Source organism: Rhinolophus ferrumequinum (assembly GCF_004115265.2).
Source record: "Rhinolophus ferrumequinum isolate MPI-CBG mRhiFer1 chromosome 15 unlocalized genomic scaffold, mRhiFer1_v1.p scaffold_54_arrow_ctg1_1, whole genome shotgun sequence".
Lineage (NCBI taxonomy): Eukaryota > Metazoa > Chordata > Mammalia > Chiroptera > Rhinolophidae > Rhinolophus > Rhinolophus ferrumequinum.
This window is the reverse complement of record NW_022680357.1, coordinates 1,436,189-1,980,572: the sequence shown is the minus strand read 5'-3', so window position 1 is coordinate 1,980,572 and position 544,384 is coordinate 1,436,189. Positions and strand designations below refer to the sequence as shown.

The 544,384-nt window shown below is 52.2% G+C and overlaps 4 protein-coding genes and 1 long non-coding RNA gene across 6 annotated transcripts; 2 read left to right on the top strand and 3 right to left on the bottom strand.

Moving 5' to 3' along the window:
• Positions 1–4,029: 4,029 nt before the first annotated feature.
• GTF3C1 (general transcription factor IIIC subunit 1) lies at positions 4,030–70,018 on the bottom strand. Its single transcript, XM_033101032.1, is given in 42 exon segments — positions 4,030–5,204; positions 6,130–6,322; positions 7,121–7,172; position 7,988; positions 8,294–8,845; positions 10,117–10,397; positions 11,557–11,813; positions 12,434–12,479; positions 12,482–12,580; positions 12,583–12,719; positions 14,111–14,283; positions 15,094–15,187; positions 15,922–15,984; positions 17,716–17,828; positions 19,429–19,510; positions 21,414–21,556; positions 23,321–23,478; positions 25,167–25,355; positions 25,484–25,565; positions 26,047–26,182; positions 26,662–26,803; positions 29,478–29,655; positions 29,798–29,894; positions 30,399–30,496; positions 31,742–31,887; positions 32,156–32,434; positions 33,850–34,034; positions 35,023–35,126; positions 37,608–37,761; positions 38,808–38,944; positions 41,487–41,701; positions 42,260–42,575; positions 43,622–43,737; positions 45,345–45,506; positions 55,263–55,386; positions 59,404–59,500; positions 61,572–61,715; positions 62,302–62,342; positions 62,344–62,456; positions 62,459–62,478; positions 66,604–66,813; positions 69,755–70,018. Coding segments are annotated over 42 exon segments (6,363 nt in total). The 5' UTR covers positions 69,976–70,018; the 3' UTR covers positions 4,030–4,991.
• Positions 70,019–70,243: 225 nt separating this feature from the next.
• Positions 70,244–99,313, top strand: LOC117019507 (uncharacterized). The gene is made up of 3 exons (XR_004422505.1): positions 70,244–70,263; positions 91,399–91,454; positions 97,512–99,313. It is a non-coding gene; the product is annotated as an uncharacterized LOC117019507 (long non-coding RNA).
• A 10,058-nt stretch (positions 99,314–109,371) lies between these two features.
• Positions 109,372–222,977, top strand: KATNIP (katanin interacting protein). Its single transcript, XM_033102108.1, has 28 exons — positions 109,372–109,494; positions 110,997–111,073; positions 118,880–119,049; positions 120,678–120,775; positions 134,104–134,235; positions 136,817–136,945; positions 149,169–149,409; positions 152,709–152,840; positions 164,785–164,957; positions 165,904–165,969; positions 167,288–167,394; positions 168,905–169,007; positions 171,195–171,410; positions 179,117–179,254; positions 188,234–189,101; positions 195,446–196,171; positions 196,941–197,146; positions 199,381–199,459; positions 205,363–205,540; positions 210,095–210,260; positions 212,741–212,895; positions 214,353–214,417; positions 215,518–215,628; positions 217,345–217,484; positions 219,544–219,645; positions 220,171–220,331; positions 220,460–220,545; positions 221,118–222,977. Exons 1-28 carry the CDS (start codon positions 109,372–109,374, stop codon positions 221,174–221,176), a joined length of 5,007 nt encoding a protein of 1,668 aa, XP_032957999.1. The 3' UTR covers positions 221,177–222,977.
• A 5,746-nt stretch (positions 222,978–228,723) lies between these two features.
• On the bottom strand, positions 228,724–421,819 carry GSG1L (GSG1 like). 2 transcript variants are annotated; one of them, XM_033101078.1, is made up of 8 exons: positions 421,480–421,819; positions 346,124–346,171; positions 294,032–294,184; positions 258,952–259,063; positions 253,497–253,664; positions 250,447–250,500; positions 242,733–242,806; positions 228,724–231,376 (listed from the first exon to the last, which is right to left on the bottom strand). In XM_033101078.1, the coding sequence occupies exons 1-8, from the start codon at positions 421,817–421,819 to the stop codon at positions 231,279–231,281; spliced, it is 1,047 nt and encodes a 348-aa protein (XP_032956969.1). In that variant the 3' UTR covers positions 228,724–231,278. The 2 variants fall into 2 exon arrangements, with proteins under 2 accessions (XP_032956969.1, XP_032956968.1); XM_033101077.1 differs by lacking the exon at positions 250,447–250,500.
• Positions 421,820–437,091: 15,272 nt separating this feature from the next.
• Positions 437,092–536,609, bottom strand: XPO6 (exportin 6). Its single transcript, XM_033101239.1, has 24 exons — positions 536,005–536,609; positions 507,090–507,180; positions 504,166–504,278; positions 503,183–503,380; positions 496,464–496,623; positions 494,601–494,678; positions 486,572–487,025; positions 483,201–483,327; positions 478,564–478,673; positions 470,010–470,118; positions 468,636–468,728; positions 467,471–467,540; positions 460,871–461,030; positions 458,665–458,757; positions 455,375–455,519; positions 453,763–453,909; positions 452,838–453,027; positions 445,402–445,557; positions 444,243–444,357; positions 443,891–444,062; positions 442,177–442,338; positions 440,327–440,425; positions 440,010–440,240; positions 437,092–437,730 (listed from the first exon to the last, which is right to left on the bottom strand). The coding sequence occupies exons 1-24, from the start codon at positions 536,005–536,007 to the stop codon at positions 437,629–437,631; spliced, it is 3,378 nt and encodes a 1,125-aa protein (XP_032957130.1). The 5' UTR covers positions 536,008–536,609; the 3' UTR covers positions 437,092–437,628.
• Positions 536,610–544,384: the final 7,775 nt, after the last annotated feature.

The following is a 544,384-nucleotide window of genomic DNA, read 5'->3' as shown; positions in this document are numbered from 1 at the left end:
CACGCCTCTCTGCAATCCGCAATCCACAATCCACGCTTGCTAGCTCAGCCACGACAGTTATACCAGTGGCCAATGGCTAACCGGTTACAGCTGATGGCCAACTAGTCACAGCCGACGGCCATCTACTACCCGAGCCAGCACCTTTCCACGTGAGGCCGAGAGCCTGGAAACTGCTCTCTGGGACTCTGTCCCCACAGATGGGTAAGGGGATGGATAGACGGATGGCAAAAGCTTGAAGGAAGAAAGGTTCAAGGGATGGATAGAGATGGAACAAGTGCTAGAGTCAGAGATGACCGAGCAAACGGAAACTCCATGAAGGCACCAGCTCTATTCCGTTCACTGCTTTCGCCCCAGTCTGGCCCACAGTAGCCACTCAGCAAAGCCTGATTTATAGTGTTTGCTTATTTCCATGGTGGGACTACTTCCACCTGGTCAATTTCAAGCTACCCGCTCAATGAGGCTAAACACGGACTTGGGAAGAGATGTGCACAGTTGACTCTCCCAGCTGGTACGAGCTGGCCCCAGCACGCCACAGATGGGAGCCCAGAGGGGACATCAGGAGGGGAGGGGGGCTGCACAGAGGAGACGGTTTGTGGACTTTGAAAAGAGCTTGAACAGAGGCCTGGAAGTGGGACCGAGCCCTGAGCACCTGGTGGGAAAGCTGGTTCCGGGGCAGAGTTGCTAATGACTTGCTCTTAAAGATGCAGCTTTCTGCTCCTGGCCCAGCCGCCGTCTTCCACTCCCAGGCTCAGAAGGGGCAGGGACAGCCATCTGACAAGTGAAGAGAAGGTGCCGAAGAGCTGGTGATATGCCTGAGGTCATACACGGAGTTGGTGACATGCCTGAGGTCATACATGGAGTTAAGCTCAGAGTCAGAACTCGAGCTCTGGTCTCTGGATCCCAAGTCCAGCCCTTCCTCACCTTGCTCGTCTCGGGGGGACCTAGGTCAAGAGATAAGAAACTCAGCAAATTCCTAGGCCAGGGAGCTGTGTCCTACACAACGAGACTGAAAAACAATGGCTGGAACTGGAGGGGTGGGGAGAGGCGGAAGAAAGCGGGGGAAAAAAAGATGAAAACAGGATTCTCCTTGGAAGTAAACGGAGCAGGAGACCCTCCCGCCTGCTCACCCCAAAGGGCAGCTAGGGGTCTTCGTCCCCTAGTGGCAACACACTTGAGGGGTCTTCTTTTAAAAACTGATGGCCCCAGAGAAGAAAGCTTTGCATTCTGCTGTCTTGGGGGTCTCCCAACATAATGCTGGCTCCCCTACCTGACCCTAGAAAGTGGTGTCAAGGGGAGGGCTTTGAGGTGGGACCACTGAGTTTTGCTAGAAGTGCCGAGTCCAGCTTCCAGTCTTGAGCGGCTACTTCACCCTCTGGTGCCTGTTTCCTCATGCATGAGGTAGGTATACTGATCAGACACCTCGGGGGCTGCGGTGAGACCAGTGCCTTGCAAGCGCTCAGAAAATGTTAATAGCATCATTTGGTGGACGTCACGCCCAGCCCGGTAAGCTTGCAGGGATCTCTGCCTTAAACATGGATGAGCTGGGGCCGGCCCGGTGGCTCAGGCGGTTGGAGCTCCGTGCTCCTAACTCCAAGGGCTGCTGGTTCGATTCCCACATGGGCCAGTGGGCTCTCAACCACAAGGTTGCCAGTTCGACTCCCTGACTCCCGCAAGGGATGGTGGGTTCTGCCCCCTGCAACTAAGATTGAACACGGCACCTTGAGCTGAGCTGCCACTGAGCTCCCGGATGGCTCAGTTGGTTGGAGCGCGTCCTCTCAACCACAAGGTTGCCGGTTCGACTCCCACAAGGGATGGTGGGCTGTGCCCCCTGCAACTAGAAAACGGCAACTGGACCTGGAGCTGAGCTGCGCCCTCCACAACTAAGACTGAAAGGACAACAACTTGACTTGGAAAAAAGGCCTGGAAGTACACACTGTTCCCCAAAAAAGTCCTGTGCCCCTTCCCCAATAAAATCTTTAAAAAAAAACTAAAAAAAACCTGGATGAGCTGCCGCCCATGGAGATCAGACGAACCAGCAGGAGATGGAGATATTGGGCTGTTGCTGCCCCCTGTGGGTGACCCCTGGAACATGGCCCAGCTGGTGCCCTCCCCCGCTCTGGTGTCCACGTGCATCTGAGCATCTGTACAGTTTGCCCTATACAATCGTCACCGCAATAGTCTGCGATGGGAAAATGGTGATGGTGACACAAGGTGAACGGGCAGGTTAGTTTTTTTAATTTAATAAGGGCGACTTCTCCGTGGGTGGGTGGGCTTGCTTTGTTCACGGTGGTGGTGAGGTCACCAAGGGGGGCGATCCCACATGTGCACACACATGCACGTATACACACAGATCCATGTACACACTTACACGCACTCGCACATCTGGGAAACCCCTGGCAGGAATGGGTCAAGGGCCCAAGGGAAGGAGCGTGGGTGGTGGGTCAGGGGAAGTCAGAGGACAGGGATCACACTCAGCCCAGAGTCGAGCGTGAAGCCCCAGGGGGGGCCGGCGGGTGCGGACTGAACAGCCCTGTGGACGACGCAGGAAAGCAGGGCCGCGGGGTGCAGGCCGGCAGCGCAGGACACGCAAGTGAGAAACGGAACTGGGGAGCACTTTCAGCACTCACCATCAGGGAGACGGGGACGAGATCCAGGCCCTCCGGGAGAAGGGGGATGCCCCAGTGTGCCCCAGGTGAGCTGAATGGATGGCACGCTTTATGTAAAGACGGCATTCTGAGGGTGCATATCGCAGATGTAAAGGTAAAAAGGTAGGAAGGAGACAAGAGCCTGGACGCTGACGTTGTGTCTGTAACGTTCTAAGTGTTTAAAAGGGAATGGATTAACACGGCTGATGGACGTGAAAAGGAGAGTGAAAAGAGCGCAGAGGGGTGGGTGGGGAAACTGAGGACAGGTGCAGGGTGTCCAGGCCCTGCAGCCACGGCCTGGAGTGGGGGGGCTGGCCAGGACACAGCCCCCGTTCTGGGCTTGGCGCTCCTCCCTGCCTGCCTTTTATTGAGTGGTCAGCGTTTACAATCTTTTTCCTCCTCCATGTGAATTCCTCCACACCTCAGGCATGCACTTTCTGTTTTCCACGGTCGCTCCTACGCCCGCCCGGGTGTTCAACCCAAGGCCCCTTCCATTCTTCTGGGCCAACGGCCCCGCCCCCGAAGGCAGCTGAGCACACAGCTGCTGGTCTGTGCCGTGATTCCCGGAGCCGGCTGTGCAGAGCTTAGAAGGGCACAGAGCTACCTTGGGTGGCTGGGTGGGTGGGTGGGGTAGATGGACAGATGGAGGGAGGGAGGGACCCGTCCCTGTGGGAATGGGCAGTGGTGGTCAGAGCAGAGCCCCTCTCCGCTGAGCTGTGCCCTCACCAGGTCCCATCTCCCTCGCACGTGCCCAAGTCTCCCTCATCTAGGAGCGTGGGGAAGACAACAAAGTCCTGATCCTATGTGCTCCACCTGGTCCTCCTGTGCAGGGGATATTCTAGCCCCAAGACCCCCAAACCTCCCTTCCTGCCAGCACAGGGGACACTCCCAAATAATCAGCGTTTGGAAAGTATTTTGTTTCTAAAGCAGTTCACATGTATTCTTCTACTTTATCTCAAAGAATCCCCTGCAAACACTATCTTTTTACACGTGAGTAGAAATGAAAAGGGAAGAAAGCAATGATGCTAAGACTTGGGCAGGTCCTGGCTGTGCTGGGGTCCACCCTCACAACTCCGGATGCCACGCTCATCCCTGGTGACCCCGGTTTTGGGCTCGGAGTGACCAGTGACAGGTCCCTGACACGGAGGACAGAAGTGCAGGCCCAAGAGTTGGGCCAGGTCAGGCACAGCAGGTTAAACGTGCCCGAAGGGGCTGGTTTTATTAGGAACAGAAGCTGAGGTGGCCGTGAGACCAAACGCAGGGCGGGGGCAGCGGTGACTGGGGGCCACGTCTCAACTTCTGACCCGTCACATGCAATGCTGCCGATCTCTTCATTTTTCAGAAGATAGAAATCTGGATTTTTCGTTTTTAATGTGAAACCAATTTTATGTTGGCAACTAAAAAAAAAAAAAAAAATCCATGCCACAGGCTTGCGTCCTCTGCCACCTACACGAGTTTCTCTGTCAAGGGACAGGTGTGGCTCCACTGAGGGGGAGAGGCGGGAGGGCCCAGCCACAGCCCGTCCTCGTCCTTTGGTTTTACTGGGGATGTCCACTCCTGGCTCCTTTGCAGCTGAAGACAACGAATCCCTCCGGGCACCAGACTCTTTAGGAAACACATATAACTAAATGCATTTACTTCACTTTAATTAAAAAATAAATAAATACATGCCAGGGGATTTTTGTTTTTGTTTTTCTAAATGAGGAAAGAGACTGAAAAAGAAAACAAACAAACCCCTAAACCTACAGGGATTCCTGGTTTCTAGCCAGCGGGAGAGGGTGCACCCTCCCAGCGGGAGGCCTGCCACGTGGCTCGTTCGGCTACAAAGGGACCCGAGGGCTCCCATCTGGGTGACACAGCCTCAGGGGTCAGCTGTTCGGGCAGGAGAGGAGTAAGTGTGTCCTGGGGTGCCTGGCAGTGGGGCACACAGCCCCCGTTCTGAGACACGTCCCCACAGGGCTCCACCACTCAGGGCCACTTGGTCTTTCTGGGGAGCCAAGGTGAGTCTGTCGTGCTGCTGGAATAATCAGGAACGTGTGTGTGTGGACGGGGAGAACCCTGAAACCCAGAGCCCCTGATCCGCACTGGCCAACAGCTGGCAGCCCTGAGATCCACACAGGACGCTCGGGGCCTGGGCAGCCACGTCTCGGGAACCGTGGAGGCCGAGGGTGGGGCCCCACAACTCCAGGGCCCCCAGGCCAGCGCAGGAGGAGGAGCAGGCAGGCGGGAGGCCCCTTCCCGGAGTTCCAGGCCACAGCACCAGCGTGGCCGAGGCCGCGGCCCAGGAAAGCTCACTCCTGAGGAGCCAGCAGCAGGGAAGGGAGGGTCGAGAGGGCCACACGAGCCTCATAAGTGGACCCACTTGTTCCAGTTGCCCTCATGGGGGAACACGCGGCCCAAGCGGAGGGTGCAGTCCAGTGTGGGCTCGTAGAACACCATGCAGCTCTCGCTTGGGCTGGAGGGCACATCTGCCTCTGCCACTGTGGGCTTGGAGAAGAGCGAGACGGCCGCCGGCTTTCTCAGCAAGCGCTTCTTGATGCAGCCAAGGAATTCCAGGCCCTGGAGACACAGACATACAGCTTTACAGATGCATTTACAGACCACGTCCACTGCTTCCCAGGACAAGGGACACCTTGAGCGACGAGTAGGGATTTACTAGGAGGATTTAGGCAAAAGCCCAGGGCAAGACAGAGACAGTGAGCGGCATCTGTGCAGCCGAGCAGGGGTCGCAGACGGGCCTCCCACGGGCCAAACAGCTTCCACATGGGGCTGTCTTTGGCCTATACGTGCTTTGAAGTTTGGGAAATCTCACACTGAACTTCAGCTTTTCAGCTTCCGTGGGGGACCTGGAGCTCACAGGTACACATGGCCTTGGGGGTGCAGGATGGGGATCAGGCCCCCCAGGAGGCCGAGGGTGCATGCATGTCCAGCTCTCCCCACGGCCCACGAGGGGTCCTCACTCATTTACTGGCCTGCCCGTGGGCCCGTGACCCCTGCTCCAGAAGAAATGTCAGAGGCAAGACCCGGGAATGCTAATGCTTAGGCCTGGGCAGCAGCATGGCGGTGGGGGCTGCAGTGAGGGCCGGCCTGGGGGCACGGGGCAGGAAGCAGGGTGTGGGTGGAGCTGCAGGGGGCCGAGGGAAGACTATGGAGACTGGAGATGCAGGGCCAAGAGCCCCAGCAGCCAACCGGCAAGGAGGCCAGAGGCAGGAGGACGGAGCATGGGCGTGGAACTCGCCAGTGGGGCAGACTTCTCTGGGCCGGTAGGTATAAGGGAGACACCTGGGACAGGAGGCTGTTTTGGGGAGCCTGGCTCTCTGCCCGGAGGCCGGTGGGTCAGTCCCTGCGCCTACTGCCCCTCGGGGGTCGTGCCTGTATGTGGTGGCCACACCCAGCGTGCCTAGCACCCGAGCCCTCTGAGACCCCAGCCCAGGGCCCAGGAAGAGGGAGCGGGGTGGACTCCCCACAGCCCGCCCCGCCGCACCTGCAGCAGCTCGAGCACAGCCACGGGCGGCAGGACGCCGTCGTAGTGCTGCAGCAGGCAGCTCTCGGGGACGCCCGGCCTGCTCATGATGTGGTAGAGCACGGCCTCCATCATGCCCTTGCACACCAGCGTGTTCAGCTGCCCGTCCACGACGCGCCATGGGCGGCTGAGGAAGCAGATGGTCTCACAGTCCCTGCAGTGGGCAGAGCGGTGTCAGGCTCGGGGGGAAAGGGGGCGTGGGGGCAGTCGCTCACAGGGAGGGGTGGGGGTGGGCCTGGCTCCACAGACAGGGCACTGAGGCTCAGGAGGGCTGGGGCCTGGCCCAGGTCACAGGGGTCCCAACCCCAGGGCCCGCGAGCACCAGCTGAGGAAAGACCGTGAAGAGCCAGCAGCCCCCGTGTCCCCCCACTCTGGCAGGGGAGGGAGAGGAGCTTTGGCCCGGACCCTGGGCCCGTGGCTGGCCACCTTCAGGCCAAGCTCACAGAGGGCGGAACGCAGATCTCCTGTGTGTCGTACACAGGGGGTTTCACACACACTCTCCTCACAATACAGGTTTCTGCCAAACACCAAATCAGTGAGCCGGGTCTGCCACGCAGGGCCCAGGTGTGCGACAGGCTCCGACCTCCCCACGGGGCCCTGGGGGGACAGCCTGAGTGCTCGGGAGCCAGGCGCACACGTGGGGGGGCGCCCTCCCACCAGAAAGGCTTCTGTGAAACCCGCTGCTGGAGACTAAGCCGGGACTGCACGTGCCCAGTGCTGCGGCCCCACCCGCCACATGCTGGGCACCTGCCTTGGCGCCCAGGGAGTGGGGCGACCTAACAGTCCCACACATTCCCAAGTCCCCCGCCGGCCCGGGACCACTGCTGGGGCACGGTCCAGTCCTGCTGCTCCTCACGGGTCATCACCACTGGGTGCCCTGCCGGACCCCCAGGACGAGCTGCCCCCGCTCACCGCCAACAGGCCCAGGCGTGAATCTGAGTCACACACTCACCTTTCCTGCATGGCTTGCAGGACGCTGCCAGCCACAGGAGTCTCCGCCAAACCTGACACAACAGGAAGAACGGGAGGGACTTTAGAAAGTGGGAGCTCGTCTCTGCCTCTTCCATTCATTCAGCAAGTACTGCCGGGCTGTGGGGACAAAGCCTTGAACAAGGGACCCCATTCCTCACGGAGACTCCGCCCTCGGGGTGGTGGCCATGGAGCCGAAGCCAGCGCACCGAGAACACTGCCGGCAAGGATGCGGGGGCACGTGTGGGGACTCGTTCCCAGGGTCGCGAGGACCCCGCTGCGCCAGCGAGCGACACCTCATCTTCCACCCACAAGCCCTGACCGCAGAGCAGTGTGGGACCCTTGGGCAAAACAGCCCCCAAAACGGAACACCTTGAGAAACCACCCGCAGAGGCCACTGTCGAGAAGATGTAGGAGGATGCACACGCGGGGCTGATGGGAGGGGCCGGGACACAGGTTCTGCACCGGGGCCCATCCTGATGGGAGGCGGGGCCCATCCTGACGGGAGGCGGGGCCCACCCTGACGGGAGGCGGGGCCATCCTGACGGGAGGCGGGCCAACCCTGACGGGAGGCGGGGCCCACCCTGACGGGAGGCGGGGCCCATCCTGACGGGAGGCGGGGCCCATCCTGACGGGAGGCGGGGCCCACCCTGACGGGAGGCGGGGGCCCATCCTGACGGGAGGCGGGGCCCATCCTGACGGGAGGGCGGGGCCCACCCCTGACGGGAGGCGGGGCCATCCTGACGGGAGGCGGGGCCCACCCTGACGGGAGGCGGGGCCCATCCTGACGGGAGGCGGGGCCCATCCTGAAGGGAGGCGGGGCCCATCCTGACGGGAGGCGGAGCCCCACCCTGACGGGAGGGCGGGGCCCATCCTGACGGGAGGCGGGGGTCCCATCCTGCACTGCCTCCCTCCCACCGGCCGCCAGGGACAACCGCCTTCTAGAACCACCTCTGCTGTCTCGCACTGCGGTTCCCACTCTGCGAGTCCCAGCAGCATCCTGCCCTCTGGCGGAAACGCTAAAGCTAAAGGGGCAAATCTTCCCCTCCAGGCTGAGGCTCTGCAAAGCGGAAGCAGAGGCCTCTTCTCACCAGCAGCAGCTTCCCGGCTAGGAGGACACGCAGGGGGGAGTGGGGTGGGGAGCAAGGTGCTGTACCTCGGGGTCTTCCGAGCCCTCGGAAAGCTGGGCCTGACAGCTCAGAGGCTCTCGGCCTGGGGAGCCGGGTCCCCCGACACCATCTTGGTCCTCTTGCTGGGCTTCTGATGCTCCTGGGAGAGACTCCTCTGCACCTGCATCTTCAGGAGCGACGGGCAGAGCACATACCGGGGTTTCTGTCGCCTCCTCCGCTCTGGGGCCGGGGCCCAAGCGCACGTCCTGGAGCGTGGGCCGCTTTGCCGGGGGCTTCTGGGCACTGTCGGAGTCAGCCTCCCCGGGCGGACAGGCCGCGTCGGTGCTCGCCCAGCCAGCACGCCTCTTGCCGCCCTGGGAGCCCTGAGAGGGGGTGCCTGCCTGTCCGCGGGTGTCGTCCTCGCTGGAAGGGCCCTCCGGAGGTCTGGCCTGGGGGTCTTCTCTTTGAGTGTCAGTATCCTCCTCCTCTTTCCCTTTCGGCAGCACCGACCGCAGGATCCAGGGCTGGGCCGAGGCCATGGTCACCAGGCGAATGGAGTTGCCGCCGACTTCCAGCACCTGATGTCGCTCCAAGAGGTCCTAGGAATACGGGAGACACACTGGGTCTGGGCGGGATCCAGGACCACCGGGGTTTGCTGCCCCCGCCTGATGTGTTTCAGCATCCTGAACAAGTGGCAAGCCCAAGCCCATCAGGGCAGAAAAACTGAGGCCGAGGCCGGGGTCCAGGCCAGGGTTGGCCATCCGCTGGCCATGTAGCCTTGGGGCAGTCCTTTTCCTTTCCAGGCTCAGTGTGTCTTTTTGTACAAGTCAGATGCATGAACTTGGGACCACAGCTGCACCCTCGAGGCTGAGTGACTTTCCAGGTCACTCTGCCCGGCCAGTATCCTCCCATAGGACCACTGTCAGGTTCTCCTGCCAAAGCCAGTATCATTCCCATGCAAGTGACAGTTAACTCCTGTCATGTTCACACTGGGCCCGGCGTCCAATGTCCTGTTCTCATCTGGGAGCTGCACCAGCTCTGGGAGGCACATACAGTCACCATCATCTTTCTTCTGATTTTTGTCTTAAAAACCCACATGTCAGGGTGTGAAGGAATTTTGCCTGGAACCAGGCCTCACGTCCAGGCCGTGTGGGTCGGTCAGGGGCCGGTTTGCTGCGGACTCTCACCCTCTACGCCTTTCCCCCGCTGGGCCCGGCACCAGGGACCCGAGGGGGCTCCCGACCGTCACTGGGCTCTGCTGCCTGGGCTCCACGGCCTGGCCTGGGGACAACCCCACCCCTCAGCTCCCCAGGCTCCAGATACACTAAGAATTTTATGAATAATGGAACTCCACGTGAACAGCAGTCGTCACCTGCTCTTATTTCCTGTACTCGGGGGGTCTTGTTTGGTAACAGCCAGCACTGGCTTCCATCCTCCTCCCACCTCACGACGCTGCCAGGCAGGCGTCTCCACGACGTCCTTACCAAGTGACAAGCATCCTGCTGCCTCCCACTGCCGACAGCACACAGGGCACCAGGTCCCACCCCATGTGGAAGGGCCATCTGCTGTTACATTCTTTGGGTTCAAGGGCACTGAAGCCAACAGGCCCAGCAGGTACCGTGGTGAGTCAAGGGGCTCGAGGCAATAGTGCTGAAGGAGCCGGGAGGGCCCCGTCTGGACAGGCCCTTCGAACCTCATTCAGGAGAAGCTGGGGTTTAGGCAAAATCTCTTATTTTCAAATGTTGACAACTAATTCCATTTTAAAACCACTGTGCTCTGTCTCCAGCCAAGCCCACCTGCAGTGTGCATCCGGGGTGGGAGTTGCAGCCCGTGTGTGGGCTCCCCCAGGCTACCTGAGAGCACAGCTCACCTGCACGTAGTCTGCGAAGGCCCTGGTACGCTCCCCGTCGGCCGTGTCCAAGGAGGAGAACTGTGTGCTCAGCGCCGCCCTGTCCACCCCAAAGCAGCCGGCAGCCGCAATGGCAGCCCGGACCTCCAAGGCGGCCGCCACATCTGCAGGTTTGTACCCGGACAGCTCCACCTGGTGGACAAACTCGTCCAAGCTACAAGTGTCCTCTTGGGGGTTTATCAGCCTGGTGAAGATGTCCGGGAGGCAGGAGGTTCCCACTGATAGGTCTTCCAGAGAAGGGGCTGCAAGGACAGGAGAGCACATCAGGCCTGACAGGAGCCCCCGCCCTCCAACCAGGAAGTGCACTGGTGATACCGAGGTGGCGCGTGGTCCAGTGCCAAGTGCCTGCTCCCCAAAGAGCGAGGGGCCACCTTCTGGTGGGCGCAGCAGGCCCCTGGCAGGCAGGCGGGTTCCTGAGATGTGCCCCTGGGTCCTGGGCTGCGGCCACAGCGGCTGGATTCCCCAGGGGCGAGCGCGGTCCTCCCGCCCGAGACTCAGAAAGAAGGGCTTGGAGACGGGGCTGGGGTTAGAAACTGTGACCCTGACGTTCTGGAGGGGGGGCCCTGGGACCCAGCTTCGGGACGCTCTGCTCACAGCCCCTCAGACCCCCGGGGCCCTCCCACAAGCCCTGCTCCTGCGTCCACCAGCCAGGGCTGCTCTCGGCGGCTTCCTGTAAGAGCGTCTGTGCGGAGCCCACAGTCGGTCGTCACTCGTTTGCCCGGGTCCAGCTCCGGACAAAGCACAGAACACAGACAGTGGTTACGAAACTGCAAGGGAACACCATCCACCTCGGCTGGTAAAACTCAAGTCGGTCAGAGGCAGGAAAGGGGTGGGAAGGAGGAAGAGAACGCAGGGAAGGGACGGGGCCTAACAGTCTCATTTTACGTAGAGGGAGGACAGACCGCCTGCAATCGAGGGTGCAGGAAACGGAGGTTTAAGTCAGTTATTGAAAGTTTCAAAAGCCATCAATAGAAGAACTGAAAAAGTAGAAAAATTGGGAGTAGAAGAGGTGAGAGATGATGGATGTAAGTGGGATGCTCAGAAATCAAAAGATAATACTTAAAAATGTCGTAAAAAGGCATAACTTAACGTTACAAAAGGAACCAGCAAAACGAAAGACAGAAGCAGGGAAAAAGCTGCCCCAGAGCCTGCCGGGGCCTGGGGGCCGGGGGCCTGCGGCTGTTCCTACTCCCCACCCCCCACTGACAGGTGACTGATGAAGCCACGTGAGCACAGCTGGGGCGCCCAGCGAGGGGCCCCCAGGGCCGGTGTGTGCACCCCTGGAGCTGTGGCCCAGGTGGCAGCCGTCTGTCTGGGCCCTGGTTTCAGCCCATCCTCTGCGGCTCCGCCCTTGGCCTTGGGAGCAGGGAGGTGGGCTCGGCGGCTGGGGGCGGCGCTCACCGGTGGGCCCCAGCTGGATGGGTGTGGGGCTGCGGCGCAGCCGGAAGCTCACGTGGCAGGAGTTCACCACGATGCTGTCGTTGGGGTTCAGGTTGCGGGTGCCGACGATGCCGGGGGCACAGTGACCCCTCATCAGCAGGTAGTTGGTGTGCGAGGCCTGACGCGCCTTCACCTCGATGCCCCGGCGCTTGGCGCCCGGGTCCTCATCCAGGTCGTCCTCGTCCTCATCCTCTTCCAGGGCCCGGTCCTTCCCCAGACTGCGAGAAGGAAGCCGCCCCGGGTTACCACGCTCAGGCCGGCCCAGCCCTCCAGGCACACACTGTCGCCCTCAGCGCCTGCAGTGCGGCCTGAGCAGTGGCCAGCACTCGCCAGATAGCCCCTCAGATGGTCCCTCGCCCCCCGCCCCACGCCCCACGCCCTGCGCCTCACCCGTTCATGTCCTCGCGTCTTTGCAAGGACTGTTCCGTTTGCCTGAAAACCCTTCCTGGTCTGTCCACACAAGGCCTAATTCCCATCATATTCCAGTCCGGCTATTATGCCCTTAAGGAGCCCACGCCTCCTCTGCTCACCCTCCTTGTCACACTGTGACACAGCTAAGTCCCACCTCATTTGCCTCCCCGGCGCCCGAGGCCCCCCCAAAGGCCCCACACTGCACGTGGCACAGGCATCCCCAGGTCACAGGTGTGACAGGCCCTCCTGGGGGCCCTGATGTCTGTACAGCAAATGCCCATGCAGTGCCAACACTAGTCAGCACACTTGTTGCATGAATAATGCCGGATGGCTGGGCAGAGCTGCAGACACCGCGGCTGTGAGAGAAGTGACGGGGCCACAGGCCGCCAGCCGCACAAACAGCAGCGTGTGCGGCGCCAGCGCTTACCTTTTAATGACCTCGTTCTCCACCATTGAACTGTCCAGCACGACAATTGCTCGGGGATCCTGACGTCCACGGAAACGAGGCCGAGAGAGAGGAGGGTCAGGGCGGCCACGCAGTGTCCTCCAGGGCCGTCCAGCGAAAACGCCACCAGTCACTCGGGGAATCGTTATTGTCCTGGTCTTTGAAGGAAAATCTATCAGGCTGGTCCCACTTGCCGGCAGCGCGGATTCTGTCGAAGAACTGAAACGATTCTGTGCAGTGGTGCTTGGAAACCGCCAAGGTGAAGATCCTGCACAGAAAGAAAGAAGCAAAGGCCTCCTGAGGACAGGCCCATCCTTGGCCGGGCTCGGCCACTCCCACTCACTGCGGTCGAAACCAACACACCGCTTCTCTCTTCCTTCTCAGACGCCGGCGCTGAGTTTCAGCCGAACTGCGCCGTTCTCCCCACTCACCTGAGCACCTCGAGGCAGGGTCACGAGCAGGGCTAACTCTGTGCCCCACGCTCACTACAAACTGGTGCCACCCGGGGGAAGGTGAATGTACTTGTGTGATTAATCTCTGTACAGGCAAGCCCTGAACCCACGCAGAGATGACAGGACACGCATGCGCTCCATCTCACTGTTGCCAAAACGTGGCCGCAGGCAAGCCCTTGACTCTGCCCAAAGGTCACTTTCCAAGACTTGTAACCACAGAGACAGAGGGACCTTAGGAGGTCAGGGAGAGGGACCCAGAGGTCCTCGTCGTCTGCTGACACCCACCCTCGGCTCACATGAGGACGCTGCAATACGAGAAGTGGCTCGAGGTCAGATGGTCTTGTTGGACTTGGGCCCATCTCCTCCCAGGCTACGGCTCTTTTTACTACACCTGGCCGCTCCCTGGGGAGGCAAGGGAGCCTGAGGGTCACTCGGGATGGGTGTGTAGGAAAGGAGCAAGTTTTCCGAAGTCACAGGCAGAGAGACGGATAAAAGAACACAACAGCATTCGTTTTGTCATTGCTGTTTCTGAAGCAGCGTCTGTGAGGAACTGAGGACGGGTCCAGGAGACAGCGTGAGAAGGGGAGCCCACCGAGGGAGGAACTCCTGGGACGACTCTGATGGAGCCCCTGTGCGGTTCGAGGGCTGGGGGTGCAGGACGCCGCGCCTGTGGCTGCTGTGAGGCCACGCAGGGGGGCCGTGAGGGTTGTTCCGTCAGGGGGGCCCCCGGAAGGCGGTTCTCACCAGTCCACACCCACTCAGGCTGCTGCCGTGCCACAAACTGAGTCAGACACCTGATGGCTTCAGAAGCAGCGTGTGAGCCTGCGAGATGGGCGGCGTGGTGCAGCTTCTGAGTGTGAGGAAGAGGCCTGAGGGGACGCCCACCAGAAGGGCGCACTTTGAACTGGACCAGTTATTAAATCGGGAAGTCATTTCACCCAGTTTGACAGGAGAAAGGAAAACAAACTACCTATAAAACCGGCAAATGCCCCAACACAAAATTCCACGAGTGTTAACCGGATGCCCACACGAGGAAGGACAGGTGTGGTTGAGAAAGCTGGTTCCCAGAGGACACATCTCGTATGCGAGGCCACAGGAGGCCCCGGCTGCCACACTCTGATGAAGACACTTGTCCTGTTACTGCCCTTCTCGTGCGCCACCCTGCCTGGCTCAGCCTCTGACCTGGGGCTCCTGAGCCGGTGCTCACCTGTAGTAGCTCTGGGACAGCTGGTAGGACATTGGCACAAAGGGCAAAGCCCGGTTTTTCTTCGGGCCCAGCGAGTGGCTGACCCGGCGCCGGTTGACCAAGCTCCTTTTCTGGAACTCCATGAAAGCCTTGACGAGAATCTGGTCCTTGTACTCCTGGTACAGGCGGAAGGTCTGCAACACAGCAGACATGTGAGCAAGGCTTTGCAGCCGGCCGGGGGACAAAAGTAGCTGGTAGGGGGACGAGGGGCCGGGAGGCTGGAGCTGGCACCTGGGGGTGGGGGGGGAGAGCCCAGGGGACGCCAGCAACCCCGGCGCTCGGCCCTCACCCGCCCATCATGTCCCACCGCAGAGACCATCGAGAAGGAAGGCGACTGGAGAGAAAGGAAGGCTCTGTACCTCACCCTGTGTCTCTGGATGCAAAGACCCCAGGGGTCGGTGCTCACCTCTGAGGCCGCTCTCTGCTGCCCCTGGCGCAGCCCACCAGTAGATCTAGTGGGCTCCACCCCAACACTATGTCCCCAGGTGCATCTGGGTCGTGCTGTCTACACCTGCCACCATCTAGCTCATGCCACCACTGCGTCTCGCCGTCGCTTCCAGCTCTCTGCTCTCCTGCTTCTACATGTGCCATGGTCTGGCCACTCTCCATAGCTAAGTTATCCTTCGATGCCTAAATCAGACACGTGTTCCTGCCCCCGCAGGCAGAATGTCCCGTCACCACGCTGGACACGGCCCCCTGGGAGCTCTCTGGCCTCGCCTCCTACAAGTCCACCCCTCATTGAAGCACTGGGATTTTGGAGGTCACCAGACCCAGGGCCCACACTTCAAAGACGGAAGAAGCGAGGGCCAGAGTTTCAGGGGAACTCAGGTCCCCTGAGGCTGCACAGCCAACCAGAGAAAGAGCGAGAGCTCAGGCACCAGCCTCTCATGGCCCCCAGGTCCGGGGCGCTGCTGCAGGCCGGAAGCTGGGTGCCCGACACCCACCTGGAATGACTGGCAGTACTTCATCTGACTGTCTGAGAGGGCCAGCGTGCTCTGGATCAGGTTCTGCAGAACCAGGTAGTAGATGTCGTCCACACTGAAAGGAAGGGGCGGCATGAGGCTCAGCAAACGGCACGGGGGGGGGGGGAGCGGGGGGGAGCCCTGCTCTCGTTAAAAAACTAAAACTGCTTCCAGTCTCACAAAAGTGACCTGAATGCCCCAAGGGTGCGTAAATGAAAAGAAAGCACAGATGGTTTGAAGCTTACTAACGGGTCAGTTTGGGCAGGAAGAATGTTTCAGCCTGGGGTGGAATGGGGGACGTGACCTGGGAGCAGATTTTCACAACTACCATATGTGGTTAAGTACTTGTGTTTTCCTTTCATGCCATTTTAAACAAGTTTTCCTCCAAAGAGAATAGGTTTTCTCACCGAAAACACAGAGTGAAAATCAAACTGAATATTGGTTATTCAAGATGGGAAAAAAAAAAAAAAAAAGCAAAAAAAAAGCCGTTTCCCTTGAAAGCTCATGGGCTGTGAGTTCGGGCTAGGCCAGCAATATGCGAGGTTAGGGGGAGAAACCTTTTCTGTCAACGGCTAGATCACAGGTAAGTTAATTTTCGTGGGATACCTGGCTTCTGTTGCAACCACTCAGGTCTGACGTGCTGATGAAAGCAGCACAACAACACCCAGAATGGGTGTGGCTGTTCCAATAAAACTTGTTTTACAAAAACAAAACGGCCGGCTAGATTTGGCCCTAGCGGCCCTCGTGCTGTGACAGGCAACCTAATCAAGTGGCCGAGAAAAGGCACTCGGTGCGAATGTCAGTACTCGCCTATTAAGTTCATCCTCTTTCCTGATTTGGTCTTTCTTATCTCCAATCACCAGAACTCGGTATCTGCAGGAGAAAACAAACAGAAACCACACGTCAGTGCAACAACGCAGAGCTGACGCTTGCTCAAGACGTCATTTCTTGGCGGAAATGCTGGATCATGGTGTAACTCACTGGGACCCAAACGTGCACATGTCAATTGAGAAAGTACAGTGTTCTGTCCAAGAGGCGAGCACGTTACGAACATGCGGGTTGAGAAAATGAGGACTGCTCATTTACTGACAGTCAGGAAGCCACGTGCGACCAGGCAGGGGGCTGCTGCTCGTGTGAGAGGAGGCGGATATAAATCCGTGGGCTCATGGCGATTACAGACAAGCACGATAAAGGAGCCTGGAAGAAAACGCCCCAGACAGGGCATTGCTGTCTCAGGTGTTGGAATTACGGATTCTTTCCCCGTCTTTTTCTTTGTTTTGTTTTTTTTTTTTTTTTTTTGAGCTTCCTGTGATGTTTTATCGTGCTCATACCAAGCAAATAAATACAAGAATAAACTATAGAACTGACTTTTCAAAAAAAAACAACAACTGTAAGACATGTCTTTGGTTTCTATAAAACTAAAGTCAAAATTCACCGTTGCCATAGTCAATTCTTCCTAAAATTTAGTATCAAGAAAAAGCACCTTTTCACAAAACAAAAACCAAAAGCAACTGGACTGTTTAGTCTAGTCAAACAAGGAAATACTTGGAACCATTTTCTTTTCTGCCTCGCCTGCCTCAACATTCAGGATCAAAGTTAGTGTTATTCCAGCTCGAACTTTCTCTTTCTTCTGAATGGTTCATGAACTCTCGTTTAAAAATCTTTATTATTTTTTTAACTGTCTTCTTTTAAAACTAAAAGTGCCCCATAACTTGACTGAAAATCCGTGGGATACAAGTTACAGATCGGAGAACTGGACCTGTGAAAGGCTCTTAGGATTGAATATAAACCATGCCCTTGGGAATCTGGGGAACAGTTTGCTGCCACTAACTCAACCACGACCCCCAAAACAGCTGAAGGTTATCAACTCTGACAACGGCTCTGACCTGCCCCTCGGGCCTGGCCTACAGCGGGCATTACCTACATTATTTGTTGAACCAATGAAGGAATGAGATCTCTAATGGAAGCCGGAGGCCTAATGGCAAAGGTATTGCAGAGCTCACAAACAGGGACTGACTGAGACGTCTTCTTAAGGAAGAAATTCGGAAATGCAGGGGCTGGAGGGGCTGTCTCGGGAGGACGGTGACGAGGGATTCTCTCTGCGATTGAGCAGAGGAACAGGCCCGGTTCACAGAAGGCAAGGGCTTTCACAGGGCTCTGTGCTCAGATCCAGGTATGTTTTTCTCCAGATGCCACGTGGTTGAGCTGGAGAGGCCCGGGGCTCGGGGTCAGACCCACCCAAGTTCAAAGCCTAGCCCTCGGCTCACCAGCACAGGGACCTCGGGCAAGTTTCCTACATCTAGGTTTCCTCATGTGTAAAATGAGCGTCTGAGCAAAGACACACCAACCGGAGGAGAAAGCCTGAATAAAATCGGCCGTGAGTCTGAATGGGGCAATGCGCACGAGTGCCCGGTGGGTGACGGATGGTAGTGGCCGCCTGTCTTCAAGTCCGTGAGAGGAGATGAGGTGGTGGACTCAGGAGAGACGGCAGGGTTAGCTGCAAGGCCAGGGCACTGCTGCACAGGGCAGAGAGCGTGGCAGCCCCAGCTGGTAACTTCTTTTGCCCCACGAGGATGACACAGAACCTTCCGAGAAGAACCGTACCTGGCAAACAGCTCCTGGAGTGTGTCTGGGATTTCAAGGTTAGGATTCTTTAGCGATGAACTGAACTTCTCTTTAAGCTTCTCCACGAATTCTTTAAACTCGTTGGCACAAACCTTTGAACAGGAGAGAATGATTCGTTAAGCCCTTTCTCTTCCCCAAGGGAGATTTCACTAAGATACATCAAGGAAGACCTTATAACACACTCCGGCGGCAGTGACCTTCCAGAAACACCAAGGAGAAGTGCTGTCACCTCTGCCTTCCTGCGCCCTCCCCCCTGCAGCCCACGAGTCCACCTGGGAAGGGGACAGATGCTCCTCCCTGGCTCACCCTGTGTGAATCCGCCTCCTTTCTCTCCTCCCCGCCCCTCACTCAGCTGTGGACCACAAATCAGCCCCCACACACACACCCCTGCACGGCGACCACCCCAGTCCAGACCTCATCACCACCCTGCTGACTCCAGCGTCACACCCCCTTGACCCCCCATGTGTGGCCAGCAACCCGTGTCCCACACAGGAGGGACGTACCTCCTCCCGGCTGCGTCTCGCGGTGGCCCTCCTGACACCGCACCCATGGGCCACCTCGCCCCTGCTTTCATGGCCTTGGCCTCACTGCCCCTCCTCTTAGGAGTCTGGGCTCAGTGCTGACACCCATGAAAGCCCTCTGTGGCAGATGCTCTTGGTCACCTACTTCCCCCGTCCCTTCCTTTCTCAGGAGTGGAGCCAGCCCTGACTTGGTTTGGGAGAAGCATGCCTGGCCCACCTGGCTGAGCCAGGATGGGTCTGAGACCATGATCAAGCTCGGGGGCTTCTGGGAAAAGCTGTCCTCTCCCTGATACACAGGCCCAGAGGGCCTCAGGGCAGCCCCTCCCCCAACCCTCCCCGCCGTTGGGTCCTACTGTAAGGACCTGAACTCCAGCGGTCACCAGCAAGCACAAGATGACCAACGGGAAGATGGACAGCTGACTGCTAGGGGCGGGCAGTGCGGTGACAGGATGACCCTGGCTCCTTGCTGGCACCTCTGGCTTTGCTGCACAGGCCCAGGACTGCCTACTCCGGACTGCTCAGCATGCGGGAAAACGGAGTCTCACGCCCGCCCGTGAGGTGGTTTTCCTGTCACGTGCATCACAGGCAGCCCTGGAACTCCCTCTGTGACCTCAGCGGCCCGTGCTTTCCTCTCTCGGGGTGATTACACTGTCCTCCTCTGCCTGTCACACTGCCCTCTGGCACTAAGGGAAGGGCTGGCCTGGCACGAGGCCGACACACACGCAGAGGGGACCGATGCTGGCTCAGGACAGAGTGGACTCGGAGCCAAAAGCAGAGACAGCTGGGTCTGGAAAGACAGCTTCCTACCCCGGCTGCCACTGTCGCAGCCCCAACTGGGCAGAAAATTCAGAATCTCATCCTCTATCTGCAAGCTTGCCGGGAAGTCTAGCTGTTTTTCACATCGGAAGAGCTGCTTTATTTTCTTAAGAAAACAGGCCCAAGGCACAGCAGCCTTGCAAAGTAGCATGTCAAATTCTCATCGCCTTGAAAAACTAAAAGCTGGAGCCAGATCAAAGCCAAAGAACTGACAAGTCATTTCCCAAATGAGCAGGAGAAAAGCCCAGGTTTGTGAGGCCAGCGGAGGTAGCGAGAGACCCAGAGGGCCAGACCTGCGCCGAGGAAGCCCTGCCCTCAGAGCAGACTGGGAGCCCGGCCACCGTGGGGGACCTACCTTCGGGTCTTCATAGTCACCTTTCCGACTCATGAAATCTCCAACGAGGGCTTTCTCCTGGTACACCTCGGCCAGGCACACCCTGCGGAGAAGACCCCGTGCGCGGCGAGATTGGAATGGTGCCCACGCTCAGAACCAGCAGGAGCTCTCTGTTCTGACATCGCCAGCTTTGGCCAACCATGAAGTATGATTTACTCATATACTGTTGTGTGATCATAGCTTTTAACGATGAAGGCTTTGGGCTGAGCCATACGGGACTCGAGGCTGGCCTGTCTATGGCTTGGCTTCTCTGAGCCTCTGTCCTCCACTAGGAACCCCCACCGAGCCTCCCGGGAACTTGGTCAGGACCACATGAGACGATGCGAGTGAAGGTGTATTGTAAATTAAAAATATTACACAGGCCCTGGTCCAGAGCTCTAACCTTCACAACGCTATTTGTCCACTCCACAGATCTTCCTATCTCTAGGATGTAAAGAGAGCCTGACTTGCCCAAAAGGAAACAGGGAGAGACAACCAGAGCTGGCTGGGCTCCTGTGAGCCAGGCACTTCGACCCCCATAAAGAGCTTGCGAGGCAGAGACTGTCATTCCCTGTGTAGCTTGTGAGGTGAAGGGACCCCTGAGGTCACACATACGCCCAGGGCTGAGGCAGGCAGGGCAGCTGTGGTTGGTACTGGTATTATCATTATCCTGTGTGCAGGGGGAGGCCAGCTTCTGAGTGGATGAAGCCCAGTGCCTGGCCCCCCAGCTCTCAGCTGCAGCGAGGAGGGAGACCCAGGCCTGCTGTTCCCTGCCCTGGGCTGCAGCGGAAACGAGGCACAGCAGCAGGAGGGGCCCCAGATGACACTTCACTGGCAGCTCACTGTGACCCTGGCCATCCTCTCTCTGGGCCTGTTTCTCCTCTGAAAAGAGAGGAGTTAGGACCTGGGGATCAGAACCCTTTCAGATAGAAAAGGTCAGGATTCTATGCAAAGGGGACGGTGGCTTTACACAGAAGGCCCCTTGGTAGGTGCCCCTTAATGGTTCTCACCCGGGGCGATCTGGCCCCCAGGGGACATCTGGAGACATTTTGGTGTCACATGGGGGGGTTACTGGCATCTAGTACCCACGGCAGTGCACAGGATGCCCCGCAGCAAAGAATCACCCGGTTCCAGCTGTCCCCAGGGCTGAAGCTGAGAAACCCTGGCCACAGGTGACTTTCCTCCACGACCCAGGGCTGGGCAGATTTCTCCCTAGTCTGGCTGAGTGCGGGCAGCCCACGGCACAGAATCAACCCAGAGCCACGCTCTGCGACTGAGCCCGGAATGAAGGCAAGTTGGGGGCCATACCACGTATGCCCTCCTGGCTGCCACACTTGGGCACCTTCCCTGACACGTGGATGCTCTCTGGTTCCCCCAAATCAAGCCCACGCCCGTGGAGCAGCTGGAGGAGGGGGCTGAGGCGCTGGCAATGGCTTTCAGCCCCGGCCCAGGGAGGGGGGTGGGCAGCTCTGTGACTCCCAGCTGCTGCCATCACATGAGACCAGGCCATGGGTGGGAAACTCTCAGGGAACACCCCACTCTGCTGAGACTACGGCTGCGTGTATTTGGTCCAGTGACCCCGGCCGGACCTGCACAGCTTGTTCCTGGAGCGAGGCACGTGACGGGCCATGACTATGGAAATACTGAGAGCTGCTCTGGAGTGTGAAAAACACTAGTGAGGGTCGCAGGAGCCTCGCCTGCACCACCTGCTACGTATGCGATACGCGGCAGGTCGCGGAGCCTGCCCCACGAGGGCCGTCCTAACGTCTAATACCGCACAGGAGAAACTGCCAGAATCGCGCCCAGCGCTTGGACAACGTCACCAGTAAATACCAGCCCTCGGACTGGCCACAGGACAACCCGGAGTTCCCTACCTGTGTCTCACAGCAAACGGCGCAGAAGAGAGCAAAGCACGAACTAGAAGCACTGGAATACCCTGGGCTTAGGAAAATCCAAACAAGGCTTACTTGTAGTTCTGGTAGGCTTGTGGGTTTTTCACTATGTAGCGAGCTCTTCGTCCCACCGAATGCGACGTTTTATCCAAAGACTCTTCAAAGGTAGCGTGTAAAATGTCCCGTACAACTTGCCAGGGGACAAACGGGCCCTTGACCTGGATCAGACACAGAGCCAAGATGGGACATCAGTGTCTCAGCGCCCACGCCACGGTCACGGGCACAAACGGGCAGCAGACACTCTAGGCCGCCACCTCACAGGTTAGCTCCGTCACATTTACTTGGCACTGACAATATGCCTGGCACACATGGGGTGCTGGGCACAGAGGAATCAGACAGGTCCTCGGAGTGTGTCTTCTGACAGGTGAGGCAGGTGCCCAGAGGTGCTGGGAGGTGCTACTGGAAGGGCAATGCTAGGAGAGGTTACAAGTGTCCCGTGAGAGGGTTTCACAGGTTTGATTGCAGATCACGTAGGCCCAGAAACATTCTGTATACTCGTATTGCGGCTGATGTTACATCAGTAGAAACAGAATGTGCTAAATGAGCCAACTCAGGAGACAACCTCAGTCACACCCAGGGAGACCGAGCCGAGCTCAGGAAGGGGCTTGATGACAAGGTGGTTTTCTTAGAGCCTCAGACGGAGGGCAAGAATATGGTGTAAGAAGTGAGTGCGTGGAGGGTCACCTGGCTCCTCCAGCTGCACCGAGGTGGGGCGGAAGGAGGCACCCCCAACCCCCTTTTTTTGTGATGAAAAAGCCATTGCACAGGCAGGGAACGGAAACGGGGGACAGCCACACCCACCTTCAGGTCTGCCTGGGAGAAGGGACTGGGTGGGAATTTAGGAGGGGCAGAGCGGTGAGAGCCGCTGAGAAAATGGTCAAGAAAGGGGATCGAATGAGGCTGCCGCCAAGGTCCTCCTGGCAGGGGCTTCCGTGTGGGCTTCTCTTGGCCGCCACGGCTGAGCACAGCAGATGCCCGATGGGGCCCTTCCGAAGCTGCCTCACCTGTCCTGCCTGGGAACTTACGCCTGCCAGGGGCCCTGGGCTGGGTCACGGCAGAGCCCCGTCTCCCAGTGGCTTCTGCAACCAGCTTGCTGGGGCACCTGCTGTCCCCACGCCTTGCTGCAAACTGACACGATCAGAACAGCACAGTGGGCGAGGACAGACAGAGCAGGGGTCAGTGACATCAGAGGAAAGAGGGAGGGTTTGCTAGACGGGGAGCAAGTGCCTCTCCACCCACTGGGATCCAAGGACCCAGACCAGGAAGACACACGAGGCAGAGAACTGTGGTGTGAAAGGCGTGGGAGGAGCCACGAGAAAGCGGGAGGGCCAGGCTGAGGCCACAGCGCCACCCCACACGGACTCCAGGGCCGCTGCGGAAGGCACCACGCTAGGATGCTGGGGGCCTGAGCGTGAAAACGAGTAAGAAATCTCTGTGTCTTGAGGAGCAGCCAGTCCAGTGGGCCAAGGGGTGCCAGAGGCAACAGAAGCAGCGAGAAAAACACATGTCCAAGGGACAGAGCAAGGACACAGTAATTCCTCCCATGGGGCAGGATCGGGGAAGCCTTTCCAGAGCTGATCGACAGTCGCTGAAGAGAAACCTGAGCGAGCGAGCGAGAGAGGGTTCCGACAGACGAGCTGGGGGAGGGGCGCGGGAGAGGGTGACAGTCCCGGTGGGGAGCCAGCAGCTCTGGACCGCGCCGCCTGCAGCCAGCCCGAGGGCCACTCGTGTTAGCTGAAGGCTGGAGAGAGGTGTGCACCACGGGGAACGGTGTCAGTCTGCAGGGCTTGGGGATACGCTTTCCCCAGGGTCCGAGGGGCGCAGAGGAGCGGAGCGGCCGCAGGGCCACCCGCCTCCTGGTGCCAGGGGGACGCGAAGGGGCCGCTGGGGCTGCGAGCAGGGGCCGCACCGCGCGCACGCACCTTGGAGTTGAGCACGTTGCTGGCAATGCGGCAAAGCATGATAAGCCCGTCCTCCCGCATGGACCACGTGACGCGCAGCCGCGTCATCCGCTGCAGGGCCGTCTGGTCCGCCTTGTCGTGGTAACGCGGCTTTTTGCTCTTCTCATCCGCGAGGTCTTCTAAGGACACGGAGGGCAGAGGGGAGAGGCCTCTAACTACGGGTTGGGAGCTGTCCCTCGGGTGGGGGTGGGGGGACCGCTAGTAAGATGTGACCCAGGGTGCCCCTGATCAGAATGTCACCCTGTCAGAAGCCATGTAAGCTCATCACGAAACAGCCCTTCCTGACAGCCTTTTTTTTTTTTTTTTTTACCTATTTCGTCATCATTTCTCTTTGGTGGAACCTCACGGTGAGGGGCGGGGCAGGCTGAATGCAGCCCCCTTCCCCTCGTTAGTTAGTTGTCTGCCAATCTCCGACCCTTCCTGCTGTGGGGCTCGGCCCTTGGAAGGGGCCTTCAGGGGAGCTTGTCTCAGGGCACGTTTGCCCGATGAGTGGGCCCCCGCCAAGTGCCCTGCTCTGTGACCTCAGAGACGCTGTACAAACGCTGGTGCTCTGTGGGGACAAGCCCCACCCTCCAGGGCGACCCCCAGGACTGAACACCTAGCGCAGCCCCTGGCGCCATGTAGCTACTAAATAAATAAAGAGTAACAGTTGCTGACTATTACAGGATTTTTACTATGTGTCAAACACGGGTTTAAGCTGGTTTACATCTATTAACTTACAATGAAAATAATACTTTGTAACAACCCTATGAGAAGGATGTGGTTATTATCCCCATTTTGTCAGTGGAGAAATCTGAAACCCAGCAGGATACTAAGTAACAGACAAAGGATTTGAATTTGAGCTCTTAACCACTGGGGTGTTACAAGGTCTCCTTCCCTCAGGGGAGATATGATGGTGGTTTCAGGAGGTAGGGACCACATGCTACTGCCAATTCCAAAAGACTGTTTAGTGAGCGTCTTCCAAATTAAGGCAGAAGAGAAGTAGGGCAGGAAAATGTGGATTCAGAGACACCACCACCACATTTTGCCTTGTAATGAATTCATTTTGTCTTTGTGAGTCAAATTGATCCGATACATATCTGGATAAGCTAAACGCAGGGGCCATTGCTAGGCCATTTGTTATGAATACCAGCCAAATAAACCACTAAAACAGGGAGCTGTTTAAACATTCTGTTTCCATCTGAAATAGCTAGCTACTGGATCATTGTTAAAACACACAGACCACTTAGGTGATATAAAAAGTTGGTCAAAAAAAATAGACACCGGTCTCCTCACTGCCCACCTTCTCCCCTCTTTCACTATAATCTGCTCAGATGAAGAATCCAAAATGGCATTCTAAAAAGTACCACACCTCGGATCTGACAGGATTCTGCAGGCTTCAACGACTCCTGTCTTTCCTCTTATTTAAATATGCAATGAGCATTGAACTTTGGCCTGATTTGCATAAATGCAGATATTAAAAGGTAAACCAAAAGAATAAGGGGATTTGGGATGGTGATGATGAGGATTTTACTAAGTTTTTTTTTTTTTTTTCAGTTGAGATGCAATTAGAAATTTTACTGAGGGAGTTATTAAGTGAAAAGGCTCCCCAAAAAATAAAGAGGAAGCAGCGGGCAGCACATAGGAGGTTCAAAGGTCTCGTCTGCCAGCTAGATCTGGAAACTGAAACGGCCAGCACCCAGGGTCTGCTCTCTAAATCGAGGTGAAGTGGAAACCCGAGTCTGGGGCAGAGCTCGGGCGTGGCAGGTGGCTGAGCCAGACTGGATGTGGGACAGGGCCTAGCAAACACAAAGGAGCGCCACGTAACCTTTTTTCTTCCTCTTGGTCTTCTTTCCGGGGTCCTTCTTCAGCCGCTTCCGCTTCTGACTCTTCCCCCCCCTCACTCTCCGGTTCCGGTCCAGCGTGGGCTCCCGGTCAACCTCGCACTGCTCGTCACGGTCAGCACAGAGCTCGGCTCCTGCTCTGGCTTCTCCCCAGATATTCAACCGGCCATTGCCTAGAGAGAAGCACAGGACGTAGAGTGTTTCCAGACGAGCCCTACAGAGGCCAGAAGCCAAGTGGAACGTGGGGTGGCCACGCTGGCCCCGAGCTGGTACCACGTCTGGTCTGGGGTGAACTCCGTACCTCCAGCCCCGAGGGGCAACTGGCGCTTGGACAGGAACGACTGCAGCCTCACCGTGAGGCCGTTTTCTGAAATGCTGTTCTCCTGGAAGACAAGTTCAGCATTGGGATGGAGCCTGGGGTCCCGCGATGCCCCAGGAGCCCAGGGCCGTGCTAGTGTCTGAGGGACAGACCGAGGGGGCCGTGCGGGGATGGCTGGGAAGCTGGCAGGGCTGCTCTAGGGACAGATTCCTCTGTCCAGCCACCTTTCTTATTGCCCACGCGCTCCCTCTCCTGTGGCCTTTGCCTCAGAGACTTTCTGTTCCTTCTTTAAAACGGGACAACTGTCCACGTCACAGAATAAGTTAGAATCAGCTGAAAACAAAACAAACAAAAACCAGGCCAGGCAGATATTTAAGGGGCCTGATGTACCTTCAATACAAACGGGAGTCAATGTTTGTTGTTTCTGGTCAACTTTGATTTAACCGGGTCAGAACCAGAGCAGGGAAAGGGAGTGGACGCTGAGCAGTGACGGCAGCCCCTGGGGTGCTGGCCCGGGTGTGGAGGCCCACCCCTCCAAAGCGCACCTTTTTCTCCTTGTTGATGATATAGCTGGTCCAGATCCAGTTCCGCTTCAGGTGTCCGTAGAAACTGGAGTCAAGCCCAGCAGCTCCCAGCCCATCTCCAGGGATCAAGCCTTCATCCACGACCTCGCGGCTGCCCCTGCGAGATGGGAAATAAACAAGAGAGCGCTCCTTCAGGAACGAAGAGAGAGCCCGTGGGATGGGTGAGGGCATTTTCCGTAACTTTTAACTTCCTAGAAAAACACCTCCCAGATATAAGTGATGAACTTGTCAAAAATCCCGCCTTTTAATGTAAAATTCCCAAGGTTTGAATTTTGGCAACTGATTGATCTTTTTTTTTCTTTTTTAAACAATATGTGTGCTAAGGTACGGCTGGGCCAGACGTGGCCACTGGCCGCCCATCTGTGGCCTCTGCACCAGTGACTCGGGACCCCGGGGAGTGACATCCGCAGCCCATCACGGAGGAGCCAGCACGTGGGACTGCCCGACGGCCCGTGTGGGGCGGGGCGGGGCGAGGCCGGAGTGAGGCGGGGCGGGGCCGGAGCGAGGCGGGGGCGGGGCCGGAGCGAGGCGGGGGCGGGGCGAGGCCGGAGCGAGGGGGGCGGGGCGGGCACGCACGTGGTGTACTGCAGCATGGCACACTTGCGCTCCAGGTTGTGCTTATCCATGGCGCTCTCCTGCTCCTTCTGCAGGCTGTCCTCCTCGTCGCTGCCCTCGCCGGGGCTGCTGTGCTTCCGCGTACGCGGGTAACGCACCACGCCTGGAAAAGCAAACACAAGGTCCCCTGGTGACGGCCTCCTGCTGCGGGTCAGGCAGGCCACGCCTGCGGCCCGGCAGACGGAGAACAGGGGATTCCCTGTCGGTGACCCAGAGGGGAGGGTCTGACACTGGCAGGCCCTCTTTGCACAAAATGCCTTCTAACAGGTGTCAGAGGGAGCAGGAGGAAGAGAGTGAAACACGGGTGGGTGGACCTGAGAACAGGGTCGGTGCTCAGGCTGAGCTCCGTTAGGCGGGAGGGCGAGCAGGCGAGCGGAGAGCCCAGCAGGCCTGGGGGGGTCACGGGCCGAGGAAACCCGTGCCGTCCTTGCTGGGGGAGCCCCGTGGAGATGTGTGCCAGCACAGAGGAAGCGATACATGAAAATGATGGCACTTGGCTGGGGCTGCTGAGATCAGGGCGGCAGGGATTTGGATGGATCGCGGAAGTGTCAATTTCCCTGGGAGCAGCCAGACTTTTCCTGAGAGCCCGAGAGGGGCATTCATTTAGTTGAGCAATTGCGTGCAGTTACTAGTGTTCAATAAAGAAAACTGCGTTTCTTGCAAGAAGATAGAACATACTACTAAAACCGCTGCTTGAGTAAGGCAAAGGAAAGTTACATCGTGGCAGGCTATCAAAAACCGTCTCATTACCAGGCTCATCTGGAGACCTCGGTGCAGGGAGGGGTTGTGGGGAGAGGCCGTGGAGCTTTACAGGCCGTCGCCGTCAAGACTGGGTTCAGCCCATAAGGCGGTGGTGGCATTCCCAGTTTGGAAACGAAGAAATGCAGGCTCAGGGCTTACAAAGAGCTCACCCAAGGTCATGCACTCGAATGGACAGTGGCACCTAAAGAGGACTTACTCTTCCGCTTCTCACGGGCCCCAGGTCCACTGACCCCGAAGCACTGGGCAGGGCACAGGCACCCGCATTTCAGCAGGCTCCCCTCCCTGGTGCTGCCCACGCGTGTTCCTGGTCTGGAGCCCCTGCCCTAAAGGACACTCACATCTTATTACTCATAGATGGTGTGTTCTCCTCTGTCCCTGGGGCAGAACCTCTCAAATGTTTGCTGAATGAAGGGACAATCAAGGCCTGATTAACGGACTCAGTAAGTAAACCTACCACACTTGTGCTCAGGAACACTACCAGGGACGGACATTCACCATCAAGCCTGAAAAACTGTGGCGCAAATCACACCCTGGCTCACACATTTTTTACCCAGGTGTAAAACGCAGGGGGATTAGGGCACTTGGAAAATCGGAGCCGGCAAAAGCCTAGCTCACTAATGAATGCCGGAGGATTCTGTGAAAAGGTTCTGAACACAAGTGCTCGTTACCCTGTTGACACTGAACGATTCTCCCAAACATGGGACCCCTTGCTGCGCAAACCTCAAAGCGTCAGACTGATCTCGCAGGTCTGGCACCGGAGGAGAGGGCCCGGTTCCTCTCCCAGGTGCCAATTGGTCACGTGTCCTTTTTCTCCCGCTAGAAGTGGCGAGAAAAGGCCCGGTGGAAACCGGCTGCGAGGACAGCACCCTGGAGCTTCCCCACAGCCGCCGTCCCCCGAGCCACGTTTGTGGGCGTTCACTGTGTACCAGGCACTTGGGGACACACGGGGACGGAAGCCAGGGATCCTGAGCTCCAGGAACTCACAGAACGAAATGAGAGGACCCCAGACAGTAAAGGTGTGGGGAAGGCTTTCTCCAAAAGGTGATGCTTGAAGTAAGAGCGGCCACCTTGGAGCTGAGACTGTCATGAGACATTCGGAAAAAGAGGAAAACCACACGAGCAAAGGCCTACCTCACCCCCGCCTCGGTAAGTCTGTCAGGTCTCCCGCCCAGCCCCTTCCAACCTGCCTCCTCTGTCGCCAGGGGACGTCTCTCAGACATGAGTCACAGCCCCTAACTGACCTCCCTGCTTCTACTCTTGTGTCCTCAGCCCATTCTCCGCAGCAGGAAAGACACAAACAATCTTGTTACCCCTCGATTACGGCCATGCAATGGCTTCCTGCGGCGCAGAAAACAAACCCGAACACCTCAGCAGGCTCGGCCAGGCTCCCAGAGTCTGGTTCCTCCCCACTTCGCAATCCCAGCCGCCACGCTCCTTCCCACCCACACCCGCCTCTTCTGTTTCTCCAACCACTCTGGGGGCCTTCGCACTTGCCACTGCCCCTGCTGGAACATTGTCCCCAGCTCTGGGCACAGCTGGCTCGACTTCGGCCTTTAGAACTGAGCTCAACTGTGTCCTCCTCAGAAAGGCTGCTCCTGACCACCCCGTCCAGATGCCCTCGACTCGTCCATCACCCTGTTTCCCCCTCAGCACGCATCACGCTGGGTACGTGTGTGTTCACATGTGTGTCTCTTCTCCGTGAGAGGGAGTCCCCTGAGAGCAGGGACAGGCTGTGCTCGCATTGCTCGTGATCAGGCACAGGAAGTGACACACACGAGTGGTGCTGAATAAACCAGCAAATAAAGACCAAGTGGCGCTGCCTGGGCTAAAGGGGCTTGGGGCTGGGAGCCCCCACTTAAGGCCCACCACTCTCCTTTCTAAGGGAGCCCCAAGGACACGCTGGGCCTCTGGAGAGCAGCTTGAAAACCGTAGACGACCACTCATCGTCTCCTGTAGCTCTAATTCCACTCATCCCACAAATAGGAGGTAAACGGGTCCACAGAGATGGACGGTACCTAACGGGGTGTTGAGGCAGACACACTGCAGATCAAACCAAAAGTTTTCCACGTCCTGCATGGAGTTCAGGACACAGAGGCGCCTCTCAAAGGGCCGGCTGCTTTGGGCGAGGTTGTAGTGTGGGTCGCAGATGGTGGTATCCACGATGACCGCGTGCTTCTTCAGGAAAATGAAGACCTGAGAGAGAGAGGGGAGAGAGAGAGAGAGAGAGAGAGAGAAGACTCGGTGGGGGAGGGGACCCTACCGTCAGCCTGGGCTCAGCTGTCTGCGGACTGCTCGGCCGTCAGGACCGACTTCCCCAGGGCTGGGAGGACGTTACCTGATCTTTATCCTGAAACCTTTCTGTGGGACCGAACTGTAGCAGCCCCATGTAGCAGAGCCTCTGAAGGCTCTCCATCACCGAGAAAACGTAGCGTCTGGAAAACAGAGGGGAGGGGCTGTGGTCAGGGCTGGGCGTCGGGGCTGAGGACGCACCTCACGGACTCCCCCCTTCTCCCCGGTGGGGCCTGGGGGACAGGCCTCAGGCCTGCACGATGCTGAGGCCCAAGACCCCACGTCCCGTACCCGACAGGGGCAACGGAGCATGGATCCTACACTGGGAAGGTGGGGGGCGGGGTGGAGGTTGGTTTAGGAAATAAAAGTAGCAAAAGTGCAAAACCACACCAGCACCTACTGTCTTTCTCAGTGGATTTTACTTTGAAATAACCTTGAAATTAAGTAATAAAATGTTCCAGCCCATACTTCCCTTGCTCCTGGGCTTTATCTAGAAGGCTCCCAGGTGGCTGAGGGAATGAAATCCTTGAGTCCTTCCACCAGGAAAAGGCAGGAACCTCTCCCTTTCCCGGTGAGCCGTTATTCAGAACCCTAAGCTCGAGGCCTGCTGAAAGATCAGCCACTCCACTCTGTTCCCGGGGCCTCACCTCTTGTACAGAAGCTGCTGCCGGACGGGCCTGGGGAGAAAGCGGATCAGCGTGTGCTTCTTCAGAGGGTCGTTGAGGAACTCCTCGAGGTTGTCGACCTGTGAGGCATGCGACGTGCGCGTCAGCTCACCCTCACGTCAGCCAGAATGAATTCCAAGAATCGTGAAAACACACCCACCGCTGTTTTCCGAGCTGCAGCCTGTCTGAACCCGCCTACCAGCCCCATGGGGATAACGCACCCCTCTTTCTGTGCCCCGCCCCTTCCTGCCCCCCCGGCCTCCCACATCTCTGCTTGCAGTCTTGTCACTCCTCCTTTCCAGCCCATCCGCCACACTGCTCGGAGCCGTACCCAGGTGCTTTCAGATGCTCTGGTAGGTACAGGCATTGCTGAAACATTTCTGGGGGACAATATGGGACTATATGTATCTATATTTCTAAAAAAGATGAAGAATGCTCATTCCCTTCGAAGCCAGTGATTTCTATTTCTAGTCTTACTACAAAGGAACGTTTTCAGAGCTTCCCACAAACAGGTACCAAAAAGTAGTCGTCGCATGTCATTTGTAACACTAAGAAACTAGGAATTAAATGTCCGAGAATAGAGCGTGGGTTAAATAAATTAGGGCGCGTGCACGAGAAGGAATACTGCGAATGTACTTAACATCGAGTTAAAACTTAATGATGTGGAAAATACAACATATTGTTCATTGGAAAGAACAGATAATAAAACAGTAAATACAGTATAGTCTCAATTCAGTTTTTACAAAAAGGGAGCTCTCACTCACACTCACACTCACACATACACGGGTGTACACACGAACGTGGCATAGGAACTAAAGACGAGAACAAAAGGTACCAAAACACTAGCAGTGGTAGCTCTCTGAGTGAGGAAGTTATACGTATTTTCTATTTTCTTCCTTTTCTGTACTTACCAAATTTCTAAAAACATATTTTATTGTTACACCATAATTATTTGTCTGTTTTTCTATCTGTCTGTCTTCTGATTGATCTATCTAGAAGAACAGGTCTTTGAAGCATTTCCTTTGACCTACCAACCATTCTATCTATCTATGTCTCCCATCTCCTCCCTCCCTCCTTTCCTCCCCCATCCATCCATCCACCATCCATCCATCCATCCACCACCCATGCATCCACCATCCATCCATCTATCCATCCATCCACCATCCATCCATCTATCCATCCATCCACCATCCATTCATCCACCATCCATCCACCCATCCAGGCAACTGCAAGTCCTGCAGTATTTGCCTGACCCTGTGAGGTCACGCCCTCCAGCCCCCCAGTCCTGAGGGACTAGGCTGTGACAGCCTGGGGGTCGCCATTACCTTGTAGCTGACTTGCACAATCTGGATAAAGATGGACAGGGGCAGGCAGAGGAGAATGTCGCTGATGAGAGCCCAGCCGAAGCCAAAGTCCCTGTGGACGGGGATGGGAGGGACATAGCGCATCCACGAGGCTTCATCCACATAAACTAGGAGAAAAGCAGAGACAGGGTCCAAGTCAGGATGGTGACCTCACCTCCTTCCTAGGTCTTGCTTCCCTCTTACCACACACTTCGGCAAAACCCTAGTTGCCAGGCAGGTAGCCCAGCGGTTCCGATCGTTTGCATTATGTCTGTATTTTGATCAGGCCAGTGCGGGGAGTCCGCCAGCTCAGCCGATCAGGACAGGACCCACCACGATGGCCCTCTGGGTTCTGCTGTTGCCGGCCAGCCAGCCGGCCTGCCTGCGACATCTCACCTGTCTCTGTGGCGAGCTCCACTTCAGCCTCCCTGAGGGCTTCGTCCTGGCTGTCCGCAGGTGGGGTGTCGGAGGAGGCCTCCAGGTCCTGCCCTGAGGAGGGTGGGGCTCCCGGCCGGCCCAGCCCCTGCTTTCCGGTTCTTCTTTCACTGCCGTCGCCCAGCTCCTCCGCTCTGTTGTTGGCAGGGTGCCCGTAGATCAGGTACCAAAGAAACATGTGGACCACTCGCAGGCGAGGCATTTTGGGCAGAAACCCTAGAGAACGCCCCAGTCCAGGAACTGAGGCAAGAAAGGGAGGGCGGTGCTTAAAAACTCCCATCAGTTCAATCCATCCCCAAACTATGTCCCAGGTGCCAGGGGAATACTCTTCCTCGCATGGAAGTAACTTTCTAGTGGGAAAGGCCAGACGATAACAAAATACCTCAACTAATGCATCAGATGGAAATAGCTGGTGCAGAGAATAAAGCAAAGGAGGGAGAAAGGGGGACTGTTCTACGCGGAGGCCGGGAAAGGCCTGCAAGGGGGGGAGGCCCTGAAGGACGTCTGTAGTCGGTCGTCGGTGCGTGACCAGGTGGGCCATGCAGTGGTCTGGGCTGTACATCCCAGGGCACCTGTTAGGAGCCCGAGATGGATATGTGCCCGGCACATTCAGGGAAGGAACATGGAAGGACGAGAGCACAGGTGACCAGGGGACTGGAGAAGGGCGCCACCATGGGGGGAGTGACAGACCACCACAGAGCACTCCTGGGTCGATGCAGGCTGTGTGAAATATTCCAAAATCTACGTTCTTTAAAGCAGCTTATTTCTTTGTTGATTCAAAGATGGTGTTCCTTGCCTTTCCCCAGTGAGAGAGGACAGGTGAGAGGCAAGGGAGACACAGGAACAGGGCAGTGAAGACAAGTGACCAGGGGCCTGTCGTCCCTGTCAGGTCTGGCCCGTCTGAGGAAATGCTCGCTGCCTGCTGTCTGCTCGAGTGGATGTGCTGCTCAGGTCTCTCCTTCAGTCTGGACTTTCTAACCGTGAAACCTCGAGAGTCAAGGCCACACCTGCGTGACTGGAGCCCTTGTACAGGGAAGTCACACCAGTGGCCTCTTCTGCCTGGAATCCCCGTGGCTGCCGTGGCCCCCACCTGACAGAGGCCGGTGCCCTGCTCAGCCACCTTTGCCCTCCCCACCAGCACGCACATTAAGGACAGGACATGAGCAAAGCACCGGTTAGAAAGCCCTGCCATCACACCTGCCCCGTGAATTTACATCAGAGCGGCTTGGTGGGGAGGAGGGAGCAGCTCTGCAGAGACCTCATTCTGGGAAAAGGATATAAATGCTCAAAGTCACCAATGGCTATAACTACCAGAGGCTTGTGGGGTCAGGAGAGGTCAAGATTTTCTGTGGTTCATGGAATATTCCAGCCCTAGGATGGTCAGTAGACAGAGTTCATCTCTGTGAATAATTCTTCACTTTGAGATCTGGCAAAATTTCATCTGAGTCTTGCAAGTTATGCTGGGATACGCTGGGCAAACGTCACTCCCCTCTTGCAGACGGAAGCTGACGCGGGAGCCCCACGTGACCCAGCCCATAATTCAGACCTGATTCTCTGACGGCAGCCCCGCGCTCAAATGTATAAGAAAGTGACTTAAATAGCATCACGCAAACAAGACATGAAACGCACGCAGACACTGACAAGCTGCCTTTTACCTACAACAGGGTTGTAATTTTTAAGCTGGGTTATGCCCATTTTCTTGTCAGTTTTTTTCACCCGTCCACTCTCTGATTTAGAGGCAACATTCGGTTGGGAGCCTCTTGGTCCGCTCGGGTCTTCTTTTCCTTGGCTTTCTTCTTCGGCCTCCCCTTGAGGCGCTGGAGGCTGGGGCACTTTAATCCTACAGCCCAAATACAAGACTGATAAGACGTTGGAAAACCAAGACCTGCGAGGAAGGACAGGGTCGGCCCTCACCAATGAGATGAAGCCTTTTCGTCCTGAGGTTTCAAACTCAGTTGCCGGTAGGGGTCAGGCAGATGGTGTAAATGAATAAAATGTGCCAGGTCACTAGACATTTGGGGGTGATGGAGACTATGGTACCCGGGAGAGTTCACCCCACCTACAGTACAGCTGCTACCTTGCGAGAAATGGAGCCCGATACACTAGGTCTTCAGACACTTTTGTAAACGCCAGAAATCAGGAATCTGATGTGAAAATAAGTGACTCAAAGCACATGTGACCAATGCATGGCAGGTCACATAAACCAGTGCCTGCAAGTGAGATCCGGGCCTGGGCTCTCACCCCCAGGCCAGCTGTGGGTTAAACCCGGCTGCGAATTCTCTCCCACCCCTGAGTTTTCTCAGTCCATTAGATGGTTTATGAATAAAATTAGAGAAGACCTCAGAAAGGCAACTCGAATCGTCTTTTTTGTTCTTTTATTTTAAACTTTTATTTATTTTAAGTGTGTTTTTCCAGGACCCATCAGCTCCAAGTCAATTAGTTGTTTCAATCTAGTTGTGGAGGCGCAGCTCACAGTGGCCCATGTGGGGACCGAACGGGCAACCTTGTTGTTAAGAGCACCGCGTTCTAACCAGCTGAGCTAACCGGCCACCCTCGAATCGTTTGGAAACATTATGAGACCGAGCCAATTTCACACATCACAAGGCCTGTGATTTGGAACACTCTGTCCACAACTAGAATTAAAGATACGAGGATTTTCTTTTTCTGAAAGAATCCAGAAACTGGTCCTTGTTAGACTAGGGGGTCATGGACTACAAACCCTAAACCAGCAAATTCACTGATGTTCCACAGAGTAAAGAAAGGGCGTTTGTGAAAGTGGCTTGGCTTCCGTGGTGGAGACACTGAGCTCTGTGGGTGCGGCCACTTGCCTGCTTGCGGTGCTGGAATTGGAGATCCGGAAACGAACTTGCTCGATGGCACTTCTCACCAAGGGGTCGTTCTGGTCCATGGAGGGGTGCACCACCAGGTCCACCTGAGGAGACAGCATTGTCCCAAAGGGTGGGAGGGCAGGGGCGGGGCTGAGGGAGACTGAGCCCCACCACTCGACTCCTGTCCACACCTGTTCTCACTAACATGTCCAGAGGAGCCAGGAGATGAAGACCCACTGAACGTTTGCCATTGTTTCTGGCATCAAAATCCCTCAAGTGACGGAGCGATAAAGCTCTGCCATCAGTAACGTGCTGCTTCGCTCAAGTGAGAAATTCTGGCCTGAAAACAGCGGCCTTCCCAGCAGCCCCTCCCTGGGAAGTCACGGCCCACTGGTCTCGGCAGCTACCTGGTAGGCCGAAGCCCCGCCCCCGCTATCTGAGCGTTTCCCACAGTTGCTCGTGGAGTCCTGAGGGTTTCCATCTGGAAAAGGTAAGCGGCTTTCATTAATCTCCCCTTCCTGGGAGTGTTGCCCTGGGACTCCCGCCAGGCGCGCTTCTAAGCTAACTGGCAGAGGATTTAGAGCTGCTTTTGTTGTTTTACCTTTTCCAAGGTACTGAAGCTGCACAATTAAGAGTGGTTAGCGTGTCACGAGAGAGAACTCGGGTGAGAAAGGGAAATAACTTGGTGGAGTTGATGTGACAGCTCTGGCGTAGATGGCAGGCACGACGGCCTGGGCCCCTGCAAAGCCAGGCTTCTTGTTGGTCTCTCACTGGCAGGAGAGAGTAAGGTAAGGGGTTCCAAAGGGGTAACTCCAGCCAGAAGCCTACGTGCCAAAAATGGCCCGAGAGAGTCGGTCCCAGGGAACAGGCACAACGCCGGGAAGGGAATCCAAAGGTGGCCGTGGCTTAGTCTCTTCTGCTCCGGTTGTGAAATAAGGACCCCTCCCCTGCGCCTTGCCAACTTTTCTGGGGTTTTGTGAGGCTGCAATGAGATATAATTAGGCAACACCCAGAAAACTGAAAAGTGCAGTGCAAATATAAAGCATTCCTATTTGCCCACTTTCCACAGCCAAAGGACCCAGCTAAGTTCCCGAAGGCCCGATGGACAGGGCAGCCATGGGGGGACGCAGCAGCCGTGGAAAGGCTGCCGCCTACATGAAGCAACTCTAGCCAATGCGGCTCCAGGAGGCCAGAAAGCTGCCTGCAGCAGCAGAACTCTCAGTGCCACACAAAGTGCCCTGGAGACACTTGAGTTTATTCAGGAGGCACAATACTGCAGCTCTTCCCAGCTGAAAAAATGGGGTACCGCTTGGTGGTACTGTGTAGCCGTACCTGTTAGCAAGAGGCCCCCAAAGCTCGGCACCTTCATCTCTGAGGTTCTGTGATCCTGTTTGTACCATGAGCCTCGCTCCCCACCCCGCCCCTGGCCTGCTCCCTCCGTTCTGCCTGGCAGATAGGGGGCCAAATAGCAGCTGAGACATAGCGACCCCTTTGCCTGACTGCCCCTCTCCACTCAGAGTCCGGGCCCATTTTCCTGCCCTCCATTTCTGCCCCGAGAGGGCTGCCCGTCCCCAAGACCTGCTCTGTGAGGACCAACAGAAATCCGAGGTATTGCAGCCAGTGGGCTGGGGCTTTGTCCTTGAAAGAGAGATGGCAGCACAGGAACCTCCTGCCACTGCTCGAGGGATGAGTGGCAGGCTGGCAGGGGACGAGAGCAAGGTCAAGGGGACTCACAGCAGATAGAGACTGATGAGAGTTGCAGACTGGGAATGGTAGCAACTGTGTTTCTTAAGTCACTTTTTGGACTGCTCTGTGTTTTTCAAATTTCAAATGTCTTCTTAATACATAAGATAAAGTGAAAAAACAAAAATGAGCTTGCCAGCTTTTTAAAAAAACAAAACGTCAAAGCAGAGCTTTCTTAAGGCAGAGATTTAAAATGTAGTCAGGAAAAAAAGGTCTGGGAATTACAAGGGACTGTCCTTTTGGTCTCAATGCCCAGCTGGGTTTCTCAAACTACTCCGACCCTGAGAAATGTATGCCTTAGAATATGAGCAAAGGTGCCGAGCTTCCATTGCTGTGGGAATGGCCTCAAACTTTCAATTTTACGGAAACGGATAAATTGAGACAGAAGAGATAATACTGTTCCCTATCGGACAACCCCAGCCACGCATCCTAATTGAGTCTCTGCCATCCTTTCCTCTGGGATACGCTTCCTCAGATCTCTGTGGAAAATGTTCTCGCTGCTTAGCCCGAATTTTCCATCTCCTAAACATTGCTTCATTTCCCCCCGGGTCACGCTGCTAGACATCTGCGTGCCTCGCTTTCCCTCCTCTCTGACGGGGCTGGCCACCTGCCTTGGGCGGCACAGGCTATGCTAAAATTCAAGCATGTTATTCCTCTTTTCTGTCTCCAGCTTGCACAGAAAGTTGGGACGATCCCTGTTCCCTAAATTAGGAGGCATAGTGGGAAATTCCGAGTTACTGACAACAAAGGAACGCCTGAAGTCGGACGGAGATACGGAAGCTAGACAAGGAGACTCCCAGCCACCCCACTAGTTCTGTGGGCTCAGGAGAGCCTGCCGTTACCTTCTTCTTGATGCCGTCTTGAATGACCGTCGTCCGATATAGTCTCAGCAGGCCTTCCTCAGACAGATTCCGCACCAGCCGTACGATGGACTTTTTACAGCACTTGGTGGAGACACCTTCCTGCTTCTCCTGGTCCATGATCATTTTCTGAATCCTGGGCCATCACAAAAGAAGCCGTTAACATCTCCAGTCTCCACATGGAAGGCCCTTCTCCACCCAGGCGCATGAGGAGGGCTAATGGTACCCAGCAGAAACCCGGGAAGAAGTAAAAGGGGTGTCACCATCGGAAGGTCAGCTTCTTGAGAGGTTAAGAGCATCTCCCTTTGGGATACGTCGTTAGCTAAACACAAGCCACGACTGGCTGCGGGCTCCCATTCTGAGCTTTTCACCAGGAACTGATTTGTGACAATGATTTGTGTCACAGGATTTGTGACAACGATGGCAGGGGACCTGAGGGCCATGATGGAAATCTCTCTTTGCCAAGTCTGCACGCCAGCTGAGCATCCGCTGAGGAACGTTCCCGTGTACCACTGTCGACACCCTCAATCAAAAGCTCTTTCTGATTTTGTTCCTCACACATCTCACTCTCTAGATCTTACTGAGTCCCTATGGTGATGTTTCTGGATAACCGATTAGAATGGCAGGCCCAGAAGGGATGTTAGAACACCTAGCAAACCCCTCACTGCACAGAGGAGGGGACCCCGGCAGCAGTACATGCAGACAGCTCCCCATGGCCTCGTTAGAGGCTGCTTCTCAACGAGTGTCTTTCACACTGGATGCCTCCAGGACGTGGTGGTGACCGTGGGTTAGAGGGACCACAGCTCTGTGTGAACAGAAGTTCTGCTTGTGTCTCTTTTGTTGTGGCTTTCATATAAGACTTTAGCTGACGCCATTACCTGCCTCGGTTTCTTCTTACCCCTTCGCTACCACCAAATCCCAAGGAAAGAGAAAAGCACGTGCCCTTTCCTCAGGACTCCGATTTCGTGCTCAATCACCTCTCCCTGGTTAGTGCATTGCTATTCCTCAATGTCTACACTTGTCAAATCACAGAAACAAACTCTACCGCTTTCTACCACACAGGGAGACTGAGAATCTCTGCAGGGGAAGGGAGACAAGTGCCTCTCGGTCCTGCCGAGGCTTGTGATGACTAACTGGCACGAGGTGAGTTCTCAGTGCTGACACACACGGCTCGCTCCTTACGTGAACAAGCTCTCGATTAGGCGGAGGTTGGTGACGGCTTCTATGATGAGATTCCTGCGTTTCAGCAGCCGGTAAGTCTCATGGGGTTTGTCTTGGCCTGTGCCATGCTTCCCGGACTTCTGGGAACTGCTACCGTCCTAGAATGGGGACCAAACGCACAACCGCTCAACACTGTTCGTTTGGGGCCCGGACGCACTCTGCGGTGTACGCCCGCTCCCTGGGGATCTTCCATGCACATGTTTTAGGAAGGAAGTGAAGAGGGCTGTTTCCCTGACAGGATTCCACCACCCCACTATTTCTCGATGCCCCAAAATGGAGGAGACATCTGCGAGCAGAGGACTCCGGAACTTTAGGAAGGTCGGCTGCAGTCAGGACGAAAACTAGAGGCGGGTTTACAAGCACTACAGTGCTTGTAAAGCAGCAGAAAGCAATCATTCGGTTTTCTCTTGGTTCTTCCACAATGGAAGGAAGAAACTCGCAGACCGAGGATGACCCCAGCCGGTCACTCCAGGAGGCTCTTTTCATCAGAAACTCTCAACCACCCCACTATGGGTCCCGCTTGCAGAAGAGGCAAGCAGGGCTCAGGGAGGCTCAGTGACCGGCTAGTGTCACGGGGCGCTAACGTGCGCCAGGACAATTCTGCCTCACGCACGGGCTTCCGACTCCAAGGCCAGGAAACCACAGGTCTCTCTGGGGTGAGAGAAGACAGAAGGAGAGGCAGGCTTCTGGGTCCAGGACAGGCTGCCCATCCCAGGTCAATTGGGAAGAGAGGTGAAGGGAAGATGGAGGGAAGAGAAAGATCAGTGTTCTCGCCCTCTTCTCCCTGCCAAATGCCCCTTCTCTTTCTGGCTCCTGTCTGTCTTCTGGGAGCATAAATGGGTGTGTCCCCGCAGCTCTCAGGTCAGACAATGGTACAGCCCAAATGTGCACACTGACAGGGCAGGAAGTCCAGAGACAAACACATTCCTCGCAAACCGCTCGGCGCAAATCAGCAAGCGCCACGTGGCAGCCCAGGGACCGTCTTTCTGGATGCCCTCCTCTTGCTGGATGCCCTCCTCGATTTCAGGAGAGTGAGAACTGTGCTCAAGGAGGGGACTCTTTTGTTTTCTTTCGCATCTCAAAGCAAACATTTGGAGGAGAAGCACATGAGTAAATGTGGCCACTTTCATGGGTCTGAAGGAGAGCAAAGTACAAATACGCTTTGTGGAGTGACCTTAGCAAGTATGTTAATACAAAAGAAGGATGAGATCCTGCCATGGCTTTGGGAACGGATTTATAAGAGAAAGAGGAAGAGCTGCACTAGGAAGTAACAGGAGTCCTAGGACCTGGAGGGAGATACGTGGGCCACATTAGAAGGTACAAAGAGTGGGAGGGGGAAGAAAGCAGGTAAACCCTTGGGAACCTGCTGGGATCCACCTGGGGGCAGCCCAGGTTCTTCAGTTACAGACAACACCAGTCATGACTTGATAACAAGGAGTTACAACATCCAATCAATAAGGAAAGAGCTAAACGGTTCTAGAAAAATCCACAGAAACCCTTCCCCAGCCCACACCCCCTCACATTTGCTGACAGGCCTCCAGACAGAAAGGGAGAAGCCAGGCCAGGGTGGGACCGCCACGCACGTGGGTGGGTTCTGACGCTCCCTATGTCAGGAACTGGGCAGTCCTGTTCTCCGTCCCTGGGGTCCTCACTCTCCTGCTCCAGACCAGAGCTGACATGAGCTTACAGGGCTGTCGTGACGTCTGAACAAAACAGCAGTGACAGCGTGAAAAGCCACCTGACCACAGGTCTGTGCCTGCGGGGTGCCTCTTCTGACACTTTCTAAAGTGCAAGAGGCCCCACGGCAGTCAGTATCTGAGGCGCTTCCAGGTGACAAAGGACCATGAACTGAATCATATGAGAAAGGGGTTCCCGTGTCAACTGCCTTTTAATTGGCCTAATGACACTGATGGCGTGAGTCGGCTGCATTGCTAACCCTCTGACAGACAATGGTATCTGGCCAGAAAGTACTAACATTTTAGTTTTGTTTTCTTCCGTCTACTTTATGGTTTACCTTCTTTCTACAGCCTTTCCCGGAAAGCAGGTTCTCAGTCCTGGCACTGCCAACATTGGGGGCAGAACGATTCTCCGTCGTGGGCTGTCCTGCACATTGTAGGATATTTCACAGCCTCCCTGGCCTCCACCCACTCGATGCCAGGAGCACCCTGTCCCCTGAGTTCTGGCAATGAAAAATGTCTCCAGACATCGCCAAATGTCCCCTGGGGCGGCAAAACCGGTCCAGTGTGAGAACCAATGATATAAACGGCTCATACAAATTTCCCTCCGAAATAAACTGAAGTAAAAAAGAGTAAGCTGTTGGGAGTCTGGAAACTCTAATAGTGCAGGTGACTTCCGGAAGGGCAAGGTTGCGTGCAGGTGGCATGTAAGGGAGCGATGGGGTATCCCCCGGAGACCACCAGTCCCCTGCCTGGCACGGAGCAGGCACTGGGCATCTGGTGCTTCTCCACTGGGGGCTGTTGCTGTTGTGATGCTTACACCTTTGACCACGCCCCCATGGGAGGACGCTCTTGACCACGCCCCCATGGGAGGACGCTCTTGACCACGCCCCCATGGGAGGACGCTCTTGACCACGCCCCCATGGGAGGACGCTCTTGACCACGCCCCACGGGGAGCACTCACCTTCGGGTTTTCGAGCTTCACCTCTTCGATCACAGCTATGTTGCCACTGCTACTCTTCAAGCAGTTGCAGTCAAAGGACACGCTGGGGTCTGAGGAGCTGCTGGTGTCCAGGACGGTGTCACTGCTGACGGAGCTCCGGCACGCTTTGTCTTCAGCAGCTCCTGGGGACCAAGACGGCTGCTTCTTCAACGGGCGAAGGTTTCCTTTCCACCCACCTGTGGCGGAGGGCGGGAGTAGAATGAATGCCCTGCGGCCTCATCAGCGGGCAGAATGAGCGGGATGAGGGAGAGACTGAGGCTCGGGAGCCAGGCCGGACCCACCCACACAGGCCCAGGACTCCACGAGGTCAGTTTCAAGGTGAGGGCGGTGGACCAAGTGAACAGTGCGCGGCCCCCCCTTAGCGGGACACCGGATTTGCAAATCTGTCATCGGCACCACCCTCTGCACCTTTAAAACAAGTCTTCTACAACTCAACTGAAAACCCGAGGGATTCTTAGGTGGCTGGAGGGAAGAGACAGAGGAGGTTTATGGAATTCTATCCCTTGAATGGTGAAAACACAACAAAACGTTTGCCAGGACACAATCCCGTGACCATCTCCTCCAAACGTTTGAAGACGTGACGCATGTGACTCCCACGGGTCTGAATTAGGACAGCACTGAGGACATCCTCAGGTGTCTGCTGAACCAAACGGGCTATTTTGTGAAGACACCCGGAGCCGGGTGGGAGGGGCGGCAGCTCAGATGGAGGAACCCCTCCCCCCGGGAGCCCCTACCCTTAGTGGGGGTGGAGTGGTGAGGCTGGGGCCCGAGACCTGCGCTCGAGGAGGACTTCACGTCCCCTTGGGGTCCCCTGCATCTCCTCTTGCTGCTGCGGCTGCGCCTCTCTTCCTCACTGTCGGAGTCGGAGAGGAAAGTGTCATCTCCTTCGGGCAGGAGGGACTCGTCGGGCACGGAGGCCAAGCTCACGGTGGTTAGCAGCTCGTTGCGGGCTTTCTCTCGTTTGTACTGCCGGCTGAGGTCGCTCTCCTCCGCGAACACGCAGGAGATGTATTTGGTGGTCCGCTGCCGCCCTTCGTCTTCCATGAATCCCTGGGGAGAGGTGTGTTTAAGTATACTCAGAATGGCGGCCCTGTAACACACAGGCGTGCAGGTGGCCCAGGGGGCTGCGGGTCTGTTTCCCTATTATTCCTGACTTCACCTGCGTCTCCTCCGTCTTTCCACCAGGGCCAGGCCCCCACGATGCTCCCTCACAGGTCTTCCTGCCTCGTTACCTACCCCTCGGGTCCTGCTTCCACAGGCCTGTCGGATATAGTTTGCTAAACTGCAATGCTGGATGTGTGTCTGCCCTACAAGACCACGAGTTCCTGCAGGGCAGGGTCCCAACTTGGTCTTCCCCACGTCCCCAGGGCCTGGCTCAGGACTAGGCCCCAGAGAAGTGGTTAATAAGGAGTGTCTATAGAATCTGACAGCTCAGAGCTGCTGGCGAGTCAGGGCCAGGCGGTCACGTGCTCCATTCAGCCACTGCCATGGGGACTGAGGATGAGGTGGTCACCAACCCACACTCGTTCTATCTCCTAGGACAGGAACAGGGGCTCTCCCGGGGCCCTCCACGGCACAAACAGTAACGTCTCGACTCTAATACTGCCTCCGCGCAAAAGGGCCCCCGAGTTCACAAGAGAGTGAAGCATAAACAGCTGCGATGGCAGGGCTGAGCCTGAAAGGGGAACACCAGGCCTGCAGAGGGAGCCAGACGAATAACACAACAGAGAGGGGGCCAGGTGGGGGCCAGGGGGGGCCCGTGAGCCCTGGGGAGCAGCTGTGTGGTCTGGGGGCTCGGATGCCAACAGCCTCAGCCGGCTCCCCACACGGGAAGGTGCTCCCGTGCTGCCATGTCTCCTGCTGACTTTGCAAAGCTGACAACTCAGTCAGTTTTTAAAGAGTGGAAACCGACAAAAACCGGTGAGGGGAGACATGACACGCCCGCAGGCTGGTCGGCCCCGGGGAGGCCTCTCTGCCTCCTTGACGGAGATGGCAGGCCCACCTTGCTAGCCAGCTGGCCGCGACATTCCTCCACAATCGCACCCTCTGCAAGTGTAGCCGGTGAATTGTGGGAGGCCCCGCGCGTGATGTTTTACCTTGACGACTTTGAATCTCTGAAGAAGACGACACAGCATTCTGGCTTCCAGTTTTCCCACATTCATGGCCACTCGGATTTCAGCTTGGGAAATTCCCTTTGTGCCTCTGCGCTCAACTGTGTGAAACAAAATCCTTGAACCCCAACCTCCGCAAAGAGGCACACTGTGCACAAGTCAAGTCCATTACTACCCAGCTTCGTAAAGCAGACAGTTCAAAGCAGTGAGACCACCCGACAGAACAAACTACATGCCTCCTCGCTCCTGGCCTTCCCGAGACTCTCTGAACACTAACCCTAACGGCCAGCTTCTAAGAGCTTCCTATCGGACTCCACCAGGTCAAAGCAGCCAGTGTCAAGTGGTCTCTGCTCATCTATTACGTTCCATCTTCTCACCCAGCAGCAGGAAATCGGCCCTTTCACATGAATGGACTTTTTCAGATCCATGAAATTCACCCTTTTAAAAAGCATCAGCGTCATTTTTAATGAAGAACTTGAAAGATGTCCCTGCCCTCTCGGGAGACCCGCAGACATTATGGCCACCGATGGCTGCCTTGTCCTGTACCATTGTCAGCCTGCAGGGACCACGTGTGGGAGGGAATGACGCCACCGGCCCCTTCTACGTGGCCAGCAGGTGACTGCTCTCTCGCACCTGCTCTGTCTAGTCTGTCGGCTGCTGCCCTGCCGCTTGGTCACTGATCAGTGTATTACTGCACCTCCAAGGAGCCCTTTTAAATTTATTGCACTCCTGGTGCTGGGAACGAGGGAGGAGCCCGGCAGGAGTGGGGGTGCGGTGGCCGCGAGTCCCTCCAGTAAAACACCGAGCTGTAAGGCAGACTTGGTGATAGGAACATTCCCCCACCTGACTTCCTGATTCATCACACACGTAAGGCTGCGAGGTTAAGACCAGTCTGGGCAAAGGAGGTTTTGCCATATTGTACATGTAGAAAACTAAATGTCACAATGAAAAGAGGTGGCTAGCATGTGTTCCCACACTGAACGAGTAACACGGTGGGGGGGGGATGAAACGGTTAAGGGCAGCTATTCCCAAACTGTGTTCCAAGGAACCCAGTCTGGGCAATGTTCAGGGTTAAACTGCCGATGGCCCCCCCCAGAAAAGCTGTGCCGACTTGCCCGTGTGTCGCTAGCTGCTGGCTAAGTCAGATCTGCTGCCACCTCACCTCCACTGTCCTCCTGCCCACAGGGACCTGAGGCCACAGTGTCCACGGCACTGGGTCACTGCCGTCTTACATCGCTTTTAGGGGCTCTCGTGGAAGGGTGAGGAAGGAGGGGACAGATCACCCCCACTTCATCACTGGAATTCTCAGCCTGCCGTGACTGCAGACCAGTGTGAGAAGGTGGCAGGGGGCTCGCAAATCTTTGAGTGATAACACGAATCACTCATTTTTAAAGTGCTATCGACATACCAGGCACCGTGCCAAATGTCTCAATCCTATTCCTCACGCAGCCCTCATTACATGCTGGGATGGATATCGCCCCCATTTTGCAGATGAGGAAACCGAGGCTTGGAGACCTTGCTTCGAGTCACAGAGCTAACAAGTGACACAGCAAGGCTTCAAACTCAAATCTGATCCGAAAGCCTGGACTCTGCCAGGGACCCACGGGGCTTCCCTCTGCGTTACAGGCTCAAGAGCACAGCCCTTGTGACACGCGGGCAAAGCGTTTCTCCGCGCCAACGCTCAGGACGCACGCGCCCAGTGACCTACTGAGTTCGTAGGTCTGCGTGAGCATGTCCCGCTCGTACACGACGTCCACGGGAGGCACGGCCTTGGAGATGACCTCCTCGTCGTCGTCGTCATCCTGGTCGTCCTCCATCTTCCGTTTAAACTCCTTCAGCAGCTTGAGGCAGCGCACCATGACGTCAGTCCCTGGGAACACAGCACATGTTTGCCGGCAGCGACCGTGTCGTGTAGGGGGAGGTGACATCAGCAGGGACAGGGAACCAGCCAGAGGCCACACACAGCACCGGGTTTGGAACAGGTCCAACGGCATGCCTTGGGCCACAAGACCCGAACATGTCGCCCTTACAGCCGCTTTTTGTTTTCAACATAATTAGGGGACGAAGAAATGCAGAGGAATGACGAGGGTCCGTGTTAGTCCACGGAAAGAGACGGCAGCCTCCGCTTGACACAAGCTTGGCGCCCGTCTGTGCACGTCGTCGCCCCGGCCCCCAGAACAGGGCCCGCACACAGCAGGCATGCGAGTGGGGTTGCGGAAAGAAAGAAAATCATCTTTTTCTGAGCGGGCCGATTCCCACTGCCGGGGAGGTGTGGCAGCAGCACGAATGAGTTCCACAGCCCTCCTCAGCCATTTCCGAGGCCTTTTAACCCAGTGATTCCAAGTGTGGGAAGTTAGTCCAAGAAAATCGCTCAAAAAGAGATGAAAGCTGCCACTCTGACAGGTCCACACAGCACTCGCTTTCCTGAATAACATAAACCAGCAGCAGAGGGGGACTAGGTGGCAGTACCCAGACAAGCCACCACACCCTGTGGGCTGCCTGGCTCCCAACAATCACACGGCACCTCTACTTGACCTCCAAAAGCACAATGGAGGACACATGACAGTGTGTGCCTATGGCTGGAACAAGAGCGAGGGAGGTACAAGGAAAAGCAAAAACATCTGGACACTTTACATGTGAAAACTCACTGGATCCTGACAAACCCAGAAGGCACTTTAGAGTCGAAGAAACTGAGGTACAGAGGAGTCTATTACCTCATCCCAGGACAGCTTGCAAATGTCGGGGACAAAGTGACTCAGGCAGGGTCACAGGTCTCCAACGTGGGAGAAATGGTTCTGCCCTAAGGGGTCCTATGATATATGACAGTGTTGACGAAGAAGAATGCCCCTCAAGGACGTCCACGCCCCAAGTCCCGGAGCCTGTGAACGCTACCGTCTGTGGCAAAGGGACTCGCGGGTATGATTAAGGTGCGGCTTTGTCTGTGGTGGTCAAGGATTCTGAGATTATCGTGGGTTATGTGATGGGCCCAACGGAATATGACAAGAGTCCTTGGAAGAGAGCGGAGGAGGGTCAGAGGGAGAGACTGGAAGACGCAATGCTGCTGGCTTTGAAGATGGAGGAAGGGACCCTGAGCCAAGGAACGTAGGAAGCTTCTAGAAACTGGAAAAGGCCAAGACACGGATCTGTCCTAGAGCCTCTGGAAGGAACACAGTCCTGCGACAGCTTGATTGGAGCCCGTGACACCCATGTCAGACTCTCACCCCCAGAACTTTTCCAGTCGCTAAGTCTGCAGTAACTGTCACGGCAGTTTCTGCACCAGCTGTCACCAGCATGCCAAGATGCAGAACCCGTGGTACCACCGCACAGAAGGGTGACAACAAAGCTGGTCTCTGCAGCCCAGCGTCCCCCTGCAGGAGCTGTGGCCACGGAGGGCCATCCTGTGGGGTGTGACATGCCCACACCAGAGCACGTCTGAGCGAGGTCAAGTCCAACCACCCCGACTAGGGCAGGGGCATCTTGTGGGGACAGAACATGTGACTGGCTTGCAGGTGAAGGTCACAAACAAGAAAGCATGTCAGGGCCCTGGACTCGTCAGTCTTACCCTCAGAATAAGCTCTGCTGACGCTCACTCAGCAGAACGCCCCAGGGGGCCTGCCTGGGACGAGGCGGGCAGCCCCCGGCCGTAGGGGTGGTCCTCAGGCATCAGCTGGAGCTGACCCCTCCCACTCTCCGGGATGACAGAAAAGCCCCCATTCAGGACCTGTCCATAGGCCGGGTCATGGCGCCCGCCCCCTCCTCCCAGGGTCTCCTGCTTCCGTGGCTGTGCCCGTGACCAAGCACCTGCTTTCTCCCTCCCAGGAGGGGAGACATGGGGACGAGGGGACGCTTGGGCCCATCTGTATGGGTGAGAACTATTTCAAGGCTCGGGTGACCAGCACACCCCGCACGCGGCCAGGACACTGGCCACCAGGCCATCCCCACTGGCTTGTCTCTGTCCTCTACTCACACCCCTTCCGCGCCTCTCACCCCCTCATCTCACCCGGAAGGGGGCGCTCACAGCACGACCTACGGCTCCTAGGAACAACCTCCTACCATGTCTCGAATGTGAGCCGCGTGCATTACGGACGCTGATCTCAGCTCTCCACGTGTCACACCAGCCAGCTCTCACCAGCCTTAGGGGGTGGGTGCTGCCACCCCGTTCACACTTACAGAGCCAGAGCAGCTAAGGATTTGCCCAGACTGCCACCCTTTAGCAATCGAGGCCCTGGGGTACACGGGGCATCAGAGCCCAGGTCCTGCACCTTTGACAACATATGGCCTCGAGCGGAAAGGTGTCCACGTGACCGGCAACAGCAGTGACCGGGGGCCAGGGACACTGGCTTCTGCGTGAGCAGCGGGCAGAGCGGACCCACACGCTCTCAGCAACAGCCCAGTGCTTTCCCTTCCTCTCCGTGTTAACTTCCTGCAAGGGCTCCTCAGCCAAAAAGACACGCAGAACGGCCCGAGTGGAGGAGAAGCATTACGTAGATGCGTGGACACAAAGGGCGACCCACGAAAAATCCTCAGGGGCTCAGCCTCTGCCCTGAAATCCACACAGCGCCCTCCCCGTTCCTTCGTCTCTGCCCTACAGCAGGGTTGCCTGTCCCGTCAAGAGCCATCGCCAAATGGCACAGCCGCCTCCTCTGCTGACAGCCAGACAGACAGACGGGCTCCAGGGGCAGGCAGACGCCGCTCGGTCTCAGCTCCGGTCTCCCATTTCTGTGACTGTGGGGAAATGACTCAGCAGAGCTGTTTCCCACACAGGAAAAGGGGATGACAACGTTCTCTACCTCACAGGTTGGTGTCAGGATGACCCCCGACCACGTCCGTACAGAGGCTGGCATGTGGCAACCACTCGACCCCGACACCCAGCACCCACTTGCTGTGGGCCAGGCACTGTGCCAGGGGCACCACTTGAATCAACCCAGCCAATCTCACAGCCCGAAGCTGGCAGGCCCTTGATGGCCCATTGTACAGATGCAGAAGCTGAGGCAGTGGAGAGGGTAAGTGACTTGCTCAAAGCGATGGCGCTAGGACTGGAGAGCTAGGATGAGCCCCGGCTGCACGGAGCTCTCCACCAGACAGCAGTAATCTTTAACGGCATCACCAGCACCTGGCACAGTACAGAGCAACGACAAACATTAGCTGAATTAAAGACAGCTGGTCCCTTCCTGCCAGGTAGGACAGCCCTGCAGCTGGCCTAAGGTCTCCTGGGGGCCCAGTGCCTGGAGACACGTGGGAACTCACCCTGCTCTGGTCTGAGCACAGGGGTCAGGAGGGCGCCCTAGACAGGCAGGCTGGCGGCCGGGGGTGGTGAGGGTGACGCCCGGGAACCAGCTGTTCCCTGCAATCACACTGGACATTGTGTGCCCCAGGGGAGGCAGTGTCCAGCACACCTGAGTGGAGGCGGTCTCAGGCATCCAGGGCCTGGCCTAGTGAGAGGCTGTCGTGCTTCCAGAAGGCCCAGCGTGGGGCTCCGGACAGCGGCTGGCCAGGTCTGGGGCGACAGGGTCTGCGCCTGTCCACCCCACAGGGCGTATCCGACTCCTCAGCTGTGAATCCCAACTGCACGGACATTCTTCTGTGGCCAGCAGACAGAAAGCCCTGGCCACTCACCCACACTTTGTCCAGTCTTGCTCAGCATGCTGACTGTGGAAACAAGTCCCTTTCCCCAAGCCATGTCACTCGTATCTTCACTTTGGAAAACCTCGTGCAGGAGAGGCCGTGTGCACAGTAGTTAAGAATCTGGACCCTCCTGCCAGAGCTGGTATGTGAACCTGGGCCAGCTGGTGGCCTCACTGCTCGACTGAACTAGGGCTAAGGACGACCCGTCAGAGAGAAGGCCGGGACGGGACGGGACAAGTCCCTTCCTGATCCCAGCGACCACGGGCCTTTCTTTCTTTCCCACAGACCCAGTTTTACCAGCCTCAGAATTTCAAGTTATATGAGTGAAATCCCTTTATCTTAGCTTGTAGACTTTAAATCTACTATAATTTCTTAAATGCCCCTTTTGTTATTTTAATGGTCTTACTTTAGTTTGCTGTGCCCTGTTATGCGTTTTTTAATTTTTAATTTTTCACAGCTTTGTTGAGACCTAATTCACACACCATAAATTCACCCATTCAAAGTGTGCACGTCAGTGGTTGTTTGCATGTGTGCAGGTCTGGGCACCTGTCATCCATGTCTTCGTCACCTTCAAGCCTTTAGCTGTCACCCCTCTGCATCCCCTACCAGCCCTAAGTACTCACACATCGACTTCTAAATTCTCTCTTCTGGACTTTCCTATACGTGGAATCATATAGCAACGGCCTGTTGTGACGGGCTTCTTTCTTTATGGAATGGTCTTGGCACCCGTCACAAACGGGTTGACCACAGATGATCTCGAGATTCTCAGTTCTCATCCATGGGTCTCTGTCCATCTTCTGTGCCGTGTCAGTACTATGCCGTCTCGACTACTGTTGCTTTGTTTTGACATTGGGAAGTGTGGCCCTCCTACTGCATTCTTCTTTTTCCGGATTGTTTTAGCTTGTGGATCCCTTGCAAGTCCATAGGAATTTTAGAATTAGGCCAGTCAGTTTCTACAAAGAAGGCAGCTGGGGCGGGAACGGGAATTGCCTTTGAATCTGAGGTCCTTAGGGGAGTTCTGCCATCGCAACAATGTTACCTTAATTCACCAACCGAGGTGTTTCCCCATGTTTCCCCATTTTCTTAAGAGCTTAAGTTTCCGTCAACAATGTTTTATAGTTTTCAGAGTATACATTTTGTACTTCTTTTGTTAAATTTATTCTGAAGTATTTCATTCTTTTTGATGCTCTTGCTTTCTTCATTTCATTTGTGGGTTGTTCATTTACAAGTGTATAGAAACACAACTGAAGTTTGTACATTCGTCTTGCTTTCTGCAAATCTGGTTGAACTTGTTTATTTTTTAAGAGTCACGGTGCAACAGCTGTGGGAAGAATCCACATCCTAAACAGAGAGGTACAGACGCTAGATGCGCTCTCCCCCTTCAATGTTCTCTGCTTTGTCACAGAACCTGGACGATCTGCTCAAATGACCTCCTCAGGCAGTGGCCAAGGGAGCAGGCTTCTGCCAACGGCTTCCCACTGTGATCCTTTTCCGAGGGAGTCAAGTTAACTCCTGTCTCTCTTCCGTCCTGTTCTCAGCACAATTTCATAAACACAGAACGACGACCGGAAAACAGTTAAAAGAAAATAATCCAAATTTGCAAAACAGATCAGTTCAGGGTGACTGTTTGTTACCGAGGTCTTTTTGCTTTGTGCACACTGGATGGCTGCAGCTGTTTGGAACGCATTTGAAGCAGGCCCACACCTAACCTCTCTGTTTATGGGCTTTTAGAAACAACTCAGACATATCTAGGCACACCTGAAAATTTACATAAAGTGATACATCATCTTTATTTATTATTTAAGTCCTGTCTACTCCACACTGCCTCAGACGGAAGGTTTTATGTTAATTCTGCCAACTGCGAGCATGACGCTCAAGGCCAAAAGACGCACGGCACTCAGGGCACAGGATGGTAACTGAAGTGGCACCTAATTCAGTTAAATCTGCTAAACATTTGCTTAGCACCTACTCCGTTCCAAACAGACCCTGCACAGGCATTCACGACAGAAAGTATGCGAGGGATGTGGCCACCAGCCTCAAGCAGCTCCCGATTGAGCTGGAGAAAAAGTCACACAAGTAGCTGACACACTGTGTGACAGAAGATGTGAGGGGAAGGCTGATGAGAGCCTGAGCAGGAGAGGGGGGTGACAAGACCACCCTGGGAATAACGAGGCTCCTGAATAGTCAGCACGAGATCACCGTGCGTGGATGGGACGCCAGAAATTCTGACGGCGTTGTCTCGGGGGCCTGCCCTCTGAATCCCATGTAAGGAGCTGGCGCCATCCCTTTCCTTGGTCCCCAGGCAGGGCGGAGTCACACGGACCCTCCCGCTCAGAGGGCTCCTTTCCCAACACTCAGCCTCAAGGTAACAAGGACCACTCACTGCGTGACAGACCCGGGGGGAAGACACCTCCAAGGTCAGGTGGAGGACACACCAGAGTGAAGCTGGCCGTGGGTGCCTATGGGGCAGGGGAAGGACGGGCTCCCTGGAAAGGGGGCAGCACCTCTCTGCCTTTACAACTGCTATTAAAGAAAGGCCGCTCAGTGTTTCCTCATTGTATTTTTACAGGGAGGCTGAAAGGCTGACTTTTGATTTTTAAATGCCAGAAACGAATTCCATGACAACGAACACTGAGCCAAACCAAATCCACTGCTCTGTGTACTCTGTCTTCTGTAAGCCCCACAAGAGATGGGAACATTGTAATATTATCCCCAGATAATCTTGATGAGAAAATTGAGGTAGAGAGGTTAAAACTGGCCGAAAGTCACCCCGACAGGAAGTGACATAAGAATCCCAGCCCAGGGCTCTCTGACATCCAAGTCTATCCACGTATCTTTACTTTCAAGAGGCTGGTTTGAATCTCCAGGGGCCTCAAGCCTGGAGGAAGCTTTGCTCCGTGGATGCCTGCCCAGCCAGAAAGCTTCTTTAAGGCTATTTTTTTCTTAGTTTCTCTTTACTTGAAAACTAGACTCAGGCGTCTTTGTTTTTAATGCCTTTCTTGTAACAGGCCAGGAAGTAAAAAGGAGCAGAGCCACAGGTGGCGTCTGTTTCCAGCATCCAGATAATCACATTTCCAAGTCACATGCTGGGGGGTCCATTGCCAGTGAAACCCCCAGCATGCCTCTCCGTTCCTGGCACCTTCCTTCCTTGTCACAGGACCCAGCAGTACTTCCTGTTTCCTGTGTACTAGAAGGCTGTGGCGTCCACGCTTTCCCCTGAGGTCCAGTCATTCATCCAGTACCGTGTTTACTCAGTACTGAAGAGACTCCAAGACGAGGGCTGCTCTAAGGGGCCTCCCGACCTCCCAGGGGCACCTTCCTTTGTCTATACACCTGTCACATGGTGTCATCTCTGGGTTACACTCTCTTTCCTCAGGCACAGGGAAGCCACACAGGGTGGGCAGTGATTCCACTGAGTGAGGAAACAGAGAAAGAGACAGAGTTGCCTCCGACTGGCATTTCACAGTCACTCAACAAACGCGACCACCTGCCTCCTGTGGGCGGAGCTAAGTCTGGGCCTGTCCTCCTTCCACGCATGTGCACACACACCCTCCACCCCCAAGCTGTGGTTATGAAGCCGGTCCCCACAGACACTTGCTACGCCCACGGGCCTTAAGCTCTTTGTTCTTATACACCTCTTCGTTTTCCATGGAGCTGACAACTTTGTTTTTTCCCATTTGCTTGGTTTCCTGGGTACGTACATGAAATCCTGACTCTCTGACAGAGTACAACTTCCGCTAGACACACTCACGCACGAGGCAGCAGTCCTTTGCCCGGATTTCCATGCCCTCTAGAGTCCTCCTCACCTGCTCCCATCGGACAGGCTGCTCTTGGAGCCTGTCAGCGTGACGTCCCTCTGTCATCTACCCCAGGATGCACACCATCCAGTGACAGACGAAAAGGGAGCATGGGAGCGAGGACAGGGATTGTTTCAGATCTGCATTAAGAAAACGTTCTTCTTCTCACACCTGGTTAATGATAGAGCTGAATAAAGAATTCGAGATGGAAAGTCTGCTTCCTTCAGGATGTTGATGACCTTGCTTCAAGGTCTTTCAGCATCAGTTACTACTGGGCGGTCTGACATCTCCTCCCCGAAGGCTCTTTCTCCCCAGATTTATTTCTGATGTCTCGGGATGTTGCATCATTAGGCCAGGTACCTGACCTGATAGGTCTTTCCATCCGGAACCTTCGTCCTTCAGATCTGGGCAGATTCCTGGCGTCATTTCTCACCCCCTCACCACTCTAGCCCCCTGTACGCACCCCCTCCCTGCCTCCCTCTCTGAAGCCTCTGTTGTAGGAACATTGAACCTTTTAGGTTCAACCTCTTATTTTCAACTTAGCTTTCTTGTTTCCCATCTCCTTTGAGTTTCTGTTCTTTGTGGGGGATTTTCTCAACTTTATCTTACTACCTTCCCTTTCACTAAATCTTTTATTGCAATAGTTGTATTTGCTTTACTTCCAAGAGCTCTTTTGTATTTTCTGTGTTCCTTCTTCACAGCCTCTTGCTGTGGTTCCATGGATGTCATCTCTTCTTTCTCTGAGGATTCTTTTCATGAAGTTTCCTTCTGCTCCTCACTTTGTTCCTATTTCCTAGGTTTGTCTGTTTCTCTCATATTTACACTAGAGATTTTCTCAAATGTGAGGTAAAGCAATAAAATGCTGCCCCGAGCCTTGTGCTTGAGGTGTTTGGAGGGCAGGGAGGAGGGACAGGTTGCCACTGAGTAGGTTTCCATGAAGGGTGAGCGGGCAGAGGCCAGCTATTCGGATAGGGAACCTCCAAATTTCAGGATGGAGCGGACTTTCCTCTTGGACTGGTCAGATTCTGCAGAAAAGAAGCCTCCAGCTTCTGGCCCAGGGGACAGTAAGTCTGGCTGCTGGTGTTCCAGAGGCCAAACTGGGAGTGGCAGTGAGGAGAGGCTCCCCTTTTAGCGTATAGAGATGGTCGCCGAACCCCCGTTTCCAGCACAGCGCCCTTCCCCCAGCTGGGTGTCAGGTCTGCGAGTCGCTCGGGTGCATGTTCTCTTGGGATACATCCGGGCGTGTGTCTCTGGGAAACGGCTCTTCCAGGGCCGAGCACAGAAGGGCGAGGGGGACCTGGGGTGCAACGGCCCCCCAGGTCGTTGACTAACTCTCCTGTCTCCAGCCCCATCTCCACCTGCACTTTCCAAGGTACCTGGAATCTCCAAATTTTCGGTTGATTTTGGGTCTCAGAGGTGTCCGTTCTTGCCCTCACAGGTATTTAGCGTTCCCAGGCTGCTCAGTCCGTTACCGTGTGTCCATCTGCCTTTGGCACCAAGATGTGGCTGACGATTCTCTCTGCCGTCGTATCCTGTCCTCTTCTCCTCGTACCTGGGGGTCTACTCCTTGTATACCCCTTACTGTGGTTAGGGTGGAATCTAGGAATTTACTGAAAACTCTGCCCCTCAGCTTTTTCAACGACGGGTTAACACGAGGGATCAACCACATGGGACAAAAGTCAGGAACAGAGAAAAATAACAGACAAAGGAAAGTGTTTCAAGTTTTACAGGCCATTGTCCTTAGTTGAACTTTTTTCAAATCCTACCTCTGCGGCTTACGGATTGCTCGATTTTACGTAAGTTACTCCGCCTCTCCTAACTTTAATTGTCTTATGTGTAAAATGGTAACTCCGTCACCCACCTTATGGGGCTGCCTAACGGGATCACGCAGCTCAGACCAGGCGCGTGAGGGGGTTTGTGTAAGGAGGACAAGATGAGCTTGTTTTGTGGACACCAGAGATTTGAGGTTTTGAGGGACAGCCACGTAGAGGTGTTTGCCAGAAGTCAGAATTGTTTTCATTGGGCAAACATTTCCTGATCACTTTTCCTATAGAAGATCCTACATCAGGCACAGAGGAATAAAGAGCAGAAAACTATGTGAGATCCCACAGCAGCCAGACGTGCTAAGAGAGACGGGCAGGTGTTTAGAAGGGGAGGGCTGAAGGCGCCCCTGCAGCCTGGGAAGGAGGCTGGGCTGCCTTTACCTTTCTTTGTCTTGCAAGGTCCACATTCAGGGTGGATCTCTTGTAAGGGAAGGGACACCACCTTCGCCAGGCCCGCATTCAGCATGTACTGGTACAGACGCTTGAACGTCCGTTCGCACAGCCCCTGCCAAGACAAAGTACAAGCTGTCAGGTCCAAGTGAGGTGTCTGAACGTACTAAAGAGTTGTGTAAACGGACACAAGCTTGACCCTGAGCTAAGTGATTTTCTTGAATGAGGACACCCTGGAGGCCCCAATGGGGAAAGACTGCTAAGCTGCACCGTCAAGGGAATAAAACAAGGTCCAGAGCGGTGGACTAACAATTCTACCCTTTGATTCCAAGAGGGGGAGAGCGATTTTCCCAGAAGGATATATAGGCGTGAGAATGAACCAGCGGGAGGTAGAGACGGAAGGAGACTTTTCACTGTATAGCTTTTCATATGGTTTTGATTTTTTAACCAAGGAAGTATATGAATTATTAACACACACACATTACCACCCACAGGCAGTGGAACAAATAGAAAAAAATTAAAAACATTTAAAAAAAAGTTTAGTCTCTCTGTGCAGTTTCACTACCCACCCTGTCGCTCATATTTCTGCAAGATGACACAAAGTGACCGTAAGTGCATCTGACTTGCACAGATTGCCAGCGACCAGCCTCCAGTACTGGCCGTGTTTGTTCATCTTTCTCTCTTTTTCTCTCTCTTTCTCCTTCCCTTCCTCTCTCTCTGTCTACATATATATATATATATATTTTTTTTTTCTTTTTTCTTTAAGTAATTTACTTGCCAACATTGAAAAATGAGATTTCACATAAAAATCCAGATTCTGACTTCTCTTAAAAAACAAGGCCTGGCAACAAATCCGAGGCCTTCGCTTGCTCATGGCAGCAGTCGGCGGGAGCTGAGGACGGCGGCTCCCTCCACACAAGCGCTGGCCGTGAGGTGCCTTGGGGGCCACGGCCTTCACGCTCCCATGAGGCCCTTGCACAATGAGGGTGAAGGTCAGTTCCCATTTATCACCATCTTTGTGCTGCTTCTCTCTTATGGTCAAAGGGAAATGAAGTATTGCTTGACTCCAGCCTGGTCTCCATCCACACTTCTCCACCTGCCCTGTTTCACTCATTTATGTCGCCCGCCCTGCCACTGCTGGCATTTGGTTTTGTAAGCCCTGGAGGAGGGAGGCAAGCCGGCCCTGCTGTGGGTTACGGCTCGAACAACAGGAGGCACTCGGGACTAAGACGCTGCGTAGTTGAGTCTTACAGGTTTCCTCTTAGACTCCGGGGTAGAGAGGCAGCACATCGCACATGTCTGTGGGCTGCTGCCACCACGTACGTGTGATCAACTCTCAGACCAGCCAGCGCTCTAGCCGCTGGGTGGCAGAACATATGGCCATCAAGGAAACGCAGCTGACTCACATACGGCTCAGTCCAAGTCACTGCCTTGAAAGTGGCATGTGTCGTTCATCTGGCGCTGCCCCCAGCACTGTGGGAGGACCCGACGGACACTCATCCATCACACTCCAGCCCTCAGCATGCGGTCCTGAGCCCCAGCCCACCTAAGCGAGGGAGGGGGACGTGGTCCTGCCTTCCGGGGGCGGGGGGGCCTGCCGACAGGGACTCGCACAGTCTGCTCAGCAAAGAGAAGCAGAAGGAGCCTCCCAACCCCCCGCCCCCCAAAATAAGCATCTATATTCATGGCATCAACCGCATCTGCAGGCTCAGGATTCACTCAATCCTGCCAACTCGCTCTGACCTCTACTTCCAGCTGCCAAAGTGAATGTCCCAGCTCTGCATACTCCATAAATCTTAAACCCAATTCGTCGTGTATCTGTGTACCTATCTCGTCCTCCCCCAAACTCCTTCCTCTTTCTGTATTCTCTACTTTATTCACACATCCATTCACAAATATTTCCTGCGCCTTTCCCATGGGTCAGGCAGGCTTCCCACGGTGGTGGTGGTGGTGAGAGGTTCAGCAGAGACCGGACATGGTCCCGGCTTCCCGGCTCTCTGAGCCGGTCCTCGGGCTCCAGCCCACTTCCGTGAGGGGTACTCGCCCACGCCAGACGAGACTCCCTCCCTCAGCTCTGCATCCTGGCTTTGGTCACTCAGAGTCCTGCTGGTGTCACCTCCACAATGTCTCTCAAACACTTCCAGCCAGTCACCCATTCGGCCTGAGGCTGTAGAGTCCACCTCCCAGCTCTACTTCCCATCTCTCTTTGGGCCACCGGCTCATTTCCTAAACACTTTGCTCTTCTGGCAACTTCTCTGCCTTGGAACTGCCACCGGCACTTTATCAGGCTAAAGGCTATAAAGTGCCAACTCCTTCACCTGGTGCTCAAAACTTTCTTCTCTGGCTCCAGCTTTCCGTTCCGGCCACATCTCTTACCACTGTCGCCCAAGCACCCTGTCGACTTCTAAAACATCCCACAGCCCTCCCAAACCCCAAACCTTGGCTCAAGCCACTCTCCTTTCCCACAAATGCCATTTCTCCTCCGTCTACTTTGGGAACACTTGACTTTCGAAGCCCAGCTCAGCGGTGACGTGCTCCATAAAGCTTCTCCTCGCCGTCTGCAGAGAGCACAGCCCTCCTTTCCCAGGGCTCGGTCACATCTTCTGAGCAGCGCTCAGCCTAAGTGTGTGCTCACTCCTGCCCCTCTGGTGAGACTGCTCCCTGACAGCGCAACACCAGCCGTCCTCCTTCATTCTTACCGTCTTAGTGTGGAGTACGGTTCTGACGCTAAGTACACACTCACTAGAGTTTTTGTTGAATGGAGGAATGAAATCACGTCCTGTAACAGTTAAATCTTGTTGCTTAGTCCACAGCTCTGACCTGAGAGCAGACTAGCCTGGTTTCCCCACCCCCACGTCAACCAGTGAGGCACAGGGTTTCAGCCTCCAATGTCTGCATGGGCTGGACAAGGAACACAAAGAAAAAAGTGGGCAGATACGTTCATGAAGCATGTAGGAAACTTCTTCGTTTCTATTAGGGTCTCTCAAGAAGAGACCTTAACAGTCTCCCTTTTATTTTCTACTTTCGATAGAGACTCAGACCGAGAAATAGTTCCCTCCTACCACAGACATTGTGCACATGCAATGACAAATGGCACCAACTCTACCTCGGGGTCCGAGAGGTGACAGAAGCAGAGGGTCTGGGGGAGCTGGCCAGCACACAGCAAGCTCCATCTAACTGTTGTCACAACAGACGAAGGCCCAGGCTCGCCAGAGCTGCTGATATTTCAAGGGAAGCCAGAAATTTAGATTTTTTTTTTTTAAATGTGAAATCTCAATTTTTAAGAAATGCTAGGTCAAATTTATTTTCAACGATGTACAGGCCAAATCTGACCCGCAAGCCTCAGTTTGTAACCTCTGCTTTAAAGAGACGCAGACATGCAATGAACCCAGCAATAGGGAAGAAACCCCACCCAAACAGTGACATTGGAGACAAGCTCTTCACCGATGCATAGAAGAGCGGGATGGACTATCCTGGTATCTATGATGAGACTCTAAACCGTGTTTTTTTGGGGACTAATTACTGTTACCCTCAAATCTTGACTTTAAATGTGAAGCTTTCAGTTCTGTTTAACCTACAGGGCAATTTTGTTTTCCTCCCGTTTCGAATGCTGGCTTTTCTCCTAACTTCCACTGAAGGTTGTTCAAATCAGACCGGAAGTGGCGTGACCTCCATGCTTTCTTTCTCTCGTTCTCATTTCGTCACGGCCTCTATTCCTGGGCCCAAAGGTGAGGCGGGTCAGTAACTGCTTGTCTCCCTGTGTCCTCTCACGGCCTTACCAGTGAAGTCACTCATGTTTCAATAGAAAACCACTGCGACCAAAATGACAAGCTTGACTATGAAAGTAAATCTAAATGCCCAGATTTAGCACTCTATATGAACTTTTATAGCAGGTCTTAGGGCAAACCCCAGGGGATAATGGCCGTCAGTCAAGAGCACGAAGGACGGAGCTTAAGGACTCAGCCATTTGTGGTTCTGGAAAACAAAGGAAAATCCCGCTTGTTGCCTGATTAGGGATCGGCTAGTGCATGACTGAGCCCTCCAGTGCAATTCGGTCGGGCTGCACCTGACCCAGAGCGACTCCTGGCGGCAGGTGGGTTCAGCCAGCACACAGGGAGCCCAGGCAGCTCACCAGCTCCTCCCGCAGCTTTCCCAGAGTCTCGATCTGGTTGTTCCGTGTGCCGAGCACCGAGGAAAGCTTCTCCATGAGGATGTCGTACTTGCTCCTCCTGGGAGAGACACAAAACGCATCATTTCCCCAAACTCATGGCTAAAGACCACCTATTTTTACAAGGCACGATTTCAATGACAACCCCTCGAACTCTACAACCTTGGTCTTAGGGCGCCTGAACTTCACAGGTGGAGAGGCTGGGGCTCTGAACGGTCTGGTGACACGGCCAAGGGCACGTAACTAGGGGCAGAGTACAGACTGGCCTCTACGGCTAAAACTCACGGAAATGAGTCTTTGAAATGCCCCGTTTGGATAATACGTTAAAGTCGAGGAGGCATTTCACATAGTACCTTACCAATCGCTCGGCGAGGAAGGGCGGGGGCTATTTCGTAAAGAAGTTAAGCTTTCTAAAATTCTTTCTAAAATTTCCTTTAGAAATTTTCTAAATTTCTAAAAGGCCTGTGATGTGAACCGAGGTCTCTCCCCTCTCTTCACTCGGTCAGGACAGCGCTCTGATTCGGTCGCCCTGGTTTCTCCCCGATGTCACTGGCGTGATGGACCCCGCCTTCCATTGCATTTTTATTGTGAAGTCAATGTCACAATAAATGCTTCCAAGATAAAGGCCACCAGAGGAAGCTGCTGGGAGAGACAGGGCTCCTTGCTGTGTGGGCCTGGAGGAGGTGGAGGGGGGTGCAGTGCAGGGAGGGGCCATGTTGCCAGTGCAGCCGGATGGAGAGCTGGGCTTTGGCTGCCCACAGGCCACGGGCAGCGACGACCTATGTACGGGCACCAAACACTGCACCCACTTCTCCATTTGTACTGCCTCTGGACGAATGGAATAAATGAAGGCAGAAAAATTTACTGCGCAGGAACTAGAACCGAGCACTGTGTCACGGCCATTTGACAGAAGAGCAAACAGGGGTTCTGAGAGGCCAAGTGACTAGATTTAAACACAGACCCCGACTTGGTCCACTGTTCTCTCTTCTGCCCACAGCTGTCACCCTGCGTTCTTTGCGGCTCTCAGGCTATACACCAGGTATGAGTTTGGTGATAAAAATATTTAACCAATGGATAGTACGGCTAAGTAACAAAAGGGCACATGATCAAAGCATCATTCTCTCTAATGGATTAGTTCCCAAACGGGTTTGAAGACAAACTAAGAGTGACACTTTCACTCCTGGAAATCATTAGTTAATAGTCTACACACGTATATCAGGAACTTTCTGTGGCACATCCCCGTGCCACGCAGTGAGGTTCACCCTGCCTCTTTCGGAGGGGGGTGCGCCTGGCCGCTGGGGAAAGGGCCAGGCCTCCGTCGTTGGGGAGGGGAGAGTCAGTCAGTCCCTGCGGTCCAGGCACGGGGCTGCCCACTGCTTCCTAACTCCCTGACACTCCCCGCCTCCAGCAGAGAGCACGGGGGCCAGGCACGGGGCTCACAGCTGACACACCCCACGGTCACGGTCACGTATTGTGGGCCCTGCACCAGCTCAAGCCTTTCCCACCCTGCTCTTTGTCCCTCAGAGGTGGAGTGCATGCTGACAGTTCTCTGCAGGGGGTGGAATGTTTCTTTCCCCCATTCCTACGCAGGTAACTAGTCACCCCAACAGGAAGGGTTACAGAGTCAGAGACTCTGGTTCTCAGAAGGGAAAGTGCATATTTTACCAGTCTGATGGAGGACTGATTATGACACGCAGCTAAGTAGCCACACCATGTACAGTAACGCTCAGTAGCTACACCGTCTCACCCACAGGCTGATTATGATGGTTGCATGTCGCAAAAACATGCCAGTTTGAAACTGCTACAATGCAACCTCAACTCTGTCACTGTAACAAATCAAATTTGGCTTTGGTTTACCTGTATTTTTACACTCCCCCAAAATTTCACCAAGATATTAACAGTCCAAATTGCTGAGCTGTGTGGTTAGGGCATTTTTCCCTCTTCTGTGTAATTTCCGGGTTTTCTAAATGAGCATGACTTCTTTTTCACAATCAGAGAGAGATAGCAAATATCTTTTTAAAACAGCTATAATTGTGCTGTGCTCTGGCCTCTGACTTTTAACAGCATAACACACAGAGCTGTGATACAGATGGAACCGTACAGATGGAACCGTGTTTTGGTCACACACGCACCTGTCCACGTGAAACCGGTTCAGGAGGAGGAGAATTGAGTGCTGCTGAGCTCCGGTGGGTAATCGGATCACATGTGACTGCATCGTGATAAGCCCGTTTTTGTTCAGAATCTTCCTATGGTAGTGGAGCTTCCCAGCGTCCACCCTGGAGGAGAGGAAGACGGCGGGTAGTGTCCTTTTGCTCTGTCGGTGGCTTTCACCCACCCATGTAGAGCGCCTCTCACCAGAGACACACGCCTCCTACCCAGACAATCTGAGGGAACAGATATTATGAGACAACAGCCTTGGAAAGAACAGCCATGCCTGGGAGAAGGCGCCAGGCCTCCGGGAGGGGGCGGGGGGAGGAGAGGCCAGGGAAACAGAGCGGGAAGGGATGGCTGGGGTGGGAGACAGTACGGAGGCTGAGCAAATATGAAGAGGTCATCAGATATGGATCTCTAACCCCGCAGTGGTCAATTAACTCGGGTGACCATACTTCCTGGTTTGCCACCTGGTCCCCACTTACGCCCACTTCCTTGGTGTCCCTTCTGGTCAGCTCCACCGTCCACTCCCAAAATGTCTGGTTTGGACAATAACCTATGTGGTCCCCCCAGGGTCTCTGTGCTCCCTGTCACCGTGGGCTGGGGACTCCCGAGGTGGCAGGGATTAGGCGAATAGCGGGGAGAGGTCAGCAGGGCATGATGATCGGGGGGGACCCATTGTTTGAGGGAGAGAAGCAAAGCACCCCGTACTTGAAAGCCGTGCTGTGCAGGTCTCGCTGGAGCTCCCCTTGCCAGCGGGACCGGCCCAGTCGCTCCAGAATGCAGTAGGAGAAGTCAGGGAGCTTCAGGTCGGGGTCCCCCTCCAGTCCTATCAAGGCCCGATAGCGCATGTCCTGGGAGGCCACGATGACCAGCTTCTTCCCCCACCTGCAGCCAGAAACAACCACACCGAGAAATGACAATCAGAAGAAGATTGGAAGACGAAAACACAGCACCTTGGAACATCGCCCTTTTCTGCTTCTTTGAGGTCCACAAACCCCCAGCTCAGCCCGTTTCAGTCTCAGTGCTGCACGGGTTCAGGGGGAGAAGAGCCCACGCCGTCCTTTCCTTGCTTCAGGCCCTCCCGGGCAGGGCCGGGCCAGGCGCACAGGCCCAAACCCAATGCCCCGCGAGGGCCTGGAACGTCCCAGACGCTGTCCCCGTCCTCGCCCCCGGCCCACAGCAGCCCTGCTGGTCCTGAGACACGCCGTTTCCTCTGCCTGGCAGCGCTTCCCCAGCGTCTTTAAGCGATGCATTCTTTTCATCGTTCAGGTCACTGCTCAGATGTCAATTCCTTAGGCCTCTCCAGAATGGTACCTCTGGCCATTTCCTTCTTCTTCACAGCACCTAGCACTCCCCCTTTTTTAGGGGAGACATTCTTGTCACTCCCCCTTTCAAAGAGAAGCCCTGTAAGAGGCAGACTTGTCCCCCAGGACAGCCTCAGTGCCTACAAGGATCCTGGGGCACGGCTGGAGCTCTGTGAGATGGATGAGCCAGCCTCCCGCACTGGACGGATACAGCAAATCTCAGAGTCTGACACACTGAACTGTGTCGTCAGGGGCCTGCTGTCTGCTGTCTGCAGGCCAGGCCTTGGGCAAATCCTTAGCTTCTCCCACTGACCTGGCGTGTGAAAAACAACGTCTGAGAAAGAAGACAAGGCACCGAGAGACCCGGCTGAGAATACTGATTCTTCTGCCGAGGCCTGATGGGCCCCACCGCTTTAGGCTGAGGCTCCGCTGCAAGACCTCGCCTGAAACCTAAACGCAGGTCTTGGGCAGACTGGCCACTCCATTCACACACTCCTGGGGCCCGGGGCCTGCAGCAGAGATCCCACGCAGGTGTGCAGGCAAAGAATCCACCACTCACTGACTCACTCCTTGGCATCGAGCTGTACCCGATTGGAGGAGCTCCCTTTCCTGGATGGATGAGTCACCGAGGGTCCTTATATAAGGCCCATAAGTAGGAGCCAGTCCTACTTATCCTCGCCTGTTGCTTCTGGACGCCTGACCTCGAGATCTGCCTTATGTCACATCACCGAGTCTGACTCTTTTCCTCTCACTCACTCAGATGACGTGCTTCTACCACCACCTGGGCACAAGGGAGAAAGAAGCTTCCTACAGCTTCCTCACACTGTTTGTGACCTATAACTAGCCTTCTGCAGATCCTGGAAGCCTGCACGGTCCATCGTCAAAAACAATGTGGCTATGAACATATGGGAGAGCGAGTCCACTTCCTGTGTCTGCATGTAGCAAACCCAGGACCTACACTCGCTCGTCTCAGAACAGGCTCATTACGTTACACGGGAAGAAGTCAATCGAGAAAAGAAAGTTTGAAAATGGGGGAACTGATTTGCTGGTTTAAAAATGTACTCGGGGTGGCCGGTTAGCTCTGTTAGTTAGAGCGCGGTGCTGGTAGCACCAAGATTGCCAGTTCAGTCTCCGCATGGGCCACTGTGAGCTGTACCCTCCTTAAAAAAAAAAAAAGAAAGAAAAAAAAGTACTCAGACTAGTTTCCTACCCAGGATTATCGTAAGTCTGCAGACACAGAGACTCCTGCTAAGCTCAATCTGCAGGCTGGAGTCATCATACAGGTTATAAAATATGGATTAAGCGCTATGCAAAGCACCAGAGGTACCAAGATAAATAAAAATGGTATCTACCTTCAAGGAGCTCACAGTCACTGAAAGAGAAAGGCGAGAAAATTACTCTATTGTTGACTCTATGGTGACAACAGCACTGACAGAGAGCAGCTCTGTTGGCCAAGGCTATCAAGTGACAGGTATGAGGACCACCAACGTAACCCTATGTGTGTGACTACAGCGTGTGCACAGTAATGAGGGAAAACTCTCCAAGAAGGCGATTCTTGAGTTAGCAGTCAGCCGGGTGGGTGAAGGGTAAGGAAGCAGGGTTTGGAAGGTTCTGGGTGCAATGAAGGGACATGCGAGTTGTGGGAGGCGAGTCGTGTGGCATGGCGGCAAGTCTGGGGCGGTGGCAAGTTAGAAAGCATAAGGGAAGCTTGAGAGGTCAGTGAGAGTCCACGTCCTGAATGGCCTTTCGATGCCACGCTGCGGAGTTTCGATTCCGCGGCACAGGTCAGGGGTTATAACGTCCGACCCACACAGGCAGGCAGTCAACATGCAGTTTTAGGAGCTCACTTTGTACCAGGAATATTCTAGATCCTAGAGCTACGGCCCTCAAGAGTTTCGAGTCCTGTGAGGAAAGAGTGACACACACAACACTTAAGACCGTTGTTGGTACTGAAAAGAGTAATATGATGGAGTCTGCAACGGGCACCCTTTGTGAGGAGCTGAACTGAAGGCTGACAGAGGAGGAGGGGTGTGAAAGCCGAGGCAGAAGGGACCGCCTGGGCCGTTGCTCTGGGCAGAACTCGGCCTGCGTGTTCCGGCTGCAGCATCGTGGAAAGTGGGGCAAGCAGAGGGGCTGAGGTCAGGCCGCCGGGCGGTTATGAGCTGGGTCCTGCAGTGCCCAATGGGCCATCGGCAGGTTGTGGGGAACTGCGCGGGGCACGCCTCAAAGGCGCCCCGTACAAATTCAGTCCCGTGGCAGCTGGACCTTGCGATGTTTCAAGAGAAGCGAGGAAGCCAGACTTTTAAACAGTAGCAATGGAATTAAATGTAAAAGAAACAAAACAGCATGCTGACTTAAATAAAGTGCGTCCGGGGGCAGATGTGGCCAGTTTGAAACCTCTGCCCTGAGTGACCCAGGCACTACACATCACGGTCCACCTTAAAAACAACCACCTCCCATGTCATGTAGAGAGTTGGAAAGAGGAGAGACAGCACACAGGGAGCTAGTCAGGGGACTACTGCATCAATCTGAGGCCAAAGGGGGGTCTGAGGAAACAGGACTTGTGGCCAATTGAACGCAGAATTCAGGGAGAGAAGGGCTCAAGGAGAGTCTCACGCATATGGCTTATGCAGCCAGGTGCATGGGCTACCCCAGACCAGAATAAAGAAACCAAAGGGGGAAGAAAAGGAAGAGAAAGCAGGTTTGGGGTACAGCAGAGTGAGTTATGCTCTGACTTCCGGGCAAACTGGGTAAGAGGAGCAGGACATTGAGACATCTCACGTGGCCCTTGGGAGAGGGCCTGGGGAGACGACAGAGCCCTTGGGAGCCGCCAACATCGAAGGGGTCGGAGGAAGTTGGGAATCCACAAAGGAGCAGGTGAGGATTAGCTAGAACAGAAAAACAAAACAGAGCGGGAAGCCACAGGGGCAAAAGCTTCCAAAGTCCCTAACGCTGTCGAGGGGTCAAGGAGAGAAAGCGGCTAAGTGTCTGAGGCTTGTTAACAGAGATCTTAGAGGACGGGACTCGAGAAGAGGCAGAAGACGAGATAATGGCAGAAATCAGGACCTCAGTGGGCAGTGGAGGGGAAGGCAGGCAAAGGGGGACAAAGAGTGAGTGTCGCTACTTCTTCCAAAACAGCACGGCTGTCACCACAGGAGAGTGAGCCGGAGTTGCAGGGGATCTGAGCAGCTCAGGAGACGGTCCTGCTGTAAGAGAGTCAGGCCACGTGAACGTGCTGAGGACAGAACCCCGGCAGACAGACAGGCAGAGACGGACAATCACGGAGAAAGAGGAACTGACTGACAGAGGTAGGAAACAGCATGAGAGATGGGAGCGGGGCTGGGGGAGGAGAAAAGGAAGCGAAGCACCCCATCTCGGCCCTCGACAGGGCTACCCTTTTTCACCTCCTCTAACCCTAAATCACAGGGCCCGGCTTGGGCAGAGAACGAAAGGCACCAATCCAGATGGCAGTTGCCTGCTCTGCCTGCCTGTGCCAGGACTGTGGACACAAATGGAAAGAAAGGCAGCCGCCCATCACCCCCCCGCTGAGGAAAATGAGCCCCAACGGGAGCAGAGTGAAGAGGGGAGAGGACTGGCTTAGGGTGGGGATGACGTGGAGACTGCACACCGGTCCTGGTGCTTTGACCACACCCTGCCTGCAAAGCGGGCAGAAGCCCAGGAGTTTCCCCAGGTGCAAATCAGTTACCTGCCAAAGGCTTCCTCCATCGTACAGCGGGGCTGCAAAGCCTTCGTCCGGATGTCATTGGTAATGTTTTTCCTCTCCTTAAAGTACCGGCACGAGCCCTGGATGCCGTCCTTATTCTCCAGGATCATATGAATGGGGTAGACATCCTCCAGAGGGACCGGGTCCCTCCTGGACTCCAAAATCCCAGTTTCCAAATCGATTTCTTCATACCTAAGGAGGAAAGCGCAAACAGGGACCCACAGCTCGGCTTCAGACATCATGCCTCGTGGGCGTGTTCTGACAACCTCCCGCAGAGATCAGAGAGGGAGTGAGATCCCCAGTCTTCCTGCCTTACAAATGCACAAGCAGTGTTCTCTGCCCCGAAAACAGATCTTTCCAGAAGCCCCTCAACCCACTCCAGGAGCGGAATGCTGGAACCCGAATCACCATATTGGCCCCAGTCCTGGCCTTTTGGCTTTCCTCCAAATCTGGGGCCTTGTCTCCAAACCACCAGGCTGGGTAATGATTTAAGGTTTTCCTCCTTCAGATGTCATCTTTCCATCTCTCTTTAGTTACCGCTCTAGGAATCTTCATCCACTTTGTACGGTTTCAAATTGTCACTTGCATGTTAACAATTCTCACCATTGAGTCCTCAATCCATACTGTTTTTTCCCCAAACATCAGTCCTGCTACACACCTCAAATTCAGTGAAATCAAAACCAAAGTCATGACTGCCTCTCCCCAAGTCCCTTCTCGGCACCACATTCTCTCAGTCGCCTCTTATCAAGCCCAGAGAGACCTCTGTTGACTTGTGTTTCTTCTTTTATCCAGGCAGCCAAGTTTTTCAAGTCTCCTCAGAAATCTTGCTCCCATCCTGCGCTGGTCTAGTTGAGGCCAAATTCCTTATACACTTTTCAACCCTTTCTTCCTCGCCTTCTCTGTGACCTCTGCACTGTTTAACCCTCCATTCTCAGGTCACCTCTTCCCCAGCTTCCAGGACACCATTCTGGGCTGCTGGCGCCCTCTGTCTCGCCAGCCACACCTTCCCAGTCTTCTTTTGAAGGTTCCGAGTCCCCCATCCAGCCTTTACATGGGGTGCATCTCACCTCTTAAGGTTTCTAATCACGCTACACTCTCTCTCAGGGATGATCCTAGCCAACAGCTTTATCTTATATTAATTTTTGCTCGAAAAGACGTGTTAGAGCTGACGGTCCGGCTAGGTCTTATTTTCAGGAAAACACGGTATCAGCCATATGGGAGGTACCAGCCATATGGGACGGCTCCACGGAACTAGCTTTGTCCCTCCCTCTGACCTGCTTTCACTCCCATGAAACCAGATGTTTACTAAACAGAATCTCCGCTTGCATAACCCCAAGCAACCGCAGACACGATGTGTCTCAGAATACATTCAGCACCACCCCCACCTCCCCCCAAAGGCAACCACTTTGCTGCTCTTCTGTGTTCCTCCCACACTGAAGGGCGGCAGAATTCACCCAGGTCCCCGAACATCAGGAACCAGGGGGCATCACCTTGGATTCTGACTTTTCTTTATACCCCACATCCCATCAGTCACCGATTCTTCTTCCCCGTCTAGATTCCATCTGCCTCTTCATTCTCACCCTCTATGGTTAAGCTAAACCATGACTGGTAGTTCGTGATTGGATTACCACAAATCTCTCAACTTCTCTCTTTGCCCCTAGGCTAACCCTCCCTTCAGAGGCTTCCAAATCTTTTAAGTGGATGGAAAAGACCACGGATAAACTCTCCAGTCCAGTTTGGTTAAGGACAGAGTGGATTCTGTACCTGGACTTCCTGGATCAAATCACTTCCCCTCTCTGCACTTCAGGAAAATGGGGATAATAATATATACTTCCTAAAGTTGCTGTAAAAAATAACTTGCTGTATGGCAGGATCTTACAACAGTCCCAGGTCACGATAAGCACATGTAGATGTCAACCGTTATTTCTCATTCCCTGCCTCGGATTCTACACTTCAACCAAACTTATTTTTCGTCCTCCAGGCTTTCACATTTGTGGTATTCTCTGTCCAGAATACTCTGCCAAGTGGCCATCGAAATCCAACTTTTAAGTCTTGTTTTGGACAGTATTACCTCTGGGAAACTCTCCTCTCCCTCCCAGTGTAGTTTAAAAGCGCAGCCTTTGGAGACAAATGGCCTGGCTTCAAGTCAACACTTGAAGTTCCTTATAATTGCCATAACCTTGGTCAGGTTACTTCATCTCGGACCATGTCCTCTTCTGCAAAATGGGGAAGATAACGGCACCCACCAGATAGGGGCACTGGGAGCATGAAGTTTAATATCCTCAAGTTCCCAGAACAGGCTCTTAGAATAGTACACGCCGGGCCAATCAGAAGCACTCGATAAATGCTAGCTGTTGTTATTATTATTATTATTATTATTATTATTATTATTATTGCTCAGCTTGTTGTTACCAAGCTCTCTAGTTGCTTTCGGGCATCGACTCCAGCACAGAATGAATGCCCCATATCGGTTTGTGGAACACAACTGTCTCTAATCTTTTTTTTTCTTTGTTTTTTTAAAATTTTTATTGAGGAACAGTGTGTTTTTCCAGGACCCACCAGCTCCAAGTCAAGTCGTTGTTTTTCAATCTGGTTGTGGGGGGCGCAGCTCAGCTCCGAGTCAAGTCTTTGTCGTCACTCTAGTCGTGGAGGGCGCAGCTCACTGGCCCATGTGGGAATCCCACCGGCGGCCCTGGTGTTACGAGCCCTGCGCTCTAACCGACTGAGCCAACCCGCCAGCCCTCAACTGTCTCTAATCCTGATCTGAATTGCCTTCCCACTCCAACCCTACCGTCCACTTCAGAGGAAATACTCTTTGAAGCTGCAAGGATATCCCCCCCAATCCTGCTCACGATCACCCCAAACATACGCACGGACAGAAGGGGGCATCATCAGACGACCCCCTACATCCATCAGCCGATGACGCCCAACTCCAGCAGACGCCTGGGCCCTGCCAGGCCCGAGGGACCCCAAATAAACCTTACACCGCGCCCATCAACAAAACTGCCGGTTCTCGCTCGGCTCCACTCCTTTCCCCCGCGCCCTCCCGTCAGAATCTGGTCCCCTCCCTGCTCCATCAGACCCCTGGCCCTGAGCTTGTCCGCCCGCCCGCCCGCAGGGCCAAGCCGCTGACCGGTCCTGGAGCTGGAGGTCCGGCCGCTCGCGAGGTTCCTCATAGAAGCTGATGCCCGGGTGCGTGGCCAGGGCCCGCCACAGAAACTCCTGCGTGTAGGGCTCCAAAGGCAGAGGGAAGGGCGGCACTCGCGTCTCCAGCCGGCTCCACAGCGCGGGCAGACAAAGGCCATCGAGCCCCTCCAGGGCCACCTCATCCAACAACGACTCCAGCGCGTCCATTGCTCTCGCAGTGCTGGGGCGCCTGCGCACCACGCCGTTCGGCGCCCCGATCCAGTGCGCATGTGTACAACGACCCGCAGCGCCCCCACCCCCAGGAGGCGGGGCGGACCCGGCGCCCGGAGGAGGAGTTCCAGCGCTCCTGCGTGACGTCACGCCCCTTGGGGCGGGCTCAGTCCGTGGAACTCCACCGCCATTGGCTCGGAACCCCACAGTAACCAGGGGAACTGCAAACAGTGCACAGGCCGCTTCCGGTTTAGCACCCGGAACCGCCGCCTCTAGGGATGGATGGTGAGTGTCCGTGGGCCCCTCAGGGAAGTCGGGTAGTTAGTTATTCTCCCATCCCTCCGGGCGGAATCCTAGGGCACGAACCCCTGGGCCATCACTGCCTGACCCACGGTGGTCTCCGGTCTGAGCGACAGGGAGCCTAGGGGTCGGGGGTGGGGCGACGAAGCTGGGGGGTGTGGTCAGTGTTTGGCTCCTCTGCCCAGCGGGAACTCGGTACTGGCCGGGGGCTCAGCGAAGGGTGGGAAAGGGGAAGTGGAGGTCTCAGGTGGGTCTTGTGTGGCCTAGGAGTGGGTGTTGTTACCCGAGAGTGGGCCCTTCTCCGAGCGACGTCCAGGCTTGGTCCTCACACCGCGGGTCCAGCCGGGCGGCGTCCGGGCTGGATTCCCAGACTGGGGTGGGACCCGGGCCTTCCAGCAAAACTGGGAATCTTAGGCGCTCTGGCTGCCGGACCAAGGGCGCTCTTTGGCACGGTGTCCAGGTTCTTGGCATCTCGGGCAAAGAATTGAACGAGAGACCGAGGTCAAGTGGTGAAAGAGCAGTTTATTAGAAGAAAAAGTACACTCCAAAGGGGTTTGGAGTGGACCCGAGCAACCGAGCAACGCAAGGCTGGAGCGACTGAAAGGCGGGGACTGGGGAGGACTTGGAGTTTTTATCCCTTTTTTTTTTTTCCCTCTCTAGAATGGGCTGTTCCTTTCTGGGCATGGGACTACTTGATTGACACCTGTGATTGACAAGAGGCTATTACCTCATCTTTTTAGACTGCGCAGGTTCCTTCCCAGAATCCACTCTGTTATAATGAACTTCTGGGCATATGTGTGATATTAGAACGATGGGTTAATAAGGCCCAGGTGAAATGAGTGTTGTTGTGGCCTGTGCTGCGCCAGTGTGAGTGGCCGGTTTAATCTAGTTGGGTAATTCGCACCCGTTTGTTCCTTGTAGGGGTAGATAATTACAGTGAAAAGGGCAAATGTTGGAGAGAGGGGGGGGTCTTTTGGATGGTGTAGTGAGGGGTGTCAGGCGGGGTCTCATGAGGGGTCTCTGGTCCCGCTCCCCACACAAGAACGCAGGACATGGTGAGGCCAAAAAGGAACACCCACGGAACCATAAGTAGGGGAGTCACACCACTATACTCTCACTGGCGGCTGGGTTGGAGACACAGGAACCAGGAGCAACACAATTCTCAACCCTCACTGCGCCGCTTGCAGACTCAGCCACCATCTTCTTGCTAGCTCCCCTTTTCTCTCTTTTCTTCTCTGCTAGCCTCTTCTCCTAGCCTAGCCACGGCAGTTATATTCATGGCTAATGGCTCACTGGTTACAGCTGACGGCCAACTAGCCACAGCTGCTGGCCATTTGATCACAGTCGATGGCCATTTACTACCTGAGCCAGCACCTTTCTATGTGAGGCCGAGAGCCTGGAAACTGCTTTTTGGGGCTCTGTCCCCACAGATGGTAATGGAGAAACCCAAAGCCTGTCTCTAACTGCCTGCCTTGTTTTCCCCTTGAGAGACGTGATCCCCATCAAATCTCTACGGGAAGTTGAGGGGCAGGAGGTCTTTTCTTCTGTATCTGCTTCCTGCTGGGCAGGGGCGTAGAGCTGTCCCTACCTAGTGGGGATTCACGGGACTCTCGCCCTATCTGATCTCAGATGAGAGGAAGGTGTCTTGAGATCCGAGATCCACCTGGAAGACCGTGTTGGCTTCTTTGGTTGGGACTGGTGATCTTGCTGGGGCATCATCTGTATCCCCAGGGCCCCTAAATGAGGAAAAATAGATTTTAATTAATAAATTTCTTAAAGAGCAGAGCTCGAAGCTGTTGGTGCGGGGAGGCTACGTGATGAAAAATCCATCGGCTCTTATGGAACCTGTGGTCATTCAGCTGGTCACTCAGGTGGCGTCAGTTGTCCTGGAGCTGGGCCCAGAATGGGTTGGAAAGAACATTGGGCTTCAATGATTACAATCAACAAGTATAAATCCCAAGTTTTAGGGTAATTATTTAAAGCAGGAGGTAGGAGATAAGAAAGTGGGGAAAAGGAGACTTAAGAGAAAGGGAACTTAAAATCGCTATAGGAAAGAAAACTTAAAGTTTTTTAGTGGGGGGGGGCTGCTCGCTTGGCCCACATCATTTCCCACCTGTTGCACATGTTATGTAGATTTAAGTTGGAGCCAGGAGTGGATCCCACACAGGTGCAAAACTTCTCCCAGGTCACAGAGCCAGCACGGGGGTGAAGTAAATAGAAGCATTGAAACTGGTCTGCATAGTAAATGTATAGGAAGCAGGATCTTTAAAAGGCAAAGAAAGAAAAGAAAGCTTTCAAAAAGACCAGAGAGCCAAAGAAAAAGGGATCTTAAAATCTCTATAGTGAGGGGTCTCTCCCATATCAGTATGGGGGTAGGTGAGCGTCCTGTGGGGAGAGAAATCACCAGCTGCTGAAAATGGGACTTGGTGAGGGGGGTGGAGGAGACTAGGGAATGCTCTCCGTGCTTCGATGTTAATTACGGGTACTGGTCAGTGCCAGGACCTCGGTAAATGCCGTCTAGCCACACCTTGCGACCCTGCATAGCAGCCCTTTGATTCGAGTGTTATCCCGTTTCACATATGAGAAAACTGAAGCTCAGAGAAGTTGAATAACTTGCCCCAAATCAGCCAGCCAGCAAGTGGCAGAGTGAGCAAGGAACCCCGACACGTTGTCTCTGGAACTGAGTGGCGGGGTTTGAGATTGAGAAGAGGGTTTAGAGGCCCGTTCATTCCAGAGGTTGCAAATGCAGATTACTGCAGGAGCAAGGGAGTGGGCTGAACTGGGCTGTGACTGAAAATCAATTTCTTCTTCTGAAAGGGAAGCTTCTCACGTCGCTCCAACCAATTATTTCCCTGGCGCGCTTTTCCAAATACCGTGTGGGCCAAGCAGTCACAAGGCCAGCTGCCAGCTGTGGCCGCCCATGGAGGGGGTCCTTGATTAGAATCATGGAAGTGACAATTGGAAGCGATCTAAAACTCGGCTACTCTGATAGCTCATTTTGTAGGTGGGGAGGCTAATATCTAGAGAGACTGTGCTAGAATCCAGGTGATTTTCCTCGTTTTACCACTCTCCCTCACTTCTGGAGAATTTGTTCTTTTGTGATATCCACTTAATGCAGCGTGGAATTTCTTTTTTCTTTTTCTTTTTTTTTACTTGAACAATCTTAGGTGCTTAAAAGCCGACTTTGCCCTTTGTACTTCCGAGGTACTATAAAAAGGTCATTTGCCAGACTGCCGTGTGGAAAGGTCAATTCTCAAATCTCTTTGGTCTCAGGATGCTTTTATAGTCTTACCTCAAAAGAGCTTGTTTATGTATATTATAGCTATGATATTTACCATGTCAGAAATTAAAGCTGAGAAAATCTTAAAGCATTCGTTGATCAGTGCATTTAAACCTAACAATAAATCCCTTACTTCTGAACATAAATAATACTTTTTCACAAAAAACAGCGGTTATCCCTCCCCACAATTAGTAGGAAGAGTGGCATTATTTTACATTTCCTCAGATCTATTTAGTGTCTGGTTAAATAGAAAGCAGCTAGAGTCTCATTTCTGCTTCAGCAACGTGCTGTTATTTTGGCTGATGTATTTGAAGAAAATCAGGCCCCACAAATATGCAGTTAGAACAGGGAGTGTTTTAATTGCCTGTTCAGATAACTATACATTCTTTGATACTTGACCAAAACTTAGCAAGTTGTAGTTGCTTGGAGATAAGTCACAATGTGGCAGCTGAAATCATACCGGTGAACCTTTGTACTCTGTTACATTAAAATCCACTGGTCTATCTTGCTCTTCCACTGAATGTTTTACTCATGTATGATTTTATAACCTTAGGCACTGGTCATTTGGAAAAATTATTACTTCATTGAGTTACGCAAATCTTCCAAATCTTGACATTGGAAATTTCATTACACAATATCAAATGGCATATTACTACACAATATCAAAAAAATCACATTCATTAGTATCACCACTCTTTTATTTTTTAAAAATGAGTTTAAGTATTGGAAAGCTATTAAACTCAAGGGAGGAGTGGAAACAAGTTTTCTACTGTTTTAACTTGAAAGCTTGAATTTTATCATTGGCAACAAATACTGTCAGTTGTTTCCTAAAAGTGAAAGGCTCACTTCTTTCATATTTGAAAAAACTGTCTGCCAAATACCCAAATCTGAATGACTATAGTTTGTCTCTTAGCTGTTCTTTCAGGTAAAAATGACATTCTGTCCAATATGTGGCTAGTTCAGCTGGTAACTCAATCACACAGGTATTTTGTGGGATCAACCATTGTACTTTGGCATGTAGCAAAAGTACACATTATATTTACAAATGTGTACTCATGTGTCTAGATTTAATACAATTGATTTTTCCTGTTTCATCAGGGCATTCTTAAATGAACATGATTTTTTGTTTGTTTTAGTGTGAGTACATGGCTAAAAAATGATTCCTAGGACAGTTTGGTGCTACTGCCTGTAACCACTTAGGCTACAAGCTGTTTTACCTTCTGTTGCTTTTGCATCTTCAGTGCAAATATCAACACAGTGAAAAAGTCTTAGAATTGTGATGAGAATAGTTTTGTCCTTGGGAACCCATCTTCCTCATAGGATCTGCGGAACATACTTTGGGAAACATTGCTATAGGCCATTTTCAAGAAGTCCGCTTGGTTCCGTCTAATTGTTACCATCTCAGCTCTCTTGGAGCTTTATTGTGGCCCAATGGAGGAACCCGTTCGTTTTCAGATTGGTCACGAAAAGGAAAACTTTGTTCTCCTGAAGAAAGAATTTGCCCTAAGGTTCGATTTAACACTCAAAGGATCTCTTTTTCCATTTCAATTTTTAAAACTTTTGAGTTATGCACTATTTTATAGGCATATATCTATTGGGTAAAGTAATGCATAGCCTGATAAAGTGTGATTCTAGCCAACTAGATAAGTCAAACTGGCCTTATTAGAAAGATGTTCACCTCTGAAAATCACAAAAGCTTACTTCACTATGTACCAAGTATCGCCAAACTGGATTGTAGTTTGGTTTATTCTGCATGTCCAAATCACCATAGCTTTTCACAACATTTTTTCTGGTCCATTGTTTGGACTTTGGGCAGGTTTTATCCGGCTCTGGGATGCAGTGTGATGTAATGCTGATAGATTTGAAGGTTTACGTAACCGCCCTGGATTTGGCTCTCAGCTGTGGACTCTGACCTCTCTGAGCCTCGGCTTCCCTGCCCATAAAACGGAGGTGATGATGAAGCCTAGCTTGTCTTGTTTGCTAACGATGGAGGAATATTTTCCTGTGATTCCCCAAATGACGTGGATGATGTAGGATCTGCTAGCAGTTTCTGGGTGTAGGCAGAAATCGTGTCTTGTGAGACCGAAGAATGGAAACATGGACCCAAGAGAGGCAAAGAGTTTTAAAAAGAGGATAGTTTATTGCAAGCAAAGAGTCAGAGCTCCCGAGCGGGAGGGGGTCCCGAATGGGGGTGGCCCGTGACTGAGGCAAAAGCTCTTACTTTATATCTTCCCTTGTCTGTTTGGGGAAGGGGAGCTGTTTGAAGAAGGGAACTGGCGCCTTCTAATGAAATCCGTCTACCAGGTTTGTTCTGCTGGCCCCTCCTAAAGGAATTAGCAAAGTAACCCAATCTTGTCTATCAGATCTGTTTCGTTTGTCAGGCCAGAAGGAATTTTATGATTAATCTCAAGGCCTTGTTACATTAGGTCCTGGAGCGAAGGAGCGATTTCAAAACCCCTGAAGGAGTGATTTCAAAACCTGGAGTTTTAGGCTATGGCTGTCTTTGTTTATTCCACCACGGACCTGCCTGTCTACCTAGGGACATGTTAACTCTCCTGTATCAGTAACCATTGGTGAATCCATCGTTGTGGATTCAATGAGGCTGCATGAACGCGCTGAACACCAGGTCCAGCATATGAGGTCTGAGAATTAAGTTCGCGAACTCATCCTAGAAAAAGTGCTACATACCTCACTGCTGAATATCACTATGGTCACCTTTGAAGTGCTCCTGAAGTGGGAATATTTTTCTGTGAGCCCCCAAATGATGTAGATGATGGTGGATCTGCCGGCAGTTTCTGGGTGTGGGCCGGGATTGTGTCTTGTGAAGCTGAAGAATAGACACACAGACCAGGGAGAGGCAAAAAGTTGTATAGGAAGATAGTTTATTAGAGGCAGGAGCAGAGGTTGCAGCTCCCGAGCAGGACAGGGGTCCCGAATGGGGTGCCCAGTGACTGAGGCTAAAGCTAAAGCTCTTACTTTTACACCTTCCCTTGCCTGCTTGGGGAAGGGGGTTGGAGGCTTCTAATGGGATTCATCCATCAGGTTTGTCCTGTTTGCCCATCCTGAGAAGGGATTAACAAAATAACTCACTCCTGTCAGATCTGCTCCTTTGTCCCACCAGAAGGGACTTGAGATTATTTATTAACCTCAAGGCGTATTCCCATGCTTTTGTCCTAGAGTGAAGGAGACATTGCAGAACCTGGAGTTTCAGGATATGGCTGCTTTTTTGTTTATTCCACCAGGGACCCCACCTCCCCTCCGCCCTCCATGCCCCCTCCCTCTCTACCCCGACCCTCCCCCCCACCCTCTGTCTACCTAGCAATCCTGCTAACTAGCCTGTCCCTTCTTGGGAAGCTATGCACCAACGCCAGCGCCTAGTCCACCCTTCAAAGCAGTTTTGGAACTTTTTCTGGAATGGCCATCAGCTGTCGTCTATTACCCTTGATGTCCTGAATGTCATCACAGTGTCTTCCTTTCAATATTTCCTTTATCTCCGGGTAAAGAAAGAAGTCATCGGGGGCCAGATCAGGTGAGTAGGGAGGGTGTTCTGATACAGTTATTTGTTTCCTGGCTAAAAACTCCCTCACAGACAGTGCCGTGTGAGCTGGTGCATTGTCGTGATGCGAGAGCCATGAATTGTTGGTGAAAAGTTCAGGTCGTCTAACTTTTTCATGCAGCCTTTCCAGCACTTCCAAATAGTAAACGTGGTTGACTGTTTGTCTAGTTGGTACAAATTCATAATCCCTCTGATATCAAAAAAGGTTAGCAACATCGCTGGAACAAGTTTGCGAACTTAATTGTCAGACCTCGGATAAAAGCTCGCCTACATGGTAACTAACTCTCATTATCTGCAAATGGGCACGCTTCCTCCACTGCTGACAGACGAGGGAGGAGGGAATCTGATGAAGCTCTCGAGCAAATAATAATCTTTGTAATTACAAAGTTCACTCTGTGTGTAATAAAAGAAAAACCAGTGTTTGACACTTTTTATTTTCATCAAGCTAAGCTGGCAACGTGTGAGTCTTCTGTCTGTGATCATGCCTACCTTTCTGTTCAACTCAGTGTTTTTAAAAATATGACATGGTTTAGGGGAAAAAAAAATTTCTCCTCAATTTTCAAGGAACGCAATAATTAGACAAAAGGTCAGCATATCAGTATAATTAGAAAGGATTTTAAAACTGCTCATTTGCTTTTGCTTCCCCCAAGAGCAAATATTTAACATTTCCCTGTTTATACTGTTCATTTGCTCAGCAAACTTTCTCAAAGAATTAATCATGCCAAGATGAAATTTAGCCTTGCTTGGCTAAATAATCCCAGATTACAGTTGAATCAGGAAGGTTTTGCAGAAAGCATGCCGTCAGCGTGTCTGGTCTCTTCTGTTCTTGTGTGGTTTTAACTAGATTCCTGGTGATTTGTCTATTTCCTTTACCACTTAAAATGAGCCAAGCGAAAAATAAGCACAAAATAAAACAAAGCAAGCATTCAGCCAGCAAAACAAATGTATGGTCTCCGCGTCTGTTCCCTTTTCCTTCCTTGGCTATCATCCTTGAATCTGATTCATTTCTTTTTTCATGATATTTTTCAGCATTCAGTCCGCCCTGCCGTTTTAGCTTATAGGACTTGGCACATCTATGTTTTGCTTATTTTTCCTTAGGACATTTATTCGGTGACTCGACAACATTTCAATGCCTCCTGGGCACTGGAATCCAGAGATTTATCAAGATGAGTAAGATTGAATGCAGGTGAAGGTTAAGTGGGAATCCATTGTACTGCTTTCAAAACTTTTCTGTGAAGTTGATTTGCTTTTTACATGCCAGTTACATTTTTTAATCCTTAAAACATAGAGATGTAGCAATTTTGAAAATGAATTCTTTATATCCCAGGTTACACATTGGGAGCCTCTGGCTGAAATAGCCGTTAGGCATATAATGGCCCATAATGTTTTGTTTTTTAAAATATTTGAATTAGTTGTCAACAGTGAAACATTGAGAGATTTCTCATAAATACCCGATTATGGTGTTTTCTTTAAAATAATCAACAAAGTCTGTTAACACTGAATCAGAATTCTGCGTGGCCACAGTTCCCTCACAGCTGGAGCTAAGTGGAGAAGGGGGGAGATGCTTTCCAATTCATCACGGCACCGAGCTGACTGGTTTCCCTCATCACATCTGGTACCTGCCTGGGCCCCTTAGGCATTTGAAGTTACAATCCTGCTCTATTCTTAACCTGGACAATTTGGAAAATCCACATAGACTTATATGTGCCATACTGTGCTATGCTTGTTTAGTTTTAATCTGAAAAAAAGGGTGGGGGGAGGGAGATATATAGTATTCTCTGCCCCGAGCTTCGTAGTCTGGTGAGAAAGCCAGACATAAACAGACAACTGCAACCCAACAGGCGAGTACCTAGAAAACAGCATTTGTAAAGGTCTCCACTTTTCCCAAAGCACTCTGGCCCCCTGCCTGCCTTTGTAAATAAAGTTTTATTGGAACACAGCTACATCCATGTGCATACAAATGCATACAGACAGCCTTTGGCTGCTTTCATGCTTCAGTAGCAGAGTTGACTAGTTGTGACAGAGACCATATGGCTAAAAATATTTACTCTCTGGCCCTTCCCAGGAAAAATGCTGACCGTCCTGCTATAGAAGGTCCAATGTGATTCTTGAGATGGCTCGATATGATACTTACTGTAATTGTGCCCATTTTCCACCCCATAGCTAGGGGTAGTTGCACCCCAGAACCAGGACTCAGCTCCCACCCACCCTCTGGTATTCATCAAACAGCTGTCCCCGCCAGCGCCAGCATGGGGCCAGGTTCTCACACCTGGGGAAAGGGATCCAAGGAGCAATGTGATTGGCTAGGCGCTCGGAGCTGTTGACAGAGCACTTGATATAAGAATCAGGAAGTGTCAGTTGCCCTTAATGCACAGGACTGACTACGGATGTTTCTTGGGGTGCCCAGTAGCCTTAACAATCGCCCGGCGGACATAGCACCTTTAATTGGAGACTTTCCCTGGGGAAGCTCTTCCCCTCCCTTGCCCCATCCCTCGGTTGTTCAGATCTCCAGCCTCATCTTTAAATAGTCACCCACCTGCTCTCATCTCTCATGCCCAGAGATTTTAGAGGGGGCTGAATGAACTGGGTCCATCGCTGTGTTTTCCCATACTTAAAAATAGAGATTTCCCCATAAACGCCTGGACTTCTCAGCCTCCGGGTGAAACGGTGCTTCGGTCTCCCTGGGCCCCCTTGCCCCACAGCCCTGGTTCTCAGCACTGAACAGTGCCGCCCTCCTTGACCTTGATGTGCGACGCGGGTTTGATCTCTTCTGACCGGTGGTGCCAGTCACCAAGGGCTCACTTCCTGCACGGGGAACGTGGGCCTGACCCTGCAGGCAGCTCAGACTTCAAGCCCTGCCCAGCGCCCCTCGGACAGCCGGCCACCTCTCGAGCACGCCATATCCTTTCCCACTCCCCTGCCTGGTCCATGCTGTGTTCCCTGCCCTCTGTGCCCTTCTGTCAGGTCACTGCCCCAGTGTGGATGACAGTGAGTGACGTTATCTGCCAAGGGGCAGCGTTCCGTGGCTCCTCGTGTGTCGTGCCCTCGCGGGTAAGGGCCTCCGGCCGAGTCATCCTCTCTGAGGGTAGAGCCCACTTTGTACTCCTTCGTATGCCCAACACGTGGCCCAAGGACTGCTACTGCGAGATGTCCACGCGTGTTTGCTTGCTGGGTTGACATTGTAACCGGGAAGGTGACGAAGCGATTTGTCTCTTAGTGAATTGTTGGCTGGTCTCCATGAAGCAGACAGAGAAAAGGCCCTTGCAGTTGCAGCCAAGCCTCCAGGCCAAGCTTCCAGAGACCTCGCCGGGTTCCTGTTTCTCTAGTGGACAAGTGTGGTTCCCCCAGACACTGCCCGTTGGAGTGGTTCTGCCCAGTCCTAGTAACACATCCTGTGCTCGCTTCCTTTCCTGTACCCCACAGCCTCTGCGTGCTGTTCTCCCTCCCCTTCTCAGTTATATTCCTGTCCTCCCCCCACTTCCTGGCCAAGCAAAGTCACTGTTAATCCCAGCCCCAGCTTCATTTTGGAACCCGATGCTACTTTGACCACCCTTAGCTGATGGATTCTCTGGAGACAGCCCCTGACTTCCCGTGTCTTTTGAGGACAGGAAGGTTAGCGGTGAGTGACACCTGGCAGGAAGTCGGAGCCCCGGATGTCTGCGCACCAACCGCAGGGGCCACCACTTTCTGAAGTCTACCTGAACTTGCAGTGCTCTGTGTGTGTGTGTTTCCAAAGGGTCCCAAACGAAGTAGGTACACTTGATGAATCCACCTAAAATCACAGAAGGCTCGAGCTGGGCAGGACTTGAGACATCTAGTCCAGGATCCCATTTGGGTGGCTCTGATCTGTGGCGCCCGCGCAGGGCTCAGGAGTTTAGACACCCCCAGGGAACGGGCAGGTGATCTAGATGACTGCAGCCGTCCGGATTTATTGAATGATGCAGTTTTAAGTCACATTCTTTCAACACCTAAATACACTTTGCACGCCTGGGAATGGTCTTCAGTTTCACAAAGAAATCAATTGTCTACATATTTCTAAGCATGTGCCTTCCTCCATCTCGCCGTCATCTATGAAATAGAGGTAATAACCCTATCCTCCCAGGGGATTGTGAGAATTAGTTGCATTAATAGATGCAAAAACCTTAGATCGGGGCCTGACACACAATTAGCACATGTGTTGGTGTTAGCTGCGATGACAATGACGATGATGATGGTGGCGGTGGCGGTGCTTCTCACTGGGGACGTGGTCACTTTTATCTTCACTGTAGGGAAAAGAAACTCAGATCTGCTAATAAGTGGCAACTTGGACTCGACCTCAGAGGCAGGGAGACAACCTGGGGTGGGTACGGAGCCAGGGGGCGCCGTGCCATCTGGCAGCCATTGCCCTGGGCTCCCAACAACTGTTTCCAGGCAGGAATACAGGACCCGTGTTGCCAGATCTTTCCGTTTCTCAGGAGAATTCAGAACTTAGGAATTTTAAATGTGAAATCTCCCAAGATTTAAATGTTGGCTAAAAAGAAATGTTTTTTTAATGTTATAGAGACTAGACATGTCTGTGGGCTGGACTCAGCCAGTGAGGGACTTTAGATCTGGTCTGGCCGCTGTCATTTATCAGATAGGGAGGCCGAGGCATGGGGAGTGACGTGCCCCAGATGGGCAGCCCAGGATGGGGGAGCAGGCCCAGGATGGGGGAGCCGGCCCAGGACGGGGGAGCAGGCCCTGGACGGGGGAGCAGGCCCAGGATGGGGGAGCAGGCCCAGGATGGGGGAGCAGGCCCAGGATGGGGGAGCAGGCCCTGGACGGGGGAGCAGGCCCAGGATGGGGGAGCAGGCCCAGGATGGGGGAGCAGGCCCCAGTCTTCCAGTCCAGTGCCCACCACTCCCCCCCCCACACACACAAAGCTCCCTCCTAATGAGACACAGTAGGAAGTTCTGTCCCTCGCCTTCTTTGAGATGGAGATTTCATTTTAAGTCTGAAGATGGGAACTGGGATAAACCAGGGCAAAGGATTAGTGCTTCTCTCTCCGTCCCCCTCCCTCTCCCCCTCTCCTCCCCGTGCCCCCTTCATTCTGGAGAGGCGTGGAAGGAGCAGAGCTTGTGGAGTTGGACTGAGGGGGTTGGAATTCTGGAACTCCTTTCGAGCCATGACCTCAGGGGAGTTAGTTACTTCATCTGTCAGTGCCTAGACTCTTAAATTATAAAATGGAGATTAATAGTAGGGCCTTCCCACCGGCTGAGAATCAAATGAATTCATCCATCCGAAGCCCTTAGCATGCTGCCCAGTACTTAATAGGCCCTCAGGAAAAATGAGCCATCACAAGAAAAAAATGCGTCTCTCCCCTCAGGATTCCAGGGGATTGCACACACCATTTTTCGTGTTTTCCAAGGTGGTTTGGCAGGTCATTTTTGTATGCGTGTGTGGGGTTCAAACACTCAGAAGACACTTTAATTTGGATACACAAACACATGCACACACATTGTGCAAATGCAGTGTCCGCACTTGTCTTCTCTGGGGAGTTGTCTGGGCGGATGGAGCCTGGGTTGGTGTGTGGAGCGGGGAGGGTTTGGGTCTTTGTGTGGTGGGTACAGAGTTGGACCAAAGTACATCTCAGCCTGGAAGCTGTTGTCACACAGGCCGCTGATTAGATTACCGAAGTGTGGCATTGACTTCTCACTATTTCAAATGGAAAAAAAAAATCAATATTTTCCAATTATCAACAATGTTATTAAACTTCCTCTGTCATATTTTGCTTCGCCGTCCCAGAAGGAGCAGGGGTAAGGGTCAGGAAAGCACGCTGAGAGAAAATGAAGTCTTCCCAGCAATTCATCATCGTGCCTCCTGTCCCTTCCCTGCCTCGTCCATTCAGAAATTTGGTCCTTCACTCGTTCATCTATTACAGAAATGTCTACTCCGTTCCAGGCACTGTTCCAGGTGTGGGGAATTCAGTGATAAAAAAGCCAGGCAGTGGCTTCCGAGCTCACACAGCTGAGATTTAGTGGGGAAGACAGACCCCAGGTGCATCCACGAGGCACAGATCAGTAAGTGCTGTGCAGAGGATGTCGGGGTTCCTCCACTCTGACCAGGTCAGCCCCCTGAAGCTGAGATCTGATTGATGAGCAGACCAGGGAGAAGAGGGGAAAGGCCCCCAGGTGGGAAGGAATCTGAATTCTAGGAGAAGAAAAACTGGGTGGTGGAGGGGTGAGAGCCGGGGGAGAGGGACACCCTGGGGCATTGAGCAGACACCTGATAGTCTTGTTTTTAGATGGATGATGTGGGAAACCACATAGGTGCTGGTGAAAAGACAGAGGGGCTCACAGAGGGATGAAGAGGAAGAGACAGGCTCAGGATGTATTTGGGTACCAGGTTTCAGCAGAACCTGCTGAGATCCGGGAACAGTCGGCCGTTTCTGCGGGAGGGAACCACTAAGTGCTAAGTACCTACTATGTGTACAGGGTGCTGTTCTACGAGGCCTGACAAGTTTGTGAACTTGTGGCAACGACGTTGCTAACCTTTTTTGATATCAGAGGGATTAGTCATTATGAATTTGTACCAACTGGACAAACAGTGAACCACATTTACTATTTGGAAGTGCTGGAAAGGCTGTGTGAAAAAGTTAGACGACCTGAACTTTTCACCAACAATTTATGGCTCTTGCATCATGACAATGCACCACCTCACAGGGCACTGTCTGTGAGGGAGTTTTTAGCCAGTGAATAAATAACTGTGTTGGAACACCCTCCCTACTCACCTGATCTGGCCCCCAATGACTTCTTTCTTTACCTGAAGATAAAGGAAATATTGAAAGGAAGACATTTTGATGACATTCAGGACATCAAGGGTAATATGACAGCTCTGATGGCGATTCCAGAAAAAGAGTTCCAAAACTGCTTTGAAGGGTGGACTAGGCACTAGCGTCGGTGCATAGCTTCCCAAGGGGAGTCCTTCAAAGGTGACCGTAGTGATATTCAGCAGTGAGGTACGTAGCACTTTTTCTAGGATGAGTTCGTGAACTTAGTTGTCCGACCTCGTAAGTGTTTCCCATGTACTCTTTTAATCCTGACAATTAACTGACGTGGAATTGGGACAATTAGGATTCCCAAACAAGTAATGCGAGGCTGAGCCAGACAGGCTGACCCAGAACCTTCTCTCTTAACTACCGCACAGCACTGCCCCCAGGCTCTCAACTAATTAGGAGGCTGGCCAAAGAGAATGCATGGCTAAGGATTTGGACACCAAGCACATGCGTGTGTGCTTGTCGGTGCCTCGGTTATAAATAACCATTTCCAGTTGCCAGCTGCCGTTTGGGTTTGGAAAGGAAAAGAGGATCTTAGCATGACTTGTTTATCTCAGGTAATTTGGCAGTAAACTGGGCCCTGGGAATTTGAATTACACAGAAAATGCAAAGGAAGAATGTCAGGGATGTTTCAGGCTTTCAGAAGAGGGACTGTATCTGACTGCAAGGGCCAGATCCAGCCTGGGGACACACATGGGGAATTTAAAAAGGTGAGTGTGTCAAAGCCAACACTTACCTGGCTTCCAAACAGTCGTGCTCTTCGTCTAAAGGACTTCTGTTATTATATGAGCTTTCCTCAAAGAGGTCCCCCCCAATAAAAGCGTCATTGAGGTAAAGAAACATTGGGGAGAGGGGAAGATTTTCTAGTCTTCTGCCTAATTACCTATTAGGCTGGAAACTACATGCCTGTTTTGTTGGGCCTGCACAGAGCTTAAAAAGTTTTTAATTACTTGTCAACATTTAAAAATGAGACCCTTTCTCCTCAAACTGGACTTCTCTGGAAACATCAAATCCCACAAAACTGAGCTGACATTTCTGCATGGAAACCAGCGGCTGGACCCGTCCGGCTGGGCAGGTGCTCGCCGGGCTGCCCTGTGCCCACCCCGCCGCCTTACTCTCCCACTCGTGTCTTTGCAAAGGCTGTGGTTCAGAGTCAGGCTCAAGGTTCAGGAAGCTGGGATAGGGCTGGAGGCGTGTGGGGGTGGGGGTGGTAATGGCAGTGGGACTGGGGTGCGCCCCCTCCTGGAATTGAAGGGGGTATGCAGGCAGCGGCTGTAGTGAACACTGATTAGCCGCCAGACCGACTCATTGCTAACCCAAGGTCTTCCCCTTGCTCTGTGACCTCGGGCAAGTTTCTTTGCTTCTCTGAGCCAAATGGCTTTGTTGTTACTCATGATAGGGGATCCCAAGTCCTATGGGCTGGGGCAGAACCGGCAGTGGTAGCTGCACAGGAAGCACTAGGAAACGATTTCCAGACAACCCCTTAGAACAGATCTCAATTTTCCTTTCCTTTGTCTTTCTCCATTCGCATATTGGCTAGCCATTTCCTAAAAACTTGGCCCACCAGTAAATGAGCGGGTCTCCAGTAGCTTACTGGCTTAGCTAAGAAACTCTCGTTTCCAGAAACCATATTTTGTCATGTCATCCGTAACTCTCACGTGTTACAGATTGATCTCTTAAAACAAGGCAGTTTGTCCTCTGAAAATACTGTGTTCTCTTTCTAGCAAGCTTCGGGGGCCCCAGGTTCAGAGAAGCTACTCCAGGCCCATCCCAGAGAACACCCCCTCTCAGACCTTAGATGGGAAAATCTGTGGCATTTCTCATATTTTTAAAACATTCAAATCAGCCTTATAGACATTTAATATTTTAAATTTATTTTCGTTGTTTGGATAGGAAATTGATCCAAATAAATCATTCAAAAAATAAAAACAATATAAAAATATGTACATTGATAAGTCGCGCTTATGCATGTATCTTCCAAGTGGTTCTTTATAGAACCAATTCTTATTTTCCCTCTTTCTTAGAGAAAAGATTGCATACTACATTATGTTTTCTGCCCCTTGATTTTTTCACTTAACCTCTGGCCAATCTATACGTCGATAGGGAGCTTGTCCATTCTTTCTCCTAACTCCATTTCCTTGTGTGGATTCACCTTACTTATTCAGCCAGTCCCTCCTCTTAGACTTATGGGTTATTGCTAATATTTGCTACAGCAAATTATCATCCAGTGAGAATGCGAATACCTTGTGTATGCATTTGTTTCCTGTTTGTGGCGGTGTTTCTTCACGGTAGATTGCTAGGAGTGATATGGCTACTCAAAGGGAAAATGCATTTTGTGCTTTTGAGGATATCGCCAAAACAGCCTGCAAAGGGGCTGTGTCATTTCGTATTCCTCCCAGCGGTGCTCAAGTGCCTGCTTTCTCGCTCTTGCCAAATGTGTATTGTCAAACCTCTGGATTTTTGCCAGTCGGATCCGTGAGAGAAAGTGGTATGTCAGTGGGATATTTGTCATTTAAATTAAATTACATAGATACATAAAATGAGAGCGGCGTGAGCCCTCCTATGTGGACAACAGCAGAAATAAGCTCCCTTTAGTCACGAAATGGAAGCACCATCACCCCAGTGGGGAGAAACAAATCCTTTGTTCCAAACTCCTCTGTTTTGGGGAGGTCCCTGCAGGGATCCTCTTTGCCTGCGGGATTCCCGCAAGTCACCTTTATGCTCCAAAGCCCAGCCCTGCCAGCCACAGCTGAGCATTTTACCTGAGCAGGTGGTCATGCGCGTCTGCTGTCCAGCCTGCTTTTCCACATCTGGCATTTTATGGCATTTATCTGGCTAGAGGGGAGGTCCATCTTCCTTTACCCTTGGGGAATCATTTGCTTCTAATCCCGTGATTAATTGCTTGAGGAGTCCAAAGGACATTAAGAAGCTGCATCACAGAAAGAATTCCTTAAGTCACATTCCCTCCTCAACAAATTCCGGCCTTCTTGTCTTTAGAGATCTGGCGGAGGGACAGGGTAGCTTCGTGGATAAGAACGCAGGCCCTGTAGCCAAACGGCCCAGATTGAAATCAAGGCCCGTCTACTCGCCAGCTCTGTGATGCTGGGCCAGTTTCCTAACCTCTGTGGGGCTCAGCGGCCTCCTCTGTAAGTGGGGGTAAGAGCGGTACCCATTTCAGAGGGGAGCTGAGAAGAGTGAATGAGTTGCTTTGTGTACTTAGCCTGGAGTTCGTGGCGGGGCACGCAGAGCTCTGATTCCGGTGAGCTCACACGAGGACGGTGATGATGGTGGTGGTGACGGTATTGAAGGTGGTAACGCTGAGCATGGTGACAGTGGTGATGGTGACAGTGAGGGTGGTGAGGATGGTGACAGTGAGGATGGTGACAGTGAGGGTGGTGACAGTGAGGATGGTGAGGATGGTGACAGTGAGGATGGTGACAGTGGGGATGGTGACAGTGAGGATGGTGACAGTGAGGGTGGTGACAGTGAGGGTGGTGACAGTGAGGATGGTGACAGTGAGGGTGGTGACAGTGAGGATGGTGACAGTGGGGATGGTGACAGTGAGGGTGGTGACAGTGAGGGTGGTGACAGTGAGGATGGAGAGGGTGGTGTCAGTGAGGATGGTGACAGTGAGGGTGGTGACAGGATGGTGAGGATGGTGACAGTGAGGATGGTGACAGTGAGGGTGGTGACAGTGAGGATGGTGAGCATAGTGACAGTGAGGATGGTGACAGTGGGGATGGTGACAGTGAGGATGGTGACAGTGAGGGTGGTGACAGTGAGGGTGGTGACGGTGAGGGTGGTGACAGTGACGGTGGTGAGGATGGTGACAGTGAGGATGGTGAGGATGGTGACAGTGAGGATGGTGACAGTGAGGGTAGTGAGGGTGGTGACAGTGAGGATGGTGACAGTGAGGGTGGTGAGGGTGATGATGGTGACGGTGAGGATGGTGATGGTGAGGATGGTGACATGAGGGTGGTGACGGTGAGGGTGGTGACAGTGACGGTGGTGACATGAGAGTGGTGATCAGCAGAACACTGAGCCCCACCACTTCACAGACCCTCTGTATTTACTATCTGGCTCCTTACAGAAACAGTTTACCGACCCCTGATCTAAGGAGTGGTTGTGAGGATGTGGGAGGTGAAGCCCGTGCATAGAGCGGGCACATAGTAGGTGCCCAGTCCAGTGGAGCTGCAGCAACAGGCATTTAACTTCCATGAGCTCCAAGCCCGCCACTCTCCTCCAACCCTGAGAGGAAAATGGGGCAATTACAATATGAATAGCTTAATTACCATCCATAATACCGTAAAATGACATTTTGCATACGTGTTTTTATCATGGACCATACAGTTCCTTATGCATCAAGTATCACACATGCCCTGTTAGCCTCCAGCAGTGGCTGTGAAAGGCTGTGTCCTTTCGGGAAGTGTACGGGAAGTTTGAGCCTCTTTTGATGCGGACTTAAAACCCTGAAGTCCGACGACCTCAGAAGCTCACATCCAAGGAGGATGCAACTCCCTCTAAATGGTAGCGATGACTATTATTTTCTGCATCTAGAGTAAAGTAAAACTGAAGTGTCAGAATCTTTGAACCGTTGGAAATAAATCCTAAGTGCAGATAAAGTCCCTCTGAAATCTGAAGTGGGAGAATGGTATTATAGTTACAAACATTCATTGCCTTCATTTCTTTTTATCTTTTCCCCAGGCACACATCTGTTTTATAAAGTAAGGTATACACGTATCGCGTACATTTGGCCTTATTTATTGTTTTATGGCTGAAGCTGGCAGGTCACCTTGCGACATGCAGACAGGGACGCCCCCCCTTAATTTCGCAAGTAGCATATATTGATATTGATGTTACCTCCTCCCACCTCCTTCCCTGAGTTGTTGTGAAAGGAAATGAGCTAAGGGTAGGATGATACCTGGAGAAGCTGAGTGCAGCCGACAGGCGCAGTGTTAGCTGGTTCCTTCCGTCCTGGCAAGAAGGAGCTGTTTTCACATCCACCCACCTGGAGGCGAGAGGGGTTCAGTGGGGTGACGGGCCTTCGACAACAAATGCATGTCATTAGCGCAAATTATCTTCCTTGGAAAGTAAGCAAATTATTTTCCAATTTAATGGGTAAAGCAGCTTCTAATTAACTCCACTAGAGAGATTTCCTTTCAAATTTCAGTAGGTAAGCTCTATGTTTTTCGTATTAATATTTAGTTTCTATGGCCCAGCTTACTGTGTTTTTTTTTTTTAACTCTTCCTTATTGGTGTGACAGAATTTTAGAGATGAAAAGCAAACCCAGAGGTGATTCAGCCTAACTCTCATTTAAAAAAAAAGAAAACGAAGGAAATAGGGTCCAGGGAGATCCTGTTGGATCCTGACTTATCAGGATCCATAACTGGTTAGCTGTTTACGGGACCGGATTCCTCCACCAGCACAGAAAGGGCCTCAGCCAGACTCCGGAGTCCGCCGCTCGCCCCTGGCCTGGCTCTGCTGCCCTCCTGCCCTCTACCCTTCCTCTGAGCCCTGCTGGCCGCTTGCTTGCATCAGAAGTGCTTCTGCTACTAAAACCAGCCTTGTCTGTCCTCTGGCCTCCGACCCACTCTGTCCCATCCAGCTCCAGACCCATCTCCTGTCTCCTGGCTTTGCACCGCATGGCCTGTGCTACGTGCAGAGTTACTCTCTCTGGCTGTAGGGGCCTACTCTGCGTCCCTCGACGGACAGCCAGCGCAGGTGTAGGCGCGATCTGTAGAAGCCGTCCACTGTGGCCCCAGACACTCGGGATACAATTGGCCTAAGCCCAGATCACCTGATCCCTGAATCCTGGGCTCATTGTTGTTGTTTTTTTAAAAAAAATTAATAAATTTTATTTTTTAGAGCAGTTTTAGGTTCATAGCAAAATTGAGTAGAAAATACAGAGTTCTCATATACCCCCCTGTCTCTACACGTGTACAAGCTCCCCCAGCTGTCGACATCCTGCACCACCACGGTACATTTTCTGGGGCTCTTTTTCATCCCGAAATCCTGTGTTCTTTGTCTTAAGGCAAAAAGAAAAAGAGAGAGAGAGAGAGAAAACACCGCCCCCTACACACACACACCCACTAAGTGGGTGTCTGTGGAACACAGCTGGGTATGCAGTCAGTTTCACATCAGTTCATTCTGTCCTGGCGTTCTCTGTTAGTCTGTCCCCAAGGCAGGTGGCTGGCTGCTCACAGCACCTTGGTCCGGCCCTCTTAACCTGTGTCAGAACCAATTCCAGATTCCTGGGGCTGGGATTCTGGTTGGCTGCCTCTCGGTCAGGGGCCCACCCTGAGAATGGAGAGGAGAGGAAGAGAGATGCGGGCAGTTCAGGGTTTCATTATGAGCTGAGAGGATAACCCAAAATACGCCTACCGTACCGTGCTGCTATATAATCCACGGTCTTCCATCAATTCTCTTGCTGCCTCTTTTCTAAATCCTTTAATATATTGGCCCCAAAGTTCGGCCATAGCCAGAGGTTCATCTTTGGGCTTTTGCTCTTCCCTTGTTCTCACCTTCTTAGAAAGAGCAATGTCCCTTGACTTGTGCTCGATCTCTGGCTATGAGCCCCGCCCCCTTGGACCCACTGGAAGTGACCACACCCAAGGACACGTGTCTTCCCTCTGAGACTCGGTCCCCCTGACTTGCCTCTCAACAGTCATCACTAGTCCTTTTTGCTCCTGCCTTCTGGGCGCTCTTAGCTAATGGGACCTGTGGTGACGCCATTCTCTCAAATAGCCGCTTGAGAGGGAAGTTGCACAATTTGGGAGACCTCTTTACAATGGGACACACCTTTCAGTGACTGCCATTTTCTATTTAAAATCAAGGCGACCCATCCATTTTCCATTAAAGGATCCTTTTATCACGGACACTGCCATAAAAGCTGTGGAAATTGCATTGAGAACAGCATATTTAAACATTCTGACGTCCAGCTGTTGAATCTGTGCATGCCTTCAGACACTAGTCTTCTGGTTTTGGGAGAAAAGCAACGCTCCTCTCTGACATGGTCCAGGATGTGACATATGGGTGATTCCCGCTAACTGAGCTCTGTACCATCACCAGTGTTTCGAGTTTGGCGGTTTGGTGCAGCACATGGGTGTGTATTCATCAGAGGCTGTGTGTATGCACAGCGGAAGGGATTTTATGTGATTCCAAACAATTTAATAAAAGTGCAATTCGCCTGGGAAAACTGTAGAGCCTGTCGGCCCTTGCAGAGTGCAGATAATGTTCCAGAATAAAGAGCTGAGGCTTTGTTCATTATAGTCAAATAACAATGTGAGTCTGTGCATTACCATTTCCTTGCTGTTGGTCTATTTCAAGAGTATCCCATCTTCCCCATTATAATAATAGGTTCCGTTTTCTTAAAATCATTTGATTATGACTGGGCTGTCTATCCAGTTTGCAAATGAAAAAAGCTTTTGCGTTGATAAACTAGCGGTTTTAAAACAGCCTTAATCTCTGGTTCTGCTTTTGGACTGCTACAGGTCAGACTCTGCGAAAGGCTGCGAGAAGCCGGTCCTGCTCGCGGGAGAAAAAGGAGGTAAACGCGTCATTGGCGGGGGCTCACGGGAGGCAGCTATTGGAAGGGACCTGAGGGAGCAGGCTGGTGATTACGCATCCCTGGATCTCCTCCTCTTTCCTCTCTGAGTCCCAGCTTGAATCCCTGCACAAATGATACTTGGCAACTAGAGTTATAAACTGTGGGGACAGAGTCCCAGGGAGCAGGTTCTCGGCCTCACGTGGAAAGGTACTGGCTCGGGTAGTAGATGGCCATCAGCTGTGACTACTTGGCCATCAGCTGTAACCAGTTAGCCACTGGCCACTGATATAACTGCCGTGGCTGAGCTAGCAAGTGCAGATTGCAGTTAGCAAGGGGTTGGTTGGTTGGCAGAGAAGCGGACGGCGGATTGTGGCTAGCAAGTGGGGTTAGCAAGTGCAGACAGCGGATTGTGGATCATGTGGCTCCTGCTTCCTGTGTGTCCAACCCAGCCGCCAGTGAGACTATAGTGGTATGACTCCCCTATATATGGCTCCGTGGGTGTTCCTTTTTGGCCTCACCATGTCCTGCGTCCTTATGTGGGGAGCGGGACCACAGACCCTGCATGACAAAATCCAGTGTCACTTGTAGTCATCATCGCTTGCTGAATGTATCAGTCAGCTTTGTCTGTGTAATATATCGCTCCTGATTTTAGTGACTTAAAACAACCATGCATTTAGTTCACAATTCTGTGGGTTAGCAATTTGGCCTAGGCTTACCTGGGCAGGTCTGCTGGTGGGCCAGGCTCTGCTGAGCTCACTTAGCACTTGGAGTTACCTGCCGTCGTCTAGGGGCTGGCTTCATATCAGTTAGGGCGCTTTAGTTCTCCGCCAGTGTTCTCTCATCCTCACTTGGAGGTTCAGCGCTTCAAATGTTTGACACCACAGCACCTCTTTTTTATTTTTTTAAAGATTTTATTGGGGAAAGGGAATAGGACTTTAGTGGGGAACAGTGTGTACTTCCAGGCCTGTTTTCCAAGTCAAGTTGTTGTTCTTTCGATCTTAGTTGTGGAGGGTGCCGTTCAGCTCCAAGTCCAGTTGCCGTTGTTAGTTGCAGGGGGCGCAGCCCACCATCCCTTGCGGAGGTTGAACTGGTAATCTTTTGGTTGAGAGGACGCACTCCAACCAACTGAGGCATCTGGCACTACTGGCCCGTGTGGGAATCGAACTGACAGCCTTCGGTGTTAGGAGCATGGAGCTCCAACCGCCTGAGCCACCAGGCCGGCTCCCGCAGCACCTTTTGAGCCCCGGGCTCAGATCTGGCCGAGTGTCACTTCTGCCACTTTCTGTCCTTCAAAGCAAGTCCCAAGGTCAGCCCAGATCCAAGGGGCGGGGAACTAGGCCTCACCTCTTGATGGGAAAGCCATAGAATATCGTGGCCATTCTTGAAACCCAAACCTGTCTGCCCAACGCCAGGCACCAGCCCTGGGACTGAGGCACATCTGAGACGGTCCGTGATCTTGGGCTGTGCACAGTGTGGTTAGAAGGGACAGGCGACGAGGTCGTTACTGTGCCGTGTGAGAAGTGCCCGCACAGCGAGAGAAGGGCAAAGAAAGTGGAATTTCAGTGCAGAAAAGGGGTCACCGAATTCTGCCGGTGGTTATCAACAAAGGCTTTGCAGCTGTGCAGGCTGCCCTGGAAGGGTCAGTAGGAGTTTTCCAGGCCAAGTAAATGACATGGTCAAAGTCACAGAGACATGAATAGGAAAGTTGCAAGACTCTTGAGCCTGAGGTGGGAAGTGGCGCGAGCACCGGTTACCGCAGGGAGGTCTCGAGCTCATGGGGGTTTAAATCTGAGCCTTATTTAGGGGCAGGCGGATGCAGGGGCATGAAGGCATGTAGCTCATAAATATCAAATTCGCCAACACGTGTAAACGAACACTCTTGATTGTAAAGTGACATAATTCTAATGAGGAAAAGAATTCCTCAGGCTTGGCTGGGTCCAGGGGCACAGAACTGGCCCCCGAATTGACATGGTCTTTCTCTTTCCATGTCTTGGCTCTGAGTCCTCTGTGCTGGCCACACCATCAGCCAGCTCTGAGGGCGCATGTTGGGGTTGGACTGCAAAGGGCCCCCCCATTTGCTTTGCTCTGACTCTCCTCCTCTCTCCTGTTGTCTCCTTTCTCAGCTGGAACCAGAACAGCCAGTGTGGCTCTTCTTCTTTAATTAACCTTACCTGGAAGGAGGGCGGGGAGATAACTTGGGAACTTTGATGCTACTGAAAAGATCTAAATGTCTCCCCCGGGGGAACCGAGAAGCTGAACAAAGGCAGACTCTCCCACTCCTTTCTGGGGGAAGATTTTTCTGGAGGCAGGAACAGGTGTGCCTGTCCTGCAGTCTTTCCAGAGACCTGGAGGTGAAGGAGCCAGAATGGGAGTGAACACAGGCCTTCAGGCACCTGGTCTCCCTCTGTTAAGTGACCCAGTTTGGGGACCAGCGCCCCCTGAGCCAGGGATGAGTTGTTTAAACCTAACCAAGGTCTTTGGTTACAGAACCCATTTATCCACGTTAAGAAATTGGCTGGGAAACCAGGAAGCAGGGCAGCGGGTAACTAGAAGAAATACTTTCTCCCGCCTGTCTCGCTCTCTCCTTGGCAACAGGAGTCCCCTAATTGCCACTTTCCTGCTACTCCCATCATGTCAGTTGCTGGAGAGCATTTCGCATCACTCCTCTCAGGAAAGTGCTTGAACTGAGAGAAGATGGAGAGTGAGGTTGTTTATCACAATATCCGAGTTTAACCCTGAACGGTATTCAAGATGGTGTCAGGTCCTCTGCAAAAGAGGGTGCCGGTTCTCTTAACAGGGTTTTTGTTTGGTTAGAGCAACAAGAGAAACCCGTAGCCGGCTGCCGGCACTCGCGTCCTGCTGTGTTACTAAGGTGCCTCTCCCAGCCCCCTCTCTTTTCTGCATCCTGCCCCTCCTCGTCTGGGAAATCTGCCCTTCTGACACTTACGCAAGTGTGGCTCCTGCTTCACTTATCCCCATGAAAGCCAAGGAGAACACATGCTGGTTAGAACCAGCAGGCTGGGGCACACGCCGCCGTGTTCCCTGGGCAGTGAGGTTAGGCGGGCCAGCTTGCGCCTTGACAGGTGAACGTGCGGTTTCCACCCTGGGTGGGGACTGGATACTCTCTGCAAGGTCGTGGGCCAGCATGGCAGAGGGAGGACGGGAAGCTGTTTTCAATGAGGTCGCCAGGCCCAGTTCAGCCCCAAGGTGTGTTTTCTTTTGGCCCCTACCCCCTTATAATTTTTGTAGAATTAGGTCTCCACGTTTAAACCTAGGGAGAGTTCACATAAAAATGCAGACTTCTGGCTTCTGTGGAAAAATGGAGAATGACAACGCGCCGTTATTCCCATCGGGCAACAGGGGCAGTGGCTGTTGTGGCGGATGGACCCCCGTCCGTGGGGCCCTCCACCGTGCCCTCCCCGCCCCCGCTTCTGCTCCACAGGTGCCAACAGCTGTGCCGTGCCCTGCGCCCAGCACTTGCTGTCGGTGGTTCACAGACGCTACTGCACAGGAGAATCCTCTGGGAGCCTTTAAATTCCCCCGATGTCCAGGCCTCTTTTCGAACCAGTTAAATCAGAAGTTGTGGCGTCAAAGTGTTTAATCCCCCCCTGCAAGCAGCTGGGTGTGCAGCCACAGGTGAGAGCCAGCGGCTTACAGGTATTGACTAACCCCTGGCTCCCAGCCCTGCCTGGCCGGAGGGCACGCGGTTCGCAAGCCTTCTCACACACACAAATGGGCACAAATCACCGGAGAGAGTGACAGACATCCTGGAGGAGCCCCAGATAATGCCCCAGGCGGTGCCGGAGGAGGAGGCATCTTGAACCAGGCTTGGGAAGGGTTACAGTCATTTATGGGAAATGTGTCCTGGGCGGTTGGTGTCAAGTCGGCAGATCCGTCTGGTGTAGCTGGTGAAAATCCTCTCAGCCTCCCCTGTCACGGGTATTCGTGATTCCTGCCTGGGGCGATCACATAGTGTCTGTGGCCCCTGGTTATAGAGGAGTGACCTGGAAATAGTGCTCATTGTAGTTTACTCAAACACGAGGAGGAAGCCAATTTATCACACGGTGTTTTGAACAAAAGGAAACCACAGAGGAGGAAGAAATCTTCACTCATCACCCCCGCCCGGTGTTCACACTGGTGCCCATTGCCCTGTGGGGCTCAGGGCGACGTGGCCTCCCACTGCACAGGGGCACAGAGGCCCAGGCGGCTGGGATTTAGTCCCCACGATGTGCTTCTGCAGCGGAGCCCGCCACGTGACCTCGGATGAGTCTCTTGACCCCCCCATCTCATTGGTTAGTACCCACTGTGGAGGCGGTTTACAGAGGAAAGGCAGTAATGCACCTGGTACTGAGCCTGACCCCGGTAAGCATTCCAGAAGTGTTAGTGTTCTATAATTTTACGCCTCGTCAGAGTGTCTGGTATTTAACAGCGAGTCATGCGCTTGGACAGAGCAAAGCTTCTGCTCCAGCTGGACCGGAGGCAGAATCCAGCCTTCCAGGTCCTGGCCGTGTCCCCCCAGGCAAGTGGGCCCCACGGTAAACCACTCTGAGAGCCTCCTGGGATTGTGGGCTTCTTTCTTTGGCCGCTGATCAGAGATTCGGGAAAATGCTCTTGGCAGCACTCTCGTGTGCTGAGCTGACTTTCTAAAGGGCTGCAAAAGTCATTTAACCAGCCACCTCGAAAAGGTTAAGCCTTTCCTTTGCATGCAAGCCCACGCCCGTGTGCACAAACACTTCCTGCTTCTAAGCACAGCCTTTTGGTGCAAGGACGAGAGGCTCCTGTCATCTTCGCCAAGCAGAGGAGGAGACTGGCGAAGGACAAAGCAAAGGAGGGAGTCCAGGATCCGGGGTGCCCCAGGGACGGGGTTACCTGGACACCCCTGTCCGCGCGCCAGCGTGGCCAGGCCTCTGCTCCCCTCGGCCTCTGTGCCTCGTCGTCGTAGCGCTGCTCCTTCTCTCAGCTCAGAGGCCAGAGGGAGAGAGTCTGATCGACCTGGCTAATCAGTACTAACGGGCATTTAGGGGATACAGTGCTCCTGACATCAGCTCCCCAGTTGCCCTCCCAAGAGGCACCTGTTGTAATCAATTTCTGGTGTGTCCTCCCAGAAACTTTTTATGAAGCATATCCTCCTCTGCCCCTACCCCTGTCCCCTGTCACACATGATAGCACACAACACGTGGTTTTGTGCCTGGATTTTGTTTCCACCCAATAACATGTCTCGGAGAATATTCCATAGCAGGAGGGGTGCACACACCTCCTTCATTCTTTTTTAGGGCTGCATAGCACTCTGTTACGACTGCACAGAAACGTCACCCTTTATTTGAAACCTTTGGGGCCACATGTGTTTTGTGTTTTTTCGGAAATTAGAAAGTAATACTATCCCAATCTGGCCGGGGACAGCACCCGACGATCAAATACATTAATACTTCTGTACAAAAAAAGTGAATATTCGTACTAAGTGGGATAAAGACAATACATTTCATGTCTGTTCTGAGCTGGTTTTGCTACTGAATAATTGTATAGGAAAGAGCGTGGCCCTACCCAAAAATACAGTACTCGTTCTGGTTAATGGCCGCCTCGGCTATGAATGGCCTTTAGCTACTGTAAGAGCACGTTAGAGACTGTCCCCAAGCAGACATCGGTGTGCGTGGGCAGAGATAGCCAAAGGTCAAGTTCTTTGCCGTGGAATTAAGGATCAAAGGACATGTGCTTCGTTAACGCTGATGTTTCCACTGTGTCTCCCAGCAGTGCGTGAGACGGGCAGGGCTTTTGGTGCCAGGCCGCCTTGGAGAATTCTGGCCAGAGACAAGGGGGGCTGCCCGTGGCTGAGGTCTCCACACTGGAGCCACCCAGCGGCCACCCTGCCGTCCCGCAGGCAGTAGGAGTAGAGCAGTGTCCTGGGGAGGACTTGGGGCAGGCCCAGTGCCTCGGTGTGTGAAGGGACTGTCACGCGCCCTTCGGTCTGAGCACGTGTCTTGGCTAATTGCAGGGCACCAGCGGGGCTGCTGGCTTACCCTCAGCGTGCACACAGCATGCCCTTCCTTTTCCTCATTTCAGTTCTCGGCGTTCTCGCGACCTCAGCCTTCCCGGGAATCGGGAGCTGCCCCCTTCCATATGGACGGATCTCAACTGCTTTGTTTAAAAATGTAAGAAAATAAAAGGAAGAGAGAGGGGAAAAAAAGACAGTGCCAGCCACTGGTGCCACACGACGAGAGCCTGCCTGCCTGATGTGACAGGAGACATTCCAAATCGGCACTTTCCCCCGGAGCGAAGCCTTTAATTCACATTTCCGGGCAGAGAAGAATGAAATCCATTTTACACGCAACTGTCAAGTGTGTTCCCAGTGGTCAAGTTACTGTCGTCCGTCTGCCCTGTCTTGAGGCCTTGGTCTCTGTCGCTTTGAGAAGCTAGAGAGGGGGGGCCCTGGTGACCCTGACACCTTCTCATTTCTGCAGGGTGGATACGTCCCATGGTGGCGTTAGGAGCTGTGCAGCCTGGCGCCGGACAGCCTGGATCCCGAGGCTGTGTCACCACTCAGGTGACTTACCTGTCCTGCCTGTGACTGGGCTTCCTCTTGGAATGAGTAGGGATGACAGAGGCCCTGCATCACAGGGGTGGGGTAAAGACTCAGTGAGTTAATAGGCGTGACGTCCTTCGAATGGTGCCTGGCACGTACGAGGCACTCAGTATATGCCGAGTGCTATGATTTAGGACCAGCAGGGTTCGCGTCGCCGGGTTAAAACACTCCTCCCTTCAGAATCAGAGGACGACGAGAGTCTTGCCCAGAAAAAGCGGGACGTGGACTGGGCCCGTCAGTGTGCCTTGCCCTTAGGTGCAGTGAGTTGGCATAAGCTGTCCCATCAGAATTATTGCCCCTGAATCACCAGCCTGCTCTGAGACCCCTGCCGTCGGGCTGGGAGCTGCAGGAAACGTGACGGAGACGCAATGTCCGTGGCCCAGGCGGCACCACAGCAAGGCCGAGACTTGAGCCTTGAAAAGCAAAGAGAGTCCGTTCTGATAAAGTGCCAGGAAGGTGATTGACATGTCTAAAACCTTCGTGGTATCAGCTTAGCTTCCAGCGCAAGATTACACTCTAGGAAAAACCCATCGGAGAGCAGCAGTGTGTGAGCGGAGAGAGATAACGTTGTCAGCTTCCCCTTCCCGAGTCTGTCTGGACCAGCAACGTGCTCTCCAGCCAAGCATCGTCAAGGTTTTTTGCATCCGCGGCTCTTAGGCAGGAAATTGCCTTGGAAGGATCTCCCTTTACCTTCCACCCCCAAAATCACTTGATAGAATACGGCATCTGATTAGAAAAGAGAATGACACTAAGAGAAGGAGCCTCCTGCAAACTACTCGTGCGAGGTGTGTCTCCTGGGTGAACATGGGCCCGTGATAACTGCCCCTCAGTCTGGGGACACGTCTGCAGGAGCCAGGCAAGGGCCGTGAGACTTGGAGGCCATGTGGTCCCCAGTCCCGAGTCGCCCCCCCTGACTGTGGGCACGCTCATGCTCCCCTCTTTGGAAACCCCTTCCTTCTGTGGCCCCCAGGTCACGTCAGGTTCACTGGGGCCAATAAGCCACATCTCTCAGGCTCTGCCAAGTGACAGAAGCTATCCTCAAACCAGCTGCAACAGAAAGGGGAATGTGTTGCCTCACCCCGCTGCAAAGTTCAGGGGTGGGTCACACCAGGCGTGGCGGGCGCGATCCAGGTGCTGTGACTCAGTTGCTCTGGAACCTGCCTTCTTTTGTGACAGGGCCCCTCTCTAGCAGACTGTTCCTTCTGGATGCAAGCTGGTTGCCACTGGCTGCACAGACGCCAGCCAATGCATGGGCTCCAGGGCCAGACTGCCGGGGCTTGCATCCTGGCTCATCACGTCCACGGGGGCTCATCTGTCTCGGAGCCTCTGGCTGTGTGTGAGGGCCGACGGGAGGGGGTGGGGGACCAGGCAGGCTAGTGCAGAATCCCCATGGAGATGGTGGTGGCTGGGATTGGGGGCTGCCGTGACGGCGCAGAGAACACGCTGGGTCCCGAGCGTCGTGAAGGTAGAGCCACTTGGACTCGGTGTTGGATTGCGCGTGGGTGGGACAGAAAGGAATCAAGAACTGAGCAACCGGAAAAAGGTGGGTCGTCCCAAGACAGGAAAGAAAGTGGAAGCAGATTTTAGGGGGACTTTTAGGAATTCAGCGTGATACGTGCCAGGGCCTCGAGCCGGCAGCTGGATGTGGGAATGCGGGATTGGGGGAAAGCCGTGTCGAGCTGCACCTGTCTGGAATGTGGGACCTTTGATTTTTTTTCTCCTTTTTGAGAAGGGAGGGTGGGTGGGTGGAAGTCATTCGTTACGCAAGTAATTCATGAAAACAGCTCCCTTAAGACAATTATTTTTAACCTTCTAGATAAGGCTAAAACCCCTTCTGCCAATTCCTACCTCTCCCTAATAATTCCAGCCTTCCCCACCTGGAGTAACTGTTGTCACAAGTCTGGCATGCATCCTTCCAGACCTTTCTCTGTGCATCTGTGGACCCGAGTGTATCCATATAATATACGTGGTCTTTTGGGAGTGTGTGTATTTTAACACAGTGGTGTCATAATGAATTTGTTCTGTAAGGTGCTTTTGTAACCTGTATCTTCCCTAACCGCCCTGACTGTATGAGACCCATCCTTGGAGTTAAAAATAAACCCAGCCTTTTTTTTTTTTTTTTTTTTTAAACTTACTACGTTATGGTATGGACAGACGGAGGGTGATTTAGCCATTTCCTGGCTGGAGGGCATCAGCGTTTTGTACATTCCTCCTCGGGTACCCGTGTGGGTCTTTTCAGTAGATTCCAAGGAGTGGAACAGCTGGCTCGGCGGGGATTGAAGCTACGCAGGGTTTTGCCTTGTCATGTTTTAGCGGACACTGCCGCGTTGCTTCCCAAAGTGGCTTCCTTGCCAGCTGTTGCGGGTTTTTGATGAGGGAAACCACGGAGATCTATGTCAGAGCAAAGCCCAGGGACGGGCTGTGGGTTGGAAGGAGCAAGCAGGAGGCCAGGAGACCATGGAATTTGTGGGCTGCTGTTCTGCTCTGAAGAAGCCGTATTCGGAGAGAACACAGGCTACGGTAGGGGCTGCAAGAGACCCTCCCCACCCCTTCCTTACCTCCTGACAAATCTAGCAGCACAAACGAAATGCTGTCCCTCCTGCAGCCTGCACATCTGGCTTCTGTCCTGTCACCTGGTTTCTATTCCTCAAACCTCGTCACCAGCCTGAAGTCACCACCTTTTGACAACACACCGGTCGAGCGAGATATTATAAAAACGCAGTTTATATGAGTGCAGATGAATTCTCCTTTATTCCGCCCTCGTCCCGATAGCATTCTTCGCCTGCCATCTGCCGTGATGCGTTCAGGGGTTGTGATTGTCACCAGCCCGGCACGTGTCCTGAGTGTGTGACAGCAGCCCCTCTCCTACACCCAGCTGCTCTCCCCCGAACCAGGTCAGCTCAGCTCCTTCCTCATCCTACGTGGGAAGGGAAAGCTGCATCCTTAAAAAGTTATGTCATCTTTTCTTTGCATGGCTTTCGGGTGGGTGTTAACTTTGCAGCACAACGTGCCTCAGGGTTCGCTCGGGGAGCTGGGTCCTGGGTCACTATGAGTTCAGATTTTGTTCCATCCTCATCAGAAACTTCTGAGTATTTCTAATCAGCGTCATCTCCGTTGCTAGTGTGAACTGAGCACGTGTTATACGCCAGGCAGGAGCCTAAGCATTTTGTATTTCTAAGGTGTTGTGTTAATCATCAGCCCCATTTTTTTGTTTTGCATTTCTTATTGAGATCTGATTTATATAACACACAATTCACCATTTTAAAGCATACAGTGCAGTGGTGTTTAGTATATTCACAGTGCTGTGCAACCATCACTACTATCTAATGTCAAAACATTGATGTCACCCCAGGTAGACACCCTGTACCTGTTAGCAGTCACTCCCCGTGAACCTGAAAGAAAGTAGGAAGGGAAGGACGGAGAGAGAGGGGAAAGAGTGAGAGAGGAAAGAAAGGGTCTTGGTCCCACACAGTCGGGGAAGGGGTGAGAGGGAACTACGGTGAACTGTCTTCTTTCTATTGCTGGATCTGTGGGATTCCTACGGCGACCCTGGACTGTAGTGTGTGAGACAACACAGCCTGAACCCCACTGCACTGCCCTGGATTTGAACGGGAGGTTTCACTTCCTGCCTAGGGTGTTCGCGCCACTGGGCACCTGTCGTGGGCACAAACAGGCTTTGCCCCTCATTGGGCTTAAAGCAGGCCTGGAATTTCAGAAGCCAGGTCCCTCCGGTGACATGTCCCCTGGGATCAGCCAGTGGGCTTGGACCATTCCCCATCCTCTGCCCTCCCCGCCCCCCTCCACCTTCCCCTGTCCACCTAGTGAGCTCCTTTACAGCTCAGCGCCGTGTCCTTTCCTCTGTAGAGCCTGCAGCCCCCGAGTAACGCCAGGCCCCCGTGCCCTGTACCCACCGCGCCCTGGCACAGGTGCGTCCTCCAGCTGACACCTCCCCCATGGCACTGGAACAGTCGTCTTTCCCTGGCCGCCTCGCGAAATTCCTTGAGAACAGGGATGTTGTCTTCCTGCCTTCTTTTCCTTCTCTTCCTCCTCATTCCTTCCTTTGCACAAGTACTTTGTAAGTTCCTTGTGTGGACCAAGCACTGGCCTGGGGCTAGGAGACACCGCAGTGAGATTCGGCACCTGCCCTGCGCCATATGGGTCTGGTACCTTGGGGGGACCCACAAACAAATGGACAGACTTTCACAGAGTGAGACGTGCTGGCTCCTCGAGGAGGCAGGCGGCCTGGGTCGTCAGAAGAGGCCCCAGGAAGGACCACAGGTGCCCAACAAAGGAACTTTCTAGGCCTGGGGAAACAACAAGGGGGCCCTGGTCTGAGAGGAAGGGGCTGAGCTTCTCCGAGAAGCAGCCAGAAGCCATTGGGCCAAGGGGTTTGGGGGTGTGTGTGGGAGTGAGGTCAGGGAGGATGGTGGGGCCAGACTGCATCACCTGTCTGCGCCCCTTAGAGCAGCACCCAACCTCAGGGGGAGCTCGAGACATGTTTGTTGAATAAATAGCAAGGGGCCCCTCTGTGCTACCACCTCCTACCCGGGGCTGCGGGGCAGCTCCTGGGGGGAGAGGGACCCGTCCATTCAGGCAGCCCCGGCTGGCTGGGCGGTGGTGACGGGATGGACCTCGTGAAAGATGCTCTCTGTGGCAGGTTCATTCCCTTCCAAGGAAAGGCTCTCCCATGCAAGTCAGGTGTGGAGGAGGGAAAATCCCACCTGAGCTGCCTCTCTCCTCCCGTCAGGCCCAGCGGCGGTCCTGCAGGGTCGGGAGCCTCCGGCAGGTAACAGCTGCGCTAAGGCAGGTTGGCACCAGCCTGGGAGTGGAGAGCGGGCGTCCTGAATCGTCAGAAGCTGTTTATGCTGCAGCCGGGCTTCCAGGGCCGCGTCCCCTCCGGGAGGAGGCAGTGGGAGCAGCCCCAGCCCATCTCCACCCACGGAAAGCCTCGGTGGACGTGTCCGCTCAGAAGCCTCCAGCAGCTTCCCGTGGCCTCAGTAAAGTACAGAGTCCTCACCGTGGCCTCTGCCCGAGTCCCAGCCCATTCCTCCCCGCCCGCCACCCCCTGCAGCCACACTGGTCCCCGCGCTGTGCCTCACATATGCGGAGTGCTCCCACCACATGGCCTTTCACTGGTTCCTGCCCAGATTCCTACAGGGTTCTTTTCCTTCCCTTCCTTCAGGCTCCGCCTTCTGGTCCTCCAGGCTCCTCCTTCTGGTCCTTCAGGCTCCGCCTTCTGGTCCTCCAGGCTCCGCCTTCTGGTCCTTCAGGCTCCGCCTTCTGGTCCTCCAGGCTCCGCCTTCTGGTCCTTCAGGCTCCGCCTTCTGGCCGTCTCGGACCCCCCGGCTAGGACAGCACCCCCTCTTTCCCTCCCTCTCTCGCTGCTCCCTCTTTTCGTCTCCGCAGCACTTAGCACTATCTGACATACCACAGATTTACTTATTCGTTTCATCACGTGTCTCCCTCCTCCCACTAGCACGTGAGCTCCCTGCTAGCAGACTCGATGCCCTCCCTCTGTCTCCAGAAGGTGCTCAATAAATAGAGCAAATGGATGAATTTGTAAAATGAGGGCAGTGTCACCCACCTGGCAGGGCTGTGGTGGACGTGGAACTTCCAGCCCCGAGTTTCCTCCTGTGTGGTTGCACACTTCCACGGGCCTGTGGGTGGCGTGTAAAACACGGGCTAGTTCCGTGTTTGTGTCTGCCTTCTATTGATGGCACGTGAGAATGCTTTTCTATCTATGGCATGAATGTACAATTTTCCTTCTTCAAGTCAACTCGTTTAAGATTTTAAAAGAGAACGTCTGTATTTGCCAGCCTACACGTTGGCTTATCACACACACTGCAACCTTACGAGGAAACTTTTCTGAGAATCAAAAGACATGTTACTTATTTTCTAGTAGACACCTATGTATGGAAAGTGATTTCTTAGATAGCTATGTGTGGGGTCCGAGTCCCAGAATGTAGTTTCCAGGCTCTCGGCCTCACGTGGAAAGGTGCTGGCTCGGGTAGTAGAGGGTCGTCAGCTGTGACTAGTTGGCCATCAGCTGTAACCGGTTAGCCATTAGCCACCGATATAACTGCCGTGGCTGGGTTGGTTGGTTGGTTGGCAGAGAATCGGATGGCAGATTGCAGCTCCTGCTTCCTGTGTCTCCAACCCGGCCGCCAGCGAGACGATAGCGGTATGACTCCCCTATCTGTGGCTCCGTGGGTGTTCCTTTTTGGCCTCACCGTATTCTGTCTTCTTATGTGGGGAGCAGGACCAGAGTCCCTGCATGACACTATGTAAGAAAAACTTTTTCATAAAGATGCAGCATATGGAATCCTGGAGTCCAGGAGGAAATCCTAGATTTTGGATCTGTATCGATATCCTACAAATCCTGAAACAAAATATAACGTCTCAGGGTGTGTCTTGGTCCATAGCAGGGAGGCATAGTAATAAACATAAGTGTAAGGTGTGTCCTTGGCTTACCCATCTGCTATGTGCCTAGTATGCGGCTTGGTTACCACGTCTACCCAGGGCCTGAGAAACTGAAATCTCTGCTGCAGTGTTCTGTGTTGTTTCATTCTACCTCTAAGGGGTGGTGTCAGCCATTGCTTTAGGTCTTCATTGCTTGGCTTCTGTTTGCAGTGCAGGCGTACTGGCTGTAGAGTGTTTGTGGTTTGTGTCCTGAGGATGGGAGTACATCTGGTACGTCAGCAAAAGCAGTGAAAAGTAAGCTCAGAATTATACTTTTTCATTCAGCTAATATACATTAAAGACTTAGAACACAGCACTGAGACACGAAGAACAGAATCTCTGAGTACAACGGGAGCTTTGGCATTTGGGGGCAGGTTTTGAAGGGTGAGTAGGAGTTTTATACTGTAAGATCCGTTTGGAACGTCTGTCACTGTGGGTGTAGGGCCCTCACTGAGAATGTTCATTAGGTATCATCTTAGTCGTCTACTAAACACTGCCCTGAGCCCTAGGATATGGCACAGACTTTGCAGTCCGACACCCCTGAGTAGTAGTTCTACGAGTGTACCACCGAGAACTCCCTCAGCTGTGTGTCTCTCTCTCTCTCTCACACACACACACACACACACACACTTCAAACCGGCTTGAGTAAAGAAACAAATGTATTAGCTCTTGTGACTTAAGAGCCCAAGATGGCACTGGCTTCAAGCATGGCTGGATGCAGGGGTTAAACACGGTTAATTTAAGAGGGTCTGCTTTCTGTCTGCTCTCTCTCTCTCTGTCCTCGGTTCTGCTGCCTGCCTCTGTGTTGGTGTTGCTCCTTGGACACACGTCTCCATGGGACATAGACGGATGTCAATCATCCCTTGATAGAAATGACTTCCGCTGTGGTCACCTTTGTAGCTCTCGGCGCAGGTCAGCTAATCATTCCAGGGGAAGCGAGGTCGGGACTTTTCCCGCAGGTTCAGCCAATCCCTGAGCTGAGTCTGCTGGCCTTCCTCTGGGGCCACGCATAGCCCTGAACCAGTTGCATGTCCAGGAGACGCAATGCCCTGATTGGCCAGGCCGAGGTCCACATGCCCTCTCTGGTGGCGCTGGCAGTATTATGTCCACCCCCACCACACAGATGGAGCGTGGAGGAGAGGGGTTGCCCCAAGAAAAATTGCGGCCTGCTGGCAATTTGCTTCAGCTTTCAAAGCCTGTTTCCACCTCTTTAAAATGGGGCTACTGACCCCAGAGCTTAGCATTATTTTGATCCCACAATAGGCAGCCACAGAAAGCATGATAAATGGCAGCTAAGGCGGCCGGAAGAGCGGGCCCAGGGACCTGGAGCGCCTGCTCAGAGCTCATACACCGTCCCTCGGTTAAAATGTGACCCTCGGGGGCCGGGGAGTAACTCAGGTGTGTGGACGTGCTCTGTGCACTCTGCGCTGCTCCCAGACCCACTGTGGTTCCCAGCCCCGTTAGGAAACCATTCGAAGTTATTGGGCTTCTCTGCGGGGGCCTGACAGCTGCCATTGGACATTCATCGCAGGCCCTGGAAACCGACAGGGCCCTCTGAGCGGCGCGGACGCGGCCTGGGCTCCGGCGCGCCCTCACTCAGCCCGGTTTAGGAGACTCCCAGGATTCTGGCCTCGGGAAAGCGGAATCCCTGGAATACGGCCTGGGCCGCGTGCCTTTGAAACACAAGTGACTCTTGGCGTGTCTTTCCAATGCCATTTTCTTCCCCCAGAGACCATTAATGATGTGCTCAGTGATAAAATTTACACCGTCTCTGGGCCAGCGTTAGGGGTAAGATGACAAGAACTACAGCAATGAAAAGTGGCGCTGAGGCTCTGCTTCTGTGTCACGTCCACCCTCCTTAGGCCCTTTGCCAACTTAACTCGCCCTCCTCAGCACCTGTCGCCCTAGTCAAAACCCCACACCTTTGCCCATGCTGCTGCTTTCTGCTTGAAATGCTTGTCCCTTTTCTTGTTGCCCCAGAATATGTTCCAACTTGAAAATCTCAGCTCAAATGCCTGTCTGTCTACCCCTCTCTCTCTCTGTCTATCTCTCTGTGTATTTTACTCCGTCAATATCGGGTAATATATCCACTGTGTGCATGTACTGTCTTAGGGTCTGGGAAAACACAAGTGATCAAAACGGATACAGTCCTGCCTGCATGGAATTTCCATTCTAGTGCAGGGGACAGCGCCATAAATAAGAGGCATCATAAATAAGATAAAGTAGGTATTATATTAGTGAGGGATTGGTGTGTGTGTGTGCACAGCTTGCAGTTTTACATGGGGCAGCCGGGGAGGGCCTCCCTGAGGTCAGTTCTGAGGCAAGCCTCGGAGGAGACGAGGAATCTGGGTACTGACCTGGGGGCCGAGCGTTCCAGGCAGAAGCAATGAAAAGTCAGGCCCCTGAGCGGGGAGCCTGCTGGGTGTCGACGGGGCCGCAGTGGGTGGTGGGAGCGGCTCGGAGACGGGCTTGGGGTCTGTGTGCAAGGCCTGGTGGCCACAGAGACCTGTGCAGAAGACATGATGCACCTGCCTTTTATCTGGACCCCCTGGCTATAGCAGGGACAGCACACGGCAGGGTGAGGGCAAAAGCAGGAGGCCAGCGAGGGGGCCTGAGCCAGGGGGTGGGGGCAGGTGGGGGAGAAGTGGTCCGAGGCCGGGGGGTCTGGTAGTTTCCACCTGGAGCTGATGGGTTGGATGGATGTGGAGGGGGGAGTGAGCAAGGCTTCGAGTTTCCTCATTCGGATCCGTCGCTTCATAGTTTATATATTTTTGATGGTCATTTGTCTCCTGTTTGTTGTCTTGGATGCTTTTGGTGACTTGACGAAAGTTATGGACAGATGAGTGTTCCCAGAGCTCCCAGCAAGCCACCCCGACCTTGCGGACCCCGGCCAGTGTGTGTTTGCTTGACTGGTTTGCACAGCGGCACGGGGTGTCATTCACACCACACGCAACATGAAAGGGGCCGAGTCCTGCACAGCTGCCCCTCACTGGTGGTCCAGTTCGGCCTCTAGGCAAGTTGATATCTGAATATATACGGGGGCCGAGCTTGTTAGACCATCATTGCACATGTAACAGCCAACCCAGTAAGCACTTGATAATGTTTGCTGAAAAACAGTGATGATAAACTTGGCACTTGACAAGGTTCTCACACCCTTGTGGGGTGCTTTATGGTTAATGTGCCCATTTCACAGCCTGACAAATAAAGCCTCAGTGAAGGGAAGTGTGCTGTGCTGGGAGGAGCAGTGTCTGGTGTCTGACCAGGCTGGGGTGAGCGTGGGCTGAGCTGGTGCTTAGGCAGCTGTAGCAGCTGTCGTCACAGCTGGATGTGGTAAAGCTAAGATGAGCCCAGGACCAGGCCTCCCCCTTCCGTATTCCCCCCGGCTTCCCATGGTCTGCCCCCCTAGGAATTTATGATCCGGCTAGGATTATAAAGGAGAACAAGAAAGAAAGGACCCTAAATGACTTCCGCTTTTCTCCTAATTACTCCTTAGAGCAGCCCTGTGAGGCAGACCTTACTAATGTCCCCTTTTTACAGATGAGGAAACTGAGGCTCAGAGAAGGTAGGAAACAAAGCTCAAGGCTCACCCCCTCAAGTCTCCAAATCCCCAGGTAGTTAGTGAGCAATATACATAGTTAAATGCTAACAATTTATCACTTAATCATACACTCTGCCACACTGTATTGTATGTTAATTTAATACTAATTTCAGGGTTTCAAAATGAGCTGAAAAGTGAATGCGGGTGAGACTGTCACGGGGAGAGAGACTTTGGGAACTGAACGGGCCTTGGGGAGGATTGGGTTGGAGGCTGCGGGGGAGACGGAATGAATTGTGGAAAAGGGAATACCACGAGGAAGGCATGTGCCGGGGGGAGCCTGGGAGATGGTGCGATTTAAAATGACGCAAGTCTGTGACGTACGTGTACCGTTCATTGCAAGCTTTCCTCGGTGCCAGGTAACTGTGCTAATCCCTTTCCACCGTCACTGCCTCCTATGAGAGAAAGGAAAATCCTCCCGGACGGTGCCGTCATGACCTCTGTGTCACAGTTGAGGAAACTGATGGCAGTGCTAGGACTTGCATTGGAGCTAGTGCGTGTCCTCCCCGCTCAGGCTCAGTGACGTCCCGTCAGAGGTGGGTGCGTGGTGAATGGTGGGGAGTGAGGAGAGGCCCGGCTACTCAACTCGTGTCCCACCAGCCCCGTCTGGGAGCTTGCTGGAACGCTCCGTCTGCAAGCCCTGCTGCATCAGGGCCTGCCTTTCAGCACCACCTCCAGGTGATTTGTGTGCACGCTTAGCGTTGAGAAGCACAGGCTGCTGAAGACTTGGGCTGGAGGTAGGCCTGTGCTCTTCACGTCTTTCTGATGACCTCTTCGTCCTGGCAAGGGCGAATGAATGTTCTGGAAGGGTTGGGGTGAAAGCCCAGGGCAGCCCACCACGGCTGAGCTCTTTGACGTTCTCCTAGTTCTCATCAAAAAATGTCCATCGAATGTGTCGTTCTGTACTGTAACATATATCAGTGGTCATTTGCATGTTTCAAATGGTTACGTGAATTGCCTTGGAATAGGATCCCGTTCGTGGAATATGCATGGGATGGCTGTGCTTGTGTCTTAAGTGGGGGGTGGGGTGGGTAATGATCACTTCAAGGACGGCGGGGAAGATCGAAGGAGAATCACGTATGTGGAGGGGCATGCTTAAATTGTCCTCATACATGTGCTGTTATTCTAGAAGGAACTGAGACTCTTCCCCTCACCCAGTGTCCTGCAACCAGCTCTCCGCAGCCCTGGACGAGGAGTAACTCGGTGGGTTCCCCAGCCAGGGGCCCCTTTCCTTGTAATCAGAAAGAGAAGTGACGGCAGAAGGAGAGGGACCCGGACAGGTTGAGATGGACAAGCAATTACCACCCACCTCCGAGGCCGAGGGAGGAAGGGTAGCCCGAGAGGCCCAGGCAGAAAGCTGCGAGGGAAGGGAAGCTGGTCCAGGGCTGCAGAAGCTGGAGGACGGGAGTGTGGGCAGCGATGGGTGGTCGGCCGGCCGGTCAGCAGTTGCCCAGAGCCCAGAGCAAAGGAACAGGAGGAAGAAGGGAAGAGCTATCCTATTTGGTTAAGGGGGTTTGGGTCACCCTTGGATAGGGTTCTGGAGGGAATAGTGGGGTTGAAGCCGGATTTTGACAAGAAGAGAGCGATGGAGATTTTTGTTTCTTCTTCTCCCCAGGATAATTCATCCAAACTGCATTTCTGTCACAAATGTCTCACTTGCCCTTTAAAACTTAATCCCTGTAACTTGTGACTAGAACCAAGCTGACATGGTCTCTTTAGTCTATTCCTTGGCAAAATAATAAATAAATAAGGAGCATAGAAAATTGTGAAGCAGTGTTTCTGTGGGATTCTACTTTGTTTAAAAGAATGTGTGTTTGTGTGTATTTTACGTATAAAATAAAGAAAACCATCTGGAGGACTATATATCAAATTATAATGGGGGGTTACTGTATATACATATGTCACTTTCAATATGTGTAGCTTCATTAATTTTCCCTCCATAAAGCTGTAAAAAAACATATTGTCAGATTGTGGTAGATGACGTAATTCTTTGGACTGAAAATGAAGAGACACTCAGCTGAAACTTGTAAAGCAGTCACGAAGTGGTCCAGAAACTTCTTCAGGCGTGGGTAGGTGTAGGGGCTCAAGCTCACGTCCGTAGAATCTCTCTCCCTCTCTCGGATCCCCTGTCTTCTCATCAACTTCATTCTCACGCGGTTCCAGGCTTGCGTCTCATCAGCTCAGCACCGCGGTGGAAAGAGAGCAGCTTTTTCCCGGGAGTGTCAGCCTAGCCCAGGGCTGACTTTCTAGGGCTCAACCCAGACCAGGGAAGCAGTGCAGCGCTGTGTTGGTTGGCAAGGCCAAGGCCAAAGTCCTGTGACCCAAGAGGATAACGAAGGAACCTTCAAGGGCATCTCAGGAAGCCAGTTCACTGAAAGAAGGGGCCGAGCGGTTGCTCAGAGCAAACCCAGTCTGGGGCCAAAACCCCAAATGTCTGCTCTGGAGGGACCTTCATTCTCTGAGTCATGTATTTGTGTAATGACGGAGTTGTTGATAGCAAGCATACATTTTTCTCGTGTGTTGGCAAGAGAAAAACGTGATCCCCTCCTAAAACAACTGATTTGGGACGCCTTCGGTTAGGACAATTGAGATAAGTCAATCAGGAGCCTGGAGAAAAGAGAAAGCCCAAATCCTGGCCGAGCCCTTGATTTTATGGGGCCTGGGAGAAACAAACAGGAGAAATGATCTCGATTTTCGTACGTCGTTAGTTGTGGTGAGGCGCCCCATTGGGCCATCAGGCAGCCAGCCTCTGGGGCTCTGGGTCGCCAGAGGGACGCGTCCAGGGAGCCGGCTTGCGTCAAGGTCCGCCCCGCCTCGCGGCCACCTGTGCAGAGAGTGTGTACTGCCCCCCCGGCCTCAGGACGTGCTTTCCTGCTTTCTGATATCACACCGCTCTGTTTCTTCATTTCAGGGTCTCACTAAAGGACATGTGCCAGACTTTGATGAGAAACATGATGAGTATTTAATATTGCTTCAGCAGAGGAACCGGTAAGGACGAAGCCGCTTGCCGGCAGCCCCTCCTGTTAGCCAAGTAAAAACCCTGTGTGGATGTATTAGCAGCACGCAGACTCTGTTCACGTAGCGAAGGGATGCCGTTACCTCCACACACAGGCTCGGCGTATTCTCTGCAATGCCGGCTCTTATTTCCCCATTCACTCATGTCACGGCATCTTTTGATGGAGCTGTAGCAAACTATTCGACGTGTAAGTGCCGCCTCTTGCCTCCCTGCTTCCGTTCTGGGAGAAGGTAGGTTTGTCCCGAAAAGCCAGACCTTGGCAGGGCCTGTGCATTGGCCGCCTGAAGAGCCCGTGCTGTGATCTTCCAGGCTGCTCCCGTCCTTTGAAATCAGAGCCTGTAATCACGCCTTGTTATGGAAAGGTGGTGCCATTGTCCATTTGTGTTTGAAGTTGGTCCCTACGTCATCATCTAAGGTGATGTTAGTGCGGATTTTGACTCGGGAGTGCCGGTTCTTGAAAAAGCCTGCGGTAGATGGCAGTGGTTAGTGAATAAGGTCAAAGCAGTGCGGTCTGGTTTGAAAGAAGTCTGGAGGGCTGTCCAAGTTCATTTCCGGTTTGCTGTGGCTTATTTGCAGGCCTGGCACCTTGCAGTAAGCCCGGTCTGCAAAGTCGGATGCTAGGAGGGGCCGGGCAGTGAGTGAAGCCCACTCAGTGGGTGAGGACAGTTGGGGGCCTGGAATTCTCGCTTCCAAGCTGCTGGGGCTCAGGCCACTTGTTGGTGGGAACACAGGCCCAGGGGTCCATATCCTCCCAAGACTAGGAGACAAGCTGGAGATCTGGGTTTGTGGGTTTGAGTCGTGACAACCGCCTGTGCTTTAATAAAATGTTGGTAATGAATGCAAATGAAAGTGCGAAACAAACGGACGAACGCCGTAGGCCTCTCAGACAGACCTGCAGGAGGCGGAAGGATGGCGTGCTAATTTGGGCCTTTGTGTTAGGGAATTAGCTTGGGGTCTTGCAGGTGACAGAGTCTGGGGTCATCATCCTGAATATGGACTCTGCCCTTCTCTGACAACCAGGACCTGTCACTTGGGGCTCCCGCGGCCTGTGGCATGGGACAAGTTTTTAGGTGCAAGATAGTCCCCTGTGTTGTAGGATTAGTGTTCCCACCCACCGGCCACTTTACTAATTCCGTTATGCCCCCCAGTCTCCATGACAACACCCTCGCCGCATTTCCAGGTGCCCCTGGTGAGGCCGTACCTCTCGCAGTGGGGACATCTGAACAGAAATCTCTCCAGCACCAGCCAGAAATGCCAGGCACTCCGTCTGTGCCCAACTCCTTCCGACCCAGGGGCGAGCGGCAACTACACTAGCTGAAGGCCAGTTAACTCAAACGTGGCTTTTTAATCGTCGTGGATGCCACAGAGCAGGCTGTTTTTACTCAGTTCCTGGCAAGCTGGACGGGGGTCCCCGAACCCCTGTGTGATCGTCTCATCAAATCCACGTGACGTGTCTGGGAGGAGAGTGTCAGATGAGCAAATGGCTTCTCATTAATCGGGGATCAATAAGTGTGCAATCAAAGAGGCACCAGCCGACAGCGCGGAGGAGAATATACGGCGACGAGGTGGCAGCACAAAGGCAGCTAAAAAAATGTATCAAAACTGAGCTGCCATAAAATATGGGGGATGTGTTGTCACCGAGAGGGAGCTGGCTGGACGACAGGAAATTAGAAGGTAGAGCTGGAAAGAAACAGCTCCAAATGGAGACACATGCAGAGAGGGTGCCGCTGAGCTATCGTCGGCTGTTGGTTCCAAGGCACCTTTTCTGGAGGGCCAGCCACGCGCCAGGCACCTCGTCCTGTCATCTCGTTTTATCTGCACACGACCCGACGAGGCAGACACAGTGGCTGCCCTGTTTTACGTACAAGGACGTGGAGACCCAGAGAGAGAGCTGTGTGCCCAAGGTCAAGAAAGTCTACTTTCTCATGTAGACTTTGCTCGACATGGTCATAAATAATCAAGAGGAGAGAAACCTGCCAGGGTCGCCAGTGGCTCCAAGTTCACTGCGGAGGGGCTTTGTGGGAATCAACTGCGGTTTGCTTGGAAATCCAGTTATAGGACCCAATGGAACACCAGCCGCTGAGCTTCCCACTGGGCCGAGAGGGCGATGAAAACCCGGCTGCTCCCCGGGGGTGCCTGGTGACCTCAGAAGGGCTGTGCAAGAAGAAAGAAAAGAAAAAAATAAAATAAAAAAAAAACCAGAAAAAAAAAAAAACCACACACACAAAAAAAGAAGGGCGGTGCAGTCACTGGGCGCGTTCTCAGGGGAGTCAGTCCACAATACAGCGGCCCCAAGAGGCTGAGTGACACTGCTCTTGGATTCATCCAGGAGGAGTTCACTGAGTACTTGCTCAGAGCCCAGATTCCCACCAGTGTGGGGAGAACACTGTGATGGGGGAACGCAGACTATCTTACTTTCTGCTCCTATGCTGGGAGGGATGGAAACCCATGGTCAATGGTCCTTAGGCAACAAGGAAACTTACTGGCTCACGAAATTGAGAAATCCAGGATGACAGTCTGGCTTCAGGCATAGCTGGATCCAGGCTCTCAAGTTACGTCCGCAGAATCAATTGTTCTCCGTCTCTCAGCTCTGTTTCCCCGTGTTGGAGTCATCGTAGGGCATTTCCCTCTCGGAGGCCAAAGCGGCCACTGGCCACCCCCACACCTACGTCCCACCTCGAGGGGAGGAGAGCACTTCTGCCCTCAGGGTTCCAGCAGGAGTGCTGAGAAGGACGCCCATGGACCTGACTGGGGCCCCAATCTCACCCCTAAGCCCGTCTCCCCGTGTCGGTGAGGTGGCAGGTCTCACTGGCCTCTCCTTGGCTGCCCAGTTAAGCTGGGGGTGGAGTGAGCCTCACCTAAACCACGGGGAATGAGAAGGAAGGAGTGGAGCAGCACCCAAAGGGGATCCACAGGCAGGGCTGCGTTTGGGAGGTGGGGGGAGGGGTGCCGGGTGGGCAGAAAGAACAGGTGTCCGCCGCACACCCCTTGCCTGGAGGAACCGCCCTTCCCTCCCAGCTGAGCACCAGGCCACCTGTAATGGAGCCGGAAGAAGCAGAAAGGGATCACGGGCTCCAGGAAAGGCCCAGGGGAGGGTCGAAGAGGTGGTGCCCAGCTCACCGCGCACAGACCCTCCCCGAGGACGCTGAGTGATTCTGGTCACTCAACTTCCTGAAAGACGGAACCACGCCCAGCAGAACTCAGGGAAGAGCAAGCAGTGTGACCAGCGGGCTGGGAGGTGAGGAGCTAACGGCCCAGGGGGGCTGTACAGACTCTCGATGGCGGCTGCGAGGCCAGATCCAGTGGTGTTTTTGTGTTTTGGAAAAGGTCACTTGAGGGAAACTTACAGGAAAACATGCCCACCTGACAGGCAAACCCACTGCCTCAAGAGGAGATTGAGGCAGAAAGAAGGAAAAGGGGAACCAGCATGCACGGGCGATCCTGCACGGGGCGGATCCATGAGGTGGGGTTTCAGCCTGGTCCCCTGTTTCCATCCCCGTAGCAGTTCAGACACGTGGAGGTGTTTGCGGTCTCAGTGTGAAGAAGAGGAAACCTAGGGACGTGCCCCAGGTCACACGGAGGGGGATATGGCAAGGCCTTGGGTGGTGACATCCTAGAGGACAAATACCAGAGCCTGCGGGCCACCCAGGTTCCGGGAGGAGCAGCAGGCTTTTTGCACCACTGCTCTGGGTTCCTCCACACTTTGAGGCTGGACTCAAATGCCACCACCTCCCAGACGCCCCCAGCTTGGAGCCACCGCTCTGCCTGGGCGCCCTCGCTGCTCAGAGCCCCTGTGGCGAGACTCCTGATGAGGAAACAGAAACAGCGGAGCCGGTGGCTGGGAGACAGGCTGCAGGGCCTTGTGGACCTGACTTTAAATCTGGCTGCTTCCTGGGCCAGCCTTGGTCAAGTTCATCTCAATCCCAGGGCCGGGAAGGACTCAGCCTGACAAGGCACCTGCAGGGCCTTCGTGAGGCCACCACCCCGGTGCGGGGGCTTCCTCATCACCGTTGTCATTTCAATGTGAAACGCCTTCTCTCTGAGCTGCCAGCCGGATCCTCCTCGAATGCCTGGCCCTTAGAGAACCCCTCAGTTGAGCCTTTGAGTAACTGAGGTCCGGGGGAGCCACGTGGCTGGACCCCGGTCACATAGCAACTTCCGCGCTCAGAGACCCAGACAGTTCCGCCCAGAACCCACTGCCACTAGGTCCACGAGCAGCACGTTGCCTGCCCGCTGAGCTGGGCTGAATCCTCTCGCCACCTGGGACCCTGCTTGTGCCCTGACCACCCACCTGTCAGGCATGTCCTGTCCCCGTCACTCCCTCGTGATGACCTGTGCTCTCCCTCCTGGTGCTTCCACTTCCACCAAAGAGCTCTCCGTACAAGGGATGCAAAGGTCAGCACGGATAAAGCGGACACGATGGCTGCGCTGTGCGTTCAGCCCACGGAGGCTGTATTCGGATGCACGGCCATGTCTCCTCTCCCCACTGGACCTGGAGTTCCTCGGGGCCACTTGTTCCAGAACTAGGTTCTGAGTGCATTGCTCCCCGTTCCTGGCACTCAGCACGGTCCCCGGGCCCAGGGCTCGGATTCTGCTGGGTGGGAAGGAGACTGAACAGACACAGACGCTGACCTGTAGGCTGCCGTGTGAGACGTGGTAGGAAACAAGCACAACCCGTGAGAGAATAGAGAGCCCAGGCGTCAGGGGCGGGGCTTCCTTCTTTGATGGGGCAGGGACCGAATCTGACTCCTCTGAATCCCCTTCACCGGGGCAGCTTTTTATGCAAAGCAGGCCATCAGTTACACAAACCCCACTTTTCTTTTGACGCCACACGATCCTGACTGATGAGCTCGGCTGCCGCAGAGGCGTTCCTTTAGTGGGTCCTTTCACAGTTTGAATAATTATCTCCTCATTTATCAGCTTCATAAATCCACACTGTCATAAATCATCCTGCTGAAGGAGAGGCCCACGTGGAGGGCCAGCCCCGGGTCCTGGGGACCAGGAGACCACCACAGTTGGTAAGGTAGCATCAGGGAACGGGCAGCGTCTGGAGGGAAGTGGAGGCAGGCCCCTCCTGCCTAGTGGTCGGATTTTCCGCCCCCACAGCCCTGCCCACCCGAGTCGGGGCTTCCCAGGGCCTGGGCTCCCTGCTGGTGTGTCCCAGGACACTGCGGGCGTCCCCGGAGCCCTAACTGTTTGCTCCAGTGAGTGTGGCGAGTGCTGTGTTTGGAAACTGTCTCTTAGTTACATGTGTTTCCTTCTGTTTTATGCTGTTGCCCCGCAGTTGCCCCACAACCTGGCATCTCCTAGGTTTTCCAGGGCTGGCAAGAGATAAACAGTCTGTAATGAATGTTTCTGCCACGCTGGTTAAAAAGATGGATCGTGCAGCAGCTCGGGAAACGTTTTTAAAAGCAAACAGAAATCCCCATAACGCCACCCTACCTGAACAACGGATTTAATGTTTACGTTTATCACCTTCCACTCTGGGTCCACGGACACACTCTTTTTTTCCCACTTTGCGCTTCCCACGTATGTACCGTTTTTATTCTGCCTTCTCCCCGCCACTCACACACTGAACAGATCCTAAGAACACCCTGCATTTGGACAGATTCTTCATCATTCCAACAGCTGCGTGAGGTCCCAGGTTCCACTTTCCTGCTGTGGGACATTTGAGTTGCTTTCAGGGTTTGGTTCTGATTGAATGCTGACCATTGCTTCTGATCAGGAATGTACTTACTGGGCAAAGACCAAGCATACGGCCTTTTCTATATTTTCGTATCACTTCTCAGAAGGTTATGTCAGTTACCAGTGTCGTCTAATGTTTGTCTGTTTCAACGTCAGCTCGCCAGCCTGAGAAGCTGTCTTCTTGGTGGTGAAGACTCTGGAGCCAAAGTGCTTAAGTTTGCATCGTAACCCCGCCACCGTGGTAGCTGTGTGACCTTAGGCAAGTTACTTAACCTCTCTGTGCCTCAGTTTCCTTATCTATTAAATGAGGATAATACATGTAATGGCCCCCTAGGTGGCTGTGGCGATTCATGTCAATCCTCATTATTCACAGATTCTGTATTTATGAATTCGTCTACTCTCTAAAATTTATTTGTAACCCCAAAATCAATGCTTGTAGTACTTTCACAGTCGTTCAAAGACATGGCGGAGTGGCACAAAGGGTTAGTTGCCCGACGCAGGCACGTGTTCTCAGCTGAGGTGTGGAGTTGGGCAGCTCTGCCTTCAGCTCTCACCTGCGAACAAGGTCCTGCGTCCGGTGTACTGAGGGCCATGCTTCCCACAGTCGTGTGCTTTTTGTTGGTGAGTCGGCCGTGTCCACCGGCCCCCGGCCTCGTTGAAGTGCTGTTTAGTGGTGCTAAGTGGGAGGGGGCGGTGAGGTCCCCACAGAGAAAATACACACCCGTGTGAGAGAAGTTTCATTCAGGAGCCAGTTACGATGCCGCGTGGGCCATGAGGGAGTGTTAACAAATCAGCTCTCTATTACCGTGTTTCCCCAAAAAGAAGAGCGGGTCTTGTATTAACTTTTGCTCCAAAGACGCATTAGGGCTTACATTCAGGGGATGTCATCCTGAAAAATCATGCTAGGGCTTATTTTCCGGTGAGGTCGTCTTCTCGGGGAAACACGGTATTATACACAAACTGCCTTTCAGCAGAAATGCTCGTGAAGTGAGGAGATGTATTGATCAGTTGCTGAAAAGGTGAGCAGAGGCACACAGGGACCAAATCCTGGGTCTTCCCCCTAGAAGCGGGGGTTCCGGTTCACTCATTCGGTGTGTGCGGCAACTTCGTAGAACGTAACTAGCAAGAAGAATGGGACTCGCCTACTGATGTAAAGCGTGTAACAGTCTGGCACGTAGCACACACGCTCTATGGGACTGATTCGTATTATTTTTTTAAATTTACGTCTTGCTCATTGGCTAGGAACTTATTTGATCCCTGAGGAGGACGCACGCTTGTTGCCATGTTATTGGTTGGTTGTCTGTATTTCTTCTTGTGCCGAAATAAATCGAGCTGACATGGGGGTGCAAAAGGGGTCGGTAACGTCACCAAAGTGTTTGGCCGAAGAGGACACGGCACCCCATTTATGGCATTGGGGGGAGGAGCCAGGCCGAGGGGTGAGGCCGGGCTTTAGACAGCTGACTGGAGACCTCACCATGCCCAGACCCGTTTAGCCATGGAGAGTGACAACCACGTGTTGAATCTTGAACAAAGGCCGGCATTGATACAGTTTTAACTGTGTCAAAATTTACAATGGTGACATTTGCAATAACAAGGGTAAGTGTTTGAGAGCACATTTATTTGCTGAAGCAAAAGAGCAGTCAGCCTGGCCTGCCGAAGGGTGTTTTCTGATCGGTGGGTGTGTGATGTGAACCCACGTTGTCTCACACGTTGAACAAAGTGCCGTCATCCACACACAGTAGAAATGGCCATTGGGACCGTCCCAGGAGGTCCAGGCTGTGTGACGCAGTGTGTGCACGTGCCTGCTCTCAGTCACAGCCACCACCTTGTTAGGTAGGATGTATGCCTTCAGTTTTGCCAACGTGTGTTTGAGCCCCCAATGAACGAAAGCAGAAACACCCCGGCAGGGCCGGAAGCCGTCTCCCCCTTGGGGCTTTTCCGTGTATGTAATGGGCTTCTCAGAGGCTGTTTGTAGTGGAACAGCTGGGGACCCGTCCCCGCCCTCTCTGATAACCAGAGCAGCAGTTCTCTCCCGTGTCGGGTGGGCGGCCTCCCACGCTCACATAATGAGCAAACGCTCACTTCTCTCCCAGGATATTAAAGCACTTGAAAACCAAGGACCCCATGCAGTTGCGTCTGGAGCACTTGGAACAGGGCTTCTCTGTCTACGTCAACGGGGCCAATTCTGAGCTGAGGACGTCACCGCGGAAAGCCGTCCACCCTGACTTCTCCAGAAGCTCCTCGCACGCCGAGGGGACCCAAGGTGAGCACAGGCCCTCCGAGGCCACGCGCTGGCTCTGTCACCTAATCACAACCGCGGGGCCACATCCTGCGCTCATCAGCTTACCAGCAAGTAACTAACTGACCATCCACGTGAGCCAGACCCCCTTGGCCAGGAAGGGAGAGCACGAGAGGGAGAAAGAGAGAGAAGTCCTTTCTTATTCCTTTCTAATCTGACCTTGGCCTCCACTACTCCAGGGCAAAGGTGGCCAGAGCAGCAAACGCTTGGCTTTTACATCTCCCAGCTGTCGAGTGCCTATAATTTAAAGACACGTCTGGGATAATTGTGATTATACCTGATTTTCATTCGATGTAGCTTCACTTCAATATCTAACCACGCTATGTGATATTTGATTCCACTGTTCATTTTTTAAATTTGGTTACCCTAGACTCGGCACACTTAACACGGCTTTCATGGGTCTTTTAATGAAAGCACGGAAAGTCTTTGAGCTGAAACAGTGGAATTGAAAGCACCCGACCCAGTGGAGGCACCAGAAGTGACTGGTGGTTGAATGAATGAAAGGAAGGACGTGGAGTCAGGTCCCAGGTTGGCCGTGTTCCTTGGGGGAAAACATTTTGTGTCTCTCTGTGCTTTTGTTTCCTCATCTTTAAAATGGCACCAATGAGGGTGACCGTCCCTAGGGGGCCAGTGTGTCCTTCACGCAGGCCCTGTGCCTCAGAGGCCAGTATGTGACTGAGGTACAAGAAGAGGATTTGGAACGAGGCAGAGCTGGGGTTGAACCGTGTTCTGCCACTTCCTTGCTCTGAGGCCTCTGGCAATGGGGTCCTCTCTGCCCCTCAGTTTCCTCTCCTGTAAAATGGGAATAAGGATGCCCGCCTTGCAGGCTGGCCAGGAAGATGGCATAAGAAATGTACAGGGTCCGGCACACAATAATCTTGATTTGTGTTATTCTAATTCATTGCCTGACAGGTATGGTAAGATCCCAAGCCACGAATAAACAGTGAAAGTCAAAACAACAGCAAGGTGACAAAAGGAGAAAGTGATAGCCCCAACTCTTCCCTGGGAGAGTGACTGCAGTTCAGTTAGGAGTCGACTTGTAGCATGAGCTTCCTAACCCCCAGGGAGAAGAGAGAAATGGGATGACTCTCCCAGCTCTCCTGGCAGAGTGGTTGGGCCATCTGCCGCTGGTTCCGAGAAGCAGGCCTTTCTGAGTCCAGATCGCGGGGAGGGGCCGGTGACAGGAACCTCTGTACTGGGGCCACCAGCAGGGTGTCCCCTTCTTTGACACACATCTCTCCCATCGCCCCATTTTTACACAACTCCTGGGCTGTTGGTACACTCGCCTGTATCCTGCTTCTGTATCTCAGAGACTGTTCCTTTTGTACATAGACCTGCCCGATTTGGCGGCACGTTATCCCACGTATTATTCCCTAGCATGGAGGCTCCGTGACTTACTGTCGTTCCGTTTTTGCTGGGCATTTAGCTTGTTTTCTAGCGCCTCGCTGCTACAAACCGTGCCACAGCGAGTAGCGTCGCGTCCGGGATTGTGAGCATGCGTACGTGTATTTCAGACGTAAGTTACGAAACTGCCGTCAGTGCGAGCATGTCACCGACCCCTCACCAAGTCTCCTCCCTCGTCTCTGGTGCAGATTGCGGAGGGAGAATCCTGCTTCGAGACGCCGAGGAAGCTTTAAGACGCCATTCACGGACGGCCCCCAGCAAAGTCCAGCGCCGAGGATGGCACCAGGTCTGGGAACGCTGGGCGGAGTCAAGACGGTGGCCCAGGTCACACTTTAGAACAAGGAGTGGGTTTAATGAGGGAACAGAAACATAATCGAGTGTTCGGAATCGTCGTGGGCAGTGGGTGGGTCTGGCCGGGCACTGCAGCGGTGCCCTCTCTGCATGGGGCACTGGCCTCTGGAGTGTGGAGGAGCCCTCGGACCCGCCACCCTCTCTCTCGGCATGATCCTCCCCTCTGGATGGGCTGCCCAGTCCTTCTCCAGAGTGTCACAGTTTGGACTCACGGCCCCATCGTGATGACTCATTCATACACCTGTTTATTTTTTTTTAATTGAGCACCTACTATGTACCAGCCACGGTCTTAGATGCTAGGTCTGCAGTGGGGGAATAAGACAGGACCCCTCCCCCACAGATGTGGATGCCACCTTGGTTGCCGGCGATGCAGCTCCTGCCTGAATTTTCGAGCCCCTCCTGGCATCCAGGCGTGGGCTGAGCTCCCATGAGACCCCCCACTTCTCCTCCCCCGGCCTTCACGGCAGACCTGTAGGATAAGTTCAGTGTCCCTCCTCTTTTAAGGAAGCTGAGGAGACGAAGGCTCAGAAAAGTCACATGAGCTTTCCAAGGTCAACCACCAAGAAATGGCAGAATCAAGACTCACACCCAGCTCGTTCACCCCAAGCTCGGTGGAGGTGCCCATAGCTCTTACACCTGACCTTGCAGTTACCCACACTTTACCTGGGACCAGTGTGTCACAGCCCCCACTGCAGGTTCGAATCTTCCGCGAGGTCTTAGAATACTGATGCTTAGGCCCCAGAGATTCTGACTCACTTGGTTGGAGGTGAGGCTTAAGCAATGGTATAGATACATGTTTGGTTTTAAAGATTTTATTGGGGAAGGGGAACAGGACTTTATTGGAGAACAGTGTGTACTTCCAGGATTTTTTTCAAGTCAGGTTGTTGTCCTTTCAGTCTTAGTTGTGGAGGGCGTGGTTCAGCTCCAGGTCCAGTTGCCATTGCTAGTTGTGGCGGGGGGCATAGCCCACCATCCCTTGAGGGAGTCGAACCGGTAACCTTGTGGTTGAGAGCACGCGCTCCAACCAACTGAGCCATCCGGGAGCTCAGCGGCAGCTCAGCCCAAGGTGCCGTGTTCAACTTAGTTGCAGGGGGCGCAGCCCACCATCCCTTGCAGGACTCGAGGAGTCGAACCGGCAACCTGGTGGTTGAGAGCCCACGGGCCCATGTGGGAATCGAACTGGCAGCCTTCGGAGTTAGGAGCACGGAGCTCCAACCGCCTGAGCCACCGGGCCGACCCGTATATATATGTGTTTTTAATCCTGTGCTCACCAAGATTGGGCAGGACCGCCTTACAACATTGCACACTGGACCATACGTATGGGCCTATAGTACATGCTTTCATAGGCTTTCTCGGCCCATGTTCGCCATAGACCTGTAGTGTCTGTAAGTGTCCTCTTCGTGCTGCTGGAGAAATTGAGGCCCAGAGAGGCAAGGCGACTTGCTCAGAAGCACACAGCTCCTAAGGGTGGAGGGTACGCTGAGGTTTGAACCCTGGACCCGTGACCTCAAACCCAGCGGTCTCCTGCTTCTCTGCAGGGGCATTTGTGGGTCTCTGATGAAATGGGGACGGGTGTCCCTGCTATCCTGTTCCAGCGCTGATGAGCGAGGCTGGCAGGCACACAGCCCAGAGGCCCCCTCTGTCCCCTGCAATGAATGTTAATTTCTCAGCAATGAGGCCTTTCCCTGCTTCTTGCGTCAGACCGTCCTTCGAGTTGTTTTGAGAGCCTTCTGTTGTCAGGAGCCATGTTTGCATCTTATACTGTCACTTCATGTCTGCCCCAGAGTCTGGGCAATTTATAAGACTTGGCCTAAGATTAATTAGCGTCCCTCTCCAGCGTCTCCCTGTGGCCCCACACTTCACAGGGCCTAATCACAGCTCATTTCCTGGCTTCCCAGTGCCCGCTGTGAATGCTGTAATTGTCCTCCTGTCAGGGGTCAGCCCGTGCCTAACGACAGAGACCACTCAGGCTGTTTTAATCAGAAGGGAATTAGTGCGGCGAAACAGGTGCTTACAGAGTCCTTGGGCGGGTGGGAGGATGGGCTCTGAGCACTTCCTTCTCTAGGCACTGTGCCCAGCAGGCTAGCGGGGACGGTGGGGTCAGTACCAGGCATGCGTCACCTGCGCGGCGATCCAGGAATCCGAGAGCCGCTGCCACAACCGTGGGCCGCAGAGTGACGCGGTGAGAAAGACCTTGCCCGTAGCCTGTCCAGCCGTGTGGGACATCGTTGTAAACCCCATGGCCTCCGCCACTGCACCGAGCCCAGAAACGGCCTCTGCACTCACCTCTGCTTTCCTGGACGTGCACGACGCCATCTGATTAGCTCACCTAAGTCGCATCCAGAACCCCAGCTGAAAGGGGGTCTGGGAGACGCAGGGTCCGACTCTCGGCCCCTACTGAACAGAGAGGCACCCTGGGAGGAGAGCAGAATGGGCGCTGGGGGTCAACCCCCCACATCACTGCATCAGCTCCGCTCCACCTGCGTGCAGCCCTCTGGGGACCACTCCTCAGAGATACAGACCAACCAGGGAGCAGCCAGCAGTGGTGAGGGACTAGGAGCCATGTTGAGAAAGAAATCACTGTCTGTTAATTAGACAGTTACTACCACGGGCCAGAAACTCAGATACGGCTCCATTCCTGCCCGGGAAGGTCCTCCTGTGAGGACAGTGCTTACCCGGGAGGGAGGTGCCACAGCTCTTTCCACGCATGCGGAGGACCGGCCTCTGGGCTCCACAGTTAACCGCTTCTGGCCGATGGGCCAAACTTGCCCCAGGTAGCGTTGTTTGCACTCACACAGTTTAAAACGACTTTGTCGCTTGGTACCATTTAAATTCAAAAGCTTTAATATATATATATATATATTTTTAAAGATTTTATTGGGGAAGAGGAACAGGACTTTATTGGGGAACAGTGTGTACTTCCAGGCCTTTTTTCCAAGTCAAGTTGTTGTCCTTTCAGTCTTAGTTGTAGAGGGTGCCATTCAGCTTCAAGTTGTTGTCCTTTCAATCTTAGTTGTGGAGGGCGCAGCTCAGCTCCAGGTCCAGTTGCTATTGCTAATTGCAGGGGGCGCAGCCCACCATCCCTTGTGGGAGTCGAACCGGTAACCTTGTGGTTGAGAGGACGCGCTCCAACCAACTGAGCCATCCGGGAGCTCAGTGGCAGCTCAGTGGCAGCTCAGCTCAAGGTGCCATGTTCAATGTTTTAGTTTCAGGGGGCGCTGCCCACCATCCCTTGTAGGACTCAAGGAACTGAACTGGCAACCTTGTGGTTGAGAGCCCACTGGCCCATGTGGGAATCGAACCGGCAGCCTTTGGAGTTAGGAGCACGGAGCTCTAACCGCCTGAGCCACTGGGCCGGCCCTTTAATATATTTTTTCAGAAGCTCAATTCCTGCTTTTCTGGAGAAATGGAAAGATCTGGCCTCCAGGCTGGGCTGCCCTCCCGTCAGGCAGCCACCAGCAGGAGCCGAGGAGCGGCTGTCCCCACCACTCCCTTTAGGCCCAGAGCTGAGGGCTGGGAGAATTGCAGTGTTATCTGCTCTGCTGGTGTTTCTAACCCTGGTGGCTCCCACCTTTCCATTTCCCACCTGGCTCTTTGGGGAGTAGAGGAAAGGCTCCCACTTTTCCACTTGAACTTCTGACCACTGGGGAGTAGAAGGGAAAGGCTTCTAGAGTCAGACAAATTCTTTACTAGCGTATTTCCCCGAAAATAAGACCTAGTCAGACCATCAACTCTAATGCGTCTTTCGGAGCAAACATTAATATAAGACCCGGTCTTATTTCAATATAAGACTGGGTATAATATAAGACCGGGTCTTATATTAGTTTTTGCTTCAAAAGATGCATTAGAGCTGATGGTCCGGCCAGGTCTTATTTTCAGGGACACACGGTAGCTGTGTGTCCTGGAGCTGGCAGTGTGGCCTCTCTGAGCTTTGGGCTCGTCACCAGTGAAACATTCCCGGGAAGGAATGTGTGCACAGTCCGTCCCAGGTGGGCCATCAGCAGCTTCTGTCAGCTGCTGCTGCTTCAGGCAGGAGCCCTTGGCGGCAGGTGACAGACAAATCCAGAGAAGTGAACGGTGAAGAGCACAGACTCGGGGACCCCGCGCCCAGGTTCAAAGCCTCGGCTGCACCGCTTAGTGGCTGTACGGTCCCAGTGCTAAAGCTCTTGGTGCCCTTTCTCTGTCGTGAGTACCTGCCTCACAGGGTCGTCAGTGAGGATTGAACGAGCCAGTGTTTGGCGAGTGTTTCAAGCAGAGGAAGCCTCAGTAAATGGTATGACCGTCGTAATCAGTGCAGGGGCAGCCAGCTGAGGGCGGTCCGCTGGGCCACCTCATGCAATCCCTCGTGGATTCCGTGACCAGTTAGTGAGCACCTACGAAGTTCCGGACACTGGGAGGTGCTGCGGTGAGAGCAGCGAGCGATGCGGGGTAGGCCGGCTCTCCTGGAGCTTGCATTTGCAGGGCGTGGGTGGAGGCAAAGGACCCAAAGCAAACGGGGAGCCAATTAGTAAGCGCTGCGAAGGACAGGAAAGCGTGGAATGGATGGACAGTGTCTGGCGGAGCTTTTACTCTAGAGAGCGCAGGCTGCAAAGGCTTCCACAGGAGCTGACACCTGAAGGTGAGATGGAGCCAGCCCCAGAAAGCTCCGGCGGAGAGTCTCCGTGGGGGGCATGGGAAGTGGGGTCAGGCCGAGTGGAGGCTGGGGTGGCCTGTGCAGAGGCCGGGGGTGGAGGGCGGGGGGCACAGGTCGTGGGGCTGCATCACACTGGGCTCAGAAGACCCCGGGAAGGAGTTTGGATTTCATTTTAAGTGTGAGGAGTTCCCTGGAGGGTTCTCAGTAGGAGAGTGACGTGTTTGGGCTCGTGTTTTGGGAAGATGCCCAGCTGCTGTGTGCAGAATGGCAGCTGGCAGGGCCAGGTGGCTGCAGGAGGACCGGGCAGGAGGCTTTGAAGAAGCTAACTCGGCCTGTTTCTCTCTAGAACCTTCCCCAGCCCTCACCCTCACCCCTCTGTTCCCTACCCTCACCTTCCACTATCTCTTCAGCTTTCCCTACCCGTCGGGCCTTCTCCATGTCCGTTTTTCTCTCCCTCAGTATTCGTCTGTTGTCATTTTCCAAGGGAGAGACCATCTGAATCTCTTAGTCCATCCTTGTTACTTGGGACCTGGCCTGGATCAGAGGTCAGGACGAGACGTCTGCTTCTGCCCGGATTGGCTGTGGCAGGAGGTGGGGGCCAGGGCTGACGGCTCAAAGCCTGCCTGCCTGCCGGAGAGAGAGCTGTTCCTGCCCCAGCAGGCCCTGGGGCCCTCGCTTCCATCGAGCAGGTTGTAGGCGGGACAGTAAGTGGCTTCAGTGTGCCACCTGCATGGTTATTGTCACAAGGAAGAGGGATGGGATTGGTTTCCTTTGGCCCCAGTAGTAGAGTTAAGAAGCAAGTGTCTCCATGGTAGCAGGTTCTTGGGGACAGATTTTGGATGCATAGACCAGAGCTGAAGACAGTCTCTCTACCCTTTTAAGTGGGCTCCACTGTCCTTGCAGACAGCCAGGGGTAGGCAGAGTGGTCAGCGGTGGTCATTTCTCAGAAGCCACCCCGTCGGGAGAAGGACCATAGCCCTGTCCCAGTTCTGTGGTGACTGCTGGACGGCTGGACCCAGCAGCACGGGCACAGCAGACCATGAGCCCGGCCATCACAGCGCCCACACCGCCGCCACGGCCTCCTCCCCGTCACGTCCCTGAACCCCCCTCCACCTTGTGGTCTTGCCAGTTTTTCTCGGCGTCTCCCCCACACATCCCCTTCCACGGACCAAGCCAGTACGTCGGTCTCTTCCAGCAGAATAGCTTTCCCTTCTTAGGATCTCGTCCGGCAATTAGAAGCACTTTTGGGTAAAGCCGCCTCAGCCCCACTGGCCCGAAGATCCCCGGACCAGAAAGTCCCAAGCAGGTGAGCGCTGGCCGAGAGGCTCCAGCTCCATCTGTGAAAGCCTTCCCGGGGCCCTCCAGTTCTGGGGGGGCCAGGGGATGCCTGGCGCTGCTGTGTTGGGCTTCTGGCTTCCGCCTGCTCTGTGGAACGGCTGCTGGTGATAAATGGCACTGGGTGGAAGTGTCCTTCCCCCCACGGCTCCGTGGCCTTAGATCTTCCCGCTGCTCTCTGGGGATTAAGATTTATGGCTTCCTCGGCCTTGTAATACTTGGGTGGACAGCAGCCTAATCAACAGAGCCGCCATTGACCAAAATGCTGTCAGATTTGATGCAAGTCTTCGGCTCCTATGAAGGGAGTGGCCTTCTAGCAATTTACTGTGGGTGGGTTTCCTTAAGGGCCTGGAAAGCAAGTTCATTGCCGATTATCACGGCAGGGGCTTCTCTCTCTCTCTCTCTCTCTCTCTCTCTCTCTCTCTCTCTCCCTCCCTCTTTCTCTCTCTCTCTCTCTCCTCCTCTCTCTCTCTCTCTCTCCTCTCTCTCCTCTCTCTCTCCTCTCTCTCTCCCCTCTCTCTCTCTCTCTCTCTCTTCTCCTCTCTCTCCTCTCTCTCTCTCTTCTCTCTCCTCTCCTCTCTCCCTCATCTCTCTCCCTCTCTTCTCTCTCTCTCTCTCCTCTCCCTCTCTCTTCCTCTCTTCCTCTCCTCTCTCTCCCTCCTCTCTCTCTCTCTCTCCCTCTCTCCCTCTCTTCTCCCTCTCTCCTCTCTCCCCCCCTTCTCTCTCCTCTCCTCTCTCTCTCTCTCCCTCTCTCTCTCTCTCCTCTCTCTCTCTCTCTCTCTCTCTCTCTCTCTCTCTCTCTCTCTCATTGCTGTCTCGGCTTCCTGGTGGGGGCCAGGCAGCTCAGGCACCTCATGAGAGCTCCCAAGTGAAACTGTGAAGCGTGGTGGGGGTGGGGGGGCCCTTTCCTGTGTTTTCCTCTGTGGGAGTTTTGAAAACCCCTGCAGTGAGGACGATCAATGAAACGACCCATAAAGCCTCGGCCTTCGCCACGACCTTGCATGACAGTGTTGAGCACGAGTGTTTGTCAGAGATGAGACAAAAGCCGGGGAGACCCCATCAAATGAGGTGGATTTCCTCCCCCCACCCCCACACACCCGCCTTCCTCCGCCTCTTCAGAGCTCTCCTGCCTCTAGAGGGAGCCATTTACATACCGCACAACCCGCGCCACCATACAGGCGGGCCCCCAGTCTCCATATTTTTTTTCCAGTGACGAGAAGCTTTCCCGCACATCTCTTAGAACACTTTGCAAAGAGAGGCAGCTCTGGGCGTGGCGCTGGCCTGAGTGTGTTCCGAGGACGAAACACGCTGGCCTTGGCTGCCAGGCTGGAACGTGGGTGTTGGGGTGTGGAAATCTTGTCCCCGTCTGTCGTCGATACCACAGGGGCCTCACCAGGTCTGAGCACTGCAGGTGGGCAGGAGAGAGCAGCTGCTTAGAAATGCCCACTCAGGGTGACGCCGCTTCCAGCTGGGGAGGCAGCCGGGAGCCTGGGCATCACGCCTGTGAGGACGTGAAGGTGGGAGGAGGGAGCTGGTGAACGCCTGGGGGCTGGTTGGGAACCTGCCAGCCTGTGCTGCTCATGGGAGGTAGGCAGGGTGGTGTGGGCAGGGCTGCTCTCCACGTACCCCCAGTGGTGGCAGAGGCGCCTCCCCGGGGCTGGGGCGGGAGAGCCAGCCAGATGGAGGGGCTATTTATTCCCCTCTCCGGCACCCACTCAGCAGTTAGAAACTTTCTGGAGCACATGAATTTTGTCCCATGTTGCATAAATACCTTCCGTGATGTGTGCCACGTAAACTCCTGAACGGCCCACGGCTCTGGATTTTACACGTTTTTTTATGCCTTGACATGTTTCCAGAACCTTGTATGCAGTCAGTACTCGGTAAGGACTTGCTGATTAAGTGCCTTCATACCTACTGCAAACTGTCTCCTGACACTTCGGTGAGGCGAGCAGTTGTGCTAATTTCCTGGGAAGGGGAGAGAGATACTTCAGGGCAGAGGGAGGGTGGGGAAGGAGCAGGAGAGGGAGAGGCATGTGGGCGCTCCTCCTTGAACACTGGAGCTCTTTCTCGTTTCCCATCCAGATCAGACCAGCAGAGCTGCACGAATCCAGCTCTCTCACTTGCCAGTGGGTTCCCTGGGGTTTCAGGCACGGCTGGATCCAGGTGCTCAGACAGTGTGGCAGGACTCTTCTCCATCTCCGATCTCTGCTTTTCCCCAGGTTGCCCTCACCCAGTCACTGGGCCAGCGAGGTCAAACACTCAGATTGGGCCAGGCCTGGGTCACAGCCTCGACCCACCCCTGGACTCAGTTTCCCGTGAACACTTGGCTTGGGGGCCCGGAGGGGGGAGGATTTCCCAAAAGAAAACCAGGTGTTTTTACCAGAAGACTAGGGGATGCGTGCTGAACAGGAGGAAACACTGTGCCCGCCACAAAACCTCCTAGATCTCATGCTGCTTAAATTTGAATGTGTGTATAAATCGCCTTTAGAATGAGTCTTGTTAACACGCAGGTTCTGATTCCTAGCCCTGAGATGGCGCTGGAGATGCTGCATCTCTCACGAATTCCCAGGAGGAGGCAGTGCTGCTGGCCCATGGATGGCACGTGGGGTAGCGAGACACTTGCCCCAAGTGCTCCCTTTCTAGGTAAAGGAACAGCCACCCATGGAGGGCTCCGTGCCCAGTGGGCTTCCCTCCGTGTCCTCTGCTCCCCGTCCTCCCCGTCTTGTGCACAGTTATTTGGACGTTATTGAGTGGTTGCCGGGAAGGAGGGAGGAGCGCGCTCCCTGAGGCATCGTGGAAAATCCATCTCTGTGATGAGATTCAAAGCCTTTACAGCTTCATCCTGGCCTGAGGCGGGAAAGCCCCCATGAGCCTCCTGGCCTGGAAGCTGCGGGTTTTATGTATTCCGTGTCGTGTTTACCCTCCGCGGCCCGCTGCCAGCGCTCAGAAATGCTCCGAGAGTGAGCTGACAAAGGCTGGGAGGCAGGGAGGCCACCCAGGGAGCCTGAGGCCCAGGCGGTGAGGCTGAGGGTCGTGAGGAAGGTGGAGGGCAGCGTGGTTCCAGAAACGGCAGGGCGCTCTCAGAGTCGGGGGCATCACCAGGGGACCAGGCCTCCTGGAGGAGGAGGAAGCTGTCCTGTGGCAGCGTCCTTCTGCACCTCGTCCCCTTCCCTGAGCTCTGACTGGGTGGCTCCCGACCTGCTTTCTTCAGCCCCTTACACGCTCGCTGAGATCTTCTCCTTGAACGATCGCTAGCTCCGTCCCTGTCCCCCCTTTTGGGTGTTAGATGTTCTCAGGAAATTCTTTAATTTCCCTCTGTGCTCCCCTAAAGCACAGTCTGGGCGCATTTATTCTTCACGTGCCTGTTGGGAGCAATATAGCAGCTCCCCGACCCCCCCCCCCCCCTATCCACGGTTTTGCTTTCCGCGGGTTCTGTTACCTTTGGTCAACGGCGGTCCAAAAATCTTACATGGCAAATTCCAGAAAGAGACAATTCGTTAGGTTCTGCTGTTGCGCCGTGCCGAGTAGCACGGTGAAATCCCGTGCTGTCCTGTTCCAGCCCACCCGGGACGTGAATCCGCCCTCCGTCCAGCTTCCCTGTGCTGTCCATGCTCCCTGCCCGTTGAGTCACGCAGGAGCCGTCTCGGTGATCAGATCGGCTGTCGTGGTATCGCGGGGCTTATGTTCACGTCACCCCGGTTTTACTTGGCACTGCCACGTTCACATCACTTTTATTACAGTCGATTGTTATAGTAGTTGTTGGGCTTTATTATTAGTTACTGTAGTTAATCTCTCACTAAGTCTAATTTATAAATTTAAACTTTATCATAGGTATGTATGTATAGGGTAAAAAGCACAGTATACATGGAGTTCGGTACTATCCACGGTGTCAGGCATCCACTGGGGGCTTGGAACGTATCCCCTGTGGACAAGGTGGGATGAGCGTATCGCGTGGTGGTTTAGAACTGGGGTTGGTCAGCCAACGACAGCTCTTGAGCCAAATCTGGGCATAGCCTGTTCTTGCAAATGAAGTATTTTGGGGACACAGCCATGCCTGTTTGTTCATGCATTACCCATGGCTGTGTTTGAGCTACAGTGGGACCCATGAATGTTGTAGCAGAGGCCACGAGACTGGAAAAGCCTAAAATACTGACTTTTCACAGGAAACACTGGCCCATCGCTGGTTGACGGCAAGGTCCCTGCAGCCATACTGCTGTGGTTCAAGTCTAGACTGAGTGACCTTGGGCAAGGGGTTGGCAGCCTTGTGCCTCGGTTTCCCCCCAGGGTTACCATGAGCAGTAAGTGAGCAGATAAATGCACCCAAAGCACTCGGAGCACGTTCGGTCTGCACCCAGTGACACGGCACCTAGTGTGAGAGCACCGATGGGGATGGAGGCCGTGTGGCTGTGGGTGAGAAAGGGCTTCTGTCCCGCCTGCCGAGTGTCCCCAGGGCACCAGGGCCCCGGCCTCTGTTCCACTTGTCGAGCTGATGGCTAAGGTCACTCAGCTGTGGGAAAGCGGAATCGTCGCGTGTGAACGGTGCTGACGCCGCCGGGGCATGAGGGCAAATGTCGGGTCTAAAGCACTACCCCTCTGGTGGGTAATAGATTTAGGGAGCTGACAATGGGCCTCTTCCTTCTCTTGGGACCAGGGTGTCGCCCAGGCCGGGAGCTGTAGGAGGCCCTCGCTGTCGGATCCGTGTGCGTGCAGGGCACCCGAGCAGGTGCCCCTCCTGCAGTGCTCTGGGCACCTCGCGCGCCCCGCCCGGGCACCACCCTGGTCCCAGCCCCGCCCTCCAAGCGCAGCATAGCTGCTCTGACTCCAGCATGGAACAGGTGGCACTTCCTTCACTTGACTGTCAGGTGACACAGGTGGTTTGCTTCTAGGGGACAGAAAGTTCACCGCGGGGGGAGGTACAAGTCATCCTCACAGCAGCTCTGTGACAGAGGTGTCCTTCGTGCCACTTTGATAAGGAAAGGCGTGCTCAGCGAGGTTACCCGACTTGCCCGAGGTTACACAGGGACTAAGCATCCGGGTTCCAGGCATCCAACCGGCCTGCTTGAGTTCAGGACCCAGGCCCTTCACCTCACACGGGCAACTCTGATGTAACCACAAAAATAAAGACAAGTGCCCCAGGGAGGGTCAGCAACCAGGACCGGCTCAGCTGCGTGTAGCTGGCGCTGGGCGCTGAGCTTACACAGGGTTTCTCTCACGTGATCGGAGCGATGGGGGCAGCTGGGGGCGTGGGCTCCCTCGGTTTCCCACCGGGCCGTCCTTAGCATGTAGCTTTCTTCCTTATTGTTACGAGATGGCCACTCTGCACCCAAACATTCCATCAGGGCGGAAGTTAGGAGGATAAAGGGCGAAAGTCCTGCTCACCTTCCCTGGTTAGCAGGAACCCCAGGGGCTTTCTCGGCAGCTGCCCCCGCAGACTTCCAGCCGCTCACATCTGACTCACACGGCCTGCAAGGGCCCCCAGCCACGGGGCCATCTTAAAGGGACACACTGCTGCACTGTGTGCCGGGTTCTGTCCGTGAGGCCGGAGAGGGCAGGGGATAGCTACCGGGTCGGCGGAGTGTCTCCACAGCCTGGCTAGGGTTTGGCACGTGGAGAAGATTTGGGAGAGCGGCATTAAGGTTGGGAGAACGGCGTGAGCAAAGGCACAGAGGCGGGAGCGTGAGGGCACAGACAAGGTCGGGACTCTGTCACAAACAACAGAAATCCTACCTTGGTTCAGCGAACAGGAGAAAGTTTCAGCGCGTGGGGTTTTCCTTCAGGCATGGCTGGATCCAGGGATCTGAACCCAGCCAGCAGGCCTCTGCTGCCGTCTCTCAGCTCTCTTGTCTCTGTGTTGGGGCAGGGTGTCCCCAGCAGCCCCTGGCATACCTCCCTTTCGCTTAGCACCCCTGCAGGAAGGGTGCACCCCCTCCCTGCTGCTCTCGCAGGACTCCTAGGGCTTCTCTCATTGGCTGCCTTGAGTCCATTCTCATCCTAAACCAGCCATGGCACGTGGTGAGGGGCGGAACGCGCTGATTGGCCAGGGCACGTGGTGAGGGGCGGAGCGCGCTGATTGGCCAGGGCACGTGGTGAGGGTCGGAATGCGCTGATTGGCCAGGCCTCAGTCACCGTCCCTCCTCTCGCACGGGGACTGAGAGGGGGGTGTGTCCTGAAGCCCCGGGACTGGATGCCGGACTGAAACGACTACAAATACTCAGGGTACAGAAAACAGCCCTGCCTGCCTCAGCCACTGGGTGGGTGACGATATGGGCAGAGTCAACGAAGGAGAGAGATTGGGGCCAGACTGTGGAGAACTTGGTATGCCAGGCGCATCGCTTAGAGTACAGGTTTGGCTGCTGAAACGGGGAGACGCCAATAACAGTGGCTTGAACACCATGGAAAGTGGTATCTCTCTGACACACCAGGTCAACGGTGGGCACTCACCCTGCTCTGAGAGGTCATGGAGGGGCCCAGGCCCTGGCTCTGTTGTTCCGTCCTCTGATGTTGGCTCCTCCCACCATCCTCGGCTGCTTGCCACCACCTCCTTGTTCCAGCTGGGCGGCTCTCCCGTTCCCTTTACGGGCACAACCTCAAAGGTGCACACGTTCCCCCCCACAACACACCTCATTGGCCAGGACGTGCTCACATGGCTGCCCCCCCAGCTGCAAGGGAAGCTGGGGGCGCCATGTACACATCTGGAAAGGCGGCGATACCATAAAGGAAGGAGACCCTACCATGCAGGAAGGGTCACCCTGCAGTCTGCCCCACGAGGCCAAGGAGTAGGTTTCCCCAAGAGTGATGCAACGAATGCTAGGAGAAAGAGAGCCCCCACCACACAGTTTCCATGGCCCCAGAAGTGTGAGAAGTGTTCCGCGCTGTGTTTTACTGTAGGTGACCCACGAGTGTATCTGTGTGTGGAGGGTCGGGGTGGCATACTGAAGGTGACCTGAAGTCTTGAAGGAAAAAATCCAAACTTATTTGCTCACAAAGCTATTTGGGAAGGTTAACACCTACTAAAATTCTACGGATAAGTTATTCCAAACCAAAGAGTTAACTGAAAAACTCTACCAAGCCCACTCTGGGCAGTGGGAACCAGGAAAGACTTTTGAGTGGAAGTGGCTAGAGCCGCCCATGCTGGCCCATGAGACGATGCCAGGCCAGAGCGACCTGCCTGCTGGGTGCCACCCCCGCCCATCCCCGCCCATCCCCGCCCTGCAGTCCGCCCCAACCTGCTTGCCCCAGGGCAGTCAAGATGTTCTTTCCACTGTCTCTGAAATGGTCTGCATTTTCGTGTCCAGAAATCTGTGCAGATCAGAACAGAAGCTGGCCCGCGGCTCCACATCGAACCTCCTCTGGACTATTCGGAAGATTTTGAGCCATGTGGGGACGTGACTGTCAAGGCAAAGAATACTTCTGGGGATCGCCCACAGGTAGGCCTGGCCTCGGCTCAAGGCAACAGTAGCTCTCGGGGTGCTTTCTGTCCTGTATTCCTTCCTTCCTGGAGAAAGAGTCCTTTCCTACGGATGACCCAATAACCTTGTTTTCCTACCCCGTCCATAGAAATGGGATTTTACAGTAGGCAGAAGTGTGGGCGTTATTACTTTTAACACTTTCCTCCCACAGAAATACACACGTGCGCGCGCGCACACACACACACACACATATTTTCTCTCTCTCTCGCTCTCTCACTTTTGAATCAACCAAACAATCCTCTGCTCAGGACCAGTCTGTACAGCCATCTGTGTCTCTGAGCCTGGGAGGCTGGTTTAGAGCCAAGTTCCGTGTGTGAGAGTCCTGGCCCCGCCCCATGTCACAGAACACGTGCAAGCCCTTCAAGCACGAGGCAGGGTCGTTCCCTCTTCTCCCCTGACCATCGGGTACCTCCTGTTCCATGAACATGGATTCCTTCTTTGCAAGCTCCCAAGCGCCCCACAACAGGGCGGCCTGCCCCTCACGAGCTGCTAAGCCCTGTAGCGTCCCTGTGCACCTGCCAGACTCAGCGGCACTCTGCCCCGCCAGCACTGAATTTTGTCCACTGCGAGGGCTTGTTTGTGCTGCTTTCTTTCCTTTTCCTCCTCATCTCGAGGGGCCGCCGTATGGCTTCACAGTCGATTTCCCTTCAGAGTTATTTTCCTGCTAATGAAACAGGAAAATGGCAGAGCCAGTTCTCGGCAGAGGCAGAAGCCGTAAAGATGCAATCTGAACAGGGAACGGAACAAAAAGTGCGTGGCTAAAGACACTCAGCCAGCTCCCACTGTTTGCAAGCGCAGCCTGAAACGGAGCAAAAAGGAAGTGCGTGTCGCGTGGGTGTGTTGCATCTGACCTTCCCTGTTGAAACACACCAGCCCTTCACCTTCAATCATGTCCTTGGGTGAACTTGAGTTTCTCGGTGGCTCTGAGTTAGCAGACCGGTGTACCGCAGACATGTTTGGATGCCGTGCACGGTGCTTTCCAAATGTCTGAATTACGAGCTGACATTTAAGAATCAGGAAATTCCATGTCAAAGTCTGAAGCTGGGGCTTCTCTTGAAAAATCGGAAGATGTGGGAACGACATAGGTAGGTGACAAGCAGTGACTGAGCTGAGAAGCAGGTGTCCCCTCAGGCATGTGCCCCATGTGCCATACTCCTCACCCCAGGTCCCGGGCACCTTTTCTCACACTGAAGATAAAACGGACGATAAACACGTATATACTATGCCAGGAGGTGACAGGGCTTAGCAGAGGAACAAAGCCGAGCATAGGGTTTGAGCAGTTTAGCAACTCCAGTGAAAGGAGGGCACCTCTTTCCAGAAAGTTCCGCCAAAGTGCCAGGTCTTAGTCGTCCTGGCTTGCCGTGGGCTGTGTGTTGCAGTGGATGATAAGGCTCCATTTAAATGGTATTGGCTTAAGTATCAGGAATGATATCAAATACACATTTTTTCCATTAAGAAATCTTTTGTCCCCGATAATGCATGATCAATATAAAAAATTCAAGCGATACAAAGGAAATAAAATTCCTTTCATAACCCCACTGCCCCAGATCACTACTGTGAATACGTAGGTATATAAGCTTATGCAGACTGAAAACGGCACATATCATTATATCCAAGAGGAGATTGTTGATCTGGAATGTTCCAGTCCTGGCCCATTCCCAATGAGGGTGTTTCCCAAGTTTAGTTATCTTAGGAGAGCCCAACAGGTGACAGGAGGACTTGACACCCTGACATCTGGAACGGCTCCTCTGAGTTTTCCTTTGTGTGGATCCTGGAGTGGGGTGAATTGGATATTTGTCCACAATCATAACTTAGTGTTTTAAAGTCACTGCTACTTGCTGATACACATAAACAGCTTGCAGCCCTGTCACAACGTGTGTGTCACCGCAGGTCTGCCGTGTGTGGGCTCCGCCGTGGCCCACGATGGCTCACCCACTGGTTGGCACAGGTACAGCTGTGCTGCCTTAGCCGAGCACCCCCAGGGGAGCAGCCCCCCACCCTGTCCCTTGCAGGTGGCCTCCGCAGAACCCTTCAGTATTCATTAATTTCAATGGCGAGCCTTGAAAATGAGGGAACATTTTTAGGGCAGTTCCACTGCTTGGGTACTTCTGCTTCCGATTACCATATAAATAACCTTTGGGTGAGTGCCTTGTTTTCTTTACTTTTTACTGTTATTTTCACATAAATAGGGCCATACCATCCATGCTATTTGACAATCCCATCTTTTTCACTCAGTGACGTGTGACCATCTTTCCGCACCACCCGTCCTCATTCAGCCATCTGAACCAGTGGCGCAGGGTTCTGTTTTGGGAGTGGGTGGCCCGAGTTCGAATCTTGGTCCACTTACGAGCTGTGTTCCTGTAATTTGCTGGTGAAGCAGGGATGAGTTTGATCGGATCCGCTGTGGGAGCAAAGACAGAGAATGACCCAGTGAGAGGACGGGTGGCAGGGGGTGATGGAGAGCAGGAGGGGCCAGCATGTCTTCAGGGACGTACGTTAAGTTGTTCCCACCACATTCAGTTCTCTCTCTTGTCCCCAGGACTCCAACTCTCCCACCAGCAGCTCGCCCTCTGATTTTAACTTCTCCCTTCACAACGCACGTGGACATCCCGACCCTCCAAGCAGTGTGGACAAAGAAAGGATCCTTCTGACCATTCAGGATGTGATGGTAAGACTGATGTTCCGCGTCCTAACCACAAAGGGCCAGGTCTTTCCCACAGCCAAGCAGCTGGGCCGCAGGTGGGCCCCATAAGAGAGTCTTATTTACACCTGGGAAAACGACATGGGTCACACCAGGATTTGCCTGGAACACAGAAATTTCTGGCCCACCCACCAGAGGATTTAAAACCACACACGAGAGATTTGGCTTCATGATGTAAAAAAAAGCGAAGGTTGCACGTTACGTGAGTCCTCGTTAAGTGCTGTGCACTGTGCCGAGCGTGGGACGTGCCTGGCGGCATCAACCCTGAGAGTGAAGTGTCTTCATTCTCACTTTATCGCTTGAGGACCCTGAGGTGTAGAGAAATGATGCTGCTTGTCCAGGCTTCAGACAAGGCAGAGGTGTGTGCCGTGGCTCTCTGGTCCTTAGAAAGGTGCCTGGCATGGTGTTCATTTGCAAATAAATCTTTGTTAGGCAAGTGAATGGAATAATTGACTGATTCATTGAGGGAGGGTGTGGTGGAGATACCGACTCGGCCCCCTGGGCAGCCCAGACGGGCTGAATTCAGTCATCACATCACTAAGTTATAATTACGGTGACAGTATTTTCCAAACTGTGAATCAGGGCACAGAATCTGACAAAGAATTTTAGTGCTGCTTGGGGTAGAAGAGTCAATTTGGGAGATGAAGTTCGGATCCTGAGCTATTGGGATGGCCGGCACACGGTGCCAGTGAAAATGCATGTTGTAAGTGACGTGAGTAAGGCAGGCAGGGTTACAAGCATAGCCCTTGGCCAGGGTGTCAGGATGTGGCAGGGAGGGTGGGGATGTAGGGAACAGTCTTGACACAGCTCGGCTGACTGTCATCACGGAGAAGCAGGGACCCAGTGGTACTAGGTACCTGGGTTCTTTGTGTTCAATTTCTCCCAGGTTGTGTGTGTGTGTGTGTGTGTGTGTGTGTGTGTGTGTGTGTGTGTGTGTGTTAATGTTGGTAACTAATTCATGATTTTCTATGGATCAAACAAAATATACTGCTGGCCAGGTTTGGCCTTCAGACCACCAGCTTGCAATTTCTGGTCCAGACAATGAAAGCTTTGTTGGTTGCTGACAAGAGAGGAGGAAGAGGTCTTCCTCCCTCTCAGCCCCTCTGTACCCAGAACCATCAGAGACGTGGTGTCCTGAATGTACCCAGAGATGACAGCTCAGATGAAAAGACAGCCTGGCTGATGGCATTAGGCAGGGCCCTGGGCGGGTGGGTTAGATCGCACAAGGCCGGCGAAGCAGGAATAATTCAGTGATGGGCATGAATGATTCATGTGGAAGGAAGCTGAACAAGCACTAAACGCCCATGAAATGCAAGTCCAGAGGGAGAGATGCTGTGATCCTTTCACCCAGGAGCGTGTTTCTGTAAAGTGAAGACACTGGGTGACATCTGACGCACTGAGGCATCTTTTAATCCTCTTGAAAATAAGGAATGACCTCTGCATCAATCGTGGATTCAATCATGTCTTTATTACTTGCATTTATAGCCTACATAGGATTTCTTAGGTATTTTTACATTACTTTTCATCATTTATTTATTTACATTATTGTTCACCATCTAATACATGAGCGCTTTCTCATTGGAAAAGATTGAAACAATTCAGAAGTAAAGTGAGTAGAATATGAAAAGCTCTCTACGCAGCCAAACCGTGCCCAGCTTCTGTTTATTAAACACACATACTATGTTTATTTCACCATTTATTCATTTATTTATTATTTTCTATTCAGTTCACTTCTACTTTTATCTTGATTCCTTCTGTAAAATTTTTGGTTTACTGTATTGCTTTGGTTCTCCCTTACCCCCATCCCACATCCTGTCTTCTTAAGTTAAATGTTTAATTCATTTCTTTAATCTTGTTTTTGAATTTATCAGTGTTAAGGCTATAAATTTTCCTCTGAACACTGCTTTGTCCTTATCCCACAAATTTTGCTCTGTATAGTGTTTTCATTGTCATTTCTTTCTAATTTGTTTGTGATTTTAGGTTTTTTTTTCTCCTCTAGTTAGTTAGAAGGAAGAAATAGAGAAAAACAATAAAGTTCTAAGTAGGTTTTTTGTTTGTCTATTTTTTCTTCTCCTTTTGTGTTAATCTTTAATTTTACTATGTTATGATCAGAGAATGACTTGTTTGGTTTCTGTTTTTTGGGGAAATTTCTTAGGTTTTTGTTTGTGGTTTAGCAGATCCATTTTTATGAATGTTCCTTGGTGTTTCAAAAGAATAATCATTCTCTTTTTAGTACAAAGTTCTCATTATATCTATTAAATCAAGGTATTCATTCACTTATTTAGCTTTGTGAGTCTTTAAGTATGGTTCCAAACACCTATATCAGAATCATCTGGGCTACTTATTAAAAATGGGAATTCTCACACCCCTCTCAAAGATACAGAATTGGATCTGGAAGGGGATGGAGTGCTTGAAATCTGCATTTCTAATAAGACTTCCAGGAAATTTTTATGTTTATTAGCAAACGACTGCAGTAGATCCTACTTAATTTTTGTCTATTTAATCCAATTGATTTCGGTGAACTTGTTGATTTTTCCTTATATTTCTGTTTTTGCTTTAGATACTACAAATCTCTGTCACTGTGTACATATAGAGTCAAGATGTTTTCTGACAGATAGTACCTTTTATCCATATGAATATATCAGTGTCATTATCTTTGTCCCATTTAAAGCAGGGGACCTTTTCAGTCTGAAGGCTTGTGTCTTTCTTTAGCACTGGAACAGTTATTATTATTATTCTCTTCCGTTGTGTCTCTTCTGTCCTCTGGAGCTTCTGTTGGCCAAATGTTGGCCCAGAACTGTGCTTTCAAGTCTCTTCATTTCTCTTTCAAACTTTCGTTTTGCCTTTTTGTACTATGTATGTTCTTAGAAAATCGTTTAGCTTGATTTAAAAAGATAACAGTCACCTTTTTTCTCTCTTTCGGCCTTTTAGTTTATCTCTTTAAAAACGTTAACAAAATTAAAACTTTTAAGATCTCTAGTTGTTTCTGGAGAAAGGTCCTCTTAAATCTCTCCAGGGATATGAATTTCCTCTGTTCTAACACCTTCCTCATTGACTCTATTAACTCTCTTTCCTCGGGTATTGGTTCTTTTGTTGATTAAATTTGGTGCCTGTGCCTCCAGGTGTTGACGTTCCCCAAACGTGTGCTCGTTCTGGGTTGTCTGCTGATCCTTGTGTTGGAGAATCCTACTTCCTGGGTTCGTTCTATTTGATGTAACCCCACCCTGGCCATTGGGGGGCGGGGGCACAACATGCTCCTGGAGGCTGAGCACCTTCTCTTTCTGCCAGGGTGTGGGGGCTCCTAACCCCCTCAGGGATGGTGACCTCCTGTGGGCATTGCCCTGCCTTCCCGGTCCAGTGCCCAGCTCCCGGGCTTCAGCCCGTGGGTGAGCACGTCTGTGCTTCATACAGCTGGGGAGGGGCCGGCAGCCCTAAAAGCAGCGCCTCATAAATGCCCCAGGGCGTGCTCTCACTCCATCTTGACTCTAGACAGACAGACAGACACACACACACACACACACACACACTCCTCCTTTGGAAAATTTTACTGTGCACATTTTGGCCTGGAGTTTCCTCCATCTCTCAGGAATTCCTCAAAATTTCTAGTCGGTTGGCAGCGTTCTTGGTTGTTTGGTCTCTGTCCCACTGTCCCCGTCCCATTTCCCACGGCCCGCTCTGGGCAGGCTCGGGCGAGGGACCCACAACACCTCCCAGCCAGGAAACTGTCAGCCTCTGCTTCGTGAGATCGCGCTCATCTTCTTCCGTCACCCCACTCCCTAAGACAGGGGTAGCTACTGCTTCATAATGATGGATGTTAGCAACTGAACTCTACTGTACTTCATAAATAAATCTGGCTTTGAGTGAACATTAGTGACAAAGAAATTCCAAGGTTGAACGGGGGCAGAAAGGAAGTATCAGAAAACTGAACACAGTCACACAGGGATTTGAAGCCCTTGTGGAACTCAGGTTTTCCGAGCCATGGTTCCTTCAGAACCGGTGTAGGGGAAGGTGATTTTTAAAAAGACACGGGATGAACCCTAAAGATACGGCTCAAGTCACTTTATTCTGGGAAGTTCGTGATCTAGGAACCCACCAGGCTTGCGGCGTGGGCCGGCAAGCCTAGGTTTCCGCTTCCGATGCTCATTACACGTGTAATTTCTTCTAGAAGGGCTGTCTTTGTTGCACTCTATCCTGGTACTTGGCTGTCAGACCTGCTAATGGGGACAAATGTATTCAACAATAAATATCTGTTGAATAAATAAATGAATGAAAAGAAGAACAAGTTAGTCAATTAACCTGACAATGCAGAGTGAAAATCCTTTCTGGGCCAGGCAGGTTAATATAAATGTGTGAAACAGCTCATATTAAGGCAACAGAGGCCAGCGGGAATTACTGCAATTAACGGGGCCTGCCCTGCTGAAGGCATTCAAATCCCAGCCTTGTAAGACCGCTAACCGAATGCCAGGCTACTGGAGGCGCCGGGGCGGGGAGGAGGGCGGTGGGTGGGCTGTAGGCCCGTGACCTTTGCCCCAGGACTGCTCAGGGACCTTTGCCCCTGCGACTTCCTGCGGACTGTTTCCCAGTATCCATTGCGGCCTCATGACCCAATCGTCTCAAAGGCAAAATCAATAGGATCTGAGACAGAACATGCTGTCATCTCACTTTTGAATTTTCTATGAAAACAAGCCCTCTGTGAACGCTATCACAGAACACCAGTTCCTAGCTCACATCTCACTGCATACCTTCTCCAGACAACCCTGTCAGCTTGTCAGGGCACGTTCTCCCACGTTCGAGGCGGGGACTTGGGCTCAGAGACTTGTGTGGGGACCCAGGGCCCGGCCGGAACTCAGAGCTAGCGGTCCCCCTTTCTAAGGGCAGTTAGAGGTTTAAACGCTTCATCCACTAACACTTAACGCCCACTTTTACACGTTTAGTGGCCTCCAGGCAGCTTTGTGTCAGCAGGTTTCATCCATTCCGTGGGAGCTCATGGACTTTCCTCCCACCCTAAGGACCACTTGCTTCCAATACGCTGATGCCCCGGCAGTCAGTAAACGTGGGCACGCGGCGAACAGCCTGGGCTTTGGAGTCAGACAGTCATTCATCCAGACCGGGTCTGCCCTTCCTGGTCCTGTGACCTTGGGCTCACACTTAGGTGCCCTGAGCCTGTAGGGTAAGGATACCCACTGGGGTGGTGGGAGGCTGCCACGGGCTGAGGTGTGGAGAGAGGTTAGCTTGGCAATCGGCAGCTGCTGCTGTTGATACCATAGTTGCTATTGTTATGGTTGCAAACAGTTTTGTGGTTGCCTGGTTTCGCTCTTTTCCTCGCCCAGCAGAAAGAGGCAGATGAGGCACGTAGGACACTGATCCACTGACCATGCGTCAGACCCCTGCTGCATTTCGGTCAGTGGTCCTGAGTCCCTCCCTCCCCCTCCTCCTCCTCCTCCCCGGCCCTCTGGCAGGGGGGGCCATTTCTGTGCCATCCCATCATCCGTTCTCCACCAGCTGTATTTTCAACCTGGGCCCCGTACAGCAGGCTTTCTGTGGAAAGGGCTTGAACTGAACATTTTAAACCCTGAACATCGAAGCTGCACATAACGAGGTTGTAAAGCAAAGCTATAAAGTTCGTTTTCACAGAGAAATTTCTGGATCACAGCTTCAAAGCAGCTGGTGGCTGCCCAGTGTGGCGTCCCTTTCAAGTGTCGGCAGGTTGGTTTTCGGAGCGATCCACCCCAGGTCCTCATCTTTCCAGATGGGAAGGCTTTGAACGGCTTTCTCGAGGGAGTGTCGCTACTTATTAGTTCATCTCTCTTTTGCCCCTGGAACAGGGTTTAGATCACGTGGGCTTTCTAAGGGCAGCGGCTCCTAACGTTTGCTCGTCCAGAGTGAGCAAACGTATTCTTTTCTTTTGTGAAGATGCTACCAGCCGTGCAGAATCGAGGCTTCTCGATGATACATGTTTTGTAAATGCAATTATGGCATTTAAATGTCTATTAACGTAACAGAAGCAAAACCAAATTGAAATGGGAGGCATTCTTGCGATTTAAATGTCTTTGTCATCTGAGATATTTCTGAAACTATCCCCTCAGTTTAACAAGTTATGAACAAAATATGAAGAGGCCAGAGTTGCCATCTTTTTCAACTCTTCTGTTACCATTTAAGAAGGATTTGAATCGGCTTGTTGCTATGGCAATGAAGCCAGGGGCTTTGGTTTCGAATATTCCATTCTGCTCCATAACCCGACGTGCGCCGTTTTCTGGGATGTAATGCATTCAGCCTCTACATGGCAGCAGCGTTGACCGCTGGACCTCTTACCACAGTTCCTCCAGGTCTCTGCTCCCTGACTACAACCCTTCACTGTCTGCATTTTGTCCTCTGGGAGGGTGTTTTCCAAGAAGGGCCCCATATATCCCCCAAGTTTCTTCCCACTGTGGTTGGTGGCCCATTGTTGTTATGTCTGGGCCACTCGATGGGATTCACCCCGGTCAGATGCGGATCCGTCATCTTAAGACGTCCAGTGCTCTCCCGCCCGCCGCTTCCTGCCTCACTCCTTTGGGGACAAGATGTGTTCCAGGGCTAGAGACGAGTGATTTTTGAGACAACTGGCAGTCCAGGGTCCTCACACCGCTGTCCCTTTGGGGACTTAATTTATTTGCAGGCGTGAGGGACGGGATTTAGCCATAAATGTAAATATATCTTTTTCTAATTACAAAATTCGAAGTAGGCTTATGATAAAATATACAGTAGGAAAAAAAAAGGCAGAAAAGAACGTTCTCATAATGTCACCCCCCCAGAGAGAACATTGTTAATTATTTGGTGATTATTTTCCCAGACTTCTTGTATGCACATACGCAGACGTTCATGCCTGGAAACTAATGACTATTTTTGACTATTTTTAACATCAGCCTTGTACTACATGCACGTTTTTCCGACATGCTTCTTTTCAGAAGTGTGTCTTGCTGCTTTTCTGAGTAAGTGCACGTGACCTCCCTCATTCCCTGTAAGGCTGCCCGAGGCTGCGTCAGGCCTGCCATGTTAGTAATGTAAGCCATCTATTACTGATGAACATTCTCTTCTTTCCCTGTGATCATGAGGCCTCCATGATCTTTGTGGATTTCGGAGGGAAGGATAAATTCCTGGGGGGGACTTGGCCAAGGGCTATATACATTGTTAATTTCTAGTCCGTCATTTCTGCCATCTCTGCCTCCCAAGTGCGTCTCAAAATGCATCTCCCCTCACCACCTCTGCTGCCAGCTTCGTCATCCGCCTGCCACCACAGCGGCAACTGTTCACCCTGTTTCCGCCCTGGCCCCACCTGTCAAAATCCACTTGGTATCCAGGCGCCGTGGTCATCTTTAAAAGCAGGACTCAGATAACGTATTTCTGCTCAGCCACCCTCGGTGGCCTCTCATTGGCCTTAAAACAAAATCCAGGCTCTGCCCCGAGGCCTACAAAGCCCTGCCCTGTGGGACACCTTCCCGCTGCCTGCCCTCCCCTCCTTGGGTGCTCATTGCCCTCCAGCCATTTCCACCTCCTGGCCTTGACCGCTGCTCTTCCACCTGCCTGACGCTCGGTGCCCCAGACTCTGCCTCTCCCAGCCCTCCCTGAACAGCTCTCCTCGGCACCCTCAGCCGGGCCACTCCGTGCCCTCACCCAGGCAGCCCTTCCCTTCACATCGGAAATTCCCGTTTCCTTTTCTTCGTGCAGCGAGCATCCGAGGCTGTGCCACCTAGGACCCCCCACTGCCCCGTCAGCCCCGGGGCAGCGCCCTTAGCATGCCTGCACGCGTGAATAAATTACCAGGAGTCATGGCCACGTCGTCCTCCCCGTTGGCTGGACCCCAGCAGAAGGCGAGAGCGTCTGTTTTACACTTGGATCATCTGGAAGGAGCCAGGAGCAGCGGCGAGGGCACACGTGACAGCTTTTACATTTAATCCCTGTAGCAAGTTGGGCCGCCTCAAGGCGCTCGGCCCCAGTTCTCCAATTTCTGGGGACTCCAAACCTTCAGTCACTTAAAACGTGGGGTTGCAACACTGTGAAGTCAATGAGGAGACTGGCGGGGAGCCTGCCCGGCTGACGACGGCTCAAGAATCCGCACGCCCCCTCCGAGTCCTTCCTGGAGCCAGCTGTGGCATGTGGCTTCACGCCGCCTCAGACGTCAGTGGGGCTGATTCCGGGCCCTGGGACTGGCTGGCATTTCCTGGACGGTGACAGCTGTCTCCCAGCTGGGAGCCTCCGAGCTGGCCGGCACACATTTGATTGTTTTGATCCACGATGACTGGACAAAACTACTGGGGATGCAGAGAGGGTTCTGCCCACCGTTTTCTCACCTAACCTCGTCTTCACCCCTGCAGGACACACACCTGAAGCTGATCCCATGTAGACAGCGGTTGGGCCAAGAACAGGCACTAGTCGCCTACCCTGTTTTAACTTGATGGGCATGTTATCAAGGCTTTCGCTCTCCCTCCCTCTCTGTAGGGCTGTTGTGAGGATCAGACGAGAGGAGTTGAAAATGTTTTGTCAGGTACAGAGCATTGTTCCACTGGAGAGGAGGCTAGTTTTACAATCACTGCCACCGCTCTTAAACAGCTGCCCACCCGGGACTCACGCTTCCCGGGGAGGAGCAGTGCATCTCTTGACTTCCGACTGCCCACCGGTCAGACTCCAAATGTGGGAGCCACGGCCTCCGTCGGTTTCCATAAAAGGGGCACGGACCACCTCCGTACACTCAACCTGAAGACCTTCTTAAGTGTCATTAATGAATATGTGCTCGCTTGAATACAGGGGTTTTCAGCCTTTCCAGGTAATTCTTTGTTGTGGGGGGGCTGTCCTGTACATCCTAGGACATTTAGCAGCATCCCTGGCCTCTGCCTATGAGATGCTACGGGCACTCCCTTCCCCTTGTGGGGACAGAGTCCCAGAGTGCAATTTCCAGGCTCTCGGTCTCGCGTGGGGAGGTGCTGGCTCGGGGAGTGAATGACCATCAACTGTGATTGGTTGGCCATCAGCTGTGACCGTTTGGCCAATTGGCTACTGATGTAACTGCAGGGCTGCGTTGATTGGTTGGTTGGTTGGCAGGCAGAGAAGTGAATGGGGCGGACTGTGGATCGTGTGGCTATTACTGCATAAGTCTTGCCTGGCCGCCCAGCAAGAATATAGTGGTGTGACTCCCCCATCTATGGCTCTATGGGTGTTCCCTTTTGGCCTAGCCATATCCTGCATTCTAATGTGGGGAGTGGGACCAGAGGCCCCACAGGCCACCCCGCACAACACCCGTCATGACCCAAAACATCTCTGGTCCTTGCCAGATATCCCGTGGGGGGCAAACCATCCCCAGTTCAGACCATTAATAAAACAATTCTAGGAGGCAGGGATCTGTTAACCCATTTTTATGGGTGTCCATACACCAATCAGAGGACTTAAGTAACTTGCCGAGGGTTACGTCACTGACGCCATGTCCAAGGCACGTGGGTGCACTGCACCCCTCCTTACAGCCACTACCCAGACACCGATGGAAAATAGTCATTCAGAAGATATTTGTCAGTCGCCTACTCTGTGCCAGGCATGTTCTGTTTGCTCAGTAAATATCACTGCTACTTGGTTTTGGCAAGGGAGGGAGGGAGTGTAAAAGATAGACGGCTCCATTAGTTTCCTGTTGCTGCTGTAACAACTTCCCACAAACTTAGGGGCTTGTCTTACAGTTCTGGAGGTCAGAAATCCAAATCCAGTTGCCCTGGTCTAAGATCAAGATGTCGGCCGACTTGTTTTTTTCTGGAGGCTCTAGATGAGAATCCCTTTCCTCCTCCTTCAAAGCCAGCCCTGTGACATCTTTTCTCCTCCCTGATCTCTGCTTCCGTCCTTAAATCTTCTCTTTCTGATTCTGATTTTCCTGCCTCCCTCTTGCAAAAACTCTGTGATTACATTAGGCCCAATTGGATAATCCAGGCTAATCTCCCCCGTCTCAAAATCCTTAATTACATCTGCAACGTTCCCTCGCCATGTAAGGTGACAGTCGCAGGTTCCAGAGATTAAAATGTGGACACCCTGGGGGCCCTTTATTTAGCCTCCAATAATCAGCCCTCTGACCTTCACAGATTTATGTCCATCACTCATGTAAAATACATCCATCACATCCCAAGTTTCCCAAAAGTCTCAACCTATTACAGTATCAACTCAAGTCCAAAATGTCGTCTGTGTTGCATCTGCTCTAAGTTCTGACATCTCGTCATCTATATCATCTACATTAGGTGTGGGTGAGACTCTGGATATAACCCATTTTAGGGCAAAATTCCTCTCCATCTGTGGACTTGTGAAACTAGAAAACAAGTTCTCTGCTTCTAAATACAATGGTGGTTCAGGCACAGAATAGCAGTTATAGATACTCCCATTACAGTAGGAGGAAACTACGAGTCACGAAACCCAAGCGATTTTGAAATCCACCTCGGCAAACTTCCTTAGGTTTCAAGGCCCGGGAATAATTCTCCATGGCGCAGGGCTGCAGCCTCTGGGTCCTGGCTCCACCCTTGGTCCTCCTTCCTCTTTCGAGAAGGGTAGCATGTGTTTGCAGCTAAGTAGTTTTGTAAACCTGTTTCCTGCCCATGGAATTTTGCGAGTCTGACAGCCTTCTTTGATTTCATCCTTTCTCACTCCCATTCACTTCAAGCCGGTGGTGTCTCTGCTGGTATGATAGTCTCAGAAACGATGTGGGTCCCCTATGTATGTCTCTAGAATTCACTCCATTAGCTAAGAGCCTTCTCCACAAGTCTTTCCTGGATAATCCCATCTCTATTCCTGGATTCTGCTGAGATAATCTAAGGGGATCCACGAGCCACATGTCTAATCTTCAAGAGCCCTTGGTGTGATTGAATACTCTAAACTTTGAACTAGCAAAATTTTGTCCAGCCACACCCTTGGTTTTCTCTCCGAACATACTTCTCTCCTAATTTTAATGTCTTTTGCAACCTGGATAGACTGAGAGCTTCCCAAATGATCCAATCCCGGTTCCTTTTTACTTAACAACTCTTCCCTCTCTTTGTGTCTTTTCATCAGATTGCATTCACCATTTTGCGTGGAAATCTCTTCAGTTAAATATTCAAGTCCATCTTTTACAAAATTCCACTTAACACATGCAGGTACCAATTCAGCAAAGATTCTGCCACCATATAACAGGATTCCCTCCACTCTAGTTTCCAGTAACATGTTCCTTATTTCCTCACCAGCAGCACCTTTCATATCCATATATTTGTTGTTGTTGTTGTTATTGGTCTTTTTAGGATGATTTCTCTAAGATAATCAAATTTTTCTACACAGTGTCTCTCACTTCTTCATGAGCCCTCACTGATTCACAGGGCCTAGGGATGGGGACTTGGGCATTTTGGGGAGCCATTGTTCAGCTGACTACCACAACTGGTCAACCGCCAATCCTTTATTGCTTGTGTCTCCTTTTCTTAGAACAATGTTAGATACACCGGGGTAGTATAGCTAGGCTGACCAGTTGGGTTGCCCAGACAGTCCGTACTTTTTTTCCCAGTGTAAATGTTCTAGTGTTCTTTTTTCAAAAATATCCTGGCTTTGGTGATAGTCTCTGGTCCCTCTTCGATCTCGATACGTGGCCTCCTTAAGATTGTAAATGTACAACCTCAGGGAGACGAAACACATGTGAAAAAATTGTCAAGCAGTTAAGTGCTAAATGTCCTGACACTTAGGCGCTTCTAAACACCCTTCCTTACACAGGACAGCCCCCCACGACTCTCTGCCAGACGTTTCCCCATCTGGAGTTGCAGGATCATTTGGAGGCCTTTGAGGTTTCATTTTCCAAGTGGGGCCCTGGGACCAAGTAGCGTCAGCACCCCCTTGTTAGGAATGCACATTCTCAGGCCCCATCCAGAACCCAGTGCCTCAGAAACTCTGGGGTGGGACCTCACAATCTGCTAACAAGCCCCCAAACCAAAACCTCTCTCTCTCTGGACACCACATTTAATACTATAAATATGACTCTGTCCGGAGGGTTGCTCATTTGTCCCTGCCCTTTGTTTCCTCATCGTCAAAGTGATGACAATACATAGCTTTGGACGATTTTTTGGTAAATGTTAGTTCGGCAGGAATAGTTCTTTGGTTCTAAGGATCTATTTTCAAATGAGTGTTTCTCCAAGTAACAGATTTCCTTTTTTTCACTCTTCTCGGCTGTTCGCAGGAGCTGAGAAAAAGCCTGGAACATAGCGTAAGTCTGCAAAGGAAACACGAGGACTGTTCCAGTGACGAGTATGACTCCATCGAAGAAGACGTCCTCTCTGAGCCCGAGGACCAGGCGCTGGCGGGCCATCCCAGACATGACTCAGTGCAGAAGGACATTCCTGAGGACCGGGGGACAGAAGGATGTCCTTCCCAGGGCCCGGACACCCTCGTGGTGCTGGAATTTAACCCGGCTTCCAAAAGTGAGCTCTGCCTTACATGGCATTTCTTTGGCTCTGGTGTCTCTGAATCCAACAGTAGGACTTAAGTTTCCAGTGGTATTTGGACCTCAGCCTTGGGGTGACCGACAGGCCAGGGAGGTGTACCAGTCTGATCTCTGTTGATCGTGAGAGGCAAAGGTTCCCAAAGGCCTGCAGTGACATGGCAATTCCTGATGGTAAATGTCTGTCAAAGAGGCTCGTGCATTGTAGCCTGTGTAGCAGTCTCTGCATGCCAACGGGCTTGAGAAAAAGGGACTGTGTGTTGGCTGGGATTATTGAGAACAGGGCTTAGCAGGGCTCGTTTCCCTCCACTCCCTTTCCCCTCTCTTCCCCTCCCCTGCCCTCCCCTCTCTTGCCCTTCTCTTCCCTTCCCTCCCTCTTATTTCTGCCTTCCTTTGTCTCGTCCTGGTACCATTCTCAGGTAGGCGCTCCACGCACAAGCCCAGAATTGAGACCTTGGCTTTGCAGCTCCATCAGAAACTAGATTTCACTCCCTAACAATCCCAACAGAAGTCCCAGGCCTGGCTCTGGAACCCACACAGGGTCCCACCTCTGAACTAGTCACTGTGGCTCTGATTGGCCAGGCCCAGCCAACAGGACTGTGGGGGTGGTTCCCGCTGCCCAAACCACGTGGACTGATAGGTAGTCGTTTCCAAAGGAAAATCAAGGCAGATCTGAAGGAGACGGAGAGCATGGTGCTGGTAGCCAGAAACCACAGCTGTCCACCAGAAGAGATTTTTCAGAAAAGGCCCTAGAAAGTAGAGTAGGGGGCCATGGACAGACAATAAAGTGGTTCAGGGCAGGGCCAAGCCAGGGAAGCCTGCTCAACTCCTGCTTTCATCACTTCCCAGCCGTGTGACCCTGAACCCATGACGTGAACCTCGGCCCTGCTCTGGGATAGGATGTATTCATGTCCTATTGCTGCTGCAATAAATGACCACGGATGTGGTGGCTTCAAACAGCACAAGCTTATTATGTTATAGTTCTGCAGGTCGGAAGTTTGACGTGAGTCTCATGGGGCTAAGATCAGTGTCAGCAGGACCGTGTTCCCTCAGGAGCCCTTGGGGAGCCTGCGTCCTGGCCTGTCCAGCTTCTGGCGGCTGCTGCGTCCCTTGGCGCCTGACCCTTCCTCCATCTTCAGCAGCACTGCGTCTCCCTGACCTTTCTTCTGTGATCACACCACCCTCCGACCCTCCTCTTCTGCCGCCCTCGTGTGTCTGTGTGTGTGTGTGCGCGTGTGTGTGTTATTGTGGTAAAATATATAAAACACAGAATTGACCATTTTCGCTATTTGTAACAGCACCATGTGGTGTTATCAGCGCTCGCACGTTGTACCACTGTCACCACTGCCTGTCTCCAGAAGTTTTTCATCATCCCAAACTGAAATCGTCCCTCTTCCAGTTTTAAGGACCCTTTGATGACTTTGGGATAATCCAAGATAATCCCCCTGTGTTGAGGGCAGCTGATGGATTAGCGTGGTTCGTTCCCCTTGCCTTGGTACCTAACGCGGCCCCAGGTCGCGGGGACGAGGAGGTGGCTATCTTTGTGACGCCGTCATTCCGCCTGCCGTCTGTCCTCTAGGGTGGCTGGGGGAACAGAGGAGACAATGGGTGCCCGGGCACACCGACGGCTGTCACTTTTCCTGTCGTCAGCATGTTTTCCGCACTGGGGAGCCAATCTTGTGGTCACTTGCCCCTCTCCATTCTTTGTCTTGTGCCATTGGACAGTGTGAGTCCTCTGTCACACGCAGGTCTGTCCTTGTCCCTGTCAGGCCAGCCAGGGCATGGTTAGTGCAGAAACTGTAAAGAAACATGTGTCCTTCTAGAGTTGAGGAGACGGTAGGAGGTTCATACGAGTCTGATAGACCTCACGCAAGGCTCCAGCATCTGTCCTGAGCCCCCAAGAGTCCCCTGGGGCCCAGGATTTGGGGCTTTCTCTTGTTTGGGCCACCACGGGCTCCAAGGGTTTCCTCTGCTGGGACGCATATTACAGGGCAGTTCAGCAGGCACTGCCTGGGTTTTCGGCCTTCCTGTGCTGGGAAGTCACACATACTGACCCTTCTCCCTGCTTGCTTGCTTTATTCTGTTTAGCTACCTTCCGTGCTGCCCAAAGGGCAGCCTTTCTGCCCCGGGGGATCTGAGCACATCCTTCTTCTCCTGCCCTTAAACCTTTCCTGGCTCTCAGGCCCTGCAGCCACTTTCCCTAAACTTAAGCCACTTTCACACCTTCTTCACAATTTTTTGCCATCTCCAGAAAATGCCTGCACTATTTTTTAGCTGTTATTTAAACCAGCACCTTTCTTTTCTCCCTCCCTCCCCTCTCTCTTCACCTCTTTCCCCTTCTCCCTCCCACCCTCCCTTTCCCTTTCTTTTCTTCGTAATTCTGGGCTGGTTCCCAGCAATCATATTCATGAAATCAAGGGTTGATATGCTGGTTACATATTTTGTCCATACACAGTCAGACCTATAATTGCTTACAAAAACATTTGCCCCCATGGCATCTGGGATCCGCTCCTGTCCTCCCAGGGGTCCAGGCGCCCCACTTTGGGAAACGTTGACTCTAACACATGGCAGGTGGGCTCGTCACTGCCCGGCTTCCCTCACCAGCCCGGGCCCTAACCACTCACCGGCCACACACCCTCCAGCTGCCCCACCCTTGCACATGCTGTTTTGTGTCTGGAATGTCCCCCGCCCTGCGCCCCTGCTAACGTCTTAGTCAGCTGTACGGGTCCTCCCTCTTCATGGTCTGCTGCGGACCCGCCAGCCATCCTCCAGGCTGCGGGCTCCTCTGTGACCCTGTTGTCAGGACCCTTCTGTTCCAGTCCTGCTCGCTGATCCATTCAGCCGTCCTTTTCCTTGGCGGGCTCAGAGCGCCTCAAGGGCTGCAAATGTGCTTCACTGTACTCTTTTGACACCAGTGTCCTTGGTGGTGCCATTATGTTATGTGCCATGCTATCAGTGAGACCCAGCACCTCACCGAGTTTAACACTTGTCCCTATTCAGAAGTGTGAAAATGTGAAAACCTGTGCGTGTCCTAGCCTACTTCAGGTATTTGGTAAAACGTGGTGTGTGGCACACAATGGCTGTCCGCGAGCTTGTTCTGTTGTATGCATCAGGCCCGTCTCTAACCCCAAGCTAGCATGGCGCCCGACGTGGAGCAGGGGCTCAATAAATAGCTGTTGCATGAATCAGTGATTGAGCAAATAAACAGATGCCCAAGCAGAATGCCCCAGCTCTGCTGGCACTGAGTGGTTGACAGAAAAAATAATTGTTTTCTGACAGGTCATAAAAAAGAAAGGAATTTGTCTGCTAAGCGGAAGGACGCAGCTGAGGTCTTCATTCCCAGCAAACCCGAACCAAACCCGAACCCCCAGCAACGCCCCGTGTTCCCAGACCAGGAGAGGCCGTGCTCAAGTAAGAGTTCTGGGGGCTGCCGAGCCAGGCTGGAACTGGGCCTGGGCCACTCTCGGGGGGGCCGTGGGGGGGTGCTATGATAGAAGAGGCCTTGTTGTAGTACCCTCTCCATCGCTGAGGCCTGAGCTGACCTTTCGTAAACGGATTCTTTGTCAAGGTCTCCAGAGAAACAGAACAAATAGGGTTGGGGGGGATGGGAGAGGGAGAGTATAAGGAATTGGCTTAGCGTTTATAAAGGCTGGCAGGTCAGAGCTGCTGGATAGCTGGGCAGGCGGGAGACACAGAACGAGCCCATGTTTTAGTTCAGAGGCCATCACCCAGGAAGGATGTGCTGCAGGCCAGTGCTGCAGATGAAGCCCAGAGGCAGCCTGCTGGAGAAGTCTGTCGTACTCGGGGAGCGAGTCAGTCTTTTTTGTGCTATTCGGGCCTTCACCTGATTGGATGAGGCCCACCCACATATGGAGGGCAATCTGCTTCATTCTAACAATTAAAACATTAATCGTGTCGAAACCCATCCTCTCAGAAACACCCGGAATAATGTTTGACCAAAATACCTGGGCTCCCCAGTGGACATATGACCATCACATCTACCTTCTTGTTCTATGACCAATATGTGGTTATAATTGAAAATTTAGTGTATATTTCTTTTTACTTTTCAATTAATTTGTTTGCTTTATGTGGATCATATGTATCAATGGTACTAGGTGCGAAAGGTCCAAAAGAGTGTATGGTGGAGAGTCAGTCTGCTGTGCTCCCAGTGAAATGAGAGGTTGTACTGAAGGAGGACTCGCGGTGAGCCAGCCACCACTGTAAGCTCTCCCTTGTGTCACCTGTAAGTAAATTGGAGACGTAATTTACTAATGTCTATAAGTAAATCACAACCCTTAGAACTAGCCTTTAAGGTAGGTACTGCGACTGTCCCCATTTCACTGATGGGGAACGGAGGCACAGAGCAGGTGGAACGTGGGGGAGTGACTCCTCTGCCATGTCTGTGACCGACAGACTGGAGACGAATCATCTCAGCCTGATAGCCTGGGTCGCATCCAGTGGCTGGAGTGGCTCTGTGGGGGCCACTTACTTCTGGTTTCTCGGACCTGAAGAGCCTCCTATTGTTCAAGGCATGCGGGCGTCCCAAGAATTTGGAACCCTGGGGTGCCCTGGGCAAAATCCAGCCCCCGCCAGCCAGCCTTGTTAGAGGGGCCGTTGGTCTGAGCCAGGGGCTCTGTCCTCTGTGGTTGTAGCGTCCTACTCGTGTTTACTGGGAAGCTGGAGGGACTGTTTCCTGCAGGTGCAGACCAGGGACCTGGTGGTGGGCATCAGCCCCTCCCCCACAGTCACAGTTCGGAGCTCTGGACCAGAGCACTTTGAGGCAGAGGCTGGAGGCTTTGAGCTCGTTTCCCAGCAGTTGAGGGCAGATGGAAGAAGGAGGAGGAAATAACAATGCTACCACTTACTTACTGAGCATGTGTTCTGAGCTATGTAAATAGTGGCTGGGTTTGGATTCCCCCAGAAGCAGACTCTGAGATAAGGTTTCAAGAGCAGCCTTTATCTGTTAAGTATACGTGGCTCCGAGACGTAAGCCACATTTGGAGAAAGGAAAGTTGAAAACTGTGGCGTTGTCAGCCCCCTCACACGGGAAAGGAATTATAGTGGACCCACGTGTACCATGAGGATTCGTTTCTAAAGGTTGCAAACAGTGCACGTGGCCAAAGCTACTCTTGGAAATCCCTGATCTGATGATTGCGTGCAGCCTGTATACGTCTGTATAGACGCCGCCGTACAGAAACATCCCTTTCAGTAAACACAGACAGTCGTAGCAGCTCCAGGGTGGGAACAGTCATAGCTTCCTGGCCGACCCCCAGGGGAAGCAGCTGGTTTTGTTTAGGGTCTGGGTGGCAGGGGCAGTAGTGTTTTTAAACACTGGCATTAGACAGAAGGCTCCAGCATGTTCACACCTCTAGAGGTGGATGGAAACTAAGACTTCCCCAGCTCACCCGCTTCCAGGCAAAATCTGGACGGCTTACATGTTTTACCTTGTATTTGTGGGGGGCTGTCTTTTGTGGGGGGGCATATAGAAATCAGCCTTTTTCTATCTTCCTGGTGAATTGAAACTTTTATCACCATGTATGGTCTTTGTTTCACTCTAGTCACTCTTTTTGCCTTAAAGTCTACCAGGCTTTCTTTAGGTTAGTGTTTACGTGGTGTATCTTCTTTCATTCTTTCACTTTCAAACTTTCTCTTGTAAGCAGCACGTAATTGTGTGTTTTTTTTTAATTCTCTAACAATCTATGTGTTTTAATGGGTACATTTAGCCCATTTACATTTAATGTAATTGCTGATCTATTTGAGTTTAAATCCACTCTTATTGTTTGCTTTTTATTTGTTCCTGCTGCTTTTTTTCCTCTCTTGCCCTCTTTGAACTGTTACTTTATGGTCTTCTTCTTTTTTCCTCTCTATTAGCTTGTTAGTTATGCATTCTTTTATTATTCTTTTAGTCATTATCAGAGATTGCAACAATGCATTCTTGACCTACTAGAGTCTACTTTAAATTAGCAGGTTCACCACTGCTCATTCAATGCAAGGGCCTCACAACTCTGAAACTTCATTTCTCTCCTCCCAACGCAAATGCTGTTGTTGTCACGCATTTTAATTCTCTCTAGATTTTAAGCTTCCCTCGGTGATGACATCATCATCATTATTATTTCACACAGTCAGTAGTGTTTGGGATTTTTGTCCATTGTTAACCTTCCGGTACCCTTCACTCTTGGCTCTTTCCAGGAGTTCACCGTGACTCTCAGACGAGCTCCAGAGTCTGTCGTCAGCTTTTCTCAGCTTCCCAGCCTTGCAGCAGCTCTTCTCAGAATCAGCATCACCTTGAGGGGAAACGCCTCCCTGGTGCTGGGTTCACCTCTCTGGGTGTCCTTCTCCTGCGTGCCATTGGCCCTGTAACCCTTCCCGGCCCTGTTCATTCCCCACACCTTCAAACAGATTTCTTCTTTCAAACAGATTTTTATACTATTTGGTCTAGGTTTTCTAGTTGTGCTCCAAGGAAGGGTTGGTCTGGATTAGTGAGTCTGCCATTATCAGAAGTGTAACCTGTTGCTTGTACTCTTTCAAAAAGAGTTATTTCTCTCCTTGCCCCTTTTTCTTTGGCCAGAGTCATAAAATTGAATTTGTGACAATTAAATGAAGCTCTCAGCTCCATGAGCGCTTCATTCCTTTCTGTCGCTGTCACTGCCGCTGGTTCCAATGAAAGGGCCTCCTGTGCTGTATTACTCTGGTCTCTGTCCATCAGCCTCCCAGAAAACTTCTAAAGGCCTGTTGTCTTCTTAAGGGTGGAAGAGCATTGGTCTTTAATGCGGACAGTTTACTGTCCAAGTTGTCTGAGGAGATATGTCTGAACCACTTTTCCCAGACAAGCTGCCAACCATAGAAATAAAGTAATGCCCCTCAGTGTGAGTGAGTTAGGAGATCCCGACAGGCCTGCAGTTAGCATTTCTGTCAGGAAAACGTGCCGCAAAAGGCCATTCTGCCAAAGTCCAGAGTCTCCTGACAGGTTAGTCAGTCTTCATTCCTAACAGCAAGTGACAGAAGTCCCAACTGGCTGAGGCAACAAAGGAAAATGTTGCTCCCGGACCTGGAAAGTTGAGGACTATAGAGCTGACCTCAGGCATGGGGGGATCCAGGCGCTCAGAAGGTAACACCAGGAAGCTGCTTCTTTACCACTCAGCTCTACCTTCCTCTCGTCCAGTGGGTCTCACACTTGAATGTGCATCAGAATTATTTGCAAAGCAAATGAAAACTCAGATTAGTTGGCCCCAGCCTTGATTTCTAATTCAGTGCCTGTAGGGTGGAGCCTAAGCATTTTAATTCCTACCAAGTTCTCAGGTGATGCTGACGGTACTGGACCAGGGAGCACACTTTGGGAACCACCTCTCGTCTCAGACATGGCCCAGAGGTGGCCACCAGTGGCTCCGGGCTTCCTTTTACTGGCAGAGCAGCCCCAGGGAAAAGGGACTGCTCCTTTCCTAATAGTTCCAGCAGAGTCCAAAACCAGGTCCCCGAGCTGACCTCCAGTCTTCCCGCTCCGTGGTCGGGGAGAGGCAGTTCTTGCCATGGCCAGGCTAGGCCGGGAGTGGGGTCAGAGGCACCCTCACCACGTGGACTGAGAAGAGCAGGGAAGGGGTGGTTTCCCAAAGGAAAACCCAAGTGCTGTGAAGGTCACTGTTACTGGAAAGATGAAAGCAACTGCTGTTCATTTCATAGGAGAATCAACCACACATGACATTTCACTACAGATTCTTCAGAGGCAGGGAATGGAGCAAAGGACTGTGCTTTCCAGGAGGAAAGAGTAGAAATCGGCGGGGTGGGGGGGAGCCCTAATTGCCTGCCTTGGAAATCAGGTGCATTACTGGGCTGAGGAAGAGACAGCAGCAGCAGACGGGTGAATATTAAGAGTCACAGACACAACCTGCCTGTGCAGAAGCCCCAGGAGAAGCTTTTGAGATGAGAAGCACACAGACCTTGACAAGCCATGTGTATCAGCTATTTATTGCTTCTCAGCAATCGACCCCAAATGCCCAAATGCAGAGGCTTAAAGCAATAAGCCTTTTGTTACTGCCCAGGAGTCTGCAGGTATGCCGGGTTGTCCTGACGTGAGCTAGTGGCCGGCTGGGCCGGATGGCCTCCAGTGGCCTCACGCCCATGTCTGGGAGCCCCGCTGGCCCGGGCATCTCAGCTGGGACGACTCGTGTCTCCTCCACACGTGGTTGCATTACCTAGCACGTGGTGGTCTCAGCGTGCGAGGACAGCGAGAGAGGACACGGCCCTCAGTAAATGCTTTCTTAAGACTGCTTGGTCACGATTGCCAACGGCCTGTTGGCCAAAGGACATCACCAGGCCACACCCAGCGAGAGCAATAGACGCCACCTCCGGAGGGGAAATGCTGCTCCATTGTGGTGCAGAGTGCACGTGTCCAGGGGTAGAAGGACTGAGAGGCTGTTTGTCATGGAAAGCACATGGCTCGTGAAGCTGAGCCACCTTGAAATGCACAGAGTACTCGAGTACTCAGTACTCAGGTAGGACGTTGTCCAAAGTACAGCGTCCTCCCCACCTCCCCGTTGGATTTTAGAGGTGAGTGTGAGCGTTTAGAGGTGAATGTGAGCGTTTAGAGGTGAGTGTGAGCGTTTAGAGGTGAGTGTGAGCGTTTAGAGGTCAGTGTGAGCGTTTAGAGGTCAGTGTGAGCGTTTAGAGGTCAGTGTGAGCGTTTCAAGATACAGCAGGACTAAGTCAGCTGTTTCTCTGGACCTTCTGTCACACGAAATCATGTCATTTCCAGGCTGACAGGCACCTGACCCCAGAGACTGGGGGTGCACTATAGAAAGTGGGACTTAGGCCGCAGCTAAACGGGGCGCCGCTGGCCAGCTCCAGCCTGATTGTCCGCGGGACTGCTGCTCAAGGGTTGCCGATCGTATGATATTTCAAGAGGTTCCAAGGAATCCTAAGTTTTCTCCCCTTTTAAAAAATCTTGACATCTATTTCCAATTTTTAAATGAAAAACGTAGAAGTTACTCAACACACATCTGCAGGCTGGGTTTGGCCTGTGGGCTGCTGGCTTAGGATCTCTGATAGGCAATTGTTCTCGGATTTAATATTTGCCATTTCAGTGGCTTCCCAGGTGACCTCAAAGGCCCCCTTGCATGCGGTAAGGGGTAATTTGGCCGAGACTCTGCATGTGAGCTTTTCTGGTCATAGCTGGCACCTGGGAACAAGTCACCTGGCTGGTGAGCCGACTGACAGCCCGGGATCCTTGTGTCTTCTTGGTGACATGTGTTCCGTTCGCGGTAAATCTGCATGACACGCTTGCTCTTTGTTTCTCTGCAAGATATGAAAACGAAGTCCCGGTAAAGCGAAGAGAAAGTGGGATTAATAGAAGAGGGATGGTTTTTAACCAGAGAAGAGCTTTGTGGGATACATTAAAAGGTGGAATTTGGCTTTTGCTGGTGGCACAAATTTATCGTGTGAATAAATCCATGCTTCCTAGCTCTATGATGAGCATAAATCCACCCTCGTGAGGCGTGGTGGTCGGGCCCGTGCAGCAATGGCGCACCTGAATGAGCAAGGAGAGCTTCAGGAAGAGGTAAAAGGTGGCTGGTGTCGTGGGGCTCGCAGGCTTTCCCCACGGGCCAGCCAGCAGAAATGCAATTCAGGAGGACGCGGGCATGGGGCACAGACATTTCTGGGAAGCTGCGGGTGGGAGGGCACTGGCAGTGGAGCTGCAGCGCTGACCTTCACTCGCAGAAAGAGCCGTTTCATTTTTAAAAGCATCTTCTTAGCATCTTATGACTCTGACGGCACAGGCTGCGCCTGCTGAGCTGTCCCTCCCAAATGCAAGACGCCCCGGCCAGAAGGGTCGGTGCAGGCAGAACTGGACCCCACGGGAGGACAACGCCTCCATCAGTGTCCTTTTTCCAGGGAGAGGTGAGCGGAGCGTCGGCTTATGTCAGCGGAGGACAGATGGTAATCTCAGGCTGCTATTGTCCCCCAGCCCCAGACCCGGGGCACGCGGTGGCCGTGAAACGGCCAGGGTAACCGTGCAGTTCTTCAGGCTGACTTTCAAAGTGCTCTGTGCAGGAAATGGAGAAGGAGCTGACACAGTCAGGCGCCGCCCGAGCTTCCCAGCAATGCTGGGGTCTGCCCCCCACCCCCCCGTGTCAGAGCTGTGCCTTTGTTGAACTGTAAGCGCGATATGAGTCCTTTATCATCAAAGGGGAAGAAAACAGTGTGCTTTGGTGATACGCACAAATACCGAGGTTGACTAGGTTTGGGCTTGAAATCATTTTCCGTCCATTCCGTTGACAGAAACCAGCATGTCAGGTGCCGGGATGTCACAGTAAACACGACGGGCGCGGCCTCCTGAAGGAGCATGAGGTCTTGGGGCTGACCCGGCTTCAGGGCCCAGGAGAACCGAGCCCAAGACCTCTCCACCCTCACTCCCCACCACACGTCCGCTCGCTCCCTCATTCCAGCCCCCTCTGCGCCAAGCTCTGCCCGCCTCAGGGCCTTGGCACCTGCTGCTCCCTGGCCTGGAGCAGCCTCCCCATACAGGTGTTCCTGAGGCTCTCAGCCTTGAGGTCGCTGCTCAGGTGTCATCTTCGCTGACCGAGTGAGTGTCTCACGTGGTGCCCCTCGTCCTGGCATCTCTAGCCTCTGCCCCGCCTCGTCTGCCCTCCCAGCATTCATTACCATCTGCTGGACTGACGTCTGTCTCAGCCCCGTGACTGGGACGGGGGTGCGGGGGCCTGTTGTCCCCACCTCTGTCCCCTGAGCCCAGAGCAGTGTCTCGTCGCACAGCGTGGAGGGGTCTGGAGCCTTATCGTTAATGCCTGTGCCTTTTGGGGAACCATTTCTGCTGCAGCTCCCGTGGGACGAGCATGTGTGCACTTCAGGGTTTTTCACTCCCAGCTGCAGTGCTGCTCAAGGCCACGTCCCTTAGCTTCCCTTCGCGCCTTTCTCCTCTGCTCCGGGCTCCTCCAGGGACCTGGTCCCTTTTGGCAGAACGAGGGGCACCCTCAGCACCCCTTTCCCCACCACGTTTCTGTCACAGTAAGAATCCCGACCTCCCTCAGCTCGTTCAGCCGAGCTGCTTCCAGCACCTTCTCTGCCCAGTGTTTGCTTTACCGTCTCCTCCCCCAGCTGCAGAGCCGGCCAGGTGCTTAATAAAAAGGACAAACAGGGAAGGCTAACAGCCTTGACTGCAATGAGCAGAGTCCCCGGGTCACTTTGTCAGCAGCTCAGCACTTTTCTGTCCCCAGGAGCAGCAGTGGGCAAATGACAAGAGTCTGTCAAAGTCAGGAAAGGGCCCATTGCTGTGTATTGCCTGGGCCAGCCATCCCGAAGCGCGAGGGTTCCTTCGCCCTTGGCCGTCCTGGGGAAGCCGCTTGGGCTGTACGAGACCAGCCCTTGAATTCTGTCAGACTTCGTGTTTCTTAAAAATTGGAATATGTTACGAACAAATAAAATGCAGGGAATTGTGCAGAAATTTCATATCCAAGCTTTTCCTGGAAAAAAAAAAAAAAGACACCCCAGGAACAGAGCTCTGTCCCGCAGGCGTTGGCTGAGCTGGGCATTGGCTGCTTCCTCACTGGGGCCCGGCCCCACGTCCGGTCTCACTCACTCAGAGTGCCTGCCCCCGGCCCCTGGGTGCCTGGGGGAAACTGGCATCCCCTCATCGTAGCTTAGTTTTTCCTCTTAGTTCCCCATTACCCAGTGCCGGGCCGACCTGGACGCCGGCCCGGCGGAGCTGCTGTGTTTCCTGCCCTCTCCTGCCAGTGTGTCACTCTTGAGGTTGTTTGAACTCGCATTCAGACACACCATTCTAATGTAATAGACGTAGCGGGGGGGGGGGGGGGGGGGGGGGTGAGCGCTGCAGCAGGAATCTCTGAATCATCAGCGGTGGGGGCTGACGAGGCCGAGAGGGAGGGCGGGCGGGAGCTGTTGGTCGGCAGGCCTCACGCCAGAGCTCGCACCCGTATATTCCCAGTTCTTGGGTGAGCGGTTGGCATTAATGCCAGTCTCTGGTTTTATTGCTAAATGACGCAATCCAGTTGCCTGTGACGAATTCACATCTCCAGCCCTGACCTCCCTCCCGGACTGCAGGTGTGTGTGTGTGTGTGTGTGTGTGTGCGCGCGTGCCAATGCGACAGCTCCACTTTGATGCCAGAGTCACACCTTGCACCCGACCGGTCCAAACCTGAACCCCTGCCCTTTGCTTCTACACCTGCTCCCGCCACAGCCTTCCCAGCTCAGTGGAAAGCGACCTTGTTGTCCCCTTCCTCAGGCCCAAACTGGAGTCGTCGTTAAGCTCCTCTCTTTCTCTCCCAGCCACGTCTACGCAGCCCAGAAACCCTGCTGGCTCTGTGTTCCGTGCATGTGCAGAGTCTGGCCACAGTCTGTGCATCCTCCACTCACCTCTCACCTGGACACCTGCAGTCGCCGCTACCCTGTCCCTGCCGTCACCCTCACCTCCCTTCCGTCTGTTCTTCACTGAGGACCCGAGTCAGACAGATCGTCCCCTGCTCCGAATCCTTCAGTGGCGCCCATTTCGCTCAGATGATGGCCTTGCCATGTCCTCTCAGGCCCTTTGTGACCTGGGCCTCCTCTCCTTCTCTCCCCTGCTCCCTCTGCTCCAGCCCCAGGCACCTTGCTGCCCCAGGGACACACCACGGGCCTCTGCGATTGTCTCTCTCCCCACGAGTGGGGGTCTTGATCTGTCTGGTCATTGCTGTCTCCCCATGCCAAGAACAGAGCCTGGCAGAATGGCACTCCATAAATATTTGCCAAGGGGATGGAATTCAGGAGGTAAAAGCCTCTTTCGACATCCCCGTGGGAACGTGGAGCACTTGTATTTGGAAGTGGAGATTTTGTTTAACGTAGCGTCCAAACATGATTAACTGAGAGCACGTGGCCCTGAGCCCCGTGTGCCCATCACCCGGCCTTGGCGATGGTCACCGGATGGCCGGTGCCATTTCCTCTGCTCCCTTGCCCACTCCCCACGTGATTGTGAGGCAAATTCCAGTTATCATGGCATCTTATCTTAGGTATTTTAGTATGCTTTTCTTTTGTACAGCTACATAGTCATAGTAGTCCATTTGGTGGATAAACCGTAATTTATCATATTCAACCAGTCTTTTTATTTTAATGTAAATTTTATTGGGGGAATATTGGGGAACAGTGTGTTTCTCCAGGGCCCATCAGCTCTAAGTCATTGACCTTCAATCTAGTTGTGGAGGGCGCAGCTCAGCCCCAAGACCAGTCGCTGTTTTCAATCTTTAGTTGCAGGGGGCGCAGCCCACCATCCCATGCGGGAATTGAACCGGCAACCTTGTTGCTGAGAGCTCTCGCTCTAACCAACTGAGCCATCCGGCCGCCCCTCAACTAGTTTTACTGGGTGCTTTCTGCATATCACCTTATACTTTACAAAACAAATTTTCCACTATGGGAACTTCCAGAATCGACTGCAGTTTTGCAATATTTTCGGTTCTTCAATCGAGGAGTAATTTCTTTGTAATTCTTGGTACTCATGCAAAAACAAAGCGAAACATATTTCAAAATACCCGTCGTTCTCCATATTATCTACCTTGTACTTTGTTAGAGGGTTGCTTTGTTAGAGGGTTACTTTTTAATAACTTTTTATTTTGATATAATTTTACACTTAAAGGAAAGTTGCAAGGATAGTACAAAGGACACCTCCATAAGCCCTTCACCCAACTGTTAACATTTTGCCCTAATTGCTTTATACTTGCTGTGTGTGTGTGTGTGTGTGTGTTTTAATCATGTGAGATTAAGTGTCAGACATCATTTCCCTTTACCCTTGAACGCTGCAGTAGGTGCAGTCACCCCTCTGTATCCCTGGGGGATCGGTTCCAGGACCCCCATGGATATTAAAATCCATGGATGCTCAAGTCGCTTCTATGAAATGGCGTAATATTTGCGTATAACCTCCGCACACCTTCCCATACACTTTAAATCATGTCTAGATGACGTATCACACCCAGTACAGTGTAACTGCTGTGTAAGAAAACAGTGGGTATTCTGTGTGCTTAGGGAATCGTGACAAGAAAAAGGTCTGTGCATGTCCAGTACAGACGCAGCCACCGTAGTGTGGGTACAGGGCACACGTCTGAACCCGTGGCTAGGGAGGGCGACTGTCTCCCGAGAACGAGGCCATTCATTTCACATCGCCACAGCGCACTCACATTATGGAATTCAGGAGATTTAGCATTAATCCAGCCATCTGCGGCGGTCTGGATGGAGCTGGGGGGCACTGTGCTGAGTGGAGTATGTGAGATAGAGAAAGACAGATGCAGTGTGATTTCACTTATAGGTGGAACCTAAAGAACAAAATAAACAAAACACAAACTCACAGATACAGAGAACATTTTGGTGGTTGCCAGATGGGAGTGGGGCAGAGAGGGTGGGTGAAAAAGGAGTAGGGTTAAGATGTACAAATTGGTTGTTACACAGCAGTCACGGGGATGTAGATAGAGTACAGCATAAGGAACATAGTCAATAATATTGTAATAACTATATACGGTGTCAGAGGGGGACCAGATTTGTTGGGGTGATAGATGGGAGGGGGTTGGGGGCAGATGGAAAAGGTGAAGGGATTGAAAAGTACAAATTGGTCGTTACAGAACAGTCACAGGGATGTAAAGTGAAGCACAGGGAATACAGTCAATAATATGGCAATAACCATGTATAGTGCCAGGTGGGTACTAGACTAGTCAGGGGATCACTTCTTAAATTTAAGAATAAATGTCTAACCACTATGCTGTACACCTGAAATTAATAAAAAATAATATTGAATGTCAACTGTAATTGAAAATTTTAAAAAGGGGAGTAAAGGCGAAGGGGCATAAGAGGCCCAAATCTCCAGGTATAAAACAGTAAGTCACGGGGATGTAATGAACAGCATGGGAATACAGTCAATAATACTGTGACAGCGTGGGACGGTGCCAGATGGCGCTCGGCTTACGGTGACCCCTTCTTTGGGTATGTAAATGTTGAATAACTCTGGGTACCCCTGAAACTCATATAATATTGTATGTTAGCTATATTTTATTAAAAACCTTTTAAAAAAATAAATAAAATTGGAAATAAGAAAAGCCCAATACCATGCTCAGATTTCTCCACTTGCTGCAATAATGTTCTTTACAGCAGTGTTTTCCCACCCTGGCTCTAGTCCCACGATCACTGCTGCGTTCCGCTGCCCTGTCTGCCAGTCTCCTTTCATCTGGAACTGCTTTCCAGGCTTTCTTCGTTTTTCCTGACCTTGACATTTGGGGAGACTACAGGCCAGTGGTACAGATGGTCCCTCCAAGCGAGTCTAACAGTTTTGGGGCTGTGCTCCTCTAAAGGGGGACCTCCTGTTTTCTGCCCCCAGGACCTGGAAGCCGACGAGAGAGACCCCTGTCCGCAACCCGCAAACCCGTGCTGGAGGCTGAGGACCGAGAGGAAGATGCGTCCGCTGTGCTCAGAGCCATCCAGGTGGAGAACGAAGCCCTGCAGAGGGCCCTCCTGAGCAGAAGGGCCGAGCCCCCTGCCAGCCCGCTACAGGTACATTCAGGGGCTGGGGGCGGGCACCCAGGAGGACTCGGCTCCCCAGGGGCCTAGTGGTGTCGGAGCAGCGGGTGCCCAGGGCACGTGGTGGGCAGAGGGATGAAGGTGTCCGTGATCGCACGCTGCTCTGCGTGTCCTCTGCTCGATGCACAGGTGCTCAGGGACCTGCCAAACCCCCCTTCCCTCCACTTTCTCCCCATGTTTTATTTATTGCAGAAAGCCCAAGTCGGAGGCCAGTCTAGTCCTTACTGATTTCCCTGCAAACCCTCATGCTTTAGACTAAAATTACAAACGGGGGGTCAGAGAAAGAATGGAGTAAAGGACAAGCGCTGGCTTCTCTGGAAAGATCTCCTTCCTCAGAGCCGGAGCCCAGCAGGTCTGCGCATCCCCACGCGCCCTGCAGTCCTTCCCTGGCCCGCTGTACCTGTTCAGGAAGCCTCTCTGGCCCTACAAGTGTCTGAGTTTGTGCCCTCTGCCTTGGGTGCTGAGCCACAACAGGAGGAGAAATGGTGGGTGGGGCAGGGCCCCTTGGGGAGCTGGAGGCCTCACCGTACCTGAGGGTACACATCCTTTCTCAGAAGCATGTTCCCTGGCTCACCGGCTGGGACCCTTTGTCATAGCGTGTCCCACTTGATACAGCCACCCTGAAATGGGCAGGGCTGGTTTTGTCACCCTGTGTTGCCGATGTGCCCTGATAGCACCCAGAGAAGCAAGGAGGCTTCCATAGGTCACGTCTTTGGAAAGGCCCTGCCCACACCACCAGTGTCCCCAGGACCTGCAGTGGCTAGCTCCTTGGGACGGCCATCCAGCAGCACCTGCTGGCTATTTTCTCGGAGCTCGGACATTTGTGTCTAGGAGACCTTGAGACAGTCCCTGTGGAGGTGAAGCGGATGCAGTGGATGGCTTTGTCCTGACCTCACATCATGCGATTGCATCGTTCCAGGACACGGAGGCACCACCGGCCCAATCGTGGACCAGTCTGCCGAAGGAGAGAGAAGAGAGCCCTGAGGTCAGTGAAGACCTGAGGAGAACAACAAAGCCCCGTGCCCACAGCACCTGATGGTCTCCACTCCCAGCAGGCCCTCACTGGGCTCCCTAAATGGTGTCATATGCCCATTTCACAGATGGGAAGACCTGGCTGGAGTGGCTTCCCCAAGGTGACTCAGCCATGCCTTCTGACTCCAGTTCCATGTTATGTTCCTACTTCCTGACAAAACAACACAAAAAACGCATCTTAGTATTCTGAATCAGTAAATTATAGCTGTATCTACCTAGTTCAGTTAGCTCTATCTCAGCCAAGACGGCCCCAGCACGTATGCCCGTGAATGAAGAAAATGCCCAGGCCTGTCTGGTTAGTTGTGCACGGTCTTTGCTGGGCGCTCAGAATGCAGCTCAGATTAGCCTCCGGCCTCCTGGAGCTTGCTGACAACAAGCAAATAAAGCCATAAATACACAGGTGACTTCAGAGAGACATGGCATAAAAGCTCCCTCCGACATACGGTGGTCTGGGGAAGCCTCTTGGAGGAGGTCCCATTTAAGCTGAACCCTGTCTGTTAAGAAGCAGGCCAGCCAGCAACAGGAAACAGTGTTCTGGGTGGAAGCAACAGAAGGAAATCTCTGAAGTGGGAATGAGATGGCTCCATCCAGGAGCAAGAAGAAGGCGGAGTCATGGTGAGGAAGGAAGAGGGTTTAGGAGAGGAGAGAGCACCCAAGTGGGATAGAACGGTGGTCAGGGCAGCACCCCAGAGCACTGTAGTGGTTTCCTTTTGGTGTCCCCACTACTTGTTCCGTTATTTCCTGGTGATCTAAAACTGTTGCCAGCCAGTATTTCTGATGGGTCTACAGCACTGCCCAGCTCGCGGTCTAGGATTTCTGGATGACCGACCCCTGACCCACAGAGTTTCCAATGATGAAAATCGTTTTGCAGAGCACATTTCTAGTTTAGATGATGTATGAAAAAAAACGGGGAAAAGGCAGAAGGGCCTAATGATTTTACTGGAATTCTCCGGGGAGACCCGTTCCTTTGTAGCAAACAGAACAGGGGTTGAATTGAGATGTGGAAAAGGGTTGATGAGAGAAATTTTTCAATGGCTCATTGAGGCAGATCATTTCCTGGGACCTCCCGGATCATAAAAAAGCTCATGTGAGGGGATTCTAGATTAATCTCATCAGCCCCAGGCAGACACCGTCCCTCTCATTCCTGTCCCCTTCTTCCTGCAACGGGGACTGATGGCCTGAGAAGTGTGTCCCTTTGACTGTGGTTCTGCTGTGTCTTGGGCCAGGAGTATTGCTTGGGACATCTGTTGAATAAGCTTTTCCATCTTCAGCATCTTCCCGTCATCGTGGCGACCAGTGCACCGGAGCCCTCCAGGGCAGCAGGGGGAGCCCGAGCCGTCAGTGAAGCCATTGACAGAATCGGCCTTTTGGGGAGCAGGTACTTATCCAGACGACTTCAAAATAAAACCAAGAAACGCGTAGCAATGCAGCCGTGAGGATCTATTAACTGAGGTTTTTTTTCTTTGCGTTTCCTAGGTTACTCCAGACCATTTAAAACTGCTCCTGTAGGTAGACTCAATGCTCCCTCACTTCCCTCCAGCCCTAAAGCGCAAAACTGACTTGATTTCTTTCAGGCAAATGTCTCTGTGCCTGTTCAGTTCAGTACAACCTGTATAAAACTCCAATCTCCCCAAAGGGTCCACTGAAGTAAAAGCAGACGGTAGTGAACTTGCTCCCAGATGGACCCGGTGGTGGTGGTGGGAGAGGATGAGAGTGGCCCGAAGCTGCGTCCTTTGAACCTTCTTTTCTCTATTAAAATTTGTTCCAAGGCAGCATTCTGTTCCGTTAACATGTAGCATCAATTATCGGAACTGCCAAGTTTTATTATCAAAATAAAGGCTTTCTTCTAGTCTTCAGGCAAAATTCGTCCTCAGAAAGCTGTGCCAGGTCAAGCCTGTACTTACGAGCATGGACAGGCTCACAGCCACGTTTCCCAGGCTGCCGTGCCCGTGCCTGGCTGAGGGGCACGAGGGGTACACAGCCTCAAGCAGCATGTGGGGTGCGTTTGCAGATGACACTCTGCTGGGTTTGGAATGCCCCTCTCCTCAGAAACAAGAGGTGCAGAGCGGCCTCTGGACCAGGGGCCAGCAGGCTTTTTCAGCAAAGGGCCAGGTAGCAAAAACTTTAAGCTTTTCACGTTTTGTTTGTTTTAACAATCCTTTAAAAAAAAAACACCAACATAAAAACCGTTCTTAGTTTGCAGGCCACACAAAAACAGGCCACAGGCTGCCTTTGACCGGCCGGCTATACTTTGTCAACCCCTGTTCTGTCATCTTACGGAGGTCCACTAGCCATCTTGCCCCAAGCCGTTTCTTTTACTTGGCTCTGATTTCATTGCTCGTTTTCCAGTTATTTATAAAGGGAGAGAGACCTCCCATATGCAGCTTTGACCTGTACGCGCGGTGAGTATCGTTGACCCTTGAAGAACACGGGTTTGAACGGCGTAGGTCCACTTATATGGGGGTTTTGTTCAATACTTATACAGTCAGCCCTTTGTGTCCCCTGGTTTTGCGTCACAGATTCAACCAACCACAAACGGGAGACAGTATTTTGGCTCTGGGTTGGGAGTCCCGGATGCGGAGGGCCGACAGTCTTACAGAAGGAACTTGACCATCCGTGGTCTGCAGGCTGTCCTGGAGCCAGCCCCCCACGGGTACCGAGGGACGTCGTGAAATTTGGGGGGAGTGAAACGCTAGACGCAGATTTTTGATGGGGCACAGGGTGGTCGGTGCCTAACCTCCCGTGTTGTTCAAGGGTCGACTGTACTTTCGTCTGAAATTGTCACATCTCTCTGAGGTAGAAAAATAAGTGCAGTGCCCTGGATGGGAATGTCGTCTGTTGTGTATCATCTGTTGCTACCCGTTGGCTAACGTGAAGTCACGTTTCAGACAACAGCAGAAGCTTCTGAAAGTCCTCCAGGCCATCGAGAGTGACTCTGCCCATCTCAGCCAGGCTGCGTCACCCACCGAGGAGCAAGCACTGGACCCGCAGGTGAGACCCTGGACTTCCAGGCATTTCCATGGGGTCAGCTGTCTCTCGGAGCTCGCTCCTCACCACCGCGCCCAGTGCCAGCTCTGTCCTCTCCCTGTGAGCCCTCAGGAGCTGCAGTGGTCCCCACTCTCGCCCTCAGACCCTCAGCCCCCACAGTCAGGAGAGAAGAGCCGTTCCGCCCCCCCACACACACACACACAGGGCTGAGATTGGGTCACGTGCTCATCACGTGCCACTCCCTCCCGTGGCCCAGGGGACAGGACACCGACTCCTTGGACCTGGGATGGGCAAAGATCCACCACCTCTCTGTCATGGCTGAGGAGAGAAGGGCTGACTACCCGAGGGAAATCAGGCGGTCCTGGTGGGAGCGAGGTAGTGAGTGCCAGGGACCAGTGTTTGTCTCTGACCCCCGCGAGGGCCCCAAACCAAACAGCTCAGAATCCAGGGAGCCATCGAGTCGCAACACTGACACGTTGTGACACTTCATCAGTCCATGGGCCCCTCAGCGTCTTCATTTAGAAACCGCGCTGCAGGGATCTGCCCGTTTTAGATGGCACTGGGCGTGAGGGCCAGCTTCCCCTCTGCGAGGCAGCCGCCTCCATCTGGCCCTTTCCCGGCTGCCTGGCGCTGCCGTGCACTGTGCCGCGTCCTCCTGCCTCCGGTGGCTCACCTGCTTGAGCCAGGCCAGTGTAGGTTTGTCACTGTCCTCTGAGCCTGGGACTCAGGCCCAGAGCAGCGGAGGGCTGAGCCAGGCCCCCCCACCCCAGCCCCACACGGCACAGGGGGAGGAAGCTGTGGGGTCTGCGGGGCCAAGCTAATAAAAACAGGCCCTGTGTTCCTTCCGGGGGCTGTGAGTGACCTCCCCGCCTCCCTCCCTCCCTCCGTCCCTCCCTCCGTCCCTCCCTGTCCCCAGCGCCATCGCGAGGCAGTCAAGACTTGTCCAAACACACGCTGAGAGCCAGAGCACGTCTCGCTGGCTATTAATTAAAAAAATAAGTAGGGAGCCGTTGCGGTTCATTTGCTCAGCTCCCCGCTCACAGGACCCCTGCAGATCACCAGTGCTAATCACCAGAGGGCACGTGCACACAGGGAGGCGCCATTTCACCAGGCACTGACCCGTGGCAACCAGCACCGCAGCCGGGCCCGGGGGCCTCAGGAAGCCATTCCGCAGTGTGGCCATTTATGGATGGCGTTCACGCAGCCTCTCAGATCACACAGCCTGCCCGCCCAGGAGGCAGGCAGTAAATCCAAGGAAGCAGAGACACGGGAGGGAATGGACGCTGGCAGAGCACGCACGGGCCAGGCCTTGTGACAGGCTCTGCTCAGCCGTTCCCACCTCGCTCCGTCTCCACGACAGGACGGGCAGAGAGATGGTGTCACCTCACATTCCCCAGCGGGGCTGAGGAATGTCAAGTGACTTGTCCAAGGTCCTGTGTTATCATCCACCATCTGAATCTGCTCGGGCTGCCGTAATCAAATGCCACAGAATGGCGGCTTAAGCCGCGGAGATGTATTTTCTCCCACTTGTGGAGGCCAGAAGTCCAAGCTCGTGGGCCTGGACGGCTGGGCTTCTCCTGAGGCCGCGGCTTGCAACCCGCTGTCCTGTCCTCACTGTGTCCTCACGTGGCCTTCTCTCTGCATCTCTGGCGTCTCTCCAGGCGTCCAGGTGTCCTCTTCTGGAAAGCCATCCCTCAGAATGGATCAGGAGCCACCCCAATGGCCTTGTTTTAATATAATCACCTCTTCAAAGGCCCTTTCTCCAAAAACAGCCACAGTCAGAGGTCCGGTGCTTAGGGCTTCAGCGTATAAATTTGGAGGGGACCCAATTCAGCCCATAGCACCTGCCCAATGCAGCAGGAGCTCTGACATGCCTGTGGGACGTGAGCACCGTGCAGTAAGCAGGCAAGATGTTCAGGCGGAATCTGATGCCTTCTACACACTTTTGGTTATTTGCAAACGTACAGGAAGTACTAAGCGCCAAGGTGCACAGTGGCTGTGTTTTAAGAGCTTTACAAATAGGAGCTCATTGAATCTTCATAATAACCATACGTGGTGGATGGTGTTCTTATGCCCATTGTACAGATGGAGAAACTGAGGCACCGAGAGGTTAAATAACTTTCTCTTTACAGGAGCCGAGTTCAGCCTGTGATGTGTTAATGTGTTGGCACGATTTTCCTTTTCTCTAAGGACAAGTTGAGAATGAGAGCAGAAGAGGCGCAAGATGCCATCTGCGTGAGGATGGAAGTTCTGTCCAACTGGGGGAACGCGTCACGGGTGGGGCTCACAGAAGTCGAGTTCTTCGACCCAAACGACACCAAGCTGTACGTGTCGCCCCGTGATGTGGATGTCCGGGGCACGGACACGCCCGGGGACCTGGGCCACCTGGTCAGCCGGAACTTACCTGTAAGTGGACGCAGCCCCACCGTGAGTCTTGGCCTTGTTTTCTGATGCATATTTCTCGGCCCACAAGGAGCCCATGGTGAGGGCAGGAGTGCGGGGAGGGGAAGAACAGTGTCATCTTCCAGTCTGTCCTGGGGTAAAGTGGGGAGGAGCCTGAGGGAAAGAGGAAGCGAGAAGCCTCCAAACTGTGCCCAGGAAATCTTTCCCAGCTTCCTGCTCTCGGGCTTTTTCTTGGGAGAGGACAAGGAGGGGCCAGTTCACCCCCTTTTATCCACCTGGTGTGTTGCGTTGCAGAGTCACCACCAGACGTAAGACCTCCGGGGTCACTGAGGTCAGCGCCCCCATTTTATGGGTGAGGAAAGTAAGGCTTGGAGAAGGGCTCTGGTTTGGCCAAGGTCACGCAGCTGGCAGGCGGTGGGGCCAAGTGCACATACCCGCCCTCAGGCTCCTGCTTCCCCAGGGACATGGGGTCCGCACCCAACAAACATGAAACATTCCTTTCCTTTAAATATCTGTCAGGTTTTTAAAAAAAAAAAAAAAAAAGCACTGGCGTTCTCTCTTCTTGCCACTGTAGGTGGAGACATGCTGCTTGGGAGTGCCATCTTCTCTGTGCTGTGTCCCAGCGTCATTCAAAGTCACCCGTGGGGGGGAGGGGCCCAAGAGCCTGGGAGCAGACGTTACCTCTGGGCCATGGAAGTAGGAGGACGGGGGCCAGGGGCGATAGAAAGGCTTTCCCTGGGGTGCTCGTTTGCACCCGTTTCATTTCCTGCCATGGACACGTATTATCTGTCTAAATGTCCTTCCACGGACATGTAAAAAAGTACTGCAAATGGAAGCAGTTATTACATGTGCAGCCCTGGCCTGTGCCAGGCTTGGACGTACAATCTGACTTATAGCTACCAGCCCACAGGCTCGAGGAGCCCAGGGGCCTGGTTCAGAGCTGGCGCTTCCAGCTTCATGCCCACAGGCGACTCACCTGCCTCTGTGTTACTTCCCGCGTCTGTCAAATGGGATGATAACAGTACTTGCTGCGACGTCGTGAGGCTCCCGGTGCCATGCAGAGCCTAGCGCCCTGCCTGGCTCTCCCCGGGGCTCCCAAACACCGGTTATTACTGTTCTCGTTGTAACTGGTATTCGTAGCGCTGCTACCACTAAGAAGTAGGCATTACCTTTCCCAGTTTAAAGAAAAGGAAACAAGAAAGGAGGCTGGGAAAGCCCCGGTTCTGGAGTCCCGGGTTCTGGGCTTGACTCTTCAGCCTTGGGTGGCCCACCTGCCTTCTCTGAGTCCGTTTTTCTGTCTTCTCATGGGAGGGAAGGGTGTGCGTAATCCATTATGACCCTTCTTTGCCAGCAACAGAAGCTGAGTCTGGCTCACTTGAGCACATTTTTTAAAGAACTCTTTGTTGCACGTCTTTTGAGTAACCGGTGTACTCACTGTTCCCCAGGCCAGAAGCGGACAGGCCCGTGGTCGTGGTGCGGTTCCAAGAAGCATTCGGGGATGTGTGTGCACTGAGGGTTCGTAGTCTTTGTTGGGGGGACAGGCAGTGTTTTGTTGGTTGACTAGTTGCGTAGTTGCTTTGTCGTCCTGCCACTCTGCTGGAGACGCCCAGTCCAGGAGAGTAAGGCGGATGAGCCAACCTCGGTACAAGGCCGGGCACCTGGGTGGGGAGGGAATTCTCCCTGGAGAAGCTCAGGGTTGTTACTGAAAGAAAGGTGGCGCAGGTGCTTGATGGAGAGAAGCGCCACCATCCACAGGGCAGGACTGTGTGGCGTGAGGCACGCCCAGGGAGCAGCACCTCTGCAGTCGTGAGCCTTGAGAGAAACAGGTCCTGTAGGTCCCAGTCACTGGGGTGCACTGGCCTTGCACGTCCCCTGTCGGCTTCCTGCTCTGAGCCTGTGGGCTGCCAGGTGTGCTGCTGGGGCTTGGACTAGGCCTTGCCCCTTCTCCCAAACCCCTTGGCACAAAGCAGTGGCATTTTGGAAGCCTGCTGTACAGGATAGAGCATTCCAGGGCCTATAAAAAGCATCATTGCGTTTGATGGCGACTCATTCTGCTGATTACTCTCCCTTTTCCTCTGGTTGGCAGGGGCTCATCCGCTCTGCCAGGTGATACGTAGCAGTGGGGACTTGGGCCGTGGTTCTGGGGGGTTTGGGGTTTTCTTATTTGGGGCTTTGAGGCTGGGACATGAAGCAGCTGTCTCACCCGGGGCTGCTGGATGTCCAGGTCCGGCTGTGGGCAGGCTGGATGCCCCCTGCTGCCCTGGCATGGGTTCTCCCTGATACCGTCCTGTGTGCCAGGCCCAGCGCCACCGGAACACACTGCCTCTCAGAACCGTCCAGTTGGCACTGGGGTTTCTTAACGACCCACAGTGTGCCAGCCAGGGCCTGAGACACCCCTCGCTTAATTCCTCACGACAGACCTTGGGTGACACTCCACATTTGCTAAACGAGAAAACCAAGTGTCACAGAGTGATTTGCCCCAGGCCACACTGCCGTGGGGTGGTAGAGCCCGGCTGAAAGCTGAACAGAGGGTACCTGGAAGTGGAGCCTGGGTTCAGAAGAGAAGCTGCTTGGGTGGAGGTGGGTTGGGGGCCGAAAGATGTGGGCGTGCCCCTCGCCTGGGCAAAGGCTCTTCCCTTTGATACCCAACCACCTCTCTTCCCCGCCTCGCCCCGTCCCGTCGCTTCAAGATGACTCCAAATGTAGACACCCAGCCCTGCCTGCTTCTCTTAGTTCCTGACTGAAATGTCACCTTCTGCTTCACATGTCTTCAGGGACGTCTGCGGACATCTGAGACTTCAGAGATCTGAAACCCGTGTTTGACTCCTTTGCCCACGCTCACCTCTCTTCCTCTTCCAACGTTCTCGTGCCTGGTAAATGCCGTCTGCTCAGCTGCCCAGGCCCACCATTGAGCCTCTTCCTTGATTGCCCCCCCGACCCCCCCGGCCTTCCAACACACCCACAAATCCTGTTGACTCTACTCCCCAAACAGAGCCGGATCTGGCCCCTTCTCTCCATTTCAACTAGGATCTCCCAAGTTGGATCCAGTGTTTCCTCTTACTGGCTCTATGAAACGGCCTCCTACCTCGTTTTCTTCTCTTCTTGCCCCATCCACTCATGTATCTGCTCTATATCCAAAGCGATCTTTAAAAAAATAACAGCTTGCACCCCTCTCCTACCTAAAACCCTTGCAGTGATTTGCTATTGCATTTAGAAGTAAAATCGGGGGTGTCCCCCAGGCCTGGGAGCCTGTTTGTGTTCAGGCCTCCAGTTCCCTCCCAGCAGCTCCTTAGCTGCCCTGCACCTCCCCCGCCCCCCCCCCCCCCCACACACACACACGGCTCCAGCAGCTGCAGGCTTCCTTCTGCGCCACTGACCTGCCAAGTTCACTCCCTGCTCTGGGCTCTGCCCTTGTGGCCCCCTCTGCCCACTACGTCCTTCCTCCAGATTTTCCCAGGGCTGGCTTCCTTCTGCTCAGTCAGATTTCAGCCCATATATCACTTTCTCAGCCAGACTTCCCCGACTCTACAGCCTGGGGGTGTCCTGTTCCCCTCCCCACCCCAGGCTCTATCCCATCAGCCTTTTGCGTTTTCTTCAGAGCACTTCTCACTGTCAGAAACGCTCCTGTTTGCTTGTTCGTTACCTGTCTTCCTCATGCACGTTTGTGTCTGTCCTATTCTATCCCTAGCACATAACAGTACACAATACATTTTTTGGAACTTTTTATTTGGAATTAATTATATACTCACAGAAAATGCTAAAAAATAGTATAGAGAGTACTAGAAGAAGCATAGAGAAAATTGAGTGAAGTCAAAAGTTGGGTTTTTTGTTTTTGTTTTTGTTTTTGAAATTATCAAACCTTTAGCTGGACTGAGCACGAAAAAACAGGAGAAAGATTCAAATCACGAAATTCGGGAATGAAAGAAGGGGCCACTACTAGTGACATCACAGAAATGAAAACGATTATGAGGGAATATTATAAACAATTGTCTGCCAACAAATGAGATATTCTAGATGAAATGGACAACGTCCTGGAAAGGCACAAATTACCAAAACTGACGTAAAAGAAATGGAAAATCTGGAGTTTTGGTCAAGATGGCGGAGTAGGTAAACGCTGTGCTTGCATCCACTCTCTTCTACATCAGAACGACAACTAAACTACAGGACAACCCTCAGTGAGAACCACCTGAAGTCTAGCTGAGCAAAAGTTCTGTTAGAGAACTAAGGACGTACAGAAGCCACGTCGAGGCTGGCAGGAGAGACGCAGACAGAGCAGGCTGGTCCCACACCCATGTGTGGCTGTGAAAAACCAGGAGGGACATCTTGGCTTCAGGAGTCCCCCCTGGAGGAGTGAGGGGTCCTGGCCCCACACCTGCTCCCCAGCCCAGGGTTTCAGTGCTGGGGAGAGAAGTTCCTGCCACTGGCGATCACTGATCTGTATAATTTTGTCATTTCAAGGCTGCCGCACAAGTGCAATCATCCCGTGTGTAACCTGTTGGAGACGGACTGCTTTCACTCAGTGTAATGTAATCCAAATTGTATGCATATCAGTAGTTGGTTTCTTTTTTATTGCAATACTTTTAAATCGGGGCTACTTGTGAGTTCCATCTGGCATCTCCCTGGGGTGGGTGGCTTTGTGTTAGGTGAACACTGGAAGAGCAAAGCGCCTTTGTTTCCGGAGTTAGAAAGTTACTTACCTCCTCAGAGACGCTTTCCCTGATCGTCCATTCTAAAATAGCCCTTCAGCTGCTCTTTAATCGTGCTCTCTTATTTTCTTCATCAAATTCATCCCTGCTCGATTCTTTTCCTTGGCATTTTTACGTGTTTGCCTCCCCTGCTAGCTGAGCCGCGACCTGGTAAGCGCGGCTCTCGCACACCCCTGCAGCTAGCTCAGCGCCTGACCCCCAGGACGGACTCCGGATTTGCTGGGCGGGGGCATATCAGGTGTGTGGGTACCTCCCCCCACACCCCCAGCCCTTGGCCTTCCTTCTGCTCCACTTGGTGCCCACCATCTGCCCTTCCGACCGCCAACACCAATGTTTCTCTGGTGGAGGATTTTTCTCCTGATCCCCAGGCCCACACTGGTGGGCAAGAGCCCCCAGGAGCACCCCAGCCGCCTTGCCCATGGTTGGAGCCCCTTGAGGCATCTCTCACGCTGGCTGCCAGCTCCCCAGGTGGGGCTGGGCTCCGATGCCCACAGGCTAGTTTGGTACCTCACTCGTCATGGGCCGCCTTGCTCCTTCTCTGTTCCCCACGCTCCACCTTGTGTTTCCTTTGCTGTCTCAATAAAATCCTTGCCTTAGCTCTGCTTCTGGGGGAATCCAGACTACGGCAGAACGAATTAATGAATTAAGAGCCTAGGTGCACCCCCGCCCCCCGCCCCCGCCCCGCTTTGGCAGGCCCCTGCCCTGGCTGTGGTCTGGACTTCCTTCTGTGACGCAGCACGCGCCTCCCTGGGCTGGGAGAACAGTGGCAGCGTGAAGGCGCCCTGGTTCCTCCGTGGCCCTCTTTCTGACCATCTGTGACGTGGGGGGTGGGGGGGGTTTGCCCAGCACATCCCGGGTCCGTTCTCGGCGCTTGCTGTCAGCCTTCCTCTCAGGCTCAGTCTGTGGAAAGGAGACATCAGAAGGCTCAGCTGCTGATGAGGCCCCCGGTTCTCCACAGGTCCATGTCCTTTGACTCTGAACACCAGGGTTCTCGCTCAGCCCTCCCGCGATTCCTCCTCCTGACAGAACTGTGAAAGAAAGTCAATTCCAGCCCTCTCACCCGCCTGCCACGGTCAGCCTGGAGCCTGTGCCTTTGTCAGGCGCCCGTGTTAGGCCCCAGCTCGGTGAAGTAATGAGACCCCCCCGCTGGATTTTGAGATGTGCTACCTTGAGCCTTCACAGCTGCCCAGAGCACGAAAAGTTCTTGCTGAGCTTGAGAAACTGGCCAGAATAAGTCAGGACCCCTTGAACTCATCTCCCCTGCTGAACAAAAGCAGCCTGAAAGGCGCCATTGTCACTGGAACAGGCCCCCTTTGTTCTCTGGGCAGCTGGAGCCTGGGCCTCCATCTCCTGGGGGCTGGCAGACCCCCAGAGGCAGCCAGTCTCCGCCTCCCCTGGTTCTGTCCAGTAGCAGGAATCTGTGGAGGCGGCTCAGATACAGGCCGAATGCTCTCGGTCAGGAAAAAGGGACAACTCAGCCAGTGGCAGAGGTGCGGCCGCTACTTATTGGGGCTTAGAATTGATCAGCCCTTAAGCAGGGACCCGAAACTCAGATGCCTGTGGGGCCAGCAGAGGCGTAAAGAGGGAGGGAGGCAGGTGTAAAAGCAGGGAGTCCTGGGGACTGGGGTGCCGAGAGCACCCGCCTACGGCTGTCAGGGACCCCATTCTGCCCCATTTTCCAGAAGGCGGGAATCCAGTGGGGTTCTCTCCATTGTTTAAGTGTGGGCAACGAATTTGCCTTTTGTTTTGTTTGTTTTTTTTTTTTTTTTTTTTTTTGCAACAATCATGAGCCAAACACTATAGCTGTGCAGGCCAAATCCAGTTTATAATCTCTTCTCTAAAGTTTCAATGAGAGGACAGATACTAGGAGGTAAATTTCATTGATCCACGCATTTATTCATTCGACAAAGCTTTTTTGGCATTTCCCATGTGCCAAGGAACTGTGCCGAACGCGAAGGGTTCTGGGATGAATTCAACGCAGCCGCTTCCCGTAGAGAGCTCACAGCTGGGTGTGCGTGGCGTGACCTGTCGTGGGACACTGAGGGAAATGCCACCTCAGGCCGTTGCAAGGAACCGCGGGCGCGCACCTGGAGGAGAGAGTGTCAAGAGAAGCGGTGACCAGGGGGGACGACGGCACATTTGGGCTGGATTCCCCAGGGTGAGAAGGGCAGGAACCGTGCTGCCTGTAGAGGCCCAGCCTGTGCAAAGGCACAGAGGCTGAGCGAGTGGGGGGATCCCTGGGACCCACGGTCCCGACAGACAGCCGAAGAGGCACCGGAAAGATAAGAGAGGAGGCCCCGAGAGCTGAGGAAACCCCGATTTGGCTTCTCCATCTGCACCCACAGCACTCACGATGTAAAATGTGGTTGGGGCGAACGAAAACCCCAGCAAGGCTTTGGGGCTCTCTGCCCCGCTGGCCGTGAGAGCGGCGTTGGCAGCCTGTCCGGCAGGTGGGCGGAAATTGGACAGCGGGGTCCTGAGGCTTGGAAATTCTTAGAGGGAACAGACCAACTCCTGCCGCTTCGTGCCATGGCCCCGTCCCAACAAATGCCTGAGCCAGCTTCTTTTCCATTTAATTTCTTTTTTTTTTAATTTGACAAGTACAAAAAAAAGAAAAAAGAAAGGAAAGAAATCAAAGGCTCCGTTTGGCAGGTTTATCAGATAGGGCCCGTGGTGGCTCTTTTCCATCCTTCCCTGTGCTTTTCTCAGAGTCGATTACCTTGATTAAAATAAAGTCGCTGCATTTTAGATTCAGTCTGGATGGCAGAGCAGAAAGGCCTGAGTGGCAGCTTTGAGCCAAGGACAAGGGTCAGTCCAGACGGGGTGAAATCCAAGACCCGGCCCCGGATTCTGTAGAGAAGACCTGGCTGCCCACCCTCCGCCCTCAGCCCTCAGCCCTCAGCCCTGCCCTGGTTTTCATTAGGCAAAGAAACAGTCACCCTGGCGTCCTTCTGGGAGAGGCACACGTGTACTGACGACTTCCCTCTCTTCCTGTTGTTTCAGAGCAAGAAAGACCCCTGCTTGTGGACGTGCCCCTTCCACCTGCCGCTCCAGCTCTGTTTTGTTATCCGCAATGTGAGACCCCTGCATGCCTTCGGTCTGGCCAGTATCAAGGTTTGGAATTACTGGACTGCTGATGGCGTAAGTAACTGGCCTCGCTTCCTCGCTGGGCATCTGACGGAAGCATTTAGTGCTGTCTAATAGCCTGATTCCTGAAGTTGCAGAATGGGTACAAGGAGGCCCTGCTGGGCATAGCATGTGCCTGCTGGGGGGTTTCACACTGTCAGAGCCACCAGGAGCTGAGTCTCCCCCAAGGTCTGGGATGTGGCATCAGGCCACACTCCTGGGGACCTGGAAACACAACTGAGGTCCCGTTTTAACAGATAAGGAAACAGACACACAGAGAGGTTATGTAATGTGCCCTCCATCACACAGCCAGTAAGCGTCAGAGTGAGACTTTGAACCCCTGCGGTCAGACTCCAGGACCACTTGCTGCTTAGCCAGTGCTTTTCAAACCGGCATGACTCACCTGGGACCTTGCTAAAGTGCAGGTTCGAATTCAGCAGGTCTAGGACAGGGCCCGATTCTGTGTCTGACCAGCTCCCCGGTGTGCCGGTGCTCCTGGGGCTAGTTACCCTTTTAGTCCCGGACCCCCCCATCTAGCTCAACTCCCAACACCTGCCTCTGCCCCCCATTCCTGAAAAACCCGGCCGGTCACTCTCTCCAGGAAGCCAGCCTGCCCCCGGACCCTTGCACTACTTCAGGGCCTCGTGACTATGTCCCATCATCACCCTGTCCGAGGAAGGACGCCTGTCCCCCTCCCACAGCACCGGGGGCCTCTTGGGAGCAGGGCCTGGTCGTCTCCACCACCCGCTCTGTTCAAAGTAGAAGCACATGATTGTCGAATGAATGAAGTTCATTCCCCAGGAACCGAGAAGCCGTGGTCTTACCCTTTTGATATCCAGCTGAGAGCCTGGGAGTCAGTGTTAGGGCCCTTGCACAGGGTGGTGGGCAGGTCAGAGGCTGACGGGATCAGTCAGGAGAGGCTGTGCTTTCCTCTCCTTCCTGTCCTCCCTTCTGTACTGCTTCCTGCTGAGTCTCCCACGATAAACACCCGTGAGGTTCTGGGGACCTGAAGGGTAACCCCCCAGACACTGTCCAGGTGGGCTCCGTTCATGACTGACACTACCTCAGAGAAGCAATGGAAGTTTTCTCTGATTTCTATGTTTGAGTTAAAATGTAAGAACCAGTCCAAAGCCCTGGCATAAGTGAGGAAGTTTCTGTGAGAATGTCAGCCTCCCCTCCCCACAGGCCAGCGTGGCTCCCTGTGTGTTTAGGGGCTGCCCCCAGATCCCCAGTGGCGTCTGGGGCCGTGTCCGCTCAGGCCCGAGTCCTCTGGGCGCTTCCTGGCAGGTGGTCCCAGCATTTTCTAGAATGAGCAGTGAGACAGTGCTGGCTGCCCAGGCCCACGCCCTGTAGCTTGTCCCTGCCATTGAATATCTATCTTAGGCCACAAAAAGCGGATTTTCTGTGCTGGATTACAAAGGAGATAAGCTTCATTCCTTTTGGCCGAGGCCTGCCTCCTATTTAACCTTTACTCACCTTCCCTGTGTGCTGAGAATGAGAAAGAGGAGCAGGACATCAGGGTGTCGCTGCAGGCGCTCAAAGCCCGTGGCTGGTGGCTGCAGGGATTAGAGATGAGAGGCATTTTTACCCACAGAGCAGAGTGGGGGCCGGTGGCCTGACGGGGGCGCCCCTTAGGTAACGCAGTGTACGCCCATCTGTTGCCAGAACTTACCGGGGGGCGGAAGGTGCAAACGAGTGCAGCTGCAGGTTGGTTTGATTTAATATTCTCCAAAGGTTGCCATTGCTGTGTGTTAAATGAGTTTATAAGAAATACAGCTCGGCCTGGTAGACACGGCTTGTTAATACAGAGTTTTGTGTATGGGAGTCCAAGGAAGAAAAGTTAGACCTGGGGAGATACTCCAACCACGGCTTCTTTAGAACATAAGACAAGAAGGTGCTAGAAAAGATCGTGCTTCTTAAAGCCTCAGGCTAACTGTGATGTGTCCAGTGCAGTAGCCACCAACCAGGGGTGACCACTGAGAACTTGAAATGTGGCTAATGCAGCTGAAAAACTGCACTTTATTTTATCTCTGTATTTTAATTGAGATATAATTAACATATAACATTGTATTAGTTTTAAGTATACAATGTAATGATTTGAGATATATACAGAGGGTGCCAAAAACATGTATACGCATTTTAAGAAAGGAAAACTGTATTAAAATCGTAATAGTCAATATGTACTGGTAACAAAAGATGAATACAAGTCACGTTTGACTTCTGCAACGACAAGAGGTGCTCAGAGTGGTTCCCATCAGTGGCCAGACACTTCTGATGATGGCGAACTACTGCTTGAGCACGTTGACCACAGTGTCCACTTGCATACATTTTTTTTGGCAGTATATATATATATATATATATATATTTGCCATAAAAAGTTTAGTTAATATCCATCACCATACAGTTACAAAAATTTTTTTCTTGTGATGAGAACTTTTAGGATCGACTCTCTTAGCAACTTTCAAACATACAAACAGTATTATTAACTATAGTTATCGTGTTGGTCATGCCACCCCCAGGACTTGCGTATCGTATAACTAGAAGTTTGTGCCTTTCGACCCCCTTCACTCATTGAGCTCCTGCCCCCTCCGCCACCCTCCCCCAGCTCCTGCCTCTGGCAACCACCAGTCTGTCCTCCATCTCTGAGTTGAGGTTTTTGAGATTCCACATGTAGGTGAAATCACGCAGTATGTGTCTTTCTCTGTCTGACTTATTTCACTCAGTCAAGGACCTCAGGGTCCATCCATGTTGTTGCAAATAGCAGGATTTCCTTCTTTTCATGGCTGAATAATACTCCATATTGTATGCGAGTGTGTATAGATACACACGTATGTATGTTACGCACCCCATCTCCTTTATCCATTCACCCGTCGCTGAGGTTGGTTCCCTGTCTGGCCTGCAGTGGACATGGGAGTGCAGCTTCCTTTTTAGGGTGGTGATTTCACTTCATGTGGATGAGCACCCAGAGGTGCTGCTGCCCCGGGGCTCCTGGCCTCCTCTCCTTTCTGCAGCGGTGCCTGACTCCCACCTGGAGTCTTCCTCTCCTCCCTTTGCCTCTCCCTGCTAGCCCTCCCTAAGTCCTACGTTTCCATTGTGGAAACCTGTCTCCTTCCAAACCCGGCTCCTCCTTCCCCCTTCTGCCTGCCGCCCAGCCCTGGACGCATCTCAGCCAGTGGCCTCCTCATGCGTCTCCCCGTCCCACTCGCTCATCTGCTCAGTCCCTGCATCTCCCCAGCACAGGATACCAGTCACCCCACGCTCACACGTCGTGCTGGGGCCCGAGTCACACACGCCGCCTGCTCCGGGAGGGACCAGGGGATCAGTAGCAAACCGCAGTTCAGTGGCCAGTGCGGTGGTGGAGGGCGCCTGAGCCACGGGCCTGCCGGCTGCAGGGCGCCTGGGGGTGGCCGCGGTCCACTGCTAGCACGTGCTTCCCGGGGGCATCCTGGGAAGAAGACCAGGGCGCAGAGGCCGTGCCCGGCCACCGATGGCCGCTCCCAGACAGAGCTCGGCCGGCTCACGTGGTGTTTTCAGAATTCTTATTACACATCCTCCCTTTGGAAACGTCCAGGGTCTGCTTGAGTCTCTCTTTGTCCCCAAGCTCCCCACCCCCTTGTCCTGCCTCAGGCTCCTTCTAGTGGTCTCCAGCCACGTCCTTTGGGACACCAAGTCACACGCTTCCCTGGGGTGGCCCTCAGTTTCCTGGGCCTTCGATGCCCCCCACACACACACGCGACCCTGGCCAAATCCATCCTGCAAATGTACTCGGTGTGGCCCTCCTAGTGTTGTCCAGCTTTGAAACACTTGACGGCATGGGAACATTGGCTTTTGGTGAGCTGGTTTCGCTCCCTCCGTGGCATCGGTGGGCGAGTGAACCCGGCCCCCCTGGACTTGTGGGCGTGGTTCTCCCCGCGCACCAGTCCCCGTGGCCCCGCCCCCCGCGGCTCTGGCTCACAAGGGTTTGCGTTTGGGTCCCGTTATACAGACTGCTTTAAGCAGAAGAGCCTTCGTTGGCATCCCACGCAGGCCGGGACCCTGGAAGGGCCCACGTGGTGTTTGTTGGGTTGAATAAAAATTGCAGGGATTGCAAGCTGGGGCCTCAGCCCAGATCTTGGCGAGTTTTGACCTAAGGCAGTGAGAGGGTTTCTGGGCCCCACCCAGAGTTGGGGTTCTTCTTTTGCTCGCAATGTTTTTCTTCGGAATTTGTCAGCTGTGCTAAGGCAGGTGTTTGTCTCTGGGGAAGGTGACTCATGAGTGTAAAAGCCACACCTGGGCTTGGGTGGTTGTTACGACCGAACCTCGCCTGCGTCCGTCTGTGCTCCCGGGACAGGATGGGGCCAGGGAACAAAGTGGTCTTGCAGAGTTGATTCAATTACTTAGATCAGAAGAACATTAATTTCGTTGTGTTATAGTTGTCTTTCAGTCTCTGCAACTGTAAGGAGGGGTGCAGCCAGGATGTGGGCGAGGGAAGATGCTCCCGTTATCTCATTGGTTTTCTCATGCCAGTGAGAGTTTCAGGGTCCCTTTGAAAATCCATTACAAAAGGACTTTAGGTGACGTCAAGGAAAGCATCACAATAACGCTCTTTCGTTAAACAAGGAAGAAAATATTAGCACCAAGGAAACAGGAAGGACACACACACACACACACACACACACGCGGTTCTAAAGGTTAAGGAGTGTTTCCCCCTGGACTTCTTGGAAGCCAGAGCAAAGGAGGAAACATTCGGGACTAAATTCCTGATCCCTGTAAAGCAGGACAGGATGCAGGCTTTTAAGGAGCGAGAGAATTTCTTCCCTGGCGCTATTCCCAAAGACAATCCCGTACACGAAGCTTCACTGTGGGGACGCCGAGGGCCACGGCCCCGCAAAGCCCTCCACCCTGCTTTCTCCACGGCGCACACATGCATCTCACGTGGCTTCTAACTGCACCCTTGAGCTGTGATGACAGCTATGTCAACATGCCCATAAATATGTAGAAAAAGGTCTGAAGGACGTGGCATACACACTCCCTGCCCAGTGCCCACAGCGATAGCCTCTGAGAACTGAGGAGGGAGACAGGACGGGGGTAGGAGAGAGCCAGTCCACGGAGACATATTAAAAAGGAAAAGTGGCGCTCTGAGTCCCACTGGCTGATTCTACCCACGGCCAGCCGGCCCGCACGGAGGCCTTCTCCAGGTCCAGCTTGGCCCAGAGGGTGGCAGCCGTAGGACCTCGGGCATGCCGGCCAGCCTGCCTCACCGTGTACCAGCTCTGTGACCTTAGGGAACGCTGAGCCTCAGTTTCTTCATCTATAAGATGGGTCCTAATGCCCATCTTGTGGGGTTGTTCCCAGAACAGCATGGCAGCCCTTTCTTTTTCACACTTGGCATCCCCAGAGTAGTGACTGCTACTTGTCCCCTGCCCTGGATCTCACTCTGGTGACCCCCAGGCCAAGTCCACCCACAGATATGGCTGGTTTGACCTACAGAGTATTGGAGACTTGGCAGAGGTGGGCACCAGCAGGCAGCCCCCAGCTCCCAGCCCCCAGCACCCCCAGCGCCCCCTGTATTTCCACCCTAGCCCACCTCTCTCCTACCTGGCCAGCCCCTGTGGGCATTCGAGATCGCACCCCTGCCCTAGCCTGATGCCCTCACTATGTCCCTTCTTGGCCAGACTTCCTGGAGAGAGCCGGGTGGCAGACGGCGAGAGGTCCGCTGGTGGTCCAGACTGTTCGTGAAAGGCAGACAACACATTTTGGAAAGCAGACATGCCATTATGAAAGCCAGGATGCCCCCTCATGGCCGTGCTGGACTGGATGTCCTCCCACCACCCCGCAGCCTCTTTAAATGGGAGTGTTTCTGTCTCACCAGATGTTTCCATGGCAGTCACTTTGCGAAGCTAGTCTTTGAGAGCTGCCCGCGCTGTCCTTCTCGAATAGCTGTTTCCTGATTAATTCACATCACACACCTGCTCGGTGCCTCTGCTATGCAGAGAATACATCCACATAAACATGTAAAACAGGGCTTTGAGAATCGACTTTTCTGACAGGCGGCAAATAGTAACCTGCCATCCTGCAATTGGACAATTGACGCCGAGTTCCTGGGGTGTCACACAGGCTTGACGGGTCTCCTTCTAAATCGCCACAGAAACCAAGTAGCAGTGACTTGGTCAACGAGAAATTGAGTTGGAGTGTACTCACCTGGGCTTTCAGGAAAGCTACAGGGGTCACAGCTCTCAGATCCCATTTCCCAAGAGCAGATCAGAAGCCAAAGCAAAACGGGAAGTGAGCTGGGGGCGAAACCGACAGGCGGCCGTTTCCCTGAGCAGGTTTGTTCTCAGAGCATTCATTGTTAGAGAGCCGGGGGGAAGACACCTGTGTGGATTCCCTTATAATTCCAAAGCAATCATGGAGGACCTACTAGGTGCCAGGCACCTGCTGGGCCCTTGGACGACATGGGACAAGAGCCTCTGCTTGTCTCAGAGCTTAACTGTGGGGGTGGGGGGGGACAATAAATGAGTGAAAAAGCCAGTAAGACCGTTTCAGAGACAAGAGGGCAGTAAAACGGGGCGATGGGATAGAGAGGAGACTGGACAGGCAGGGGCTGCTCTAGAGAGTGTCGGGAAGACCTCTGGGAAGACAAGCGGGGGCCGACCTTGAGATACCTGAGGCGGAACCTTCTAGGCAACTGTCCAGATCCCGAGCTGGGGATGAGGTGGCAGGATCAAGGAGGAGAGGGAGGAGGGAGAGGGTGGCAGGGGGAGTCGGCAGGGACAGAGCCCGTAGGCGCACTGGCCACTCAAGGGGGACGGAATTTATTCTCAGTGCAGCACAAAATTATTGGGGTTTTTTTTTTTTTTTTTTTTTAGATTTTTTTATTGGGGAAGGGGAACAGGACTTTATTGGGGAACAGTGTGTACTTCCAGGATTCTTTTCCAAGTCAAGTTGTTGTCCTTTCAATCCTAGTTGTGGAGGGCGCAGCTCAGCTCCAGGTCCAGTTGCCGTTGTTAGTTGTAGGGAGCGCTGCCCACCATCCCTTGCGGGAGTCGAACCGGCAACCTTGTGGCTGAGAGCCCACTGGCCCACGTGGGAATCGAACCAGCAGCCTTCGGCGTTAGGAGCACGGAGCTCCAACCGCCTGAGCCACCGGGCTAGCCCCCATTGGGTGGTTTTAAGCCGGGGGCTGCCATGATCTGCTAAGTCGTTTTTACAAAAACGATTGGATCCTATGTAGGACATGAAGTGTGTGTGTTCAGGGTAGGGGTGCAGCGACGGTGCACAGTGGAGGCAGAGAGACCAGTTAGTGACCCAGGGACAGTGATCACACCGGAAGCACAGGAGTAAATCAGAATCGTCCCGCCCGAACAAGGAGGTTCCGCCACCCAGTTACCGGTGCCCTTGGCAAAGCGGGTGCCAGGTAGACGGGGAGGCAGCGGCCCGGCCGCAGCGGGGCCGAGAGAGCAGTGGGGACAGTGACCCTCAAAGAGTCTGCTGTACGGGCAAACAGACAAACAGATGGTGGGGTCCCCCAACGCTGAAGTGCTCCTCGGCAAGAAAAAGCAGCAGCACTGAATGGATGCATCTCCAGGTGGTTATGCCGCACGGAGCAAGCTAAGCCAGAAAAAGGACAGAGGGCACGATTCCTCTTACATGAAGTCCAGGAAATGTGAACTCTAGTGACAGAAAGCTGCAGGGCGGGTGCCTGGGGGTGGGTGTGGGAGGGGGACGGAGGGGTTACCCAGGGGTACGCGGAAGCTTTGGGGGTGATGGGTGTGTCCAGTGTTTCAATTGTGGAGGTGATTTTGTGGGTATACGCATGTGGTATACCCACTGAGCTGTACACTTTAAAAATGTACAGTTTACCGTAGGGGAGGTATGTCCTCGATAAAGCTGCTTTTTAAGTGTTTTTATGTAAAGGAGACAGATAGGGCCGTGGCAGGAGGAGATGAATGCCTGCGTGGTGTCTGGACTCACGTGTCAGGGGGAAGGACACGGGGAGGGAAGGGTAGCCAGGGACCCTTGTGTCGCGTCATGCCGAGGGGTCCAGGGTCCATCCCACTGGCCTGAGGTTGTCCACCTTCCGTGCATGGCGGGATTGTCTGGACACCATGTAACAAGCGCAGTGTCCACCCCACACCCCACTCCGGTTGCAGCCGCAGGTGAGGTGGAACAGTCCCCAACAGACTGACAGGGCGGTTCCCCCGTGTTTCCAGGCTCCCCACCTTTCTTCCTGGGTCCTTCTCCCCAAGCCACTGTGCCCCCAGGGGCAGCCTTCAGCAGCGGGGAGTCAGTGGATGAATGCCACAGTCTCCCCCTCTGAGGTTCATTCTGTGGGCTCTTCAGAGGGCCCCAGGGGGATGGAGCCCCCGTCGCCCACAGCCGTGACCAGCCCGAAACCCTTTTCGGGGTGTCCTCCTGCCCCACTCCCTCTTGGGAGCACCTTGCCAAATAAGCTCCCTGCACTCACGCAGCTCCTTCTCTCAGGCTCTGCTTTTTGGGACACCCGAAGAAGCATGATACCCCAGGAACCAGGGAGTCCACGTTTTATGTTCATGTCAAGCTTTTCTGAGACAGGGGGCGCAGGAACCATACTAAGGAGAATTCTATCAGCAGTGAAAACAACCTGCAGATTTCACAAGGGGGGGGATGAGTGGGCCAGATCGGGCGCTGGGAGGAGATGAACGCTGGTGGGTGCGTGAAGCAGAGGTTGAAGCAGCAAGAGACAGGATGCAGGGAGACGAATTAGCAGGCGATTACAGACGTCCCGGCAGGAGGGGACGATGACAGAGCCCATCAGGCCGCCCTTTAGGGGCGCCTTTGATTTATAAAGCATGTGAGGCTTCACACAGAACTGAGAGGGAGCCTTATTTAACATCCCCGGGGCTGTGGTTTTGTAACACTCACGTTCTCCTTCGCATTCCACATGGCTCTCTTTCATCTCTTGCTTTGAAAATTTTGCCAGGAACATCACCCTGATGCTACGCGTTTTCATTTCGCTCAATTCTGTGTTTTCAGGATCTTGACCTCGGTGTGAAGCACGTGAAGGTTTATGTCGACGGAAACCTCATCTTTGATGGCCAGTTGGACAGAGGAGGTGGGGAGGCCCCCGCCGGCCAGATCATCCCGGTCGGCCTGCGAAATGAGACGGACGAGGGAGCGGAGGACACCGGGAACGCCCCCTGGGAGGACAGCAAAGATGGCCTCACAGTGGCCAGCACGGATGGGGACGAGGAGTGCAGTGTCACTTACCCGCAGCTGGCCGGAGCAGCCGTGGACGTGAAGCTGTCTGCATCAGGAAATTTATGTGGTGAAAGGATGAATTCTCCCGACTGCATCAAAGACAGTTTGCCTGAGCGAGAGGACGATGTCAGCTTGTTAGAGGCCCCTGCCTCCGTGGGGGGTGTGCCCACGGCCCCTCCCCCGGCACCCCCTGACCCGGAGCTCTCGCTGAGCCAGCAGCTGGGAAACCTCACAGGCAGAAAAGTCTCTGAGCCACCAGGGAAAACGCCAGCCTGGCTCCAGCCTTCTCCCACGGGGAAAGGCAGGCCGCAGGGAGGCAGGAAGCCAAAACCCGTCTGGCTGAGTCCTGAGAAGCCTCTGGACCGGAGAGACAGGCTGCTGTCAGAGGACGTCGTGTGGGTCGGTGAGGGTCCCGGAGAGACGGAGGCTGGGGACAAAGGCCCCAGGCGTGAGCAAGGGCGGGCGAGCACCCGGAGCGTCACCTCGGGGAACAGAGCCCAGAAGGCGACCCCCAAAGTCTGCAGTGATGACTCTGACATCTTCCACCAGCCCGCCCACAGGGAACGCCCAGCCAGTGGGCGGAGGGGCCCCAAGAAGGATAGCCCCAGCAGTGGTCACGGCGACGGCCAGCCCGCCGGCAGAGGTAAGCTCGAGAGGCCATCTCACCCGGTTCCGTCATCCCTGGGGTCCACTCACTGACACCAGGGCATTTGCTCCCTGGACCTCAGTTTCCTCCTCTGCAAAGCAAGGGGTTTCTTCTCAACCGGGGGTCCCAGATTTACTATCTCGGGCACCACAGAGATGGCAGCAATGAGTGAAATGGGCAAGACACACTTTGCATGTTAAACTCGTAGACGTCGTCATGGCCACCAAGATATGTCCCTTCACTCCTTTTTTCTTGCAGTGCATGGCTTTTCCAGTCTCGACTTTGTTGTCCCACCTCTGAGGGGGACGTTGGTCTCTAATTACTTCACTTTTTTCTTTACGGTTAGAAAAATAACGCAAGCGTACTGACAAATGGCAACTGCAACTTGCCTGGGTGCCAGAAATACTATAAGGAGTGGTGAGGGCTGCAGCTAACTGGTGACGGCTGTCGCACGGCCCGTCGAAAGGGACCGGCGGCTGCTCCACCCAGGCTGCTTCTGGCCTTCAGGAAGGCAAGGCCAGGGTGCCCGACCCCCCTTTTCTTCTCATCCACAGAAGTCAGAAATACAGACTAGTCTTACTTCCCAGCAGTGGTCACTTAAACAAAGATTATTTATAAACCACTGTGTGGGTCAAAAAAGAAAATACACGTCTGCTGGCAGGACTCACCTGCTTTGTGAACTTTGCAGAAGATTATCTCGAAGGTATCTGAAAGGAGGGGCCCAACGGCGGGGCTTCTGCATGTTTGCCCTCAGATTTGACTCCTGAGAAGGAGTGCAGCAACGAGGGGTGAAGCCGTTTGAACCCCAGCTCGGCTGCTTGTAGATCGGGGACTTACAGCACCGGGCACTTCCACGTTCCGAGCCCAGCAGCGTCTTCGTCTATAAAATGGGCATGAAGACCCCCTTCCCCGCTACCCCTTCCCCAGCGTTGGGACGGGTGAAGGAGACGATGGCTTCACACAGTAGTACCCAGAGCCCGGCACGTGGAAAGGGCTCCATAATCGGCGGCCATCATTTCAACACTAGCTTGTCCATCCTTTATCATCCCGAAAGCACTCGGACCTTCCAAGGCCGGGCTTTACCCCAAGAGCCTTGGAATGTAACCCCCACCCCACAACATGGGCGCGAGCCCTGCAGCCAGACTGCCTGGGCACGCGGCCTGGTTTCTCACGGCCACCCCACACCGTGGGCACGTCTGACCCTTCTCTGAGCCTCAGTTTCCTCATCTGTAAAATGGTGCCAGTAGTGCCCATCTCATGGGTGCTGGGAGGGTCAGATGAGGGCATATGTGTACAGTGCCTGGCACCTAACAGCACCCAACAGACGTCAGCTGCTCCTATTATTGTAATTGGTAATATCACCGTCGTCACTGTCCCCACTCGGTGACGCTGCCTCTTGGTGTATGCAGCCAACCCCACTGTACAGCTGACCCTTGTACAACATGGGGCTGGGGCACCAACCCCTTGTGCAGTCGAAAATCCACGTGTAACTTCTGAATCCCCCAAACTTAACTACGAAGAGCCTTCTGTTGGTCGGAAGCCTCACCGATCACATAAACAGATCAACACGTGTTTTGTATGTGACACGTACTATGTACAGTATTCTTACAATAAAGGGAGCTGGAGAAAACGTGTTATTAACAAAATCATAAAGAAGAGAAAATGCATTTGCAGTACTGTGCGTGTTTATTGAGCAAAAGCACAGCTCAGCGGACCTGCCCGGTTCAAACCCGTGCTGTTCGAGGGCCAGCTGCATAGACATTTTTCTCCTGAATCATCTCAGTTCCGACTCCATGACTGACTCATAGGCAGACCCCGAAGGTCTGCATTCAGCCCGTCTCCACTCAGAAACGTAGAGAGTTTGTGGCCTCTTTCAGACCCCTGAAATGTCACTTAGGGCACGAGAGCAGGCCCCTCGGACTCAGCGCGCCTTCCTGTGATGAGCGACTGGCTCACCCCGCCAGGACTGAACCCGGGGTGACTGGGTGTCGGGGAGGACATCCGACGGGGGAAGGAGAACTGAGAAGCCCTTTGAGGGCAGAGACGGTCTTACCTGTGATGGGATCCCCAGGGCCAGGTGCCCAGCTCCCCGTGGGTCCTCTAAGTGTGGGAGGAATGGTGAGAAGAAGGGATGTGGTGTCTGGGTGTGTGGCAGGTGGCAGCGGTATTCAAAGGAGCTTATTTACTTCTCATGCCAGTCCCCCTTTACAGATAAAACATGAGGTTTAAGTAACTTTCTTCGGGGCGCACAGACAGTAAGGGTTAGAGCAGCATTGGGACCAACGTGATCCTGCCCCAGAATCCATGCTTCGAACCACGACCCTGTGATGACGCCCTGTTTCCACAGCCACCGTCAGCCGCTCCCCCTGGGAGAGCCTGGTAAACAGACACAGCCACCAGGAGTTCTGAGGTGATGGGCGTTATTCTAACTGGTCCAAGTTCAGAAGACTTTGTCTCACTTTAATTTCTTTCCAGACGTTTCACTGCTTGGCTCAACGACACATTAAGAACAGAGCCCTTGAGAGCTAATGCTTGTTAAGCCAGTCGTGCTAAAAAAGAGAGTTGCTTTGAAATTTTCAGTGACCCGTTACATAGAGCCAAATCCCGTAGCCCTGCCCTCCCGGAAAGGTGCAGGCTGAGCCCTCCATCCGTGCCGGTAGAATGAATGGCTGCCAGGTTCCTTCTGGCACTGGAATTGTGTTGTCACCGTAAGACAGAGCCTAGAGAGTCTTCCACCCACCAGAATGTCTCATTGTAATAACGCCTGCATTTTGAAAGTGTCTTCATCAGGGGTCAGCTGGCTGCAGGTGAATGAAATCTTGTCTTGAGGAGTAAAGGGGGAGTTATTTGGAGGATGCTTGCGGCGCTCTTGGACCCCCAAAGTCAGGACGTGTAACTTCCCTTCGCATGGAATTGCAAGGAGGAACCAGAAAGCTGGCAGTCACCAAGGAAACCCCTCCCTGTCTCCCCAGGGCTGCTGGGTCCCGCCTCTGCTCTTCTGCAGGTCACCGGCTTTCCTTCACTCTTCCTCCCGGGATCGGCTTTCTCTGATCTGTGCACACAGCAGGAAATGGCCTCGCAACCCTGGCGTGACACAGTTTCCCGGCTCTGGCTCCAGCAGCCGATTCCAGAGTCTCAGGGGAGAAGCTGATTGGCCAGCTTGGGTCAGGTGTCCATTCCTTGTTCAATTGGCTCTGACTGACGGGAGGTCCACGGAGAACAGACTCGGCGCTGTCATATCATCTCCTTACGTACGGTTTCATTTCCTGTTTTCTTAGCAATTAGCACAGACCTCACGGTGATGCCATCGATTTTTATAAGCGCGCGTAGGACTTCGTAGTTCATCTTCTTCTCCACTGAGGAGTCGTTTTCTCAGTCCTGTCGTCTCCTGTTGGTGGCCCCTCCCAGACCGCGCTGACGGCAGACCGAAGCAGCAGCTTTCTGTCGTCCATTCCGACTTCTGAGCAGGAATGTTGACAGAGACGGGACACAGCGCTGACCCCAGGGGCGCCCCGCCTCCCAGGACTAGCGAGTCGCGTGTCCTCCTGCAGCCAGAGGGACATGCGGGTCCCCAGTGTGCTGTCACATCTCCGAGGTCCAGGACCAAGTCTGCACCTCTCTGCCATCACGACCCCGGGTGTACCTACTGAGGAGAAGAGGTCAGAAAGCAGACAGTCCCGCCTTTCTCGCACAGAGAAGCCCAGGCCGAGTCTCTCGCACGTGACACCTGGTGCTGTCTCCTCGGTGCTCTTGCACACCAACCCTGGCCGTTCATTTCACCCACGGAAATCAAATCACAGTAAACCAGAATCTGATGATTCATATGGGAAGCTCCTTCTGCCAGGGGTGAAGCCTCAGTCCTGCAGGAAAGGGCAGAAGAAACCCCCGGGGTCTTTTTTGATGGCTGATGAGAAGGAGGGGAGAGGACAAGTGCAGGAGAGCTGACAGGTGGGCGGGAGTCCCTTCACCTCTGGGTCTGAACGCAGGGACGTAAAGCTGATGCCAGCCGTCTCCCTCTTCCCTGAGCTCCCTGTGCCAGGGTCTGTGCCAGGCACTGGGACACAGCAGGAAAAGGGCAGAGCAGGCTCTCCAAGGAGGAGGGCGATGAGAAGAGCCAGCTACCTCGGGATCTGAGGAAAGAGCGTTCCCACACAGGGCACAGCAAGGACAACGGCTCTGGCGTATCTACGGGCAAGAAAGGCCAGCGTTGGGGGAGCAGGGTGGCCAGGGGGAAGGGCGGACAGGTGGGCAGGGCCAACTCCGCGCCCTGGGGGCACGGGGAGGAGCGCGATTTCCTTTGCTTTTCCTTGTCTTTAGCGAAGCAGAGACAGTCCCCCCTGAGAGACCACATTTTAGGCAGGTGGAGTTTGAAGTGAGAGCGGACCTTCCAAGGGATTGTTGGAAGTGGAAGGTGGTGCTTGGGGGAGAGAAACCGGAACTTGGAGCCAGGAGCTGGGGGAGGCAGAAGGATGGAGGTGTTGGGGGGCTGGGATGAAGCTGAGGCCTTGGCTGCAACCAGACTTAGGGTGTGGGGAGGAGCCTAGGCCCCCGATACTAGAGGGAGGAGCTGTCCTGTCGGCAGGGAGGTGGAGAACGAGGGAGGTGTGATGTCTCCGGAGCTGGTAGAGGGGCACTGTCGCTGCCTGGGATGTTGAACTTGGAGAAGGTCATTTCAGTGGAGAGCCTTGGGAGCTACGTGTAGGACTTGTGGATGCAAAGGGACAGAAAGCCACCAGGTGTGACTTCAGGCACAGCTGAATCCAGGGACTCTCTCCGTCTCTCGGCTCCCGTTCCTGCGTGGGCGTCCTTCTCAGGCATGCTCCCCCCCGCCCAGGGTGGCAAGGTGGCCGCCGGCAGCTCCTTACCTGCATCCCGCCAGCTCAGCAGCACCCGTGGAAGGAGCCCTTGTTCCTTGCACGAGCCTGGCTCAGAGGGATGCTGTCAACATTTTGCCTGGATGACCTGAAAGTGGGGGATCCCTGAAGGAAAATCAGGGTGTTGTTCCTACAAAAAGGGGAGGTGGAGTCGGGGCGGGCAAAACAATAACTGGACAGAGAGGAAGCGGTTGGCAGGGGTGGAGAGAGGATGGTCTTGATGGGGACATAGAGTGACTGCAGGGAGAAGAGGGCGCCCCAGGGTCAGGCCGCGTCCTTGTTCTTGCAGGTAGAGAGATTTATGCATGTCTGCAGGCAGGGAGACGGGAAGGTGCCAGTGGGGAAGGCGTGATTGAAGATTCTGGAGAAAGGAGATAATTGATGGAGCCGGGCCCCCTCGGAGACAGGCAGAAAATGGAATGCAGGGCACAGTATGATATGAAGGGAGCAAAAACAGAATGTCAGTGTCATCAGCTGCTGTTTTTCCAGAGTGACACCCCGAGTTGGCAGTTAGCCATGGCGTGGCGGAGAGGACAGACCCCTGCTCGGTGTCACAGAGCTTTGTATTGTGCAGGGAGGAGAGCAGGGCCTGAGAGGCAGCCCCCCTCTTCTCCACGTACTGGGGACACGGCTGCAGCTCTTGGAGCGGGTTTAGCCACAGGTTGACGTCAGTTTCTTACCTTGCAATATACCTGGGTCGTTCGGTTTTCTCCATAGCATTTTTTTTTTCCTGATTGTAAAAACAAACATGTAGGGGACCCAGAAGATACGATGACAAAGAAAAAAATAAAAACCCTTCCGACAAACCACCCACGAAGTTCATGTTAACGCATTGGTGCCGCCACTCATACCAGGATAAGCTGCGTCTAAAATGAAAAAGCGCCACTGGCTGTTTTTCCTTTACCTTCTTTTCCGAGCCCCCCACCTACCGCTAGGCAGCCCTTTGAAACCACTGTGGACGTCATGTGACTATGACAGCCGTATGAACAGACCCTTGCGTTGCTAACTCAGGCCACAGATCACGTACGTGTCTGAACTGGAGAGTGACTTCTGGCAAAAGTTCTAACAGAACCAGCTAGACCTCCCTTGATTTGCGTGGTAGTTGCATTCTTAGAAAATTCAGTGTACTCTGGAAAAATACTTTGCTTTCTGTAAACCAACTAGGTGCCAGACTCGGGTAAGCATAAACCGTGTTTTACCAACCTGAATGTTGCATGAGCTCGACCGTGCTCTGTGCGTGGGCCATGCCATGCCGCGCAGGATATAACATCCCTGGCTCCACCCATCAAGTGCCAGTGGGGTCAACAGTCATTGAGACAGCCAAGAGCAGCCTCACCGGTTTCTAGAATGTTCCCCTGAGGGCGACTCCACCCAGCGGAGAGCCACTAGATGAGACAGTCCCTAAGGGTCCCCACTTCCACGCGCGCCACTAACGGGGCTTCGCCCATCCCATGCCCTTTCTTCCAGATGGTGCCTGGTCCACCGGGACGCCACCACGGCCCCGGCGGTGCAGCGAGCAGGAGCTCACGCTGCATGAGTCCTGGAACTCCCTCAGCGCCTTCGACCGCTCCCACCGGGGACGCATCTCCACCATGGAGTTCCAGGGCGACATCCTGGACGACTTCCTGCAGCAGCAGAAGAGCAGCCGGCACAGCGACCAGCCGCCCCTTTGGAAGGAAGAGAAGCCGGAGCCGGTGCAAAGGCCGGACGACAGCTCCACCGACGACCACGATGGGAGCGACTTTAAAATCCCCGTCTTGCCCTACGGACAGCACCTGGTCATTGACATCCAGTCCACCTGGGGAGACAAGCACTACGTAGGCCTGAACGGGATAGAAATCTTCAGTTCCAGGGGAGAGCCGGTGCGGGCTGCGAACATCCAGGCGGACCCGCCCGACATCAATATTCTACCCGCTTACGGGCGGGACCCCCGTGTGGTCACCAACCTCGTCGACGGGGTGAACAGGACGCAGGACGACATGCACGTCTGGCTGGCGCCCTTCACGCCTGGCAGGCCCCACTCGGTCTCCATCGACTTCCCACGCCCTTGTCACGTCGCCCTGATCAGGATCTGGAATTACAACAAATCGCGGATCCACTCCTTCCGCGGCGTGAAGGACATTGAGATCCTGCTAGACGCGCAGTGCATCTTCAAAGGAGAAATCGCCAAGGCCCCGGGGACCCTGACGGGAGGTACGGTGTGTCGGGGAGAGTGTCCTCGAAGCCCCTCCCTGCTGCTCACGGAGGCTCAGAGGAAACACTGAACGCACTGGCACTGGCTCACCAGAGGCCGCTCGGTCGTGCTCTTGCACAGACCCGGCCCCGTTCCTCACCTGGGGCCGCGTGGCTGTGCAAGAGCTGACCTCACGGAAACGCCTCGGCTAAGTACCGGCCTGAGCCTGCCACGGGGGGTTTCTTCTGCAAGGGACTGATTGAGGGAGGGCTCTCAGTGCAGGGAGGGGCGCAGGGTGCCCCTGCAGGGAGGGGTGAGCAAGGATAGGGTTTCAGGGGACGCCCAGCCTCAGCCTGACCCAGGGGAGCTCTGGCATGGAAACTGCGCGGTTTGTCCTACGTGAGGCAAATTGGCAGAGCTTTGGAGCCCTGCGGGCTCCCCGGGTCGGTGGGGGGCATAACTCCACATCTTCCAGGCAAGCCCCTCCCCACCGAGGATCAGCGGGGATCTGGGTGAGCCTCTGGGACAGTGCCTCCCCCACCCTTAGTTCCTGGCCAGTCAGTGATTCTCATTAGATTAGGTCCCTTCTTTCGATCTCTGCGGTTCTCATGGTAAAGGAATTCCATTTGCCCTCGTGTGAAGCAGGCAAAGTCTCACTTACACACATCAAGAACCAGTATTAGTGCTTTGGGATTTGGTAGCACGGAGGTGGATGGATTTGGGTTCCTGGTCTCCAAACCATTGGAACCGGGGGTGACTTGACTCTTGTCTCCCTGGTGACCCGTTCAGCCCCAGAGCATTTCGGAGACACGATCTTATTCACCACGGACGACGACATTCTCGAGGCCATCTTCTGTTCGGATGAGACGTTTGACGTGGACGTGGAGAGCCTTTGCGGGCTGCCGTGTGAGGAGGCTCTGAGAAGGCCCAGCACAGCCGACGGCAAGGGGGACGAGAGGCCCTACACCCAGGCCGGCCTGGGGGCCGAGGACCCGGTAGGACTGGCAGGGGGCCGGCGGGTGGGCAGGGGCGCCCTCGAGGTGTCTCCTCCTAACTCAGAGCAGAGCGGAAGGATGAAGACAGATGGTCCTGAAGCTGCTGGCGCTGCTCCTCTGACACTTCCCATTGCTCCCCTTCGTTTTTGATCCTGTGTGTCATATTTCATTCCCTAATGACTCTTATTTTACATATTTATTTTTCCACCAAAGTGAAGCAAGACCTCAAATTTTAATCAAAGCTGGAAGAAATCCGTTCTGTGTCATCTCTGTGATTTAGAGGTGGCCGTCTGGGGGGAGGTTTGCTTTGGGTCGCGTTCGGATCTCTCCCCGTTGTTTCTGACGCGGGGGACTTGAAATGCTTTGACTAGGCAGCCTTAGAATGAAAATAATGACAGCCCCGGCGATCGTTTCTTGCTCACGAACTGTGCTCCAGATGTGGGCATCCCTCCCGACAACCCCTGGAGTAGAGCCAATTTGTATCCCCATTTAGGAAACCAAGGCTCACACAGGCCCAGGGGCACATAGCAGGAGAGTAACAAGGCTAGAGCTTGAATGTGTGACTCCAGAGTCTATGCTTTGAATTCACGAACAGTTGTTTTACAATGAAGGGTGACCTTCAGAGCGAGGGTCAGTCCATAGTCAAGGTGAGGAGACCCCAGGTCCCCAGGACGTTCTCAAGGCCACAAGGAGAAACAGCGTGGGGGAAGGGGTGGACCAAGGAGAAGCCAAAGGACAGGCTCGGCAAGGTCATGACCCTGCAGCGCTGGCCTGCTTCCTGGTGTTGGCTGGGGGTGGCCCTCCCACCTCTAGGGAAACAGCCGCCCCTCCACCCAGACAACAGCTGCCAGCCCGTGTTGACGTCTGTTATGATTTGTTTCAAATGAGGTCCCCTGTTTGGAGTTTTCTGTAAAAGCTCCCAGTTTAAAAATGTTGGCAACTAATTCAAAATGTTTTCAAACCTTCTGCGGACCACAAAACACGTCTGTTGTCTGGATTTGATTATGAGTCTCCAGCTGGGAGTTGACCTTGAGGTCTTCCAGTTGCCCCGCGTTTTCCAAATTGTGAAGTCCCTTCTAAGGTGCTCTGATAGGGTCCAGACTGTGAGAGGCAGGGAGGGGCCACCTTCGTCTGAGACAGGAGGAACCCGAGCTCACAGGGGCCAGTGTCTCGGCAGGGTCACACCCCTAAAGATGGCGGGGCTGCACCCCCACCTTCTGGAGGTCGAGGTCACTGCAGCCAGGGCTTGTCCCAGGAGGCTCAGGCAGGGCAGGGTGCGAGGGAGGGCAGGAGAAGGGACGTGGGGAACAGGGCAGTGACCTTCCCTGCTGGCCAGAGGCTGGCCAGGTTCGGGGTGCTTCTGGAAGGCCACCTCCCGCACCCTCCTCCCCACAGCGGGACTAGGGCCCCGAGAGGCTGCTCCCAGGACTGGGCCATGGCTCCTCAGTTGTCACTGGGGCTGAAACCCCATCCCCACCCAAAGTCTGAGAGCCGGACAAGTGACTTCACTTCGTTTTGCATCTCAGCTTCCCTGTCTGCAAAGTGCTAGAGGCACTTTTACCCTGATTACGGTGCACAGATCTAACGAGCAAAGTTTGTACACGAGACCCAAGAAGTAGGGTGTGGCGACCCACTTTGGCTGTCTGCAGACCAAGGGTTCTTTACCTGGGCCCCCCCTGGGAATCGCCGGCCCCCCCTGGGGATCGCGGGAGCTTTAAAACTGCACGGCCTGGGTCCCAGGTTGAGAGCCACTCTCTATGGCTTGAGTTCTTCCTCCCCTCCGTCCCTCCCTCCGTCTTTCCTTTCCTCCCTTTCTTTCTCTTTCCTTCTTTCTTTCCTTCCTTCCTTCCTTCCTCCCTCCTCTCTTCCTCCCTCCCTCCCTCCCTTCTTCCCCCCTCCCTCCCTCCCTTTCTCCTTCCTTCTTTCCTCTAGCTGACTAGATAAACATTTATGGGGTCCCTCCCTGTCCCACAACATCTAGTCACCTTCACTGGTCGTGTCAAGCTCCTCCCCTACCAATAAGACCTTCTGGCAAGGACTCAGACACACAAGTTCTGAGCCTGTTCCTGTCACCAGTCACGGAGCTTCCACAAAGACAGGAAACATCAGAAAAGACACAGGGGCTTACCTGGGGCGTGGGCTGGGCCGCAGTAGCTGGAAAAACGGCCAGCCAGCTATGTGGGTATCACTAAAATCACCCCCTTTCCCTCTGTTTCTCCCTCACTGGTGTGCAGGGTCCAGGACTAGAGCTGCCACCCAGTGCGCCTGTGACCGAAATCACCACCCCAGAGCCAGGCGTCTACCATGGGATGTGTGAGTACTCTCCTGGGGTATTGTCAGAGGGACCTGCAGGGATGGCGGAAGTCATGGTCACTGGGACAGTTGCACAGGTTGTATACTGCACAAAGACCCAGGCCGTGGGGCAAAGGGGGGTGAAACCAGCATGAGCAAAGGAAACCTGCCTTGTCCCTGCCCCAGGTGGAGCCGGTCTTCTGAGAAGTCAGACATTCAGATTTTTATGTGTGATCTCCAGATTGTTAAATGTTGGTGACTAATTTTATAATATTTTGAAACTCCTCTGGAGCCAAACTAAACACATGTTGTGTGTTCGGCCAGCTGGCTGTCGATTGGTGGCCTCTGAGCAGATCCCATCTAGGTTTCACCGCGTCTGTTCTTCTCTCGCTGCCTTTTCCCGTTTGACCTCTGCCCGCGTCCTCCGTGCGCGTGGGGCCAGCACCTCTGCCCGCATCTTGGAGGTCGCAGCTGACTGACCCCCAACTCCTGCTCCCGGTTAATAAGGCTCTCTGCTCACCTGCTCCTTGTAACCTCCCCTCCGGCTCTTTCTTGCCTCCGTGCATGGCGTCTTCTGATGCCAGGTGTTGTTCTGTGCCATTGTCACACTTCTCTCCCCCCACCCCTGCCGTCTTCTCCAGAAAAACACGGGAGCCTCTCAGTTCAGCCTGGTCTGTGCTGCATTCCTTCCCGCACCCTCTCCTGACGCCCCTGCAGGCTTCTGTGCCAGCTGCGCCTCAGCCCCCATGCCCTTCCTCTCCGTCCCTGTCTGTCCTGGTGGGGTTCCCAGGGAGCAGGCCCTGATCTGGAGGGCACTGGGAAGTGCTCTTGAGGGGACAGGAAGCGGGACTGGGCAGGGGGAAAAGTTGGGCCACATCCAGGCCTCTGCCAGCGCCACCGGGAGCTGAGACCTGAGCCGCCCCTGGAGTCGGCCAGGTTGTGAGGAGGCGGGGCTTTCTATGCCTGTGTCTACCTGTTACTGGATCTGGGCTGGCTCTGGGGAGGGGCAAGGCCAAGGGCAGTCACAGTGGGGTGCACGTAGCAGTGAGCTGTCAGCAGTCAGCACCCCCCTCACGGGAAGAACACAGTCCTTGCAGCGCCCACAGCGCCCCCACACCCCCTTCTCAGGGCCCGGTGCAGCCCCACCTCCTCCCCTTGTGCTCAGGGAGAATCCATCTCCCACAGTCACTAGTGAGAACTCATTACCTCTGAGCAAAGAGGGAGCTGCCTTATTTGGAATCCTTGCAGCCCTTCCATTCCAGAACACTCTCTCAGTTACTTTAGGGCAGCAGAGTAGTTTAAGAAGCCCACCTAATGTAGGCAGGAGCCTGGTTGGACGGTGGGCGTCGTCTCCTGCTCAGGCATGGTACCGGGGCTTCCCCTGCCTTATCGGTAAACACTCCCGGCTCTCATTCTTTCCATTTCCCGAGGCTCAGAGAGGGTGAGTAAGCCACCTAGGGTCCCACAGCTGGTACCAGGCGAGTCTGAACTCACAGCCTGCCCTGGCCCCTCAGCACGTCGACAGGCTGCATCCCGGCGGGGTCTGTGAGAAGGCAGCACCCTCTTCAGAACCGTGAGGTCCTGAAAGAGAGCGAGCATGTCTTGTCACCTGGTGGCCCACAACTGCGTCGGGACCCCCCCCGCCCCCCGACAGTGGAAACCGCATTCAAACTAAGAGAAGCGAACAAGGCAATTTATTGGCTTATGCAACTAAAAAGGTCGGGGTTTCTAGCTTCCCGTGCAGCTGGGTCCAGGTGTGCAAGTGACGTCCTCCGGCCCTGGCACCTCCCTCCATCTCTGCCCTGCTTTGCTCTCTCTTGCCCGTCTCCGCTCAGACTCTGTCCGCGTGGGAGCTCCTGGATGCTGTGGGCCCACATCCGCCCTCTGCCCAACAATCCCAACTAAAAGACAACTTCTCATTCCCAATACGTCCAGCAGTTGTCCCAGAATTTCGGCCCTCAGCCTGGCTTGCATCACAAGCCCAAACATCCTGAAACCAATCACAGTGACTCACCAGGACTACGGGGCAGGAGGTGCAAGATGGAAAACACGGACTGGCTCGGCCTGGGTTAGGGGCCCATTGCTGGAGTCCAGGGGTCAGGGGCAGCCACCCAGACAGTCCCCGCAGGACGTCGGGATGCCATAAGCAGAAGCGGGACGATGGCTGGCCGCTGGAGGCAGCTGCTGTCCCCTCCATGTGCTGATTTCCCCAAAGATGCTGTCTGCAAATGTCTTTCCCATGGAGCCAGCTTCTGACCTTTCTCAGAAATGTGATTTCAGTGCCTTTGGGAGCTCTGCCTTGGAGTAGAGCTCAGAGACCTTTTTGCTGCCAGGAAAGTGTAATTTCTCTGCTCTCTCCTCAGTAGCGAGGCAGGAGAACCTCTTGACCAAGTACCCTCTCCACGTCCTGAGGTCTGCGCTTTCTGGATCTCTCTTCTCTGAGCCTCTGGCTTTTTCCTCACTGTATCCAAAATCCTAACCCTGCTCGACCAGCCTGAGCAAATGGGGAGAGCTTTGATGAAGCAGCCTGGGGAATGCATCGGCCTTGGCAAATCTGGCCAATCCTGGTAATGGTTTGGAAGGGGATATATGACTTGCTGATTTGCAGATGACACACATTTTGGACGTTTTGCAAATATCAGCAGTGATGAACAGGCAAGGGACTTGAGAGAACCGAAGCGTGGACGAGGAGTAACAAAATTAATTTCCATGTATATAAACACTAATTGACACACCCGAGGAAAATGAACATGGAGCACGGGTGTTAGCTCCACTGGGCGAGCGGCCGCTTTAGGAGCAGCCCCAAATTAGATGGCCTCGCAGCGCGTTCTGCCAGGCGAGCAAAGGGACCACGGGCGCGGGAGAGTCTGCGCCGCTGCGTCTGGTTGTCACGAGGGGCGCTGGCCTTTCTCCTGACACAGATCCCTCACCCACGTCCTCTTCCACCTTCACCTCAAGACCGTGTCCCTCTCAGGGCCCTCACTCTGTCCGTTGGGTCAACGGTGTCTTCTCTTTCCCTCCTTCCATTCAGGCTGTTGAGCGTCCGGGCAGCGCTTGCTGTCTCCAGAGCAGACCCTGAATCTGCCCCCTTCTCCTCTGTTTGGACCCCTTCTTGCCCTTGTCCAGCCCGTGGGGATCGCAGCAGCCTCCGCCCTGGTCTCTCTAGAGAGTCCGACCCCAGTGCCTTTTCTGAGATGCACGTCAGATCGTGTCACTCTCCCACTTTGAAATCTACGCCTCCGGGAGCTCCCCAGGCCAGAGAAGAACATGCAGACGTGATCGAGCCCCTGCCTAACCTTCCAGTCTCGTTTTTCTCCACCCGCCCCCCTTGGTGACTCAGTCCTAACCCCAGGCCACGTGTGGTCCCATCCCAGGGCCTTGGCCCGTGCCATCCTCTCAGCCGAGAATGTTCTTCCAGAAACGCTGAAGACTGGCAGCCTCCTTCCACCTCTGCACCAGGTCTCAGCTCACGTCACCCCCTCCGAGAAGCCCTCCTTGACTAACCCTGCTCCCGCCCAGTCGTGCCCTAGCCCATCTCTCTCTTTCTTCATGGCTCTCATCACTCTGTGGAACCATCGCATTTATCTGTTTACGGATGGATTGTGTGTCTTCACTGCAGTGGAAGCTCCTGGAGAGAGTTCACTACATGTTTGCTTGCTCTGTGTCTCCGGTGCTCAATTAATTATTTGTTTTCCATGAACGGGGAGTTTGGTGAAGCTCAGTGATTTTACTTTGATTCGTTTACCTGCAGGAATCTACTGAAACCTCTTCAGTCAATCATTTATTTAAAAAGAAAGAAACCTTTTATTGACCATCTATTTTTCAGAGACTGTTCTAGGCTCTGGGGACACAAGAGTGACAGTTGTCAGAGTCCCTGCCCCCGTCTTAGTGGGGAAACTGATGGAAACAAATAAGCAAGTCCATGTAGAACATACTGTAAGAAGCGCTGTGATGAAACGTAAAGCAGGGGAAGGACCTAGAGAGTGTCGGGACGTGGTGCTCTTTGGGCCCGAGTGGTCAGGGAAGGCTTCTCGGAGGAGATGACATTTGGACACAGGCTCCGATGGGGAGCTTTTGCTGCTGAACAAACGAACCCAGACTTGAGTGGCAAAGCACAGGCCCCGTTTACTCACGATTGGCTCAACATTCAGTACCTTGGCTGGGCAGTGCTTTTCCTCTGAGCTGGCTTGGCTGGCACCTGCTGGGCCAGCTCCTGTGTCTGGCCAGTCGGCAGATGGGCTGGCAGCTGAATGAGCCAGGATGCCTTCATGTCCGGCAGGTGGGAGGCCATTGGCCGGTGTGACAGGGCGACAAGCCTCCTGGCTCCTGCACATGGCCAGGTCCGAGCGTGGGGACAGGGACAGGCCCCGGCGTCCACGTGCTCTGCAGCCTCTGCTCGCAGCACCTCTGCGTCTGCCCCACGGGCCAAAGCCGATTCCTCCCACCCTGTCCCTGCACAGAGGCAGGGACAGGGTGGGAGGAATGTGGGGCCATTTTGTGTGCTGCCAGTGCTGTCCAAAGCCGTGATGGGCCTGGGACCACATTGGTCACACGTCCTTGTCATCTGCCCCCAAGGTGCTCAGTGACCCTGGCATCAGGTGAGCAGAGGAGCTGAGGCTCAGTTCTAACACGTATGCTGGAAAGGACAGGGGCGTAGGAGAGGAAGCCGGACTCCAGGGAGGGGCCTCCCGGGGCCCCCACCTCTCCTCTAAGCTGAAATGGGTGGGACCGCATGACCTCCGGGCCCTTTTCTTCCAGCGCTGCCGTGGTGGCATTCTGTGCAAGTTGCCACGAGCTTGAAGCTTTTGGACGCAGCACCAAAGGGCGCTCACATAGGCTCCACGTTCCCCAAGGGTGGGAGAGTTCCCTGGGCTGGGGCCTGTTCTCCCGGGAGACCGTTAAGTAAGAGAACTCCCACCCAAGCCTGCGACAGGCCCTGACCAATAGGTTCTTGCCGTTTGAGCTTCCCGGGCAGATGGGTGACTCCCAGGACCACAGGAGATCACTTCTTCATGGTCTCGGGGGTGGGGCAAGGCCAGAGGGTAGAGGTGGCACCACACGTTCCTTCCTTTACCCTGGCTCCTCAGGGTGGTGGCCAATTTGCATAAAACGTCCATTTCCAGTGTTGTGGCTTACTGATGCAGCTGCCTCCCTTTCGTTCCTTGGTGAATCATTGTCTGTACTGAGCTCCTACTATGTGCCAGGCACAGTGCCAGGCTTTGGGGACACAGTGGCCTAGCAGAATAGATGGGGTTTCTGCCCTCGGGGAGTTGTCTGTCATGGCAGATGGATATTTACCTAACGATCACCAAATCCCGGTGGTGACCAGGGCATGGTAGGGGGAGTTCACAGTGACATGGCAGGATGTGAATGGAGGTTTGCTGTCGTCAGAGACGTCCCTGAGGAAGTACGCTGGGATCTGAGGGATGAACACAAGTTAGCCAGGCCCCGGGCATTCCGGAGAGAGCACAGCATGTGCAAAGGTCCTGTGGTGGGCGAAGGCATAGATGAGTGACTTAGTGACGGTCTTGTGAAGCCAGGGACCCCTGGTGCAAGTTAAGGTTAGAGAAATAGATAGAATCGGATGACCTAGGCAGCGTGGGAAGCCACATGAGAGTGTTAAGCGTCGGGTGGGTCGACCTTATCGACACATACAGAAAGGATCCAGGACTGTGTCCCGGTTTAAACAACCCTGGTCCCTTCATCCCGCTGACATTTCCTGAACATGTCTGTGTCCCAGGCCCGAGGGCCCCCAAGAGGAAAGGAAGGTGTGGAGCCCACCCCGAAGGCACTTGGCATTTGAGTCTGGGTTTCCAAGTCGGTAGAAAACGCGGAGGCTAAAGCTCGTTCCTCTTCTCGTCTCCATCTCGGGCGCCTCCCCCTGAATCGCCAGTGTTCACAGGCCCCTTTTCTCCCTGTTGCAGGCCTGCAGCTGAATTTCACTGCCTCCTGGGGCGACCTGCATTACCTGGGGCTCACGGGCCTGGAGGTGGTGAGCAGGGACGGCCAGGCACTGCCCATCCGCCCGCAGCAGATCTCCGCCTGCCCCCGGGACTTAAATGACCTCCCCGAGTATACGGACGACTCCCGGACCCTGGACAAGTAGGTGTCTGTAAGAGGCTTAACTCTCACGACGGCATCTTAGGCTTCAGCTTCAAACCTCAAATAGCAACCTGTACTCCACCTCCTCCCCGCCATCCCGGGAGGTCTGTGCTTGTCCCATTTTGTAGTCGAGGGAAACCAAGGCTCAGAGAGGGCGGGGAGCCTCCCAGGGCCACACAGCTGGGAGTCGTGGGCAGGGTTGGCAGCCAGGTCCTCCTGCTTCGGGCAGCCTGTGCTTTGTGTTCTCTCCACTGCGCTTTTAGCACAGGACATCGAGTATAGTGGCTGCTTGGTAGGCCTCTGCGGGGACGGCTGTCAGGCGCAGGAAGCTTTCCCCTCCTGGAGGTGGGAGGTGACTGCTGAGGAAGTGTCCGTGCTTTCCTCTGCATTCGTCAGATTTCATAAGTCCAGGCTGAGTCAAGCCAGTAACAGAACAAGCCTGAAATACAGCATCGATCCCTGGGGGCCGTCACCTGCTCTTACGCCTTACCCCGCCCCCACTGCTCAGGCTGGGCCCTGCCTGGGCGTGTGAGCAAACGTCTAGGGGCGTCAGAGGGATGAGAGTTCAAATCCCAGCTCTGCCCCCTGCCAGCTAGTTAGTAAGTTTCTTAACCTGTTCAATAATAATAACTGAAATGATAGTTGCTGTTTGTTGAGCAATTATTAAATGCCAGATGCTGGGCTATGCTAAGTAGGTTACAGGGATTCATCCATTTCAACATTAAAGAGCTCTCAGAGGGCCCCATGTAAACTGAGGGACGGAGAGGCTGAAAACTGGCCCAAGGTCATGCAGACGAAGCTGTGAGTGGCGGAATCCTGATCTGAGTGCAGGACCATGGGAGACCGGCACCCATAGACTTAACTTCTGAGTTATGCTGTCTTCTCTGCCTCGGTTTCCCTATCAGTAGAATGGGGACAATAAATCCCATGGCTGGAGGGTGGAAAGGGGATTTCTACTTGACTGCTGCTGCCTCTGCCTGGTCCAGAGTGTGTGTGTGGAGGTCAGTGGGTGACCCCACCCTGCTTCTATAAGGTGCCTCTTAACTGCGACCCGCATGTCCTGTTGTCATTGCCAGCTCGGGGGCCACTCTGCGCTCTGCATCTTGGCAACTCACACTCCTGCGAACTTAGACTTAGGGCTCTTGGATCCCATTCCCCGCTTCCCACCCCCCTCGTTCATCCACACCCACCCACCACCCATTTACCACCCGCCTGCCCAGACTTTAACGCAGCAAATCCCAGGCCTGATAGCATTTCATCTCTAAATATTTCAGTCTGTATCCCCAAACAGTGAAGAAGGACTTTAAAAAGAAAGCAAAATCTCAGTACCATTCTCATACGTAAAAAAATTATCATTCCTTAAATTACTAGATGTCCAGCATGTTCCTATTTCAATGACAGTCTTTTTTTTACAGTTTGTGTCTTGCATTGAGACTCAGATAAGATCCCTGCACTGTGATTGGTTGATATGTTTCTGAAGCCTCTTGTAATCTCTTGCTTCCTTTCCATCTTTTTTCATCTTTTTCTTATAAATTATCTGTCGAAGAAACCAGATTTTTTTGCCCTGGATTTTACTGGTTAAATCTCTATGGTATTGTTTAACCTGTTCCTTGGACCCCAGTATTTCTTGTAAATTGGTCATTAGATCTAGAGGCCTGATCAGATTGGGACAAGACATGACCCTCGGAACACAGATGTCACCGTGTATTCCCTTCAGGACACATAGAATGTCTAGTTGTCAGGCTCTTTGGCGGCCAGCGCTCAGTGCTTAGATCCATTAATTTATTCGGGGTTGCAAACAGGCGATACACCGATCCTCTCAGTCTTTTTTTCATCAGTAAAGAGAAATTTTCCCTTAATTATTTGGTCACTCTGAGGTAGAATTCAAATAGGAAAGGCAGTCTAAAATGCTTGATTCCTTCCCTTTGTTTTTCGGTTTTTAAAATAACAAATTGTTTCTCTAGCATCTTTCAAAAAGTTTGGTTGTTTCTGACTATCGTAAATCATGGAAGGGTTTCAGTCTATTGCTGTTTTTATCCTATGGATGCTCTACCCTGGCAACTCCTGAATCCTGTTTTAACCTTTTTACTGCATTAATTCATTTCAATTTTGGTCTCCAAAATGTGTCAAAAATAATACGGTATTTATATGTTTAAGTAAATACAGTTAAGGTGCTACATTTTATTAAAATAAATGATAACTCGAAAGTATAAAAATCTATTGTTATTCATTCTTGAAAAACACAACTATGTAGAAAAATGTACACCTGCTTTCCTAAACTTCCTTTCTGGCACACTGAGCTCGTGGGGTAAAATTCGAACGCTGCAGTCAGTGGCCTGGAAATACCATTCGACCATAGATAAACATCGCAGCGAAAAGGTTAAAATAGCAGTCTGACGGCTTCCCTGCTTTCTTTTCTTTTTTTTTTTTTTTAAATTTTATTGGGGAAGGGGAACAGGACTTTACTGGGGAACAGTGTGTACTTCCAGGACTTTTTTCCAAGTCAAGTTGTTGTCCTTTCAATCATAGTTGTGGAGGGTGCAGCTCAGCTCCAGGTCCGTTGCCGTTGTTAGTTGCAGGGGGTGCAGCCCACCAACCGGTAGCCTTGTGGTTTGAGAGTGCGCACTCCAACCACCTGAGCCATCTGGCCACCCAGAAGCTGAGCGGCAGCTCGTTGACTTCATCCTAGTTGCGGAGGGCGCAGCTCGCTGGCCCATGTGGGAATCGAACCGGCAGCCCCGTTGCCAAGAGCTCGCGCTTTAACCAACTGAGCCACCTGTCCACCCCCAGCTTCCCTGCTTTCTGACGTGACAAGCTATTCCAGGCTCATCTCGTATATTTCTTTTTAAAAAGAATGATTTTATTATATAAGTTTCCAATGTACTCATCTTGTATATTTCTGTCCCAGACATGGAACCAGCCATTTCTCCACGAAACTCTAGCTCCTTCTGGTGGGAAATGGTATCTAGAGACCATAGTCTGGCCACTGGGGACGCTCATTGCTAGTGGGTTGGTCATTGTTTCTAGGCTTTTCCTGTGGACAAAGGTAGGAGGTGTCATGTGGATATTCTTGTAGGGACCTCCCTGCACAGTCAGCTGTAAACGCTTCAACAAGCCTCTCGACTCTCAAAATTGGGCAGCAGTTTTGCTCTCAGGCAGCTCCAGCTCCAGGACAGAGAGGTAATTGCTTTTGGAAGGAAATGGAAGGTTCTGTAGTCAGCTTAACTCCACAAACACCCAGTGTTAAATGGCTGAATTTCCTGTTTTCCGATGCCAGCGATTGTAAAACACACTATCCTCCATCAGTTTAATAACAGCCTTTTAGAGAAAAAAAGGAAACATTACCTTCCTGGATAAACACTTAGATGATCAGATTTGTGCCAACTCTAAAACTTTAAATGTAAAAGGGGGGAAAAAAAGAAGTTTATTTTAAAAATCCAGGAAACATGGCAACAGCGTGAGTTTCTCCCAGTGCAGCAGCTTCAAAGTCACCAGGAAAATGGAAGGGTGAGGGGATGGCATCGCCCAAGAGACTGAGAGGGACGCCCCCGTCCCCAAGGCCGGGCCGGGAGCCAGAAGGATAGAGGCTCGATTCTGGGCTGGGCTGAAGCGAGCTGGGCAGTCCAGGGCAGCTGGCAGCTTTGGGACAAACATGGGCAGAGGGGAGGAGGACGAGGCAGGAGAGCCAGAAACTGGCCAGGATAGGGGTGCAACGTGGGCAAGGGGACACATTCAGAACAGCGGCTGAGAAGCACACCGACCTGTTGGTGGGAAGCTCCCTGACATGCCCAGGCTGTGTGGTGCTAGGCCGGACCCGCTCCCACAGCTGCCCAGGAGCTGCCAAACTCATCCCGACGCTTTAGCGTCTCTCCCCAAGCCCAAGGAAGAAAGGATAGAAGCCTCTCCAAATGTGCAGTCGAGTCATTACAGCATTTTACAGAAAGTCTGGACGAGAGAGCGAGGTTCATGTCCCATCCTTCCGCTCTGACACGCTCGCTGTGTTTTTCCCTTTTGTGTCGCCGCTCTGGTCCTGTCCTCATTGTGCAGCTCCAAGGTCGGCTCAGGCCCCGCCCACCATGGCCCCCACGTTACTGCACCAGCCCGGCAATTGTCGCTTTTAACAGCTGTGCAGATTGAGCCTTTTCCCTGTTCTCAGACCTCTTAGGTTATTTTTTTATTTTTCTCATATAAATAAGATTATAATGAATATCTTGGTGCCGATAGCCTTTCCCACATGTTGAATACATTTTCCTGAGGGGACAAAAATTCCAGAAAACGGAATCACCGGCTTAAAGGGTCCTGAAAAGGGACACATTCCCTGCCCCTCCCCCTTTACAAAAATACTGGTGACTGCTTCCCTGCCCCTTAAATAGCATAGATGGTTACTTTTTCCCCTGTTTTCTTATTTTGTCTCGTCTCAGGTGAGATGAGGTGGCCCCGCACTGTTGCTTTAATTAGTCTCACCTCCCTTAGTGGGCTCGATGGGGCCAGGTCCGGGTGCAGACCCCATGCTGGGCCACCCCCACCTCACCGCTCCCGCCCCTCTGCGTGCAGGTTAATCGATGGAGCCAACCTCACAATGGAGGACGAGCACATGTGGCTGGTCCCCTTCTCACCGGGCCTGGACCACATAGTCACCATTTGCTTCGACAGAGCTGAAAGTATCGCGGGCCTGCGCTTCTGGAACTACAATAAATCTCCTGAGGACACCTATCGAGGGGTGAGCCGGGACGGGGGGCCGTGCCCAGCCCACTGTCAGGAAAAGGGGGCCGTGATGAATGGTCAGCCTGGCTGCCAGAGAGGAGCATAAATCCTCCAGAACTTTCCAAATGGAGCTGGGGGTTACAGCCAGGGACAGAGCACGCTGCCGTGTCCTTCCTCTGCAAACAGCAAATGCAGGCGTGTAAAAGCCTAGGCAGTTAGGGAAACTGCAGCAGCTCGCCTCTTCTGGGGGTTCTGGGCCCTCAGCAGGCTGGGCCCCAACTTGCAGTGTTGGTTGAAGTCCTGTTGTGCCTCGTGCGCTTCCTGGGGTCAGGCGTTTCTCTGGACCCTCGTGCCAGCCTCTGGGGGGCAGGTGTTATCCCTCCATCTTTTAGGGTATCAATAAGTGAAGTTCAGAAAGAGCCAGTCACTCCTCCGGCGTCCCACAGCGAGAGCCCCAGTCCACATCTGCCTGGCTTGGGGCCCACACTCGAAGCTCCATACTGTTGTCCGTCTGCTGGGTGGGAAAGCGCAGCGGCCTCCCCTGGGAGGGGGAAACAGGCATCAGAAGTGCCCGTTTGCCTGAGCTTTTCTGACCTGTGTGACTAGGAACCATGAAAGATGTATCCCCTCCCACTACACGGAAGTGTCGCCTGAATACAGTAATGCAGTTAGGGCCCTGGGGTCACAAGCCCTGAGCCTGAATCTCTGCCTGACCCTTACCAGCCGTGTGACCTTTGCAACGTGGTCTGCTTTCCCAGCCTCAGTTTCCTTGTCTGTGAAATTAGGAGGAGGAGGATGTCTGCCTTGGAAGGTGGCCGTCACCCCTTTCCCACATGAAAACTGACAGCCAGGACTTGGCCTCGGGTCTTGAGAGCCCGGTCTGGGCTCCCCCCACGTGCCAAAGTCCTGCAAGAGGTTATAACAGAAGCCCCCTCCGAGGGAATGAACAGAGGCCTGGGGAAGTCAGGGTTGCTTCCTGGAGGAGGTGTTGGCCCCGGAAGAGGGACGGTTCTCCCCAGACCTCTGCTTTGCTCTGTTGCCAGCTTCATGTCCAAGTGGCTTTCTCCATGGGGCAGACCCTGGCAGCTCTAGGCTTCTGTCCTGCAGGCTCGAAATCCAGCAGAAGAGAGAACTCCTCTCTTGAAGCGAGCCAGCAAGACCCCAGCAGTCACACTGACTGTGCTGGCCAAGTTCCAGGAGGGTGGACCAATCACATGACGTGTGGGTTAGAGTTCTCAATCGGGCTAGTCCGGGATCCAGGCTCAGCCCTGGGTCGGGGCTGGAATTACCCCCAAGAAAGCGGAGTGAACATAGCGACGGTTTTTGGGTCCCCCCATCCAGCCATGCCTGAAGCCGGTCGCCCTACACTTTTCAGGTTTATGTGCCCAGTGACTAACCAACTTATATAATGGTGGGGGGGCTCCCTCAATACTGAAGGAACGAAAGCTCCAGGGGCATACGAGTTATGCATGAGACCCAGGGCAAGGCCCCTTTTCTCTCTGCATGGAGGAGCCCTCTGCCTCTCCCGACGTGAAATTCCACCAGTTTGGTCAGCAGCTGGGCCCACGGAAGGTGGGGTAAGGTGCCGAGAAGCCCCGATTCCGAAATGTGTGGCCGGAGAAGGGGTACTGCTTATTTCCCCCTTCTGCTCACTCTCCACCCCCTACCCAGGGCAAACAGAGCGGAGCCACCTTTCACTCTGCCACTAAGGCTTTGAGATTTATTGCTGGATCCTGGCTGGCAAAATCTGGCCTGGGACAGGGGGGTCTGTTGGCCCAAATCTCATTGATTCAGCAAGCTCTTGGTAAGCACCTACTGTGTGCCAGGCCCTGAGACAGATGTAGAGATGGTCCAGCTGGGATCTGTGCCACCAAGGGAGACCCACAGCCGCCAAGGACACTGCTAGGAGCACGAACCCTAAAAGGACGAGCTAAGCGCTCTGAGAAGGTAGAGCAGGAAGTACTGGATCAGCGGGTGGTGTGTGAGCCCGGGCTCGAGGAAGGAGCTGTACACTTATTAGGCATAGATTTTGTGCCAGGCGCTGTCCTGTTGTGGATGCTCTACCTGAGTTATTATTGAGCCCATTTAACAGATGAGGAGATTGAGGCACAGAGAGGTTAAGTAACTTGCACAACTAACAATAGTGGATGTCAGAGCACCGGAGTCCATGCCCTTGACCTCCGTGTTGTACCACCCGAGGCCCTGCAGCTGAGTGGATGGCAGAATGTCTGTACCTTGCACCGTGGCAGGAGCCTCATCTGCCTGGCCCCCTGCTGTCAGCCCAGCACCCAGCACAGCACCTGGCACAGAGGAGGGATGACACTGGAAAGTGGGCTGGAAGAAAGGCCAGCCCACGCTCTTTTTCAGGCTGGGGGCTCTGAAGTCTCTCCGGCCGCCATACGTGCCAGCTGCCAGCAGCACCAACCATGTCAGCACACACTGCTGTCCTCCCCGCTGGCTTCTTCCTTCAGGCGTGTTTTCTCTTTTGTTTGCTAGGCCAAAATCGTCCACGTCTCCCTGGACGGCCTGTGCGTCTCCCCTCCAGAAGGCTTCCTCATCCGGAAGGGACCGGGCAACTGCCACTTCGATTTTGCTCAAGAAATCCTCTTTGTGGACCATCTACAGGCTCGGCTGCCCCAGCCGGCCCAGAGGTGAGGGGGTGTTGCGTCTGTCCCTCCCACACGCGTCTGTCCCCGTCCGCCGGCCTCGGCTCTGCTCTGCCGCGCTCTTAAGTGTCCACCTAAAGCGTTTTGAAATGGTGATCAAACACATTGCTTTGCAACTCCACCGTGTCTAAAGCTCAGCCAAGCCTCTCGGAAGCCTGTGGGGTCGACCCACCTTGTCTCCGTGTTTGGGTTTCTCAACGTCTGGAGTGTTTGAGCTTTTAAATGCTTCGTTACGTTTCCTGCTGGGAAAAGAGGATCCCGGCTGCCTGATTCCAAAATTGCCCGCTGGCTGGTTCAGGGAAGGGCCTTCCTTCTCTTGTTTCTGTGTTCCTGATTTAGAAACATCGGAAGAGAAAAACAGGGCCGAACATGGCGTGGATTCCCTGGGATTTCTTGGCCCCAGTCTCAGCTATATTACGTTCAAAGCAATTTGTAAATGCCACGTGAAGGTCACTCATTTAAACCCCCTGATGTCCAAACGCCAGAGGGCAAGCTCTGGAAACGAAATGAGTTTCCACTGCCGCTGGGATCACTTCTTGGGCCGGTCACTGGGAACAGTCACTTAATTATAACATTGCCCTTGAAATGCAAGGAAACCAGGCCAGGGCTGGAGAGCAGTGGCTGCCCACCAGGGAGAGGAGCCCCATGGGGAGAAATGCGGACAAGGAGAGAGCTCTCCCTCCCAAGTGCCTGCTCTGTGCCTGACGCTTTGTTTTTATTCAAGTAGGGCTTATTATGCCCATTTTACAGATGTGGGGACTGAGGCCCCGGCTAGTGAAGCCACTTGCTCAGGAACAGGAAGCCAAAGCCTTCAGGGCACTCCCCACCTTCCAGCTTCCTCTCCCTGCCCTGCTCCCACCCCACCCCATCCATACTCAGCTTCTCTGGCCAACACCCACCCCCCGCCCAGCCCCTTCCTCCCTCTGGGCCTTTGCTCTGGCTGCTTCTGGCTTGAGAGGCTTGGCTCTGACTCTGCCCATGGCTGTGTCCGCCCCAGCTCGCTGCCGCTGCCCAGCTCTCCACCCCACTGCCCCGTCATGGGGCTCGCTCAGCTCTTAGCACAACGTGGACTTACCCTGTTCACGAAGGGGCAGTAGAGGGGCGGTTAAGAGACAACCTCGGGTGACATCCCAGTTCTGCCTCCCACTAGCTGTGTGACCTTGAGAAGTGACTTCACTTCTCTCTACTCGTTTTCCTCGTTCACAACCCAGAGATAAGAGCACCCACGTCGCAGGGTAGTTGTGAGCATGAAGGGTCCATCCCGGGGAAGCCGAGAATGCAGGGCCGGCGTTGGCCGTCACTGAGCCCCCCGCCCCCGGCACAGGGGGCACTCCACTGCCTCCCAGGGGACACTGTGTCCTCCGAGTCCCCAGGGAATAACTGACCGGTGATTCGGACCACTGCGATCTCCTGCTTATGGATGCTGTTTTGTGTTTCTTCAGGCTCAACACGAAAAGCCTGGAGCAGGCAAGCATGGAGTACGAGGCCCCCCTGATGCCCTGCGGCTGTATCCTCCCCCGTTACCCGCTGCCCTGCCTGGGCTCGGGGCCAGGTCTGGGACCCAGGGAGAGGGCGCCTAGATTTCCTAGGAGAGGGTGGAAGGGCTCCCTGGTCTCGGGCACACTGGTGCTGCTGGGACTGGGGCAGCACCAGAACTCTAGCTGGGAGGGGCCGAGGAGCTGGACCTGACCCCCCGGGACGAGACTGGGGGGCTGTCCTTGGGACCAGGCTGGGAGGAGGAGAAGAAGGAACAGCAGCTCGAATTTACTGGACCCCAACTGCGGCCCGGCACTGTTCACGATGGTTGCCTGCATTAACTTGCCATATTAGCCCCATGTGGTGGGTTCTGCTCCCATCCCCATTTCACAAGGTGGGGAAACTGAGGCACGGAGCGGCTAAGTAACCTGCCCAAGGCTGCAGAGCTGGCAAGGGGCAGGGCCGGGTTGGTGACACAGGCAACCTGGCTCTCTCACGCGCCAGTTCTCCCGGAAGGACTGCCTCTGGCTGTGGTACCACCGGGGCCCTGCCATTCGTCAGGTTTCCTGTCCTGCCTGCTCCTGAGAATTCTGGGAGCGAGTGGGGGGGCAGGGCTGAGGAAGGGCTTGATGTCAGCAATGGGGGGTCACCTGCCACAGCCCATTCCTCCTGCTGCTGCAGAGATCATGCATTCCCCACGCGCCCCGACAGCCCGCACACTTGGAGTGGATGGAGGCGGGAGCAGGGTCTCTCGTCTGTCATTTTACAACCAGGGGAACTGAGGCATGAGACAGCGTGAGGCCTGGTCAGCTTGTTCAGCCCCATACAGTGCGTTTGGGACACACACGTATCCCCATCCTGTGAGCTTCCTGGACAGTACGGTCCTCTCCCGTCTTCTGGGGCCTGGAAAAAGGTTTTCAATCTCAGCGCGTGCGCGCGCACACAGTTTAAAGAAAATCTAATGCCACATATTTTGATAGGCTTCAGTCTCAGTGAGATAAAATCATTTTTTTCTCGTTCTTCTATATAAACCAAAAAAAGAAAAAAATTCACATCCCTATGTTATCTTTGTCGTCGTTTTACTTTGTTCTCAGAAACTGAAAGCTGTTTTTCCTTAATAACACGTCCCAGTCATTTTCCAGTTTCAGCTCCTGACCAGCTGGGGTGACCCGTACTACATTGGTCTTACGGGCCTGGAGCTGTATGACGAGCGGGGAGAGAAGATCCCTCTGTCTGAAAACAGTATCCTTTCCAGGCGGGAGGGCCCCCCCCCCCAACTGCCGGGAGCCTGGGGGGTCGGGGGAAGGCGCAGAAGCCCTGAATGGACAGGGCGATGACCCTGCAGGAATCAGCCCTGGGATTAAAAATGCCACAGGCTCTGTTTCCGGTCAGATGCCGGCCCTCGGGGTGGGCACAGCAGGGAGCAGTGGGCAGCCAGGCCTCACCAGGGATCCATCACCCAGAGCCCTGTGGTCCTGGGAACTGGAAGAGGCTCCCAACTGCAGCTCCCCTTGGAGAACCACGGCCACCTGGGAGTCGTAAAGGCTCTGACAAGGCCTGCAGGGACCGACCTGCTCCTCTGCCTTCAACTCAGTGTGTCCTGAGTTTATTGACCCTGGAACCCTGTGGTGTGGAACGGCTTTTAACTCTTTTAAATGAGTTGCTGATGTGTTTTAGAAACCAGGTGTCACATAACCACCCCAGTCTTTAGCGTCTCATGAGAACGTGGCAATGGGAGGCCAGTTATACACAGCGACGATGGCTGGACCCGAGTATCCGCTCCCCTTTCCCCCAAGGCGCCCTTCTCATTGATCTCAGCCCTCACTCACTGATAACCACCAGGCCCCCGAAACCCCGTGTTAGCATTTGCTGAGGGCTCACGCTGCAGGCACTGTGCCAGGCTCGTCACACAGTCAGTCCCTCATTTGCCCTCACGACAGTCTTGTGAAGTCAGTGCTGTTGTTACCCCATTGTACAGATGAGGAACCGAGACACAGAGAGGTTGAGCAACTTGCCCGAGGTTGCACAGCCAGTGAATGATGGAGCTGGGAGTCTGGCCCCAGAGACCATGCTCTTGACTGCTGAACTGGCCCCTCTGGGCTCTCAACCTGTGATTCCCCAACCCAGCACAGTTAGGGACCTGCTAGAGCAGGTCAAACCCCAAAGCCTACCTGGCATCTCTTCGGGGTTCCCCGGCTCCTGTTGGGTCCTGTTCTGCCTTCTCCTGGTGACATGATAATCCTCCCTTGGGATAAATGATTCTGGATGGTTTGGGCTGTTCACTGATTCCAAAGGGCTCACATCCAGTGTCCTCTGAGATGCTCCTGTCAATTCTGGGATGTAGAAATTTTATACCCATTTTACAGATGAGGAAACAGGCCTAGGGATGTCCCGTGACTTGCCCAAGACCTCACAGGTCAGAATGGCAGAGCCAGAGCTGGAACCGGCTTCTCTAGGCCGGCGTTAATGCCTGTCCGTGGAGTAGCTGTAGCTGGGTCAGGCTTCTCCAGTCCTTCCGGTCTTGGCACAGCCCTCACAGGCCAAGGCAGAGTCCAGCCATGACCTTGCAAAAGAAACCCTTCGCAGCAGCGTTTGCCCCCCACTCTCCAGAGTGTCAGCAGCGTATTTCCCCAGCAGTTCTGGGACCCCCCCCTTTCCAGCTGTCTGTCTGCGTTGTTTCAGTTCCTCCCCTTTCCTTAGAACTGGCTGCCCCTCCCCACTCACCCCCACTCCTCTTGGCCTCCATGCTCTTGTTTCCCCCGGAACATGTCTAATCTGGCTGTCATTTCTCTGGCTGCCCAAAGCAGCAGACGGCTGCTCTCCCAGCCAGCCCCCGCCAGCCCCACCAGGCCCCGTGTCCCCCGAGCCCTGCAGTCCGTGTGACAGGCTGACGGCCGCGAGAGGGGCCCAGGGGTGAGCACACTGCTTTGAGTTATGGCCGCTTAGAGGCCTCCGCAGATATCGCCGCCTTCCCCGACAGTGTCAACTGCCTGGAGGGCGTGTGCGGGGACGTCCGGACCCCCGACAAGCTCATCGACCAAGTGAACGACACCAGTGACGGCAGGCACATGTGGCTGGCTCCCATCCTGCCGGGCCTGGTGGGTCCCAGCGGCCCCCAGCCGGGGGTGGGCAGGGATCTGGGGAGCCCGTTTCAAACGTACCTTTCTGCCAGGCCAAGTGAATCTTGAATGAGTCCAAATGCCCGGGAGCTTTCAGGGAGGCTCAGGGCGTAGCCACCAGCTCTTCCAGGCCAGCAGTTCTTTCTCTTTGCTCTGGGGCGCTTATTATAGGGGCCAGCAGGGAGATAAGGGCCACGTGGGACTCTGAAGCCGGGAGCCCCAGGGTAGCAGGCCTGGGGGCTGGGGCATCCGCGGTGGGCATCGGTCTCTGGTTCTCTTTCCTGCCTCTGCCGCTCCCTGCAGCCCACTCTGCCCCACCCTCTCCATTCACTTTCTCCTTCCTTATGTCACCAGGCATTTGACCCCAACTGTGCCCACTCTCTGACCAAATCTGCCTGGTCGTCTCTGCCAACACACTGACTCAGTTTCCCCAATCGCAGACCCTGCCATGGGTCCTGCTGGTCTTTTTTCTCCAAGGCCTGATGGTGAACCTAAGGGTATCCTCCACCCACCTGGGCCTTGTCGATGGAGGTAGAGAGGGAGGAGAGAGGCCAGGAGACGGGACAGGCGGGTTTAGCACCCACCAGCCTCCCAGCCACGCGGCCAGACGCCTGGGTTGGTGTCAGGCGGGGTCTCAGGTCCCGCTCCCACATAAGGACGCAGGACATGGCGAGGCCAAAAAGGAACACCCACGGAGCCATAGATAGGGGAGTCAGACCACTATCTTCTCACTGGGGCTGGGTTGGAGACACAGGAAGCAGGAGCCATGCGATCCGCAGCCTGCCCTCCACTTCTCTGCCAACCAACCTTACTTGCTAACTGCAATCCGCACTTACTAGCTCAGCCCTGGTAGTTATATTAGTGGCTAATGGCCAACTAGTCACAGCTGACGGCCATCTACTACCCGAGCCAGCACTTTTCCACGTGAGGCCAAGAGCCTGGAAGCTGCTCTCCTGGCACTGTCCCCACCATCGGGATGTGCAGCAGCCTGGGGCACTTGTGTGACCACTGAAGGGTCCCCTCTTCCGCTCCATGTGATTAGACGGAGGGATAAGGGGGTACGTTTTCCTCTCCAAACACAGGAAGGGCAGCATCGGCAGTTCTGTGCTGCAGGTTTTCCAAAGACCCTTCCCCCAAACTGCCCCACCCCAGCTTCAGGGTCCTCAGCTTTCCCTGAGGCCAGTCCTCTCGCCCCAGCCCCACCCCTGCAAAGGGGGTACACAGGCCCACCAGCCCTCAGACCCCGGCCACACGCTCGTGGCCCCCATGCCGGTCCAGCCTGCCATCATCTCGGGGCACTTGGGGCAACCCGAGGATGGCCGCAGGCTGAGACCAGGACAGAAACGGGCACAGCGAAGCCCGGAGCCTGTGCCAACACTGAAGGCTTGTTGCTTCGTTCCATCTTACAAGGGCCCCTGATAGTTGAGAGTCTTCTGGAGAGAGAGGAGATGGGAGGCTGTTGGGTCCCACGTCACTAGCTGACGCCACTCCCGATCTGGCCCACCCCCTCTGTTCGCCCTCCCCGCAGAGGTTCAAGGACTCAAGGACTCCTGCTGCAAATTACCCAGCGGTGCCCTAGGGCCCGTCTGCTCTGCTTTCCGGGATTGGGGAAAGGACAGACAGGTCACTGACTGCCTGGGGCTCCTTGACTCAGGAGTTGAGGCCTGTCCCCTTGGCCCTCGGTGCCCCAGACCGTGCTTCTGGCCTGACCTGGGGGAAAGGGAAGGGCTCACCCAGTTCTCCGCGGGTATTGAAATGGGGGCCACGCCAGGCCCAAGAAAGCAGGCCCTCCAAGAGCCAGCTCAGCGGTTTGTTGCAAAGGCAGCCACACGTGAGCTGACTCGCGATGGGCTTGGAGCAGATGAAAGGCAGCGGGAACCCCCTGCCCCCAGCCGTGAGCAGCGCTGGCTCACGTGAGCGCGCTGCCTGTGGGGGGGGGCTCCCAGGCGCGCCCCCCACACACACCTGGCAGCCCCCGCCCAGCCCAGCGTCTCTGTTTGCAAACATGCCTGTTTTAATTAGTGCTTCTCTCTGACAGGTGAACCGGGTTTATGTGATTTTCGATCTCCCTACCACGGTGTCCATGATCAAACTGTGGAATTACGCGAAAACGCCCCAACGAGGGGTGAAGGAGTTCGGCGTAAGTACTTATTAGCTGGTTCTTTTTTTTTTGTTAGATCATCACACTCGCTGGTAATTAGCCACCACCAGCAGGTATCATTTGTCACAGTTTGATTGACTTCTCTCGGTTGCAACCTTAGACAGAAATTCCAGGTCTTCCATGCAAGGAAATCTGCCATCCAACTGTGAATTCAAACCGCCACCGAGCGATTTGAGTCATAGCCCTGAAAACACAGAAAGTGCCTCTTCTTTCATCTTCTCGTAGTGGTTTAGGGGGTTCTTCGTTCAGGCGGTGGGGGTGGGGGCGACTCTGGGTTGGGGAGCGTGGGGACCTCCCAGCTCTGCCCCCTGGGCGCAAGGTATTTCAGTCCCCTGAGCCTCAGCTTCCTGAGGGCCTGTGCCTTCGCCAATGGTTGTGACGATGTAAAGTCCCGACACAGGCCCGGCACCTGTAAGCGAAGCTCGGCGCAGTGATGCGCTTTTCACGAGGTCGCAGGTGGGCAGGGGGCGGGGCCTCCGCCCAGCGCCGCCTCTGTGCCTCCAGCTTCTGGTGGACGACTTGCTGGTGTACAACGGGATCCTGGCCATGGTGGGCCACCTGGTGGGGGGCATCCTGCCCACGTGCGAGCCCACGGTGCCCCACCACACCATCCTTTTCACGGAGGACACGGACATCTGCCAGCAAGAGAAACACACCGCCGTCAGGTGCGCCCCGAGCCCCGCGCCACAACCCGCCCCCCCGCCCCGGCCCCCCCAGCCCTGCCGAGGACAGACGCCAGGGACACGCGGCCTGGGCCTGATGGAGCCGTCCGTCTTCTCCCTCCCGGCTACAGGCAGCTGGAGGACCAGGATGTCCAGATGATGAATGAAAACCAAATCGTTACCAACTCGAAAAGGAAGCAGAGGGCAGCGGACCCAGGTCAGCGTCTGCGCTCTGCCCACTCGGGAGTTTGGGCTGAAGAGAGGAGCTGGCAGCAGCACACACCCCCTCGCCCGGCTGCCCTCAGACCCCTCTTGTCCACCTAGGAGGGGCGGATGGGGCAGAACCCCGAGCCACGTGGCCCCTTCCTCCTGTGGGGCCTGGTGGCCTGGTGCCACTTCCCGGAAGCCAGGCCTTTGCACACAGAGGGAGAAGCCCGTTGAGGGCAGAAGCATGTTAGCAAAGGGGGTGCGCTGGGCCGTGGGAAGCCAGGAGCGGACGCATAGGCCGAGGCCTTCCCAGATGAGGTCGTGTGTGAGCTGCTTCCTCCAAGATGCATGGAGTCGGCCCCGCGGAGGGGACAGTGTGAGGGGAGGCCTGCTCCAGGCAGAGGGGCTGCGTCAGCGGCCAGGGGCGGGGCTCAGGCTGCTGGGAGGTGCAGGGGGGGCCCAGGTCTGCAAGGGCCTGGTGGCCACCCAGACATTGCGATTTCAGCCTGAGGGCAAGCGGCAGCCCTCCAGGGGTGATGCTGGTAACCTGATCCCTCTGTGCTCTCTCTCCCCCCCACACAGCCTTACGCCCCAAAACCTGCATAAGTGAGAAGGAGACAGCCAGGCGGTGGTGGTGCTGACTGGTAAAGGAGGAAGAGCTGGTCCTCGGCCAGCGTGGGGCGCCGGCACTGGCCGCCACTCAGCACCTGTGTCCCCCGCTCTCTGCCCTCAGCGTCGGCCAGCCCAGACCCCAGGGCCGGAAGAGCTGTGGCGTGGAGGGGAGCCCACTGGGGAAAAGGGACTTCAGGGGTGGACGGCCCTTGGTTACAGGCAGGAGGAGCCAAGGCCGCTGCTACAAGACGAGCTGTGGCCTCTGACTCTCCCCAGCAGGGAGCCCGGACACCCGGCTTGGTGCCTCTCCCATAAGACCCAGCAAAGGAGGGCCGGCGTCCACTGCGGCCTGTCATAGGTTCCCTGCCTCGGGCCTGGGCAGGAAGGTGCCTGGGAAGGTCTCCATGCAGCCCGGAGCCTGGCTGAGCGGGCAGGGGGACCAGGCCTCAAACACCAATGCCAACACGCGGGGAGTGCTGGTCGGGGGGGCTCCACTTTCAGGGTCCCAAGCTGAGCTGCCAGTGCCCCCTCCCCCATACACATCCCGGCCTCATTTGGGGGCTGGCGGAGCTGGCTGAGAGGGTGGGATTGTCCCCTGGACCCCCAGTGTCTAACGTGGATTGCCACAATGCCCTCACCCATACCGGTCCTGCTGGTCCTGCAGGGGCGTCGGGCCTCTTGTCAGGCCTGAGAAGGGATTAGCCAACGACACGTGTACTGCTGAGGAAAGGAAGGGAGCTGTGCCCACCCGCTGTCCAGTGCTGGGCTCCCCCTGGCATGCCTGCACTGTCCCTGTGGCACTGCCAGACCCAGACAGGACCGGCAGTCGGGCAGCTTCCAACCCCAGACGGCCAGCGGGGCCCATGCAGATGCCCTCTGGCCACAGGGGAGGACCAGTGCCACAGCCCCCCTTCAGCCCCAGCCCCTCTGGACACAACTCTGTCTGGAGGGAGGGGGCCCTCATGGCTCTCCCTGCCGTGTCCCTGGGGTCTGATGGCAGCCTTTTCTTGCTTGCTCGCTTGCTTTTTGTCCCCCTCTGTGCCCTTGGAGTCGGGCAGTGAGGTTCTTGCTGCCCAGGCCCCGCCCCTTCTCCCTCTTCCAGCAGCTTCCCAGCAAGTTGGAAAGGTGCCTTGCACCCCCAGCCGAGAGAAGCCCAGAACGCATCTATTTCCATCTATGTAACAAGCTCGGATCGGGGACCTAATTGCTTTCCCAGTGGTGGGTAATTTCTCGTCCCAATATTAATCCGCTGTTTTCCTGGCGCCCAGCCCAGCCCGGCCTGCGGCGACACTGTACTCCAATGCGTTCCCATGCGCCCGAGAGCCCTGCAAACACGTTATGAGCTTTGCAGCTTCCGCGTGCGCGGGCAGCTGTGCAAATGCGCTTTTCATTTGGAGCATGGGGTCGATGTGAATATAAGAAATTGTTTCTCCTCAAGAAGATACATCATTTCTGGAGTTTCCAAGCCCCCACTTCTCTGCTCACCTCTGGGATGCGGCGAGCTACCCCCAGGGCCTCCAGGCGCCCAGGAGAGCTGGTGCGGGTGGGGTGGGGGTGGGGGAGTCGAGGGCTGATCACACCCGCCCCTCGTGACCAAAGCCAGTGTGGTGGCTTTAAAGGGAGCCCAGCCGTCCATACCCACCTGAGGCACGAGCACAGGTCAGATTTGTGGGGGAGAGCACAAACGCCACACACGCTCGCTCCTGGAATCTCCGCTGATATTTATAATAATTGAATGAAAATTCAATTGTATGGACCATGCAATTTAGGAGGAAAGAAAGCCTGTACAGGCATTAACTCTAAAATAAATGTCTATTTTTTTCTCTTGCACAATCAGTAGATGTTATTAAGAGTAGAGTTTGACCCCCTGGCTTTGGGGTCAAGAACTGCTGCAGTCACTGGAGCCTGGCCAGGTGACATGGGGGACGTCCCCTCTCTGAGCTCCTTTTCCCCCACCTGCGAATGGGGACAAGATGCTGGCACTGAGTGTCAAACAGATGCCAGAGCCCGCCCGTACACGGTGGTGACTTCACGCCTGGCACTCACTCGATCCCAGTCATGGCCCTATGGGGTGGGGCCCACGGTGATCATCCTTACAGATAAGGGGGCAGAAGCCCAGAGAGGTTGAATAACTTACCGAAGAGCCCAGCTTTGGCAGCCATTGGCCAACGCACAGGTCCTGAGAGAGCCACAGGCCCGGGCCCAGGGGTGAGGTCTCCTGGGGTTTTGGCCCTGGGGGTTCCTTTCAGCGCGTGCGGACCCTGGAAGCCGGTACCCAGATGCCCGATTGCGGGCCTCTTCTGCAGTTCCCACTGCCCGGCTTCTGTGGGGGTGAGCGTGGCAGTTCTGCTGGCGTCGGGATGAAGCAGCCCGTGAGCGGGGAAAAGGTTCACTTGAAGCGGGGTCTGGACGGTGGCACGGGCGCCAGCCGTTGCCTTGGTGCTGGGCAAGAGGGCCCTTTGGAAACTCACCTCCCTCACTGTCCCAGGGAGAAGGGAGTCCCTCTGCTTCCCCCGTGTACCCCACACACACGCATGGAGAGAAGATGGCAAGGCCTCTGGCGGGCTCCCCCCACTCCCTGCTTCCAAGTTCCTCAGAAGACAGAGGGGCCCTGCTCTGCCCAGACACCCTGGTGTTGGACAGCCACCCCCCGCCCCCCCGCGCACGCACACGGTTGTATGTCTGCACCGGCCCTGGAGATCCTCAAGGGCAGGTGAGCCCTTCAGCTGTGGAACAGGAGGCCGGACAACCCCCTGCAGGCAGCAGTCCCCAACCTGTGCCCCCATAACACCCCAGGGCTGGTTCATCCACCTTCCTGGCCTCTCCAGGGAGGTAAAAGGAGGGAGGGGCTCATTCCTGGCCCCTCAGCCCTCCATGGGCAGAAACGCCAGGGTTGGTCGTTAGGTCACCGTTGCGAGCTGGAGGCGGCCGTCCCCACCTGAGCCCTGGTGGGGGGACAGAGGCTTCCTCCCCCACATCCTGTGCCCACCCTGCCCCACAAGCACAGAGTGTCAATCAGCCCAGAGCTGTAGCTGTCAGGCCCCTGGGTGCCAACAAGCCCAGGCGTGGGTTCCTGGAAGAGAATCTTGGCCACAGCAGAGAAGAGGCTTCAGGAAGCCCGGACTCCCGGAGGAATCTCCTCGTAGACTTCCATCCCCGTCTCTGTCCAGCAGTGGGACGGACCTGCTTCCGTCTGTCTGTCTGTCTGTTTGGCTCCAGACAGACAACTCTGGCATTGGCACCCTGAGCTCGGAAAGAGCCAGAAGGCCCCCAGAGCTTCCCAGGCCGTTTCTGCAGCCGACAGGTGGCACTGCCCCAGGCCTAGGTGTTTGCCCAGATGTCCTGGTCGTCCCCAGGCCCCCCCCCGCCCACCCCACCCAGGGCCAGGATGGTCCCTTTCTGAGGCCCCAGGTCCCTCTCAGTCTCGTGAGTGAAGCTGCAGGTTGCATCTGGTGGCTCAGCCTTCTCAGGGTCGGCTGGCTGTGCAGGTTTGGCAATTCCTGCTTCTCTGGAAAAACGGGGCGATCTGGCAGCTCTGGTCCCACATTCCTGGGTGGCCCCTGAGCCTGGGCAGGTGCTCTCCAGGTCCCCGAGTCCCCACCAGACCTTTTGTCTCCCTCTCGCCTGCTTCCCTGACCTGCATGACCTTCACAGTTTGCACCCTTGAGACACAGGCCCTGAATGGGGGGAGCAGCACCGGATGGGGTGACAGTGTGGAAAGCGCCCCGTAGGACTCAGGCCCCCGTCCCCCTGGGGTGTGCAGAGGGCTCTCCTGGGCCCTGGGACTCAAACCTCCGGATCCAGTCCGGCCGCAGGGAGGCAGGCAGGGACTCTGTTCCAATGAGTCGCGTTCCTGCGGGCTGTGGGGCTGAGTGCCCGCTGTGCAGGCCTGTCCCTGGACCGCCCCGTGATGGTGGCATTCACGACACCACTTCCAGGCTCCCAGCCTCTGGGAAACTGCTCCACGCGCGGGCCCTGCTGCAGGGCCACACTTTGGCAGCCATATCCTGTGATAACAACAGTAATAACGGCCAATACACACTGAGCCCTCCTCCCACACCAGGTGCTCTGCGGGTTTTGTCACCAAAGGTACAGATCAGTGTGGACACTGAGACCTTCTGCAGCGGGTACCTTGTCCCCAGCTCGTTGGCGACAGAGAGAGACGGCCCTGGGATCAGCCAGCGGCTTCAAGTCCAGCCTCCACCACCTCCTGGCCGTGTGACCTTGGCAGAGGCTTCTCTGCCCAGCAGGGTGCCAGCCAGCAGTGCCTGCTTCAGGGAGGTGCTGTGGGCATCCTTGCTTAGAGCAGCTCCTGGGAGGGGATGCACTTGCTAAGCTCCGTGATGACCCTCACCTTACAGGTGTGCAAACAGGCTTTCCCAGTAGGAGAACCACCTGGGGGCTGGGAGGTGACGCCCGGCTCCGCCCACGCTCCTCGCCCCGCCCCCGCTCCTCGCCCCGCCCACCCCTCATCCCCGCCCCCAGCAGGCCCGTCTCAATTCCCGGGCACTTGCTCAGCTTTAGCGCCCGGTCCTCAGAGGGCACTGGGAGCAGGTCACTCTCACTCCTCTTGCCAACTCTTGCCCCTGTTCTGTTGCTTCACTCCATTCCCCCCCACACACACACACACCCTGGAAGTTCCCAGAGGGGCCCGGAGGGTCCCAGGAAGGGGGCTGGGCCTGCCCGGGGGCTTCTCCCTTTCAGAGTCCCCTTCCCGCTCCCGCTGGAGTCCCAGGGCCGCCCCCCACCACGTCCTGGCCCGTCCTGCCAGCTGCCCACTGCCCTCCCCTAAGGCTCAGACAGTTACCAGTACAAGGATGAAAGTGACCAAGAAGGGTGTGCGGACGGAGTCCCAGAGAGCAGCTTCCAGGCTCTCGGCCTCAGGTGGAAAGGTGCTGGCTCGGGTAGTGGATGGCCATCAGCTGGGACTAGTTGGCCGTCAGCTGTAACCAGTTAGCCATTGGCCACAGATGTAACTGCCGTGGCTGAGCTAGGAGGGTTGTTGGTTGGTTAGTGGAGAAGCGGATAGCGGATTGTGGCTCCTGCTTCCTGTGTCTCCAACCCGGCCGCCAGCGAGACTATAGTGGTCTGACTCCCCTACCTGTGGCTCCGTGGGTGTTCCTTTCTGGCCTCACCATGTCCTGTGCTCTTGTGTGGGGAGTGGGAGCTCAGACACTGCCTGACAAAGGGGGGCCGGATGGCTCAGTTGGTTAGAGCCCGAGCTCTCAACAAGGTTGCCGGTTCAATTCCCGCTGCGCCTCTGCAACTAAAGATGGAAAACGGCGACTGGACGTGGAGCTGAGCTGCGTCCTCCACAACTAGATTGAAGGACAACGACTTGGAGCTGATGGGCCCTGGAGAAACACACTGTTCCCAATATTCCCCAATAAAATTAAAAAATAATAAAAAACGTGAAAAAACATGACCAAGAAGCAATTACTAGGGAGGGGGGCAGGGCCGTGCAGAAGGGCAGAGCTGAGTTCTTGTCTGTCCTCGCAGTAAATCCTCATGGGGAGGAGCCTGGCTTTTCCTCATGCCTGACGGTCCCAGCTGGGCCGGGCTGTGCTCAGCCCCACGGCTGCTCATCCACGCCCACCGGTGCGGCGGCGCGATTTGCTTCCTGCCCCACGTCCCCTGAGTGAAGGGGCTGCAGAGCTGAACCCCAGCCCCAACCCCTCCCAGCTGTGCTTCCGGCTGAGGCTCCCCGGTTTGCTTGTGGGGGTTGGTTGGGGACAGGAGCTTTCCAGATTCATCCAGCGGGGTGGGGGCATCTTCTCCTGATTTCTGCCAAGGCCCCCCCAACCCCGTTTCACGGCAGCACAGCATCCATACCCAAACTGGGCTCCCTCATGCCCCCTCACCCCCCACCCCCCACGCCCCTCACCCCCCAAGCCCCCACCCCCTCACCCCCCAAGCCCCCCACCCTTCATCCCTGCACGACCCTCACCCCCCACCCCCTCACCCCCCCAAGTCCCCCACCTGTCCAAGCCACGCCCGCCATGATAGTTGTCTCCATCCCCAGCGCCACAGCCTAAGCCCCACTGTCCCCACCAGCCCCCTCTCTGGCCACCCTGCGTCTGGCCCACACCTTGGCTCCCAGGCCGTCCCTGCCCCCACAACCAGCACAACTTCCCAGATGCAGAGCTGAGCGTGGCCACCTCTTCAAATCCTCCTATCAATGGCTCTCTGGGGGCCCCCAGGTGACGGGCAAACTCCTGACATAACCTGTGCTGTCCTTGTGCCACACACATTGTGTGGGTTTCCTCTCAGCCCCAGGGCCTTTGCACGTGCTGTGGCTTCTGCCCACACACCTTGCCGCCTCCTTCCTCAGTTTCCCAACGGCCCTTCCTCTGAGAGCCCCGCCCTCACCCCTCCGGTTCCAATCAGGTCTTTCCCTCGTTCAGCTGTCGCAGTTCTCACATTCTGAGGCGACATTTTACTGTTGAAACGAACCCCGCAGCCCCAGATGCTTTCCTCCATCCTCACTTCCTCCCAGCGAAGGGTCAGCATCCGGCAGCAGCGGCTCTTCCCAGGGGATGAGCCTCCCAGCCTGGCTGTCCTCGGGCCTAGCTGTTTCGGACGAACGCCCATGAATCAAGTTGACGTTTCCATTACCGGAGGCCTGAATGGGCTGCGGTGGAGGCGGCAGGGAGATGGCTCGTCACAGCCACCAGCCAACGAGGGACATCAGCGCAGTGACTGCCCATCAGCCCTCCTCCCAGGGGAAGGACCGTGGCTCTGAGGACTCGCTGCTTGTGGGGAGAGACGGGGACGTGGGCAAACGAGAGGGCAGAGCCCCGTTTCAGAGCACCGAGCGTGTGCAGACACGGGTCCAGGGCCAGCACACGCACCCATGAGTGTGTGCACGGGGCATGACAGTGCCGGGGGCATACGCTAGCACGCGTGCACACGTAACCTTGAGCCGGTGCAGCGTGCAGGCTGGCGTGGCACGCAAGCCCAGGGCCCGTGAATACAGGGACATGGGGTACGGGTGCCCAGAGCAGGACAAGTGCATGAGAAGTACCCTGAGCGGTGGGTCAGGCCAGCTTCTGGGGGTCAAGGCGAAAGGCAAACACCCAAAGGCAACAGCCCTTCAGGGGTCAGCACATGTCTGCTCAGCACAGGGGTTGGAGCTGGCGGAGCTGTTTGCAGGAAAGGGCCTCTGCTCCCGCGTCCAGCTTTCCATGTGCTCAGCCAGGCCCCCCAGCCTTCAAGCCAGGTGGCCCCCCTCCTCCCCGATCCGAGCAGACAGTGCCCCGTGCTGCCAGCATGAAGACAGCCTCCAGTAACCGTCAGCAGAGACCCACTGGGACCCCGCACCCAGTCTGCCTGGAAGTGCTTCTTCCATCTAACCAGCAGCCGTCCTGCTGCAGGCTGAGGCTGAAGGACAGTGAGTTCTCACGCCTGCGCAGGAGGCGCCCTGGAGGGGACAGAAGGACTTGACACCCGAGTGACCTCCTTCCCCTCCCTCCCTGGCCTGTGCAGGGGCGGAGAATGTCCCCCGCTTGAGCCGTCTTCACACCATAAACACACAGCACTTGCACAATTTTTTATTGAATATTTTTCTTTACGCTGACTCTGTTTCTTTCTACCTAAATGCCTATTTTGGTTCCATCCTAAGCAGTAACATCTGTGAATTCATGGCACTCGTGTGCCCGTTTGACATTTTTTTTTCCTAGTACACATTTACATAAACACAACTATTAAAATAGATTAAAATTTTGCCCGTGTGTCAACTAGAATCACCTCCTGGACCTCAGTCCACGTGCCAACTTCAGAAGGACCCAAGGGGACATTAAAGAGCTCCGAGGTGCCAGGGTCCTGGGCTAGTTTCCCGTGAGACTCATCCGTGCCCGGCCCCAGCTCTGCAGCACTTTTTCTGGCCCCGAGGCCAAAGCCCAAACGCCTTGTCCTGACATTCAAGGCCTTGGGACGGGGCCCCAGCCTCTCTCCGAGACCCCTGTCCCGCCCCACACAACAGGTCTGAACTATTTCCTGAACAAATGAAGAATGGGTGGATGAAGCACTCACTGGATTAATCCATGCACGAATGATGGGCACACACCTCCACCCGCTGTCCCTGGGGCACCCGACTGCAGACCTCTGAACCTGGCCCCCACCAGCCCCTCCCCTGAGCTCACCACCACGTTCTCTTCCTTCCGCGTCCGTCCACCCCAAGCCTATTGATTTTCCCGCCTGACTAGTTCCTCCACCCTTTTCTCTCCCTTCGAGTGTGGTCAAGAGGAGGGGACGGGGCTTCCCACGTCCTCTCTGCCCACAGCTCCGGGGACGTCCAAGATGCACAACGCCACACTCCACTCTGCCGAAAGCAGCCCGGCTGCTGCGGGCCTGGGACAAAGTCTACGCTTCCTAAGGGGCTCCGTCCCCTCTGGCCCCTGCAGCTGGCTTTCTCACCACCCCTGTGCCCTCCCTGCTGTCCACACCTGCCATCTGGACTATTCCCAAGTCCCCACAACGTTCTTGCCTTCCCTTCTACACTCCTGCCTGTCCGACATCGAGATATTCTTCACGTCTTGGCTGAAGTGTCGTGTCCCCAAAGGAGGCTCCCCTCACCCGTCACCCCGGCCAGCATGCGCCACCTTGGGCTCCCACAGCTCCCCATGTGCCCCCGGCAAAGCACTTACTCCGTACCTGGCTCTGTTCTAAACGCTTCACGTACATCAGCTCATCGAACCCTTAGAATAGCTTTAGAGGTAGGTACGAGGCCGGTCCCCACGTGCCCGTGGGGACGAGGCACAGACAGGGCGTGCAACTGGCCCGAGGTCTCAGCTGGAGGGGCTGCGATCGGAACCCCGGCTGCCTGGCCCGGAGCCGGGCGCCACAGCACTTCACACACTGCATTATAACCGTCCGTCTCCTTATCTGTCCTGCTGGCCTGTGAGCTGTGCGAGGGCAGACCCCCTCTCTGGATGGTTCGATGTCCGATCTCAAGAGCCTCCCACTGTGCTCGGCCCACAGCAGGGACACCACGGATGGTATCACTGGACAGATGATACACAGACGGGTGATTGAACATGACGATGGGTGATGCATGAAAGGATGATGGATGGATGGATACAAGGGACGACGACACTGACGGGTGGACGAGGGATGGATGGATAACGGACGCGTGATGGATGACGGATGAGGGACAGATGATGGACGGCTACGTGGGTGACGGGTTTATGGAAAAGCGAAGAACATTCTCCGCTCGCTCTGGGGAACGCTCTAGAAATCCTCCTGGAAAGGGACGCGGCCTCTTGGAATCAGGGAGCCCTGGTTCAGAGCTCGGCGCCGCCGTTTGCTAGCTCTGTGCTCTTGGGGGCGAGTTTCTCCATCTCTGTGACCCTAAGTGTCCTCATCTTTATAATAGAAATCTGTTTCCTTGGGCATGCAAGACCCGGGATTTGATATAAAGGTGCCTGTAGACGTGGGCGTAGGGTGGCTTTGGGTCTGGGGGTGAGGGTCTCCCCACATCTCCCATCTGCCCAGTGCCCCACCTTGCCCGCCCTCTGGAATCCAAAGCAGCCGCCAGCCTGGCTCCATCGTGACCCCGGCCGCAAACCCAGCCCAGTCGAGGCTCCCTGCCTCCCACAGCTCAGCGACCACAGCTCAGCGAGACCGTGTCCCCTTCCGGCTCCCTGAGGACCCGACAGGATGGGCCGGGAAGAGGCAGCCACAGCCCAGCGAGCAACCGGCCTCCACACACAGCAAGAAACAGGTTCAACAAGCATTTATTGAGCCCCTGCTGTGTGGCCCCCCTGCCCCTCCTCCAGGAAGCCCCACCCACACCCTGCCCCTTGCAGGGCTCTGCACGGCTGGGCACCCCCTGAACTTCCTGGCTGGCTCGGGGGTCCCCAGGCTTTCAGTGGCCAATGTCCACGTGTTTCCTGGCATCCCAGCTGCACCCGGCAGGCTCTGCGTGTCATGGTGCCAAGTCAGGCGTCGCTGTCCCAAAGTCACTCGGTGCAGCTGTGTGTGTCCCCACGGCCACGCTGAGGCCAGGGAGCGGTGGGCGGCAGGCCTGGTGTCCCCCACACAGGCTGGCTGAGTTCAGAGGCCAGGTCCGCACGGTCGCCAGACCAGTGGCCCTGTGGCGGCCTGAGGTCTGGGGGCCAGGCCGGCGCTCGGTCACACCCAGTGCCCCAGGACCCAGCACTGGCGGCTCAGCTCTGCTGCCTCCTGCGCAGAGCTCTGGGGCCAGGGATCTGCCATGTGCGGCTGGTGACCTGCCGAGAGACGGGGGGTCAGTGCCGACGGCTGTCCTCTCACCCACACCGCTCTGCCCGCCGCCCACCCACTCACCACCCGCCCCCAGCTCTGTGCCCGCCACGCCCCCACTACCACCATCTACCCCCGGGTTCACGGCACCAAGACATCCAGACACGTGCCAGTGTCTGCTGCCATCCAGGTCTCAGGCCCCAAAACATGCTCCACTCCACTCACGCTTCCCACCCACAACCCCCCACAGACGTGCCCCCCCACCTGCCAGCACGCCCGCCTCGCACGCCCCTCCAGCCCCGCTGTTCACACGCAATCGACCGGCAACCCCCAAACCAGACCCGCCTCCCGTCTTCTCTACTTCCCGACCTGCTGACACACCCGCTACCTCACCAGGACCCCAACCCCCATCTTCCTGCCCCAACCCCCCTTTCCGACACCCCCCACACCCCCACCCTGCACACCCAGCTGCCCGCACACCCACACACCCCACACCCAGCTACTCACCCCCTCAGGCCACCTACCCACCCACGTCCACCTCCCACACCCTCCGTGAACCGCCCTGCCCCTCCCCTGCCGTGTCCCCCCCCCAGCCCTCCTGCAGCCACCTCCACCTACCCCTCCGCCATCGCCCGGCAGGCGTCCGTGACCCCACTGTGGCCTCCACGGGCTAAAGGCTGGGAGGACACGCGAGCCGCCTCCTGGGCCGTCCTTACTGAGTCTGAGCAGCCCCACGGCCACGGCACAGGACAGAGGCCCCCCCCCACCACCGCCCCCTGCTGGCGATGGCCGGGCCGCGGGAGGCCGGGGCTTCGTCCTGACCCCACGCACTAGAAGCACGTCCATCGCCACCCTGTGACCAGCCTAAAACGTCCTCGTACCCACTGGGAACCAAAGCCTCGTCTTCCCTCCCACAGGAAGCCGCCCACATCCTCTCCTCGGTGCTCAGGGGCCTTCGTCATCTTGGAGCATCCACCCCGAGTGGGTTCCCCCAGCTTCACCTCATTAGACGGCTCCACCCAGGAAGGCTGCTCCACGGGGAGCGATGGAGGTGGAGCCGGAGAGAGGAAGCAAAGGGAGGGCAGACCGGCGTGGGGGGTCGCGGGGGGCGACGGGGGCACGAACAGCCCCCAGCACTTACGCCCCATCCATCCACCTATGTCCCAGTCTCCAGCCTGGGACGCAGCTGCCACCATTTCACAGATGACGGAACCGAGACTGAGCCACGATAAACGGCCTCCGCGGGATTCACGGCCATGGCGGAGCTGGATTGCATCAACTTCCTCCCGACCCCAAACTTCCACGTGCAAAGAAATTTGCTCCATTCCTCCCCCCCACCCCCCGACCCCTTTGAGCTCTAACAGATGCTCAGATCTGTCCTTGTCATTCCTTAGGGTCACACAGGTCTTTACAGCCCCTTGAGGTGAAGGTTCCTGCTGAAGCCAAGCTCCTACTTGCACACCTCCCAGGACAGACTGCTCATCACTCTTCCTGCACCTCCAAAGCAGCCCTGACTGTGGGGGATTCTCCCTTATAAATAAGGCTGGAAGGCGACAGGCAGCAATGAAGACGGTTTTGTCCATGGTGGGGGTTGGGGTGCCCCCCTTTTTTTTTTTTGGCTCTGGTTTTTTTTCTTTCTGTTTTTAATAATCTTTAATGTTGGGTGGTGCTTTGCTAATTTTACTGTATTTTTAAAGGCGTGGGAATCATTTGGCAAACATTCTGGAATCGTTTCGCCCCAAGAAAAACATTTGCTTTGGCCCCAGTCACTGAAACCATTGTGTTCTTTGGAAGTGCTTACTGCCGAGTGATAGGTCTTTGGTTTTTGGGGTTTTTTTGTTTTTAATCTAGAAGCAAATATTTGGTGTACAGAATGGTTTATTTTTCTAAACGAGTATTTAGAAGTGGTTGTAGCTGCTCTTACCATTGCAACAGGCGGAACCTTGGAGAATTCATTGCAACACAGAGAAAGTGATCACATATTTTTAAGGAACAAGAAAGACCACAATCGGGGGCTGGCCCGGTGGCTCAGGCGGTTGGAGCTCCGTGCTCCTAACTCCGAAGGCTGCCAGTTCGATTCCCACCTGGGCCAGTGGGCTCTCAACCACAAGGTTGCCAGTTCAATTCCTCAAGTCCCACAAGGGATGGTGGGCTGTGCCCCCTGCAGCTAAGATTGAACACGGCACCTTGAGCTGAGCTGCCTCCCGGATGGCTCAGTTGGCTGGAGCGTGTCCTCTCAACCACAAGGTTGCCGGTTCGACTCTCGCCAAGGGATGCTGGGCTGCGCCCCCTGCAACTAGAAAACGGCAACTGGACCTGGAGCTGAGCTGCGCCCTCCACAACTAAGATTGAAAGGACAACAACTTGACTTGGAAAAAAGGCCTGGAAGTACACACTGTTCCCCCAGTAAAGTCCTGTTCCCTTTCCCCAATAAAATCTTAAAAAAAAAAAAAAAAGAAAGACCACAATCGCTATCCTTCCTTGGGTTAAAATCAGGTTCCTTGTCCCTGGATCCCGAGGCCAAATCATTAAAGGCTGGGCCCTGTCCCCTCTCCAGCCTCCCAGGAAAGGCTTGGCGCCCAGAAGCATTTACAGTCGGGGTCAGGGGGCTCTGTCCTCACACCTGAGCATCCCACCAGCCCACCAGGACTCCCCACTCCCTTCCCTGCTCCAGCCCCTTTACTTTGGGGCCAGTCACCAGCCAGGAAAACAAACAAACCTTATGCTGCTGATGGAGGAATCCCACCTCAAAATGTCTACGGCCCACGCCATGACGTAAATGGGTGGAGCAGCCAGAAGCAGCCAGCTCTGGACAAGTGCCGTTGTGGGGAATGTGAGCTCAGATCTCCCCAAAAGTTCAGAGAAACAGAAAATTGGGATTTCAAAATAAAATAAAATCTCCTGGCTTTTAAGTGATGACAGCTGAGGTTTTTAAAACATTTTCCACCACCCGCGGACCATGGAGCATCTCAGGCTGGATGCAGCCCACGGAAGGTCATTTCTGACCTGTTTCCCCAGAATTGCGTCTTTGTTCAGTGGCTTTGCACAGTCTGCTCCCGGCCAGGGCAACCTCCCCTGCGGTTCTCTGGCTGCTGACGCCCCAACTCCTCTTTCAAATGCTCCCTCCTCTGTGGCCCACAACACGCTGCATCCCCTTCTCCCTGTGCTCGTCACTTTGTGCTGCGGGGTCTTCCCAACTAACGTGGGGACTCAAGGCAGGCAGAGAGCAGATCAACTTCGTCCTGGAGCCCTCGGCCCCCAGCACCCGGCAGGGCACGGAGCAAGTCCTGAGCTGACTTTATGACACAGGAGGAAACCACGCAGCAGGAGGATGAGTGGTTCCTAGGCTGCAGGGATGGGCTCCACCTACCCTTCCTAGTCTGAGATTCTGGACACTGTGAGGTCCTTTGCAGCCTCTCCTTTGGGGGGGGGAGGGAAGCTGGGTTTGCAGTCTGATAATCAAATCCAGACTCCTTCCGTAATCAGTTGCGTGACTTTTTAAAGCTGTGTGTCTTTTGGACAAGTAACTTCCCTTTTCTGGGACTGCAAAGGGATGTGTTACAAAAGAATCAATAGGTGCCCTGCATAGAAATACTTCATTATCCGATTTCAGATAGCTGTGAAAAATAAAATGCCATAAATAGCTGGTGGGGGGTTCGGTTCAATCGCCTCTCTTCACAGATGGGGCAGCCGAGGTCCGTAAGTGGGAAGAGTTTTATCCAAGGACCCACTCCTAGGGTTGGTGGTAAGTACTGTGTTTTAAATTCCCTTGAAACCTCCCAGGTTTAGCAGAGTATCCAGCACATAGGGGTTGTTCTTAGATGGGGTCTCTCTTCCCTTTTCAATCCAAATGTCAAAACATGAACATATTTAACATCTGTCTCTTCCAGTCCTAACTTCCCAATCCTTCAGTGGGAAATCAGTCTTAAACTTTCTCCAAAGGGCCAGCCCGGTGGCTCCGGCAGTTGGAGCTCCGTGCTCCTAACTCCAAAGGCTGCCAGTTCGATTCCCACATGGGCCAGTGGGCTCTCAACCACAAGGTTGCCAGTTCGATTCCTCGACTCCCTCAAGGGATGGTGGGCTCCGCCCCCTGCAACTAAGATTGAACACGGCACCTTGAGCTGAGCTGCCTCCCAGATGGCTCAGCTGGTTGGAGCGCGTCCTCTCAACCACACGGTTGCCAGTTTGATTCCGCAAGTCCCACAAGGGAAGGTGGGCTGTGCCCCCTGCAACTACCAACTGGACCTGGAGCTGAGCTGCGCCCTCCACAACTAAGAATGAAAGGACAACAACTTGACTTGGAAAAAACGTCCTGGAAGCACACACTGTTCCCCAATAAAGTCCTGTTCCCCTTCCCCAATAAAAAAAATCTTTAAAAAAACAAACAAAAAAAAAAGCTCTCTCCAAGGCACTAAGAGCCAGGAGGTCACTTTCAGCTGCGCTGAATTGAATGAATTCACATCCCAAATGGATTCATTCTGTTGGGGGCCCTTCAATGCCACACAATGTGCAGATGGGGAAAGCGGGGCTCTCAGAGGGGAGGAGAAGGGGCTCTGCAGCTGGTCGAGGAATCGGCGAGGGCAGACGGGGCTCGGGAGTGGGCAGGCAGCTGGCATGGGCGCTGCTGACCCCGTAGCAGCCCAGCCTGGCATGGAAGCGCCGGGTCCCTTGGCAAGGGCGCGCTTTGCGCAGCCCGCCCGCTGTCCAAGGTGCTGAACACCTCTCTCCAGGACTCCTGGCCCATCCAGAGCTGCTGTCTGGCTGCCCAACCTTGAACCCTGCCCTCTACAGAGAGATGAGACGCGGCGAGTGACGGAGAAATGCTCCAAGGTCAGCACTGAGGTGCCAGACTTTGGAGACCCTGCAGCTAGTGACACCACCATCCCTCTTCCGTTGCCTAAAATGTCACAACTTTGGCAAAGGCACCCTGACGGCCTCTCCGAGTCGACTCCGCTCTGTAAACCTGGACCCTGAGGGAGCCCAGAGAGGCCATCACATGCGGTAACGTCCAGTTACGTACTTGTTTCCTCCCAGTTTCCATTCTAGGCTGCATGTAGCTTGAGGACACAGACTAGCTCTACTTTGATTCACCCGTGTCCCCAGCACAACTCCAGGCACAGTGCTGTGTTGATAGGTCTGTTGAATGAATAAATGATGGAGGATTTGGGAAGAAGAACAGGTTTGTGTGGGATCTATGTGGAGAGAAAGGTTGGGCTTTCTGGTCTACTTTGGGGGCAGGTTTTCTTAGGAGATGCAATGGGGGCCCCATCCTGCTTGTCACTAGACTTCATCTTCTGGGATCCCATATTTTGGGGCTAAACTATTCTCTTCATCTCTTTTTCACAGTTGAAATCGAGCTGGGTCCACGAAACCCGCCACCTCTCCCCAGAGCCACTGATTCCTTCATTCCTGTATTAAACGTTTGTTGTGCACCTACTATGTGTCAGCCTCCATATTGGGTGCTGGGTCTACAGACATGAGGGAGATGCAGACCTGCCCTCCGGTGCTCACAGTCTAGGGAAGGAGGCAGGCCTGTCTATGAAGCGACAAGAGCAAACGTGCCTTCAGCTCCTACTGTGTGCCAGGAGCCATTCACTGCGCCCCAGGTTGACCCGCTCATTTAATCGTCAGAAATACGTATGAGTTAGGTGCCATTACTATGCCCATTTTATGGATGAGGAAACTGAGGCCCAGATAGGTTAAGTCATCTGTCAAAGGTCTCACTACTGGGATGTGAACCCAGGCAGCCTCACGCCAAAGGCTGGGCTTGTAACCACCATAAAATCCTGCCTCATAGATGCAAGCACCCGGACAAGTTAACGGGAAGACGAAGGGAACCATCTCTGCCGGGGATGGGGAGGGCTGGCTGTCATTCCCAGACATTCAAGCTCGACTCCGAAAACACTTGTCACATTCATGATTCCACTGGTGTTCGCCAAGCAGAGGGAGCAGGTGATTTCAGGCAGAAGGAACAGGGTGTGAAATAGTTTCTTGGCAGGTAGATGAGGTTTCCAGGAGGTGTGAAACACCTGGCAATGTTGGTGTTTTGGAGGAAAGCAAGGTCTGGAAAGCAGGGCACGAGGGGGGCTGGCTGGGTGAGGAGTGGAGGGGTGGCTGCAGAAGTTTCTGGGTGTAAAGCCCAGCTGGCCCCCCGGGAGGTGGCGGGGCTTCTCTGTCCCTGGGGAGTTACCCGATGACATTCCTGTCCTGCCCCGAACCAAGGCATTGGAAGCTCCAGGGAAATCTGTATTTTCACAGCTGTTCCCAAGTGTTTCTTAGGACCACGTGTGATTGGAGGAGCCCTGCTTCAGGCAAAACCAGGCATAAAAAGAATAATGGCATAGCTTTAGTTTGGAGTCACCCAGACTTGTGACCCAAGACAAATGACTATTTCTGGAAACCCAAGGATCCTCACCCATAAAATGGAAACACTCCTTAGAGCAAACCCCCTGAGAACAAAGTGAGTGGAACCCGTCGCCGGAAAGGGATTCGTGGCGGACTAAGGGGCTGCCACGTGCCCGTGGAAACAGAGTCCCTGGACCTCGTGACACTGCCATTCTAGTGGGGGGAGAGTTAGCAAAGAAGGACTCAGAGTGACGGGTGACTGAAAGAGAAGGGAAGCTGGGAGGGGCTGGCCAGGGAAAGCCTCTGACGCCACCGGGGGTGGAGCTGGGGTGGGTTGGCGGGGAATTGGCTCTAGACGCAGCAGTTTCCGTCCAGGAGCTGCTGGATCGTCCAGCCAAGGGACAAATGTAGGCTCACGCATGGCAGCAGCTTTGACACACAGGTACTGGCCCAGCGCCCGGAGCAACACCACTGGGAATTTGCTAGAAATGCAGAATTCCAGGCCCCACCCAGCCGTCCGGAGTCAGAAACTCAGGGGTGGGCCGTGTAACCCACGTGTCCAGGAGCCTCCCTGGTGATTCTGAGGCTGACACCCACGTGGGTGTCAACCCCAGTGCCAGGGTCTCAGATGCGTCCCAGCTGCAGGCCCGTCTGGGTGCCCAGCAGGTGCCACTGACGCTTATTTCAGAAACGTTGTGTTTCCATTTTAACAGAGGAAGCAGACTCGAGCAGGACTATATTGGATGTGATTTTGATCTAATAAAAATACCAAGTTGCTCTGAGCCCAGAAAAGTTCTTCCTTGCAATTCCCTCTGCTATTCTGAGGGCAACAGTGGCAGAGACTCCTCTAGATGGAGCTCCCAGAAGCCACCTCCCCACCCAGCAAGCGACTGCGTCTCGCCCAGTCCAGCTTTACGGACACACCTGGCGGAACCAAAAACTTGTCTTGGGCATTGAACTTGATGGCTGCAATCAGCCGCAAACCCCAGTTGCCCCCGAAAGGAAGATGCAAACACCCGGATCATACAGCAACACCACCTCCACCAAATGTCACCTCTGATGTGCTCCTGAGCTAGCTGGTGGCACTGCAGAGCCCCAAAGGCAGCTTTCAAAAGCAAACTCTTTCCTTGGGAAAGAGAAATTGTGGCAGAATCCATATCACAGTGGCCCAAGGTAAAAAAATAGCAAATGTGGAGCGGTGAAGATAACCGGAAGTTCATATACCTGTTTCTGTAAAAGTAGCTGCTGGTGGAGGTGGGGGAAATAGAGGGAGAAACCTGGAGGGTGAGAGCCAGCAATCGAGCACCTGCTGTGTGCCAGGCACTGCTCTCGGCTCCCAGGATCCAGACATGAACCAGACGAGAAAGGGCGACCGTTCTCGTGGAAGTTAGTGGAGGGAGGCAGCAAAACAAGAATCAAGTACATACATAGATAATTCCAGAGAAGGGCAGATGCTCTGAAGGCCAGAAAACAAGGCGCTGTGAGGGCAGCTGGGGGAGCTGGTGCAGCTCCGGGGAAACAGCCTTCCGGCTGAAACTTAAAGATGAGACAAAATGAGTGCAGCAAAGGTTTAGAGGGAGAGCGAGACGGGCGGCAAGGACGGCAAGTGCGAAGACTCCATGAAAGAAAGAGCAAGGCCAGGGTGTGTGGAGCGGAACGAGGGAGAGAGTGAAAGGAATGAGGCCGGGTGTCGGGTGAGAGCAGACCAGCCTTTTCTCCCAGGGTGAGGGGGAAGGTCTACGTGCCCAGCTGAGCTGTACGCGCCAGGGGACCAGAGATCTCAGCCGAGTCAGTTTGCCTTTTGCTCTTTAGTTGCCCCCCCTGCACAAGCATAGCCGTCCTTCCCAGGGCTGTGCCGGCAGACGCGCCAGAAGGCTATGAAGTGCTTCGCGGAGACCATATGAAGTGCTTCATGGAGACCCGCACACAGAAAGCGTTTCATGACGTGGGCGCCCTGGCACCCCTCCTCCCCACTCCCCTGTGCCCGAAAGTCAGCCCACCACAAAAGCGGAGCAGCTGCTTGGTGCAGAAATATTGCAAAACTCAAGCAGGCATTTCGAAAATATTTTCTTGGCCAAAAACCCACTAGCAGCTAAGAGGCTGCCTTCTGGAGATGGCTTCGTTTTCCTGGATGGACTGGATGGTCAGGCTGCTTTTCCAGCCCACGGGCGGCGCTGGGAGGGCCAATCACGCATGGCTGCACCACGAACCCTCACGCTGCCCAGGCCTGGCAGGAGGGACGTGCCCAGCCCGTGGAGCCACTGAGCGCCAGGCGGTAGCTCACTCTGGTGGCTCAGGGTTTGGGCTCTGGAGTCAAACAGGCCAGGTGCAGATCCCAGCCCTGCCACTTCCCGGCACAGCCGTGACCCTGGGCCTCGCTTTCCCTGTCTGTAAAATGGGCTGCATTTAGGATTGAATGAGGGGATGAACGTAAAGTCGTCCGAATGTACACAAGGCTGAGATGCTATCATCACACCTGGTGGGACTGAGCTCCTGCTGGGGCTTCTTTTCACCATCAAGGCCCGGGATCATCGTTACAGCTGCAGAATTCTACCAGGTTGGATGACCCTTGGCTAAGAACCCCATCCCGCCCCGCCCCTGCACCCCCACACCACCCCAAGCTGGAGGCGGTGTCTGCACTGACCCCAGGGTAGCTCTGGCCACACAGCACAGCAGGAGCCTGGGAGCTGCCCGGCCCAGGATCACTATTCAGGTGCAGGCTCATTATTATCTCCCTGCTCCAGACCCACCATGGGACCCTGCCCAGGGAAGCATTTTCAGGAAAGATTTGTTGAGTAAATGAATGAATAAACGACCTTCGTGTGGCCACGGAAGCAGCCCATCTCAGGATAACTAGTGACCAAAGCTCTTCCACAGGCACTAAGCCCTCACTGGGGAAACTCCTCCCTCAGCTCTGGCAGCAGACGGGGCCTTCTTCTTCCTTGTTCTTTTAAATCTGGGACCCTGGCTCCTGGGCTGGTCCCCTGGGAAGCACAGCCGTCCCAGCTCGCTCATCTACCTGATAAAAGGCACATCTGGCAGAGCTGCTGTGGGATCCGAAGTTCTTCCCCCGCCCCCCAAGCTGGGACTGGGAAACCTCTGGGGGCAGCTGACAGCTTTCTGCAGCCCCTCCCCCAATGCCTTCCTCGGCTCCTCTTGGAGCCCCAGGGAGTTCCCACGGCATTGCTTCCCTGCCTCTCCCCATCCTACATTCTCCCTGGAGGATGTCAGCAATGCTACCTGCACCCCCAATTCTACACACCCCTCAGACTCTACACACGCACCCTACACATGCAGACAAAGCACCACTGTGCTCCACAAACCGGTCCTCCCCAAAGCGCCCGGAGATGGAGGTCAGCAGGAGCACACGCTGACCTCCAGCGGCACCAGGGCTCTTTCCCTGCCCCCTCAGACACCGTCCCCAGCCCAGCAGCCCTCAATGACAGAGGAAGGTCACAGTCCCATCTGGGGTACGATTCAGACTGAGCTGCACTGGCTGCCTGAGTCCCCCCAGGGCCGCGGTGACCGCTGGGCCAGGTGCCCTCCCCCACCGCCTCCCTCTCCCCATTTAGTGCCCCTGCCCTGCTCCTACTAGGGTTTTCTGGGGTCACACCAATGACCTACTTGCTGTTGAATCCTTATCTCAGGACCTGCTTCTGGGGGAACCCAAACCGAGACACTGACAGTTCTAGCAAAGAGTTCTTGAACGTACTACCCCTTTCATCTCCACTGGCTCCGATCCTTTCCCCACATTGCAGACGGAGGGAGAGAGGGAAGGAGGGGTATGAATATACAGACCTGGTACATAGATGTACAACTCACTAAATAATTCGGATGTGTCTCTTCCCAACTCAAAGGGCCCCGGGCCGGTACCGCCTCTGAGAGTCTCTCTCCTTAGAAAGAAGACCAGACCCTCTGCTCCCAGCCCCTCACCCACCTCGTCTTCTCCCTCCCGCCAGAGCCATTCCTCGCTCAGTTACTAGATCACAGGATTGGGAGGTAGACAGACCTGAGTTCCAATCTCCACTGTCTTAGTTTGGGTCTCCTAGAGCGGTCCCCGAAATAGGAAGTTGAGTGCAGGAAAGATCTTAAGGAGCGAAGGCAAGTGGCCCCCGGAACAAGGCGGCCCACCCAGGGCGGGCTGCTAACCCTGGTAACGCTGGACTCCAATCCTGCGGGGGGCTCAGTGCCATCCCACTGGAGGGGCAGGGAGCGTCCCGGCACTTCCCGCCCTTCTGTGGGTGCAGGTGGGGGGCCTCAGGCGCTGGAAGACACCAGAACTCCCTAAAGGAGCTGAGGGGTGCGGGCAGGGCACTGACAGCCTCTGCTCCAATTGTTCTGCCACTGACTCGCTGAGCTGTGTGGCTTTGGGCAAGTCACTCCACCTCTCTGAGCCTTAATCTCCTCACAGGCAAAATATGGAGAGTCATTTTCCGCAGGGGCTGTGGGTCACGTGGGTCAGCCAGCACACAAGATCGGGCATGAAAAGCCCTTGGGAGGGGGTGGGGTGGGCAGGAGGCCGTGACGGGGATTCAGCAGGCTCAGCTGAGGTTCTGCCGTTCTAACTCGCACCTCATGTCAGTTCTTCCTCTTTCTGGAGTGAGACCCTGCTCCCTGGTACCTCCCTCCTGCTTCCTGGCCCAGACCTTCGTCTTCCTAATGGGAGCCCTGGATTCTGTCCACGGCGGCCCCATGCCAAGGCTTGCTTTCAGGGTCAGTGCTTTGGAAGCTGCTTGGCTAGTTCAGCCCTGAGGCCAGCGGCTAACCCCGGGCTGGGCGTGCGATGTGTTGCCTGCCGGTCCTGACACACTCCAGCCTCCCTCGTGCTGTCTCGGCTTTCCCTCCCCGCACGTGAGGGCCGTGGCTGCTGTGTGCAGACAACTCGCTCCGCTGAGAACCCAGCCTCGGTTTCCCCAGCTGTCGTGCGTGTCTGTGGGACCGAGGACGACATCTCCAGGGTCCTTCTCCTCAGCCAGCCCAGAACCTGTCACCCAGGCTCCTGCAGGTGAGGCCACTTACGGGTGGGGTGTCTCTCGTGGTGACGGCAATCTAAGCGAAGGTCTTCTTCCTCGTTCCCATCCCCCTTCTCCATCCTGGAAAGAAAAGAACCCGACAGCTTGTGTGAGAAACAGCAGGCTGAGCCGGCGGAGACCCGGGACCTGGAGAAGGGCAGCTCCTCCCCCACCCACGGAGGGCATTTGTGAAGCAACTTTGCCCCCCCCCCCAGACGTTTCCCACCATCCTGGGAGAGGGGTGTCATTATTTCCACTGTATTGATGAAGAAACCGAGGCATCAGAAGGTGGTGTGACCGACCTGGTGTCACACAGCTGATGAATTAGAGGTGGAACAGGAATGTAAACGCATGTGATCTCACAAAAAGACGGTCGGTTATTGTGCAAATGGCAGATTACAAAGGCACGGGTGTGGCTAGATTTGCTTAAAAACTGTACTGAGATGCACAAACAATCATTTGGCTGAATACACATCGAAAGCCATGGTGATGAGCCCTTGATAACGTTAAGAATCGTGGATGAAATCTAGAGCCTTCTTTTCCCACTTTCCTCTATTTTCGGATTTGGGGGCCACGGATTTTTATTAGCCGTGTCACTCTGCTTAACTCAATTAAAACTCTTCCTAAAGCCAGTTCTACATATAAACAAATTCCCGGGCTTCTGACACCTGGCACAGCGACCTTTCCCACCGACAACTGTGAGGGTCTCTCAGGAGCGGCCTCCTTCTCCTCTGGCGCTGCCTGTCCTGGCGTGGCAGGCGTGGCACGGGTGGCAGGGGGTGACGAGCACGGAGCAGAGCCTGACCGGGTCAGAGCAGGACAGCTGCAGGCTCTCTGACATGGCTCCAGGCCCAGACGCTCATGCCCACCCACCGATGACGGGCCAGAGAGTGGGAAGGGCCATATGCACTCATCCGTTTGTAACCCACCTAAGTCCCAGAGCTCTGCGGGGTCCAGTCCAAATGTGCATCCCCCTCAGAGAAACACAGTCTGGTCCCTGATGTAGAAACCACTGCAACCAGTGTGTCTGTGAAGCCCGAAAGCACGCCAGCCCCGCACCTGTGGCCGCACAGCCTGACGTCTTCCCTCCATCCCTCGCGCCTTCTGCTCGCCTGCCGCTGTCGCGAAACCTCTCTCGCCTCATGTCTGACTCTCAGTGCTTCCCCAAAACCCTCTCCAGGGTTCTCCGCACCTCCGTCCTCTTGCCTTTCCTCCACCCTGCTTTTCTCTCCACTGCTCCCCTCTTTGTTCTCCTGCAAGGAAATCTCAAAACTCTCCAAGCCAGGGCCCCGCGCCTCTTTCCTGATCCTTCCCATCACCGCTTACGCCCAGGAACACGGCCGGCTGGGTCCTGAGGCTGGACGAGACATGGGGAAGGTGGTGAGTGACAAGCCAGCAACTTGGGAAATGGTCTTCGGGGGAGAAGGACTCCAGCACTGGTGATTTCGGGCCCCTCAGGTTACTCATTCATTCACTCCACAGGGATTTCCTGAGGCCCTACTGTGTGCGGCTTGCACCAGATTCTGTGTGGAGGACAGTAGGTCCACTTCTTAGTCTCCGCTTTCAGAGAGCTTCCAGTCTGGTAGGGTGACGAGCTCGCATTCTAGTTAGACGATGACAGGCGCCAACCAAATGCCACCCACGCCTGCCCACGTTGTCCCCACTAAGGGACCAGGCCTGGGCTCTGCAGGAGGCAAACTCTGCACATGGTTCCGGTTTACAAACGCCTTCTGTGGCCTGGGGCGGGTGGGGGGGCCACAGATGGCAGAACGAAGGCCTGAGTGAGGGTGCCAGGGGATGGTTCCATAGAAGGGGAGATGTCCTCCCTCTTTGTTTTGTCTTTTAGTGGAAAAAAATCGTTGTTCTTTTCCTGATAGCACAGGTTAAAAAGAAAAAAAAAATTCCAGCTTCATAAAGAGCAAAAGCCCCCCTGGGTAATGACACCTCTGTGGTGAGTAGTGTCGTGCTTATCTTGTCAGAATTAATACTTTTTTGTATACGTGGCCTCAAATTAAACACACTCTTGCAATCCGATATCCCGAATGCACCCATACACTTCCCACATCTTTCGATATCACTACACACAAATTTCACTCCCTTTTCTTTCCTGACAGTATGTGGGGGGTGGGGAATTAACGTTCAGCACCCTCTTGATAAGCATTTGGGTGTTTTCCAGTTTTTTTCACTCTTCCGAGTAGTGTTGCAGGTGTATCCCCACAAGGGGATGCGTCCCCGTCCGCAGAGACACTCACGGCCGGTGTCACGGGTCCTGAAGCTGTGGCCGGATTCGAACCCTGGATGGGAGGCTGGGCCCGATCACTGAGCCCAACCTCATTGCAGAGTGACACCGGCCTGGCCCGCCTGGGGCCTCGGGGTAAAGAGACAGCAGCCCTGCTGTGCAGTGGGACCCCCACACCCCCTGACTTCACAGCTGTAACCTCGAGTGACCCCTTGATCCTCCCAGGCTCCCAGTTCTCGTGGCTTCTGACCCTGAGTTATCGTCCTCCACGCCTCAGAACCTCAGCCTGGGGACATGGGCCAGGGAGCAAAGGGGCTGATGACTAAGGAGAGAACCAGCCCGCCTGGCGCCTGGCAGATCCCTCGGTCTCCCTGCTCATCCCACAGGTGAACAGTGAAATTAGCACATGAACGGGCGCCCACCAGGGAGTCAGCTCTTGTGTGGGCCAGGCCCTGGGTGGCCCTTGAGGAACCTTTGAGAAGCCCCACCTGTTGTACATAAGCAAACAGTCACACGTGAATGCGTAAATACCCTGGAGTTTAAGCTAGAGGCTGTGAAGACGGCCGAATGGAGAGAAAGTCCAATGCAGGGGTTGGCAAACTTTTTCTGTAAAGGTCTAGATGGTACATATGTGAGGCCATATGGTCACTGTCACGGCTACTCAACTGCCCTTGTAGTTCGACAGCAGCTGCACACGATACACAAACACACGGGCGAGTTATTTAGTAAACGCCCGTGTCCGGCAGGTGGTGGCCCGGATTTAGCTTTCGGGGGATGTTGTGTTACCTTTTGGTCCCTCCAGTACTTCTAAACTTGGGAGGCCCACTGAAGTCACCTGGGATTTTAAATTACCCGGTGACTGCCACGTGCGGCCAGGGTTGAGAACCATTCATGTCAGGGCAACGTTTCCCAAACTTGACGGTGCCCATAGATCACCAGGGGACCTTGTTAAAAGGCAGATTCCGATTCAGCAGGCCTGGGGTGGGGCCTGAGGTTCTGCATTTCTAACAGGTTCCCAGGTGAGACCCCGGCTGTGGGTGTCTGGGGGGCTCCCCTAAGTTTAGGCCCGGTCGTCCTTCCCAGGGCTCTAGGCTGCCATCCGGCGGGCCCAGGCCTCCAGGTCCTGCCCACAGGACTGGCTACAAATGGGCGTCACCAAGGAGCCAGCAATAGTGACACTCGGGCAGGCGGGCGCCAGGGGCCCTCCCAGCGCTCATTTCCCCGCAGCTGGCTGGTATTTCGGAGGACAGATGGGTGCTCAGGGAGTGGCCGTCCTCCCACCTGCTCCTCCCAGCGCATTTTGCTCTGTTTCCACCTCATGGACCGTTCTGTGCTGTTCGCTTTCCTTTCACGCGTCACGGTCAGCGATCTAATCCATCTGGTGGGGGGCGTCGGGCGAGGGCCCGGGGTCTCTTCGTGCCATCTCTAATTTCAGGGCGCCACACGCCTCTCAAGAAAAACACAGTCATTTCACAGGACCCCAATAAAGAGTGATGAAGGGTGAGGTGGCGCTGAGACGTAACATTCAAGCAGGGGAAGTGGAAACGGGGTAAGAGGAGCCGTGATGGAAGAATCTCCGAGGTGAAACGTCTACGCAGAGGACAGACGGAACGGCACGTTTTCAACGACCCAGTTTGCAACGGAAGAAAGTCTCACATGAAAGGGAGTGTTGGCAAACGAATGCCCACACGTAGGACATTACGATTCCATCACGTCACATCGTTTTTAAGTGCCACTCCAAGGTGGTGGGAAATAAACGGGTTTTTAAAAATACCCCCCCCTCCCTTTTTTTTCTTTTCCTGTTTTATGAGTCATGTCGTCATAATGCAAAACCTTGGGGACACACGGAGACAAGAACGGATGCGCAGTGTCCTCCCCTAATCCTGGTGTGTAGCTGACCGGCTCGTCTCCTGTTCCTCCACTATTGGGTTTTCAAAAGACACGTCTAGATGTTATCACCTTGAGATCATTCTCCGAACTGAATGGGTTACAAATTATTACTTAGAAAAACAATCACTGGGATTCGTGGAGCCTCCAACAGCCTCCCAGGCGGCTCCGAGGGCCCCACGACAACCTGAAAACACCTCCAGACGTGGTTTATCTCAAAAGCCCCTTTCTCAGCCCAGCCTCGGCTCCAAGGGGAAGGAACTGGGGAGGGAGCAAAGTCCCAGAGGCAGGTGTGCCCGAGCGCGGTGCTGCTCAGCTTGGCAGCTCGGGAAACAGTGGGAAGGTCACGGGAGCCAGACCACGGGCAGCTCGCGGAGGGCAAAGGTCACCTGGCCTGACAGATGGCCCCGCAACAGGCCCTGGAGACTCGCTCCGAGGACTCGCCCTCTGCTCTGTCACTCTCTCCATCCATCCCCATATTCTGGAATAAAGAACGGGACCTGGCATGTGTCCCTGCGTCCCAGGAGCCTGCAGGATACCTGTGGGGCTAGACCTGTGACGAGTGCCATGGACGGGCCTCGGGCTGGGCCAGGACGGGGTCTGGTCTGTTTTGGGATCAGTAAGTGAGGTGAGACCTGAAGACCCCAAGGAATGGGGGCGCTCCAGGCAGAGAGGGTGGCAGTCCAGAGGCCACATGGAGGCGGGAGAACGGCCAGTCTGGGGACCGGTGGAGGTCCGTCGGGGTGCTGTGTGCAGGGTCCCAGGGGCCACGGTGGCAATGGGAGACCTCGAAAGTCACGCAAGGAGCTGGGCCTGTCCTGGAGCTGTGGGAAGTCGCCGCCGTGCTTTAGGCAGAAAGATGGGTTACAGGTACCTAATCGTGTTAGCAGAGGGAAGCTATAGCATTCTGGCTTCTGGGGAGGACAGACGAGGGGGCAGAGTCGCATGAGGGACGACATGGGACGTCCACACAGGAGGAAAGGGCTGACATGGCCTCGGCTAGGATGGTGGGAGCGGAGAGAAATGAGCTGCAGGGAAATAAATGCCCTGGATTGGTGATGACCCAGCCATGGGGGTGTGAGGACTTGCAGATGTCTGGCTGCCACCAGCAGGGCCTCCAAGGACAGAGAAGCGGGACTCGGACTGGGTGTGGGGACACCCGCACGAGTGGGTCCTGGCCATGCTGACGTTTGGTGCCTTTGAGAAAATCCCGAGGGAAAACGCCAAGGTAACAGCTGGATGTGGAGTCAGGCGTCTGGAGTGGACTGAAAACGTGGGAGCCCTGGCGCAGGTGTGGGGAAAACGTGAGGGGAGAAGTGGGGCCCTGAACTGACCTTGGGGGCATCCCCTGTAACAGGAGGGGGGCGGGGAGGAGCTGGTGGGAGGGGCCACGGGGGGGGGGAGGAGGAGGAGGAGGAGGAGGAGGAGGGAGAGGAGGGAGGCGGGTGGGAGCCCAGGGGGGAGGGTGTGTGCAGAGCACCCAGGCTGCTGCGAGCTCTTTTGGGGGGAGAAGGGGCTGGAAAGCAGATTGCAGAGGGTCGTGCTGTGCGTGGCAAGGGAGGAAGTGGAGCTGAGCCTTCCCGAAAGTCCCCCGACAGCGGACCGGCTGGAGCGGAGCCGTGAGGAGCGGGGCCCCGCCTCCCGGGGGCTGGCAGCCAGGAAGCGGGTGGGGGTGCGTTTCTCTGTCACCTTCTCATCCCGATTCACGATTCACTCCGTGGCCGCTGCAGCTGCCGCCGGCCCCCACCCGAAACGCTGGGGGAGGACGAGAGGGGTGAGCCCCCCGGCTGACGCCCCCCGGCTCCTGCTCCCGGATCACACCACACGGCTGGTTTTCCTAAACACACGCGTGTGTCCCGTCCGGCGTTTGTGCCTGTGCCTGGGGACGCCTTCTGCACCCACCGCCCCTCCGGCCGGTGAGCGCTGTGCGTGTTTGGGCTCGGGGGTCTCATCTATGAAGGCTTCCTGTCGTCTCCCTCCCCCCGGGGTGGGGGGCTCAGCCCTTCACCGGGAGTCGCCCCCAGCAGAACCATCCATCACAGCACCCATGGCACTTTGCCTGCCGTGCTCAGCAGCGCCAGAGTCAGGGGGCCAGGCAGGTGACAGCGGCAGGCGCTCCCCTGTCCAGCCTATTGTCACCATGTCACCATGTCACCAGGGGCCCCGTGTGGCCAGACCCTCAGCTTTCTCATGACAAGCCAAAAACCTTGATGTTTTTTAAAACAAGAACTCTCCCAATTTTTAAAACTCAGACCATCCTTAAGAAACGTAAAACCACCACAGGGGCCAAACTCAGCACATCTACAGGCGAAATTCTCTGAGGGTCTCTCCTTGGCCACACGTGTTATGCTCTCTTCTCCGGCAGAGGCTGTGTCTGTACAGAGGGAGGTTTCTGGCAGCGGTGGGGAGTAGGGACCCCCCCCCCGGCCTCCGCTTTGTGCCAGAAACTTAATTGCAATCATCTCCTGTAAGCCTCACATCAAAGCGGCAAGAAAAGTGCCAGCCCATTTTCCAGCCGGAAAAACTGAGGCACAGAGGCTGCGCGTGCACAGCTGATAAACCACAGAGTTCAGCGGAGACAGCGTCCAACCTGGTGCTACGATGAACAGTATCGGCACTGTGGACACTCAGTACTGTGACTCATCGAGCTCCTGTGGATCCAGGGACCCGGGACCAAGCGGAAAGCACGGACACCCTCTCGCAGCGAGCACACAGGCGGAGGCAGACCCAGGCGAGACAGCAAGAGAATCGACAAGCTCAGAGAGGTACGCGCTGCCACGCAAGGTGGAGTGACCCCGGGTGATCTGCGTGGAGCAGGAGCTGCCCTGTCTGGGTGTTTTGCTGCCCCCCCCCCCCGCCCCGTCCCCAAGCTTTCCTGAGGGAGGCAGATGGATGTTCATTCAGGGCCGCTGAAATCCCCCTGGCGTCCAATCCAATAGGTCAGACACCTTCCTTGGGAAGAATACCCAGGTGACACTGGGAGGGTTTAATTCTAGAAGTTTCTCCCAGCAGCCAGGCTGCTCAGAGGCAGAGGGTATATAGGCTCCCTCCACCCCACACCCAACACGTGTGCACATGGCCCCTGGGCTATTCTCTCCTCTCTCTCTCTCCCCGTCCATCCAGTCCTTCCTCCCTTTTCCCGCACTTCACCAGGTTTCAAAGCCCCTGAAAACCTTTCCGGATTTCAACTACTCCTTAGACCCGCCATAACCTCACGCCTACAGAGAAAAATCCAACAGGACCCGGTGGGATGAGGCGGGGTGGGGGTTCGGGCCCTTCCCGCTCCCTCGGTCCATCCCCCCCCCCCCCCCCGCCCAGGTCACCACCTTGTCCTCAGCCAGGAGGACGGCAGTAGGCGCCTAGATGAAGTGCAATCCACCACGTCTCCAGCGGGTGACGGGAGACCCTGCCCGCCCTCCCCCGGGCACGTATCCTCCTACCCCCTCTGCATTCATGACCTGCCTTGCATCTCACCTGCCCCCATGCTCTGAGCCTCATGGACTCCCCTCAGTGCCAGGCACAGGCTACTGCTCCGTCCTGAGAGGCCACATGTCCCAGGGACTGACCTGGTTCAAATCCCAGCGTCGGCACTTACCAGCTGTGTGACCTTGAAGAAGTCGCTGTACCTCTCTGAGCCTTGATTGCACATCTAAAAAGTGGGGACACAACAGTCCCTACTACCTCACAGAGGTGCTGTGGAATTAGCACCTAAGGTGTTTAGAGTCGTGCCCGGCACAGGGCAAGTACCACGTAATTGTTGGCTGTGCTCATTATATGAGAATCACAGCCCTAAAATCTAAAGCGCCATCTTCCTCTCCAACCTGAGCTCACCATTCCTGAACTTTATCCAATGCATCTGTAGCAGAAGGGACAGGAACTCACACACACAAAAAACGCCCTCCCTGTGTCCAGCACATTACCTGGCTTGTCAAATTTGAGCCTTCCCAGGATGCCTCTGGGCCTTCCCAGGATGCCTCTGGGCCTTCCCAGGATGCCTCTGGGCCTGCCCAGGATGCCTCTGGTTCTTCCCAGGATGCCTCTGGGCCTGCCCAGGATGCCGCTCTGAGCCTTCCCAGGATGTCTCTGGTTCTTCCCAGGATGCCTCTGGGCCTGCCCAGGATGCCTCTGGGCCTTCCCAGGATGCCTCTGGGCCTGCCCAGGATGCTGCTCTGAGCCTTCCCAGGATGTCTCTGGTTCTTCCCAGGATGCCTCTGGACCTGCCCAGGATGCCGCTCTGAGCCTTCCCAGCATGTCTCTGGTTCTTCCCAGGATGCCTCTGGGCCTTCCCAGGATGCCTCTGGGCCTTCCCAGGATGCCACCCTGGGTTCTCCCACTGTGAGTCACAGGAAACCAGACCAGAGGGGCTAAGTGACTTGCCCTGAGACACACAGCAGCAAAATGACAGAACTGGAACACTCACTGAAGTAGGGGTTTGGGGTGTGCTCCAAAACCCTACTCTGCCTACAGCCCTGCCCGGAACCCCCAAGGAGTAGGAAACATGTGCAGGTGGCGCCCGGGATCTCTTCCTATGTCCTTCATTGCAGGCGGGGGCACCCGGCCGCTGCAGGATTTCAGCCCTGCCACTGGGCCACCTGCAAACCTGTGCAGGGATCTGTGCCTGCGCTCGAGGCTCATTGTAGGGAAGGTACCAAAAAAAAAAAAAAAAGAACAAAATTAGGACAGCCCAGCTAAGCTGAAATGCTCTCCTCGGAGAGGAAGGGAAATAAAATTTGATGAACCCCTGCACAACGCTCAAGTTACGGATGTGGACGGTGATATTCGCCCGGCTGCCGGGAAACATCCATCTTCTCCGCACCGTCGGGGCCCGAGCCGTTAGGGACCGTTCGAACGGGGGCACCAGCTGACAAAGCCTCTTGGCACGAAGCGGTCCTGCCTTCTGCCTCAGCAAAACCAGGTTGCCCACAGACGCCCCAGGCTCCCCCACAGCTCAGGGGACGACTGGTACAGTGTTAAGGCAGGGTTCCGACATCCGGCTGTTTGTGTGGCTGTTCCACACAGTCCCTGAGCGCCCTCCGTGGGTCCCAGCTTCCTAGGGGACACGCTCTGGCCACAGCTGCGGGCAAGGCAGGCCAGACGTCTGCCCGGTGAGCCCGACCTCCCCGGCCCCAGCTGCCTCACCCGGACACCTGCTCTGGGACTTTGGTGGCAGGGGTGGGGGTGGGGGGTGGTGCCGGGATGCTGACTCTGATGGTTGTGGGGCTCGAGCTGAAAGGGCATCAGGGCTGAGGTCTCCAAAGAAGAGATTTAGTCGAACCCGAACACACACACACACACACACACACACACACACACACACACATTTAATGAGCACCTACTAGGGGCCTGTCTCTAGTTCTAGCTGCTCAGAATACAGTGAGGACGAGACAGCACAGCCCTTCTATCGTGAAACTCACCATCTACACGTCGTCAAACAGATAAACAAACCGAATGAGGTCCGATTGTACAGGTGCCATGAAAACACAGCAGTGGGGTAGAGAGTAAGGAGCAGAGGGTGTCGGGGGCGTGTGCCAATTTAGGCCGAGTGATTAAGGGAGACGTCACTGAGGAGAGGCCCGAGTGAGCCAGCCAGGGGCGTTGTCTAGGCAGGGACACAGCAGGTGCAAAGGACCTGAGGCAGCGTGAGCTGGCAGTATTCAAGGCACAGAAAGGAGGCCCACGTGACAGAGGACATGACGGCTTCTGTAGCAGTCAGAGAACGGTCTCCCTGTGTGGCCCCCACCGTGGCCTGCCACGTGACCCCTTGGCTTGCAACCCTTCCACATGCCCCACGGAGAGTCCCACTCCTCAATGCGGCCCAGTTTCACAGTTTCCTGCCCCCTTTTCCTACTCAGACGCGGTGCTGAGAACCTTTCACTTCCCTGCCACGGAAAGACATTATGGCATGGCCAATCGGATCGCCCCGAAACAGACTCTGTAATAAGAATTTGGGTAAGGTAGTTTCTGTAGGAGGTGGTCCCAGGAAATATACTAACCATGTGCCTGCCTGTCCTTCCACATCCATCCATCCATCATCCATCCACCCATCCATCCATCATCCATCCATCACCCATCCATCACCCATCCATCCATCCATCCATCATCCATCCATCCATCCATCCATCCACTCACCCACCCAACCACACATACACACATACATACATACATACATACACTGCCATTGATTGTCACCTCCTCTGTTCCCAGCTGGACTCGGAGGATTCAGGTGACCAGATGTGGTCCCTTCCCTCCAGGAGCCCCCATCTCCAGTCGCCATCCCCAGTCCCGCTGCTGCTCCTCTTGTCACTTAGTGCTGTGACAGCCCAACGAGGAAACCTCCGCTCAGCCGTTTGCATGCCTTGGTTCTAAGACGTGTGGGGCCAAATGGCAAACACTCCAGTGCAATCTCCTTCCTGGTTTCTCGGGGGCTGCTGACCTAAGCCTGCGGCAACCTTACGCCCCAGGACACAGTAAAATGTCCCAGGAAGTCCAGCACAGTGGGGTCCACGCTGCCTCGTTCAGTCCGCCCCTTGCACCCACACCCTCCCACCCCCAGAACACTTCCGTCAGTCCGTGGTCTGACACCCCGGCCCTGCGGCCACTGAGACGACACCCCGGTGATGGCCAGAGGCGACCGTGTGCACTGACCTCTCCCGGAAGTACTTGATGGCTTCGGGGTCTATGAAGGTCGGCTCCTCCCGGTAACCCTGCTCGAAGACCTTGCGCTTGTGCCGGAACTCAATGACCGTCTTGGTGTAGGAGTTGAGTGTGGTGACAGAGGCTGCCATGCAGCAGGTAAAGGAGCCCCACGCCAGGCTGCCAAGAGGAGGAGAGAGGTGCCAGTGAGGGTGGGCAGGGGGCAGCGAGCCTCACCCGCCACACATCCCCCCCGTGCCCGCCGCACAGGGCCAGGTCTGAGCAGGGGCTGCCGGCCCCTTCACATCTGCTGGAAGACAGTCTGGTTTGACCCCTGTAATGCACAGGTGACAGAGGTCGTTCCTGGGAGGCGAAAGGAGAACGAGTCATGCCACCCAAGGGGGCCCACGGCCGGGGATGGTTACCGGGATACACGCCTGCTTGTGCTGCATCCTGGAGGGTGAGTCAGGGTTTGCAGGGCAAAGGCCATTCCAGGAAGAGGGCAGAGTGCGCGCAAAGGCACGGAGGCAGAAAGCCTCGGGGACCTGCCCCAAACCAGGAGGTTGGGCATGCTGGAGCAAGGGAGCGTGAGGACAGGGTTGGAGCTGAGGAAAGAGAAGTAGATGGAGGGCCAACACCCTACAACCTGGGTTTCCATGGGAGTCAAATTACTTTTGTTCAAATATATGGTGATGGAAGGAGAACTGACTCTGGGTGGTGAACACACTGTGGGATTTATAGATGATGTAATGCAGAATTGTGCACCTGAAATCTATGTAACTTTACTAACAATTGTCACCCCAATAAATTAAAAAAAAAATTACTTCTGTCCACGTGTGACCTTGGGGGAGATGCTTAACCTTCTGCCTCAGTCCCGACATCCGTTTTAAGGGACATAACAAGAGCACCACCTCTCAGGGTTGTTGCAAGGATTGAAGGAGACGACGATCCGTTGAAAAAAGCATCGTTGAGTAGGGCTTGGCACAAAGTAGGTGGCACCAACCCGAGTCTTACCCCGTCCCTCCCCCGCCCTGGGGGGCCCGCCTTGGCATTGTCACAGGCAGACCTGGAGAGAGCGGAGACCCAGAGCTGGAAAACGGAGCGGGCAGGAGGGCTGGAGGGCTCGGGGCGTGAGCAGAGGCTGCAGCCCGGGCTGGGCCCTAATGAAATACTTAAGTCCGGGGAACCAACGTGAGCAACAAGCCAGGTGGGGGACGGGCACCGGGACAGTAGAACGCGGGGCTGAGCTCCCTGGGACATTTGGGTCACGTGCTTCTATAGTCAAAGGCCCAATGTCATTGTCACCATTTATCATCACTGCCTCTTACCGAGCTCGCTAAGAGCTTGGGCCCACAGTCCTGACAACGGCCCCTAAACGCGCATCACTATTAGCTTTGCCCTCCAGACGGACGCTGAGGCCGGAGAGGCCGGCTCGCCTGCCTGTAAGGCCAGCGTTCTCTGTGTTCAGTGGTCACAGACGTGGTTTCACAGGGTCCTCATGGTAACTTGTTTGCAAAGAAGGCCCCCGTGAGCCACACGTCCTGGGGCTCATGGCTCCTTGGCTCCTTCTCGTTGAATCTGGCCCCATCATATGTCCTTGTACCACAGAATGCAGCAGAACTGACGCTGTCCCAAGGTCATCAAATAAACTCGTAGCTTCTGCCTGGATCTCTGGGAACGCTCCCTCCCTGCCGGGACCCAGCCATAGGCTGGGAAGCCGCTCCTGGGGGCAGCCCTGTCTGAGCCCCCGGTGCCCACGGCAGCCTGCCAGCCCCACGTGGGCCCGTCTGGGCCGCCCAGCCCGGCAGTGCCCCCGATGACCCCAGGGCCAGCTGACATACGACTGAGGCCACCCCCTGAGTGCAGTCAGCCCACTGAACCATGACAGGTGATCACACATTTTTATTTTTTGCCACTAAATTTTGGAGTGATGTGTGATCCATCAGCTGAAAACAGGAGTGCCACTCACAAGAGTTCCGCGTGGTGGAAACTCAGGCTACCCCCATTTTACGGCTGAGGACACCAAGGCACAGGGAGGGTGGGTGACTTGGCCAAAGTCCACAGCTGGCAAGAGTCAGAGGCAGGAGCTGCCACAGAGGCCCGGCACGGCCCGTCAGGGTCAGGTCTAACCCAACCCGGTGGGGTCAGACTCCTCACCAGGCGACCGTCACCTTGCTGAGCAGGGGTCCCTCCCGGAAGCTGGCCTCCCCCACCCGTCTCGAGCCCCTGTAGTCTGTCCTTCCCTGCTGGGCCAGCAGACAGAGGCTGCTGAGGTCCTGCCTTGGAGCTGGTCTGCTCTCCAGTGCCTGGGGCTCTGGGGCCAGAATTTTGACAAATGGCCTGACACATATTAAACAAGAGAGATGACACTGCAATACCCCTGGCGAGGCCCCAGCTGCGAGGGATGAAAAATAGAGTTGATCCATCTTGCAGGCCTCGGTGACAAGGAGAAATGGACCAGCCCCCAACAGGGGCTGCAAGTGAAATGGGAGTTGGCTGCTGCTTGGGAGGACGGCCCCCAGGGAGCAGAGCAGCAGGGCAGGACACCCGGCTTCCAGGGCAGAAGGTTCCCGTGGGAACGGCCGCGGGCTCGGTTCTAGGCGCCGAGTGCCAGGGCGAGAGCCAGGGCTTCAGGCAAGAGAGGCCAGTGGGAGGATGGCGTTCGGAATCCTGAGCAAGTGACTTAGCCTCAGTTTCCACAAATGCAATAACAGTTTATCAATAATGGTAACATTAAAAGAGCCGGTGTTCACCGAACACTCGTATGTGTCCAACAGTGCGTGCCCAGCCCCCGTGAATTGTCGTACTTACCCCCCGTGTTACCCCGTCGTCTCATAGAAGGCAGGTCGGAAGCATGGGCTCTGGAGCCAGACTGCCTGGGTTCAAATCCCGACTCTGCCACTCACAGGCTGGCGTACCTTGGGCACATTACTTAAGTTCTCTGTGCTTCCTTTTACCCTCCGCGGAGGGCCCACCTCACACATTGTTGCGATGACACGCCCGTGGTCAGTACACGTAAGAGAATCATACAGATGGCCAACACTCAAAAATGTCCATTCCGTTCCTTTGTCTCTGGCTCTAACTCAAAATAACGAACCTCCAAGGTGAAGATCTCAGGAAGGAACTGCCGGTACGGGAAAGGAAGGATGGATAAAAGGGAGCCAGGGCCTGTGCCGGGCTCCCTGCCACGATTCCACGTAAAGGGAGCCAGGCATGGTGTTGACGGGTCAGAGTCTCTTTAAGCCACACAGAGAGGGGGAAGGGGCAGAAACGTAGCAGGAGCCCCCGCTGGTCTGCAGTGGGGTCTTGCTTAGTCATAGCTCTTCCTGCCCCATCCTGACCACCTTTCCCCAAAGATGCTCTCTCTCCGCCACGTCCTTCCATCCGCTGTTCCCGCTGCCCAGCACACGAGCTTATCCCCCCTCTGCCCGTTTTCCTGACCACATTCTTTCCTGAGGACACTCCCAGCCGGGAGCTGTGTCAGTGACCCCTCCTCTGTGCTCCCACAGTTGTCTGTGGGGACCCACCCCCTGCATCATAGCGCGGTTCATGTGTCTCAGTCGGGGTGCAATGCCGTACACCCACTTCCCTGCCGCTGTCCCTAGGCGACTGGTCCCAAGTACGTGCTCAATAAACGTGTTAAATGACTGAGTGGATAAAGGGTCCCCAGCCACCAGAACCAGACCTGCTGACCCTGGGGAACGGACAACTGTGGTCACTGTCTTTCCAGCACATATTCCTTCTTCTGATAACAGCCCACTCCATCCCCACCTCACCCGCAAATTTTCCACTGGGGACCTCCCCTTTTCCTCTCTCTGTCCAAGGGTTTGGGTGGGGCCAACACCATCCTCTGGACCATGTGACTCAGGCCAGGCCAATTAGAGTGGACCATGTGACTCAGGCCAGGCCAATTAGAGTGGACCATGTGACTCAGGCCAGGCCAATTAGAGTGGACCATGTGACTCAGGCCAGGCCAACAAAATCATTGGTTGAGGGATGGTCACATGAGTTCAGCTGAGACAGTGAAGGTCATAACCAGGGTTTTGGCTGGAAATATTGGAAAGAAGACCCATCTCTCTGCTCATATTGCTGCATTTGTAAGATGTAAGCCTAGAACTGGGCATGCCAACCTCTGTTGCTGTCTCTTGGGAAAAAGATGCTTGTGGATGGAGCCATCACAAAGGGAACAGAGACAAACAAGAGGGAGAGAATGACTGAGTCTCTAATGAATCCCCCCCAATCGCCTGGATCCAGCCATGCCTGAAGCAGACTTTGGTTGCTCACTCAGCATCCATTCCACCCACTCGCCATTTGAGAGTTTTCGACTCATGCCCAGCTCCAGAGATGGGCCTGGTCAAGCTGAGCTAATAAGCTCATGACATTCCCCCAGCCGTGGTGCTTATTCAAGAGAGAGAAAACGGCCTAAGTTGTGCTCATCAGAGGGAAGCTTGGGATTTTAGGCAACACTGGGGAAAGAGAAGCCCTGTCTTTCCCTGTATGTGAAGGAAGAAGCACCAGCCTCAGGAAGAGCTATCTGACCTCCAGGAGGGACGCCCGCCCAGGGACAGAGCTAACATGGGAGCGGGCAATGCTCAGACGATCATAGAAGATGAGAACTCAGGCCTGATGACATCAGCAATTCTGGACCGAGCGGACCCCGAAGTCCATGCCACAGCTGCACTTTCCATTTTCAGGAACCAGTGAGTTTGCATATCGCTTAGACTAGTGTGGGTGGATGTCTCGGTTACAACCCACACCCCGCTGGCTGACCCACTTGTACTTTTCAGTTACATGAACTAATACCAATCCTTGTTTACTTAAGCTTGGGATTCCATCACTTGCAAGCAAAAGAATCCTGACAGACTCTGCCTTTCTATTGCACACCATGCTCTGAGGTGCTCACCCTGCCCCCTCACTGGGGTCCCCCTAATCCGTTGGACCACCCAGAATCCTCCATGGCTCACAGGCCTGCAGGTCTCAATAGTTTCTATCTCCAGCAGCCACTAAGGCAGGGGTTGGCAAGCTGTCTTTGCCCAGGGCCAGGCAGTAAATATTTTAGGCTTTGTGGGTCATTCAGCCTCTGTCGCAACTGCTCAACTCTACCCCAGAGCGAGAAAACAGCCGTGGACAACATATAAATGATGACCGTGGCTGTGTCCCAATAAAACTTTATTTATGGACACTCAATTTGCATTTCACATCATTTTCCCATTTCACAAAATAGGATTCTCCTTTTGATTTATTTTCCAGCATTTAAAACGCAAAACCATCCTTTGCTTGAGGGCTGATTAAAAGAGGTGGTGGGCTGGATTTAGTCCACGTACCCTAGTTCGCTCCCAGGTCTAGGGTATCAAAGCACCTTGGGACTCTAGGCTTCGTACCCCGCCTTCCTCTGTACCCCGACTGGGCTGAGCTGAAGTCCCAGCATGCCTCGGGGCTCTGTGTCTGAAGGTCACAAGCCACTTACCAGAAGGACCACCCGTAGTCCCAGGAATGGGGTCTCCAGTCTTCAGGGCCAAGGCTCACGGTGACCTGGAACACTTGCGTGTACATCATGTGGGCTACCATTCCCAGGAGACCTGTGGGCAGAGCAGAGAGAGGCATCAGCAAGCCAGCTGGGGCCGTGTGCAGCGCCACCGGCCTGTTAGTGCTGGGGGAGAACCCCTCCAGCCCCGCCTGGGGAGGATGGTCGCCAGGACCAGAGCACAGGAGGCCAGACAGAGGCAGTTTCTAAGCCGGCGGACGAGCTTGAGTTGGAGCCAGAGAGCAAAGGGCAGCCCTGGAGAAACTGAAGCAAGGGAGACAGAGTCAGACCTGTGTACGGACGGGCAAACTGTCTCCGTTAAGAACCAGGTAAGTAAATATTTTAGGCTCTATGGGCCACTTGGTCCTGTTGCAACTATTCAGCTCTACTGCTGTCATGCAAAGGAGCCAGGGACAATATATCAATGGATGAGCATGGATGTGTTCCAATAAAACTTTATTTACAAAAGCAGGCATCGGGCAGGGTTTAGCCCATGGGCTGTGGTCTGCCAATGCCCGTGTCAGAGGGTCATTCGAGAGAAGCAGCCTAGAGAATGGTTTTCAAACTGCAGGTCTTTCTTCACTCACTAGACCAGTGGGTCAGGAAGACAACTCTACAGATTGCAACCAGCACTACAAAAAAAAAAAAGAATGGAATGGAATCGAACAGAAATATCTGCTACCATCGAATATAGCAGGAGTAAATATTGTTTTGAGTGCGTGTGTGTGTGTGTGTGGTGATTGTAACATGAAAGGTTTTTCTGTGGCTCGTGGTCAAAATCCTTTGAGCCCACTGGTTGGGAGAACTGTGATTCCAAGCCATCTGCGTAGGGACCCTCTCTCCCCCATGTCACCAGGCAGCACTGGGCAAAGCCCTTCACGCCTCTGAGCTCAGCTCTCCCAACCCTAAGATGGGGCTTGTGACAGCTAAGGGGAAGAAGAGTGGGTGAGACGAGGCCGCCTTGGGGTCTGGTGCCCACAGGACATGCACTCGTCACAGCCACCAGGGTTATTCGACACCTGGGGACCCTTCTCTGGGTGAACGATGGTATCTGGAGCCCTCATGGATGTCATGGTGCGGGGCGACCTGGCAGGGACCCCACTTTCAGAAGGAGGGATACAGTATTGATGAAGAGGGATGGGGTCGGTGACAAGAGGAAGAAAGGAAACCGGTAAGGCTTGTGCACCTACTGTGTGCCAAGCACTCTGTCAGACTCCTTCACTTCCATTGTCATTTCTTCACCTTCCCAACTACACTCTGAAGTGCATGGCCCTGATCATCGAACTTTCTCCAGAGGCTCCAGCGTGCTCGGGTCGCCTTCCAGTCCCTCGTCCCCAGGCCTGATGGAGACGGAGGGCTCGGAAGAGGTGGTCTGTGGCTCTGGGTCGGGATCAGCTCTCGTGGACACTTCCCACGGCTCTCTGACCTCAGATGGAGACTGTTTGCCAGGGGGGCACCTGAGTCAGGGAATCCAGGGAGAGGGTGACCACGGCAGGTGCTGAGCCCCCCCTCGGGGCCCCGGAAAGGCTCAGCCTCCCCCAGGCCCTCTCTGCCACACCTCATCCTTCATCGCCCAGCAGGTGTGCTGGAGCTTCTCTGCTCCTTCTGCCTTGGTTCCGTTGGAAGGAGGAGACGAGGGGGCAAGCCATATGGGTATCTTATTTTTATTTACTGGCACAATTCTTGGTGAACTTGCCCAAAGGTACATAACACATGCAGCTTATTTTTCAGAACAGGTGCGTGGGATTCCCTGATAATGATGTACCGTGTTTTATCCATCGATGATACCTGAAGTGACTTCCAGTTTTTGTTCTATAAGCAATGCTGCAATGAACACCCTTCTTCAGGTCTCACACAAATCCTCCCCGAGACTTGGCATTATAAACATTAATAATTTACCCATCGCGTGGTGAAAAATGACACCTCAGCATTGTTTTAAGCTTTGTCGTTCCCTCATTATTAACCATTTCTATTTCTTCTCCTACGAATGTGCCTGTCTGTATCCTTTGTCACTTTTCTTTCTTTCTTCTTTCTTTCTTTCTTTCTTTCTTTCTTTCTTTCTTTCTTTCTTTCTTTCTTTTTTTCTTTCTTTCTTTCTTTCTTTCTTTTTCTTTTTTTTCTTTCTTTCTTTCTTTCTTTCTTTTCCTTCCTTCCTTCCTTCCTTCCTTCCTTCCTTCCTTCCTTCCTTCCTTCCTTCCTCCCTCCCTCCCTCTCTCTCTCTCTCTCTCTCTCTCTCTCTCTCTTTTTTATCCATTTCATTATCCATTGGTAGGAATTCTTTATATATGCTGGATACTTATCCTGTTTATTAAATAGTTTACTGCTTGTCTTTTCTCATAGACAGATGTCTTTTTTTTTTAATTAAAAGACCTTACTTTTTTAGAGCCGTTTTAGGTTTACATAAAAATTGAGCAGAAGGTGCAGAGTGCCCATATGACCCCTCTCTCTGCTCCTGTGGTCACAATTGTCACAATTGATGAACCAATATCAGTACATTAGTATTAACTAAATCGATAGTGTGTGCTAAAGTTCACTCTGCGTCGTACAGTTGTAGATTTTGACAAATGTTAGTGACACGTATCCACCATTATTGTGTTGAACAGTTTCACGGCCCTAAAAATCCCGTGTGCTCCATTTATTCGTCTATCCCTCCCTACCCCAATGGAGTCCCTGACAACCATTGATCTTTTCATTGTCTCCATCATTTTGCCTTTTCCAGGATGTCAGAGCTGGAATCACACAGTGTGTAGCTTCTCATTTAATAATCTGGATTTAAGTTTCTTCCATGTTTTTCCATGGCTGAATAGCTCATTTATTTTTTACTGATGAACAATATTCCACTGTCTGGATGTACCATGGATTATTTATCCATTCACCCATTGAAAAAAGTCTTAGTTGCTTCCAATTTTGGGCAATAAAGCTGCTTTTGTCATACATTTTGATGTTTGATATAGTCAAATTTTATCAACTTTTTCCTTTTTGGTTTACACTTCCTGTGTCTATGTTAAGAAAACCAACACCATAAACACATTCTCCTAGACTTTTCTAACATACTTATAGGTATTTGTGTTAATTCATCTGGAATGGTGAATGGTGTGAGGTAAGGATCTAACTTAATTTTTTTGTTTTTTTGGAAGGGGAACAGGACTTTAGTGGAGAACAGTGAGTATTTCCAGGCCTTTTTCCAAGTCAAGTTATTGTCCTTTCAGTCTTAGTTGTGGAGGGCACAGCTCAGTTCCAGGTCCAGTTGCCGTTGCTAGTTGCAGGGGGCACAGCCCACCATCCCTTGCGGGAGTCGAACCAGCAACCTTGTGGTTGAGAGGACGGGCTCCAACCAACTGAGCCATCCGGGAGCTCAGCGGCAGCTCAGCTCAAGGTGCCGTGTTCAATCTTAGTTGCAGCGGGCGCTGCCTACCATCCCTTGTGGGACTTGAGGAATCGAAATGGCAACCTTGTGGTTGAGAGCCCACTGGCCCATGTGGGAATCGAACCGGCAGCCTTCAGAGTTAGGAGCACGGAGCTCCAACCGCCTGAGCCACCGGGCCAGCCCCAAATTAATTTTCTTAAATGAAAAAGCTAATTGCTTTGAACCCTTACAGAACAACCCAATCTCTCTGCACTGGTTTTAAATAACACATTCACACCATGTTCCAAGCCCCACGTATACCTGAATCTATTCCCTAACCCTCATCACTCTGTTCCATGGAGCTCTCTCTGTTCCTGTGTCAGTGCCACACTGTTTTACTTAATATAACTTATGGTAGAGCCTGTTACCTAGAAGGACATGTCTCCCCTCCTCACTGCGCAGTGCTCACTCCCTCTGGAATGGTTGCCCTCCCCAGGAGCCCTGCCCCCCGGCTGGACCCCAACCCCTTTCCTTAGCCCCCACCACTATCCTCCTGAGGTCTGGACCTTGCTCTCCAAACCTCAGCTGTTGCAACTTCTTCAGTTTCTTCCTCACACGAACAAGTCTAGGTGCTCTCTGATTATATGACCTCTCAGTGCCTTGGTTTTCTCATCTATAAAATGGGAATAGTAGCAGACATTAGCAATTCCAATGAGTATCCACTAAAGAAGGAATACATTCCTGAGAAGGACCACTCCTTCTATCAAGACAGCGGAGACAGAACAGTATTTTAACACAAAACCTCTCGGCTTGACCCAGAAGCTGGACCCCGCCTGCTGGCAGAATAATTAATTTTCTGAATTGTTGGTTTAGAAAAGCATTGATCTCTCAATTGAACTCCATTTATCCCCAAATCTGAAAGGCCATGCTTTAAGAAAATTCAATAGATGAAAATTGCAATTCACTCAAAGATTGATTGGTGAAATTCTTGGATTGCATTTTAAAGATGCGGCTTCAAAAACCTGACTCTCACCTGCGTTTCTGGAAGCATGTTTGTAAAGGGAGGTCCACTAACCGCTAGCATCTGTCATACGAACCCTCGGAGGAAGAAATTGTTTCCAATTCGTCTAAATTAAAAAGTGGCTTTCTGATGAGTTACAGCACCTCCTAAATTAGCAGTGGCTAAATGAACAAGGCTTTCCTGCCGTAGCAGCTTCTTAGAGGGACCCACTCCAGGAAAATCAGAGTTGTAAATCTCTTGCCCTCCTGTGGTTTCTGGAATCTCCCCACTCCTGACACCATAAACGGAATTCCCAGCCTGTGGGATGAGGCCAGCATGGCCCCTCCCTTCCTGGGGAACCCTGGAGGTGGGGGGTGCTGGCCAGGTCTCAGAGCTGCTCTGGACATGGTACCACCCGGAGCAGCAAGAGCTGTGGCGACGCCCAGCCTTGCCTTCACCAGTCAGACTGAGGGAGCCGAATTCTGTTGTCAAGTCCAGAGGGGCTGGCGTGGGGCCAGGATGAAGACACAATGTCAGGAGGGTCAAAGATGAGCCCAGAGCAAAGCACAGTGAAGCCAAGTCAAAGAGAGGGTCTGGTGTACTAGCTATGTGAGCTTAGGTAGGCTACCTCACCTCTCTGTGCCTCAGTTTCTTCTACTGTAATATGGGGATAACAGTTCCCACCTCATAGATTGGCGTAAGGATTAAGTGGTTTATGCTTCTAAAGTACTTAGAACAGTGCTTGGCACATAATAAACTCAATATCAGTGTTTCTTGAATGAATGAATGAATGAATGCATGAATGCCTGGGACTCACTGTATTGACTCACTAGACTACACACCAGAGCTGGGACTAAGTCTGTTTTGCTTTCCACTGAATCCCCAGCACCTAGCCCAGGGCCTACCACACAGTGAGTAGTCAATATGTGTTTGTTGAATGAATACGTGACCGCTGATTGCAAGGTACTTGGTGGTGTCAGGCTGCCTGGTGTGAAGATCTAGGGTCTGGGATATGTCGGGGCTAGGAGAGGGCAAGATGTGAAAACTTGCGAGAGCAAGTTGTCAGCGTGAGCAAATGTCAGAGTCATTCATTTATCTATCATTCACGTTCCAGACACTGATGGGGGATGGGTGGGGGAGACTGGAATTAACAGACAGGTGCCCTGCTCTCGAGGGTCTCACGTTGTAGTGGAGAGACGCAAACAAAGAGCACGCGATCTAAGAAACTGTCAGGTCGTGAAAAGGGCCGTGATGAAAATAACATAGAGCCAAGTACCAGAGAGTGAGGGCCTGGGGGCCATTTCAGACTGGGTGGACAGGGAGGGCCTCTCGGAGGAGGTGACATTTCAGCACAGGCTTGAAAGGGGAGCTGGAGGCAGCCACGTGGAGGTCAACTCGGGGGAAGAACATTCCAGAAAGAAATGGCAAAGCCTTAAAGGCGGGACACAGCCTGACCTGTCGGGGAAAGGCGAGTAGACACTGGCACAGGGAGAAAGAGTAGGGTGGAGAAGGCCAGGAAGGAGGGCAGAGGCCAGGTCCCCCAGAGCTGTGGCCTCAGTGAGGAGCCTCGCTTTAACTCTAAGGACGATGAGAAGCCAGGGGAAACCGTGAGCAGGGGCCTCATTTCTGTTTCAGGGTTGTTCTGGTTACTTTGCGAAGATAGATGATGGGTGTGGGGGAGGGGAGGGGCTGAACTGCTGTTGCTTAGAAACGGAGTTATTGGCAGGTGTTGAAGAAGATGGGGTCAACAGGCCCTGCCCATGGGCTGGACACGGGGGTGAGGGCCAGCTAGAGTCTAGGGGGACCTCGAAGGCTGTGGCTGGAGCAGTTGGGCAGCTGATGGTGCTATTTAGTAAGATGGAGAAGACACAGGGAGGAAGACGTCTGGGTGGGCAGAAGCCCACTTGGGCCGTATTTGTGTGACAGGCCTGTTTTATACCCAAGGTGAGATGTCACGCAAGCAGCTGGGTGTATACGTTTGAGGTTCAGGGGGCAGCCAGAGCTGGAGGTGTCACTGCATGGGTCCCTGGCATCTGTATGTGGGTCTAGACGACACCACCTGGAGAGAGACTGGAGAGAGAGAAGAGAAGGGCCCCAGATGGAGCCCGAGGGGCCAGCAGGAGACACCAGACACCGGCTGCAAAGGAGGGAGTGGCCCTTCATCAAAGATGAATGGCCGTTGGATTTGCCACCATGGAGGCAACAGGTGGGGACAGATGATTAACAGATGCTCAGCTGGAACAGGCTGAGAAGAAAAAGGAAACAGCCAAAATTCAAGAGAAGGCGGAGAAGGAGGCATAACATGCATGGCTGGTGGAGAAGCAGAAACAGGGGGGAGAGCTGGAGAGCGCCTGGGCTTCGAGGAGGGGTCCCGAGAAAGGAGGGATCCCCAAAGTGACCAACGAGGCAGGGAGAGAGTGATGGTGCAGGGGGTCCCCCCAGGGCAACTGCAGGGGCAAGGGAGAAAGAAGCCGGAAGTGTGGGCAGTTCTAGAAGACAGAGGGGTTGGCTTGGATGGGAGCTGGGACACCTGGCCCAAGGTCACAGGCAGGGGGAGTGCAGACCCCAGTGCTGGGGCGGCTTTGCCTCCCTCCTCCCCACCGAGGGGGGGGCAGGCCAGCAGCTGACAGCCCCCCAGCAAGGCGGATGGTGTGTGTGTGGGGGGGTGGGGGGGGGAGGGGAGGTTGAGGAGTGAGGAGAAGGTGTGAAACAGTGTTTTCAGAGCAGGGCAACACAGACAAAGCGGGACGTGCATGTGGCCGGTGGCGCGGAGCGGAGGGTGCGTGAGCGCGCTCTGTGCACGCGGGTTTAAACGGAGCCCAGGCAGCACAGCTGGCCCTGCCAGCGGTGCCTCCTCAGTCTGGGGGACACACAGCAGTGCCCGCCCGTGATTCCTCCCTGGGGAGCGGGTGGCTGGCTCCTGGCCCAGGAGACAGCTTCTAAGGACACCCTCCCGGTCTGGAGATGCCACCACCGGGATGGGATCTAAAGCAGACGCCCCGCTGGCTCCCAGCGTTCCTCTTGCATCCGGCCAGCCTCTCTTGCAAGATTGGATGCATTCTGCTGACGGCACGCTCCATTTAATGGAGGTATCAGGGAAGTGGCTGGTTAATTAACTTGTAATAGAGTTTATTTTAAAACATGCTCAGTTATTACTTAGACCACTCAGAGAGCACTCACGTCGACGTAAATATTCTTGTGTCTGTGGACGTGATCTGGATTTGCCGGCATCTCACGCACGTCCTGTCAGGGACACAGGACGTGGAGCGGCCGGTCAGCCCTGGGAGGAAGTTGAAGTCAGGTGACATATGGCAGGATGGCAGCAAAGGGACACTCCCTTCGAGGTGGCCGGACATTTAGTGAGTCACTGAGCATATACTGAGCTCCTGCTCTGGGCCAGGCCTCCTTCTCGCTGTGGGGACACAGCTGGGAACAAGTGACCTGGCCCCCAATGCTGTGGGGGACAGACAGACAAATTGGGGGCAGAGCAGCCACTAGGGCAAACCCAGGGGCCCCTGGGAAACCTAGCTGGGGGAAAGGCTTCCAGAGGAGGTAACATCCAAGCTGAGACATGAAGGGTCGGAGGGAGCGGGAAGGTGGGCCTGGCTGTGGGCACAGCGCTGGCAGAGCGCACAGGCAAAGCAGTTTGGTGGGGCTGCCACAGGCCATTCGGGCACGTGGGTGGAGAGAGCAGCCGCTGGAGGGATAAACAAATCACTGCACAGAAAGTTCCGGAGCCATCTTAGGGAGTTTGGATTTATCCTGAGGGCAATGGGCAGGAAATGGACAACGGCAAGCTAGCGAGGGGGTGAAAGGTCTCCAGCTGCTGTGTGGACGCTGAGAAGGGAGGTGGGAGCAGGGAGGCCCTGGAGGGGCAGAGTCAGCCCCCAGAGCGAGAGAGCACTTGGCCGGGCCAGGGTGCTGAGATTCGGAAGTGGGTGGGCAGGTCCATGGGGGAGCCACGGAGTGCCTGGCCCTGCTGGGATGGATGAATTCCAGCAAAGCCCTGGCTGAGGAACGGGGAGGGACTGGGGGAGCTGGTGGGACTGAGCCCATTCATATTGGCCCGAAATCTCCTCCCACAGAAAACTTTGAGATTCTAAAGGCTGGCATCTCATGACACCGATCAGCGGGGGGCCGACAGAAAAAGTAAATCTATTTTATAAATTGTCTATGCATATCTAAAATCCCCAGATGCTTGTCCCAGCAGGGACCAAAGGCTGACTGTGCCCTGTGCTCTCCCGCCTGGGGAGGGGGGCGGGACACCCATGCCGCCAGGCCCACCTGCAGTTAAAACCATCCCCAAGAAGCTGAGCTGATATGTTTCAAGTTTGCCGAGATCTATTTTTAAAGAACAGGCTATTTTTAGATACTCTCCCGAGATCCCGCAGCCTCTCCGGGTAGCATATTTCAGAATTTACAAAGTCCCTCCTTACAGAGAACCTAAATCTTTCCAGCTCCAATTTAAGCTCATTTCTTGCTCTGCCCTCTGAGGACCGGGGGGGTGAACGGCTGGCATCTCCTTGAAAGGAACCTTTCGGGCGTTGGGCAGTTACTGAGTCGTCCCTCCATCCTGTCTTCTTGGCACTCGCTCATCCTGGTTACTCCCTTTTCTCCAAAGGTCTCCATCTAGACCACTCGAGTAATTCTCACCACCCCTTGTGTGGATGCTGCCCATTTCTATTTGCCTTTCAAAGGGAAGTGGCTCACATCGGAGGTGGCATTTTATGGGAGACCTTCCCGTTTCAAGTAATAGGTTCACTAAACCTGTCCCCGTCCCCACATCCCCCGCCCCCCACCCAGCTTCCATCCAGCCCTGAGGCAGGGAACGGCTCAGACCCTGTCATCCAGGCGGGTCTGGAAGCGTCAGGAGGCCGTGACCCTGGTTCCTGGTGACTCTTGGGGTCGCCCAGGGCAATTTGATGGCGGAAGGATTTTTGAGATTCATAGGTATTAATGCTGTCGCCAGCATTCCCTGTTACCCGCCTTCATTTCAGTAGCTAGATATAAGGTCTCCACGGCCGCGGGGCACAGCTGTCACAGAAGCCCGAGAAAACAGGACTGAAAGTCCTTAGGGATTTCAAAAGCCTACAGGCAGGCAGGCGTTTGAAGAAAAGGTTTGGAAGAACCTGATCAAGCAAATCTGCCCCTCGCCCTGGAGACCAGGTAGACCAGTCACCTGTCTCCAGGTGTGGGGAGAAGAAGGGGGAGAGGCTGGTGGGTCCCAGCAGAGAATCCAGCTACCGAGACATGAGCAGAGCACCCTCTGAGGACCCCCGAGCCTGCACCTCACGCCCCGTCCAGGACGTCTCCAGGAGCACAGAGGAGTGAAGCCAGAGCCACGACCCGAGCGAACACCGGACATCCTGGGAGCCGGGCCATGTGCTTGCAGACACAGCCTGCATGTCCTCTGTGCAGAAAGAGTGATGGGATATTCATAAGCCCCCCAAGATGGAGGTGGGCCATCTCCCTAGAGGACGATGGTGGGAGAAGGAGGAGAGTGTCCCCTGGCCTGTGCCTGGGTGGGAATGAGTAACGCAAGCTGGCAATCTCACACGGAGACTCAGGACCCCTGGACGTGTACACACTCCCCTGCGCTCAGCCCTGCTCCCCTCTCCCTCGCCCTCTCCCACATCTCCACCCCAGAAAGTTACCTGCCGTGGGCACAAGGTCTTGACATTCTGCCCAGGCCTTGGACTAGCTTTGCCTCTGTAGTCAGGTAGGTGCCACAGGGCACCGTCTCAGCAGCTCCCAGCCAGCCCCACCCAAGCCTCTGGTTTCCTGCTGCTACATGGAGATCCCACACTTAGTAAGAGCGGGGTCCGGGAGCTGTGAGAGCAACAAACAGACAGACTGCAGGGCAGAAGAGACGGCAGTGCCAACGGCTCCCACGAGCTTCGCTGACCTGTTCAGCTCTCCACAGGTCCTTCTAGACACAACTGCCTGAGACTGAGGGAGACCATATCATTTATTGCCCAAATCAGAACACTTGAAGCGAAAGGGGCCACAATTAAAGGTGACCCTGGGAAACAGCAGTACAGGCGCTCGATAATGACAGTAGGAAAAATGAATGAGGGGATGAGCCTCAATCTCTCCAGGGATCCCTTCCCCCTTCCACCAGGGACTGACTCTTTGATGCTCACAGCAGTCCTATGAATGTGCCCATTTCACAGGTGACAAAAAAGTGTGTTGAGGAGACGGCAAGAGCCTAACAGACAATGGTGAATCCAGGAGCGACACCACCCCTGTCTCTTCTTTACCAAATTTTCATTCATTCTGCGTATATAACTACTGAACGTCTGCCACACGCCAGGCGCTGTACTAAGAGCTGGAGAAAGAGACAAACGAGACCCACTGGCCCCTGCCTGCTGGAAGCTTCCACTCCAGTAGGGGAGACAAACACAAGCAGAAATCCACTGCCAGGTCAGACAGGTAGGAGACGGGAGGTGCAGGGGCCACAGGAGCCCACATCTGGGGGCCTCAGTTCTGGGGATCAGGGAGGGTATCCCTGGGGTGTGGCGTTTCAGCTGAGCCTGAAGGAGCGGGAGGAGTGACCGGTCAGAGCTGCCGAGTATGGAGCAGAGCCCTCTGGGAGCTCACGCTTACTTTAGACCAGGAGTCTCGAATCTTGGCACAACTGCTATCTGGGGCCAGATAACCCGTGATGTAGGGGACTGTCCTGGGGTGTTTCGCGGCAGCCCTGGCCTCTATCCATTAGATGCCAGGAACTTTGCCTCCCCCTCCCCAAGTTGTGACACCCAAAAATGCCCCTGGGGTGGCGTGGGGGTGCTGAGGGAACAAAATCCTCCCCCATTCAGACCACTGGTTTAGATGCTACGTAAACATTTGCACAATGCTCATGCCTTTATTTTTATAGTTCTCTTCTACGGATTACAAGTGATACTGGCTTTTCATTTCCGGCAGCGCTCTGAGGACTCCTTTCCGAATAAATTCAAGTTTCGAAAACCAGTGAGTGATTTAGAGGAAAATGTTAACATAAATAATAGGACGTGATTTTGGGTGGCGAGGGTCGTGGATAGAGAACGCACACGGCTGAAAAGTGGGAAATACTGGATCGGGAGAGAGCGTGAGGCCCCCAAGGGCCCTGAGGCTGTGGCACATCTCAGGGTACACGGGGCCAGACTCTGGGGAGCCTCAAGCCCAGTGTGACATGCTTGGGAATCCCTCGGGAGCACAGCCTTTCCTTCTGCAGCTCAAGGCCAGTTTCCTCCAGCCTAGCTGCACAGCCTCTCTTGGGCTGGTCACCAGAGGAAGGAATTGTCTTAACTTTTGGGGCCCCTGGGGCACGAAGGATAAGGACCGGCAGGCACACCTTGCTTCACTGCGCTTTTGCCAGCCAACCCCCCGCCAAGCAAATCTATCGGCCCCATTTCTCCAACAGGCTCAGATGATGGTTGCCATTTTTCAGCAAGGAAGTATTTTTTTTTAATTAAGGCACGTGCACTGTTTCTAGATGTAATGCTAGTGCACACTTAATTGGTTATAGTCTAGTGTAAACATAACTTATATGGGCACCGGGAAACACAAAAAAAGGTCGTGTGGCTCGCTTTATGGCGACATTCGCTTTAATGGCTGGGGATCTGGAAGTGAACCTGCCACAGCTCTGAGGTCTGTCTGAGGCAAGATGCTTGAACTAGGAAAGGGGGGGGAGGGCGGGGAGGGGTTCTGCAATCAGTAGGGTGGGGGGTAGCACACTGGACACCCTATCCCACCGTCCTCAGGCATGTGTTCTTAGGGACCCCTGGGCAGAGCCCTCCCTGTGGCCCTTTTCTCTCTTTCTGCCTCTGGTTCTGTCTCTTTCTATCTTTGCCTTTAACTCTTACTCTGTGTGGTTCTCTCTCTCTCTCTCTCTCTCTCTCTCTCTCTCTCTCTCTCTCTCTCCCTCCCTCCCTCCCTCTCTCTCTCTCCCTCGCCCTCTCCCTCTCCCTCTCCATCTCTCTTTCTCTCATTCTCCCAGGAATATCTTGCTAAATGTGCCCATGTCACAGGGAGGAATATTCGCTGTATTCAGGCCTCCAGTCACCTCCCACTTGGCCCTAAGGGATCCTGTCCTACACAGAGAGACCTGTGATGGGTTTGGGGCTGAAGCCTCAGGTCCCCCTCCCTCCCTCGCTCACGCCTCCGCCTCAGCACAGAGGAGCCTTCATAACCGGCCTGGAGAACCTTCCTCCCAGAGCAATCCTTCCACCCCTCCCCTTGCATTAGCTGAAATGCAAATCCTACTCTTCTGGCCATTTAGGTTTTAAGTGCTCTGAGCTTCCACACTTCCCTGGAGCAACACTGGGATACCATCCAATTAGTTTCACTGCCCAGAAAGCTGCCTGCGCGGGAGGAAAATGAGAGGAGTGGCCGCCTGGCTGCAAAAGCCCCGGAGAGCACCTCCTCTGGACAGCCCTTCTTTCCCCGGGCACTTTACTTTACAGTTTGTAAAGCACCTGACTGTCCCAGGCCACATGACATCCTTGCCTTATCCCAGGGAGGCTCGGTTTCGTTACCCACTATTTGACACATAAGCAAGAGAAGTTCAGAGAAGTAAAGAAATCCACCCAGGGTAACACAGCATGGAAGAGTGTGTGTTCATATCCAGGTCTGCCCAAGTCCAATGTTTACCATTCCACCACAGCCTCATTTATTCATTCATTCATTCATTCATTCAACAAACATTTCTTAAGCACTTACTATATGCCAGGCTCCTTTCGTGGTGCAGGCAATACAGGAATATATAAGACAAACAAGCTCCCTGCCCTCCCAGAGCTGATATTTTTCAGAAGGAAGCTAGAAAATAAACCCACACAATTAAAATTCAGAGTTTAACCAATGCTACAAAGGAAAAGGGGCGGATGAGGAAAAGAGTGGTGGTTAGTGTGGCCAAGGCGTCAGGACAGGCCTCTCTGGGACGGTGACATCTAGGCTGAGACCTGAAATCCTGTTTGCGAGACGCTGAGGAACAGGGGAGAGTGACGGGTCCCCCAGCAAGGCCCTGCCAGGCTGCCACTGAGACTCGTGGCCACAGGCCCGGCTACCCTGCTCCTGACGCAGGCCTCCCAGGGCTGGGGTCTGCGTGAGTCTCCCCTCCTTAGGGTTCCTCTAGGAGTGGCCCTGTACACCCCACCCTGCACCCCCCAAGCTGGCAGAGGCCTTCCCCAACCAAACTGCCGAGTTCCCCTCCCAACCACTGATGGCCCTCTAGGGCGCATCACCCCACCCTGCACCCCAGACTAGACCCTCCCTCCCACCCTGGCCCTCTTCTGAAGCCCCATCCGATGCTGTCACGGGAGGCTGGACGGTGAGAACTCAGGAGTCACGCTGTCCGGGTCCAACTGCTGCCTCCCCCTCTCACTGGCTGCGTGACCTGGACAACTTGGTGAAATGCTCTGTGCCTCCGTTTCCCCATCTCATTGTGAGAATGTGCTCACACGGCTCTGTAAGTGCTGATGAGGCCAGGAGCTGCAGGTCCTCACGACTCTGACTGCAAGACTCCCGTTGCAGGGCTCCACCCGCCAGGTCCGACTTCAGCGGCTGCGGACAACACGCCTGCACAGATTCAGGTCTCCCCATTTCTCTGGACCCTGCTCTCCCACTCCTGCTGGCTCCCCGATAACCCCACCGCCCACCCTCAGCTCCCTCCTTTCCCCACCAGACCCAGGTCGACTTCATGACACAATGACTGACGCCTCTGTTTGGCCATGACTTGTCCCCGCCAAGGGGGTTCAGAAATGATATGTGTGTCCTCACAGAGAAGGGAGGGAGCTTGGAGAGAATGCAGAGTGGGATACTCCAGGCATACCGGGGCGGGAGGAAGTCCTCACAGGGTGACAGGGGCTACCGGGTGACCAAGCTGAAGCTGCCATCACCAGGTACCTGACGGCACAGCAGGTAGGAACGCAAGATGGACCATCTCACTGATTCCACGCAGGGGCTTTATGAGGGAGGAACTACTATCATTTCTCTTTAACAGACAGGGAGACTGAGGCTCGGAAAGGTTACGACCCTGCGTGGAGGGCCAGGTGGGCTGGCTCCCACGGGGGCACTCTTGGCTATTTCTCTGCTGCCCATGGAAAGGCCAGGCTCTCCAGAGAAATGATGCCATCACTGCCCTCCCACACAGCCTGCACCTCAGGAGAGGAGGTCTGAGTCAAGTTGATGACAAGAAAAATGAAAATCTGGCCGGGGAGGAGGAGCGACGAGGGTCATCAGAGGTGGCCTCGGGCTGCCAGGAATGGAGCCCCAGGAGGCTACGATCAGGAGAACCAGGCCAAACATGGGCTCAGGGCTGTGGCTGGTGACGCAGATCTTGCTTGTCTTGTCACTGGTGGACTTTTATGCGGTCTCCACCCAGTGGGTCTTCGAGTTCCCGGGCCTCACCAGGACTTGCCGTGTCCTGTGGGCAGCGTGTGGCTCGGCTCTGTCCAGAGAGAGGATGAGGAGCCAGCAGGGTCTCCGTCCAGCCTGCCCGATGCCCTGGCACACCGGCCCAGACATCCCAGCCTTCAGGTCTCAAACACGGGCCTGCCACCTGTCCATCTTCTCTGGACACCCAGCCATGTCCATCACGACATCTAGCAGGGAAGATCACTGCCCTGGAGTCAGGCCCAGGCCTGGAATCTCAAGTCTGCAACTTCCCCGCCGTGGGTCCATGGACATGTCACGCACCCCCGTTTTCTCATTCAGAAAGTGGGGAGAATAAACGCCTAGTTACATCCACTCATACAACCAATTCTCCTCGAGCACATACTGTGTGCCAGACGTGTTTCGAAGTCTTGGGGACACCATGGAGAGCAAGCCAGAGTCCCTGCCCTCTGGAGCTGACATTCAGTGGGTGACACAGACAGCAAACATGTCACGTCCAAGAAGAAACAGAGTGGAGACAGAGAGTGACCGGGAGAAGTTACTTCGGATGAGATGGTCAGGGAGGGCGTCTCTCTGGGAAGGGGCTTCAGGCTGGAACTTGAAAGGTAAGGAAGTCTGTCATGAGAACGGCTGGGGAGAGTCCCAGGCAGAGGGGACAGCAAGTGCCAAGGCCCTAGGACGGGACAAAGGGTCAGTGTGGCTGGAGCCTGGGAGGGAGGACATGAGGGGCCCAGGGGGAGGGGAAGGGCCAATGGGGGCTGGGATGGGATTTTATTCAGATCACAGCAGGAAGCCCCTGGAAGGTTTTCAGCAGGGGGGGGGTGACACATCCCCATTTATGCGTTGGAAGCACAAAGCACACAATAAATGCTTGATAAATGCCAGGGGGACTGATGTGGTCTCCACCCCAGAGGGTCTCAGAGCCTCCAGACCTCACCGGCCTGGTCCTGTCACATGGGCAGCGTGTCCCTCAGCTTTATGGCGGGGGGAGAAGTAGGAGGGGGCAGCAGCTTCTCCTTCCTTTGGCAGATTCTGTCAGCCGGCCACCTTCCCAGAGATAAACGGTGGGCAAGGCAAGCTCAACGCATTGTCTCAAAATAGCCACCAGGGAATTCCCAACGCCTGGGAAAAGCACACAGAAGACACTGTTTGTGAGAAGTGTTTTCCAAGGATGGCAACTGCCATCGAGGGGACAGGACACATCCTCCGAGGGGCTCTTCCACTCCCCAGCCATGGGGAGGAGCAGCACAGCCGCCTGGAGGGAGGGGGTCAGACGGAGGAAAGACGGGCGGGAGCCTGGGACACAGCCCAGCCCCGTAGTGTGAAACAGCCAGGGCAGGACTCCAGGCCCAGGCAGGGACCAGACAGGTCAAGGGTACAGAGGTCCCCCAGAGGGGGCCAGCGGGAGCGTCCGCTCCATGCAGGGGGATTCGGCAATGGCTGTCAAACCTGAAAACGCACCTTCCTTTTGACCCAGCAATTGCACTTCCAAGAATTTACCCTCAGATATATCGGCATTGGTGGTCAAAAGTATATGGATGAGGAGATTCATCGCAGCAGAGGACGGAAAACACCCGCAGAGTTCACCCACGGGGCTAATGGATGCTGACGCTAGGTTTTACAAAGACTGCAGTTTCCATTTGGGCTCTTTCTCTTTCTTGGAGGAAGCAAGCTGCTGCGCTGTGAGCAGCCCTGGGGAGAAGCCCGCATGGCAGGGCTCGGCGCTGAGGTCCCAAGGCCCACGAGGCCGTCCCACCGTGGAAGTGGGCTCAGAACGGGGTCCTTCGGCCCCAGTCAAGTACTGAGGTGACTGAGCCCCAGCCGACAGCCTGCCCGCGACCTCAAGAGAAACTTGGATCCAGAGTTTTAAACTCAGCTACACCTGGGATCCTGACCACAGAAACTGTACATGGGTTGTTTTAAGCTTCTACGGTTTGGGGTAATTTGTTCCACAGCGATTATGAACTAATTCAACTTCTTTCAGGTTTCTGTTCAAATGTCCCTTTTCCAAAACGACCTTCCCTCATCACTTATAACAGACACCCCTCCCCCACCTGTATAGCACGCGTCACCACCTGATACGTCATTTTATCTATTTATCTATTAACGATCTTTTATCTATTAACGATCTCCCCCTACCAGCATACCAGCCCCCTGAGAGCAGAAGTGGTAGCTGTTTTGTTCACTGCTGGGTCTGCAGGGCCTGGAACGGTGCCCGGCACGTAGTAGGTGCTCAGTAAATACTAAGTTAATAATCGGCGAGTGAAAAAGAAGTAGGCAGACTAAAATATGCTGACCGAGAATGGCCTCCAAGAAAAATACTAAGTGAGAAGAGCAAGGCACAGGAAAGTGAGTACGCCGTGCTGCCGCATATGTTTAAAATCTTTAGAATAATTTTGGAAAGATAGACGAGAAACTGGTCACCGTGCTTGAGGAAGGTGTCCCAAAGGAGATGTTATCTGACCTGGGGCTTGAGGGGAAGGCAGGGGGGAAAAGGAACAGTGTACCAAGGTGGCACCAGCCCCAGACACTCTTCTCTGAGGCAGCCCAGCCCACCCCCACACCCCCTTGGCTCCTGGCCACTCGTAGCTCCGGTCCTGTAACCTCCGGGACTCCCTGCTTCCTTCCAAACTCATCCTGCTCTGCTCCAGGCCCGCCAGGCACCGGCCCTTGGTCTTCTTGCTCCTGGCCTGGACCTCAGAGGGTGTCTTCCCGAACTGGATTCACCCCGATAGAATCATCCACGTCCCCTTTGGCTTTATGACCTGCTGATCACCCTGAGAAGCGTTCCCCTGCCCCAGCCCCACCGGGGATCCACCTGGCTGTTCTGTCTGCTTCACCAGGAGCCCCGCAGGCCTTCTCAGTCCCTGGGGAATTCAGGCAACGGCCACCTGGTGGGGAATGGAGGTGGAAGTGGCCTCAGGGGATAAACATGAACAGCAGAGGTTAGATGTACCTCCCCAGCCCTCTGTTTAGGTTCTAACCACGGGCAGTAAATACACTTTCAGTCTCTCTTCCTCTCTCTCTGTTCCTTCCCCATTTTATTCTGTATGTCTCTCTCGGCCTCTCTCTTTCCATCTCTGTCTCTTGGTATCTCTATGATTCTCTGTCTCACATACATATACACCCTTCCCTCTCTGTCTGGTCCGGTCTGTGTCCAAATACCAAATCCCTACCACCCTGCAAATCACCAAGCTGCCATGATATTACCAGTTCCGTTACAGTCATCGTCCTAAGAGCCGTCCACATGCCAGCAGCAGGCTGAGTACTTTACACGTGCTCACTCCTTAAACGCTTGCAGCTATGGGGGAAGGGGAAACTAAGGCCCAGGGAAGACAGAGAACTTGGCCGAAGGCACAGAGCTGGTGGCAAGGCCAGGAGTCACACCTAGGCTCTCTGCCCTGCATCCCCGCCCAGTGTGGCTTCTCACTGTCACTTTCTCAGACCTACAATGGAGCACTTATTAGGGAGTCTCCAGCCTCCACCCCAAGAATGAGCTCAGGCTGATACACGCAGCTCATGCCCAGCCCCCCTCCATTTCCTGTCAGTGCCCACTCTGGCCCGGGCCCAAGGAGACAGCTGCCTGTTTGAGAAGGCAGGAAGATTTCGAGGTCTCCCCCAAGCACCTCCTACCACACCCGGCCCCATGAAGCAGGTTTCTGGTATGTCTCTCTTATCAACAAGCACTGATGACGGCCAACTCCGAGCCAGGTCCTAGGGTCCCAGGAACGACAAAGCGGACTCCGTCCTACCCTAAAGCAGCAGAGTACCTGCATATTGGTGACCAGGTGGGAACCCCCAGGAGCAGACAGTGGGCCTGGCTCCCACCTGCATCAGTGGCTGGCAGTGCAGACAAGCGGTCCCCACACCATGAGCTGCCCCAGGAGTCAGTCCTGCTGAGTTTTCTTCCGTCTGGCTAATGGAGAACTCCATTCTCCCCAGTAAGCCCTTGCCCGCCATGTGTAAGAGACTCCAGAGGGCAGCCTTCTCCCCCACAACAGGCCTCAGTTTCCCTGCCCAGTTCCCTCCCCAACCCACGCCCCCAGAGCCGGATCCTGTGCCTGTACAGCCCCCAGCTGGCTGGAGTCCTGGCCACCAGGAAGAGGGGAGTTCCTCCTGAGATCTCCAGTTGCCCAGCCAGTCTACCAGGCTTCCACCTAAGGTCACGCCTCCCGGCTCTGCCACTTCCTGGCCACGTCCCTCAGAGTCCAACCTTCCGCTGAGAAGGGCCTCCTCCTGTTGCCCCAGAGACCAGGCTCCTGAGCCCCCCCAATCCCTTGCTACACCCACTCACTCCACTAACGCGGTTCAAACCACTAGAACCGAGCAGTTCCAGGACCAAGGGTTTTATTTCCAATTTTTATGAAACTTATTAAAATCGCTGTCTCCTCCTATCCCCAAAGTCCAATTCCTGCCTGGCTCTGTGCCTGGGGCCAGGCTCATTTGTAGGAAAAGCCCAGTGGCCTGCATATTCCCCCAGTCCTTGTTTCCAAGAGCATGCAGAATTTGGTAGAATTTTAATCACCAGCCTCACTGAGGCCGAGGACACAGCCCGCCCCTCAGCCTCGCCCCTGAAAGACACGCTGGCTGCCTGCCAGCTGACAGGTCCTGGTTCCCTTCTAGAATCTTCTGACCCCTCTGCAGGCCACTGACTGCTAACACTCCAATTCATTCATTCAACTAGCATTTATTAAGTGTCCTCTATATGCAAAGCATTAGACCAGCCACTGGGGACGCAGCTGTGAGTATGGCATGGCCATTCCCCTAAGGCTAATAAGGAGAATGACATAAATAGTGAAGCAAAATCAATGGTTACAAATGCTAACATGGAAATATATACAGTCATGACCGAAAACTGGCTGAATCCAACCTGCAGATGTTGGCTAGAGCTGTACAAACTGATTGCTTTTTTTTTTTTTTTTTGGCCAGCATTTACAAATCTGGAGGATTTCCACTAAAATATGGGAGCTTGGGCTTCTCTCATAAAAATCAGAGACTCTGGCGACCCTGGGCCCACATGTCTCCTGGGGAACCCTTAACCAGGGCTGATGGGAGCTGTGGCTCACAGAAGACACCATACTCCTCGTCTGCCTGTCCACTGTCCCTGCCACTCCTGCCGGGTCCCACTCACTCAGTCACATTTCCTTCAGAGCCACCGAAGGCATTTGCCTGTTCGACCCTGAGAGGAGCCTGAGAGAGAGAAGAGGTCAGTTTCACCTGGGCGTGGGGAAAGCCTTGGGAGGGGAGTGGAGCTCCAAGCCGGGCCTGGAACAGTCAGCATTTGTTCACAGAGGGGAGAGAGGGGGAGGTGACAAAGAAGTGAGGCAGCCAGGGCAGTGTGAACTGGGGCAAGTGTGAACTGGGGCAGTGTGAACGGGGCAGTGTGAGTCAAGCAGTGTGAACCAGGGAGTGTGAGCTGGGCAGTGTGAATTGGGCGGTGTGAGCCAGGGCGGTGTGAACTGGGCAGTGTGAGTCAGGCAGTGTGAGCCGCCCAGGCAAAGGCAGGGAGGAGTGACACAGCCAGTTCCAGCCCTCCCAGTCCTACTGGTTTCGGTACTGCCTGCTCTGATGGGGGTCCTGACTCAAGACTGTCCCAGTTCTGCTTGCAATCTCCTGGGACCAGCCATGGTCAGGTGAGACTAGGCTACAGGTGAGTGCAGACCACAAGGTGGAAGGGATGTCAAAAGGAGAGGTTTCCAATTAGATCATCTCTAAGGCACCCTCTCACTCTAACTGGAATTTCTGAAAAAGAAAACCTTCTTATTCTGAAACAATTAGAGATTCACAGGAGGTTTCAAAGAATGCACAAGGAGGTCTTATGCACCTTCCCTCAGTGTTAACACTTACATAACACGGTTGGTCCTCAGTCTACTATCAGCACCGAGAAGCTGACTTTGACACAATCCATGCAGTTGACTCAGATTTCACCAGTTATGCGTGCACCCAGCTCTGTGGCCCTGGGTCCAGCCCCGGCCTGGTGCATACATGCACTGCTCCGTGATGGCAAGTTCAATTGCACAGGATGACTATGCAAGTCAGCAGAAACCACAGCCAGTCACGGAATTAGACAAGGGCAGAGACCTGCCCCGAAGCTCCCAGGGCCATGGCTCAGCTCACCTCGAAGCAGGCTCTGCAGGGACGGGTTCACTAGAAGGCCACGATCACCCAAGCACGTGCAAAAAGAGAAAGAAAATCTAACTCTTTATGTAAGAAGCACAGATGCATATAATATCCATAAGCAGATATAAAGTCTATCTGTGGAGTTCAAAACCGCACGGGGGGAGGGGCATTAGAAAAATGAAGTCTGAAAAGTGGAGCCAGAATGCAAAAGAGGTTGATAAACGGTCCAGGCAGCACGTCTTGGCCTCCCGCCTGTGAGTCAGAGGGAGGAGGCTGCCCGTCTGGCAGGAGGCAGAACAGGACCTTCCAAAAAGGCACTCTGACAACCTCACACCCCGGCTCTAGAACCATCACTGGCTCCCTACTGCCTCCAGGGCAAGTCTGAACTGCCCAGCATGGCCGCGTCTCCTGCCACATCTCTCCCCGCGGCCCCCAGCCCTACAGCTCATGTCACAGCTGCAGGAAACCGTGGGTTCACCTGCACTCTCCAAACCCTGCCTGCCTCCTTGCCGTCTACCTGAAATGCCTTTCCTCCATTTTTTACTCGATCTGTGTTCAAAGAACAGTCAACGTGTCCCCTCTGTGAAGGTTCCCTCACCTTTCCAGGTCTCCAGGTGTCTGCAAGTGTCTGTTCAGGCTTCCGTGACAGCCTTTAACACATCATACTGTCACGAAGCTGCAGCCTAGATGGTTTCTCCTGCTGGAGTCTGAGTTCCATGGAGACAGGGCTGCATCTTACTCACCTGCAGCATCTAATCAGCATCTCAAGTTAGCCGGCCCCAGATCGGCACTCCCGATCCCCTGAAACGCTCCATCCACCCAGTCCGCCCACCCGACTCAGGACTGTCCATCCTGTGGTTCAGGGTACAAATCCCAGAATTAGAAGCCCTGGGAGCTTCGGGGCTTGTCTCTGACCTTGTCTAATTCCCTGACTGGCTGTGGTTTCTGCTGACTTGCATAGTCATCCTGTGCAATTGAACTTGCCATCAGGATGGCTCCTCCTCCTCTCCATCTCTCGCCATCATCGCCATTTCCATAACCATCTCCATCCCCATCCCCTTCTCCATCTGCATCTCCATCTCCATCTCAATCTCTCCTACCGTGTTTCCCCGAAAATAAGACCTAGTCAGACCATCAGCTCTAATGCGTCTTTTAGAGCAAAAATTAATATAAGACCAGGTCTTATTTTACTATAAGACTCAATCTTATATAATACAATACAATACTGGGTCTCATATTAATTTTTGCTCCAAAAGATGCATTAGAGCCGATTGTCCGGCTAGGTCTCATTTTCGGGGAAACACGGTACATCTGATCCATCAGCGCATGCTTTCGTTCTACATCTAAAACATATCCAGAAGCCAGCTACCTCCCACACCTCCATGGCTGCCACCCTGGTCTAAGCCACCTGCATCTCTCACCTGGATCATTATAGCTGCCTCCTGCCTGGTCTCCCTGCTTCTGCCCGTCTCAACACGGCCGCCACTGTGATCCCTTAAGAATAGGTGAGATGGTGCTTCTCTGATCAGAACGAGACTCCTCCAGGGCTCTCCATGGCCCGGGGTCAAAGCCAAAGTCCTCACCATGGCCGGCAAAGCCGCCACAAGCTAACTCCCGCTTCCTCCGGTCCCTCGTGAACTTCTACCACCCTCAATCTTGCTCATTCCACCCCAGGCACATGGCTTCCATTCTTCAGGAAGCACCAGACACACTCCTACCCCAGGGCCTGTGCACTTCCTGTCCCCTCTCTCTGGAATGCTCTTCCCCAGATATTCACATGACTCCCTCACTGCCTCCACGTCTCTATTGAAATCTCACTCTGCTGAGAGGTCTTCCCTGAGCACCCTATGTAAAATAGCCCCTCCTTCCATTATTCTCTAGCTCCTTACTTTTTGTCAAAGCGTTTATTACCACCTGACAATATTTCCTCATAGCACCTTTGTGTATTTAACTATTTGTCCGTCTCCCCACACACACACTAGATTCCACCAGAACGAGGATGGTGTATGTTTTCATCACCATTGTATCTCCCAGATCGAGAACAGGACCTGACAAACTTTGGCCCTTGGTCAGTAGCCTGTTTTGGTAAACAAAGTTTCCCACCCCCTACCGTTTTATGGAGATATAATGGACACATAGCATTGTATGAGTTTTAGGTGATGGATGATTTGATACATCAAATCACAGAATGATTTCATATTTGCGTATGTTGCAAAATGATCACAAGAAGTTTAGTTATCCATCCATCACCTCACATAGTGACAATTTTTGTTTCCTGATAACAACTTGCAAATATACAACACACTATATTAACTCCAGTCACCATGCTGACCATGCTTTCCAGGACTTATTGGTCTTATAAGTAGGAGCATGTACTTTTTGATTACCTTCACCCCTCTCACCCAACCCTCATCCCACCAATCTGTTCTCTGCATCTGCTGAGCTTGGTTTCTTTAAATTCCACATATAAATGAGATCATACAGTACTTGTCTTTCTCTGTCTGACTTATTTTACTCAGGACCATGACCTCGAGGTTCGTCCATGTTGTCACGGATGGCAGAATTTCCTTCCTTGTTATGGATGAATAGTATTCGAATGTATACAAGCACCACGTTTTCTTTATTCATTCCTCTGTAGAAGGACACGTATGGTGTTTCCGTGTCTTGGCTATTGAAAATAATGTTGCAATGGACATGGGGGTGCAGGTATCTCTTCAAGATAGTGATTTCATTTTGTTGGGATAAATACGCAGAAATGGAATTGCTGAATATATGGCAGCTCTTTTGAATTTTCTGAGGAACTGCCACACTTTTTGGACCAGGCCCATGTCCATCATTTTCATGTTGTCTATAGTTTCTTTCAGCAGCAGAGGTGAGTCATTGTGGCAGAGACCTATGGCCTGCAAAGCCCCAAATATTTACTATCCGTCCCTTTTACAGAAAAAGTTTGTCAACCCCTGTTCTAGAACGATAGGAGCTCAATAAATATTGGATGAGTGAATGAATTGAACCAATGGTAGCAACAGCTATGGCTATTCTCAGAATTCTCCCACGGTAATTCGTTAAGAATAAACACACACAAATACACAGCTGTATTTCAGGCTTTATTCAACAGTGGAGGGTGCCCAGGAATTGGAGGGAGGGGTAATCATGGGATTGACCTTGATAATGGCCTGGTACACGGGTGGGCTCAGGACGTGTTGGTGTCTTTGCTACTGTTTGGCTCCTGTAGACGAAGGTGATAAAAGACCCTCTAGGAGGGAGGGAGACAAACACATAGAGAGACAGGGAGGGAGGGAGGAAAGGAAGAAAGGAGGAAGGGAAGCAGGGAGGGAGGGAAGGGAGGAGGGAGGGAAGGAAGGAAAGAAGGAAGGGAGGGAGAAGGGGGAGGGAGGGAAGAGAGAAAGGGAGGGAGGGAGGGAAGAGAGGGAGGGGAGGAAGGAGAAATGAAGGAAGGATGGAAGCTGCAAGACCCCTCAGCCTGTCTGCACTTGTCCTCCTGTTAATAAAAATGCTGGGACTGTCCTGGGCAACCAGGACACATGGTCACCTCCCCGTAAGCACACGCAGCCCCTGCACTGGTGCCACTCTCCTCCCCGAAAGCCCAACCGTGTTTAACAAGCATGTACTGAGAACACGCCGCATGTCTCCGTGCTCCACTGGCTTTTCATGTGGGTGATTTCACTGCATTGCTCACACCCATCTTTGCGCTGCTTTTTCAGCTGGGGACGCAGGGGCTCAGAGAATATGCGCAACTCGCTGGGCCACACAGTTTAAAGATGGCCCAGTGGGGGCTTGATCCTGTCTGTCCAGTTCCAAAGCCCACGTCGCGCCGGTGGCAAGTTGCAAACCCAAAAGCTCCCACATCAACGACGCCTGGGTGTCTAGCCCTGTGTGTCCCTCTGCAATGCCTTCGTGCGTCCGACGGGTATTTACTGAGGGTCAGGACCTGGGGGTGCAACAGCAAAGAAGGAATACCAGGCCCCTGCCCTGACAGAGCCGACTGTCTAGGGCAGCGCTTCTCAACCAAGTGTGACTCTGCTTCCTGAGGGACCTCTGGCCACGTCTGGAGACATTTGGGGTTGTCAGGATTTGGGAGGGGGGTGTCCCTGGCATCTGGAAGGTAAAGGCCAAGGAGGCTGCTGAACATGGTGCAGTGCCCAGGACAGCCCCTCTCCCCACAGCGAAGCATGGTCCAGCACCCAATGTGGTGCCAAGGCTGAGAAAACCTGGTCTGGAGCTGGGAGGAGGAGCGGCAGCCAACTAGACACATTAGGACATAAGTGCTCTTCTCCACCTCACCAGTATTTATTGAGTGTCTACCACCTTCTAGGCGCTGCTCAGAAAGCAGTAAGTGCCATGAGGGATAAGAAAACCCTCATGGAACATGGGCAGGGGAGGGGGGGGAGAGGAGACCTGACTGGACAAGGAAGTGAGCCAGGAAGGGGTGGGGAAGGCAGTCGGGCCGAAGGAACCCAGCCTGGGCAGGAACAGGCTCAGAGAGCACGAGGACCAGCAAGGAGGGAGATGAAGTGACAGAGCAGGGCAGAGGCCGCTTCGGAGCCAGGGGAAAGAGTTTGGATTCTATTCCACGAGTGTAACGTTTGATACATACCAACTAGAAAGGACAAAAACAGACGCCGTTAAAAAACAACAACATCCATGACACAGTCAGATTAGGCTCAATTGAGAAAAGACTTCTGTGTGTTTTTCAATGTCTAAAGGGGCTGGAACTTGATCACACAGAGAGCTGTGCGTTGGATGAATATCGACTTTCGGTTGAGGGGAAGCAGCGTTGGCCACCCTAAAATATGCCCCTTTTTTTTTTTAAGGTATTATTTTAACTTGGTTATTTTTAAGAAATGAAAGACAGGAAAAACCTTTGACCTTCCCCCTACCTGCCTAAAAGAATTTAGATAGAGGACCTGCTCCACGAAGGGAGCTGTCATCAGAGATAACTGCAGAGTAATATAAATTAACTACGGCAGACAGGGAGGAATCCAGCAACGCCCTCTGTTCAAAGCCCTCTTACCAAACATTTGCTCTTGTACGGTATCGCCACGGGAACTGCCTTCCTGCACCCCTTTTCCTTAGCGCAAGATGGCATATTGTACACCTGAAATCTATGTAACTTTACTAACAATGGTCACCCCGATCAACTTTAATTTAAAAAATATAAAGATGGCATATAAGCCCCAACCGTCCGATTTGTCCTAGGGTCTTACAGAATCCCCGTATGTACACACGTAATACATTTGGTCATTTTCTCCCGTGACGCTGTCTGAGGTTCGTTTGATTATTAGTCCAGCCAGAAGAACGTAGAATGGCAGAAGGAAAATTATTTTTCTTTTCCCACAAGGCCAATTGTGTGTTTGCAAACTGACAGGTAAATAGTGTGGTTGAATAATATTTTAAGATTAATTCATGATTGTCGCCCTGTATTTTCCCCCTTTCCTGCCCCTTCATTCAGTGGGTAAGAGACTCTGGAGTTCCTGGTCCCAGAGGTTTTACACGAAAGGGGGGAAGGAAAACCCATCTGCAAACCCTTCCCTTCTGGCTTTCATCTTTAGAAGCTTAATTTACTGAGAAGATTAGGTCAGGGGCCTCTGAGCAGGGAGAGAAAGAGCGAGCTGTCTTCTAGCCCTCAGGGCAAAAAAGGGTTGGATTTCTTTGGCTGGGGCAGCAAAGGCGCTGAGGGTTTGCAGTGATGTTTTGTTGGCTGGCACGAGGGTTTAAAACATGTTGAAGAAAAAGTTAAATGTAGGGTTACCAGGTGACCCAACAATTCCTCTCCTACAAAAACACGTGGCCACACACACGCTTGGACACACGTGTTTGTAGCAATATTATTCATACTACCCCCAAAGTGGAAACAACACACATGTCCATCAACTGATAAATGGAGAAACTTAATGTGGTTTACCTGTGCCGTGGAACAGTATTTGTCAATAAAAAGGAATGGAGGCCTGGCACATGCTATGGTATGGATGGACCTTGAAAACACCATGTTAATTGAAAGAAGCCAGTCATAAAAGACCATCTAGTGTATGGCTCCATTTATGGAAACTGTCCAGAACAGGCAAATCTATGGAGATAGAAAGTAGATCAGTGATTGCCTGGGACTGGGGGATGTTGGTGAAAAGCAGGGCGTGACTGCTAGGAGGTACGAGATTTCTTTGGCGTGATGAAAATGTTTGAAAATTATAATACGGTGATGGATTAAAAACCATAGACTGTGCACGTTAAATGGGTGAATTTTACAAGATGTAAATTCTATGTCAATAAAGCTGTTTAAAAAACATTTTTAAATGAAAAGATCAGGGGATTTTCCTAAAAAACCCAGAGTTTGGCTTTCCTTGAATGCCACGCATACGTCTCCGTGGCAACAATGCATTCCCAAGCTGGCCACCATCCTCACATTCACTGCTGTATCACATCTGGCCGGCTCTGCCACTTTATGTCACCTCCATGGTCCCGGGGGGCACTGGACTTGAGACCTCTGAACTGGAGGAACGAGACCACAGGGACCGAAGTTACCACGTTCATTCTCCGCTCTCCCATCTGGCCCCAGCAGCCGAGAGCCCTGGGGACCCGAGGGACCCTGTGAATAGGCAGTAGTGGCTCAGCAGTAACCCTACCAGGACCCACCTCACAGTAAAGCACAGGAGGTTTGCAGCCAGGATTGGCACTTACCTGCTCTGTGCCTCAGTTTGCTCGACTGTAAAATAGGGATAATATAGTACCTACCATCAAAGGGTTTGACAAGCGGTGACGTGCTTAGAACGGTGCCTTGCACATAGTAGGTGCTCAATAAATGAAAGTTAATTGAGCCTCTAATTTCCTGTCTGCAATTTCAAACCCCTAGAAGTTCTGAAATCTGAAAGCTTCTTCATAACTCATTCTGGCCTCAAAACCTGACTTGGTCTGAACTCATTTAGCAGCCAAGCCTGACCTGAATGGGCGAGGGCTATTGTCTATTTTTAATCAGTCCCCATCATATGAAGAGTCATGGGTTTTACTGCAGAAATACAAATGCGCTTTCCGCCAGGGTGCTGCCCTAGCCCCCTGTTGGGGTGTTGTGAAATAGAGGGTCTGTGTATTACATCACCTCCCCAGATCTAAAAAGTTCTCAATTCTGGAGCCATCCTCGCCTCCTGGGTTTCAGGTCGGGGACTGTGACCTGATGATGACACGACTAGACCTCACCCCGTCTTTATCTGACACTGCATATGACAAGTGACAATTGTTGCACAGCCCCAGGCAAAGACGGGGGGAGAAGCCCCCCAAATTCTGAAGATAAGTCTGGCACTAGGCCAGAAGAATGAAAGCACGGAAATAAAATTAAGTTCCTCTCCAGAAATGAAAGGGCTACTGTGCTCCTCGCATACCTGGGTTCAGGGGATACTGAACCAGCCAGGTTAGCTGAGTTTGGGGGTGCTTTGGGCGGTCCACTACCTCATAGCACAGGAGGGGTTGGTACAGGGAACTGGTGGGGACAAACCGGGGTGTCCCCAGCCTGCCAGGGCCTCCCACCGGGGCCAAGCAGCCCCAGCCCTCCTGCAAATGTTACGGCGTCTGTCCCAAGTCAGAGAACTACCAAGGGCCTCCCTCCCTCAAATATTATCTAGGGCTCCAGTCTGCCCAGCCAAACATAAGCTGCAGGCAGGCGACACCTCAGCCGAGGTAGAGCTCCTGTCTGCCTGTCCAGGCCCCCAGTTGTGCATCAGAGAATTCGACGGGCCTGTTCCCTGGCTCCTGGGAGGGAGACTGCACCTTGGAATTTCCTGAGAAGAGGGGTGTCTCTGTTCATGAGCCCCTCAGATTACATAGGAGTTCCTGCTAGTGAATGAGATGAGCCAGGATGGGGGCTGGTCACCAGAAAGACCCCCCCATGTGATTAGGCAGGCTTTGAGCCAGCCTGCCCTCCGGGAAGCGGGGAAAGGGGGGAGCTGGAGTTTGAGTCCAAGTGTGGCCGCTGAGTCAATCAAGCATGTCTACATAATGAACCTCCAGTAAAAAGTGGACACCGAGCAGGCCCACGTGAGCTCCCTGGGTACTGAACACACTGAGGGGTCCTGGGGGGGGGTTAGGCACCCTGATTCCACCAGACGGGTGAGGGTGGGCGCGGAAGCCTGCACCTGAGACCCAGAGCAGGTGTCTCTTCCTGTGGCTGGTCCTCATGCGCTTTAATAACACTGTAATCCTAAGTGCAGCACTTGCCTGAGATGTGTGAACGGTTCTGGGTGAATCAGCAAACCTGAGGGGCCGGTGAGAACCCGGACTTTGCAGCCGGCTGGGCAGAAGCGAGGGTGACAGAGGGACCTCCTGAACTTCACGCTGGCATCTGGGGGCAGGGGGTGGAAGGGGGGTGGGGGTGGCTGTCTTGCTGGGAACCGTGACATCTGATACTAGCTCGGGGCGGATAGTGTCAGAACCGTCTCACAGCGCACCAGCGGGGATCAGGACACCCCTCTTTCTGTGGCAGACCTGTCAGACCCCCATCCGTATCCCCTTGGCCCATGCCAGAGGTCACCTGCGGTGTGGGGTAGGCAGTTCCTGTGTGTCGGTGGCTTCCTTCCTCAATCATCTGCTTTCTCAAGTGGAGAAGGCTAGACATTCTGGGAGTGACTGTCTCCAGAGTGACCCTAAACCTGTGACAGAGGTGGGCAGGTGGACAAACACCACAGCCCTGCCACCCCTTGTGGGCAGTTCTGAGTGTTGTACACAGTCTCTCAGAGCGCCCCTGCAGGCCGGAACCCCAGTTTCCCTCAGCGGTCACTTGCTCATCAACACCCCCTTCGGTGGCCCGTCCCCCTTCCTGTCTTTCATCCCCACTTCCCCGTCCTACTTCCTGGGGTCACTTCCCAAATAAACTACTTGCACCTACACTGTCATCTCAGGGTCTGTTTTGGAGGCACCCCAATGAAGACATCTGCCATTTTGGGGGTTGACCCCCCGATACTCTCCCAAGTTGACAAGCCATGGGGACTTGCAGGCAGCCAGTTCCTTTGGGCAACCCCTTGCCCACCATTGCTTAATAATCCTGCTTGGTCCGGGGCTAAGCCTACACCCCGGGTGTGCCGAGGGACCCAGGCCGGGCTAATCAGAGTATTTTATCCTCCGGCATGCTGATTGGTTCAGGAATGAGCCTCTGAATCTAGCTGGTCCAATCATAGGCCTCCTTGGAGTTTTGCAGGAGTTTTGCAAGAGCTCTTGCTACCTCTGGAATCTTACATAAGCCTGGGGCTGCTTATTTCCTCTCTCTACATGGACAGGCCTGGCTGAGAATGACGCTAACACAGAAGGAGGCAGAGTTTGGAGATACAGACAGATTCCTGATGACGGGATTACCTGGATGCAGCCATGCCTGAAGCCTCACCACCCTGCACTTTTCCATTCTATGAACTTATGGATTCCGACCACCACCCCCGTTTTCTCCTTCAGCTGATTTGATTGTGTCCTTGTCATTTGCAAGCAAAAGAACCTCTAATAATATGGAAATACTCATTTCTCTGACTTAGACGCTCTGTACTTTTAGACACAGAAACACATAAAAGTACTTGCTCTCTACACTATGGACAAAAGACCCAGGCTGGCCCGGGCAGGGGAGCTGAACAGAGCGGGCATGGCCCACAGTGGCAGGGTGGACAGTGGAATTAAGATCTCAGGAAACTCATCCTGTAATATTATGTGGCGGTTTACAGTAAGAAGTTATAAATCACCACACCGAGCGTAAGCGCCAAGAAAAAGCCAAGGAGTGAAGGGAAGCGTGGACGGGAGAGGAATTTAAGACCACAGGAAACCTCACCTGGGGGGAAGCTGCTCTGACGGAACCCCAGACTGAGAGCCTAGCTGCCCGGCAACCAATGAAAAGGCACAGCTCATGTCCCCTCAGAGAAAGCAGCCTGAGACCAGGGCCGAGGCCGGTGACTGCAAACGTGCCTTCTGGGAACTCACAGGCTTCGTGGCTCCTGGGGCTGGAGACCCCGTCAGCCCCCAGGGGAGCAGCACTTTACCTGCCTCACAGCTCGGTTCCGAGGATTTGGGGTCCCTGTGGGATCTGCACACTTGGTCCCTCGGGCACCACCCCACAGGTCCCCAAACCTCTGTTCAAAATACCCGGGTGGTGTCCACCTCACTGCAAATAGCTCGTGAAATTCTTTTAAGTGTTTCTAACGGTTAGGACGCAAGTGCTTCTCAATCAAAATTCTCTGACGTCATTCTCAAATCACAGGGTTAGACCTCCTTCAAAGAAAGACATATACAATTCTAACTTGAATTCCCATTCGAAACGTCCACTAGCTCTGTATTTTTTGGTCACGGAAACAGTAAAACATTCACCTTTCCATCACACTGCATTAGGTTACCTTTCAAATTTAGCATATTCTGCATTTGTAAAAGGAAACAAAAATTTTCAAATCATACATTACGCGTCTAATATAACAAAATGATGTATAAAACATGGTTGAAGGTTAAGAAATCAATTATAAGATTTATAGCGAGGTACTGTGCAGTTAAATATATGTTATATTATGAAACCAAATATGCCAAGATTACATAAAATATAAGGTCCTGGCTTCCTGGCCCTCAACGAGCTGCCTCGTCCTGGGTCATTTTTTTGTTTAATTGTAAATTGTCCTTGTTCCTGAACAAAACAGACGCTTGCTGACTTCTCCATGAGGTCTGATTATTTCCTGGAAATGCACACAGAATTCTCCAAGTGACTTTCTTTGTTTCCTAAGTAAATCAGCTTCATTTTTCAGGGGAACTGGGGAAGAACAGACATCTTCCAGTCTGCCCTCAGTCCCTTGTGGGGTATAAGAGCCTGGCCTCCGGGGGGGAAGGGCCCAGGGGGCTCTCCGCCCTCTCTATCCCCTCTCAGCTGAGGTCGCAAGACTGGGGGGGAGCTGGGCTGGAACTGGCCTTGTTCCGTCCTGAGTGATGGAGAGAAGCTGTGGCCCCACGATGGGCCCCAGGCACTTCTGCCTTCACGGAGCTGGTCCTCCATAAAAGAATTATTAACCATTACATTTTATGACTGCGATGGCAGAAAGACAAATATCATCCAGTCCAGATTCATTCTTATGCCTTCATTCTGATTATATTCTTTTTTCTTCCTTCTGATTTTAAAAGCAGTCAAAAGCATGTCGTGGATCCCTAGAAGTAGGGTGAGCTCTGAGCTCTGGACCCGTGGGCTCACCATCCCAGCCCCACCTCCGGCCCTCGGGCCGAGGCGCTCCGTGCAGCCACCCTTCTGTCCGTCAGGATCTCGTGGCTGGGAAGACAGTCCTGCTGGCGGGGCCCTGCTACCCCTCCTCCATCTCTGAAAGTCTGAACCCCTGCACCCCAAGCTCAGTGGGACAAGGCTGGTCCCTGGGGCCATGAGCTGCCTTTAGTTTATTTAAGGACAGCGAGGAAGAGTAATGACACAATGACGACCTGAAGTCCCCATGCCCAAAGCCCTTTATGTGACAGGCTCTGGGGTTCAGCGACGCGACCGACGTGACTGCAGCAGTCGGTTTTCTCGTCTGCAATAGGGATGTGTTCATTCTTCCTTCCCTCCCAAGGACGTTAACACCCGTGACAGACGGGCTGAGCTGGTGCCGCCCCCCTCCCGCCCCCCCAGTCACCGTTGGCTACTAGGATTCGTCATAACTGGTTCATTACAATAATTAATTGTAATAATTAGTTCCAGTAGAGGTTGCCCCCCCCACCCGCTTTCTCCTCTAGCCTAGAAGGCGTGACCTTGGCTGAGGACCCCTCAGTGTAAGCTGGTCCCATGGACTCAGTCCCCAATCCTGCTCGTTCCTTCTGGACGCCCAGCCCCTCCTCGCCTGTCGCCCCCTTTGCTCTGTTCTCAAGGGGCTCCCGAATTCCCAGTTCCTCAGGGCCAGGCAGGTCCGAGGCTCCACTCTCCCCTAGTATCCTGTGTCTCCAGGGTTTACCTTTTCCCAGGCGAGAATATAAAATTCTTTCTCTCCACCACCTGCTACTTCGGTCTTATTACATCATCCAACTACTACATGCTTCTCAGTTACTGTTTTCTGAGACTTAAAAGTCTTTTCCCTCCCACACCTGCCCGGTCACTCCTGCGGCTCCAGACTGTGAAAACACAGGGCTCTGATGCCAGCAGGAGCCAGGATTAATCCAGCTCCACAATTGACCAGCTGTGTGACCTTGGGCAAGTCAATTAACCTCCCTGAGCCCTGCATTTTTCATCTGCCTGAAATTACTGAGATGAGCTTATTTTCTTTAAACTAAAGCTAGAAGGAAACCGGGGTTTGTTTTGGCAGGGTGGAAACTTTGATAAGCTCTTTGAGGTCGGGGAAGAGCCACCCACCCCTGCCTCACAAAAGGCCTGCTTAAGGAACTGGAGATGGCTACCTAGGGCCGTTCACCAGGTTTGTTTTGTGACTGGAGTAAGCTGGTTGAAGGGGTGGGTTGGATGCTTGATGAAGAGAAAGAAAAAGAGACGAAGCCAGTGACAAAATCACTGCAAAACATTAAGACACTCACCCCCTAGCTCTCCAGTCTCCTCTCCCAGCATTTCTGCTCTCCCTATTCTCTGCCTGCCCGCCATCCTGAACTACTTGATGTTTCCAGAACATGCTACCTCACAAGGCCTTGGCTTATGCTGTTCCCTCCACCTGGAATGCCCTCCCCAAGCTGTCCATCAAGCAAACGCTGACATATTTTCCAAGTCTCAGCTCAAATGGTGCCTTCTCCATGCCCCGCCCCACCGATTGCCACCCCCTGGGCAGACGGGTGCCCCTGCTGCAGGACCGACCACGCCCAGGACACACAGGTCAACGCCCCACCCCCTGCCACGTCCCTGTCGTTGGACAGTGAATCTGTCTCTCTACCAAACTGCCAACTTCAGGGGGGCAAGGACCCGGTTTTGTGTTTTGTTTTTTCTGTTGACTCCCCCAAACTTGATACAATGCCTGGTGCCCAGCAGATCTTCCAATGAATGTTGGTTGAATAAATGAATAAAAGATGAAAAAATTAAACAGACTCTGTCAGTAACAGCTGGGGGTGGGGTGAGCGAATCGACTCTGTGTTATGGGGATCACTGTATTCCCCGCTCCCCGCTCCGCTCCCCTCCCCTCCTCTCCTCACCTTGCCTTTCCTTTTGTGGTTAGATTTCCCACATCCTGGGAAAGACAGGTCACCCATGTTTTGATCTACAGAATGAGCTCTAATTCCTTGAATTCAGCTCTCTTTTCTTTGAGGGCTCCCTCTGTTATATACACAGACCTCAATTAGGGGGGCGATTATATCCCTTACCCAAAGGCTCGGCGTTTTGGTTTCACTAAATAGAGAGTTCTTCCAATGCATGAAGAACGGGACTAGATTTATAGAAATTCAATTTACATTTGGCTTTTTAGGAACAGACGCCTTGCACAGCCAAGCCGCCGCTCTGTCAGGCCGCCTGAAGTTATAGTTTATAGGCTCCTTTCATCCCCTTCTGGCACACTCCCGCTTAACCCCTCGTGACCTGGACCGACTGACACCACTCTGGGCACCTGGCCGCCTAAACCAATGGCTGCTTCTTGGAACTGTCCATCTGCCCCTCCCTGTGTTATATGCTGTTGATTCTCCCCTTCTTCCTAAAACCCTCCAAATCCTTGGCTCCATGGCCTCTGCCCACCCCACACTCACCCCTGAGCTTCCAGGTAAGTCTGTTGAGCCAGCTTCCCGTTGGGCATCTCCATGTGGATGGGTCAAAGGCAAAAGTGCTAAAGCAGACGGGAGCCCGCCATCCCCAAATGGGCTCCGTTTCACATCCCTGGGGAAGAGACCGCCGGGCGTCCATTCTCACGACCGTCTCTCTCTCCCTCGTGATCCCACAGATCTAAGCCATCTCCAAGCCGTAGGGCAGTGATCTCCCGAATCCGTCTCAAGCCGACCCACTTGTCTCTGCCTTATATTCCATGAGCAGTGGAAGCGCCTGTTTCTCTTCATTCCCATAGCCCAGGACTTATTTGCACAGTGCCTGGTCTGCGATAAGACACTCGATAAGCACGCGCTGAATGAGTGAATAAGCGAGCGAAGAAACCCCATTTTACGAACTGTAACACTGAGGCTCAGAGAAGAGCAGTGGAACAGCCAGGAATCAGCCCCCGGGTGGCTCGGGGGCCCACGTGCCCCCTGCTCTAAGCACCGGCCCGGGGCGCCTGCCTTACCTGAGAGCACCGTGAAGACGGCCGCGAAGGCGTTGAGCTTGAGTCCGTCGATGACATTGCTGGAGTGGAAAAGCTCGAGACACATGAGGCTGAAGCCGACCACCAGCAGCAGGATATAGAGCACCTCGGAGACGACCGACAGCCATAGGACCCCTGCACGATGGAGGCGGAGGCGTGAGAGGAGGGGCGCAGCCTGGACGCTCCCGAGGGCAGCCTCCCCGCGCCCTTGGTCGGGGATCCAGTAGTTCTAGAATAGCCCTCAGTTGGAGGCTGGGTCCTGATGAGGGTAAGGCCGTCAGGGCCACCCATCCTCCTCAGCAGACTAACTCAGGAACCCAAGCCTACGTCAGTTGGTTGTGGCACTCTCGGGGTGACGGTTACTGGTGCAGGGGGACTTGTGACCGCTAAGTGGGCCCACTCAGATCGGAGGGAAGGCCTTCCATCCCGTGGCTACATGATAGCCTCTCTTTCTCTTCTCATCTGTGAGACGCCTGCCACGGGGAGCCAGGAGGACCTCTGCCTTAGGACGGAGCTGACACTGTAGTTAGCCAGTAATTGATGGACAGGTGCCCACATTTGGCCATCCAATCACCACCCGGAAGGCTTCCCAGAGGTCAAGCAGGTCAGCGTGATATTCTGTTATCTGCAGCTCTAAGCACCCCAACGCACGACACCTCCAGTTTTATCTGCCCTGTACCCCACTCCACTTTTTTCTAGAAACCACCACTGCTGCTCCCCCAGCTTCACTTTGTGGTTCTGGTAGGAACTCTCGTTCTCTGCTGTGGTCCCAGCCTTCTGGGCACAGCTGATTGGTCTGATCAGGTGACCTATAGCAGCCAATCAAAGCCCCTCTCTAGGACAGTGAGCTTGGAAACATGCAAGTAGACGGGGAAAGAGGCTCGGATGAGATTCCAGGTACTCTGACAGCGTGAGTGCCCGGGTCCAGCTGTTCCTGAAGCCCAGATGCACCCCTGGGCTTCCAGCAGTGTGGCTGTTCAATCCTTTGTGTATTCCCTAAGACAGCACAGCTCCCCTTGCCTCCAGATTGGTCCACACTGGGTTACCATCATTTGCTACTTAGTCTAGGGAGCACCTTCTGTTTCTCCCATCCCACGGTATACCATCTTCTCCTTACACATGCTTTATTTGGAGAGCCCCTTCCTTCTCTCTGTTTACGCAGTTCGGTTGCAACTGACCACCTCTTGGCTCCATGTTGGGGCAGAGGACTCATCTCTGGCCAATCAGAGCTCTACGTTCCCCCCACCGCCCGTCCCAGGACTCTAATCACTGGTTCAGGAATGAGCCTCTCTGTGCCTCAGTTTCTTCACCTATAAAATGGGGATCATAAGAACAACTATTTCACAGTATCGTGCTGAGGATTCAATTACACAGCAATGAAAAGGGGTCATGCTCAGCATAGAGTGACCCCTCAATTCACGTGCATTATTACAATTGTTTTACGGGAGGAACGTGGTGGGGGATTGGAAATGGAGCCTGGTGGCTCTTGCGTGCGGTCAAGGCTACAGAGGGAGTCAAGAGGGAGACATGAAACTGACCTATACGCAGATAAGATTTCTGAGGCAAAGGGTGGAGAATAGACAATGGAACACATCCACGTGATTTACCTTTCAAGCCTCACTAACCACATGGTTTGAGCAAGGTCCCTCCTTTAGAGAAGGGACCGTGGACCAGGCTTGCCCAGCCAGAGATGGACACAAGACTCGAGTCAGTTCTCCGAGACTCAGCCACAGGACTTGTGTTGGAACTACTGGGAAGTAAGATTCCTTTCTTTCCACTGGTTTTGAGGCTGGGAAGATGTAGGGAAGGAACTGACTGACAAGGAGCAGAGCCAAGAGATGGAGGAAGAGTGTGTCCTGTGTCATTGTTGGAGCCCCTAGATCCAGCCATGCCTGAAGCTGCCCATCATTTGTTCTTTCAATCACACAAACCAATTAATACCTTGTCTTTGCCTAAGCGGGTCTGAGGTAGACTTTCTATCACTTACAACTAAGAGTCCTGATCTTCAGCTTCTCTGTTCTCTGAAACTGTCAGACATGTTCTTTCCTACTTCTCTGCCTTTGCACAAGTGGTTCCTTCCCCCGGAGTATCCCAGGGACATCCAAGGGAAGCCGTTTAGTGAAGGAAGCAAACAAACAGCAATTTCGGAGTCTCTCTCTGCTCCCTGAGGAAAATCACAGGTTCTCAAACACACACTGTCATCCGTGGCACAATGGAGCTTTTAGAGCTTTGGAGAACTTTTCTTTCTTTTCTTTTTTAACAAAAATACCGCATCTCCTGGGTAATCCCTTGGATTTCTGTAAGAGAATAATGTGCACTTGGCAGCCTGGACGTTGTTTCAACACCCCCTGGCTCGCAGCCTCCCAGGCCGGGCGCTGGCCCAAGGCCCACTGAGCAGCAGGGAAGAAGGCAGGAGACGCAGGGCTGCCCCTACATCTCCCTCCCCAACAGCCTCTGCCTCCAGCTGCTGTTGTCCCACTAATGGGCCAGTGACACTCCTCACCACGGTGGCTCTGATTCAGTTGCCTCCCCCATAGCCAGGATGACTCCCCCAGGGGCTGCCGTCATCCTGCCCACGTGAGCCCTGGGCCCCCACAGCTCCCCTCCTAGCAGGGCCCAGCTCTGCTCTTTCAGGTGGGATGGGAGTTGGCGCGGTGCAGGGAGTCGGGGGAATGCTTGGGAAGAACCACGGAGAAACAGGCACCGGATTCTCAGATGCCTGACTGGGGTTATGCTTCTGATCCCCACCAGATTTATTTTCCTATCTGCCCACTGGGCTAGGAGCGTCTGTCTGAAAGCCCCAGCCCACCCAAGAAACTGAATAACAATAAGGAGTGTTGTTCTTATGCTATTAGTAGCAACAATAGGCCAGCAGGTACTGGGCGTTTATCACCTGCCAAGTCACCTGGATGACTGGTGCTCCTCTCACGCCTCTCACACCCCCTTTTACTGTTTCTCTCCCTGGAGGAGTGTCCTTGGGCAGCTGGACTCCGTTTTGCCACCTTCAATTACAAAGCGCCTGGAAATGTACATTTCCCTCTGTGCTCTCGTCCAGCGGCAGCTGACCAGGGGCCCTGCCCTGTGGCTCTGGCTGAGACAACCCTGGCATGTGACCCACACTGCAGAGCCCCCACCCCCATCCCGGGGTCAACACTGCAGCAGCTTCCCTGGGCCTTGGCCTGACATTGTCCCCTTACTTGCCTTCCTCCTTCCCTTCTGGCTTCCCACTTCCCCTGCCATTCTCCCCTGGGGCGTTTCCTTTATGAATCACCTACGTGGATCCCCACCTCAGGGTCTGCTTCTAGGAAATCGGACCTCAGACGGGAGTACACACATGCATGACCCCCCCCCCAGTCGCCTAACAAGCAGTGCACCCATTTTACAGATGAGCAAGCTTAGGATCACAGAGATTGAGCAACTGGTCTACACCACTAGATAGCGGGTTAGTCTGGATTCAAACCCAGACTGTAACTCCAGGAACCAACATGGGGAGGCAGGTTGTAAGCTGGCAGGATGTCGGGGACACTTTGAAATCATTGTTCTCCACAATCGGGCTGGTCACAGGGGCCCGTCTGGGTAGGGAGGCGTAGGGTACCTTGGCCACAGTTCTTGTTTACACGCGCTCCAGCATCCCAGACAACTCCTGAACCAGGATTCCTGCAAGTGACGGCCACTGAGTGGGAAAGGAGTGGCGAGGCCTTCCGTTCCTAGGGGCACTGAGCCCGGGGGGGGGGGGGGGCAGCAGGGGCGTGGGGAAGGAAGCTACGGGCAACAGCCGGATCCCGAAGGTCTCGCGAGGCACAGACGGGAGGGCGTGCGGTGGGGACAACAGATGGAGGTTTTCACCGCCCTCCATCCGAGAGGTGACAGTGGTCTGGGTTGTGACAATGATTGCAGGATGCGTGCGTGACTCGAGCAGTCCCGAGAGGCTGGCTCAGCCTGCAGACCCATGAAGGTGATGGGAAAGGAAAGGAATAGTCCACTGTGGGGCTGTGCTTCCGGCTTGGGCACCTGAGCAGGTGGCCAAGTGCTTCTCTGAGAACAAGACTATGCTAAGACACGAGGCAGAGGAGGCCCCTTCTGGACTGGGGTGACGTAGCTGCTGTGATTGTCCCATAGATGGCAGCTGCCTGTGCAAAGCACGTGGGGCAAAAGCAGAAAGGGGGAGACGTGGAATCCACGGACCATCCATAATCCAGGGGCGGGGCTCTAAAGGTGGGGTGACACGGGGTGTCCCACCCATCCCTGCCCACAGCATTCAGTGCCCGGTGCCGCCTGCCAGCACCTGCACCCCTCTGCCCTGGTCTCCAGAGCCCACCCTCCACTTTCACCCACCTTTGCAGCAGGCTGAGGACTCATGCCTCCCTGCCCTCCACCCCCAGCAGGAGCCCTCAACCAATGCCAGGAGTGAGCTGGTGAGTAATGGGGGGGGTTGCTATCTACACGTCTGTTTCCCACGCAGAAAGAGGTGGTATGAAGGGTGTTGAACCCCAACGTTAAATCGCCTGAATCACAGAGTGTAAAAGCTATTCCCTTTTCCATTAATATTTAAATTCGTAACACCTCCATCAGGAGTCTCTGTCTGGTGCTAAGGTAGCCCGAACACCTTTCCAACACTTGTTAATTGCTTTTTTAAGAAAAACGAGGGCTCAGAATCTTCCACAGTTCCTAGGCAGACCCGAAGAACGTTTCAACAGTTACAGTCTGTGCTAGTGCTTCTCGGCGCCCCAGCCTCTCCCTCCGCCCTGTTCTGTACTCCCTAGAAAGCATCACCAGCTTCCTGGCCCTGGGTCAGCCATGGGGGCACCGGCTGGAAACCGGAGGAGAGAGGGTCAGCGTGTCTCTGCCCTGCTTGCTTTCCGTCTTGAGCCACTTCCCTGGCAGTGGCCTCCTCCTTCTGACCATAACGACAGCTCCAAGGTTCACGGTCACGTCTGCGGCTCTTACAGCCTCCAGAACAGGGCTCCCGCCCTTTGCTCCTTCCGCCCACCCCGGGCTGGTAATGGCTCTCAGCTTCTGGGAGTCTGGGTCTCTTAGCCCTTCCTCTGCCTCTGTAAGAAGTTCTTTCATTCAAGTGCCTTCCTTTGAACCATTTGGGGGATTCTGTTCGCTGCAAGGACCCTCCCTGACACATCATTTTTATGACAAGGGATCTAATCAGGGTAACAATCTAAGCCAGGGGTCTCTGTGTGGCCGCCTGACCAGCGGCAGCCGCCGTTGGGAACTTTGGATGCCAATTCTCGCGCCTCACCCCAGACTTACTGAATCAGAAACTCAAGAGGGGGACCACTCGGGGTTTTCAGGGGCCCTCTAGATGACACAGTGCAGACCCACCTGATCTAAAGGTCCCTTCTAAACGTATGCATAAAAGAGTGAGTGGACGTCAGGAAAAACTGAGTCAGTGCTAGCGGGTCGGTGCCAGCATCTGGCAAATAGAGAGCAGCTGGAATGGGAACGATGAAACAAGTGCACACGGCCTGGATACAAATAATGCTCACACTTACTGTGCGTGCAGCGACACGCACGCATGTGTAAAGAAAGGAAGTGGGAAGGACAGTGGGCTGGCATCTCTGGGCAGACCCACGGGGCCTTGCCCTGGTGACACCAGGAAAAGCTCACTAATCACGGAGATGATTGTTTCGAGTCTCCGAGTCTCTGAAACTTGCTGCTAATGGCTTGATTTGCCGCTGAGAACCGGTGACCTCCAGGAACAGAAGAAAGGAAATGATTTCTCATCAGAAGTGAGGCCGGTGGGGTGACAGCTAATCCTGTTAGCTGCACTTCTTGCCTTTTTAAAAAACAGCTTTGTGGCACCAACTCTGACCCCGCATTGATGGAATTGATGGGTTTGCAAGAACGGTTTCCCTTTGGTCCCATCCCTCCCTTACTGAGACCGTTTCCAGAGCCAGCTCCCTGGCTGAGCAGAAAATCATGGGCAGGAAGTTTGTCCGGGGTGTGTGACCCTGGCTGGGGCCTCACCCCTCTGTCTCCCGGTTTCCGCCCTTGAAAAATGGGCATACCAGCCTGGTCGTGAGCATTCAGTGAGACACTGTCTATCAATCACAGAAGCTGACACTTGGAGAGTATTCCAGAAAGCTAAGTATTACTATTACTGTCTAATAAGTATAATTATGAGCAATTATAATAATTATAAGAGGCCTGTGAGGCGTAGGGGTGAAGAGCACAGACCTGGGCCAAACCACCTAGATGGACGCCCAGTCCTACCAGTTCCTCACTGGGACACTGGGCATGTGACACGGTATGTTCCTCTTGGGCCTGTTTTCTTGCTTGTAAATTGGGGATAGAGATCATACCCATTTCATGGATTGTTGTGAGGATAAATCGAGGCAACCGATGAGTGACGTGCGTCCGGCGGTGCCTGGCACACAGCAAATGTTACACAAGCGTTACTGATACTATTACTGTGTGGTTGGTATTCCCACGGGATGCAGCCCTGGCAGCCTGGAACACGTGCGTCTCAGCCACTGGAAAAATAAAACCCTTCCGGGGAGCAGAGGGAATCGTTGCACAATCATCCGAAATCCCAAGATGCAACGGCACTTCAAGAGAAAACATTTTCCCCTCCAAACCCATCCGTTTAATATGTCGAATCAATAAGTCACGGGGCTCGGTGACACGCTCCCTGAAACCCAGCAAGTGAAATCATGTAAATGACGTGGGCCTGGACACAGGGGCTGAGGTTTTGTTGGGGAAAGTGGCTGCAGCGCGGCCAATGGATGGTGGCTGCAGCCCTGGGTTCCAGCCCTGCCGCTGTGGGACTTCTGGAAGGTTCCTGTGCCTCAGTCTCCCTCCCAGTAGGACAAGTGGATTCCCAAACAAGCTGCCGACAGGCCAAATCCAGCCAGCAAACATGACTTGTTTGGCCCACACAGTATTTTAAAAATATCTGAATTCATTATCTGCGTTTTAAAAATAGGAGATTTTGCATAAAAATACAGATTTCTGGATTCGTTTGCAAAACGGTTGGAGGCGGCACGACTGGACCTGCCTCTCCACCCGATAACCGTGGGGCTGGGTGGGGCCTCACGCAGGGCGCAGGCTGCTGGGTGAGCGCGGAGCCCCGCCCCTCCCACCCCCGGGACCGTCACCCCTTCGCGGTTCCCGCCTCGCTCAGTTTACAGCCCCCACAGGAGGCCAGCTAAAGTCGTTTCTGCCCCTGATACTCTTAAGCGATGTGACATCGTAAGGCCCTACAGGGCCGCCCCTGTCACCGACGTGTGGGAGTGCAAGAGACAGCAAACGCTGCGACATCCAGCTTGCTCAGGAACAGGGGGTTCTAGCGAAAGCCACGCCACCCCACACACGAGGGTGCCAATTTTAAAAGGGTGAGATGGAAAGGAAAGGCATCCAGCTCTAAAAATACGCCTGGATGGATTTAAATGAGCCAGACCAGCGACGTGAGAGCCATTTCCCAAGAGTCGTCAGCATCGCCGGCCTGAGAGGTCCCGTGAGGTGCCCCCGGCCACGACCTGGGGAATCTTCCTTTAATGAGTCAGACAGGACCTCCGAGGCTTTGACTGGAGGTCACATGCCGACCCCCAGGGACTGTCCCATGTGCAGAAACACTGGGAACGCTGATTGGCCGTTCCGATGCCAAACAGCACGCTGCCCTGGAAACGCAGGGCCTGGTGGGGCTGTTCTCTGTGTCACCACCTTTCTAGAGCCTCGCGACTCAAAGCCGGGTCTGCAGAGCAGCAGCAGAAGCCCCTGGGAGCCTGTGGGAAATACAGAATCTCGGCCCCGCCCAGACCGACTGACTCAAGATCTGCCTTTCAAGCAGATCCCCAGGGGGTCTGGTCAAGTGTGAGGAGCTCTGCTCTAGAGGATGACATTCAGGTGCCTTAGTGTGGCTGTCAGGGCCACACAGGCTGACAGGCGGGTCCCCGGCAGCTTCACTGCGCGTTGAACATTCTGCGCCTGTCGCGTCTCCAGCAGGGCCCCAGCCCTGGGACAGCCGTCCCCTTCTGGCCGGCAAAGACACCCACCACATCCTAAAACACTCCAGAAAGCCCACGTCCAAAAGCCACGTCCTCACATGGCAGAAGGGACTCTGCAGGAGCAGCTGTAATCTTGAGAAGGGGACATTATCTTGGATTATTTGATGGCTCCAAGGTAATCACTGGGGTCCTTACAAGAGGGAGGCCAGAGGGTCCGAGTCAGGAACAGGAAATGTGACAACAGAAGCAGAGGTTGGAGTGACATGGGGCCACGAGCCAAGGAATGCAGGTGGCCTAGAGAAGCTGGAAAAGGTAAGGACACAGGCTCTCAAGGAGCCTCCAGAAAGGAAGACACACCTGCTGAGTCTTTGACTTTAGCCACTAAGACTCATTCCAGAATTCTGACCCCCCAGGACCGTAAGATAATAAATCCATGTTGTTTTAAGCCATTCAGTCTGTGCTAATTTCTCACAGCAGCAATGAGACACGAACACACCTTCTTTCTTCATTCAAGGTCACCTCCTCCAAGAAGCCTCTCCTGACCACCCCAGCCCTCGCTGTGGCCCTCAGACGAACCTCAGCAAAGAAGGATGTTCCTTCACCCCTTTCAGGTCGGTGCCTCGCGGAGGTGGAGAGAGCCTGAATGTGGAGGTCAAGCAGGTCTGAACTTGACCTTGAGCCTCAGGCTCTTTGGCTATCAAATGGAGTCAACACTGCTAATCTCACACGTTTTCAGGGCGAGCTAAATGGGGTTCTGCTGCAAACTCTCCAAGTGGTTTCTGGCACATTCCAGGTCCTCTGCAAATGCCAGTGTCGCAAGCTGGCGAGCTGGGCCCGGAAAAGCAAGTCCTTCTCCTCTGCTCCCACAATGGGACAGACTAGTTCACCGCTGGAGCGGATGGTGACAATGGCGTCTTGCTCCCTAGAATTCCACCAGGCTCCCGTCTGTGTCAGTTTAGAAATGACTCTACCAGACATGCCCTTTAGAAATGGCTCTGTGGAATCCGGGGACAGTCCCTGAGTACTTGAGATGTGTCGTGGTGCCCTTGACTTTCAGCATCTGACGACAATGATCTTTCTCTTTAGAATCCAGAAACTGGCCTTGAAAATAAGCTCTGGCCCCCATGGCCTGGGGCCTAGGGAGGAGGCGGGAAGAACACAGACTCCAAGGGTGAGATGTGGCCCCACCCCCCACCCCACCATCCACGTGGGCAAGTCCTCTCACCTCCCTGGGCCTCCCCTGCCCCCATCTCTAAATGGGGTTGCTGTGCAGGCAAAGGAAATAGGACACGTAGGTCAGAAGTTACAACCCGGCCTAAAGTCAAGTTTTTGAGAGTTTTTGTTCTGTTTTCTTTTTTGTTTGTTCTGTCTCTCTACCTCTCTCTGTGTGCCTCTCTGCCTCTCTCTGTCTCTCTTGGTACATGTGGCATTTTAAACAATTGGAATTAGATGCTAACATTTAAAAATGGGAAAATCACATGAAAATCTAGACGCTTGGAAATCCGGCAGACCAAGGCCACATTCCCCCATGAAGACGGAGGCTGGCACTGAGCGGTGGCAGCTCTCTGCAGACAGGTGGGTCCTCTCTACTTTCCACAGTCCCCAACCTGCCCTGGAGGCTGAGGGCCAGCCCAGGGAATCACCCCAGAGCACAGAAGGGTCCCTCACAATGAGAGCTGGAAGAAAGCAACGAGAGGGGAGAAAAAGCCAGGTGGTGAGCAGTCGGGGACAGAGATGGGCAGGGCTTGGGAGGAGGTTGGCATGGGAGGCTGGCATAGGCTCTGCATCAGGAGGGCCTGCCAGACGCCCGCTGCTCACTTGCCAGCTGCCAGCCTGGAAGAGTGGCCCCTGAAAAACATGCCTGTGGAGGTTTTCAGTCAAGACGGCAGACTAGGTAAATGCCGTCCTCACCTCCTCGCAGGAACACATCAGTTACAACTAAACCACAGAACAGCCATCGTTGAGAATTCCCTGAAGTCTAGTTGAATAGAAGCCCTACAACCACGGACATACAGAAGGCACCTCGAGACTGCCCCTCCCTAGATCAGGGTTTCAGTGCTGGGGAGACAAGTCCCCATAACTTCTAGCTGTGAAAACCAGCAGATTGTGGCTGAGTGACACAGAGGGCAGCTGCACTCCCAGGCCCTCTGCGTAAAGGGACCACGCCTGGACTTACTCACTGACGGAATCACTCGCTCTGAGCTTCAGCGCTGGGGCAGCAGCTCGAAAGGTCCCAGGGATGTATGATTAGGAACTGAGTTGTCTGGCCTCAGGGTGAGGGCTGGAGGGGCAGCTTTCTCCCCAAGGGACGGAGGAGCTGGTGGAAGCCATGGTTTCTTTGTTAAGACCTCCCCTCCCAGCGTGCAGACGCAGGCAGACGCCATATCTGAGTCTCCACTAAACTGGTTAACACCTTTCATCTGTCCCGCCCCGTGATTCCCCGAGACCCCACCCAGCATTTGGGCACACCCAAGCCGCTTCCAGTGGCCTTTCTGTATGAACAGCCTGCCTTGGCTCATGCTGCAGACTTTCCTAAAATCTCTCAAAGGTTCACAAAATCCCAACAAGCAGCATTTGGCTCTGGCATGTCCCGTACCTCTGGCTGAGCAGCCCTAAGCCCATCACTAGCAACAGCTGCCTTGGTTTGCGGCTTGGCCTCTCAAGGCATCTCCAAGCCGAGTGTGAGCAGCAGCCATCTCTGGATTGCTTTGTGGCTCACGCCAGGTGCCCCCAGGCAGGGCACACACTGCGGCTGAACTTGGCCTGCAGTGGGTCCCCTCCCAGGAGGCCCCGGGGCTGGCAGACCCAGTGGCCAGCTTTAGACTGGGCCAGAGCATCACCCGGCCACCTCCAACGATGACACACCCAAAGGGCACACTGGGCAGGCACCAGAGCCCCGCTAAAGTGAATCCTGCTCTGTAGGATCAGTCCCTGCACCACAGCTCCTCCACTGTAGTCACAGCCAGTCCTCACAACCAATTAGCCTGCTGGTCAATCACTCACACTAATGTGCAAACAATCAAGTCTCAACTACAACAGGAGGGCACACACAATCCACACAAGGGACACACCTAGAGCACCCAGCTCAGGTGACCAGGGAGACTGTGCCACTGAGCCCCACAGGACACCTACTACATAAGGCCACTCTACTGAGACCAGAAGGCATAGCAGCTCTACTTAATACCTAAAAGCAAACACAGGGAGGCAGCCAAAATGGGGAGACAAAAAAACATGTCCCAAATAGAGGAACAGAACAAAGCTCCAGAAAATGAACTCAACAAAATGGAGACAAGAAATCTACCAGGTGCAGAGCTCCAAACACTGGATATAAGGATGCTGAATGAGAACTTCAACAAAGAGTTAAGAAACAAAAAAAATGGAGACAGAAAACATAAAAAAGAACCAGTCAGAAATAAATAATATAGTAACTGAGATGAAGAAAACATTAGAGAGAATCAACAGTAGATTAGATGAAGCAGAGGACTGAAACAGCAATTTAGAAAATAAGGTAGCAGAAAACACCCAATTGGTACACCAAAAAGAAAAAAGCATCCCCCAAAATGAGGAGAGTTTAAAGGGTCTCTGGGACAACATCAAGCGTACCAACATTCACATCACAGGGGTACCAGAAGGAGAAGAGAGAGAACAAGGAATTGAAAAATCTTTTTGGAGAAATAATGACTGAAAACCTCCCTAACCTGGTGAAGGGAATAGACATACAAGTCTAGGAAGCACAGAGAGTCCCAAATAAGATGAACCCAAACAGGCCCACGCCTAGACACATCGTAATTAAAATGCCAAAGGTTAAAGACAAAGAGAGAATCTTAAAAGCAGGAAGAGAAAAGCAGTTAGTTACCTACAAGAAAACACTCATAAGACTGTCAGCTGATTTCTCAACAGAAACTTTGCAGGCCCGAAGGGAATGGCATGAAATATTCAAAGTGCTGAAAAGCAAGGACCTACAATCAAGATTACTCTACCCAGCACAGCTGTCATTTAGAATTGAAGGACAGATAAAGAGCCTCCCAGACAAGAAAAAAAACTAAAGGAGTTCATCAACACCAAACAAGTATTACAAGGAATCTTAGAGGGACTTTTTAAAGACAAAAATAAAAATTAAAAAATGTGAAAAATAAACATCAATAACTACATATCTATCAACAATTACTTTAAATGTAAATGGATTAAATACTCCAATCAAAAGACAGGGTAGCTGAATGGATAAGAAAACAAGACCCTTACATATACTACCTACAAGAGACTCACTTCAGATTGAAAGACACACAGAGACTAAAAGTAAAGGGATGAAAAAAGATATTTCATGAAAAGAAATGAATGAATGAACAAATAAATAAATAAAAGCTGAAGTAGCAATACTTATACCAGACAAAATAGACTTTAAAACAAAGGCTATAAGAAGTGACAAAGAAGGACCCAGTAATCCCACTTCTAGATATGTATCTGAAGAAACCCAAACGCTACTTTGAGGTGACATACGCATCCATATGTTCATAGCAGCATTGTTTACAATGGCCAAGATGTGGAGGCAGCCTGGGTGTCCATCAATGGAAGAATGGATAAAGAGGAGATAGTACATACCACGTTTCCCTGAAAATAAGACCTAAGCGGAAAATAAGATTTTTCAGGATGACATCGCCTGAACATAAGCCCTAATGCATCTTTTGGAGCAAAAATTAATACAAGGCCCAGTCTTATTTTCAGGGAAACACGGTATATACAACAGAATATTGCTCAGCCAGGGAAGGGAATGGGTTCTTGCCGTCTGCAGTGACATGGATGGACCTGGAGGGCCCTGTGCTGAGTGGAGTGTGTCAGACAGAGAAAGACAGATGCAATGTGATTTCACTTATATGTGGAATCTAAAGAACAAAATAAACAAACACATGAAACAGAAAGAAACAAACTCATAGATACAGAAAACATTTTGATGGTTGCCAGACAGGAGGGAGGTTGGGAACAGGTGAGAAAGGGAAGGGATTAAGAAGTACAAATTGGTTGTTACAAAGTAGTTATGGGGATGTAGGGTACAGCATAAGGAATACAGTGAATAATATTGTAATAACTATGGTGTCAGATGGGTACTAAATTTATTGGGGTGATAGATGGGAGGGGAGTTGGGGGACAGGGTGAAAAAGGTGAAGGCATTAAGAAGTACAAATCAATAGTTACAAAATAGTCATGGGGATGTAAAGTAAAGCATAGAGAATATAGTCAATAATACAGTAATATGGCCAGGTGGGTACCGGACTAGTCAGGGGGATCACTTCTTAAATTATATAAATGTCTAACCACTATGCTGTACACCTGAAATTAATAAAAAATAATATTGAATGTCAACTGTAATTGAAAATTTTAAAACGGGGAGTAAAGGCGAAGGGGCATAAGAGGCCCAAATCTCCAGGTATAAAACAGTAAGTCATGGGGATGTAATGAACAGCATGGGAATACAGTCAATAATACTGTGACAGCGTGGGACGGTGCCAGATGGCGCTCGGCTTACGGTGATCCCTTCTTTAGGTATGTAAATGTTGAATAACTATGGTGTAGCCCTGAAACTAATATTGTGCGTTAGTTATATTTTAATAAAAATCTTTAAAAGAAAAAAAATCACGCCTGTGAACATAGAATGGGGCTGGTCACTGCGGACGGAGGAAAAGAAGGAAAATGCTTACTTTCCCAGTGGTTAAGGGCATGGCTTGGGTAGCCAGACCACCTGCAGGCAAACCCCAGCTCTGCTGCTGACTTGCTGTGTGTCCTTGGGCAAGTTACTTCACCTTTCTGAGCCTCAGTTTCCTCATCTGCCTCAGAGGGTTGTTGCGAGAAATAAATGAGACATGTAAAGAGGCATAACCCAGGTTTAGTTCATGAGAGGCCTCAATACGTGCTAGCTGTCCCCATTTAACAGATAAGAACATTGAGGTTTAGAAAAAAGAAAGACAAAGACTCATCTGTCTCAAGCTTGACACAGCCAGGCTGAGCGGGTGGTAGGGAGACACTGTCCAATGGGGTGACATGGATTCAATATGTGCCCCGGACCCCAAGACCAGGCAGGCTCTATCCCACTGCCTTTTGCCTCCCTTGGCCCCCTTGCTGAATCTGGGGTCCCCTGTGGCCCTGATGGCATTCTGACTTGCCCTCCCTAACCCTGACCTCTAAAGTAAGTGTCTCTCCTCCTTTGAACCTGTGAAACAGCAGTCACTGCACCATATCAATGTCCGAAACCCAGACTTCGTCAGCTACTATGGGGGGTACACTGGCGAACAGGGCTTAGGTCCAGCCCTCTGAGAACCCTAAATTTAACCTGAGGGGTAAGACACCCCCCGCCCAATAATGACAAATATCTTTTATGTCACCCAAGCAGTGCCACCCATGGTGCCAGGCCCTTGTAAATAGAAACCCCTTTCATCTCCACAACAACCCTATGACTTGGGTGCTATTATTATCTCCAGGGTATAGATGAGAGGAAACTGAGGCACAGAGAGGTTATGCACCCAGCCAAGAATCCCAGCCAGTAAGAGAAAGAACTGGGATTTAAAGCCAGGCCAGCCCCCCTGCACTACAAGCCTGGCTGGTCTCCTGGCTGTGTGTGCCAGCGGGACAAAGGGTCCTTGCAATGGCCCCCTGAGTGGCCTGGACGGTTCCTTCCTGCAAGCATTGGAGTTAGGTGCTGCGGGCTCCATCTTACAGGTGAGAACACTGAGGCACAAAGGAGGCAAGTGATTTTCCTAGGTCCCACAGTGAAGGCGCCCCGCTCTGTCTGAGATCCCCTCAGTTCTGTGCAGGGGTTCTGCACCTCTCTAGGCCAGGGACCCCTATGGCATCTCATGAAGCCTAAGTGCTTTCTCTGAATACGGCTTTCAATGGATAAAATAAACATACAGAGGATTACAAAGGAAACTGATTATATTGGAATGGAGTTATCAAGACATTTTTAAAAAATCAGATTATAAGATTAACCCACATGCTGCTTTACCAATGCATGAAATAAGAAGATCTAGTGCAAATCTAATAACTTCCACCACTTGGAAGTAGCAAAAAAGAAAAAGCTTTCAAGATCTCCGCAAACCCAGTCACGTGCCATAAAAGTCTGCGAGGCCCATGGGCGAAAAAGTCCCAGGTGGGGCTAGGACTCCACACGTCACAGAGGGAAAGATTAACTGTCAATCAGTGGCCCCCACCCCCCTGTCCAGCCTTATCTCCTTTCTTCCCCAGTCTCGTTTCCACCACAAACGCATAAAACTCATTCCCACCTCAAGGCTTTTGCACATGCTCTCCCCACCTTTGCGAGAAACACGGATACAAGGAATCTTTTCCTTCCTTCCTTAAGTAAAGGCACAAGCACAGTAATAAATGAGAAGGGACACTGTTTCCATGTCCAGATGTGGTGACAACTGCAGCCACCAGAAGGACCCATATCCCGGATAAAGGGAGAGGCTGCAGCTCAGTGCCAACTAACTGGCAGGTGTGTGGAACCAGGCTCGCCAAATCTTCCAGCTTTTCCAAGGAAGCCAGAAATACTGATGTGTCTGTGACACGCCCCGTTCGGAAACCTCAGCGATGAATTCTAATGTTTTCAAACACCATGTTGAGTCACTTAAACACAGGGGAGGGATGCTGGCCGTTGGGTACCAAAGCACAACCCTTCACTGACGTCAGCATCCAGTCCTAACTGTGTCCACGCCACTGCCTTGTTCTGATGGTAAAAATTCACCCCAGAGAGAGACCACGAATCAAACAAGGTCACACAGCTTCGAGTAGCACATTGGGCTCCAAGCCGGGACATCTGATTCTCCCCAACCAACTTTTCTTTGACGCCTGCTATGTACTAGGCGAGACCACACACGGGCGGGTAATGCTATCCAACTTCATGCCAGCAACTCTAAGGCACGCTGGACAGAATAAGGAAAACAATGTGGGCAGAAATCTTTTAGGGCTTCTCTGCAAGGATTGCGTGAAGAAGGGTCAGTGGAGCAAAGGATGGACTTCTGAGTAGGACACTGCGGGGTGGGGGGGTGCCTGACTGATTGTGCCCGAGTCTCTCTTGCACTCCAATCTCTATTTTATTACCCAGGAAGACAGAATCTTTTCTTTTGCTACCTTCACCCCCCATCTAGCAGAAGGTTATAAAAATATCTAGACTCCCCAGCTTCAGGGGTTTATTCGCACATCTGGGAAGCACCCACAAAGCCTTTGCCAATAGACATGGCATTTCCTTTGGTATTTTTAAAGTTCAGAGGATCCAAGAAGCTCGGCCAGCTGGAGGGGGCCTTGGAGATCACAGCTTCCGAGCGCCTCATGAGTGAGGTTTAAAAAAAAAAAAATGTTTTTAAGGAGGCCCCAAAGGTTAGATTTCCAGATAACTCACACACACACACAAAAGAAATGAACACAGTGAAAATCATGTGGACAAGTATATTCTAACTCACTAGTAATAAAATTTAAATTAAAACATCCATGTGATGGCACTTCTGGCTGGTCTGCTGGGCAAAGGTTTTCAAAAGGTTTTTCTTTCTGGTAGAAGACAGTGAAGGGAAAGCAAGTTTCCCTTGCAGGAACATTTACTTCTCACTGAATAGTCATGTGGTTCCCCCACATTCCCCAGGGCCGTGCACAGATAGGAAGGGCCGGGTGACTGGTCCTGGCCCCTGGGCTCTGAGCAGACACATGCATCACTTTTGAGCAAATGCAGAGAAACGGAAGCATGTGACCTCTCCAGCTCTCACCCCGCCAGCTTACGGGGAGTTGGAGCCACATGTTGAGAGGCTGGTGTGCTCATTAGACTGGGTCCCTTTGCACCTAATTGTTCCTTCTAGAATGTTTGTTCCTCTTATCCTCACACGGCTGGCTTCTTTTCTCCACTCAGGTCTCAGAAGAAATGCCACCTCCTCAAACAGGATCCAGAAAGGTCCCCATCTGTCCACCAATCCCACCTTCCTCTCCCTGGACCCTCCCCACTCTTGTTTAACTGTCTTCCTAGCAGTTTTCCCATTTTGAAATGATCCTATTCTTGACTCAGTCTCCTCATCTGTGAAATGGGCAATCAGACTCAACAGTTCCTAAGAGTCCTTCCTCTCCAACATGACTCCCGAGACCCTAGTAGGTACCAACACCCTTCTCGGCCACCACTCACTCCCGCTCCTAGGCCCTGGGCCAGCCCAGCCTCCCTTTGGGGAATAGAACCTGCATTTCCTTCCAGGGACCACAGCTCCCCGACTCTCAGCCCTTGTGCTGTGGTGTGGTGGGTCAGACTACCCTTCCCAGTTCTAGCTGGACTGTGACCCAGGCCACAGTGATTGGTTCAGGGATGGGCAAGTGACTCAAGCTGGGCCAATCAGAGCCAGCCCTGGGACTTTGGAAAAGAGACGGTCCCTTGCCATTGGGGGTTGCTCAGATGGAGAGGATGGAAGCCTAGCAATGTCGGGGGGCAACTGTACCACGCCACAGCCCACCTGAGAAGGAAGCTGGCAGAGAGACTCCAACCAGAGACAGGAGCTGCCTCCTGAGAGTATGGTGGGCCCAGTGTGGTGGCTGAGACCTACCCCTGAGTTACTTGAACAATTGCTTCATTTTACCCAAGATTGTTGGAATAAGTTTTCTGCCTCTTGCAGCCAAAGAAGCCTTTAGCCTGCACTGGCCCTGTAAGGATGTTTGTCACAGCCCCCGAATGTTTGTTTATTGGTGAGTGTCCCTCCCAGGCTCTGAGCTCCCCAAGGCTCTGGCCTGTCTGCCCCTGCACAGCCCTGGCTGAGCGACTAGAGGACACAGGAGCTCAGGGTCCTTAATTGGGGAGCTGCTCTGTCAGTCCTAGAAGCTTCAGACTGTGTAATCTGAGCAATTAACCTTTCTGCAGAGGCCAAGACCAATTATACCCCGGGGGCCACATGTGGCATCTGTGTAACAGACCAAGTGCCTCCGCCGGATGCCTTGGTTTTTGCAGGACGAATGAGGCACAATCAATCCTTCCAGCCCCGCTGCTGCTACCCTGTCAGCCTGGTGTTTCTTCTCGTGGCTGCAGCCGCTTCCTCCTTCCTCCCCACTTCTTGCTGGCCCCTCCCAGCCCTTCCCCCCCAAGCTCGTCTACTGTGACCTCTGCAATCTCATCTGCAACTTGCCCAGGCCCCAGTCCTCCAGCGCCCCTAAACCCTGTGGGGTAGATTGCAGACACGGCCCCCACACTTCACCTTTTTGTGCGTCTGTGCCTTCTGCAGTAGCCCCCTGCTCAGACTTGGGGCTCAGCCATGTGACCTGCTATGGCCAGTGGGGTGCTAGCAAATGGGACACAGCACATTGCATAAGTGAGGGGTGCCCTCTGACTCCCCCCTCTGCTATTGCCAGAAGGTCATGCCGGGGATAGCCTGCGGAAGGGTGGGGAACCGTAGAACACGGCGGAGTCCTGGTCATGCCAGCCGAGGCCCGGCTGGCTCAGTGACACTCAGGCTACACCCAGACCCGTGAGCAAGGCAGCTGAGGTCAGCAGGGCACCCGGCCAACCTCCCCTGGAACTTGAGCTTGCTCCCGCACACCTCCGAGGGCTGCGGTTCGCACGCGGCCTTACTGTGTGTGGCAAGAGATAACCAGCACATCTTCCATCCCCCCAAATACCTCCAGCCTTCGCGGGCGCTCTCCCATCTGCCGTGCGGGCCTCCCTGTTCCCCACTCTCATCTGTCTGGCCAACAACTCCTACACATCCTTCAATGCTCGACTCAAGGTCTCGTCCAATATGAAGTCACCTTCAGCGTCTTCGTCCCCCAGCCCTGCCCCGGGGCCCATTGCTCATTCTTGGAGCCTCTGCAACACCACTGTGTTAAAACAGGCTGCCGTCAGATGGAGGGGTCCAGGGGCTGGCACCACTGCTCACTGGGGGCTCTGGGCCCATCGTTTCACCTTTCTAAACCTCAGTTTCCTCACCGGAAAGTGCGGACGAGGATAAGACCACGTGCGCGCAGATAATCCATGGGAGCGGCTGAACAGGGTCTGGCCAGAAAGAACTGGGCTGATATCCAGCTGTTGTCCTTGTCACTCTGGAGCTTATCGTACCCCAAGGCAAGTCTGATCTGCCGCCCCCCAGGAGATGTGGGGCCCTAGGAGTCAGGACGCATACCTTGTTCACCACTGTTTGCAGGGAGCCTGGCCCAGAGAGGGAAACCTCACGCAATGATGGAGAAGGTAAAGAAACTGACGGAACACCCACCACGACCCCCCCTACTCCACCCAGCGATGGATATGCCGGCACTGCCAGTTCTCTGAGGAGGGCACAGAGAGTCCCATTTTGTTGCTGAGGAAACCAATGTTCAGAGAAGCAACGTAACGTGCCTATGGTCACAGGGCATTGAAAGTGTAGTATACTCTTCCGTAGTGGTCTGGTCCACATTGGGGACAAAGACAAATGTCGTGCTATCCAGAAGAGGCGAAGGGTTCTATTCAGTAGAAATAATAATAACAGCTGATATCACAAAGCATGTACCATGGGACTGGTGCTGTTTGAAAACTTGACCTATTTCAACTGATTTAATCTTCACAAAAACATCTATGACGTATGTACTATGATTCTCCCCATTTTACAGTCAAGGAAACCGAGGTACAGAGGTCCATTGACCTGCTTAAGGTTACACGGCTAGTAAATGTCAGAGCCGGGATTGGAACAGGTTGCCTGGTGCCATGGAGCTTTCTAGATCCTGAGGCCAAAGGGCTATTGAGAGGACAGGATCTAAGAGGTTGAGAAGGAAGGCCTCCCAGCACCCCCTGACCTGCAGTCCGTGTCCCGTTCTGGGGTCAGTGGGGCTGCCCTGAACCTCCTCTAGTCAGTTTGTTTTTTTAAAGGAAAAGGATAATTTGGGTAGGTGAGAGCAGGGGTTGGCAAACTGTGGCCCATGGGCCAAGTGTGGCCCACCTCTTGTTTTTGTAAATAAAGTTTTATTAGCACACAGTCACGTCCATTTGTTTCTGTATTGTCAACAGTTGCTTTCACCCAACAATGGCAGAGTGGAGTAATCGCAACCGAGATCATATGGCTTATGATGCCAATATTTACTATCCAGATATAGCAAATATATAAATATGATATTATAAATAAAAAGTTTGCTGAACCCTACACTAAAGCAATGAGCTACACTCACAGACCGAACTTCATCATTTGAATTTTTTAAACTTGGTTTTTAAAAATTAAAAGTATTACATGCTCATTGTGAAAAATTTGGAAAATACAAAAACATGAAAAAAAAAATAACAATTTCTGCGTAAGATCACCACCCAGCAATAACGACTGGTAAACTTGGGGGATAGCTCCTTCTTTTTTTTTGCTTCTTGAATGCATCTGTAAGTTTCTCTCCCACCCTATAACCAGGAACATGTTTTTCATGCCATTTTTCATCCTGCTGCTTTTGACTTAATATCTTAATATCATCTCAGGAGCATTTTTCTGTGTGGCTTAATTACATTCAATTTTTGCTATGATAAGTAATGATGCGATTAGCATCCTTCTACACACATTTTTGTTGACAATATGAAATATTATATAGTCGTCCAAAATGCATTCTTCAAGGAATTCTAATGATATAGAGCCGGCCACGGCTGCATAAATGATACCGGCAAAAAGACCGGAAGCCCTGTGGATGGCCCGGCGGTCGGAGGATCGTTACATGAACTTGGGACCTCATGGGATGCAATATTCTGTAGCACTTAAACGTGACGATCATGGAGAACGGAAACATGGCTACCTTACGGAGCCTCAGTTTTCTTATCTGCAAAGTGGGGCTATGCCTCGCGGAGGATTAAAGGAGATGATATTTTTCACGCCTCCAGCACAAATCAGCCTGGCTGGACGCTGTACCCTCTATACGAGAGCCATTACTATTTAAAGTAATGACATATAAAGGAGGGGAAAGGATACAAGCGGGCTGATAGGTTAGTCCTGCCTCCTGCCAGCTGTTCAATAGTTTGGAGCTTGCTCCTGGCTACCCCGACGCCGAGGGAAAAACAAGGGGCCCCAGCAACGCGGCAGGCGCTACACTTCCAGCGCTCTGCAGCTAAGGGATTACTGTTCCCCTATCATTTGTGTCATAATTGAAGGGCCGTGATCTCAAATGGGCTTTGATGACAACCTACCTGCAACCAAGAAAGGAGCAAATGGCTCCTGATGGCAGACATAATTGATCCACTACCACACAGGTACCACACAGGTACTGATCAGCCCCGAGGCAGGGCCCAGCCGAGGGCTGGGGCAACTGCTGGTGGGGACAGAGAAGCATCTGTCCCTCAAAGGGTGCATGCGTGTGTGCATGCGTGTGTGTGTGTGTGTGTGTGTGTGTGTGTGTGTACGTGCACACAGCTGGTTTCAAACCCAGGAGGCAGAGAGGGGCAGGGTGGGGATCTGAACACCGTGGCATGCTGCCAAGAAGTCTGGTGGTTTAGGGCTGGCTGGGGTGCAGGGGTTGCCAGACTTCTCCTTCAGATAGAAAAGAAATATTTGAAAGCAAAGCAATCCATGAACACCAGGAGGCCTTGGGGGCATCAATAAAGATGGCACACCACGCAGGGCAGCGAGCCAACCACCACGGTGGACAGCCAACCTGGCCTTCCTCATCCCCCCAACGAACGCTGAGTGAGAGGCACAGAGGACACGGCTGTGAACGAAACCACGAATCTGCTCCCTGCAGAGACTGAAAATAAACAAGCTGCGAAGTAAGTGAGAGAGCCTTTCCGACAGTGAAGCCGTAGCAGAGCGGCTGAGGGTACAGAGTCCAGAGCCAGATTGTGTGGGTCCCAATTCTGGCTCTGCCTCTTTCTATGTGTGATCTTGGGCAAGTCATGTGACCTCTTTGTAATGACTGCTGCTGGCGCCCTGGCCAGGTACCCCTTCTGCTGAGACTGCAGGCAACTGAAGGTTTACGCGGCCTTCAGCTGAACTGGAGCCGTCTCTCCTAAAAGATTTTGTTCCTCCCTCTCACCCCTCAGGCAGCCAGTGAAAGGAAAGGCCCTTCCCCTGTGGCTGAAGGTGGGACCAGCTCTCCACGCCATTCACTCTCCAGACCTCCCCCCAGGGCCCTGCAGGAGCCAGTCTCTTAGACACAGCGTCCTTGCTTAGACTTTCCCTGTCACATCTCACTTCCTTCACCCTCCTTCTCTTACAAGCATCACCCCCAAAATTCAAGGGCACCAGAATCCCCATCTTAGGCTCTGTTTCTAGGGAGCCCAGCTGAAGACACACTCATTCTTCCTTGGCAAAATGGGGACAATAATAGCACCTCGCTCACGGAATTGTTGTTGAAGATTAAATAGGTTAATAGATTTCCTTTTTTCCCCGGCTCGACTGAGATATAATTGACATGTAACATTGGGAAAGTTGAAAGTGTACAACACGATGATTTGAGATACATGTACACTGCGAAATGATCACAAAAAGGTTAACGTATTTCTTTGGAGGCTTAGAACAGCTCATTATAAATGCTATTTCAGCATTCACTACTGAAAAAAATTAAATTGTTTAATGCAAACGTGTCTAAGGAGCTACATTAGCTCAGAGTGTCCAGGGAAGGTGTGTATGAGGAGGTTACATCTGAGCTAAATTTTGAGTGACGGGAAGGAGTTGGCAAAGGGATGGAAAGGAGCTGGATCACGAGAGATCCACACACAGCAAGTGCAAAGGTCCTGAGGTGGAAACAACCTTGCTTTGTGTTTTGTTCTCGCAACAGAAAGGCCAGTGTGGCTGGATGCTCAGAGAGTTTTTAGTAAGCGTGTAGAATACTTTGATTTACATTTGCAGATCCCTGTGGCTGATGGGTCCAGAGCGCATTTACTAGCTGAACAAGTATTTCCTGGTGGCCAGTTTTGTACAAGGCGGTGTAACAAATACTATATATTGTGAAGAACTGGAAGACGGACCTCACCCCAAGGGGCTGAAATCCAGAAGAGGCAGTGAGCCTGGCATCAGTCCTCTACAATCTAGAAAGTACTGTGGGCTGACACAGAGGGGCAGGTGAAAGCTGCAGGAGCGGGGAGTGGGAAGTGCTGGACCTTAACCAATCACAGGAATGTAGACGGAGAGAGAGGGCTTATTGCAGGTGGAGGGAACAGAATGAGCAAAGGCACAGAGGTGGGAAGGAGGAGACTACGGGGGCGATTTAAAAGTCCATTCACCTGCAGCACAGGATGCCCTCATCCGAGGCCAGAGAGAGACTGTGGAGACAGGTCGTGGGAAATCGTGGGTGCCACGTGAGAATCTGAACACGCCTGCTAAAGCAGTGGAGAACTAGCCTCAACGTTTTCAAGAGATGAGTTTTAAACCTTCTGTTTGTTGCGTATGGAATATGAAATGTATATCAGTCGTCTTGGAGTTGTGAGGGATAGAAAAGGCAACCCAAACAGGCTTAGACAGAGAATAGTTTTTATCAGCTGAAAAGTGTCAAGGCAGGTCCAGCTTCAGGACCAGATGGATCCAGGACCTCTACCTTTTGGCTCCACATTGTGGCGTGCCCAATGGTCCTCATGCAGTGGCAAGACAGCTGCTGGTAGCCTCCAGGCCCGTGGAGTGCTGGCAAGACGGCTGTGGGGGGAAATATCCCTGAGGGGTGGCAAATACTTCTACTGTGATTGATTTTGAGCTACCCATGTGACATCACTGAATGCGAGTGGACAAGACATGCAAACTCAGGTCTCGAGGCCACAGGAAACAACCCCAGTACATTCAGGCCTGTCTCCTACCACCTGCAAATCCACAGGCACAATCCCCCTCCAGGGGGTTGCAGCAAACATTTCATTACATTGCAACTTCTGTCTGGTCATGGAGCCATCTCTGGACCCACTGCCATGGCCATGAATGACGGTGCAGGCCTGGGTCTGATGCCGTGTTCTCAGCCCCAAAGTACGTGGCCTGAGCTTACACAGGACTTGGTGACCCCTCGGAAAACTGGAGATGGTTACCAGAAGAAGGGATACTGGAGGGGAGGCCCATACAATGGATCGTGAGGACTGCATGAGAAAACGGCCATGAAAACTCTTTGTAAAGTGAGAAGCCCTGTGTGAGCTCCCGAACTTGCTGGACACTTTTATTCTTAGCCTGCTGCTCCAAGATGCTCATACATGTGACTTAAAGCCCCATAAAATGCTACCGCAGACACCTCCGGGAGCTTGTGGTCGTGAGACGAATGCTGCACAGCTCCCTTTTCTTCACCCGTGGCAGACATCGCTAATTGATCATGGCACTTTCCCGCAGAGCCTGGGTGAGACTCACAATCCTTCTCCACAAAGCTGTCCAGGCAGGCACGACCGAGCAGAGAAGGGGCGAAAGACGAACTCTTTTTGTTATCCGGAAACGAGTCCCACTCATCCCAAGCCGGAGGAGAAACAGGCCCAGAGAGGGGTACCACTGGCCCATGTCACGGAACAAGCGATTAGCAGTGCTTCCAGCTCTTAATTAAACCTGGTAACATCCAAGATGACTCACATGGAGGGATGAGTCAGGAGCAGAGAAGGTTCAAGGACGTGGGGGACGCCCAAAGTGGCGATGGCTTCACATCGCCTTTGGAATAAAGTCCAAATTCCCTGTGATGGCCTCAAGGCTTTCCATCAGCTGGTCCCTGCCTTTCTCTCTGGCTTCATCTCCTACCGCCTACCCCCCCCCCCTCCGTGCCCCAGCCGTTCTGTCTGTCTGTTCCTCCATCATTGTTTTGGCAGGAGCTCCCCCAGGGGAAACAAAGGCGTTCCCACAAGCCCCAGGCTCACATCCCCCCGGTTGAGCCCACCAGCCCCACAGAAGGAGAGCTCCCCTTTCCCGGCAACGGCAGGAAGACCCCCAGGCTTGAGTCTCAGGGGGCTACTAGGAGCCAGCACCCACCATAGCAGCCACGGGGATGGAAAACTCGCACTGGCCGGGCCTGGATCCCATGCCCACCCCTGGAGAGCAGAGTCACAGATAGTAATGGAGAGGTGGCTTCCCAGGAAGAAATTACAGTGAGTGACAAAGGAAGGGAGAACGGGTTCCACGTTACACTCTGGTTGATAACGCAGAATCCATACAATTTGGTTGTCACCGGGAAGGAAGCACACGGAGACAGGTGGGCTAAATGCTTATTTATGTCCTAGGACCACGCGCGAGGGGCGCAGAGGTAAATGGATCTCCTCATATCCCGTCTCCCCACATGACGGTCCATCCTACCCCATGACAAATGGCACATTCAGAGGGGGTGGAAATATTGAGGCATCTTGCCTGGAGGGCAGGGACCTTTTATGATGTCATCAGAGTGTCCTCCTTTGAGGCCCTACATGGCCATTGCACTTCCAGAGGGCAAAAGAACAAAGAAGATGTGTCCAATTTTAAGCTTCCCCCAAGCCCTGAATAGCCAGCTCTCACGTCCAGGTTCCTGCAACATGCAGGCTCGGTGAGGCCACGGTCAATTAGCAATGTCTGCTGTGGGTGGACGAGTGGACACAGTGGTTGGCCTGCTGTGTAGTTGCTGACCCCAGTCCATGGACTTTCTTGGACTCTAGCATGGTCGCCGAGGCCAAAAAGACCCCCCTCCGGGACTTGAGCTGTCAGCACACCACGCTGGCTTACTTAAAATGAACGGAATCACTAAGTCGTTATTTAACGGATGTAAAGCACTTCCAGGAGTCTTCGGGGGCAGGAGCCACCACCTCCAGGGGAACAGCGGCGCGTTCTGTCCTCCACCCCGGCTGCGTGACCCTCTCTCTTTCATCCTCTCTCCCGTGGCAAGTGTTTTCCCACTTGCTCTCTCATCTTCCAAAATGGGAACGAGCCATGTTTTGCTCAGGAAAATGCAGAGCAGCCCGGGAGCGTGGGTACAGGCGCCATGCCGGGAAGCGGCTGTGCATCCCCGCATGCTCCCGCCCCCCTCCCAGCGGCAGCCTGCGGCAGCCCTGTGATGGGCTGAAAGGCCCTCGGGGAACCTGTAATTAAATCCCAGCAGACTGCCAAGTCTCCTCCTTGCACGGAGAAAAGAGCAAGGCGCAGCGGGAGTGTCCAGACAGAGCTGAGCAGAGACAAGCAGCCGGGGACAGAGGTGGCTGGCCAAGAGCAGACAGCGTGGGGAGCTGGGGATACGTTTCGTCCCAGGGCACGTGGGGGCCAGATGGAAGCAGGGGACTTCTGGCCAGGCCCAGGCAGGGAAGGACTAGAAACTTTTACATTCTGTGCGATGGAAAGAAATCAGCGCGGGTCCCTACTCATTCTAAAATTCGATTCCCCATCAATCCAGCTGGCGAGCAAACATTTGCTGGGACCAGAGCCACTTGTCACGCATACATCCAATTGTGTCTGCCCTAACGCAGCCTGAGGCCCGGCACATATGCACATGTGCAGCCGTTCTGATGGTTCACATATCGATATCCTTTCATATCAGTTCCTACCGCTAAACAGTTGCTATTTTGAGCACCCCCGTCCCCCCAGGTGACCCCCACGCACACCGCTCCCACCTCTCCCCAAGATTTGCTGCAGCAACATAGCCAGCATCTATTCTTCCTCCTGTGGCTTCTTAAAGATGTTGAATATCATTCTTCCCGCTGTTCAAAGTCCATAGCCTTTCATCTGGCGTATCCTTTTTCACTCCCACTAACTCAGTTTTCCAGCCTCACGTTCCACAACCCAACCGCCATGAACCCCAGCGACCTGAACACAAGGCACATTCTCCCTCCCTGGATTTCCCTCTCCCTTGCCTTTCCTCCAAACTCCTACCCCTCCTCCAAAAGCCAGCTCAATTCATGCCCAGGGCATGTCATTGGGCTTCGTGCCCACCCAGGGGACTGCCTTGAGAGCTTGGATACGGCCTTGTGGATAACAAGGTTTCTATCTTGGTTTCTTTTCCAGGTTCCCGTTTTGGTGATGTGGCTTCGATGGGAGCCCTCTCCTACAATGAGTTTCCTGCTTGGACTGTACCTACCACCCACCGTTTCTGGCAGCCGCAAGCAGCAAGGAGACAGACCAAGGCATCAGGATGTCACAATGTCGAGGAACGCCAGCCAAGCCCCCCCAAGACCACCAGGAGCGCCTCTCCTGCCTTCCCTCCATCCACTGGGTCCTCCAGTCAACTATACTGATGAACAGAACGGAACAAACCCATCCATTAACACTTCATTTATTTACCGTTGCCATGACCAGGCCCATACGTATCTCTTTATCCACCTTGAAAATGCCTTATTTCTCCTCTGCACTTCTCTAGTTCCTCCACCTCTCTTGTGGCCACAAGACTGTCAAACCTGCAATTTCCACCTCTTTATCATGCCTGCGTCTCCAATGCCTGCTGTGCAAGGTATTTGTCTAACTCCATTGATCCACTATATTCTATTTGTCCCAACAAAACATACCTAGAAAACATTTCCCAACCTCTATGGCCTTATCATTATACTTTTTCTCTCCCGTGCCTATAACCAAATAGATCTTGTATAAGTCTTGCTTCACCTACCACGTTTCCCGACTGCTTTACGAATAGATTGGCCCCCATCGATGGCACCCATCACCTCTAGGGGACGATGGGGTCTCCGGTGCAGGGGCTGAGCTGGATTCCCTTCCCTGTGGCTCCTTCCCCATCTCCTTTCCGTTTGTTCACTCCGCAGTTCGCCGTCTCGCAGGACCCCAGCTTTCAGCACTGCCCGCTGGACAGCTCCCCAGCTCCGCGTGCCACCGGCTCAAGCCCAGTGACGGATGGCACTCAGTGCCACACAGCAGCCTTCTCCCCAGACACAGAGAGGGAGAGGCGTCTATGCTGATGTCCACGAATCTCCTCATCCCCCCCCCCGCCCCGTGCTCCAGAACGGCTCCACCATTTCTTCATTTCAACATGCTCTTTGCATATATACATATTTGACCGATCGAACCCGTAGTTACTGGCTGGGTAAGACCTGGTGTTGGGAGATGGGCGGGACACGACCAGCAAGCTTTTCTCTGCTGTCTCTGGCCAGGGACCAGCCTCTGTGTGGCACACAGCACAGGTCAGCCAGCTGGGCAACCGTTGCTGAGCCTCTGTCCCTGCACCCCAAGAGGCTCCAGACACCCCCCCACACACACGCGCAGGATAAGGACCCTCTCATCCCACATCCCTGACTCACTCTGTCAATGCCCGACCCTATGGCAAAAGGGGGAGACGTCACCAGAAACCCATGGTACACAGGCTACCACGGAAAGTGCCAGGAAGAAAGAGTGTCCCTGGGAAGCCGAGCTGTTGGCTGTTGGCAGTGAGGAGGGATGGGATGTAAGGTTAGACAGACGCCACACCGGGGACAACGTTTAACTGCTTATCGCAGACGGCTGGACTCAGAATTGGGGGCCACGGGAAGCCACTGAAGACTTCAGAGAAGAAAAGAGACACAGAAGAGCTGAGCTTTTGGGGGAAAAAATCTGGGTGTGGATACAGAATGCACAACAGGGGAGAGATGGGTGAAAGGAGGCCAGTCAGAAAAGGCCATGGTCATCCGTGGGTGGTGGCACAGGCTCACTCCATGGCCGCACTCAAGGGAAGGAGGCGAGAGAGTCCCCCCAGGCAGGGAGGTGGGCTCCACAGGACCAGCGGGACTTCATGTCAGGACATGGGGCAGCAGGTGACGAGATGAACCAAGCCGGCAGAGAAGCCAGGACACAGGACCTACCGAGAATCCGGCCCCGCCTGCAGGGTGCATGGAGTCCCGGATTTCCAGGCAAGGTACCAGCACCTCCAATGGTGACAGCAGAGAGCCGCCCAGGAGACCCAAACAAAATGCATTTGTTTATGCCAACATCAGAGGGGAAGGGAACAACGAGCTGAATGAAAGGATGTGCGTTGTTAAAGCCGGGGAGGCGTGCTGCGTGGAAGTTTTCGTACATGAATTGCAGTGGGACTTCTCATGGGATTGCAATAAAACAGGCTTCATGAACAGGAGACAAAGAAGAGACAAGCCTCATGTACCGTTCTTGTCCCATCTTCTCCAAGGAAAGATGGTAGTGTCGGATGCCATCACGGAAATACTCTACAACTACCTGACCGCACGTGGGGCTGGATTCCGTCCTGGCTCTATGACGTGTGGGAAGAGTTCTCCATTGATTTGTTCCTTCACAGACGCATTCATTTACCCTCAAACATGTATTAAGAACCTGCTACGAGCCAGGCACTGGGCCAGAAACAGCCACGATCAACGTACTTACGGTCCTTGCGTCTGCAGCGCTTGCTGTCAGTCTAGTGGGGGGTGGGGGGTACAGACAAGGGCAGCTTGATTGAAAAAAACGCTTTGACAAGGAATCCCAGTGGAGAAGCAATGAGCTGGAAGACATGACGTCGGAGGTAAGGACTGAGGAGTGAGAGGGAGTTACCTAAGTAGACATCAGGGGAGCGTCTACGGGGATGCAATTTAATTATCACAACCCTGTGAGGCGGCTATTCCTAGGAGCCTGGCTTTTCCGATGAGGAAACTGAGGCGCGTCTTCAGAGACTGATGCCAAAGCCTTGACCTCCACACCCTCCGTCTTGGTAAGATGACCTCGGCGTCTCTCAGGCCCTTCCGATCCCCCTTCCATCTACCTGCCACACAGCAGCCAGAGGGTCCTTTTGAAAACGCAAATCTGAGCTTGTCACCTCCTACCACCATCCTGCCGCGGCTTCCCTTACGATTCAGATGGAGGAAAGACACCTGACCATAGACTGCTGGGTCCGGTGTGGTCTGGCCCTTCCCCTATCTCCACACTCACCCTCAAACCCCCTCCCCAGTGCCACAGGCCCTTTGCACATGCTGTTCCCTGCGTGGAATACTCCTCCCCACCTTCCCCGCCTCCACCAAGCTCCAACCTTAGTTGGCTCACACCTATCCCTCAGTTCTCAGCCCAGCTGTCACCTCCTCCAGGACACTCTGTGACTTCCCAGTCTAGGCAAGTTTCCTTTGTTGTATCTAGAAATCATCCTTTCGTTAGACCCATGATTCTCCACTCTGGCCCCACACTGGGATCACCGAGGGAGGATTTAAAGAGCACTATTGCCCAGACCCCAGCCCAGGTCCTAACCGTTTCTTAAAATCCCCAAGGCGCAGCCACCGGGGAGGACTGGTGCCTTAGCACGCACGTTTGCCCCCTCCACTAGACTGTAAGCTCCATGAGGGCTCAGTGTTTCCCCAGTACTGCTCACGGTTCCTGAGAAAGTGGGCAGTCAGCAGATGAGGGTAGCGTCACAGCCAGTACGTGCCAGGCCTGCGGACTTCACATTTACTGCCTTGGTTCAGTCTCACCCAAACCCTGCCAGGTAGGAATTCCTAATAGTCCCATTTGACAGATGATGAAACCGAGGCTCAGGAAGCCAGGATCGAGATCAGGGAGAGAAGCAAGTCCCCGGGTGTGGATTCCAGCCCAGGCCCATCTGACTCCAGAACTTTCTCCCTCCTCAACTCTGCCCATCTCCTTAAGATGTGGTAAAAAAAAAAAAAAAAAAAAAAAAAAAAATCTGTGAAGATGGCACCGCTGAGTAGTTAAGTGTTTGACTTGGTCCTTCCCGGTCTCTTGGCCCCTGGGCCTAGTTCTAAGGAAAACGAAACCCTTGTGAGTGGAGAGAAAACCAAACAAAGACCCGGGACCGTGACCACGATCCAGGCTCCCCAGCGTCTTGGATCCACTTCACACCAGGGAGAAGCCTCTAATTGGATTCCCTTCAGTGGAGCGCAAGCTTCCAGCTGACATGGGGCTGGTGGCAGAAGGCATCGCGAAGGGTGGGTCAGACGGTCCCCCAGCCGCCCAGGGCCTCCGCGGCTTTGATGCTTTCACTAGAAGCCACAGGCTGCTGAGGGCCATTCTGATCTCCATCCCAGGAGACGCGACCCCTGCCCGGAGCTCAGTCTAAGACAAGCCAGAGACTGGCGGGGGAGTTTAGAGTCTGGTTATGGGTTTCTGTCCCTCTGAGCATTCCTGCTTATGAACCAGGAGACTGAAAAATGTCTCCTAGCCACAGAATGATGACACAGGGAGTGAATGACACGGGGTGGGGACTTGGGAGAGCAGTAGTTCTCAGCCCTGGCTGCCAGCGGAGTTTTAAAAACAATAAATGGTGCCAGGGTGCTACCTCAGGCCTACTGCATCTAAATCTGTTGAGGTGGGTGGGGCCTCAGGTACCTCTTATTTCTTTAAAGCTCCCCAGGTGGTTGCAATGTGCAGCCCGACTCGAGAACCGCTGCACTAAAGGATAAATGGTGCTTGGAGCTGTGGAGGGTGAAATGATAAGAGTATCAGGGGTGGGGGTGGGGATCACCCAGCCCATCTTCCCTTCTGATAACACCTGCCTGGTCTTCTTTAGGGAACCACCCCTCCCCTACCTACCCTCATTCCGGCAGTTTCGGACAGCTCACTCCTAGCCCCAGATGGTCACATGACATAGGCCTGGCCAATCAGAGCTTTGCGTCTCCCTACCAACAGTGATTGATTTAGGAAGGGCACGTAGCCCAAATCATCCCAGTGAGAATCAGCCTGGGACTTTTGTGGCTACTGCTGAGAGAGGGGAAAAAAAAAAAAAACGCTCTCTTCCCTCTGGGATTGCTATGTATGGACCCCCCCCTCCCAGCAGTCATTTTGTCACCTCTTGGAAAGAGCGGGCCTGAGAATGATGCCGTTCACAGAGGAATCGCAGAGCCAACGGCTGAAGAGCGAGTTTGCGTCCTGGATCCAGCCATACCTGAAGACTGCTCTTCAGTTACTTGGGCCCCCAAATTCCCTTTCTCCTTTCAGTCTGTTTGAGTTGTGTGGTTTTAAAAAGCCTGAACTGCTATGGGTATGTCTGCTCCCTGGTGAGCTTGGTGAGGTGGGGCTGTGGGCCAGATTCCATCCGCCATGCCCCAGGGCACCCAGCACAGAGTGAGAGGATGAGGAGGGGGAGGGCAGGGTCCCAGCTCTCTGCCCTTCTCCATGGCATTCTCTTCCTTTCCTGCTCTTTCCGTCTCCGACAGCCCAGGTTACACCCCAGAAACAAGCCTGTGCTGGGAAAGCAGCCGCCGAGTCTCCCCTATGCATGTGGCACCTACTGGGTGCCTCACCGTGTGAGCTAGAGTCAGAGACCTGGGTTTGAGCACCAGCTCTGCCTCTTAGCCAGGGACAAGACTTACATGTCTCTGAGAGTGAGGGTCTCCTTGAATCTCAGTCCCAAGCTATTCCTACGGCTTTGGGCAGGTCACATGACACCTCTGAGCCTCTATTTCCTCATACAGTAGTTTTACAGGTGCCTACTTGGTGTCAGGAGCTGCTCTCATTGCTTTTCTATAATGCCCCACTGACCCACATGGCTGGCACCCTCTCCTCCTTTGGGTTTTTACTCAAATGACACCCTCCCAAGGAGGCCTTCCTCCACCCCCCTGCTTACATGGCAACCCCCCTGCTCCGTCTTCCTCCTTACACGTCACACTAAGTACTCTGTGGGCTATGTACTCATTTCTTGTCTGAGTCCCCCCATTGGAATGGGAAGGTAGGATTGCTTTCCTTTTATTCATTGCTGGACCCTAGGACCTAGCATGTGCCCAGCACATAGTAGGTGCTCAATCAATGTTTGTTGACTGAATGAATGGATTCAGTCCTCACAAACATCCAGTGAAGTGGGTCCTGCTATCAGCCCTGCCGTGATATCATTACCCTTGAAAATTCAATGTGTAGGAGACCTCCCCAGCACATAGTAGGTCCTCGACTGATGCGATTCAGATATGCTCTTTTATGATTCCAGGGCAACCTGAGAAAGAAGAGCTTAAGGATGCCTTGTCAGCCATCTCCCGGGTCAAATAATTTGACATCTGCTTGTTCACTCAGGTTCTTTGTGGGGCCAATCAAAGCACAATGAGCTCCCCCATCTCAGAGCTGCTAATGAAGGTTGAATAATAAATACCAGGGCAAAACAGAGGAGCCTGGACGGCTCCCCGGCTGCAATCTCCCGCCGGGGCCCACTGAGGATTCAGCCCCATGCACGCCTTGCTCGGACCTCAGCAGCACGTTCCTTCCAGAGAGCCCCCACTCTGCTGCCCCCGGCCCAGCCGCTGGAGAAAAACACACAAAAAGGCAGGATGTGAAGAGGCTGCTTCCAGGAGAGCGGAAACCCAAACCTGAGGAGCAGATGAAGAGACACCCAGATGCACCACTAATCAGAGAAATGCAAATGAGAGCAACGAGACATCACTTTATGCTTTCCACTGATTAGACAGGCAAACATCAGACAGCAGGAGAATGCCCGGTCTGAATGTGGGGGTGTGGGCGGCAGTGGCTTACCTTGCAAATTAAGTATATCCTACCCTCCGGCCCCGCGGTTTTGCTCCCGGGTGGACATTCCCACACTACTCAGAACGGCGTGTAATTTAACATGTATGAATTGTTTAGGGCTGGAATTTTCCATGTAATATTTTCAGATAACGACTGACCACAGAAAGCAAAACCACAGATAAGGGGGGGACAATTATAGAGGTTTCTAGCAGAAATAGCCGACAGACACACTTACTATTTATATCAATCAATTTAAAGTATGCAAAAAGTGACACATTCGTAAGAACACATACAAACATAAATGCCTTCAACAGAATTCAGAGGTGCCGGAAGGGGAGGAGGGAACGGCAGATAAAGAGAGAAATGAATCAGTCAGCTGGAGACTTGCGTGCGCTGCCCTGATCTGAGCAGCTCACTCTCTAGCCCTGAATTTCTTCCTCACCAAAGTCAAGTCCACGAGGCCGGGCACAGGAAGAGACCCACTCCTGTCAGTAAACAGTGCCCCCCACCTTCTGCCCTGGGAGGGGCAGCCAGAGGCAGATTGGACAAGGTCCCAGCCCCAGGTCCCCAGGCCTCTGGAAGCAGCCTGAGCCCCACCTCCCCGCTGTCACACCCGGATGGGGAAAGGACAGCTTCCCAGTCGACAATGGGGGCTCCACCTGAGTTTTTAGTTCTCATGCCACCTGGAGACTCTGGTACAGGTACTGAGTGGAGGCTTTTTCCACCCTGAGTTTGTAGGACATGTCGTCAAAATCTCAGCCGAGCACTTTCTCAGTGCCAGGCTCTCAGACACAGACGTGGAGACCTGCCTCTCAGGCCTCCACGAGTTTGTCCGGAGATTTGGTGGCGGCTGCTTCAAGCCGGTGCCACGGCTCTGCCCGGGGACAGCTGTGAATCACAGTTTCCGGAGTTCAGACAGGCTCCTACCATCGCTGGTCTCGTTCCTTATCCCCCCGTGGCCTCCAGGTACAGTCCAAGGTTGCTGACGTGACATGGGAGGCTTGCTGCAACCTGGCGCTGCTGGAGGAGTCACTCCAGCCTGGCTGCTGCCTTTGCCCCTCTATGTCCAGCTAGAGCCATTAGCTGTTTCGGACAGAACAGGCTGCGGGCATCCATCCTCCTTGAATGCTAATCCTCCAACTTACAAATGCCTTTCCTACCGTGACCACTCGGCCTGCAAGATGCATCGAGAGGGTACCACTCGGTGACCCCCGCCTGATAACCTTGATCCCCACCCCACGCTCGGTCAGGTCCTGCTCTGGGACCCACACTGCAGCTGCGCCATAACCGAAGACCCTGGATCTCAGAACCCAGGGAATCAACCCTCCTTTCAGGATCCCGCCTGCCCTTCATCCAGCCTGCTAAGGATTTCACGTGCCCGTTCCAATCGCAACCCAGGCTAGGGAAGAAGAGGTGCTAACAGTCACAGAATGCCTCCTGGGGGTCATCCTGCCCACTTTGCAAATAAGGGAACTGAGGCTCAGAGCAGGTAAGATCATCCAGCTCTCCAATCAGAACCAGGGTGCGAACTCAGACCTCGGCTTCCTCCGGCTCAACTACACCGAAGAACAACCACTCACGCCCCCTTCCCCAGTGGCCCGCCAATCATTGCCTCCGTGGCCACACCCCCTTCGTAAGGAAACTGACCACAGTCCTGGAGCTATCCTGCGGGATCCCTCCCCCCGCCTCAGCTCATCGGACCCGAGTGGTTCCCAGCTCCACGCTAGACCAATCAGATTCGCTGTCCTTGGGTTATTGAAAATGGGATCTAGAGACTCAGTTGAGCCCTGGAAGGTTGGCAGACTACCACGGGGCTACGGTCATCGTGTAGACGTGGCCACAAGGACAGAGAAGAGCAGATGTGCTGAGAAATAGAGACGAGAGCCTGGTGGTCCGTCCCCTTCTGGTGCAAAGTTCTGACTTCTCCACTGGGCTCTGGGGGGGTTGTCCTCTCACCACCCCCTTTGTAGCTAAGCTAGTCTGAGCAGGCATCTGGCCCTTGCAGCCAGTCTTTCTTCTAAGCCCACCAGTCCCCAACCCAACGGTGCTGCCAGGGATTTCGGAAGCAGCGCCTGGGTCATTGCCGGGTCTGCCTCTCCGGGTGAATAATCTAGGGGTGGATGACCGCCCTTTGGCAGACCCCTGTCAGCAAGGGAGATGGCCTCACCAAAGGACAGAGGACCACACAGGACGACCACTGACCCCAAGACTCCAAAATTCTACCTCCCCCCAAGGCTCCCAGCAAGGCAAACGTGCCTCACCACATGGCTGGAGTCTTGGCAGGGATGGGAGCAGACGCCCGAATGCAGAGGGAGATGGAAGGCGCTGGACAGGCAGAAGTCAGGCTGGGGTGAGAGAGCAGCCAAGGCCGTGAGGACCCCGCGGGGAGGGGAGGACGCCCGACCTGGGGGTTGAGCAGGTAAAACTGCTGGCCAGAGCCAAGGGCTCTTCAATTCTGTTCAGAACAGAATAACAAGGCAGGGATGAACGGGCTGCTGGGAGCCAAAGGGACGATGTCAAAAGCATGGCAGCCAGGGGGCAGAACTCCCCCATTCGGCTTTGTTTCTGACTTCTCGACGAGAAAGAGGGTCGTGTAAAGCGAAATGGGCAGAGTGAGCCCTGGGAGGTAGAACCACGGTCCAAATGGAGGCGACCCCCGCGCTTTCTGCATGTGTTCCCACCTCAGGCCATGAACAAACACCCTACAGCACCGGGAATCTCCGCATGGGATTGGCGTGCCCTTGGCTGGTGCGCAGTGGGGGATTCTGGGAACCCAGCGAGGAAACAAGCCCCTGAGGTCATGGTGGTCCACTTTCAAAAAGGACAAGAAACTAGCTCTGCAGACGAGGGTGACAGACCCCCAGCCGGATTCTTGAGGTCACTGCAGCGGGATGATATTCTGAGACATTTGTCCAGCCCCACTGAACCCCTCGCCCCTCCCCACCTGTGTGCCGGGTCCCGGGCAGGGCTGGTACGGTGGAAAGCAGGGCCAGCTCTCAGGCCACAAGAACTGGCTTCTGAATTCAAAAGCCCCAGTTTTTACTATACATAATATCCCAGGGGTGCCCCCAAAAATGTATACAAGTGGACACTTTGGTCAACGTGCTCAAGCAGTAGTTCGCCATCATCAGAAGTGTCTGGACACTGATGGGAACCACTCTGAGCACCTCTTGGAATTGCAGAAGTCAAAGGGGACCTGTATTCATCTTTTGTTATCAGTATATTTTAATAGAGCTCTCCTCTCTTAAAAGGTGTATACAGGGGCTGGCCCGGTGGCTCAGGCGGTTGGAGCTCCGTGCTCCTAACTCCAAAGGCTGCCAGTTCGATTCCCACATGGGCCAGTGGGCTCTCAATCACAACGTTGCCAGTTCGATTCCTCGACTCCCACAAGGGATGGTGGGCAGCGCCCCCTGAAACTAGAGATTGAACACGGCACCTTGAGCTGAGCTGCCACTGAGCTCCCAGATTGCTCAGTTGGTTGGAACGCATCCTCTCAACCACAAGGTTGCCGGTTTGACTCCCGCAAGGGATGGTGGGCTGCGCCCCGTGCAACTAGCAACGGCAACTGGACCTGGAGCTGAGCTGCGCCCTCCACAACAAAGACTAAAAGGACAACAACTTGACTTGGGGAAAAAAAAAAAGTCCTGGAAGCACACACTGTTCCCCAATAAAGTCCTGTTCTCCTTTCCCAATAAAATCTTTGTAAAAAAAAAAAAAGGTGTATACATTTTTTGGTACTCTGTATTTAGCAGAGACAAAAGTCTGGGCTACCTCCCCTCTTCTGTCTCCTCTCCCCCACATACTGAATAAAGCTCCTGACCTAGAAGACAGAGGAAGTCAGAATGTGTGGCAGAGGCTTCCACATGTCACCAAAGGCCCTGTCCTTTTCCTCATGGGCAAACTACATCTCCCCGTGCAGCCATAGAACTGAATTCTGGGCAAAGGAACGTGGGCGGCAAAGAAATGAGCCTGGCCCATAGGGACCGCCCACACCATCTTCCACTGTCTCTTTCCCAACCGCTGGCTGAACCGGGGAGACTGGAAGGCCTGCAAGGGAGGAGCCTGAATCTCCGGATGAACACGTGGAAGGGCCGCTCCCACCAGAATGCCTGCACTGGACTTGGTGTGAGCAGAAAAGCAACTTTTACCGTGGAAAGCCAGAGGTTCTTTGTTACAGCAGCTGGTGTTACTGACACAAGGGGACACATAGAAAACATAGAGGTTGGAGTGGATCACTGAAGGGGCGCCCTGTACCCTCCCCCAACACACACACACACACACACACACACACACAGTTGTGTTCAGAACACAATAACAAGGCAGGGATGAACGGGCTGAACACATCCTGCAAGGTAGAGAATAACAGGCCAGGAAATCTTAAGGCAGAGCTAATCGCCCAATCTCCCAAGAAGAGACAAGGAAAGTAACAAGACTCAAGCGTTATCCTGCACCCGTCACACTGCAGGAGCCGATGAACGTTTGCAAGAAAACCCCAGACAAATGGGTCAGCTGTGGAAATACACAAACTACAGCTACGTGATTGTTACAGACTGAATGTTTGTGCCCCCACCCCCCAAATTCATAGGTTGACATTCTAATTCCCAACGTGATGGCATTTGGGGGTGGGCACAATTAGGTCATGGAGGTGGAGCTTCCATGAATGGGCTTGGTGGCCCGATGACAGAGACCACAGGGAGTTCCCTCATCCCTTCTGCCCTGTGAGGACACAGTAAGAAGACGACAGTCCATGAACCAGACACCAAATCTGCCAGCGCCTTGATCTCAGACTTCCAGCTCCCAGAACTGTGAAAAACTAATTTCTGTTGTGTCTAAGCCCCCCAGTCTGGGGTGCTCTGTTATAGCCGCCCAAACTAAGACAGTGGTCAACATGATGTTGAACAAAGAAGCCAGACACAAGAGAGCACACCTTATGATCCCATGTATGCAGTCAGTTCAAAAACAAGCAACTCTATCATGCTTAGGTTTGCATACTTGGTGATAAACTACGAAGCAGCGTCAGCCACCCTTTTCCGTGAAGAGTCAGGGAATTGTCTATTTCCCAATTTTAAAAGGGTTTAATAAATAAATAAACAGCACGTAAAACGTGGTATATCCACACAAAGAAACATTATTTGGCAATAAAAGGCAATGAAGTACTGATAAATGCTACAATATGGGTGAACCTTGAAAATGTTATGCTAAGTGAAAGTCCTTATATGATTCCAAAAGTCCTTATATGATTCCATTCATCGGCGTCCAGAATTGGCAAATCTACAGAGACAGAGAGGAGACAGGTGGTTGCCCAGATCCGTGGGGTCTGGAGGATTGAGGGATGATGGCTAAAGGAAATCGGGTTTCTCTTCTAGGTGATGAAAATGTTCTATAATTGATAGTGGCTATGGTTGCGTAACTCTGTGACTAGTCTAAAAACCACTGAACTGTACGCTTTAAGTGGGCAAATTATATGGTAAGTGAATTCCATCTCAATAAAGCTGTTACCAAAAAAAAAATTTAATTAAACTTAATGAATAAAATCAGTGGCCTCTGGATTTCAGGTCAAGATGGCAGAGTAGGTAAACGCTGTGCACACCTCCTCTCAGGACCACATCGATTACAACTAAACCACAGAACAACCATTACTGAGAACTGCCTGAAATCTAGCTGATCCGAAGCCTTACAACTACAGACATATGGAAGCCACAATGAGACTGGTAGGAGGGGCAGAGACGCAGAACGGGCTGGTCCCACACTAGCGTGTGACCATTAAAATTCAAGAGGGATATCTGGCTGCAGAGGTCCCCCCAGGAGGAGTGAGGGGTCCCAGCCTCATCCCAGCCTGGGGATCCAGTGTCGGGGAGAGAAGTTCCCATCCTTACTGGCTGCGAAAACCAGTGGAGATTGTGGCTGAGTGAGACAGAGGGCAGCTGCATTCTCAGGTGCTCCTCTTAAAAGGCCTGCACACAGACTTACTCGCTGACAGACTCACTCACTCTGAGCTCCCGCGCTGGGGCTGCAGCTCGAAAGGTGACAGATGCACAGGGAGGAACTGAGTTGTCTGGCTTCAGACTGAGGGCTGGAGGGACAGCTTTCTCCGCGATGGATGGAGGAGCTGGTGGAACCCATGGTGTCTTTGTTGAGCCCTCCCCCTCCCAGTGCACAGACACTGGACGACTGCCATATCTGAGTCTTCATCAGACTGGCTAACGCCATTCACTTACCCTAGTGATTCCCTGAGACCAAGCCCCACCCAACCTTTGGGCACACTTAAGCCGCTTCCAGTGGCTTTTCCACATAAATGGCCTGTCTTGGCTCATACTATAAACATTCCTAAAATCTCTCCAAGGTTCAAAAAACCCAAACAAGCAGCATTTGGCTTTGATGTGCCCTGGACCTCGGGCTGAGCAGGCCTAAGCCCGGCACTAGCAACAGCCGGTCTCGATTCACAGTTTGGCATCTCAAGGCATCTCCATGTACAGCACAGGTGGTAGCCATCTTCACATTGGCTGGTGGCTCATGCCAGGTGCCCCCAGGCAGGGCACACACTGTGGCTGAACTTGGCCTGCAGTGGGTCCCCTCCCAGGAGGCCCTGGGGCTGGCAGACCCCGTGGCCAGCTTTAGACTGGGCCAGAGCCTCACAGCCACCTCCGAGGATGACACACCCAAAGGGCACACTGGGCAGGCACCAGAGCCCCGCTAAAGTGTATCCTATTCTGTAGGATCAGTCCCTGTACCACAGCTCCTCCACTGTAGTCACAGCCAGTCCTCACAACCAATTAGCCTGCTGGTCAATCACTCACACTAATGTGCAAACAACCAAGTCTCAACTACAACAGGAGGGCACACACAACCCACACAAGGGACACACCTGGAGCACCCGGCTCAGGTGACCAGGGAGACTGTGCCACTGAGCCCCACAGGACACCTACTACATAAGGCCACTCTACTGAGACCAGAAGGCATAGCAGCCCTACCTAATACATAGAAACAAACACAGGGAGGCAGCCAAAATGGGGCGACAAAGAAACATGCCCCCAAATAAACAAACAGAACAAAGCTCCAGAAAATGAACTCAACAAAATGGAGACTAGCAACCCACCAGGCACAGAGTTCCAAATACTGATTATAAGAACGCTCAGTGATCTCAGGGAAAACTTCAACAGAGAGCTAGGAAATATAAAAATGGAGACAGAAAACATAAAAAAGAGCCAGTCAGAAATAAAGACTAATAACTGAAACGAAGAATAGATTAGAGAGAATCACCAGCAGACGAGATGACGCAGAGGATTGAACTAGTGATCAAGAAGAGAAGGTAGCAGAAAACACCCAATCAGAACGGCAAAAAGAAAAAAGAATCCAAAAAAATATGAGGATAGTTTAAGGAGTCTCTGGGCCCCAACATCCACATCATAGAGGTACCAGAAATAGAAAAGAGAGAGCAAGGAATTGAAAACCTATTTGGAGAAAGAATGACTGAAAACCTCCCTAACCTGGCAAAGGAAATAAACAGACAAGCCCAGGAAGCACAGAGAGTCCCAAACAAGAGGAACCCAAAAAGACTCACAACAAGACACATTATAATTAGGATGCCAAAGGTTAAAGACAAAGAGAGAATCCTAAAAGCAGCAAGAGAAAAGCAACTAGTAACTTAAAAGGGAACTCCCACAAGACTTTTCAGCTGATTTCTCAACAGAAACTTTGCAGGCCAGAAGGGATTGGCAGGAAATATTCAGTGATGAAAAGAAAGGACCTACAACCAAGATTACTCTACCCAGCAAGGCTATCATTTAGAATCGAAGGACAGGTAAAGAGCTTCCCAGAAAAGAAAAAGGTAAAGGAATTCATTACCCAAAATAGTATTGCAAGGAATGTTGCAGGGCCTTCTATAAAATGGAAAAAAAAGATCAACATTATGAATAACAAAGTGGCAACAGCTACATATCTATCAACAATTACTTTCAATGTAAATGGATTAAATGCTCCACTCAAAAGACATAGGAGGGATGAAAGGGTAAGAAGACAAAACCCTTACATATGTTGCCTACGAGAGACTCACTTAAGATCAAAAGACACACACAGACTGAAAGTAAAAGGATGGAAAAAGATAATTCATGAAAATGGAAAGAAAATAAACAAAAAAGCTCTGGTAGCAATACTTAAACCAGACAAAATAGACTTTAAAACAAAGGTTATAAGAAGTGACAAAGAAGGACCCAGTAATCCCACTTCTGAGTATTTATCTGAAAAAACCCAAAGTGGTACTTCGAGGGGACGTGTGCATCCAAATGTTCATTGCAGCCTTGTTTACAATGGCCAAGATGTGGAGGCAGCCTGGGTGTCCATCAATGGATAAATGGATAAAGAGGAGGTGGTACAACGTACAATGGAATATTGCTCGGCCAGGGAAGGGAATGGGATCCTGCCATCTGTGGTGACATGGATGGACCTGGAGGGTACTGTGCTGAGTGGAGTGTGTCAGACAGAGAAAGACAGATGCAATGTGATTTCACTTATATGTGGAATCTAAAGAACAAAATAAACACACAAACAACACAGAAACACAGTCATAGATACAGAGAACATTTTGACGGTTGCCAAACAGGAGGGGGACTGGGAATGGGTGAAAAAGGGGTAGGGATTAAGAAGTACAAATTGGTAGTTACAAAATAGTCATGGGATATAAAGTAAAGCACAGAGAATGTAGTCAATAATATGGTAATAACCATGTATAGTGCCAGGTGGGCACTAGACTAGTCGGGGGATCACTTGTTAAATTATATAAACGTCTAACCACTATGCTGTACACCTAGCATTAATATAAAATAATATTGAATGTCAACTGGAACTGAAAAATTGAAAAAGGGACAGAAAAGGCGAAGGGGCATAAGAGGCCCAAATCTCCAGGTATGAAACAGTAAGTCACGGGGATGTAATGAACAGCCTGGGAATACAGTCAATAATACTGTGACAGCGTGGGACGGTGTCAGCCGGTGCTGGGCTTACGGTGATCCCTTCTTTAGGTATGTAAATGTTGAATAACTCTGGGGTACCCCTGAAACTAATATAACATTGTATGTTAGCTATGTTTTAATAAAAATCTTTTTAAAAAAATGAGTGGCTCTGCCCTTGCCACTGGTGACTGCCCAGAGCGGGATATGTGACGACAGAGAGACACCAGCTTGGAGACACCACTCGTCCCCCTTCTGTCTCCAGAAGAACCCCTATCACCGCCACACTGGGCCTTTCTCTGCCTTTTGGCAAAACATGTGCTGAAAATCCGAAGCCCAGAGCCCTAAGAGGCCAAAGATTCTGACAAGAAGAAGAAGCCAGGGCATCCTTGCCTAAAGACACAGGACTTTTTAAACCCAAAACGAGATTTCCGGCAAAGCCAAGCCCTGTGGGAGCCAGGCTGGCTCTGTAGCAGCACCAGGTTACAGGAGCCACGTCTGGGGCAACAAATTGGGGTGTGGCCTTCAGCCCTCTAGGAACCGTGTTTCGGAAAGGGCCTCTCTCTCGAGTTTGTAGTTCCTGGCGGCTTCTAGGTGTGGACAGGGTCTCGGGCTCAGTCGGGGGTTCGAGGCCCTCTGCTCCGCACACAGTCTGAAGGCGGCGTGTTTGGGGGGCCCTTGGCACGTCCCAGGCTTCGCAGAGCCTCCAGAGAGCCCGGCAGATGGCCGCAAATGATGAGGCTGCAGGAGCCGGCAGATGGGATGCGTGAGGAGAGAGGCAGGAGAAGCCGCGGGAAACCTCATCTGCCGCCTCCCTGTGCCCCACACAGCCCCGGGCAGCTGTGCGCCAGGGCACTGTCTGGCTGGATCAGAACACCCAGCAAAGCCGACGAAAGAACTCCCTGGGCCAGAGGAGCAGAAGAGTCTCCAGGAGGCACCAGGCACAGTGAACAGACCTGTGAGATGCGGCAGAAATCTCATGGGGCTCTGCTGTGTGACCTCAAGCAAGTTCTCAGCGTCTCTGAGCATGTTTCCGCAAGTGTAGACCAGAGATAACAGCACCTGCTCCCAAGAGCTGTCGGAAGAAGGAAGTGAAACAAGGGATGCGGAGGTATCTAGCCCTGAATGGAATTCTGTGCATTATTTAGTCAAGGTGTGTTGAATGTCAGGCCAATAGAAATAAACACAATTGAGTTACTTCCCAAGTTAGCTTTCTAGCAGGCTGGGCCACACAGAGGAGACAGGAGGAATCCAAGGGGATATGCCAGCTGGCGTTGATGGAGCCAGACCCTGGGCTAACCCCTCGTGGATCATTCCATTTCCTGCAGAAGAATCCGCAAAGCGGATGCTGTCGTCCCCTTTACAGATGATGAAACGGAGCCTTACAGCGGGTGAGTTACAGGCCTGGGGTCCCACAGCCAGTAAGGCAGAGCCATGCGTCACCTGCGCTCAGAAGCTCTGGTTTAAATCCCGGCCCTGCCGCCACCTGGACCTGCAGGACCTTTCATAAACTGTCTGGGCCTCCGCTTCCTGGCCTGAAAAAGGGGGGATACTAAGAATACCGACTCTGGGGGCTGTCGAGAGTCTAAGTGGGATGATAAACCTCAGAGGGGCGGGTAGGCAGCAGGTGCAGAGTGAGTGCTCGCTGTACTGCCAGCGCTGGGCTGGGGGAGGCCTCCCCAGGCGGGGAGCCCCATTTCTGAGGGGCTGGTACGCAGCAGGCATTCTCACTACACGCAGCCCCTGGCAGCCACCGAGAGGTTTTTCTTGGGGCCCGAGTTTCTTTCTCTGCAAAATGGAGCAGACGAGAGCACCTCTCTGAGCCCTTCCGACCTGACAGACTGTGCCTGAGGGTCAGAGTCCAGCCTTGGAACTGGAGGACACGTGACAGGAAGGAAGCAGAGGAAGATGCATGTGGCGCCAGGGCCCTGAAGACCCACAAGTGGCCCCACGGGGTCTGAAGGACCTTTCCTCCCCCACCCCCGGCCCCACCAGGCCATCTCTCACCTCTTCCTTCCTTTCACCAGATCTGTCTTTCCCCAGCCGAGGCTCACGTGGGCTTCTTTTCTAGTTTAATAGCTCATTGCGAGGGAGTCAGTGGACAGGGGAAGAACTCTGCAGCCCACCTGCCCAGGTTCCGGTCTAGCTCTGCCACTCACACCCCGTATGGTCTTGGGCGAGATGACGTCACCTCTCTGCGCCTCAGTTTCCCCCGCCTCAGTCACAACAGCACAACAGCTCATCCAGGTGTTGGGGGAATCAACCGGCGCTGGCATGTTGGCAAACCAGAAATGATGTGGAGGTATGATTACTGGTACTTATTTTAAAGCGTCTTGGAAAAAAACTAACCTGGCACGCTAAAACCATGAGTTGACAGGTATCATTGCTCAGGGTGAGGCTAACACAATGACACTTTCCAAGTGAATCAGAGAAAGTGAACAGTAACATGGCGGGGGAGGGGAGGGGGCCGTGCACAGCCCGAACGGGGAAGGCAGTACACAGTGAAAATGCAGGGCCCGAGGGGGCCGGAGGTCCCATGCCACAAAGCCACAAAGCCGGCCCTGGTTCTGGATCTTGACAGGCGTACAGGTTGTTGCATGGATGGATACATTCTTGAAACTCACTGACGTGTCCACTTAAAACCTGTGCTTTTCACTGTTTCTAAATTATAACGATGAAATCATATCGATTAAAACAAGGAAGCCCGACAGAACACGGTTACAAATTCCCCGCTCCTCTCAGGCACGGTGGTTCCGCAGGGAGGTACAGGGGCTGGCTGGTATGACAAACGTTGTCTTCTTTGAACCCTATCTGTGCGTCCCTGTCCCCCACATACAGTTGTACAGGATGTGCACGGCCCAACCCTACGCCATTCACACAGACCACCGTATGAATCACAACCCCCAGAGTCCCTTGCACAGTGAGTAACCTGCACAACTGTACTACATACGTGGTGGCCCTAATATGTAGCTGTGTGTCTGACTTCATTTGAAGGAATCATCACACGTCTGAAGTGAAGGCTCCTTGTGCACGCAGGGTCTGGGCCAAATGGAAGGGTCTTGCAAATTCTGTTCCAGGGAGAGATCCAGCAGGAACCAGACCTTGACAAGACCTGCCTGGGATGCAGAAGGAGCCATTCTTCAGATTCCTCAGACCCGGAGCAGCTTGGCGAACCTATTCCCCCAACGCGGCTGCAACCTCCGCTTAGAGAGGCAAAGGACTGGATTTCAGTGTCCGAGGTAATTTCTCACACCCAACTATGATAAGACCACAGCCATTTAGAATTTAAATTACCACTGTTTACACTGAGCAGTCTTCTCACCGCGGAGAAACTGCTTCTAATTACGAAACATGAAAGCTGGTCCTCATTTGGGGTTGATAAGATGCTCTCCAAAAGTGAGCAGGTGTGACTACCCAGACATGTAATTGCTTGGAGAGATAATCTTGAATAATTGGAACTAGAGCGACTAAAGCAATTATTGCATGTGGTGACCTCCAGGAGCAGCCCTCCACCAGGCACAGGCTTAATCACCTTTAGCAAGAGCGTGTCATTCGAGAAATCCAGAACTTCAGAACAGAACGTGGCAGACCCAGCCCTTCAGCATGAGGGAGGCAGGAGGACCACGTGTGATGCTGGAGAGAATGAGGCTGGAGGGATGGTGGGATGAGAAAGGATAAGGGAGTTAGTTTGGCGGGTGTGCGTGGCTGCTGCTTACAAGACTTCAGGAGCCTGGAGCCTGATTCTAACCTAAACTTGCTGTGTGACCTTGAGCAAGACACTTCACCTCTCTGGGCTCTCTCTCGCTTCCACTCTTCGGCCATTCAGTGAATGACTATTACACGTTTGCCATGCGCCTGGCATTGAGGACACTGGGTCTCACTCTTCGGCACGTGCCATTGATTCTCCAGGAATGACCTCCCTTGAGCCCCTCATGCATGAGAAGGAATGTGGCGCCTCCGTCAGCACTCTTCCCACACGGCACCCTCCAGCAGCCTTGCCAGACTGTCATTCCTTCCACAGCCCTCTGTCCATCCCGTCTGGGCCCCTGATTCACAGAAGCGACTCTCCCTCCTTGTCTGTGCCCCCACCAGAAGGCTCGTCAAGAATAGGCACTGTCGGGGGCCTCACTGCCCCAGATCCTGGCACACAGCCCGGCACAGGGATGCTGACCGCTGGCCTGAGGCCGTGGCCAGACGTCACTGCGGCCCCTTCCTGAAAGCAAGGCTGCAGTCTGCCCTGCCTCCAAGACTCACGTGGCACCAGGGGAGGCACCTGTGTGGGCAGCTTACTGAGAATGGCCAGGAAATGGTCTCCTTCTGTGGGAGCTCCGCTGCCCCCACAGACGGGCCAGGGCCATTCGGACGCTTGGTCATCCCACCCTCGGCCAGACGGCGGCAAGAAAGGTTGTGACGTGGCCTGGGGGTGGCAGGTGAGAGGGAGTAATGCCGAGTGTGGACCACGTTGGCCAGGCCTCCTGCCTCTCCGTGTCCTGAAGTGTCCATCTCCTCGGGATGAAAACTACCAGGGCTCCCACTAGGTCAGGCCCTGGAGTCCACGAATGGACTTGGTGACGCGGGAGCATAGAGCGGGCGTAACCGACAGTCTGTGGACGAGGGACTTCGCAGAGGCAGGGCCTAGGGTTCGCTCAGGAAGATGGGCAGAAGTTCTCCAGGCAGCCAGGGCGAAAAGATCTCCCAAAATTAACTCATGGCATCAGGATGCCCCAGCCCCTGGCATGTCCGGGCTGCGGCCAGCTTGCTGACCATTCCGAGCGCCCATGGCAGCGTTTGGGCGGCTGTGGAAGTTGGTTCCCTGTCCCTTCCCGGCGCAACATGTTCTGATCTATGCACGTTTCAGTTCCATGACATAAATCAATAAAATGCACCAAATAAATTAAGTGAGCAGCAGAATTGTAAATCGATTTCAGACGGAGAACAGAGAGGTTGAGGGAGCCAACAAGAGACTATTCTAGGAACTGAACTGAGAAACGACTCAGGCAATACTCAGGATTGTGGCTGTGGAGTCACCACGTTGTCACACGTCCCCGAAAATAGTAAACAAATGAAACCTACAAGCTTTGGAGATTGTTTCGCAAAAACTGCCAGCTGGTGGCTGCCAGAAATCCCAGCTCGCGGGGAGCTGGGGCAGAGAGCAGGGGTGACTTAGAACCCAGCTTGGTCCATTCCAAACCCAGTTGGGCCACCCAGTGCGTGGAACATGGCCCCCTGTTCCTTCCTTCCTTCATTCAAGAAAACTTTACTAAATTCATGCTGTGTGCCAACCCCATGTGGGCAACGGAGCCCCCGAAGGACAAGATCCAGCGCCTGTCCTTAGGGAGTGTCCAGTCTGGTGGAAGAGGTGACCTCAACACAGGGTGATGGGTGCTAATAGGACCCGTCCCCGTGGGCACCGCTGAGGTTCAGAGCGGCGTTTCAGAAGAGGTTGTGTCTAAGTGGGGTTTGAAGGATAAATAGAAGTTGGCAGGGCAAACGGGGAAAAGGCAGTTCCGGCAGAGGGAACAGCAGATGCAAAGGCACAGAGGCACGAGGGATGGTGGAGAGTTTGGGGGAAATGTATGCAGGGAGGGAGGCAGGGCCGGTGCACAGGGTCATGCCACAGGCTGCAGAGACAGAGTGACAAAGGGACACAGTCACCAGATCTCGGAGGGCCTTGACCGCCATGTTGAAATGTCCTGGGGGAGTCGGGAGCTATGAAAGGGGGTTAAGAGGACGTAGCTGGGTTTTCATTTCAGAAAGGTAATTCAGAACTCAGTGTGGGTTTGCTTTTTATGAAAGCATCCCGTAGACAGAGGGTGCCCCAAAAACGTCTACACATTTTAAGAAAGGAAAACTGTATTAAAATCGTAATAGTCGATATATACGGATAACAAAAGATGAATACAAGTCACGTTTGACTTCTGCAGTTACAAGAGGTGCTCAAACTGGTTCCCATCCGCGGCCAGACACTTCTGATGACGGCGAACTACTGCTTGAGCACCGTTGACCAAAGGGTCCACGTGTATACGTTTTTTTGGCACCCCGGTATACAGAGAAGTGTGTGTAAATGTCTCACAGATGTGTGCAGCCTGAAAAACTGGCATAAAATGAGCACCCAGATGGAGGAGCAGACGTCACCGGCTGCCAGAACCCTCTGCAAAGTCCCCTTCAGTCACCCTCTCTCCAAGGACAACCACTGTCCTGACTTCTCACGGGAGAGACTCGTGTTGCCTGTTTTGCAGCTTTATAGAAATGGGGTCACATAGGGTGTATTCCTTGCTGTACACGGTTCATTCTGCACGGTCTCCACCGTTTGTGTGGATGGAAACTGAGGAACTGCAAGAGGAAGTTACTGCTGCAGCCTTCACCGCAAATCTGAATCCTGAGAGGCTCAGCCTGTTCACTCGTTCATTCGTTCATTCATTCATTCACTATTCATTCCCTTACTGACACTAAGAAGGTGAGTCCCACCAGAGGCTTAGGAACTGGGAACTTTCCTTGCATCGGCGTTTGACAAGTGACTTGGGACAAATCTTTACTGGGGAGCACTGCTAATACGCCGTGTTTCCCCGAAAATAAGATCGAGCCAGACAGTCAGCTCTAATGCATCTTTTGGAGCAAAAATTAATATAAGACTCGGTCTTATTTTACTGTAAGACCTGGTATAATATAACATAACAGAATATATATAACATTGTATATAATATATATAATAAACGTAACATAATATATATAAAATAAACATAATATAATATAATATAGTATAATATAATACTGGGTCTCATATTAATTTTTGTTCCAAAAGACACATTAGAGCTGATGTCCAGCTAGGTCTTATTTTCGGGGAAACACGGTAACACAGGGAGGAAACCCAGACGCGGTCATGGACTCGGCACAGAGACCTGAGGTGCAGGCATGATACAGCCCTGGCCAGGGGAGGGCACGTCCTGTATGGATGGCTGGAGCGCCGCCACCGCTCATGGACCCTGTTTACGTAGCCCTTTCCCCCTCGTGCAGGGCAGGCCTTTCGCCTCCTTTGTCCTTGCTCCCCAGTGCCCAGCCCCGAGCCTGCACATAGTAGGTGCTCAGGAAATACTTGCGGAATTGAAAGGTATGTGTAAAAACGGCTGGTACGCAGAGGGTGCTCGACTGGTTTGGTGAGAAAACAGATGTTTGTTACCTCACCCGAATACTTCGATCACTTTTAGAGAAATAAATAGGTCACTTGTGGGTGACAATGACCAGGAGAGACCTTGACAAGTAAATTATCTGGGCCAGTTCCAGCTGCTAGCCATCCCTGAGGTCTGTGGTCAGGCCTGGGCGTGGGAGCATACCCTCTGTGCCTCAGTTTCCTCATCTGTAAAATGGGATTAAATGAGCCAATGCGTCGAGTTCTCAGAACCACCCTTGGCACGTGGAAGCACTGCATGAAGCCAGTTAGTGTGTGTGTCCCGATTCGTATCACACCTTGCAGATCAGGAGGGAAGCCCCAGGGGGAGCCGGTGAGAATGGGGAGGGGCGAGAATCTGGGAGGAGCATGTTCTTTGGGGCAGAGCACAGCTGGGCTCAAACGTCAGCCCCAGACTCCCTGAGGGGCCCTGAACAAGTCACTCACGTGTGCAGCTCGGGTTCCTTATTGGTGACATGGACAGTGAGTGTGGTGGGGACATGGGGGCCGTGAGCACCACTCCTGCTGGTGCCTCTGGGAGGGCCGGGCGAGGGTCTGGGGAGAGGTTCCAGGGGCGGCGGGGGAGCAGACCCCACAGACCCAGAGGGAGGCTGGAGTGCTCGAGGGGCCCCAAGCACGTGACCACCGCCCTACATCTTGGCAGCAAAGCAGCCCACGCGGCTTCCTTGTAAACATTTTTACAGACACAGCCAGAAGGTCCTCGGGTGGCCGCCAGGCCTGAAAGGAAAATCACCAGGCCCGCAAAACACACAATCTCTCTGGGGCCCTTGGGCCTCGTAAAAGCAGCAGGAACAAAGGTCTGATGCTTCCCGGAGGAGGCGCCGAATCGCCTGTCCCTGTACACAGACGGCCACACTCACGCGTGCACACACTCATCCGCCCACGTGCGCCCGTGGGCACACAAGCACACACCCTCGCACACGTGTTCTACACCCCCACGCTCACACAGGCTCACCCACTAGCCTGAGTGCGTGCACACACGAGAGACATGTGACACATTGTCACAGGGGCACCTGCTCACGAATGCACACACTCACCCACAAGTGGACACGCGTGGGCCCTGCTTGCTGGAAGCCAGACTTGGAGTGGAGTTGATCCCGGAACTTCAAGGCCCAGGGGATTATGGGCTGAGCCCCCAGAGCGCTGCCTCCAGCTACCAGCTTCCGAGACGCAGTGCAACGGAGGGGGCTGTGTCCCTATGAGACGTGAGACTCAAGTGGCTTAACGTCTCCAAGCCTCAGTTTCCTCATCTGTCAAGGGGCGGGAGAGCCCATGAGGAGGCTTCTCAGTTAAAACCTGTACAGTGCCTGGCACATAGTAACTGCTCAATAAAGACCAGCGGTTATCAGGAGTCATATGTGTAGTGTTTCCCAGAGCCCTGTTTGGAAGCTGGGGCCGGGGTCGCTCAGCCCAAAACTTCACAAGGAACAATGGAGGAAGACACAGCCGTGGGGAAGCCGAGCAAACGGAGGAGGCCGACCGCACTGCCCAAAGCCAGCTCAGCGGCGGGGGCCTGTGGGTTTCCTGTCACGTGCTCAGTCTCACCAACTGCCACTTGGCTGGAGCTCTCCAAGGAGAGTGTCTGCGAGAGAGGAATGTCACCAGCCTCCATGACACACTGGGAGGGGTCAGAGGCCAGTCCCCAGGTCCCTGAACCTCCTGACATGACAGCGAAACCACAAGCTCGGTCCCACCATCCGGGGACCTGGATGGCCCCACACCGTGGACTTAAGAATTTCCCCCGAGCTAAGCACGCCAAAACCCCCGTGTTGGGACAGTTTAGGTGACTGGACTTCTGCCTTGGTTTCCCCATCCCAACTTCCAGGACCAGAGCTGTTTAAAGAAACCTGCATACTTGTTCTCTCTCGGTAGCCATTGCCCTCAGTGGCACTATACCCTCCAGGATCCATTCTCCTGTTCTTCCCTAATAACCAAACCCCTGGCTTTCAGCCGAACACAGAGCTGCCCAGGATAAAGACTTCATTTCCCAGCCTCCCTTGCAGCTGAGTGAGGCCATGTGATCAAGTTTTGGCCAAGGAGACATAAGCAGGTGATGTGGGCCAACTTCTGGGAACGTCAGAGTGGACAGGCAGGCTTTGCCCTTTCTCCTTAGCCCTTCCTCTACCCGGCTGCTGGGATGCAGACGTGACAGCTGGAGCTCTCACCGCCATCTTAGATCATGAGGCCCAAAGCCTTTGGGATGATGGAGAGGGAGCAGGGGCCCGGCTCTTGAGGCCGTAGGGAGCAGAGACACCCCGGATTGCCTACTTTCAAACTTTTATAAGAGAGATAAGTAAGGGTCTCACTGGAGCCTCAGCTAAACTGCATCCTGAAGACTGTACCCCCACTCAGGCTGCAGCCTGCTCCCATCATTCTACACGGCTCTGAGCATCACTGGGGGCTCAGAATCTCTGCCGTTGGGGCCCAAACACCTGTGAGACCTCCCTGCTTAGCAGCGTCCAGCCAGGCTGGACATCCCTACCCCTGGAGACGGGGGAGTAGGGACCTCTGCTTCCCTCCCCTGAGGTCAAATCCTACAGCTGAAGGCAGTGCCCCCAACACAGCACCGGTCTTACCAGACCCCGGCTCCTTCACACACCCTGCCTCCCGGGGAGTCCCAGTGTGCCCCGGAAGTAACAGGGTAATGACTCTCAGGACCACCCCCCTGGCCAGGGGGGCTGAAATAATCCTCCCCCCGCCCCCCCACTTCACTGACTGCTGAGAAACTCGGGGCTTTGTAACAAACAGGGCTCCGGCTCCCAGGTCACGCTTACCTTTCTCTGATGCTGGGGCCAGGTCAATGAAGCTGCGGCATTTTTCACCTTAGGGAAGAAAAGAAGAGTTTTCAGAATACGAGAGGAAGTGGGTGCTTTAGGCTTTCACCTCTCCCCACTCCACGCGCCCTGGGACTGAGCAGGGAGAGGGGCCTGAGCGTCTCCAACGCAAGTGGCATCTTTCTCCACCAACCCTTATTCCTGGCAAGACGGTGTCCCCACAGCATGTGGACGCTGAACCTGCAAACTCAGCTGACCAGCACCCGTAATGACACCGCTTGCTCCTCCCCACGCAGCCCGGCCCTGTCACCCCCACTCCCGCAAAGCCCTCGCTCCCCTGCCACAGTCTCCACCCCACTCTCCACCCCACAGCCCCTCCCTGGGCCCTTTGGCCTCCACTCAGGACTCTGGCCAATCCACTCTGCACACTGACGCCAGAGGGATGTTTTCAACACACAGTTCTGATCACAGCAAACACACACGTGTGCACACGCCTGCTCACAACCCTCTGATGTCTTCCCAAGGGATAAAGTACCAATTCTTCACCTGGACCCAGGACCGGCCTCCACCATCTCTCCACCCACACCGCCTGGCGGCACCTCTCGGCTCCTGTGTCCCTGTGTTCCCTCCCACCATGCTGTCCCCCTGCCAGAACACACTTGTCCCTCTTGTAAGCTCTCACGGCACCTGGGCCTTCTCCTGGGGGGCACCAGGCACCTTATAGTCCTTCCTGTGTGCGTGAATCTTGGATGGGGACAGGGGCCACATCCTCAATGCATCTCCCGCCCAGTACACGGCCATTCCATCTCCCAGGTTCTCCGGCCGAAGCCTTGATCTCTCCCTTTCTCTCACACCCCCACATCTGATCTGCGGCCCCCGCTTCACAGTCTATCTAGAATCCGACCACTTCTCATCACCTCCTCTGGTCCAGACACCATCGTCTCCCACCTGGATTGTTGCAGCAGCCTCTGCACGTGTCTCCCAGGATCCTGTTCTAACCTAAGATTATGTTGTTTCTCTGCTCAGAACCTGCTGTGATTCCCAATGCACTGAGTCAGAACCTACGTCCTCACTGTGGCCTGCGAGGCCCTGTGTCACCTGTCCCCCCATCACCTCCCTGACCTCGTCTCCTAATATCTTCCCCCTGGCGCTCTCCGCTCCTGCCACACTGGCCTCCTTGCTGATCCTTAAATGTGCCAGCCCCACCCCCTGCCTCAGGGCCTTTGCACATGCTGCTATTTCTGCCTAGAGCATTCTTCCCCTAGAAAGCTGAATGGTTTATCCTTCTTCTCCTTTATCACGTTCCTCAAATGTTGCCTTCTCAGGGAGGCCTTTTCCAACTAATGTATTTAATATTCCAAACGTCCCTTCCCTGTCGCTCCCTATCTCTCTTCCCGCTGGGCCCCTAGCACCTAGAACAGTGCCTGCTACACAGTGAGAGCTCAGTAAATATTTGTTAAAGGCGTATATGAATGAATGAACAAGCAAATGAATTCATGAATAGTGAATGAATGAGTGAATGAATAAGTGAGTGAATGAATGAATGAGTGAGTGAATGAATGAACGAGTGAATGAGTGAGTGAATGAATGACTGAATGAATGAGTGAGTGAATGAGTGAATGAATGAAAGAGTGAATGAATGAACGAACACCTTCTACCTATAAGAAACACCTTACACCTATAAGAAACTTCAGCTCGTCAGTCTTTCCTCTCAGGCCTCTCTGATGCCAACCACTGTGCTGGCCACCAAGAATGTCCCCAGCCTCCAGGCCCTTTCTTGTGAAGGGAGCACACACTGGAACCCCCACTCACAAACACGTTTTGTTTGGCCCATGCAGGATCCTAAAAATAGGGAAAGTGTTGCCTACAAATCCAGACTTCTGGCTTTCTCTTGAAGAACCAGAAGAGCAGGCCATGCTGGGCCCACAACCCCACCCAGCAGAGGCTGCCCACTTCCACTGGGGCACACGCTCTCTAGTTCGTCACAGTCTGTCCTTGCCACATCCCCACTCCCTGCTGCTCTACTCCTAGCCTCACTTAAACCTCCCAGCTGGCCGCTGAGACACTGAATTGGATGACCTTTACGGGAGCCTGCAACCCCCGGTTTAAAGATTTTACTGCTGATCCCAGCAAGGAGATAGATTTGGGGTCAAAATGGGACCAAGGTGGGTTGGGGGGCTGGGGGCATGAAAAAGATCTGGAAGCTTCCAGCATTGCCCACTCTTGTGTCTGCCTGGAGCTTTCTAAGTTCTTCTCTAAGAAAGTCCCTGATGCCCCTTTGGGCTCCTGAACCTCCTTCCAGCCCCACAGAAATACAGAGGCAAATGTGGGGGAGTGCTGGGAGACGAGTCTGACAAGGAAAGCGGGCCAGATCACGAAGGGTCTAAGCCAAGGAGTAGCTTCCCCTCTTCCTTATATGATCCCTTTCCAGAGTCACAAGGCCGCAGGTGGGTGGATGCTGTTTCTGAGGTTCCATCCTACCTGCTTCCTCCATCGACTACACTGAGAAGCAGGACTCTCACCTCCCTTTACAGAAGAAGAAAATAAGGCTCAGAGCTGCTCAGTGACTGGCCTGGGCCACACAGCGAGTCAGTGGTACCGAGATTACCACCTGCTAAAACAGACGTTTGCGGACAGCCAAGAACTGGAAGGGAGGATTTAAAAAATGAAAATAGGTGGTGAGCTAGCATGGATGGATTTTCAAGGCAATATTTTTCAATGTCTTTAATATTCCTCTTGCTTTCTCAAAGCTGGAGAGGGAAAATGTTAACGGCCAAATTCAGACCAGCACCCAGGGCTACATTTAGACGTTGGTGAGCCCTGAGCTCATCTGCCTTTTGGATCCCTTCCTAAATTAAAAAAAAAAAATTCGATTAAAAATTGTATTTTACCACTGCATTAGCTCAAGATGAATATATTAACATTATATATTAAAATTTGTCTATATTTTGTCTATATTTGTCTATATATACTTGTATATATTAAAAGTTTATGTTTGTTCTTCTGATTTTAAAATTGAAACAGTTTCATAGGCCTGTGAAAGTATTGGGGGCCCTGGGCTCTACCCCTCGGGGTCTGAGGGAGAGACCGGCCAGCAGCTCCAGGTCTCCCAGTTCCCATGCCCGGCTTCTGGATACTAAGATTTCTGTGCTAGGCCTTTTCCCTTCGCTGTTTCTTTAAAAGCTTTATTGAGATATAATTCACAGGCCATACGACTCCCCCATTTAAAGTCCACAATTCAGACATGTCTAGGGTATCCTTAGTATATTCCCAAGATTGGGTAACCATCACCGCAATCAGTTTCAGAACACTTCCATCACCCTACAGAGAACCCCCATACCTACCAGTCAGTCCCCATTGACCTCCATTCTCCCGGCACTGACCATCCACTAATCGATTTCCCTTCTCTATGGATTGGCCTGTTCTGCACATTTTGCATAAATGGACTCACAGAAAACGTGGCCTCTGTGTCTGGCTTCTCTCACTCAGCATCGTGTTTTCAAGGTTCATCCACGTGGCAGGCTGTGTCAGCGCTAAAAATTCTCCCCCTTTTTCCTGTGGATACTATTCCATCATTGCAGTTTGGCTTTGCCCTATTTTATGTATCCATTCATCAGGTGATGGACATTTAGGTTTCTTTCCACTTTTTGGCTATTTGTCAACATTCATGCACAAGTTTTTGTGTGGACAAGTTTTCATTTCTCTGGGGTGTAGACCTAGGAGTGAGACTGCTGGGTCATGTGGTAACTCTGTGTTTAACCTTTTGGGAACTGCTAGACTGTCCTCCTCAAGAGGTGTACCATTTTCCATTCCCCCCAGCAGTGCAGGAGGGCTCCAATCGCTCTGCACCTCTGTCCATGCTCATTATTGCCTGTCATTCATTACTGTTATTAGCATCCTGGCAGGTGGGAAGTACTATCTCATCGTGGCTTTGATTTGCATTTCCCTAATGGCTAACGGTGTGGAACACCTTTCCCTGTGCTTATTAAGGGTCATTTTTTTGGGAGAAATTCAGGTCCTTTGCCCATTTTCAATTAGATTATTTTTCATCTTAGTGAGTCGTAAGTGTTCTTTACATATTTTGCAAACAAGGACCTGATCGGATATCGGATTTGCAGGTATTTTTCTCCTGTTCTGTGAACAGTCTTTCCACTTTCTTGATGGTATCCTTTGAAGAGGAAGAATTTTAAATTTTAATGAATTCAAAAATGTTTTCATTGTTTTAAAAAAATGGAAATTTTTCAATTCAATATTTTCCCACCACCCCCTCCCCCAACTTCACGTGAAGCCGTTGTTCTCAGGCTAGTTGTGGAAGATGCAGCTCACTGGCCCATGTGGGAATCGAACCGGCTACCTCGGTGCCAGGAGCGCAGTGCTCCAACCACCTGCGCCACCTGGCCACCCGTCAATTCATCATTTTTTTTAATCTAAATTTTCTTTTATTGCTTGTGCTTTTCTGTCATATCGAAGAAGGCTTGGCCTAACCCAAGATCATGAAGATTTAGTCTTATTCATCCTTAGAGCTTTATAATTTTAACTCTTACTTTTCGGCCGAGTCTCTATCAGGTTGGTGCAAAAGTAATTGCAGTTTAACAGGTTAAAAATAACCATAAAACCCGCAATGACTTTTGCACCAACCTAATATTTAGAGTTTATTTATGTGTATGGTGTATAAAAGGAATCTGACTTCATTCTTTCGCACGTGGACATCTAGTTGTCCCAGCCCCATTTGTGGAAAGCCTATTCTCTCCCCATTGAATTGTCTTGACACCCTTGTCAAAAATTAATCGATTCTAAACGTGATGGTTAGTTTTGTACTTTCAATGCCTTCCATGAATGTATATATCTGTCCTTCTACAGGCACCACACTTTTGATTACTGCAGCTTTGTAGGAAGTTTTGAAATTGGGAAGTGAGTCCTCCAACTTTGCTTTCCATTTTTAAGATGACTTTGGCTATTAGGAGTCCCTTGCATTCCCATAGGAATTTTAGAATCAACTTGTGAATTTCTGCAAAAAAAACCAGTTGTAATTTGGTAGGGATTGCATTCAATCTGTAGCTCAATTTGGGGCATATTGCCATCTTCACAATATTAATTCTTCTAATCCATGAACATGGGGTATCTTTTCATTATTTAGATCTTCAATTTCTTCCAATATTGTTTTGTAGTCTGCAGAATATAAGTTTTTCATTTCTTTTGTTAGATTTTTGTCCTAAGTATTTTATTCTTTTTGATGGTGTTGTAAATGGAGTTGGTTTCTTTTCATTTTCAGATTGTTCATTGCTATGTATATAAATATGATTAATTTTTGTGTATTGACCTGGTACCCTGTAATCTTGCTGAATTCATTGATTAGTCCTAATAAGTTTTTAGTGGACTGTTAGGATTTTCTGTATAGAAGATCACGTCATCGACAAATAGAGATAGTTTTACTTTTTCCTTTCCAATCTCAATGTTTTTTATTTCTTTTTCTTGCCTAATTGCTCTATAAAACCTTCAGTAGAATGTTGAATAGAAGTGTCACGAGCAGACCCCCTTGCCTTATTCCTGATCTTAGGGGAAAGGATTTATTCTTGTACCATTAAATATGAGGCTTTTCATAGATACTCTTTATCAAATTGAGGAAGTTTCTTTCTATTCCTAATCTGTTAAAGTGTTTGCCTTCTCTTTAATCCCATAATAACCTGCAATGTAGTTCTGAGAATCCCCATTCTAGAGACAAACAAACTGAGGCTCTGAGTTTACAGTGATTTGCCCAAGACCACACAGACAGCAATGATGGAGCAGGACTCAGCTCAGGTCTACAGACTCCAAACTCCATGCCCTAAAGATTTTCCAGCTATCTGTTCCCATTTGCGATATCAGAATTTCCTGGGCAGCCAGCTATTCCCGCTGTGTAGAGCTGCTAAATGTCCTGAAAGGAATCCGCTAAGACTATACCTATATGCAGATTAAAAAAAAAAAATCCACCAGCGTCAAATAAAGTAGCTCTATACTTCTATTTCTGCTCCATGGATGAGACTGACGGAAAACACGTGAGCAGAGATGGTCAAACTTGGCCCACACTGCAATGGGTGAAGGAAACATCAAAGTGATGACCTGAGGAGGACTAGATGTTTCAACGGTCAGTACGTCGAATAACTGAAATCCAAACACAAAGGGGCTTCTGTCTCCAAACCCTACTCGCCAAGGTGAAGGTCAGCTGTCCACTTGTGAGAACGACATCAAACGGTACCATACTGGCTTGTTGCTTTCAGAAGTGGCCCTTAAAACATTGCCATATTTGTCCGTTGTTAATTTTACAGGTTTAACGAAGGGATTTCGTTTGGGTATAAAACTGAAGACAGGTGCACGTATCTCTTCAGAGGGAGGCCTGCCAGTGAGGTCACGGAGCTGAGCATGTTACTTTCTGTGGCCCGTGAAACTTGAAACCTTGAAAGATCCGAAAGGTCATCCCAGTTACGTGGTTCTCAGCCCTGGAAAGGCCGGGCCCCACCCACGTGGACCCTGATTTAACTGGTCAGTGTGAGGCCTAAACATCAATAGGGTTTTAAAACCTCCACAGGTGCTTCCAACGTGCAGCTAGGGTGACAGTCACACACCAATCTGACTTGTAAAAAATCTATTTTCAACATCAGAAAAATCATAGTAAGTCACTAGACACTCTTTCCAGCAACTACCTTCGTGGGGCAGGATAGCTGATGGCCAAGCGCCTCAGCTCTGGAATCAGCAGAGCTGGGCTCCAATCCTGCCTCTGTCACTTCCTGTCATGCAACACACCAGTCTTTCTGTGCCTCGATTTCCTTGACTGTAAAATGGGCACAGCACCAATAGGTGTGTTGTAAACACTGAACACGGGTGAAAAGCTTAGACGCGACACCTGGAGCAGAGCGGGCACTCAGGAGATGGTGGCCCCCACCCTCACCTCCCACATATGGATCGGAGGAGACGTGGGACAGGGTCTTTCGCAGGCTGATGGAGGAGAGACGAGATAGATGCACAGATCACCATCATGGTGGTGGTGGTGTGTGGGGTTCCGAACAGGGGCCTGAACCAGCCAGGCCTGAGTTCAGCCTGACTCCATCACTTACTAGGTGTGCTACGTTAACCTTTTGGTGCCTCTGTTTCCCTTCCTATAAAAAGGGAAAACCACCAATGCTAGTATTTCTATAGTGCTTCTTAAAGAGGGGTCAGAAGAGGGTAGGCCAACCACTAGGTGCAGCTAGGACCGCCCAGGGGCCAGCATCCAGACCGCCAAGTGGCAGCTGCAGGGATGTAAGGGCTTCCCTGTCGGCTGGTGTCTGGGAGTGGCCCTCGACCTTCCACTGTCTCCCCCAAACCCAGGGACATGACCTGGTCACTGCCCTAGTTTTGCCCCTTGAGATGCGCTTTCTCCCATCACTCCCTCCTGCTCTGATGCCCTTGGACCCACGGCGAGTTACTCAGATCAAGAAAGTGAATAAGGATCAGCATCTCCTCCCCAAGGAGGGTTCCCTAAGGTCCACTGTGTTCCCAGAGGCCCACGGAAGGGGGATGCTGCCCCATTTCAGGGAGGGGACAGAGGAAGGAAAGTGTATGAGAGGAGGCGGCAGCCAGCAGACCCCAGGGGAGAAGTGTGTTGGGGATCCCTGAGCAGCAGGACCTCATAACCCCTAAAGGGATGGCAGGGTCTTCCAGGAACATGTCCTAGGAAAGTTGGACATGGGGTCAGAGGTCACAGGCTCAGCAACAATCCTGCACCTGAAACAGGTTTTCCAGTCAATATGGCAGACGAGGTAAATGCTGTCCTCACCTCCTCTCAGGACCACATCGGTTACAACTAAACCACAGAACAACCATCATTGAGAAACGCCTGAAATCTAGTTGAACAGAAGCCCTACAACTATTGACCTACAGAAGAAGCCACCTCGTGACTGGTAGGAGAGGCGGAGACACAGAATGGGCTGGTCCCACCCCCCGTGTGACCTTAAAATCGGGAAGCATATCTCGGCTGTGGAGGTCCCCCTCTCCCCTAGAGGAGCGAAGGGTCCCAGTCCCACACCAGGCTCCCCAGCCCGGGGTTCCAGTGCCAGGGAGAGATCAAAAGATACATAGAAACAAATGACAATGAAAATACATCCCGCCAAAATTTGGGGGATGCAGTGAAAGCAGTTGTAAGAGGGAGATTTATATCATTACAGGCCTCTCTCAAGAACCAAGAAAAATCCCAGATAAACAACCTCACGTTACAACTTAAAGAACTAGAAAAAGAAGAACAAATGAAACCCAAGGTCAGGAGAAGAAAGGAAATAATAAAAATCAGAGCAGAACTAAATGAAATAGAGAACAAAAAGACAATAGAAAGAATTGATGTGACAAAGAGCTGGTTCTTTGAAAAGATTAATAAAACTGACAAACCCTTGGCTATATTCACTAAGATAAAAAGAGAAAAGACACTAATATACAAAATCAGAAATGAAAGAGGGCAAGTTATCATAGATGTGACAGAAATACAAAGGATCATCCAAGAATACTATGAAGGACTATATGCCACCAAATTCAATAACCTAGAAGAAATGGACAAGTTCTTAGAAACATATAGCCTTCCTAGGCTGAATCACGAAGAAGAGGAAAATCTAAAGAGACCGATCACCAGTAAGGAAATTGAATCAGTCATCCGAAACCTTCCCAAAAGCAAAAGTCTGGGACCAGATGGCTTCACTAGTAAATTCTACCAAACCTTCAAAGAGGATCTAATACCTGTCCTACTCAAACTCTTCCAAAAAATTGAAGAAGAGACAGTACTCCCTAACTCATTTTATGAGGCCAACATTACCCTGATACCAAAACCTGGTAAGGATAACACAAAAAAAGAAAACTACAGACCAATATCTCTGATGAATCCAGATGAAAAAATCCTAAACCAAATTCTAGCAAATCCAACGCAACAATGCATTAAAAAGATTATTCATCACGACCAAGTGGGGTTCATCCCCGGGGCGCAAGAATGGTTCAACACACGCAAATCCATCAATGTGATACATCACATAAACAAAATAAAGGACAAAAATCATATGATTATATCAATTGATGCAGAAAAAGCATTTGACAAGATACAACATCCATTTATGATTAAAACACTTAATAAAATAGGTATAGAAGGAAAATACCTTAACATAATAAAGGCCATATATGACAAACCCTCAGCTAATCTCTTAATTAATGGTGAAAAACTGAAGCCCTTTGCTGTACGTTCAAGAACACGACAGGGCTGTCCTCTATCAGCTCTGATTTTCAACATAGTTTTGGAAGTCCTTGCCAGAGCAATCAGGCAAGAGAAAGAAATAAAAGGCATCCAAATTGGGAATGAAAAAGTTAAATTGTCACTCTTTGCAGATGACATGATCCTATATATAGAAAACCCTAAAGACTCCACCAAAAAGCTATTAGAAACAATAAACGAATACAGTCAAGTTGGGCTACAAAATCAACGTACAAAAGTCCATTGTATTCCTATATATTAACAATGAAATCTCAGAAAAAGCAATAAAAATTTTAAAAAAACAATTCCTTTTGCAATTGCAACAAAAAGAATAAAATACCTAGGAATAAGCTTAACCAAGGACGTGAAAGACCTATATGCTGAAAACTATACATTTTTAAAAGACATTAAAGAAGACGCAAAGAAATGGAAAGACATTCCGTGCTCATGGATTGGAAGAATAAACATAGTTAAAATGGCCATATTACCCAAAGCAATATACAGATTTAATGCAATCCCCATCAAAATCCCAATGGCATTTTTTAAATAAATAGAACAAAAAGAAATCATCAGATTTGTATGGAACCATAAAAGACCCCGAATAGCCAAAGCAATCCTAAGAAAAAAGAACAATGCTGGAGGTATCACACTCCCTGACTTTAGCTCGCACTACAGGGCAATAATAATCAAAACAGCATGGTATTGGCAGAAAAACAGACACACAGACCAACGCAATAGAACTGAGAACCCAGAAATAAACCTACATAAATATGGACAGACAATTTTTGACAAAGAAACAAAAAACATACAATGAAGAAAAGACAGCTTCTTCAATAAATGATGCTGGCAGAATTAGAAACCCACGTGCAAAAGAATGAAACTGGACTGCTATCTGTCACCATGTACCAAAATTAATTCAAAATGAAACAAAGACCTAACCATAAGACCTGAAACAATAAACTACATAGAAGAAAACACAGGTACTAAACTTATGGACCTTGGGTTCAAAGAGCATTTTATGAATTTGACTCCAAAGGCAAGGGAGTAAAAGCTAAAATAAATGAATGGGACTATATGAAACTTAAAAGCTTCTGCACAGCAAAAGAAACCATCGACAAGATAAAGAGGCAACCAGATGAATGGGAGAAGATTTTTGCAAACAGTGCCTCCGATAAGGGGATAATGTTCAAAATATACAAGGAACTCATGCAACTCAACAACAAAAAAAACAAACAATCCAATTGAAAAATGGGCAGATGACCTGAAGAGACATTTCTCCAAAGAGGACATACAAATGGCAAATAGACATATGATAAAATGCTCAACATCACTAATCATCAGAGAAATGCAAATAAAAACCACAATGAGATATCACCTCACCCCAGTCAGAATGGCTATCATCAACAAGCCAAATAGTAACAAGTGTTGGAGAGGCTGTGGAGAAAAAGGAACCCTCATACACTGTTGGTGGGAATGCAGACTGGTGCAGCCGTTATGGAAGGCAGTGTGGAGGTTCCTCAAAAAATTACGAATAGAATTACCATATGACCCAGCAATCCCTCTCCTGGGTATCTACCCAAAAAATCTGAAAACATTTATCCATAAAGACACGTGTGCTCCAATGTTCATTGCAGCTTTGTTTACGGTGGCCAAGACATGGAAACAACCAAAATGTCCTTCGATAGACGAATGGATAAAGAAGTTGTGGTATATGTACACAATGGAATATTATTCGGCGGTAAGAAAAGATGATATAGCAACATTTGTGACAACATGGATGGATCTTGAGAGTATGATGCTAAGTGAAATAAGTCAGACAGGAAAAGTAGAGAACCGTATGATTTCACTGATACGTGGTATATAAAACTGAAAAGAAGACAAACAAATGAGAAACAAAAACTCATAGACACAGACAGTAGTTTAGTGGTTACCAGAGGGTAAGGGGGCTGGGGGGTGGCAGATGAGGGTAAGGGGGATCAAATATATGGTGATGGAAGGAGAACTGACTCTGGGTGGTGAACACACAATGGGATTTATAGATGATGTAATACAGAATTGTACACCTGAAATCTATGTAACTTTAGTAACAATTGTCACCCCCATAAACTTTAATTAAAAAAAAAGAAACAAACAAACAAACTTGACAGGCCAGAAGGGATTGGCAGGAGATATTCAGTGATGAAAAGCAAGGACCTACAACCAAGATTACTCAACCCAAAAGCCATTATTTAGAATTGAAGGACAGATGAAGAGCTTCCCAAAAAAAAAAAGCTAAAGGAATTCATTACCCAAAATAGTATGACAGGAATGTTGCAGGGCCTTCTTTAAGATGGGGGGGAAAATCAACATTATGAATAACAAAGTGGCAACAGCTACATATTTATCAACAATTACTTTCAATGTAAATGGATTGAATGCTCCACTCAAGAGACATAGGAGGGATGAAAGGGTAAGAAAACAAAACCCTTACATATGCTGCCTACGAGAGACTCACTTAAGATCAAAAGACACACACAGACTGAAAGTAAAAGGATGGGAAAAGATAATTCATGAAAACGGAAAGAAAATAAACAAAAAAGCTCTGGTAGCAATACTGAAACCAGACAAAATAGACTTTAAAACAAGGTTATAAGAAGTGACAAAGAAGGACCCAGTAATCTCACTTCTGAGTATTTATCTGAAAAAACCCAAAGTGGTACTTCGAGGGGACGTGTGCATCCAAATGTTCATTGCAGCCTTGTTTACAATGGCCAAGATGTGGAGGCAGCCTGGGTGTCCACCGATGATGGATAAATGGATAAAGAGGAGGTGGTACAATGTACAATGGAATATTGCTCGGCCAGGGAAGGGAATGGGATCCTGCCATCTGTGGTGACATGGATGGACCTGGGGGGTACTGTGCTGAGTGGAGTGTGTCAGACAGAGAAAGACAGATGCAATGAGATTTCACTTATATGTGGAATCTAAAGAACAAAACAAACACACAAACAACACAGAAACAAACTCGTAGGTAGAGAAACCATTTTGATGGTTGCCAGATGGGAGGGGGGCAGAGAGGGTGGGTGAAAAAGGGGAAGGGACGAAGAAGTACAAATTGGTTGTTACACAGTAGACATGGGGATGTAGGGTACAGCATAAGGAATATAGTCAGTAATATTGCAATAACTATGGTGTCAGATGGGGACTAGATTTGTTGGGGTGCTAGATGGGAGAGAGTTGGGGGACAGTGAAAAAGGTGAAGGCATTAGGATATACAAACTGGTAGTTACAAAATAGTCACAGGGATGTAAAGTAAAACACAGGGAATGTAGTCAATAATATGGTAATAACTGTGTACAGTGCCAGGTAGGGACTAGACTAGTCAGGGGATGACTTCTTAAGTTATATAAACGTCTAACCAGTATGCTGTACACCTGACATTAATATAATACGGAATGCCAAAATAAATAAATAAAGTGTAAACAACAAACGAGCAAAGAAACCCTGCACCCCAGTGAGGGTCCCGCACCCCACGGGGCCAGGAAACCATCAGCAGGGCAGAGAAGCGGGACTGGAGGAGACCAGAGAGCTCTCCCCAAAGTTCTGACAACTTCCCGTGACCCAGGGACTTGGGAGGGAGCCTCAGCTGGGCGGTGAGTTTCTAACCACCCCAGAGAGGAGAAGCTCAGTCCCGTTAGGCCAGAGGAATAAAGTAACAGGACATTCTTTACCTGTAAGAGTGAGAGGGTACGTTCACATCAACCACAGCCGCGGGGGGCGGGGGGGGGGGTCCTCACCACTCACTGCACCTTGCCCTGAGGCTGATGGCAGACAGAAGGGCCTTGGAACCCAGTCCTCAGGTGAGGGTGACCAACTCATGAGCTCTCAACACCCCCCGAACCCCCCCCCTTGCATCTAAAGGAACGTGGATTGGCTTCCAGGCCATCTGCACCCCTCCGGGCCCCTGCAGCAAAGAGGGGACACCTGGGGTGGGGGGCTCCCTGAAGACTGCTGAGCTCGGTATTCACAGCCGTCGGAGCCCGCATCCCCCCCCCAGCCTGCAGGGACAAGGGAGGGAAAGGAGCCTGGAAAGACAGGCTCTGCAGGAGCAGTGTCCCCACTCCGAAGTGAGCCTCAGAACCCCGAATTCCGGGGTGGGGCCCAAGAATCTGCATTTCTGCCAGGATCCCGAAGCCGTTGAGGCTGCGGCTCTGGAGACCACCCTTTTAGAGGAATGCAGGTACTATCAACACCTCAACAGGGGCAGAACACGGCAGGGGAGAGGAGCAAGACCCCGACCTGACCTTTCTCCCCTTCTGCCCTGGGATTTCCTGCGGCTGCCTCCCACCGGCCTGAACCCATGAGAAACCAGAGGGTACAGGAGCCCAGGCCATTCCATCTGTGCAGGGCATTCTCCCCCCACACAGAGGGGCAGAGGGGAATGGGGAGCAACCAGCGCAGCACTGTACCCCAGGGGGCCTCTGTCCTCCTCACCCATCACTCTCACCCCCCACCCTGCTTTCTCGTCTCTTTCATACAGTGTTTGTGTGAGAGCAATTGCATTCAGCCAACGTTTCTGGATCACCCACTGCATGCCAGGTGCTGTTCTGGGCTCTGGGGGTACATCAGTGAACCAACACACAAGTCTCGTCCTATTATTCAAGTGTCTGTATCAGCCACTCGGGACCAGGCTCCAAAGAAGAGCGTTCCCGGGCTCTTCTAAACAGCGCCCCCAGACAGCATCCCGGCGACTTGGTAGCCACGTGTTTTCAGCCAGAAACAGAAGCTCCGGGACCATAAGTCTCATTCCCTGCTGTGTCCTCCAAGCCTGGGACCGTAGCAGGCGCTCTGGACACGACTGTGGAATGAATCAACGAAGACCATTTCACAAATCGCCTTTATCACAAATTACACCACGGCGGGGACTCTGCAGAAGAGGCAAACAGAAAGCGGGTGTCGTCACTGTCCAGGGCAGAGGAGGTGGCCTCCAGGGCAGCCACTGGGCAGCCATGCCCCACCTCAGGCGGCCCTGACACAGAGGAGACCTGACATCCCCTGGACAGGACACTGAGTGCTGCTTTGCACCCCCAGCCCTCCTGTTCCGTTGCTTCACACCGGCGGGCTCAGAGTGACGTCCCTTCTCTTCCCCGCCTCTCACGCTCCTCTTCTCTCCCTCCAATCCCACCCTGTCTGAACCATCCCAGCCTTCACAATCCAGCTCAAATGCCCACCCCACACCCCCACCACAAAACCTGCTTTGTTCCCCCAACCACCTGCCCTACCCGGAAGAAATGTCTCCTTGCTCTGAATTTCCAGGGGGTTTTTAGAAATCCTTCTATTGTCACATTCTACCTTCGGCACAGCTTGGCCTCTTTGGCTCGGCCCCCTTGGGGCTATAAACGGCAGCCCCCCCCCCACCCCCAGCAGGTGGAAGCTAGAGCTTGTCACGTTGCCTAAAGTCCAGCATCCGATGAGCCCGGGAGAGTCCAGGGCAAGCACCGTGCTGAGAAATCTTGGGACGTATCTCAGTCCATGAGGCCAGCACCCATCCCCGCCACACGGATGAGGAAACGGGCTCACACAGCAACCCCCCCCCACGGTTACACGGCCGAGCAGTGGCAGAATCAGAGTCCTTCCAAAGCTCTTGCCATCGTTCCAGGCACTGACTTGTGCAGAAGTGGGGCCGAGACCCAAGGCATTCCACAGCCAGAGCAGCTTGTCTGGACTCAGGCAAATAAACAGTGTCTCTGAAATACCCTTTTTAAACATTTTATTGTGGGACTTTTCCATCTTTGGCAAACAGAGAGAGACTACTATGAAGGCCCCAGGTCCCACTCCCAGCCTCCATAACTGACACCCCACGACCAGCCTTGTCTCGTCTACACACTTGCCCCCACCAACATGGGGTTACAGTGGCACCTCAGTTTTCGTACGCAATCCGTTCCAGAAAACCGTTCGCGTTCTGAAACGTTCGGAAACCGAGGCACGGTTTCCCCACAGAAAGTCATGCAAAATGGACGAATCCATTCCAGAACTTTAAAACCAACCCCTAAAACTGCAAATTTAGCATGAATTTTACTATCTAATGATACCATAGATCCATAAAATTTACGGCGTTCGGAAACCGAAATGTTCGTCAACGGAGACGTTCAAAAACCGAGGTACCACTGTATTTTGAAACAAATCCCAGTAGTTGTATGTCATGAGGGGTGGCCTACGGGGTCTCTAGTCCCACCCCCCGCATAAGGATGCAGGAGATGGTGAAGCCAAAAAGGAACACCCACGGAGCCATAGGTAGGGGAGTCATACCACTATAATCTCGCTGGCGGCTGGGTTGGAGACACAGGAAGCAGGAGCCACACGATCTGCAACCCGCCGTCCACTTCTCTGCCAACCAACCCCACTTGCTAACTGCAATCCGCTCTTGCTGCCTCAGCCACCACCTTCTTGCTAGCCCCCATTTTCTGCGAGCGTAGCCACGGCAGTTATATTAGTGGCCCATGGCTCACTGGTTACAGCTGACGGCCAACTAGCCACAGCTGATGGCCATCCAATCACAGTTGAAGGTCATTTACTACCTGAGCCAGCACCTTTCACGTGAGGCCAAGAGCCTGGAAACTGCACTCCTGGCTCTGTCCCCACGTTGTTTCTAAATGTCTTTCTGAAGGGTTTGCTCCCTGCTCAGAACAGACGACTGCAAGTTCATCTATTCCTAGATCCCGTGGCGTCACCTCTGGGGCCGTTGTTGGCTTTTTGCAGCACGGAAATAAAACATACAACCCAAGAGGCAACCCTACCCTGTCGACCCCTGTGACCCACTAGTGGCTGAGCCCAGGTATGGGGAAGGGTGGCTCAGAAATTGCCTTCCACTCAATGGCTTCAGCTTGTCACCAGGCACACGGATATTGCCACCAAGAGCCGCCCCTGGCACAGGCCGTCGCAGAGACAAGGCTTCCGGGAACCCACCCTGGGTACAACCAGCCGGGGCACAGCTGCTTCTGCTCTGGCTCAACGCCCACACCTGATTCAGGACTGTCTCCCTAGCTTCCTCCACCAGGTTCGGCTACTTGAGAAAGAACCCTGAGTGGAGGTGGCAAAGGGAGGAGGGTGGCCCAGGGCCAGCGGCGGCCAAGGAGGGCGCACTCCCTGGCGAAAAGTCTAGGCCCTGGCTACACACGGACCTGAGTTCAAATCCCTCCTCGGCCACTGCTCACGGTGGGGCTACGGGTGATGGGGAAACAATGGGTTTTGTTTGGTTGATTGGGGTGTTTTGGCCAATAAAGGAGGCTCATTCCAGCCTCGTGGGGCGCTTAAGGGCTAAATGAGGTGACGGGTATGACACAAGACGTCTTCAGTCAGGATTTAAATCCGGCAGCCCTACGAGGGTTCAGCTTGCTGTACTGACACCCACATGGCAATGGGGACTGCCATTCATCAAGCTCTCAGACTCCCTCGTTGCAAGGGGTACTGTCGAGGCCAGCGGAGGTGTGTGGGCTCCAGAGCCACAAGACATGAGTTCAGATCCCTCTTCTGCCTCCTCCGAGCCACGCGATCTCAGTAAGGGGCGTCACCTCTCTGAGCCGTTTCCTCACCTGCCAAATGGAAGTCACTGAGGACCTGGCCTTCCAGGCTCGCGAAGAGGATGAAATAGAAGAAGTGCATGAAAACGCCTGCCCCGGGCTTGGCTCCTTTTGATCCCTTCCCTGGATCCTGGGCGAGAGGCGCGCTGCACGCTTCCCGAGGAAAGCCTGGCTGTCTTCCCAAGCCAGAAGCAGGAGGCTGTACTTGGGCCACCTCCGCCCGAGCAGGTGGAGGAAACCTGGCAGGACCACGGGCGGTATCAGGGAGGTGGCCCGAGCAGATGCCCGAGGCTGGCAGAAGGTGTGTGGCATGCTGACGGTCGACCAGTTGCCCTTGGCACAAACACACAGAAGCCCAGCTCTGCCTGTCACCAGGAAGACGGGCAGAAAGAAGAGGGAGGGGTTCTGGGGAGCCCAGGGTCCTTGGCTACGTCCCCAGTTCCCGGGTCTCAGGATCATAACTTAATTCCAAACCCCACCAGCTGGTGTTGTTGAGGTTTCTGTAGAGTGTGAGGTGGGGAGAGGGTATCGGGGACCCCAGGTGACGGATTGGGGACCCTAGGGGCAGCGAGAGAGGTAGTAACACTGGTCTCACAAAGCTGGCCAACGAGTGATATTTGCTAACATATATTCGCACGCACTTTGTGTTGGGATCCAAGTGCTTTACAAACTAGCACCCCCATTTGACAGATGAAGAAACTGAGGCATGAGAAGACTGAGTGACTTGTGTGAAGTCACACTGCCAGTGAGGCCAGGATTCCAAATGGAACAGCCCGGCACGGAGGCTTTGCGTTTGGTCATGACTCCTCACCGCCTCTGAGCAGGGTAAGCCGGTTCTAGGCAAATTCATGCTCACTACAGCCAATCTCAGGTACCCTCCAAAGATGACACCACGCGTGGCAGAAGAAATCAGCAGGAAGTGGCTGCATTCCGAGATGCCCCGCCAACAGGACCCAACAAGGCTGGTTCGGAGTTTGACTCTGGTTCTGAGACTCAGATTCCACAGACCCCAGCTCCTTGGCAGGCGCGTGGCTAGTTTTCTTTATAGTGGGTGCTTACGACTTGCAGGGGTTGGCGGGGGAAGCAGAGAAGAACTGGTCCTGGCCCCCAACAAATGTGGCCAATGAGAAAACGATGGTAACAGTTTGTCAAGGACAAAAGTTCCCCCACCTTCACTGGCTGGATTCAAGGAATTCAGCAACGGGAACAGGGAGCAAAGAAAAATGCCAGCAGATCATGCGTGGAACTTCTCCTCTCACTCTCCAGGCTGGGAGTAGTGGGGTTGGGATGGGGTGGGGGGTGCTTGGCAAGTGCTTCCTTGGAATTCTCTGGAGGCCTCTGTCAGTTCAAGTGACAGGGCAGCAGATGGCACACACTTATCTGCTGATGATATTTTGATTTATTTATCTCTTACAGATGGTACCGTGCCTTGATTTCTGGCAGGAGTCCAAAATGTGGGTTAACTTTCTGGGGATAATTGTTTGTCCAAGTGGATGAAATACCGAAGACTAAAATCCTGCCTGGCGTCATGATAGTCATGAGAGCTTGGTTGGGCATTTGGGTAACCCCGAGGGGAAGAGTGTGTTCTGCAGAATTTTACAGCTGGAAGACTCTAAAGGCCAACTCAAAATTAACACCATACTGGTTAAACGCAAGGGCTTTGAATTTACGGTCTTCAGTTCCAGTCCCAGCTCCGCCATTTACAAGCTCTGTGATCCAGGCCAGACTCTCTGGGTCTTAGTTTCCCCATCTGTAAAATGGGTATAATGTCCACCATATAAGATGTGACAGAAACAGCTAGCTCTCCACCAACACATGTGCTGCTCCTTCCGGGGTGTGGAGTTATGGCTAAGAAGCCGCTGCCCAGGCCGGCACAATATTTCCCAGCATCCCCTGCATCCCCGCGAGGCCGTGGGACTGGTTCTTGCCTCTAACGTGTGCGTGTGAGTGAGGTGTGTGTGCCACATCCTAGGGAGGGCTTTTAGGCAGCGAGTGTGTCTTCTCTTTCTTCTTCCACACAGAAGCAGAGGTGCCAGGAAACGGTGGCGGGACAGGATGGGTGTTGCCTGGTCCCCGAATCACTGCCTGGAGGGGAGCTGTCACCCCCCCACACACACCCCAGAAGCATCTGTACGCGTGCCTTACGTGAGCAAGAAATACGTGGCCACGGTGTTGATCCACTGATACCTCAGGGTTTATTTGTTACAGCAGCTGGCGCTGCCTTACACATAGTTGGAGACCCCATGGAATCACACATGTGAGACAGCGGGTGCACGACAAGGTCCCAGGAAGCGTTCACAATGAGTACTACCCCATCTTTCAAGGGATCTTGATACATGAAGGATACTGTGATTTTTGTGTGTGTGTTGTTTTAAATGTCATCCCATATGTTGGGTTGTGAAAAGCAAGGCAAATCTGAGTTTCCCAATACCTCCGCTTCATTTCTGCCCTTTTTGGATACTATCACGAATCCTTCATGCGTTGTCCTGTCTCATTCCCCAAAAGCATTTTTGGAAGGAGAAATGAAGGGGAAAGGGAGCTGCGGGTAGGTTTTTTCTGGCACACCGTGGCGGACACAGGAAGATCGGGGTCCCCATTTTCCCTCTCACCTGTCTCGGCACAGAATTATCCACCTTGATTGGACATGGAAGGAGGGACGTAGGGACCACGCAGCCCACTACCCTCAAGATTCAGGCGTGAACACCGAGACCTGTGGAAGGCTTGCGAGTTGCTTAAGTTCTTGTCATGAGTCAGATACTGAGCTGAAGCTGGAACCTGAGTCCTGTGCCTTCTAATCCAGAAGGAGGAACGGAGGGAAAGGGTCCCACAAGCTACAAAAAGGCTACAGAAAATAATAATAGCTAGCGTTTACTGAGCACCTACTATGTGCCAGGCACTATTCTAAATCTCCATATGCACAAACCTGTCTAATTCTCATCACAACCCTATGAAAGAGGCACTCTGATTGTTCCCGTTTATCAGGTGAAGAAATTGAGGCCCAGTGAGGTTCAGTACCTTACCCAAAAGCACAGAGATAGTGAGGAATGGATCTAGGATTCCCACCAGGGTGCTCGAACTCCAGAGCCCCCCTTTAAGTCATGTTTGGAGGGATGGAACTTAGGGGAAGGATTTGATTCATTCTGTTTGAGTTCAGGCAGCAGAACTAAACCCAGTGGCCCCAGGAGCAGGACTCTGTCTGATGCACCAAAGGCGAGTCCAGCCAGAGAAAAGGCCCTTCCGGGATGGCATGTAACGTCCCAGTGGTGTAAGAATGTGGGAAAGGCTTGGACCACCGCGTGGAGGTGTTGCCGAGAGATTCAAGCAGCCAGCAGGGCATCAGCCTGGGCCTGTGTCCTCGGATGTCCCACGTGACGGGGGCTGTGGCGCTAAGTGACACTGAATCATGTCGTGGCACGATTCTCCCTTCCCAATTCCCTTCCAGCCTCTCAGATTACTTCCAGGAGAAAATTCCAGTTTTGCTATAGCCTTTCCGTATCATTGCTCTAACACTGGCTAACCATCCATTTAGAGCGAGAAAGCGAGAAGACGGCAAAAGGATCCCGCTAGAATTGGACGACACTGTTTTGTCGTATGCACACACATACACGCGCACACGTGTGTCCGTATTTCTTCCGTCTCTGGCAAGTTGAGCTGGTTTTCCATTTCCGATGGTAATATAAAGCTTCCCTTTCAATTCATTTATGTAGGAAAAATGTGAGCCAACATAGAGCAAAAAAAAAAAAAAAAAAAAAAAATCCTAGCAGAACGGGGTATGTGACCGAGGTGAGAGGAGAATGACCGCAGTGGGACATCTGGGATAAAGGGACGCTGCACTTTGAGGCCCACGCCAGCCAGGCCGAGAGCCAACAGGGCTGCCACGCTGTATGCCACGCTGTCCACATCTCGGGCGGTACGAATGACACTCCCTGGAGTCGTGCAGTGCACAGCCTGCGGCTGTACACAGCAGCCACAGATATTTTTAGAGTCACAAATATCCCAAACATAGGAGGGGAGAGGGACTGTGTTCTGTTCAGCTGCCTGGAAATTGGCAGCCAAAGTTGCTCGCTCTAAATGATGGCGTGCTCTGATCCTTCGGCAATGTCCCCATGCCCGGGGGGGCCATCAGGCTGCCCAAGCTGTGCTGGCACCAACCCACCCTTAGGAGGAAGCAGGGAAGAGACCGGCGCCGTGTTTGGGGGAGGCTGCAGGAAGATAAAACGGCAAGTGAGCTGTGCCTGCAGCTCGGGAGGCAGCAGGCAGACGTACTTGACAGGAAAGCACTTGGAGAATATAGGATCCAGAAGCCACTCTTGAAAAAGCTCGTTGACACTGAAGTCCAGCTCACCCGCAGAAGAATCAAAATAAACTCAAGACTGGAGGATGCACAAAGCGCCAAGTAGGTTTAAGTACCTAGACACTCAAAATGGCGGAGACAGTGTGGTTGTGACACCCTGACTTTGTAAAAATCGCATGCACATCAGAGGTCAGAGGCAAGTGTCCTCCTCTTTCTCAGAAGGGGTCTCGTACTGGAAACACTATGTAAAGGCGGCCGTGACACAATTTATCTTCCCCTCCGCTTCACATCACATCATTATCTCCCCAGGGTCAAAATGACCAGGCAGAAGAGAAGGGAGGTTAGAAATCAGGCCTGACAAGCGAACACCCGGGTCTCACTTGTCCTTGGGGAGCCCGGCCCCAACGTGACTCTCTGACCTAAAGGCTAAAGAGAAAAGAGCCTCTGATGTGTTAGGAATTTATAAAGCTGATAGAAACAAAACAAACAAACAAAAAAACACAAGAAAATCAACTTACACTGACACCACGCCAGGCCACTCCTTTCTACCCCTTCCCCCTCACACACATACACACACACCCCCCTCTCCAGGTCCACTGCCCCAGCCTCCCCACACTGGCAGACACACAGGGATGTTTGTAGAGCCCAGATCTGAATTCTGGTCGGGAATCTCCCCTTAATTTCAGTTCCCCCCACAATCATCACGCCTCCAGACATTTACTACAAATGCAGACTCGTAAAGATGCATCTGCTCTGTGACCCAACAATTTCGTTTCTTGGAATTCATCTTACAGAGAAACTCACACGTGTAAACGTAACACAAGGTCAAGATATTCCACTGTAGCATTATCTTAATAGCAGAAGACTCGAAATAACCTAAATTTCCATTAATTAAACAAGACACATACATTCAATTTACGGAAAACTCATCGCCGTTGAAACAAACAAGGCAGCTCTCAGAATATTAACACAGAATATTAACATTAGCTAATATTAACAGAGAAGGCAGAATATTAATATTCTGTGGGAAAGTGGGTACCGCACGGAAGCTGGGACCCACTGCTCATACAGAATAAATCTAAACAACGCCACCTGCCCCTTCTTCTGCCCACTGTATGGCCTCTTGACGTCAGACACTGTATTAGTTTTCAGTTGCTGCTGCAACAAATCACAACAAGCTCAAAGGCTTCCACAATACGAAAATTTTATCTTACAAGCCTATGGGTCAGAATTCCAACGTGCATCCACTGGGCTAAAAACTAAGTGTTGGCAGGGCTGCTTTCCTCTGGGAGCCTCTAGGGAAGATTCCATCTCCTTGTATTTTCTAGCTTCTTCTGGCCACCCCACACTCCTTGACTTGCTGTCCCTTCTTCCATCCGCAAAGTCAGCCATGTTGACTCTCTCCTTTTTCAGAAGCATAGCTCCCTTTCTGACTACACCTAGGAAAGGGTCTCCCCTTTTAAGGACTCACAGGATTAGGTCGGGCCCATCAGGAAAATCAAATCGAACAACCTCCCCAATTCAAAATCCTACCGGCAGTCACAGCTGAAAAAATCTCTTTCACCATGTGAAGTAGCATGTTCACAGGTGACAGGGAATTATGATGTGGACATACTGGGGTGGTGACACTCTGGGGTGGGGTGGGTTCTGCCTACCAGAGCCACCCTGCACTCCAGCCACCAAAGCACTGATCACATCTCATCAAACACAAGACCTCATGATGATGGAACCGTCCCTCTGCCCGAAATGCTCTCTCACACCTGCCAGATTCCCACTCCAACCTTCCAGGCTGCCTTCAAAAGCCCCTCCTTCTCTGTGAAAGCCCCCCAGATGCCCCAGCAGAATTAGTGACAATCCCAACACTTTGAAAAGACCCCTCTGCATGACACTTGTCACAACATTCGAATCCTTTGTCTACATGCGCAACTCTCAACAGCCTGCAAGCAACTAAGAGTGAAACTGACTTAGGCAACCCATTCTCCACCATTTAGTGTGATGCCTGACACGTAGCAGGGAGGAATGAAATACCAAGTCCTTTCTATTTTACGGTGTATAATTTGCAACCCAAAATACGATTTTATGTATCTGTTGTTGTCGTTGTTGTTTTAATTCACATGCCTCGCACATGAAAGGAGCTCAGTAACTATTTGCTGAGTGAATAAATTAATATGCACACCTAATACTTATTTAACATTATCTACTGCGTTTCCCCAAAAATAAGACCTAGCCGGACCATCAGCTCTAATGCATCTTTTGGAGCAAAAATTAATAAAAGACCCGGTATTGTATTATATTATATTGCATTATATTATATTATACCTGTTCTTATATTATATTAAAATAAGACTGGGTCTTACATTAATTTTTGCTCCAAATGACACATTAGAGCTGATGGTCTGGCTAGGTCTTATTTTCGGGGAAACACAGTATATGCCAGGTATTTTGCTCAGTTCTTTAGAAGCTCTGCCCCTCTCATTTCTCACAATAACACGCAAAAGAAGACTACTTATATTCATTTGGGTAGTTAATACTAGCTCCTGTTACAAATACCTCAGAATCTTAAAGGCTTATTTCTCAGCTGCCTCTTCTGCATGACTCGCATCCATGGGGTGACTCAGGGATCCAGGTGCCTATAATAGTAGGAGCTACACCACAGACAAGGGAGAAAAAGCATGGGGACGACCCACTGTCTCCTCATGCACCTCAGCCATTCATCACTCCCACTCATACCCCATTGGCCACACCGGTTTCATGGTCAATCCAGCTGCAAAGACGGCTGGGAAATGCAGGGAACTGGTGGATATTGATGAGCACGACCGTCACTGCCAGAATTATTATCATCCCCACGTGACCGTCAAAGAAATAGAGGTTCAGAAGAATGGAGACATCGCCCCAGATCTGGCAGCTAGTGTATGTAGGAGACAAACTCAATCAAGGGTCTACCTGGCTGTATAGACCTCACTCCTAATCATTGCTTGCTCACATTTGCACATCCCGTGTGCTCGAATGTTCAGCCACCACAGAGGACGAAGACCTGGGACCTTGCTGACTAGCAGGATGGGGCATTTCCTCTGGACAATCCCGCAGGGCATAATCCACAGAGAGGTGACCGGAGTTGGTTGGTCTCATTCACCCCCATTTGCTTCCCCCTGCCAGTGTCAGTTTGTTCATAAACCTCTAAATGATGACACCAGGCAGATGTTATGTGCTTGATTCTCCCCTTCAGGCTGTTGCAAGAGGGGAAACAAAATCTATTTTTTTAAGCGAGCGTCAGATGAAGCTTGAACAAAACCAATAACTCTTTCAGGACGAGCAGCTCTCTAGGTTTCCCACAGACACTCCTGGAGTGTCGTTTCTGGGGTTGATTTGGCAGTTGCTTACTGTCTGGAAAGAAATAATGCTCCTTCGTGGATACATGTCTCCTCTCCTCTTCCCTGCAATCCTCCCCCTACATTGTTAGCCCTCTGCCCGTGTAGTAGAAAACTGTAATAAAAAATTTTTCCCTAATCCCCAAGTTGCTTGGCCAGACATTGGTCCCAGATCCTGGGCTCTCTCTCCAGACCCCATGGCTTTCTTCTGCCTGTTCTGTCTTCCAGTGTCAGCATCTCTAGGCTGAACCAACAGCAATTACAAGTCAATTCTCAAGTATTGAGGGCTGATTATGCATGGAGTGGATTATTCAGGCTTCTTGATTCCCCCTCTCTGTGGGTTGGTGCTCATTAGCACCTCCGAAAAAGGAAAGTTAGCTGAAGCGCCAAGCATCAGGCCAGCCGCTTCTGTTTGGGAAGGAGGCAGCTAGGACCCTGGACGCATCGGCTCACGCTGCCTCTGCCTCATTTGCATAGATAATTGGGTGTTTACAATCGTTTTTCCAGAAAGGAGAGGGAGCTGCGGCCAGGGCTGCTCCCACCAGCCTGTGACGTCTGCACGCTTGACAACAGTGAGTGTGGGAGTGGTGAGCCTGCGTGCGCGAGACACTGGCGCGCAGCTTGATGGCAGGGGCTGTCTCTTTACGGCATGAAATACGCCGAGGGATGTTGTGTAACGGCATTGCTCATAAATACAATGATTTTTAAAAAACAAAGCAGAGAGAGAGACAGACGGAGTAGCTCACCCTCGTGTGCAACGGTCTCCTTTGCCAGCTTCCCGAAGATGGGGCTTGTTTTCAGACGCGAGGCCTTTCCCCAGCCCAAAGCCCCCACCTTGGGGAATCTGAACCATAACCCTTCCTGGAGGACTGCAGGAAAACAGGGGGCCATCGTGGGCAGAGCATCCCCAGGGCGCATAAGAGACAGAACAGACACTGGCCCTGTGGACAGATTGCCCATCAGCTCAGAGGGGAACCAAGGTCAGCCCGGGGGGGGGGGGAACTGCGCCACTTCCGTGGCACCCACCCCTTGGGAACCGTTAGAACTGCCATCGGGGTCAGAGCAGCTGATGGGTCCTGCCTGGAGAGAATGAGAGGGGCCCCCGGGTGATCTCACTCTCGGCACTTTCACCATTTTTTACATTCGATCAACAAATCTTCCTTAAGCACCTACTGTGTGTCAGGCACTGTTCTAAACACTGAAGAGTCAGTGGTGAACAAGACGTGAAGTTCCAGCAGAGGAGACACACTGTAAACAAGTACACAAATAAGTAAACTATGTGCACTCTGAATAAAACAAAGCAGGGTGCTGCGATGGGGTCGGCAGGGCTTTCTCTCTGATGAGAGAATGTTCCAGCTGCAACCCGAGGACAAGTCAGCCGTGTAAGGATCCCGCCAGGGCATCCAAGGGAGAAGAACATCAAGTGCAAAGGCCCTGGGGCAGGAAAGTGCTCGGAGGCTAGAGGAGCAGCGAGGCTGCAGGCCCCGGATCAGAGTGGGTCCGGGGCGAACGGCAGGAGGGGATGCTGGAGGAGTGGGCAGGGCTGGGTCACCCAGGTTCAGGCGAGAGTGTGGAGCTGTGCTGGAGCTCAGGAAGGATCCAGGCAGCAGAGCGCTGCGATCTGATTTGCATTTTTCAAAAGCTCTATCTGGAGGCTGTGTGGTTGCAAAAGACAGAACCCACTCACAAGCTTCCACGTGGAAGCCTGTCAACATGGAAAGATACAAGAGTGTCTCACTGAACCCAGGCGCAGGGGCCACAGGGACAGGGGAGCCATCCAGAGCAGGGCCGCCTCCCTCTGGCTGCCTCGGCTCCAAAGTCTCTCTTCTCGGCTCCTCTCTGCTTCTCTGAGCACAGGCCCAACTCGAGGACTCCAGCCCCTGCGCTGTAGCTGGCCCTCCCCGCCTGACCTGCCTTTCAGAGTCCTCCGAATTCCCAGGAGAGAGATGGTAATTGGTCCCCCTCCGGTCAGCTGTCCAGCCCTGTGACCCATCAGCATGGCCAGGGAAGGGCAAGGCCACGCAGGAAAACACGGCTGCCAGCAGCGGCCACGACTGCAGGTGGGGCAGCTCCCAGAGAAGGAGCACGGGGCTGGGCAGACACATCCAAAGTGCCCGCTGCTCGCCATTCTCCACAGTTCCCTCTGGGCAGCTTTCGTGGACTTCCTCTAGGTCTGTCTCCTTCTCGGTTCCCACCCCAACTCTAGAGGAGACCACTGGCTGGCCAGACCACCGGAGCTCCTTGGAACTTAGGAAGTGGGGAGCCTCCCACTCAGAGCAGCAGGGGACCCCAGCATCAGGACAACCGAGGCTAAGGCTGGCGTCTGGCAGGCAGGCAGGCTTCTCTGAAGACCCTGAAGTCAGAACCAGGAGCAGACACACAAGGGTCAACGCGGCAAGGTCACGGGGACGGCCGGATGGCTGCTGGTACCCAGGGCTGGGGTCAGCGCCAGCCAGGCCCGGCGTGGCAGCTGGGCTGACAGCCACTTAGCCGGAGAATCCTGTGTGCACAGCAGGGTCAGAGGGGAAGGAGCGAGCCCGCGGGGTGGGGTGGGCAGAGTGGGGGGTGGGAGGGGGACTCAGCAAACGGGGGGCCTCCTCTCTCAACAGGGAAGCCTCTGTGCCCAGCCTGCTCAGCGCCAGCCAGCTGCCAATCCAGCTGTGCCAAGGCCCCAAGGGGAGCCAGTGCTGACGTCCTGGGACTATCAGCAGCAGCAGTGCAATTACAGAGGGTGCCCTGGGAGAAACAGTGGTGGAGGGGGATGGGGGCGGGGGAGGGGGTGGGCGCAGGGAAGCCGTCCTCTCTCAGTCTGCAGGGCCAGGAGGAGGCGAGGAGGGAAAGAGGGAGACAGAGAGAACTGGATTAAGGGGGAGAGAACAGCAATGGGGAGAGGGGGGAAGGTCCATGAGAAAAAGCCAGGAAAAGAAGAAAGATGGAGTAAGACAGAGATGAGAGAGAGAGAGAAGAGAGAGACAGAGAGAGAGAGAGAGAGAGACAAGGAGAAAAGCAGTCAGAGAGCCCAGGACCACTGCCTGGGTTTGACAAGCTACGTGTATTCGTTTGCTAGTCCCCCTGACTGGGCGGCTAAGAGAACAAACGATGGAGGAAGCCCAAGGTCAAGGTGTCAGCAGGCGTCCCTCCCCCCCATGCACGTGTATCCCCCAACCTCCCCATTTCACAAGGACACCAGTCATACTGGGTTAGGGCCCTAAGGACCGCATTGTAACTAGATGACCTGTGTGAGACCCGCTCTCCAGCTGAAGTCCCGTTCTGAGGTACTGGGATTAGGACTTCAACCTATGAATCCTGGGGGACACAGCTCCACCTGTACCATTACTTATCCTCTCTGTGCCTCAGTTTCCTCATCTATAAAACACGCATAAGAATAGAACCTTCCTTAGAGGGTCATTCTGAGGAGCCAGCGAGTTTCTCAGCATGAAGTCGGGCCGGCAGGGCGTGCTGAATACGTGCGTCTTAGGTTACAATCTTTATTACCAGGAGCTGGTGAGGCAGCCGAAAAATGGTTCCCAAACATCCGTGCCTTCATCCTCAGAACTTACAATTACGTTACTTCCCACAACAAAAGGGACTTCTGTGCAGATCTGGAGATGTGGAGGTTCTCTGGGATGACGCAAGGAGACCCAAGGTCATCACAAGTCCTTCCAAGCGGAGAACCCTTCCCGGCTGTGGTCGCAGAAGGATGCAACGACAGGCGAACGGTCACTGGGGCTTTGAAGATGGAGGAAGGGACTCACGAGCCAAGAAACACAATGACCTCAGGAAGCTGAGAACAACCATCGTCTTACAGCCAACCGGAAGACGGGCACCTCACTTCTACAACCCGAGGAGCTGAGTTCTGCCAACGATCAGAATAAACAGAAAGAGATGCTCCCCTCCAGCCCCCAGAAAGGACTCCAGCCTGCCGACATCTTGATTTTAGCAGGGGGAGACTGTACGTACGGCACCTCTGAGCTCCACAACTGTGGGATCGTAAATCAGGGCTGTCAAGCCCGTCCACTGGTGGTGACTTGTTACAGCCGCCACCAGAAACGAATATAGTCTGGAAACACCCGTCAATACATGTGGGTGATCTGGTCGACCCGGCCCTCTAGTTGGAGCCCAGGAAGCCACCGGGGCTGCCAGGGCAGGGAGCAACCCCGGCAACCACAGAGGACCCCACTGCCCAGCTGGCGGACCCCTCAGGAACAGGGATGGGACCCACACACAGGCATTTGGAGCTGGACAGCATCGGAAGCCAAGCGGTAGAGGGCCCCCAAGGAGTAAGAAAGTCCCCAGACCCCATGCCACAGACCCTCCACCCCCCAGAGCAAGTACCCGGACTATGGTTGGCTGAATAATGACCCCCAAAGATGCCCATGTCCTAATCCCCAGACTCTGAGACTATGTCACCCTACATGGCAAAAGGGGCTTTGCAGGTGTGACTAAGGATCTAGGGCTGGGAAGATGATTTCGGATTATCTCTGTGGGCCCAATGTTGTCCCAAGGATGCTTAAGAGGGAAACAGGAAGACCAGAGTCAGAAAAAAGAGCTGGGGCAACAGGGCAAGAGGCGGGAGTGATATGCTCTGATGATGGAGGAAGGGCCCGGAGCCCAGAAACTGGAAACGGCCGGGAAACAGTCCGCCCTGAACCATCCAGAAGGAATACAGCCCTGCAGATGCTTTGAATTTAGGCTTCTGACCCCAGGACGGTACGAGAACACGTTTATGTTGTCTGAAGCCCCGAAGTGTGTGGTCACATGAGGTCCCTGCCAGGACTGATTTCTGTACCAGCCACCGCGGTCCCTCGCCCGGAGCCCTGCAGCCGGTGCTCGTGGCCTCCCTGCCTCCTCCCCCACTCCCTGCCATCCGTTCCAACCCGGCCACCAGCGAGTTCTTCTAGAAACGTCCATTAGAATGTGTCACCTCCTTGCCTGCCCTCCAAAACCTTCTTGTCACAGTTAGAATAAAACCCACGTCGTCACAGTCACCTGTGGGGCCCAAGACCAGGGGTTTGCAACCTCTGCTGTACATGTGGGTCACCTGGAAGCCCAGGAGGCGGGCCCAGGGGCAGCACTTTTAACTCCACCAGCGGTTGTAATGTGCAGCCAGGCCCGGGCAATGGGGGACCTGATGAGATACCCCCCTTCCTATCCCCTGCCCTGCCCTCACGCACTGTACCCCACATTCCACACTGCTCCCCACGCCCCCAAGCACCACCCAGGCTCAGGCCTTTGCACCTGCTTGCCCTCTTTCCCCAGATGTCCTCGGGGCTTGTGCCCTCAAAGAGACCTCCCTGCCCCCAACTATGAAAGAGCTCCCCGCCCCTGCACCCCTCCCCTGGACTCTCCCCATGGGCCCAGCAGCGCTCACACCTGACTGTGGGAACAGAAATGCGTGCCCCCACTGGACTCTCAGCTCCATGTGGGCAGGGCGTCACCACTGGTCCCCAGTCCAAGCCCCAGCAGAGCACGGGATCCTTACGTATTTGGTGAATGAGTAAACGAATGCCTGGCTGTCCCCCAAGGTCCCGGTCATACCAGGCAGGCTCACAGTGGTAGCAACGTCTGCGCCACGCTCGGCAAAGAGGCTTTGGAAAGAGAGGTCCCGCAGAACGGACTGGGTTTGGAGTCGGCAGGCCTGGGATGGAGGCCCAGGGCACACCTCACCCCGCTGGGTGACCCTAGCGACGCGTGGCACCTCTCTGAGTCTCAGTTTCCTCATCTGTAACACAGGGGTGATGACCTCGTTCAGCCCATTTCACAGCTGGGAACAACGTGACCCGACGAAGAAACTGTCTTATCCCAGCGGCCGGCACCCAAGTTCCCCTGAGGGACAGAAATGACTGATGAGCAACACGCTCGGACGAGTGCTGGAGTCCGTCACCTGCCCACACGGAGGCTGTCTGCTGCTCTCACAGGAAAGAGGGAGGGAATTCTGGGGGGCAAGGGATGGGGTGCTTCCTGGGGAACCGGGTGGAAGGGGGGGCGGCCAGACGCCAGAAAGGCCACACTGTGCAACGTCACCTCCCACGGGTCCTCAGGAGCCGCTCTGAGAGCGGTGTGTCACCATGGAAACCACAGAAGGGACAGCATCTCCTCTTGGAGCTAATCCCATTCAGGAGGGGAGTTGGTTGTGAGAAACCCCCAAACCCCAAGTGCCCAGGGGGCCCCTGGGGAACTTGGAAATGCTAGGGAGGGCGTGGCCCCCGGAGCCCACGCGCCCCGTGAGGGACTGTGTCAAACGTGCCTGGGGCTCGAGGCGCAGATGCCCCAGCTGAGAGCTGGAGCTCAGGGACCCGCGTTGGAGCAGCCCTGTGCTGGTCCGGCCGGAGAGCCTCTTCCCTGCTGCGAAGGCTGCTTGGCGTTGGGGTGCGCCCATCGCAGGTCCCACCCGCAGGGGCCCTGCATCTCCAGGAGCGCCACACCCACAGGGAAGCTGGCTTCTTTCTCCGGCTCCCACTTACCCATTCCCCGGCATTTGCCGTGACAGAGTGCCGTGGAGGCCTGGTGTCTGGAAAAACAGGACGGCGGCAAATGTCCCCACCCAGGAAATCGGTCCTCGGCAACCAGTCCCGGCAGCACCGGCGAGAAGGTAACCTAGAGCTTCCGTGGGGCCTTGACTGCAAAATCCACGCGCGGCCTAAGTGCCCACAGTTGCCTCTGACAGGAAGTTTGAACAGCAGCCAGTTCGAATGGCCCCCGCCGGGCCACACTCAGCCCTTTCTGGAGGACAAAGCAGGCCTGCAGCCCCTGTGGGCGAGGCTGGGGTGGGGGGAGGGGAGCTTTGCTGGCCAGCAGGTGCTCATCCCTGTGGGGGACTCACGGAGACAGGGGCTCCCAGGACCATGAACGGCAGCCGTGCACACAGGCCCAAAGGGCCATTCGGGAAAGAGCCCCACCTGGATTTCCAAAAGGTTTGCTGGAGAATCCCAGGATGTGGAAGCAGAGGGACTTAGCTGGACTGACTGGCGCTGACCAGGAGGAAGGAAGGACAGCGTCTTGGCACGAAGTCTGGGGCAAGTCTGCAAAACCAGCGCTGTCCCCCGCTAGCCGCCCCCCCCCCCATTGCCGTCTGGCTGCAGGACACCCCTGCGAAGGCAGGTGCTGTGAACGCTCGTGACTCCGGGGCCCGGGGGGGTGACACAGACGAGTGAAGGGACTGGTGTAACATGATTGGTGCCAATGGTGTCAGGGGTACAAAAGGGAGTGGTGGGGGCTGCAGACAACTGGGGGGTACAGGCCCCAACTGAAAGAGTGGCCGCTCCTCCAGTCAAGCCTGTTGTGGCCGTGGTGACCCAGTGGGGCCAGATTCCTCCTGTTTTCCAAGAACCTTCCCCTTCTTCCTTTGGAGACTAGATTCTGACCGTGGCCGTGGTCTGTCTTAGACCAGGCAGACAGGGCAGTGTGTGGGAGACGGCAGAGCACCCATCTAGAAGAATCCTGCACCCCCTGAGAGGTCCGACTAGTTTAGGCTTTTATGTGACACAGGAAAGAAGCTTCGATCACGTGGAAGCCACGATTACGTTGGGGTGTTTGGCTCAGGGGTCGCACTTAAAATCCTCACGAATCTGTGAGGCAGCTCTGTGGCCAGCGGGTGACAGCTTGCAGCCCTGCCCTACGGTGACGTTCGAAAGGGAACCTACAGGGTCATGTGGCTCTCCGGCTTTCCATCAGCTCAAGTAAGTCCAAACGTCCTGACACCCCGAAGCAGGGCCTGCACCACCGGCCCCCCATTTGGTTCCATCTTTCATACGCCTACACAGTCGCTATAGCTACTCCAAACTACCAGAGTGTCTGCCTTCAAGGTCACCGCCTCCTGCAGGCAGCCATCCACTCCCCCAGGCTGAGTCAGTCACGCCCCCCTCTGCCCTCCCACAACCCCTTAAACCTACCTGATTAACACCCTATTATAGCACACACCATGTGATATCTTCATTGCATCAAGCTGTGAACACAAGGGCTCTAGAGGCAGGCAGACAAATCTCAGAGCCCAGACTCACTAGCTGTGTGATCTTCGTCCAGTGACCCACCCTCTCTGAGCCTCAATTTCCTCATCTGTGAACAGGCAACAATACGAATTAAACCTTTAACAAGTATAAACAGAATGCCTGTTGTGCCAGGTGTTCAGCGAGGGGCTGAGCAAACAAAAATGCACCTGTCGTCGTGAAGCTTACAGACTCATGGTAGGGAACAGCTCGACATAAAATCATATACCAAAAACTAAAAAGTGACTCCAGTGCAATTGTGAGAAAATGTACAGAGGAAAACTACAATGTGTGGATAACAGGGAGATCCAACCTAGTCTGGGAGAGGGGGTCAGAGAAAGCTTCCTGGAGGAGGTGACATTTACGAAGAGACAAAGTAGGGGCTGGCAAGACAGGTGAGGAGAGAGCTGCAAGGGCGGGGTTTTCAGGAAGCAGGAACAGCATATACTAAGGTCCTCAGGCAGGAAAAGAATATCTTTTTCCAGGAACCCTAAAGGAGAATGTTTGAGAGCAGTCACGATGGCTTTGGGTCGCCAGGCCCAGATCAGCAAACGTTGAGAGCTGCCAAATGAGGGAATGATTCTGCCCGGAGTCCACCATCTCTGATTCAAGGACTGACTGGCTGGCCTTGTGCACTCATGACAATGCACTGGCTGGACATTTACCAGGCAAAGACCACACGCCAGGTGCTTGGGACTGAAGGAAGATGGACCTGCCCTGGATCCTGCTCTCCCAGCCTTGCCGCTGCCAAAGCCAGGACACAGGACCAGGGGGACCCCACGCGTGAGATTAACTCATCAAGACCTGTGGCCGACTAGCTGTTGCCCACACAAACCTGTTTCCTTTCTTCCATGTGCTCAAGGGCAAATCTGTTCTGCTACCGTGGGGCAGGCTCCTTTGACACAGGTGACCTCGTTCATGATTGGTAAATGAGGAAAGATGTTAACATAACAGGGAAATTGTGCCGATGTATGATTTCCAGCATGCAAATCCTGTTAAATACAAATGCTCCTCGACTTACATCCTGATAGACCCATCACACATTGAAAGTCTCGTAAGCCAAAAATGGATGTAATGCATCTAACCTACTGAGCATCACAGCTTAGTCTAGCCTACCTTAAACGTGCTCAGAACACCCACAGTCGCCTATAGCGGGGCAAAATCACCTAACACAAAGTCTCTTTTATAATAAAGTGTTGACTATCTCACGTAACGTACTAGGTGTTTTGCTTTTGCACCATCGTCAGGTCGAAAAGTCCTAAATGGAAAACCACGGTAATTCAGGGTCCGTCTGTGATCAGGAATAAGCACAATTAAAGAACTTCAGAAAAAGGTGGACGTCGGTCAAAGTGCCTTCCCTTGTGACAAGTTGTAGCTGGATCAGTGGCTTCAAGGACCTCTGTGCTGTCACGGAATGAAGCAATCCAGGGACATGGCCAATTGAGATGAAGAAACTTTCCTGCCTCTGCCGAAACAATGGATTAACGATAAAGGCCACACGTGGCGATCATACGGCTAGTGCTGATGAAAATGGTCCCGAGTAGAGAAGCCAGTGCCCTCTGGGACCTTCATCTCCGGAGGCGGCCAGAGAGCTTCCGTGTTTAAAGCTGAAGCCTGCAGTGTACTGTGGCTGGGCGTGAACGCCCCTGAAAGTTTGCGTGTGCTTGAGTGTTTGTTAGAATCGTCCCTGGTTTTGTTGGTGCTCAGTTGTACAGATGACAAGGTTTTACAGGGGCACACGTGCGTCATGAAAGCAGTGACACCTGGAATCTTCCCAGCCCCACCACCCGCTCCTTGGGTGAGACCTAAGTGGCTGCTAACACTATTGAGCTCTTACTGCATGCTGCATTGTGATAAATGACTTCTACACCCCCTTTCTCCATAATAGCCCAGTGTTATCAACCCCGTTTACATAGAAGGGGACACTGAGGCTCAGAGAGGTCAGGGGGGCCTGTCCACGTCAGTAATTAGAGCCCCGAGAGCCCTCTTGCCTCCTTTCAAATCGTCTTGCCGGCCCCACATCGTCTCCAAAATTACCATCTGCCCGCAGCACACACACCTGAGAATCCTGCAACTTGCCTCCACCTTTGGAGTTGATTACTCAACATACACAGAGAGACCCGAGGGAGATAATCTGGGTTCTGACCTTCAAGAAAAGCTCCCGCTGACATGTGGGCAAATGGAACCAGGTGCAGCGTTCATGGCCGAGTGTCAAATCAGTTTTCCCTCTTCCTGGGGACTCCAAAATCCACAGGTCCCCAGGAGAAAGGCCATGCGTGAGACAAGGGCCTACCTTGCAGACTCCCAAAATCACGTGGGGTGATGACTTACAGAAATATGAAAGCTGACAGCGGGGCAGAGCATCTTCAAAGGTCACAGGTCAACTCTGCTTGGCCACAGGGCCGTTCAGAACAGAAGGTGTCCTGGACCAAACATCAGTGAGGATGTAAGCAACACAAGCAGCCAGCCCCTGCCGGTGGGAGTATGCACGGTGCGACCTGGAAACTGGTCTTAGCCAGCAGAGAGGTAGCGTGTGCATTCGTAGCACCCAGCAACTCCACTGAAAGGCACATTCTCGGCTGGGTGCGCCCTAAGACGCAGGCAAGAATGCCCGGGGCAGCCTCATTGGCAATGACAAAAGAACGGCAAGTGCCCCAAACATCTGTAACCCGTAGGATAAATACAGCACCTGCAAGCTCATCCCACAAGAAGAACTACACAGCTGTGACAATGACGGAACGGCCACAGCACGCATCGACATGCACAAAACTCAAAACAACATCCCACCCAACTTGTGGGACAAAGAAAGTGAGCTACACACGAACGTGCAGAAGCGATCCAAGGTGGCAGGGGAGCGAAACGCGGGGCCGGCCTCTCCCCATGAACACATTGAAAGTACAACTGAATCATAGAGCAGTCAGCCTGGAGAACCATCTGAAGTTTAGCCGAACACAGGTTTTATAAGTAAAGATATACAGAAGCCACGTCAAGACCGGTAGGAGGGGCAGAGACATGAGACGCGCTATCTCGGCCACAGAGGTTCCCCACGAAGGAGTGAGGGGTCCCAGGCCCCCACACCAGCCTCCCGAAGTCCTGGCACCAGGAAGAGGAGCCTCCCAACTTTTGGCTGTGAAAAACAGTGTGGATTCCGACCATCGGGGGGACAGGATGAAAGGCTGTGGGAAACCCAGGTGTCCCCTTAAAGGACCCACGCAAGCACTCACCCTGGGCTCTGGTGGAGGGACGGTGTCATGCAGGGCCGTCTGCGAGGTCTCTGGTACCGCTCCCCACATAAGAACGCAGGACATGGTGAGGCCAAACAGGAACACCCACGGAGCCATAGGTAGGGGAGTCACACCACTCACTATATTCTCGCTGGCGGCTGGGTTGGAGACACAGGAAGCAGGAGCCACACAATTCTCAACCCTCACTGCGCCGCTTGCAGGCTCAGCCACCATCTTCTTGCTCGCTCCCCCTTTTATTCTTTTTGCTACTAGCGTAGCCACGGCAGTTATATTCGTGGCCAATGGCTCACTGGTTACAGCTGACGGCCAACTAGCCACAGCTGATGGCCATTTGATCACAGTCGATGGCCATTTACTACCTGAGCCAGCACCTTTCTATGTGAGGCCGAGAGCCTGGAAACTGCTTTTTGGGGCTCTGTCCCCACAGACGGTGACGCAGAGGACACTGGCGTCATATGGGGAGAGACAGCTGTGTAACTTTGGGGCGAGGACTGGAGAGGCAGTCCCCATTTTCCCGGGGAGGAGGCCCTCCTCCCGTGCAGCCCGCAGGGCCATCTTTCCGGCGTTGTGCTCGCCCCCCACGCTTACGGCCAAGTGTGAATCTGATTGGCCAGGTGAGCTCCGCGGCTCCAATGAAAAACACAGGGTGGCTGAATGGATAAGAAAACAAACCCCTGACCTCTGCTGCCTACAAGAGACTCACTTCAAATTGAACGACACACCCAGGCTGAAAGTAAACGGATGGAAAAGATACGTCATGAAAGTGTAATATAGTCAATCACATTGTAATAACTATGTACTATGGCAGATGGACACTAGATTTGTTGGGGTGATAGATGGAAGGGAGTTGGGGGAGGGCAGGTGAAACAGGTGAAGGAATTAAGTACAAACTGATAGTTACAACATAGTCCTGGGGATGTAAAGCACAGAGAATACAGTCAATAATACGGTAATAACTATGTATAGTGCCAGGTGGGTACTAGACTAGTCAGGGGATCACTTTTTTTTTAATTGGGGAACAGTGTGTTTTCCCAGGACCCATCAGCTCCAAGTCAATTGTTTTCAATCTAGTTTTTGGTGGGGGGCGGGGTGCAGCTCACTGGCCCATGTGGGAATCGAACCAGCGACCTTGGTGTTATGAGCACTCTAACCATTGGGTCATCCTGCCGCCCCCTCCGCCAGGTATCACTTCTGAAATGATATAAACGTCTAACCACTATGCTGTACACCTGACATTGGCATAAAATAATATTGAGTGTCAACTGTAACTGAAAAATTAAATGGGAGGGAAGATGAAGAGGAATAAAGAGGTCCAAATTTCCAGGTATAAAACAAATAAGTCACAGGAATGTCACGTGCAGCGTGGGGAATGTAGTTCACAATATTGTGACAGCATGGGACGGCGTCAGACGGTTGCTGGACTGACCATGGTGATCACTCCTTCGGGTAGATAAATGTTGAATAACTACAGTGTCCCCCTGAAACTGATATAATATTGTATGTCAGCTCTTGCCGAGATATGGGGGTTTGCTCCTTCAAGAAGAGGTGCCCCTGAGACAGGCCACAGACACCCCTTCCACAGGGGGGCGGTGTGAGGAGCCTGACCCTGGTGCTGCAGGTAGGTCGCCACCCGCAGCATGGAAATCGTCAGCGGGGAATGAGCTGGAAATGGAGTAACACGGTGTTGCCGCCCGCCCCTGATGTAAATTAGATAAACTTGCATCTGACACGATGCATTTAGAGCAAGGGCATGCCGGGTTCTCAGCTGCTCCCAAGCAACGAGCCACTGGGAGTGGAAAATGAAACGATCTGGGAAGCTACAAAACGCAATAATGAATGATAACAGGCCCCACGGCCACAGGGGAGAATTACTGTTAAATCAGCTAAGAGCCCATCAGAAGGGAGGCCTGAGTGGCTGGTGGCAGGAGGTGGTGGCGTGTGGCAAAGAGAGGGCAGGATTTGCCGTCGGAGAAGCCTGGTATGAAGTGCTGCCTACACTCGCTGGCGGGGTGACCTTAAACACGATCCTGAAGCTCTCAGACTCCGTTTCCTTGACTGAAAATCAGGAGTGAAAGCAGGACACACCGGTACTCCTGGTGCTGCCCTGAGGACTAAATGAGATACTGACCAAATGAGATCTCTGACCAGGCGGAGCCCAGGCTTCCACGCCCAGCTGTTCAGGTTGTGCAGAAACAAGCACCTGGGGTTGTGAGCGGGGCTGTGGTCGAACCCCTCCTACAATGTGTTCAGCGCAGGAGGCTTCCTCAAATTTGCCAAAGCCCCCATGTGCTGCAGCAGTCCTGACAGTGCCAGGCATGGTAGGTGCCGGGCACATAGTAGGTGCTTTGTAAGTGGAGGGTTATGATCACGGTAGTCTGCTGTCCCACTTGGGGGCTCAGGCCATCTGACCGTAGCTGTGACAAGAGCTCTTATAACCAAGAGAAAGCCCCGTACAAGAGTCCCACACAAAGCTTGCAGGACTGAGTGGAGTGAGCTGTGACCCCACAGCAGCCCACGTGGGAAAGCCTGGGGGCTCCAGGAAGAGAAAACGAAGCGGGAGTGGCCATGTCCTGTGCCTGCCAAGAAGCTGCCTTGTACCTACGCACATCCACAGGTGAGCCACATCCACGGGAAAGAAGGCGAAGGGCCTCAGGGCTGCCAGCTGATGGGCAACCTTGCTCTTCCCCATTTGGAGGAGACCAGGAGCCCCACCTCCAAAGGGCCATCCCTACCTACAGCCTGTGCCATTCTCTGCCTACAACACTGCTTTGCCGACCTCGCCCATCCTCCCAGGCGCAGCTCCAATGCCGCCATCTCCAGAAAACCCTCCCTGGTTCCCCAGTCACTCCCCCCCCCCCCCCCCCGCCCAGGCTAGCTCACCCACATAACCACCGCCCCCCAGCAACGGACTTAATTGGCTTCCTGTATGTCTGGTAAATTAATGAATAAATGAGTGAGAAAGAGGCAGGCCTGTGCCCAGAACCCCAGGCGCGAGCCGGAACCCCCAGCCCCGCCTGCCCCTTTATCATGAGGACCAGGAAAGTCTGAAGTCACAGAACCGGGGGTTAGGGCAGCAGCGAGGCCGACAGTTGGGCGTGATGTGCCGTCATTCTGATGGCCCCAGGGAACTGCAACAAGAATAAACTATGACCCCCAGCCAAGGCAGAGAAACGCCATGGCAGGTGCTGGACCGAGGCTGATGAGCTGGGGGAGAATGCAAGCTTGCCACAGAAAGAAGACCCTTTGGAGCCTTTTCCTCTGCTGGGTGACCGCCCTAGGGGACCACACTTCTTTTCCAGGGTCATTTTTTTTTTTTTTTTTTTTTTTTTTTTTTTTTAAAGTTATGTATTTTATTTAACTGATTATATGCAATCACTGTCATTTCAAAATGTGACATAAGCCACATCCAGGGTCATTTTTAAAGAAACGAATCAGACAAACTCAGTGCTACGGGTCCAAAGCCAGCGGAAGTTCAGCCAAGCCAAGCTCCCCGTCGTCCCAGGCCTGGGTGCCTGGGCCCAACTCCTGCAGCCCCTTGGTTACCGGCTCCCGATCTCCGTCCTCCAGCTGTGAGCCCCTCCAGGGCCGGGCCTGGGTCTTATAAGATCTTGCAGCTCCAGCTTATCGCAGGAGAAATCAGGAGAGGAGCGAGCCCCTGTGACGCTGGCCCGAGTTTGCTCTTCACTGGAGTTTGATTCTGCCACGCTCCTGCCATACACTGGTGTGCTGCCTTGGCAGAAGCCCAAATTGACAAGAGCAGGGAACGGGATGGGACTGGATCAGGGAATATATGAGGCAGCTCTTGCTACAGCCACAAAGGGTCCTGAGATCTCAGCGGCTTTCAACACCATTTATTTCTTGTTCTTGTTCCAACGACAGCAGGTTGGCTGCAGCTCAACCAGGCTCGGCTGGGCTTGGGAGGTCTTGGCTGGCAGGACTCCACATGGCCTCTCCCTCTGGGACCAGGGAGAAGAAACAGCCGCTCTCTGGGGCACTGGGTTCTCGTAACAGAGGGCAGCAGCTAGAGGAGGGCAGAGGCTCACCAGCTCAGATACGGCATGGCACATCTGCTCACATCCCAATGGTCAAAGCAAGTCATGTGACAAATCCCACTCCATGGGGGTGGGGAGGTACCTACAGCTTCTAGGGACACATGGAAATGGCGGGAAGAAATAAATAATTGTGAACAAATAATACCATCCATCGCGGTGTGTTAGTTTTTGCTTTCCAGCCTGTTCTCTCTTCCATTCCAGAAACATATTCCATGGGGTTTGAATAGGCCTAACCATCCCGACCACTGGATAAGCACATGATTTAGACCAGCCAATCAGAGTACTCCATTCATACTCCCCCTAGCCATGGTGATTGGTTCAGGAATGGACATGTGATATAAACAGGCCAATCAGAGCCAGCCAATCAGAGCACTCCATTCATACTCCCCCAAGCCATGGTGATTGGTTCAGGAATGGACATGTGATATAAACAGGCCAATCAGAGCCAGCCAATCAGAGCACTCCATTCATACTCCCCCAAGCCATGGTGATTGGTTCAGGAAAGGACATGTGATATAAACAGGCCAATCAGAGCCTTCCCTGAGACCTTTCTACCAGAGCTACTAGGAAAGGTGCTCTCTTCCCTCTAGGGTTGCATAGCAGGTGGGGTACGAGTGCAGGCTTAGAAGTGACACACTGGTCTCCACAAAGAACAGCACAGTCCAGTAGCAGTGACAGACATGTTCTGTGCTGCCCAATGACAGGTGAAATGTGGCTGCTGTGAATGAGGAACTGAAGTCTAAATTTTATTTTGGATTTAATTTAAATTTTGTTTTCATTCATTTACATTTCAATCTATAGCCCTGTGTGGCTAATGGCTAACATATTGGGTACAACCATTATAGGTAGATTCTATATAAGATATAAAAGAGTCTTTTGTGATTTTTTTTTGGGGGGGATGGGAGGGTCCCAGCATCCAGTTGAACCTGAGGTCACATAGATGTTGTCATTTATATGAGCAAATAAATTTATTTTCTTTGTTTAAGCTAGTATTACAGGATTTCCATCATTAGAAGAGGAAGGAGTCACCCTAAGAAAAAAGAACAATGCTGGAGGTATCATACTCCCTGACTTCAGGGAGTATGAAGTCCCCTCCCTTACCTTGTGCTACAGGGTAACAGTAATCAAAACGGTATGGTACTGGCAGAAAAACAGACACACAGACCAATGGGATAGAATTGAAAACTCAGAAATAAAGCCACATAAATATGGACAGATAATTTTTGACAAAGGAGCCAAAAATGTACAATGGAGAAAAGACAGCCTCTTCAATAAACGGTGCTGGGAGAACTGGGAAGCCATCTGCAAAAGAATAAATCTAGACTGGTATCTGTCACTGTGTACCAAAATTAACTCAAAATGGATCAAAGACCTAAACATAAGACCTGAAACAATAAACTGCATCGAAGTAAGAATAGGTACTAAACTTGTGGACCTTGGGTTCTGAGAGAATTTTATGAATTTGACCTCAAAGACAAGGGAAGTAAAAGCTAAAATAAATGAATGGGACTATATCAAACTTAAAAGCTTCTGCACAGCAAGAGAAACCATCGACAAGATAAAGAGTCAACCAACCGAAAGGGAGAAGATTTTTGCAAACAACGCCTCCGATAAGGGGCTAATATCCAAAATATATAAGGAACTCATACAATACAACAACAGAAAAACAAGCAATCCAATTAAAAAATGGGCAGAGGACTTGAAGAGACATTTCTCCAAAGAGGACATACAAATGGCAAATAGACATATGAAAAAATGCTCAACAGCACTAATCATCAGAGAAATGCAAATAAAAACCACAATGAGATATCACCTCACCTCAGTCAGAATGGCTAACGTCAACAAGACAAATAGTAACAAGTGTTGGAGAGGCTGTGGAGAAAAAGGGACCCTCATACACTGTTGGTGGGAATGCAGACTGGTGCAGCCGTTATGGAAGGCAGTGTGGAGGTTCCTCAAAAAATTACGAATAGAATTACCATATGACCCAGCAATCCTTCTCCTGGGTATTTACCCAACAAATCTGAAAACATTTATCCATAAAGACACGTGTGCTCCAATGTTCAATGCAGCTTTGTTTACGGTGGCCAAGACATGGAAATAACCAGTGTCCTTCGGTAGATGATTTGATAAAAAAGTTGTGGTATATATACAATGGAATACTATCGGCGGTAAGAAAAGATGAAAGAGTGCCATTTGCGACAACCTGGATGGATCTTGAGACTATTATGCTAAGCGAAATAAGTCAGACAGAAAAAATCAAGAACCATATGATTTCACCGATATGTGGGATATAAAACTGAAAACAAATAAGGAACAAGACAGACAAATAAAGAAACAAAACTCATAGGCACAGACAGTAGTTTAGTGGGTACCAGAGGGTAAGGGGGGTGGGGATGGTAGATGAGAGTAAAAGGGATCAAACACTGGGTGATGGAAGGAGAACTGACCGGGTGGTGAACACACAATGTGATACACAGACGATGGATTACAAAATTACACACCTGAAACCTATGTATTAGGTTGGTGCAAAAGTAACTGCGGTTTAAAAGGTTAAAATTGATTGCAAAAACTGCAATAACTTTTGCACCAACTTAATAACTTTAGAAACCATTGTCACCCCAATAAACTTTAATTAAAAAAAAAAAAGTGGAAGGAATCTCAACTAATGCCCGCAGCAGCAGTTATCACCTCTATTTATTTTGTCCTTCTATGTGCCAGAGATTCAACTGATGTCCCTGTGTCATCTCATTGATCTTTCCAAATAAGCCGTGAGGAACTCGGCAGCCAGACAGCCTGGGCTTCAATCCCACCTTCACCACCTGCTGGCTTCTGGCTGTCTCAGTTTCCTCATCTGAGCAATGGGGATGACGGCAGTCCCTACCTCACAGGCTTAAAGGCCCAGTGAGTTATCCCACGTGGACCGCCCGCAACTGAGCCAAACATGGAGACAGTGCGCCCTGGGCTTGACTATTTTTTATTATTTCCGTCCTGATCCTGCACGTGAGTAAACTGAGGCTCCCAGAACTTTGCACGTCACTTGCAACGTGGTAGAGGTACCAGGCGACAAAGCTGGGACAGGAATGGGCCTGTGTGATTCCAGAGTGTAAACCCTTTACCACCCTTTTATTCTGCTAGTGGCCTTTACACTCTGCCCACGGTCAGAGTACTAGTAATAGGAGTTCACACTCATGGCATGCCCAAGAATTTAAATCCCAGGCAGTTTTGCTTCAGAGCCCAAGCTTTTCACTCTCGGAGAAAGAAAATTATTCCGTTTTTAATGCCTCCCCTGTCCTATTAAAGCCAAGGAAAAAGTCTCAGCTCAGTGCTGATATGTCTTTAATACCTCTCTAGCACTAGCACACAGCCAGCCAGGCTCAGAGCAGTCATACTTTCTGGAGGAAATTTAATAGGCCCTGTGCTTAACGCCTGTCTATGCTCCCTGCCCCCCAAAATGCAGGAATGCCCCTCTCTCGAGGTGCTAAGGCTGCCTGTAGCCAGAGAGGCAGTGGTTAGAGAAGGGACACCTCGGCTTCAGGGAGCTCTTGGCGTCTGCAGAGGTGACCAACAGTCAGCCAGGCTCGCTCATTCCTGCCCAGGTAAGTTTCAGATGGATGGCAGGGCACTGGGAGGGCCAGCAGCCATCTGTGACACCAACAGATGTCACACAGCCTGTATCAGCCGATGGACAGATTCTCAACCGATGGTGAGTGAAGCTGCAGAGAGCACCTCCTCACAGCTTGGCATCAGGAACCACTGGCCTATCTCCGAGTTCCTTCTCTGCCAAGCCCAAGGGGAGGGTCCTCGGTCAGCTCCCTGCCCTCTCTGGGCCTCAGTTTCCTCATCTGAGAACTAGAGGTAACAGTACCTATTCCCAAAGAGTGGTCCCGAGAAGTAAAGGAGGCCACGCATGTGAAAGCACTGTGTGAAGAACCGAACAAATGCAAACCAGTGCCATCTTCATCATTGGACTGTAAGCGTGTTATACACAAGCGGGAACCATCAGCATAAAGAAAACGGCTGGCACGAGGGAAAGACGGGATCACCTGTCTCTCTTGGACTTATCTTTGTTTTTGTGTCTCTCTCACGACATCTTGCTTTTCCAGGGCGGGGGTCTTCTTATCCAGCTGGGGAACCCACTGCCTAAGGCCTGCTGGCTGGCACAGCAGAGGCATCAGCACCTATTTGTTGTATGAATGGATTATGGATGATGGATAAATAGATACTGGATGGGTACATGGGCGGGTGGATGGATAGATGGATGGTGGATGGATGGTGGATGGATGATGGATGATGGATGGATGGATGGTGGATGGATGATGGATGGATGGATGGATGGATGGATGGATGGATGGTGGATGGATGATGGATGGATGGATGGATGGATGGATGGATGGTGGATGGATGATGGATGGATGGATGGATGGATGGATGGATGGATGGATGGTGGATGGATGATGGATGGATGGATGGATGGATGGATGGATGGATGGATGGATGGATGATGGATGGATGATGGATAGATGGGTGGATGGATGATGGATGGATGGATGGATGGATGGTGGATGGATGGATGGATGGATGGATGGATGGTGGATGGATGGATGGATGGATGGATGGTGGATGGATGGTGGATGGATGGATGGATGGATGGTGGAAGGATGGATGGTGGGTGGATGGATGGTGGATGGATGATGGATGGATGGATGGATGGATGGTGGATGGATGGATGGATGGATGGTGGATGGATGATGGATGGATGGATGGATGGTGGATGGATGATGGATGGATGGATGGATGGATGGTGGATGGATGGATGGATGGATGGATGGTGGATGGATGATGGATAGATGGGTGGATGGATGGATGGTGGATGGATGGTGAATGGATGATGGATGGATGGATGGATGGATGGATGGATGAATGGATGGTGGATGGATGGATGGATGGTGGATGGATGATGGATAGATGGGTGGATGGATGATGGATGGATGGATGGATGGATGGATGGTGGATGGATGGATGGATGGATGGATGGATGGATGGTGGATGGATGGATGGATGGATGGATGGATGGTGGATGGATGGTGGATGGATGGATGGATGGATGGATGGTGGAAGGATGGATGGATGGTGGGTGGATGGATGGTGGATGGATGATGGATGGATGGATGGATGGTGGATGGATGGATGGATGGATGGTGGATGGATGGATGGATGGATGGTGGAAGGATGGATGGTGGGTGGATGGATGGTGGATGGATGATGGATGGATGGATGGATGGTGGATGGATGGATGGATGGATGGTGGATGGATGATGGATGGATGGATGGATGGATGGATGGATGGATGGATGGATGGATGATGGATGGATGATGGATAGATGGGTGGATGGATGATGGATGGATGGATGGATGGATGGTGGATGGATGGATGGATGGATGGATGGATGGTGGATGGATGGATGGTGGATGGATGGATGGATGGATGGATGGATGGTGGATGGATGGATGGATGATGGATGGTGGAAGGATGGATGGATGGATGGATGGTGGATGGATGGATGGATGGATGGATGGATGGATGGTGGATGGATGGATGGATGGATGGATGGTGGATGGATGATGGATGGATGGATGGATGGATGGATGGATGGTGGATGGATGGATGGTGGATGGATGGATGGATGGATGGTGGATGGATGATGGATGGATGGATGGATGGATGGATGGTGGATGGATGGATGGTGGATGGATGGATGGATGGTGGATGGATGGATGGTGGATGGATGATGGATAGATGGGTGGATGGATGGATGGTGGATGGATGGTGAATGGATGATGGATGGATGGATGGATGGATGGATGGATGGATGGATGGATGGATGGTGGATGATGGATAGATGGATGGATGGATGGTGGATGGATGGTGGATGGATGGATGGATGGTGATAGATGAATGACGAATGAAGGATTGATGGGTGACGGGTATATAGTGAGACTCATGGATGGATGGATGAGGGATGACAGATTGTTAGGTGATGGGTATGTAATGAATGAATAAATAGATGGCAGAGGGATGGGTGATGAAATCCAAATGTGGTTTAAGATGCAACTCTTGGCTAGGTTAGAATCTCACTCCGGCACTGGGTCCCAACCACTCAAAACTCTCAGACCACTAGGATTGTCCGTGCGTGTGACTGGTTATGCTGTCCTGAGGAAGAATTTGGCAGAGAATGTGAGTTGTGGGGGGGAACGTTCAAATAAAAATGTACTTTAAAAACAATTTGCAGAGCCTGCCCTCCGCAAGTCCACATTCTCCCCAACCCCCTGCACCAAATATCCTCCCAGACCCATGCAAGGAAGAGTCTGGGTCAAGGGGAAGAGCCCAGGAAGGCATCTGTTGTGCCCCTAGGGGCACTGGTTTAGCTCGGACGGATTTTCACAAATGGTTGGGAACGCGCGTGTTCTGGCTAATTCCATCCCTGGAATTTTCAGTTACCTGGAGTGGCCCAGCCTCCAGGCGGCCCACGTAGGATGGGTTGGTCTCAGCGTTTGTCTGCTTCACCCTGGGTCTCTCAGGGCTCCTTGAGCCAGAGGAGGGACCGGCAGTAACTCCTCCAGCCATAGGCAGTAACCTGGTGTCGTGCACTTTGCAGCCCCTCTTTCTAGCCTCACTAATAAGAGTGCAAAGGCGGGGAGGCTGACCATGGCTCCAGGGGTCAAGGAAGCTTTATCAAGGAGGCTTTGACAGTGTGGGCTTTGAGTCAGGGCCAGAGGGGGTGGGACGGGGTGGGGTGGGTGGGGTGGGGTGGGGTTCAGCCTGGCCCTTTATGGTAACTGCGCCCCTGCCAGGCTGAGACTGTGAACATTATTACTTGAGCTCATCCATTAGCTTTCTCAAAGAGGGGGTGTCCAAGAGCTTGAGTTCTGGCTAATAAATGGATGTGTCCACTTGTCCATTTGTGAGAGACTTGACCTTAATTTCCTGACAACTTTAAGATCCCAGATTCTTGGGGGTCAGCTGACGGGCCCTGAGAGAGAAGCTCGGGTCTGACCCCCCGCACACACGGCTGCTGGCTCCTTAAATAGCTGCCCGATGAATTAGCTAACGCTGCCTTATGTAAATGTTAACATAAAGGCAGGATTCACTTTCTGGACGTGCAGGGCGCCGTTTCTGACAGAAGGCCAGCTCCGAACCAGCTACCAAAGAGCAGCCCCAGGCCTTGACATCAGAGGGGGAAGCATGTGTCCTGGGGCTGCCTGAGCTTTGACAGGAATTATAACCCCACTGGAAAGGAAAATAATCTGGAAGTAGAGAAAACTGGGACTTAGAATGAAAAAGCAACTCAAATTCATTACAACAAGATCAGTGCGAGCCGTGTCTCTTGGGTATTCGGGAGACACAGGAAAGGAGACAGCTCCGGCTGTTTGCCGGAAGGTTCCTCTCCAGTGAGCACCCCTGACTATCAGGGGAGAAATGGCTGGAGATGCATGAATGTGACCGGAAAACCAAAAAGGCTTTTCTTCTTAATTTGGGTCTCCGGCAGACGTTGATTCTCACCCCAGATTAGGGAAAGCCATTAAAACAAGCATGAAAGCTCCTAGAATCCAAATGCAAGCAACCACACAATGTCTTCAAAGTCACGACAAGCCATGTTTGCTTTGGGAAATTAGAACATTATAAAATAATGTATAAAAATGAATGATAGCCCACAAAGCTGGTGTAGTTAGAGGGAAACTAACAGATTCACACACTGACGCCTGCAGGAAGTGCCCCCGAGGTACCAGCTGATGGCTTCTAAATCACTATCTCTGGCCTGGATCACACCTCTGACCCCTGGGGCATATTTGGTTATCCCTCTCTCCACCACCCACACCCCCCTCTCCCTTCCTCCCACCGGGTGGACTTCACATTGCCTCTGGGCTGTCACAGCAACACAACAAACTTAACCCAAACTTAACCCAGCCAGGTCTGAACTCAAGCTCCCTCCCCTCCCACTCAAACCACAAAACACCCATTTCCACGTGTCTTTCCCATTTCAGAAATGGACGCAGTCGTTTGTTCCGGACAGAAATCTAGCAGGTGTGCTCGGCGCCTCTTCTCCCTGACTCAACATCCATTTGCCAGCAGCTTCTGTTGGCTCTATCTTCAAACTTTATCCTGAGTTCATCCTGTTCTCTCCATCTCCCCCCAGGGCCAAGCCACTAGCATCTCTGACCTGGACCATCACTTGTTAACCCTCCTATTCTCCACTCGTCAGCCAGAATGCTGTTTTGTTAGATGTAAATCATATCCTATCACCCCCCTGCTTAAAAGAATTCAGAGGCATCCCAGTGTTTTTAGAATAAAGTCCAAGATTTACGCCACAGCCAACCAGGCTCTGCATAACCAGGCTCTCCATCCCAAGACATTTGATACCTCTCTCTCTTTCTCTCTCTCTCTCTGTCACACACACACACACACACACACACACACACACACACACACACACACACACTGGTCTACTTAGAGTTCTTCAAATCCTCCAATCAATTCCTACCCCAGGACCTTTGCACTTGCTGCCTTTTCTTCCTGTTCCACTTTTCCTTCCACTCTTGTCATCCTTTAGGTTTCCACTCATATGTCACCTCAGAGGCCTTATCCACATCCCCCCATATGAAGGAGAGCTGCTCCCACATACACCCACAGGCAGAACAGCAGGCAGAGTATGACACCATTTATAAAACATGGATGTACATGATACTTGAAAACGACTACCAGTGGTTGCCCCTAGAGAGGAAGTGGATGGCTGGGAAGAGGGAGACTTTTTTACTGTGCGTTGTTTTATGCCTTTGAATTTTAAATCATGTGCATATATTACTATTCCGAAATGTTTAAACTAAATCAAATAAAATAACGAAGGAAGGGAGGCAGGGAGGAGAGAGAGAAAGAAAAAGAGGGAGAGGGAAAGAGAGAAGATAGAGAGGGAGAGGAAAGGAGAAGGAGGGAGGGAGGGAAGAAGGAGAGAGAAAGAAATACTCTTGGGAAATTGTGCTAAGGAAATAATTCCACAAACAAAAATGTTCTATTCAGAAAAATAACCCTTGTGATATTACACTATAAGGAACCAAAAAAAAATAAATGCCCAGCAACAGGCATGATTCAGGAAGTAGCGTTTTGTGAATAGGATGGAGTCCTTAATCACGATCATTATGAAGACTGTAAAAAACGTGGAGAAATGTTTACGACAATAATTAATGGAAAAGCAGAAACTATAAAAGAGTATATTAAGAGAGAAAAGAGTGGAGTGGAAAGTGGAAAATTGCTGAAGAGAGAAGATACATAGCTTTCATCACCTTCTCAAGGGAGCCCACAACACGAAATATGCTGATATCTCACTCTAAGCATGGGCCCACCTTTGAGACTGGAAACTGGGTCTCCAGAGGTGCCCACGCAGAGCGGAGGTGGCAAACAAAGGCAGCTGAGAGGCCGGGGTTAGGACTCCGGGAGGTCTCTGTGGGGGATGCCAGGCCAGGCTTTCTCAGCCTCTCAGGGCTGGACCATTCTGGGTCGCAGGTCATCTCCTGTGCTGTGAGACGTTTGGCGGCATCTCTGGCCCCCACCCACTAGATGCCGGCAGCAGCCCCCAGCCTCCCCAGTCATGACAAACAAAAATGTCTCCAGACATTGCCAAGTATCCCCGGGAGGCAGGATCGCCCCAGCTGAGACCCTCTATACGAGGCAAAGTACAAACTTCTCTGACTGCCGGTTTCCCGATGAAAATGGGGCAGACAGTGTCCATTATAAAATGGGAGAGTGCCGAGCACGTGGATAAACTCTGTCCCTCCTACATACACACTTGTTACGGCTATACTTTTGAAAGAATATGTATATTAAGCGGTTTGGTTTTTTTTATGGTGACTTTTAAATTACAATAAAATAGTGAGAATCCTTCTTTCGTGGTAACTGCTAGCCTCTCACTGGCCTCAGTGACAGCAATTATTTATCATCTGCTCACCCACCACACACACACATCCTGCTCTGCTTTTATCTGATGCGTGTACTCCCTCACAAGGGGGCTTTAATGAGGCCACGTCTAATTCATAAAATATTAGGAAACCCTTTGCCACAGCCTGATAACAGCCCCGATTTTCAACACAAGGTCTTTGTCGTTTTCATGGCAGCTCAAATAATAAATTGCTTTAACGCCTCATTCAGGCTTTTCCAGAGACTGAAAATGTCAGCTCTAGAATTAGAGATGTCCTTATCCCACCTCTCATTCTGCAGGTGGGAAGCCTCAGGGAAAGTGGCCTGTCTGCAGTCTCACAGCACGGAAGGAGAAAGCCGGCAGGAGAGACCGTCCTCCCGATTCGTGGGGCCACCTCTTTGCCACGAGGCCACACTCCCCTGGGAAAACACCATTAATCAGCGTAGGATTCATTTGGGCCAGCAAACTAAGCACTTTTTTGGCCAAGAGCTGAGCAGTGGAGTGGGCTCCCGTGGTTAGAATGAGCCTGAGAGTGGGACTAGGATGGGTGGTTTAGGGTATTAAAAAAAAAAAGAGCTTGAAAAAGTTATCCCTCCTCCAGGTCCACCCACCTCCAAGCTCCCCTCTCACCTGTGGGATAACAGCGAATGGAATTACAGCATCTCTCAAATGGGCCACGCGTACAAGGCCCGGGGAGACTCTGCCCACCTCCCCACTAAATCATCCAAGCCCTCCTTCCCTAACTAACCCTTTTCAGGAAACTCGCTGCCAGCCCCCAGCTCCGCCCAGGTGCCCCTGGCACTCGCCACTCCCACGTTCCCTCGGGCCCCAGCACATGCTGAGCCAGCACCCAGAGCAGGGCAGAAGCTAGCAACGCCCTCGGGTGACGGCTGATGGCAGTGGGTGAGCAAAACCCTGACTCCCTCACATCTGGGGGACATTTGCCAGAGTCATCGATGGGGACCCAGGTGCCCACGGGTGACCTGCTCAGGAACACACACAGCACCGGCCACTCTCCTGCCCTTCTCACGACCCCCCTTCTTGTCGTGAAGGAAGGACCAGGTCTTGCTGGAATCCCCTCCTAGATTAACTGCCCGCATGCAAATCCTCAAGCCCTCATTTCAGAGTCGGATTCTGGGGGATCCACCCACTAAAGCAGCAACCGAGCAGCCCAGGCCGGTGTGAGCTAAGCCTCCTTCTATTGGGTCTCCCCAGAACTGTCTCCCTTAAAGACTCGGGTCTCACAGGACAAGTCAGGCCTCTTTTCCCTCCGGACAGAAGTGCCTGAAGCCACTTCAAGGCAGCTCCCAGACGCCCCCAGGCCACTTCCCCTCCCATTCTTCTCTTTTCCTCACTAAAAACTCTCCTCCACACATCTGGAACCACACACACACAAGCTGTTAAGTACATTTCCTATTGCACGTGAGAGTCACCTGCCTGGTTTATGATTTTGAGTCAACGTGTCCTCATCAGCACCACGGACAGCGCCTCGCCTCCCCCTCTGGACCCCTGGCCCTCTGGGCTAACCCCCCACTCGTCACACTGCACTTGCATCTGGTCCACCTCCCCCCACCACCCCGATCCCCTGCCCACGGCGTTGTAACAAGCTCTGCCAACGCTGGATATCAAGCTTGATCAAGTTCGTTGACATGGTCCTGAAAAGCCTTACAAATATTCATCCGTGCCGTCTTCATAACCACTCTGCGGTACGTACTATTATTATTAGTCCACTTTACAGACCAGGAGCTGTGGCGTGGAGAAGTTAAGTAACTCGTGATTACACATCCAGTAAGGCCAGAGCAGAGACACAAGCGCAGGCAGGTGGCCCCACCTGGCAGGACGCCGCGCTCCAGGCTGCAGGCCGCTGGAGGGGCAGTCGAGTTCTTGGGGGGTCTGGTTCTCAGGGACTCTCATCAAACACCTCGGTAAACACGGTGAGTCTGGGCCCTACGGTGAGGGCACGTCCCGAACCACAGGTCTTGGCGGTGTTTTCGATTAAACAAGGATTTCAATTACTGGAAGGCTGGGTTCCTGCGGTCCTTTTTAACAGGACAGCAAGTGAGGCCAATTCCGGAGTTCTGGCGAGTTCGCAGAGCTAGCTCTGCCCCACGGGAGATGGGGCTGAGCCCCACAACCCTACGGGGTGGGGGGAGGAGGCATTTGATCCTCGTCTGGCAGATCAGGAGCTGGAGGCTCCCGGAGCCTGAGTGGGTTACCCACGACCACACGCGCAGCAATGGGGCAGGCAGACACGGGACTCCAAGCCGCCACCCTCGTGTCCCGATTCCAGACGCTGTCCCTCTCTAGGGTCTCCTCTGTCCAAGCCAGACGGAGGTGGGGGGTGGGGGACGAGGGGGTGTGAGCGTGGAGTACACATGTGTGGAGGAGTGTGGAATCAGCTCGGTGGAACGCGGGGAGGAAGTCTGTCTCCATGGTTACGCTGAACCTGAACAAAACACACGCGGATCACTGTAGCCTTGAGTGTCACCACGCCGGCCTCCCTGCAGGAGCCGTGGGACGCCCACCACCAGCCCTCCCGGCCCGCCTGCTCCGAAGGCCCTCGTTTCATTACTCCCATTATTACCCCCAGTGTTTTAGAACAGCTGCTTTCTAATTATTTACAGGTTCACCTTCGCAGCACCCTGTGAGATAATAATCCCACCGCACATTTCTGTCATACGCTGCCCGCCTCCAAAGACCCACATTGAGTTACCAAGATTATTCTGTTGATGCTCCCACTTAAGGCTCTGTCAGATCCGTGGAAAGCAGTTCGGATGGCTTTCATCGGACATGCAGGGACACTGAGGCACAGACGGGTAAAGACTGCTGTCTGGGATTTTACTGCAAGTGTGTGGGCCCCAGAAAGCATTCTGGGTCCTTTTTCTTGGAATCCTAGAAGAGGGAGAATACGTGGGTTTCATCTCATGGCCAATTCCAGTCATTGACAATGGCTACCGGTCAGTGGTGTTAAGAAGGGTTCTGAGGCAGTAGCTGAGATTTCTAGGAAAAAGGAATACGATCAATGACGGATGGCATTTAAGGAGGGAGGGGGCGGGGCTGGCACTTGAGCTGTCTAGCCTCCTTTCCTTCCTATGATGACAGCCAATGTCCCTGTGACATTGTTGGTTGGTTCTCAACCAGGAGCAACGCTGTCCCTCAGGAGACATTTGGCAAAGAAGACATTTTGATTGTCACTTTGATGGTCACCCATGGGCATGCGGGGGTGCTACTGGCATCTAGTTGGTAGAGGCCATGGAGGCTGCTAAACACCCTGCAATGCACAGGACAGCCCCCCCCACCCCCCCACCCCCGAGCAAACACAGCTCCAGTCCAAAATGTCAGCGACACCAAGGTTGAGAGCCCATCAGCAGGACACACTCACACACACACACTCACACACACTCACACACACACACTCATACACACACACACTCACATATACACACTCACATATACACACCCACACACACACACACTCACTCTCACACACACACTCACACACACACATTCACACACACACACTCATACACAGACACTCACATATACACACACTCACATATACACACACACACACATTCACACACACTCTCACTCACACGCACACACACACTCACACACTCACACACACACACTCACACACACACATTCACACACACACTCACACACACACTCTCACACACTCACACACACACTCACTCACACACACTCTCACACACACACACTCACACAGTCACACTCACACACACACACACTCAGACACACACACTCACACACACACACACCCGTGCAGACTTCCATCCTTGGTCCTCAGCAGGTCAGAAGCCAACATCAGTCCTGATACCTTAATGTGCCCAAAAACAAAATCCCTAATTTTCTTCCTTCACCTGGTTCCTCCCCATGTTTCTCTAACGCAGTAAACGGCACCGTGCACCAGTTTTCCAGGCCAAACACCCAGGGGTCATCCCCGCCTCCTCTCCTCCCTCGGCGGGTGCATCACCAAGCCCTGTTGGCACTTCTGGCAAAACGACTGGCAAGCCCACCGCCCCCACACACCCACTGCCAGCTCAGTCTGCCATCCGCGCTGACCTCGGCAATGACCTCCAAACCCGACCCCAGAGGCGTCCACCACTCTCAGCTCCCTGCCTCCACCCCAGGGCCTTTGCCTTCCCTGTTCCCTCTGCCTGATCCTCCCTCGCCAGCTCTTCACTGAGGGGCTCCCTTTCGCCATTCAGGTCTCCAGAAAAGCATCACCTGACCAGGAAGGCGTCCCTCCCCTTTCTGTCCAAACTAACGTAGCGCGTCAGTCACCCTCCATCTCATCGCTGTTTTCCCTTTCTTACGTCCTAATTCTCACTCTCTGAAACCATCTTATTTGTTTCTTTGTTGCCTCTCCACTCCCCCACAAAAAGAAGGAAAAGTTCAGAAGGGTTGAGACCTTGCCTTTTTCACACTGTATCCTCATTACAAAAAAAAACCCATAGAACAACAACAACAACAAAAAACAGTACTCGGCATACAGTATACACTCACAATATTTTCTAATAAATGAATAAATAAAATTTCAAAGATAGATGCCTTGCCACCATCCTAAGAAGAGACTCTCAGTGGGATGGGACCCAGGAGACGAAGGCAGTGTCACCCTCCCCAGAACCTGAGAACCTTCTCTCTGCTGAGCTCCGCCTCCCTGGACAAGCAGGCAGGTGCGGGCACTTCAGGCAGCTCCTCCCGTGCCCCAGGCAGGGCAGCGCTTACTGGCTGTCTGGGTGTTCCTTGGAACCAGTTACCTTTTTCCACCCAGTGTCCCCAGCCCAGCCCCACCCTCTGCATTCCAAGTGCCTTATTTGGACTTAAAAGTACCAAACACACACATGCATCCCTGTGCTCCTGCCATGAAGACACCTTGCCTGTATGTTGCATCCTCTCCAGCCTTGGGATGTTTGTCTTGATGGGTAAAATGAGGCACCATTAGGCTGAATGTCACGCTAGAGCTGGTATTGGAAGAACACCTCCCAGGAGAAAGAGTCAATGCTATTGGTCTTTTAACTCCAGTATCTGTCAGGATAAAGAACCTGATAGAATAGCAGGATATCCAGAGCTTCACAAATGGTCACATGATGAATGAGTGCATGAGTGAGTGAAGGAGGGAACAAACGGGCCACCCTTCCAAATCCTTGATTCCAAATCCAGCGGACACGTCTACCACACTTGCCCTCCTCTTTATCAAAACACGCGCTCTCCAAAGGGGCGGGGCTTCAGGGGTAAGACGGGCAGGCCCGGGATGGACGACGGGTCTCCTTTCAATCAAAATGCCAAGGAGACACAAGAGGCAATGAGACGTTACAAGGGAACTGGGCCTATCGTCAGTGTTCTCTGACAGACCCAGGAGTTCCCATCTTTGTAGCCGAGAGGACAGAAGGGCGTCCACCCCGCTGTGGCACCGCCAGCGCTGGATCTGGCAGAGGCAGCCCCACCCCCTGCAGCACCTGTGCCCCCTTCGGTAAAGACCAGGACTGTTTGCCACCCCGACGGCCACCCATCCAGCATCCGTGACGTCCAGGGAGGCACGTGGCCTAAGTAGATGGACAACAGTGCACCGCAGCTTCAGCTGAAGGAAAACGGGCCAACGAGGAGGAAAACAATGTAGGAATGGTGCACCCTGGGAATGGTAGTTTTCCATGGACCATTCCTGTTCAGAAAGGAAATACAAAGTTTCTCTAATAACACGGAGGTGTTTCCTCTTTTCCACACTCACACCACCAGGAGGTGAGAGAGGGAGGTCCTACCTCCAATGTGAACAGAGTCCCAAAATGGAGAATCCTGGAGAAATAGAAATCGGCTTAGTGATGTAAATGCCAGTCTTCGGTACCACTTAAGATGTGGGAGGGAGAATCTAACAGCAACAGGTGAAAAGGAAAAGGATGAAAGAGAATCCCATGCCCCCCTGCTATTTATGAGTAAATACTGAGCGTAGAGAGACCTTTCCAGACCCAGAGATGGGGAAATAATCACAAATGGGGCACTGGGGACAATTCTACAACCCACGAAGAGGAATGATCACCTCGAGGGAGAGAACAGAAGCACATCTTTGAAATGCACTTCCTACAGGAAGCACGAGGTAATTCCCAAACGCATTTGTTTGAGTCCCTCAGAAAATATAAACTCTTTGACCAAGACTCGGCCGGTCGGAAGGAAGAGAACAGATTTCACCGAGGAAGGCAGCGTCGCTGAAGTGGGAGCCGAGTGAGGAGAGGAAGGCCTGCAAAGGAATTAGAGATGCAAAAGCAGAGCCATGGAAGCAGGAACCGGCAGACGAGGCCCCAGAGAAAACCAAGCCAACGATGCAGAGTGACAGTGACACTAAGCTGAAGAAACATCAGTCACCGCCAGAAAGGAGACACTTGATGTGAGTCAGGGACATAAGGAGGCAGAGCTCAAGGGGCAGAGAATTTTTCTCGTTTGTGCCTCTGCTTCTGTGACTGGGATCGAAACAAAGTTCTCGAGCGTCCTCTTGTTTGGGCGCAGACACCCCATTTCCCACCCTTAGAGGACCAAACAGAACCAGGCTAGAGAACAAACTTTCTAAACTATCTGGAATGCAAAAGAATGAGACAGGACTTCCGGTTTCCGGTCCAGGGTGCAAGAAACTTGGAAGGGGCCAATCCATCCCAACAACAAATAAAAAGCTGAACCAACTGGAAAAATGCACAGCTCTTCTGAGATCCCTCACAGAAGTGAGGTCCCAAGGCCAACTGCGGTCCCCAACATTGGAGAGACAGATGGATATGGAGAATCGCAGTTTCCCAGACCAGAAGCTGCCCGCAGAAACAGAATCGCAAACTGAAACTGACGGATTGCAGGAGGCTCGGTGTGGACAAGTCTGAGAGATGAAACCTCCAGGGGACCCAGCCATCGAGGGTGCCCACACTTTTGTGAGTCTTACCTCCAGAAGCTCTAAATTCCGTGATGAAATATCCTCATAGTGAATATCAGAAAAGTCCTCTCATGCTTGGGGGTGGGGGGAGAAGGAACCATTTGGAAATTCACCAGACCACTCTGTTCTTCCTAATGAAGCCTGCCCTCAAAAGAAACTACAGTATTTTGCCGTGTATAGTGTGCACTTTTTTGCCCCAATTTGTGAGGGAAAAATAAGGACGCACATTATACATGGATAGTACTAATTCCGCATCTATATAAATGTTGTTAATTCTTTTATTTATGCTAATGAGTTAAAAGTGTAACTCTAGAAATCAATAACGGTATCCGTATGCAAAATAATACCCTGGAATATACATCAGAGGTTTTGGTGAACTTACGACGAACTTGCAACAACAAAGAGTTCTTGGCCTTCTATGATGAGTAAATATCGTAAATCTGTTACCGGCACGTAAAATTTTTTGTACCTTGTATCTGTTTTTGTGTTTTATAATTATTTGCTACATAAAATTTCTTGTGCCATAATATGTTTAAAAAATAAACGCTAAAATTCCTTTATAATACAAAAAATAAGTACCTAAATGCAAACAAATAAAAATTTGAATTTAAAAATTAAAATGAGGGGGCCAGCCTGGTGGCTCAGGCGGTTGGAGCCCCGTGCTCCTAATGCCCAGGTCGCTGGTTCGATTCCCACAGGGGCCAGTGAGCTGCGCCCTCTACAGCTAAGATTGTGAACAACAGCTCTCCCTGGAGCTGGGCTCCCATCAGCAGCGGGAGGTTGGCAGGAGCAGCCGCAGGCTGCTGAGTGCTGCTGTATGCTGCCTGCTGTGGGCTACCGTGTGCTGTCGTGAGCGGCCAGTGGCCAGCGTGAGTGGCCAGGGGCTGCTGTGTGCTGCCGTGGGCTACTGTCTGCTGCCATGAGTGGCCAGCAACCGGAAAGAGCTGCTGTGAGCGGCTGACCGACGACTAGCAACCAACTGCCTCAGCTGCGGGGAGCGCAAGGCTCAAAATACCAGCATGGGCCAGGGAGCTGCGTCCTACACAACTAGACTGAGAAACAACGGCTTGAACCAGAGGTGGGGTGGGGAGGCGGAAGAAAGGGGGAAAAAAATTAAAATTAAAGATTTTTTTCCCCTGAAAGTTTGGGCCAAAAACGTGGGTGCACATTATACACAGCAAAATACGGTCGTTAACCAGCACCTAACCTGCTGGGGTTTTATCAGGGCCTGACTGACCTGGAGAAAGGAAATACTCAACTTCAGCCTCCTGTAGCCATTCTGAGCCACCTAACAGGGAAGGGACTGCGAAGCATGTGTGACGTTCACAGCCCAGGGACACGAGCTCAGGAAAAGCCTGAGACTTGAAACCTATGTAACTTTACTAACATCGTCACCCCGATAAACTTTAATTAAAAATTTTAAAAGCCTGAGACCTACTCATAGGCTTCAGGAACACCTGCCCTCCCCCTACACCTCACACCACGTCACTGAAGACCTATATACAGCAGTTCCCTTTACCCAAAACATCATGTCTAGCTATCAAGAAAAAATTACCAGGCATACTGAAAGGAAAAAAAAAAAATCACAGTCTGAAGAGACAGAACAAGCATCAGAACCAGACTCAGAAATGGAAGGGATGCTGGAACTATCAGACCAGAAATTGAAAAAAAAAAAAAAAACTATGATTAATATGCTAAGGGACAAAGTAGACAGCATGCAAGCACAGATGGGCAATGTCAGCAGAGAAACAGGGAGTCTAAGAAAGAACCTAAAAGAAATGCTCGAGATGAAAACCACTGTGACAGAAAAGAAGAAGGCCTCTGATGGGCTCATTAGTAGACTGGACACAGCTGAGGAACGAATCTCTGAGCTTGAGGATATCTCCATAGAAACCTCCAAAACAGAAAAGCAAAGAGGGAAAAAAGCCTGAAAAAAAATAGAATATTCAAGGACTGTGAGACAACTACAAAAGGAGTAACGTGCATGTAATGGGAATACCAGAGGAGAAGAGAGAAAGAAACAGAAGAAATAGTTGAAACAATAATGACTGAGAATTTCCCAAATTAATGTCAGACACCAAACCACAGACCCAGGAAGCTCAGAGAATACCAAGCAAAACGAATTCCAAATGAATGTGACAAAAAAAAAAAAAACAAAGAAAATCCATTAAGGTTATTAAGGTTATGAGAGAGAAAATAATAGACATAGAAAATATAAAGCAAGTCTATAAATAAATTATGTTCCTGAAGAGCCTGGGACAAAAGGAATAGCAGAAATAATTGAAAATAGAATACAATCAAGCCTTCCTAAGCTGATCTCAAAAGGTACCTAGCCAATTATAAAATATCAACAGTTATGTTATATTTTGTGATGAAATTCTCTATTTTGAGGATGAATGTGAGTAAAAGAAAAATCATACAACAATTCAGGGAAGAGAGATCCAGGCAAGATGGCGCGGTAGGTAAACATTGTGATTACACTCTCCCAACTACATCAAAATTACAACTCAACCGCAGAAAAGCCATTATTGAGAATCACCGGCAGTCCAGCTAAACCGAAGCCCTGCAACTCCGGACATACAGAAGAAGCCACCTCGAGACTGGTAGGAGGGGCAGAGACGCCCAATGGGCTGGTCCCACACCCACATGTGACCGTTAAAAATTGGGCGGGGTTTGAGGAGATCCAAGATGGCGGAGTAGACAAACACCGTGCCAGCTTCCTCTGTGAGCACATTAAAATTATAACTAAATTATAGAACAATCAACTTGGAGAACCATCTCAAGTTTCGCTGAACAGAAGTTTTATAACTAAGGATATCAGGAAGCCACGTCGAGACAGGTAGGAGAGTGGGGACGCAGAATGGGCTCCACACCTGTGTGTGGTGGATGAGAATCAGGAGAGAGATCTCAGTCGCCTTGGTTCTCCCCAGAGGAGCCATGAACCCCAGCTCCACACCCACCTCTGCAGCCTGGAGTACTGGTGCCGAGAAGAGGAGCACCCGCAACATCTGGCTGAAAAACAGGGGGGATGCCCACCGACTGGGTGGGATGGAAGTTGCGGGAAACCCAGGCGTCCTCTTAAACGGCCCACGCACAGACTCGCTCGCTCGCTCGCAGGCACTCACCTTGGGCTCCAGCGAAGGGATGGTGACTCAGGGGGCAGACTGAGGTGTGTGGTTTCCAGACAAGGGCTGGAGGACAGTCATCATTTTCCCTGTCTGAGGGCCTCCTCCCATGCGTCCAGCAAGCAGCCGCCATCTTCCCTCTGTTGAGCCTGCCCCCTACGCTTACGGCCAAATCTGAATCTGATTGGCCAGGTGAGCTCCATTGCTCCACCTGCTGACTCACTAAGACCCCGCCCCACCCAATTCCCTCAATGCTGGAGGCATTTTCTCATGAGCAGCCTGCCCTGCTCACATTGCACTCTTCCTTGGAAAAACTATCAAGAGTCTGACAGACCCCAGGCGGGTGGCAACTGGCCTCGGTGTGCTCCGAGACTTTTGCGGAGTAGCTCCAGGCTCAGCACGGACACCAAACCAGAATTTACATTCAACTGATGACCACAACTCATCCCACTCTAGTGACTCTCTGAGACCCAACTTGCATATTGAACAAGGCTTTATCTGCAGCTCAATGTTAAGGGAGCCAGCAGGTGGCAGCCAGCCTCGGGGTGTCCTGGCATGTCACAGAGCCACCCCAGGCCCAGTACTGGTGACAGACATCTGCGGTTCACAGGGTGGCCTCTCTCACATGCCTTCAGGTTTGTCACGAGTGGCAAAAAACTGCAAATCCTTTTGTAGCTCCTACCAGGTGGTCCCGGCTGGTCCCAGGTGGTGGGTGACCTGGGCCTGCACCGGAGTCCCTCCCAAGGGGCCCCAGAACCGGCATGCTTATGGGTTGATTTTGGAACACAGCCGAGCACCCTCCCAATTGGCCCCACAGGTGGCACTCACAAAGGGCAGTTCTCAGCAAGTACCAGAGCCTCCTGGGCCAAATTCCACTTGGTGGAGTGGGTCCCCCCACACACACACAGCAGCCCATGAGCAGTGCATGTGGCCAAACTCTGCAGGCAGTCAGCCTGGGGGTCAATCCCACCCTCTCATATGCCAATAGCAATCAAGGCTCAGCTGTAATGGGGGGGCACACACTACCAACAGGGGAGACACTCCTGGAGCACCCAGAGCAGGTGACCAGGGAGACTGTGCCAGGGCCCCACACGGCACCTACTACATAAGACCACCCAGCCAAGACTGGGAGCCATAGCAAGTCTACCTAACACATAGAAACAAACACAGAGAAGCAGCCAAAATGAGGAAATAAAGAAATACATCCCAGCTGAAGGAACGGGAGAAAACTCCAGGGAAAGAACTACACGAAATGGAGACAAGCAACTTACCACATAGAGTTCAAAACAATGGTTATAAGGATGCTCAAGGAACTTAGCGAGAAGTCCAACAAAGTGATAGAAAGTATAAAAAAGAACACAGAAACCTTAAGAAAGAACCAGTCAGAAGTGAAGAATACAGGGCGGCCAGTGGCTCAGTTGGTTAGAGCGCAGTGCTGATAACACCAAGGTCGCTGGTTCAGTTCCCACATGGGGCAGTGAGCTGCGCCCTCCCCAACCAGAGTGAAAACAAAGACTTGACTTGGAGCTGATGAGTCCTGGAAAAACACAATGTTCCCCAATAAAAATTCTTTTTAAAAAAGTGAAGAATACAATAGCTGAAATGAAGAATGCACTAGAAGGAGTCACCAGGAGACTAGATAAAGCAGAGGATCAAATCAGTGATTTTGAATAAAAGGTGGGAAACACCCAATCAAAACAGCAAAAAGAAAAAAGAATAAAAAAATAATGAGAATAGTTTAAAAGGCCTCAGGGATAACATCAAGTGTAGCAACATTTGCATCATAAGGGTAACGGAAGGAGAAGAGAGAAAGCAAGGGATTGAGAACCTATTTGAAGAAATAATGCCTGAAAACTTTCCTAACCTGGTGAAGGACATACAAGTCCAGAAGTGCAGTGAATCCCAAACAAGATGAACCCAAACAGCCCACACCAAAGCACATTATAATTAGAATGGCAAAGGTGAAGGACAAAGAGGGAATCCTAAAAGCAGCAAGAGGAAGGCAACTTAGGAACTTATAAGGGAGCTCCCATAAGATTGTCAGCTGATTTCTCAACGGAAACTTTGCAGGCCAGACGGGACTGGCCCAAAATATTCAACGTGATGAAGAGTAAGGAAATACAGCCAAGATTACTCTACCCAGCAAAGCTGTCATTTAGAATCAAAGGACAGATAAAGAGCTTCCCAGACAAGAAAAAGCTAAAGGAGTTCATCACCACCAAACCAGTATTACAAGGAATGTTAGAGGGACTTCTTTAAGATGGGGGTGAGGGGGAGATCAAAATTATGAAAAATAAGGGGGGTGGGAGATGAGGGTCAGGGGGATCAAATATCTGGTGATGGAAGGAGAACTGACTCTGGGTGGTGAACACACAATGGGATTTATAGATGATGTGATACAGAATTGTACACCTGAAACCTATGTAATTTTACTAACAATTGTCACCCCAATAAATTAAAAAAATTATGAATAATAAAATATCAGTAACTACATACCTATCACCAATTACTTTCAATGTAAATGGATTAAATTCTCGACTCTAAAGACATAGGGGGCTGAATGGATGAGAAAACAAGACCCTTGCATACACTTCCTACAAGAGACTCATTTCAGATCCAAAGACACAGACTGAAAGTAAAGGGATGGAAAAAGATATTTCATGAAAAACAAAACAACAAAAAGCTGGGTAACAATACTTATACCAAACAAAATAGACTTTAAAACAAAGGCTATGACAAGAGACAAAGAAGGACCCCGTAATCTCACTTCAGGGTATTTATCTGAAGAGACCCAAAACGCTACTTCGAGGGGACGTGTGCATCCGTATGTTCACTGCAGCATTGTTTACAATGGCCAAGATGTGGAGGCAGCCTGGTTGCCAGATGGGAGGGGGATTGGAGGTGGGTGAAAAAGGTGAAGGGATTAAGAAGTATAAATTGGTAGTTACAAAATAGTCATGGGATGTAAAGTGAAGCACAGGGACTATAGTCAATACTATGGTAATAACTAACTATGTACAGTGCTAGGTGGGTACTAGTCAAGGGGACCTGAAATATAAAATAATATTGAATGTCAACTGTACTTGAAAATGTTAAAGGGGGGGTGGGAGCTGAAGGGGAATAAGAGGTCGAAATTTCCAGGTATAAGACAAATAAATTATAGGGATGTAATGTACAGTATGGGGAATATAGTCAGTAATACTGTGACAGCGTGGGACGGTGCCAGATGGTGCTGAGCTTATGGTGATCACTTCTTTAGGTATGTAAATGTTGAATAACCATGGGGTACCCCTGAAACTCATATAATATTGTATGTTAGCTGTATTTTAATAAAAATGTTTTGTAAACATAAATAAATTTAAAAAAAATAATTCAGGGGAAAAAAAATTACCTACAAAGGAAAAATTAGGCTGACTTCAGACATTTCCTCCTCAACACTAGATGCACGAAGCATGGAGTGACGCCCCCGTGGTGCTAAGGGGAAAGGCTTAAACCTGTGGATTCTATACCCAGCCATGGTGTCATCCGTTTCGAAAGGCCACAGAGAGCTCTTCTTGGATAAACAAGAAGTAAGAGGAAGATGGAGTGCATTGAGGATACAGTCCACCCCTCGACTCCTACAAGGCCCTGCTCTTCTGTCTGTTCTCTCTCCCATTTTACACCACTCCACAGGCAGGGCTCACTACACCTCAGCCACATCTGCCTTCACTCTGTGCTTCCTACTCACCAAGCTCTGACCCCTTTGCACGTGCTGTTTTCTGTGACTGCACACAGTCCGCTTCCCCTCACTCTTCAAGTCTTACTTAGATGTCCCTCCTCAGAGGGGGATGGGTTTGCTTCCTTGTGTGTTATTCACACCGACACACACTCACACCTGAGCACACCTGAGCATGCACACACATACACACAACTAGAAGTCCTACGAGGGCAGGAACCTACCCGGGTGTCAGCACACTCCATGACAGCACCCCCGGCACCTAGCACAGAATCTGGCCACACAGCTGTAGCCAGCACCTGCTCTATCACATCTAGCATTCAGAGCCAACCACGATGTGAATAAAAATGGGGGAACAGTGAAGCAAAGCGACTTGCAATTAGCACTGAAACCAGTTAAGAAGAGATCCAGTGGCAATTATTGTTACAACTATGAGTGTAAAAAACAGAATTAAAGAGCAACTAATCTCCTCGTCTTACCAGAGAAGATACACTGTTTATGGAATTGCTTTTCAAAATTATTAGAGAAATAGAAGTCCAGGTATTAAAAACAGCAGTGTGTATACTTTTTATATCATTAGTAAAGATAAAAGAAACAAAACCTAATCCATATAGTATAAGATAAAAACAAACAAGATAAAAACATATAGTATAAGATAAAAACAAACAAAAAGTTTAAAGGAAAAGGAATAAAGAATTGAAAGCATTCGACAAAAATAGAGACATACAATCAAACGTATTTATTATAGAAATAAAGCTTATTTGGTTAAAACCCTCAGGTTGTACCAAAAGACAGAATCTAACTATTCTGTTTTTACCAGATATGCACCTAACACAAAGACATGGAAAAGATAAAAAAAAAAAAAAAAAAAAAAAAAAAAGGCCAGAAAGATACATCAAGGTGACATAAACAAAAGAACGCAGGAATAGCAATATGAAAATACGATAAAATAGAATTCAAAGTCAAAAGCATTCACTAAGGGAAAACAGTTATTTTATATTGACAAAAATAAAATCCACAATGAAAATATAACTGTCACGAATCTTTTTTGTGATAAATAACATAAAATGAAGTTTTGTAAAAACAAAAACTGTCAGAAACACAGTAAAAATGAAAAGGATTCTATTGAAGAGAAAGACTGACCTACCTCATCTAGTTTCTGGCAGATCAAGAAAGCAATGAGAAATAAATAACAAGATAGTCTTTGAATAACACTGGCTATAAAGCTGCTTTACCTTACACACAGAGAATATACTGCTTTTTTCAAATAAAACAATTACCCAAGAAAAATTATGAAGCAGAAACTTCACAGGCCACCTTCTCTATCATTCAGTAAAACTAAAAATTAATAAAATTTTTAAAAATTAAGCAAATAAAACAAAGAACTGGGAAATTTTTAAATGCTCTACTAAATTATCCTTGGATCAATGAAGAAACAAAAGTGAAATTTCAGAACTGTTAGAAACAAAATTATAATTTCACAATTTTTTGAAAATCATTTCAAAGAAAGTACTGCATTTTGAAATTCACGATATATAGCCAAAGTGGTGCTCAGAGGCAAACTCATAGCATTAAATGAATTCTTTGTTTTTAACTATGGAAACAAAGTTTTCAGCTCAAATATCTGAACACACTAGCAAAACAAACCTCAAAAAAGTAAAGCAAAAGAAAACAAGGATGTATTAGAAAACTTAAATAGAATTGATAAATACAAAAGTACTGATTCTTTAAAAAGGGGGTGGGAAGGGGAATAAAACAGCCAAGCTGGCAAGACCTGGACTGGAAAAAAAGGGGCGGGGGGAAGAAAGATGGAATAAGTCACCAGAACCTCTAACAGATCCCATGTAAAGATTGTAAAGATTTCAAGCCAGTCTACCATTTCCAGAGGGTCTGAAAAGCAATTTTTACCAGGGCTCATATCACCCTCAGCAGACTTAAGCCAGAGAAATCAAAAGAAAGAGAGAAAACGCACAAATACACAGGGTTAGGAGTACAGAAAGAAATGAATCAAAAAGAAAATTTTCCTTTTAATCATAAGAAAATTCTATGCTCAATTTTATGCAAATAAGTTTGAAACTCTTGATGCATACATTATTTTCTGAGAAAACACAACTCACTAAAAAAAAATGACTCAAGAAGTAGAAAACTGAAGTGACTAATCACCAAGGATAAAGTTACTCTGCCTAGAACGCTCCTGCCTCCCCCAGAATGCTGCATGGCTGTCTCCTTCTAGTGATTCGGGTCTCTGGTCAAATGTCACCCCTTCAAAAACATTTCCCTGACACCTCATCAAAAACTCCACCACAAGGGCTATCTCATGACCCTGTTTTATAGCACTTATGAAATTATTGATTCTATATGAAATTATGGACTTATCTACTATTTTTTTAAGTTATTTACTTTCTCTCCTTGTGAGCAGGGATTTTATTCATCAAAGTCATCAAGAATTCATAGTGCCTAGCAGAGTAAGTGCTCAATAAACGTAGTAAATGAATGAAGACCAAAGACAAGACAGCTTCCAGAAAATCCTTCCAAATAATCCCTTATTACAAAGGAAGATAACTCTTTCGAGATGGAAGAAGCTACCCTGAAAAAACACTTGAAATTCTGGAACAACTGGGCCGGATAGGAGAGAAAGACGACCGTCTCAAAAATTCTACGCCATCACCACTAGAGGGGAAAATGGAAAGCAGCCTTGAAAAATCACAGCGATGTGACAGGCTATGCAATCAATCAAGAAGGAGGAGTGGTCTGTTGGCCTTCACCCGCTCAGGGTGTCCAGCTGATTCCCGGACCCCTGAGTCCCAGGGTCATTCTGGCCTGAATCTGGCTCCATGTGAGCCACGGTGAGCGATAAGCCCGTTCTCATGGTCTGTCCCCTCTAGAATGTCAGCTCACAAACATAGGGCCTTGGTTTTGTCCCCCACTCAATCCACAGTGGCCTCAGTAGGGGCTCAATAAATCCAGGTTAAATGCACAAATCAATAAACCACCTTTTGCTGTCAGTCTTCCTGCTCTACGATATAAGCTCCATGAAATTAAAAAATTTCATCTGAATTGTAACAGCCATATACGATGTCAGAAGGCAGTAGATGGGGGAGGAGGGGTTATCACTTTGTGAGGGGGGGTAAATGTCTAACTGGTACATTGTTTTGTACACCTGAAACTAATAAAAATATATATTATGAAAAAAAATTTTCATCTGTCTTGTTTCCTGCCATCATCCCTGCACGTAGACAAAATCTGGCACATAGTAGGTGTTCATGAAAAATAAGAGTGGAAATCTGGGGAAAGAGTGTTGAGGCTGAGGAGACTGCACGTGCAAAGGCCCTGAGGCAGAAGCATGCTTGGGGGTGTTTGTGCAAACGCCCAGAGGATAACGGGGCTGGGGCAGAGGAGGCTTGGAACAGTGTAATGTGAGATGAGGCAGAAGGACCAGGACGGGTTCCGTTGGGTCTTGCAGCCACTGGGATGACATTTGAGGTGGGAGCCATCCAATGCACAGTAGGGTCTCTCTGCAGACCGGTGAGGTGGGACAGGAAGACCCATGAGGAGAATGATGGAGTCTTCCAGGCAAGAGATGGCGTGGGCTCAGAACGGGGTGTGGAGGACAGGGGGACAAACGGTTGAACTCTGGATATGTTTTTAAAGGAGCCAATAGGATTTGCTGAGGGTTTGAATGGTGTGTGTGTGTGAGTGTGTGTGTGTGTGTGTGAGAGAGAGAGAGAGAGAGAGAGAGAGATGGCTCCAAGGTTTTTGCCTGAGAAATTAGAAAGATGGCACCGTCCTTTATTGAGATGGGGCTGAGAAGGGCAGGCTTAAGATATGGTAGCCATCCATGCTGTCACCAATCTTCCTACCTCTCTGCTTTCTAGGCACACAGTAGGACTGCAATTCTCCAGCCCCTGAGGAGATTAGCTGCCATCGTGGGAAATGCAAATCAAATGGTAAGTTTCTCCCTCTTCTAGGCAGAAACCCACCCCCTTTCCTGCCCCAGCAGCCATGGCAGCCGGAGATGGAGCCTCTTGGATCTGGTGCCTAGTGAGGACGGCCTGGACCAGCCCAGGGCTGCTCGAACCCTCCCAGATTGGCAGACACAGCAGCATTTTCCAGTCTGTCTTGGTCGGTGAGGGTGGACGAGGAGATGGCTGGTGTGGGACTTGTTCACTGAGGTGTCTTTAGACCTCAGTGTGGACTCCCTGGAGACTCTAAGACCCCCCCCCCCCACTGTGACCTGGGGAGGGTCTCCCTCCCTGTGTGCTTCTCCAGGACCCCCCAGAAGATCTGTCACGGGCGGCATGGGACAAGGCTGGCAGGCCAGAGTGTGGGGGGACAGACGGAAGCAAGGATTTAAGCTTCCCTCTCCCCTCTTCCAGAACTGGCCCCTTCAATAAAGAAAGCAGGGGCCAGAGATAAGGGGGGACAAACGGACATGGGCAGAGGGGCGTGGAGCCGCCACACGTGTGTCCCAGAGGCGACAGAGGCACCGATCCAGCTGGCTGGTCGAGAAGCTGCCTCCACAGATGGAGTTTACTTAGATGCTGAATGATTACTAAAAGTAAGTTGGGACCGTATGGAGAGTGGCTAGTGAGCTGCGATGAGCTGAAGCTCCCCAACAGCAAACCCACCGCACTGCCACCAGTGGGGGGCGTGGGGGGCGGAGAATGGAGGAGAGAGACTGGGGGAGGGGCTACGCCGCCTTCCCCACCTGTCCCTCACCAAGGGCTGCGGCCCTGAGAGCCGCAGGTACACAGAGCTGCCTCCTCCTGTGGCGGCTCAGTCTCTCCTGGAAAAGAGCCGTCTGTGCTCCTTGCCACCTCCCCCGGACTATTTCGGGCTCCCCTCACTTGCCTCTCCCCTCCCGCTCCCCAGGCCTGCTCTCTCCCTGCGTGTGTGCACGTGTGTGCACGTCTGTTTCTCTCTCTCAGTCTCTCCCTGTCTCTCTGTCTCTCTGTGAATCTCTGTCTCTCTGCCTCTCTCCACCTCTTTGTTCTGCTGTCTGAACCTGTCGCTCACCGTTTCCCTCCCACCCCACTTCCCCCAGTCCCCTTTCGCCCCAACACACATACACCCTGGCCTCCTGGGAGCTTCAATGGTTTTGTTCTGAGCGTTTCTCTTGGGCTTCCCGTCTGGCCCCTGTAGAATTTTAGTTGGTGGCTCCAGACCTGAGGGAGGGCCCATGAAATGGGGCCTCCAGGAGCCCAGGGGACCCTGGCTCTGGCCTCCAAGGTCTGGTCACCTCACCTTTGCCTGGACTCTGTGGGCGTTGAACTTCCTTCTAATAAATTCCCCCTTCGTTCTTATTTGGGCTCACATCTGCTTCCATCACTGGGGACCGAAAGAGCTGCAGGCAGCTCTGTCCTGCAGGCCACACAGAGGTCACAGCACTCCCGGAAGACGGTTCTGAGTCTCGCACCCCAGAATAGAAACAGGGGCACCCCTGTGGGTCCTCGCAGCATCCCACTGGACACTCTTCCTGGGAGCAGAACGGGACAGGGAGCAAGGAAAAGGGAACTCGGACAAGTGCGTGGGACTCGCAGGCACAGAGCACCGAGTCCAGCCTCTCGCCGCACACGGACGCCAGAGAAGTTCCTAGAAGTTCTAGAATCCCAAATGCATTCAACAGACAGTCACTGAACCCTTCCTGAGCGCCTGCTCGTCTAGGCTCCGGGATGTGGCACGATGTGACAGGGACCAAATCCTGTCTCGTGGGGCACGCACCGGAGCAGGGGAGGGAGAGAATAAAGAAGCTAGGTGGTGGGTAAGGCAGCAATTACAGTGATGAGGGGGATAGGGTGGGACAGGGAAATGCTGGGAGGTGAGGAGGTCGCCGATGTAGACAGCGTGAGGTCCTCGATGCTTCCCTGAGAAGGGACATTTGAGCAGAGACCGGCCTGAGAAGGAAGGGAACCTTGCAGCTCCGTGTCTGAGAGAAGAGTTCCCAGATGGTAGGAACAGCAGTGCAAAGGCCCTGAGGCAGGAGGCATAGGCCGTTCAAGGGTCAGCCAGGAGGCAGGTGTGGCTGGAGCAGAGCCACTGGGGGGAGGGGAGAAGGCGAGGGGTCACAGAGACAGTGGGGGGCAAATCCCCCAGGCCTGCAGGCCCTGGGATGGTGACTGAGGAGCGGGAACCCACGGGAGAATTCTGAATAGAAGAGGGACGTGATCCGATGCAGGGCTGGGTGCCTGAGCTCCTGGGAGGTGGCGAGTCACCTCAGTACTGTGGGCGTGGGCAAGTCTGTGGCTCCGGCTGGGGCAGCTCCCACACCCACAGGAGCCAGCCCACGGCCCACAGATCGGCCACGTTTGTGAGAAGAAACCATGAATCCATATGTTTCTGTGACGTGTGTCAATTTTCAAATGTTGGCAACTGATTCAAAGATGGTAAGTAAATACTGACGAGCCAACACAACAGAAACAGGCAGCTGAGAGCTGACCCGCACGCCCGTCTGAGGCCTCTGCCCCGGGGTCAGATCTCAGCAAGCGCAGTGCGTCCTCGCTGGCCGGGTGCCAGCGGAGTGCTTGAGATCTGCTTGAACCCCACCAGGCAGGGAGACACATATGATCATCCTCGTGTCCCAGCCAAGGAAACTGAGGCCTAGAGAGGCAAGTCCCGACCAGACGCCCACACAGCAGGCAAGCGGTGGCCTGGGGCTGGATCCAGGACGGTCTGTGATCACGGTGTGTTCTGCCACCTCCGTCATCCAGACAAAAAACAAAACAAAACTCTCATTTTACACATAAGGAAGAAAAAAAGCGACGTATCCACAGTCACTCTGCAAGCTGGCATTTGCGTCTAGACTTGAACCTGGGGCCCATGACTCCTGGTGCAGTGCTCGTCCCAACAAGGCCTGTCGGAGGAGTTGGGGAGCCTGAATGAATTGGGGTGGTGGCAGCAGTGGGGTGCAGTGCAGTACAGCAGGCTCTGAAGCTTCTGCCTGGATGAGTGCCCCGGCTCTGCCACGTGGTAGCTGTGTGATCTTGTGGGTCAATCTCCCTGGGCCTCAGTTTCATCATCTGGAAATGGGCATTAACCGTGGTACTACATCATAGGGCTGTTATGGGGCTGGAAGGAGGTTAACGGCATGACAAGGGCTTAGAGTCACACCTTTCACAGTCGGAACCTCACCCTGTCAGATACTCTTAACACAAAACCCCATCATTTATACACAACCACACTCCTAAGTACTAGAAACTTCCCGGCTGGGGATAGCACACGTGTCCTCATACTTGAGAAAATACAGCGGCATCATTAAAGCAGCAAGCAGAAAGCTGGGATTTTTCGACAGAAAAGAAAAGCAAGAAAGGCATGGGGGCCACTGGGGGGGCTGTCTCATCCTGGGAGGGAAGAGCCCCACCCGCACTCACTTGGGTGGTGAGAAGGAGGGTGGTGTGTGGCAGCTCCTCAGTGGATCGGAGGGGGGGTGGGGGGCGGTCCCCGGACAGCCCTGGCCCATTGCGTAGTAAGAAGACACTCAGAGCCTGGGAAAGAACTGGATAAAAAGAAAGCACCACCACCACCCATAAACAACATAGCAACCTCTCCTCCCAAGAATATTGACTGAGCACCTACTATGTGCCCGTGGGAGCCCTGCACAGCAGCAGATAAACTCAACCCGACCTTCACAGAGCTGATGGGCCACACATGAAACAAGCAAGGAACCTGGAGGTAAAAGTCCACGAGGCAAGTGCTAGAGAAAAATCAAGTGGGGAGATCGATTTTGATTCGGGGGCTTGGAGAGAGCTCAGCCTGACTCAAAGAAGTTTTCTAGCAACAGTCTTGTGGTGATCTGGTGGAAGAGTGCCTGGTGATGGGGCGAGGGTGGCAGGAGCCGGTGTCTGGAGGGGGCGTGGAGAGGGAGAAGAGCTCCGAGGGGCTGTAGAGGCAGGAGTTGAGGGTCCCCTTCACACACAGGACACCCTGGCTTTGACTCTAAGAAGAGGCCTTTGGAGGGGGGGGCAGGATCTCACGGTTATGCTGATTCTGGGTGGCGTGTGAGCTGGGGGAGCACTGGGGGCAGCCATGGCGGAAGCTGGGAGGGCGCTGCAGAAATGCACAGGAGAGATATGAGTGGCTCAGACAGGGTGGCACCTGGGCCAGGTGCGAGCTGCTCCAATCCCCATTCTACAGGGGAGCAAACTGAGGGACTCGCAAAAGCTACACAGCTAAGAAAAGAGGCAGAGCCTGGCCTTACACTGCAGAGCCTTCCATCCTTCACAAGAGAGAAAGGGTACGGCTGCCCCTGTTACGGGGAAACAGTGGTCTAGGGACGAGTCGTCACCCAGCCACCCGCGTCTGCTTCCCTTCTCCTCTCTGGCCACCCCAGGCCTAGCCCTGCAGCCATCTTCCAAAGTCCTCAACCCAGTGCTCCATCGAGTCAGGGTTTCCTCAGGATCAAGTTCAATCACCTGTGATCACAGTTAGCCAACACACCTGCCAGCCACCTTTTCTCTCCCCTCCCCCCCAGACCCCCATGGTCCCTCCTCCAGGCCTTGCCCCTGCAGCGGACCCCAGACTCCCTGAGTGTGCACCCACCCACCCCTTCGGAGCATTCAAACCAGAGAGAACTCCAATTGGCGTGAAGGGCTCCGGGTAGTGCCGAGCCAAGGCCACACTTCCCCTCCTTTCTGTTTGCTGAAGGAGGTTGACGCTCCTTCTTGGAAGGAAGGAGAAAAGGTTCCTTTGTGCTGGGTCTGGGGAAATTGCGTCCGTTTAGGACAGGCTGCAGTTTTCTTTGTGAACGCTGTAGGTTTTTAGTGTGGGGGGGCAAGGGGGGAGAAGGGGCTTATTAGATTTCCCTGTGGCTGCCCAGAGTGGGGACAGGTTTTGCTGAGCACAGAAGGAAATTACCGTGAAGAAGAAGGAACATTTAGCAGCTGCTTCTCATAGAGAGGTTAGGATTTCGTGGTTGGTGTTTTCATTCAGTGAACGTGAAATTCCTTCTAGTTTCACGGGTGGGAGGGAAAGAAGTGGGTCTTCCATGTTCTCAGGGGGGGGGAGGGAAGGGCAGGAATTTTTTTTTTCCCCCAGGATTTGTTGGGGCGTTTTTCTCCTCTTCAAGTAAAAAAATACATTTAAAAATGGTCACAGAACCCAGCAAAAAGGTTGTCATAGCAACAAAAGTTTGAGGCCAGGTACTTTCTGACCCCCTTTCAGGACCGCGGCAATGGAGGGGCAGGATTTGAGCCTGTGGCCGGGGGCGGGCGTAACCATCCGCGCTGGCTCAGGCCTTCCAAATTTCTCACCGGCATTAACAGGTTGATAACTATTTTCCAAGCCTCCAGGGAGGAAAATTGTCATTTTTCTGGGAGGGGCAATCTCTAGCCAACAGTGTTCAAGAGAAAAATGAGGGTTTGTTTTATTTTCCCAACAAACTAACCATCCACGTTTTTACTAACAGGACTGGTAGAGGGCGTCTTAGGCTGAACCCGCTAAATCACCCTTCCTCCCATCCCCAACTGTGCCATCCTCTTCCGGTACCCCCTCAGGTACCCCCTCCTGTGGACTCCTTTCTGCCCCAGAAGACAATTCAGGCCCCTGGCCAGCTGTGAGGCCTGGCCAAAACCCTCTCTGAGCCTCAAAATCCTCATCTGAAAAATGGGCACAATAGAAGTGTCTGCCTCAATGGTACTGGCCAGGATTCAACAAGATCTGGGAGGTGTGCCTGGGGCACAGGAAGGGCTCAATCGTAAGCTGACATTGTTTTTAAATGTTTTTCAATGTTTACTCTTTTTTAATGCTGGGGTTTAAACATCCTGGATGCCCTACATAAGTGAGTGACAGGGAAATAACTGCAAGAGTTGGGAGCGTGGCCTTCAGGCAGAGGCCAGGAGACACCTTAAACAAAGAGGCTCGGCTGGGGCGGGGAGACCACTCTGCTGCCTGAGATGCCGCCACCGCCATGGGTTGTGTGGGAAGAAGCAAGGCGGCTGCTTCCCCCCCACACCCTGCAAAGGAGACACCTGGTGGGAGGAGGAGGTGATGTGTCCAGGGCAGGACCTCCCAAGCCCTGAAACATCTTCCCAAGCTTGAAGAAAGACGTGTGGGGACCTCACCACAAAAGGTGCAGACAAGGGCAAGCCGTGAGGAGGCCTGGGTGCCAGAGGTTAGGGTTGGGCTGAGGGGAAAGCAGAGGATTTTTTAGCCAAGATGCCTTTTGAGATTAATTTTTTTCATGGCATCCCAGAGGAACAATTCACGACGTGTGTGCACGTCAGAAGAGAGTCCAATGGGGTGAAATGGGTCAGGGGTGGGACCCTATGCAAACACCCAATATCTCCAGCAAACAGCCAGCATCTAGCAGGTACACAGAAGAGTTCAGTGGGGCACCACACCCCACCAGGTGAGACAGAGCAGACAGCCCCCCAGGAAACCTCTGGTCCATCATCCCGAGGCCTCATCCAACATTACCTTGCAAATAGATATTGAAGACCTACTATGCACTAGACACTACCCACAGGCTGGGGACAGCAGTGAACAAAGACAGGCGGGCTCTGGCTCTGTCCTCACAGGGGCCATCCTGTGGGGACAGGGGACAAGTAGCTAGCGACCAAAGGCAGAACCCAGAAAACTTCAAGTTGTGCCACGTGTGATGAGGGAGATAAAGGGAGTGACAAGCTACGAAGACCCGGAGACCCTGGCTCCCAAGGGAGAGCCGCAGGTCTTCTCTCCAGAGGACCCTGCCTGGGAAGGAGCCAAGCCTGGAAGTACCCCTGGAGCTGCGGGGGAGCCAACCAGGGACGCCGGGGAGGACCGGGCTGCAGGCAGAGGGTGCAGCCTCCCAGCGTTCCCTGCACACCTCCTTCCCTCTGACCTTTCAACCAGTGAGGCAGTGACTTCTTCAGGGCAAACGATGGGTGACGGGCCCCCCCATCCACTCCATCTACGTTTGCGTCCCCACAGACACCACGACCATGCATGCACCGAGGAGTTTTAACCTTGGGGGGAAAGGTCAATTGATTCAAGAGCGTCCCCACACCTGGATTTGGGGGTACCGGGTGGGGTGGACCAGCGCCCGGCCTCTGCACCCCCGCCTCCGCACCCCCGCGCTCAGCAGCTCTCCCCCAGCCCTGCCTCACCGCCTGCCTCCGGGCACGCACTCCGGTCTCGGCTGCATTTCGGCGGCGGAGGGGGCGGGGGTTGCGAGGCACAGGGAGCACTTTGCTGTGCCTTCTAAAAAGTCACACACACCCCCAATCCTACCGGAGCCTCGCCCGGCTGTCCCGCTTTCCCTCCTGCCTCCTCCTCCCCTCCAGCGGCGTCCTCTCCCCGGCGGGGTCAGGACACGAAGGGCCCCCTGCCCAGAAGCCACCCCACCGCCCCAACTCCCCACTCGGGTGCTTGGCAAGCCCCGTCTGGGCGCGCATTAGTGCGGGCTGGGGGTGGGGGAAGGAGGATGACTCCCTCGGCGGCTGGCCCTGTGGACCTGCGGTGGGAGGAGCGGCTCTCAGCAACCGTCCCAGCACCCCACCCCCGGGCGGGACGGGGTGGGTGGGAGGCACCCAGCGCCCCGCGCAGGGAAGAGGGGGAGGGGCGAGCACGGAGAGTAGTTCTGGCGCGGAAACGCACGCGCGCTTCAGCGACCCGCAGCTGGGGTGGGTGCCCGGGAGACGCGCCCCCCAGGGCGCGGCAATGCCCCCCACGCCGCCCGGCGCCCCGCCACCGCAGGAGCTCGGCCCCGAACCTTGTCACCGAGGAGCGTCCGGAACGACCGGCCCCACGCGCGTCCCCCGCCCTGACCGTGGGGCCGAGCCCTGCGCAGCGCCGGCCACGGCCGGGAGCCGGGAGCTTGGCGGGGGGCTCGGGCCGCTGGCGCCGCGCAGCCCGGGGGAGCCGGAAGCCGAGCCCGCGGGGCGCCGCCGCTTACTCACCGAGCCCGCCGAGCTCCTCCTCGCACGAGTACCAGATGCCGGTGTGGAAATTCCTGAACAGATAGCGGTCGTCGCCGGTCTCCCAGCTGTAGAGCGCGCCGCCAGGGGGGCTGTGCCCCGCGGCGGCGGCGGCGGGGGCGGGGGCGGCGGTGCCGTTGGCCGTGGCGTTGGCGCCCGAGTTGGGGCAGTTGGCGCGCCCGCCCTGGCCACAGCCCGGCTTGGGCACCCGCTGCGTGCCCTGGCACCAGTACGTGGTAAGGAAGGCGGTGGTGGCGAACAGCAGCGCCAGCAGATTCAGGGCCACGGCCAGGAGCGCTCGGCCGCGGCGGCTCGTCTTCATGCCGCCCGCGCCGCCGGGACGCGAAGCCGGGGAGCTAAGAGAAGCCGAAGTTGGAAGCAGGAGAAGCGGAAGAGGAAGCTGCCGAGAGCCGGAGAGAGGGTGCCTGGAGATCGGCAGAGGAGGAAGCTGGTGTGGGCCCATGGTCCAAAACCAGCGGGGGGCGCGGCGCTGGGGGCGGGCGGCGGCGGCGGAGCGGCTCCGGCGCGCCCGGAGCTCGGAGCGCGAGTGCACCTCGGCGAGGAGCCTCTGGCGCCTGGCAGCGGCCACGGCGCAGGGACGCGCGCCCTTCCGTGGGGAGACACCTGCAGGCGGCTGGCGACAGTGTTCCGGCTCCCGCCCTCGCGGGGAGAGGGGGCGCCCCACACCAGGCGCGGGCGGGGGACCCGGATAGAAGGGACGCCCCCGAAAGCGACCCGCACTCAAGTGCAGGATCTAAGAAGCAAGGAGTATGCCAGGCAAGGTGCTCTCGGAGAAAGAGGCTTCCCATAGGGGACGTGGGGCAACAAACCCGGCCGGGAGGGGGCACCCTACAGAAGACGCAGAAAGGCCCTGCCGGGGTGAGGCCGGGGCTCCCCTCCAGGAACGTGAACTAGCAGGACCCCCTCCCGGAAGGAGCCCCAAAGGGTCTGGGCTGCAGAGTTTGCTGGGCTTCCTGACAGCTGCGGGATTGTCTGGAAGGAAGGAATGCCTCGTGCTGGACCTGGAGTTGCAGGACCGGGCAGGAGGGGTGTCCCGCCAAGAATGCAGTCAGGGCTTGTGTGTCCCCTAGACCCTGCACAGGAGAACCAACCGGAAGGGCTCTCCTGGCAGGACAAAGCTGCAGTCACCGAGGGTCCCTGTCATGGCATGGAACAGCGGAAAGGGTGGCAATGGAGTGCCCCAGACAGAATGCCAAGGGTTGGTGGTGACGAATGGGGCTTCCCCACGCAGGCCATCCCCACCTGAGATCCTGAGCAGCAGGACCAAGGAGGTCCCATGACGGACACAGAGATTTTGCCATTCCGAGGGTGGGGTGCCCCACAGAGGCTGCCAACCCAAATCTTCAAGGTTTGGGGTGGGGGACAAGAATACTGACCAGGGATCAGGCATATCTGAGGCTTCACCAACCATGAGCTTGAACAAGCCTCTTAACTTCTTTGAGCCTCAGTGTCCTATCTATACAAAGGAGGCATACTGGGCTGTTGAAATGGGATCATCCCTGGAAAAAGCACTTGGCACTTAGTAGGCACTCAAAAAAATGCTAGGCACTATCGTTAACCTAGGAACCAAGGGCAATTGAGCAAAATCACCCAAACCTTTTCAGATCTCGGCACCAAGGGGCGAGCCGCCCCCACCCCCACCTCTGCTCCCACAGCCTGCGTTCCCTGCACCGCGCCGGTGCCCGGGTGCCCAAGGCGTGCAGCGATTAATTGCATGTTGATTGCAAGAGCTCATCTGAATGCTGCCCAAGCCGAGACCGCTCCGAGAACCGCTCCGAGAAGCGGCTGCTTGAGGAGGGGCGGGGCTTGCAGCACTCAAGGTTAAGGGACTGGGGAATTGCCTTACTCCGGTAGGTGAGCGAACGGTCACTGTCAGCTGCTGCGACGACGCTGCCTAGGGGTGGGTGAGCGTCATCGTGGCCCATGTAGCTGGCAGGAGTCTCTGGACTTGTTTATTAGGTCCCTTTTCTGGCCCAAAGCAAGGTGTTCCCAACTGTTTTTGAGAAGGACCTCCCTGCAGGAACAGCCGTGTGGAGGGGATTGGTTCACAGAGGAAATATGTGACGGCCAAAGAGGTACAAGGAATTCAGTAACACTTTTAAACAAGCCTGCGATATCCATCGGAGGAGTATCTGTCCACATTTGAAAACCAATCCCTCAGAGGTGGGCTTAAGAGTGTGGTTGGTGTGCACGTGGGCAGGACCCACAAGCTGGGAGCCCTGTCCTAGGCGTCCAAAGCCAGGGGAGCCCAGGTGACATATGTCCCAGGGCCACACACTCAAAAATACCCAGAGGAAGGCAAAGGGGTTTAAAATTTCCATCTCAGACACTCTTCCACTGGGGATCACCCACGGCATGCTTGCCACTGGGGAGAAAAGAGGCCACAACATAAAAAAAAGTGTGTTGAGTGTGAGGGAGCCAGTGTTAAGAGCCAGGGAGCAAAAGCCAGGGAGGTGGCCAGAAGTGAAGGTAGCAGGTTGTGGTTTTAAATTAAGTCTTCAAGGGGAAGTGGCTGAGAAGGTGACATTGAAACAAACACTTGAAGGAGGGTGGGAGCAAGCCATAGGGATATCCCAGGAAAGGAGCTTCCGGGAAGAGGGAGCAGCCAGTGCAAAGGCCCTGAGGTAGGGGGATAACTGAGAGAGCAGTGGGCAGGGAGAGAGTCACAGAGCGTGAGATTGGAGAGGTGATGGGGGTGGGGGGGTTGGTCAGGTCTGTGTAGGTCATTACAAGGACTCTGGCATTTACTCTGAGTGGGGTGGAAGCCTGGGGAGGTTCTGAGCAGAGGAACCCAGGATTTGACATAGGGTATAACGGGCCCACTGCAGCTGCTGGGTCAGGAAGGGTAGAGACGTAGAGATGAGCTAAGGACCTAGTGAGTGAATTGGGTAAATAATGCAGCAGCTCAAACCCGGGGCCGTGGAGGGGTGGGGGGCGGGGTGGTGGCAAGGGCTGTGGAGGTTCTGGGTCGATTTTACAGGCAGACCAGCAGGATTTGTTCAAAGATCGAACCTGAGGCATGAAAGACGACTTTGAGGTGTTTGTGAGGAGCTCCTACAAGGACAGAGCTGTCCTTTGCTGAGATAGAAGGCCCCGGAGGAGCTGCTCTGGGCAGCGGGAAGATCAGAAGTTCTGACTGCCTTTGCCCTCGCTGGGCCTTAAATAGAAGCCGGGGGTGGACCTCACGCCCCTGGAGGCAGCCGCTTCTAGTAGCCAAACGGATGAACCAAACTCATTAGCCAGCCCCTGGCCTCGGAGGGTGTTTGCATCTTCAGATAGCGACACTCTTGGAAGTACCTTGGGTGTGGACAGAGGTGAAAGAAAACTTACTCGTGACACGCGTCACGACAGGAAGGCAGACTTCATTCAAGGGACCTCTGCATGGAGTTTTGCCGCAGGGGAAAGCAGCAGGCTGGACTCTGAGTACGACAAGCCCAAGGGCACTTACAGCCAAGGAGCGGGTGGGGTCCGTGGACGGAGAGTGAGTATCAGGTAAACCTCAGGGATGAGGGGCTTCTGGCGAAACCAACGGCAGCCCAGGGGGACCAGATACGGACAGTGGAGAATGAGGAATCCGATTGGGCTTCCAGGGGGCGGGATTCTCACTAACCGGACCAGTAGGATTCTTGGTAAAACTGGACTAGTGGACCAAGGACCCCCCCAGGGTCAGGGCCTGGTTGGGCAGAGGGGCCTGACTCAGGTTTGGTAGAGGAAAATCATGGTCGAGGTTTGGAGGGGTCCCCTTCTCTTTAGACTGTCACAGGGCATGGCCCACCCGCCCTCTGCACAGCTCTCCTCTCCTGGACGTGGGGCCAGAGACATCCACGCAGTGTGCTTCTGCCTAACCTCCAGGCACTCCCCATGGCCTGCCCCCAAGCCTAAATGCCACTCCAGCTCCTGAAGAACTGGCTTTGCCACGTCCCCAGCCCCTCTGCCCACCCCTCCCGCGGCCACCAGCACCGACGTTACTTTGCAGCCCCTGACCAGCCCCTGTGCAGACGGCCCTTGCAGGCTTCCACCTGCCTGCCTCCCATTGCCTGGCATGACTTTGCTCTGCCCGTCTCCTGTGCCCTTCAAAGTATGTTCAAACACACAGCACTGCAGAGCCTGCCCAGGCCCTACCCCACCGTCCCCCCGGCCCACCCCTCCTCCGAGCTGGGATGCTGTGTTCACGCCTGTCTCCTCCACAGGCCTGGGAGCCGTCCAGTTGCCCCACTGGCAGCCTGCAGGCCAAGGTCAGCCCATAAGCAGTTCTGTCTGGCCTGGATGGAGCTGGCCTCCTCCGTGTGTTAAATTTTCATGAGTTGCCAACATTCAATAATCATGAGATTTCACATAGAAATATAGACATCTAGCTTCTCTTGCAAGATCACACTACCTGCCAACACTGGGCCTGCGTTTGCGCCTGGCCATCACTGGCAGATGTCCCTGAACTGGGGACACAAGGGACCACAGTCCCATGGGAACCCCCCTCGTTAAGAATACCTGTCGGGTATGCTCTGGGGGCATCTGAATCTGAGAAGCTGGATCCAAGGCCCACAATGTTTTTGATAAACGCAGCTCACAGTGTTAAAAGTCAGGGTGACAGTTATACTTTCAAGGTGGGGTATGGGAGGTGGGGGGCTGGGGGGGACTTCCAGGGCTAGTCACACAGCTAGGTTCAGTTCATGAAAAATCATCGAGCTATACAATTGGTAATTGTGCCCCTTCTATAATCAACAAAATTTACCAGAAAAAGTGCTGCTATTAATAATGAAATTCCTATTTTTCAGGAACTGTGAATATGCTTTGAAGAGACATGACCCAAATGCCTTTTGCTTTGGACTTGGGCTGCTACAAAGACATTTGCCAGCTTCTGGGCTCCTAAGTCACTTCCTGTTTCCTAAACCTTCCAAACAGAGCTGGGGAAAGCATCCCAGCCTCCGGGACTCTCTAATTATCACAAGGGATTAGCCAGTTTCCAATTATCGGAAGTTTTTTAAACATTCACTCCCAAGGTATCTAAGCCTAATACCCACTTTACTGCCTGGTTAAGATGCCACTCCAGGGTTTGGATGAAAGCCAACATCCAGGTGACGGTCTTTATGAGGCTCCTGGCTGCAAAGGGCCAGTGTTCCCAGGGGAGGAAGGGGCCCTGGAGCTCTGTGCAAAGAAGTCCCCGGGGGGGTGGGTTCTCCAGAAGAGAAAGGAACCACCTTCATTACCGCCACACATTCTCTGAAACTGTCTTAGCTCTTCCAACTCTTCAAGAAGCATTCACTGGGCCCCAGCTGTGTGCCAGGCTTTGGGTGAACAAGACAAACCAGGTCTATGCCTTTAGGGGACATACATTCTAGAAAAGGAAACAATATAAACCAGGAGAGAGCTGACCAATTCGATAATTGCAGATGGTGACACATGCCATGAAGGAAAGGAAACGGGATGTGAGAGGGAACAACAAGGGAGCTGGCTGAAGAGGGGTGTTGGAGCTGGGAACAGTTAGGAGATGTCCCAGATGGAAGGTGGAAGGTCTGGACTTTTTAATCCTGGCTCTGCCATTTCTGGGCCAACCCTCCCTCCTTTCTCATCTGTAACTAGGGGACACCACATGGGCTAAGTGTCCTTACCACGGACAGAGTTTTCCGCACGTGTCCTCCATCCCATCCCTCTCAACCCTCACGGGATTAGTTGCTTCCATTTTGCAGATGAGGAAACTGAGGCTGCTTGGAGAGGTTCCATCAATGGCCCAGCCCCACGCCTGTTGGAAGTGGAGCCACACAGAGGGAGTGGCTCGGAGAGCTGGGGGCTGGGGAGAGCTCCTATCCCGTGGCCTTGAACGCCAGCCCAGGAGCTCTGATCTGACACCCTCAGCGATGCGATTCCAGAGACCACCTTGGGGCAGCAGAAGCATGACACACCCGGGGTTGTTTCTGGAAGGTCACCAGAGAGCCGGCAGGATGGGTGGACGGGAGGTGTCTTGGAACTGTGTTAGGAGGCTCATCACATGGTCCAGGAGAAGGACCCCCAAATACCCAGCTGTGTTCACAGAACACGAGGCCCCCAGCACGCAAGCACTTCTGTTCGAAAGCGTCCTCAGGAAACACAGCAATATGGTCACCAGCAAATTCGCCTTGGCGCTGACATCCAACAGCGCTTCAGGTGGTGACCCGCTGGCCTCACACGGGTCCCCACCATCAGTTACGATGTCCTCTGAGTGACCGGCCAGGGAAAAATCTCCGTGGGATGAAACACTCAGGAATCAGGATGAGAAAGCCACTCAAGTCAGAATCTGTGAATGTTGACTTGCCATCAACTGCATGGCAGGCACTTGGGCCAAAAGGATGTCATGGAATTCTGATGGAATTCCCACTAGCTCAGCTGGAGAAACTGAGGCTCCGGCAGCAGCAGGGCAGGGCCCGGGTCTCTCCCATCATCGGACGACCAACCGAAGTGAAACCCGACAGCTCAGAATGACCCTGAACGTCACTGACTCCCCTCTTGTTCCCAACACTCAGTGGGATTCATCTCTATTTCCGTGGCCTGAGGGTGGTTTGTTTTACTCCAGTCCTGAGGAGGGATGACGGAGAAAGCTGGGGAGAAAACAGACATTTTAAGGTGCCTTCTGGACCACAGAGCTTCTTCCAGCTTTTTCCAAGCCGTTGTTTGCTTCCCTCTGCTGCCCCCTAGGGGCTGAGAGCGGCGCCGCGCGCGGGTCTTGCTTCCCTGGACTAGGGAGAAAGCCCCTCCCCACCCACCCACCCACCCACTCACCCACCCACTCACCCACCCACTCACCCACTGGAATCTAAGAGCCACCAGAGACCTAAGGGAGAATCACTTAGAATCCTCTAAGTGATTCCGAGCAGAGGTCTCCAACTAGGAATAAAGATTTATAAATTACATAACAATGCACAAATATATTAGGAACACATAAAGCATATATGAAAACGAGAAATGTTTAAAGGAGGACACATAAAGATTAAAGAAACACTACTTTTCAATGTTTTTCTTTTATTTACTAACAGTATAACAGACCTTTTGGCTTTCACGTAAACATTCGTAGTGTTTTTTTAATGTTTACTGCTAGCAATGCAACTGCATGTGCCTTTTAAAAATTATTTTCCAGAAGCATGTTAACACACTGCGCTGGGATGATTCAAGAGTCTGGTTCTAGCAGGCTTATTTGCGTACTTGATGTGAGTGGCTGTTAGAGCCGTAAACAACGCTGAAATTTGGATTTATACAAAGATGTATAAATCCAAATGGAAGAAGTGCCTCGTGGGCCGTGCTTTCTAAGGACCAATATTCATCTTTGAGTCCCATTCACCAAAGACGGAGCTGTTTTTTGGTGAGATTTGGCTAGTACAGTTGAATAACACAGGTTTGAACTGCATTGGTGCACTTATATGCCCATTTCTTTTACTAGATACCTGTACTGTTTTCAATTCCTCGGATGTGGAGGGCTGACTGCATGCATTGTGCCATTTTATATAGGGGACTTGAGTATATGCAGATTTTGGTGTCCAGGGGGGTCCTGGAACCAAACCCCCACAGATACCAAGGGACAACTTAAGTGTGGGGCAATCCAAATTTACCCACGAATTTTTGACAGTTCGGCGGTTTGCACCTGTAACCCTCACGTTGTTCAACGGTTGACCGTATCTGTCTATCTTTCTATCCATCATTCAGTCTGGCAAAGCAAGAGGATTGGTATTTGTATGTTTCTAACAAATGGATTCAAAACCACCTAAAACTTTTGGGAGATTTTGAAATTGGTTGGAATTTTCTGTTTCCAAGTTCTTAAAGTGTGCACACTTGGAGAGTTTTTAAAGAAAACACACTTTCATTGCTTTTTGGCAATAAAAGCCTATAACAATGGAAACATTTCTAAACATCTGCTTTCAAAATGCTCTTTCCAACACATTAGTTTCTCTCCAAAAGCAGTTACATTCTCACACATTGTTTAAAAATCACTTTCCTCTTGAAGGAACAGATTAGGTGCTTTGTCTGGGGGAGGACAAATCGCTGATGGTCATGTCACCCCAGAAGAGGTCACTGAATATGGCACTTGTCTTTTTCACAAAAGAAAAACATGAGACATCTTCAGGCACAGCAGCTGTTTTAAGCCACTTTCAAGGTCACTCCCCCATCTCATAACAAAGTATCACTGAAGAATCTTCTCTGTAAAGGTCTTGTTTTTAGTGGTAATAATATAAAGAATAAATATAATCATAGAAAATATTGATTCTGCTTCAGGCGCTAGACGAGGTTTGACAATTAAGTTCGTGAACTCATCCTAGAAAAAGGGCTGCATACCTCACTGCTGAATATCACTACGGTCACCTTCAAAGGACTCCCCTTGGGAAGCTATGCACCAACACCATCGCCTAGTCCACCCTTCAAAGCAATTTTGGAACTTTTTCTGGAATGGCCACCAGAGCTGTCATCATATTACCCTTGATGTCCTGAATGTCATCAAAATGTCTTCCTTTCAATATTTCCTTTATCTTCGGGTAAAGAAAGAAGTCATTGGGGTCCAGATCAGGTGAGTAGGGAGGGTGTTCCAATACAGTTATTTGTTTACTGGCTAAAAACTCCCTCACAGACAGTGCCGTGTGAGCTGGTGCATTGTCATGATGCAAGAGCCATGAATTGTTGGCGAAAAGTTCAGGTCGCAACTTTTTCACGCAGCCTTTTCAGCACTTCCAAATAGTAAACTTGGTTAATTCTTTGTCCAGTTGGTACAAATTCATAATGAGTAATCCCTCTGATATCAAACACGGTTAGCAACGTGGTTGCCACAAGTTCAGGAACTTACTTGTCCGACCTCATATAAGCAGGCTCACATGTATTAACTCCAGAGATGACCCACGAAGCAGGAAGGATTCTAGTTCTCTTTGACAGATGAGGAAACCAAGGCACAGAAATGGCAGAACTGGGAGAGGTCAACCAGCAAGCGTTTTGGGGACATTATTGTTGTAACTATGACATATGATACTATCAATAGGGAAACTGCTCATGGGACGCCGAGGCGGGGAGGGGGGCTAAGGGGGGGTCCCAGTGTGAGGACATGAGGACTTTCAAACCTGGGAGCCAGAGCTCCCCCACCACCCAGACTTATGAGCTTTTAGCAGCCTTGAAGCCAGGCCTGTGGTTTTGGCAGAGGAACAAGGGACGCCCAAGTCCCATAGGGACGGAAGGTGAGGGACAGAGCTCGGCGGAAAAGCGTGAATCTCGCCTGAGCTGAGCATGGCTGTACCTTCCCTCAGGTTCATGATCAAGACGCCTCTTCTGGAGCCCCTTGTCCGCACCACACAACCTATTAACCAGTGTAGACGTACACACACACCTGCCTGACACTCCTTTTATTATTGCTTTAGTCTCCCAAATAAAGCAAAGAGAAAGACCATCTACTAAAAGCCATACCGATTGCCCAAAGCTTTACACACATGACCTCATTGACTCCTTATAAGACAGGTGCCTTTCTATCCCCATGTTACAGATGAGAAAACTGAGGCTGAAAGAGCGATGCCCTGGCCAAGGTCGATGGCAGAGCTGGGGTTCGACCCCGGGCGTGTGGCTCCAATTCCAAGGGCCCAGGTACCTGCCCTGGAAGCCTGACTCGGGAAGGGGTCTCCGCAGGGACCCTCCAAGTGCTCAGCCCATTCGGTATGGTGGGAGTTGTTTTTTTTTAACCAGAAAAGAAATCTATTGAATTAAAAGAGGTTTCCATGAACACAGGTGATGTCAGAGAAACACGGAGAATCAGAAACAGGAGTGGGCCATATTCCATTTTGGCCTCCCCAGGAGTGAGATGAGCCAAGCCCTGAACTCAAAGCACGGGGAGGCATGGGGCTTCCTCCTTGGCTTAAGGGTGAGAAGCTCTCGGAATCGAATCGAAAACCGAGGTTTGAAAACAACCAGACCTGAGTCTGCTACCGAAACAAGACCATTCCAGCACCGACCAGAAGCCATGGAACCTGGCCGGTCTGGCACAAGGGGTGGCCTGCAGCTGTGGGCAATTCTGTGGGTCATAAAAGTAATGACAATAGCAGCTCCCACATACGGTGCTTCCTGCACCCCAGCCAGTCCTAGGGCTTTAGTTTAGGAACTCTTTTCATCGTAATGCCAAACCTATAACATTGTATTATTACACGATAATATCTCCGTTTGAAAGATGAGGAAACGGAGGCAGAGAGGGTCAGACACTTGCCCGAGGTCACACAGCAAGAGGCAAGGAGCCAGGCCCTGAAACGGAAAAGGATGGGACAGGAGAGACGCAGCACATCCGGGGCCCTCAGAGACCCAGACTCCAAGCTCTCAGCTTCCTGTTCCCAGCCCTGGGGCTCCCCCAGCAGCTCCACCCACAAACAAGCCCATCAAGAAGCAGAAAACAGCACCGGGGCCACTGCCTCCGGCCAGGAACAGAGCAGAATGTAAAGTCCTACTGACCTGGTTGGAATCCCTGCTCTGCTAGTTTCCAGCTGTGTGACCTTGGACAAGCCACATAACCCATCTGGGCCTCATGGTCCTTCAGGTTCAGTGGGAGCAGTGACAAATGTCCTGTCTCCCGACTCATCAGAATAGGGGCCTAGCAATGGCTGCCATGCGCACAGAAGGGGCTTCCCAGGCCCGTCGGCAGGCTGAGGGTACCCCAGGGCGGAGAGGCGGACACCGTGAGCACTGGCACGGCAGGAAGAATGCTCAGACCGAAAAGTGGGCCCCAGCTTTGCCAGCAACTTGCTGTGTGGCCTTGGGCAAGTCACTTTCCCTCTCTGAGTCTCGAGCACCTCACCCTGTAAGCACTTGCTCTGGGTGAGTGGAAGCCTGCAGAAGGCAAACGGGGCTGCCTGTGGGAGGCCTGCCTGTGGGATGCCTGTCTCCTGCGACAGCAAGAAAGGGGGGAACCATTTTTGGAAATGCCACAATACAGATCAATAATGTAATAAAAGCCCCCAGAGCTTCCTGGGGGCTCCTGGCCCCTCCGAGGCAGGCTGGGCGAGGGGAAGATTGAGATGCCTCACACATCCTTCTGAGTCTGAATCACTTCTACTCCAGTGCCCTTCAGAGGCTGGAAGCAAGGTCACTGCGTCTCCCGGGAGCTCAGGATCCAGCAAGGTGCAGGGGAGAGGCGGGCAGGGGAGAGGTGGGCAGGGGGAAGGTGGGCAGGGGCAGGTGGCAGCCTCTGGTCCTCAGGCTCCACCTCTGCAAATGGGGCTTAAGCCATCCTCCAGCTCCAAGAACAACGGTATCCGACTTGGCTTTTCAGGGAGAAGCTGCACCTCTGGGCATCCCCAGGCTCAGCCCCCGTCCCCCACTAGCTCTGACACCAATGTGGGCCGGAGACAAGTCCCATCACTTGCCACAATGCTCTGCAGGCCGCTCCTACCTCACTGGCCCCTCGGGCTTAGGCTGAAACAGCCATAGACAGCTGGGGTCTCCAGGGGCCGTGGGACCTACCAAGAGGCCTAAGGGGGCAGACCCCTGCCACACAGGTGACATGGTCTTATTCCCATCAAGACAGGTGTACGGATGGGTCCGTGTGCAAATGCAAGGAAAGGCCCAGAAGCCCTCACTGAGACGTTATTAAACAACTTCAGAGTTTGCTCTTCTCTCTTATCTGCAAAGAACATGCATTATTTCTATCATAAAGAGGTGGTGGAGAAAGCTAAGCTTCTTTTTAAATCTACCTGTTGGCAAAATGTACCCCCGTGTCAGGCCTGTGCAGTTTCTGCATGTTGTATTTAAATAATTCACTTTCCACCCTCCGAGCCCCAGGGCTGACACTCAGCTCTGACTGGGAAGAGCTCCTACGTCCGACGTCAGAATCCCTGGGCCCCGAGCCACCTCGGGCCGGCACCACACAAGGCTCCCGGCCCAGCCCGGGGGGCTGCCATGAACTCCGTCACTCCAACTCCAAGGCCTGAGCCAGTTAACTGTTAACACAGCTTCTGAAGGCTGTTCCAATGATGCAGGCAGGGGGCGCGGGAAAGGGGGTCCTTGGGCTGAAGAAATAAATCCTTCACCAAAGAGCCGTTCCCTCCAGAGCTTTTCCCAAAGGAGCCCTACAAGTCACGGCCTGGCGTTCTGAGCAGACACCAAGGACGTGGCTTCCAAATGTTCCCAATGAGTCAGGAGACGCCTGGGGGTAACTCCAGGCCTCCTCCTGGGAGGAAAAGCCCGTCTGGATTGATCGGGAACGTTCTCACACACTCACATTTGGGCACCTGCTTCGGGCCCAGCCCGACACCGAGCGCTGGGGACACAGACCCAATTCCTAGCCTTCAAGTTCTCATTTTGGTGGGAACACCACAGGCGCCAGTGACGAGGGGACACAGGTGCCATGAGGCTGTGAGGAAGGTCCTCACTGTCAAGGGCAGTTCAGGGGAGCATCAGAGGGGGGAGGGGTAGAGGGGGGAGAGGAGAAGGGGAAGGGAGGGGAAGGGGGGGCCAGGGACGACCTCGGCTCCCCCCAGAGCTGGTCCACAGACAACCCAAAGGGGTGAAACCCCGTTCACCAAGACGCTTGTGGCACAGAGGGAAACATGGCCCACAGTCCATCCGTCCGTCCGTTTGGGGACCAGTTCAGAGCCGATGAGCCAGGTTGTGGTCTCTGAACCAGAAAGGAAGGACCAGATACTCGTCTCCTCCCATCGTTGGTGACGCGAGCCTCTCTGAGCCTGGCACTTTCCCGTCCAGGCAGGGAGACCAGACGCGTCAGCTTATCCCAGTTGTCCCCGAATTACTGCTGACACCGGTCTCTCTTTACTCAACACATCCTAGTTTTGGGGAAAAAAATCAGTCACTCGACCCGTTTCCCCATTGAAGCTTCAGAACAATCTTCAGAGGTCTCCAGGGAACCGCAGCCTGCCGGCCAGGCCAGCACAACCCGCTGTCACACCCGAGTCTCCACCTTTCCCCCCGGCTTGCCCACGGCCTCCGGTTACCTGTACTGCAGAACCCCCGCCATCACCCACCCACCTCCCCCGCTTAGCTTCCTCTATAACCCTCCATCCACTCCCGGGACTCCCACCCCCATCACAGTCCTTGGCACAAACGGCCACCAGCCTGTCTGCCTGCCTCTCCCCACCAGTCTGGGGGTTCCTTTCAGGCACGGCTGTGTCATTAATCTCCGAGTCCTTCACCTGCCGGCCAGCACCTGGCTGCCAGAGGCACTCAATAAATAATGTTTGTTAAGTTAACGAACTGCCATGGATCACGGCTGCTGTCAAAGCCCAGGGAGTCAGCTAGAACTATGTGCTCCTTTCCCTTCCTGGTCCCAGCACGCTGCAGAAATGGTTAGGCCCCCCCACTGACCGGCCAGGGGCCCTGGGCCTCAGAGTCCCCAAGAGTCACAGAACCAGGGGCTAACCCTGTCGGTGGTCTCAACAGAGCCTTGCAGCTCGGACGTTCTGCAACCCTGAAGTCTGGACTTCCATCCTTCCTCAGATTAGAAATCGGGCCCAGAAATATCTACCACGAGCCTCAAAAAACCTCTGACCCGAAAACGTCACAGGTAGGAGCTGAACCTACAAAAATTATCACAACCCCAAGATGTACACACGAGGACGTTCACCACAGCAGCTTTTGTAATGAAGGAAAACTGTAGACAAAGCACGGTACACCCTACATGAAACCGCCACGTGCCATTGAAAATCAGGTTTTCGTATTTAATAACATGAGGAAACGGTCGCAACGCGTTAGGTGAATAAAAAGGAGACTACACAGTAACAGCTCGGTTGTACAAAAAAACTAAAAAAGGAAAAGCAAAATCATACACATTTGCACACACATAGGGAAACGTGGACAGAAAATTCACCCAAAATATTAACAGTGGTTTTCTCTGGGCAGTGGGATTGCATTCGTGGGAAATTTGTGGGATTAGATGAGTGCACTTGATATAGTTTTCACATATTCTTCTACAAACAGAGTCAGGAGGAAAAAAACAGCTGTTAAAAGTCAACCCTCCGTTGCCGAAGGCCAATGGTAGGTAGTGGGGAAAAAAGCTGAAAATTGGGGAGGCTCCCATTTCATCAGAGCCGTTCCCAGAGCTAGCGGCTGTGTCTTTGGCGGATGTAACTGATATAAACCTGAGGAAAAGCAGGACGTGGGCCCAGAATGGAGCCAGGACGGTCTTCTCCCACTCCAGGTGGCCGAAACCCCCGCCATCGTCCATTCTCCATCTCCTTCCTATGAATGCAAAGACAATTTCGGGATTTGTCAACGGCCCGAGAACCCATCCAGTTGCACCCACGCTTCTCCAGGCCCGAGTGGGGCACGGCAGACAGAGCAGTCCATCCGAGGTCTGTCTGACCTCCCTCCCGGGCGAGGGAACCGTTTCGTAGGTCACCCAGCCTCCGCTTGCACACCTCCAAGGACTGGGAGCTCACTACCACACACACAGCCGGGCCACGCCCATCGGCGTGGGATCCAAACCTCCCAGCCCAGCCCACCTTACTCCCCTCGGCCTGTCCTCTACCACTCCAAGTCCTGCCTTGTGTCCTGTCCGAGGATGGGGCCCACAGGCGACAAAGCGCATCCCCTCACCCTGTCCACCTCTCGCCATTCAACGGGCCCTTTCTTCATCTCAAGCACAGCGAGCGAGGCAGCATTTATAGCTCAGGAATAATCGCATGTTAATTCCTTTCTGCAGATTAGCGGCTGGAGTTTCAATTCCCTCCGCCCTGAACTCGGAAATGGGGAGGCTGTGACTGACACAAAGCAAGGGGCTGCAACATGCACGCACACGCACACGCACACGCACACGCGAGGCTCAAACCCAGCCCAGAGCCCCAGCCCCGAAGTGATTCTTACCAAGGCCTCAGAAGGACAAGCCATCAGCCCCCAACTCCCTTCCTCTCCGGTTCTCCGTCAAACCCAGCACCACCCTCCCCCTTCCAGGAAGACCCCCACATTCACTTTCAGGTGAGCAAACCTCTTCCCGCCAGGTGTGGGGTCCACATGAGAATCTACCCCGTCCTGTCTGTCCTGTCACTGTGACACCTGAAGCAGGAGCTGATCTGTCGTCCCAGGAACTTCAAGGACAGGTGTCATTTCCACTCACCAATGGCTGAGCAAGGCCCCACTCCCCACCCCTCACACGGCCATACACCCCCTCCTTGCCTTCCCCCGTCCAACCACTATTCTCAGACAGTCCAGTAGGAGGCGGCCACCTCCCTTCAGTCCACTGAGGGACAGTGTCTGGGCGTCCTGGGAAGGGACCTGTTCTCTGGGTGGTGGAGAAACGAAGCCCACTCTTTGAGGAGCAGGGGCAGCCCCTGGTCCCCACACTCACCTCCCCGACTAGGCTGCCAGAGACCAAGCTCCCTGCTCTCTCAATACCAGAAATGGGGACGGGACCCTGTGTCATCACCGGCTTAAAAGATGTCATCCAGAGGCTGGGAGGCAGGCGACCCCACGAGCTGGTCCCCCTCTGACGCCCTCCCTTCCTGGACGTACACACCGGCCGCTCCCTCACTGCCCCGCTCCCCCCACCCCAGGACGGTCCCCCACACCTGGATGCCGGCCCTGAAGAAGCTGATTGGAAAGAAGCTCCCTAACCAGTGTTTATATAACAACAACATAAGCATTTTATTTTTCCATTAAGCTTTTTAGTTTCTTAGTATCACAATGGAATGATGAGAAAACAAGAACAAAAAAAACCCCCCCGAGTCTGCAAATCTCTAACACAAAGCAGAGACTTCAAGGCAATTGGGGGGGTGGGGGCTTGACAGAAGTGCCAAACGGTTCCTACTTCACGTTGCTCTTCAGCCGGCTGGGCCGGGATGGGGGTGGGGGGTGGAATGGTGAGAAGGTGGCACTGTCACAAGCTGTCCTTGGCATTTGTCTCACGACTGACACACGAAGGATTTGCACGTCCCGCCCACAGGACTTGCCGGGGCCTCACGGGTACCTGGCCACACGACCCTCCGTCTGCCCCCAATGCCCTGGGCACCCCAATGAGTGCTAAGACACCCCCTGAGGCCAGTTCTGGGTGCAGGAGGAGCGTGGAGGAGGGTGGAGGGCGTGAGGGTCCAGGGAGTGGCCACCACCGTCCCGGAGTCACCTGGCAGAGGTGAGCTGGTGCAGTGGTAGCGGCAGCAGCGGTCCTTCGGGCGCCGGCGGCCCCGCCTAGAGCTTCACGGTGCCGGGGGGCAGGCTGTCGTTGCAGAGTCGGTAGTAACGCAGGTCGTTCACCAGCCTGTGCACGTTCTGGGTGAACGAGGGCAGGTCCTGGATGGGAGGGGCACAGCTGAGCCCCCGGCACCGTACCCACCAGCCATCCCTGCCACCCCGAGTCACCCACCCGCCATCCCCGCCACCCCGAGTCACCCACCCACCATCCCCGCCACCCCGAGTCACCCACCCGCCATCCCCACCACCCCGAGTCACCCACCTGTCATTCCCAGCACCCCAAGTCACCCACCCACCCGCCACCAGCACAGCTCCCCCCACCCGAGTGTGATCAGGGACCCGCGAACATTTCCCATGACTGACGCGCAGCTCCCACCCCTTCCCACGTGTGAGCAAAGGTGCTGTGGGGGAAAGAACGCAGCTCGCACCTGCCCGTGTGCGTCCGGGCCACCTCTGCCCAGAACTCCTCCCTCACGCCTGTCGTCCCGAGCGTGTGCCCAGGCCACCTCCACCCGGGGACTCCCACCTTGCGTGTCGTCCCCACCCACGCCTGCTGCATGGGGTCCGTTAGCACCACCACTTTAAGGATGAAGATGGTGAAGCAGAGGTCACGGAACTCGCCCCGGTTACGAGACAGGAGGGAAGGAGGTGAACACGCGTGTGGCTGCAGCGTGCGTCCCTCCTTCCCCAGGGCCAGCCAAGCCACGTCCTCCGCGCAGCCCCCGTGACAGTGACGCCGACAGCAGCCCACAGACTACGCATGGAGGGCGCCCCTCGCAGCTGGAACCCCAAAGCCCCACGCAGCACCACTTGTCCTTCATTTGGGGTTCCTGGGAGCCCCACTGTAGGGCCAACTGTGGAGCGCACATCGCAGCTCTCTGGCTGGCTGGGCGCGCCAATGCGATGGCTTCTGAAAGCCCAGTGACGGGGGAGGCTCCGCACACAGCTCTCCTCTGCCCCCACCACCTGGCTAACCTCCACTCCTCTCCAAACGGCAGCACAAAGCGCACCAGCGCCCAGACGGCCCCCGGACGCTGTCGCTTCCCGGCCCAGCCGGCAGGTCGGCGCGTCCTCCCGGCCACCAGAGCGGCCTGCTTACTGCGCTGCTTGTGGAGCCACAGCCCCAGGCCTGACCTGCTCCGGGCGCCCCAGGGGTCTGCAGCCCTTCGGGGCCTGGCTTCACCTGAGAAACGGGGTAACAACAGGACCCACTGAGGCGTGGCTGCCAGGCTTCCCAGCAAGACGCCTGGGAGGCAGCAGCATGTGGCTCCCAAATGCCGAACCTAAACTTCCTGGTGGGACACGCGACACGCGACCACGCTTCTATACGTTTAGTAAGCACCCCAGGTGCTCTGATGCACGACTAGACTGGAGACCACGGCTTTCGATCAAGAAGCTGACTGATGACGACATCAGTAGAAACTGATCATTGAATATTAGCACCTGACCTCTAGTAAAAAAAAATACCCAAGTGGCTGCAGTGAACTTCGAGAAGTTCAAGAGAGACCAAGGTAAGTGGCGGGAAAGAAAGATTCCAAGACAAAGGAAAGCAGGAGCTGAGCCTAAGGAAAAGCTGCCCTGACACCAGCACTAGACGAGCAGGAGAACCAGTCTGCTCCAGCACCAGCCCCCCGAGATCTGGAGAGGAAGCGAAGCCATGGGTGGGCCGCACGAGGTGGGGCGGGCGGGTGGGCGGGAGAGGTTCTGTTTCCTCAAGTGCGAGGCGCTGACGGCCGGAAACGTCTCCCGCAGGGGAGCCCGTCCACGGACCGGCACACAGCAGATCTAACGGCCACAGGAAGGAGGCCCCAGGAGAGGAAACGCGGGCGCCATGGGGCCCGACACCCAGCGTCAGAGCTGTCACCCCTGCTCCCACCCAAGGTGCGGCACAGGACGGGACAGCTCACCAGACCTTCCCCGGGAGTGCGGGCTCCTCCCGGGACCTGGCAGCAGGTCGGGCCCTCTCGCCGGGCGGGGTGGTGGGGAGGAGGCAGGGTCCATCTCTAAATCTCTAAGCCTGGGGCCCCGAGAAGCAGTTCGGAACAGCCATCTTCGCAGCCCACGACGCATAGGAACCAGCAGTGTGGCCCCAGTCAGATGTGTGCTCAGCGGGGGCGGTGACCAAGAGGCTGAGACTACGCAGCTGGGCCGCCGGGGCCAAACAGGGGCGCAAACAGGGGCCCGGCGGCTGACATGGGGAACTCGGCGCTGCTGACGCCCAAACGGGGCCAGCACGGACCCTGCATCCAGGAGCTGCACGCGCGGCGCGGCCGCCAGGGGCACAGCCCACACGCGGAGGCAGCCCGCCCCCTCACCGAGCGGGCCGGGCGTGGGGGCCCACGGCCGTCCTCCCGTTAGCCTGGCCGCTCGCTCCTCACCCGGTCCATCTTGAAGTTCCGGCCCAGGACGTTTTTCTGGTTGGCGTCCACGCCGTCGCAGCCGCTGAGGAACTCGGGGAGGAAGGCTGCGAAGAAGCCGTCGAAGTCCACGGAGGCCATGTTGTACACGGCGATGCCGATCTCCTCCTGCAGGAGGTCGTGCGACCGGTGCACCAGCACCTGCAGCAGCACGTTCACGAACTGGAACAGCATGGTGGTCCGGAAGGGCTTCTGCACACAGACAGCGGTGGGTGATGGCCGCGGGCCGCGCAGGGGGCACGGAGCCCGGGGAGGGACGCCTTCTGACGGGCTCTTACCTTGTGGTACAGCTTCTGCTTGGTGTTGAGAGTCTCCAAGTAGAAGAGATTTTGTTTAAACAGGTGGATGTCAGGCTGAAGAAAGGACTGTCCAAAGGCCTGTCCAAGGAAGAGAGACCACCGTCTATGAGCAGCACTGAGACCAGGCCTCCGGCACCCCCGAGACGGAAGAGCCCCCACCCCACAATGGCTCCTTCCGCCACGGCGGGGCCACGGGTCACCGTCTCGAGGCTTCGGCCTGTCGGCACACCTGTTGGACACCCCCCCAACCTTGGCTCCTAAGGCCTCCCCGCTGGGCCCCACTTCCTCTCTTGGTCTCTCCCCGCACCTTTCGTTATAAAACCCTAGACCCCTCCACGGGACGTGTCTCTGAAGCAAGAAGCTGACGACTAGTCAAACCCCGGCGTCCCCTCAAGTCGACCACCTGCACCCCTCAGCTGCCCGCTCCCCGGCGGCCCAGGCCTCATAAGCCAAATCCGCAGCGGCTCCTTCACAGCCGGCTGCCTCTGCCTTGGCGCTAAGCAATAGAGAATTTTTAAACTGCTTTGCAATTTCTGGGCTGTAAAAGTTACTCGTTCAAGGGCAAAAAGACCCCCCACACACACATCAGAAAAACCCAAAAAAGCTGTGCCCCGACAGGCAGCGGGAGGAGCGGGGGAGGCCCTTAGAGTGGAAACCTGGGGTGTGCAGGGCAACCCCTGAAACAAGCTGGTGGCCCCTCTGCCGTTCCGTCCTGGGCTCCTGAGCTACAAGAAGGGTCTCAAGACCCCTGCAGCCGTGACAGCATCTCCATGCTGCCCGGTGGTTCTCATTCACTTCTGTTTTTAACGTCGGCTTACTGAAGCATAACACAGTAAGTCACCCTTCACGATGGAATTCTGACCCCCACAGCGGCTCACCTACCGCCCTCACCATCAGGACTCAGAGACACACACCTGCAGCTCCTCCAGGAAGTTCCCGCACCCCCCGCACCCTGTGGTCAAGGCTCCCCGCGCCCTGGGCCACCCCTGCTCATTTCCCATCCCTGCAGGAGTGACTCTTCCAGAAGGTACATAATGGAGTATGTGTGCGTGTGCACGTATTGGTGGGGCGCTGAAGGGAAGACACCCTCTTGCTTCCCCGTGAGGAAAAACACGCACTAAAAAAAGCAAAAAGGAAACTTACTTCCACCTAAAGTTAGAACACACAAGTCACACAGCTCCGTGCAGGACACGCAGGGCCCCTGGAAGGGGACACGGACGGACGCCCTGGGGAGGGGAGGCCGGCCCTGTCCTCCCTGGCAAGGCGCGGCCCGCCCCACCGGGCAGCTCTCTGACGGGAGCGGACTCACGGGGAAGCGCTCCGCCCAGCACGGCACAGACAGAAGTCTCTTCAAACGCAGCTCACGTCCCCCAACCCCCTGCCCCAGACTCCTGTTCAGTTCCCTTCCAGTTAGGGGGGCCCGGTGACGGGCCCGGTAACTGGCAGGCAGTGTCCTTGCACTTGGGGACACAGTCTCTAAGGCAGAAGGGCGGACATCTCTCCAGCATGTGCACGTGCCAGGTGCTCTGTGCGCTCATTTCCCCGCACAACCCCGTGAAGTCGGCAGTCTGAACCCCAATCCGCCGATGGAGACCCTGAGGTCCCAGGAAGTCACTCAGCTCCGCGGAACTGGGAGGGAGGCTGAGCTTCAGCTCTAAGGCTGCAGGGCTTCGGAGACCGGCCCTGTCGCAGTGGCCACTTTAGAAGAAAGGGACCAAGTGCCCGAGAAGCAAACCAAGGACGACAGTCGGCCGACCCCAGCGGTGTCCCGACCGAGGCGCGTCTGGCCCTGGCTCAGCGGGCACCCCCAGCTCTGCCACGTACGGTACCTGCATGATGGCGCTGAACTGAGGCTCGTTCTCCATGGGCTCCTCGGCGAGGCCCCTCTGGACGCTGGCCAGCACGGTGGACTTGAAGAAGTACCTCCAGTTGTGATGGAGCGTCCGGAAGAGGAGCTCAAACAGCTCAGCCTTCACGTCAGGGGAGGGGCGCTGGGGACACACACAGGCCTTCAGACCTTCCCTTCCTGCAGCGCGGGGAGCCCCTCAGCGCCGGGCCCAGAGCGACACAGGCCGGGGCGCAGCGTCCCACCCCACCCCACCCCACTCCTGTCCTGTCGGCCCCCACGGCGGCAGCTCACACCACGAGCACATCGGCAGAGACCGGCCACGTCTGAGACGTTCGCCTGGGTCAGCGCCAGGGGCCCTTATCTGAGGGAAGCACTCAGCTTCTCAAGCTAAGAAGGGGCTACTAAATGGAAAAACAATTAGGAATATGGATTTTCTGTTCAGAAAGCAGCTGATGTCACCGGCCACTTCATCAGGGTTCTGCTGCCCCTTTTTCCAGGATAAACAACGCTATCCCGCTAACCTTGTGACTTTATGCCACCCTGGAGGCGTAAAGCACATCGGCCTCTATAGAAAGGGAGCGAAGGAACACTTAGGAGCCACAGAAAGACTCGTCTGAGGGCCTCCGGGAGGAGGCGGCGTGCAGAGCTAACCACTCTCTTCTACCGGCAGCTGCCGTTCTGGGATGAGGAGGGAAGAGGGGGGCAGGCTCAGCATTATTTTTTAATTTGACCAAAAATCTCCAAATCACTGGAAAATATGACAGGTCACATTATTCCAGATGTCTCTGTAGAATTCAAAATTAAAGCCCAGATATTTAATTCAGCCTGATTAAGATGAAACTGGACCTGAAGGCACAAGCTCCCACGGCTGAATCCTTAAAGGGCCCACATGTTTTAATGACGCAAAGCCACGGGGCTCATTTAGGCCTCGGTGTGGGCACTTAGAAAGGTTGGCTCTTATCTGCATAACTACTACATAAAATTGAGTTAAGTCAACACAGTGGCACCTCAGTTTTCGAACGTCTCCGTTGAAGAACATTTCGGTTTACGAACTGTAAATTTTATAGCTTTAAATTTTATGGATCTATGGTATCATTAGATAGTAAAATTCATGCTAAATTTGCAGTTTTAGGGGTTGATTTGAAAGGTCTGGTACGGATTCATCCATTTTGCATGACTTTCTATGGGGAAACCGCACCTCGGTTTTCAAACGTTTCAGAACTCGAACGGTCTTCTGGAACGGATTGCGTTCAAAAACTGAGGGACCACTGTACTTATTCTGGATCTCGTCAAGCTGAGTGTCCGTCTGTTCTCTAAGAACAAAGAGCTTTCCTGTGAGAAGGAAAGCTGTGAATCATTCCTTGTCACCTTGAGGTCAAGGATTTTCATGGCAGGACAGGACACCTGTTAAAACGTTTGCTACAGAAAACCACATATTCACCTCAAGTTACACACTTCGCCTTGGGAGACGGATCTGATCTACCCACCAACCTCGTGACAATTCTCGCCTGCTCACACTGGACTAGTTTAACTGACTCAACCAAAATAAAAATGCTGAACCGAGCTAAAGGCCTTCTTTCCTGGAAAACAATCATTTATAAGAAAACTGGAACAGCCAACTGGCTTTACAACCCAAACCACGTCCCCTGACGTTTCAATCTGTCCCCGCCCGGGCGACGGGCGCCGCCGCCTACCTCGGCAATGATGGGGTACACCTGCTCCATGCACAGGGAGACGATACTGGGCAGGAAGGGCTTGAACACCTGGCCGGGCTCCTGGACCACCACCTGCAGGATCTTCAGGAACTTCTCGACCACCCGGCAGCCGGTGCTGCCCTCGTGGAGGATGCTCTCAGCCAGCTGTTCTCTGCAGACAACAGAAACCACACGAGAGTAGCCAAGGACAGCTTTCCCTGGGGCGAGCACCAAAACCACCACTGTGGCAAGGGAAGAAGAGGAGCAAAGGGCCCCCGCCTCTACAGGCAGGTCGCATTCACTCCTTCTCACTGGAACTCTGAACACCAGGGCGACAGCAGTGTGCGGTTACCTGGTAAACATATTGAGGAACGTCTGTATGATCTGCTCAGTGAAAGGCACGCCCATCTGGACTCTAAGGCCTCGGAACAAAGTGAGGAAAAAGCTCAGCATCTCATCAGTCACATCTAAACAAAGGGACAAAACAAAGGATCAGGCGCGCGCACGGGGACGAACAGAATCCCTGGTCGACGACTGCCTCCTGCCATCGGCACTACCCTCTCTAAGGCTTCCTGCTGGAAGACACGTCCCAGCACCATCAGAGACGGCGTGGAAGTGGAAAATGATTAGGGGCCCGCTGAGAAACCAGCTCGGGGACAGCGAGCCTCTGCCCGGCACCTCACCGGGGGGAACAAAGCCTCCCTCCCGGCCTGGCCTCAGCGATGCTCGGTTTTCACTGCAGGTGGATCATTTTGTGAGCACACGGTGTAACCAGTCAATGGGTCAGCACCCCGTGCCTCAGCCATTTCTCTCTCTGACCAATAATCCCTGCAGCTGGGATTAAGTCAGGGTTAAGTGGCTAAAAGTGGATCGTGAAGGTATATTCGGATTGTATGGCCCTGGTCCATTAAATGCATTAACAGGAAATATTGACTACATTTAATGTGGTTCCACTTGCAGATCTAAACCACCATCTTGTACAGTATGTTTCGGCTCTAGCCATACAAACTCTGCTTACATGAGGCAATCAGTGCATTTTGGCTGACTGAGAAGCTCCCAATATTCTTCTCATAAGACTGACAAGACGACGACTGCAAATGACTCAGGAGAGCCAGGCACGTGCCTCCAGGAAGCCAGCGACAGTGACAGAGTGGGGTGAGGGGAACCATCTCAGCAAAATCCCCCTTGTCGTGGAAGTGAATGACCAGCACTTATGGAAAGAAGTTCTTTCCTCGCCTGTGTACTGCCCCCATTCCTCCCACCCACTTACGCCCCGTTCTGGAGGAGGCAAAGCCTTAAAAATGAAAATGAGGGCCACAGGTGTGAGGCCCGTATGAAGGCTCCAGGGGGCCCTGGCCCAGGCCCCACAGAACCCTCACTGCCCTCGGCCGTCAGTGTCAAGGCCGGCCCGGCCCTGCGCCTCGGTGGGCTCCGCAGAGCTAAGCAGTCTCTCTGACCCTCACCAGCAGCCCCCGCCCCACCCGAGAGGCCTGCCTGCCGCCAGCCCCTACCTGACTGATGAATAAAAGCTGGGAAGAGGGCCAGGGAGACCTGAACGGATTCCTGCAGCGAGTGGTAGCAGATCTGGCGGGACTTGGTCGATTCCCCGGAGACGTTCTCCACGATATCTTCCAAGACACTGAGTGTCTGGTGGATGATCACTTTGGCTGCAAATCAAGAGGAAGGTGCAGGTCATGACTTGTCTGAAGACACAGCAGAGTAACAGAAGGAACAAGGGTTCCTTGGGTAACAGAAGGCAGAAACCTGCACAGGCACTCAGAGGACAGTGACGACGTCCTGCCAAAGGAATCCCCAGCCTCTTGACTGAGCTGTCTCTCTCTCTCTCTCTCTCTCTCTCTCTCTCTCTCTCTCTCTCTCTCTCTCTCTCTCTCTCTCTCGGTATCTCTATTTCTATATCCTTTTCTTTCATTCATTTTTCTCCTTTTCACCGTTAGGACTCCAGTTGCCTGCTCAGCTTTCTCCCCCTCTAGTCTGCTTCTATCCACCAGAAACAAGTCCACAGAGAAGATGAAATGTACCCTCAGGTTAGGTGTCTTGGACTTAATCAGGACTCTTAAAATGGTGAACTGACTGGTGAGAAAATAAGTGTCGTAAGATAATTACCGCAGGCAAGAATGGATACATGCAGGTCAAACACTCCCCTTCAACTCCAAATATGACTCTGCCTGGTAATCCACACAGCACCTCCTGTGCACGTGGTGAAAATATTGGGAAGCCCTGAAGGGAGAAGTTTCATACACGTACCGCTCAGTGCAGGCTGTGTGACCCGCAGAAAGAAGGTAAGAACTATTTTGACAAGGGAGGTGATTTTTCACATAGGAACTTCGTCTCCTGCTTTGAAGAAAAAGAAGGAAGATCCCTTCCTGCCCCAACAAGGATGCACTCACCACCACTTGCAGCGAATGGGAAACTGCTGCAACCTCCAACTGTTGTTCCCCAATAAACTTCGGTTCAAAACATCCTCCCGTTTCCTCCTAAAACCACATAAAAGCTTCCCTTCCCCCTGTCTTTCCAGATGTGCCTGTAGCTTGCTACAATTTGCTCATCCCAAACTGCAATTCTCTGCTATTCGCAAAGAAAGCCATTTTGCTGGTAAAAATAAGTGGCTATTTTATTTTTGAAGTTGACATTACGTGGTATCAGAAGTGGTATCCAAAGGAGACGGCCCTGAGCAGCTGGTGAGGTCGCCACTTGAGCCTCCTGAGCTCTGCACTCCCAGGAGTGCTGCCTCTCCGTGCGGTCTGGTCAATCTGTGCGGTGCCGAGCTCCTTCCCCTTGGCTGAGCCCTCCGACTTCATCTGGGATCTATTTAAAGGCTTTATCCTTTCGGTTTGTATGGAGACACGCCCTTCCTGGTGAGTACTCTGTTTGGAATTGCAATGGCCATTCTGGGGACCCTTTGTTTTAAGTAAGTCCACCTTAAGGGGTAGAGTACCCTTAAAAGAGAGAGAACTCCAAACCTCTCAGAGACAATGAAATGTATCCTTTGGTAGATATGCAGAAGCTTCAAAATGATAAAATAACTCCAGAAACAGCTCTAAAAAGGATCCTTACAGCATGCAAATTTAAAAAAATCTTTGCTATGAAACTTTGACCATCTGAGCAGGTAACCTTAACTTACTCCATATCTGCCAGAAACACAATGTGGATCCAACTATTCTTTTGAGTTTTATGCCTGAGACATGGCTGATATTTTAAAAAATCTGTGTCTATCTGTATGTCTATAAATGTATGCGATATTTTTCTACCTTCAGATGTATTACCAAAATTGGTTTGTAAAGAGCTCTATTTAATGGGCTTTAAAAAATTAAGCATTTATATAAATTAAGTATACTCTCAGAAACATAACAGAAACTAACCCAAATGAATTTCAGGGGAAATACTCAATATTCACGTTAGTGCCAAGTGGTCGGTTTAATTAAAATACGCATGGCTTTAGAATTATTAGTGTAATACTTTTATGTTATCTAGGTTTACTGAAAATCAAATAAGTTCATATTATCTCAGTTACAAAATTTGCCAGCAAGGAAATAACTTAAGATGATGGTTAGCTGTGTAATGTCTAATCCAAGCATAACTGTTAAAAACAATTTAAATAAATGCAAATAAGATCAAACTTTATACTAAGTTAAACTAAATAACAGATGTTCACTGAATATCTAAATCATTTCCAAATAAAATAAACATTGAATGTTAAACATAAATTTATCCACTTTTGGCACTTTGAGTTTTATATAAAAAATGTTTATTATGAGAAAGAATGTACCTCCAAAAATTATGAAACGTATTTATAAGTTTGCTGGTCTACTACTACTGGATGCTATTATATGATAAACCGTTCACAACTGCCTGCTTCCTAGTTTTCACTAGAAAGCAAAGATTACAAATAGTTTAAAAAGTTGGAAGAAGAGCTAAGAATACAAATGAACTACAGAGAAAACATCAAAACACCAACACTGATAAGCATAAATTAAGTGCACGAAGTACGGGCACTGAAGCTGAGAGAATGGGAAATCAATAAGAAGCAAAGGAACTCGCCTGCGGACTTTCTCCCACTACAGAGAGATGTACTGTAACTTCTTGTTCTGTAAATTGTGATGTCAGCCCCCCGCTGAGTTATGATTAACATTTACTGAAACAGAAAACATACATATTATCTGTGTTTGTCAGTACTGACAAACGGATAAGGTATATCTTTAAGCCTGTCTCTAATTTCTAGATCGTGGATTGATCGATATGTAAATAAGAATAATTTTATCAAGTGCAAAATGGACGGCATGCATGGCATATCCTGAAAACAGGAAACACACGTCAATTTGATAAACTCTTATTTGATACTTAGATGATTCTGGATGTGCAGGTATATGCTGGTCCATTTATACCCTGTATTTCTTGCTGTGAAATGACCCCACGTCTGCCAGCCGGCTGAAGAGGCCAGTCCAAGAACGACACCTTTCAGTCCTGTATCCACAGCGCCAGCGCCTCAGTCCAGGCTGTAATCACGCTGATAGGCTCCTACTTTGCTGCCTGTCTTTTCAGATTTGTCACCAGGCAGTAATCTTTATTGAAAAGAACTTCTCCCATTCCTTATGACTTGCAAGACTGAGGATTCTGGTCGTGGCTTCCCAGGTCTTTACAGCTCTGCCATCAGTTTAGAAGTTGTCCCGTCTTTCAAATCTTTATTCTGCCGACTCGACACAGAGCTATCCTTTTCGGCATTATCGTGGGGCTCCTACTGCCCCTGCCTGTTCTAATCGTTATTCTAACTATTTATGTCGAAAAAGTTTATTTCATTTAATGTAATGCACAGGCAGTCATGCTGTTCTCTAGGAGTAAGGCTTCATTACTCTGAACAACTGCCTTGGATCACTTCTTTCCTAGACCAGATTTGTAAGTTTTTGAAATTGAGAAAATAACACTTAAATAACACTGAAATTATTACCCCCCGAAAAAAGCTTTTTTACAAAACTACTGGGAAATAATAAGGATGAAAGAAAATGATTGTATATGAAAAGTAGGATGTGTATTTTTTATGAAAAAAGGTATGAGGACTAGAGATGCATTTTTTGGAAAGGGAAAAAAAAGAATTTTGTCCTCAAGTAAAATGACTATTCCAAAACAAAAAAGAAAAAATAGAGGACATCACCTAATTGGATACAAAAAGTTACAGAAGGTTTATGGAAAAGAAATCTTGAGAAAGGAATTTTGTCTTGACCGCAGATGAGAATTCCAATAAGCACCTATAGTCTGCTTGTCCCCAGATGCAATTCTCCTCTATTCCCGAATGAACTCATTTTGCTGGTAAAGGAACGGGCTATTTCATCTCTGAGTGTGACCACGTCTACTGCTGACGTGTTTGGGAATAAACTGCCCGATCAATCTTGGGCCTAACGGGCCTGTGGCTTGACAACGTTTTCAGTTACTGTCCTTGCACCGGATTGTGTGCTGCTGACAATACATACTTGTGACAGCAGCCTGACGTCTGAGCCACTGGATGACTCAGACAGCACAGGGGGCAGAGATGGCTCAGCACCACGGGCTCGGCCCACAGCCCCACCCTGCACAGGGGCGTGGCAACCAGAGACAGGGTTCAGAGTAATTCTGGCCCAGTGTCTGGTGTATCAGAAGGTCCAGGAGAGGAAAGCTGCCGTCGTTCCCCAGCAAGGGTGGGGTGCTTTCCCCCTTACACATGGTTTGCCCAGGAAGCCCACCATGGCTCAGCCAGAGAGCTCCAGAGCTGGGCTCCGAGAGCTGCTCTCCACTTGGCAGTTCTTTCTGGACCGCACGGACCCCCGAGCTCAGCCTGTGGGGGGCTGACACGGCTTCCAGGGAAGGGTGCAACAGAGAGTCCATGCTTGAAGGTGGGTGGAATCAGCTTTAAGTCCTGAGTTCATCAGCTTTAACATTCTGAGTCTCGGTTTCCTCATATGAAGAAGTGGAGAGATGACGCGGCCTCACTCACGGGGCTGAGCACGAGAGGAGAGAGCGGCTCACACAGTCGTGGTCCACAAAGGCTGGTCCCGGGGATGCTGGACAGTGAATGAAGGCCCACCCGCCCACACGGCTGATCACGGAGCCATCACGCACCACGACCACAACACGGGCACTTTCTGAGCCAGGAAACTGCACCGAGCAGACTTTTCCCCAAGAATTACACACACGAGGCACAAGGAAAGCAGTTTAGGGAAAGGCCAAGAGTCAGGGAACCAAAATCTGACCTCTGACGTGTATGGAAATTGAAATGAGAACCGAGATTTATTCACAAAAGTATACAAGTAAAAAAATGAAAGCACCATTAAATATGTAGTAACGGCACAGGTATGTAAATGGTGGTACTGCCCCAGGCTAGGCTATTATAAGGCAATGAAAGACTACGTTTTCCAGAAGAAAAGGGGCAGTGTGGGGAAGAGCGCAGGTCTGGAGCCGTTCAGCCCCACATCCAACTCCTGCCCCAACTCTCCCTCTGATCCGAGCACCTTCCACCTGCCAGGCCCGGGGGTCACGGTGGGGTGAAGGCACTGTTACAATGGAGAGAGCAGCGGACACTGCCTGAAGCAGGCAGGCACGCTGAGTATCCAATAACGGGACAAACAGAAGCGATGCCACAGGCAGCACCCATCACCACCTGGGTGGTGTCCCCGCCAAAACCTGCGGGGGACGATCAGACAGAACAAGATATGGGACCTTCTACCAAAAAAGGCACGCCAGGACTCTTCAAAGTCAAGGTCACGAAAAAGAAGAAAGAGGAATGCTTGTCTATATTAAGAGACTAAAGAGATCTGGCAACCAAATATAACACATGATCCTTGACTGTATCTTAGATTTTTAAAAAGCAAAAAAAGGATATTTTGGGAAAATCTGGACAGGGTCTATGTGTTAAATGACATCATAATAATGTGACAGACACCGCTCGGTTGTGTTAATGGTATGGTTATATTAAGAGGATATCTTGTTTTCAAAGATACAGGTTAAATATTCAGGGAGAGTGTCAATGTCTGCAATTTGCTTTAAACAGCTCAGTGAAAAAGAAGAAGTATGTGTGAGTGAGGAAGAACACAAATGTGGCCAACTATTAACAACTGGTGGATACTGGTGAAAGATACATAGTTGTTCATTTTCTTATTCTTCCAACTATTCTGCAGGCTTGAAAATTTTTCAAAGTTTAAAGTCGGGCTAGGAAAAACTTTCCAGGCCTTCATTTCATCAGTTGGAGGATGAGGGTAAGATATACCTGACAGGACTATGGGAAGACTAAATGAAATAACGTGTATGATGTTCTCAACCCACTGTCTGGCATGCAGTAAACACTCAACAAATGTTAACTATGTTTTTAATTACATCCACTGTGGAAATCATTCATGTTTTTCAGCAAGTATTTCCCACATGCTGGCATCACGCTTTCAATCCCTCTGAAGTTAAGCCACGGTCATGTAACCATGCACTCTAGCCAACGAAATACAAGTGAAAGTGGTAAGTACCACTTCTAGGCCGGAGCTTTACGCACCACTACGCGACTCACAGGAAAGCACTCACCGGAAGGGACCCTTCAGAAACCTGGGTCCTTGAGTGAGCAGGAGCTCCCCAGCCCTCCTGCCCCAAGCTGGACATGTAGTATCAACAGGAAATACAGTTCTCCCTGCATTAAGCCACTAAGCTTTTGGGATTGTTTGTTACACACACCATAACTTAGCCAGTGCTGACTGATACAAGTACATGTAAGATAAAGTAAAAAAAGACAAACTTCATAAAACACGATTCCACAGTAATTATATGTAACACCCGAGCAAGTTACTTAACCTTCTCATACCTTAGTTTCCTCATGGATCAAGTCAGGATAATTCACAGTACCTAGCTCATAAGGCTGATATGAGAATTAAATGAATTACTGAGTCTAAAACACTTGGGATCAGACAAATAGCAGACTGTGACAGCTGACGCTGGCACAGTCAGAGATGTGACGATGGAGAGAAGATGGCCAACGCCAGCATGCCCCCACAGAGCGCGCCCTGAGCACGTCAGCCATTCTTACGCAACTAGGTAACTATAAAACATATTTGAAAACAGGAAAAGGAAAACAGGACAATTAAAATGGTGACTTTGTAAAATACTAAAACTGTGAGATTTCAGAGTTTCTTTTTTCCTCTCTATACTATTCTAATATTTCTGTACAATGAGCATATTTCTAATGTTCCTAATTATAAGAGTAATTTTCTTTAGATGTTGAGTATTTATTACTATTTCTAACACTTCACAAAGTATTTTGTTGACATTCTATAATGATGTTATCCAGTAAATGTCCCATTATTTCCTTACTGTGAAACTGATCATATTTTAGAAGTACATCTAATCTTTCAGGAAGGTTTTTCAGAGAAATCTGACTCCTTCTACTTCACTACTGAGTACTCCTGATGGATTTTTTCCTCCTCCTTTAACATAAACAATCAACTTAAAGTGCCATTTGTGAAGATATCGAGCTCTTGTGAAGCTCTCTGAAATATCTATATTTGGAGAAAGGTTAAAACGTTTCAAAAGATAATTTTTAAATTCTTTGCTCCCCAGTGTGTAGAGGTGAACTGCTTCGCTTGCTTGTACAAGTATCTAAAATAGATCGGTAATCCCTCCAGGACTTTTTTTTTATCCACAGAAGGTACCATCAATAGTGCTTCCAATAAACATTTTTCTTATTTTTTACATTTCAAATACGAGAAGGGGCAGCCTGCCCTCAGAAAACAGACCCCGCTGATGTGTTCGCTGAACCCCACAGCTAAGTGGGGTCTCCCCAGGCTGACTCTTCCCCGTGACAGCCATGTGACTGCGCACAGAGAATTCACCTCATGAGCTTCAGGTGCAAATTTCAGCTGCCACAAAGAAAGAACACTGCGGCCCTGCTAGCTCCCCGGGATGTCCCTGCCCGGCAGCCACTTACTGTCATCCAGTGGCATCTTCCTCTGTGGGGCCACCGCATTGGCTTTCAGGTTGCGATAGTCCCGGGACAGTGCGGAGATGAGGCTGGCATGGTTGATGGAGCGCACAGGCCACTGCTGCTCATTCTCGGGGAGGTTTGGCCACGGGAGCAGCAGGATGTTAGAGAGAGCACGGCACACCAACACCTGAGCCTGGAAGAGACCCCACCGCATGCATCATAAGATGTCCCAGAGCACCGGAGAACAGAGCGGCCGTGCCGCACAGCCCTGGGTACCCGAGCTCAGGCCCCAGGCTTCTTTCTTAAAACCTGGACCTGGGGCTTTGCTTCAACTCGGGAGACCCAGGGAGGAAAGAGAAGGGGAAGCATAACACCAGGGCCAGCCCCAATAACCAATCCTGGCACCGTCACTTCCCCTCTAATCTAGTGCTTGCCCCAGCAGAGGGACACGTCTGACCCTGCCTCTAACTGGCCTCCACAGCTGGCTTCTGACACCCTCTGAGGAGCTCAGAAGAGCGCTGGTGGCACAATCGCTTCCCATCTGTGTTCCCTGGTGCCAGCTCAGCAGCCAGGGGCTCGGAAGGAACTGTCTTGCGGGGCCTCCGACCGTTTGGGTTGTTTCTGAGCTTCCAGCCTGAGCCTCCCAGGAGGACTCGCGCAGTAGCAGCCACACTGCCAGCTCTGACAGCAGCACGGCCGCTGTGCGCTACCAGGAGCACTGCTCCTGCGTGAACCAACACGCTGACTGCCCCGTCAGAGGGCATTACAGGCGGGCACGGAGGCTGCTCAGTGCCAGGCCTCAGGAAAGCCGCCCACGTTGGCATGGCCATTAAGTGCTGAGTGCACAAAGCAAGGCCAGACTCTTCTCCGCAGCTTCCCCAGGGACGAGCCCCGGCTCCGGTGCCCCCAGGTGGCCCCGTGGCCTCACCTTGTCAGCGAGGCGCTGGGCAGAGGCATCCGTGATCCTGTTGAACAGTTTCTGCACAGCGGGGATGCTGATCAGGAAGACGGGCCTCACGGTGGTGGCCAGAGACACCAACAGGTGGCACGCAGACAGCAGCAGCTTATCCTGGACCTGAAGGGGGCGGTGGGGGGAGAGGACACGTCAGCTCGCGGCACCCCCGAGGGACCGGCATGAGAAGAACTCTGAGGAGGCAGCCACGTTGGAGCGCGCGGGCTCTCTCTGAAAGGCGCTTTCCTCCGGTGACGCCCATCAAGAGGCGTCCTCTTCTCTGCCATGTGCACAGCTCCTCCCGCAGGCCAGGACCGCCACCTCCAGCTCAACAATCTACAGTGGTTCCCCGTCAGCCTTAGCACCATATGCCAACCTCCTGGGCAGAGCAGCCGAACCACTCGGGACCAGTCACCTCCTTCCTCTACTCCAAGCAAACAAGACCCCTGGGCCCCGCCTCTGTGCTCCGTCAGTCCCCAGGCTCTCCACTGCCTGCATTCAACATGCCAGTCAGAAACGGGATTCCAGCACCCTTCTGCCCTTTTCACATTAGCAAAGGAGAGAACTTTCTATAGACAAGACTTTATGCCGGGAAGACATGGTGAAAACAATACACAAAAGCGTCAGGGGCACGTAGATGTGCTTAGGAAAGAAACATTACTATAATTTCCTGGGAGCACAAAATATCCCTAACTTTTCACGCTACAATACCGCCGATTCTAAGGAAATTACCTAAAAGGAGCAAGTTACGCTCATGAATGCACGCACTTTAGAAATATTTGCAATGGCTGTTTTCAAGTGGCAGCTACTTAAAAGTCCAGCAGTAGCTGGGGAAATTATGAAAACAGCCCCTCCATGGGATATCATAACTCGTTTACAAATTACAATGATAAACACAACAGAAAGCTGCAGAAAACAGTTCGTTATCCTGTCAATAGTGGCACAGAATGCTGTGTGTGATTGAAACTATAGGACAGAGAAACGAGCATCTGTACGCTCTGGTGACATAAGCTGGTGTCTTCCTGGAGGATAACTTCCTAGAACCTACTGAAGTTTATGTGGACATAACCTTCCACCCAGCAGTTCCACTCTCAGGGACCCACCTACAAGGGTCCAACCTCCGCTAACATGAGCGTTACAATACATCCCACTGCAGAGCCACAGGAGGCAGTTTGCAAAACCGACGTTGCTCTGCACGTGTAAAGGACGCCAAACCACACTGCTGGGCAAAGGAACCCGTATCTCCAGGCATCGGCCACTGTCAGTGACGTGTGTAAGAAGAGGAACATGTGTGAAGGACACACAGCCGTGGAGAACGTTTGGGAAGAAGGGAGTAAAGGGCACCACAGCTTTTCAGTCTATAAATCTGAATTGTGCTGTACTTTTCACAATAAGCGCATATTCACGTAGGACTCAGAGAACTAAAACCATGAAGTTCTATGTGCACTTATGTGAAACGACGCGTAGGTGTACCCCAGCAGTGTAACAACTGAGTCTATTGCTATGTAGCCTTTGGGGCTACAGTCAACGGGTTCGAGGACAGAGGCACAGACAGAGGAAGCTAAAGGGGCAGCTTCGCTGTTGAGACCTTGGTGCTGATGAGGGGTGTGATGGCATCCATGGTGGTGGAGATGAGCGTGACGAACTGCTGCGTGTTCTGCCGGTGGGCGTCGCTGCAGTACTGCGCTAACCAGTGCGAGTAAGCCTGCAGAGCGGCCAGGGACTGGGCGTGCCTGCGGGAAGGAGAGAGGGCGCGAGGTCAGAGGTCACGGTCAACGTATGGTAGCATCACACGTGTCGCAGGAGGAGAGAATGCCATCTGCTGCATTTACTGTTCCAGGATCCGTCCAACAGCATGGAAATCGTTTACTGGCTCATGCAGCACCTACAAACTGAAACTGTCCGCTAAATGTTGCCACCACTGCCTGAAACCAGAGGGCAGTTGGTAAATGTCTCCCAGATCTTACTCGATCTCTCTGTGACACCCGTGAGCTCCCCTGAGAAAATGATAAATAATACAAAACAGAACCAAAGAACTTAGGTGATAATGAGTTGACTTTGGAACTAGTAAAAATGTAACATCCACAGCTGCAGATCAGGGTGCATGCAGACCCCTACAAGGTTTTACAAATAAGCTTTACAAATAAGCTTTGCTGGAAGCTCCCCCAGTTTAAGCCTCTGTCCCACCATGTATTGTATCTGACTACGGGACAACTCTGGAGGTGGCAAACACTATTTGGTTTATGTCAATTTTGCACGGCATTACACAGGCAACAAAATATACATCATGAAAGCTCAGAATTCATCAAGGCTGATACATCTTAACGTGGGGCAGGCCTTGCAAACACCACCCCTCCTAATAAACCTGAATGTAACTTCTCCGTTTCCTATCATAATCTGTGGGGTGACCCTCCGAGACTATGTAAATAAACTGTTCCCCAACAAACACCCATGGTTTTATCACCCATTGAGGATCCCTGCCAAAATCATTACTGCATTGGTGAATGCAAACTGGTGATTTTTCTAATTCTACTTTTTTTTTTTCTGTTCATTAGCTGACATTCTTCTGTAAAAAAGAGCTTTCCTTCCCCATCTTTTTTCAATCACTATGGATGCATGGATTCTTATATTCAATGTTACAATCCAGTATCATTGTTATTCTTTCTTGATGATCCACTTGTCATCTCTGGCCAGGAATAACCCTCTCAGGCTGGTCCCTGCATCCTTTTCATGTCCCTAACATTCACTGAGCACTTCCTTCCTGACTCAACAAGATTCTCCAGGGTCCCCCTCCCAAACTCAGAGCGTTTCTCAAGGAGCTCTGCCTTTTAGTGGAGAATGACCCTTAGAAACCGAGACCGGGATACTCGGGTAGCACTGCTTCTAGGATCTTTCATTAGACAGCGCTAGGACATGTGCAGACCCACTTTAAAATCAAACTTAGCATCAACACTCCCAGGGCAAGGTGATCTCAGGTGCCTTCAGACATGATGCAAGAGGAAGGACACACCACCACCTACGTAGTCTTCTTGCTAAACATGTTTCTAATATTACAGGAGGAAAAACAACTAGACAAATCCAGATTTTTAAGATTGCTTTAAAAAACAAATTTCGGGGCTGGATCTCCGAAACGTCAGTCTGTCTCTCTCTACCCCTCCATCTTCCCATCCTCTTCCCTGCAAACATGCACAATCGAAAGAACTGTTCTCGATTTTAAGAGACAAATTTAATCTGTGGTTCGTAAGTAGTTACGCTTTGGATCCAAATCGATACATGTATATATGTATACAGGACATGCCTGGGACAACTGGGAGTATATCTGTACGTGTGTCTTCTCTCTCTCTCTCAAAAATAGTAGGTGATATTGCTGTATTCATGCAAGTTTCTTAGTGTTGATAAAAGTATTACGGCTACATAGGAGAATTACCTTGTTGCTAGGAGACACATGCTAAAGAATTTATTGGTGAAGCAACATATTGTCTGCAATTTATTTTCAAGTAGTTCACACACAAAAAAAAGTATGTGTGTATGTACACAGGTGTACACAGAGAAAAAGCACAAGAAACAAGAGCAAATGTGGCAAAATATTTACAATCGATGAGTCTATCCTTAGAGTATAAAGGTGTTCCTTATATTTTCCCCCTTTTCTATAGCTTGGAACTTTTTCAAAATAAGAAGTTAGGTAAGAAAAGTTACTAAGTGCCTTAAAGTAAGAAAATACAGATACTGAGAGAGTTTAAAATTCATAACGACCGGGCAGTTCTTTCGCCTTCTGTACTTAGAATCCAGTGACCGTTTTACCCTTCGTTTAGGATCTGAGCACAAAGGAAGGAGGGAGGACTTGAAGTCTGCCTCTACAGGCTCAGAATTTCGGTCAATCCATCAGATTAATAGAGCTCCTTAAGGCCAAAAGGACGGGCTCTAAAACTTCCAGAAATCGTGCGCAAGGCATTGTGTTTATAGGCAAATTAGTGCCTTTTGCAGGAGAAGCTTCACAGCATTCTTTAAATTCTCAAAAAGGAAAGCAATATTTACTACATGGAAACCACCATAGTGAAAAAAGGTTCTCTTTCTATCATTTATCTCATTTGCAGCTCCAGAACGCTCCCGAACAGGGGTCAGCAGACTTTTCCTGTAAAAACCAGTGTAAATATTTCAAGCTGTGCAGGCCACACATTCTGTCACATTCAACTCTGCCATGATAATGCAAAAGCGACATGTATGTCCCTGAGTGGGCACGGCTGTGTGCCAATAAAATTTTATTTACAAAAGCTGGCAGCGGGTCAGATGTGGCCCGCTCTAGCCTCGAGCAGGCCTTCTGGGCAGTGTGACGTCTGGGCTACGGCCCATGTCAGTCCCCATTCCTCTACCCCGTAGGTCACTTTCCTAATGGCTTCCGATCATCTATACAGTCTCTCAAAGCGTGGTCCCTGCAAGTCCTGAGTCAGCATCGCCTGAGGCTGTTTCCTGGGCCTGATGCCATCCTATCCATCAGAACCTGTCAGCGGATGTGTCCCCACGTCATTCTCTGCACACCACAGCGCCGGTCCGTTCTAGGCTCAGACCCACGGCATCCACGGTGCTCTGGCTCCCACGCCCACCTGTGCAGCCCCACCTCGCCCCGTCTCCGCCTGTGCCGTCCTCTCCTCCTGAAACGACGCCCCCTCCGTGGACACCCTGCTCCCAGAGCTCCGCCGCCTGATGGAGCCCACTCCCTCCGCCCACCCCGCCCAGGTGTTCCATCAAACAATCTTCCTCTTCCAGGTTTGGAGGTGGGAGTTTTCCCGTGCAGCCACCACTGTGGCCTTTATCTGCACAATTCCTGGGGGCTGGGTGACAAGGTCCTTCCTGAGACGACAGACGTCTGACTGTACTTACACATCGATGAGATCCGGTTTCAGGACCGATGGCACCGCAGTCTCAATGTTGTACAGTTTGATCTGAGAGCCGTACAGAGTGACTTTGACCAACCTGCCGGCAAAGAAGCAGGTGAGAGAAAACACTCAGCTTCTGAACCAAAGGAAGACAAAAGGGGAGAAGCACCAACAGAGGTCCCCAAAATAAAGGCCAGACCTTCAGTTTCATCCCAGAGATATGACCTGAGATGTGCATAAAAGATTTATCCACAAAGACACCCATGAAAACATTACTTACAGTAGCAAAAACTTTTGAAAACACTATAAATATCTAACATATACTATCTATGACGTACTATAATATATACAATAAAAATAATTAAAATATAAGTTTTGGTTGCGTATTTTACAATAAAAAAGCCAGGGCCCCCAGTCTGACCTCCCAGCAAGGGGGCGGTGGTGACTAGGAATCTGAACAGTTACTCCAGGAAGGAGTACCCCGTGTGCCCTGGGGTCCACTCTGCAAACTGTTCTCCATCCTTACGCTCATACAATAAGTACTAAGTATATTCACAACGTGCAACCATCACCACCAACCATTTCATCCTGCAAAACTCGACACCCATTAAATAATAACTCTCCATACCCCACCCCCGGCCCCGGCAACCACCATTCTCCTTCCTGACCCTATGAATCTGACGCCTCTAGGGACCTCCTGCGCGTGACTCACACAGGACGACTACATTCTGTTTTTACATTCCACGGCGCTCTTTAACGCTGTTCCACACTAAAAATGGACTTTTGAATGTCTTTTAATGTTTCTATGGTTAGCAGTTTTAATGCCAGATTTGTTTTCTGGAACCTATAGGTGAAAACACTGCTAAACACACTGGCTATTAAGATCACGTGGCTGTAACAAGGCGCCGCCTCTCACGCTTTAAGTTGAAGATGAAATTAGCTGAGTATCTTTAAGTACTGGTCCTGGGGACTGAAGCGGGGCAGAGAGGTCCCATGCTGTCACTTCCCAGGTCCTGAGAGAGACACCTCTCTGCATTGAGGCCTGGAAGCAAAGGGCACAGTCCTGGACTCAGGAAGCTGCTTAGTCCACGGGCTCCGTCACTGGAGCTGTGTGACCCGAGGCAAGGCGCTCAGCGTCTCTGGGCCCCGCTGACTCACAGGTCAAGCGACAATACCTGTCCCTCCAAGTACAGATGGAAGGTGCAAAACGACTTTCGAAAACGTCCTACTACCATAGGCCGCTTTTATTATCGATATTAATCTGGCTTTTAAAGAGTCACTTAAAATTCTTAGTTATCTCTATTTTTAGACTAAGAGTAACCGTTAAATAAAAACCTGGTAGGCAAGTGACGAGGCTTGCGGCTCGGTGTCCCCTCAGTGTGTTAGCAGTGCGGTGGCTACTGGGCCAGGGGAAGCCCCAGGCGTCTCCATCTCGACTGCGGGCTGGACCCACATCCACCCAGTTTTGATCCAATCAACTCACTGTCACCGTGAAATGCATGAACCTCCCGTCACTTCCATCTTAACCGTAGGACTTTCTAAGTGTATGAGTTCCTGAGCACAGGGGCAGCAGGCAGACTATGTAGCATGAAATGTTCCTCAACAAATGCAGCTGTGAACCCTACGAGGGACCCCAGGGGAGGAAGTCGCGAGAGGGCTTGGCGGTGGAAAGGCTGGGAACCCCTCTCAGGTCAGACGTGGAGGCGGCCCAGCTTTAACTCCCTGGGACCCGAACAGGACGAGAAAACCAGTCCTATTACACCAGGACAGGGCAAGTCCTACCTGTGACATCTAGCTGCCTGTTACCTGCTTGTTTGTCCTTTTATTAATTAACATGGCCTTCCTAATGTCTCTTTAGCCTCTAAGCAGAGAGCTCGCCTTCTCTCATCTGGCTAATCCCGTCTTTACATCTACATACGAGACCCTCGATGACATTAACAGCTGTATTTGTTGTCTGCTACACACCAGGCCCGGTGCCAAGTGCCTCATCTCATTAATTCCCCCAAGAAACCTACAAGAGACTCCGCCCCATTCCACTTTACCGGTGAGGAGCCTGAGGCTCACAGGCCACGGGACCCACGGCTCCACATTCACGTTGCAGGGGCAGAGCCTCGGTTTCCCTGGCGCCAGGGCAGCAGCTGGCGGGAGTGCACTGCCCCTCACACACGGAGGCACAGGGGAGCGTGCAGAGGGCCTGGCGGCCAGCCTACCTCTCCACGACTGTGAAGGCGTCGCTGAAGCGCGCGGCGAACACGTCTCCGGTGAAGTACTCGGCCAAGCGGCCGGCAGCCTGCAGCAGCGAGCTCAGGTCTCTCAGGGAGCAGTGCAGCCGCCGGCAGTCGTTCTCAGCTGTGATGTTCAGCCTGTGGCCTGGAACACAGCAGTGCAGACATGTTGTCATGGGAAGAACATGCCTTAGTGACCACGACAGACAACGGCTCAGCCAAGCCAGCTACATTTAGCAAAACCCATTCTCGAAACTCAGCAACCCACACAGGCTGACTCCTGGGACCATGCAGGGCGGCTGGGCCAGCCTGGGGCTGACAAATGGACCGAGCACCTGTCAGGTCCTGATGCCACCAATTTTACAAACAAGGGAGCACACCCGGGAGGCCCAGTAATGTGCCCAGTGTGGGCCCCATTTCCGGGGCAGAGCTGCTGTCCTCATCAAGCCCGTCTAAGCAGCTCCACACCTCCCTGCCCTCTGCGCACGGCTCTGCCATAGGATGACGTCTCCATGGGCTGAGGGGCGGGACGGTCCCTGCTCAAAGAACAGGGTCGCTCGGCGGCCCAGCCCAGGAGAGCTGTAGGAGCAGAGCATGAGACACCCAGCAGAGCACTGGGACTCGGGACAGGTTCCCTGCCACCTGCTGGCTCTGGACCTGGGCGAGCCCTTCTGTCTCATCTTCAAAATGGAAAAATAAGCTACTATCCCATTCACTGTTATAAGGGCTAAGTTGGGATGCACAGAAAAACCCTGTAAACTATACACCGTTATTCAATGTTTGTAATGATTATGAAAGAAAAAGAGCTAGTGATTTTCTAAGGCCTGAAACTTCCTTGTGTTTCAGCATCATTTCTACAAGCTGAGCAAGGATGACGCCAAGATGAGGAACAAAAACATCCTCAGTTCGGCAACCTCTTGGGCCCCTCTCCCCACAAGGCCCACAAAAAGACAGTAAGAACCGTCAGCCAGAGGGGAGGGCTCTGAGATCGATAAAATTCTCCTCCGTCACCCAGCAGGACTGAGGGGGGCAGTACAGTCAGCCCACTGCCCCTGGTACCTGCGATCCCACCAGTCCCCACACTGTCCAAGGCTTTGCCCTCTGCTGCCACTTCAGGGTTTTACTGTTGGGAGACAAGCACCTCAAAGCAGTCGTCACCAGCCCTCGTCCCGCGGCGCTCCACCAACACTTTCCTAGAACCCCCAGGGAAGCACACAGCGCCCTGAGCAAGGGGCCAAACCCTCCTGGGCTCTCCAGCTAAAGGGGGGACTGAACTCCCAGTACCAACTCCAGGTCTCCCGCGACCTCCCCCGACGATTCCACTCTATCATCGGGACAGACAGCCGCCCGGGCACCTCATGTCTGCACAAAGGGTCCCTTCCTGGACTGCTGTGGGGACAGAGCCCCAAAAAGCAGTTTCCAGGCTCTCGGCCTCACATAGAAAGGTGCTGGCTCAGGTAGTAAATGGCCATCAACTGTGATCAAATGGCCAGCAGCTGTGGCTAGTTGGCCGTCAGCTGTAACCAGTGAGCCATTGGGCACTAATATAACTGCCGTGGCTAGGCTAGCAGAAATGGGGGCTATCAGGAAGATGGTGGCTGAGCCTGCAAGCGGCACAGTGAGGGTTGAGAATTGTGTTGCTCCTGGTTCCTGTGTCTCCAACCCAGCTGCCAGTGAGAGTATAGTGGTGTGACTCCCCCATCTATGGCTCCGTGGGTGTTCCTGTTTGGCCTCACCATGTCCTGCGTTCTTATGTGGGGAGTGGGACCAGAGACCCCGCGGGACACCCCGCATGACACATGGCGAAGTCGGCAGGATCCCCTGCACTACAACTGCCCATCCATCCGCCTTGCTCGCTCTTACGTCTCCTGCAGACCCACCAGCACCTCTTCTGGGAGGCCCGCTCTCCCCCAACAGACAACATGCCTCCCACCTCCTGAGTTCCTCCCGGGCACCTCATGCACAGACAGATAAACGAATGATTCACAAGTCTTCTCACTTTCAAGTCCTTCATGGGAAGGGGCCACGCCCAGTGCCACACAGCGCCTGGTACAGCACCAGTGACCCCAGGAGCAGACGTGAGTTCAATACAACAGAACAAAAAGCAAACTAGACGGAGCAGAAGACGGAATCTTGGGAGCTTAACGTCCTCGAACTGCCCTTGGGAATAGTCACATTAGTATTTAAAGGTGAACGCGGATCAGCTACACCTGTGGAGAAGCAACCAGCAAGGCTGAACACCTGGGAAGAAGGTGATGGGTGAAGTAGCCAGTTTGATGCCTGATCTACACCGACTTCCGAGCACTGAGGCTGGGCACGGACCTGTGACAACACATGGCAAAGGGGACGCTGTGGCAAGGGCTCTGTGGCTCACATTCCAAGGAGAACAAAGAAGGGGCAGCTCCAGGACGGACCTTACAAGGTGACAAAGGCCAGCTCTGACCGGCCCCGATCGCGTGTCCTTTCCTCCACAGAGAGAGCAAGCAGAGCCTTGGTGCAGAAACGACTGTCCGCCCCAGGCAGCCCTGTGAGGGCCCTGGGGGGGCATCCAGGAGCCTGAGCCAGGCCCCCCGTCAGAGCAACGGGAGGACCAGCCCACAGCACCAGGCGGGTGAGCCCACAGCAGACAGAACCAGGAACCACTTCTGGCCACGCTGGGTCACATGAGAGGACACACCCCTCTCTTCATCTCCCCCCCCACCCCGTTAACAAAAGGAGCACGATTATACACCTCCCGAGCACCTCTGGGATTTTCAGGGTCATGGAGAGCCAGCCGACTCCCAGGGTACACTTCTAAACCCTGCGGTTCCCCTGCACACCCGCCACGCCTTCAGGCTCTGTGGGAAGCAGTGTGGGTGGGCTCTGACTGAGAGCCCACGGCCCCTCACTCTCCCTGCACACACCCATCTTCATCTTCACTCCGTCTCCCACAAGCTCCGCCCTGATCACTGGTTTTCAGCTTATCTGTCGTACTGAATGCCTGGAACGCGGCACCCTCAGGTGTACATGAGAACTAGGTTCTTAAATATTTGAAGCATGAAGGGAAACATTCTGTTTCTGTCTTAAAAACCAACTCCAAACACCACCGTAAGTCAAGGTCCCGTCTGCAGACAGCCCAACAGACAGTCATTAGACAGCCAAGAGCCGCCCTGCCCGGGCCGCCGCCCTCCTCTCCCCACACCAGCCATCCACACAGACCACCTGAGGCACGGCCCCGTCGCTGGCACCGCACCCAGATGCCACGGAGCCCAGTGTCCCTGTTGGGAGCCCCCTATCCCTGGACAGCTTGGTCAGACATGGGGAAACCTCCTGCCTGTACTTCCTCCTCACGTCCCCGGCCCCACTCCTGGAGGGTGGAACACAAACTGAGCCGGAGCCTGCTGACACGCGACACGCAGTCCTGGAGAGATGTGAAGACATGGGAGACATTCCTGCAAACTGCACGTGGCTGAAATAACCCCCGAGGGTCCCTTCCGAGTCCCATCACCCTCCTGGGAGTCCTCACCATCCGGTCACTCCCCGCTACACCTGCCCTAACTTGTCTAATGAGGAGCCGTGTCCACAAAGAGAAGCAGCTCGACTGCCGTGCGTGGCTTCCAATAACTAGGAGTTTGAACCATACAAAATTGCAGAGGTTTGGCCATTTCTGGCCAAACAAAACTGCAATTCCTTGTAATTCATCTTAACACACGTGCCATCTAAGGGGCATGTTAACCCAAACTGCGGCTGGTTCTTTCCTGCAGTACCTGCAAGGCAGATGCACACACAGGCAGAAGGACCCTGTCCAAGGCTCTGCCTAGGACCCTCCTACCAGCAGCCCCACAGCCAGGTCACCGGCACCCCCTCACCCCGAGGAGGCAGGCCAGGGCTCCCACTGCGGAAAGCCATTCCGATCCCCCCTCTTCCTCTACGTGGCTAAGCTCAGGGCTCCCCCCAAGGAGCGCAGAGTCTGCGGAGTGGGGCGTTCAGGTGAGAATACTGCTTCCTGTGGGTTTGAAAGAGAAGAAATCACGGCCACGCTCAAGTCCCATCTTCCAGTAACCACGCCCCCTGAAGCTGCCCAGGTGAGCTCTGAGCCCCCTCCAAAAAAAGAGCTCCCTGGCAAACCACTGCCCTGGAAATAAACACCTCCTGTCATGCGTAGTTCAGTCTCCTCCTCCTGATGGGCTGGGGAGGTGAAGGTGTGAAAATGAGCGTTTGTGGCATTCCACCCGAGGAAAGGCAGGCCCTAAACAAACCCGAGCAGAACGAAGAATTAAGTCCCAAACGCTTCCATACTGTAGCTGAAGCACTCGGTTCGGCCGGACAGTCTACATGGCCAAGAGGAGGGGCTGACAGGGCTTCTCAGGGCAGAAATACTGCCCCCGGCAGGAAACACCTCAGGAGAACGGCAGACATCACACTCACACGTGGAACGGATCCCTCGGGCCAGAAAGGGCACAAAACCAGTGCGACAGGTGAAGGGAAAGACAGGCAGAGAGGGCAGGGCCCTGCAGGGTGAGGGAGCCCACGGCAACGGCCGTGTCACAGCGACATGTCCGCCTTGGATTTGACTGAGGAAGAGGAAGCAGGAAGGTGAGCAGCAGTGGAGAAAAAGTGAGGCTGCCATCCACACAGGCGCCAGGAGACCCAAGAATTAAAGGCCGGCAGGATAACTACAAGTGGAAGGCGTGGGCCACAACCTATGGGGACAGGACACCGTGGCTTCTGCTGCGAGGCTAATAAGCATGGACGTTATGTGGGGGTGAGCGGCCATGGGAACCAGGACAGAATGTACTCAGAGTTTCCATTTGTTAATAGCCTTCACGTTGGAAACTTGGCTTCGGAGCCACCAAGGGATGGGGGAATACATCGTTATGCATAAGAGAGCTCATTTTAAAAAAGGAAATAAGTGTTTCTGTGGCCTGAGAGGCGGTGCCACCGGAGTCGGCACTAAGGAGCAGGCGAGGATGAGATTTAGAAATAATCTGGAAGAGCCCAGCACACTGTGAAATTGCCAGTAAATGAGCAGGGATACGGTACCGCACTTGGGGAAAACTAAGTCAGATCATCCTGCTCGGATGAGAAGCTCTAAGTGATCAGCTATGTCTCAGAAAAAGGATTTCAGAATCATCACTGCAAATTTTCACCTCAAGAGAGACTCGACGTAATATGCGCAAGACAGCTACCACTCTAAAAAGGAAGCTGAGGGGTCAATTCTGGGGGGAGGGAATACATGCTCAGTTTTTTATTTTTAAGGTCAAGAACAATGTCGTCAGGGTCCTGAGTACATTCTAGGAGAGACCCCCCCCCAGGGTGCGCTTTTTCCCAAGAATGGATTCTGGAAACATCCATAGCATCTGTACACAGTCAAATGATTTGCATTCATGTTGACAACCTATTTTACAGTCTTGCTTGCTCTGCGAAGTTCTGTAGAAGCTGCTCTTGCCCTATCGACAAAACCAGGGCCTGTACTCGGGCCATGCCAAGTCCCATCAACCTCCTGGGGCCCAGTGGATTATTTAGAAGCTCATCGAGTCATGGAAAGAAGCCGTCACAGGCCAACCGGGAGGGCGGTCTCAGAAAGAGCCTCCCAGGGAGGCCATACCATGAAAAACAAAGTGACCAGGAGCCGGGCTGCACCTTGGCAGCTCGATGCCAGGCTGAAACAAGAGTTACCCAGCACCGGGGCTGCAGGCCAGGGCCAGGCGTAACTCCGGCAAGGAAAACACTGAAGGAGGAGTGTGAATGACGGCAGGAGATGGGGCAGGCGAGCCCGGGTGGAGTGTCTGGTGTTTGCAGCAGGCATGATGCACGTCCGATTTTAGTTAATTCAACTTTTCATCATTCCCCGTCATACCATCTTGGGACCAGCAGAAACGAGCTACGTGACTCTGAGTAAATTAACACCTCTGAGCATCTCTGATTTCCTCTTTTGTAAAACAGGGCTAACGAGCATTAACGCTAACACCTCACGGGCCAGTTAAGGGAACGAAAGAAGATAACATAAGCAAATAATACAAGGCTTGGCATGTAAAGAGTTTTACAAACGGAGATTATCATTATTCCTCCGATTATTATTATTATAGCAATAAACACGTGCTAGCGCTAAAGCCCAAGCAGGTGAGCTGGGTACTCAGCAGCCCGGAGCTCTCCCAGCGGCCATTTCTAGGGGGGACGCTAAGGTCCCCGGCTCCAGGAGCTCCCCACCGGCCGCTCTGCTCCACGGCTGCTCTGCTACCCTCCTGGACTCTGACGTCCAGACAAGAAGACGCGCATCACGGCACAGCCCTGGGTCACGTTTCCCCAGCACACCCGCCCATTTAAAGGACATCAGGACATACTCCAAGGGCCAGAGTTTTTAAAAAGCCCCACCTCTGCTCCCCCCACTGAAACCTCTGGAACAGACTGTCACAGGCTTATCTTTGACCTCCCCGCGCTGCTTTTCATCATGGCTTTTCCTTTTTTCTGTTTAGAAGTGAGGCGAGATGAGCAGCAGGGAGGTGGCAGAGGAGAAACCATGTTCTGACAGTAAAGAAAGCACTAACTGAATGTCAGTCAACCTGTTTGAATGTTGGTTAAATTAGACAATAAAAACGAGTTTACCTGACCCTGAAGTGACTACAAACTGCTGTAACCCCAGATAAACGTCTAAATTGTCCTGAAGAACTGGGAACTGAAAACAAAGAAACAAAGATTAAAAACAAAATCATAAATGCGAGTTTTAACAGCATTTTCCCATTAAAACAGCACAAGTCCCTGTGGGGGTAGGGGCGGGATAAAGGTTCTCTCTGGGAACCTTTCCAGGCAGCTGAGAGGTGGCGCCCGTCAGTGTCCCCCATTCCCACAACTGAAACCACCACGTCATATTTGGACTAAGAAAGAAAACGTCAGTTTGACACTTTTTTTTTTTTAAACAAAACAGTGGATGCTAAGTACGCCTATTACGTTCCTAAAGGGGCCATCCAGCCCCCCAGGGATCTCCCCCTTTTGGAGCGCTGAGACCGGCCTCGCTCCCTTCAAATCCAAGTCCAAGGGAAACCCGACCTTTGAGAGAAATGTACAAAGGCCTTTAGTGAACGGCAGGCCATGTGAGAAGACAGCCACTGTATGGAAGTCAGCTTCCTTACTCATTTAGTGACAGGACCTTCAGAACCAGGGTGGCAGCTTCTCTTTCTAAACTGCTAACTCCCCCATGAAGATAAAACCTAAAGTGATAGGTCCCTAAGAAAGGCAGATGACAAAATCAAACGGCACTTTCCGTAGAGAACATGAGATACAGCGTGGCTGCACAATGCGAGGCCCCCCATTAGGTCAGCTGGCCTGTGAAGAAGAGACGGGTTAATGAAATCTCCTCGCAAGACAAGTGCCACCGAGGGAATGAATCGGCGTGTGACTGAAGCTGCCAGCACCTGAGCACAGGCCGGCAGGGCCAGCCCCGGCCAGGGGTGCGCCTTCCAGCGGCTCGCTGTTCAGCAGCGTAACTCGTGAAAGTAAACCCTCTGTGGCCTGGCCTGTCAAACCCCCGATGAAGGCAGTAGTAAAACTCACATTACATCCCAGAGCTGGGCAAAGAGAAACAGGGCTTCCCAAAGTTGACTTAAAATATTTCGGGAAAATGCTAACGTTTGATCAATGGAAGGGTCGGGTCTGGCACTTAGTTTCTGTTTGGCATAGTCGCTTTGGTAACACCAGTGACAAAGAAGCTCTCCTCCTCACGCTGTCGGTGCAGGGAGAACGTGAGGCTCCTGCCCCCCACACGGTGACTTACCAGGGTTGAGAAGGCATGTGTGGGAAGCAGCTCCATCACTCTGGCCACGACCTCCAAGCTCTGGCGTAAGTACCGCTGCCACTCTGTCTGCTGCTGCAGGGGGACACGGAGGGGTCAGCTCTCCTAACGGGCAGAGTCTTGTCACCTTCCCTGCCCACCTGTCCTCGGCCTAAGGCCACTCTCAGACAGAACATTTTGAAGAAAGGGCTAATGATGGAACCAGGTTATTTGGTACTTGACAAAGGCCAAGCTAAAATATATCTTAAATCCAATGAATTAATGTCATTAAAAGCTCTTTCCTGAGAAAGTGAATGATCCACGCACAATGAACCGACTCTATCCCCTACAGTCACAGGAGCAGATAAAAAGGCACTTGGGAAATGCTCGAGGCCCCTTTGCGGCAGCCCGACTGTAGGAGCTGGTCCCTCACTGCCCCCTGAGCCAGTCCACTACTGCATTCCTGTAAGTATAACCTCGGTGCCGCGCCTGGTGTGCTCTGCAGACGGGCCTGTCGGAGACACAAATGCTGGGTCCTGTCCCCACCCCAACCCTCCCGGCAAAACTCATCCACGCGGAAGTGCGAGAAGCACTGGCCTCAATCACACAGTTCACACGAGGGGAAGCCAGTTCACCCAGCACCTGCTGTGCACCAGGCACGTGGCCAGTCCTCCCTTGTGTGTTACCCTCACATAACTGTCAACACAGACACATCACCCCCTTCTAGGAGGCGAAACGAAGGCTCAGAGAAATTCCATGTCCACACCTCAGTCTCCGTCAGGCCCCAGGCTGCAGATTCACACCCAGGATACCTGGTTCCGAGAACGGGACTCTTTCTAACCCTGTAGACGCAGCTCCCTCAAGATCTTCACAATGCCACACTGTTTTTTTGAAAGCCATACCCGTGACTTGAAAATGTTAAAGTGCACGTGATCAAGCGAAAGAGCACAGGAGTTGGGTCCTTAGCGACGCGGGGGACACCGGCATCAATAAGTTCAAGGCTGACTTGAAGAGAGATCAGTTTACAGAATGTGCTCGGAAGAAACTTCCTCTCATTCTAGCCTTCTCGTGTAACTATTTCCACCAGCAGCCGGGCGTGGGTGCAAGGCGGGGAAATGGGAGGGATACAGAGCTCTCACTAAACCACTTGTCCATGTACATACGTACTTACGCCTCCCGACCACACAGGTAAAAATGCCTGTAAAACTGGTGTTTTACAGTTAATGAACCCAAAAAGACAGGTAGGATATATAAATATCAAACGTGCGACTCAAACCCTAAGATGACTGGCTTAAAAGACTCCAGAGCTGAGGCTGACAGGTTTCAAGTCTCCAGAGCGTGACAGTGGCTACAGATCAGGGAGGGTGTGCCCCTTACATCGTCATCCAGAGTCTCGTCGTCCAATTCCTCCAGCTGGGCCTGGTTGTATCTGAACTGGATTCGATTCAACACCTCCGTGAGCAGGAGGCCGAGGGCATCTTCGTACCTAGGTGGTGGCAGGAGAAATTCAAGGACAGGTGAAAGCAGGCTTTGAGCGTCAGGTCTGAAAAGGCCCCCTGCACTGTGAAGGGGGTGTGTGTGTGTGTGTGTGTGTGTGTGTGTGTGTGATTATCACATACAAGTGGCATCTGAGCTACACTTAGTTGATGGGGTGGCACATGTGTATGTGACAGTGGAACAGCAGCAGGGTTTCTATTTAGCTATGTTCCAGGCACCTCTTGATGGACTGACCCTTTTCTCATTATATAACGTCCTCCTTTGTCTCTGGTAGCAATTTTTGTCTTAGTCTATTTTGTCTGTGTAAATACACTAGCTCTCTTTTGGTTATTGTGAGCATGAAATATCTTTTTCTATCCTTTCACTTGCAAACTAGTTATGTCTTCAAAACTAAAGTGAGTCACTTGGAGACAAACAACATGGAGTTGGACCATGTTTGATAATCTCTTCTTTTTAAATGGAAAAGTTAATCTTTTACATTTAATGTAATTACTGATAAGGAAGGACTTCTATCATTTTGCTGTTTTCTCTATGTCATATCTTTTGCTCCTCAATCCCCCCACTACTGCCTTCCTTTGTATTTTCTAGTATACCATTTTAATTCCCTTGCCGTTTTTTCCCCTCTTCTTCAGCCTCCCCACCCACACTCCGGTTCAAGCCGTTGTTTCTCAGTCTAGTTGTGTAGGACACAGCTCCCTGGCCCATGCGGGTATTATGAGCCTTGCACTCCCCCCGGCTGAGGCAGTTGGTCGGCAGTCGGCCACTGTCGATGGCTGCCGGCCACTCACGCTGGCCACTGACGGCTCATGGCAGCATACAGCAGCGCGTGGCAGCTCATGCTGGCTGCCAGCCACTCACGGTAGCACATGGTAGCCCACGGCAGCTCACAACCTCCGACTGCTCATGGCAACTCAGCTCCAGGGAGAGTTATTGTTCCCAATCTTAGCTGTAGAGGGCGCAGCTCACTGGCCCATGAGGGAATTGAACCTGCGACTTCCGCGTTAGGAGCACGGCGCTCCGACCACCTGAACCACCAGGCCGGCCCCTTGCCATTTCTTTTACCATATATTTTTGAGTTATTTTTTCAGTGGTTGACTTGGGGAGTACAGGTACTATATTTAAGTTATCAGTTAATTCAATAATTCAATCCTTTTAACAACTGTGAGAGGTAGGTGGTACTGATGGTGTTTTTCTGACAATGTTAATAAACTCAAAGCTTAGTCCTAGGGGTGGGGCTGCTCCCTGTAGCTATCGTCTGCATTGTCTCGGTGTCCCCTTCTGCTTTTCCAGTCCTCCAAAGCCAGTTTAATCCATTTCCTACATTGAATTCCTAAAATAATTAAGTATGGTTTCTGTTTTCCTGACAGGACTCTAATAAACCACCTAGTGTGGTTTCTGTTTTCCTGACAGGACTCTAATAAACCACCTAATCTATTCAGGTGAGTATTAGGATAACAAGATAACCAAAGCTAAAAGGTATCCAATGCCAATATCAAATGTAGTCCATCTAGTGTAAGAGCTCCAGACTCTGGAGAGACCGTCTAAAGACATTTCAGAGTGTGGTGGGGGAAGAGCTCATCCCTTCACTACAGACAGAAACGCTGCCCCCTCTCCCCACCCCAACAATGACTCCCTCGGTCTTTGTAAGTGACTAGACTTAACGGAGACTAGATGGGCAACTGAGCATGGGAACTAAAAGGAATGACGGCAGGAAAATCACTAATAACATAGGCAATTATCTGTGGGGAAAATTGCCAAGAGAATCAAAATCCCACTTTGGTAGACTTCAGAGAGGGGTAAGATCAAACACTTGAGCCTGGAGCCTATGTTTGCCATTTGTTCAAGACATAAATTCCTAACATTCCAGAAGTTGCGTGCTATAATTTACTATGAACCAAAACATTTTCACTAGGAAAGAAAATCTTCTTCAGACTAGAGGACAGATAAAATCTGTCATCTGTAAATTGTCTTGTTAAGCTGAAAGGGAATTTAAAGACTTTGTACGCAAAGGGTACCCCTAAATTAGACCTAAAATCCTTACTGGTAGTTGGTAACTATGGCTGCAAAAAAAAACCTATCACTTAGAAAATTAAAGCCGACTGGGAACCAGGCTGAAGCACACTAAGGTAGCTCATCCCCCAAGCGTTGGTGAGGGTTAGGGGAGCATATGGACGTGGCAGGCGCCGGCCGGGTGCCTCCCCAATAGCCATTCTTCCCTGTTCTGTAAGAGAACACTGGGCATTGAGGCCATCTGGGAGACTCCATTCCCCAGCCTCATTTGCAGATTAGGGGTATGGTCAAGGACATCTTAAAAGAAGTCACCGTGTGGGGCCTTGGGAAAAGCTTCTTTGTCCAACTTCCCCTTCTCATTCCTGCTCCCTGAATTGTGGGTATGATGTCTATAAATTCAGCGTCCATCTTTGACCATAAGGGGACTGCAGAGATGGAAACCATGCCTAAGGCTGGTAGAACAAACAGGTAAAAGGATCCAAAATATGAGTCAATACACCAAGAAACGAGAAGGCACTGACCCTTTATCACGGGAAAGAGAATCAACAGGTGCCAACCTCAAGATGACACGGATGCTGGAATTCTCTGACTTTTACAGCACTTACTATAACCACCCTCCATGAGGTTCTTCAGGTGGAAGGTGTTATGGGCTGAACTATGTCCACTCAAAATTCCTATGTTGAAGCCTGCACCCCCAGTGTGACTGTATTCGAAGATGGGGCCACTAAAATGGGAATAAAAGTTGTGTGGGGTCATCAGGGTCAGAGCCTTAATCCAACAGGACTAGAGCTCTACATGAAGGGACACGAGGGCGTGTGTGTGCTTGCCCGCTCTCTGTCCTGTGCATGAGCAGAAGAAAGATCACGGGAGACCCAGAGAGAAGGCAGCTCCTCTGAGCCGGGGACAGTCCTCACCAGAACCGCACCTCCAGTCTCCAGAACAATGGGAAAACAGATTTCCATTCTTGAAGCCTCCCAACCTGCGGTATTTCATTATGGCAGACCGAGCTAATATATACTAGGTTGGTGCAAAAGTAATTGTGGCTTAAAAGGTTAAAAATAGTTACAAAAACCGCAGTTACTTTTGCACCAACCTAACGGAAGGTAAACGATAATAAGAAAGAAACCTGGAACTTCAAGAATGAAGGTAAAATAAGAGACCTGGCAAATGTCTGGGTAAATACAATAGACTATTTCTCTCCTGTTAAGATCTTTAAAATATGAATGATGGGTGAAAGCAAACACTGAACACTGTCTGATGGGGTTTTCAATGTACACAGATGTAAAACACACAGCAACCTCAATACAAAGAAGGGAGCGTGAAAGGATCTACGTGGTGATGAGGTTTCTACATTACACTTGAAGTGGTTAGAAAATGTGAGAAGTATATATAATACCCAGAGCAGCCACTTAAAAATCTCACATAATGGGATATAGTCAGACACTCAATAGATACATTGAAAAGGAAAATTAAATTTATGTGCAACTAGCAGTCTCAAAATAAAGGAAACAAAAACTGACAGAACTGAAGAGAGACATGGATAAATCCACAATTATACCTGGAGCATTCGCCTCTCTCTCGGTAACTGATGGACCAAGCAAGATAAAAACAACACATAGGATATGATTGAACGACCAGCCTGACCTGACTGAAATTCACAGAATACTCCACCCAACAACAGCAGAATACACACTCTTTTCAAGTGCACGATGAACAATCGCCAAGAAGACTAGGTCATAAACAAACTGTAAAAAACTGAAAATAACTGAAATTAAACTATGTTTACAGATCAATATCAACTAGAAAACAATTAATAACAAGATATATGGAAAAGTCTCAAAATATTTGGAAATTAAACAAAGAGGAAATCTCAAGAGAAATTTAAAAATATATCAGACAATGAAAAGAAAAATGGAACATACTGAAATTTGATGGATGAAGCTAAAGCACTGCTCAGAGGAAAATGTATAGCATTAAACACATCAACATACAATGGAGATAAACCTATAGGCCTGTGTGAATCAAGCCACAGAGGTAAATCCAAAAGCACCTCAACTTCTTCTGAGAGTTAAATAAAAATGTACACGTTAAGGCAACTATACAGCAGGTATGCTCAGTAAGTATATGATGAATGAAAGAACAAATGAACAAAGAAATAAACAACTCAGGCAATAAACAAAGTTCCCAGTAGGATAACGACGAAGGACTGAAGCATAATCCTAGATACCTTTTTCAACTCTAAGAAATAACTAAGATCCTTTCACTCGCTCTCTGGGGCAGTCAGTAGCACAAACTTCTCGTAGCAGGAGCCAGAAAGCTACTAGAACCCCGACATACACCTGGTTAACACCTTTTATTAGTTGTAACAAAATGCCATGTGTCATAACGGCACTTCCTCTTTATTAAGCAGAAAACTATATTAAGCAGGAAAAAAAGGGGCAGCAATTTTTCTCACGCTCACCCACATTTGTTTACCGTCCCATCTAATGTCACCCGGAATCCCTGGCTGGTCTGTGGCCAGCACTTGCCCATGTTCTCAAGACAAAGGGGTTTACAGGCCACGGCTCAACAATGGTAGGTTGCTTAACTCACTTCAGGTTGCCCCATCTTCCTGTAAAAATAAGTCTGTACACAGGTGACTCCCTCCACATGACAAGCACAAAGCAAAGGGAAGGAGAGAGAAAAGGGAAGAAAACCAATACTTATTTACTCAGCACTCACTGACAGCCAAGGTACGTAGTGTGCACTACGGTGAATGTTTAAATAAAGAAAATGTATTACAGTAAAAGACACGTTGCCATGAATCCCCTTGAAATACTCCCCCTCGCTTCGAACACACTTACCCATCGTTCTTGTCACTTGCTGAAGCAGTTCTGGAACTCCTCTTTCGTGAGTGTCTTCAGTTGCGCTGTTGCGGCTGCCTCGATGTCCTGAATTATCACAAGTCACACGGTGCCAGATCCAGTGAATACGGTGGATGAGGACACACCGTGATGTTTTTATTGGACAGAAATCGCCGTACCAGCAGCAACGTGTGACACAGAGTGTTGTCATGATGGACGATGATTTACAATTTACAGCACACTTTAAAACACTTTCTCTCAACCGTAGCTCACACCTGACTGACTACACCAAACAAGTAAAACTTGTCACACGCTGTTACTAAGGTTCGTCGCGTCGCTTCCCGCTTCCTGTATTGAAGATCTTGCCTTTCCGATGGATGGCACTTGGCAGCAGCATCCACTGTGTTTTGTGATCACAACGGAAAGGCTCCATGTCAAACATCACTTCTTGCACAGCATTTTCTGCCAAATAAAAATGTTACAGTGTGTCCTCATCCATCGTATTCACCAGATCTGGCACCATGCGACTTCTGGCTCTTCCTCAAAGTCAAAATGACCATGAAAGGAAAACGTTTTGAATCAATGCAGGACATGGAGGCAGCCACAACAGTACAACTAAAGACACTCATGAAAGAGGACTTCCAGAACTGCTTCAGAAAGTGGCAAGAACGATGGGAGAAGTGCGTTCGAAGCGAGGGGGAGTATTTCAAGGGGGATTAATGGCAATGTGTCTTTTACTGTAATACATTTTTTTTTAATTTAAACATTCACTGTACTGTTTGATCACACTGCATACTTTACACACATTGGTTCATTTAATTTTCTCAACAACTTGTAAGACAGGTACAACCATCCCCAAAGTACAAATGAGGAAAAGGAAGCTGAAAATTCAGGTCTCTCCACACCACCTGAAAATGGTGAACCTGGACCACGAGCCCCATTGGCAATTCCATTCAGGGGGGTACGTTACAGACCATTCATTCCATGAACACTGGGCATCAAGCGCTCTGAAGTCCCCACCAGCTCTGATCAAGACACTCTAGAGTGTTCTCATTGAGCAAGGAACATGCAGAGAGCTACAACAAGCTCCGAAGACTGAAAATAAATCCCCGTATAATTTGTGCTTCTACATGTGTGGCCTCCAATGCCCTCCACTTTGTTGTGATGAATGATGAAAAACCTTTAAACCACAAGAGACAGGAACTCAGCGCTGCCTCTGTGACTTAACCACACCTACATTTCCCACTGAAGACACGGAGAAAACATTCGACTACTTCCAGCAAGATAAGTTGTTTCTGAAATTCTGGCTCAAGCCACAAGTGTGATTCCAAAAGCACCAACTTCCTTCAGATACATTTTGTCAGCTGCAAAACATCTGATCACATTTATAAGCTCTTGGGTAAAACGAATGTGGTAATTACCAGGAGCCAGTGCTCTTATCAGCTGCTTTTGCAAAACCACGCACTCTGATAATCGGGGTCTTTTATAACCTAGAACAATGGCTGTCAAACTTTCAAGACTTTCCTTTAAAACCTTTGGAGCACACTCTTGTATCCGTGTACAGTGTAAGAGGCGACAGTAAAATATACAAGTTTCACAGGCAGGTCCCCAGATGATGGTTACTCTTTCACAGCATAAACCACAGACCAGCTTTGAAGGTTTGGAGTTTTTGTCTTTTTTATTTAATTAAAGGCATGAAAGCGTTATAAGTGTTCTGTTTAAAAAACAAAAAACGGTCACGCATAATTAGAAAGCCTTAGGATGATAATCAAGTGATCACAGAAGAACCCCTCGGGTTTAAAGTGCTCAGCCAGAGCCACTGCCGACTGTGCGATCAGCCTGTATCGGATGACAGGTGTCTGGGCAGACAGGTCCACATCTGCAGGAGGGCTCCAGGCTGTCCAGGGGCCCTTGTCACCTAACTGCATGGTACCAGCACAGCCCGATGGCAGTCACATCACCCACTAGCTATTATCACTGTGGAGTCACCTCTGTGACCATTCCCCGTGTGCCTACACGTGCTAGAAGCTGTCCCAGGCATCCTACACACGTCATTTTCCTGAATCCTAACCATCCTTCGACAATTAATTAGTATGCCATTTTGCAAGAGGAAATGTGGTCAGCATATATAACCTGACCAAAAGTAACACTGCGACCATGAAGCAGAAAAGGAATTTAAACTCTACACCACCGCTCCTTCTAATGGCTGGTGCACTAATCGGGATAAGTGTGTATCTAAGCAATACTCTGTTGCTGTACTTTGCTCAATGAAACCATATTCTCCATACCTAAAACACAACCGTACTATGCTTTAAAAAGCATTTTCATATTAATCATTTCCCTAAGTTAATCCTTCCAACAGCCTGAGAGATATGAAAGAATATCTACCACTCAACACAGCAAAATCAGGCACAGTTCCTGAACCAAAGGAAGAGACTGTTAGGCATCCAAGAAAGACAATTTGGTGGAATTACCTTTTCTCTGAAGAATTTCATTCAAGAACACAATTATTTACAGCTGGCAAATTCATCAAAAACAAGATTTACTGTTGTGTAATAAGGTTTCTGATGAATGAATATACTACCCATAACCACATTTGACCCAGGCACCATGGCAACCTGGAAGCTATTTTGCAATCACAAAAATAAAGTTAGGAGACAAAGTGCAAATGTTGAAACTTGGAATGCAAATCTTCTGTTTAAAATTTTTAAAAACTCAAAACCTCGGCAACGGAAAGGGTTTTAAAGGATGGGCCCAGCCTCTTCCCGGGAGGGGATTCTCCTCCCAGTTCCGCCTGGCACGATTCTGGGGAAGGGGTGGGTGTCCACGATGTCCACCACCCACCACTGATACCATTTACTGAGCACTCAGAATGTGCCAAGCATTCTAGACACATTAGCTCATTGTTTCATTTCTGAAATGAAATAATGACCACAGTGCACAGGAAACATACTTTCTGCCTGCAAGCAAGAAAAACACGCTTGAGAAACATGGGGAAAAAGCATTTCCCCATTTTCTATTTTTAAAAAATACAATGAAAAGTACAAAAGTCATTATCTCCGATGGTGGGATTACGGATAACTTATTTTTTTATATTTTTCTATCTTATCCTGGTTTCTTTACAGGAAATGTTCAAACATGTACAAAAGGAATAAGAATATAATGGAACCCAAGTTCCTATCAACTAAGTTCAACGTCAATTATCAACATGTGGCCCGCCCACTGCCCCTCCTCCCCAGTGGATTACTTTAGAGCAAATCCCAGGTGTCACATCATTTCGTCCCCCAAAATACTTCAATTTGTATCTCTAAAGTAGTGCCATTAAAACGAAAAAAAAACACAAAAGCATTATCACACCTTAAAAAATTAATACTCACTATTTTTTTCATCAGAAAAAAAAATATGTTTTCAGAAAATGAGATATTTAAGGGGAAAAAAGAAGAAGAAAATACTCATTACTACCTAAACAGCCGATGTGACTCAATTTCATGAAAGGGTCTGGCTGCATGGCTGCCCCTTTAGGCCGTAAGAAAAATAGGCAAAAATGTCTATTTCTAGTAATCAATGCTTCTGGGGTTTACCTGTTGAGAACTGCTTCCTTGTCTCCCAGACGACTTTTAATTTTACTTGTCAGATAGTCCAAAAAGAGCGTCCAGATATCCAAGCAAGAGAAGTAACCTTCATGAGTAGGCTATGGTGCAAAAGAAATCCAGACAATAAAATTACTTAATGCATACTCCTTAGAAACACACCCACCAGTTTACTTCCACCAGAAAGTTACAACCATGAGCCTAGATGCCCTCAGCGTCCTGGTAACCACAACTGGTGTCGTACAGTGGGTGCTTCCAATCGGACCCCATTCAACCTCACAGGACAAGGGTACAATGGGGAACATCAATAGGGAGAGGCTATTTAGGGCAGACACGGTTACAAATACGCCGAGCAAACACCCGTCTTCAATCCGAGACTGGTGAGGAGGGCTCTTCCAGATCATCCACTTCAAATCTGTTTTACAGAGAAAAGAACTGAGATCCAGAGATGTGATTTACTCAAGATCAGGGGAAGGAGTAGGCCCGCTTTTCCCCCAGCTCACGCTCTTTCCACAGCAAACCATCAGAAAATCAAAAATAAGTTTCAGTGGCTCCAAAGGTGCCAAGTGGACACATCTGAGCAGCAGGAAAGTCACACGATGGAACGGACTGACAATGAGCTGGTTGAGTCTGACCACTGGACATTATCTCATCTGTACAAGTAGGGGTGTGCAACAGGTAACAGCAACCTCTAAGCCGGTGCTGATAAGGGCAAAGAAAGGAGAGAAGAGGAAGTGTCTGCAGGGTCCGCGTGCTGGGCCACTGCACCAACTACTTCCAGAGCCTGGAGATTCTATTTCAGGCAAAACCCAGGCGTTAAGCTCTCCAACACCTAGTCCTTCTCATACACATTCAGCTTCGACTTGTGGTCCCCCAACCCCTTACGCAGCCACTCAAATTCCTGAACCTGCAAAAGTTCTTTGGTTTTACTTTTCATTGCTTCATGAGCCACGTGATTGGTGGCAGGATCAGATATGGAAAGAAAGAATACCATCGTCTTTTTGGATCAGTTTTCCTTCCATTTCTGATCCATAAGGAAATCCAGTTCACAAGGGCATGTATTGAGTGAGGTGCCCACGGGATCCCTGACATTAGGCGGTAGCACGCGGTGGAAGTTCTGTACCCAGGTTGCTTCTGAGACAGAAAACTGTAACTTAGAGAACAGGCAGATTCCAAGCCCATAGTCCACAGGGCAGCCCCGAAGCCAGACCGCTCTGCTCGGTCAGGACCACGGACGAGCCACGCAAAACACCCGTTTCCTGTCTCTGAAAAATCCAGGGGATGCAATGAAGCAGAATAAGCAGGAAAAACAATGAATGAGCCACGTGGACATAAGATGGGTAGCGATGGATGACACTAGACTGGCACAGCCAGGAAATGTCGTCTCAGACCCATTTTAAAAGTGTACCTGTGCTCAGATTTACTTTCTGGATTCCAGGGCTAATTTACCACTGAAGACTCAGACCAGTTCCTTCAAGAAACTAGTGAATGATACCACTCTTACCCCCAAGTGGCTTACAGTGGTTGTTATTTGCATTGGTCTGTTTGATCTTCACGATCGTCCTGGAAAGTGGACAGATATATTTTTTCTTCTTCCCACCTTACAGATAAAGAACCCAAGGTTCAGAAGTCAAGTTACCTGGCCAAGGTGACAAGGTAAGAACCAGAACCGGAACCAGAATGGGGAGCTGAAGACTCTGCTCCGGAGCCCTCCCTCCTCTCCGAGGCCACACCGTCTGAGGCAGTTTTAGGGAGAAGAAGGGGCAACAGGAAAAGCGCCAGACCAAGAAGGAAAGGCGGATGCTACAGTAAGAGAAGGAGCAGGAAGACAGAAGTCATACGCTTATGCAGACACCTCAGGGGCTCGGCAAGCCAGGAGGTGACAAGGTGACAACGTGACAACACCGGCGAGCGCTGGGGCTGAAGGGACGGCGGCCAAACACTCAGGTGAAAGAACGAACGCAGGGAGAGGAACAGAAGAGAGGAGCTGCTAAAAGAAGGTACGGACACCATCCTGTCTTACTACGATGCTTTCAAAGTATGTTTACCAGCACCTAAATGTCTCAGAATTTTAGAAACAAAGGGTCAAAATAGTGAGTACATCTCTAATATCCCTCTAGACAGGAAGAAAGACGCTTTCCCGCTTTACAGGTAATTACGCTACGATAAAGGAAGTTAGCAGATGAGAACTTCAAGCTCTCTCGAGAGGGCATGGACTTTCTTATTCTTAAATCTTACCCCCAAAACTCCCCTCCGACCAGCTCCGGATCCGAGCGCGTGCCCTGCCATCTCTTCTCCACGCTCCCTCTGCAGCACAGGGCTGCCTACCCTCAGTCAACTGCACGGGCCTGGACTTGGGGACACCGGCCCCCGCGCAGTGAGAACCTGTGCCCAGAAAGAAAGGTCCTCACCCAGGAGGCCAAGTGAGCAGAAGGGAACTCGGCTGACAGAGACCTCCAGGTAAAGGGGGAAGAAAGACACTTGCTGTTTGCCCCACGACCGGATCCAGTTCTTTTTCCAATGTATAGATATAATATATATAAATACGTGAAACCATCACTTCCAGTTCCACGAAAAACTAACATGCAGGATTCTAGGGAAAGAATCCTAACAGACAGGAAAGGCCCTGAAGATGCTCAGTGCAGCCGAGCTCCTCAGGTGAGGAAACTGGAATCGAAGGAAATTAAAGACTTTCCAAGGACACAGACCTGATACAAATAACCAGAACTCAACACAGAACTTCTGGGTCCAAGTCCAAAGAAGCAGGACTAAGACGGGCACACTTTAACACACTTGTTTAGCTTTCTCCTATCCCATAATACCAAGGATCCTTTTACATAGAGAGCGAAACTGCAAGATATTTTCTTTCCATTTCCCCAAACAAACCGCTCCTTTCTGACCTCAGCACTGGCTCTGTACTTCTCTTGCATTTCCGCTACGCTCATCCTAAGGCATCTGTCAAATCCTTCTTTTATTCTGCGTCCCCGTTTAGATTTCTCATCCTGCCCCTCCCACAACTCAGCCCGTCTTCTATTCCTTCCTGGGCCTGGTGGGCTCCGTGTGCTCTGCCTGCTCTGCACTTACCGGCCCCTCTGTCAGACATTTCAACACCTCTGTACGCTCCGGCCACCCTCCCCCGAGCCCTCCCCGTTCCCAGGAATGGCTCACCCTTACCACGGGGCACTCGGGCTTGTTTTTTTCTTGCCTCCTAATACTTTTCTTTAAATTTTATTCAATGAGTACTCTGCCTTTCACGTGCCAAGTACCTCATTGAGAAGGGCTGGCTCCACATTCAATCCTTACTCCAAATTCCCTGTCACACGCACACGCCTCCCAGCCTAGGTCCTTGCTTCTCCTCTAGCCTCATGAAGCCACAGAATTAGAGGTTTAAACAACCAAAAGAGTCTACTTATAAAATCAGATGTCTCGGTGACCCAGAGAAAGAGCTACCTATGTGCCCCCCAAAACGCGTGCAGGCATGTTCACGTTTACTGCAGCATGATCTGTGACCACCCAAACGGAGAGCTGCCCGAATCAGCAGTGAAACGGACTTTCAGGTAGACTTTGTATAAGCAACGAAGATGAACGACTGCCACACACACGGATGAATCTCACACACGTGACACTACAGAAGAAAAGCCAGGCAGAACAGAACCAATACACCTTGTGTTTCCACTGAGAGAAGTTCGGAAACAGGCAAAACCAATGTGGGGTGTCAGAGTCAGGACTGGGGGGACTCCTGGGGAGCAGGGATGGGAAGGGACAAGACGGGGCTCCTGAGGCTGCTGGTTACGCTCCAGTCCTTGACTCAGCTGGTGGTGACAGTCTGTTCATTTGGGGACAATGCATCAGGCTGCACCTGTGCGATTTATGTACTTTCCCGTGTGTGTAACACTTCAATAAAAAGCTGGTTTTAAAAACACACAGGGGGGCACAGAAATAGGGCCCGATGGCAACGTCTCAAACTGGACTGTGGTGATGGCTGCTCGAGTCTGTACACTCATTGGGCTTCACTGAATTAGACAATGTGACACGCTGGATTCAGCAGCACCTAACTTTCACCTTCATAAAGCTGGTAAAACATATACAAATAAAAAATACTGGGTCCCTAGAATGCAAACTCAGTGGCAGCAAGGACTCTGAGGGATAGATGCCCAGCTCCCAAAATATAACAGGAGTTCAAGAAAATATTTGCTGGATGGGGGAAAACCTGGATCGACCAAAACTCAACTCGAGAGCTTCCCTATAACCTCCTTCTGGGAAGTTCCAGGGACCAGTTTCAGGACAGAACTAGAGGCCTCACTTCAGACTTCCCCTCTAGTTTGCTTCTCCAGCACAACAGTGGGTAAGAGCACAGACTCCATGGGTCCAAATCCTGGCTCCATCGGTTACTAACTATACAACCCTGAGCAAGTTACTCTCTGTGCTTCAGTTTCTTTCTCTGTAAAACGGTGACAATGACAATGGTGATAATGCCACCTACCTCACAGGGCTGTGACGAAGGAAAAATGGATTCACCTTCACACAGCACGCACTATGTAAATCTTTGGGAAATAAAGTAGTTTTTCCTCCTGAAAATAACGAAGTAGCCTGTTTGGGGAGGAAGCGCTGGGCCGTTGGTGCTTTACCTGGTGAAATGTGTACTTGAACAAAAGCGTCAAAAACTCCACCACAGGGAACTGGGAGTAGGACTCGATTCTTCTCAGGTGAACACTCACGAAGAGACGCACAAAGTCCGTGAACTTCTCGATGTAGCTGAGACGACAAGAAGACAAAGGCGACAGTAAGAAGCCTGGCCACCTCCTCGGAAGAGAACTCAAATTCAATCCAAATTTCTTTCAGTACAAAACTGTACAGATTGATATTTTCAGTTAAAAATATAAAGGCCTGCAACAATTACCTACAGGTCAGGCAACCCTTCATTCCATTACCACCTGAAACATAGCAGAAAAGCAACTTTAATCCTCAGACACCACACACGAAGGTATCTTATCAGCTAGTGCGCTCAGATTGCCTCAGATTGCCTGTCTCATTAGTGTTACGACCCAATGAAAGCGAAAGGGAATGGTACTAACAAGGCGAGGGCCACATCGTGTGTGTCATTTCCACGTGGCAAGTCTGGAAGGCTGGTTTTCGTGGCGAGGAGGCCAAAACATTAAAATGCATGTGCTACAAAACACAGGAACAAAACCAGGCTGCACACAAGGCACGGAGGGCATCCAGGTAAGATATGCAGGCTTGCCCGCTTGTTCCTGGTGCTAATTAAACACAGCACGTCCCAATCCACTCCAAAGTGATTTCAAGTATTAGGAGGATGGCTGTTCGAGCTGGAAAAGCTTGAGGACAATTTATCTGACGCTTCATTTTACAGACGAGGCCCACACAGGCGAAGTGACCGGTCCAAGGTCACTGGGCCAGCTCCCGGCAGAAGGGGACCACCACCCACTCCCAATCCAGGGCTCTTTCTTTTCACAGCACAGTGAACCCCCAATTCGTTTGTACTCAGAAAATCACTTCACAGAAGAGTGTGGGTCACAGCTCAAGGCTAAGAGATTTTTTTGCTATTAAATTACACAGCACATCACCACGCTCACATTTCAGAAACTGTCATTTAAAGCCCCTAAATACCAAAAGGTGATTAGAAAATGAGATGGACATGGCTCCATAAATCACATTTCAGAGGCCAAAAAAGGAAAAAAAAAAAAAAAAAAGATACAGACGTAATAGGCCTTAGCCAAAAATTAAGTAATGGCTAAAACCAATTCCAAAACTCGTAACTGCAAAAAACTACTTTTTTAAAGCACAGATATCTGAAATAATGAAGGGGGAGAGGAAGACGCGACTCAGAAGAGCCAAACTGGCCCATAAATAAAATGTCCCCATGGTTCCTGGGGCCGATCGTGCCGACAGGACCAACCCGTCCGCCTGACCTCCACACGTGTAAACTTATCTGCAGCTTTAAAAAAAAAAAAAAAAAAAATTTAATGTGTTTGATAAGGATTATGGGGCCAAATACTTGAAAACCAGTAAGGCACTGAAATCAACCGTTTTCAGAGCTAGAAAAGTACAAAGAGACTTCTCTCTGACGCCCTTGATCGCTAACAGTTACGAGTAGGAGCTTCTCACTGCTAGCTCAGCTTATGACGTCGTTTGTTCACATGGATTTGCAAAGTCGCCGACCAGTCCCTTATCTTTAGGGAGATGCACTCAGTTCCCTCCCACCCGTAAAAGAACACAGAGAAGCCAAGAGTAAAATGTCGCACAATCTCAATTTTATTTTCATCTCCAACCCAATTTTGGAAAGAATACCAACAAGGCCGTTCAGTAGCTAAAACTACGGATTTTATTTCACCTCATTTTCTTTCCCTTGCCCACCTTCTGGTACAGGTGCTAATGAGCAGTAGAAAGTTAGGAAAAAGGCAGGAGAGGAGAAGACAAGCCAGGACCTGGTAAGGAAGCTCCTACACAACCAAGAGTGGCCTTAGCTGTTTAGAATTAGTGGGAGCCGAGAGGCAGGAAGCAAGCACACAGTATACTGTTTATGTCACCTTTCTGCTCCCAGGCACCTCTCAGCTTTCACGGGGCAAGAGGAAGCATAGGATTAAAATATAAAACCAAGAGCACAAAAGTTACACGTAACACAATCAGTACAAAGATAACCCATGATATTTCTACACCACCCGAAGGTAAGCATAACAAACATGGTGCTACAAGAAAAAGTCAAAACAACTGATACGTGATGATTCATACAAGCAGCTAGATTTCTTTTGAACATGTGAAAATACAACCTTTCTTAACCAAAGCTAGAAAGAATATAAAATTGTGTGTGAAAACTGCCGCCTTTGAATTCATAGAGGAAGCTATTACCAAATAACGAAAAATAAAATATATTACCATACCGAATTATGAGTTCTTTTGTGACTATATAGAGAAAATTTTACACAGAGCTTGTTTATAATGAAGCAAAGCAAAAATCATCTTATGTACCGATATTTTTCACCTCAGAAACTCATTAAAATTGCTAAATTTGAAAAGCACCAAAAGTGTCTTAACTTTAGGCACTTGATTTAATATTCTGCTATTTACTCTAAGGAAAAGGAAATGGCTTACCTCTATGTAGCTTAATAACAAAATTAAGCCCAGGAAAATTTGTTAAAATATTAATGTTGGCTGCCTATACACATTTACTACTTCAATACAATGTATCTGCTTGGAAGTTTGTGAACAGTCACCATGAGGTTGTTATATAAGTTTCCAATTTTTCCCTCTGGGTTTTTACCCGCAGGAGCACCATACCATATTAAGGACAGTTGTAACCCAGGTAACTGACATCATCTGCAAGGGACATAATGAGACCGGGTGCCTGGGGGCGGGGGGCTGGGATGGAGTCATGTGCAGAGCACTTAAGAAGGAAAGGCTAGGTGATTTTAGGCTCCATTCAAAAGGAGAATGACAAAGAAACGCGGCTGTGTGCCACACTGATTCACCTCTGCCTGCATGAACACGCTCTCCTTTCTTTGGATGAAAACTTGCCGTCTGTGTAAAACTTACAATAGTAACGACAATCCCATAGGCTGCCTGATGTGCACTTGGGGAAAGTCAAACAGTAACAAGTGACAAGCCACACCAAGTGAGAAAGGGCGACTGTAACTCCTGTACCTCCGCCGACCTCCTCTCCTGTCCTTGGCTACGCATGAGCAGAGTCTCAGTTCCTGCACCACCTCAGACCTGCAGGCAAACAGTAGGGGGGCGGGGTGGAAGGGAGGACAGGAGATGGGGGGAAGAGACGACACACCTGCACAATTCAGTCACTCTGCAAACTCACCTCGGTCCCCTCACCACCCGAGCCCTTCCGGCTAAGCTCAGACTCACTGGTGCACACCTACCTTGCTGTTCCTCTCAGGAGCCCACATTCTGAAACCAAAGAGGGTTACAGACACCACGCACGCAGCCCCGCGGCCCTTTCTCGGGGCAGCCGACGCCATGCCTGTTCCATTACCTCTCCTCGAGCTCTTCTAGCCTGTTCTTCACCGTGTGCGTGTTGTGATCCTTGGTGATTTTCTGCAGGAGGTAGAAAGTCTGCTGGAACATCCGCAGCAAGTACTCCTCGAATTCCATAGGCACGCAGTTCTTGGACATAAGTTCATTGATGCAGGACATGGCCAGGACCCCGAGCCGGCCGCGCTCCTGACCCAGCACACAGTTCTGGCTGCTGCCGTTCACTGACGCCATCTTTCGGGCCCGGATGTCGCAGCCAAAACGCGCAAAGTGGAAGATGGTGGTCAGGAGGGACGGGGTGATGCTGGCAGACAGAGGAATCCAACTGAAGAGGTGGGCCAGGCACTCCAGGGCCAGGGAACACACATACTCACTGTCCGCGTCCAGCAGGGGGATGGGCTGATTCAGCAGCTTGGCGGAACTGGGGCTGTGCAGCAGGTTCCTCAGCAAGTCACCTGGAAACACAAGGGCTCTGAGACCCGCACGGTCACACCTCTGACAACCCGACCGACGTGACTCTCCAAGCTGTACGATTCAGTAGCACTTCTCACAATTTGGTCTCAGGGACCCCAAGGGGCCCCAAGACCCTTCCGGGAGTTCACAAAGTCAAAACTGTTTTTTTTCAAGACTACTATAATGCTATTTTCCTTTCTCACTGTTACTATCTCACAAAATGGAGCGTTCCAGAGGCTACGGGACATGTACTGTCCAACAGAGAGAAAGCCAAAAGCTCTTTCATTAAACCACTTGTTACAGAGATCTGCAAAGATGTAAAATAATGTCGCTCTTGTCAGTAAATGTTTTCATTTGCTTTGGAAAAGTTATTTTTCATTAAAATATGCTTATAGATAATGAGCTCATCGCAGTTATTTTTAAATGAGTAAATATTTGTAAGTTTTCTCAGTTATAATATCACTAGATATAGCTCACAAGAGTCTCTGAACCTCAATGATTTATTTTTTTTTTATTTTTTTTTTAGGAGGGTGCAGCTCACAGTGGCCCATGCGGGGATCAAACCAGCAACCTTGGTGTTATTAGCACCACGCTCTAACCAACTGAGCTAACAGGCCGCCCCTCAAAGATTTTTATTTAAGAGGAAAAGAGACCTGGGTGATGGAGGTCAAAAGGTACAAACTTCTGGCTACAAGCTGCGTACGTCCTGGGGATGGCAGGTCCAGCACCGTGAGTATAGCCAACAACCTACCTGAAAGCTGCTGAAAGAGTAGATCTTAAAAGACCTCATCGCGAGAGAAAAAATTTGTAGCTTTGTGTGGTGACGGATGTTAACTAGACTTGTTGTGGTGATCATTTCACCACAGTATACACATGTATCAATCAAATCATTATGTTGTACATCTACAACTATAAACGAGCACCGTGTTATATGCCAATCATACTCAAGTTTTTAAAAAGAGTAGAGGGGTCCAGAGATCAAAAATTTAAGAACCACTTGCTGGGCTAGACAAGGTGAGGTGTGTGGGCTCAGAAACACAAATTATCAGACCCCATCCCCCACACACCTACTGAAGTGGAACCACGAGGGACAGGCCCAGGAATCCGCATTTTCACAAGCTCTCTGGGAGATTCTTAAGCTTGCTTCGTTTTTGAGAAGCACTGGACAAGGAAATCATGTCCAATGAAATGGGGGAGGAGACTATAAAATGATTTCAGAAAACACAAAACGAGAAAAATATTCAAAACCATAACAAGAAGAAAATTTTCCTGAAGTAAAGATGTGACTATACAAAATAAAAGGACTTACTCAAAAAATGATAAAGAGTAAGGAAGAAATGTAGGCAGAAAAAGCATATATACAACAGAGAAAACGCTGATTTCAGACTCCTCCACAGAAACCTTCAAAGCCAGAAAACAGTGGCGCAGCGTCTCCAAGCTCTAGGGCAAAAAATGACTTGACCCAAAGCTCTACTATGAGTATAAAGGAAGGTGACATTTCCTCTAAATGTGCAAAAGCTCAGATAACACTGCTCACAAATTCTTCTTAAGGAGGATACTGAACAATGAAACCATGCAAACAAAGCGATAAATAAAAGAATTAAGGAATGGAGCAGCTGTGGAAAGGGACTAATGCAAGCACTAAATTAAATACAGAATCAAGACCAAACAAACATAGGAATTCTAGAAGGGTGTGCTAACTTTCTCATCTTTCACCAGCAAGACGTCTCTAAATACACGGTCTACAATTAAAACATGTAGTAAGAAACTGGCTTTCATCATCTTTTTTCCTCAACCTGAGAGGTTAATATTCTTTGTGGAAAAGGCATCTCAAGGTCAGCAATAACTTCCATTTAATACCTTCTGTTAAATTCAAATAAAACTAAAATGTTTTTATTCAAAATAAAAACATGATACAATGCCATTTAGTCTTTGCATCCAGTTTTCTCTCTCTTACCTACATCTGTGTAGAGAGAGATATCTGGAATGACATTATTTTGTATGGTTGAACACCGGGTAAATTTTTTATTTTGTACCTTAACAGTTCTCAAATGTTTGGGTCTCAGAAGCCCTTTAAGACTCTAAAAAATTACTGAGGACACCAAACAGCTTTTGTGTATGCAGGTTATTTCTACTGATATTTGTCATATTTGAAATTAAAACTGAGTTTTCATTTAAATCATTTAACAATAAACCTATTACACGTTGGCATAAATAATATTTTTAAATGAAAAGGCTATAATTTGCTCTCCCCAAATTAGTGAGAAGAATAGCACAGTTTTCCCATTTCTGGACATCTCTTAAATGTCTGGCTTAAAAGAAGATAGGTTGATTCTCTCATCTGCTTCTGCATTCAATCTGTTGCAATATGTTATTTTCATTGAAGTATACGAAGAAAACCCAGCTTCACCTAGATATACGACTGGAAAAAAAAGTGTTTTAGTGGCTTTTCCAGATAACTGGAGCTATTCTTTAACATAGTATTAAAATTTGACGCGTAGTAATTTCTTACAGGGAACTGCTATTCGGTATACTCACGAGAGAATGAGAATAAAAATGACAAACAATGTCTTAGTATTTTTATGAACACCTGTGTGGCCTTTGGGACCCCTGAATGGGTTTGGGGGACCACCAGACCTACTGAGAACTGCTGCTTTACACTGAAGCGGGATGAATAAGAACAAATGAGTTCATCTTTCTCAGCCTCAATCTTCTCAGCCATTAAAATGAGTTTGTCACTTATTAACAGAGAGGTTAATTTCCATTGTTACAAACAGATTAAAAGTCGCCCCTTGGCATTTTATCTAGAAGAAGGTTTGCTGGTTTCTGTGGTGAAAGAGGCTGGTGGAATGCCTGACGAGACTCATCACCTCAGCTCCCCGAGCTGATGACCAGAAAACTTGGCTTCACAGAATAATGTTCAAGCAGGATCTGCAAACGTTCCAGTATGTTTGCCACTGGACTAACACTTTTGATTTTTGGAATCGCTGTGGTGGCTTTCCACTTGAATCATACTTTCTCTCTTCCAGTGACACCGCCTGTTTCTGGTATTACTTTGTTTGTCATCCGGGGATTGGCGGCCGTTAAAAAAAGATGCCAGAGTCAGAGGAAACCTCCACTAGCCAACTGGCATTCGTGGGGTGCACACTTACCCAGGATCAAGCTGAGGTTTCAGCAATGGAGGAACCAACAGACACCACCTCATTTGATCTTGTATGAAAACCAGACCTCTTTGGGCCCTCGGAACCTTGTAAAAGTCTCTTGAACATTTTTAAATAGAAATAAACTCTGGCTTTAAAAACAAAAACCAGAAACGTCTGAACTCGTTGGCTCAGAAGAATTTTCCAGGACAGGAATGCTGAAGGAAAACTGACGACAGTAACACCGGGCTGTTACCGTGTGCCGGGCGCTGCACCGAGCACTTGACACATACATGCTGACTTCATGCTCACAGTGGGTCCTATCACAATCTGCATTTACAGACGGTCAGAATAACTGACACAGACAGACGAGGCATCCCCCTCGTTGCTCAGCTGGCCAGAGGAGAGCTGAAATAAACCCCAAACTGACAACTCCTCCCGAGAAGGCGGGTCTTCTGGAAAGATTACGCAACCAGGAAAAATGGTCAGTAAGAAAGCTCAGCTGCAGATCAAGGAAAAGATGGATGGTCTAACGTCACCCGGAAAACGGCACATGGACACTGTGACCGCAACTACAGAAAGACAGAAGGACCAAGACTGGACAGTATCAGGCAAAAGTAGAAATTACTGAGGCCTACCATTTTTTTCCCCTCAAAACAAGAATGTTTTAACGTTGTTTCTCAATAAAAGTGATTTTACTTTACTTTAAATGTTTCGAGATATTTTTGTAGATTACAGAAGAGTTTTTCTAAAACTGTATTTTAATCAAAGTAGAAGCGATCACCACACCAGACTCTGCTTCATGCTTCATGCTGTAGCATTTCCAACGCAAACCTGAGAGAGCTTTAACCAGCTACCTGTGTCAGAGGGCACCTGGTGAGTGGGTGACGTCATGCTCCCTGACCTGGGCCGGCCCTGGCAGCTACACGCACCCATGCCCCAAGAGGCGAGCGGGCGACTCCAGGGCATTTCTGATCTGGGAGCAACCCAGACATGTGGTTGCAACACCTATAATGGGCGTTCGTGCAAAGATCCCCTCGGCTCTTTTACTTTTCTGAATTACTGAAATTTTCTGTGTTCTCTTCGGTTCTACATTTACTAACTCAGAGTTTCCCAACCTCAGTCCTACTGACGTTTAAGGCTGGTTAGGCCCTGCTGTTCTGTGCGCTGTAGGTTATTTAGCAGCAGCCCCGGGCTTCCACTCACCAGATGCCAGGGGCACGCTCTCCTCTAGATGCTGGAACCCAAAGAATCCCTCCGCATGGCCACACACTCTCTGAGGGCGACATCGCCCCAGGGGAGAAGCACTGACCTAACTGCTGCCTGACTCAGTCCAGTAAAACGGGAGGGAGTATTCAAGGCGCCTGCAGGTGGAGAAAACAGGATGACAGGAATTGGGAGTGACCGTCCCAAGCACCACCTTTCTCTAAGGAGCTTACAAAGGAACACGTGAAAAGATTTGCAAATGCACAAAGGTATGCAATTTGGAAAGAGTTTGGGGAAAAACCAGAAGGTGTCAATTGGTCTCCATCAATCCGAACTCTCTGCACCCTGAAAAATCTCCCATCACCACTGCACGCATAGACCTATACCTGAAACGACATGCCAGGGGGACAAGAAATTTTTACTGCAGAACAATGAACACTAACTCGGAATTGCAGGATTTACAGAATTTCATTTCGTCCATCTGTCTAAGCAAAGAGAAGACCAGAGGAGACTAACTCAGAGGGCTGCGGCTGTGCAGGTGACAGCAACAGCCACAGCAGGCACAGGACACAGTCACATCGTCCCTCATTTCATCCTCAGAGGACAGCTGAGGACATCACAGTGAGAGAAGGCACAGAGTGAGGGGCAGAGCCAGGACTCCAAAGCAGGGGGAGGGGAGGCCAGCAGAAGTGGTGACCGTGACCAGGAAAGCCACCTTAGGACAAAGACAGGGCAGCCAACTAGAATGACGGGCTCGCATCCCTGTTCCACCCCTTACTGGTGATGGGCCCTCTGGCCAGTTACTTACTCCCCCCCCAACCAGCCCCAGCTTCCTTGTTGGTAAGCGAGACATAAAACCATCACTTCCTTCACAGGACTCTGGCCTAGTAAGGGGACTGTAGGAGCGATAAGGCAACGATTTGGGGAACTAGTCTGAGAAAGAAACCACACACACCCTTCAAGCCTTTTTCTGTACCGACCGTTAAGAGTAGTGGTTGCAGGAACTAGTCCCTGGGCTTTGTTCTTTGAAAGTGATCAGACGTTACACAAACGAGATAGCGGCTGAGAAAAGAGACGGAAGGCCCACAGGCCTGTGTGACGGGGAGCTGCCCAGAGATTCGGGCAGGGAAGTGAGAGCCGGCAGGGTCTGCTGAGGGCGGGTGTTCAGGAATTATTATACTTGGTTACTCATGGGGCCCTACGATTTCTCAGAATAAATTTCTTCCATAAAACTAAGCTTACAATCAAGAAAGCGAAACAATTTTCTAGAAATTTTATGCTTAACTTGGTGTCTTAAGTTCACAAAAGCCGTTGAGCAAAAGCATCAAAACAAACGTTGATTAAATCATCAGTGCTGTCCAAATAATGAAGCAAGATCTGATGACTTCACTTGTAACTGTCACAGAGAGAAAAGGCGTAACAAGTGAGTGTGCAATTCTGTTTTTTAAAGGGGAAGCATTACCAGCTTAAAAGCTGACTTAACTCCCCAGGCCCCTGCCCCCCTCCCCATCTCAATTTATTTTGTTTTCCGCAAATACTAAAATTCAAGACTTCAAAAGTTTTGAATAGTGTCTAAGAAGCAATTCTCAAGAAGCATGCTCCATATTTTTAGGTTTTATTCATGTGGAAATGTCAAATTAGTTCTTATTTTATTTCACCTAACCTCATAAACAAAACCTAGACAACACATGAAAGAGCAAGCATGCACGTTCGATTTGTATTATTTGATATTCCCAACCTGTCCTCCAGGAAAAAAACATCTATCAAAGTATAAACTGAGTGATTAGCTCAGAATATGTACCTGAATGAAGCCAACTAGAACATACAGCTTTTAGTAGCAGAGAATCATCCCAGAAAAGCACATTTTACTGGAGTAAACTGCAGCTAACTTAAACTGGATGCTAAGTCAGTGTTCAACTAGCTCAAAACAAATTCACAAAAAAAAAAAAAAAAAAAAACAACACTGGCTCTTTGCAAACTGTTATTAAAATGACACATTTAAGATCAGCCAAACTACAGGAAATTTCAAAGGGTACATTCATAAAATCAACTTCTACGTCATTTACAATTTTTTCTTTAATCATTCAGATATTGCAAAATATAAATCTGCTAAGTCACCTCGAATATCCACCTTGAAAATGAAGGTTTGCCATCAAGTACAAAGTTCAACTTCTTGTAGGCTTTTAATATACTCTGGACCTCTGTAATAGTTTTTAGTCCAAGAGGTATGACAAATGACTCTAGTAGTTTTTATTCCAAGTTTGATAAGTGGAATTTGGAATGAATGTATATACTATGAGCAGTCCCCAAAACTTCACAGATTTTCAATTCTCCAGCAACTGCAAGAATTTCCATTTCCGCATATTAACAACAGGCCATATGAAACAGCTTCGGCTGAGAGATGTCTGATTTCAACAGCCCATTTCCTTGGGGTAAAGGAGAAAGATGTGGAAATATTTCTCATCAGCCATATCAACCTTTACAGTAGAGGAAGAAGTTTGTGCCAATTCACGGGACGTACTCTACTTGAAAAGCATGTGTGATCAGTCAGTGTAAACAGAAGCATTTAGAAACTAAAAGTTCCTTCTCAGACACAATTTCCCCTTTCCGTCCATTCTTGAAAGTAGCCATTTTTAGGTGAACCGCACTCTGCCTTCTGAAACCAATATCAATATAACAGTGGACAGTAACTCGCCACCAGCGAACTATTTAATGACCGCTGTAAACACACCCATGCTTTATCAAATTATTCTGGGCTGATGGAGACTGCACACTGGTTTTCAATCCATCCCGGCCGACAGGACATTTCCCTGAGCCCAGTGGGGAAGGAAGCACCCCCACGTTCCCCTGTCCCCTCCTGCAAGCTGTACAACAGCAAAGCAGACCTGTCAAGCCCACAGACTCATACCAACTTCAGCACGAAAACTGAGAAAAAGGGGAAAACAAACCAGGAGGGTCAGCAGGAAGTGGATCACTGGTGCCACCTTCCCGATGGGCAAGGAAGAAACAAATTATGTTGTTCAAAATATTCTATCAGAAAGCACGAGGGCTTACGAGGAACTAAGAAAGTTAGCTGCTCAGAAAACATGGGCAAAAGGGCCAAAAATAGATTAAGGAAGAATCAGCGTCTGACATAAATGAGCAACTGCTGTCTTGCTGGGACCCTCAACTGCACATAAAAGGGGAACCGCATGTGTGTAGGGGGGGTAGGGGGGTGGGGGTGGACCATACCACTTTCTCCTGAGGTCGGGGATGGTGGTGGGGTGGCAGCAGTAACACTGTGTTTATCCCAGACGGTCTCCAAGATACCTACACCGAGAAGGAGAAACCAAGTTTAAGAAAGTAATCAAGTCCAACGTGTAAAGGTCAGGTTTAGAAAGCCAATTTACTGCTATCTCTGAGCAAACATCAGTGTCTGAAAATCCCTCTCTGAACCGCATGTCCAACTGCTTCTTAGATATTCCAAACTCAGTGCATCCTCCCCACAAATGTGCAATGAACCCCCTGAGGTAGGTTCCTCATGTAAACAGCACCACCCCACAATCCAGGCCTTACCCCCACTCCACACACAGGGCTTTACCATGCTGAACGGTTTGCTGTTCCTTCCACGTACCCTTCTCGTTCTCAACCTCTGACCTGCTCTCCTCCCTCTGAACCCCAACCTGACGTTCGTACTTGTCAGGCCCGCGGAATGCCATTCTTCTGTCACCTCCTCCAGGAAGTCTTGCTGGTTAGGTTTTGCCTACCCATAAAACTGTAACTCTTAACACACTGTTTTGAACTGTCTTTGTCCCACACTAGAGCAGACGTTACTAGAGGGCAGACCCTGTTTCATTCCTCTTCGTATCTCCTTACAGAACTTGGCACCTAAGATAATAATGACAGCTTTTAAAAATACTTTGTTTATACTATCAAAATATTTAATAGTACATCATGGATAAACCTTGAAAATCGCACGCTAAGTAAAAGACGCCAGACACAAAAGTTCACATACTGTGTAATTCCACTTTTATGAAACATCCAAACAGGAAAATCCAGAGACAGACAGTAGATTAATAGTTGCTCGGGGTTGTGGGGGGCACTGAAAATGTTCTGGAATTAGACAGTGTGACAATTGCACCACCTTGTGAATATTAAAAACCACTGAGTTGTTACACTTCTAAGTGGTGTATTTTATGATATGTAAATTACATCTCATTCTAGAACAATTTTATGATCACACAGGAGGACACAGAGGTATCAGACACAGTCCCCTCCTAACTAGAAATGTAACCGCCATCTAGTTGGGGATGTCGGTAGCTGCTCGGATTGAACAAATGCTCTGAGAGTTGGGTTTGTCCCTGGGGATCCAGGGAAGGGCAGCGGCAAATGACACGACTGCTTTCGATCAAGCGTTCTCACAGCCGACGTAAAGTGCTCACCACATGCCGAGCACATACACAAAGAAAAAGCTCCTACACGGCCTGGAAGAGCCCTGACAGGGGAGCTGGAGGCGAGGACACCCCCTCCGGGGCCCCCTGTGCCTCCCAACAAGCCGGCCTCACAGCAGCAGCAGCACAGCGGTCACGGCCCCACGATTCAGGATGCTCACTCCTCTCTCTTCCCACCTCACTGACTTATTCTGTGGTTTGCTTTCTCCTTATTCTTCCTCTTCACACATTGTCATGGGGCTCCCATAAAACAAACAGGATGATAAAGCAAATGCTACAACCTAGCGCAAGCGCCGATTGCACCCCCTGCTTCACTGCCCTGCACAGACTCTAAAATGTTCCTTCCTTCCTCCTCCTCCCTCTTCTCCTGACCCTAAATGCCCATCACTCCAAGTACTGCGTCCTCAGAATGCAGGTAACAGCACTGCAATCACATTCCTAGGACCCAGTCCAGACCTCCTCCAGCACAGCGATAGCGAGGACCAATGAACGGAGGTCTGACTTATCAGGAAAGCCAGTCACACACGTGACGGAGGTCCTGCCACACGCTGGGCGAATGCTGGGAGCAACGCAGCGCATCCTTCCCGTTTCCGCGCTCAGGCTGGGAGTCGGCGCCGGCGCCAGGCGTCTGCAGGCCGCGGGCTGCGCAGCACCCACCGCTCACCTGTCAGGAGCCCGAGCACAGTCTGCACCTGGTCCAGCAGCAGCTTCCGCAGCTCCTCCTTGCGAGCCACGCTGAGGTCCTCGCGGGGACAGGCCAGCTCTTCGGAAGTCGTCTTCAACATGATCAGCCCGAGGGGGGTGGTCACCGGGGACTGGATCAACTGCCGAGAAAACACACGTTGTGAGCGGCCGTTCTAGCCACTGAGAGGCAAAGAGGACTGAGTAACAGTCAATCTGCCAGTACCTCTGGGGGTTTAATCCCCCAGGAACCAGTCACCCCGATCAACGCCTGTGAAACACGACTGAACAGACCATTTACGTACCTTATGTAACCATTCAAAATATACTCTCACCTTATTTTAAAGACAAAATGCTAACACCGTGAACTTAAAAGAAGACAAGAAAACAATGCTCTTTTACACCTAACGTGGCAATTTTTATACACGTCCAGATTCCCAAAAGAGCCTGGTTACTTTGCCCAGATTAATGTATTAGTGATTAAGACACGTATAAACCAATTTGTGTTATCTTTTCAACATTCAGGTGTTGAAAATCAACTTCACATTTCTAAACTTTGCATGCTTCATGTAAGTTCAAGAGTAAACATGTGGCAGGGCAAAAACATATATACTGTGTTTCCCCGAAAATAAGACCTAGCCGGACCATCGGCTCTAATGCGTCTTTTGGCGCAAAAATTAATATAAGACCCAATCTTATTTTACTATAATATAACACCTGGTCTTTATGATATATGATATGATACGATATGATATGATATGAGACCGGGTCTTATATTAATTTTGGCTCCAAAAGACGCATTAGAGCCGATGGTCCGGCTAGGTCTTATTTTTGGGGAAACAGTATACATCATTAAACTGTGACTAAGGTTATGATTCTGCAAATACCTATGCGGCAAATTAAGTAACTTTTTCTAGCACCTGTAATATCCACGATACCGTAAGAAAGTTTCCTTCAACGAAAGACAGAAAAAAAGGTACGCTTTCAACAGCATAACACTACTTCCTGTATCTTAGATCTAATCAATTTCAGAAAAATTCAAAGCATCGCTACTGCATTTATTTTTCAGTTTCCAGAAATGGTCAAAGTAAACACGTTGCCACTAAAATTCTCTGTTGAGTTACATGCTACAAGCTGTAAGACAGCAAACAATTGAAGGAATGCTTGACCATTTTCTTAAATCATAATTAACTCTAAATGTAGCTCATTCTCTGATACAAATAAAATATTTATGTACTCAATCTATAAAATGAAAGCCTTAGAGAAGACGGGGACACCAGGCATTGAACCCAGATAGAATGTATATCCCCCACTTCAAGAAATACAAGGCACTTTCCTTCCCCTTGAAAACAATTCTTCCCATTGCAGGCCAAGGAAAAGTCCATCCCCAAAAAGTAGGAAAAGTACTCAAATAATGGCAACTTAGGATAAATTCTTCTGCCGTCAGAAGCAACATGAGGTAAAACCTGCAGAAATGACTGGTGTGTTACAAAGGCTCTGTGTGGGTAAGAAACAGAAGGAAACGAGGCTTGGGTGGTGAGCCTGCAATAGAGTGGGCGGACAGCAAGTTATTAATATGATGTCCACCTGAAATGTACGTGGTACTGACCAATATGACTGCCATGTTAAAAATGCTCTCTATGAAATCAGTTCTTTAGACTGCTAAAACTTCAAGTCCATCCTCCACAAGTTTTCTCCTCATTTTCTACAAGTTTGGACTATTTCTAACACCAACTTAAATTCAGATAATGCAGTAGGGGAGGACAGGAAACCCTCACCTAACGGTGTTTCTTTCCATAATAAAGTGGGACTGACCCTTCATAGGCTCCTCTTTCTATCTGTAGACCTCTGGCTTATCTGCCTGTACTTTGTAAGACTTCCGTTACTTCCTCCCTCCTTTCACTTCTTTCCTTCTCTATCTACCTCTTGTGTCTAAGCCCTCAACTTGACTCTCTCAGCTGGAATAACTCGCACTACCAAATATTCCATTTGGCAATACACTTTCCTGCAGACAGGAAATGCTCTGTGCTCCCCAGAAATAAATTCCCACAATATGGAAAGTGTATCTTAAAGCCCTCCTCTTTTATCCTTTGAGAGAAGGGGAGACAGTCAGGCAAGAAACAGGCCGAAACCGAAAGTTACCCGTTGCTTGACAGGACAGCCTGATAAAACACGTAATTCCGCTTCTCACTAGCTTGTGTCCAGAAAGCGTTTTTATTAAAACAGTGTTTCCCGTTACCACCTTCCCTTATGTAACTTAAGCTCATGACACAGGTAACCTCTGCAAGTTATTTTAACAGAGAATAAGCACCTTTCAGTTGAAGATCAAGTTCAGCTCTTAGTGTGAGCTTCTGAAAAGGTACAATTTTTATTACACCACCAATCAGAGAAGCAAAAGCAATTCTTTCCTATGCTGCTTGCTGCTCGACCTTTAGTCACCTGGCCCTGCACACAGTATGACTACAGGCCTTTAATCTGGCCCCGCACACAGTGTGACTACAGGTCCAGCTCGGCAGACTCCAGACAGGTATGGTGTGCGTGTGAGTGCATACGGGGTGAGGAGGTTGGGGACGGGTCAGTTTTGAGTTCAACTACTTCTGCAAGTATCTTTCTGGGACGCTAAATGAACTCCTCTCTGCCTGGTATGGTGGTTGCCACAATTATGGCATAAATCATCACATAGATAACCCCAGACAAATGTTAAGACTTAAAAAATTTAAAAAAAAAAATTTAAAAACTATGCACCCTAGACTACAAGCAGACCAGATGGAAATGAGTGAATAAAACTTTTCAGATGGTTTAACCAAGGGACCGTATTCAAGAACCGGTTCGGTCTTGTTTACCGATACCTGAAGAAAAGGTTCACTTTACTGTCATTATCTGAAATGTCAGCAATTGAAAACCAATCATTCTTGACTTTCATACCCCTGGCCGGTTCTGGATACAGAAGCAGCAGAGAATAATAATATGACTGGAAAGGATTTTAAAGCTCGCCTAGTCCATCCTCTCATTTCACAAGGCGGAAATGGAGGCTCCATCAACTGGCAGCTGGACTTACTAAATCCAAAAATACTCTGCAACAAAACGGACACAGACCCCAACCCGCTGCAGCGCTCTTTCCACTACGGGGTGTTTCACAGCCATGAAGGCTGCAGGAGGTGAAAGGAGGCGCATTTGAAGGGGTGGAAAGACTAAAGCGGCGGAGGGCAGAGGAAGACAACTAGCCTTTTTAAATCTCCATGACCACGTCACCCAAAAGCGCTCTTCCAAATGCCCGTTTATCATCATTGATTATGCATAGGGTTTCCAGGCGGGAATTCCCGCCCGTTCTCAGTTCTCGAATTTTTTTTCCACTTTCCCGGTGCCAAATCCCGAGATATAAACTGTTTTCTGTTCTCCACGATGCATCATTCCAACAAAGTGACGGCCGATACTGCCAACCACCTGGGTTCAAGAAGCCGATTTTCCTGATTTCCCAACCAAATTTTCTCAGGATTCGGGAACGGAAAAGCAAAATAATTCCCGAGAACAGGCAGGAATTCCCACCCGGAAACCCTGATTATACGTCATGGGTGGACGGAAATGGCTTCCCCGAAAGAACTGAGCCCGGCTCCTCCTCTCGGGCTCTGTCCGGCAGGACACTGGCTGCCAGGCTCACGTCCCACCGCTGCCTGCACAGGACATGCCACTTGCCAGCCCACAAATGAAGTCACTAGGCCTCCAGCCTTCTGCTCTTTCCATCTCCACCAGACTTGCTGGCTCCCTCCCAGCGAGCCCTGGAGTTACCACAGCTGTCCGCAACGTGGCGTGGGGGTAAGGGAGCCACAGAGAACCCGCAAAGCCACTCACCTCAGACCTGCCGTTCCGGGCTCCGCGCCCTCCCTCGGGTTCCTGGCACCTGCTCTGTTCTCTCCGCCTCAAACACTGTTCCCCTGGGTACCCACCCACGTGGCTCCCTCCATCACTTCCACTCTGGCTTCTGCTCAAACGCCTGCTTCTCAGAAAAGCCATCCAGGATCAACCCATCAAGTAACACCCTGATATTCCCCTTCTCCTTACTCCAAATTTAGTTTTCGTCATCGTCCTTTAATTACCTGCAAGTATTTACTTGCTCACTGTCTGCTGATTGTCTCCCCCTTGAGATTTCAAGCTCCGTGAAGACTGGATACTGTGTTGTTCGTTACTATAAACTTACCACACAGTTATCAGCAACGGCTGATATTCAACAAACAGTTTACTGAACAAATGCATGAATCTCGTTTACAAGATCGATTCAGTAAAACTCTAGATAAGTGAGCAAACAAACAAAACAAAACTGAATGAAGAATTTGTGGGCTATTTTGAGCAGCAATCTGAGAGAAGCAATATTGATGGTAAATTTTTTTTAATTGCTGCGTCATTCAAATGGTTTGTAGCAAAAGCAGGCAGAATGTCAGAAAATGGTATTATTCTGGAAAATCCTGAACCTACAGTCACTGACATCATAACCCATTATTTTTATTTCTATAAACTGTACAGTGACATCCATTTCCTGAACACCCAAGACTGTCTCAAAAGTGTGAAGATGTTTCCAGCACTATCACATAATTCAAATGAGCATCACCTGCCTCTTAGCTTTCAGGTCACACCTATTCCACCCAGGTCACACCTATTCCACCCAGGTCACACCTATGCCATCCAGGTCACACCTATTCCACCCAGGTCACACCTATGCCATCCAGGTCACACCTATTCCACCCAGGTCACACCTATTCCACCCAGGTCACACCTATTCCACCCAGGTCACACCTATTCCACCCAGGTCACACCTATTCCATCCAGGTCACACCTATTCCAGGTCACACCTACTCCAGGCCACACCTGTTCCCTGACGTCTTCCAAATCCTGAACTGTATGTAGTCATACCTCTTTCCTGAACCTCAGATCCACATTTCCGAATGTCTTACTAGATACACATGGAAGGAAATACAAATCCTAAATGCATTTTCTGCCAAACGGAATTCATCATCTACGAAAATCCATTCCTTCTTTCTTCATCCCGGGCCTGGAAAACCTGCTCTCTCAGCCAGACACTAGCAGGCATCCAGAGTACTCGCTCCCTCGTCCCGGCCGCCTGGTCTGACCAAAGCCCCTGACTCGTCTGCCAAGCGCCTGGCCTCCGCCGCCGGCCGAGGTGCAGGGCAGCCTTCCCGGCCGGCTTCACTCCAGCCGCGTCCCTCCTGATGCAGACTCCACAGCACTGCTAACACTGCCCTTGCATCATAAAAGGGGACATGCTTCCTCTCTTCTGCAGACTGTTCATCAGCTCATGAGGAAAGACTCCAGTTTACACACTGAAGCCCCGTAGGAGCCAGGCCCTCCCCGCCCGGCCTGTGCCCCTCAATCCAGCCTCTGACCGCTCCAGCACCGCTCATCTCATGACCGACACCATGGAAACCCTCACTGCTCCGAGTCTAAATGCTTTGGCACCATCGCACTCGACACCTACCCCACCACAGTGATTGCCAGTGTTGGATAATCACTGTTGGCACAGCTATCGCCCCACTGCACTGTGACTACTGAAGGCCCCATCCTGTATGCCAACACCTGGCACAGCACCGAAGAGGCGTTCAAATATTTGCTGAACAAAATTTCACAAGAGGTCAACAAAGCCATTGGGTTTCGCCCGCCCTTTCTCCACCGCATGGATGGGCCTGGAGGATATTATGCTAAGTGAAGTCAGTCAGACTGAGAAAGACAAATACCACATGACCTCACTTATATGTGGAATCCAAAGAACAGAATAAACAAGCAAACAAACAGAAACAGATGCACAGACACAGAGAACAAACTGATGACTGCTGGCTGGGAGGGGGTTGGGGGACGGGTGGGAAGGTGAGGGATGAGAAAGTACAAGTTGGTCGTCACAAAATAGTCACGGGGATGTGAAATACAGCGTGGGGAATATAATCAATCATGCTGTAAAGGTTGTATGGGGTGGCAGATGGGCACTGCACTCATCGGGGGATCACCTCACAGAGCATGTAGATGCCTGACCACTGTGCTGTACCCCTGAAGCTGATGCAGAATAATACTGAATGTCAACTGTAATTAAACATATATATATATATATATATATATATATATATACACATACACACACATACACACATACACACACGGTCACGGGATGTAAAGCACAGCATAGGGAATATAGTCAACGGTATTGTAACAGCTATGTACAGTGTCAGATGGGTAGTAGACTTGGTGGGGTTATCTATCATTTTGTAAGGGGTGTAAATGTCTAATCACTATGTTGTTCTGTCCACCTGAAACTAATAAAATTAAATTTTAAAAAAATATTTATAACAGGGGGGTGGGAGATGAGAGTAAGGGGGATCAAATATCTGGTGATGGAAGGAGAACTGACTCTGGGTGGTGAACACACCATGGGATTTATAGATGATGTAATACAGAATTGTACACCTGAAATCTATGTAATTTTACTAACAATTGTCACCCCAATAAATTTAAAAATAGAAAAGAAAAATATTTAAAACCAAGAGACTACATGTCTCAAGAACATAAAGTGAATCTATGCTACACCACCCTTATTCCCGCAGTTCCAAACAGCTAACCTTAAAACGCCTCTTCAGGACGAGAAAATAATCACCTGCACAAACAAACGACTTACAGGATGGAGTTTCCGTAGCGTAGCCTTACCTGTAAAATGTTAGTAAAGAAGTCGTGGTAGAACATGGGCCAGTCCTGACGGCCAATGTCGACGATGACTTTGCAGAGCTTGTTCCGGATGAAGTACGGTAAGGTTTTGTGGTGAGCCAGGAGGAGTTTGGGTAGGCAGCTACGAATTTCCATCTTATCCTGAGACGGCACCCCAAGCCACATTTTATTGATCAGATTCTGCAAAACACATACACACCTTTTAAGTTAGCAAGCTATGCACAAAAAGAACTGGTTTTCATTTCAGTTGTAGCTGTATCACCTCACATAAGAAACCCTGATCTTAAACAAAGGTTTGGGGCAATTTGGCAATCAGAGTAATACAAATATTCAAGTCTTAGGAGCTACAATCCCATTCCTAGGAAGAGCTGCTAAATAATTTAATGGAAACAAAAAGCTGTAGGGGCAAAAACTGTTTATTATACCACCGTCACTGAAGTCCCCCCAAAAAATAATCAGAAACAACTTTAATGTTCAAAAACAGCAGAATAGCTTGGTGAATAGTGGTATTAATACAACCGCTTAAGGGAATGTAACAGGAAGGTTAAGTTGGGGAAAAAAAATGCAGAACACAGAAGGCCATGAGCAATATGATTGCTGTAATTAGGTTTTTTTTTTTTAAGTATGCATAGGACGACAAAAATGGGAAGAGACTGCATAAAAATGAAAATTTTTGTGGTTGGGATGATGGTCGGGGCATTCGCCTTCCTTCCAAACTGTTTTTCTTTCAATATCCTTCCTTTTCAAATGAGAACATGAAAGGAAAAGCTATATGCCACCACGAAGGACCTGGGGGCCCAGAACACCAGACATCTCAACCCAGGCAGCATGCGGAGAAGCCCCTGAGCTGAGGTACCACTGTTTCCCAGCCATCACTACTTCAAAGCTAAAGCCCAGTGCCAATGACGTGGCTGTCTGACTAGAAAATACTTTTCAGAACGGGATAAAATGGTCTGACAACTTACCTCAAACACCGTCAAACTGTACATCATTACATAGTCATTCCTAGTGCTCGAGAGAAAATACAGGCAGAACCTCCAGGCTCCTACTTGCTGGGCAAAGTTATTAAGAAGCTCCTCTGGAAAAGTTAAATGGCGACAAAAGAAGGCTATGAACATACATGCAATGAATCCAAGGCCGGGCTGTCTTATTATTTTCTAAACTCGCCTCTCTCCATATACGTATGCAAATGAGGTCAGGACCAACCACAAACCCCAGCTGATGCTTCAGCACGGCAAGGACAGGCCAGACTTTATTGTCCCAACTCTGGGCGACCATAAACACTGACAGTGTATTCAGCCATTTGAAAGCCAGTAGCTTCTAGGGACACTTTTTTAGGCAGAAAAACATTCACTGTTCAAGTTCTTACTTAACCTAACTGGCGGACAGACCGCGGTAAGAGTAGCATTTCACCTTAGAAGCGGCTAGTTGTTAACTTGTTTCCTCTGGGGTAGAAGCTGTATCTCCTCACCACGCACACTGTACACACACACACACACACACACACACACACACGACATGGCTTGAGAAATAGGAAAAGTTTAAAACTAACTTGATAAATAAAGGATAGGAAAAAATGCAAGAATATTCAAGAAGGCTAATCCCCTTCACTTGGGTTGGTTTTATTTTAACTACCGCCCAAAAGGAGGCCGAGCAGCCATCATGGCAGTTGCCAGGAGCTGCCCTGTCCATGTAAATCCGTTAGAAACGGTTTTCCTCGTCCCTCGGGCTGCTGGCAGCACCCACCAAACTGCAGACAGCCAGCATTACCAGACTGCCACCACACAGTGGGCACACTGGCCCTTATCACTTTGACCTGCCGCACTGGTCATGAAACGCAACAGAAAAGGGGGGACCACAAGGGCAACAACCTGAGAGAGAGTAGGAGGCCCTGGCAAAGTGGGCGGCATGGCGGCCTGTTCTAATCCTGCAGTCGCCCCACTGGGCTCCCCCAGGAAGCCGACGGCCTGTCTATAAGGAAGGAAGTTTCTATGAATCCCAGAGGTGAAGTCAAACCGGAGAGAATGAGCTCTGGCCGGAATCGAGGAACCGGGCTCCGTTCTAGACGTTGCCATGAACTCGCTGAGTCTGGTCCCAAGTGGATCATTGCTGCCCTTCGATGCTTCAGCTTCCTTCACTGTTGCAATGACCTTGGGGTCTCTTAGGGCTACCCCACTAAGAGCTCCATTTCTAGAACACTAATAACACACCTCTGGTGGAGAGTGGGTGGAGCCCCTATAATAAAAGGCCTCCCGCCTTGCTAGGAAAGCCTTACGTTTATCCTAAGACATCAAAAAAGAAGCCAGAGTGGTTCCAGCCCACACACTTGAATAAAGCTACGAAGATTGGTACAAAGAGAACTGAACTAAGACATGCTCACTACAGAGAACCAAGCCCCCGGATTCCCCTTAGTCCGCATTTAAATTAGACATTTGTAGCATCTGGTTATTTAAAGATATTTTTAAATAAGATTAAAATGCGAACATGTTCAGAAGGTTCTACTTGTAATTCATGAACACTGAAGCACTATTTGCTTTGCAAACCAAAAATTAAGAGGAAAACTAAAAGCATTTCAAGTATAAGCTAAAACCTGGACTTTACAGAAATGAGTGTTACAATACAGCAGACTGATGTAAGGGAAAGACCCTTCCCCTTCTTTGGTGAAAATCACGGGTGATGTTTTTACTGTAAGGTACATACTCTGGTAGCACAAAACTAACAGAGGGGTCACTCTGGGGGCGGGACGAGGGTCCGAGCACCGAGTAATAAGAGAACCTAGGGAAGCAAGCAGAGGGGATCCTCTAAGCCAAATGCCTCGTCACCCACAGGGCTCTGCTTCTGTCAGCACCCCATTTACACACTCTGGTTCTCTGCAGGGCACCCCCTCGGAAAAGGGGGGCACGCACAGGGCAAGCCCAAAGGAGACCACCAAGTTTCAAATTACGAGGTAAGAGTTAGCATCTTCCAGGAGCTGCTATGACGACGCTAGAGCAGCCAGCAGGAAACACGCTACAGAGAAAGGTGTACTGGCCACCTGGACATGCTAACCCCGGTCAGACTCTGGACCAAAGGCAGACAGCAGCCCTGACACCTAACTGCTCAGAGAAGCCAGTGGAGCCGAGAAATGGGCCTCCGAGGAGGTGAGAGCAGTGAGCGTGAGGTCAGCACAGACATCCGAGGGAAAAGCCAGGTGTGAAGAGAGGAAAACATTTTTCATTTTCAAATTCAGGGCTTAAGTGAGGGCTCGGAGGAAAAGGACGATTCTAGGCCCACAGGGGCACGTGGCCCTGAGGCAGAGACCTGACACCTGAATCCACTTTCCAGTTTACAGCCCGCTTTAATGAATATTGTTCATGTCCATGAATAGAAAATTCAAAGAGGTTCTAGAAGGTGCTGAGGTTCTCAGGAGACCTGAGTGATGACAACTACATCTCTCTGAACAAACAAGGTAACAGTGGAGAAGAGGAAAAAGAAAGGGAACAGTGGTCAAAGGCTCTCTGGGCACTAGATGGGGTTCAGCTTGGACATCTCCACACCAAAATTACGTTCCCTTTGACACTTCGATGAGTTTCTTGAAACAAACAGTCGCAGGCTTATAAAGGTCAACCCTGCTGAAATGAAGAACGACACAGGGGAGGGCTTTCCTACACTTCCCCAAAGGAAAGAAAATCCATCATCATGGATTACGAGTGGGCTCCACGGACTACAGCCCTTCCGGCTAGATTTACAGACCTCCCCAGCCTCCAAACCAGCAGAGCCAGGGCAGAAAGAGCAGGAATTCCAGGAGAAACATGCAGGCTTGGCCAGCCAAGGCGACCGACTCCTTCCTCCCCGCTGGGGCGGGCCTTTCTGTTAGAAACAACTCTTCACAACTCAGTACTTCACTTACCTATCTCACGTTTTCTTTCATTGGTGGTACAGTCATGAAAAAACTCTGACATCAGACTTTCCAATGCCCTGAGGGAGGCTTCTTCAGATGCCTAACAAAGGAATTTGGGGGGGAGGGAAAAATCAATAAAACTGTATCTTTAGTTCTACCATTCCTCAGTTCCTTCCAGGTCACATGCACCAAGCAATGGTAATTTACTTCCTCAAAACATTTTGGTTCAACATTCTTCAAATACATGGTGGAAGCCAGAAAGACTGAAGGGAATTTCCCGACTGGCTGGAAACCCCAAGTTTTGGTATACTCTATAAATTCATGCTGCTGTGAAATCGATTTTCAGTTATTTATGCTAAGGAAAAGAGAGCAAATCATTCAAAATTTAATTCTGGAAACATACTGAAAGCAAATTAACAGCCTGGCCCTGGCTGAACAGGCGGCATGAAGACATTAGGGAAAAGGTTAGGTTCCCTACAGCCGATCCCACAACAACACATTTGCCCCGTGTCGGAATAATTAGCCATATTTTGATGCAGGGCCATTGTAGTCAAGCTGTGTGTGGATTTGGGGGTTACCTGAAGGTGCTTCAGGAGCCGTGTGTCCAGCCGACTCTCCACCTCCCCTGAGCAGCCCACAGAGACTGAGGTGCGGCTAAGAGCCACGCTGAGCAGGGACTCAGAACTAGACAGCACCCCCAGCCCCACGCCCACACAGCCAGATTCTCAGAACAGTTCGGGGGGGAATGAGAAGAGAGGGGCCTTCAACGCTCTTCCGCCCCTCTCTACATGGAGCCCCAAACCCACTTCCTCTTCTCTCCCTGAAGTAGGGGCGTGAGCTGCAGTGGGTAGCTAGAGCCAGCACCCCTCCACACAAGCCAACTGCCACAGTGAGCCCGGCCAGACGCCCACTGCCCTCCCTGGCGTTCACCTCCCCTGGCACCACCACCCAAAGCCAACAGCAGTTCTGGTTTCTTACTTCCCTTCTTCCCACCCTCCTGCCTCCCCGCCTCCCTTCCCCCATCCTTTCTGTGCCCCCAGGGGGGAGCGCTGAGGACAACAGTATTTTTTAAAAAGTCCACATTCAAATGTGTCCCATAGCCAACTGTGCTACTGCAGGAGGCTGGCTTGGTCACTGATTTTGGGGGAGACGGAAGGACTCGGCGTCTGACTACGGAGGCCGTCAGGCTGGCACCAGCCCCCCCATGTCCACGGCTCGGGCAAGCACACCACAGAGCACCGGGGGCCAGGTCTGGGCACTGCCAGCCCACTGTCCCAGCCAAGCTGCAGTCATGGCGGGACGGCTGTGTGATGACAACTGAACCCGACGTGCTGAGTGACAAATCACTGTACAATAGTTTCAGCACTTGTGAGTGTGACGTACTTTGAGTGTTGTACTTATGATAAAGATCAGCCTTCTACTCCTTTTTTGAACCAATATGTCAGTACAACTGAAAAATAGCCTTGGATGGCAAGCTGTAAAAACTATGCAATTTTTTCAAATGCAGAAATAACTAGACTATGGGACTAAAATAAGACTAATCTTTTTTATAACCCATTTCAAGTTTTTGTGATCGAAATAGCCTCACTATTCTCACTGACTTTCTGAATAAATGCTATAAATTCAAATTTCTGCAATGAATTTATATAAAAAAAGACTACGTTAGTCTGTTTCATGAATCAACTTGGTGTAGCATTTCTCTTGAAAAAAAGGATTTGCTGCTTAAAAAAAGTTTGTGGGAAGATTTTAAAGAATCAAAGGGAAATCTCACGTTGAAAAAACTTAGTAGCCAAAATAAAAATAAAATAAACGTAACTGGAGAGGTATCAGTTGAACTAAAGTCAGCTATTTAGTTAAAATACATCCATAATTCTCCTGGAGCCAAAATGGATTCCTGGAAACTCAGGCCGTATCTTCCAGTGACAGCTTTTTCTTGCAGTGAATCATTTTAGAGTAGCTCCTGGAAAAGACCTGAGATCATCACATCCAGACAATCAACCACACTGGTCTAGTTAAGAATCAAACAAGTCTGTGACCTTGACAACTATGGGCCCTGCACTAAAGGCTGCTGGGGCGGGATCCTGACAATCTCCCCCAAACAGTCCAGCTCCAGCTCCAGCTCCATTCCCGGTCCCTCCCACCCACTCTCCCTGCTCCAACCCAGAAAGCCAACAGGCCAGCAAAACATAGAAAGAACAAAGTATCCACAGAACAGATGCTCCCACCCCATGATGGTTCCAAGAAGAAGGCAACTCCGTAACCTAATCCAGTGGCGTCACCAGGGGTTTCTCAACAGAAACGACGCAGTGTTTGCATTTCCAATCACTTCTGCAACTGCAGGACTAAACGAACCGTCTACCTCACGGGTTTTATGAAGATCAAATGAAGTGACCCATGTAAAGCTACTATGAAAACTCGAAGGAGTTATCTAATTCACAGTATGGCCACTACCCATTTTGATTTGGTCTGAGCTACCAAATGCAAACAGACCAAAGCAAAACAATGGAAGAGGTCAGGCCCACGTGACACTGAGATTCATGACCCCAGGATGAAGGGCTTTGACCCAAACATAGCTAGTGGGGCTTTTCCAACTGGATTTCCAAATGGAACTACGTCAAGTCACAGAAGGAAAGGAGGCTGAGGCTTTGCCAACATCACACAATCAGAACAGAGATGTAAAGACAAAAAATAAGTTCGAGACCTGCAACTGGTTGCAGGACACTGGAAGAGTACCCCCATTTGGCAAGGAGGCTGTTTCAAGCACGTGGTGAAGCCGGAATCCACACTGCAGTGAGGTAAGGAATGAATGACAAGTGAGGACGTGGTCATATTCCACGTAGACAACACTTTCAAGTAATAAAGGGACAGAGCACATAAAACAAAGAGCAAGCGCCGTGTGTGGCACGGAGAAGAGGCGAAGGCCACTCAGGCCCCGCTCGGACTGTCTGACGCGGACACTGGGAATCACACACACACCCGACTGCTCCCGGTTTTGTGCTTGGGATTCAAGGCCCAGAAGAACTAAGGACAGATGAGATCAGCTTCAAACCAAGACTTTCACGCAAAAAAAAAAAAAATCTACTTGGACCGTAGATAAAAAATGTGAGAGGTAAAACAACAAAGCTTCTAAAAGAAAATGTAGAACATTTTCATGACCTGGGGGTAGGGAAACATGTCTCATCCAGGAGATACGAAAGCAGTAAACGGAAAAGACTGGTAACGAGGGGTGTTCATCAGATGGCACAACGAAGAGAGTGTGGAGGAAAGCCACCAACTGAGAGACAGTCCTTCCAATACAAACAGCTAAGAGAACCCTCGTCTGAGCACAGCAGGTCCTCAGAGAACGTCGTTTCGTTCTAACGCTGATGAGACGTCCGAGGAATTTAATTCTTGTTTATATCAATTAAGCCTATGGTAAAACTAGTTTCATTGCACATCGTTTCGCTTCAAGTCGCAGAACCTATCCACCAGTCAAGGGAGGCTTTACTGTATAAAATAAGTTCTGCCAATCAATCAGGAAAAGACAAACACCGCAATTACTTTTGACAAAGTTATAAAGGGGTATTCAAAAAGCCAATACATAAAATTAGCGCTCAATCTCACTAGTCATCAGGGAAATGTAGATTAAAAACAACCAAACAGTGCTCGACGTCCACCCAAATGGCTAAAATCAAAGTCACAAGTGTCGGTAAGGAGGCGGGCACCCGGGACACGTATGTCCTGCTTTACACTATGGTTTATGCGCTTTTCTGTAAGTATACACACAGAATTTTTAAAAACTTCACGTACATCTTGTTAACAATCTGGTTGGTATTTTCAGACTTTGAACTTCGAACCTGTGTTCTCCCCGTTAGCACAACTATTAAGAGCTATCGGGGGCCTGCAGGTAGCCCGCAGGTGAAGTCTGAGCTGCGACTCTGGATTCCCCGGAACCATCACCCACTTGTCTTCAGAGATGCCAGGATATGACGGACACAGAGCATTGCAATCCCATGAGCATATGGGTCAGACCTGGCTTCCCTCCCCCCGAGTTCCCTGGCTTCCCTCAACGGCAAATTAAAATCCTCGGGCAGGACGATGAGTTCAACTTGGCTCAGAATACACTCCTGCAGAGCTATGAACATATTTCAAATAAACCAAACTTTTCTGTTCCAGAAAGAGTTAAAATCTGCAAAGTGGTGGCGCTTTCGGCTGCAGTGTCCTGACCTGCTCCTTCACCGCGCTGCTCATGGAGCAGCAGTGCAGAGACTTATGCTGCTGACTTGTTTATTGAGGAACTAAGTCAATCGAGGCCCATAATCACTTACTGAATTATCAGGAAACCGTGCAAGAACAGGAAGGTCACACAATTGGAAGTCTCCTTTGACGCTGCGCCAATCCTCTAGGCCCACACAGATGTCACCAGGCCTGGGGCTTGCTTGACACTATTTCTCACATCTGTACCTTTACCCCACACTACTCTACCATGCCCAGACCACCTCCTGCCCAGGTTACTGTACTTTCTTTCACTTGGTCGCCTTGATGTCAGCTTTCCCAATGCCAATCCAATCTGTACTTCACCACCAGATAAATTCTCCTAAATAACAGAATTTCTGCCTCAATTATTCTAAGCCTGACTTTAAAGAGCCATCTGGACCCACTGAGAAACTCAGCTATTCATTCAACAAACAAATAGGCTCAATACTCACTAAGTAACTGATCTTGCATTTAGTCGAGACACAAATTGAGTCCGACTGTCCCTGACTTCAAAGAACTGAAGGTGGCCAGGGTGGGGAGGGGGTGGAGGGGAGGGCAGGAAAGCAGAAAAGGATGGTTTACATCCCATAATCGTGACATCCATATAAACAGCTCCAACAGCCCAGAGAGAACTAACTCTGTCTGAGACGCGGAAAGCTTCCCAGAGATGAGGATATATTTTGGACTCTTAAGGATGCAGAGAGGTCTCCTGGGAGGAGAAGAGGAGGAGAGCACGCCTGACTGACCGGCACCCCCCCTCCCCCAAGAAGCCATCCCTGCTGTCTGAACAGCCCGGGTCTCAGAAGCCAATTCCCATCGGGCCCCTGCTCCGGTGAGCAGAGCACACACGGCGCGGTCCCACCGCGGTCCCTTCTCTGTTCTCCTCACTCTGCCCTGTCACCGGGACTGCACGTTCTGCCCATGGCACTGTTCTCTGCCCACTGCAGAAGGACACAGTTCAAGAGCACAGGTTCTGGTGCCGGGTTCCTTGGGCTCGAATCAAAACGCACCTCCCCCTCAGCCTAGTTATTCAATCTGTCACTCTTCTCCCCCTGGCGCACAGTGGGGATAACAGAGAACCTGCCACACGGGTTACTCTGGGGCTTAAACACAACAATCAATGTGCAGCACACAGTAATCACAATGCCAGAAACAAAGGAAGGGCGGCAGCTCCGATCTGCAAATACTCCCCAGACACGAGGCCTGTCTCCCGACCGGAATATCCACTGTCTGGGAAGAGGCTCTGCCTAGCCGGCTTGGATTTTCTGTAGCATCCGATACGGACTGGTGCTCAAAGCTACAGACCAAACTCAGGAGAGTAAAAGGAACAAGTGGACTAGTAGTATCACTTTTCACTTCTCAGGAAAACCAGTAATTCCTCTAAATTCAAGACACATACGACCGTTCAACTTCCCCCTTGATGGACTCCGACAATAATGACCTTTGCTCAGAGGCAGCCAATGAAAACACTGAGACTAAAGGCGGGTACGTAGTGCTTTGGCCCTTTAAATAATAAGGCACCTAGATGACTGTTTTCTCAAACCCTGATCAAATCTGTAATGTTTTATCTAATTGGCTCTAAAACATCCCCTCTAAAGTATAACCTTTTACAAAACTGGAATTTGGGGGGAGAAAATGACTTTTTTTAATCAAAAAACTTGACTCAAGCTTTCTGCCACCCTTCCCAAGAGCTACGCTTCGCAGACCCTACAAGGAGGTGAATCGTATGTGCTTCCTGATCGCAAACCTGAAACAATGGGGACGAGCATCCCAGAGTCCCATTCAAATCTTCCTGTGGTGTCTCTAGAACAATTTTATGACTTTATTGGCTTGGATATGAAGAAGGGTTCGGAGAAAAGTGATGCCACAGCAGCTGCTGAGCGAGGCTGAAAGGTATGCGAAACAGACCGTGTTACAACAGCTGCCGGCAGCCGAGACCTCAGCAAAGAACTTACACCTCAGACAGCGCTGGCGGCGAACGGGGTCATCACGGACGTCTGGCCCCCCTCTCCAAAGAATACCTCATTCTCCCGTCTTCCCCTCTGCAGGAAAACACCTCCTCGGCCTGTAGGCCTGCGTGGAGATGAATACGCGGCTTAAATAACGCACAGTGGGAATCAGCCTGACACCCACGCAGCCCCTCCTGGAGTTGGCTCAGGCGCCAGGAAGCAGGAAAGCACAACCGGTGCCCCAGTTAGAAGAACGACACTCAGAACAAGTCGTCTTCCCGTCTTTCCTGTCACTGCTCTCGTGTCTCCAACTGCAGACCCTGTCCTTTTTTAAGAAACCAACCAAATCCATCGCGAGGAAGCAGATATCTCATCTGAGTTCTCTTAAAGCAAACTGGTAAAAAGAGCCGAGTGTCCACAGTTTAGCACCCAGACGTGAGGCCCGGAAACCCCGAGGCACCGAACGCCCCTCACAGGTGCACAGCTACTACGCGGCAGCCGGGTCTCCCCTCTCGGTCCCTCGGCCACCTCGTGACACAGGCAGAGAAAGGTTAAGCGGAGGGGAGACTCTATACAGCTGCGCCTTGAACCATGTGGGGGTTAGGGGACCGACCCCCCACACATTCAAAAATCTACATGTCACTTCTGACTCCCCAAAAACTTAACTACTAGTCACCCACTGTTGACCAGAAGCCTTGCCAATAACAAAGCTGAATTTGACGATAATTCTAGGCGACGTGGTTGGTCTGAGTTTTTTCAATTGCTGCAAATCTCGAAAAACATGTTCCAATATATTTATGGAAAAAAACCTTGTATATACGTGAACCTACGAGCAAAGCCGTGTTGTTCAAGGGTCAACTGTACACTGAAGAAATTAACGCTAAAAGTATGTACAAAAGCTGCTGGAAAAGAGTGTCTCCTACTGAAGGAAAGCAACCGGGAGCCAGGCCACGTGCCCCGAAAGCCAGCCGAGGTGGCTGCACGCCCCCAGCTTCCAAACGCATGTCCGGAAGTAACCATGAAGGGACGCGCTGGCCTCCAGGGCTCCTCGCTGTCCTGCCTACAGCTTAGATCTGAACGTTTGCCCTTTGGGAGACCACAGACACCACTTGGCACACCACCACCATGAGATACTTACTGTGTGATTCAGACAGATACTCTGGCCGCACCCAAACACAACGCTAGTCGTTAAAAGGCACTTTCAGGCTTCAGGCTCAACGGCCGTCAAGCTGACCACCGGGAGAATGTTCCGCCCAGAATTCCTCGGCTTGGCACCCAATGCCCAGAGTCTCTGGCTCTTCCAGGAATAAAGGGATGTTTACTGCTGAGGACCATGCGTTAGGAGCATGATGACCGCCAGGCGTCAGGGCCACAAAGCCCAACTGGTCCCACTGTGGCAGCAGTAAGACAGCATATTCTGTCCCCGTGGGACCAATCAGAGGAAACGTCTTGTACACAGAGGAGACGTACGACTGGCCAATACATCGAAACAAGCAGCACCAATTAGCTGCCATCCGACAGGCACCCTGGTTTCAAAAATTTAAAACAAATTCAAGAGGAACAGGTCCTAACAAGTAAACGCTACACTTGCCTCTCCAGTAGGTCCTGTACTGAAGGGGTTAAATGCTACACAGGACATAACTGACTGAACTGACCAAAGCAGAACGCAAACTATGGATCAGAAAAAAGCACTGAGCCTGCATCACCTGAAGTGACCTGACGTTGGTAAGTGCACTGTGGTTATGTACGCGTCGGACACACTGCATAGGGCTAACGGCCCACGATGCAGGCCACTTACTCTCTAGTGCAGGACAAAACTATCGGGACTATCCGTACATACGGAGATCTGCATGTTTCCGTACAGTTGACTCCAGCCACACGGGGCCACTTACACAGACTTTTCTCAGTAAATACACGGTCGGCCCTCCATGGCCCTGGTTTCCAGCTGCGGGTTCAATCAAGCCCAGAGCGGAACCGCTGGGAGTTCGGGGGTGCAAAGAGCTGACTTCCAGTTCGTTCTGCACCCTTTTGTATAAGGGACCTGAGCATCCTCAGGTTTTGGTATTCGCAGGGGTCCTAGAACCAGGGCCTACTGATCCCCAGGGGCGACTGGGTTTTGAGGGAATCAAAAGCCGTATGTGAGGTCAGCGCCCCTAAGCTCCGTATTGTTCCAGGGTCAACTGTATATACGCCAAGTTCAAATAATGCAAATGGCAAGATGTAAACAACCAGGGGAGTTTGGTAAAGGTAGGAGTGTTCTTTGCACTGCTCATCCGTTGCCATCTTTCCATCAATTTGAAATTATTTCCAAATAAAAGGTAGGACTCCCTCCACCTTGCTCCACACTATTCTAAAGCAAGTGGGCAAAGAGAAAAGAAAATGAGGAAAGGGGACACTAAGTAGGAGGAGATTACTTTATTCTCTCGGATGCCAGGTTTATTGTCACACATTTTTTTTGTGTGTGGTTTTTTTTTACACATTGTGTTTGAAAAATGACATTAAATAGCCCAGACATTAAACATTTTGCATTTGCTGGTTGGGCAACAACCGTATCTCACTAGGGAGGAGCTGAAGGCACATTAATTTATATACTTATATCTTTATATTCCAGTCAGAAGGCTTTAATAAGACAGCCGATAAAAAGCAAATGAGAAAATAGTTCTGTAAGAAACTATCTGAAATAAGTGAGTAATGCAGCCAAGAACAGGCTCTCTTCACAATCCCGTCTGCTTCTCTTTCCCAGGTACGTATCCCAGGAGGACGAAACGTTTTTATCTGCCTCCCTCGTCAGTTAAACTCCAAAGATACTTACTGAGCACATTAACACAAGGCGCGCTACCAAGAAATCCTAGCCTGGGATCACAGAATCTTTGGAAATAAATAAACTGCACAGAACAGCAAGTCCAACCTCATTTTACAGGTGAGGAAAACGAAGCTCAGAGCGAATACCTTGCCGCGGGTTACCAGCTCTTGGTCAGGTCAGCGGGCGGGGCCACCAGCGCCTCCCCCCAGCCACAGCTCCTCGGCCCCCCCAGAGCAGCAGAGGAGTTCTGTGCCAAGGGCTGGCTGTAGGACGAAGAAGGAGCTGGCATCACTCGACATCTAGTGAAATCAGGCAACCCACGAGTGTGAAGCTGATGGCCCACTGGAAGTGCCTGCTGAAAACCTACAATCACAATCAACACTCCCGCTTATACGTAAATCATTTCATGTCAGCTGCAGCTACCACCCGCAACTGTTTAAGACAAGTCTCTTGTAAAACCCACACCACCTCCATCCTGAATTATTCCCGGACAGAACTGGCATTTTACATAAGTTCAAATAACACGTATTTGACTTTGGCACAAATCTCCAGACTGTCGTGCAAACTGCTGGGTCTTGGAGCAGCAGAATCACTTCCTTTCTCCCCTCCAGGTTCTATCCAGGGGCCTCCAGTCTCCAGAAACCGGATGTGGGTCCCAGTCTACCGTCCTCTCCACGTGGGAAAAGCTGCGGCACCTCCTCCGTCCCACCCCACCCGGGCCTAGAACAACAGGAAGGCAGGACAAAGAAGCCGAGCTTCTCCTGAGGGCAAGCAGGTGACAGACAGCAGCAGCACACAGCCAGGCGGTGCTCTGCGGCAGCGCATGGGCGGGCCAACGGCGGGAGGCTCTCCCCAGCGCCCCCTCCCCAATATATAAAACAGGAGAGAAGGGAAAGCTGAGCGCGCAGACACAGCCCAGAAGGATGCGCGCCCATACTGCTCCCAACTGGGACACAGGTGTCAACACCCAAATGAGCGCCAAGGCAAGAATGAGGGGACACAAACAGATGCCCTCTGCACAAGCAACGAGGGAACAGGCTCATGGGACTCGGTGCCACCACCGAGAGGCACGTGGCCACAACAGGGCAGCAGAGAAAACGACAAGTCTGAGCCAGTCCCGGTGCCACCGAGTCTGTGGGACTCGGGCAAATTCTGCCAGTTCCCGAGCGTCCTGGTTACGAAACGCACCCGGGTGTGGGAGCTGCGTGCTGACGACAAAGCCGGTGCAGACGCTGGCTAATAGGCCGCCCTGCCGCCCAAGTTTCTGTTGCCCAAACTCCACGTTTGCCTTTGTTCTGATTAAGCAAAGTCCCCAGTTGTCAGCAGCCTGAAGCTCGCAATACACCCAGCACCGCGGGAACATGTGAATTCTCTGTCGTGACGCTCAGTCACACTACTCGGAGTCCCTCGGGATCACCAGCAGCCAAGGATCCTTCTGTGTCCCCCACTATCTGCTGGGGGTGGGGCCTGCGTGGGCGGGGCTTGAGGTGGGGGGCTGCGAGAGCGGGACTGTGGGGGGGCCTGAGGGCGGGGGCCGTGGTGGGCTGGACCTGTGAGGCGCGGTGGGCGGGGCCTGTGGGCAGGGCGGGGCCTTGAGGGCGGGGACAGCGGCGGCGGGAGTGGCCAGGGCGGGGCTTGTAGGGCGCACATCATGCAGGAAGCGAGCCGCGCTGCATAAGCCGAGATGTGTGTGCAGTAGGAAGTGACTCTTCCCGGCGGGGGTTCTAAGTGCTCCTCCCACCCCCACAGAGGACGACCGGCCGCAGAGGAAGCAGCCACTGCGCGCTGGGCGAGCGTCTTGGGTGTGCGCAGCACCGCCAGCAATGCCACTGTCAGGTTCACCGCGCACAGGATGCTTGGTAATCAGACTACGGTGTTTAAAAGCTGTGACTTTGACACGATGGAAAACTGTATCGTAACATTGAAACTACACAGGATTCCTTCCCTCCCTCCACCCCCTGCAGGTTCCCTGGGTTAGAAAGGCAGAAAAGCGGCGGTGGGTGTGTGTGTGTGTGTGTGTGTGTTTGTTTGCGGGGGGAGGCGCACAGGAGAACAGGAATGGGTACTTCGCTCCCGTCCAGCTCCCCAGCCCCCAGGAACCGTGGCCTCGTTCAGACCTGCACACGGAGGGCTGACTTCCTATACGCAGTTTTCCCTCAGCCTCCAATGCCCCCAGGACAAGCCTGAGAGGCGAGCCTGTGTCACCGTCCCCACAGCCCCCACGACCCTGCTAGAATCCAGGGACAATACCCTGGGAGAGCTGCTTTTGATTCCCTCTGAACCCTAGTTCTGCCCCTTCCCGATAGGCAACAGCGCAAAGCCAAGGCCTAGAAACTCCAGACCATTCCACCTGCGCCCTTCCACTTCCACAGGTGGCTGGCGACTCCCTCTCCTGGGAGCGCCTTAACACCCAGTGTCCAGTGTCACTGGGAAGGGTGTGGGCTCTCCAGTCAGCCCAGATCTGCATCTCATTTCTGACTTCGCCACTTCGCATGTTCAGGACCTTGAGCAAATTACTTAACCTCTCTGAGCCTCAAGGTTCTTCCCTTGCAAAATGGGGTTACAACACCACTCCCACACAATGTATGCAGATCCCTTGGCACCTTTAACCATAAATAAGCTAGCCGATTTCACTATGTATTTCACTGGTGAGTCACTAAGCTTTAAGAAAAAGGAAGAAACCAAATAAAGTTCCCACATAACAAGTCAACTAAATGTTCAAAAAAATCCCAAGAGGGCCAAATGTCTTCTCTTTCACTTTTCTACAGCTCGCCGAGCAGCGCTGTGAAGAATGTCGGAATGGCACCACATCTTCCAGGCTACTATGTGTGTGGAGGACCTCATGGGTTTGGGATTAGGTCCAGGGTTCTAGCAGCAAAAACTTTTTTTTTTAAATATCACATAGAACCCCAATATATAAAACATACTCAGAGACTATGCTTACTTAGTGGGGAAGTAGGAGGGGGGCTCAAAGGCCTCTATACCCCCCAAATCAGCATGTGACACTCCACCCAGAAACCCTATGGGCCTACAGAGCACAGAACCCCCCACGCTAAGATACCGCTGCACTAAAGCCCTCCAGCTTTAAGATTTGGGTTCTGCCAAGTCCAGAAAGTTGTCTTCAGGTAACACATGGTTGCTGAAAGACTGACTTGTAAATACTCTCAGGTATCTTTCAACTGCAAGCCCCTCACCACCACCCAGGGTCTTTACCACCTGACCCTGGGGGGCTGGGGGAATCCAGGCCCTGAATCCCAGGGCCCTGGCCTGCCCCGCACTCCCTCATCCAGCCTCCCTCCCCACCCTAAGCCTCAGCCAGACCCAACGTCTCGCCTTCCCTCCACATAACCTTCCAATCCTCACACATGCCATTTCCTCTATCTAGAATGCTCTGCTCTACCTGGAAAAGTCCTATCTATGCGTTAAGAACCCTTGAAAACGTCACCACCTCTGTGAAGCCTCCAGTTCCTCGCCTTCGCAGGGCCAGTCACTCTCTGGGCTTCCTAACATTGCACAGCACACACTGAACTGAACTGGATTCCTTCCCTCTCATACGCCACTGGCAAATGCATAACTTAGTGCCACCTCAGTGGGAGATGACTTAGGTCGACCTACCAAAGTTCCAATGCACAGACAACTGCACCCAGTAAGCACATGTTTAGGGATTCTTTTCCTCCGAAGGTTTTTGTGTAAAAGAATCTTCATGTCAACGCTCTTTGCAAAACAAAAGATTGGGAAGCACCCGAATTTCCATCAAAGCAAGATCAGTTAAGTAGCACATGTACATCCACTCCGTGGACCACGATGCTGTGAAAACCAGCCAGGAAGCCCTATGCACACACATACGAGGTGGGACACTTATGATCACAAATCCTGGAAAAAGTGCTCCATACCTCACTGCTGAATATCACTAGGGTCACACCCAAAGGACTCCCCTTGGGAAGCTATGCACCGACACCAGCGCCTAGTCCACCCTTCAAAGCAGTTTTGGAACTCTTTTTCTGGAATGGCCATCAGAGCCGTCGTCGTATTACCCTTGATGTCCTGAATGTCATCAAAAAGTCTTCAATATTTCCTTTATCTTTGGGTAAAGAAAGAAGTTATTGGGGTCCAGATCAGGTGAGTAGGGAGGGTGTTCCAATACAGTTGTTTGTTTCCTGGCTAAAAACTCCCTCACAGACAGTGCCGTGTGAGCTGGTGCATTGTCGTGACGCAAGAGCTATGAATTGTTGGTGTAAACTTCATATTGTTTTAACTTTTTCACGCAGCCTTTTCAGCACTTCCAAATAGTAAACTTGGTTCACAGTTTGTCCAGTCGGTACAAATTCATAATGACTAATCCCTTTGACATCAAAAACGGTGAGCAACATGGGTGCCACAAGTTCATGAACTTGACTGTCAGACCTCGTATGTATATATGCAACTGTGTCCAATATAAATGAAATGTTTTAAAAAGGCACAGAACAGTGTGACAGTGCATATAGTATGGCACCCATTCACAGAGACAGAGTGGGGAATAGGAAAAAACATATCTCTATGATACATACACAGACACACTTTTTTCCTAATCTGGTGATGGCGGTTGCCTCTAGGGAAGAGAATAGGGTTCTGGGGACAGAGCAAAGGAAAAAGGCTTTACTCTGCACATTATCTTGTATCATTTAAATTCTATACAATATTCATTTGTTTTGAAAAATGAGAGAAAAGAGCAATTACCTGCTAAGGTGCAGGTGTCCACAGTAGCCTGGGAATGCACAGGCAGACTGCTTCCTAGCTATCTCTACATTCCCAGGGCCTAGCACACAGTAGGCACTTAATAAATGTCTGCTGCAGGAATTACTTGAACTCTTTCTCTGATACTAAGTGAGACTGTAAACTCGTCCCTCAATGGCGATAACTTAAAAAGCTACCATTGACTGAGTGACACCAGGCTCTGTCCTGAGGACGTGACGTCATTACCTCCTTTAATCCCCCCAACAATCCCATTGCACAGATGAGGAGACTGAGGTTCAGAGAGATTAAGTAATCTGTGCCCGGTCACACAGTTGGGTAAGTGATAGAGCCAGGACTCAAATGCGGGTCCCAAAGTCCTGCTGTTACACACGAGGTTATACTATTCTTCACATACTCAGGAATGTACTGAAATCACGAAGCACTAAATGTACTGAAATCACGAATCCCCACTGAAAACCTGCTACAAACAGCTCCTGTCCTTAACACTGAATCACAAAAACTCTTGAAACAAAATGAGTTAGGCCACCGCCTATGTGGGGACTGAGGAATGCCTCTAATACAGTATCATCAGCCATTGTAAATACGGTTTAGAGGAAATATCCAGAATAAGCAAAGCCATGGAGACAGAAAGCAGAGCCGTGGTTGCCAGGGGCTGGGGGGAGGGGCAAACGGGGTTAATGGGTAAGGAGTTTCCTTTGGAGTGATGAAAAAGCTCTAGAACGCTATAGAGTGGAAACAATTGCATAACACGGTGAATGTCCTTTAATGTCACTGAATTGTACACTTTAAAATGATCAATTTTATGCTATGTGTGTTGGACCATAATAAAAAAACAACCCACCAACTTAAGACTGGGAAAAAATATATTAATGCATCATTTCTAATACATTAAAGTAAGTATAAAGGATACGTAAGTAAGCATAAGGGACCTCTCTCCTATAAATAGACAAAAATAAAATCTAACTTGATAACTTTTCTGGAAAAAAAAAGATATTGAGGAACAATGAAAAGCCATTTTTAGCCTATTAAATCTGCAACATTTTTCTTAAGACTACTCAATGCTGATGAGTGTATTTATCTCCAGTTGGTAGGAAGAATAAACTGGCATAACCTTTCTTGGAAAATATCTGATGACGTACCTTAAAAATGTTCACAAGAAATCTAAAAGTATTTTAACATAAAAGGTTTATTTTTTAAAAAAAAAAAAATTCATACGCTTGAGCCCTTCTGGGAATCTAGCCTGAGGCAATTTTCTGAAATACAGAAAAAGCTTTTTGCAAACACATTAATCACATATTATTTACAATGGCAAAAAATGGAACAATCTAACTGCCCAGGAATCCATGTAACGCAATCTTATGAGCCACTGTAAATATTTATGAAGTATTTAATGATTTGGAAAACCACTTATGCTATAATGTTAAGTGGAAAAGGCAGAGAAAAAATGGCATTCACACGGGGATGTCAACCATGTTTAAAAAGTAAATACAAAAAAAAAGACTAGAAGGAAACAAACCAAAATGTTATTAAAGGTTGAATCAGATGGTGACCATTTCTTGTCTTTTTTATACTTATGAAATTCTACAGAGCCCCAAATACTTTCTACAATCAAAAATGTGATAACTAAGCAAGGTCAAGAGGTGGCTTTCTGAGAAGCATCAGTGCCTATTTTAATTGCCAAAAGTACTATAAGCAAGAAGGCGCAAAAACAGAGCTAAACTGTGAGCCACAATTCTTGGAAGGCGTGGCTGTTGCATTTTGGGGGGATTTGTTTGTTTGTTTATTTGTTTTCAAATAAATCCCTATGGGAGAAGAGCATACAAGAACTCCCTGTACTATTTTTGCAGTGCTTCTGCAAGTCTATAATTACGTCAAAGTAAGACATTTAAATTAAGTAAATCCTTGCTAGACCACTTAATTTGGCTTCCACTAAAAGCAGAATGCACAATGTAGATGAACAACCTCCTGGGCGGTAAGAAAGTGCATGGCTCCTTTCCCTATGAATTAATAAATAAAAGCCTTCCCCGGAGGAGCTGCCCTCACAGAAGAAATCACCTGCGCCGCCTGCTAGAAACCTTGCTCTTCAACATTTCAAAACCTTCATTTTCACAAACTCACCTAAACACAGAGCTTTTTTTACTTTACCATAAATATCCACGGTTCCATCTGCCCCAAATGGCCCTTCTGCTTCCTCACTTCAGGCCCCAAACTCTTTTCCAGCGACTTCCCACTTCTATTTTGAAACCCAACTCAGCTGTCACCTCCTCTGGGAAGCCTTCCCTGACGGAGCCACCCCCATCCCCAATTTAGCCAGACTTTTGCATTTAAGCGCAGTTGTACTCATACAAGATTCTATTTCTGTATTTCTCCCTCAGCACTCTAATCATTTACTGATATGCACATCTCCTCACGCAGGCTTAGAAACTTCCAGAAGCTATAAACTTCCCCAAGTCACCCTTTCCCAAGCTTACATTCAATAGCTGTAAACCAGATGAATTCCCAATTATGTTGCCACTCGGCTGCAAGTACTCCCCCAAATTCACCAACAATGCCTCCTTCCGGTTCCCAATTTTCTCTTTCAGTAAAGAATTACAAATGACACACCTCCCAGGGCATCAACTCACACCAGGAGTTAAGTGTGTTTTCAGCTTTCTCTAAATAGTGCACAAGATTTGCAAAGACCCACACTCAGCCAGTCCTAGGAACTGCTTTCCTTTCTTTCTACACCTAGAGCATAGCAGGGCCAAGACACCAAACTTTAACACTCTAGTCTCTAATTTACCCATAACTTTTATTTGCTAACTAACTAAGCTGTAACTTCCTATCTTTTCACATTGCATCACCAGTTCTCAGTTGGATTTCTCTGGGAGGTTACCGTCCATAAAGTAATGAAGATTTTTATAACGCGCGAGTCACAGCCTTGACGCGTAAAGAAGCTCAGGCTCCACCCAGCTGGGTTGGCTGGGCCACTCACCAGCCAGCTGAGTGACAAGGCAGCCAAAACAGCCAGTGATTTGTCGAAGGCTTTGACGGTTATTGACAAATCATCAAAACGCAAGTGTTAAATAGCCAGGTCTATTGAGTATACCAATCAAAGCTCTTTCAGCTTCAATCTGTTCCCCACTGAGGTATAAAAGGGGATTCTCTGCCTCAAAATGTTTTCTTCTGTTTCTCTGAGTTGTTTTCCCTTTATAGAAGTCTCCTTTGCAGATGCACCGGGACGTGAGTTTCCAGCACTTCTCCATACAGCGCTCCTGTCCACAAGCTCAGCAGACGCTGACCTGTTACCTCCACCGTAAAACGAGAGGAAGACGGCGCCGTGTTCCTCAAAGATGACCCTGTGCCTGGATCTTGAACTGCCTTGTGAAGACTAGAGAGGGAAGGAATGGCGGAGGGGCGGGAGCAAGGATATATACGGATTTGGAAATAAGCAATGTTTAAGGTACAACCCAAGATTTTCAAGAAATGTCAGGTTTACAGAGAGCTGCTCCGACCTACGTACAGACCCAGCACAGGGCCTTCCTTTAAGCAGGTGTAGGGTCTCTGTGCCACTGGGGGAATTTCAGTGGAAAATGAGAGAAACCCTAAGCATGACTGGTAAACTCTCCTATGGAAGCTACTTCATCTAGCCTTTAATAATCTAAATTCATACTCTGGTTCATAAACCCAATTAACAGAACCAGCAACACGTGATTACCAGAAAAATATTTTCACCAAGGTGAGCTCCGCAACTTTCTGGCAATGTAATGCTTTCCTATAGTTAAACCTGTTCTTATGTTATGTTGTAACAAATAAACATGAAGCCGAGTGGGGAGGAATATATATCTTAACTACAAGGATCCTCAGAAAAAAGGTAAATAAATGTATCATAGTTCAGAAAACTACCAGAGCATATCTAGTTCCATCACCAAAAGAACCATTTTATTCAAGTCCACAATATTAGTCCACGTGAAATGTTAGTGTTCTTATTCTGTCTAAAATCAGCAGCGTGAAATTCATCAACCAACTGTGCAAGCTATTCCAAATCTCATTTCATCAACATTCTAAAATTATTCAGCCAAATTACAATTTCAAAAAAAAAAAAACTGTTGACTGACCCAACAAAAAAAATGTGCAAACATCAAATAAGGACTGGTCAGATGACATAGGAAAAAATACATACAGTAATAAAATATCACAAGATGGTCCATGTCACTCGTAACTAAAGGACTGCACATGTAATTCCTGAGATGCCATTTTCACCTTTCGTATTAAAATGTTTTAATGGTGTTAGCCAGAAGTTCAGGAAACAGAAACTACCCTGTTAGTGAGAGTATAAATTGATACGATACTTTTGTAGGAATAGCACTATCTACCAGCAGTTTTCAATGCACGTACCACTTGCCCCATAATTCCACTTCTAGTCATTTATCCTACAATCACACAAAGTGGACAAATATACGTATATTCAGTGTGTTTCTTGGACTACTAATGGTATCCGCAGTAAACACTGCAAATCTAAAATAGCCAACATTAGGGAACCAAGTAAATATATGAAAGCAGGCACACCATGTTCCAGGGCAAAATGATAAAAGAATGATCCAGGCTAAGAAGCATCAATGGAGTTACTGAACTTCAGCAAAATGGATTTCTGCCAGCAACTATGGCTGAGGTAAAGGGAGAGCACTATGTGAATCAGACTAACCTAGTTTTTCCACACTGTTAACATCATTCAATGACAGAAAACTATGAGAAATAGCTACAGACTTCTTAGGACAAGAACTGACACCCAGCCAGATTGCCATGTACGGGTAAGGACAACGGACAGACATTTTCAAACATGAAATAATTCAGGAAATAAAGCAACTATGAACTCTTTTGAAAACAAACTATGTCAACTAATCAATGTTCAATGCATTATAAGGATCAACAAAACACTCAATCCCAAATGGGGGAACAACATCTAGAAGAGCTGAGGCAAACAGTGCAACCCAAGAATTTCATACCTAGCCAAGATGTCCTTTCAAGTACAAAGGCAGGCAGGCAAATGTTCTTAATTCACAAAATAAGGCACTCTTTTGAAAATTTGACAATAAAATCTAGCCAACAGGGAGATGAATCAAAGAATTCATATATGGAAAGACTACAGGTAAACACTGGGGAACACTGAATTCTTTAAAATATAAAACTAGTACAAAATATTGAGGGAATTATGGGTATAGACCAGACTATGCTCTAAAGACACAAAATAAACAAGAGTAAAGAGGAGAACGTGGAAGGAGTGCAAATTTTCTTATTTTTCCTGTTATGAAGTATACTGATACTACCTAAAACCGAAACATGGGATATATATTCACATAAAATGCCATCACATTAATGTTTTTCATAATCTTTCTCCTTAACATACATGGATTTATCAAGAACATTATTAAATTATTAAAGCAAAGATTTATTTGAAATTTGACAATTCCTTTTTCAGTTTCGTTTGTGGGTTTTTTGTGGGGTTTTTTCCTGCTATTAAATTCAAGTGAGATGAATACACCTCAAGGGCATTACACTTAGTGAAAAAAGTGAATCTGAAAAGGTTACATAAGGCAGAGTATACTCATGTATCATTCTCAAAATGACAAATCTCTGGAGATGGAGAACAGACTGGGGGCTGTTAGGAGAGCGGGAGGGGACTCCAAACACAAAGAGCAAGGGGAAATTCTTTTGAGGTGATGGGACAGCTGTATACCTTGCCTGTGGTGGTAGCTACATGAATCGATACATGGAGTAAATTAAACACACACACACACACACACACACACACACTCAGACGAACGCAGATTAAAAAATGGGGAAAACTGAATAAGGTCTGCAGTTTAGTTAATAATTGATATGTACTAACGTCGATTTCCTGGTTTTGATGTTGCCCACACACAGCTATATAAGATTGGGGGAATCTGGGTGAAGGGTACATGGGACTCTGTACTCATTTCACAACTTCCTGTGTGTACACATTTCAAAGCTCTTTTTTTTTTATGCAAGTGACAGTAAATTGATTTTTTTTTAAAAAACTAGCATGACTCAAAAAAATCAGCACATTTTTAATGAAAGTACTCAGATTAGGTGTCCACTCCCCTTATGGATGGATGGATGGATAGAAACAAAGATATACAGAATGTCTGGATAATGTTAATCATAGTTTAGGGTAGAGGATATGGGGTGATGTCTTTTCCTGCCACGTCCTTTACATCTTTTAATACAGCTTGATTTCTTTAATAAGCACATGTCATTTTTATAAAAATTATCCAGTTGTTACTCTAGAAAAAAATCTTTGCAGTCTGATTATTAGCCAATTTAGAAAACAATGATTTTTTTTTCCCCCAGCTGCATTTAGCTATTAAGTACCTTCAGCATTTCAGGGAGTCTGAGACCAGAGATCTTTCTCATTATGAGCTTCATATAAAACAGCAGCAGGCTGCTTGAGTGTAAGTGAACTATTGCACATGCTAAGCCTAATGGGCTGAACGGAAACGCATACAGAAATCAAGCAACTGGTCTTCAGTTTTAGAAAGCGAGGGTGAGCTGAGAGCAGGGTATGCCAGAGAAGAGATCTAACAAGCAATCAGAGATACTGGACGGGTACCTGACAAAAGGCCAGGACTGAGGGGAAAACGTGCAGTCATAAGACTGGGTATTATTATTATTATTTTTTTGGTGAAAACATCGTCACACGCAGCTCTCTGTGTATCTTCCTTTAGCTCCTCCACTAGGCTGGAACTTCCTGTATGGCACTGGATCTACGTGTGGAAGCTGCTTCAAAAACTTATTGGTGGGACAAATTTTTAGTAGGCCCAACATTAGGGGGAAGAGAAAGGAGGAGCTGCTACTTCAGAGGTAATCAGATGGTGTCAACTAATGCTGCTCTGAGCATGGTCTGCACAGCATTCCCGGTCCACGGCAAAGGAAGTACAGAAACCGCGAGTATTTAGAAACTTTTCTATCAATCTGGTCTTGCCCTAGCAGCCAACTTCATGTCTGTCAAATACAGTAACGCCAACTCTGGCACTGGATTTGGAAGGATGTTTTTCATTTCATCTTGCTAACAATTCATTTTTATTGCCTTCCACAAAAGTACTGGCCCATGATGAATTGAAAAAAACATCAATGAGACAACTAGTTCTTTACCATAAAAACCCAAGCAGCCTTCCTTTCTGTTGATGTCCTGTAATGTGGTCCAGCTACGTCTGCGCCCACAATAGTCATACTTTTTCTATCACATTAGAGGATACGCAGAAATATCTATTTTCTCTTTTGTTATCAGCAAACTTGGACCATCTTGCCCCGTGTACGATGAAGTAAATTTTGCAAATGTTAAGGTTAGATGACTACCTGTACTGTTTTTCCTGAAACAGTACTTCCAATGGACTACATTTCAACTATAATAAATACGCCTATGTAAATGTACAAGCTTAAGAAAACACCTAGTAAAGGGGGGAAAAAACAGGGCTGTAGGTCTGAATCCTGCCTGTCAACTCGCTATGTAATTTTGGAGAAGCTACTCCCTGAACCTGTGCCCTCATCTCCCTCAACTGTAAAATGGGAACAGGCAACAGTAACCCCTTCCTTGCACAGTGGCTGTAAGCTATTAAATGGCGTGCGAACAGTATGCATTCCACGAGGGCTCCCAACAACGGCCGGCACCCTGTAAGTAGGACACACGCACAGGCGCTTTTTCTCCCCCGAAACCCCAGCTTCCTTCCCTTGCCATGAGCCTTTCACCTCCCTCACTTCTCTCCGCCTGTGGGTTTCCTCGCTCAGTAGCCTCAGGTCCCACACCTTCCCCGCCCCACTAGCAGGGGTCCCCAGCACTCCTCCCGGCATCCGTCATCCACACAGCGGTTGCTCCAACTGCCCTGCTCACCTACTCCACCCCTACTCCACCCCACCTGCCCAGGGGAAAAACACCTGAGCTTGCGGGCCGCATGGGCTTCGGGAAAACAGGATGTTCGGCTGTGTTCAGCTGTTTCAATCTAACCACCCTCTAAAGGCTACTCCCACCGTTTAGTAACTGCAAGGGCCGATCTCGACTCGCTTGGAATTTCTTTTCACACGTGACTCGCGAGGACCTAAATGTGCAGAGTGAGATTCATTCTAATGTGGACTCGACACAGCTAATCCCTCCGCCAGTGAGAGGAAGGACCCAAGTGTCACACTTTACTCTTCAAACTTCTGAATTGTTTGACACTTATACAAGAATGTGGTCTGTAATTCCTGTGTCATAAAAACAAATAAACCAAAATAATAAAAGCGAAAAAAAAAGCCGAACTATAGTCAAAGATGAGAAATGTGAAACTAGTGCTTTCCACTACTCTGCTGTCATAAACGACGTGGTCTGACGACAGTGGGGACCCTCTGTCCAGAATGATCTGGGGTCACGGGGTACGATCCCATCCGAGTTCCACGAGGTAGCTCTGGCAGGAATACAGAAGACAACAGTGAAATCAAAACACAGTGAAACGGAGAGACAGTGACGCCGACCACAGCGAAGGGAAAGGCCAGGGTCAGGACACACATAAGTTAGCGGCAGCGCCACCAGGTCTGGGGGGGGGGAGAAGGGGGGGGCCTGAAGGGGAAGTTCAAGATGACTCAGGTCTATCACTGGAGCGTCTCGTGAATAAGGTCACAAACAGAACTAGGGCATGGGGGAAGGAGCGCTAACCTGAGGGGAAGATGATGGATTTGGTTCAGACATGTCAATTTGATGTCCACGGGACACTCAGGTGGGTATCGAAGGCTGGAGAGGGAGGCGGAGCTCTCACGAGCACACAGGTCAAAGCCATGAGAAAAAAGATCAAGGGAGACTGAGCCAAGAGACCAATACCACGGAAGCCAAGGGAACCAAGGGAAAAAAAGGGTTTCAGGAAAAGAAAAGGAGACAGGTGGTTGCAAAAGGAAAAGTCCGATGGCATAAGGACTGAAAAGAGGCGAAGAAGAGGTTCCTCGTATTGGAGTCTGCACACAGTGGCTACAGGTGATCTTGAAACGTAGTGCAGACGTCCGCCTGCAATGGCTGCAGAATGAACCTGGGGGCTGGGCAAGGGAACAGTCTGGAAAATGGAAAAGGAGGCAGAGCGGCTGCTACACGGTCAGGATTCCCTCCCTTCAGCCCAGGCGGCGCTGGGCTACCGTGGACAAGGTACGTCCGCCATCCAAACACCTACACCCGTCAAGATCCCTGCCTTGCCCGACGCCGGTGACTTCAACCCCACAGCAGCAACTGCCCCCCTCCCTACAGACAGAGCCCAGGCCCTTCCGTCATCAGCACACGGCCCGTCTCCTGTCTTCTCCCTGTCAAGTCCTTTACCTGTCGTCTCTTCCATTCCCATCAACTCCAAATCCAGTCCATTCCAATTTCCCACTAGTGCCACGTGCGAGGCTCCCCAAACCCGGTTGAGCTTTCCCCTTTCCTTCATCCCCTGAATCTGCAATCAGTCGGTTTTCAGTGACACCTGTCTCCCTCTTCCTCTCCATTCTTAATTCCACACCCGAAACAGGCCTTTGGCACATCCAGCCAGGCCTGGTGTCGCACCTGGTGTCTCACACCAACCTACCCTACACATGACAGATCAACTAAGTTTCCTTTAAGGAAAGAGCAGCCAAACATCAAAGCCCAGCTCCCTAGAGCTAGTCCTGGAGGGTCCCCCATAAACGACCTTTACAGCTTTCGCTCCAATGCTTCTTCACAGAAACCTGCACCGTGGCCAGGCCAGTCTCTTTCCTAACGTGACATTTTCAGTTCCACCCTTCTCTTCTGACACACCCTCCCTGCAGGTTCCATTCATCACAGGGAACCTGGCTTCCCGCCTCTGTCTACAGCCCCCTTGGGACACCCAAGACCTCCTGCTACAATTTAACTGTCTACTAGCCAGGACCTGTTCTACACGCCTGGGATACATTAAACAAAGCAAGGATCCCTAGCTTCATGGAGTTAATATCTTAGTGGCAGGAGATAACAAAATTAGATTTCCTAAATGACATTAAGTATATGAAAACGGTTACACACTGTAAATGCTATAAAAAGAAGGAAGCCAGGACGTGAAGTCCTGGGCACCGTGGAGTGGGCTGACGCTTTTAAACAGCGTGATAAGGACAGGCCTCGTGGGGAAGGTGACTCTTGAGAAGGCCTGCAGAAGGTCAAACTTGTCGCTTAGGGAAAAGCGCCGTCCAGGACCGCGAGGCAGGAACACACCTGAAATGGGGAGAACTGCCAGGAGGCCAGGGCAGCTGAATGGAGCGAGCCAAGGGAGGGTAGCAGACGGGTTCAGACTGTAACCACAGGCCAGAATGGGGAGCGCACGGTGGCTCGTGCCCTGGCCTTCGCTCTAAGTGAGATGAGGAGCCACGGCAACAAAGACATGACCTGCCTTCAACTTTCAAAGAATCACTGAGGCCACTATGTTGGAAACAGTCTCGAAAGGGGCCGGTCAGAAGCTGGGAGAACAGTCAGGAGGCAGGCGCGGTAAGGCAGGCAAGAGGTCTGGAGCAGAGTGGCCGCAGTGGAGGGAGTAAGAAGTGACACAGCCCTGGCCACGCTTTGAAGGTAGGAAACAATTGGCTTTCCCGATCCAACCAGACATGGGGGTGAGGGAAGGAAAGGTCCCGATGACTTCCAAGTGGCTGGCACAGCAGCTGAAGGATGGCGCTGCCCTCCAATGAGATAGAGAGGACTGTGGGCAGAGGAGACGTAGAGGGAAGCAGGAAACACGCTGTGACGTGTTACCTTTGAAGCGCCTGACAACCAAGCTGGCGTGTCCAGGAGCAGCTGGATACGTGAGAACTGCGGCTGAGGAGAGAGGCCTGGACCGGGCACCCCCACCCAGCTGTTCAGAGATTCCGGAGATGGGGGAGAAACGACCAGGAGATGGGGGAGAACCAAAAGCGCTTCTCAGCGTCCTGGAGACCAAGCAGAGATTTGGGGAAGAGGGCGCGTGCCCCACGCCCCACGTGTGCAGTGCTCCTGACAATTCACGTAAGGGGAGGACCGAGAAGCAACCACCGCATTGAGCAAACGTGGCAGGAGGGCCCTTGACAAGTGAACTTCAGAGAGAACCAAGGGAGACCCCTTAGAGACCACTCTTACCTGGCGTTTCGCTGTAAAGGGGAACAAGGAAATACAGCAGCTGCGGGCCAGGAAAGTAGGGGTGAAAGTATTTACGACCAGAAAAGGGTCCTGTCAGTACCGCATGCGCATGCGTGTGTGCACAGAACGCCCTAAAAGGCCGAAACACTCAATGTTGGTTCCTTCCTTCACTCTCCCTTCACATCTACCACCTTCCATTACCTTCGCTGATGTGTATCTGATCTTAACGACCAGGAAACAACTGTCACTCGGAAAAGGCCCTTTTTCCCTGTGTCCAACTATTGTCCAACTCTTCCTAACCCTTCGAGACTCAAAAACCCCTCCTGGGAAGCCTCCCCGGCCTCACCTCCCTTCACCTCCCTCAGCGCATTCTTCTGCTGTCACCCTCCTCACAGTCCCTTGTAATTATCAGAATATACCTCCCACCTTCCTTAAACTGTCACAAGTGTCACAGTGAAGAGCAGGGACTCTGGAGACAGACTGCCTGGGGCTTGACTCCCACTTCCATCCACCGCGTGGTTGCAGGGTGACCTTGAAAAGCTGCCTAACCTCTCTAGGCCTTGAATGTTCTCATCTGTAAAATGGGAAATAAAAATAGCCTCTACTACTGGCTGGCACTGTCGGAAAATGAGTTACCATATGTAAAACGCCAGGCTTACCCGAAGCCCTATGAATAGTAAATACAATTACACTGTATCCACAGTACCTAGGATTTGAAGCCTGAGGCGGGAAGGCAGTGAATTATTTCATGAATGAACTCACCGGGGCACTACAAAGCTCTGGCCTCTTCTCTACACCACACTGAGTCTTCTGTCTGTTTACTTTGCCGTAATCTCATCACTCGAACCAGGTCATGTACTAACTTTTCCAAAAGCTGGAAGTCATTTCATGGTATGTCACCAGTCTCTCTTCTACCTCTAATCGTGTGACTGACCACGGGCCCTCTGCGGAAGCTGGACCTTTCCCTGCCACCTCCCTGCACCACCATGGCTCCTTCAAACGCCCCCCACACGGTGTGCACCACGGAACACCCCTGATGAACAAGTGGCTGAGACACCTGAGCGGCCAAACCTAAGGTCGGGTTCTGCCTCCATTATGGGGACCCCTGGCTGAGGGTGACATTCAAAAACGAGAAGTCTCTGTAACCAAAGCAATTTTCTCAGCAACTGAAAAATGCAAGCCAGGGCTCAAGTTTCCACAAAATTTCCATAATAAGCATTTAAGACGAAGTGACAACTTTTCAGAGAGGTAACACCTCTGAGATGGCACAGCACTCACGAACTCATGGGGATTCAACTCAAAATGACGATCTAATCAAATGCAGCCACAGCAGAGCTGTTCTAGCAGTTCTGTACTGCAACTACAAGTCTTTTTAATTCGTTCTAAGATCCCTCCTCCTAGAGGGACAGTTTGAAGGCACCCGCACGCTCCCCAGCCCCCGTCACTATCTCAGAACCAAACAAAATAAGTTGGATGCCATTCCCATCACCTTCACGTGAGGCGACACAGGCACTGCAGAGAGCACCGTGGGGCCGCACGCGCGTCACACAGGCGTCACACAGCATGTCTGCTCATCTCCCCCCCACAGTAACTGCGAAAACGTCACTGGGCGGGTGGGTGAGGTTACCTGATACTGAAGGGTGTAAAGAAAAACGAATACATGAAGAACTAGCTTATAACAGATACTGAAGAAATCGTAGTTTTACCAGGTTATACCCTTTTCGTCGTATTAGAGTTGAATTTAAAAAGAAACTACAAAGGCTCAAACATATGCTACCTAATACTCTTAAAAGAACATCGTCAATAAGAAATGGAAAGGAGAAAGCTGTGACTCCCCTCCTGTAAGATACAAACCAGGCAACGGCTTCCTTGCATTTGGGGGACAAGGCCTGCCCGGCCCACACCCCTGACCCTGGGACACCCACAGATGAACCCCTCGTGTCAGTGACACAGCGAGGACGCGATTAGACGGTCCTGTTCACCACACATCCACTGGGGTCATCCCTTTACGTTTAAATATGTGTAACTCAAACTTATTTCAGAAAGAAACATACGTGGTGATCATGAAATCAATTACTTTACAACGGCTCAAAGGTGGCCGTGTCACAGCAATGCTCCCCGGATTGCCAATGAAAATGACACCTGAATACAAGTTTGCTTGGCTAGCTCAGTGATAACTAATAAAATTCTGCCCAGGGGTCCCAAAGCTCCCTGAAGGGAGGACGGTACCTGTTCATCTGACATTCTCTAGGGACGGGCACATAGTGACTGTTTAAAAGTCATCAAAAGAGGTGTACCCCTGTTCACAGCGGCCCTACTCACTGCAGCCAAAAGGTGGAAGTACCCCAGGTGTCCATCAACAGGAACGGATAAACAAAACGTGTATACACACAATGGAGGATTATTCAGCCTTAAAAAGGAAGGGAATTCTGACATATGCTACAGCACGGGTGAACCTCAAGGAGACTAAGAGAGTGAGAAAAAGCCAGTCACAAACACACACGGCAGGAGTCCACTAAGATGAGGCACCTCGCGTCGTCAAGTCCAGAGAGACAGAAAGTGGGATGGTGGGTGCCAGGGATGGGAAGAAGGGGAGGGCAGTAGTGGGGAGTAGTGTTTGATAGGTACAGTTCCAGTTTTGCAAGATGAAAAAAGTTCTGGATGGAGATGGACGCACGCCAATGTGGACGTGCTTGAAGCCACAAATGCTTACAACGGGAAATTTCAGGTGGTGCGTATTTCAGTTTAAAAAAAATTCACCGAAAGAATAAATGAATACTCAGTACTACTTTCACCGCTCACTAAAGGTTCTATTTCCTACCTATGGACTATTCGTTCGTTAGAGAGTTCCTAGTTCCCCACCTTATAGCTGGGGCTACAGGGACGCAGGGAGCTTCAATGACCTGCCACTAAACGGTGTGTTCTGTCCAACTGGTCGCAAGTAGGCCAAGCCCGTGAAGTCCAGGGCTACGCCTCTGGCCTTTCGAGCCCAGAACCTGAACACACCAGCCACAGGCCCCTGAAACGTTCTGAAAAATCCCACTGGCCTCAACATCTTTATCACAGAAGATGTCGCTGTGTCCCTTTTTCAACTAAACCACTAACTTAACGGGGAAAATGGCCAGCCTGAAGAAGAGTTTTGTCACTGGAGGTGCTCAAACACAGACTGGGCTGTTAACCACGTCCCATGTACTATGTGCCAAGGGCTGGGGCACAGAAAGCTCCAGACAATTTCACCTTGGAGGCAGCTAAGTCTTCTGCAGCAGACAGGTAAGAGTCAGAAACAACTACCATAACAAAACACAAGTGCTTAACACATAGATGAGAGTCCACAAATCGAAGGGAGTCCTGAGACTGGCTTTGGGTCGGGAAGACACGCAAGTATCTTCCAGCAGAGGCAGCTTCTGAACTGGATCTGGAAGGATGAACAGTTTTCCAGGCCCTGCCAGGGAAAAAGCCACAGCATGTAGCAGAAAGAACAGCAGACTGGGTTTCAAAAGAAGAGCACCACTCCTGGTTTGCCATTATCTAGATAAGTGACCTCTGCAAATCACAAACCCCCCATTTCCCCAAACACAAAGCCACCACAAGACCCCGACCAGCTCCGGGTGTTGCATCCAACAGGAGCTCTGGAGTCAGACGGCCTGGGTTCCCAGGGTGCCACCGTCACGGAAGAGTGACCTTGAGCTGGGTAATTAGTTGCTCTGTGCCTCAGTCTCCCCGCTTCCGAAGAGGGCTGCTGGGCTAACTGAACCGTCCCCGTCAATCCTCTAGCGCAGGGCCTGGCATCCAGCAAGCCCTCCCCAAACGACAGCGACTGGAACGACGAACTCCACGGAAAGACAGGCCAACACCAGACGCAAGGGTGGTGCCTGCCGCGCTCCCAGGTCCCTCCCAGGCCTGAGACATCCCTGGGGGGGGGGGGATGGGATGGGAGCAGAGCCGGGCAGCAAACCCCGCACGCATGTGTCACTGCCCTGCTCGGCACGCGCCTGTCCCCGCCTCCGGGAGAAGCGATGGCTCAGCAGTCCCAGGACCCGCTCCCGCCTCTCAGGCCGGGCACCCGGGGAGGGAAGGGCGTCGCACCCCACTTACCATGCTGGCAGGGGGAGGGGACGGCTCAGGTGAGCTGGCTCTCAGGCTTCGGACACGTCGCGCTCGCCCAGTTCAGGTCATGGTCCCGGCAGGCTCGGCAAGTCCCCCGCCCCGGCCACGAGAACCGCGTCCCCACCCGGGCCCCGCCGGGCCCCTCTAAAAAGAGCGCGGCCCCCCGGCCCGCCTCATCGGGGACCCCCGGAACAATTCATCAAGACGCACCCGCGCCTCCCCAAGGAAACTGAAAAAGCAGGAAGTGGGGCTCGGAAGCCGGCAAGGAGCGCAGGGGCTCGGGGGGCCCCCTGCCCGGGCCCGACCCCCGACAGGAGGCTCCGGGCCCAGGCAGGGGCTCCCCGGCCTCCGCGTTCAGAAGCAGCCGCGGGCCGGGCCCCGAGGCACAAGGGGCGGAGGCTGAAGGAGCCTCGGAGGCGCAGCCCGAGGGGCCGGCTCAGGGCACAGGGCCGGGGGCCCGCGCGGTCCTCGCCGCCTCTGCCTACACGGCCGCCGCCGCCACCCCCGGGAGCATCCCCGCGCGCGTCAGTCCCGGAGCCGCCCGCTCGCGCCGCGCGGCCACCCTCGACCAACAGCCCCAACGCGCCGGAAGTGGCGAGCGCCCGGCGTAGCCCCACGGCACGGCCGCCGGGCTGCGGCGCTGGAACCGGACCAATCCGGAATCGCGCGGGGGGCGGGGGCACGTAGGGCGGGGCCGCACCTGACGGCTCCCGCTGGCCCCGCCCCGGCCCCGCCCCGCCCCCTGCGCCCGTCCACGCGGGCCGGCGGCCATGTTGGTAAAGGGCGCCGGGCCTGCCATCTTAGTAAAGGGGCGCTTTCTCTTTCGCTTCCTGGGCTCATTCATTCCGCACGTGTTTAGGGAGCGCCTGTTACGGGCCAAGCACCCGGCTGGAGGTCAGAGGCGGGCAGCCTCTGCCTTTGTGCATCTAACGGACGTCCATTCAAGGCACACACATTTTAGCCCTGCTAGGGCCCTGCAGGGGCTGCTACGGGTGCAAGGACAGGGGCAGCAAACGAGACTGCCGTAGTCCCAGCCCTCGAGGAGGTACAAGGAAAGAGCAAAGGAATACATTAATTGTAAGAAACGAGGAGGGCTGTGTTATGAACGCCACCCACACGCCGTGTGCTGAGAAAACGGAAAGGGGAGATGGGAAATGTAAACCGGGACCTGCAGGATTCGGGGCTGGGAAGCGTGATCACGTCGGAGGGAACAACTGCAGAGGTTCTGGGTTCTGAGACTGCAAAGAATGGGGAGAGTCCGTTCCTATCCTCCAACCCACTTTACTTGGAAAAGTGTTGATTTTAAGAAACAGGCAAGAGACGGTCCCTAGAAACACAGAGGCTGCTCAGGTGTGCCTGCTGCATAGACTTACAGCAAATCTGTACAACCCAGTGGCTCTCAAACTCCAGCGTGAATCAGAATCACCTGGCAGGCCTGTTGAAATCAGATTGCCATCTAAACCCCATTCCCAGAATTTCTAACTCAGTAGGCCCGCGGTAGGGCCTAATTTGCATTCCTAACAAAGTCCCAGGTAATACTAATGCAGCAGATCAAGGGACCACACTTGGAGAACCGCTGATGTAACTCATGACCACAGAAAGCTTTCACGTACTCTCATCAAATATTTATCGTTGCCCACTAAGTGACAACCTCTGTTCTGAGGATTCAGTGCTGAGCAAAACAGACACACTTGTGACCTTACGAACAGAGAGGCAAATTATTTTTAAAGTGTTATACAAAAAGTGGTCCGTTGTAATTGTGATAAGAGCCTGGAAGGAAAACACAAACCACCACGAGAGTTAATAGCCAAGGGATCTAAGCTCATCTTGAGGGGTGCGGTGGGGAGATTGTCAGGAAGTGACATTTATTTAAGCTGTGGCCTGAAAGGAATGCTGTCATTTGCTAGGCAAAGAGAGGAGGCGTAGAATATTCTAGAAACTGCAAGTACAAGAGAAGGTATCTCAGAAGGTAAGCAGATAACTCAGGACTGGGGCCACTGACTAGTCATTTCTTGACCCAGTTTACTGCCATGAGCAAATGCTTTTCGATGAGAATTAAGGGTGGAATCCCAGCTCTTCGTGTTAGCTGAGGTCTGTTGAGCACGTTACTTTCAAAGTCTTGGTTTCCTCGCTGTGTACTTGGATGAAATAACAGAAACTCAACTCAGACTGAATTAGAGGTGTGTCTTTGGCTCATGTAACTCCCATCGCTGGACATCCAGAGAGAGGTCGGCTTCAGGCTTGGAGTGATGGGAGCCCTGGATCCATCATTCCTCTAGGATTTTCTTGGCTCTGCTTTCCTCCATGTCCTCAAGATGGCTGCTGGGAACAGCCAGGGCCATAAACTTCCCCATGCACATCCAGCAAAAGAGAGAGCACCTTTTCTCACACCTTTTCTCAAGGCAGTCAGTCAGCTTTATCCTACTGGTCCTAATGGATGCAGGCCTGCCCATCCCTGAACGAGCCACTGTGGAGGAAGATGGAATTGGCTATGATTGGCTTAGAGAATCAACACCTGGAGTTGATTTCAATTCCCCAGAATAAAGTGGGTTTGGTGGAGTCACATGTCGGTTGCCAGGCTGGAGTGAAGATTAAATTTAATGTATAAAAAACACCTGGCGCATAAGGCATATAATAAATCACAACTATTATTAATTTTACTCCAGGGATTTTGTCCAAGTCAACCAAATAACATTTTGTTATTAATATTAATCTCAAGCCTGTCTATTCAAAACAAAAAAAAGATTTAAGGCTGCTATTACTTTTTGTTGGCACTGCAGGGACGTCCCCCACCCATCTCCTCCTGCCCGTTCCTGCTGCTACTGCCTTGGTCTCATTCATTCAGTAACTCGTTCAACAAACTTTTAACGAGTCAGCATCAATTTGGTGCCCGGCCTTTTGCAAAAATGAAGAGTTCCAAATGAATAAGATTCAGGCAAATTGCGTACAGCCTCGTGGTAGAAATAGCCACTCAAACAATTATGGCTCGGTGTGTGAGGTGCTGCAATAGAGGTGTGTATCAACTTAAGCATACAAGTGAGGAGGGAGCAACTGACTATGGGGGGAAAGCAATTGGAAGGCTGAACAAAGATGGTGACATTTCAACTGGGTCTTGATGGAAGAATTTAAGTTCACCTGACTGCTACAGTCCGTACTCATCTTCCCGCTCCAAGCTATCGTCCATTGTGTCAAGACTCTTTCCACTGCAAGTGACAACGTTGAGACTCTAGAGTTGGGACTCTATCATAAAGCAAAAAGGGACTATATGGTCTCATGTAAGAGAATCATCCAAAGGGTTTCATGGAGGTCAAACATGGCTGGATTCGGGGTCTGAAATGATATCACAGAACTCAGTTTCTCTCCGTTTCTTGGTTCTGCTTCTGTGATTGGGCGGGGATGGAGTCCTTTATCCACACAGGTGGCTCCTGGCATATCCAGGATTTATCTTCTCCCCAGTTGCATCCTGGTAGAGAAGAAGAGATCAAGCTTCTCCTATAAATATTCCAGGAAAATAATCCCATTGGCTTGGATTGGATCATCCCTGAACCAATCACAGTAACCAGAGGGAATGTGATGCTCTGATTGGCTGAACCTTGATCGCAGGGAGACCAATGGGATACTCTGACTACACTGTCTTCCATCCCTCTATCTTCTACTGGACAAATCCAATGGGAAGCCAAAGTGCAAGGGAGAATGGTGATGTATTTCATATGCGCCAACCTCCAGCACAGGGCTGGGTAGAGAAAGGGAAAGGGACTCCAGGGTGCAAATGAAAGAAACCCAGGGAGCACCCTTACTATAGGAAAACTCACGGCATGTGTGGAACTGTGCCCGGCACATGAAAAGATTTTCAATAAGTTTTCGTTATTCATTATTATATTTCCATCCTAATTCCAACCCACCTTTCTCTCTCCTCGTCCTCTACAAGCCCACCAAGCTAGATTCCTCATGGCTCTTGGAGCACAGCAGGCTCTTTCATGTCTCTGAGCCTATGCTTCAGTTGTTTCACCATCTGGATTGTTCTTTTCCTGATCCCTTTCCATTTCTTTCAAATTCTTACTCATCCCAAAGGCCCAATTCAAACGTCTCCTACTGAGTTGACCTCCTTGTGTGGAATAAATGGCCGTTTACAAACATCCACTAATATGATTAATGGAGAGATTTTGCCTGAAAAGCTACCTAATGGTGACATGCAACAGGAATTATCCATGGGTGCAGCAGAATGGGGGAGAGGCCGCCACTGTTCAGCCATATCTGCCTCTGCTCTCTTCCAAGTACAAGGGAGGAGTCCACTTCCCCACTCCTTGCAGTTGGATGGGACAATGCCAAGTAGGTGGAAGTGACTCATGCCACCTTTGGGCCAGAGCATTTCCTTGCCTGTACAAGTCCCTCTGCTCTCCCCCACCATAGTGAGCCCTGACGTGTCATGTGGAGATTGTGGTATCACGAGATGAAAGGACTACAGGGGACAGATCCCCTCTCCGACCCCCACCAGGGTCAGCAGAACAAGCTTTTGCATATTGAGGCAGAGATTCAGTGGTGGTGTTTTCCTGGCCTTTCCTGACTGGCACACGTGGTCATGTGTGGCAGCTGGTCTACAAATGTGGGCCCCCACTGAACCAGGTCTGTCAGTATTCACAGCCTGTGTAGTCCCCTGGCCTCAAAGCTGGGCTGCTTCTGTGAATTCACTTCTGACCAATGAAATGGAGTGGAAAGAAGCATGACTTCCAAAGTTAGCTCTCAAAAAGCTTGACAGTGTTGGCCTGGCTTTCTTGGAATATTCCCTCTGGATCACGCCAGCCCCCATGTGAGATGTCTGATTACCTAAGAATGAAGAAGTCCTAGCTAGCCACACGGACAGACCACGTGAAGAAAAGAGTATTGCCTGCTCAGCTTCTGCGGCGGCAGCTATGCCCGTGGAGACACCAGCGGTGTGAGAGAAGAGGACACCTTGGACAGCTGAGCCAGTCATGACTTTCAAAGACCCCAGCCCCAGCACCTCTCTGACTATATAACTGCACCCACAGGAGAGATCCCCGGTGAGAACCATCAGGCTCAGCCCAGGTCAGCTGCGGAATTCTGAGAACTAATAAGTTATGTTTTAAGTCATTATGTTTTGGGGTGCTTTGTCATGCAACAGCCCATAATCAGAACACTATAGTAAAGGTCTGCCCTTTAAGGAAACTAAGAAGGAGCCATCACAGCTCCTGTCTTGTAGGACTTTGAAAAACCAGTTGTCCGTAACCCCAATCAATCCTAGGTGACCACATGACATGAGACCTGTCCCATTTCAGTCGACTGTATCCTAAAAGACAGGAAGTGTCTGTAGCTCACATCATGCAACAGCACCCCCTACCCAAACCCAAGACACACCCAGATTTCCCAGCTTCAGCGAACCTGGGATCAGAGACCCTGCAGCTGGAGCCCAACCCTCCCTCCCCCTTCACTGTTAGCTAGTTGCTGAAATGCCTCTCTGTTAGCATGGCAAACTTTGGAAGAAATTATGAAATGATAAATCAGGGCATGTGTATTATCAATAGAAACATTTCTGGGAGCTGTAGTACCCCCCATTCTGAACCGTGTATGTAACAGTTATGTTGATCTAAATTATTTCCCAAATGACATCTAAGTTCAGAAAATCGAGGGTGTTATTAATCAATAATTACGTTTTTAATGGCAAACAAAATGGGGAGGATAATGAAAGATCACAAATGGACCCCAAAATACGGTGCTAACAAATGAGAAGATGAGCCCTGGTCAGTGAACGAATGAATACAAATGGAGTGTAAAATACCTCTATTTTATATGCAGTTTAGAACGAATGAAAAAATGTAAAATCAGAAAATTAAAAGGACAATTTATTATGAAGCAGATGACAAAGAGGAAATAAGCCTAGGGCTGTCGGGAAGGAAGGCACCAAAAGACTAAGTGACGTAGCTACAATATAATCAAAGTCTTAAATGCAGGTGCAGCCCAGGTGTCAGCTGTTCCTTTATCCTTTGGTTCCTGTATGCTCTGTGTTTTGCCCAATATCAACCTGGCTGCACAACTCAGGACATCTTTAAGTTCCCCCCAAACAATCCACTCTCACCAAAGCAGCGTTCCCAACGGAGTTGCTACTGGTCTTGTGCAAGAGACATCTCACCAGTTATGATCCAAGTCGCAAAGTCAGTGATGCCTCTTTTTGCTGCCCTACTCCCAGGCAGTCACTGTGGCATGTAAACCCAGCCCACGTTTCCGGGGTTCCTGGGGGCAATGCCACCATCAACAGAGAAACCCTGCCTGAAAGCAATAGGGACGCATCTTTACTGAAGATTTCATAGGGATACGGAAGTCAGAACTTACACCACACACTCCATCGCCAACAACCTAGAACCTTCATTTGCACTTTCTGCTTTTTCCCAGAATCCTTCATCAGCCGGACTGCTACTACATCATTTTTTTCCTTATCTCCTCAACTCTCAGAATGCCTCACTGTCTAATTCATCTCTTCTCCTTCCAAAATTTCATTCCAAGTCTCTCTCCCGGCTGTTATGCAGAGAGGTGATTCCATGCAGCCCTGGGGGCTACCCCAAATCTGCATAGCCACCTGCATCACGCAAAGCAAAGGGCCTTCAGGTTAATAGAAACTAGCTACCATCCTCACAGGTGGAGTAGCTGCCACCTGTGGTTACCTGACCACACCTCAAAATCTCATTCCAAGTGCTGTCTCACCTTTGGTCTCCAGCATTCTGATGGAGTTGTTTGCATCTTGTTACACAGGAAGAGTACAGATAATGCAAGAGACATCTATTTTTTTTCTTATCTCTTCTTCCGATAACCCCAACTTTGTAGGAAGGACCACCTCTCCTTCAAGCTCAGTTCTTGAAGTTTGGGTGGGGCTACCCCCACTCCTTGGGGTCAAGGCTAAGCACGTGACCCAAGACAACGTGGCTTCCCTTCTTTTACTGACAAAACCAATGCTGTAAAAAATCATGCATATAGTTCTTAAGTGTGCCCATGTATCTATAGGATAAATTCACAAAAGTAGAATGGCTGGCTCAAAGGGTAGATGATAGGCACTTTTATGTTTTTGATGGATTGTGCCAAATCTCCCTCCATAGTTATGCATACACAGAGAGTATCGATTTCCACATAGACTGGCCAATGCGATACATCGTCAAACTTCTGGATGTTTGCCAATCTGAGGTGAGATATAGTACCTAAGTGTCATCACAACTCTTTGGGAACTGTCTGTTCCTGTACTTTTCCCCTCTTTGCTACTTAGTTGTTGGGCTCTTTTGCCTGCAGTTCTAGGCGTTCTTTATATAATATGGGGATTAACTCTTTGTGATATTAACTTGCAAATATTTTCCCCAGATTGTTGTTTGTCTTTTGACTCTGCTTATGGTTTGACTTTTCCATGAAGAAGCTTTTAATTTATTTTTTAGACTTGAATGGATCGATATTTTATGGTTTCTGGATTTTGAGTCATATTTAGTAAGAATGTTCCTATGCCAATGTTTAAAGGAATTTGCCTATGCTTTCTTCAAGTAATTTTATAGCTTTTAAAACAAACAATTTTTATCTACTTGGAGTTTATTTTTATCTACTTGGAATTTATCTACTTGGAGTAAATTTTTTATCTACTTGGAGTTTATTTTGGCGTACCGTGTGAGGGATAAATTCAAACTGTTGTTTGAGACAGGACGAGCCAAAGCCAAACCAGGCACAGATTAAGGTGACTTAGTTCCCAGAAAGAGGCCAGGCCACGTGCAAGGACCTGATGCATGGAACAAAAACAAGTGCCCGGAACTGGCCAAGTTTAGACTCCAGGAGAGCTGGACGTAACACCATGTCACAGAAAGGTGATGGCAAGAAGCGGGATCAGATGGCAAACCCAAGGTCCCAGCCAGCAGAGGGGCAAGGAGGTCAGGAAAAGGGCCTGAGAAGCTGCTTCCACATGCAAGACAAATGCCTGACCTCTGGGAAACCTTGCGGCTCCAAGTCGCGGAAGCTTCATGGTTGTCAGTCCCCTAAACACTACTAACCGGGACACAGTTGGGAGAGAGTCCTTGCACTCATTCTTAGGGAGGCACAGGACCCACCACCAATCCTAATAAAAGACCGAAAGCAGAATAAAGATCAAAGAATGCTGAGCAATGTATTCTGACCAGGAGGGCTTCATGGAGGAAGTGATGGCATTTGAGCTGAACCTTCAAGAATTGATGAGCTGTTACCAGATGGAGATTTCTTTTTATTGCACTAACATTAATTGTGTAGTTCTTTATGCGGTTGACTTCTCTTTCAAGAATAAGTTTGCCATCCCACGAGTTCAGTCTTCTTTTGCATCATTCTGCAGTATTTTAAATGTTCCTTCATAATGAGT

Coding starts and splice junctions, on each gene's coding strand:
- KATNIP (XM_033102108.1), top strand. CDS start 109,372: ATGGACAAGCAATTACCACCCACCTCCGAGGCCGAGGGAGGAAGGGTA. Junction 165,970..167,287: donor AGAGAGAAGAGAGCCCTGAG/GTCAGTGAAGAC, acceptor TTCCATCTTCAG/CATCTTCCCGTCATCGTGGC. Junction 212,896..214,352: donor CTGCCCCAGCCGGCCCAGAG/GTGAGGGGGTGT, acceptor GTGTTTCTTCAG/GCTCAACACGAAAAGCCTGG.
- GSG1L (XM_033101078.1), bottom strand. CDS start 421,819: ATGAAGACGAGCCGCCGCGGCCGAGCGCTCCTGGCCGTGGCCCTGAAT. Junction 259,064..294,031: donor CGTCTTCACGGTGCTCTCAG/GTAAGGCAGGCG, acceptor CTCTGCCCACAG/GTCTCCTGGGAATGGTAGCC. Junction 242,807..250,446: donor TCTTCAAGGTCACACAGCTG/GTAAGTGCCGAC, acceptor TTTTCTTTCCAG/GATGGAGAAGGGGGATGGGA.
- XPO6 (XM_033101239.1), bottom strand. Junction 504,279..507,089: donor TGAAAGAAAACGTGAGATAG/GTAAGTGAAGTA, acceptor TAACTTTTCCAG/AGGAGCTTCTTAATAACTTT. Junction 467,541..468,635: donor CACATGCCTTCTCAACCCTG/GTAAGTCACCGT, acceptor CTTTGTTTTCAG/TTCCCAGTTCTTCAGGACAA.